This window comes from Callithrix jacchus, chromosome 7 (genome assembly GCF_049354715.1).
Source record: "Callithrix jacchus isolate 240 chromosome 7, calJac240_pri, whole genome shotgun sequence".
Taxonomy (NCBI): domain Eukaryota; kingdom Metazoa; phylum Chordata; class Mammalia; order Primates; family Cebidae; genus Callithrix; species Callithrix jacchus.
In genome coordinates, this window is record NC_133508.1 from 121498277 (window position 1) to 122020445 (window position 522169).

Below are 522169 nucleotides of genomic sequence, written 5' to 3' on the forward strand. Positions count from 1 at the left end.
GTTTCACCATTTTGACCAGGATGGTCTCGATCTCTTGACCTCGTGATCCACCCGCCTCAGCCTCCCAAGGGTTGTTTGTTTCCTTATTGCTGGGTTTTAAGACATTTATTTTGTTTTGTATTTTGGAAAACAGTCCATTACCAGAAATGTCTTCTGCAAATATTTTCTCCCAGTATTTGAATTATCTTTTCATTATCTTGACATCATCTTTTGTAAAACAGAAGTTTTTAATTTTAGTGAAGTCTGGTTTATCAATTATTTCTTTCATGGATTATGCCTTTGGTGTTGTATCTAAAATGTTATCACCATACCCATGCTCATCTGGATTTTCTCCTGAGTTATTACATTCTAGGAGTGTTACAGTTTTGCATTTTACATGTAGGTCTATGATCCATTTTGAGTTTGTTTTTGTGACAAAAGTAAGGGTTGTGTCTTACTCATTTTTTTTTCTTTTGGTATGTGATGTCCAGTTGTTCTGGGGCCATTTGTTGAAGACTCTTTGGGCCATTGTATTGCCTTTGCTCCTTTGACATACACTATCTGCAGGGTTTATCTCTGAGCTCTCTATTCTGTTCCACTAATCTATTTGTCTGTTCTTTCACCAATACCACATGGTCTAGTTTACCATAGCTTTTTTTTTTTTTTTTTGAGACAGAGTTTCGCTCTCATTACCCAGGCTGGAGTGCAATGGCGCAATCTCGGCTCACCGCAACCTCCACCTCCTGGGATCAGGCAATTCTCCTGCCTCAGCCTCCTGAATAGCTGGGATTATAGGCATGTGCCACTATGCCAGCTAATTTTTTGTATTTTTTTTTAGTAGATACGGGGTTTCACCATGATGACCAGGATGGTCTCGATCTCTTGATCTCGTGATCCACCTGCCTCAGCCTCCCAAAGTGCTGGGATTACAGGCTTGAACCACTGCACCCGGCCTACCATAGCTTTATATTACGTCTTCAGGTCAGATAGTGTTAGTCTTCCAACTTTATTCTTCAATGCTGTGTTGGTACTTCTGGGTCTTTTGCCTCTGCAGATGAACTTTAGAATCAACTTGTTAATCTTCACAAAATGGCCTGCTGGGATTTTAATTCTGACTACGTTGAATCTGTACGTCCAGTTGGCAAGAGCTGACATCTTGACACTATTGAATCTTCCCATCCATGAACATGTAGTATTTTTCCATCTGTTTGGTTCCTCTTTAATATCTTTCATTAAAGTTTTGCAGTGTTTCTCATATGGATCTTGTATGAATTTTGGTAGATTTATACCTATTTTATTTTGGTGGAGGACTTTTTTAAATTTCAAATTTCATTTGTTCATTGCTCGTTGTCATGGATTGAATATATCACGGATAGAAATTTAATCCCCAACGCAAAAGTGTTGAGAGGTGGGACCTAAAAGAGGTGATTAAGACGGGAGGGGCTCTGTTGTAATGAATGGATTCATGCTTATTGTACGAGTGGGTTCCTAATAAAAGGATGAGTTTGGCTCCCCTCCCCTTCCCTTCCTCTAGGGGTGGGGGTGGGGGGCCCTTCCCCTCTCCCACCCTTCCCCTCTCCCTTTCTAGCCTCTTTCCTTCTTTTTCCCTCCCCTTCCTTTCCCTTCTACATATATGCTCTCTTGCCCTTCTGCTTTCCACCAGGGGATGCACAATAGGAAGGACCTCACCAGATGTAAGCCCCTTAACCTTAGGCTTCCCAGCCTCCAGAACTGTAAAAAATAAATTTCTATCGTTTATAAATTACCTAGTCTTGGGTATTCTGTTTTAGAGGCATAAAACAGAATAAGATACTGGTATATTGGAAAACAATTGACTTTTGTATATTAACCTAGTATTCCTCAACATTCCCATAATTACTTATTGGTTCCAGGAGACTTTTCTGCCAATTTTTTTCAGATGTTCTTCATAGACAATCATGTCATTTGCAAACAAAGACAGTTTTATTATTTCCCTCCCAATCTGTATCTTTAATTTCTTTTCCTTGCTGTATTATCTAGAATTTTTCATCTGCTGTTCAGAAGCAGTGGAGAGAGTAAACACTGCCTTGCTCCTGATCTTATGGGAAGAATTCAAGTTTCTCATCATTAAGTATGACATTATCGACAAGGTGTTTGGTTTTTTGTTTTTGTTTGTTTGTTTTTACAGATATTCTTAATCGAGTTGAGGAAATTTCCCTTGATTCCTAGTTTACTTAGAGTTGAGTGTCTCCCTTCTTCCAGATCAGTTAGGTGTTGGTAAAACCCCTGAAGGTTAGGCTCTGGTGAAGTAGTTCCTCCTAAGGGCAGACCACATTCAGAAGAACATAGTGTTCTGGTATATTTTTAAATGTTTCTTTTCCCCTTCCCCTAGCAGAAGCATGAGGGGATTTTTCTCCAGTATTCACTGTGGGGTGTGGTAGAGCTTCTAAAAAAGGTAAAACACAGAAATGTGGGAGGTCTCTTAATGACTGTGTTCCCCTAGAGTTTTTGACTTTTCCACACTCAGCCTCCAGCAATTCATCAATTACAGTTAACGTCTTCCTACATGGCACCAGCTGCTGTAGAGGGCCCTGTACTCTAACCTCTCTTAGAGATCTAAAAAGGCTTGTTTCAGGGTCTTACCCTCTCACCCAGCCTCGAGTGCAGTGGTGCTATCATGGACCGCTATAACTTCGAATTCCTGAGCTCAAGCGATCCTTCCACCTCAGCCTCCCAAGTTGCTGCAACTACAGGTGTGCGCCACCACACCAGGGTAATTTTTAAATTTTTTGTAGAAATGGGGTTTCACCATGTTTCCCAGGCTTGTCTTGAGCTCCTGGGCTCAAGAAATGCTAACCGCCTCAACCTCCCAAAGTGCTGGGATTACAGATGAGAGCCACTGCACCTGGCCTGTTGAGCTTTTTCCTTGTTGTTAGGGCAGAGTGACAACTTCCAAGCTTCTCACATGCAGACTGGAAACTGGAAGTTGGTGTGTTGCTTTTTTAAAGTATAAATTCTGGGCCTTACCCCAGATCTACTGATTCAGTCTCAAGGGGTAGAGCCCAGGATCTTTATCTTAAGAAATCCTCATCTGTGGGCACCCATTATTATGGCTTCTGAAGCATAATTTTATAAGAATTAAACATAACTCTGGAATACTCCTGTGAGAAGAGTAGCCTTGGCCCCAGAAACAAGGTAGAAGGGTTCCTAAGTTGTTCATTCTTAAAAGAAACACCCAATCGGGGATTTATAGTTTGGTTAGCTCTTCGCCTACTCTCAGAAGTGCACCCAGTAAAATGAAGGGTTAGGACCAATACAACCAATATCCTAAGAGCAGGCCTAGGCAAGAGGAGATGGACACCAAGGTGCTCCCTTAGGTCTGAAGATCACACCTTTGAAGGAGGAGGACCTGTATCAGAGCAGTGAGAAACTTTGCTTTCTGGACTTCCAGGTTCCACACCTGGCATGATTCTGGCTGGACCACAAGAAAGAGCTGAGGAGAGTGAACCCCAAAATACCTGCTTACATGACAGCTGCAGTTTAGACGGGTGAGGTAATTAGCTCAGGATTATCCAACCAGGAGGCAGGTAGATGTGAGATGATGCAAAAGAAGGTATCGGCAGGAGTGACCCTCTGTCCCTATTGCATGACATAAGTATTCCTTGCTGTAGAAAAGAAGGAAACCAAACAAATCATTAGTACCAATCTGGAAATGAAAAGAAAGGGCATCCCCATGATACCACTGGGTCCCTGGACTGATACCCTCCAAGGCCAACCCCACCTCTCTGCCTCCTACTCTTGTGAACCAATAAATTCTTTTTTGCCTAAGGTAATATGAGTTGGGTTGCTATACCTCGAAGCCAGAGTGTTCCAGTAAAAGTATCCCATAGGTATTAAAAAGAATGGTTGGTCCCGATTCAAGGTCAGCAGTTTACTGAAGCTGTTGGTTTAAAGCAGGAGACTAAATGATTGTCTTTCTGTGGTCTTTTGGCCATTTTATAACTTTGGAAATGTAATGGCCAATTCATTAGAAAGGAACATTTGAGGGAAAAAAAGATGGACAAATATACTGACATAGAAAAGGATCACGATAATTATTAAATGAAAAAAGTCAAATTATACAATAGTGTTTTTTGGTAGTATTCTATTTGTGTATATAGTGTGTTTTGTTTGACTTTCATGTTACCTTATTTTATTTCATCTTATTTTATTTTAGTAAATGCCTAGAGAACAACTGGAATAATACTTACCACACTGTTAGCAGGAGATGGGATTGGGGAGTTCTCCCAATTCTGAACCACTTACTGATGATGAGCATGTATTACTTTCATAAGAAAATACTAAATCGAAAAAAAAGGAAAGAAAAGAAAGTCACTGAATGTACCAGATACTTGATGCCCCCGGCTTCCTGGCTTTCTTGTTAGGGAGAAAAGAAAGTTAGATGTAGCAAACAGAATAGGTTCCATGGTTAAGCCAACCAACACTATATTGACTGAGAGAGTAAGTCAGTGAGACATGGACAGGCTTAAGTATGTACAACTGAGAGAGTTTGTGTTACAGGGGATTAAATGCCCAGAGTCTAACCAGTCAATAAAAATACAAAAATGGCTAAAAAGGCAATCATTCATGTTGAATTTTCACAGTCCAGGGGTGGGGGGTCTGGAGGGAGTGCAGAATCTTACCCAAGGTACTGAATGGAAACTTGGGAACATCAACTGCCTAGAACTTAGAGGGAGGCTTTGCAGGTGCTCAGAATGTGGAGCATCACCACTTCCAATTATGTGGGCTGCAGTAAAGCCCCATTAAATAGTCACTTAAAAGGGAGACATTAAATGGGAGAAGTGCCTGGAGAGGGAGCAAAGAGGGGATCGGCAAGTCAACACAAGTTAAGAATGCTAATCCAGAGGCAGAAAAGCCCACCCTGAAAGGCAATGGAATGGATTCCAAGGGGATGGTTTTGATTGATTCTGTCACATTACTTAAAGATTCAGGGTAAAGGATGCCGCATGACTTTGTAAATCATTAGAGAGGCAACAAGAAAGTGTATCTTCTTCCACTGATTCACATGACACCAAATTCTAGGAATTAATAAAGGAAAGTTTAAATAGCTTGGTAATAACTCACAAACTTCATAAATTTTACAAAAAAAGGCATGTAGCAAACAATGAGATGAGTTGATTTTCTTAGAATTAATGTACCAGAGAGGATATGAGGAAAAAGGAACTGAGTCAGAGGCAGAATAAGGTACTATTTTCAGAAAACAGCAGCCTTGGACACAAACCAAAGGGCAGGCAATGTGCATCCACTCAGCTCTGAGACCAAGTTCCACATCAATCTCTCTTGTCACAGCTGTACACAGAGATAGCAAATCGTTATCTTACCATCTAAAGATCTAAGATAAATATTGCATGACAACATAGTTCTTCTGCAAAGAAAACTTGTACCAACAGGCACTCTGCCTCTGAGTTCAGACTCTCTTTCCATCCTCTCTGTTGATCTGCAGACTGCAGTGCCAAAGTCATCCCCAACCCAGGAAGACCACTTACCATACTAATCATGTCTGCACATGCTCAGCTGTTTTGAAACTCTCCTGTCTTAGCAGATAGAGGTAGAGGCAGAACTTGAGCACAAGTCTTCTTAATCTGACTTCAAATTTGGCTTTTTTTTTTCTTTGTCTTCTAAACTAGGATTTATTTCAACCCAGGCCATCCATCCATCCACATCCATGTAACCCGGAAAGTCTCAGGCACTGTGCCTGGTGGTGGGGAGACAGAGTCAGTAAGACATTATAGAACCAGATGTGAGTGTGATGCTTCCATTATAATTATAGGACCATGGACTTATGGCCTCCCTCTCTCTCAGCCTCAGTTTCCTCAATTTTAAATTGTAGCTGAAGATAGGTACCTTCGACAGTTATGTTGGGGATTAGAAATAATGTAAGTAAATTGCCTAGAATGCTCAATAAGTAACACATTACTACTGTGAAAGACTACTAGAGGATGAGACCCAACTGAAGGTTTTAGTGTAGTGCAATCAGTGCCATGACATAAGAAAGGATGGAATGTTACAGAGGAAGGAAAGGATTATAAATCAATATTGAGGGAAGGTATAAAATGAAGTTCCAGAATTTTTTTTTTTTTGAGATGGAGTTTCACTCTTGTTACCCAGGCTGGAGCGCAATGGAGCGATCTCGGTTCACCGCAACCTCCACCTCCTGGGTTCAGGCAATTCTCCTGCCTCAGCCTCCTGAGTAGCTGGGATTACAGGCAGGCGCCACCATGCCCAGCTAATTTTTGGTATTTTTAGTAGAGACGGGGTTTCACCATGTTAACCAGGATGGTCTTGATCTCTTGACCTCGTGATTCACCCACCTTGGCCTCCCAAAGTGCTGGGATTACAAGCTTGAGCCACCGCACCTGGCCGAAGTTCCAGAATTTGAAGGATGAGTAGGAATTAGCTAAATGGAGAAGGGAGGAAGAGTATTTCTGGCCAAGAGAAAGCAACGTGTACTAAGGCACGGAGGTGTGAAGTGCCATTATGCGTGGTTTTGGAAGATTCATACAGATGGAAATAAATAATGGGTTTAGAGGTTTGGATGGATGTGACAATAGAGGGATGGTGAGGGGCCAGAACATGAAGAGCCTTGTGTGGTAAGCAAATGGCAATGTCACAGAAATTTCCTATGTGTGCCCCACACCAAACTGTATAGCCTGTCTCCTCCACTAAAGGCAAACGACCCTGCTAAATTGTGTGTTTATCCTTCTTTTAATTTACATAGGTGCCTAAGAGTTTTTGCTTGCTTGCTTGTTTAAACATGGATAAAAAATAAATTGTATGGAATAATTTATCTGCAACCATTCATAATAGCATGTGTTTATTCTCTATTGATCTGTAATTTAGTGAATTGTATTTATTTGATTTTATAAAGTTAGACCATCCTGTGTTTGAAAGTAAATATCTGCTTAAATAATGTATTTAAATGCATTCTTTAAATGTATTTAATCATAATATGCTATCTTCTGTGCATTGCTGGATTACATTTTTATACTTCTTTGCAGAGTTTTGTCGTACACTCATGAGTGAAGTTGGTTTGTCATTTTTCCTCTCTTGTATTATCCTGATTTGTTTTACTATATAAAATACATATTTTTGCATGGAATGAGGCCAGCATATGTTTTATTGGGGTGTTTTTCCTTATTTCAAGTTTTTGAAGTGTGCCTTACTTGTTTTTAAGGTGTTTATTAATATTCACCTATAAAGTCATCTGGGCCAGGTCTTTGTGTAAGATTTTTTAATTGGTGAACCAATTTCTTCAAGGGCCTTACAATGACTCAGAATTGCTATTTCTTCCTGAGTTTGTTTGGTACGTTACGTTTTTTCTAATAATTTGACCATTTTTTCTAAATTTTCAAACGTGACACCAAGTTGTTTGTACTAGTTTACCATTTTCTTAATCTCTGAATTTTTTAAATTCCTAACATTTTTGTTGTCATCTTTGTCTTCTTCTTCCTCCTCCTCCTTTTTTCTTCTTTCTTTTAGTTCAACCAGGCCAGACCAATTTGTCAATTTCACTCACTTCTTTGAAAACCTTAATTTTGGCATTGTTGATCTTTTCTATTTTATTCGTGTTTTCTATAACATTAATTTCCAGGCTTATCTTTATTATTTTCTTTCTTCTGCTCTCTTTAAATTAGTTCTATTTTTAAAATAATTTCTCATGGATGCTTAGCTCAGCAATATTCAGCCTTTCTCAGTTTCTAATATAAGCATTTATGACTTAAAATTTCCTTTAAGTCCCTTTTAACCATTTGTTTTAGTGAAGTTAGTAAAGTTTTTGGATTTTATCATTGTTCAATCCTAAGCACTTTCTATTTTGCATTATGATATACTCCTTGATTGATGAGTTATTCAAAAGTGTTTTCCAATTTTCTAAATTTTTAAGACATTGTTTTTTAGCTAAAGATATCTTTATTAACTGAATTGTGATTTAAAAAATACAACGTGTTTAAGATCAGTTTCTTAAAATTGGTTGAGACTTCATTTATGGCCTAATTCATAACCAATTATTGTAGTATTTCTTGCATAACCAAAACCAATTTGTATACCTTAATTTGGAGTGCAGAAATCTATATGTTCAGTAGGTTAAGCTTTCTGTATTTTTCAAATTAATCATACCCTTAATGCTTTTTGGTTCATTTTATCTATCAATTATTGAGATAGCTATATTTAATGACTCACAATAGTAGAGAATTCGAGTATCTCTTTGTAAATATGTCAGATTTCCCTTTATTTTACTGAAGCTATATTATCAAGTTTTAAATTTTAGAATTTTTTCCACCTGGTGAATTAAACCTCTTATCATTATTAAATGATCTCTTTTGTTTGTTGTAAGGTTTTTTTCTTGCTCTAAAATCTATTTTACATATATAGATATTCCAGCTCTTTTTGCTTAATATTTGCCTGAAACATATTTTTCTATTCTTTTACTTTCAACTATTCTTTCTTAATGTCTTAGATATGTCTCTTATAAAAAGCATAAACACAGATTTTGTTTTTTATCTAATAGATGTTTTTAATCCAATCTCACAACTTCCCTTTCAACTGGGTTTATTTCACTGATATATTTATATTTACTACTGTCATCAGTTTTTTAACTTTCTATTTTTTCAGGCTTTTCTGTTTTTTTTTTTTTTTTTTTTTTTTCTCCTTCTTGCCTCTTTTCAATCAATTAAATTACCTTTTTTTTTTTTTTTTTTTGAGATGGAGTTTCACTTTTGTTCCCCAGGCTGGAGTGCAATGGTGCGATCTCGGCTCACTGTAACCTCTGCCTACCAGGTTCAAGTGATTCTCCTGCCTCAGTCTCATGAGTAGCTGAGACTACAGGACCACCATGTCCGACTAATTTTTTTTTATTTTTAGTAGAGATGGGGTTTTATCATGTTGGCCAGGCTGGTCTTGAACTCTTGACCTCAGGTGATCCGCCCGCCTCAGTCTCCCAAAGTGCTGGAATTACAGGCGTAAGTCACCATGCCAAGCCGATTAAAATTCCACATGACCCATACTGGATGTGTAACATGAGAGATAAATATACTTGTTAAGCCACAGAGGTTTCAGAGTTAATTTGTTACCAAGGCATAATGTAACATATTCTGACCAAATAATTTTAATGGATAAATAATCCCATTAGAGAGTTACTCTCTCAGTACATTAAAAATATTTTCCCACAATTTGTCTTATATTTTTGTTGCTGAGAAGCCAGTTATCTAATTGCCGTTCGTTTATTGGCTGTTTTATTTTCTCTTCAGCTAATTTTAATGTCATCGCTTTGTCTTTGGCATTCTGAAGTTTTTTAACAATGTATTTAGGGGCGCGCGCGTGTGTGTGTGTGTGTGTGTGTTTGTAGGTTTTGGAATCTGAGGTTATCTTTAATCATTTCTAAAAATGTCTCATTCATTGTTTCTTCAGTTATTACCTCATCCTCTCCTCTGTTATCACCTCTTTAAAAATTTTGGTTACACGTGTTGAAGCATCTCACTTTGCCCTGCCTTCCAAGCCCCTCAGCCTCTGTCATATTTCCCAGCCCCCATCTCCTTGTGCTGCATGTGTGTAAGGTCTTCTGGTCTCTAATTAACACTCTTAAATTCTATCTTCAGCTGTGGACCGGTCCCCTGTTATCGCTTTTAATTCCAATCTGTTTATTTTTTAATTTATATAAGTTCTATTTTGTTCTTTTTCAGATATGATAGACATTTTTATGGTCACTTTCTTCTTCCTCGAATTTATATTTCCATTGTACATTTTAGTTTTAAATTTATCCTTACATTTAAAAGTTCTATATATTTTATTACTCATGTTAAGTTCTTTAGGGTAGAAGTCCTCTCTCTATATTTGTACTTGTATTTTTATTATTTCAGATTGTTTATATACCTTGGGATATAAGAAACATACCCCTGGGTACTTCCCTGTCCCTAGATGTCTGATGCTGGTTCACCTTTAGAATATCCACTATCGTAAGTAAACAAATATCATCTTATATTTGCTGTTTAATGTATTTTTCTCTTGTCAGTGAGCTTGTCTTCAATTGGTCATCTTTCTACAAAAATCTTCATTATTTTAATTCAGAAGATTTATGAATCTTTCTAATGCCCAGAGAGCTATCCCTCTTTCCATATTTCTAGACTGCAGCTGTGTTTTGGAGAATGTCCAAAAGTTTGACCTTTGAATAAAGTGATGAGGCTGTACAAACTTTTGCTTCTTAATACCCACTGCCTGGGAATAAAAACCTCTATACAGGAAGAAATAACGGAAGGAAGGAAGACAATTTTTAGAAAATCTGTAAATGCATCCTTCCCACTAAGAGGACATGAGGGCAGGTAGCCTGTATTTTAGGGATGACTTTTCAATGACTAGGAGTGGTTTCCACAGAGAATTCAGCTTCCTATCCATATACTTGGTATATATACATTTATATATATACTTATTTATTTATATAAATTTATATATAAATCTTGGTATATCAACCACCTAAAATTATCCTGCATTTCTAACTGATTTATAGCTAATAATATATGTCACTCCAATTCTTATAGTAAGCATAGGTATCAACTGTTTTGTAAACTCTTTAGACTGTAATGTTCATTTATTACATATGATAAAAGAGATTCCACACTGAGAAGAAGAATGAAGAGGAGGAGGAGGAGGAGAAAAACTATCACCAATAATAATTCTGGGCTTGTTTTAAAGTATACACTCGGCCCTTCCCCACATGTAGTGTGATGACTAACAGCCCAAGTGTGAACCTCAGGTGTCCCAATGTTCACAAGGATGTCAACTTTACCGATATTTGCAGGTTTAAAATTTAAAGCATATGGAACCATCATGTCCAACACCTACCAAATTTTGACTGAAAGAGCTAGTACTTATAAAACATTGTTGAATGACATGAAGTTTATCTGTATTAGTTCCGGTGGCTTAAAACAACAGAAATTTATTCTCTCGCAGTCTGAGGCCAGAATTCTGAAATAAAGGGGCTGGCAGAGCCACGCTCCCTTTGAAGCTTCTAGAGGAAGATCTTTCCTTGCCTCTTCCAGCTTCTTGTAGCTCCTGGTGTTCCTTTCCTTGTGACGGCACAACTTCAGTTCCTACTTCTGTCTTTCCTCTGTGTCTCTTTGTCTTCACATGGCATTCCCTTCTTTTGTCTTTCCTCCTCTTACAAGGATACCAGTCATGTTGGATTAGTATCCTTCCTACTCCAATATGACCCTACTTACATATGCTATAACCCTATTTCCAAATAAGGTCACATTCTGAGGTTCTGGGGCTTAGGACTTCAACATATCTTTTTGGGGGACATGATTCAATACATTAACAGTATCTTCTTCCAGAGAGATTTTACCTACCAAATAAGCTTGGATCCTACTGTCTTAGAAACACAGGAACTGGCTTTCTCTGGACTGTGTTTTGATGTTATGTTTTCAGCTTTTACTAAGCTGAGCAAGAAGAAATGGCTTAATGAATGGTACTACTGGATTCACTAAATAAAATTCACTAAGAATCATACCTAATTTGCTTTTTTTTCAGAAATGTTACATGTTCCCCCTTTAATAACTGTTAGATTTTCTTTTGGAGTCAATGAAAATCATATATCTAATTACATGTTTCTTTTTGATTTGGTTGTCAGGAAGCTTAAACATTTCACTATAAGTTAATTTTAATAACTTTGTGGAATGCTACAGCTACATATCTTCATTTTTTTACTTCTCTTGTGTTGGTATTTTCTTTCTGATGTTAGTTTTTCAAATTGCTTTTCATATTATTACAAGTCCCAATACTTTGTGGGGAAAAGTGGGTAATAAGTAGGAAAAAAGAATGATGAATCTCTTCCTGAGTCTCTTCCTTATTCATAGCAAATTTTCCCCTGACCCAGGTCATCCATCACGGAGTGACTAACCAAACATTATAAGCCATCAATATTAGTACTCCAGTTTACAGTGTAAGTGGATGATTCAAATGGTACTCAGATAAACAGAGGGAAAAACAAAGAAATCACTCCCTTTATTCTTGAGCAAATCTTACTGATTTCCTTCAGAAAGTTTGGGTGGATTTTTTTTTTTTAATCTGGAAAAAAAAATATCACAGAACCCATGAAACAGTAAAAATAAGAGAAATCTAGAAAAGCAGAGGAATCAAATGAGAAGAAATTAAATCACTGCAAACCATATTAAAAGCATCAAGGAGTAGAATTTAAACTGCAGAAAGCTGGACATGAAGGGCAAGCTATTGAAGAAAATAATCCCATGGAATTTGGTGGAAAATAAAAGGTGATCAGAAAGGAGATGAAAGATGTAGACCACGGGCAATGGAGAACTAAAATTTGAGTGACTGCTATCTTTGAAGATGTGAATGAGCAAACAGAAATGAAAAAACTATACAATAGAATAATGTTATTAACTAAAATAGGTTTTCAAATTGAATTTTGAAAAGGCTCACCATATTCCAATCAAATTTAATAAAAGCTTTTTTCCTAGAACTTTAAGGACTAAAAGAAATAGAATCCTATAGTCATCTAGGCGGAAGGAAAAAGGTCATCTTTGTAAACAAAGAAATCAGGAATATTCTAAGAAATGTTCAATGCAAGAAGAAAATGGAACAATGATTAACAAACATAGGAAGAAAAAACATTCCATACCTGGTCTAACCATCTTCATGTGTAATAGTGTCAGAAATAAATTCTCAAATATGCAAGAATTCAAGAAAAATAGAATTTATGAACTTCTGAAAAATCTGTCAGGAAAAAAAGTTAAGACAGTAAACATAAGTAACCATAAAATAAAATTTATGAATGAGAAAGTCATGATGTACAAAAGGTTGAGCCCTGAGCTTTAAGTCCACTACACATATTTAAATAATCAGCATTTTATGTAATAAAAATTAAAGACGGTTGTTTTAATACTTAAAAGAAAAATTACATAATATATAAACCATAATATTTTGATGACAATAGACTGAAACAAGAATCAGATTTGCTTTCCAAACTAAGAGGTGGAAAGAGAAGAATTTAAGTAGACTGATTTCATCATCATCATTGCATTTCTAAACTTAATTGAAAGACACAAATGTTAGCATGTTATTTAAAACAGACTTTACAACTCCCCAGTGGCCAGAGTGGGGTAGGTAGACTTCTTAAACAGCTCCCAGTTGTCCCTACCTCCTGGCATTCATGCCCTTGTGTTATTTTAGATCTAATTACTTGCCTTTACCAAAAAGAATGTGGCAAAAGTGATAGGATTTCCCATCTGAGGTTGGGCTATAGAGGGCTAGGACTTCTGTCTTGCTTACACTCTGACTCTGACTCTTCCTGCATACCCCTTGCGTTGATGAAGCCAGCCGCCATGCTGTGAGCTACCCTAAGGAGAAGCCCATTTGGCAAAACTAAGGCCTTTGGTTCCATAAGGAACCAAATCTGGGCTCCAGCCATATGGGTGAGCTTGAAAGCAGATCCTCCCCAAATCTAGCCTTCAGTGGAGAAGAGCCCTATCCATTACCTTGATTATAGCTGTGTAAGAGACCCTAAAGCAGAGGATTCAACTAAGCGACACCAGGACCCCTGACCCACAGATAGTGTGAGATAATGAGTGTGTGTTGTTATAAGCTGCTAAGTTTTGGGGTAGTTTGTTATAAAGCAATAAATAACTAATGACAAATGTTTTCACTGACCAGACTCTAGCGCTTCTCCTCTAAGCCCTCTTCTTGGTAAGTTACCAATCTTGGCCTATACAGACTTGTACAAAAACTAACATGCTTTCTAACAGTTCAAGGACACATCCCTAGGTGGACAGTAGCTCCTCTTAAAGTGCCTCACTGAGAAAGCTCAAGGATGCCAAAATAATTTACTATTTGTTTTAGCCAACACCTGGCAGTAGGCCCCTGACCACCCTTTCTTAGAACATTTACTAAAAATGGCTTGCAACTGTGACTCCTTCCTGTTTCTGAGATGTACATGTATCTCCTACAACTCAGGAGTGCCTTTCTCAAGGACCTGAAAGCCATTTCTTTGAAATATAATCATCCAGAAGAATAGGGCCTGTGTCTCCCAGTCTGTAGGAAGATAGAATCCTAACGTCTGTAACTATAACCTACTAGAAACAGCTGGCTTTACCACTTTATGATGTGCAACCCTTTGTAATGCTTCACTTCTCTGACTCTCCTGAGCACTCACTCACCCCTTGTCCTACTCCTGTTTTAGGTGGTCATCTCTGTACAAATCAGATTTCAGTTCCCGCTGAATGCTTATCTCTGTTGCAACGGTCATTGCTGAGTAAAGCCTGTCCTTGCCACTTTAACTATTGTCCAGCTTTGTTTATCTCTGACACTAAAATGTAGAGGAAGATACAAATTAAACCAAGACAAAACAAAAACAAGGAAAGCACAGATCGTAAGCAAAAGAGCAAAAAAGAACAATGCGAATTCAAAAAAATAAACACATGACTGAGATAATAAACATACCTAATTCAAATAATTTCAAGTGGGATACAATAAGCCATTAAAAAGCATTACATGGAACAAAGAAAGTCACTTTATAATGGCAAATGACACAGCTCACAATAAAGAAATTACTAATATAAATGTTTATGTATCAAATAACGTAACATTAAAATACATAAAGCAAACCTTCAAGAAATAAGAGAAAACAGCAAGATAAATGTTAAGAGACTTTAACAAATTTCTTTTTATTCTTGAACAATGAATAAAAAATATATATTATATGGAAGATGTTAATAACAATTATCAAAAAGATTGAGCCAATAATATTATGTAATAGATGCTTAATAAATTATTATTTATTATTAACCTGAGAGCCTGCAAATAAAAAATACTAATATTTTACGTACTCACGTGATATGGTTTGGATGTGTTTTCCTGCCCAAATCTCACGTTGAATTGCAATCCTCAGTGTTGGAGATGGGGCCTGGTGAGAGGTGACTGAATCATGTCGGTGGATTTCTCATTAATGGTTTTGCATCATCCCCTTGGTGCTGTCCTCACAATAGTGAATGAATCCTTCTGAGATCTGGCTGATTGAAAGTGTGGCACCCACTCTCTCTTGCTTCTGCTCTGGCTATATGACGGGCTTGCTGCCCCTTCACCTTCTGCTATGATTTAAACTTCCAGAAGCATCCTCAGAAGCCAAGCAGACGCCAACATTATGCTTTGCTTCCTGTACAACTTGCAGAACCATGAGCCAATTAAACCTCTTTCCTTTATAAATTATCCAGTCTCAGGTATTTCATTATAGCAATGAAAGAATGGATTAATACCTCATGTAACATTTACAACAAGAAGTCATACGCACAGGATAAACATTTAGAAAATATATACCATTTAACAGGGATTATTTTAGGAATGGGTTTATTGGCCATTTTCACTTTCTATTTTAAGTTTCTGATTGTTTTAATTTTTTACCACAGTGTATTTTCACAATAAATTAAAAAAAAATCTTTAAATGTTCTACCACCTTTCCTCTTTAGAATTTTCCTCAATATTCCTAAATCATTCCATTTGCTTTCTTTTCTTTTTCTTTCTTTTTTTCTTTTCTGAGACAGTGACTCACTCTGTCACCCAGGCTGGAGTCCAGTGGCGTGATCTCAGCTTACTGCAAGCTCCACCTCCCACGTTCAAGCAATTCTCCTGCCTCAGCCTCCTGAGTAGCTGGGATTAAAGGCACCCACCACCACGCCCGGCTAATTTTTGTCATTTTAGTAGAGAGGAGGTTTCGCCATGTTGGCCAGGCTGTTCTTAAACTCCTGGCCACAAATGATCTGCCCGCCTCAGCCTCCCAAACTGCTGGGATTACAGGCATGAGTCACCGAGCCCAGCCTTTTCATTTTCTTATATGAAGAAACTGTAACACTTTTCTTCCAAAGATCAACAATTAGTAGTTCCTTCTTCTCTAGGAAAATGTTACATCAGTTACATCCTCTGTTCTGAATTTTCACATTTCTGCATCGAGTGGCCTCTTCACTTCAAGCTATCTCCTAATTCCAATCCTAGAGCATCCTTTCACATTAAGGACCAAGGTTTCTCCTGCCCTTCTTTGCCAAAATTCCCCATTTGCCAAATTTCTCAAAATTTCTCCATGTCCGGAATTTTAAATCTACCTCAGTCTATGTTCTAGAATACACAATAAAGTGGTCAGATACTAGTTCCATATGCAGAATCACCATGAAGGAGACAGCCACAAAATGAACTGTATTGGTAATTCAAATTCTATAAATGATATTGCCCTTTGATTTACAGCATTCCAGGAAAATTTGATATATCTTAAAACTGTGTGGAAAACAGTTTATGTTTATATATAAAAATAGATTTTAGGCTCAGAAAATTATAAAAAAATTTTTTAACTGCATGAATGAGCAGTGGGACAACCAGCTCACACAGGATGCAGGACAATCCTTTGCTGTGCAGAACTGTCCTGGTCAGTGGAAGGTGTCTAGTATTTTCGATCCCACTAACTATATTCCAGTAGTGCCCTGCTCCCTGATATGGATTGGCTCTGTGTCTCCACCCAAATCTCATTTCAAATTGTAATCCCCGTGTGTCAAGGGAGACAGGTATTGGATCATGCAGGCAGCTTTCCCCATGCTGTTCTCATGATAGTGAGTGAATTCTCACCAGATCTGATGGTTTTATAAGTGTTTGGAAGTTCCTCCTTCACAGCACTTCTCTCTTTCTGGCCACCTGGTGAAGATGGTGTATGCTTCTCCTACCTCCATGATTGTAAGTTTCCTGAGGCCTCCCCAGCCATGCAGAACAGTGAGTCAATTAAACCCTTTCCTTTATAAATTATCCAGTCTTGGATATTTCTTTATATCAGTGTGAAAACACACTAATACACTCCATAATCACTGGGACAAGTAAAATCACTGCTAAATTTCCAAAAGAACCCCTGGAAGCAGTTCCATCCCAATAGATTTTTGATCTATAAATCCAGAGGCCTCTTTTCTTGTCATTGGCTACCTCTCTAGAGCATTTGACCTGTTGAGAAACTGCTCCTCATCTCTTCATCCTCTTTTGCATCCCATGTCACTGCAGCCCTGCAGCCTTCCTTTCCTCCTAAACCAATTCCTGCCTGGTATCATTATCTAACTTCTCACCTCACCCTGCCCACCCTGCTGTCCTTCCTTTTTCCTCTCCACATGCTGTTCAACTTCCTCTCCTAAGTAATTGACTCTCAAAGTGCCATTTGTACATGAAAAACCAAATCAACATTTCCAACTGCCACTTGGTCATTCACACAGAGAAAGCCTTAAGTTATGCATGTCCAAAATCAAACTACAGGTCTACCTTGGGAACATTGTGGGTTCAGTTCCAGACCACCTCAATAAAGCAAATATTGCAATAAAACAAGTCACAAACAAGATTTGGTTTCCCAGTGCATATAAGTGTTATGTGTACACTATACTGTATTCTATTCAGTGTGTAATAGCATTATATCTTTTAAAAAGCACTTACCTTAATTTAAAAAACACTTTATTGCTAAAAATAATGGTAATGATCTTAAAGCCTCCAGCAAGTCATAATCTGCTGGTGGAGGGTCTTGCTTTAACGTTGATGGCTGGTGAGTGATCAGGATGGCAGATTGCTGATGGTTGGCATGGCTGTGGCAGTTTCTTAAGATAACAGTAAAGTTTGCCACATCAATTGACTCTTCCCTTAAAGAACGATTTCCCTGTAGCATGTGATGCTATTTAACAGCATTGTTTATCACATAAAACTTCTTTCAGAATTGGAGTCAATCCTCTAAAACATTGATGCTGCTTTATCAGCTATGTTTAGACAATATTCTAAATTCTTTGTTGTCATTTGAACAATGTTCATAGCATATTCGCCAGGAATAGTTTCTATCTCAAGAAACCACTTTATTTGCTCAATCATAAGAAGCACCTCAAGTTTGATTATGAGATTGCAGCAATTCAGCCTCCACTTCCAATTCTACTTCTCTCGCTATTTCTATCACATCTGCAGTGACTTCATCCATTGGAGTCTTGAATCCCTCAAAGTTATCCACGAGGCTTGGAATCAGTTTCTTTCAAACTCATGTTAGTGTTATATTTTTACCTCCTCCCACGAATCATGGCTGCTCTTAATGGCATATAAAATGATAAATGCCTTCCAAAAGTCTTTTAATTACTTTGCCCAGTTCTATCAGAGGAATCACTGTCTGTGGCAGCTATCGCATTATAAAATGGATTTCTTAAATAGTGAGAATTGAGAGGCAAATTTGCTGCTTACTCCATGGGCTGCAGAATGGATGTTGTACTAACTGGCACGAAAACAACATTCATCTTCTTGTACATCTCCATCAGAGTTCTTGGGTGAGCAGGTGCACTGTCAGTGAGCACTAATATTTAAAAAAAAAAATTTCTGAGTAGTAGTAACTATTCAGGAATAGTAGTAAATATTCTGAGTAGAGTAAAATATTCAGGAAACCATATTGTAAACAGATAGGCTGTCGCCCAGGCCTTTTTGTTTCATCTATAAAGCACAAATAAAGTCAATTTAGCATAATTCTTGAGGGCCCTAGAATTTTCATAAGGGTAAATAAAAATTGGCTTAAACTTAAGGTCGCTGGGTGCATTAGCCCCTAATAGGTCTGTCCTTTGAAGCTCTGAAGTCAGGCTTTGACTTCTCTCTGGTTAGAGAAGTCTTAGATGGCATCTTCTTCCAATAGGCTATTAAGTCTACATTGATAAACTGCTGTTTATTGTAGCCGCCTCCATCTATCTTTGCTAGATCTTCTGGATAACTTGTTACAGCTTCTCCATCAGCACTTGCTTCTTCACCTTGTACTGTTATGTTATGCTTCTTTTCTTAAACCTCGTGAACCAAACTCTGCTAGCTTCAAACTTTTCTACAGTTTCATTACCTCTCTCAGCCTTGAGTTAGGGCCTTCCTCCTGACTAGGCTTTGGCTTAAAGGAATGTTGGGGCTGGTTTGATCCTCTATGCAGACCACTAAAATTTTCTGCATATCAGGAATAAGGCTGTTTCATTTTCTTATCATTCAGGTATGCACTAGGATAGCACTTTTAATTTCCTTCGAGAACTTTTTGTTTGCATTCACAATTTGGCTAAGTGTTTGCCACAAGACACCTAGCTTTTGGCCTATCTGGGTTTCTGACATGCCTTCCCCAGTAAGTTTATCATTTCTAGCTTTGATTTGAAGTGAGAGAAGTATGACTTCCTTTCACTTGAACACTTAAGAGGCTACTGTAAGGATATCAATTGGCCAAATTTCAATATTGTTGTGTCTCAGGGATAGGGAGGCCCAGGAGATGGAGAGAGGCAGGGAATAGCTGGTAGATGGAGCAGTCAGAACACACACAACATTTGTAGATTAATGGGCATCGGCTGTGGCACCCTAAAACAATTACAATCATAACATCAGAGATCAATGATCACAGATCACCATACTAGATACAAGAAAAATGAAAAAGTTCAAAATTTAACATGAATGCCCCAAATGTGACAGGGACATGAAGTGAGCACATACTGCTGGAAAATTGCACCAATAGACTTGCTCAACACAGGGTTGCCAAAAACCTTTAATTTGTGAAATAAACGAAAAAACCACAGTCTGTGAACTACAATAAAGCAAAGCACAATAAAATGAGGAAGGCCAGTAGTTCTCTTCCTCCAAATCCTGTTATTCCATCAGTTGTATCAATTTATGAGAATGGCAACATCATCTACTTAATCTAGAAGTAACAACCAATTTGATTCATTCTTCCTTCCGTACATCCAACTGATTGCACTCTCTGTCCATTTTCTCTATCTCATGGCAACATAGTTGCCTTTCTATCAATGTAGTTGAAGCTATCCTTGTCAGTAGCTTAGAGTATTGTCACAGCCTCCTAACTGGTACTTCCACTCCAATTTATTTTTTGATACTTACACAAAGGGAATTTCTGCAGATAATAATAGTAGCTAACATTAATTGCCTATCATATGCCAGGAACTATACTATGTGCTTCCTGTCTCTTTTAATATGCACAGCTACATCATAAAGTCAGAACTTTTTTTTTTTTTAACTTTACAGATGAGGCAAAAGAGGTTTGGGAGATTAAAGAATTTACCTAAGTTCACAGAGGTAGCTCAGAAATTACAACACCAGGAATCCAAGGTCTTTGGCTTCTAAAAACCCTGTTTGTTTTTGCTTTCTTTGCTTCTAGCTGTTTGCAATCTTAATGTTTATCTTTCTTTGCTTCTAGCCTGTTTGCAATCTTCAATGTCTATCCCTGTCCCATCTGCCTTTTCCTTCTCCTTCCATTCTTCCAACCCATGAGTCCTTCTTTTGGTTTTACTTATTTCCTTAAAGATTTACTTGTTAGCCATTTCAAGGAAGTCCTTCACTACAGGCTCCTTCTTCCACCATGTCCACATCTGTCCCCAGCCCTCTTTCTCTCCAGTCTCTCTTCCCAGCTGCTAAGAGAGGCTGGAAAAAGAAATGAATACACAGGATAGCTCCAACCTCTGCAGATGCAGATACACAAAACTCCCTGCATCTTTAGCTTTTCTCTAACTCTCAGGGTTGCTTTATGGTTCTGATATAATGAACCAATCAAGTACAAAGTGCCTTGTAAAGAGAGCTATAAAGCACCCTGCACGTGTAAGGTGCAACTAACTATTCACCCTCCTTTTACATGCTCAGGGCTTCAACTGAGTTACTCTGTGAGCAAGAATATTCTGTGTGCATCCAAGCAGAGAATGGCACATGTGTGTTCAAGGTGAAGGGAGAATAGAGCCCTAAGTAATATTGATGTTGGCCAGGAAAATCTCTACTTAACATTACTGCCAGAGTCCAGCTTAAAACTTCATTGAGGTTGACATAAGCGAGTAAGACAGGAAGAAAATAGTATTTTCTCACTTTAAAAATCTCTCGAGGAGGGTTCCCCTCCCCCCAGCACCCTCGAAGTTTGAAGTTTTTGCAAACATCTTCCCTTGCATTCACAAAGTCCTGCCCAGGTTCCTGTCCCTTCTAGTCCTGGCCGTCCCTCTTCCCGGGGGCTTCCACCCCTCCGACCCCCGCCGACCCGGGGTGGACTACAATTCCCGGCGTGCCGCGCGCGTCCGGCCGGCTGCACCGGGGCTTTGCGCGTGGCGGCCACCGAGCTCCTCGCGCGCGGGGCAAACCTCCCGGCGCGGCCATGCGGGGAGGTAAGTGATCCGCTTGTGCGGCCAGGGCTTGGGAAGGCGCCCGTCCTCTCCTCTCTCCAGGATGAAAAAAACAAACGAAGAATGCCGCAGTGAAAACCGCCCTGCCCTCCCTCATCTCGGCCGTGTGTCCAGTGCTCCTGCAGCTCGTGCACCCACGGGCATGGGCTCTCACCCTGGCGTGGAATTGGGGGCAGAATAGTGCCCTGCCCCACGGAGAGCCGGGGCTCGTCTGGGGCTGCTGGCAGGGCTCGGGGAGCTGGACGGGGTGGTGGCAAGACTCGGAGGGGTGCCCCGCGAGCGCCACACCTCCACACTCCACTTTCCAAAGGCCAGCTTCCCCGGGGAGCCCCCACACTAAACGCCAGCGAACCGTCTCTCCGTGAAAGTCTTAGCCAGAAACTTTCCCCGCTGTGTCGCCAATGCCACAGAGAGTCGCGTGGCTCTCGGCCGGCGCTGCTGATCCCAGAGGCAGCCTGGCGTCTTCAGTCCCAACCGTCCCATCTCCATGCCAGTTCTCACTTGCCCCTGAGACTCCATTCCCGGCGCAGAGAGGTCGGCTCTGCCGTCGGAAGGCTTCAGGCTCGACGCGCCTGGGGTCGGATCCCGGGAGGCAGGGACCGGCGGCTCCTTTGGGACTCCCTAGGCGAGTCCTTTTTGCCTGGGGGATGAAAGCTGATCTAGAAAAGAAGCCAATCAAAGTCAACAGCTTGCAGCCCTTCCATACCGCCTCTCCTCCAGCTACCTGAGCTCATTCCCAAGTGGGTCTAAAGTTCTGCTCCACAATCCTGACGCCAAAGTTATTTCAGTATATAATTTGGAGATTTCAGGATCTCCAAAGTTATCTCAGCATATCCCATAATGTGCTGGATCAGAAGGTCTTGTTTGGTTGCCTCTCTCCCTCATCCCCACACACCACATACACACATACCCCACATACCTACCACACCCACACACAAAATACACCAGATAGTGCACACATCACACACCACACTTAATGCTACACACTACGCACATGTCTTTTTTTATCAGCAAAGGATTGATGTCAAACAGTTTGTTGGAGGCAGTGTGTGAGTACTAGTGTGTGTGTGTGTGTGTGTGTGTATATATATTTATATTCACAAGTGACAGTTTACTACCAAAGTTAGAAACTAGCTGGTACATGAAACCTCCTGTTGTCAAAAATTAGAGTGTCTTTGGGGCTCACTTTTTATAAAATGGTATTAACTTCCTACAACATCTTCTGAAACTTTACTCTTGTGTCACAGGCAAACTTTTGATCACAGCAGGCCAGATGGGAGGGGATGTCCCTTTGTATATGTAGGAAGAGATGCTTGGAAAAACTTCAGAGAATCCTTTCTCCTGTGGCCGTGTCTTAAGGAAGAGCTGGGTGTAGCTACAGTTTCTTTGCTTTTTCCGCTTCAGGAGTGGAGAGCTGAATATGCTTTTGTTCTGAGCAGCAGTGTCAGGACAACCCCCGCTCCTCTGCACACAGAGCTCCCAGTCCAGCCTGCTTCCAATTTGAATTTACTGGGAGAATATATTGTTCAGGAATTTCAGATCAAGTCCAAAAGCATTATGGAATCTGTTGGTGAAAGAGCTCTTTATCTCTATAAGAGTCCATCATTTGAGATCAGCACTGGTGAAAAATCCACATGCCTGATCCATGCTCAGAAGATAGCGCTCAAAAATATTTAAACATTTACAATTGGTTCCTAGATTACTATTGTTCGTTTGCCTTTTCAAGGAAGCAATGGCAAATATTTGAACTCATTCTAGGCAGTGATCTTCAAGGAAGTCGAAAGTTTCTAATATAATTCCTGGATTAAGTAAAGGACAAATTTTTGACCTTGAAATTCAGGTACCAAATTTGAATCAAAGTTGATCTCCTAGTGTCTTTAAAAATTATTTTTTAAAAGGAGGCAGGCATTTTTCTCCTCGGATTCTACCCGAATTCTACAGGGTATTACAGCAACAGATAACTTTTTTCCAGGATCTTTCTGGGGAACCTGTGTTCTCTGCCCTATCTTGAGTGGTTTTGTTGACTATCTTGACCTAAAAGTGTCCAAATGAAGAGGCAACCATGTACGTTTTCTGTGTATGTGCAGAGCATTTATGGGATGAGACTGTTCCACTGGAGAAGTGGTTTAAGCAAAGCAAGGGAACTGTGAGAATGACCAGTATAACTTAAACAAAAGATGTTGCCTAGCCTCTCTGCTCCATCTCCGAGTTTTCTGATTTGGTATTTAGAATGATGGCAGGAGAGACTGAATTTTGGGGTGGGTATAATATCTTTCTATTCATATGTAACAAATATAGTACCAGGCGCTCATAGATTGTAAGTGATGGTTGAATTTCTCAAATTATGCTTTTTTTGCAACTAGGATAAACAGTTAAAGTTAAACCTCCCAGAACTAATTGTTTTTCTTTTGTAGAATAAGGTTTTGTTTGTTTCAGTTTGAATTTTGCTGGCTTCATTTGGCAGGATAAATGTCAAAATAAAAGAATGTGGGCATATTCAGGAGATCTGGTCATCTATTTTGCATCCTCTCTGAAATATGTTACTTCCTGCATAATGAAGTAAAAGGATTTGCTGCTGAGCAGTACTTTCCTCATTCTCACAAAGGGATTACTTAAAAGCCAGCCCTGGGAACTTTGTCCAGGAATCTCTATTGGGAAAAAAAAAGAGTAAAACAGGGACTGCAGCTTCCGAGTGTTCTCTGGTTATAGCCCATAAGCACTGTATTCTCACTCTTATTTTTCCCTAAGGGGAGAAAAAGAAATAGTTTGAAGCATGACATTCATGCTCAGAACAACAGCTAAGACCTATCATACAGCAACAATGAAGGGGAGGGAGAAAATAAGAAGCTATTAAGACAGCTTGTTTTTCTTTGTACAAGACAGGTGCAGGGAGAATTCTGCAGGTTTTGGACTCCTGATTCATTCACTTGCACTAATTTTGCTGAAGGTAGTTAGCAAAAGTGAACAGGCACACTGTAGCTTTAAAAAGTCAGCCATGAACCAGAAGGCAGTTGGTGCAGCTTGTGTGTGATTCCTAACGTCATGTTGGCTGAGAGCCAGCCTGGTTTTATTTCACTGTGTCAAATTGTACCTCCTTATTGAATTCCTTTGCCAGCCTACTTTGTGAAAGAAAACATTGGGGTTTCTTTGGCTGTTCTTGATAAGCCTATAAAAAATGATATTTTTTAGTTGCTTATAGGTAGGTTTTCTTTTTACTCTTCCACAAAAAAAGAAAATAATAGTAATAATAATAAGACAATGTAGTGTGATGTTGCAGAGTATCATTGTGAGTGTTTTGTTTTGTTTTGTTTTCTGAGATGCTTAGAAAATGGTGAATGTGTAAGTTTCCAACTGAAGTGAAATCATATTCTGTTAGCATGGAGCAGCAGCACTATCTTCCTGTGTACTCTAACGGTGTGTGAATGTATGCTAATATCTATATGTATATTAAATGTTGAATTTCTCTATCAATAATCTAAGTGGTTTAGCAACTGGAAGTTTGTGTGTATGTGTGTTTCAGGAGTGAAGATTATCCCACACTTACAGTTTTATTTGTTAATCATCTACTTCTCTCACAGTGATAAAATCTTGCGAATATACTAAATGATGCACTTGCCATGTAAGAGTAATCCCTAGAGAAGGAGTGCCGAAGTATAAAGTGATTTTAGTGGGAATGTATTTAATTTATGGCTTCAGCTGAATAAGAGCAAACACGTTTCGGGACTGTTTCTTCCTTTTTCTTTTTTTCTTAAAGCAGTTTTGTTCGTAGCTTTTTCATTTTGCTAATTGCATATTAATTGAGGCAGGCTTTTAATTTTTCACAGCCCTCATCCTAAACAAAAAGACAGAGTGATGGATGCTACAATATCTCCTTAAATGTTTTGATGATTTTTCATACATCTAATGAGCTACCTACTCTTTCTTACACACATACATACACACACACACACACACACACACACCAGCACCACCTTTCTGTGCTAAGGACTATCTGGCATTTTTTGTGAGCTTCCTGCTTTACCACAGCATGGCCATCTCACAGATTCGTTGAGAATGTGAGGTAGGGGAATACTTGCTGACAAAAGCTTTAAGTGTCCTTCTGCATTGCAATGAAACAATCTAGGAGCAAGGGGGAGTGGACAAAAAAACAAATGCAATAAGAAAAAACAAATCACAGCCCATAATGGGAGGGGGGCAGGAAAAGGGGGATTGTTTTTCTCTACTTTGACTCATTTATGAGTTGCAGTGTCTTAAGTGAGAGCTAAGCACCCAGAAGAAGCTGTGCTAGTTCACACAGCACTTGTTTTGAACGAGGATTCAATTTCATTTGCAAATGCTTATTGTCAAGGCAGGGAGTGCCAGTACAGATGAAAGCACCCCAGTCTGTCTCCAGTTCTTTAGGTTTAATCACATCTCTCCAATCGCCGAGGGAACTGGAGATTTAAACAAACAGACGTGAACTGGTGTGAAGCTGTAAAAGGGACCATTATGTTTCTGATTCAGAATATATATTCTTCTCTCACTTTCTAAGAATTAAACACAAGCTTTTCTCCCTTATTGATTAGTTGCTGAAGTAAAGGAACCCTGCAGCCTTCCCATGCTATCTGTTGACATGGAAAACAAGGAAAATGGCTCTGTCGGTGTAAAAAAGTAAGTGAAGCTGGCTTCTGAGTTCTGCTTCTGCAAACAACAGAGGGACTTGGTTTCTATTTTCGTACTTCTTGCTTATCTGCTACAATACACAGTTTGGGGGTCGCCTTGGTTTGTCTACACTGGCCACCATTCTCTCTTCTCCCCTCTACCCCAGTTACCTTTTTCTGTATTCCATTTCTAAGACAGAGATGACTCAGACATCAAAATATATATAAAAGGTTTGTGTATCAGGCTTTGGAACAAGGATGGTTGAGGATTTCAGCCCTGCATTCTGTATGTTGAAACAAAACCTCCAAGCAGAGACTCTTCCATAGACAACACAGAATGAGGGCAGAAAATAGAGTTTGAGTTTTTTTCTGAAATACAATCACTTCTAACTGAAAACTAAGAGCTATAGTGCAGGAAGGGAAAAATCTTCAGTAAGAATACTAGTTTAACAACTTCTCTGTCCTAATTTTATGAACTGTTTAATGAATGTGAAACATTTCAGTGCATACATGGTGTTTATTGTAATGTCTGTTCTCACATTTGAAACTTGTGTTTATGTGTTGTGTAAGAGTTATATACTTGATTCTTTTAAATAGGAAAATTCAATTGCATTATGTAACATAATATTTTGATATTTATGAGTCTATAAAAATGTACATTCTCAGGAGTTATAGCAAAGCAATAACTACTTTGATTACAAGGAGAAAGTAAGTTCCAAGAGGGAGTTATCTGTTTCATTCCTTTCCATATCATTTAGTTTAAAGTCACCATCAACTGAGCTTTGGAGGAAACTAATTAAATATAATCCATAGAAGCTGTGATATCTAAATGAGGAAGCAGTGTGCTATATGTTTATGAATAGAAGGTATATTTTGCTTCACGGCAAAGTTACATTAAAACTAACTTAATAAAATCTATTTTTTAAAGTTCTTGGGTAATTTATGTATCAGCGCCATATTGTGATGCTTATTACCATCCCTGAAGTTTGGGGTAGGTAGGTGGAGGAGAAGTGAAAGAAACAGATGCTGTTTTAAGCATAAGTTAGATCAGTGTTATCCAACAGTACTTCAACAGTGATGGAAATATTCTGTATTTCGGCTGTCTAAAATGGTAGCCACTAGCCACATGTGTCTAAGAACATGAAATGTGAGTAGTATAAATAGGAAACTGAACTTTTAATTCTACTTAATTGTAATTAGTTTTAAAATTAATGGCTTTACTGAAGTATAATCTTTGCATAATAAATTGCATGTGTGTAAAATATAAAATATGGTAAGTATTGATATTTTTATCTCCTCTTGAAATTACTACCACAATTAAGATAATGAACATTTCCATCACTTCCAAAATTACCTTATGACCTTTTGTGATCTCTCCCTCCTCTCCTTTTCTGCCCCTGTATCTGCTGGCAACCACTGTTATGCTGTCATTATAAATTATTTTGCTTTTTCTAGAATTTTATATTAATGAATGTGTATACACATACACATATATACTTTCTGTCACTCAGCATAAATTTGGGATTTATCCACATTATTGTGTATATCAATACCTCATTACTTTTTATTACTGAGTAACGTTTCATAGTTTGGATCTACAACAATTTGTTTACTATCATCCATATGATGATAGACATTTGGGTTGTTTCTATTTCTTAGGTATTATAAATAAAGCTGCTTTGATCATTTTTGTGCAGGTCTCTGTGTGGACATATGCTTTCATTCTCATTCATAATTACTTAGGAATGGAATTGGCTGGGCTCTGTGGTGGATGTCTGTTTAACTTTTTAAGAAACTGCCAAACTCTTTTTTGAACTGATTGTCCCATCTTCATTCTCACCAGCAGTGTGTGAAGTGTTCCAGTTGCTCCACGTCCTCATGAGCTTAGTGTGATCATTTTCATATTAGACATTATATCAGGTGTTTTATGTTTTAATTTTAATTTCCCTCATGACTAATGATGTTAAGCATCTTTTCCTGTGCTTATTTGCCATTCATGTATCTTCCTAGATAAACTGTTAAGTCTTTTGCTCATAGTTTTATTGGGTTAGTTTTTTTCATATTTATTGTATAGAGAGTTTTTATATATTATGAATATGTCCTTTATCATATATATTATTAGAAAATATTTTCTTTGAGTATGTGACCTGTCCTTTCATTCTCTCCATAGTATCTTTCAAAGTACGAAAATTTTTAAATTTTAATGAAGTCAGTTTAATCCATTTTTTTCTTTTATGGATAGTGCTTTTGGTGTCATATTTAAGAATCTGGCCTAATGCAAGGCTACTATTATTTTCTCCTGTGTTTTCTTTTAGAAGTTTTATAGTTTTAGGTTTCAGGGTTTAGGACTATGATTTTTGAGTTAATTTTCGTTTGTGCTGTGAGATAAGGGCTTGAAGAGTTGAAGTGCTTTGTGTGGTGGTGGTAGTGGTGCTGGATTTTTGCCTATGGATATCCAATCTTTTCACCTCTGTTCAAACACTTCTGCAACTTTGTTGAAAAATAATTGATCGTATATATGTGGGTTTATTTCTGACTCTATTCTATTCCATTGATCTTTTTGCATATATTTATGCCAATACACACTGTTTTGATAAATATAACTTGAAATCAGGTAGTGTTAGCCATCTAACTGCGTTCTTTTTCAAGGTTGTTTTGCCTCTGTACATGAATTTTAGAGTTAGCTTGTCAATTTCCACCAAATTCTTTTTTAGAATCTGTTACATTTTGATTGACATTACATTGAACTATATATCAGTTTGGAGACAGTTAACATTTTAACAATATGATGTCTTCCAACAAATGAACACAGTACTTTTCCCCATTTACTTAGATCTTTAATTTCTCTCAGCAATGATGTGCAGTTTTCACTATGCAGATCTTGCACCTTTTTGCCAGACACATCCCTAATATTTCATGTTTTTGATGCTATTTTAAGTGATATTGATATTTTAATTTGAATTTTCAATTATCTTATTATATATAAATAGAATTGATTTTTATATTGATCTTATATGCCACAACCTTGCTAAACTCACTTATTACTTTCAGTAGCTTTTTAGTAGATTACACCATATTTTGTAACATAGACAATTATATCTTGTGAATAAAGACAGTTTTACTTCTTCCTTCCCAATCTGAATGCCTTGTATTTCTTTATTCTTCTTTATTACACTGAGAAGACCCTCCAGTGAAAAGTTGGAAAAAGTCGTGAGCTGGGTGCTGGGAGGCCAAAGTGGGCAGATCACTTAAGATTAGGAGCTTGAGACCAGCCTGGCCAACATGTGAAAACCCCATCTCTACTAAAAACACACACACACACACACACACACACACACACAAAGAGAGAGAGAAATTAGCTGGGTGTGGTGGTGCGTGCCTATAATCCCAGCTACTCAGGAGGCTGAGGCAGGAGAACCCCTTGAACTGGGGAGGCAGAGGTTGAAGTGAGTCAAGATTGTGCCACTGCACTCTGGACTGGGTGACAGAGCGAGACTCCGTCTCAAAATAATAATGACAATAATAATAATACAATAAGAAAAAATAAAGAAAAAAGTGAAAACAGGCATCCCTTTGTTCGTCATCTAAGACTTTTTCATATCTACGTTCTTCTATGTGTGTGTGTCTTTTTTTCTGTGTGCTTTTAAGATATTCTTTTTTTCATTGGTGTCTTAAGCAATTTGGTTATGAGACTTGGTGTGGTTTCCGTCATGTTTCTTGTGCTTTGTGTTTGTTTGGTTTCCTGGATCTCTGCATGGGCCTAATTTTCATCAAGTTTTGAAAATTGTCAGCCATTATTTTTCAAATATTTTTGGTCTCTCCCTTTTTCTTTGGGGAACTCCAGTTTTACGTGGATTTGCCCACTTGATATTGTCCCATAATTCATTGATGAACAGTTCGTTTTGTTTTTTGGTTTTTTTTTTTGAGACGGAGTTTCACTCCTGTTACCTAGGCTGGAGTGCAATGGTGCGACATCGGCTCACCGCAACCTCCACCTCCTGGGTTCAGGCAATTCTCCTGCCTCAGCCTCCTGAGTAGCTGGGATTACAGGCATGCCCAGCTAATTTTTTTGTATTTTTAATAGAGACAGGGTTTCACCAGGATGGTCTCAATCTCTTAACCTCATGATCCACCCGCCTCGGCCTCCCAAAGTGCTGGGATTACAGTCAGTTCATTTTTTTAAAGTCATTTTCTCTGTGTTTCATTTTTGATAGCTTCTATTGCTTTGCATTCGTGTTCACTAATCATTTCTTCTAAAATGTCAAATTGTTGTCAATTCCACCAATGCATTTTTCATTTCAGACAATGTAGTCTTTTTAAAATTGTTTTAGTCAGAAAAGTAAATATGGCCCCCATTACTCCATCTTGATTGGAGGTAGAAATGCCATTTAATTTATATAGCCACAGGTTACTAGTGGCTAACACTGAATAGGGCAGAGTTATATTATAATGCAGACTCCAGAAAGAGAGAAAACATAGAGTCTTAAGGCTATATTGTGGAGGGGCTGCCATATACCTTGTAGGATGTTTGTCAGCATCCCCAGCTTCTACCAACTAGTTGCCAGCAGTATGCCTCTCCAGCCTTGACAATCAAAAATGTCTCCAGACACTGCCAAATGTCCCTGAGGGGAAAAATTGGCCTCAGTTTAGAACCATAGGCTAACCCCCACCTGAGTAATGTGTGACAGGGTGGCTTCTAGGCATCAGAAACGAGCTGACATATTTGTACTGGTTATTTCTTAAACTCTTAAAAGATCATGGAGTTTTAAATATTCCAGTTTGAAGCTTCTGCTTTCTTTCTTTACATATCACCGAAGAGAAGGGCAGAGAAGAAGAGAGGTAAAATATTAACTTTTTGGAGAATGTGGGCAAAACACACTATGGGATTCTTATACTATTCTTGCAACTTTTCTGTAAGTCTGAAATTTTTTTAATTAAAAAAAAAAGCTATTTTATTAGTTGAGAAAGAAAATTTTTCTTCCTTTAGGAAAGAAGCAACACTCCTAGCCCAAATTGGAGACCAGGGGAAATTAAACACAGCATTGCAGTGGCAAGTCTCAAGTTTACAACACTTGAATTTTACCTTGCTTTTGTTTCTTAAATAGTAGAAGAATATTTAATAAATCACTGATTTCTCTCTGCCTCAGTTCTCTTGAATGTAAAATAGAAATAAAGAGTCGTGAGGATCAAAAGGAAGCAGTTATAAATTATAGAGTGATACAGCAGTGATAAACTTTATATATTACAGCCTTTTTTTTTTTAAAGTAAGTAAACAGGAGCTCAAGAAGTGAATACTTAAAAATGGCATGAGAAGGTGGCAAGCCTGAAGTTTGAACCCAGCTCTTCCAACTCCAAGATAACTTTTTTTTTCTTCATACAACTTTTGTTCTATAACTATCCTCACTCAGTCCCATAAACTGGAATGCATGTTGTTTTAGGCAGTCTTGAAGCAGGCATATTCCAAGGCTGGATCCTTGTTCTTCTGTCATTGCTACAAGAGATAAAAAAGGATAATTGAGATGCATATGCCAGGTCTTCTAATTTCAAACTTGTTGACCTAAATGACTGTGAAGGGATAAATGCTACCTTGAGAATTTTAAACAGATGTCATGCTGGACCCCTCTCCTCCCTTCCTTCTTAGATTCATTTATTCCTGCCAAAGTCTCCCAGCCTCAGCCCACAAAATTCTTAGATCTCTAATGTGGACCCTTGTTCAGATCTCTGTTATTCTGTATGAGTCAATATGATTTTGACATGACAGTCAAGGCTGATTCCACTTGAACACATTCTGAAATGGAAGAGTAAGTGAATCTTATATTGAATTTTATATTCAGGGTCTTCAATGGTAATAATCCACAAATCAATAAGAAAAGCACAAACAGAAAAATACCAAAGAAAAATGGCCAAAACATGGGCAAACATTCCATAGCAGAGGAAAAATATATGGCCAATTAACATATGAAGATATGTTTAGTACCATTAGTGACCAAGAAAATGCAGATTAAGATCATAATGATGTACCCATTCACTTGGCAAAAATTTAAAAATGTGGCAATACCAGTCAGCGAAGATATGGATAGGATACAATGCTAGTAGGAATATTAACTGATAGGGCAGCTTTGCAGAACAATTAGGTATTATTTTCTAGTGTTAATTGAATATTTTACAAATTAACAATTCAGTTTCTGAATATATATATATCAATCAGTGCTTCCCAACAGAAATAAAATCTGAGCCACATTTGTAACTTTCAGTTTTCTAGTGGTATATTTAAATAGGGAAAATAAATTTTAATAATATATTTTATTTAACTCGTATCATTTTAACATGTAATCAACATGACATTATCAATGAAATATTTTACCTTTTTTTTTTACTAAATTTCCTGAATCTGTTGTGTACTTTACACTCAAAGCAGGGGGGTTCAATCTTTTGGCTTCTCTGGGCCACATTGGAAGAATTGTCTTGGGCCACAGATAAAATACACTACCACTAACAATAGCGGATGAGCAAAAAGAAAAAACAAATCATAATGTTTTTAAAAAGTTTGCAAATTTGTGTTGAGCCACAGTCAAAGCCATCCTGGGCTGCATGGAACCTGTGGGCCACAGGTTGAACAAGCTTGACTTCTAGTAGCTCTCATTTTGGACATAACATTTTCACTGGACATATTTAATCTGCATTTATATTTCCTAAAATTTACAGTTCAAAAGGTAGCATCACATACCTAAGTAATTCCAAACATATTTTAAAAATTTTCAATAACTGAATTAAGGAGAAATTATTTTCTTGTAATATTTGCATCCACATTGACAAAACTGATTTGTCTTGATTTGACTTGGAAGCAAAAGCATATTGACTTCAAAGCTACATCTGTTCAAGTTAAGTCAATTTACTAACACGCGTCAACTCAATATTACCCACATTGAATTCAAAGGGGTTTTGCATAAATTGATAAGCAACAATGTTTATCAATTTCAATAAATATGCAAATTTCCTTGAAGTTTATTCATGATAGAAAATGTATGAAATTATTATTGTATATTATATTGCACTCTGAAAAGTTGCAATTTTAGTCTAAACTTTTGTTCCTCTTTAACTAGGTCACAAATTAGCTTTTCCTTTCCTTAGAACGTCAAATTTAGCTTTTTCATATGCTGTGTGCTATCAAAATTACTCAGTAATTTTTGTCTTTAATTTTTGAATATTTGGCCAGGCATGGTGGTTAATGCCTGTAATCCCAGCACTTTGGGAGGCTGAGGTGGGCAGAACTTGAGGTCGGGAGTTCAAGACCAGCCTGGCCAACATGGTGAAACGCCGTCTCTACTAAAAATAAAAAAATTAGCTGGGTATGGTGGCGGGCACCTGCAATCCTAGCTACTTGGGAGGCTGAGGCAGGAGAATCGTTTGAACCTGGGAGGCGGAGGTTACAGTCAGCTGAGATCATGTCACAGCACTCCAGCCTGGGTGACAGAGCAAGACTCTGTCTAAAAAAAAAAATTAATATTTAACAAGCATTTCTTTTGTTTCAACAAAATCTTGAACAGTACAGCAAATCTTTGTAAATCTTTTCCTTACTTAATCAACAAACATTGGTAAAGAACACAGATTATGACGTTCATTGTCTTCTATTTCTTTTAGCAGTTCCATTAACTAGCATTCATCCATTACACTGAACAGTTCAACAATAGCATCTGTAACACTTTTCAAGTTTGCTTCAGAAAACACAACATAGATACCATGCAGTGGAATGAAGGAGTAAGAAAACATTGGTCTTTTGTTTTAAAATTACAATAAATTCCAATTTTTAAAATTCAGATTTTTTTTTAAAACTAACATTGCTGAAGCACCATCCATCTGGATAGAATTTAATTTTTGTTATCTGACTAAAATTCTTTGACAGTTAAAAGATTCAAAAATATCTAAACCATGAATTTAGTTTTTCAAGTTGTAAATTGATGTTTCTTTATAAATTAGGGAATCTTTTGAGATAAAACATACCTTAAGTATTAATGAGGCAGTGTCTTTATGTTGTACTTTCATCTAAAACTGAAGTTTTAATTAATGGCTTTTTATATTTTGAACCAGTTGGTCTTAGGTTTTGTTAGAAAGACCTTGTATTCTTCAGGCAATTGTTTGGTGGCTTGATTGGAAAATCTTTTACTTTTTGTTACATACCTGTTTAGTCTTTTCTGATAGTATTTTAGCGAAACTTCTATAACTGAAATAACTATATGTCCATTGAAAAATTGGTCTTTTAGGGCCAGGCGCGGTGACTCACGCCTGTAATCCCAGCAGTTTGGGAGCCCAAGGCGGGTGGATCACGAGGTCAAGATCCTGGTCAGCATGGTGAAACCCCGTCTCTACTAAAAATACAAAAAATTAGCTGGGCATGGTGGCGCGTGCCTGTAATCCCAGCTACTCAGGAGACTGAGGCAGGAGAATTGCCTGAACCCAGGAGGTGGAGGTTGCGGTGAGCCGAGATCGCGCCATTGCACTCCAGCCTGGGTAACGAGCGAAACTCCGTCTCAAAAAAAAAAAAAAAAGAAAAAGAAAAATTGGTCTTTTATCTATGTAAATATCTAAGTCATTTATAGCTAAACAAAGTTATAAGCTCAGATTCTGTCTTAAATCATATTATCTTTACTTTTTTTACATAACAAACTGCATTTTTTTCTCTTGCTATGTTCTAACATATTGCAATTGTTATTCATCATGAAATTTCCAACATACCTTCTTTCTGTCCATTTTTTCTTTATTGTCTGTTACTAGTTTCTGTATCTCCTCTCAATTCTGATTTCTTTTTAGATTTTAAAATTTGTCTATGCTTATTTTTAACTAAAAATATTTAATTATATAATAATTAAAATAACAAAAATGTAAATTTAATTACCAATAACAAGATACAAAGGGATCCTCATAACTTGTGCTGTCCACAAGCGTTCAACAAACACATTACAGTGTTACCTGGATCAATAAGAAAAAGTTATTTGAACTGAATCATTCTCTAACACCAGTTAAATGGGGGAGGTACTACCATAGAGGACACATGGACCTGCCATGAGAACTTCAACAATAGTACCCTATTGGTTGGAACAGTTTGAGCAAAATATAGGCAAAACAAAACAATGGAGTTGTGTTTAACATAAACACATTTTGTATCACTTCAAGTTTTTACATTTAAACTAAATTAAATTTAAAACTTAGTTCCTCAAATTTTAAATGCTCAATAGCCACATGCTACTAGCTACTACCATATTGAAAAGCACAAGTATATACCCAAAATAAATTATTGCATAGGGGAAAGGTTATATGAACATGAGATTGAGGATGATGATTAACTCAGGTGAGGAGAGCATGAATGGGGAGCTCTGAATCATATAGGTAGATATGGTTATTATTAAGATTCCAGATTTTATTTTGCCTAGTAGGTTCATGGGTATTTATTTCATTATTAAAAATAGCTACCTAAATAACTAAGATGGAGCCATCTGAATAGTCGAGATATCGTTTTTGACAGTTTTAGTACACAAACTCTGTGTATCCATATGTATACATAATAACACAAGACTATAAACGTATATTCACATGTACTAAAGAATGTACACATATATGGGGGCATACACAAAAATGTACACATATATTCAAAACACGCTCACAAGTAAGCTTTTATTGAACAAATGGGATCATAGCATTCTCTTTTTGTGGATTTCAGATGTACAGATTTGGGATTAATTAAAAACTTGGGTCCATGACACACTTATCATTGATCTGTGTTTGGCCATGTTAGAATTTTTACTAAATTTTTTAAATTCATGTATTTAACATGTATGTGCATATCTGTTCAAATCATGAAAGTTCAATTTTTTTTTTTTGGCCATTTGCTTAGTCTTTCTTACTCCCTTTTTCAGATGAAAAATGTCTTTTTCTCCCCTTTTTCATTTTATCCTACGATGGGAGGAGGAACCAATGTTCGTACATGACAGATGCATATAGTAAGTTTCTTTTAAACAGCAAGCAGTTTATTTCCCTACCATCACCGTGCCCCTGAGCCCTCAGTGGAGAAGTCCTACTGCAGTAGAAAGTTCTCAGTGATGAAGCTGAGCAAGGACTTTCAAGGCAAACCACTTCTTATTAATGCTACTTCTTTCTTACAAATGCGTCTTCACCATATTCCTCTGCCTTTATGTTCAGTGTATTGTTTCGTTTTGAAGCAAAAGCATTTAAAAAAAGGTTTTGGAACTAACATTCATGTCCTAATTAGTAATGTGATGCCTTTTTTTCTTGGTAATGAATGTTGTAAGGTTTTGAACTAACTGTAAAATAATTGCTTTTGAAATAGTCCTCTCTGAAACTTAACTATATACCTGTTAAGCTATGTATTATGTTAAGTAAATTACCATTTTTGCTCATGTGAATTAGAGGATTAGAAAGTGAGTAACAGAAGTAAAATATTAAGGTAGATTTAGAAATTATTATATTATTGCTAGAGTTTCAAAACTCTGACTTCATTGTAGAATTTAAAAAACTTGTATAAAACATTGTAGAAAAGAAAACTTCGTACAACAATAACAATGGCTTCTTTTACTTAGCTCATTAAAAAAAATTTCAACCATGTGGCGGGGTGGGGGCTCACACCTTAAATCCCAGCATTTTGGGAGGCCAAGATGGGCAGATCATGAGGTCAGGATTTCGAGACCAGCCTGACCAACATGGTGAAACCCTGTCTCTACTAAAAATGCAAATATTAGCCGGGTATGGTGGAACGTGCCTGAAATCCCAGCTACTTGGAAGGCTGAAGCAGGGGAATTGCTTGAACCGAGGAGGCGGAGGTTGCATGAGCCAAGATCACACCACTGCACTCCAGCCTGGGCAACAGAACAAGATTTCGTCTCAAAAAGAATAATGATAATAAAGTCCAACTGTGCATACATGTACAGCAATCTACAAGTCAGTCAGGTCTCCATCTCCATGAGAAGCATCACATCTAGAATTCAATTTTAAAAAGCCTTACAGGGTACTTGATTGTTTGCCTGGAAGCCTAATCTGGCTTCTCATGAAAAAAGGAATGGGAAACTGAAGTAACTGCATGCTAAATTGAACATTTTTTACATTTGTTTATTAAAAAAAAAACAGCTTTTGTTTATTCACTACTAATCCTGTCCTCTTGTAGTATAGAGCATAAATAATTATCAAGCCTCAGATATGTCTTCTTTGAAAGCAATGAGGGGATTTTATTTAGCTTGCTAGGTAGTTTCTGGGCCATGTTTCCATCAGGCCCACTCTCATCTGTTCTGTCCACTGTTCCCAGTCCCCACAACCTCACTGTCCTGACCCTACCAGAATGCAATGATGTGATGGTTCCTGGAATGCTCTTCTTCCCAAAAAACAGCAATGTGGAAGGGGTGGGAGGGGGTGTAGCAATGATCATTATGATAAGATGTTGTATCCTAAAAGCCAGGGAAAGTCTTAACTCCCAAGACATTGTAACTGGTTAATTATTAAATACCTCTTAACAGATAGTCTGTCAGAAAATGAAAAGAAAGGAACAAACTGAGCATAATTCAAACCTGAAAAGTGACTTTTCTAGCCAGGATCTGATGTTGTAAACTTTTTGCAGATATATATAAGTTAAAATGTGCTGTGATTCATTATTTTTCTCTTTCTCTCTTTTTTTCTCTCTCTCTTTTCCTTTCCTTTTTTCTTTTTTCTCTCTTTTTTAATGTGGTAAGAACACTTACATGAGATCTACAGTATCAACAGATTTTTTAAGTGTACTATACGGTATTGTTATTTGTAGACATAATGTACAGCAGATCTCTAAAACTTATTTGTCTTGTAGGCTGAAATTATATGTGTGGATTATCAACTCCCCCTTTCCCCCTTCCCTTAGCCTCTGCCAACCACCATTCTATTCTTTGCTTCTATGAGTTTATTTTAGATACCTCATATAAGTGGAATCATGCAATATTTGTCCTTTGACTTGCTTATTTCACTTAGCATAATATTCTCAAGGTTCATTTATTTTGTTGCAAATGTAAGGATTTCCTTCTTTTTTAAGGTTAAATAATATGCCATTGTATGTATCTACTGCATTTCTTTTTTGAGGTGGGTCTTCCTATGTTTCCCAGGCTGGTCTAAAATTCCTGATTCAAGGGATCCTCCCATTTCAGCCTTCCAAGCAGTTGGAATTATTGGTATGAGTCACCAAGCCCAGCTATTACACTGTATTTTAAAATCCATTAATCTTTCAATGAACTGTTGTTTCCATATCTTGGCTATGGTGAATAGTGTTGCAGTGAATATGGGAGTGCTAATATCTCTTTGAGTTCCTGATTTCTATTCCTTTGGATAAATACTCTGAAGTGGGATTGCTAGAATCACATAGTAGTTCTATCTTTAACTTCTTGAAGAATCTATGGTTCTTTAGCAGCTTCCCCATTCTGCATTTCTATCATTTCTACCAACAGTATATAAAGGTTACAATTTACCCACATCCTTGCCAAAATTTCTCATTGTTGTTCTGATAATAGCATGCTAAGAGATGTGAGATGATATCTCACATGGCATTGATTTGCATTCCCTTGGTGATTGGTGATTTTGAGCCTCTTTTCATATACATACATGTTGACCATTTGTGTATCTTCTTTTGAGAGATATATTTTATGTTCTTTGACTATTTTTAAATTGAGTTATTAGTTTTTTTCCTATAGAATTATAAGAATTCCTTATATATTTTAGGAATTAACCTCTTATCAGATACATAGTTTGCAAGTATTTTCTATAATTCCATAGGTTTCCTTTACATTCTGTTATTTCCCTGGTTGTATAGAAGCTTTTTAGTTTTATTTAGCCCTGTTTGTCTATTTTTGCTTTTGTTGCCTATGCTTTTGGTATCACATCCATGAAACTATTGCCAAAAGTCATGTCTTGAAGATTTTCTCCTATGTTTTCATCTAGAAATTTTACAGTTTCAAGTCATATGTTTAAGTCTTTATCTTGAGTTGATATTTTGTATATAGTAAGAGATAATCCAATTTTATTCTTTTGGACATGGATATCCAGTTTTTCCAGTGCCATTAGTTGAAGATACTCTTCTTTCCCCATTTGTATTCTTGGCATTTCAGTCAAAGATCATTTGACCATATATCCATGGACCTATTTCTGGGCTGTCTGTTCCATCAATCTATGTCAGTCTTTATGCCATTGCCATACTGTTTAAATTACTGTCACTTTGTAATATATTTTGAAACCAGGAAGTGTGTTGCTTCCAGCCTTGTTCTTTTTCAAGACTGTTTTGGCTATTCAAGATCTTTTCTGGTTCCATATGGATATTAGATTTTTTTTATTTCTATTAAAAATACCATTAGGATTTTGATGAGGATTGCATTGAATCTGTGGATTGCTTTGGGTAGTATGGAAATAGTAACAATATTAAATCTTCCATTGATGAACTCAAGTTGTCTTTACATTTGTTTGTGTCTCCTTTAATTACTTTCATCAAAGTTGTATAGGTTTTAGTATGTAAATCTTTCACTTCCTTAATTCAGATTATTCCTAAGTATGATGTTATTGTAAACAGGATTGTTTTCCTAATTTTCTTTGCAGATAGTTTATTAATATTGTATAGAAATGCAACTTATTTTTGTATGTCAATTTCTGTATCCTGCAACTTTGCTGAATTTGTTTATTAGTTCTCACAGGTTTTTTTGTAGAGTCTTTAGGGTTTTCTCTATATAAAATCCTATCTTTTGTAAATGTAAGGACAGCTTTACTTCTTCCTTTTCAATTTGGAGACTATTTATTTCTTTGTCTTGCCTAATTGCTCTGGCTAGGATTTCTAGTACTATGTTGAATAGAACTGGCAAGAATGGGCATCCTTGCCTTGTTCCTGATCTTAATGGAAAAGTTTTCAGTTTTTCACCTTTGAGTATGATGTTAACTATAGTCTTTTCATAGATAGCCTTTATAAGGTTAAGGTAATTTCCCTCTATTCCTTCTTTGTTGATTTTTTTTATCATGAAAGGATATTGAATTTTATCAAACACTTTTTTATCTTAGATGATTGTGCAATTTTTATCCTTCATTCTGTAAATGTGGTATGTCACATTAATTGACTTTTGTATGTTGAACCATTCTAGGAATAAATCTGACTGGGTCATGGTGAATGATCTTTTTAACATACTGTTGAATTCTGTTTGCTGGTATTTTGTAGAGGATTTTTATATCTATGTTCATCCAGGATGTTGGCCTATATTTTACTTTTCTTGTGTGTCTTTATCTGGCTTGGTTTGAGGGTAATACTGCCCATAAAACAAGTTCAGAAGTAAGTGTTCCTCCTCTTTAATTATATGGAAAAGTTTAAGGATTGGCATTAATTCTTCCTTAAATGTTTGGAAAAATTCTCCAATGAAGCCATCTAATCCTGGGCTTTTATTTTATGGAAGCTTTTTGACTACTGATTTAATCTCCTTACTAGATAGGTCTGCTTGTATTTTCCATTTCTTCATGATTCAGTCTGGTGGGTTGCATGCTTCTAGGAGCCTATCCATTTCTTCTAGATTATCCACTTTCTAGACCTATAACTGTTTATAGTAGTCTGCATGGCCTTTTTCATCTGTAGCATCATTTATAATGTCTTTTTCATTTCTGGTTTCATTTGAGTCTTCACTCTCCTTTTTCTAAGCCAAAGCAATTTTGTTTACCTTTTCAAAAGCCCAAGTTTTAGTTGATTTTTTCTTACTGTTTTTCTATTCTCTATTTTATTTTTTGGTCTAATTTCTTAAGGGATAAAGTTAGGTTGTTCGTTATCTTTCTCTTTTTAATGTAGGTATTTGTGACTCTAAACTTCACTCTTAGTACTGCTATGGTTTCATTGCATAAGTTTTGATAGTTGTATTTTTGTTTTCATTAGTCTCAAGATACTTTCCAATTTCACTTTTTATTTATTTGACCTATTGGTTATTTAAAGTTATGTTGTTTAATTTCCATGTATTTTTCAGTTTTCCTTCTGCTATTGATTTCTAGTTTCATTTTACTGCAGTCAAGAAAGATATTTAGTATGATTTCATTATTTTTATATTTGTTAAGAATTGTTTTATAACCTAATACGTGATCTGTCCTGGAGAATGTACCATGTATGGTTGAAAAGAAATGTATATTCTGCAGTTGTTGGGTTGAACGTTCTGTATATATCTGTTAGATTCACTTGGTCTACAGTGTTGTTCAAGTTCACTGTTCCTTTGTTGAATGGTTTCTGGAATATTGGTAATATATGGGAATTAACAGTGACTTGTAAATGGTACCATTTTATTTTTTGTACTGAAGCTAAAATTCATTTCTTGACATGGTATAGTTATCTGTTCATTCTGATATATGGTCTCATGATAAATAACTCTTTGATTATTCCCTTCAGTTAAATTATAATGGGTTAAGGATTGAGTCTGTTTATTATTTTGAGTTTTACTATTTTTTTTCCATTGCAAAAAATCTGCCTTGAAGTGTACATTTCAAAAGAGTAAAATGCATAAAACTATAGTCACCTAAGCATATTAGGACATCATATGTTTTTAAATGTGAAAACAAAAGAAGTTTCAATCAATGCCAGCAGAATTCACGGACATTAACTATGTATCTTTTATACATTGTCAGCCCTCAAGGGGGGCTGTTTCTTACATAGTTTCTCACTAGTGAGATCCCTACAGAAGGAAAACCTTCTGTCTGTCTAAGCAGTGAAGCCAAACCCAAATCCTTTGGAACAGAGACCATTGTACTGTGGCTCAGAGCAGGGAGGGAAAGTTCTTCAGGTAGTCTCTAGACTGTTGTGTTTAGTATGAATGAGTAAGATATGAAATATTTATATGTTTGTGTTTGGCATGAATTGTATCTGATAGTGAATAAAAAGCATTCATTGATCCTGCTTGGAAAGAGTATTTTTCTAGGGATAATGGCTCATGCCTGTAATCCCAGCACTTTGGGAGGCTGAGGGGGTGGATCACGAGGTCAGTTGATCCAGACCATCCTGGCTAACACGGTGAAACCCTGTCTCTACTAAAAGTACAAAAAATTAGCCAGGCATGGTGGCACATGCCTGTAGTCCCAGCTACTTCAGAGGCTGAGGCAGGAGAATCACTTAAATCTGGGAGGTGGAGGTTGCAGTGAGTCAAGATCATGCCACTGCACTCCAGCCTGGGCAACAGAGTGAGACTCTATCTCCCACCCTCTACCCCCAAAAAACGAATGTTCTTATTTACACTAGAGGATTTTATTTGTACTAGAAAGTTAACAACAGGTAGGAAAAGAGGCTGTTTATAAGATCCTTTGTTTTCAGAAAGATGGGTTGGGAAGACATTCTAGGCAGAGGTGTGCCAAGGACAGAATCCTGTATGATTTCTGAGCTGTATGATTATTCCTATACAAAGGAAATAACTTGTGCAGGAAGATGCTCCGTCTGTCTGGGGCACCTGCTCCTAGTCTTACTGGTGACTGAGGGCTCCAAAGCCTCTCATCCACACGCCTAGCACACCCTGACTCACATCGCCATGTTGACTTTCCATCATTCCTTCACCCGTCTATTTCCCCTGTTCCTTAACCACGTTTTGAAATAGAGCAGGAAACAAAACATTATGACCCTCTTCATCCCACAGCTGGCCTGAGATTATCCTCTTCATTAGACTACGAGTTTCCAATGCTTAGTAAATGCCTGGCTCATAATAGGCAGGTTAAAATTAATTAAGGGGAAATTAAACTAGTCTTTTTATAATGAACAGGACTAATCCCTAAAAGTTGAACAGAAAGGGTTTGACTGGCATAAGCAAAGCCATGGGTATGGGAAAGTCTAGGGTGTTGCCCAGTTAGGTTGGAGTCAAGCATCTAAGGTCTAAGCTAAAGAAGTTGGATTATACAGAAGGTTTGATGAATTATTTGCCTTTTCAACACTTTCATCACTTTAATGTGCTGCAACCAAACAACTCAACTCTTATTTATCTGAATAATTAAAAACGAAAACTGTTCTGTCCAGAATCTTTGAATCATCCTTTTTCTTTTTAGGCCTGCCATTTAGCCAGATCCCTGCTTGTTAGCATGAAGGGAGAGGGAGAAATGGGTGGAAATAACATGAAGATTCATTTGGTTGCTTCATCCTTAGCTTTGTCATGGGCAAAGAGATCAATATTAATTTATTAGAATCAGAATTAAATTGCTTTTAGCCAGACACTGTTTTAAGACATGAGCAAAGAGTAGGTTAATTTCATTTTGAAAATAAGTTATAAATATCCAGGCAGCACAAAGTTAGATTGCATTGCTGAGTGTAAAAATAAGTAACATTCAGAATTAGCTTTATTAAAAAAGTAATGTGACAAATATATTATCATGATAAGATAACCAGTCTCTAAAGTGACTTCTGCTTTGAACTTTGAAGTGGAAATACAATTGATGAATATAATGGAGTTGTGATATTATATGTGGATTGCATTTACCCAGAGTATCTTTTTGACCTTAGCATCTGTAATGTCATAAGTACCATAAAATGTATATATGCTAGATTTAGAAAAACAGTTTCAACTACATTCTGCCTGCCTTCTTACAAAGGGAAATGGAAACTTTTGCTGCCAGACTTTAAATTATGATGTGCCAACATGAAAACCTCATCATAAAGGCTCAATTGATCTGAATATATCTGCCAAATTTGTTATTATTGCTTTTCTGTCCCCATGGTTGTATCTCTCTAGCTGTCTTTAAAAATGAGGTGATTGTTTAGTGCATAATCATTACCTAGTGTGAATTATTCACACATGATATAATTTTTATCAATACTTGATGTACCTAACCATATGTACAAAGGACTAACAGGTGACTGGGCTAAATGAATTGACAATTTGGTTAAGTGCTGAGATTTCTTGCTAATTTTTAATAATAATGCTATATATAAAATATATATTTTAAAGATTCTGCACCTGGAAAATACTCATAAATTTATCACATTAACATGTATTATATTCTAAGAAACATTTTGCTCTGACGATAGTGAATAAAAAATATCAAATGAAATGGCACTTTTGTATCTGCCATCTCATTTTATCAGTGCAAAATTAGCAGCCACAATGGAACCACCACCTGGCAGGCATTTTAAACAGTGACATTTAAATTCCCTCTGGAATTTGACATGCATAGGTCATAAAAAAGATGTGGTGAGAATGGACCATTTATAAGGAAATAACTAAAGTTAAGTGTCTCAATTCGGACAAAATATCAGTCCTTGGGGAAACATATTGCATTCCTAGCAGAGAAAGGTGCTGCCTAAATCTATACTCCAAAATCTTCCCATGTCAGATGTTATCGGGCTTTAGCACTCTGGCTCCTGCTCTGCACACCCTTCCAGGGTGTCTCTGTTTTGCTCTCCAGTGTGTTCTATTGGAGAGGTGGGAAGAGGCTTTGTCCTGAAGGACCTCCAAAGCAAAGTTAGGCTGTGTAATTGGTTGTACACTCTGGGAAGATCAACTTGGATGAAATGTAGAGAAAGACAGACAAATACTCCGAATTCAGAAATGAGGCAGAGTCCCAGTAACTGCAGGTCAATCCCATTCTTTCTTCTAATTCTTTGTTCCCTCCTCTCTGAATACATTGAGGAGTGTTCCCCATAGACCCGCTCAGACAAATGCTTGATTGTCATCTGTTTATTTATTTGAACAATATGGATTACGTTCCTAAGTACATGCTTGGTACTAGGAATAGTAAAATGGAAGTGGTCCAGGCTCAAATGCGTATCTCCAGCCTGCATCTCTCACTCTAGTGGGAGGGTATAATCCAGTGTGGAAGGTGCTACAATGGGAGTCTGAATGAAGTTCTAGAACTCAAAGGAGGTTATGACTAAAATACTCCCTTGGAAGAGCCAGAAAAATGCCTCAAAGAGGAGGTAGTTTTTGTACTGATAGAAATGATAGGGTTTTGTTCAGTAAAGACAGGTGAGGGGGCATTGTAAGTGGCTGGGACAGGATGTGCAGAGGCTCAGATCTATGAAAGGACTTGGCCTACTGTGGCATGGTTTATCCCTAGAGGTGTGGGTATGGGGCTAGGGAAGGTGTTAAGAAGACAGGAAGAGAGAGAGGTATGCTGAGGTCGTACTGTAAAAGGCCAGGTGTTCTGAACTCAGAAGTATGGATGTCATACCGTGGGCTGCCAGCAGTCACTGGACCACTCTCAATGTCTCTGGATTAAAAACCAGAGGAAATAATTTACTTTACAGCTCAAATGGTTTATTAGCAGTGCTAAGCCAGTGAGAGGAATCATCTGAACCCAAGGAACACGAGAGGCCTGCCCCAGAAGACCCAGTTGTGAGCCTGGCCATACCCTTATGCAGGCACTGCCATGAAAACTGTCTGGATTTGTGTTTTGCAGTTCCATGGAAAGTGGGAGACCACCTGATCCTGCAGACTGGGCTGTGATGGATGTCGTCAATTATTTCCGAACTGTGGGATTTGAGGAGCAAGCTAGTGCTTTTCAGGAACAGGTAACATGGTCTAGAGAAACACGTGATGAACATGTGATGAACCCACGGTTACCTCCTTTCCCAACAGTGGGCAGAAGGGAGTGAGGAGGAAGAGGACCAAAGAGCAGGGAGGGATCAATGAGGGGCTGAGAAACTGAGGGGAAGGAGAATGGATGTATCAGGTGAATTATCCCTTCATGCAAGGGGAAAACTCAAAGCCAGAGACAGTGGCAGCTGTGGGAAGGCTAAAGTTCATTAACATCTGTCCTCTGAAAGACTCGGGGGTGGAGTGAATCAGCCCTACCTTCAATAGAAACACACTAGAAGAGTGCAGAAACAGAAGAGAAAGGAAAGGCAGGGACAAACCCGACCAAGAGACATGCGGTGCCTTCTACTGGCCTCGGCACCCAGTGAACTATTAAGCCCTCTGCAGTTTGCTTTCTGGGTGCTTAGCACGGTAGAGCAGAAAGAGCACCAGATTGTAAGTCGCATCCTGGTTCTTCTACCTCTCTGTGACCCTAGGCACATTACTACCTCCCTCTGAGTCTGGGTTTCACATCTATAACATCAGACTGTCAATAACTTTATAGGGATGTTGTTGCGAGGATTAAAGGACCGTTTATGCACAATTTATCATAGGTTCTGGCACAATGTTAATGCTCAAGAAACGGGATTTCCTTTTCCTTAGGTCCAGGGTTGGTATCAGAAAGAGGGAGGAAGGGGCAGGAATTTGTCCCAGTGGTCTAGGTGATTAACAGCTCCATGCTGCAGGCTATGCCAGGTCTGCAGGGGTGGTCCTCAAGAGGCTTTGACCTAAGGAGGCAAATGGGGACAGCACAGTGTGGTTCACACCAGGCCAGTTCTGTGGGTAAACAGAGAGTTCCTATTTCTCTATCAATGAAGGCTGCAGTTTTCTAAGCATTACATTTGCTTTTCTGGTATCATAATATTGTCGGGAGAAGCAAAAACTGAAAAATGTGTCTGGCTGCTTGTTTCATATCCCTTCAGCCATTTTTATTCTCTTAAGCAATTAGTTGTATGGCCTGATTTGGATAAGGTAAACTTCTAATATTGCACATGCCAATTTCTAGATTTCCTTCAAGCCATATTTACTTCAAACTTGATATTTGTAGATACATTTTTTTTTCTAATTTAGAAAACTTGCTAAAATAGCCGCTTAAATTACTTTACATCCACCAGAAGAGCTAAAATGAGAAAGATTAATAACACTAAACATTCATGGGAGTGTGGAGCAACTGGAACTCTTTCATTGTTGGTGAGAATGTGAAATAAACATTCAGACATCTACACCATAATGCAGCAATTTCACTCCTGGGTATTTACCTAAGGGACATGAAAACACATGTCTGTAAAACAATTTGTACAAAATTGTTCTTAATAGTTTTATCACAATGGTCAAAAATTTGAAGCCTAGGTCTACATCAATAGGGGAATGAATATACAAACTGTGGCATATTCATACAATGGAAATACTCCACAGTAATAAAAGGGAATGAACTACTGTGGTGTACAACCATTTGGATGAGTCTCAAAAACATAATACTGAATGAGAGAAACCTTACATAGCTGAGTTCATCTTGAATGGTTCCATTCAGATAAAGTTTCAGAACAGAAAAATGAATAAGTGGTAAAAAAAAAAAAAAAAAAACAATCAGCTGCCTCTGGCTAGGTGGGGGTGGAGAATGACTCGGAAGGAGTATGAGGGAACTTTCAGGGTGATGGTAACATTCTGTATCTTGATACAGGCTTGGGTTACAGGTATGCATGGGTCACTGCTTGCTTTATACAGGCATAACTGAGAACAAATTTGAACAGCCACTTCCTTCAACTCTCCTCAGGAAAGCTTTGCCCTGCAACTTGACAGAAGCAGGCAGGGATGGAGAGCATCCCTAAACCACCTTTGAAAACGGCAAGTCCCGAAAGGGCAGCATGGTTTCTTGGAGGAAGAATACTGATATATACAACTCAATTTAAAATGCATCAAAAATATGGGTTGGCAATTAAATAGAAGGGTGACTACGTGGACATATATGTGATAAAGCAAGTACAGAAAATGTTAATTGTAGCATCTAGGTGTTCAGAATATGGGTATTTACTCTAAAACTCTGATGAGTTTTCTTTATGTTTGAAAAACTTTTATGAATAATTGTGATGGGAAAGAACTGCCCAGGTTGGAAAGTGGAAGGAAGGCCGCTGATCAGCTGGAACATATTTTGTTTTTCCACTGGTACAATGTCCATTTGTGTCATTGCAATTGAATAGCTCTCTTCTAAAATTAAATTTAAGCGATATTGTAAATGATTATCAAAAACATACTTAGCTAAAAGGTCTCTTGGCCAGATTCCCAGCTGACCAAAAGCCCTTTGCAGGTTGAGCTTTTGCTGAGACTCCTTGGAGGCAGATATCCCAGACTGAGGGCACCCAATGGTCTCTAGACCTTCCAGATCCTGTGAGATACTTCAGAAATTGGACTGCCAGCTCTGAGCCTGGCCCATGAGCAGGCCCTTTCTCTCATGAATGACCTCATTCTGGCACCATGGACACTGGGAAGCATAATGGGAATAAACTCTTCTAAAGCATTTCACTCAAAAATCCTTCAAGGGAGAAGTGAGCATCGCCTTGCTGCTATGTTCAGCCTGCCAACTCAGAAACCTGAGAAATGAATTCTCAAAGGATCAGAGTTTTGCAAGCATAGTCCAGAAGCCTGAGTTTTCATTGACATGGAAGGGTGATTGGGTGGGGAAAGAGTCCGCCTTGAATTTGACTCTGGCCGTGATGCAAATCTTGTTTCTCCTTTTCGCATTAAAGGAGGGAGAGGGCAGGGAGGGCCAGGCTTTGACTGGTAAGATAAGTCGCTGCTGTGTACTCGTGAGAACTGAGGATTGGATCCTCTGCCATGTTAACTTGCTTCTTCCATCATCACACTACAGAGGCCGTCAGCATTTTACCTCTGGAGTCTTCCTGGCAATGAACCCAGTCGGTTAGCACCCACTCATCATCCTGATGGGAAGACTGCAGGCCATCTCCAGCCCAAGCACATGACCCTTCCAAGGTACATCTTCTAGATCACAGCAGCTGAGAAACAATTAGAATAGCTGCTTCCTAAAACTCTCCACAGGAAAGCTTTGCCCTGCAACTTGACAGAAGCAGGGCAAGGATGGAGAGCATCCCCTAAACCACCTTTGAAAAGGGCAAGTCCCAAAAGGGCAGCACGGTTGCCCATGATGTGGGTAGCTTATTGTTTCGTGGCTGACTATTGTGGGCTGAATGTTTGTGTCCCCTCAAAACTCTTATGTTGAAAACTTAACCCACAGTGTGAGGATATTAGGAGGTGGGATCTTTGGAAGGTAACTAGGTTTAGATGAGGTCATGAGGATGGAGCCCCCATAATGAGATCAGTGCCCTTATAAGAGGAGAACAAGACACAAGAGAGCTTACTCTCAGGTGTGAGGATACAGCAAGAAGACCGTCTCTATGACAGGAAGATAGCCCTCACCAAGAACCCAGCCATGCTGGCACCCCTGTCTTGGACTTCCAGCTTCCAGAACTGTGAGAAATAGCTGTCGTTTATGCTGCCCAGTATACAGTATCTTGTTCTGGCAGCCTGAACTGACTGAAATACTGATATTATGGCAAACATGTCCACCATCAGATGGCCTGACTTCCAGGAGAGTATCTGTCTTTGTGGTATGATCTCATAGCACAGTACTGGAAACTGTATGGCTGCAGCAACCAGATTCTGACGTGGCTTTCTAGCAACATGACCTCTTGGAAGATATGAGGCCACTGAGCAAGATTTGTCCTGTCTTTCTGTGGTATGGAGAAGCAGCTGGATTATGCTAATGGTCTTTACCTAACCTCCCTTTCCCTGTGCAGGCACCCCGCTGCCACAGAACAATGATCTCCATTAAGTTTTCCTCTGCTGCAATTATCTTCATCACATTTTCTTCTTGCAGTCCTCTTTGGAGCCTTCTGTGTTAGTCACGATTACTAGTCAAAATAATTATCAAGAATGAAGGCCTAAGTCCCTGCCTAGCGCATCACGAATAACCCAGTGTCAACAGCATGTGTGTTTTGGACAGCGATGTTGCTGCTCCTTGGGTTGGCATGTGTTTTGTGTCATTAGGATTGCAGTTGTTCACCGTGTGGGGAGTCTGGCCCTCATTCAGCTAGCACTCCAAAGGGTTCACCAGCCTATGAGAGCAGCAGGCAACGAGAGCCCTGGAGAGGGCAGTGATTACAGCCTTGTCAGTACCATCTCTCTTTCCCACAGACACTGTGGTGTGGTGGCTGTTTTCCCAAGTGCCTTCTAGCAGACAAACATTTTAGGCTGTGGTGAAGGGAATGAGTGAGAGTCATGACTTCTGATATGTTTTCTTCCAGTTGACTTATGGTTACTGGATGGTCCTGGAGAATTTGCCTTTCTAGGACTCAGATTTCTATAAACTGAATTAAACAGAATACTGAGTTTAAAAAGCAGACTACTACTACTCAAGCTCCTGCTTTAAGAGTCAAAATATGTCATCTTGGAATTGGTCCTCAAGAAGTATGCTTTCAGACACAACACAGGGCACAAAATCACTTGAGACACAGTTGAGCTTTTGTGAATAGATTTTTCTTTTTTAAATGGCATTTTTCCATGGATATGGGCTTCTTGGCTTTCAGGAGTCTAAGGTACCTCAGGAATTTTACTTTGATAAGAGCTTTGGTTTTTAAGAGACTATTTGACTAATCTTGTTCAAAAGCATCTCTCCCTTCCTGACAGAGAACATTTAGGGTAAAGTTTACTTTGTCAAACTCTAAAGGCTAAATATGCAGCGTTCTCTGTTGTAAAGCCATCTATGGGCAATGCATTTAGTTGCCATTTAAGGAACTCTGCAGTCTAGTAAGTAACTTCACCACTCAAATTGGACCCTAAATGCAAGTCACAATTGCAAGACAGCGCTGCCTGTTGTGGTGTAGTCACTTCATTTCTATGTCTTTGTCTGTTTGACTCACATACTTAGAACATATATGAAGAAGATGGAAGACAGGGATCTGCCATTCAATCAATGTCGTATAGTTCATATTATTCAGATTTCTCAAACTTACAAGCAACATTTATGATTTTATTTCTAGAATAATATGTATCTCTGAGATAATCATGACAAAATAATATGCAACTCAAGGTGACAAATGAATTTTACTCTATTATCTCTTCACTTTTCTCAAACCATGTGAATAAGAATAGTAATTTTACTCTGAAATGCCCAGCTGGTTGCTTAAGTCATTCATTTGAAATGCAAAGATTGACATCTCCTTTCAGATGGCTTATTGCTAACTTTTGATAAGTTTCTGGAGTCACTGACTTGATAACAAATAAATAAAATTTCTTATAGTTACATGTTGCCGAGTAATACTAACTACCTCAAAATGGAATCGTAGGGTGGGGAGGCCAGGCAGAACAACCCTGAGCATAGTGTTCAAAGCACAGCCAAATTGAATTCAGTTGTAGTAATTCTAGATGGAGATTTCTAATTAGAACACAGATAAATCTAGGTTTTGTGGAGCCTAAAGTTTATACAGTTCTAACAGCCCTCCTTGGTAAAAAAAAAAAAAAAAAAATTACAAAATTATGGTTACAAACAAACTTGTTAAAATGAAACTTAAAAATGATTAGCTTTCATGGCAAATCTAGCTTTGAATTAGACCAATTACAACCTCAAAAATTGAGAATAACTTGATTTAATTCATCAGCAATAATACCAAGTACTTGAAAATATTTGAGGTGCTTTGATGCCTGATAGTTTTCAACAATTTTCAAAAAAGGCTATTGAAATGCTTAAAATACGTTATAGCATAATGAACAGAGGAAGTGGCAACCCAATTTCTGCTGATGTGTCCTTTCAGCCCATGAAAATTTAGAAAAGAGGTGAAATCACAAGTAAATGGGTAATGCTAACAATAAGAAAGTAGCCAAGAAAATTGAAAACTGATAAGGAAAACTTTTAAAAGGTTTATTTTAGATTCATGGGTACATGTGCACATTTTTATATAGGTAAATTGTGTGTCACAGAGGTTTGGTGTACAAATTATTTCATCACCCAAGTAATAAGCAGAGTAACCAATAGGCAGTTTTTCATCTTTATCCTCCTCCCACCCTCCACCCTCACATAGGCCCTAGTGTCTATTTTTCCCTTCTTCATGTCCATGTGTACTTAATGTTTAGCTTCCACTTATCAGAACATAAGGTATTTGGTTTTCTGTTCCTGAATTAGTTCATGTAGGATAATGATCTCCAGCTCTATCCATGTTGCTGCACAGGACATGATCTTATTCTTTTTTAGTGGCTATGTAGTATTCCATAGTGTAAACATGTATACCACATTTTCTTCATCCAGCCTACTGTTGATGGGCACTTAGGTTGATTTCATATTTTTCCTATTGTAAATAGTGCTGCAGTGAACGTACAGGTTCATGTGTCATTATGGTAGAACAACTTTTATATTCTTTTGGGAAAATACCCAGTAATGGGATTGCCAGGTTGGATGGTAGTTCTGTTTTAAGTTCTTTGAGAAATCACCAAACTGCTCTCCACAATGGCTGAACTAATTTACATGGTGGGAATTCGCTTTTCTCAGCAACCTCACCAGCATCTATTTTTTTTTTTAACAGTAGCCATTCTGACTTGTGCAAGATGGTATCTCATGGTTGTTTTGATTTGTATTTCTCTAATGGTTAATGATATTGAGCATTTTTTCATATGCCTATGAGCCATATGTATGTCTTTGAGAAGTGTCTTCTGAGAAGTGTCTGTTCATGTCCTTTTCATAATATTTAACGGGGTTTTTTTTTTTTTGCTTGTTAATTTGTTTAAGTTTCTTATAGATTCTGGATATTAAACCTTTGTTGAATGCATAGTTTGCAAATATTTTCTTCCATTTTGTAGATTGTCTGTTTGCCCTGTTGAAGTTTAATTAGGTCCTATTTGTCAATTTTGTTAATTGGTTTTTTAGCATGTTCATCATGAAACCTTCACCAAGGCCTATGTCCAGAATGGTATTTCCTAGTTTATCTTCCAGGGTTTTTATACTTTCAGGGTTTACATTTAAGTCTTGAAACCATCTTGAGTTGATTTTTATATATAGTGTAAGGGGTCCAGTTTCAATCTTCTGCATATGGCTATCCCAGCACCATTAATTGAATACGGAGTCCTTTCCCCATTGCTTGTGTTTTGTCACTTTGTCGAAGATTAGATGGTTACAGATGCACAGCTTTATTCCCATGTTCTCTATTCTGTTACATTGATCTATGTGTACCATGCTATTTTGGTTATTGTAGCCATGTAGTATAGTTTGAAATCTCTTGGCTAAATCACCTTTCCTCCAGTTCCCAACAAGTTCCTCATCTCCATCTGAGACCACTTCAGCATGGACCTTATTGTTCATATAACTATCAGCATTTTTATCAGTCATTCAACAAGTCTCTAGGAAATTCCAAAATTTCCCACATTTTTCTGTCTTCTTCTGAGCCCTCCAAATTGTTCCAACCTCTGCCTGTTACCCAGTTCCAAAGTTGCTTCTACATTTTCACATATCTTTTCAGCAACGCCACGCGCTACTGGTACCAATTTACTGTATTAGTCCATTTTCACACTGCTGATAAAGACATATCCAAGACTGGGCAATTTACAAAAGAAAGAGGTTTAATTGGACTTACAGGTCCACATGGCTGCGGAGGCCTCACAATCATGGCAGAAGGTAAGGAGGAGCAAGTCACATCTTATGTGGATGGTAGCAGACAAAAATAGAGCTTGTGCAGGGACTCTCCTCTTTTTAAAACTATTAGATCTCCTGAGACTTATTCACTATCCCAAGAACAGCATGGGAAAGACCTGCCCCCATGATTCAATTACCTCCCACTGGGCCCTTCCTACAACATGTAGGAATTCAAGCTGAGATTTGGGTGGGAACACAGTCAAACCCTATCAGCCATTCTTCAAGCTCTGAGAATCTTTCCTCAGCTTGATCTATTCTGCTGAGATTATAATATGAGACTCTTTAAGTAAGTTTTTCGACTCTGCCAGATCAGTTTGATTCTTTCTTAAAATGGCCATTTCATCTTTCAGTTACCATATCATTTTATTGTAAACCTTATATTCCTTGGATTCTGTTTTAACTTCCTCCAGAATCTCAGTGATCTTTGTTCCTATCTATATTCTGAATTCTATGTCTGTCATTTCAGCCATTTAAGTCTGGTTAAAAAATCATTATTGGGGAACTAGTGCGGTCATTTGGAGATAAGAAGACACTCTGGCTTTTGAGTTGCCAGAGTTATTGCATTAGTTTTTTTGTTTTTGTTTTTGTTTTCTTGTGGGCTCATATTTCTTCAGTCTTTGAAGTTGCTGTCCTTTGGGTGTGATGTTTTTGCCTTTCTCTTCTTTAATGCTTTTGGGGGTTTGATTGTGGTATAAGGTGACTGGCTTTATTTCTGCAAGATTTTAGGAGGACAAGGCTCAGCTTGGCACTTCTGGGCTGCATGCTGTAACTTGGGGGGGCTGGTACCAGGCTACCAGCTTTGTTCTCTGGCCCCTTGTGATTAGCAACCGGCTTTACTGGAGGGATCAACGTATTTCCTGTCTGCTGGCCGCAACACTCTGATGAGGGGTGCTGGCAAAAGAGTTACACTGGGGCAATGGCAACAGGATCTGTGGTTGCTCATGCATGCCAGCAGCCACCGCAGCCTGTCAGGGTGCACACACATTAGCTGGGGAGGAACTTTTTCTCCATGTTGAGAAGTGAGTGGGAGGCAGGCCAGTAGGGGAGATGCAGCAGCTAGACGGTCATGTACGCATGAGGGCTCTTTTCTAAGAGAGAAGACATCCAGACTTACTCAAATCCAGGAAAGTAGCCAAAAGAATTGGACAGATTAAAATTGGAATAAATTGAGGAAAGTTAAGTGAAGTAAACTCCCTGAGGATATAGAAAGGGATGAGATCAAAAGAATATGGAGGAACAAGGATGTGGAGAAATTGGAACCTTTGTACGTTTCTGGTAGAACTATAAAATGGTGCATCTGTTGTGGATTATAATTTGGCATATTCTCAGAAAGCTAAGCATAGCATTGTTCTATGACCTAGCAATTCCACCCAAAAGAATTGAAAAGAGGGAATTAAACAGATACTTGTACTTTGCAGTGGATACATAGGACACATAAAGAGATGAGATCAAGAGAATATGGAGGAACAAGGATGTGGGGAAATTGGAACCTTTGTCAGTTGCTGGTAGAACTATAAAATGGTGTGGAATCTGTTGTGGAAAATAATTTGGGAGACTCTTAAAAAGTTAAACATAGGATTACTGTTTGATCCAGCAATTCCACCCCAAAAAAATGAAAAGAGGGAATTAAAGAGATGCTTGTGCAGTGGTCATTATAGCATTCTTTACAATAACCAAAGGTGGAAACATCCCAAGTGTCCATGAACAAATGAACTGATTTTTAAAATGTGCTGTTTACATATAATGGAATATTATTCAACCACAAAAATAAATGCAGTTCTGATATGTGCTACAACATAGATAAACCTTGAAAACATGCTAAATAAAATAAGCCAGACAAATATTGCATAATTTCATGTACATGAAATATCTAAAATAGGCAAATTCATAGAGATACAATGAAGATTAGAGGTTACCAGAGGCTAGGGGGAGGGGGGAGTTACTAAATAATGGATGGAGAATTTCTTGTTGGGGTAGTGGAAGTGTTTTTAAAATAGCAGCAATAATTGCATAAGACTATAAAGGTAATCAATGCTACTGTATACTTAAAATGGGTAAAATGGCATATAGAATGTTATATTAATTTTATCCCATAAAGTTTTTAAAATGTAATGCCACCATTATAAGCATCATGATTCAGTTTGGTCAATAAAATATTCAAGTATTTTATTTTTAAAAATATTAAGGAATTAGCGCTTGGCAAGACAGGGTTTTTCTAAGTTGGGGACATAGGTGAAGCTGTGTACAGACATAAATAAGATTGTCCTATGTGATGGTAATTTAATGTGTCATCTTGACTGGGCTAACAGATGCCCAGATGGCTGGTAAAGCATTATTTAGGTGTGTGTCTGTGAGGGTGTTTGTGAAGAAGATTAGTATTTGAATCAATAGGCTGGATAAAGAAGATGGCCCTAACTGATGTGGGTGAGCATCGTCTAATCCCATGATAGCCCTAATAGAACAAAAATGTGGGGAAAGGGTGAATCACTCTGTTTGATCTGAGACATCCATCATCTCCTGCTCTTGGAAATCAGAACTTCTGGTTCTCAGGCCTTCAGACTCTGACTGGGCTTACATCATCAGCGCCACCTCACCCTCCCATTCTTAGTCCTTCAGACTTGGACTGAATTATACCACTAGCTTTCCTGTTTTCCCAGCATGCAGCTTGGTCATCCCTAACCAGTATCTCATTGGTTCTGTTTCTCTGGAGAACCCTGACTAATACACTTTGTCTTCATGGACATTAAAGGAGTTTCTGAAAACTTCTGTTTCCTTTGCTAAACAAGAGTCAAGCTCCTCTGCTTGTGGTAGATGGGTATTTGTAGAGATTTAATAAAGAACTGGAGGAGAGCAGTGAAGGTTAAGAATGGCCACCAAGGGGAATGGAAGAGGGAGATGATGACCAAGAATAACAAAAGAACTGTTGAGGTATTCTACTGGCCAGCTGAGATTGGTACACTGCAAATGTGTAGTGTTTTGTCTTCATGGTTTCTTGATTTTTTTCCCAGCTCCACTAGATAGAGGAGTGAGAGAAGCTGAATTGCTGGACTCATCCTGGAGGAGGGTTTTGTGGGATAGACACAGCAAAAAGCTAATGACTTAAGAGGGCTATTTTAGAGGACTAACAAAAGAATGGCTCCCTGGTCAATCACTAAGTTCAGACTTGATACCAAAAAGGAGTCAGAAAGGTGCTGATAACCCTGGAAAAAGTGGAGTTGATACGAAAAAGTGGGTTTGATGAGAGTGAGGAGTGAGAGACAGAACAGGATATTGGGCTTTCAATGTTGCATAGATGGGACTCCTTTAGTTGCTGATGTGATACGAATATGTTGTAAAAGTGGAGGGGAAATTATAGAAATGGCTGATGTATTAAAATAGACTAACAGATATGACAAGTAGTGTATAATGGCTTAATTATAGTAGAAGTTTATTCCTTGCTCAGACAAATAGTCCAAGGTAGCTTGTAGGGATTTTCTGCTCTACTGTAATTCAAAGACCCAGGTGAAGGAGGCATTGTTATCAGTTGAATAGCTTTCAAGATCATCTAGGCATTGACATAAGTTCGCATAAGGAAAAAGAGCAAGGAGAAGCCTGTGCAGGTAGTCTTCTGGACCTGAAAGAGGTATGCATCATCCCTTCACATCTCATTGGCCAGAGCTTAGTCACATGGCCACACTAAGTTTCAAAGAAGCCTGGGAAATCTGAAGTTGGGCATCCTGCAAAAAAGAGCAACCAGCAGCTTCCTTCTGTAAAAGCATTTGTCATTTTGATGCTGCTGCTCAGTTTAGTTCTTAAGTCCAGAGATAAATTTTGAAAAGGCTAACATTAAAAGATCCTTCACTGAATTAGAAGAAACTGTTCTAAAATTCACATAGAATCAAAAAAAATTGCTCATAGAACCAAGACAATCCTAAGCAAAAAAGAACAAAGCTGGAGGCATCATGCTACCTGACTTCAAACTATACTACAAGGTACTGTAATCAAAACAACATGGTACTGGTATAAAAACAGATGCCCAGGCCAATGGAACAGAATGGAGAACTCAGAAATAAGGCCACACATCTACAACCATCTGACTTTTGACAAACTTGACAAAAACAAGCAATGGAGAAATGATTACCTATTTAATAAATGGTGCTGGGAGGACTGGCTAAGCGTATGCAGAAAATTGAAACTGGACCCCTTCCTTACACCTTATGCAAAAATTAACTCAAGGTGGATTAAAGACTTAAATGTAAAGCCCAAAACTACAAAATCCCTAGAAGAAAATCTAGACAATACCATTCAGGACAAAGGCACAGCAAATATTTCATGACAAAAACATCAAAAACGATTGCAACAAGAGCAAAAATTGACAAATGGGATTTAACTATACTAAAGAGCTTCTGCACAGTAAAAGAAACTATCATCAGAGCAAACAGGTAACCTACAGAATGGGAGAAAATTTTCGCAATCAGTCCATCTGACAAAGGGCTAATATCAAAAATCTACAAGGAACTTAAACAAATTTATAAGAAAAAAACAACCCCATTAAAAAGTAGCCAAAGGACATGAAAAGGCACTTCTCAAAAGAAGACATTAGTGCAGCAACAAACATGAAAAAAAGCTCAACATCACAGATTATTCGAGAAATGCAAATCAAAACCACAATGAAATACCATCTTACACCAGTCAGAATGGCATTTATTAAAAAGTCAAGAAACAACAGATGCTGGCAAGGTTGTGGGGAAAGAGGAATACTTTTACACTGTTGGTGTGAATGTAAATTAGTTCAACCATTGTGGGAGACAGTGTGGAAATTCCTCAGAGATCTAGAATCAGAAATACCATTTGACCCAGCAATCCCATTACTGGATATATACCCAAAGGAATATAAATCATTCCATTACAAAGATACATGCACATGTTTGTTCATTGCAGCACTATTCACAATAGCAAAGACATGATATTAACCCAAATGCCCATCAATGATAGCCTGGATAAAGAGAATGTGGTACATATACACCATGGAATACTGTGCAGCCATAAAAAGGAACGAGACCATGTTGTCTGCAGGACATGGATGGAGCTGGAAGCCATTATCCTCAGCAAATTAACACAGGAGCAGGAGACCAAACACTGCATGTTCTCACTTATAAGCGGGAGCTGAACAATGAGAACACATGGACACAGGGAGGGGAACATCACACACCAGGGCCTGTTGCAGGTAGGGTGGGGAGAAGGAGAGCATTAGGAAAAATAGCTGGCTGGGTGCAGTGCCTTACACCTGTAATCCTGGCACTCTGGGAGGCTGAGGTGGGTGGATCACAAGGTGAGGCACTGGAGACCAGCCTGGCCAACATAGTGAAACCCCATCTCTACTAAAAATACAAAAAATTAGCTGGGCATGACTGTAATCCCAGCTACTTGGGAGGCTGAGGCAGGAGAATCACTTGAACCTAGGAGGCGGAGGTTCAGTGAGCCAAGACTGTGCCTTTGCACACCAGCCCTGGTGACAGAGTGAGACTCTGTCTTAAAAAAAAAAAAAAGAAAATAGCTGGCTGGGCCTAGTGGCTCACACCTGTAATCCCAGCACTTTGGGAGGCTGAGGTGGGTGGATCACCAGCTAAAGAGATCGAGAACATCTTGGCTAACACGGTGAAACCCCATCTGTACTAAAAATACAAAAAATTAACCGAGGTGGCACATGCCTGTAGTCTCAGCTACTCGGGAGGCTGAGGTAGGAGAATTGCTTGAACCCAGGAGGTGGAGGTCGCAGTGAGCTGAGATGGTGTCACTGCACTCCAGCCTGGGCAACACACACACACACACACACACACACACACACACACACACACGACAGTCGCAGACACAAAAAGCTAATGCATGCTGGGCTTAATACCTAGGTGATGGGTTGATAGGTGCAACAAACCAGCATGGCACACATTTACCTGTGAAACAAACGCACATCCTGCACATGTACCCTGGAACTTAAAATAAAAATTAAAAAAAAATTTTTAATCAGCTGAAGAAGACTTATTTGATAATATATGGGAGCTCTTAAATTCTAGTTATATTTTGTAAATCTATAATTAAAAAAAAATCTGCCTAGTTTAATCTCTATGACCCAGTTTTCTCATTTGATGAAATGAGTTTTACTTCTTTTCCTTCATTAGAAATGTGCTTAAGATTTTGTTTTGTAATACAGACCTTTTATCACTCACTTTGTGCCAGCAGCAAATATTAAATAACACTAGGAAATGCTTATGAAGTCACCGAAAGCATTAGCCCTTACAGTGAGCCAAAATGGATTTTGTGTCTGATTTCAGTGCAAAAGCCATTTCGCTGTGACTGTTACTTCAGTAAATAAAAGAGACTTTTGAGCCACACAGATAGTTTCTCTCTGAATAAACTGCTCAGTGTTGATTTTTTAATAAAGTAAAGCCTCCCCAAAGTATATATTATCTACTTTAAATTTCCCACCAATAGGAAGGCAAGGCAAGCACAGCCATCAACTGAGAGTCCTTGGCTCAGAATGTTGAGCTCATAGTCACTCCACCCACAAGGCGCTGCTGACAGGGGGTGGGGCAGGGGTGAGGGCATGAGAAGGATCCATACACCAAAGAGGAATTTCTCTCCAGAAGATGCTTCATCCCAAGAGCCATGTGATAGTATTCAAAAGACCTTGGTGTAAACTTGAATAGTTCATCATCTTCTTTTCCAACCTCATATAGAAATTCTTCAGAAAATTAACCCTGTCTTTGTGGGGAAAGACTGTTTAAAGAAACATGGTGAATTATTAAAAGTACTAGGTATGCCTCAAAATGCTTCCTCCTCTGATAGTAAGAAAGCTTATCGCCAGTTGGGTCTACAAGTACACCCAGGCAGGAACCCAGAGAACAAGGAGGCATCTGAGAAGAAATTCAAACAAGTAGCAGAGGCCCATGAGGTCTTGTCTGATGCCAGGAAATACGAGTATGACACACTCAGAAGGAATCAAACCAAAAGAGAAGACAGAGGAGATGACAGAGACAAAAAAACATTTGGAGGAGGAACTATGCTTTGAGAGGCCACACCATGTCTTTCAGAATGTCTTTGAAGATGAAGACCTCTTCTCAGGAGATGATATTTCCACTGGCCATGTGGGTTAAGCCAGGAGATTCCACTCCTCCATCTTTGATGTGACTCCCATATTAGATACTGGATTTTCCACTTTTCTATCTCTGGGCTCCAGAGCGAGTACCTCTACCTCTGAGACATTTGTACCCTTTGTAAGCAGTGGAATGAGAAACTTCAGACTGGTTGCCACTTGTAGCCAGTTCATAAATGGCAAGAGAGTTGTTACAAAGAAAGTGCTAGAAAATGTGAGGGGGAGGAATGAAGCAGAAAAAGAAATACTGTTTCATGAGATTCCTCCACATCACTGGTAAGAAGTTGCCTCTGTGTTTTTTAACAGGGTATTTTGATGCTATGGAAGACTGAATTGGATTTGAGAATGTGTTGAACTGGGATGGACAGAGTTCAGCTTAGTTCAAACCTCTCATTTCACAGAGGAGGGGAATAATGTGACAGATGTTGACATAAGAACCTAGTAAGTAGCAGGGCAGAGCATCCTTCCCCAGTCTTCTGATTTTAAATTAAGCCTCCTTTCCCTTATGTACCATCTAGGACCGTAGAGACCACCTCCACAAATATGGCCTTCCCAGTCTGCACAGAGCCCTACCATCATAAATCCCATTAACTTCTCTTAACTGTTTTTTTTCTGCCCTACCTCGTAATTGCCTTGTTGCCTTTCTTGATGGGTACTCTTTGTCTCTTCCTAGGCTCTTTTCTCTTTGCTGCTTCTGTTCCTACCCATTCTTTCTTTCTATACATTTCCCATGGACCATATCACAAATAGGTTCAATTCAGAGTTACCTACGTATAGATTAAAGCAGAGAGAATGAGTGAAAAGTACATGGGTTAAGATCTTTATATGCTTTTCAATTTTTAAATTTTTTTTTCATTTTAATTTTGTAGAGTCAGGGTCTCACTATGTTGTGTCCCCAGGCTGGCCTTGAATTGCTGGGCTCAAGCAATCCTCCCACCTCAGCCTTTCAAGTAGCTGGGACTTCCATGCCCAACTTTAATAGGCTTTTTTAAATAGCTAGCATTTATTGAGTGGTCAGTGCACATCAGGAATTTTTACAAAGTTACCTCAATAATACTTTCAGCAGTGAAATACAGTAGTCACTTTCCCCCATCATATAGATAAGAAAATAAGGCTTAGAAAAATTCAGTAATGTGCTCCAGGCCCCACTAATAAGCAATAAAGTAGTGTCTTAGTCTAAAGCACATGCTTAGCTAGTGAGCTATAATATCTAGGAATCCTACTCATTTATTTTTAAATCTAGCCTCTTGCCCTCATTGGAAATTTAAACTATCATCTCTAGACTTTACTTCCATGCATGAGTACTTGCTGGAACTTAGTAAAGATGTAAACGTTTTTTTATTGCCTAACAGGAACCTGAAGGTTACTTTTACATGTAGACACAACCAGTATAAAAGTTTTACTGACACTAACAAATGATTATCAGCTAACATAACTCCCAAGATGTGAAATATCTTTTGTTTTGGATTTCATCATAATGTACATGCAAAATCTTGGGTTTGTTTTGTTTTGTTTTGTTTAGCTGGAGTTGGTCACACTCCAACTCATTCATTTATATTAATACATAGACTGGGTTCCAGAGGCGTTGTTCCTCATGGAAAGTTCCAGATAGAGTCTGCATTAGAACCTCTCCAGTTTCCAGTCCCAAGCTCATTGTAGTGCAGCATGCTGTTGGCAGAATTTGGATTTCACTTGCATCCCATCGAAGTTATGTAACAAATTATTAGTTTTCTTAATCAAGGAACTTGCCTGTGTGTGCAATTTTTATGAAATGATTGTTTTATGTGGTCTTTGAACTTTTTAATCTCAGTAAATTGTCTGAGCCTAAACAGGAATATGCCATCATCTTCCTGGCAAAGGGGAGCACACTTGCAGAAAGGAAGCAGAAGGTGGATTTGGAATCAGAACACATCCTATTTCTTTCAAAGCCTATCCATTTCCACTTAGTAGTCACTGTGAACCTCCTACATGTCAGGCACCGTGCACGGTGCTTTGCGTCATCATTTCTAATCTCTAAAGTCCTTCACGGCTTTATTTCCATCTTACAGGTAAGGAAACTGAGGTGCAGGGCAGTTAAGTCTGCCACCCAGGGCCACATAATAGTTTGTGGAGACAGGATTCAGACTCAGTTTGCCTGACCATAAGCTTCATTTCCATCATACTCTGTTCCACTCTCATTCCTTTGAGCTGCTCTAGTCAGGGTTTAAGGGGAATGTTTGGTTGTATGTATGAATTAACTATATTTATTTCAACATTTCTAAAACGAGGATTTCCAGATGGAGCTTTCTTTTACCAACCCTGGTCTGAGGTGAACTGCAGTGTGTCTACTGAACAAAGGGAAAATCAGATTGGAGCAGAAACATGATTCTTCCATTTTCTCTTAAGTAAAATCCAAATTTCAGCATTTTTCACAGGCATATTTGGCTTTTGACAGAAATGCTGAGTTGTCAAAGGACTTTTTGCCAGCAAAGATTTTTTTAAAAATTCACTTTGAGTTAGTTGAGGAAGTTTTCTTGGTGTATAGAAATGAAAGCAGTGTCATCTCTTCCTGATGCCTATTTAAAACATGTAGTAAGTGAAGTATGAGCACACAACAGCTGAGGCAAGATGGAGGGCAGGAAGGGCTTTGCTGTTCGGCAAAACATTCTGAGCCCATGTGCAAGACACAGCTGAGCTCTAAGGTCACCTCTAAATTAGTCTCTGTGACCTCACAGTGTCTTCAGCACAGCTACTGTGCTTTCCAGGGGCCAGAGGCTCCTCCGCCAACTCTCAGACCTGCAGGTTTCACTAATCGGCAATCTCTAGGATTACTAGTTGCCTAAATAGGAAGAAAAGTACTTTAGGATTATTGGGTCAATTCCTGTGTCCTTAAGGAAATTTTCGATTCTTGTCCTATCAATCAACTGCTTTTTTATGTGTTACGGTCTCTCACAAACTACTGTGAGATATTTTGTGTTCTGGTAGCTGATAGAAGAAAGATTTCCCAGACTCAAAACCACCATAGACCAGGTAGAAGTAATTCCTTGTTCTGTTGTTTCATATTAGGTGGTTGGCAAGTAAAATGAGGACCTGGTCCTGTCGAGAATGATGGAAGGGATGATGACAAGTGATTGTATAACTCATAGCTCAGGGAGCATTTGCAAGAGCAATTTCTCATAGAATCTTGTCAGAAACCCTACCAAGGAAGAAATAGAAGAGAAGGGACTTGCCTCAGGTCACAAAGTGGGTGTTTCTTCAGCCGCCTAGCCTACTGTTATTTCTCCCACATTTTTAGGCATTCAAAGCACATTTTCTTCCCAGCCTGGCAAACAAGGCACATGAGAGTTGGAGGAGCCACCCTGGGATAATGTGGGAGGGAGTCTTGTTTTATGTAGTTGCAGCTACGCGTGGTGTCCCCATGTCTATCGGTCAGTGGAAGAGGTAGGTGTAGAAGTGTGTGGGTAAAACCATGAACAGAAATGTCACAACTCACCAGCCAAGCACAGCTGGTTTATCTCTTGAACCCAAGTCACCTAAGAACCAGCTCATGTTCTTAAGAGACATAAGGTTCCCACAACAAAAAACAACAAAAATAATGTGGTATTCAGCATTCGTCTAAGTGCTTCCTTTCCAAAAGTGTCAAACCACTTTGTATGTATGGGATCTTCATCTCTTTTGTGAGAAGCCTGTTTTTATTCCCAAGGCTTTGTAGTTTCTCCAGAATGTAGTATACCTGACTCTGTGCCTAAGGGTGCAGGGAAAGGACTCCGAGCAGAATAGGCAAGGGATTTTCAGCTGGCAGGGCCCTATACCCCTCACTACCTTATTTGGAAGTTTGAGGATCCATTGAGAAAGAGTGTGGTAGGGGAACTCATCTTGGAGAGGTTGATTTTGAGTTGAGGTGGATGGTTACCCCTTTAAAGGGCAGGAAAGTCTCCCAAAGTGTGAGTCATTTTTCTAATCCCCATTGTTGCAATTGTCAAGACTCCAGGAAACCTAAGACTCTAGTCCCCATAGGACCATCTAAAACACATATATTTAAGTATCAAAAGAAGCAGAGTGGTATTATAAAAATAACATTGGCTTTGGCTGCAGGTATATGAGAGTTCAAATTCTATTCACTCCTTTCCCAACTTCACGATCTTAGGCAAGTGAACTTCTCGCTTGATCCTTGGCTTGCCTGTAAATTAGAGATGATCATCTGTTTTAGAAATTAACTTCACAGAAAATTCTGCATAAACTTTAATAGGTTTTAAAAACGGAAAGTGTCATTATTCCTTTCAGAAGCAACATCTTTGATCCTTAAGGATACATGCTGTAAGCTTGCTATCTGTTTTTTTGAGATGTGATGTTTGTGATAGGAGCTCAAAAGCAAGATCAGCTATGGATTATGTTTAATGCCGAAATAAAGCTGAAAGATGTAAGATAAAAATAGAAGATTGCATTTTTTCCATTTTGGCACGACTACAAACATAATGTTTTTAGCTTGGGCACAATTGGTATGACTTTTACTTCTGAACTTCCTTTCTCTTCATTATCCTTGAGCTTTTGGACTCACATGTTGGCTTTACCCTCTGCTTCTATTATAGGAAATTGATGGAAAATCCCTGCTATTGATGACAAGAAATGATGTGTTGACAGGACTTCAGTTAAAATTGGGGCCTGCTCTGAAAATCTACGAATATCATGTAAAACCTCTGCAGACAAAGCATTTAAAGAACAACTCTTCATAGTACAGTCAAATTGGGGTCTTAGACCTCAAAAAATACATAATGACATAATTTAGTTTCATGTGATGAAACTTTGTAAACAGAATACATACATGTGTATATGTAAAGAATTTCAATCAAATGAAACGTTATCCTATTGGATAGACTAGGCAATTCATCAGCTGACCTGAAATCAACCAGGAGGAGCAAGGACAAGATGTGCACAGGGTTGTTTTCCTCACGGAATGTGTTAAATAGAATGATCTTTGACACGATTAGACACTCCTCCCCAGAAAGGCTTTGAAATCATAAGGATTTTCGTCATCTCTTTATAGATTGCTTTCCCAAAATCCTTTAAAAAAGAATTTAATTGAATGACTATGTATTGGTTACAGACTTAGGAAGAGTTAAAACAAGAACATTTGGGGAGGGGGAGAAAGAAGAAAGGGATTGCTGTCTCCCTTGAATTCCTCTGCTCCTTAGAGCTTGTGTTACTTGGATGGAATTGCCGACACCCTTTTTTATAGAGGGTTCTCCACTTGACCTTATTAAGGTTTTATTGGGTTACGCTGCCGTGTTTGAAATGAACATGCATCATGGCCCTTTCAGGAGCAGACACGTAGCTCTGGAAAGAGAAGCTCCATTGTGTACTGAGGGTATCCATCCATATCCAGCTGGCTTTCAAATGGGGTAATGGTATTTTCTGCACAGATTTTCTTTTAAATTGGTTCTTTGTTTTTGAAGAAAGCATTTTTTTTAACTTCTTGGTTTTATTTATAATAATTTGTTTCTGAAGCAATTTGCTGAGAGTTATAGGTCAAAAAGCCTTGTTACTAGTACAGAATATTTTTATATATATTCCTTTATGATGGTGTAATTTTTTAAATTGTCCTATGCTTTGTTCACTTCCTGGTTTAAGTACTTGTTTTTAAGAACTTGGAAAAAGTGGGCTTGCTACATCTCTGTTCAAAGAGACATTTGTTCAATCTCTGTGTGTCAACGCCTTGTTGAATTGGTGCTTTGTGGTTGCAATAAAGCATTGCTTCAGTTTGTTGCCAGTGTATCTTTGATATTTTCTCTTTAGCTGCTTCTTCTGTTGAGATTAAGGATTAAGGTCTTCTGGAAACTAGGGAGAGAAAATTAAGCATTTGGGAGGGGGAAAAACTTTAGAAGTAGAAATTGTATAAATCTATATGTGGATTTAATTTCTTTATGAAGTGACTCATTCAAGTAAATCTCATTTCTTCTTTCATCCCCAATTTTAGGTATTATTTTAGCCAAAGATTTTTTTTGTTTGCTATAGGCCAGTGGGGGTCATTATTTTTTTTTTTTAATTCTAATGAAAGCTACTGACTTCCTCTCCAGACAAAAGCTCACATTTCCACATACAAAACTTGCGAAGAGTTGGTGGACTCATAATTTCCCTCTTCCTCCTCCTCAAGTTAAGAGTTTCTATTTTAGAAAATCCAGTCCCCTCTGGAGATAATTTCTTGAAAGAACAGAAAGTCTGAAGATCACAGTGAAAAAAACATAGGAAGTGGTATAGATAGTAGGTGGGGTTTAAAAATGCATTCCAAATTAATTCAATTATAGAGCATACAGAGTATCTGAAATTTAAGTCATGCTTTGTTTTCACTGTAAGTGGGAAAAGTGGTTACAAAAGAGACAGTTTTTTAAATCTCTGAGTTCCCACAGTCTACCTAAGACCAAAAACACAAGTAAAAGGCAAAATATAGTTAAGTGTTGTGAGGAGTGATGGAGACAAAAGGTGAGAACTGGAGCTGAGACCTGGATAGGAAAGAAGGGATTCCTGGATCAAAAAGAAGGAAGATGGAATGAGAATCTTGATTAAAACCTCTGTGAAGGAGTTTCCTGCAGTAAAATCATGATGATGTTTGACCCTTCTCTACCTTAAAGGGATAGTGTGAGGTATTTCCGAGCCCTGCTCCCGTGCACCCACCTAATACCTTCTGTAGTTGTTTGGAATAGGTTTGGCTGTGAGCGATGGAAACTGTCTCTCCCACCCCCACCTTTGGGCATCTTTGGTCACAGGGGTTAGAGGCCTTAAGCTTTTAGCAAAGTGAGGTAAAGCAACCAGGGAAAGTTTATTAATAAACAAGATAGACACCAACTTCCCTCTCATGTAAATGTTCAGATGGGGGAACCAGAGGTGGTGGTGCCCTACACAATGGTAGGGACACAGTTTCCTTCTATTGCTTTCTTCCATGATGCATGACATACATTCCCAGAATCATTTCATAGCCCAAATAGCTGCTGTTTCTTTGCCATCGTCACTTGAATTTCAACCAGTCGAGAGAAGAAAAGGTGAAAGGAACAGACCTTCCTTTAAGGATACTTCCAAGAAATAGTACATACTATTTCCTCTCATATCTTGTGGACTGGAAGTCAATCACATTACTTGAAATATTTCATCTTTTTATTGGAAACCATGAGCCCAACTAAAATTCAAAGTCCCATTATTCTGTAGATAAAGGAAAAGGGATATTAAGAGACAACTTGCTGTTACCACTGTCCACTGACCACTAAACACTCATAGCAAATGACACTAAAAGTTTGTCTTTGGCTGTATTTTTCTAGAGATTTGAACTTGAGTTCAGCTAAGTCAACTAAACCTCAGATTTGGACTGTATAAAACGGAAAGTATAAAATCATTCCTCAGCCTCTAATGAGAGCATTCAGGCAAAATGAGCAATTTAAAGATCGTCTGCCTTCCCTACACTCAGGATAAAGGCCTAGAACAGGCAGCCCTGCTCGCCTTGGCAATAGCTCAAGGTGATTTCATCACCCTCTATTTAGGGGAAAACCAATGTGATCAAAATAGGCCAAAAAGAGAGGCCGGAAGTACTTGAAATTCAGCAGGTAGGCAGCCTTTGTCTCCAGACAGCTGTAAAAACCAGAGACATCTGATTCCTTTCAGATCACACTGGATTTCTGTTAATATGATCTGGATCTGCAATGAGTAGTGGATACATGTGCTGTGTGGGGAAGCACCTCATGGATGTGAGTGTGCCCCGATGGCAATATATAAACGGTGAAGGTTTATACAAGAATTGGCTAATGTTGAATTTGACTATTCTCAACCAGAGAAGCAGGCAAGATATCAGAATCAGAAGCAATTTAAGAAAATAATTGCCACTCCCCTCTGCCCCACATTTGAACCTCTAATTCAGACTCTGCAAAGAAGGTTTGAGGTCACAAACTGGCCTCTTTTCAGTGGAATCTAAAACAACATGTTTTCCTTTGGCCAGTGCAGTATGTGTGTATTTTAAAAACTACATTTACACACTTCTAGTGAGGCCAAAAACTCCAGTCTGTTACTCCTCCATTCCCTAATGTCTTAAAACCAGCAACTTCACTTTTTTTTTTTGAGATGGAGCTTTGCTCTTGTTACCCAGGCTGGAGTGCAATGGCGCGATCTCGGCTCACCACAACCTCCGCCTCATGGGTTCAGGCAATTCTCCTGCCTCAGCCTCCTGAGTAGCTGGGATTACAGGCACGCGCCACCATGCCCAGCTAAGTTTTTGTATGTTTAGTAGAGACAGGGTTTCACCATGTTAACCAGGATGGTCTCGATCTCTTGACCTCATTATCCACCTGCCTCAGCCTCCCAAAGTGCTGGGATTACAGGCGTGAGCCACCGCACCCGGCCCGCAACTTCACATTTTTACATTAACAGGCCCCTGAAGGCAATTGAGACATCAATTTTAGACACGGCCCCAAACACACACCCAACCCAATCTAAAACAAAAAACAGAAAAACAGTAAGCCTCCTTAGAGTGAGTTCATTCAGGAATTAAAAATTGCAAATAGATTCAATTGAAAAGAAAACAAGCTAGCCTATTGTATTGGAATGTGCAGCAAATTTGAGCATCATTTTTTATACCTAGTGGGCATGATGAATATGAAGAAAAAGAGGCCAGTTGGTAGCAGTCTTTTCATTCTGTCCTTAGCAAATATCTCATGTGAATACAGCTTTTTGTCCCTCCGAGATTAGCATCTGCAGTCAGGGGCACACACTGTCCTTCAGTTGCATTATTGAAAATATCTTTGCGGGTATTCCATTTGCAAAAGTCTAATGACCCACAGTTGCCCAGCCACTTCCATATTTGGAAGCCAAATGCAGAAAGGACTTACTGGTGGTGATTCATCTGTCTTTGACAGTCCTTGTAAATGGGATCTGCAGGGGTCAGGTCTGGGCCCAGAGCCATTAAGTGTTTTCTGGAATGATTTGGAAGATAAAGTTAAATGTTCAAAGAGCTGACTGCTGCAGGACAGATATACCTCTTAGGAGAAAACTTGTTAATTCGGCTTCTAAACCAAGAACAGAAGCCACAGGAATGAGAGAGCAGGCAATGAATGCATTAATGAACAGCTCGTTAGTTTCATGCTGTACCTCCATAGGCAATTGAAGAGTCTGGGTACCATTCTGGCCAATTGTGGCAATACGTAGAGCTAGAAGAAGATTAAAATGATTGCATCCAAGTTCATTTGGTAAGTGTGGCTGTCATATTCTTAGAATCCCTTGGAGAACCCCAAGGAAGAGTTGTGTCTAGCCTAGCGCTGAAGCAGAATAATGGAGGACCCTGTGGCTAAAGTAAGCTGACGTCCCTTCACCTTAGTTACGTTACAGTGCTCCTGTCTACAACTGTCTTTAGGGAGAAATCAAGAAAGCTGGAGATGCCAGGCCTTTCCAAACAGAAACTGCCCCTTTTCCTCAGAACAAGTATATGAGCCAAACTGCCACCTTTTTTAAAGACATGGGAAAATGGTGAGTAGAAGTGTAAATAATACTGAACATACTCGTTACCTGCAGAGGATGCCTGACTCAGCCAGATAAAGGAAAATATGCTGCCAAATGGTTTATGCTCTTACCCAGGCACCACCCATGGGGCATCTTTGGTCACACGGGTTAGAGGCCTTAAGCTTTCAGCAAAGTGAGGTAAAGCAACCAAGGAACGTTTTGCCATGAGGGCCTCCAGCTCTCTCACTGGATGCCTGTGGCAAAGTTTTCCAAATTAAATGTCTTCTTTCTGAATCAAAGGCAGCAGAAGCATTCAGCAAATTGTATTTCATAGCCCTTTTCAATAGATTGCATTCTATTTTTATGTGCTGGGGAATATGTGTTTGAGAATGATACTATAGAATTCATCAGCTTATAAATACATTTTGAGTGGAAGTCAGTAAACCTGCAAGCCACCAGCAGTTTCTGCATATAATAAATTAGTGTTTGGGGTAGTATTCTGTCTGCTATACTGACCCCAACGGTGCCAGTTGAGGTACACAGTAGGTAGTGTTTGGTGAAGTCACTGAAGTTGCACCAAATAGATCTGGGCTTGAATCTGGTCCTGGAATCTAATGGACATGGGAACTTAGGTAAGTCGTATGGCTCCTCTTAGCCTCAGGAACCTCATCTATTCTCTAGTTCAGATGCAGAAACAGAGTAGAGTGGCATCAGCCTAGCAATGCTCAATAGAAACAGAATGTGAGGCACTTACATAAATTAAAATTTTCTAGTAGTCACATTTGAAAAGGTGACCCAGAAAATATAATTAAAATAATATGATTTTAAGACAATATATATTGGCTTAAGTATTATCATTTTAACATATAATCAGCATAAATATTATTGATGATATTTTATAAAATCTTTTCATTTGCCTCTAAAATCCAATGTGCATTTCATATTTACTGCACATCTCAATGAGAACAATGTAGCTCAAGCGCATAATTCAGGATTAGTTTCAGTTGAAAAAAATGACAGTGACTTAAGATAGAAATTCTCTTTTATGCATATGAAGGTAAGCAGTTCAGGGAATGGCAGAGCTGTTTCGTCATGTTTTGGTCTCAGCTCTCCTGTGTGGCTTCACCATCCTCAGCACATAGTTTCCCATGTAGTCCAAGGTGGCTGCTTGGGCTTCAGTTATCACAACTGCATTCCAGCCAAGAAAAGGAGGTAAAGAAGGACACCTTATATGAGAAACTGCACATAGCACTTTGCTGATATCCCTTTAACAAGAACTTAGTCATTTGGTGATACCTCGCTGCAGGGGAGGTTGGAACTGGAGTCTTGATTTCAGGAAGCCAAGTATCCAGATAAGGACAGGAGGGTGGATGCTTTGGAGAAACTGGCCGTTCTTCTATAGGACCAGTCTCATAAGTTGATGGAAGATTGAATAAGAGTATACTATACAGTTGTTTCTATTACATTAAAAGTACATTAAAAATACGGTTTTGTTACTATGATCTCATTCCGCTTCAAGCTCAGTACTGTCACAGAACCATTGTATGCTGAGCCTAAATACTGCTCATTGGATGCATCCTAATACTGCTAAAAATCAAAATTATTTTTATAGGTGGATGAAAGTGGATATTGGGTGGTACTGGATGCTTTGTTTTCAAAAGGGCACATAAGCAAAAAAAAAAAAAAACTTGCATTATTTAAGTTCCTTGAAAAATTGTTATGCTGAGTTAGGGGAAATGTGCTAAGCAAAAGGCATACAAGTTTTTATTGGTCCCCAAATACTTAAGAAGTTGGTTTGAGGCATTGGGGAATTCTAAATGGATCCTGTCCCCAATCCAAAATGAGTGTTCAATGACATTCAGAAGTTTCCTGAGGCTAGGGAAATGGAGGCCTATGATACTGTTACGATTTTAATGAAGGTATATGTAGGTCATAAACAGAAAAAAAATTATTTAATAAAACTGAAAAAAGTCTGAGTGGAGCTGTATTCATAACTTGAGCCAATTAGGTTGACACCAGTTTGCTAAATTGTCTATTTGGGCAAATTTCTATTATGAATTTTTAATGCTAAGGTGACTTCTTTCCACCAGAATGTCTGTAGGTTATTCATCAGCCTTCTATATGGTGTGTATACAGAATGCAAAGTAAGTTAACATTGGCCTAATTCACACATAGTTAAAAAGGAAAACTGTGCAGCTATGCATCCATAGTGGCAGATGCAGGAATCCTGGACTAGGGGTCAGAAGACCTGGGTTTTGTTCCCAGATCTGCCACTGATATATCCGCAAGATCTTGTACAAGTCTTAACCTCTCTTGCTTCAGTTGCCACTAAAATAAACATGTCCAATTAGAGGATTATTTCAGCACTCAATTTCTATGATTTTCTAAAAATGCAATGATCTGAGTTATATGTGTCATTGGCTCCCTCCACCATTCAATTAAAACTCACAGCACTGTCACATTCTACAATGTCATTTCCCTTTCATAAATGTTCTAAAGTTTTGGTTGATTATGGTTCTCTCTGTGCAGTGAGCTGGGAACAGCTGTTTTGTCTTGAGAATTGTCAAGTTGGCTGATTGCATACCCCTATAGCTTTAAGTTTACATCACTCTCACTGTGTTCCCTGGTAGAAGTATCCCCCTAGGAATAGGCCCTCTACACAATCAGAGCTTAGAGTTGAGGGGGTAAAGGAAGCACAGATTTCCATGGCAGATCACTAGGAATGATAGCAAGTGGGAGTATTTCTATTTCTACATCTTGGTTACCAGATCCACATGTTATACCTATTGGGGACATAACACAATATAAGAGCTAAGTATTTAGGGGATGCATCTGCATCCTGGAGGACAGTAGCCCAACATCACAGAGTATTATCTCCAAGCTGACATCACAGTTGTGACTTTAAGAGATTATTCCATCACTCTGCCAGGCCAGCAGCTTTGGGATAGTACAGTATGTTATAGGATTATATGATCAGTTACAGCTTGTCACATTTATTTTACCTTAAAGAGGGTCTCTTTGTCCCTAGGTCTGAGTGATGGTATGTGGAAATCTGTAAGCCCTTGGTTAGTGGTGCTGACTGAGACCCTGTGAGCAGGCAGGAAAGGCAAAGACACCCAAAATATGTGTCTGTTTTAGTCAAGATTAATCACTGGCATTTTCAAAATAAAAGGGGTGCAATATATTTAACTTGCTGCCAAGTAGGTGCCATATCAAGGTCTCACTCAATATTGGTCTCTACTGCTGGAAGTTTGGATACGTGTTAGCAACAGTTATTCTTAGTAATAGAAAGCCAGATCCCAGGCTTTTCCTGCCACCACAGCTATTCATGAGTTCCTTGTGCCAGCGCTGGGACTGCCAATGACAAAGAGTGACCGACATTCATTGGCAAAGCCATTGTCTGCTTGATTGTTTAGTGTCTTGTCCATGGCTGATGCTTTTCAGTGGACATTAAGATGCAAAGCAAAAATATTCACATTTCATGTCCACCTGCACAGGCCCATTTACAAGCTTCCTTCCTCTCACCAATCTCCTAATCTTTCTCATTCCAAGTGTCTAACCAACCAACCAAGCCAATTGCCACTGCCCACAAGTTTGTATATGTTATTACCTAGAAACACATTACACACAAAGTAGATGACTGGTGTATTTCCTAAAACTGCATTCCTTGGGAAGATTTTCTTTCAGCACTGTCATAAGAACCACCATCTCCCTAATGGCCATAATGTGAGAAGTGCTAAAGAAACAGCAGTGGATAACATGGGGATCTGGGTTATGGGCTCATGTGCCTTTCTTGTGCCCTTTAGCCCTACTTCTACCTGCTCCTGGATCTGTCATTTCCATCTTGCAATGGATTGCTGCTGGGCCTGCCAGACCTTAAGAGTTGGTGGGTTTGATAGAAACCAGCTAATGATGAGCGTCTCTGGCCACAAAGTGTTGATGTTCCATGGTCAGACTTTAGTTTTTACTGAAACCCAGTACGTGACACGTCAGGAGCTATTTTTCAAATGGTGACTGATTCGCTGCTACAGATAGCATAGCCTAGCTCCAGAACCCTGGGAGTTTATGTTGGAATTTTCCCATTGGGTCTTGGCATAAGCCCCTCTGAGACTGTAAAACATATATTTGGTTTTCACACAATTTCCTGGCATACAACTCCTCAAATCTTTAGTATCTCTAAAGTGATGTCTTTCTGTATGCTAATAAGTGACTGATGGAAAGCAGTCCCTAGGTAGCTTAAGGGTAGGGGCTGGTCACTGGAAAGACCAAGGCTTGATTAGAGGGTGGGGACTTTCGGCCTACTCTCAACCACTGGGAAAGAGAAAGGGACAGAAGGTTAAGTTGATTACCAATGGCCGATGAGGTAATCAATCAATCCTGTGTAATGAGGCCTTCATAAAAACTCAAAAGGGCATGTTTCAAAAAGCTTTCAAATAGTGAAACCCATGGAGGTTCTTAGAGGATGGTACACCCAGCGGGGGAGGCGTGGAAGCTCTGTGACCCTTCCCTCATACCTAACCGTACGCATCTTTTCATCTGTATCCTCTGTAATATCCTTTATAATAGATTGGTGAATGTAAGTAGGTGTTTCCCTGAGTTTCAGGAACTGTTCTAGCAAATTAATCTAACCCAAGGAGGGGAGTGTGGGATCCCTGATTTATAAGCCAGTTGGTCAGAAGCACAGGTATAACAACCTGGAGCTTGAGATTGGTGTCTGAAGGCTGCATGGAGTGGGGCGATGGGTGGCAGTCTTGGGCATTGACTCCTTACCCTGTGGGATCTGATGCTATATCTAAGCAGATAGAATAAGAACAGAACTGAATTAGAGGACACCTAAAGGGTGCCTGCTGCAGAATTGCTTGCTTGCTTGTTGGTGGAGAGAAATTCCCAAACATTTGGTCACAGAAGTGTTCTATGTTGGTTGTTATTGCTGACTGAGAGAATAAATACTTGCGAGTGTGTTTTAGTCCACTCACAGCCCCACACAGCATCTTCCCAAATCAGAGACATCTCTACTAGCATAGAATTTGCTGATTCACATGGTTCAAGCTGAAGGAATATTTGTACCCAGTCTGGACCTACTGCAGTGCTTTTTACTTTGGTGGGCCCCATGCAAAGCTGGAAGCCTTCCTTGCCACCCAGTAAATGTGTTGGAGCAGTATTACCATGTGTGGAATATTAGTCTTCCAAAACCAAAAAGAATACAAGGCACTGTGCTTTCTTCTTAGTGGTAGAAAGCTTGTGACACAATAATGTGTCCTTGATTTTGGAGGGGATGTCCTATAATACCCTAGACCCTGGATCAGCAAACTTTTCCTACAAAGGGTCAAAGGGCAAATATTTTAGGCTTTGTGGACCAAATAGTCTTTGTTTCAACTGCTAACTCTGCCATTATAACATAAAAACAACCACAGACAATATATAAGCAAATAAGCTTATTTATTTATTATTTATTTGCTTATTTATTTATGTATTTATTGTAAATAAAACTTTATTTACAAAAACAAGTGGTGGGACAGATTTCACCAATCTCCGTCCTAGACCACCAGACTGCTAGAAATATCACTAACGTGGTGGGGCTTTGATCGGCTTATCCACCATTCTTCAGAGTATAAGTGTCACTTCTTGGTCATCCAGTCCAATTAATATGATCTCATGGGTTTAATGGACAAATGTGATGTCCTGTGGGACGTCCTGATAGTCCTGGTCCCATATACAAAGGCTAGAAAATTTAATGTCTTCCTGGGGCAAGACCATAAATGTACACAACTGTCCATTCATGTGAGTGGAAACTTCTTCTTTTCTTGTTTGTTGATTTGACAATTGGATGAGTTTGATCCAGCACCCATGTATAATCTTCCAGCTTTTACAGATATTGGCTGGGCCTTTGCCACTCTTTTGGCCTGTGGTCTCCCTTCCTTCCTTAGCAAGCCCATCATGTTTCTGGCTGGTGTACAGTGTGACTTACTCTATTTACAGATCTGGTGGTCAGGAGGTGGGAATAGATCCCAAGGGGGCATGTGTTTCCTTGTAGACAGAAGTTTCTGCATTGTCTTCAAGCAAGAGGGGCACTGCTAGCTTTTAACAGGGAGAAACAGGCCAGTACTGCAGGCCCAGAAAATTCAGGGAAAGCTGAGGATGCAAGATTTCAAGTGCCTCAGTCAGGACCCTGACCTTAGTTGACAGAGCTATTAAGGGTGGAGAATTCAATTTTCCTTGGAGCTCTGCTATTCTTATAATTAAGACCTGGATCTGAGCCTAGGCTTTTTCTGCTATCTAGATGTATACTGTCTACATGTGCTGCCAAGGAGGCCCTCTTGCATTCATGCTCCACTTTATATTAATCATCCTCCACTTTTCATTGCCTTTCTTAATGTATTAATGGTCCCCAGTGACACCCATCCAAATTCCAAAGTGCTTCTAATAACCATTTCCCTCACACCTCTCAAGCATTTGAGACTTTTGCCCCTGCCAGTGTATTGCTTTCTCCAGTATCTTATCCCACTTCACCTCTGCAGACAGTTTTAACAATTGCGTGGTTGCAGCATTCCAAAGGCTCACTGCCAGTGAGCCAGTGGGTGATCCAGCTCCAAAATCCCATTTTAGAGTCTCCTTCCTGGAACCACTCCTGGTATCACAGTCAGCTTCCCCATGAAAAATACAGGAAGACTCTGAGATTGTCATGCAGGAGGCACCACAGCATCTTTAAAAAGAGCTTTAGCCCCCATTTTGTGGCCACAGAGAAAACATGATCATATATTGAGGCTAGCAGGGTGAAGGGTGGAACGAGCCTGAGGCCTGATGCCATCACAGAATTGGCAATTCCATCCTGTGATAGCCTATTTCTTAAGCTTCTTAAGCAAACACAATGTCCTTTCTGTTTAAGATAGTCTTAGGTATTCAGTTACTTGCTGCCAAAGGCATTCTAGCTCATGCATGATCTCAGTTAATGCTTGGTTACCCTGTGCACTGTGAGGTAGGTGTTTTTATTATTCCCATTTCATAAACAAGAGACCTTAAGCTTAGAGAGTACTTGTTCAAGGTTACACAGCTAGAAATTGGTGAGGCCCAGTCTAAACCTTAGCACTATCTGCATCCCAAGTCCATGCTCTTTAACCTTTTATAAACATCTGTGTGACAATTGATCAAACTGGGAGGGGATGGTCTATCTCCCAGATCTGAAGGAGAGAGTAGCTTATGTATAGCTAAGATCCACATACACCAGAAGAGCTACGCTTAAGAAGCTCACTGACACCTTACTTGGTGTACTGGGTTGAATACACCAAGTATTGGCCCTCAAAACAGAAGTTCATGTCTTCATTGTCAGAACCTGCAAATTTGACCTTATGTGGAGCAAAGATCTTTGCAGATGTCATTAAGGATCTTGAGATGAAGAGATCACCCTGGGTTATCCAGGTGGGCCCCAAATCCAAACAAGTGTCCTTATAAGAGTCATACAGGGAAGACCTGACAGACAGAAGGAGGTGGAGGCAAGGTGGCCGTGACAGCAGAGGCTAGAGTGATGCAGCTGTGAGTCAAGGAACCCCTGAAGGCATGAGAAGCTGGACGAGGGAAAACAGAATCTCCCCTGGAGTCTCTGGAGGTAGCACGACACTGCCCACACCTTGGTTTTGGACTCTGGACCGCAGAACTATGAGGGAATAAATCTATTGTTTTGCACCACCAAGTTCATGGTAATTTGTTATGGCAGCCTCAGTAACTAATACACCTGGGATCCTTGTCCTTATTTCTGGCTAGTTTTTTTTTTCTTATGTAAAGGGGGTAGTATGCCTTCTAAGTTTGGTTGAATATATTCCTCATGTGGCAAATTTCTGTTGGAATCCTTTATATTTTAAAGATAATGTGTGAACTACTTCCTTAGCAGAGGTGGAGGCACCTGTAGTGACATGAATGAACATTTTTCTGGGAAGAAGGTCCAGATCCATTATATTCTCAACAGGGTCTTGATAAGCTCCAAAAAATTAAGAATTTCTGAGAGGGAGCCTGGGCAAAAGGAAGAATGAGAGGTAGCTGAGCTCTAAGAGAAATGAGTGCTAAGACTGTGAAAAATACAGAGATGAAGTTTCAAGTATGTGGAAGCCAGAAGGGTCCTGTGTATCTGGTGAGAAGGCTTCAAGTCTCTCTCTTTGGGAAGAAGCTTTGGCTTCCTCATGAGTGCAGGCAGGAAAGCAGAAGTTGTAAAGGTCTAGCAAAGGTGACTGCAAAGGGCCAACTCCACACAGCTCAGAGTCTAGAGGAGAGGAAATGCTCTTTCTGGACAAAGTATAAAGAGGTTACAAAAAAGTTGAAATTTCTCTAGTTAAAATCTGCAGGTGATTGAAGAAGGTAAATTCTGTTTCAATGACAAATCAGAAAATGCTGTCTCAACAGACTTATTATGTTTCTATATTGGGGTAGAAAAAAGAGAAGATAACACTGGTTTCTAAAAATAAGGAATGGCATGAACTTAAGTCTGACTCTAAAAAGGAAAAGGAAAACGAATGAGATATATTTTCTGAGTCTGTCACTATGAAAATTATGAGATGAAATTTAAAGAATATGGAACAAATCTTAGGCAGAATCTTGGCTGCCAAAACCACAAGCCCCACATGACAGCCTGCTCCATTGAATGCCATGGAAACCGCCTCCCCAGCAGCAGGTGGGCTTGGAATCACCAGCATGATTCCTCCATGAAAACACTTGAGATAGGGTTGGGGTAAGCAGAGAGAGAGGGAGAGAGAGAGATCGGGGGAGAAGGGGGAGAGTGTTGTAAGGGCAGCTCTGCTTCTCAGAGAACTGGAACTGAACCCCTGGAGCCTTCCTAGCAAAATCATGAACTGTTTTTTAAAACAAATTACCTCACAGGTGTTTACAGTTCGGGTCTGCCTGCCCGTCTGCCAAACTGAAAGGAACAGGTGAAACCTAAACCTGGTTTTCAGCACCATCATTCACAATTCTAACAGGGAAACATCCTTCACAACACAAGAACTTGCTCCTTGAAAATTTCAAATGCTACAGGCTTTCCTGCCACATACCCGGGATATAACATCCAATAGCTCATTTGCAATCTATTGCACTAAATGTGCTAAGAGCTCAGGAGAAGCAAAATGCACATATGTATAAATGGGCCATGATTCTGCCTAAAGATGCCGCTCTAACATGGGTTTCTCTGAAGCAAAGCCAGTGTTCCTAAAACTTACAAGAATATGAGAACATCAAGTAAGAAAGGCCTAATTAAGTTGGGGTTTTTGTTTTGTTTTGTTTTTTGTTTTTGAAAAGTCATGTTAGTCTCTTTCCTCTTGGAACAGAATTAACAAATTCGCAGAGGAATAAAATGTACCAGTCATGTGGCCAGGTAAGTTACATGATGCAAAAACACATTTTGTGACATGAGTATTCAGTGTAGCACAACACTTTCCTCATCAAATTATTTCATTGTTCTTATCCCACGTTAATTTCCAAACAGGCACTCGCTTGTGAATGGCCTCCAGCATCTTGTAGGGTTTGCTGCTCTCAACACCTCCCATCTCTTGCCTGACCCAGAGGCCAATGATGGCTTTTCTATGTGGGTCTAATAACAAAGGAAAAGGCAGCACATTTATTACACGTTCATATAAACAAACATGTATATATAAACGTATATATTCAACAAACACATATATATAAATATCTATGTGTCAGGCCAAATACTACCATGGCACTTGACAAGCATTGACCCATTTAATCCTCAAAAGACCTGCGAGGAAGGTTTTCTTTTCACCTCCATTTTACAGACGAGGCAACTTGTCTTAGACTTACTGAGAGGTGGAGCCAGGATTTAAATGAGTTTGTGCAATTAACCACTATATGACGCAACCTTAAGTAGTGGTATTATAAACGTGAATGAAGCTGTATTAACAAATAATATGAAGGGCTCATATGAACGCATTTCTTAAAAATGGAGATTTTATTTTATTTTTTTAAAGAAATTTTTTTAATGGAAAAGGTTATCTAGAATGTTCATGTGGACAGGTTTTCATCATGGGTTTCTAAAGTTATAATTTGTGAAGCTTTATTATAGGTATACAATGGTAGTGTTAGTAAATTGATATAATCAGCCCTCAAATCTGTATGCATCTTTAAATCATCAGCTATATTTGCTTCTCTGATTGTAAAAGAAATAATTGTTGATATTTGGAAGATTCAGAAAGGTACATAAAAAACACTCATAATCCCATCATCCAGAAATCGTCATTGCTGATATTTTCACTTATATACTCACTAATATAGTTTTCTTTCTATGTGTACATCTACCCTTCTGTATATTGGCTTAACATTTATTAAATGTGATATTTTGTGCACATAAGGGATGCATTATTCAAAGAAAAACAATTTATACTCTTTTTCAGTACCCTTATATGTACTAAATATTATCTAAGGATTGAAAAAGTTTAAAATCAATACATTAAGATCACAGAAGTACTACAAGAGTGGAAAGAAATCATCAGGGATATGCTAGAGCATTCTTAACATCCAAATATTCAGTCAAATGAAGTAACAATGGTGATATTTTTCAATACAATTTTATTTCCTTTTCTGCATTACTTAGGAGCATCAGTAGGATGAAAATAGTGTTTGTTTTTTAAAGCTGTGCACAAATTAATTGATATGACACACCCATTAATTCATGATTATCTTCTTAATGAATTGATTCTAAAGCTTCTTGAAGCTAGGAAGGCATAAGACAACCAAAAAGAAATACTGATGTATAACTGTTGTAATACTGCTCAGCATTTTGAAAGTAAACTATAGCCATAAAGCATGTTATAATCACTAATAAGGTAATCCACAGAATGCCTTGCTGAGCTGGGTGTAGAAGAAATAAATTGTTCCGTATTGGAGGAAAGTGAACACTATAAATCAATATACTAGTGTGAAATTTTGCATGGCTACATGCTATACTTTCCAGCATCACAAATGACTTAAGGAATTCCTCAGCTGAGAGTGGACTCCTACTGGTGGCCACAATGTCACAGGCTTGAAGACAACTTCCTCTTGACTGTACCAGTAATTTTGCCATATGGATTGTCTAATGGCAGCAAGACCTGTAGAAAAACCACATGGTAACTTAAGAGACATTAAAACAGTTCTCTCCTCCTTTCTAAGAATCAATTATTAAAACAACAAAAACAACAACTTGCTAAACAGGAAAATGTATATGTCCTCCAGTAAAGTTACTTCAAGCATGGTAATGCCTTACTATTCTGGCAATAGTTGAGAGATGAGTCAATTTTCTAGAAAATTTAAAAGGTTTTGAAAAATGTTACTCATCGAGATAGAAATATTTCTAAAATGCATTCCATATCTCTGCTTTTTAAATGCAGTGTATTGAACACAATTGACCTTTTCTTGGTGACTCACTTTGGCCATGAGTCATTGCCCAGTGCTGTAGGATCACCATGCCCTCAGCAGTGTCTGAGGTCTGCAGGGCTGTTCACTCAATTCTAAATGGCTCCAGACAGCCGTGCTTTTGGAGTTCTTCCACCTTCCCACCCTGTCATTTGTCACTCCTCTGCTGGTTCCAATGTGTCTAACTTCCTGTTTCTCATGTGCTATGTTCACTTTGTACACACCTGCTGGGTGAGAGTCCAAGAGTGGCCCCAGCCATTCTCAAAGTACAGACACAAGGACAGCTTGTTCAGCCACTCAGGCGCCTTTTTATGCAGAGCCCTGATCCAAAGGAACTCAGGCCTTCCTGCCTTCAAGTCCCCAGCTGGGCTCCATGAGGGAGCTGTGAGTCTGACTTCCTAGAGGGAAGAACCCTGTGGCCGCGGCCTCCCAGCGTGCTGGGATTAGTGCAGACCTGAGGTGTGAGGGGGGCTCAGGAGACCTCCTCTCTTTGCCAGGGGTCCTGAGCTAAACACTACTCCAGCCAAGGTACCTGATGCTTTTTTCTAGTTAGGGTCCATTCGTTTTGCCTCTGATGGACTTAGACAGGATTACTTTCAGGTCCCTAAGCAACCCAGAACTCTAGATCACCTATGCCGGGTACCTAAGCATGACTTTTGTTTCCAGATGTGACTCCCCAGCCTCCACCTGCAGCTGATGGTGGCCAAAGCCTGCCAGAGGCCACCCACATTACTTACAAAACAGAAAGGAGGTACCTGGCCTGAAGGATTGTGAGGCTCCCGGGGTACCAGGGGCAGAATGTAGGACCTTCTGAAGACCCATTCATTAGCCTTTATCCACCAAAGGATATGAGTCTATGGGAGCAGAGCCATGCTAATAGATAGCTCCTTCCCTATCTCGGTCCCCAACACATACTGAAAGAAGATACTCAAAATAATGTTTTCTAGATTATAGAAGTGTGTGGGAAGCTGAAGCAAATTGAGAAATCTTATCATCTTGAATGTAGTCCAGGAGGGAAGAATTGTTCTGATCTCCCAAGAACTGACCACACCAGGACACCAGTAAGGAGTTCAGGCTGTCTAGTCAGACACGATGAGTGTTTTAACCTTCTGCCATAGCTTAAAAAAAAGTTAGGAGAAATGCTTTTTCCAAGACAAACTGTTCTTTTAAAAAATTAATTTCCTCGTTTTTTACCTTCTGCAATTGCAATTAGAAACAAAAATACTCTTTCATCTTTTCCTGTGTATATTTCATGCCACTGAATTGACTACTTAATCAAAAGGTAGGAATGATAGAAGAAAGCAAAAATAGAATCTTCTTTTTCTCCTCATTGCCTCATGATGGAGGAATAATGAAGTTGTGAGGCACTTTTCTGAGAAGCAGATCTCAGAGCCGTTTCCTTGGGCACACACTGTTCCTTCTCTGTCTTTTCCTCTCTACAGCTTCCAACCTTATATAAGCATTCATCCACTTCAAGGGCACTCCGACCTCAGGCATTGAAAGTCCCAGAATTGAAGAGGGCTCTAATCACTGGCAACTATAAATATTCCCCAAAGCAACAGTTGCTAAGAGTTTTATTCAGTGACATTATCATCCCAGGTTTATAAAAGGGAGGCAGAAGTGGGTGGGTCAGATATGTGATTTAAATATATTTAAAGTTCTCTTACCTCTTCCTTGTTGATCAGACCCATTTTGGACATGTCTATGTTGAAGTAGTGAATGTTTGGCAGGCTGATTTCCATATCTTCTATCTGGAATCCACAGTGGTATGCATCACATTAGGAGCTGCAAGCCTCCATCTGTGTCGCTCCAGCCATCCTCGCCCTCCCCTACCCTTGTGCCCATTACTCAGGTTCTCTCTCCAATTTGGAGACATGCTCTGATGTTCCTCTACTGCCCAACACTGTTCTCTCCTGCTAGTTCTGTGATTAGATGATGGGTTCACCCTTCTCCCCCTCAGTGTACAAAATGTGTTTTTCTGAAAAGAAAGGGCTCCTCGACTCAGAAATCTGGGAGACCTCTTTGACATCCACCTGGCCTCCAGTTACTGGCCAGTCAACTTTCTAAATTCCTCCTTATTCCACTCCCTCCTTTCCAGGCCGGCACCTAACATTTACAGGCCTTGCGGTAATAATTGGAGATCCACATACCAAATGTATAAAGATTTTAAAGTTACATAAATCAAGCTAAATTTTTTTAAGTGAAATATGTTTTACTCTTCTAACTTGACAAACATACCCTTCATAACAACCTAGAAAGCCAGGTATTAATTTAAAATTCTCTGACTTGTTGGAGTACCACGCCAGAGCATGGCAGCATGGGAAGAGCCAGACCCTTGCCTACGCCCATCCCACCTTCTCTCTTGGACTCACATGGGTAGACACTCCAGCTTGTATGTCAAGCACCACCCATACCTCCTGCAAACATCTGCTTTGTTTGCCTACTCTCAGGCCTAAACGTGAACACCAACAGCATGATCCACCCTCTGGAAGACAGACCTCAAGAAGCGATTTGTCCAGGTTCCAGAAGTAGGCTCAGGGCTATTTGGACAGGAAATTCTGGAGAATACATGGGCCTCTGCAGGGTATGTTACTGTGGCCCCACTGACTCTTCACCCAGTGGAGGGAGGCCTAGCCATAGGAAGGTGTGAAGAGGGCCTCTAAAGTGCTGAGCTGTGGCCGGAGTCCCACTTTCCCAGGTCTAAGGGTGGTATTCCTCCTTTCTAGCCCCACCATGGCCCAGATTCTCCTTGCAAGATTCTGAAATAGATCCCAACACATCTGCTTGCCTGTGGATCATCAACCTTTTAATTCATCACATTTCTGTCAGAGTGATTTTTCTAGAGTCCAAATCTGGCACAAAACATCCTGCTTAAACTCCTCAGTGGCTCCCAGAAGCCTTCAGGATATTTATCTATAAGTAAGCCTGCAAAGGCCCTCTTGACTGGCTGCTGTGGTTCCTGCCTCATCTCTAGGCACATGGAAAGCCTATAATTCATTCATATATATTCATTCACATGTGGTAGACTCAACAGTAAACGACTGTATCATGCTATCTCTTGTCTCCATACCTATCCTGCTGCCTCACCCTTGAGAGTAAACCCAGATAAACTCTAGACTCAAATCAAACACCCTTCCCTCTAGAAAACCTGGCTGAACCCATCTCCCATACCTGAGTTAGGTGTTTTGCTCTGTACTTTCATAATACTCTTTTCTCTATTGTATTGTTAGTTTACTTATTTTGTTTGTTCACTGAACGATGAGCTCTTTGAAGGTAGTGACTATGTCTAATTTATCTTTGTCTCCTTTGTGTGCTGCCAGAGACATAATCACCATTCAACAAACGGATGAATGAATGGGTGGGGAAGTGGGTGGATGGACAGATGGATAGATGGATGGATGGATGGATGGATGAAATCTCTCTACATCTATCTTTCATTCTCTGGTTCTCCTGAAACACAGAACCTTTGTATAATTACCCCTCTCGCTCAAGGCATTCAAGTATCCTCAATATGAGGCTTAAATCAGTGGCAGGTTGAAGGGACTCAAAAGAATTTTCAACAAAACTCAAGGACTACAACAGTGGCCTGTGTTTTCAGGTTAAACAGATTTTTCCATTTTGTGCTCTCTTCTCACTTGCTATAACAAGCTTTTGAACAACAACAGATGTCATTTTTCATGTGTCTTCCACTTTCTTATTTTAACTCTCAATTCTTTCTCAGAGCTGACAGAAGACACACATTCCCCCAATCCTCAGAATGGCAACTGACACAACATACCTCAGGAACTCGACTCAGGGAGAGCACCTGGATATCATAGAGGGTCTTCTGCACAGAGGGCGAGTACTCGCCTTTGTCATAGGGCCCAGCAAATTTCTCTAGGACAAGGTCCCGAATGGTGTCCCTAAAACACAGAGAAGGTCACTGAGGATCCTGAAACGATGGCATTTTAGGAATGTGTTAGAAAGCAAAGACACAGTGACCTGTCGCCAGAAAACGATTTTATTGATGTTTTTAGAAGAGTATCTTATAATGCTGAAAACAAAACACCTCACTTCCCATTCCCCACCACACACACCCCATTCAACAAACATACTGAGCATCACTAGACTGTCTTCATAGTTTGGCACCAGGGCCCAATGGACACTTCAGGGTAAATTTCCCATCACGTTTGAAGAACCTATAAAGAGGACTCCCAAGTATTCTCACCATCTTGCTGCTCTGCTTGGCTAGTTCCTTGAATTGTTACATTTAGGGGTTTACTCTGTGCCAGACTCTTGTGTGTTTAGGTTAGACAGATTTTTCTGTGCTAAGCATTTATGTGATGATGTCATTGAATTCTCTCAATATAGCTGAAGTAGGTACTATTATTATCCCCAATTAGAGATAAAGAATTTGAGCTTAAAAGTTACATGATCTGCTCTAAGTCTCTCTTTTTAGTAGGAGGCCCAGCCTACAGTACTATCCTGCCTCTGGCATGTTTAATTTCATGCTCTTTTCAACATAAATACATCAGGCTGCTGCTCATGGAGAGTACTTGAAATAAAAAGGAAAGAGGACTGAGGTGACATTCTCGTCATGCATTTAAAAACCTATCACATAAAAAAAGAAGCAGAGAAAAACTACACCAGTGGGAGGGAGCGCTGTGGGAGTGGGTGGTGGGGGAAGGGTATGCATGCAGATTCTAGCTTATGGTAGGGTAGAAATTGCTAACAGAGCCTTAGCAAAGGAATGAGATACTTAATCAAAAGGCAAGTTCTAAAAGTTCAGAGGCCTAATTACTCCCTGTCAGGTTATTATAATAATCATACCTTTATGTTGTGAGTTGTCAGAATCAAAATGGAATCACCTGTGTCAGATTCCAATGAAATAAATAAATAAAACCAGGAAGCTGAGGGAGGGCTCTCACACACACACGGCTGTAAGAACTATTGCAAAGACTCTCTGAAGGGCTCTTAGGTATATATGCTTGTAACAAGCATTTTGCCAAGGACTTTTCAAACTGCGGCTTGCAACGTGAGTCACAAAGACAGCTAGCAGGATGTACAAGAACACTTGCCTGACACAGTCTCCACTAATGAGCTGGCGTTAACTACTGCGATAGCCACTGTAACCAGTGTTCTCTTTGTCTCAAAACAAATGACGTACACTTTTTCCTTTTGCTTTTAAAAGCTTCCCCTTGCCTCAACCTCTTAGGATATACCTATGGTTCCTGCAGCCCACAAATTTGCAGATTCCCTGTGTGTTCCTAAATAAATTCATTATCTTTGGAGAATCTATCTCAGTTTGTTATTTCACTTGACAATATTTTTAAAGCATTTACAACTTATGAAATGCTTTTATGAACATCATGTCATTTTTAGTTTAGCCTAGATTGACCAATTATCCCAGCTTGCCTGGAACCAAGAGGTTTCTTGACATGTGGGACTTTCAGTATTAAAATCAGGAAAGTCCCTGACAAATGGGAACAAGCTGGTCACCCTTGTTTAGCCCTCTCTGCATCACCATAAGGTAGTAAGGCCAGATATTCTTTTCATCTGATGCAGTGTTTCTTCAAGTGTGGTCCCCAGTCTAGTAGCATCTGCATCCCCTGGGAGTTTGTAAGAAATGCACATTCTTGGGCCTCACCTCAGTCCTAAGAATCAGAATCTCTGGGGATGGGCCCAGCAAGCTTCATTTTCTGATTCTGTGTGATTCTGATGCACATGCATGTTTGAGAACCACCAATTTAATAAACTGAATAAACAGAAGAGATTTCTGAATAGTGGGAGGGGAGGTTGAGTTGAATGGCCTCTAAGTTTCCCTTTCAGATCTAAGACGCTATGAAGTCTGTGCCCCTGGGACAAGGGCAGACACACTTGCACATGTTCATACCAGGTAGCCTCAAAGTCCACATCTCTGCACTGGTGGTAGCGCCACTTGCAGTACACTTGTGTGGCAAAGCATCGGTCCTTCACCTCAGGGAGGGTGGTAAACTGGTCCTTGATGAAACCTTCAAATCCAGACTGGGTTGTTTTCAAGACCTTGAGGTCTTTGATTCCAGAATGAATAACTGGGGGTCCTGTTTCAAGTAGAAGGTCAGGAGTGGATTAGGTAATAAACAAAACAGTGCCTTGTTGCTGATACTTAGCACAGAGGATCCTGGTGATTAAAACGTGACACATTCTGTAAAAAACTACACCACCCCATGATTTTGGTCATCCTATTTCCTTTGAAGTCCAAGTGAGGAGGATAGTGTCCCTTTCTTTCCATCTGGATTCCATGACTCCCTGCCCAGTCTTGCCCTAGAAAAACTAAAGGTCTAAGAATAACCTCCATTCTTAATCAAAGGCCACAGAAATGAATACCTTTCTCTCAAGTACATGCAGGAATGTCTTCTCAGCCAACTCACCGTATGTATTTTGAGCTTCATCTCCTCCAACAGGTGATCATCCTGCAATGTGTTAATAAACTCCTTACGAGCCATTCCTTTACCTGCTACTGTGACTCCTTTACTAGGGGTAGTCCTCATGCTGATCATCTAACGTAGCTGAAGATGCCAATCTCCGCTAGGCCCTGATGGCATCCTAGTTCCCTTATGTTATCAGCTCAGCAAAACCAGGCAACTTCATAAATGGGTAGCAGCGTGGGCCTGCCTGAGCCTAAATAAGACTGTGAAGATGAAGCTGGTGACTCACAAGGGATAGATCTGCCTAGTTGATATGTATAAAGTCTTTCGTTTTTTCTGCTGAAGGAGATGGGACAAAGTTGGTTCATGAGTACCTGGGGGAGAGAGGGGAGCTGAAAACAATGGACGGGATGATATGGCTCTCCTTCTGTCTCTGCTGCCCCTTTATAAGGTAATGGGGGAGGTGGAAGGGTGATAGGCATCACCTAAAACAGAACAGCATTAATATTACTATGACCTTATTTCTCTGCACAGGCTGGAAGGACTGGGGACATTCAAGGAGCACTTGGCAAACCCTAATAGCAAAGTGCCATGGCATGATTATTAAGGTCCCCTCTTTTCAGTCTCTTCATTAGTTCTGACCAATATCCATCCTTCTTGGTCTGTTTAGTCTAAAAATCAAGGGTTAGAGGTGTCAAGTATCACCACACATGGTCTTAGTTGAAGAATAAGGATATAATTCATGATCTTCAATTAAAATCCAATGAAGTTCTTAAAAATCCAATGGCTTACATCACCTATGTGGTTCCTATTGCTACAGTTAACTCGGGAGCTGTGGAATTTCAAAAGTAGATACATAAAGTCTGTATTTCTGTACTTTCTATACTTTAGTATACACCTACCAGAGAGAACAATAGCCAGCTGTTAGTGGTAGATCTGCTGATTAAATATGTCCTGATTAAAGAAGATATTCTGTGCAGAACATTCCAGAATAATTCAACAAAAACAGGAAATTATCCTTGTTCAACTTTCTGAAGCACTTATTGGAAGCTATAGCTGAAGAAGGAGCAAGAGAAAGATAGCAGCAATGCCTTACTGCCTTCAGTCGGCTGGGTTTATCAGATTCTAAATGTATAAAGTCATGATCCCACAAAATCAGTATTGCTACATGCAGTGAGTGTAAGCCTCAAACCCAGCAGAACTACAGAAGCAATCCATAAATATCTGTTGAATGAATGAATGAGTTTAACCAAATTGATTCATGTCAAGGAATAAGTATCTCACAACTTAGTATCTTTCTTTTCTAGACAGCTCAGCCCCATCAGTCTTTACCATTTCCCTTCCTGGTCCCCTCCAACTCACACAGTGTGGCAGGAGGTGAAAGGAAGGGCGTTACCCTTGGCTAAGAACCTCCTGTCTGTAGACATGCCTTTGGTTGCTGTAGTTTTCAGTCTTTATCTTACTTAGTCCTCAAAACTCTATCAAGCAGATATTTTAATGCAGGTTGACTTTTGCCCATAGTCACATGGCTAGAAACTGTCAGAGGTGGAATTTAAACTCAGCATCACATTATGAGATCTCATGCTTTTCTTCCAGCTTTTTGGATTACTTTCCGTCTATGCAATATTTCTCCCTTCGTTTGACCCTTTCCCCATTTGTGTTCTATAAGAGGCCTTTCCAGAAGACAAGGTTGCACCACCTATCCACAGTGTGCTTTGAGGACCTCAGATAGAGCCCCCTGCCTGAAAAATACCATCTCCATTGGTCTTAAACAGAGATTGAATAATCACTTTTAGAGTTGGCTGCTGTGTATCTAAAAAACTTTGTATTCCTGAAAAATTTCATATTGAAAGCCACAAATATACCCCTTAAAGGAGTGACTCCTTAAGCCTTTGTAAGGTACTATGATAAACTACTTCCCATGGTAAGCCTTTCTAAAAAAAAAATCCTATAGAAATAAAACATGGGTTCACAATCAGGAGTAGGGTTAAAATGAGTAGCAGAAACCCTTGCAGGAGAATTAAAAGAAGGTGAAAAAGAACCAAAAGCAAACTTTACTTACATTGTTTTCTTCCTATTTATCAGGCCTTGACTGCTGGCATCCATGGAAGCGAATCAGACTTTGGCTCCTTCAATGGTGTTAATCATAAAAGGATTCCTGGATGTAATGTTGCCTAGTGGTTGAATCTACAGCTTTGGGACTCAGATTCCTGGAACTCAGATTCCAGTGCTCTCCCTGCATCCTCAACCCCCATTTTAATGCTCCTGAGAAAATAATTTAACCTCTCTCTACCTAGATTTTGTCATCCGTAAAATGGAGAGGATAATCATACCTGTTTCCTAGAGTTGCTACATTTCTAAGAGAATGCACATAAAGGACCTAGAATGGCTGGCCTACAGGAAATGCTCTACAAACATAATGATGATGATTTTGCCATCATTGACTTTTGTATTAACTTCAACCACTTGTAAATATTTCCCATGTTTCACAAAGTCTCATTGGGTTCTGAAAACGACTTCTACTGTGCCATCCTATCCATCTCTGGCCCTGGAATTTCTTGACCTTACAGGAATGTCAGTCCTACTAGGCCACTGTGAAATGATCTTCTTTCTCACTGGAATTTAAAATGGAGAAAGCAGTTGCATTTTTAAAATGTGTTTTGGCATCAGTTTCACACAGAATAAAATGTCTCATGTTCCCCAAGACAATTAACTATTGCCACAGTTTTGGCAGAACACAAACCATCTACTTTGGTTTTAGAATCATTCTATCAAACAACAACAACAAAAACTATTCCCTCTGAATGTTAAAAGAATTTTTCCCTGGCACACATTAGACATGCTGGATGAAATCAGAGAGCTTATTTTATCTTCTCTGTTGGCAGCGCCCCAGCTTTCTAAACATTGGTAAGAACCTGAGGCTTTCAAAATCATGGGCCCATCAACTAAAAATATGATGCCTCACGCACTGTAAAAAAGATTCGCATTTAGACTAACAGGAAGTAATTCAAAAAGACCATCCTTTTCTAGGTTACGCCCCATGAAATCACTTAATCAGCTTTTTTGTTTTTTTTTCCACCATGGTTATGGAGTAATGCAAAAGAAAGATTTTTCACATTTCACTTTGCTAGAACATAATTTTTTCTAGCTTTTAGTGTCCTCCTACACACTTAGCAAATTGTGGCTTATCTCTCAGAGACACATACATCCTACCCTTTAGCTATCTAAGGGAAAGTAACTCACTGCAAATTAATAGAAAATAAGCCCAATTCCTTACCTACGCATCAGGTGTCACAAGGCACAAAGCTTTATTGAGCCAAGGAAAAGATCAGATCTTGTCATAAGAAGATAATTGCTTCCACATTTAACACCTCCAAAAAGGACACAAATAGCTAAAAGGGGGATATTTTAAAACCGTATTAAATCATTCTAGTAGAAAATCTCAAACTTGTAAAGTGCCAGAAAAAGTAAAGATTAATTAAATATTTGCCTTGGAGAGTTTATTTAGCTCACGCAGGGAGAGTGAAAGCTCTCTCTCTCTCTGTGCAATTCTGGATGGAAAGAAACAACATCATCCAGATGGTAGGAAATTAATTGGGCTTTTATACAACGAGGTGATGATCAGGAAGATTTTAAAAGACCACAAGTCTGCCAGGAACTTTTCTTACAGAGGAACCGAAAAGCACTTTATTCTTAATATCAAAAGGATGTAACAGATGTTTTGGCAGTAGCCATCTCGGTCCTGGATCTTCCACTTCTTCCATCTTACTTCTATCTGCCCATCTTGTCACCTCTTAAATCTGTTCTCCTCCAGGACAGATTTCATCGGCTGCCTTCCTTACAACTATCCCCCTACCCTTACTAGCCTTCATGTCAATAGTTGTATAGGAAGTATTTTTCACTACCAGAAGACACAATCTCGTATTTGAGGTCTCTTCTCCATCTACCATTCCTCTATTTAACTATGCTTCAGCTGAATTTCATAATTAGTGTCAAGTGAGAGAAATCTGATGCTAAAAAAAACTGTGAGTTATAATTCAAATAGTGCAGAGGTTTAGGGGTTGATTTAGTTCACATAAGTGACTCAGTCATACCAATGACTTCAAAGTTCCGTTAAGCTTGTAGTTCCTCACTGATACATGACAGAAAGAGTTCCGAAGATTCAATTCCGTATGATACCTAAACCAACAACCTGCATCACACACGTAGGGCCTAGTTCTTTTCTCAGGGCTTGAGAAGTCACAAACACAACACCAGCCCTCATTCCTTTGGGTGAACAAATTTTTTTCTCTCTTCCAGATTCTCCCCTTAAATCAGCAGGCTTTGAAACAACTAAAATACAGCCTAGTGATGTAGCTGTAAAAGATCCACTAAGAAGAACCCATGTAATGGGAGCAATTCCCAGGGTTTAAAGTGGTGTTTGAGGTTCAGTATGATTTCTAGAAATGTTTGTTCAGTTGCTATGTAAGAATGAATATAGCCATTGGGAGAAACCCAGTCACACCTCCAGCTGGGAAGAGTCCTTTTGGAGGTGGCATGACTGAACGTGTGATTAAGCCCATGTGTTTGAGGGGGCAGAAGTCTTAACATTCTAGCAAGTCCCCCAGCAAAGGCACTACTCAGGTGTTCCTCTTCTAACAACAGCCTTCACCATGTGAATTTCTGAGTGGTGTGTGTGTGTGTAATATAATTACTATTTTCTTTAGTTAAGCCTATACAAGTACATTTCATATGACAATGATTACAACATTTTCTCACATTATAATTCCTACAGTCTTAGCTCTTGGATAATAAGAAAATAAAGAATTAAACTTTGCTACCAAAAGAGCATACATCCCTACTCTCTTCAAAGAGGGACAGAGTAGAAATGTCATCTTCATATACACAACTCTGAAAGATACTCACACTCATATATATGTGCACACACATCCTATATACACTTAAGGCAACAGATGTCTCTTCCCCTGTCCCAATCCCTGCCAGCCCTGCATGAAATCAGAGGGAGAGTGGGGGGCTGGATTCTAGATTAGTCAAGCTGGAGCTTCTGGGAACACTGCCACAATGATCTCAGTACCCTGAAGCTTTGTAGTTTTCTGCAGAAAGAAAAAGTTTTAACCTGATTATGATGACTAGTTTTCCTACTAAGCCGCAGCCAGGTGATTAGAATTCGAGCTGATAGCAACTCCTGGTCATTCCTGGAAAGAACAGGATATAAAGAGAAGTCTGTTTTCCTTTTGTGATCAGCAGAGCCCTATACTTGGCCATTTCTCTTCCATCTCCATGGCTCTGCTGAAAGTATTCTGGGAAGTTACCAATGATGCCTGTTTGCTGACTATGTACTTTCTCGTCAGTCCTCTCATAACCACAACTTCTTAACTCTCCTATGGCAGAGGCCAAATCTACTTGCTCTTCCTCCTGGCACTCAGCTAGACAACATTTTGCAGTATGATTTGCAGTGCAGTGTGGCTATGTGACTGAGCTTTCTCCAGTAGAAACGATCCATGCTGTTTCCAGGCCAGGAGCTTATGCTTCAGGGGCTTTGCCCCTTCTTTTGCTCCTCTAAGCTCTTTCCTTGGTTGTCTGAGGACAACCAAGAGATCTTGGAGATCTACTCTCAAGGTGACACCAAAAAGTAAGGATTAAAAATGTGAAACCATCAACCTGGGTTCCTGAAGAACTTCATGGAACACAGCATCCCCCTGACCTCCATAGCCCCATACAAAGACACTGAACTGGACTTTTACAAAAAGAAGTAAACTTCTAGTGCTGAGCCACTGCATATGGGTCTATTTGTTACACGTCTTGGTACGTCAGTAACTCAGAAATCCCTAATTTCTTAAAATGTTTTTTTCTTCTGTTTCCATGATACTATCATCCCTCGTCTTCCTTCTATCTCTCTAAATGTTCTTCTGTATCACTTTTTAAACTTCCCAACCCTTACAATAGGGAATTTTCCCCAGGCCATCTTGTCTTTCACATTCTTCTCACCTGGTATGTTTTTTCTGGAATGGTTTCCTTCTTCCCTATGGCTTCACCTACCACCAATCTGCTGATGGGCCCCAAATCCATCTCCGTTACATATTCCCACATTCACAGCTTCCCACCTGAAAACTTCCCCTGTGTGTAATCTCTTTAGTCAGTTGCCCAGTCCTCCCACTTTAGGGCCAACTTTAACTCCTCTTTCTTTCCAATCTTCCATCCCTATTCAACCACTAAGACCTATTGATTACCCTTCAAAAATGTCTCCCATAATGCTTCCCACAACCTCTCAGTCTCTCCATCTCTATTTCTACTACCTTAGTTTAGACCCAATCACTTCATCTTTGCAAGAAGTCTCCAAATGTCTCACTACTGCCTGTTTCTCTAGCCCGTCACCATACCTTGGTCAGAATTTCTGAACAAAAACATGCACCTACTAATCTGACCATTAGTGACCTTCTCTGGTTCTCTGTTGTCATTCTCAACAATAATTATAGCTGTTATTTAAGGAGAGCTTCCTATGTGCCAAGTACTATGTTAAATATTTTAGTAAAACAAATTTAGCATTTATCTCCTTTGTTTCTCTAGACAATTGGTTTTTGTTTGTTTTTTGTACTTTGGGTTCTGGGGTACATGTGCAGATCATGCAGGATTGTTGCATAGGTATATACATGGCAATGTGGTTTGCTGCCTCCATCCCCCAGTCACCTATATCTGGCATTTCTCCCCATGTTATCCCTCCCAACCTTCCCATCCCCCGTTCTCACCCCTTGCCCCCCCAACAGACCCCAGTGTGTGATGCTCCCCTCCCTGTGTCCATGTGTTCTCATTGTTCAACTCCCACTGATGAGTGAGAATGTGGTATTTGATTTTCTGTTCTTGTGTCAGTTTGCTGAGAATAATGGTTTCCAGATTCAACCATGTCCCTACAAAGGACATGAAGTCATCGTTTTTTATGGCTGCGTAGTATTCCATGGTGTATATGTGCCACAATTTCCTTGTCCAGTCTATCATCGATGGGCATTTGGGTTGGTTCCAGGTCTTTGCTATTATAAACAGTGCTGCAATGAACATATATGTGTGTGTGTCTTTATAATGGAACAACTTATAATCCTTTCTCTGGATAATTGTTGAAGTGAGCACTGGTATCCTCATTTTACAAATTAAAACCCACCAATGTAGTATAAGTAACCTTATTCTCAATCACAAATTTATTAAGTAGTGGAGCTCAAATTCAAATACGATTCATTCTGACCTCAAGGCCTCTTGCTTAACACTGCGCAAAACTGCCTCCATCTTACACTAAACTTGTGTATAGCACGTGAGGCCCTTCAGATTCCAGCCCAAACCACTAACTTCTTTATCTTCATCTCCACTTCTTACATTCTAGAAATCAGACCCACTGAACTTGTTACTGTCCCTCAAATGCTTTGCCGTTTCCACAGTTAAATAAATTACTTACCCAGCATAGTCTTCAGCGTGAGGCAAGTGCTCAAAGTATTTCACTTCCCCTCTTCTACTCCCCATGAATCATACTCATATGTATCCTGTTCCTTCTGCCTATAATTCCCTTTCCATTTTCAATACCCAGCATATTCTGAATCAGTTTTCAAAAGTCAATTGGAATATTTTTCCTCCCCTGTCAAGCCTTCCAGACAGATTGCTCTGGAAAGAGTTTCTTGTACCTCTCGGTTCCCATAGCATGCCTTTAATTCCTTCGTCGTAGTCTTTAGCCTCTTATATTGCAATCAATCTGTCTTCTATTATTCATCTACTGTAAACTCACTAGGGTCAGGGAATACCTTATTCCTCTCTTTACGGCCCTTTTCATACATAACAGGTCCTCGAAGTCTAATTGTTGAATGAATAGTATATGAATGAATGACATAAGCACTTTTCATAAATGCTCTCATTGTTAATTAGCTCTCTTGAGACCTAATCCTAGCTGCTGTTATTATTTTACATAATTGAAAAATGTGCTAAGCATCCCCAAAGTCACCAAAAAGCAGTTTCGAGCTGTGCTGATCAATACAGTAGGCACTAGGCCATATGTGGCAACTGAACACTTGAATTATGGCTAGTATAACTTGAATGGGCTACAAATACACAGAATTTTAAAGACAATTTTGTAAAAAGAATGTAAAATATTCCATTAGTAATTTTTATACTTCTTATATACTGAAATATTTTTGATATGTTAGTTTAAATAAAATATATTATTAAAATTAATTTCCCTAATTTCCTTTTGCTTTTCTAATGTGGTTATTTTTTAAAAATTAAAATTACATATATGGTTTGCATTATATTTCAGTTGAACAGCACTGATTTTGAGTTTCTAATTTTATGAGGGACGTTAATGTGCTTGGGTAGGATAACACTGAGTCAGGAAACCTTTCTCTCTCCTCCAAAGCCACATATCAAAGACAAGAGGGAAGGAAGAAAGGGATGAAGGAAGAAGGGAGGGAGGAGGAGAAGGGAGAGGGAAAGCAAGAAGGAACCAGAGAGACAGAAAGGAGGGAAGAAAGGGCTAAGGAAAGGAAGAAGGAAAGAAAGAAGTTAGTTCCAACTTAACAAATAGCTCAGAAAGCTAATATAGCACATGACTACACACCTGGACGATAAAGATCATCTTTTCAATCAAAAACAACTGTTTAGTCTCGTTTATATAACATTAATTTTATAACTGTCAATCAAACATTGAGAAGGCCCTAGCTATGTCTAGACTTTAGTTCAGATAGTGGAAAATTTAAAAATAGCTAATACACTAGAACTTTCTATGGAGCTATTAGCCAAAAGAATGAGAAGGGGCATTATAATGTCCTATATTTATTGGATGCCACTTCAAATTCTTACTAAAGAGAGCTAGAAAAGGAAGGCGAGGAAGGGGAGGGAGGGAAGGGGAAGGAAAGAGGAGATAAAATAACAGCAAAGGAAAAAAGGGAAGAGGAAAGGAGAAGAGGGAAGGAAAACAGGAGAAGTTAAGAGTCCACCCTTACATTTTATAACAATCATGAAAGTTTATTTTCTACTGGGATAAAGATGCAATTGCCAGCTCTGGCTCCATGGTTCTTAGAGGTCCTCTAGCCTAACTCTTAGCCAATTACTGAACTCTGCTCTGACAAGCTCAACAAATCTCTGGAATACAAGCTGTGGAAATTTTAATATCTGCTAAGTTCAGTTACAAGTAATAATAACACCTATATTATAATTATGTTTCAGAATTAATTTTAATTTTTTTTTTTTTCTGAGATGGAAGCTCGCCCTATCACCCAGGCTGGAGTGCACTGGTGTGATCTTGGCTCACTGCAACCTCTGCCTCCCAGGTTCAAGCGATTCTCCTGCCTCAGCCTGTGGAGTAGCTGGGATTACAGGCACATGGCACCACACCCAGCTAATTTTTTGTATCTTTAGTAGAGATGGGGTTTTACCATGCTGGCCAGGCTGGTCTTGAACTCCTGACTTCTTGATCCACCCACCTCGGCCTCCCAAAATGCTGAGATTATGGGCGTGAGCCACTGAGCCTGGCCTAATTTTGAAATTTCTTAGCAAATAGGATTATATAACTATCATTGCTATCTTAAATTAGATGCATTTTATGGAAATTATAATATTTGTGGTTTTATTACACAAATAAAATTTCAGAAAAACTTGACTATTTAGTAAATATTTCCTATAAAGCTTACTACAATTGTGACATGGTATGATACAAAAAATAGTGGTCAGAAAATTCAGAGATTTGGGATCTTTTTAGCCTTGACTTTTTTTTTTTTTTTTTTTGAGATGGAGTCTTGCTTTTGTTGCCCAGGCTGGAGTGCAATGGGGCAACCTCCCAAGTAGCTGGGAATACAGGCACCTGCCACCACGCCCAGCTAATTTTTTGTATTTTTAGTAGAGATGGTGTTTCACTATGTTGGTCAGGCTAGTCTTGAACTCCTGACCTCAGGCGATCCACCCGCCTCAGCCTCCCAAAGTGCTGGGATTACAGGTGTGAGCCACCGCGCCCGGCCTTCATTCTTATACTTTTAAGACAAAAAGTAGATAATTCTTTAATGTAATTCAAGTAACAATATTGATTTCTATCTCAGATTTAAAAACCTTAAAAATTCTCTGCAGTTTTCCTCCAAGTTAATAAACAGTGTTGTTGAGAAGAAAGAAAGAAAAAAGAAAAAAAAACCCCTGAAGTTGCTACTATAGAATCAAAGCATGAAAAATAGTTTCTTACCACTTCTCAGCTGTTCAACTTCACAGAAGTGTGTTCCAGTGGGAGTGTGAATAAATGCATGGACATGCTTAACTCCATTCTAAAAATTAGGAAAATAAATTATTTCTAGGAAAAATTCATTACTTGCCATAAAGCCAATTTCATTAATTAAACTGAGAGCACAAATAAGTGAGTTAACCTTTTCAAGCCGCTTCCAAGGGATTTCTTCCACATAGACTTGAGTTTGGATGACATGGTTAAAAGAAGAAAGAAAATGCTCACAAATATTCACAGCAAAGGCTTCTATGCTTTCGATCTGTAAAAGAAACAAAATGCTTTGAACCAGAAATAACTGTCTCATTTAAAAATAATTTATAAATACTGTTAAATGAAATTATGGGAGGTGATGGCTTTGGACTAAGCTCCTGCATTAGGCTCCAGCCAGACCAGACCAAAATGGAGTCACTTAGGCTAAATGCCATATAATCAGCTTTTAGGAAGTAGATAGGTACCAAAACAGACCAGTTTTTCCTGAAAACAGGAGATTCCAGTCTACCTGAGTCAGTCTAGTAAGGAAGTCCCCTCTGCTTTAACTCTTACCAAAAAAGTAATCTGAAACCTGATGTTAACCAATCCTGTTTTTTTGTTTGTTTTTTGGGTTTTTCCCGCCCCCCCATTGTTCTGTTTCTGGGTCCCACCTTAAAAAACCCAATGTTCTGTTCTTGCCTAGTAGGAGCTCTTATTCTTTTTCGTGGAATGGAAGCTGCCCCTAATAGTAAATAAAAACCAATTCAATCTATTACTAAATTTATTATAATTTTGTCTTTTGATATTACTCATGACATTGTCTTTCCTGATGAACTGCTTTTTAGAATGAGACAAGCACAGAATAAAAAGAAACTGTCTCAAGAGATAAAGGTGTTTATCTTGAAAAAACTATAGTAGTATGTTTACTAAATGTTACTTCACAAATGAAGTTAATGATCACCATCACCAGGTGAGATTCCTATTTTTAAAAGAAACCCATCTTGCAAGAGAAGATGTGTCAGTGGATGAGCAAAAAGTAACTTAACATTCAGATTCTTTTGACAGTGAGCTCAGTCATCACTTGTACCAACCACAGTGCACCATAACACTCTGAACTCTATGAGATTTGCAAATGGGCTTCGAGTTTCCCAAGGAAAATTGTTAATGAAGAGCTACCTCACCTTCCTTGCCTTGCATACAGGCCTTCTATTGATCCCAGCTGTCCACCCATATAATGCAGCTTCCATATTAATCCCTAGGCAGTATTTATGGTCTTAGGACAGTCTGCAAATTATTAATGGCTTTGCTTATAATTAAACTTATTTGGACAGCCTTCCCCAGTATAGTTCTGTTTTGTACTTGTTGACCCAGAATAATTATGAATAACATCCTATCTTGAGCTCAAGTGTCCTGGTTTGGATAAGAAGTTATATGATCACTCTATCCATAATGAATGATTTTAAGTGGGTTTTAACATTCAGGTCCATTCTTCAATTTTCTGAAAACTCATAACAGTATAGCAAATATAAGAATCTGTTGTACCTGGCCCTTGTCCACATCACAGTACAGGTCTACTTTCAAATGATTTTTTTAAAGAGTGCAATTCCTTTTTCCATAGCCCTGTCTATGTTTGCTGGGTTATTCTGATTAGCAAGAGAAAAGTTCAGGGTGGAAATAGGACTTGCAGAAATTATATTGCAATATTTGTTCATTTAATGAATCATGGGTATGGATTTCATGGAAAAACACGAGAAAAGAAGCTTTCCAGTCTAAATTTCTTGTCTTTTTAGACTTCTTGGCAAGTAAAAAAAAAAATCACCTTGAATTGCCCAGAAAGCTGGGTGGCCTCACGCAGCTTCACTCACACTTGAAGAAACCAGATGTGGACATGCTAGAATATCACTTCTATCTGATCTAAATCTCACTTGAAAAGTCCGTTTAACCACTATATATCAGTAACAAATGGTAATAGAGTTGAGAAAGTTAGGATGGCACTCAAATTTGGAAAATAGATTTTAATACTGAAAATAAATGTATCTTATACTCAAGATTTTCATCTGTATTAATAAGTGAAATGTTTTTTTCTATAAATGTACACCATTCCAAAAAAGTTAAATAACAAATGGTAAGACTCAGAAATTCATGACAAAAATGTGTAAAATTCTATTCTAAAATTCTTTCAGGATCTTAATTTTCCTTTAATTCTAATTAGAGATAACATGTATTTTGTCCAATAAGATTCTCTGCCTAAAAGATTTTGTAGTGAGATGAGAGCCAAGGCAAGAAAGATGCGAAGTTTGTTGTTGTTTTCTTTTTTTTTTTTCAGCAGTTTTCTTCAATCCTGAGACCTTTAGAATAGAAAAAAAATTTTTCAAAGCATGACTTAAATGTAAAAATAGGTTAAAATGCAAAGGGAACTTGAAACAAGCAAGTAACACCTCATGCTGTTTTATAGCAAATTCTGCATCAAGACAGGCAGCATCTAAGAAGAATGACACATACTCCTTTAAACTTTGCCAAGGCATGAACTGTGTTCTTGATGGTGTCTGTAGGGACGATATCTGAATTGTCTCCATGCAGGTAATCTTTTTTGGAACTCAGAGTAAGTTGCACTGAAGTTGCCACCTCTTTAATGCTGTGGTATTTTCCATCTCGCTGAATATGGAGAACTTTTACCATATCCTTCCCATAGCCAGTTCGGACAAACTCCACCTCATCATTCTGCAATGGAAACACAGGCATCTTACTGAAGAAGGCTAAATGAAAGCCGAAAGTTAGGTGCAATTTATTTAAGCCTTAATTTTATCAGACAATTATAAAAGATGAGATTCAGAGTATATATGGAAGCAATATCTCATTCTACTTTTGAAAAAGAATGAGAACTTGTATAGAAAAGAGAAAATCCCAAGAAGCAAATGAAAATATATCAGATTGTTCTCAAGACTGACAGGTAGAAGGCTTTCTTGATAATTATAATAAATACATTAATAGGACCTCCTGGGTCAAAACTATACTAACTTGCTCTGCTTTATTTAATCCCCACTAATCTAATTCTTGTAACAGCACTGCAAAGTCCTTATAATCCCAGGGTAAAATGGGAACTAATATTCCCATTTTACGGCGGGAGAAAGTGAGTTTCAAAGATATTAAGTGATCTGTCCTAGTTCATATGGCTAGTAAAGGATGGAGCCAGGATTTGCACTCAAGTGTATTGACTCTAAATTGTAGAATGGCCACTATGCAAACTGCTTTTCTTCTATAAAATTTCTTGACTGTATTAGTTGGAAATAATTGCATGCCCTTTTTATAGAGAGTGATATTCCAGAGAAAATGCTTTGTGATCAATAGAAACAATTTGAAAATTGCCTTTTCTACTTGCTGCTGGGAAGAGGAATAATTAGTGACAGGGTCCAGATTACCTTCAGGAGTGCAGAGCAGAGGCTGTCTGGCTGCAGGAAGAGCTATGCTTTTAGTGAAGAGATTAATAGAAGCCTGGTGATTGATTCGTTACTACCCTTGTCTGAAGCTGGAGCCTTAGCTAATGAACACATTCATCTCCACTGGTAGAATCTCCAAGATTTGTCCCTGGGCTGTACTGCTGTTTGAGGAAAGAGGCAGGAGGGAGCAGAAGAACAGAAAAATCTTATTTTATTTAGCACAAAATTGAACATTAAAATGATAATGAAAGAAGGTGACAAAAATAAAAGTGAATAAAAAACAGCATGTAGTCAGAGTCTGGGTAGAGAGACAAAGAAGGAACCTCACCTGCAAATCACACTTAGGATATTCAGATGAACCAAGAGCTGCCTAAACATCTATTTGAATAAAAAGTCACCAGACCCTCTGAGGGGAACTTAGGAATACTAGCCAACGTCAGAAAGTATCGTTCTTAAAGCAGCTGGGGGGGAGGGGGTGCTGGAGGCTGCCTCCAATCTTGGACATACAGCTGGGCAGGGCAGGCTAGTGTTGGTCATTTAACATCCCCTAGGGAGTTGAGATGTCTCAATTCAGTTCTTTCTTGTGAGAGCTTAGTTAAGGAAAACTCTTGGAGAGGCCTCTGAAAAGCCTCTGGCCCAACATTTGGGGACTCATCCTGAAGAAAAGGGTCAATAAGAAAACCAAAGGAGCAGACTCAAGGGATCTCAGTAAGAACTGCAAGACTGATGGGGAAAGAGAAACTGTTGTGTGGTTGTGGTGGCTTTGGAATCAAACCAAGCCCAAATTCAACTCTGCCACTTAGAGCTTTGTGGCCTACAACAAGTAATTTAATGTTTCTGAGCCTGTTTCCCCATTTGTGCAAATGGAGAGAAGCACCTCTACCTTGCAGAGCTGCTGGTGAATGTCAAAGGCCCGGCTTAGTTCCCAATAGCTAGTGGCACACTGAAATTAACCCCAGCAATAGAGGCCATGTCAGGCCTGGCTGTGGAAGCAGCAGCAGTGGAGGTAGCAGAGGGGACCTTGATTAAGGGCACCAGTTTTCAGAGTGGAGAGCACTGCGGGCAGTAACAGATGGAAGACTCTGGTGTATCTTGAGCCACAAGGGACTCTACCTGAAGGAGGAAGGCATTTGGCTGGGTTGGGGCCCTTGGGTGGTATAGGCTAGAGTCTGGAATGAAAGGTCTCTGAGATTATCCATCATCCCCAACACATACCAGGACTCAACAAATGTTACTCCTTAGCTTCATCCCTACCCCTATATGTTCAAGCAACAGTAGTTTAGCCTATAAAGGCAGTGGTACCTACGCGGTACATAGAAAGATTACATGATAGGTGCCCTTCATATCCTCATTCCTGTCCAGCTCACTAGCATCATATCTGGCCACACGCCATTGCAAACGCTGCTTTAGCTATGCTGAGCTAATCACAGCTGCCAAGTGTTACATGCTTTCTCTGTCTGTTGGCCATTGGATTTTCTGTTCCTTCCTTCTAGAACATTTCTTCCTCCTCACTACCCAAGCACCAGCCTCTTCACCTGCCTAGCTTCTTCTAGACAGCCTTCAGGTCTCAGATGCTACTTCTCCCGGGATCCGCCCCAGCCCTTCAAGTCTGGAGTAGTTGCCCCTTTTGGGTGCTCTCAAAATACTTGTTATTGCCTTATCGGAATATTTATCAAATTACATTGCAACTGCCTCTTTATGTGTCTGATTCATTCAAAAACAGTAAACTATGAAAGCAGGAACAAGTTTGATCTTGGTCACCATGGCAACCTCAGCACTCAGCACAATGCCTGGAACATAAGTAGGTGCTTAATAAATGTGTCATGAATGAATGGATGGTGCCACCACCGCCTCCGCTGCTTGTGTGATGACACAGAATAGTTAATGAAAACACACAAAGGATTTCAATGCAGGAAGAGCCACTTAAGCTCAGACCCCAATTAGGAAGTCCTTTTCCTGGAAAAGTGGGGAAAGGAATTGATGCCCTCTGATCACCACAGCCTGGAGATCACAGGCACAGCTGGCCAAAGAACAGAAAGCCAGGAAGGGCAACATTGAATATAGAGAGAGTCAGTGAGGCAGCACAAAGTGTTCACATTGCTAATAAGACAGCCTTCCAGTGAAGCACAGTCATCCCAGACCAGAGATCATGCAAGATATGTGTGGGACAGGTCAGTGCTCCTTAGCAGGACTCTGATTGGGCAAAGCAGTGGTTTGCCCTTGAACAAAGTTCGAGTAGTCACGTTTACTGGCAATGAGTTCATATGAAAGGAACCAATCATCTGAACCTGGAGCAGGTGGAACAAATCTGGTGTGGGACACCCATAAGTGTCCCTGCACCCAAAGAGCAGATAATGGCCTGGACCATAACCGAGGCTATTCTCTCCCAGTTGTCTAATCAGAGAAATCAGAAAGAGGTATCAGAGCCCCCTTTCCCACCCTGTGTAGAATATAAGGAATGGTACAGAGATCTTATACAGTAAAATACAAAGGGTGCTCTCTTCTGCAGAGTGGGCAGGTGGCTGAAAGGACGGGCTTTGGACTCTGCAGTCAGGCAGCCCAGGCGGAATCCTTGTTCTGCCACGTATCAGCTCTGAATGGAGGCAAATTTCTCCATGTATAAAATGAGAATAATAGTAGTGTCCATCTCTAAGGACTGATGTGAGGATAACATGAGAAAAAAACATAAAGCACTTAGAAAAGTGTTTTACCAATAATCGCTACTAGATTAATAAGCACTAATTAGCTATAATTATCACTGATAAGTAATCACGCCAAATTTTGCATTAAAGAATCTTTCCAGTTATTGATAGAGATGAATAACTAGAGTGCACACCAACCGAGAGCTGGAGTGGTCAACTCAAAGGGCTGCTGCTGTGATAAGGCCTACCGCCCTCAGGTACGTTGGCCTTCTTTAAATGTTCATGAGTACTGATTCTCACCCCTTTGGTTATCCTTCCTCAGGCTTGTATGGTTGCTTGAGAAGTTATAAAAGTAAATCAATTTACTCTGGACAAAATATCAGCAGGAATAATTTCCTTATTTTTTGGAGACAGGGTCTTGCTCTGTGTGGGACAGAGTGCAGTAGCGAAGTCACAGCTCACTGCAGCCTCAACACCCTGGACTTGAGTGATCCTCTCACATCAGCCTTCCAAGTAGCTGGAACTACAGGTGTACACCACCACATCTGGCTAACTTTTGTAGCTTCTTTTAGAGATAGGGTCTCACTACGTTGCTTAGGCTGGTCTCAAACTCCTGGGCTCAAGCAATCCTCCCACCTTGGCCTCCCAAAGTGCTGGGATTATAGGTGTGAGCCACCATGCTCAGACAGGAATAAATCTCCACACAAGAAAAATCTCCTTTTCTTAAAATATAAAGGGATTACTTATCTGCAAGTAATGTTGGAGAGAGCTCTCAGGGATTTTAAATGCTCATATATTTTCACTTCTACAGTAAGATAGTAAGTGTTCTCTTATTTTCAGGCCATAATGAAAGTGATATAGATCGTCATTACAGGTCTCTGGATTCTTACCTTAGAGTCCTTTAGCCTCTAGAAGGCTCAGTGGATGGATTTGGGTTGGAACTGTGTACTCCATGATGTTATAACTTAAAGTTTATTTGTTTAGGGGAGGGGGATGTGGATCATTCTGAGAGAGAATTTGTAGAATTTCATTAGATTCCAAAAGGCCTCATGACTTATAAAAGTTTAAGGACCATTGTTTTGTGTAATTGGTGTTCAAATTGTTAGCATCACTTTGATCAAACTGTTTTTGCCACCATCTGACAAGTAGCCATGAGGCGGCAGGAAGGAAATGACTTGGTCGTTTTTAGTGTACAACTGCCTGGATGCAATGGAACAGTATTGTAAAGGTTAAGGCTCTAATGGCTGACTGCCTGAGTTTAATTTCTGCCTCCACCACCCGCTAGCTGTATGGTTCTATGCAAGTTACTTAATTTTTTTGTTCCTTTCCCTTTTGATCTGTAAAATAGGGTAATGACAGCAGCTATTTCCTATCATTGTTGGGAGGTTGAAAGTGACTAGCACATAGTGTCAGTAACTGTTAGCTATTATTATCTGACCTGCCAATTGGACAAAAAAAAAGGATTTTTCATATTTGTATCCATCAGTAAGTGGTAGGGAGACATCCTTGTTTATCTCTTTCTTTTTTTTTTCATTTTTAGAAACAGGATCCCACTATGTTGCCCAGGCTGGAGCATAGTGGCTATTCATAGATATGATCCCACTACTAATCAGCACAGGAGTTTCATCTCTTTTTGATAAAGAAGACTAAGGATCCCATACAGGTGCACACTGTTTTGTGCTATAGATGTACAATTAATAAAACAAATCCCTGTCAACACTAATCATATTTTAAATGAATCCTAGCTGCTTATGCACATTGAAGGCAAATCTTTACATAAATCTAATATTCTTCTCCACCCATGTGCCATACTTTTTAGCTCTGTGCGTATTTATGCTTCTTCCTTTTAATAATAACACTCACATATTTGCACTTACATGTACCAGGTACTAAATGAATTTCTCCATTTTCTAGTTAAGCACTGAGGCAGAAAGAAGTACATTTCTCTGGCCATACTATCAGGATTTGACTTCAAGTCTCTGTGATTTTAACCATTATCACTGATAAATAATCACACCAAATATTGCATTAAAGAATCTTTCCAGTTATTGGTAGAGATGAATAACTAGAGCGCACACCAACCGAGAGCTGGAGTGGTCAAATCAAAGGGCTGCTGCTATGATAAGGCCTACCGCCCTCAAGTACGTTGGCCTTCTTTAAATGTTCATGAGTACTGATTCTCACTCCTTTGGTTATCCTTCCTCAGGCTTGTATGGTTGCTTGAGAAGTTATAACCAACACACTTAGAATGCCCTCTCTCCAAAGAGCGTAGCTGATCCCACATTGGACCTCCTCCATAAAGTATTCCCAATGCCCCCAAGAGGAAATAACACCTCTTGCCTTTGAACTCCCAGGGCACTTTAGGCGAAGTTACTAGCTGCTGACATCACTATTCTCATGTGTGTACATGTCTTGGTATTCCCAATATCAATGTCTTGAAGGCAAGATCAAGTCATCTTTATATTTCCCCATAGCACCTGACAATGCTTTGAAAATTATCATAAATTATTTGTCCAAGAAACAACTTCCTCATTTTGCAGATTAGTTCAGAAAATTTAGGTCATTTTTATTTTGGCAGGAAAAACATTGTTTTCAGCTCTAAGTCACTCATCAATGGAGCTTCAAGTTTATATTTTCAAGTTACAGGATGAGGTGGAGTGGTATAGGGAGATTCAGCCTAAATCAACACATATTTTCCTACAAGAACTCTTATAGAAAAAAGATATAAGGTTGATTTGTGTGGCTCCTGAGCTCAAAATCATTCTCAGAAAATAAAAATCCTTGTGAAACCACCCATGGGCCTCTATATTATTAAGTATCAGCAGATTATTACTTAAACCTTTGGCACATACTCTTATTTTTTTTTCACAGAACTGCCTCATGTTAGAGGCTTCTTTTAGCTATAGTCTTATATTTTTGATTCTAGCATGCCATACTTCAACATCAAATTCTGCTGGCAGAGGCATATATTTAATGTAATTGTTGTGTTTAATTTTAGCTTTTCCAATACTTAAATATAAATTTTTATTTGCTATATATGTCTGTTTACCAAATGTGTGTTTATGTATGTAGTTTTAATTAGAGAAAAATGACTGGAAAAATATTAGGAAAGAAAAGGGGAAACTTATAAATTTAAATTTTAAAACGACTGGAATTTTCTCTCAAGTTTTAGAAGAGCTTCTATAAGCATCATCTCTCTCCTCCATAATAGAGAGAAATACAAAAATCTAGTTGTGTAGGACCTATCATGTATAGATAAATATCAATTCAGTTGCAGTGTGCCATAATAGAAGGAAAAATGATTCATGGTGACAGCCTCTTTGGTCTTCGGAATGTGGTAGAGAAGTTGCTCCAATTATTTTCCCAGGTTTCTCCTTTGCCTGCTATTTTTTGGTAATTCATGAGCAAAAAGACTTCGGAGAAAATGCTCAAGTAACGTGAGCAAAATGAGCACTCCTATGGACCATCTTAATATCACTTTGGTAGATCTTAACAATACACAATAATAAGAACAATGAAAGTGAATAATCTTAGTGATAGCTGATATCTTTTTGGTTGCCTAGGACCTACTAAATGTTAATGGAAAAATATTGATATCCAGTAGAGAATGACAAGTTACTTTAATCTGTAGAGTGGCTTATTATTGCTATCATGGGGGAAGATATGTGTTATGTTCAAAGAGTGACTCTAAAGGGATTTGTCAAACAGATGTTTCCAGAACAGTGTAACAACTCATCTACATAATTATGGCAGAAACAGTAACCTGTTACCTAATGAAGACTCCATTTACAGGAGTCTTCTTTTCATTCTTTCGTCTATTACCAAGAAAGAGAAACTCATCGCTAAATGCAGGGAGAAATACTAATTTTCTTGCCAGCCTTTCATAGCACCAAAAGCCTTAAGGCAGGGAATCTGGAACAAGGCCCACAGGAGCTTCTAGGATTAGGGGCAGAAGATCCCACAATAAAGAATTGATGGAGACCACCGAAAGGCAGCTGAAAGAACATTTCACTGAAATTCATACATTGAAAGATGTCTGTTTCCTAATGTATGTCTTGAAAATAAAAGAAATAGCAGGAACCATTTATTAAGAGTTTGATATGTCAGAAATCAGCATATATTATTTCTTCTACTTCTTTACAAGCCCTGTAAAATAGGTCTTATTACCCATCTTTGACCAAAAAAGACACTAGGGTTAGGTAATATCCCAAGGTCACATAGTTATCAGGTGACAGAGACAGAATGAGAGCTCAGCCCACATCCCCCCAGATGACATGCTCTTTCCCACTACATCATGCGCACTACACCCACTTTGATGGCTGGCCCCTTCATTCATTAGGGAAATAAAGGAAGCGTTTATTCTGATTCCAACAAAGAAGGGAATTGGCCATGCATTTATATACCACTTTATCATTTTTAAAATTTCCAACCTCTGGGATCCATATTATCTTGTCTATTCTTCACAAACCCTGTGATTTGGTAGAGAGAATCTATTTGAAAATAAACCAGCCCAGAGAGGCCGGGCATGGTGTAATCCCAGTCTCACGCTTGTAATCACAGCTACTCGGGAGTCTCAGGCAGGAGAATCGCTTGAACCAGGAGGCGGAGGTTGCAGTGAGCTGAGATTGCGCCATTGCACTCCAGCCTGGCCAACAGAGCAAGACTCCATCTCCAAAAAAAAAAAAAAACCCAAAAGAACAAAAACACTAGCCTAGAGATGTTAAGTAAGCTACCCAAAGTCATACAGATGACAGGCAGACTGATACAGTAGAAAAAGTCCTGCTGAGATGGAAAAGACACTATGCTAGACAAAACTTACCACACACTGAAAGCTGCCCCAGCCCAAACCATCCCTTTTTCTAGCACTTCAGTCACTTTTTTTTTAAATTACAGAGGATTCCAAACTCACATTAATTCTGTGTTTACAGTGGGAAGTTTTAAGCTGGAAACAGGAGGAAAATCTTAGAGTGGTTGCCCCTGGGGGCAAGATGGAAGTTTGGCTTCATGCCTTCAACAACATGGCACTCATTTGAGTGGAACACAAACTTTTATCTGATAAAGAGCATTGAAAACACAAATAACGTGGGCTTGGGGCCATTTAAAACCTCACCAAAGGACTGAGTTCAGTCTACTGCAAGGAAAAGAAAGTTACTTTGTCATGGAAGAAAAGGAGACAAGGTGAGAAGGCACCAACATTTATGAGACTCAGTTATGACAGGGGCTGTGCACATAGTGTCTCACTGAATCCTGAGAGAACTCTATGAAGGTAGAAATCACATGCCCCACCCTTAGAAAAGGAAGCTGAAGTTGCAGTGAGCCAAGATCACACCACTGCACTCCAGCCTAAGCCACAGAGAGAGACTCCATCTCAAAAAAAAAAAAAACAGAAAAGAAAAGAAAAGGAAGGTGAAGCTCAGTATGGTTGATGTTGATCATTTGATGGAAACCACATGGCAAGTGAGAGGCAGAGCCAGCTGTGGACCCCAGGTCTGGTCTGATTCTTCTTACTATGCTTTAGCTGCCTCTCTGACTTATAAACATCATGATAAAATTATTTCTAATGGGATTTTTACCTACTGCATACCCACTTTTACATATTTTCTGATTAAATTCATTCTGACTTCCATATAACCCCAAAATTGATGTCTCTGAAAACTTTTTCTTGTTTTTTTCCTCTGACTCACTCACAGCAGGATCTGAAAACTTTTTCATTCAATCTAACCTTCTCTCCTTTCATACAACACTTCATTCAATCTATATATTCACTTGTATTTATTTAGCTCCTTCCAGGTGACAAGCACTGTGGTATGTGCTGGAGATGCAACAGTATAAACAAGGCAGGCACTGTTCTGGCTTCATAGACTAGAACAAACTTCTGTAAGAATCAAGAAGTTAATTCGTATGCTTTTTAGGCTGTGGGGTCTCTGTTGCAACTAAACTCTGCCATTGTGCATAAAAGCATCTATAAGTAATACATAAATGAATGAGTGTGGATGTATTCAAATAAAACTTTACAAATATAGGCAGATTTGGCCCACAGGAGTTTTCCAACCCTGCTCTTTAGAGGAAGACTCAGAAAGATAAGCAAGTAATTAGTAACACATCACGTAATTACTCTAATTGAGAAAATATAGTCAGCTCTGGGAATATATTGCAGGGACATCTAAGCCAGATTGGGAGAGATCAAGGTTGGCTTCCAGGAAGAACTGGCATCCTCAAAGCAACCTAATGGATGAGTAGGAATTAACCAAACAATTTTCTCGTCCTCTTCCACTTATTGTATTTATGTTTTCCTTTAACCACATTTCTCAGCAATGATTCTTTAGTCTATAAATACTGGAGTCATTTGCTTGTCTTACTCTTTTTCATCAAAATAATTCAAGTCCTTTCCCCATCTTCCCACAGCAAGTATATCAACTTTTTCCTTCAGTATGTCAATTTCTAGATTTTACTCAATCCATCAACAGTCCTGTAAAAATCTGAGCAAAAATAAGCTGAACTTTAACATGTAAATTTTATGGTATGTAAATAATACTTCAAAAAGCTATTGGAAATAAATAAAGCTAGCATCCTGACTCCCAGGAGTCCTCACAGAATGACTGAACTTTGATGAACCAGTAGAGAACAGGTTCTTGAAAAACACAACTTTATCTCAATCCCCCAAAATACTAACAGAATGTGAACTCATGGCCAAAAATCTTAAGTACACACAATACCAAGGTATTATGAGAAAGAGCTTCAGAAATAACAAATAGAAAAGCCTGATCTGCAAAGACTTTGGACATTTGAATAAGATATAAAAATATAATATATTTAATATTTATGTATTTATTTAATATATTTGTTTATTTAATATATATTTAATATATTTAATATTTTTACAGAAATGGAAGAGAAGATTGGGAACAAGAAACGAAACCATAAGAAAGACAAAGTAAATTTGAAAAAATAAACAATAGAACTTGTAAAAATGCATTAATAAGTGAATTAAGAAACATATTAAACATAACTCAAAAAGAAGTAAAATATATATAAGTATAATTTGTCAATGTATAAATAAAAATAAAGATAAAAAAATATTTTTTAAAGGAATTACTTATTTGGAAGAGATAGATTAAGTAACAGATTAATGCTGCAAAGAGAATTAGAGAACTGGAAGACAGTGCAAATAAATAATCATAAGAATTAATGCAGACATTCAAGGAGCTAGAATATATGAACAAGACATAAAATGTTCTCAAAATACATAATAAAAAGAACGTGGAAGAGGCACTATTTGACGAGCTCAAGATTGAGATTTTCCAGAATAAATGGGTGACTACAAAACTTCAATCATGAAGTTAAAAGCCATTACCTAGCTAAGAATTCTTACTTGTACACTATATAGTACTTGACCAAGTTACAATGAGGGCATTTTCCACTGCTTTTAGAGGCAATCAGATTATGAAGGAACTATGGTATTTACATAATATTATACTACTTTGGCTTCAAAAGCAGATAATATTATGAAAAACATTCTGTACAGTTTACATTTTTTTCATCCACCAAATACATAGGTTTCTTTCCAAATTACTTTGCTGTTTTTGGTAAAAACTGAAACACACTGGACTCTGGGTTTAGGTAATGTTGAAATCCCCGAGGATCTTCAAAGTCCAGTACAATGTTAGACACAGTAGTAATTGTATAAGAAAGGTTGTTGACTGACAATCAGCATGATCAGGTTAGCAACAATGGGAGATAAGGAAGTTTATTGAAAGTGACATCTGAAAGAAACCAACTTAACGATGTCTTTCCAGACCTTGAAATAAAATTGGATTTAGCAAATATCATTCTAATACAGATGTCCCCCAACTACCTTAGAGGAAAAGTTCAGGTTGTAATAAGAATCATCTTAGCTAACATTTATGAACCATTTACTATTACCAGGCACTGTGCTAAGTGTGTAATAAGGAGAAGAAAACAGGAATTATTTTAAATCCTATTCAACAAACTGTCTTTAGCCCTACATGACTGAAAACAAGCTGCTTACATTCTCTAAATACATCAGTGAATCCTATTCCTGGTATGTATCTGTTATTAGCTATAATACCAAAAAGTCTCACAAGATAAATAAATAAGTAAATAAATAAAATTATTTTGGCCAGGTGCAGTGTCTCACATCTGTAATCCCGGCACTTTGAGAAGCTGAGGCAGGCAGATTATCTGAGGTCAGGAGTTTGAGACCAATCTGGTCAATATGGCGAAACCCCATCCTACTACAAATACAAAAATTAGCCTGGCATGGTGGTGGAAAGCTGGAATCCCAGCTACTTGGGAATTGCTTGAACGTGGGAGGCAGAGGTTGCAATGAGCTGAGATCATGCCACTGCATTCCAGCCTAGGTGACAGAGTGAGACTCCAACTCCTATTTTTACTTTAACAGAGAAGAGTAAATCTCTCTCTCTCCTCTCTCTCTCTCTTTCCCTCTCTCTCTCTCTCTCCCTCTCTGTACACACACACACACACACGCACACATATTTTTTGAGACATTCTTGCTCTGTCACCCAGGCTGAAGTGCAGTGGCAGCATCATGGCTCAGCTGCCACTTCCTGGGTTCAAGCAATCCTCCCACCTCAGGCTTCTGAGTAGCTGGGACTACAAGTGTGCATCACCATGCCCGGCTAATTTCTTTTTAATTGTATGTAGAGAGATAAGGTCCTTCTATGTTGCCCAGGCTGGTCATGAACTCCTGGGCTCAAGCAATCCTCCTGCCTTGGCATGCCAAAGTGTTGGGATTACAGGCATAAGCCACTATATCCAGCTAGTAATTTTTTAAAAATTGACAAAACTGTTGGGGTTGTTGAAATCCTTTTTTTCTTAACACAAGAAGAAAATATATGAAACAAAATGAGGCCAGGTGCAGTTGCTCATGTCTGTAATCCCAGCACTTTGGAAGGCCAAGGTGGATGGATGCCAAGGCCAAGATGAGTATACTCCAGCCTGGGTTATAAGAGTGAAACTTCGTCTCAAAAAAAATAATAATAATATCCATCGAGGAATGGGTGAGGAAAGTATTTCTTCGTTTAACCAATTTAGTCTGCTCCCTGCAGAAAACTGTGAACCTGCCAAATACAGCATGGTCTTGGCCTCATGGCAGTGAGTTTCAAAATGTAGGGTACACCAGCATCATCCATAAGCTTATTAAAAATATAGATTCCTGAGTCCAGTTGGAAGAATCTGATGTAGGAGGTTTGCAATAAGGCCTGGAATTCTGCCTTTTTTTGCAGGCACCACAGGTAATCGGGCAAGTGGTCCAGAGCCCTCCTCCCAAAACTCTGTCTTAGGAGAAATAGAGACACAAGCCCTCCCCTTTTCTATGAATCCTGAGAATTGTGAACAGTTCTACTGCAACCATACAGGTAATCTGATTTACAAGGGTTCAGTCTGGTCTGGATCCTCCGATCTGGAACTATTATAGTTATCATTGTGATTATCAGAGAGACAGATTAGGGGCAGCATTATTTCTAGGCACAAGGTAAACTGCTATTGATTATAATAGCAATTTTAATAATTGATTCAAAAGTAGGCATTAAATAAATTATTTTCATATGTCTATATACTCCTTCCCCACTTTACAAAGAAATTGGTCTGACCTTTTTATAGTTGTTATGGTAGTTGGCCATTTTCTCTTGGTTTTCCACTTCAGATTCAGCTTCAAGAATGAGAAAGCATAGTTTGGGCAAAATAGATGTTTGTAACACTTTTTATTAACCTGAAGAGTGGGTGATCAATATGTTTACCTATTGCATCGCTGCTAAGTGGACACCAAGGCCTCTTAAAGTAAAGCACACTAAGTGGCTAAAACCAGGGAGGTAGAGAGAATATGTAAACATCTTTGGTAAAATACAGTTAAATTTACTGTTACTTTGTAGAAACCCTCTAAAGTATTGCTTAGCAAATGGTTCCTTAAGAGAGAAATGTATTGTAAGTTTCAGATCCTAATTATTATGGTTTTATCATTTCTGTTTAACATATGAACCACCTGCATTTGCTCTCATTCATTGAGTCGATCAGGAGGGGAAGACATGAAATATGTTTAATTTAACATCTATTTATTAAAATGAAGTTCCCCTGCCCACTGAATTTTATACAACACAATGTTCACTCCAAAGAGTTAACTATATTTCTCTTTTTTTCTGCAGAACTTTCTGATGACTTTGCAAAGCATTTAATGATTCAGCACAGAGGCATCCGGAGTCACGCTGGCATGTTGTGACAGAATAGCACAATTACATGGGATCCATCTCATTCTGAAAATGCCCAAATAGCGAACAGAACAGGTAAATGGAATCAAACGTCAGAGCCAGCATAGCCTGAGAGCACCTTGAAACTCAGATTCCACAATCTATGGAGAAAGTGTTCTGTTGTGGCATGAAAAAAATGAAACAGAAAATGATGGCAAGACTTCTAAGAACATCTTTTGTTTTGCTCTTTCTTGGCCTCTTTGGGGTGCTGGGGACAGCAACAATTTCATGCAGAAATGAAGAAGGGAAAGCTGTGGACTGGTAGGTAAATGAAATGAAAGGATTGCTGCATGCAAACAGCCTCAGTGTGGGAGTCAGGCTGGCTCACTGCGAAGTTCTTAAGGGGAATGTCCATTCTCTTTCCTCCCTTTACAAATAAAGGAAGTTAAAGTGTGCAAATGGGCCAAACTCCCAGGCAGGGGTAGGCTTCTGAATGAGGGAGTTTCCCCCTGAGAAAGAGCTGAGCAGCCCCTCTTGGGCCTGATTGACTGTTCTCAGCCGGGCAAGGCTGGTAGCCACAGAAATGGGATTGAGCTGACAGCTTCTGTCAGCTGGCAATTTATTTTAATTACATCATGGCTTTTCCTAACAGAACACATCCAACATCCTTTTAAAGACTGACAGAGTAGAGAAGGCAGATTCCTTTTTTCTGAAAACGGAGCATGCACTTCTCCTTATGAGAAGGAGAGGGCACCTGGTCACACAGCACTGTTTGCCTAACCTCGTTTTGTTTGGCAGCACAGGCAGCTGTGGCCGTGAGTGGGAGGTAGGTCACTGGCCTGTTGAACAGTGTCAAAGACATTAAACACTGTGTTGCATTATAGTCATGGGTATTCCTAAAGCTTTAATCTATTTTTCACTCTTTAATTGGGATATTTAAGTTTGCTATTACGGTTGGTGTCAAGCTTTTTGTGTAAACTTCAGGCTAGAGAACACTAATATACTCAATGCAAGTAGTCCATCTTCCAGCAGTTACTGAGCTCAACCAAGCTCTGTGTGGAGTTTTGAAAATAAAAATATGGACAAAATATGGTTCCTACCCTCGAGGACCTCACAGTTATGTGGTAAGGGCATAACTGGAACACTGGGGAGCAGAGAGCCTAGAAAGCTTCTCTGAGGACATAGTTTTTGAGGTAAGTTTTAAGAGCAATTATGAAGTAGCTAGAAAAAGAATGGATATGCAAGGGTATCTCAGGCCAATGAATGAGGAGGTAAAGAGGCAAGAAGCAACATGGAAAGTTGGGAGTTGCTACTAGTTTGGTATTTCTGGAACTTCAGGAGAATACAAGAAGATGACCAGAGTTGAGGTTAGAGAGGTGGGGAGGGCCACGGGGCCTGTGTGCTGAGCTACAAGGTTTGAACCTGACGTTGAAAGGGAGCTACTGAAAGACTTCAAGCAGGGGTGTGAATGGTCAGATTTGCACTTTAGGAAGCCCACTGGCAGTATTGTGAGGCTCGGCTGGATGGGGAGCAGCCTAGAATCACAGAGCCCAGGAGCATTTCACAGAATTACAGGTGAGAAGAGGTGTGCACCTCAGTTAAAGAAGTGGTTGTGGGAATAGAAAGAAGGACATGCTGAGAAGACTTGGTGATAGATGGGCTGCAGCAGGTAGGAGAAGGGAAGATGTTAAGAAATAATTTTAGGTTTCTGCTTCTTGGACTGTGTCAATATGTTCCCTAATAGTGTGGGATGAGCAGATTTGGAGCAAAATGTTATAAACTTGGTTTCAAAAATATAGAGTTGGAGGTTTCTGGGATATCTTTCTGTTTGGGTTTCTCTGGACCTCAGCAGAGAGGTCTGGGCTAGAAACAGACTCATGACTCTTGAGTACATAATTAGAGGTGGTCACCCTGGAAAAACGTTTAAAAGTATTAGCTCTCAACTGGTGTGTCATGGCACACTGATAGATCGCAAACCCTTCACTGGTGGGTCACCAAATTGTGATTGATATGGTAAATCATTTTTGCCACAAATGATTGGACATATTGCTTAGCAATGTTTGTTAGAGAGAATATAAGCACTTGTTGCCAAGCTGCTAAAATCTATTGAGAAAGGCAAGGAAAGAGACCATCAAGTCAGCACCAAAGAATAGTTTCATGTTTCTTGCCACATGTGAGGACCTGACTCCGTGAGTAAGAAAGCATAGCAGAGCAGGAAAGAGTTCACTTAAAGTATAAGACCAAAGGGGACCAAGTGAAGAGTGTGCAGCTTTTACAGGCTTGTGACACTGTGGTACAGTAACAGTGTATATATTATAATGGTTGGTGCACTGTGAGTGTTTAGGAGTTAATGGTGGGGTTCATGCTATTAGAAAGCATTTGGCCAGATAGGTGGTTCTCAACCAAGGGTAATTTTGCCCTCAGAGGGCTTTTAATAATGTCTGGAGATAATTTTGACTGTCATAACTTGGCAGTGCATCTGGCATCTGATAGGTAGAGGGCAGGGATCCTACAACGCACAAGATAGCTCCCACAACAAAGAATGATCTGGCTGAAAATGTGAATAAAGCACATTGAGAAACCCTGAGCTAGGTAATCCAATAACGCCTTAATACTACCTTGGGAGCTACCTCTCCTCCCTGTGAGATAGCCAAGGGAGATAAACAGATAGTAAAGGAAGGAAAGGGCCTACTTAATTACTTGGTTTTGGCCCTGAATCACCAAGAAAGAGTATTCTGATAAACTGAGCTGAAGAATGCAGCTTAGAACAGAGGCTCAAAGTACCTTCTACCTCTTCTGAAGCCCAAACCCAATCTCATACCCAGTCGGCCAACTGCATGGTCTGAGTCTTGGCCTGCTCCCCACTGTAGCCATATGGACCATGGAAGAAACAGAGAAAGCCACTCTCAATGTATATGGACTTCCAGTTCAGGGACTCCACCCACCAGGATAACTAAGGTCTTAGAATATATCCAATCAGATGTTTATTTTCTTCTCTGGAGAGGAGCAAAGATAAGGGTGAAGAAAGAGTCAGAGAACTTGAGCAAATCCCTTTCCTTAGAGGTCTTCCATGAAATGTGAGAGATATAATCAGTCACACAGAGAACTGAGGAACTGATGCTGTTTGTTTGCTTTTATGATACAGAGATGTCAAAAAACTTCAAATGAACATGTTCTGTAGTTTAGTGACTTCCGTATACATAAAGGGACATATTAATACTGGTTCATTTGTAAATTATTATCCATATAGGCCAGTGTAGTAGATAAAACTCTATGGTACACCTGCTTATATGTTGCCTCACACTGTGTGTGATTTTGTTTCTTTTGTTAAGCAGCACTTATGTAGACGGCATTTCTACAAGTGGGTAACACAGCTACTGCCACAGGAAAGCAGTCAATAAATGTTAGCAATTCATAATTATTTTGCCTGTTAGGTTTACCTTTTATAAGTTACCTAAAAGACAAAACAAGGAAAGTGAAGAGACTGGGTTAGAGTACCTGTACTTAGACTCTACAACTAGAAGCTGGAGGAAGAGTGAGCAACTAATGAATACCACCAAGAGTGTTTTGGGAAGGACATTACAACAGCTATATGAAGCCTATGCCTCCAAGGTATGTTATGTGGTTAATTGTTCACTTGAATAATATAAAATGCATAGAGCTGAATCCAAAGCCTTCAACAGAGTTTTTCTGTTCACTCATCCAACTCCCAGTCCTAGCACCTTGAAGTAAGCTAGCTCAGAACTAGCTCAAGACAATTATCTGAGTCAATCTAAGACCTTAGGAAACATGTCATTATAGTCCACAGCAATGCCAAATTTACTTGACACCAAGTCCAGCGGTATCACTGGGCAAGGTATGAACTAATTGTATATTTAAATCTTCTGGCTCCCAAAATGTCTGTCAGTTTGCTTATTCATCTAACAGAGATAGGGAGAGGAGCCTCTGCTGCTACAGGGCAATACCGATCTGTGATTAACATGCCATGAGTTATGGGTTGTTTATGTCATGGCGGTGATCAGTGGTGGTGAGCTCAGTAAAGGATTCTACTTGATCTTCCTTTTAATTCATTGTTTTCAAAATGATATGTTGAAAACTAGGACTCTAGTTCAAGGCCCTAGAACTAACTTGCCTAGATTATCCCTGCTGTATCTGGACTTTATCAGGCAATGAGTTAACCAGTCAAAGAGACACAGGTAAGTAGGCCTGCTGGCTTAATGTGGGCATGCTCCCAGTATTCCAGGCACCATCTGTTGCTTAGTTTCAAAATACTGCTTTTCAACCAGGGGTGACAAGTAAAATCAAGGCGTGATTAACATCCAATTATACTCATGTATGCATTTCCTAATAGTAACTTATAGAGAAGTAAATATATAACATGACTCTGTTCCTATAATATGCTGGACTGTATGCTGAGCCTTTACATATGTCAAGTAATTTAATGCCCACAACAACACTGTTTTAGCCTCTAGTATTACTGCACGTGTGTATCTGAGTATTTACTCAAAATGTACAGAGAACTGTCATTGCGTGTTGTAATATTCATGTTATTTACCTGCCATTAAGACCAGCCTTCAGAGCCAAGTTACAAAGTTAAAACTTATCTGTAGGCTGTGTGAGAATATGTGATGTGCCAAGCACTTTTCTAGATGCTTTTTAAAACTGTCTAAACAATCCTTCTTTGAATAAACAAATGACAGGTGACCCTTGAACCATGCTGGGGTTGGGGGACCGGCCCTCATGCAGTCAGAAATTTTGTGTAAGTTTTGACTTCCTGAAAATGTATCTACTAATAGCCTACTGTTTGACTGGATGCCTTACTGATAACATCAATAGTTGATTAACATATATTATGTATATCATATACCCTATATACTGTATTCTTACAATGAAGTAAGCTAGAGAAAGGAAAATGTTATAAAGAATATCATTAAGGAAGAGAGAATAAATTTACTCTTCGCTATCATCATAAATGTCTTCATCCTTGTCATCTTCCTGTTAAGTTGGCTGAGGAGAAGGAAAAAGGGGAGGAGCTGGTCTTGCTGTCTTGGGGTGGCAGAGACAGAAGAGGTGGGGAAGCAAGAGGTGAGGAAGAGGAAGGAGAAGCAAGAAAGGCAGACACACTCAGTGTAACTTTCATATGAAAATACATGACTTTTCTCTATTTGCTTTTTAATTTCTCTAAAAATGTTTATATAATGCAGTAATCCTTTTTTCACCATTTGCTTTAGTTTCAGTGCCCATTATCACAGAAGGGTTCACATTGCAAAAGAAGTTCAAAACAGTCTTTTTATTTTTTTCTTTTAATACTGGGTCTCACTTGACACCCAGGCTGGAGAGCAGTGGCACCATCAGAACTATCTGCTGCCTTGACCTCCCAGGCTCAGGTGAACCTTAAGTGACACCTCAGACTCTGGAGTAGCCAGGCTACAGGCATACACCACCATGCCTAGTTATTTTTCATTTTTATTTTGTTGGTAGAGACAGGGTTTCACCATGTTACCCAGGTTGGTCTTGAACTCCTGGACTCAAGCAATCCACTCACTTTCGGCTCCCAAAGTGCTGGGATTACAGGCAAGAGCCACTGCACCCAGCCTAAAAGCAGTCCTGAATGATCAGAATGCTTTTACGAATTGTCTCATGTTGATTTGTGTTCTTGCACCACCTCTTCTATATCTTCTTCCTCATCAGCTGGTTCTGGTTCCATTGAGTCATGTTCTGTTAATTTCTCTAGTGTGGTGTCTATTTGCTTATGAATTTCTCCAAGAATCATATCTTTAAACCTATTACCCCTAACCTATCTCTTTCATGACTTTCTTGATTGACTCTATAATAAATCCTATGAAGTCATGCACAACATCTGGATGCAGTTTTTTTCCAGCAGGAATGTATTGTTTTGGGCTTGATGGCTTTCATGGCTTTTTCTATAACAGCAATGGCATCTCCAATGCTGTATTCCTTTCATGTGTTCTATCATGTATTCCATAGCACTGACAATCCTTTTGAGAGAGCATCACATGTAATGAACCTTAAAGGTTCTTATGAACCCGATCAAGAGGCTGAATCAGAGGCATCATGTTTGGGGCAAGTATACAACTTTGACACCTTTGGTGAACTCATGGGATTTTTAGTGGCCAGGGGCACTATCCAATACCAAAACAACTTTAAAAGGCAGTTTCTTACAGGCAAGGTATCTTCTGACTTTAGAGACAAAGCATCAATGGAACCAATGAAGACAAAGGGTTCTTGTTGTCCAGGCCTTCTTATTGTACAACTGGCAGCTGGTACTTATCTTTTTCCTTCAAGGCTCAAGAGTTAGCAGCTTTATAGATGGGTGCAGTCCACATTGTCAACCCAATTGCATTTGCACAAAACAGTAGAGTTAGCCTAGCCCTTCCTGCCTTAAATCCTGATGTTTGCTTAGGCCAAATCTCTTTCTAAAATTATCAAACCATCCTTTGCTGGTATTAAATTCTCTAGCTTTAGATTCTCTGCTTTCCTTTTGCTTTGTCATATAGTGACTTTGCTTTTTCTCAAATCATATTAGAGCCTAGGGTATTCCTTTCTTATAGCAATCCTGCACCCATATAAAAGCTGCATTTTAATTTTAAATATGAGACATAAAAATATTTTGTAAAAAGTGCAAGGTTTTCATGCCTGCTGGCATAGCTGCAGTGAGGGCTTCATGAATTTCCTTTTCTTTTTTCACAATGGCCCTTATGCTGAATTCATTTATCTTGAAATGGCAGGCAACTGAAGCTGCAGACCTCAATCCACAGTACATATCAAGCAATTCAACATCTTCTTGTAATGTCATGACTTGTGTCTGCTTTTTAGAAGCATTTCCAGCATGAGTAGTGGCACTCAGTATCGGTCCTATGGTTTTATTCAAGGTTTCTGGTATTGTCCCAAACATGATGAAAAATACACAAGAGCTGTGAGAGATCACTTTTGACTACAGTATGCAATTTACTGGAGAGAAGAACTGCTCACGTGAAGGTTGTCAGTGTCATGTGGCATTATCAGCAGATATTCACAAGACTTAAGCTCACTTCAATGGTGACGGGAGGTGGCTATCAAATTATTACATTAGTACAATATTACTACAGTTAAGTTAATACAGTTATGACTTAATAAATATGTTTACATTTCTTGACTGAATGGCACCATGTTTGGTCTGTATTTGTGTATGTAAATTTTGATGAATTTTAACTTTTTATAATAGATTTGTGTATATTTTAGAGCAGCAAATGATAAAATAGACTAGTATCTGCACTGTTCCCTTCCCCATTGCTGAGACTGCTAGGGGAGGAAGAAGGAAAGAGTGACATTGTAAAGCCTCTGTCTTTACCTTAGTTGGAGTAGATAGCTCTTTGCTTGGCTGAATACAATAATGATCTTTGGAGGTGCAAAGGTAGCCCCACACCCTAGCAGGGAGATACAGTTAAACTTCTCTGCTAAACAAAAAAGGGATGGAAAGAAACCATGAATTAAAAAGCACAAGAAACATGGAGAGAGACCGGGGTAAGGCATCATGATGATGTAAAACCATTCAATATTTCTTATCTTTAGTAAAACCTGCTCATATGCAATGTCTTGAGTGATTGGTTCTGGGGGGAAATGACAGTAAAGGGAGTGATTTCCATGCCTGACTGGCCTAGAGCCAGAAGAAGAGAGCAACAGCAGTGGGTGATATCCAAGTGACACTCAATGTTCTTTGGAAGCCAGAATTATGTGCCACAACTGACTGAGAATATTACTCCTCCACCCCCTGACTGGAATTGAACTACTCACAGAGAGTGAAATGCAAGATTAGACGAACTGGTTTTAAATCGCAAATGTCAAGGTGACCAAGTCCAATAGTTGGGTTACATTTGGAATTGTTTCCCTTCTCTTGCCTTTACAAATAAGAATCTTCCATGCACTTTCATAAACGTTTATCAAACTATATTGCCTATACCTGTCTCTCTATATTTTCTGCTAAACAGGGGCAGAGACTGCACCCTTCTTGTTCTACACTCAATTGTCAAAACAATACCAACATGTGTTAAAGGGATAAAGCTATTCAAAGGCACATGCCTACATCTACCTATTCTTAAGTCCTTGATCTTTTCCCTTTATCAGTATCCTCTCTTCTCACTAAGGCTACAACCCACTTAACCTCAGCTGGCTGTTACACGCAGTTAGAATAATAAACTCCATTTATCATAAAAAATAATTTCCTCACTGGATCATCCCAGAATCCCTCCATGTTGTACCCCAAAGGCACACAAATGTCCTCATTGCCACACTCAATGCAGGCTCATAGAGTAACTAACTCTTCAGGGGTCTCCAGAGGATGATACGGATGTCATTCAGTAGCTATGATCAATTATGATAAATGAAGGTAAGAAAACAGCTTACTTTTTAGGGTATTCCTAAACACAGGAGACAAGAATGCTACAACAGACTATGTTGCGCATTTAACATTTTTTTATATTACATCAAATAATTAAGCAACTATGAGAGAATTCTTTATTGACTTTGTTTTCAAAGAAAAAAGCAAGGGCCTTTTTAAAGGAGATAGGTTATCCTTTCCTGCTTTTAATTATGTCACTGAGATTTTTTTTAATATCGACATTATTGGTTTCAATAAAAGCCATTTTATCATTACACAAATTAAATGGAACCATCCAGAACAAATATTAGCAAGTTTCTAAAACATGACAAATAGAGACTATTGAAATAATAGCTTTATTTGGCTCTAAGATTTGGCTGTTTGAAAATTGACTCATATTTTCCTTAACAGAGGAAATCCAATATCACACAGTAAATTTCACCACTTTTTTTAAAGCAGGGAAATATCAAGTTGGAAAGGTGAAGTGACACAGAAAAATGGATTGCAGAAAAATCCTCCCATAATGAGAGGAAGGGAGAGCCGATAATGAGGAATCCTGATTAAACACAAAGCTACTTCCCAGCAGTGAAATGAAGCACAAAGTGGGCAGAGGAAATCAGATCCTGACAGCCGGTTCTGCACTGTGCCTATGATATCAATGGAAAAAAACCTCAGATGCAATCCTTGCTTGGTTGTTCCTACTTCATTTCCTGCACAAATAATTCAGTACTCCTTTATTACACACTGGTTGCTTAATCAGAAACTTGGTTCCAAAACAACCAAGAGAAATAGGAACATTGCCCTCACACGCAGATCACAATGCATAGGGCTCCTGTCACATGAGTAAAAATCATGCATAGTTAAAAATGAACTTCCTTTCCCCTGTCTTACATGTCACAGGCTTCATATTGACAGGGAAGCTGCCTATTAGGGGAATAGATGCCTTCTCAGTGTATTAATGAAAGCAATGTATTACAGGCTGGGTAGCTGGTAGAAATGTTGTGAGAGTTTGTAAGTGGAAGATTTATGCCATTATAACCCTAATATATTCCTGCAGAGTAACAACACAGCCTATCTAATATACAATGATGGAGTCCCTAAATCTGTGAATTACAGAAGGAAGTATGGACACACCAAAGGTATGACGATGATTCTTGGTTTCTCTTTCCTATTGGAAATTAACATTTTCTTAAACATTTCATCTTGAATATTCTTATATTACATACTAAACAGATAGCTTTTCTTCTTAATAGTTTATTTGACTCATTGAAATATATGATTTCTATATCATAGGTTATAATATAATTGTATGGTTTGACTTGGCAATCTCATTTTTAGAAATCCCATTTTGTTTCTTAAGATACTTTAAAATACATGCTTTGCAGCAGGAATCCAGGTACTGATAATGAGGACACACAAACACCAGCAATTTTATATATATATATATATATATGTGTGTGTGCATATAGCATATATGTGCAAACACATTTTAGTCAGAGTTATTGAGGTATAATTTATGTGGAATAAAATGAACTCTTAATATATAGTTCCCTCGGAAATAAACATTTTTGAAAAACTGTTTTAAATAGTTTTAATTTTTATCATGCTACTTATATTACCATATATAGTAATTTTGATTATACTTTTACAATTTTTCTACTTATAAACTTTGCATATGTGTTTGTATGCTATAGAAAAATTCAAAATACAGGTAAACAAAAAATCTATAATCCTAATACCAATTAATCATATTTAATCCTTTCCACTTTTTCTAAAATACATATTTTAAAACATTTTACAAAACTAATGTAATGACTATATTTCAACCTTTTTCCAATTTAATATGTCATAAATAACTTTCCATGGCAACAAGTATTCAGAAGGTTCCAAATTCAAATGCCTTCAGGGAGCAGGCAAATGATGTCAGCAAGTGAAAGGAGGCAGTTGCTACTCAAGTTGCCTGATAGGGACACAATTTTCCAGGAGATGTTGTAAATTAATATTTGTGGAAAAATCTCCCCACTTTTTAAATGTTGGTACTGAATTCAAAGTTTAAAAAACATTCTGCAAGCCTAATAAAATGTATTCATAGGCTTGATTTGGCTCAGGGGATTCCAGTTTACAGCCTCTGATTTAGAATATAGTTTGTAATGGCTGACAAAGGTCAGGAACACTGAAAACTTTTTATTTAGCAAAGTTCCTCTCCTGAATGCCGTATTTACAGGGAACCCAACAATTTTCATAAGATGCTACATTCTTCAACTTCTCCTCCAACAATCTCCCACACTATTTCTACTCTACCCTGCTAGCTGCCACAAGATTTTGGGGAAATGGCTGTAAAGGGAGGAGGGCGCAAGATCAAGTGGAAAGGTTCTCTTGGCCAACAGATGCCCTAATATCCTATGGCGTTCGTACCAGGAGGATAGGATTCCAGCAAATTGGCACACTTTTCTGTACAGAGGAGAACTCTTGAAGGTCATCCAGTTCTGTTACATAACAGAACTTTCAATATTTTCCACCTTGACACAGGTATTGATTCTATTTCCACCTGAAGAACAACAGTATGCTTTCTTAAAATATGCTCTTTGAAAAAAAAATAACTAGAAGACATTTGGTTTTTACTCTAACAATTAGGCAAACATGAGTGAATCTTATGTTTGCATAGTCATATGCAAACTGGAAAGTCTAGCTATCATACCAAACCTATCCTGATAAATTTATAAACACAGAAATAGTCATAGACATCTGTTTCACAGAGTTCTTTTTGCTATGTCACAAAATTATAAAAATCTTTCTATTTTCTTCCTTATTGGCTTTCATGTTATTTATTTTGCTCTAAAGATTTTTACAAATGTTATTAACTAGGATGCTTTAGCATAACTTCCTTTTTTTCCTCTCTCTCTTTGCTTCTTTTATTGGGCTTGTAGAAGTGGTGACTCTTCTGCCAATAAATGGGCAGCAGTTTCTTCTAACAAATTATTGCAAGTACATTTCTTCATTTGATATTTTCTCTTTCAACTGTTTTTTAGTTGGCTTTTGAAAACAGCCTAGCTGCTTAGCAGTGAAGACACTATCTAAATCTTGCTAGGTGACTGTATAGTTTAACAAGGTCAAATTCCAATTTAGCAAATTTGTATTCTGCCAAAACAAATTTTCCTTGTGATTTCAACATGAATTTCCTCTTAACTTTTCATAGGATGGCTACATTGGTTCCCTTTTTGTGATGGCTTTTTATCAGTAATCAGACAATGTGATATGTGCCAGAATTGTATTTGAAATCTTTGAAAAATAAGCATGATCCTTGCGATTATTAGCTTAATAAAACACCAGCCTGAAGCATAAATGGGCTTAAATGTTGCCACTTTGAACCCTATTTTAAAAGAAGCTTTGTTTTTCTGATTTATCTTTGTTAAATGTATCTTTGGTAGGTTTACTGCTGTGGAACAAAGTCCAAGGGTTCTGGCTGATTCATTCTATTCCTCGGTTTCCTCCAATTCTGGAAGAAGGCTATGATTATCCACCCACAGGGAGACGAAATGGACAAAGTGGCATCTGCATAACTTTCAAGTACAACCAGTATGAGGCAATAGGTAAAACTAGAGTATGTGAGAAAAAAAAGAGATAACAGTGTTGGAGAAAGCAATTGGAAATAATATTCATAAATGTGTCACTTCATTTGTTAATCTATTCATAGACCCTCTGATACCTAGACTCTAACGCTGGCTTTGCCATGGTGAGGTTTTGGGCAGGCTCACTTACTGGGCTTTGGCTCCTAATCTACCACTGCAGTTGCTGAACTTGATCAGGGCAGCAGTTTCAAATGTATTCAGGTGGCTGGTAGATAACATATATGAGTGAAACAGTCAGATGTTACATGAGAAGTGGGGATAGTGACAAACTAAGGTGTTGATTCTCACCTATCTTCCCTCAAAGCCTTACAGGAATACAAGTCCAGTGATTATAGATCTCCATATTTCCCATGAAGTACCAGAAACCTAGGGTGTGTGTGTGTGTGTGTGTGTGTGTGAGAGAGAGAGAGAGAGAGAGAAGAAAACTCATTTCTAAATATGAGCTCAATCTTATTTTTTTTTTTTAAGTTTTCCAGGCCACATGTTCCTTGTAGGCTACCAACATGACACTTCTGAGCCAGATAATCTTCCTTAAAGATTTCAAGCTCAGCCAAAAAATACTTAGATTTGGCAAACTGTGGTGGGAAAGGAGAAGTAGGAACAGGTTAGTAGCTAAATAGTAGTGAGAAGCAACTTGCCTATAGATATAGGAGGTTTAGAAAATGTTTTTTATCAAATTTCCATCTTATAGCAAGGATCACTGAGCTATAGTGATCCTCGCCCAAGTCAAGCTCTAGTCTCACTAATTGAAATCATGTAATGATTAGAGAGCTGAATATCATGGAGATTAGGCATACATACCGAGGAGCTAATTATTCTTGAAGCTGTTGCATTGGTACATGGATTCTCAACTTTTGTATATGTATACGTACATTTAGAAGAAAAAATATATGGTCTACAAGGCTTGATTACCTGGCTTTGAATATCTATATTATTAATTACAAACTTAATAATTTTGGGTATATGATGTAAATTTTCAGTTAATTCATCTACAAAGTAAAGATAATGATAAGAACAGAATTTACTTGATAATATGGTGCTGTGAGGATTAAATGAGTAAACCCATGCAAAACTTGTAGAACCATGTCTGGAAACTAGGAAGTGCTTAACAGGTGTCAGTTATTTTAACCAAAAGTTATCTGAAGGCTATTGGTTTAAAGAAAAAAAAATGCCTGAAACACCTGAAGATTATATTGCAAGGGTTAAAAAAAAAAAGAAATGCCTTTGTTTTTGTGTTGTTTTATTTTTTAATCCACAAGATCTATAATATCAACAGGCATTTCCATTTGTGTCTTAACTCTCAACTTTTTTTTTTTTTTATTGTTTCTTGATTCAGATTCTCAGCTCTTGGTCTGCAACCCAAATGTCTATAGCTGTTTCATTCCGGCCACCTTTCACCAGGAGCTCATTCACATGCCCCAGCTGTGTACAAGGGCCAGCTCATCAGAGAGTCCCAGCAGGCTCCTCACCACACTTCAGTCAGCCCAGGGACAAAAATTCCTCCATTTTGCAAAGTCTGATTCTTTTCTTGACGGTATGAAAGACCATCATCAAACAACAGGCTATGTAACTCTGCTGTTGAATTCATTAGGGATAGCTTAGAGAAATATTCTGAGTATTCAAGGAAAGAGAGATGAAAAAAGGAAACAGAAAAGGAAAATGGAAAGTCAAGGATGAGTTTCAACATTAGCCTGTGATACTTGAATAGCCAGGTTACTGAGCCAACCACAAAAGTATCTCACAACCATCCAACCAAGGGCCAGTGAAAACTCAGTCTCCAGCCTCTGCTTGGCATGCGGTCATAGCTATCTCCATTTCTTCCATTCCCTGAGCAGTTATTTTAAGGCTTCCTTACTCTCAAGCCCTTTACACTTCTCTGCCCCCTCACTTATAGCCTCCTTTTCTCCATAAATAGAATAAAAATCACTTAGGGAGAAACCACTTCAATATGGCACCCCCACCTCTCCAACAATCTTATCTGTTCTCCTTCCTTTTTGCAGGGTTTTCCCCCGATCCCCAAAGAAGCGATGCACCCCCTGTGCTCTGAAACGTATCCCAGCCTCAGCATAGGGGATCCGTTCTCCCTGTTCCATTTTAGCTTTCCCACTATCAAGCTCCTTCCTCATAACATACAAACATGCCTAACCCCCCCGCCTCAACTCTAAAGCATCTATAGCTCTATTTTTCCTTCTCCTTCAGATTTATTTTTTTAAAAGCTCATCAGGGCCTTCACTTGCTCAGCGTTCCTTCACTGCAGTCTTACTTCTGTCCGTAGACACTTGAATCTCTCCCCAAGCACCAATGGCTATCTTAGATGACCTCACTGTTTTCCTTCCTTATTTGCTTCCTTCCTTTATATATATAAATTTTGAGATCGAGTTTCGCTCTTGTTACCCAGGCTAGAGTGCAATGGCGCGATCTTGGCTCACTGCAACCTCCGCCTCCTGGGTTCAGGCAATTCTCCTGCCTCAGCATCTTGAGTAGCTGGGATTACAGGCACGCGCCACCATGCCCAGCTAATTTTTTTGTATTTGTAGTAGAGACGGGGTTTCACCATGTTGACCAGGATGGTCTCGATCTCTTGACCTCGTGATCCACCCGCCTTGGCCTCCCAAAGTGCTGGGATTACAGGCGTGAGCTTCCTTTATATATTGAATAAAATTTACAGAATGCCTACTACTAGCCAAGCCCTGTGTTAGGCACTAGAGATCTCAAACTTGAAAGGACAGAGACATTCTTTGCAGAATGTGACACCATTGAAATGCTTTCCTTTTTGAAACTCTCACCTTCACTGGTTTTAGGGAATACACAACCCCCAGTCTTCCTCCCACTTCTAAGTTTCTTCTGCCAGGTCTTCCTCTGACTACTCTTTAGGTGACTGAGTTGCCATGTGGCCCCCATCTTTCCTTATCTCATTCTACATACCCATGCTGGGCAATTCCAGCAAGACCTCCAATGATTCTTAAGTCTAGATCTCTACCCCAGACCTCTATACTGACTGAGTTATTTAACAACAAGTGAGACATTTCTACTTGAAGGTGGTACAGCCATATGAAGTTCAACATGCCAAACTCACCTCATCATCATCCTTCACAAACCTACTTTTTCTTGTATTCTGCATAGTCAACCATCTCTTCTTTTAGTCTATATAGTCACTTTCCATTTCTTCTTTTTCTACGTAGTCATTCTCCATCTCTTCTTTTTCTCACTCCTCTATCAAACTATCAAATTCATTCAGTTCCAGATCCTTAATAACTCTCACATTTATTGTATCTTCTCCACACTCTCTACTGCTGCCATGGGTCACACCTGTGTTTATTGACAGTTATTGTGACAGCCTTATAGTTTTCCTTTCTTGTTTCTAACCCATCCTTCCCAATTCATCCTGCCCATTGCCTCTCAGCTGATACTTATGATCATAAACCAGTTTCTATTAATTCTTTACTAACATTTCTTTAAACACTCTCCATTGACTTCAGGAAAATCCAAACATTTTGGCATTATTTACAAAGATCCCTAGAAACTGGCCCTGATTGCTTCTCTAGCCTAATTTTTTCCAAAGGTCTTTCCAGGACAAAGACCTATGTTGCTTAATTTGTTTTATAGAACAGAAGATGTTTGCAAACACCAGCATCATCATAGCAATGATGATTATAACTTTCATTTGCACATCACTTAAGCATTTACAAAATGTTTCTCAACCACTATCTCAATTATGTTGTTATTATTGTGCTTGTGACATCCACATATCAGGGGTGAATGATGATTTCCATTCCAGAATATATTTTCAGGGACTAATCTAAGTGTAAATACCAACCTCACTATCTTTCTCCTCCTAAACCCTAGACATCTTTGCAGCCTGGATGGCTCAACGGCTGAAGACACACTTGTTAACAGAAACCTGGCAGCGAAAAAGACAAGAGCTTCCTTCAAACTGCTCCTTTCCTTACCATGTCTACAATATCAAAGCAATTAAGTTATCACGACACTCTTATTTCAGTTCTTATCAGGATCATGCCAAGTGGTGTATTTCCCAAAAGGGCACCAAAAATCACTGGACATGTATTGGAGATCTAAATCGGAGTCCACACCAAGCCTTCAGAAGTGGAGGATTCATTTGCACCCAGAATTGGCATATTTACCAAGCATTTCAAGGATTAGTATTATATTATGAAAGCTGTAACTAAACTTGGTGAAAGGACACATGTACTGTCATGAAAACCTTGACAATGGGTTTTTTCCATTACTCCTTCTTTATATTTTAAAAGCCTGTTTATATACTCATAACCTGCATATCACAAATAGAACACTTTTCCCTCATGTTTACCATTTATTTAATCTTTTATTTAATAGTAATTTATTCACTTGGCACTTATATACCATAAACATAAACCACTATACATAACTGAGAACAGAGGAAATAAAAGGAACCATATTTTTCAGCATTAGTCAACTCCAATTATTTATTGATTGACTGGCCACCTAGTAGATTAAATTTCATCTCCTTCACAAAGACTTCCCCGATCTCTTCCCTACCCTTTTTTTTGAAGAAAAACAAACAGCTCTTTCTGCATATTCTTGCATACTATTTGGTCATATTGCTCCTGAAGTTCTCTCTCACTGGGTTATGGTTAAGACTTATTTGTCATTCCTTCAGCTGCTACTTACTAATTGTATGATCTTGTGCCATTCACTTGGATTCTCTGAACCTTGTTTTTGTTTCATCTGTGAAAGGGAGATAATAGCTAGGTATATCAAGCACCTAGCATAGAGCCAGGCACATAGACGACACTTAAAAATACTGGTGGAATTTGAGTTTGAATTCCAGCAAAAAAAAAAAAAAAGACAAAAGAACTTTCAGAAATGAGTAATATTTTTCAAGAAAAATGTTAAAATCACATTAGGAGAGAAAAAACTGCACAAGTGCAACTCATCAACTTGAAGGAATTAAAGAAGTGTAACATAATGAAACCAGAATCAAATGCAATAGGCTTTTTTTTTTTTTTAAATAATAGAGATGAGGTCTTGCTTTGTTGCCCAGTCTGGTCTTGAACTCCTGGGCTCAAGCAATCCTCCCACATTGGCCTCTGAAAGTGCTGGGATTACAGGAATGAGCCACTGCACCGAGCCAAATACAATAATCTTAATTTCAATGTGGTTCTTTTTCTGCCATTCTTATCACTAAATGTAACTATTACATAAATGGATAATAATAAACTTGTGTTAAGTACTAGCTGCTTAATAACATTTGACATATGCATTGTTCACAATTTCAAGAAGCTTACAACCTAGAAAAAGTAATCACAATAATTAAAGCTAGCACTTACTGAACACTTACTATGTAATAAATATTCAACCCATATTAATTCAGAAGTAAGTACATTCTTATTTAATTTTCACAACAATTCTATGTAGTAGGAATTGTTATTATCCCCATTTTACTGACAAGGAAACTGAGGCCTACAGAGTTTTAGTAACCTGTCTAGTATCACAGAGGTTCATCTCACCTCTGAGGCTATTGATCTTGTTATCTCTATACCAATCAAAATTCATGGCACTGGTTCAATGACAAACAGAGGAAAAGCTAACTTGGTTTTCTTGTCAGACAAAAGCATAAACTACGTTGAATGTAATCTAGCTAACTAACATGCTTGCAAATATAAGGAGGCATGAAAAAAAATTATCTGGCCTCTGAGAGAGCATCTGAGGCCAAAAAAAGTATAAGCGATCCCAATAATATAAGAGAAAAATTGTAAAGTACAAGATCCTGACTTTAAAAGTAGAGGGCCAAAACTTGATCCAATGGTAAAGAGAGAGATGAATGAAAAGGCAAAATAAAGCAAAAGTGAAGACATTCTATTGGACTAAAAATACATAATAGATAGAAGCCTTCCTCCCTAAAAGGTACATTCAGACCCTCTAGAAAAGTGGCTTCATCCTAAGCTCAATAAAACAATCTTAAGAGAGGAGAATTGAAATTCAATTCACAAAATTAAGAGTGTAGGAAGGTAACAAAGAAAAAGAACATGCTGGCCCACTGGAGACACACATTACAGATGTGATTCCTGCTGAAGGGGCAATGGGAAGTGGCCACTCCTTCCTTGAAGCAGAAAAAAATGCTGGAAAGGAATTGAACAGTCCTAGTAGGTCAAGAATACCAAATACCTACCATGGGAGGGGTATTGGTATATCTTCGTGATAGTAATTCCTTGTTGTAGAACCTAAAGCAACCACAATAAACCAAGGAGGGCTAATAGTGTTATCTTTCTCAGGCATATGCCCAAGACCGCTACCCAGTCATGCTGGCACCTGCAGGGAGACTGAGGAAATATCTTTGGGAATAATATCATTAGAGGAAAACTAATACATTTTGGAAAATAGGGGATAATTTTATTGATTCACTTTAGGAAAAAGAGGAGAATATGGGAGATATTAATAAATAAATGAAATATAAGTTCTACATCATGATTTTAGGTACTGGAATGAAATTAACCAGGCATGGTCATGAGCGTCTGTAGTCCTAGCTACTCAGGAGGCTGAGGTAGGAGGATCCCTTGAGCCCAGGTGATTGAGGCTGCAGTGAGCTATGGTAACACCACTGGATTCCAGCCTAGGGAACAGAGCAAGACCCTGTCTCAAAACAAAAACAAAAAGAAACCCCCTCCCCAACATTGGAATGACTTATTTCACTTAATGCAATGTCCTCCAGGCTCACACATGTTGTTGCACATGACAGTATCTCATCACTTTTTATAGCTAAATGGTATTCCACTGTGTATATATACCACATTTCTTTTTATCCATTATTCATTGATGGGTATTTAGGTTGACTCCATATCTTAGCTGTTTTCGAATAGTACTGTAATAAACATGGGAGTACAGATGTCTGTTTGATAATCTAATTTCATTTTCTTTGGATGTATACCCAGTAGTGGGATTGCTGAATCATATGGTAGATCTATTTTTAATTTTTTAAGGAACTTCCATTCTGTTTTCCATAATGGCTGTACTGATTTATATTCCCACCCACAGTGTATAAGGGTTTTCCTTTCTCCACATCCTCACCAGTATGCATTATCTTTTGCCTTTTTGTTAGTAGCCATTCTAACTGGGGTAATATGATATCTCATTGTGGTTTTGATTTGCATTTTTCTGATGGTTAGTGGCTGATATGGTTTGGCTGTGTCCCCACCCAAATCTTGAATTTGGGATCCCATAATTCCCATGTGTTGTGGGAGGGGCCCAGTGGGAGGTAATAGAATCATGAGGGTGGGTCTTTCCTGTGCTGTTCTCATGACAGTGAATAAGTCTCAGCTCTGATGGTTTCATAAATGGGAGCTTCCCTGCATATACTGTCTTGTCTACTGCCATGTGAGACATAACTTTGCTCTTTCTTTGTCTTCCACCATAATTCTGAGACCTCTCCAGCCATGTGGAACTGTGATTCCATTAAACCTCTTTTTCTTTATAAATTACCCAGTCTCTGGTATGTATTTACTAGCTGTATGAGAATACACTAATACAATGATGTTGAGCATTTTTCATGTACCTGTTGGCCCTTTGTATGCCTTCTTTGGAGAAATGTCTACTCAAGTCTTTTGCCCATTTTTAAATCAGATTGTGCTTTTTACTAATGAGCTGAGTTCCTTACAAATTCTAGATATTAACCCCTTGTCAGGTGTATGATTCACAAATATTTTCCCCTATTCTGCAGGCTGTCTGTTCACTTTACTGATTGTTTCCTTTGCTGTGAAGAAGCTTTTTGGTTTGATGTAGTCCTTTTTGTTTATTTTTGCTTTTGTTGCTCATGCTTTTGAGGTCTAGTGTAAAAACATTCTTGCCTAGACTCATGTCATGTAGTGTTTCTCCTGAATTGTCTTCTAGTGGTTTCATAGTTTTGGGTTTTACATTTAAATCTTTAATCTATTTTGAGTTGATTTTTGTATATGGTAAGAAATAGGAGCCAAATTTCATTCTTTTGCATGTTGATGTCCAGTTTTCCAAGTGAAATAAGCTGGGCACATTAAGACACATACTACACAATCTCACCCATACATGGAATCTAAAATACTTGATCTCATAAAAATTGAGAGTAAAATACTGGTTACCAGAGACTGGGGAGAATGTGGGGAATGGAGGAGATGGGAAGAGGCTGGTCAATGGGAAGAATGTTACAGTTAGGAGGAGTAAGTTATGGTATTCTATTTGTGGAGTAGAATGACTATAGCTAATAAAAATGCATTGTATATTTCTTTTTTTCTTTCTACTTTTTTTTTTTGAGATGGAGTTTCACTCTTGTTACCCAGGCTGGAGTGCAATGGCGTGATCTCGGCTCACCACAACCTCCACCTCCTGGGTTCAAGGCAGCTCTCCCGCCTATTACAGGCATGTGCCACCATGCCCAGCTAATTTTTCGTATTTTTAGTAGAGATGGGGTTTCACCATGTTGACTAGGATGGTCTCGATCTCTTGACCTTGTGATTCACTAGAAGATAGGACTTTGAATGCTCTCACAATAAAGAAATAAGAAATGTTTAAGGCAATGAATATGCTAATTACCATGATTTGATCATTACACAATGTATACATGTATCAAAACATTACATTGTACCCATGAATATATGCAATTATTATGTGTCAAATAAATAAATAAATAAATAAATAAATAAATTGATTATATTCACACAAAAAAATTGTAATGAAAAACAAGTCTAAGATGAGAGTGTATCTTACAAAAAAGTTTAAGATTGTGTTTGGCTGGAAACTACTTAATGTGATTGTGGGGAAAGTAAAATAAAAACAAAAATAAACAGGGTAGAGGATGGCAGTCCTAATGTGGAAATGCCAAACCATTCCCACCCGGCCCTCACACCCTTCTTATAAAAACTATTTTCCGGCCGGGCGCGGTGGCTCATGCCTGTAATCCCAGCACTTTGGGAGGCCAAGGTGGGTGGATCACAAGATTAAGAGATTGAGACCATCCTGGTCAACATGGTGAAACCCCGTCTCTACTAAAAATACAAAAAATGGTGGCACGTGCCTGTAATCCCAACTACTCAGGAGGCTGAGGCAGGAGAATTGCCTGAACCCAGGAGGCGGAGGTTGCGGTGAGCCGAGATCGTGCCATTGCACTCCAGCCTGGTAACAAGAGTGAAATTCCGTCTCAAAAAAAAAAACAAAAAAAACTATTTTCCACAGTCTGTTGGTATCCAATGACCCTTTTCCCTCCAGCTCCAAATCACTGGACTAAGAGTAGGCTGTGACACCAAAGAAAGTAAGTCATAGGCCAAGCCAAGGCAATGAGATATAGGAGAAAATTTAAAGTAGAGGCACCAAGATTAAGTTCTGGGGCTGGCTGGGTGCGGTGGCTCAAGCCTGTAATCCCAGCACTTTGGGAGGCCGAGGTGGGTGGATCACGAGGACAAGAGATCGAGACCATCCTGGTCAACATGGTGAAACCCCGTCTCTACTAAAAATACAAAAAATTAGCTGGGGGCTGAGGTGGGAGGATCACCTAACCCCTGGGAGGTGAGCAAGGCTAGAGTGAGCGATGATCACACCACTACACTCCAGCCTGAGCAACAGAGTGAGATCCTGTCTCAAAAAAAAAAAAAAAGAAAAAGAAAAAAGAAAGAAAGAAAAAATGATATCCTAGGAGAAAGGTGTCCCTGGATGATCATCCGGGAAAGAAAGCTGAATGTAGCTGAAGTTTTAAAAGTCTGAGACTGAACTACAGAAAAAAATGTGATTCAATGGCAAACAACTCTTGAAGGAAATGCAGCTCAAGAGATTAAAATGAAATTCTATGTTATTTCTCCTCAAGCAGGAAAGGAAGGAAGACTCTAGGGAAAGCAATGTAACTGCATAGCCTACCTGCTCACAAACTCATACATATACAACCTAACTATGTATACATTATGGAAAAAAGGGATTAATGAACAAGGAAAAATAAAAGAATGGTACCAACTTGTACACAGAGTTACATGCAGGCTAATACCTCAATGCTACTGGTTGTACAAAGAAAATGCTAAAGTTAAAAAATGGTTTATTCTTATGTGTGGATTAGGATTTCAACAGAGCTAATAGTAGACTGTGAATACCAAGAAAACTTTGTCTCTTTTATTTCTTTCTTCTCAGTTAAGGTGAATGGTATTTGTCTTGGTTTTTGTGTGTGTGTTGCTGTAACAAAATACTTGAGGCTGGATAATTTATAAAGAAAAGAGATTTGTTTAGCTCATGGTTCTGCAGACAGGGAAGTTCTAGGGCATGACCCTGGATTCTGGAAAGCCAAAGTCAGGAGTGATGATCTAGGCTATCTGGTGGATTTCCAAGCAGAAAAGCACTCAAGAAGTGTCAGGGGCACTTTAACAGCTTACACTCAGTCACGGAAGCAAAAGACTGACCTTAGAGTGAAATTTGTAAGTAAAAGAGAAACAGAGGGTAAAAATTTGGAAAATGTATTGCCTAGCCATGTGTTAGAGAATGAAAGAGTATTTTCAGGAGAGGAATCTGAGGATGTATCTGAGCAACCATTTACTAAAGAGATCAGTATGGCTAAAAGGGAGCTTATGTTGTTCTATTTTCTGCAAATATAAGAGATTATCACAGATTGAGTAATTTATAAAGAAAAGATATTTATTAGGCTCATGATTCTGCAGGCTAGGAAGTCCACAATCTAGGGGCCACATTGAGAGAGGGCCTTCTTGCCACATCAAAACATGGCAGAAAGCATCACATAAGAGATGGCCAGAGAGCACAAGACAGAGAAAAAGAGGTCAAACTCCTGCAATAACTAAGCTGCCCTTGTGATAATAGTATTAATCCAATTATAAAGGCAGAGCCCTCGTGATGTAACCACCTCTTAAAGGGCCCAGTTCTTAATATCATCAAAATGACAATTAAATGTCAACATGAGGTTTGGAGAGGATATCCAAACTACAGCAGGGCCCAAGCACTTTCTCCAATTGAATCCACGAAACATACTCTGTACCAGCCACTGTAATGAACAGAAGGAAGAAGGAACAAGACAGACAGTTCCTGCTCTTACAGATTTTATAGTTGACTTTGTCCTTAGCCCTCTTCCAAAAACATTTTAAATGATTTTTGTGAGTGTTTGGAAAATACACTTACTAAATTTGTATATGACATGCAGGTAAGAAAAATAACAGATCCAGCAGACGATGAAATTGGCATCCCAAAGGATCTTGAAAGGCTAGCATATGGGTTAAATCAAACAATATTAAATATAATAAGGATAAATGTAAGATTCTTCCCTTTAAACAAAACAAAATAAAACACAATGTTCACCACAGAGATACACGTTGAAGAGAAATATAGTTTAGCAACAGATGATGTACAAAATTATCCAAAGGTTTTGGCAGAAATTTCAACATGACTAAACAGTGTGATTGGCTGAAAAAATTTTTTAAAATACGATTTTTAATTGTATGAACAAAGCATATCCTAGAAAGGGTAAGGAAATATGCTAAGTCTATCCTGTATTAGTGGTCTAGGTGCCACTCTTATAAGTAATATAGGTGGTGTGTAAAAGAAATTAGCCAGAATGAGGACAGCTACTGAGATTGCAGAAGGAACAATAGAAAGAAATGCAATTGTTTATTCCTGAATAGTCTAGGCATAGGATAGGTGTCTTCAAATATGTAAGACTGCTCTGTGGAAGAGGGTCTATACTAGTTCTATATGATGTCTAGAAGCAGAGCTAAGATAAAGGAATAAAAAGTCAAGTGAGACAGATTCAGTTCAAATTAAGTGCAAACTACGTTGTCCAAATCTCTTACCATGGCCTATGAGTTCTGCGGAATCTTCCATGGGCTCCCTTTGTAGCCACATCTCTACTTCTTGTCCACCTACTCACTACACTTCATCCATTGTCCTTCTTCCTATTCCTCAAACTCAACAAATCCAACCCCACCTCAAAGTCATGCATTTGTTCTCATTTTCTCTGTGCACACTCTTCTCTCAGGTGTGCACAGAGCTGGCCCCTTCTCATCATCAAGGCCCTCAGTATTAAAGTAATTCTTTATGAGAGGCCTTTCCTGGTTGTCCTATTTAAATTAGCATCTCCAATCACTTTCTAATACAACTCAGTATTTTGTTTTATCATTTACCACTACATAGTATTATCTTTATGAGGGAATATGGATTTTTGAGTCTTGTTCACGATTGAATCCCCAGTCCCTAGTGTAATGCCTGAAACATTAGTTGTTTAGTAAATATTGGTTGAATGAATGAATATAAAAGACAGCAAGACAGTAAGTGTTTGAGTACAGACTAAAAGCTCATTGAGAGGGTTGTGTAGAGAGGATTCATGCATAAATTGAGGTCAATCTTAAAGTCTTTTTCAGTATTGAAATTCTATAATTAAGTATTAAATTGTGAAACACATTATAATTATACTATCAGTTCAGAGAGATATGATTAATGAAGACTGAAACAGTCAAGAAGCCTTCAATGAAGTAGTGGAAATTTACAGCTCTTCAAGGATGGGTGGAATTTGAACAGCTGGAATGGGAGGGAAAGGATTTCTAGAAGGAATGACTGGCACGAGCAAAGTCTTAGAAGCAGATCTAAGTACCATACGAAGAGGAGAAGACTGTAAGGAGCTACGCTTGACTAAAAGAGAGAATGTGGATTGGGAAATTGAGAAAAATGAGACAGACAGGTAGAGTGGGGCTGCAATGCAGGTAGGACCTTAAAACCAAGCAATGAATTAAACTCAGTGGGCAAACTGAATATTCTTCAGGAGATAGATGAACACCATGATAAAGGCAATGATCTAGGAAGTTAATCTTCAGCATGGTGTGTCTGAGTCCTACGATTGATTTGAACCAAATAATGTTCCTTCAACTCTAAAACAGTTTATTCTTTTTTAGTCTATTCCATCTTAGGAGGCTTTTACAATAATCCTGATGTAAAGTGATAAGGTCCTGGCCCAAGATATTAACAAGTGAAACAGGAAAATATCAACATGAGTGACATCTCTCCAAAAAAGTAGTCTGGATTGCATGCCTAAATTAATAATATCTGTTATTATTTTCATAATGAGAACCTAACATATAGTAGGTACCCAATAAATATTTGCTTATTTATCATAAAATGATCATATTATTGAACATCAGCAGGCTATCTGCAAGCCTCTACAAGAATGGACATGAATCTGCATATATTCTTTCACTCAGATTTCTTTGTCATCAGTGTCCTGCATGGTCAGGTGGAAAAGATGTCGTCTACTGTAAATTGACAGCATCTGTGACCTATAAGTATGACCCTATTAGAATCATGCTCCATAAAAACCACTTGTTATAACCTGATATATGAGGGAGTGCCATATTGGGATTTAAATGATGTCTTATGCATCTTGCCAGCACTTACATAAATGTCGTCTTTTCCAATTAATCACATTAAAACTGAATGCAGCCAAATGAATGTAGCTCTTTTGAATTAATCACTTTAAAAGCCCATGCCCTAGTCTCAGTTTTTCCCACCCCTTCTGACACTTCTCTTTAGAAAAGGCTTTCTTTCAGAAGCCCTATTCCAGCCAAACAAAAAAAATGTCTCTTCACTCTGTAGGCAGTGTGATGCCATGTAACTCTTGCCATATAACTCTCTGCCAAACACCTTTTAAAGCATCCACACAGCTCCTTGCCTTAAGGAGTGATGGTTAGAGATCAGGATCCAGGCTTCCCCTAGCCCCACTACACTCTCTCTTCCTTGTTAACTGGCCCTTCTTTTCTTCTCTTTCCACATGCCCCATTTATTTCTAATATTGCTTGGTTTTTTTTTTCCTGTTGTCTCCCCATATTTTTTGCAAAGCTCTTCGAAGGAAATGTTAAGTATATTAGTGTTATTTGAATCAATTAATTATGCCATCCCATAAGAGCCCAGTTGGATTTGGTTGGTAGCATAGTACAATATAACAGCTCTGGAACCACATAGCATGGGTGAAAACACAACTTTGTCAACCTTCAGCAACTACCAGCTGTGTGACCTTGAACAAATTAACCTCTCTAAGCCAGTTTCTAAACTGAAAGACAAGAATGTTAATAATAGGCATGAGGCAATCTATGTACAACAGTTCAGTGCCTAGCACATAATAACTCTATCTTCCATTTTTAACTGCCAGAACAACAATATTAACTATATTAATTAATCTTATTAATTCAGAAGTTGAGGGAAAGCAAATGCTCAGTCTGTACCACATTCTAACAACTACCCAATTCTGTGAAGAAATCAGTCTAAGAGATTGGTAGAAATAAAGGAATTGAGAATGCGATGTTTTTGAATTGTTCCCTTTCTCCATGGTGATAGTGTTTTCTCAATAACAGACAAATAGATAGAAATCAATCTTTTTTCTTACTTTATCTCATACTTGACGAATGAAGAGGAAATGAATAGAAGAAATATTCTCAAGGAAGAGGAAGCTACAAACACAAGTGCAAAAGCCTTATAAACATCCATGAAGTTCTTTGCAAATGCTGTCAGTATGAACGAAAGTTCCTGCTATAACATTAACAAGCAGATTAAAGGGCGCTGCTGCAATTATTTACAGAGCAAACAGACATGACGCCACAAGAACAGGGTTTTGGAATTTTAAATTACAGTCCTGGCACTTTACTGCTTCAGACAATTTAATAAACCCTCAAAGTCTTGATTTCCTCATCTGTAAAATGGAGAAAATTAAGAAAAATAACATGCATAAGGTTCTTACACAAGATAAACAGGCAGTATATATTTCATCTCTACACTCTTAGGGCAATGTTCTCTGAATAAAATTGGGTGTTCTGATCAAGCTTTCTAGGCTGCAACATCTGAAATGTACGTGGTGCTTTAGTACAAAGAACTGGGTATTAGGCAGTCAGGTGTTCAATAAATATTTGGTCATTTGTTTTGGCTTTAATGGAAGTACTTTGTGTACCCAATAGATAGTCCAGGATATTCTTCATTACCTTTGTGGATAGGGAAGCCATCAGTTTGCTAGGTCTGCAGTATCCTAATCTAATCCCAAGATCCTATCTCCTTTGTTCCCCAATTCACCACTGTTTTTCTTCATTTCCTATAAGATCAGGAAGTTTCTGACGGTTTGGCAGGACAGCTAGCCACAGAAGACAATCTTTTTGGTATACTTGGACTGTGTTAAGCTTCCCCTATGTTTGAATTATCACTGTACAGCTGAGACACATTTAAAACAGAATAGAAGGAGAGGTATAATTTAAATAATTATCCTAAATAATATATTAATATCAATGTCATATATCTACAACCTTCTGGAAAGAGGACTGTTTCCCTTTGTTTCCATTTTGGGTGAAAAGATTGCTGATTCATGAGGGGGCTGGGAGTTGCTGACTTTGGAGATAGATCTGAGCCACTTTGGGGCAGCCAAATGATGAGTGAGAGGTAAGGGGCAAAGGGAGAAAACTGCAATCCCACACTTTGATGTATAGGTTAGGGAGGTAGTTTTTCCTCCCGGAGGCATTAGACAAAGATTTTGGCAACAGAGCAATCTGTCTCTGGGGTAGCTGGTTCCTAGAGAGCAGGAAAAGAAGCTATCAAAATCCAGCCACTTTTGCCACAGACAAAATAATTTGTCCCCACTGTCAGAAAAACAAAAACAAAACACTGGTCAGATCTCATGACTAATTTACTGCAATGCCTAGTAGCTCAGGACTATATGCAAATAAGGGTTTAACCAGTCTCCTGATGACTCAGGTCTACACACCTCTGTGAGATGGTGGAGAAGTGTCTGGGGACCAAGGAGAGATTGGTACATGCTGCAATCCTTGCCAGTTGTTTCCTTATATCCAAGAAATCAGACTTGCAGCTAACCTCAGTCCATTCCTTGGCCCAGTTGGAGGAATGGAGGCAGGCCAGTCCAACCATCTTTCCAACAGGGCTCTGCAAAAATGACACCCAAGTGGCTGAACAAGTTGTCCCAAGTGTTTGTGTCTGCACTTTAGGAATGGCTGCAGTTGCTATTAGGTCCTCACTCAGCAGGTTTATACAAAGTGAAGGCAACATATAAGAACCAGGAAGTCTTATGCTGAGGCGGAGGATTGCTTGAGCCCAGGAGTTCAAGACCAGCCTGGGCAACATAGTGAGACCTTGTCTCTACCAAAAAAAATATATTTAAAAACTAGCTGAGTATGATGGTGCATGCCTGTAGTTCCAGTTACTTGGGTGGTTGAGGCAGGACTTGAGCCCATGTCATTGAGGCTACAATGAGCCATGATCACGCCATTGTACTTTATCTTCTGCAACAAAACAAATTTCTGTCTCAAAAAATAAAAAAGAAAAAGAAAAAGAAGCAGGATGTTTTGGCAAACACTTACAACAGCAGAGAAGTGACAAATGACAGGTGAAAAGCCAGAAGAACTCTAACGGCACAGCTGTCTGGAGCCATTTAGCATTGGGTGAACAGCCCTGTGGACCTCAGTGGCTCCTGAGGGCATGGCAGTATTACAGAATTGAACAATGATTGATGTCTAAAGTGAGTCATCGAGAAAAGGTCAAGTTGTCTTCCGAATATTTCACTTAAGAAGACAAAGTACTATGTAAAACATTTTGGAAAAATCACTATCCAAAATGAAAATTTTAATTGGTATTTAAGTTTGGGTTATATTTTGTTGATGATTGATAATACCACCACTTAATATATTAGATAAACTACAATATTAAAAATCCCCATCCAGAAAGAATTTTTATTTATATGTTTTTATGGATATATATTATACACACATATATACATTCACACATGCACATGTGCCTACACCGTATATATTTTTTTAATCATCTCTCACCACTGGTTATTTTATTAAATAGATCTCAGATCTTCCTACTTCTTCCAGAACTTGACACCATTATTTATCTCTTCCCATTTCTTAGCCACTTCCTCTCTATTAGATCTTTCTCTTTACCATATAAACATGTTCAGGGCTCTCCCACCTTGAAAACAAAACAAACAAAAAAACCTGCCTGAGTTCTATAGCACCACACCCTATCCTAGAACTGACCTATGCCTCTCCTTCCTTTTACAATCAAACTTGTAGGAAAAGGTCTCAATCTTTTGGCCACCTCTCCAATGACTCTTCTCTTGCTAATTTCCAATTTTTTAAAAAAGATCTATTTGTATCATTTGCACATTTGCCTATGCCACCTTCTTAAGCCAGGCTCTCCTCTACATCTCTGTGATTCTACCTTGCCTTATTTTATTTCTTCCTCTGACTTACCTGGGTCTCCTTTCAAGTTTCCCTTTCTGTTTGAACTCTAAATGTCAATACTTCTCAAGGTTCTATCTCTGAATCTCTTCTCACTTGAAATATTTTCCCAGGGCAATCTTACCAGCTATCACTTTGATGACACCCATATTACATTCTGACAAAGTTCTCACTTGGGGGCTGTGTGTGTCTGCATGCACATGCATGTGGGTGTACAACCGTGTAGTAAACACCTCCACCTGGATGGCACTGAAAACATACCATATCCATGACTCCTATCTGCTCATCAGAACAGCTCCTCCTTGAGTTTCCCTTTCTGGGAACCATTAATCCAGCTTTGGAGACATGTGGACTTTTTTTTCCTGCATTCATTCATCCAATCACCACCACTTCTTGACTCTGCCTCATTAACATCTCAAATCGAACCCCTCCAGCTTGCCTCCTATGAGCTGCTTTATCTGCACTTTGGATCAGGAAACATCTTTAGTCTCCACTTTAATGCATCAGTTCTCTTTGATTCCTGGATGTTTTGCCTCTGGTCCTTTGCTCCTCTTTGGAAAATGAGACTTGGTTACCCAGCTCTCCTGATTTGCCTTACAACCATTGTCCTGGAACTCTAGAAGATTTACTCTCACTCACAATCTAGGCCACAATGCTTGGTCCTAGTGTACAGTCCAAGGACCACTTCTCCTCTATTCTTACCAAGTCCCCTCCCTCAATAAGGACAAGAGAAACAGGAAAATTTCTCCCTATTGATGACAGCCCCCTACAAACCTTAGCTCAATCATAAATAATTATTACTCTACATTGGAAGTATTGGTTCTTTTGTTGGCCTCTACCCTATTCTCTAAATTAAAATTTAATATCTAGATCATCTATGAGTCTGCTTCTATTATCTGCTTTTTCTCTTTATTATTGGCCACATTTTATTGCCTTGTCCCATATCTAATAGGTTTTTATTATGTGTCAGACATTGGTATGAAAAAGATGAAGATTCCAAATGCTGTCAGAGAGGGTTCTCCCTTTCCTCTGTTAGGCAAGGAGAGTAAGGAATTGATCATTTCAATTACATGAGAAAATGAGGTGTGCTGAGTGTGAGCTGCGTTTTTACAAAGACATGCTCTACCTCTAATTTGCTCCTGTTCTGGGGCTCCTTCTGGGCTTGTGATTGTGAGCTTAGGAGTCTTCATCTCCTCAGCCCTGAAAGACTGCAGGAGGTCCACCTCTGTCCTTCAGAAGTTCCAGCCTAGATCTTTAGCCCTCTGTCCCTCATAGCTTCAATACTTGGCAAATGTCTTAAGAAAAAACTGGAGGTGTATATAAGGCAAGGACTCCAGAGGACCTGTTTCCTAAGCATCACAAGACAATGAGAGATAGATTTCACTCTGTTTTGTAAAAGTGTTGGCCCTAGTTTCATATCCCTCTGTACAGTACCAGAATTTGTAAAATAAGTTATGGGAAAATCGGCCATGTTTTTGAGTTGCCTTCTTTTTATTTGTCACATCATCCTTTTATAACCGTCAAGAACTTTACTGCTTTTTCCTTGTCCCAGCGGAGATTCTCTGTGTAGGCAAACTCTTCAACTCACACTCAGAATCATCATATATCTGGTGAAAAAATGTAAGATAATGTAAACTCACTTTGGAAAGGATTTTACTCTATCTGGAATTTTGATTCATCTAATCCACGTTTCCACAGAAACTCCATGCCTTTAAAACATAATTTTTATCATTTATCCCAATTACCCCAAGTTGTTACACTGGGAGTGTTGGTCTTCCATGGACTTCTGCATCTTATCCAGAAGCAAAAGTCTCACTTTAAAAATTTATACTTAAAAAAAATCCCTTGTGAGTCTTATCTCAATATTTTGTGCATAATACACAGTAACTTGTCATGTGAATTTTTAATGATTGAAGAAAGAGATAACTGCCTCCTAATGAAATAGTAATATGTTACCATGAATTTAATGCTTACTGATAAATAAAATACCTTCAGTTCAAGAAAGAATGTGGGCCAGGCATGGTGGGTCACACCTATAATCCCAGCACTTTGGGAGGCCAAGGTAGGTGGATCATTTGAGGTCAGGAGTTCGAAAGCAGCCTGGCCCGCATGGTGAAACCCCATCTCTACTAAAAATACAAAAAATGAGCCAGGCATGGTGGTGCATGCCTGTAATTTCAGCTACTCAGGAGGCTGAGGCAGGAGAATTGCTTGAACCCAGGAGGCGGAGGTTGCAGTGAGCTGAGATGGTGCACTCCAGCCTGGGGGAGAGTGAGACTCGTCTCAAAAAAACAAAAGAAAAAAATGTGGTCCATATTCAATATTCATTTAATTCTTACAATACCTCTTATGTAGGAGTTCTAATAATGATGATGAGAAGGTTAGAGATAGCTACTATTTACTAAGTACTTACTATGTGCCAAGCACCATGCTAAGTGTATATATAAACTCATTTACATAGATTTACATATATTAATCCATTTGAACCCTAAAATAAGCTGGGAGATAGGTATTTCTCTCCTCATTTTCATGAGGAAACCAAGACTGGGAAAGATTCATTGACTTGTCTCAGTACTCAAAGCTAATAAATGGAAGAGTTGGGATTCAAACACAGTATGTTTAATTCCCAGTCTTAGATATTCTTCACTGTTCTCCAGCTTTCTGTTAGGTCTGATATGACAGTTTTCCTGTAGGATTTAATTTTAATACCTGGAATTCCCTATCTTATAACCTTTCCTAAGTACTCCAAAAATATAATTATGAGTGAGCTATCCCAAGATGAACTGAAAACACTTAACAAGTGGATAGATGGACTTGGTTGCCTTTTAATGGTAGAAATAGTATTGCCTTATTTACCTGACATTACATTGCCTGGTCTCAGATGTGGATAGCAATAATGATTCTTAAGATGGATGATTATTTAGGATTAGGGTTGTGTCTGTGGCCATAGTAAGGAGTAACCCTGAACCTCACAGGAATTAAACTTATTACCTTGACTTCATTAGCACCTCACTCTTAACCTCTGAGTTAACCAGCCATAGATCAAATAGATCAAATTGCACTTTATAATAGAATAATATATTAGTAAAAATGAAAGCTATTCAATTTGTTTCTTTAAAATTAATTACTTAAAAAAAATAAAAGGCATAATGTCACATGTTAAATTACTTCTTGTCATTTGGAAAAAGAGAAAGATTCACTTAAAAAGAACAAGTCAGCCATTTTGGATTCTGTGTGAATAAAATGCATGTTTCTTTGGTGCCAACTACATTTCCCCTTATTCATCTATTTCTCTTAAAATGCTTGTAGAAATATTTTGATGCCGTGTTTCCATTCAGGGTACAAAGGAGATGAGAGAAAAGTGATCTGGCAGAGTATTTAATCAGGTATATTATTAGATAAGGATAGCTTTAGTTAAAGCAGCATCTAGAGATTAGAATTATTTCTTTATAAAATGTGCAAGGAAAATAAGTGATATGAACTTCTCTTCACCGAATAAAAATTTTAGAAAGTAAAAGATTATCAAAAGAGTCCTGGATTCTTTATTATTTCTGCCTGTGAGCTATTATTATTCTTCTGTGAGCTATATTATTATTATTCTCTGAGTAAGTGGGGAAATTACTATAAACTGTCATACTTTCAGAAAGAACTGTCTTCACCTAAACACTTCCTTTATGTGTATAAGTATCTCTTATATGTGTGTGTGTATCTTATGTAAATATAAATATATGCATTTAGCTGTACACACACATATACATATGTACACATAGGTTTATATATGCCTGGATATATGTAAGCTAAGCTAGGTCTTTTGTGTAAATTATTACATAGATATTTCTTGATATTTCAAGGTGCTTCCAAATCCATTTTATAATTTCCTCATCATCAAAGTACGAGATGTTTATAAAAGAAGAAATCATGGTACAAACAGTTAAATGTTCTGTCCAAGATCACAGAGCAGAAGCCAGATGAGAGCCTGGTTGCCTGATCCTTCCTGTTCACAACGCTGCCACCCCCGCTTGATAGGCTTTGCTCCAGCTGAGTCTGAGAAGGACACCATGTCCCCATTTCAATTTCCTTGAATCAATTCACTCAAACAAAAGGTCACTTCAGACAGAAATCCAGTTTGACTGATTTCTCTCAGTGTATTGACCAGTTTAAATAAAATGAGCAAGTGGGTGTCTTTATATCGGTGTCACACAGATATTGTCCTGATACTAACCAGGTGCTGTAACACCAGCCTCCATGACACCTTTAAAACCCTGTCTTCTGGATTAAACACCTTTCTCTCAAATTAGAAAGTGACTAAAAAAAAAAGGCAGGACAGAAAAGATGAAAAGACAGTTGATGACCCCTTCCTAAGCAAACACTTTTCAAATACAAAGGCTAAAAAAAGCTTTGTTTAAAAATTGCAAGCACCAGGGAGCAAATGTATCGATCGTATCATTTTTTTTCCTCCTCGTTGCTAGGATGTGGTCTATATTAAAAGATAGTTGTTGCCTTGGTGAAAATCTTCCCAGAGCAAAGTAATAGTGCTCCCCCTGCTGACCAAGAAGTCCACGCTGTTTTTTTCTTGTTTTGCTTTTTTTCAGTTTAAAACAAAATGAAAAGGGCAATTAGACATCTTTAGCAAATAATTTTGGGCTTTAGCTACAAAATTGTATTCCAAGAATGTCAGAAACTTACTTATATAATCCCTGAAATATTCCTTCCTGCTATATATAAGACAAAAAGTAAATTCTGACCAGGTGTCACTGCCTCGGGTTGTCTTTGTTTCTTCTCTGTCTCTTTCGCTTTTTTTTCTTTTAAGAGTCTCGCTCTGTCACCCAGGCTGGAGTACCGTAGCATCATCTTGGCTCCCTGCAACCTCACCCTCCCAGGTTCAAGCGATTCTCCTGCCTCAGCCTCCTGAGTAGCTGGGACTACAGGCATGTGCCACCATGCCTGGCTAATTTTTGTATTTTTAGTAGAGATGGGGTTTCACTATGTTGCCCAGACTGGTCTTGAATTTATTGCTTCAAGTGATCCACCCATCTTATTCCAAAGTGCTGAGATTACAGGCATGAGCCACCATGCCTGGCCTGTTTCTTCTCTTTTAACTCAGGGTAGGCCTAGTGACTCAGATTCTTCTCACTTTAATAAAATTATTTTGGAATGCCACTGAATTTTTATAAAGGCCCAGGACAAGAGATTGCTTATAATGTTAACTAGTGACTTTTGCTAATCACTAGTTACTTGTAATGAAGGAAAGAGAGAAAGAGAGAGAATTCCACAAAGGTCTTAAGTGTCTTGTACCACAGGTTTTATCAAATGCATCTAACATTAAAGCTGAGAAGTGGCAGGAATGGCCTGGTCAGATTGTGGAGGAGCTGGTGAGCCCCACTGAATGTGAAGTGCCTGCAATTTATCCAGTTAGCAGAGGCAGTAGAGTTCAGGAGAAAGATTGGGGCATGGAGTTATCGATTTTAAAATCATCAGCCTATATGTTACAGATGAAACCATGCATATGGGTGAAATCATGCTAAGAAAGAATGTAGAAAATGAAAAGACGATTGAACATGGAAACTTGTAAAGAATAAGCAGAAGAGGAACCATTAATGGAAACTGAAACAGAAAGCTCAGAGATTTTGGAGAAAAACTAAGAGAAACTATTATTGGATTGAAGTCAAGGAGAAGAGAATTTCAAGAAGGAAAGAAGTCAACAGTGTCAAAAACCAATGTTCAGAAGGACAAGAACTTCAAGAAACCATTGGCTTTGTTAAGAGCACCCTGGTAACCCCAAGAGAGTTCCCGTATAGCAGTGAGGGTGGAAGCCCAATTTTAATGGCTGCTTAAATGATAAATGAGAAATAAAAGTAATGAGGATAAACAATATAATCAAGAAATTTGGCAATAATGAAGAGAAGCAAGGTAGCACACTGAGAGACTGGGGCAGAAGACTGACTGACTTGAACATGTTTGAAGGTTAATGAGGAAGAGCCAATGATGAGGGAGAGATAGACAAGAGAAGAAATTATTGGTTCAACCAGGTTCAATAGAAGCTGGGAGGGAGGAAAGGATTAAGAGCACTGATTGAGTTTGGAAAAGAGTAAGAAGACATTTTCTTCTGGGACAACTAGAAAGTAGGAAAGGAGGTACACGTGACTTCTGAACAGCATGGAAGACAGCATAGAGATGAGGGCAAAGATTGCATGTTACCACCGTTGTTACTGGAGGAAAGGAAAATCAAACCAACTAAAAACGTGTAAAAGCCTCTCAAAGCAGTATGGAGGAAATGGTAAAATGAGAAATATAAAACCGAAGGAGATGAACATTGGCGTGATTGAGCGGTTTTCTCCAGCAGCAACAGGTAAACCAAAGGTGAGAGAAGAAAAAACTAGCAATTGGGTGGATTCAGTGTTACAGATTGCCATGGCCAATGGAGTGGACAAAAGAGCAATGTCCTGGTGAGACGGCAGCAGTGAATATTTGCCTGTGGCATGCAGGAGGATCATGAAAGGAAATAAAGTCCTCATGGAGAGAAAGGATGGGGTGAAGGGGGAAGGGGGAGGTTTACAGTTTGTGACACTAAGATGGGATCCAGAGAACAGAGAAGCTGAACGGGCTGAAATGCTGATTAAATGGGAGAGTGAACAAAGACAGGGAGAGTGAAAGACAGAGCTGGAGTCTGGAAGGGGTTTTGAGAATTCAGGATGGCTAGGAAGGCCTACAGGTTGCTAAAGGGGATGATCAGGAACACTCTGAGGCAGAGTGAACTAAGAGCCTGATGCTCTAACCCTTGTTGAATGTGGGAAGATGAGCCTAAATATCAGGTTACAATGACTGTAAGAAGGGAATAGCCTCCAATTTTTTAAGCCCCTACCATGTACCTAGCATACTGTGGGGGTAATCTGCACATTATCTCATTCAATTCTCCTTTATTTGTTGCCTCACTGTGAGAAGTTAGTATTATTCCCATTTTATAGAATATGAAACTGAAGCTCAGAGAGATTAAGTTATTCTTTTCCCAGGGTCAGTCAGCTAGTAAATGACAAAGATAGAATGATAATGTTTCCCTGGCTGTAAGCTCCATACTGTGTAGTTCAGGCTTGTGTCCCCAGCAGCAAACAATGCCAAGCACATTTTAGGAGCCTAAAATAATTTTCAAGAAAGACAGGAAAGAAGGAAGAAAAGTAAGTCATAAATTAATGACAAAAAAAAATGAATAAAGGAAGGAAAGACTTGACAGCCCACCTGCTTTCCTCTATATTCCGTTGCCTTCTCAAAATATATGGTCTAACAGGATGTAAAAATTTAATTACCAGCTGTAAAACATGAAGAAGTCCTCCAATTGCTCCCTTTTTCTTCCCCCACCATTCACATGGGATTTTATTTTTAAATCAGAGCCTAAGCTAAATTAAGATTTCTACATCAAGCCTTCCTGGTTATCTTCTATCTGTCCTAAATTGTCATATGGAACACGTAAATAAAACAATCTGTTCTTCTCTAACATGAACCTTTCCAGAAACTATCACAACTATCAGTTTCATGCCAGTCCTCCCTCCGCTTCCATTAAAGCAAGGAAAATGCATCTAGACTCCTCTAAGGACAGAAACAATTGATATAAAAGAAAATTCAGCTTAATTTTGCTGGTCAAAAGCCAAAGTGAGAATAAGAAATGTTTTGTGTGCAGACTCACAGGGAAGTTATTTTCTCACCACAGTCTCCTTGTGAAAGGAGAACATTTTCGCAAGTCTCTATTTTTGCTAAATATTTTTAAGAGTGTAATGTTATAATAAGAGAAAACTTAGCACTTATGTACAGGCTCCTGGAATATTTTCAAGGACCCTCATCAATCAAACCTAGCCTTATGACATTCACTGCTACAAAGTGTTGTGTAGCCTGTAACTGCCAGGGAGCTGGCATCCCATCCTCTAAGCAGGTTGGGGGCAGGCAGACAATAGTCTTAAGTTCATGAGAACAGAGATCAGACCTCCAAGGGACAGGAGGAAGTACAATGTGAAGCTCTTTGGCAATCTTCATCTAGTAAATCAGGCACTTTTCAGAGGTCTTCTTTAGAGCAATATGTTGATGGCAAGTGCAGTTGTTCTGGGAATTCAGGTGTGAGAAGTTGAAGGACAGTGGAGACCCACTGCCCCTCCATCCAGCACAGCTCTACTCTTATTTGTTTTATAAACTGGACATCCAAATAAGTTTCTTTTAAGCAAAGATCAGGCTGATTAAACAACAATAACAACAACAAAAAAAAAACACAGATAAGCTCCAAGGTTCGTTCTAGTTCTAAAAATATGCGATGATTATAATTCTATGAAGCAGCTACCCTAAAGGTGGAACGCTGAGATTTGCCATGGTTTAAGGAGATCTCTAAGGATCTAGTTGTTCAAAAATCTATGCTGTAAAATTATAGATGGAGGAGTGAGGGAGGAAAGGTGGCTAGGAGAGACCCAGAATGCTCTTGGGATGAAGGGGGCCTGTCAAGTGATCCTGAGGGAATCTCAAGGAATCAAAGGGCAGTGTTGGGGCCCTGAGGGCCTATAAAGGAGAAGGGCCTTAAAGAAGACTATGGAGTGCTTAGGAAAATTCCACACTGCAACTAAACCTGGCCCTAAATACAGAGTAGGCAAAAAGCTGGAATTCTTGCTGGTATCAAGGGAAACATAGTTAAGGAAACATAGGTGATAATTCTTCCTAGAATTGACAGAGATATTCCTCAAGGTCTGAATACTAGGTTTGTGTCAAACAAACAAACTTGGCTAATGAGAGGGAATTAGCATCTATAATAAGACAAGGTGAAATAAATATTTGAGAACTTTGGGAATGGATGCAAAGTAGAAGGAAATATGAAAATAGATCCTTGTCTATTCTAAGCCTGAGGAGGAGAGAAGACAGTGATACTCAAATTTATGGTCAATAGAGAAAAGGTAATGTTCTACACATATTTGTAATATTTTATGTAGCTAGGATTCATTTTTAGTTTAAAACTAATAACACCTAAAGACAGTTGCTATTAACAGAAAAGTGTAAATTGGAGACATCTATACATTCACTAGGATATTTCTTTTGACTCTTAAAAATCTACATCCTCCCACAGCAGCCTGCACATAGTAAGTGTTTAATAGATGTATGTTAAATAACGAAATAATGAAAGGTTTTTGTGAGTATCAAGCCATGGGATACAGTCTCATGGCAGCAGGTGGTGGGGGAAGGTGGGTCCTTGAGAGGTCTCATATCAGTGTTAGTGGAACATCTTCAACACTATTATAGATTTTAAGACTCAAGTTAATTATACCTATGTGGAAGGGTGCTGTAAGGAATCTCTGCAGATTAAAAAACATGCTAAACCTCTTACTAGCAGTATATATAGGAACCAAAGTCTGCTGTCAGGGACTAGCTTTGGGAGTAATAATGTTAAAGTTTTCCGAGCATTAATTATAAAAAATAAAGTCAATCTAGCATGATAGCAATGTAGTGCAGTCAAGTGCATTTCATGTTATTCTAGGAAAACACAAACAGTGCAATGTAAATAAAGACTTTTTTGGAAAGTAGGACGAGTGTGAAAGTTGGTATAAGTTTCACACCAGCTGCATGACTGGTGTGAGTTTCTATATATAAAAGAAAAGAAAGCATCTTTTAATACTGTTTCTTGTCAACAGATCTTCCTGGCTGAAATTGTGTGAACTTAGATTAATACAGTCAGGAACAGACTTCTCTTTTCCATCTAAATTTCCTAAATTCTTTCTACTTGTCACAGTTTTGTAATGTGGGATGTTTCTAAAAACACAAAATATTAATTAGAATCATGATTGTAGGCTGGGTGCAGTAGCTCACACCTGTAATCCCAGCACTTTGGGAGACCGAAGCAGGAGGATCACCTGAGGTTGGGAGTTTGAGACCAGCCTGACCAACATGAGAAACCCCATCTCTAATAAAAATATAAAAAATTAGCCAGGCATGGTGACACATGCCTGTAATCCCAGCTACTCAGTAGGCTGAGGTACAAGAATCACTTGAACCCAGGAGGCAGAGGTTGCAGATCGTGTCATTGTACTTCAGCCTGGGCAACAAAAGTGAAACTCCATCTCCAAATAAGAAAAAACATCATGATTATATTTCTACTACCAAATCTGATCACGTGTTTTTTAAATAAAAATATATTGAGCTAATGGTTTAATGTTTTTGCTTTGTTTTGTTTTTGAGACAGACTCTCACTTTTTTGCCAGGCGCCAGGCTGGAGTGCAGTGGTGTCATCTCAGCTCACTGCAACCTCCGCCTCCAGGGTTCAAGCAATTCTCCTGCCTCAGCCTCCCAAGTAGCTGGGACTACAGGCGTGCGCCACCATGCCCAGCTAATTTTTGTATTTTAGTAGAGATGGGGTTTCACTATTCTGGTCAGGATGGCCTCGATCTCTTGACCTTGTGATCCGCCCGCCACGGCCTCCCAAAGTGCTGGGATTACAGGCATAAGCCAGCGCGCCCAGCCTGGTTCAATGTTCTAGAAAGGATTCCCTACTTTTTGTTCAACTTTTTTACTATATCGTAACTCATTATTAACAACAAACTTTAATCATGACAAATAACCCTGGAAATTAGTAACCAACTCTCAGTTCATGAGGGCATGCATATTCCAGAATAGATGATGGAGTAATTATAAAATCAAAATCCACACTGCGCACAGTGGCTCACGTCTGTAATCCCAGCATTTTGGGAGGCCATGACGGGCGGATCACCTGAGGTTAGGAGTTCTAGACTAGCCTGGTCAACATGGGGAAACCCTAGCTCTACAAAAATACAAAACTTAGCCAGGCATGGTGGCAGGCACCTGTATTCCCAGCTACTTACCTGGAAGGCTGAGGCAGGAGAATCACTTGAACCTGGGAGGTAGAGGTTGCAGTGAGCTGAGATTGTGCCGCTGCACTCCAGCCTGGGTGACAGAGCAAGACTCTGTCTCAAAAATATATAAATTAATAAATAAAAATCCAGTCGTATAGCCACTCTATTGTCACCTTTGCCCTCTTTATTTCCATTATTAGCACTGCAGCCTATTTTAAAAAAATCAGAACATTTCACTTCTTTGCTCAAAACTGCACAATACATAAAATGCCAAATCCTTATAGAGTCTCTAAGATCCTGTCTGGTCTCATCCTCTATGACTGTATCCCATGTATGCTGCATAGCATAACTGGAGTGGAGTATATATTTTCTAGTCAGGATCTTTGCAAATCTCTTAACTGTGCATGGAATGGAACATTCTTCTTCCATACATCCCCATGGTTTGCTCTCCTACTCCTCAACAACTTAATTCAAATATTTTACCTCTTAGGTAAGGAATTTCCTGTCACCCTATCTAACACTGTAGTATTACTTCCCACTATGGACATTACCTGCCTCCTTTATCTGTTTTATTTTTTCTCCTTAGCATTTATAACCATCTTACATAATATATATTTTACTTCAGTATCTTTGTCAGTTCTCCCAACCAGTAAATAAGCTGCATGAGGGCAGGGATGTTTCTGTGTTGTTCTCTGCAGTAAGAGAGTGCCTGGTACCTAAACAGGAACAAATACCTGTTGAATGAACTGAATGAAGCCAAATAGCACCAATTTCTTTAACCAAAAATAAATAGAAAAAAGTGAAAAAAATGTAACGAATTCATTAAGCTTTACTACTTTGTACCAACTGTTCATTTTCTTTTCTTTCTTTTTGACAGGGTCTCTCTCTGTTACCCAGGCTAGAGTATACTGACACAATCATAGCTCACTGCTCACTGTAGCCTTGACTTTCTGGGCTCAAGTAATCTTCTCACCTCAGTCTCTGGAGGAGCTAGGACTACAGGCACATGCCACTGTGCCTTGGTAATGTTTTACTTTTGTAAAGACAAGTTCTCACTATGTTGCCCAGGCTAGTCTCAAACTCCTGGCCTCAAGCGATCTTCCTGCCTCAGCCTCCCGAAGTGCTAGGCATACAGGCATGAGCCACTGCACCTGGCCAACCAATTGCTTTTGATAAAATTAAAACACTTATATAGATTACATCCTCTGATTAGTGGATTTTTTTCATTTATTCAAAGGTTTCTATCTTCTATCCCACAAAACCTCCCAAAGATGATATAGTAAATAGCAAAAGGGTGCTTTGCTTTTCATCCACTGTATCTATTCCTTACCACCACCTTAAAGGTACAGTAAGAGAGATTAGGAGTAAGAGCAAAAAACATAGATAATATCAAATTGGGCAAACAGTCTCTGGAAAAAAAAACAGTCTGTTTTATCAATGGAAATTATCAAATGTAGGCACAACATGATTTTCTTTAAAGAGACACCCTATCTGGTTTGAGTTGCTGAAGCCACTGAAATACAATGAATATACTATACATACGCGCACACACACGCACAGACACACACACGTACATACATATACACACACTCATGGATTAGAAGATAATTGTGATTATACAAGGAGGCACTGTTGTGCAGAAAAACCAGAGATTCTACTTCCTTAGCTAAGTCACAGACATGAATCATCACCATTAACTGAAAACTACTAAAGAAAAAAACCCAGCATAATTTTTCACTGTTTTTTTTTTCAGATGACTAGTGGTCCAACTTCTCCAAAACTCATTATCTTTTCAACGAAAGTTGATGTTGCAAGAAAGCCAACATAAATGCATTTATAAAACCCCACTGAAAAAGGTATTCTGTGTAAATATTCACTAAGAATGCAACCTTGCTTCAGGTCAAGATTTTGCCTTCTGTAGGAACTTCCCAAAGACTTTCTTTGAAAAAGCTTTTAAGAAGGTAACTTTAAATGTAAAAAAAAGTAAATGGTTCCCTATCACCATTTAAATTCTACAACTTTTGGGTGGTTGGCAAGATGGCTGAATAGGAATAGTTCCAGTCTGCAGCTCCCAGCAAGATCAATGCAGAAGGTGGGTGATTTCTGTATTTCCAACTGAAGTACCCAGCTCATCTCACTGGGACTAGTTATACAGCGGGTGCAGCCCATGGAGAGTGAGCCAAAGCAGGGTGGAGCATCCCCTCACCCAGGAAGTGCAAGAGGTCAGGGAACTCCCTCCCCTAGTCAATGGAAGCTATGAGGGACTGTGCCATGAGAAACGGTGCACTCTGGCCTAGATACTATGCTTTCCCACAGTCTTCGCAACCCACAGACCAGGAGATCCCTTTGGGTGCCTACACCACCAGGACCTTAGGTTTCAAGCACAAACCTTGGTGGCCATTTGGGCAGGCAGCAAGCTAGCTGCAGGAGTTGTTGTTGTTTTTCACACCATAGTGCTGCCTGGAACACCAGCAAGACAGAACCGTTCCCTGGAAAGGGAGCTGAACCAAGGGAGCCAAGTGGTCTAGTTCAGTGAATCCCACCCCCATGGAGCCCAGCAAGCTTGAAATTCACTGGCTTGAAATTCTCACTGCCAGCACAGTAATCTGAAGTCGAACTGGAGCACTTGAGCTTGGTAGGGGGAGAAGTGTCTGCCATTACTGAGGCTTGAGTAGGAGGTTTTCCTTTCACGGTGCAAACAAAGCTGTGGGGAAGTTCCAACTGGGTGGAGCCCACAATAGCTCAGCAAAGCCGCTATAGCCAGACTGCCTCTCTAGATTCTCCCTCTTTGGGCAGGGCATCCCTGAAAGAAGGGCAGTAGCCCCAGTCAGGGGCTTATAGAAAAAAACTCCTATCTCCCTGAGACAGAGCACCTGGGGGAAGCAGTGGCTGTGGGTACAGCTTCAGCAGACTTAAACATTTCTGCCTGCTGCCTCTGAAGAGAGCAGAGGATCTCCTAGCACAGCACTCAAGCTCTGCTAAGGGACAGACTGCCTCCTCAAGTGGGTCCCTGACCCTAGTTCCTCCTGACTGGGACACACCTCCCAGCAGGGGTCAACAGAGATCTCATACAGGAGAGCACTTGCTGGCATCTGGCAGGTGTCTCTCTGGAATGAAGCTTCCAGAGGAAGGAACAGACAGCAATCTTTGCTGTTCTGCAGTTTCCACTGTTAATACTCAGGCAAGCAGCATCTGTGGTGGACCTCCAGCAAACTCCAGCACACCTGCAGCAGAGAGGTCTGACTGTTAGAAGGAAAACCAACAAACAGAAAGGAAAAGCATCAACATCAATGAAAAGGATGTCCACACATAAACCCCATCCAATGGTTGCCAACATCAAAGACCAAAGGTAGATAAATCCACAAAGATGAGGAAAACCCGGTACAAAAAATGCTGAAAATTCCAAAGACCAGAATGCCTCTTCTCCTCCAAAGAATCACAACTTCTTGCCAGCAAGGGAACAAAACTGGATGGAGAATGAGTTTAACTAATTGACGAAGTAGGCTTCAGAAGGTGGGTAATAATAAACTCCTCTGAGCTAAAGGAGCATGTTCTAACCCAGTGCATGGAAGCTAAGAACCTTGAAAAAAGGTTAGATAAATTGCTAACTACAATAACCAGTTTAGAGAAGAACATAAATCACTTGATGGAGCTGAAAGAAACAGCACGAGAACTTTGTGAAGCAAACACAAGCATCAATAGCCGAATCAATCAAGCAGAAGAAAGGATATCAGAGATTGAAGATCAACTTAATGAAATAAACTGTGAAGACAAGATTAGAGAAAAAATCATGAAAATGAAAGAAGAAAGCCTCCAAGAAATATGAGACTATGTGAAAAGACCAAACCTACATTTGATTGGCATACCTGAAAGTGACAGGCAAAATGGAACCAACTTGGGAAACACTCTTCAGGATACTAACCAGGAGAACCTACCCAACCTAGCAAGACAGCCCAACATTCAATTTCAGGAAATACAGAGAACACCACAAAGATTTTCCTCGAGAAGAGCAACACTAAGACACATAATCCTCAGATTCTCCAAGGTTGAAATGAAGGAAAAATATTAAGAGCAGCCAGAGAGAAAGGTCGAGTTGCCCACAAAGAGAAGCCCATCAGACTAACAGCAGATCTCTCTGCAGAAAGCCCGAAAGCCAGAAGAGACTGAGGACCAATATTCAACACTCTTAAAGAAAAGAATTTTCAACCCAGAATTTCATATCCAGCCAAACGAAGCTTCATAAATGAAGGAGAAAGAAAATCCTTTACAGACAAACAAATGAGAGATTCTGTCACCACCAGCCTGACTTATAGGAGATCCTAAAGGAACACTAAACATGGAAAGGAACAACTGGTACTACTACTGCAAAAACACCAAATTGTAAAGACCATCAACAGTATGAAGAAACTGCAACAACTAATGGGCAAAATAACCAGCTAGCATCATAATGACAGGATTAAACTCACAAATAACAATATTATCCTGAAATGTAAATGGGCTAAATGCCCCAAATAAAAGTTACATAATGGCAAATTAGATAAAGAGTCAAGACCCATCGGTATACTGTATTCAGGAGACCCATCTCACATGCAAAGACACACATACGCTCAAAATAAAGGGATGGAGGAATATATACCAAGCAAATGGAAACCAAAAAAAAAAAAGAAAGAAAGAAAGAAAGAAAGAAAAAAAAGGCAAAGGTTGCCATCCTAGTCTCTAATAAAACAGACTTTAAACCAACAAAAATCAAAACACACCAAGGAAGGCATTACATACTGGTAAAGGGATCAACGCAACAAAAAGAGTTAAGTATCCTAGATATATATGCACCCAATATAGGAGCACCAGGATTCATAAAGCAAGTTCTTAGAGACCTACAAAGAAACTGAGACTCCCATAAAATAATAGTGGGATACTTTACCACCCTATTGTCAATATTAGACAGAACAATGTGGCAGAAAAAAAACAAGGATATACAGGACTTGAACTCAGCTCTGGTCGTAGCAGACCTAATAGACATCTACAGAACTCTCCACCCCAAATCAACAAAATATACATTATTTTCAGCACCACGCAGCACTTATTCTAAAATTGACAATATAATCGGAAATAAAACACTCCTTAGCAAATGCAAAAGAATGGAAATCATAACAAACAGTCTCCCAGATTGCAGTGCAATCAAATTAGAACTCAAGATGAAGCAACTCACTCAAAGCTGAACAACTACATGGAAATTGAACAACCTGCTCCTGAACGACTGCTGGGTAAATAACAAAATTAAGGCAGAAATAAATAAGTTATTTGAAATCAATGAGAACAAAGAAACAATGTACCAGAATCACTGGGACACACCTAAGGCAGTATTTAGGTGAAAATTTATAGTACTAAATGCTAATAGGAGAAAGCGGGAAAGATTTAAAACTGACACCCTAACATCACAATTAAAAGAACTAGAGAAGCAAGAGCAAACAAATTCAGAAGCTAGCAAAAGTCAAGAAATAACGAAGATCAGAGCAGAACTGAAGGAGATAGAGACATGAAAAACACTCCAAAAAAAATCAGTGAATCCAGGACCTGGTTTTTTGAAAAGATTAACAAAATAGATAGATGGCTAGCCAGACTAATAAAAAAGAAAAGAGAGTGTGATAGAATGCTAGGAAAAATAATGGCAAGAAAATAGAAAATAAAAAAAAAAAGAAAAGAGAGAAGAAACAAATAGACACAATAAAAAATGATAAAGGGGACATCACCACTGATCCCACAGAAATACAAACTACCCTCAGAGAATATTATAAACACCTCTATGCAAATAAACTAGAAAATCTAGAAGAAATAGATACATTTCTGGATACATAACAACCTCCCAAGACTAGAGCAGAAAGAAGTTGAATCCCTGAAGAGGCCAATAACAGGTTCTGAAATTGAGGCAGTAATTAATAGTCTACTAACCAAAAAAAGGCCCAGGACCAGACGGATTCACAGCTGAATTCCACAAAAGATACAAAGAGAAGCTGGTAATATTCCTTCTGAAACTATTCCAAACAATAGAAAAAGAGGGACTCCTCCCTACCTCATTTTATGAGGCCAGCATCATCCTGATGCCGAAACCTGGCAGAGACACAACAAAAATAGAAAATTTCAGGCCAATAACCTGATGAACATTGATACAAAAATCCTCAATAAAATACTGGCAAACCGAATCCAGCAGCACATCAAAAAGCTTATCCATCATGATCAAGTCAGCTTCATCCCTGGGATGCAAAACTGGTCCAACATATGCAAATCAAGAAACGTAATCCATCACATAAACGGAACCAATGACAAAAAACACACGATTATCTAAATAGATGCAGAAAAGACCTTTGACAAAATTCAACACCCCTTCAGGTTAAAAACTCTCAAAAAACTAGGTATTAAACTCTCAAAATAATATGAGCTATTTATGACAAACCCACAGCCAATATCATACTGAATGGGCAAAAGCTAGAAGCATTCCCTTTGACAACTGGCACAAAATAAGAATGCCCTCTCTTACCACTCCTATTCAACATAGTATTGAAAGTTCTGGCCAGAGCAATCAGGCAAAAGAAAGAAATAAAGGGTATTCAAATAGGAAAAGAGAGGAGGCCAAATTGTCTCTGTTTGCAGATGACATGATTGTATATTTAGAAAAACCCATCATCTCAGTGCAAAATCTCCTTAAGCTGATAAGCAACTTCAGCAAAAACACAAGCATTGCTATACACCAATAATAGACAAACATGGAGTCAATGGCTACAAAGAGAATAAAATACCTAGGAATACAACTTACAAAGGATGTGAAGAACCTCTTTAAAGAGAACTTAAAAAAAACACTGCTCAAGAAAATAAGAGAGGATACAAACAAATAGAAAAAAAATTCCATGCCCATGGATAGGAAGAACCAATATAATGAAAATGGCTATACTGCCCAAAGTAATTTATAGATTCAGTGCTATTCCCATCAAATTACCACTGACTTTCTTCACAGAACCAGAAAAAACTACTTTAAATGTCATATAAAACCAAAAAAGAGCCCATATAGCCAAGACAATTCTAAGCAAAAAGAACAAAGCTGAAAGCATCACACTACCTGACTTCCAACTATACTATAAGGCTACAGTAACCAAAACAGCACAGTACTGGTACCAAAACAGATATATAGACCAATGGAACAGAACAGAGGCCTCAGAAATAACTACACACATCTAAAACCATCTGATCTTTGACAAACCTGACAAAAATAAGCAATAAGGAAAGAATTCCCTATTCAATAAATGGTATTGGGAAAACTGGCTAGCCATGTGCAGAAAACTGGACCTCTTCCTTATACCTTACACAAAAGTTAAATCAAGATGAATTAAAGAGTTAAATATTAAGACCTAAAACTATAAAAACCCTAAAAGAAAACTATAATCAGAGTGAACAGGCAACCTAAAGAATGGGAGAAAATTTTTGCAATCTATTCATCTGACAGAGGGCTAATATCCAGGATCTACAAAGAACTTAAACAAATTTACAAGAAAAAAACAACCTCATCAAAAAGTAAGCAAAGGATATGAACAGACACTTCTCAAAAGAAGACATTTATGTGGCCAACAAACATATGAAAAAATGTTCATTGTCACTAGTCATTAGAGAAATGTAAATCAAAACCACAATGAGATATCATCTTATACCAGTCAGAATGGCAGTGATTAAAAAGTCAGGAAGTAGCATGCTACAGAGCATGTGGAGAAATAGGAATGCTTTTATACTGTTGTGGGAGTATAAATTAGTTCAACCTTTGTGGAAGACTCTATGGCAATTCCTCAAGCATCTGGAATTAGAAATACCATTTAACCTAGCAATCCCATTACTAGGTATATACCCAAAGGATTATAAATCATTCTACTATAAAAACACAAGCACATATATGTTTATTGCATCACTGTTCACAATAGCAAAGATTTGGAACCAACCCAAATGCCCATCAATGATAGACTGGATAAAGAAAATGTGGCACATATATACCATGGAATACTATGCAGCCATAAAAAGGATGAGTTCATGTCCTTTGTAGGGGCATGGATGAAGCTAGAAACCATTATTCTCAGCAAACTAACACAGGAACAGAAAACCGAACATCGCATGTTCTCACTCATCAGTGCGAATTGAACAATGAGAACATATGAACACAAACAGGAAGGGGAACATCACACAGTGGGGCCTGTCAGCAGGTGGGAGGCTGGGGAGGGAGAGCATTAGGAGAAATACCTAATATAGATGACAGGTTGATGGGTGCAGCAAACCACCATGGCACATGTATACCTATGTAACAAACCTGCATGTTCTGCACATGTATCTCAGAACTTAAAGTATAATTTAAAAAAAGATAAATTTGCCATATGACCTAGCAATCTCACTCCTACCTGTCTACTGCAAAGAAATAAAATATGTATGTCTACAAAAAAATCTACAACTTTTGAAATGTTTAACTTATTTCAACAGTAATTCAAGTCCTTACTTCATTTAAATGGAACCTACAGGTATCCAGGGTTTTGCCCATGGTGAGGACCGAGGATTTCCCTTACGGAATTCTATCAGTATCCGATTAACTTGCTCTTGGATATAAAGGTATTGATGAAGTATGCCAGGGAGATTAGAGTTACAGCTCAACAAAGTCAGAAATCAACTGGAGTAATGAGTTGTGCTTGCAAAATCAACTCTGAATTATTACTACTTGGTAGATTTTCCACATGGAACATTAATAACAGGCTTTCTTTCTTCTGCTATTAGCTTTCTCCCAAACCCACTTACTCTCCTCTCAGGTGGTGGGTGTCCCCAAAGTAAAGTCATTTTAAATGCCACCTGCCTAAAGCAAATCAAAATTAGACGGGAAAATCTGCTACAGAACAATAACACAATGCGTCCCAAGTCCATATAAACTACCGGTTCAAAGTTTGAATAATTAGCACCACAGTCCTACTTTTTATGATACCAAAAACTGACTGGTAATAGAAATATATCTTTTTTGAAGATAGATGATATTTCTCTAGGCATACCCCTAAAGCCTAATCCAGGAGCCTGGGTGACCCAATGAGCTGCATTTTTACAAATCGGTTTCTGGAGAACAGGATACGTGCAGAGCTCTCCCTAGACTCAAAAATATATCCAAAGAGCCCCCTTCCAATTGTTACACAATACTTCTTTTCAATTCTCCCCACTATATGAAATCAATGTTGACACATATTTGAATTTGATGAAAAGTAGATTGCAGGAAACTTTTTGGATATCAGGATAACCCGAGCATGCTTTATTATTAAAAAGCAGAATTTTTTAAAATTGAAAACTCAAGATACTTCAAAATTCATTAAAGTTAGATATAATTTTCTTTCTATCATATACAAATAAGACAGCTTAACTATGTACTCTTCACTGTATGCCTTCACCAAAATGAAGGTCTAAGAAGCGGCCTCAGAGCAAAGTCCCTCTCTGACCTTCTCTCACCCTCCTGTCTCTTACCCCTCATCCTCCCTTTGGTCAAGTCATAGCAACTAGAATCTGGGGCCGGGTGTGGTGGCTTATGCCTGTAATCCCAGCACTTTGGGAGGCTGAGGCAGGTAGATCTCTTGAGGTCACGAGTTTAAGACCAACCTGACCAACATGGTAAAAACTTGCCTCTACTAAAAACGCAAGCATTAGCTGGGTGTGGTGGTGGACGCCTGTAATCTCAGCTATGTGGGAAGCTGAGGAGTAGAATTGCTTGCATCCAGGAGGCGGAGGTTGCAGTGAACCCAGATGGCGCTATTGCACTCCAGCCTGGGTGACACAGCAAGACTCGATATCAAAAACAAACAAACAAACAAAAACATAGAAACTAGAATCCCTCTTCCCTAAAATGGGTCATAGAAACCAGAGCCTCTTTTCCCCAAGTCAGCCATAAAGTCTAAAAATGTTACTCTAACCTTTCCCACCACCACCTTTCTGTTTAATAGCTGGTTATAAAGCAATTAAGACCCTTATTCCAGAGGAGTCCTACCCATACTCATGAGAAGAAATCCTTTGCAAAGAGAGGCCAAGAGAAATCTGAACAGACAGACCTTGCTGAGTTTTCCCACTCAGTCCATTTGCATTAGCTCATACCCTTTATTTCCGACGACAGTTCTACATAGCTGACCATACTTCATTGAACATAAGCACAAAAATGGAGTTTTTCCTGTATCTTTGGGTTTTCATTCTGAAGCCTCTCATGTTGTGTAAAATTATGATCAAACACATTTTAAAAGGCAGAGATCCTTTTCTTCAAAATAAATGCTAATTCAAACCCCAATTTTTAGATAGATAAAACAAGGCTATCCTGGTTAAAGTGGGAGTGGAGGCTCAGACCCCTTTAACACCCAGCATCAATAGCCCTCAGACCCCAGAAACATCTCTGTCCAACCCGAGAGATCTGCAGTAAGTGGTTTGAATCCACTGCAAGACATTCTTAATTTTATTGTTGGATTAAGCCAAGCCACCAGAGAGATACATATTTGAACAGTGATTAAGGCTTTTGTAGAATTAATTCTCTGAAAGTACTAAATCAAATGTACTCAAATTGTATTGAGGTAACTTATTTTAAAATTAAATGAAACTTAAGAAGTAACCCAAAGACCTGTGCTACCTAAAATCATATTTAGTAGAGGGGCCAGAAGTGGAGACTTTGGATCTTGGCTGCCGGGGTTTGAATCCCAGCTTTACCATTTATTAATTTTGTGATATGATGCAAGTTACTTAACCTCTTTGTGTGATTGCTTCCTCAACTGTAAAAGGGAGATGAAGACAATAATATTACCTACTCAGAGAATGCTGGGAGAAATTAATTATTTTAAGAAATTTGAAGAAAGCGATTTATTATTTATAAAGAGCCATGGAAAATCCTTTCCTTTAGTCCTCAGCATTAAGAAAATTGGTCAGGCACAGTGGTTCACCCCTGCAAACCTAGCATTTTAGGAAGCTGAGGCAGGTGGATTGCTTGAGCTCAAGAGTTCAATATATGGTGAAACCTTGTCTCTACAAAAAATGCAAAAATTAGCCAGGTGTGGTGGCACGCACATGTAGTCCCAGCTAGCTGGAGGGCTGAGGCAGAAGAATCACTTCAACCTGGGAGGTCAAGGCTGCAGTGAGACGGGATCGTACCATGGCACTCCAGCCTGGGTGGCAAGGTGAGACCCTGTCTCAAAAAAAAAATTTATCTATATCCTGAAAAATGAATTATTTTTATTATGAAAACATTGTAAATTCTTCTTTAGTGTGGTAAAATATAAGGATAGGTGTGCACTTCTCCTTCAGGACCCATGGAAAGCACAACTAGTCAGTCTTTCCCACTGAAAACATGCAAAGCCTCAGAATGTTTTGCAACAGAGATCTCCAGGTAGTTACTGTTAAGCAATCAAAGTTGGCATATAAGTCAACCTACTACTCTCCCATGGCTAGAAGTACTCTTTCCAGTAATCCAGCCTGTATTCTACGTGGGAGAAACAGCAAGACCAAGGAAATGAATACAGAGAAATACCAAGCATATTCATGAAATAGCAGATATTCAAGAAGTCAATATAAGCTTTTATTGATCAAACACTAATATTGATAAATATTAATTCCAAACGATTTAAATTTGTTTTAAATTTTAAAACATTTTTCTATTATAAACATTTTAAAATATTAACTATTAATAATATGAATTTCATAGTAGCCCTTTGAAGTAGATACTATTATCCTTGTCTTACAGATGAGAAAACTGGGACAAAGAGAAGTTAAGAAGCTGCTCATGATCACACAGCTAGTAAATGGTAACCCAGGCAGTCCAGCTGCAGAGGCCAGCTTTCAACAACCCTGCCACGATGCTTCTCTTTCAGGGTAAGAAAGAGACAATGTCAGAGCCAGGCTTTAGGGGGATTAACCTGCTAGGAGGAAGAAGGATGAACAAGGAGCGTGAACAACATAATTACCATTATGCGTTAAACATTTACTAAATGTTAGGCACTGTATTGAGTATTTTACACATGTTCTTTCATTTACTTCTCACAATTACTTAAGATCAACACAATTATTATTTCCATTTTAAAGATAAAGTAACTAAATAACAAAGAGATTAAGCAGTGGCACCAGGTAGTAAGTGGCAGAGCTAGGACTCAAACCCAGTTCTACCTAACTTCAAACTCACATTCTTAACTACTCACAAGACATGACTTTAAGTGACATATGTGAAAACTAACAGGAATGAAGAAAACCAGTGCAGGGCATATTGTGAAGGAGACATCCACGAAGTTTAGCAACTGTTTCAGTGTATCAGAGAAAGGGGAGGAGTCAGAGATGACTCAGGTTTGAAGGGTGAGTAACTTGAAGAAGTGACACTTCAAAGAAATAGGGAAGTCAAAAGAGCCCAGCCTCCGAGAAAAAGATGAGTTCATACTTAGACAACACTCATTTCTAAGCAGGGAAATAGTGCATGGAGAAGAGAGCTACCATTTTCATGTGAGTTTATGCCTTACATCCATCCAGGTTCTCCAAACCCCCAAGTCTGGACTAGAACTCCTGGTTCTTGCCTGCCTGAATGGATTTTTCTCACTTCCTCTACTATTTGAACAACCTGCCTGATTTTAAAAGTTAAGTCAGAAAAAAGAATTAAAGAGAGTGATTTAAAAGGGGGTGGACTTTTTTCTCCAGGAGTTTCTGGTCTGTGCTTAATTCTAAAGCAACCAACACATGTCTCTGCACAACAGCCAGCAGCATTTTGGCACAAGATATTCAGGGACTGTCATAATAGGCAATGCTAACCAACTTAGCAGAAATAAGAATTTAACATTTTTGTGAAAACTACTGCTTCCTCCACACCTACCACGACCACCAAAAGGTGATGAGGGGAGTTTCTCTGAGAAAAAAAACCTCACGATTTGTGGTTAAATGTCAGGTTTCTACCATTAATTATTTGCATGACCTAAGCAAGTAACTGGATTTTTCTGTGCTCATGTAGTTCCCTCCTATATTAACTGAGTGGGTTGGCTATATTCAATTTAACTCAGATTTAACTAATATTTACTTAGCCAATGCTAAGATTCTTTTTACCTCTTTATAGTCCATTATTCAAACTGATAGAAAGAAGGGGCAACAGGTCTTGAGTGAAAGCAGTGCTATAGTCCATGTCATGAAATTCTCTTAGTTTATAAACCAAGAAAGTGAGGTCCAGAATCTTGATTCATTGCAGATAAAAAGCTAGTTAGCAACCAAGTCCAATCTAGAATGAGCCCTGATTTGCCTTCTTGGGCTCTTCCCGCTATACCACAGTGTCGTTTCTACCCAGCTAGTTTAGCAGTGTTTGCCTTAGACCAACTCAGAATGAGTTACAAAAGAAAAAAACACAAAGCCTGGCTGATCTGAGAGAGACTTATGTGTTGGATTTAAGTTCTTATAAAATCCCATTACACTTCAACTGCAACATAGAAGTATGAGGCTATGTTACATGCTATTTATAGCAAAGTATAATGGCTAAAGCCTCAGATAGAACTTCTGTTCTTACTGCCTTAGACACAGCCTAACTTCCAAAAGGTCACTCTGAAGTTGTGACTCCTGAGACAACAAAAGAGAGGTGATGGTGCCCTCCCCACCTGGGGAGTGCACCTGGCCAAGGCTGCATTTGGTGCCCACTTTGACTTTGCCAGTGGAGGAACAAAGGAGGAAAAAGATGTTCAGAGCTAGGTAGACAGGAAAGAAGGTGGGTGAGGGAGGGTGCAGCCAAGTCCTTCAGCAGCATTGCAGATCTCCATCTTTAATTCCCCATCTCTTTACTGCTAGCTCTAAGAAGCATACAGAAATAGAGGAACAGCAAATACAAATTCAAAAACAGAAATTCTAGTGAGAGTTGGCTTGGCACTGCCAATAGGAACTCTAGGCAGAAGTACACACTGCATACCCCAAGAGCTGGCTCTGCTCACAACTTCTATGCTGAGCTGTGAGCTTTAACGGGACTACCTGGTCAGTGCCTTAGGTTCCTTAGACACAGGCATTAAATAAACTCAGAAAGACTAATAGATAGGACTAATTCATTGTTTTTATAGATAAGAGTCTTTTTTCCTTCTAAACAGAAGTAAAAATGAGAAAGATAAATTTAACCACATTTTTCCTTTGAGGCAAAACAATCTGAACCATAAAATAGCTGCCTACTCTGAACACAAAGGAGCATATCTCCTCTGACCCTTGCATGTCAAATCTTCCTAGGGCCCTTTTCTTTTCTTTTTTGAGACGGAGTTTCACTCTTGTTACCCAGGCTAGATTGCAATGGCGCGATCTCAGCTCACCGCAACCTCCGCCTCATGGGTTCAGGCAATTCTCCTGCCTCAGCCTTCTGAGTAGCTGGGATTACAGGCACGCGCCACCATGCCCAGCTAATTTTTTGTATTTTTAGTAGAGATGGGGTTTCACCATGTTTACCAGGATGGTCTCGATCTCCTGACCTCGTGATCCAACCGCCTTGGCCTCCCAAAGTGCTGGGATTACAGGCGTGAGCCACCGCGCCCGGCCCCTAGGGCCCTTTCTAATTGATAGGCTTTATTATATTCACAATCCTACATCCAATGTACATAATACACCTCTTATTCTAAAATGAATATTTTTAAATCAAACTAGTATTCATTCATTTATTCATCAGCAAATATTTATTGAGTACCACCTATGTGCCAGGCACTGTTCTGAGTACTAGGAATACAGCAGTGAACAAAATAAACAAAAATCCTGTGCTCAATGGAGCTCACCTTCTAGTTGAAATCCCTCTCTCTCTATTTTCAAAGTGCTTAATTTAATAAATGTTTGTTAAATGAATAATAAATAATATTTGGGATAATCTGTGAGAATCAGACAAAGTATCCAGATTGCCTGTGTGCCATACAGAATCTAAGACAAAATGTATGAATTTAATTAATCCTTGAATTTTACCTCCATTTCCTGTCAAGTCTCTTTTTCATTTTTGCCAGCCTGCTGCAAAATAAAATAAGATAATTCCTAGGAAGTATTTCTCTGAAGGCACAGAGTATAAAATATCAACAAGGCCTGGCGGGGTGGCTCGCAACTGTAATCCCAGCACTTTGGGAGGCCAAGGCAGGCAGAACATGAGGTCAGGAGCTCGAGACCAGCCTGGCCAACATGGTGATACCCCATCTCTACTAAAAATACAAAAATTAACTGAGTGTGATAGTGGGCACCTGTAGTCCCAGCTACTGGGAAGGCTGAGGCAAGAGAATTGTTTGAACCCAGGAGGCGGAAGTTGCAGTAATCTAAGATCACACCATTGCACTCCAGCCTGGGCAACAGGGTGATACTCTATCCCAATAAATAAATAAATAAATAACAAAAGAGAAAGAGGCTCTTATAAACAGAAAAGAAGGGAGAGCCTGGTGGTGATCACCCTCATTCAGTGAAGTCCTACATTTAGAAACCTCGTGCCTCTATGCCAAGCATCAAATTTTTTAAAACCCAGTAAAGTAGCATTTCAAAAACCAACACTAAAGGAATAAATAACCTGGCTGCAAACTTACTTCAAGGAGGTTCAGAGCTGACCCTCTAGAGCATAGCCTTGGGAGTTCCATGCTGGTGTATGTTCATCTGGATCCAGTGCAGTACTGCTGACCTCCAGTCAGTGGCAACTTCATTTTCATAGTGTCCTGGGTGGTGCAGCCTGAGGAGGGGTGGGTCACACAAACAGATGTTTTGTAATGCAGTCAGGTACAAAGCAAGCCCTCTGCCTCTGGGAAGTAAAGTTAAAAGGATAAGAGATTATGAGAGAAATCCACTATTGCATCAAGAAATGGTAGCAAATGTGGAAATGTGGCCATCAAAGTCCAGGTCATTAATGAAGCAAATCTCCAAAGAAAAAAAATGGATTAAGTCATCTTTCATACTCTCCTTCTAAGCCAACTGAATGAAAGAAAAAAGGGATTTATTATTTTATCAGGAAATCAAAAAAGAGAGAGGGAATAAAGAAATATCAGAATGACACAAGCATTTGCTAGCATAAATAATGCTAAATTCATCTCAAGGTAGCTTCCACTTAGAAAGCAAACCTATAATAAAAGGAATGAAATTGGTTTTATTTGCCATCAGTTAAGCAAACTACCATTTATATTATTACCAGCTACATTCATATCCAAAGAAAAGAGCCAAAGCCAAACACAAGTTTTCAAATACTACCAAGGATATACAGGTAAAAAGATATCACAGGCTGGGAGTGGGTGGCTCACACCTGTAATCCCAGCACATTGGGAGGCCAAGATGAGAGGATCAACTTGAACCCAGGAGTCTGGGACCAGCCTGAGTAACACTGGGAAAATCAGACTTTTAAAGAAAAAAAAAATTTAGCCACGCATGGTGGCATATGCCACCATGAGGCAGAAGGATTGCTTGAACCCGGGAGACCAAGGCTTCAGTGAACCATCATTGAATCACTCCACTCCAACCTGGGTGACAGAGTGAGACCTCTTCTCCAGAAAGAAATCACAGAAAGTAAACTACGAACATGAACAAAAATAGAAAGTGGTTCTATGGGGTCTAGAATATAAGCTACCTCCATCATGAGGATAGCAATCAATAAGAGGTGGGTCCAAATATTGATTCCCATCTTTGGTTATCCTCTCAAGGAGTCCCCTGTAAGAGGGATAACTTTACTACCTAGTAATGACAAAGCAGTTAGAAGCAGTTCTCTGTCTAATTAGAGGAATCCTAATACTGCAATAATGAGCAATAGCTCTATGATGCATATTAAAATAACATTAAAGACCATTATAACTTTTGTGAAATGGCCTCTAACACAACATGCAGTTGAAGCATCATGTATCAGAATGGTTTGAGAAGGGAAAATGGATAGGGAAACAGGGGTGCAGATGTATAAGGAAAGCAGGCATAAGTGCCCCTATTTAAATATTTTGTTGTCGTTGACTAACTCTAATCCTTTGCTTTTGAATATTTAAAAGTATTTTGAGGGAATTGATTCCATCTTCTCTTTCAAATTTTCAATTCTCTCTCCTACTTCCTTTACTGGCTTTCTCTTCCTTTCAGTGCCTTTATTCTTCTTCTTTGCCTCAAGTCTTCTCTGTACTGCAAAGTTCCAAGTTTGTGTGGCAGAGAAATAAATTAGGTGAGGAGGGGGAAAGAGAGCGTGATCAAGATTAGAGGAAGAACCATTTTAGCTTCCTTGATCCCTCGTTCTATCAGAACATCTATGCAACCTGGTGAAAATCACTGAAGAATGTGGCAGACATGGAGGCTTAGGAAAGAAACTCTACCATTATAAATTCCAGCCAAGAAACATGTTAAAACATTCATTTATTGCACCCACATACAATCCACCATCTGGATTCACATTACATAAAAGCATACAGAAAGGTTTGTATGCCAGAAATCGAAGGTATGCGTGAAAAAAATAACTAAATAACACCTAGCCAGTGATTGCAAAGCCAGTGTTGAAGATGGACAGGCTGTGTCTCAAACATTCTGATGGGAAGTGTGGCTTCTGAAAGCTCTTTCAGATGAGTTGGAAAATGCATGAAGATTGTTCATCTTCATATACAACCATCATCATTGCTGATATTACAGTGACCCAGGAAAGGAACCCAATACATTGAGTAGTAAATTTATACTCTTCATCTGTGAGTAAAATATAAAACAAAATATAAAAACAAATAAAACTATTGTAAAGAACGACAATAAAGATACGTTGAAAGGCACCAATATTTTTATTACTAAGCTACCGAGGTATTGTGAATTGTTAACTTGCTTTATTTTCTTCCCTTGTGTCTTCATTTTTGTTCCATCTTCAACTTGCAACTCCCACTCTCCAACATTCAAGCACATAGATAATTATGTGTTTATAGTCTCTGAGTAGCTTTGGGGCAGGATGGGAAGCAGAAGAGGCCTGCAAGTCTTTTTCATTATTCTTCCAAAGTCTTAGGATAACATAAGTGCTTTTGTGAAGGAGATGTTTCTACACTCAACATTTAAAAAAAAGTGTCATGATCAGAAATATAAAGTGAAAAGGACTTTCACAAGTAGAGATTCCTCCTGTTCCAGGTTGGTAGCTGAGGGGAGAAGAGAAGGAGCGTGAAGAAGGTCTACAGGTTCTGAGAGCAAAGCAAATGTGAGCCCATTCCTTGCCAGCACACTGGTTCAGCACCAAGACTCAGAGAGAGAAAGGCTGCCTGCTGTGTCTAGCCTGATAGGAGTACAACAACCTCAGTACAAATTTTCAGCAGATAAAAGTAAGCTGATCATCCTCCCCAGGAGATACACAAATTGAGGTTCTTAGCTTAGAAGCAAACTGCACCTGATTTGAGCAGAATTTGTTACCTCAAGCACACATGGAATTTGCTGGAAGGTTATAGGGAAATTCGGGGAATCAGAGGCAATAACTTTGGTAACCTGGGTACCTGAAAGTGCAGCACCATCCCCTTGAGGTGCTGATACTAGAAGGATCAAATCTAATCTTGTCCTATCCTTGAGTCAGCCCTCACAAATTTAGATTTCTGAAGGAGTTGGAGGACCTTTGCTTAGCTCTCTTGCCGAACCCTCAGCCAAGAAGGGTAACACAACTTATTTCACAGTGGTAGAATACTGTAAGCATTGGAGGTAGGTAAAGTCCCCAGAGGAAAATCAGGGGACTGATTTTACAAAAAAAAAAAAAAAAGAAAGAAAAAAAAGAATGGATGCTGGGTAGGCATAAAAAACATATGCCCACTGCAAATGGCCACTTCAGAGATATAAAAATCTCACGTTTAATTACTTTTTAATACATTCTTTATGTGTGATAATCAATTGGAAGAAGTTGGAGTTCAATTTGTCTGAACACTAAATTCACTGTGTCATTCCTGCTTCCAACTATTTATTGGTTCACCATTCCCTCCAGTAAAGCTCCAATTTCTTCATATTCTTCTAGTCTCTGCCTACTCAGCCCTTGTCACCAATTCGCTTCCTTCCCTGCACCTACATCCCCATAATATGAAGGGATTTGCATTTCCTTGAACACATTATCCTGTTTCACATCTACGAATCTTTGTACATGCTGCTCTCTGTTTGGAATGTTCCTCCCTATTCCTTGTCTTCCTGGAGAACTTAATCCAAATACTTCCTGTTTAGGGAAAGTTGTAGGGTACCCTTCTCTCCCTAACACTCTTTCCCCCACCACATTATTCTTCATCTCAATATATCCACTGTATATCTTGCACATGCCTCTATTTTTTATTTTACTGTGTTGTAATTATTTGTTTATATGTTTGTCTCCCTTAAAAGTCTATGAGCTTTTAGGGATGGGTTCTGAAAAAATGGGTGTTGAGTGAATAAAAGAACTAATGAAGTTTCCAATCAGACACTGTCTTAGTCCATTTGTGTTGCTATGAAGGAATATCTGAGGCTGAGTATTTTATTTTATTTATTTTTGAGACAGAGTCTGGCTGTCACCCAGGCTAGAGTGCAGTGGCATGATCTTGGCTCAAGCAATCTCCCTGCCTCAGCCTCCTGAGTAGCTGGGATTACAAGTGCCCACCACCACCCTCATCTAATTTTTGTATTTTTAGTAGAGACAGGGTTTCACCAAGTTGGCCAGGCTGGTCTCAAACTCCTGACCTCAAGTGATCTGCACATCTCAGCCTCCCAAAGGGCTGAGATTACATGCGTGAGCCACTGCGCCTGGCCTAGGTAATTTATTTTACAAAGAAGTTTACAGCCGGGCATGGTGGCACACATCTGTAATCCCAGCTACTCAGGAGGCTGAGGCTGGAAAATTGCTTGAACCCAGGAGGCAGAGGTTGCAGTGAGCCAAGATTGTGCCACTGCACTCCAGCTGGGGCAACAGAGTGAGACTCCATCTCAAAAAAAAAAAAAAAAAAGTTTATTTGCCTCACAGTTCTGCAGGTTGTACAAGAAGCATGGTGATGGCATCTCTTACTAGTGAGGGCTTCAGGCTGTTTCCACTCATAGAAGGCAAAGGGGAGCCAGCTGTGCGAGATCACGTGGTAAGAGAAGCAAGAAGAGAGAAGAGGGAGAGGCCGTATTCAACAACCAGCTCTCCCGGAAACTAAGAGAGTGAGGACTCATTCATTACCATGAAGACAGCACCAAGCCCTTCATAAGGGATTTACCCTCATGACCCAAATGCCTCCCAATAAGCCCTACTTCCAACACTGAGAATCAAATTTCAAACCAGAGGTTTGGAGGAGTCAGAAAAACCAAGTTATAGTGGATACCAACATTCCCCAAGGGCCTACTGTGCCTGGAATCATACACAGCAGGTGTAGTAAGGAAGAATGTTTACTAAAGCAGTAGTTCACTACAGGGGTATGCAGGTCATCAGTGCGGAGGGACACATGGTTTCATTACAATTTCCAAATACTTACTCTCCTTAATCCCCATGTTCACTTGCAAGCATAATGCACCATTTTCTGCCTCCCTTATTTGCCCATATTGTTTTTGCAAATTTTTATCTATCTTCATTTCAGGTCTGTAGTGGTAAAATTCATACTCCAAATATTGTATGTTTTGTTACTAATGAAATACCTGGTTTTATATAGTGAATCATTTCATAGAATAGCCCCTAAAAATGTGGGCTCAGGAGCCAGATAACCTGGGTGTCTATCATGGCTCTGGTTGCGTGATTCCTCAAAGTATTCAACCTCTCTGTGCCTCAGATACCTAATCTATGAAAATGAGGCCCATAATAGTACCCGACCCATTAGATTAGTGAGAGGATTAAATGAGTCATAGATGTAAAGCATCCAGAACACTGCTTGACCTTAAAAAGAGCTAAATAAATGCTAGCTGTCATTATTGTTGCAATAAAATGGACTCCCTACCATATTACCACAATTTTTTTAGTAATTAAAATAATACAGTAAATAAGAAGTATAATAACAGAATGTATGTAAGCAGGAGTTTTATTTTTTGCCACCATAGCAGGATCCAAGTTCTTTAGTGAAGTAACTTTCAGTTGTTTCAGTAACATAAACAATTCAAAACCACTGCAATAGAGAATGACCCTTAAGGAATCAATAAATTCATGAAGAAAATAGGATAAACAGAATACAAATCTACCCAGAAACATTTCAATATACCTTTTTGTGCAAGAGCTTAGTAAGGGGAAAATAATTAAATATGATTCAAAAGAGGTTACCTAATGTGAAGTAGTGAGAGAGGATGAGAACTGCCTTTTAGTTTAGGAGGAAAGCAGCAGTTAAAAGAGTCTTGGATCACTGAGGATCAGTGAGAGCAGACAGAGGTTCATCATGGGTGGTTTTTTCTCAAGTATATCTTCCAGTCTGTTTGGAGCTCAGGAAATGAAGATTTTAATTTTGGGATTAGACGGAGCAGCAAAAACCAAAATTTTGTACAGATTACAAATTGGAGAAGTCTTTACTGCTATACCTACCATCGGATATAATGTAGAGATGGTGACATACAAAAACTTTAAATTCCAACTCTGGGATTTAGGAGGACAGACAAGTATCAGGCCATACTGGAGATGTTACTATTCAAACACAGATGCAGTCATTTATGTAGTAGACTGTTGTGACCAAGACCGAATTGGCATTTCCAAATCAGAGTTAGTTGCCATGTTGGAGGAAGAAGAGCTCAGAAAAGCCATTTTAGTGGTGTTTGCAGGACATGGAACAGGCCATGACTTCCTCAGAGATGGCAAATTTACTTTGGCTACCTGTCTTGAAGGACTGAAAATGGCAATATTCAAAACATCAGCAACCAAAGGCACTAGCCTTGATGAGGCAATGGAATGGTTAGTTGAAACGTTGAAAAGCAGACAGTAATTCAGTCCATTCTTCTCCCCTGAAACGAAGACTACATCACCTCCGTTCCCTTTGCAGTCAAGTGTACTTCACAACAGGTATATGATTGCTGGCATATACTGACTGACTGCAATGTTTGTAGTTAATAGGGAAAAGAAGTATTTGGTTGGAGGGCTAACTCAATTGTATCAACTGAATGTTCTATGTAAAGTAAAATATTCTTTCCTTGCTTTCTTGTGTTAAGATATATATTCTATTTGTATGGAATTCTTAGTAAAATACAGTTCTATTAAAGAATGTACTCCTATTGGATGAAGAAACCTCCTCTATTTTTGAATAGTAGTTGCAGCTTGTCTGTATAAATACTAACAAATATCTTAGCAGATTTTTTCCCTTTAAAATGAATTCTCTTTCCAAAGATTAGACTCAGTAGAGTAGGTAAGGAATATAGTGTGTATAATATAATCTTTGTTTGCTTACCTGACCACTTTTTATTAAGCTGTTTTATTTAAAAGCTTTTGGTTATAGACATGAATAATATTTTGATGGTTCACTGACTTATCTGTAATTGTCATTTTATAGCACTTTACAGTTGTCAGAAAAATATTACATATATTGACCTAGTTGATCTGTATAAGAAGCTTGTGAGGTAAGTAGGACAGATTATGATGTCTTCACTTTACGGACATGGACCCAGGGTTCTAATAAGTTGGCTTGCCCATGGTCACCTGCTAGCTAGTAAGATGGGAATAGGGCTCAAAGTAAAACTTTTGGTTTAGAAGCTTGACTCATAAACTATACTATATATCCCCCAAAATGTCAGCATTGACAACACAATCTAACTCTTAAATAAAATTATGCTAATTAAAGTAGTTACATTAAAAAAAAAAAAAAGAGTCTTGGCTGAGAGCAATGGCTTATGCCTGTAATCCCAGCACATTGGGACACTGAGGTGAGCAGATCACTTGAGCTTGGGAGTTCGATACCAGCCTGGCCAACATGGTGGAACCCTGTCTCTAGGGGGAAAAAATTAGCAGGACATGGTGGCGCACACCTGTAGTCCTGGCTACTCCACTGAGGTGGCAAGATTGCTTGAGCTTACGAGGTCAAGGTTGTACTGAGCTAGGATCGTGCCACTGTACTCCAGCCTGGGAGAGAGCAAGACTCCATCTTCCCCACCCAAGCCCCACCACAAAAAAAAACGAGTCTTGAACTTTGTGAAAAACAATTTTGCCCCACCTAGCTTGGGGAATTAGAACTAATTAGTGAGTCCACTTACTTCATGAATTAGTATTTATATTTTCAGTCAGTCTTATTTCTTGGGGTCAGAACTAAAAGGTTTACTAATTAGATACATGTCAGAGAATCCCATCTCATTTATAATAGTCCCCCTTATCTTCGGGATACGTTCCAAGACCCCCAGTGAATGCCTGAAATGGCAGATAGTACCAAACTCTATATATGCTGGTTTTTTAAATTCATACATACCTATGGTAAAGTTTAATTTATAAATTAGGCACAGTAAGAGATTAATAATAACTAATAAAATGGACCAATTTTAACAATATACTATAATAAAAGTTATATGAATGTGGTCTCCTTCTCTCTCAAAATATATTATGCTGTATTCACCCATTTTTGGACCATGGTTGACTTCAGGTAAATGAAAGTGTAGAAAGCACAATCACAGATAAAAGGAGACTACCGTACTCAGAAACTGACTTCTGTTAAAGAAAATTTCAATAATTTATCCTTTCACCTCTAGGTCTGTAAGTCCATTTGAAATCGGGGCCATACAATACTCACTGTCCTGGTTTTCTAGGCATGCTGATCACTCAGTCAATGTTTTATAACGAGATATATTTTAGTTATTCAGGAATTTCTAACTTTATTTCTATGGGAAGATGCTTAGAAATCCCAGCTTATGCTGTAATTTTTCCTTATTACATGTTGACTAAGGACACTGTATTTTATGGTAATCATGAAAATAAGCCCTGGAGCTGAAGTCTATGGTCAAAGATAAAGTGATCTTAGAACCAAGGCTTTAAATTTAAACTACTGAGGACTGCCCTCTTACCTAATCTTATAGGGTTAGCTTTTGTTGGGGTGTGTATTAGTGAGTAAACTAATAATGGCTACCAAAAAAACTTCTGTTTTAGCTTTCAAAACGTTTTAAATCTTCATGTTTTTAAAGCAGGATCTTTCTCTGTTGCCCAGGATGGAATGCAGTAGTGTGATCATAGTTCACTGCAGCCTCAAACTCAAGCAATCCTCCTGCCTCAACTTCCTGAGTAGCTAGGACTACAGGTGTAAAACACTACGTCCAGCTAAAGTGTTTTTTTTTTTTTTTTGGTAGATACAAAGTCTCACTATATTGCTCAGGCTGGTCTTGCAACTCTCAGCCTCAAGTGATCTTCCTGCCTCAGCCTCCCAAAGTGTTGGGATTGCAGGTGTGAGCTACTGCACCTGGCCTATTTCAGCAAATTTGATATAATACATGGGAAGGAGACATGTTACCTTGGAAAATGTCAAAGGTCAAATTGAATTTGGAATCTGAAGGTTTTTAAGATGATCGCACAGCAGTAATAATAAATACTCTTTGTTTTCAGCGTACCCAAAATCTCTCCCTAAAACTCCACCTCCACTATACAAAAGGGTCAGAATCTCCCTCAATTTCCACAAACTGAAATCTACACATCTACATAAAATTGTACTAACCCTTTCCTGCTTTCCTTTTCCCCTAAGACCAGTTTATCCTGCTGTGCTCTAGATTCCACCCTATCTGCCTTCTCTCTTACATACTCAATTCCTGCTCCTCCTAGCCCCCCACACTGGATCCTTCCTAACAGCTTTCAAACAGACTCAGTTCCATAAAGATACTCCCTCAACCCCACTTTCTCCTTTTGCTACCACCCTATCTGTCTCCCCTTCACAGACAAACATAAAGAATGTGTCTACTCTCCGCCTTCTTTTTCTCACTACACATTTCTTTTTAAACTCACTTTGATCTAACTTCCATTTCCACTTGTGTGAACTGACTGTCACTAAGATGACCCCGTGGCCTCCAGGTTGTTAAATGCGATGGACATTTTAGTTCTCAGCTTACCTGACCTTCCAGCACTCTCCTTGTTTACCTTCTACCATTCTTTCTCAGTCTCTTTGGCCAGTTTTTTCTCCTCTATTCAGCTTTTAATTGTTGGAATCCCTTAAAGATCAATATAAGACCTACTGTTCTTCTTACTCTATGCACTCCCTAGGTAGTTATATGCCTATTGATGCCCTCGATTATTATCTATACACCAATAACTCCTACAGTTATACCTCTAGCTTTCCTTCTGTCCTAACAATTTAATCCTCTTGACTTTTCCCTCACTATCCTTCCATTTTCTTGGTTAGAAATGGGAAATCATCATTGACTCTCTTCTCCCACATTTAATAATTCAGGATGATAAACTGTTGCCACCAATGCTCCAAAGCTGAATACAATAGATATCAAGGAACCCCCATCATTTAAAGAGAATCAGTGGGTTAATGAGAGGCAACAGAACTGTCATTGCTCCTCCAAGCATCAGTCTCCCATCCTTTCCTCCTCCCTACTGCATTATCTACATATTATGTGTTATACAGAGATGAGAGAAATATATGGGAGTTGCTGGGGACAAGTAATGTGGCTCTCCCTCTCCCCCAAAGCCAAGTTAAGGAATCCAATAAAATTACTTGTAAAGACTAGATACACCCATAAGAAGGAGATAACAGTGTCTCATTGTTGGGTTGGACATCTATGCAGGCAGTGGAGTTAACTAATCTTGGCACTAACCCGAACAGGATAAAAACAAATATTGGAGAACAAAAAGAAGTGGCACTAGTTGAAGTGCCACTTGGATTGGAGCAAGATGCTTGGATTTTCCAGAAGACACTGAAGAAGAAAGTTAAGCTTGAAGTTAATTGCTGGTACATGCCCAAGGGGGCTGTGTACCAACTGATGGGATCCCAACACCAAGAGGCTAGGGACACATTGCTAAGGAAGGTATCAGAAGAGGTGGCCTGTCCCACACCAAGGAACTGTGCAGAGGCCCTTGTATGGCTTCCTGAAGAATGGCTCATCAGATAGAGGCAGCATGTGGATGCCTACTAAATCAAGTATATCAACAGCAGCTCACGTTAAATAGGATACACTTGTGACTTGTCCCCAGTCTTCCACTCAGCTCCACAGGCTGGGGAGCAAAGCAAAACCTGTAATAGAGAAGAGTGAAAACACAGACTATTTGCCAACTCCACTTCCAAGGATGTCCCTCATCCCTTGACACGATTGGACTGGAAGGACACTGAGGGAAGGGTGAGCAAAAGGTTTAAGTTGGACATGTAAGATTAGACTAGGTCAGACTGTACTTTTAATAACAGAAAGTAATCTGGAAGTATGATAATCTGCTGAAGATATTAAGGAATTTGAAGGGAAATGTTATCAGCACATTTGAAGATTGTGGTCAGCAACAAAAGTAGAATCTTTTGATGTTTAAACTCCACTGAGTTCAGTCCCTTCAATGATTTGGTTACACAGTCAATCACAGAGACACCTCTCTAATAGTATTCTTGGTCTTCCCCACACTACAGCTAGAGTGCTATTCCAGACACAGATCTGACCATGTCATTCCCCTATTTAAACATTTTTAATGGCACACCATTAATATACTAGGATAAAGATCTCAATCCAACCCCCAAAGCCCTGCTTACAGACTCATGAATCTGCCTCCACTCTGTCTACACTCCATCCACACTGGTTTCTCAGGGCCTCAGGCATACCAACTGAGCCTTCACCTATGCTATTCCACCCGCCAAAACCTATCCTCCTCCTCCCATCCTATCCAGTCCATTTGATTTCAGCTTATAAATCACTTTCACAGGAAAGTTTTCCCTGAACTAAGCAGGTGTTTCTTATTATACACTCTGAAGACACAGTATAATCCTTCATAATACCAATTATAATAATGATATATCCTTATATAATCATTTTTCAGATGTCTGTCTTTTCCAGTAGTCTGAAAGAAGACTCCGAGTGTTTTTACTTACCTTTGTATTCCTGGTACACAGCACATAAGCCATCAATGAGAATGCACACAAGAAATATTTGATGAATAAATACACAAATGAAATTACATGCATTTACTCAGTTATTGAGTAGGTCTCCAACTGAGGCATCACTGTTCTTCTCTCATCCTGAGTATCAGCAACAAATGAGGCAGGGCTTGCCCTCAGCTCAAACATTAGGCAGGTCCACCTTAGTTCTTGTTTTCTTTGGGAAAATTTCTGATTATAATACTAAACACTAATAATTGGAGGTACTTAGTAAGAGCATATGAGTGCTAGACAGAGCTTTTCTGTGCATTGTTGATCTCATCTATTCATCACAACAACCCCATAAGCTAGGTGATTTTATTACCTACATTTTTATAGAAGAAAGAAACAGGGGCCTAGAGAAGTTAAGGGACTTGCCCAAGATCACACAGCTACTGGGGAGGAGCTGGGACTGGAACCCAGTCTGGCTGACTCTAAAACCTGTGTTCTTAACCATTATAATACATAGCTTCCAAAACGCAGGGCTCTTTCTTTACTTAAGATCACAGCACTTACTCAGCATTTACTGCTAAAGACAATAGCACTGTTCTTTTCCAATGCCATTCAAAGCCTGGATTAAGATCTAAGATTTAATGTTCATATATTTTGGTTCTTCATTAGATTTTAAGTTCTTTGCAGAGAGGGGTCTTTACTGTGCTGTGCATCTCTGGTTTCCTTTCAAGGTCCGTTTCTGGTTTGAGTACTCAAAAATATTTGTAGTATGAATCAATATACAAATGAGTACCAAAACAATCTCACTCAATAGTTTACATGGATGAAATGTGCGATATTCTTTAAACACAATTCCAGGTTTAGCGATATTTCCATTTTAATGAGGATGGCTGTGGAGCAATACCATGACTCCTATTTTCATATGGAATATAATAACACAAAGTGTTCCTGGAAAAGATGACACACTGTATTTCCTTATCTTTAACAACAAACCTTATGGCCTCTTTATGTTAAATGTTGGCTTCACAACAAATGCAGAAATATTCATGATCGATTTGAGACATAATATAAAATAGATGGTATCTTTTATCAGACATGTAAAGTAGGTTAAGTTGCATCTTCATTTTGTAGAAGGCTAGAAGGCACAGTTTTCTAGCAGGTCAATGTAATTCAAATGGTAACCTCTTTTTATCAGCTCAAATATCAAAATTTCCTGTGAATGATTTGAATGTAAAATCTTACTCAAGTATTTGAAAACTATTTTATTCCCGAGAAAGAAAGCTGTAAGAAAAATCAACAATTTTCCTGGCTCTGACCAACAATATTGTGATTGTGTCAACAAAATAATTTCCAATTTATTACTTCCCCTCAGGAAACCATAAAGATAACTTTCCCACTTTTTATAATTGGAAACCCCTGAGGTAAATCTTGCCAGTTTAATTATAGAAATAGGAAATGATATATCAAATGTATAATCTTTTTCTTAAATTCACTTTGCCAAAACTGTAAAAAGCTCTACTGTCTCTACAATTAAAAATTGAAATAATTAAATGAAAAACAAATATTGCTCTTACGTTCACTGCTCCAAACTTCATGCACCTGTCTCTTTTAAAGGATCCATATGGCACGAAGTTTGGCTTTCTTCCTTAGCAGAGTTAAGAAAACGAGTTATATGCGGATGTACAGGGTTGTATTCATTTAATAATTTAAGTAATATGGATCTAAAGATATGCCACATGATTAGTTTCAAAAGTAATGATTACAAATTACGATTGGCAGTTTAATCTGGGTACTATTTTTAATCTCTTTGAATTTCAATTTTCCCACTGGAAAATGATGATAATTTCTGCCTTGTATCTGTTTTATAGGAATTTTAGAAAGGTGGAGTTGATATTTTAGAACTACTTCGAAAATCTCTAATGTTAGATCATAATTCTTGGCATCTTCTTTATTTTTATTTTTCTGTTTTACACAGAACTCAGTCCCAATTCTGGATATCATTACATAGCTTTGGTTTTAGTTCACATATACTACAGAGGAAGATAAGAGAGATACACCGTCCTTTCTATTACAGCTCTTTGCAAAATTTCTCAAGCCATGGCAACAACCACAGGAAGATAATATTTATAAGTCTTGATTATCATGAAAAACAAAATGAAATAAAATTAAAAACATGAAAGAAGACTGGTAACTTTGTGTTCAGCCCAAAATTTATTCTAGAAATGTTAACTTCACCACGAACTATTCACCTTCAGTCTTGAGTGTATTTCATATGGATGATTTAAATTTTTGATATTCTTGCTTCCACTGACAAACTCTGCATTTTGACAAGTTTTGATGAAGCCTATTCATTCTAGACAATTTATGCACACCTAACTTGAATAGCTGATTTTGACTTTATCCCCTTGAGTTCCTAGACCTGCCCTGATTAAATTTTAAAACATAATTACAGGTAGCACATTGAGTCAGTCAGTTAGTCAGAGAGATCTGAGCTTTGTGAATACCTACTTCCTGCAGCACTGCATTAAGTGCTCTGGAGGAGGACGGGGGTGGATGGGAACAGTCACCCATGAAATGATTTAAGGATTATTATTAAAACAACATTATCACCAGGAACAAAGTACCTGAGTAGAAACTCTACATGAAAGCACAGGGAATGGAGAGTAAAGAAAGCATCAATTCTGCTTTAATTGTCAGTCCTATATATTAAGCAAATGTGTTTTGTGATTATTAATAGGTTTGCAAGCACTCCAACAAAACAAATTAAACAACTGTTGTTCTACTACAAATAGGCAGCCTGAGTTGATGTAAGGCAGTTCTGTAATTTCTTTTACCTGGTAATATATTAAGGGCTTTGTTAAGTGAAGGACCAGGAAGAGATGTTTTTTAAGAATTTTTTTTATTTTGGTTTAATTTTACATTTACAGAAAAGTTGCAAAAATAATAGAGAGAGTTCCTATACATCCTCACTCAGTTTCCCCTTATATGTTAACATCTTATATGGTCAAAGAACATTTTTCAAAACTAAAAATCAACATTGGTATATTACTATTAGATGAACTTTGGACTTTATTCTGATTTCATCCATTTTCTACTAATGTTTTTGCGTTTTATTTTGTTTTGTTTTCTGTTCCAGGATTCAATCAAGGATACCACACTGCATTTAGGAGGAAAATATTTAATGTCTTATTACTGAGATTTTAGAATCAGCTATTTCTGGGCAATGGAGCTAATCAGTGTTGGATATTAATATGAACAGGAATGAATATAAATAACATGTCCAAGAGCCACCTGGGCATACTATAGTGTCAGATTTTTAACTAACTTCAGGGAAAAGTAAACATGATTTTATAGTCAGTCATTAATGTCTACTTTATTTAGTTAAAGGTGATGATTATATCAAGCTCTACCACCATTGCCAGAGTAGTGTAAACTAGTGTGAACACCAATATTTCCTACATATAGACATGAAAAGAGGCTGATTTGCTTATGAAATCTGCCCATTAGGAAAGCTTACCATAGATACCACAGAAACAAAGCCCTAAATAGTCAGCTTATTGATATTAGAAGATAATAATGTATGAAGACCAATGGATATACAACTTGGACATGCATCAAGATCACCTGGAGGGCTTGTTAAAATCCAGATTTGTAAGTCCCATCCCCAGAGCCTCTGATTCCGTAGAGCCCAGGCATCTGTACACCCAGCAAGTTCCCAGGTGATGTGGATGCTGCTAGCTCAAGGACTATACTTTGAGAATCACTATTCTAGAACTTCCCTAAGTTAATCTTCATGGGTAATTGACTGAAAGAAAAGTAAAGCTATTGGTTCTGACAAGGTATATTCATAGATCCCTGAATTGTTATGTTGCCTACCAGTTAGATAAGAGATCTGCTAAATCTCATTCCAAATCTGTACAAGGAGTAAGTGAGAAAACAAATCAAATATTTTCGTTTCTCACAATAGTTTTTACCAGTCTGTCTTCCCTCCAGGTAATGCAATCATATTTAAAATAATAAAATACTATTTTAACAACAATAAAATAACTATAATTTAAAATCGACCACAAATGTTTGGACCAAAAGAGGGCATCTGATGGATAAACAGAAATTAGTGGGGATAAGGGATGTAACCCACATCTTCTTCAACAATGCTTCTCAAACTTTAATGTTTTTATGAACCACCTGGAGATCTTTCAGTTGGTCTGGGGTGAGCCCCAAGATTTTGTATATCTACTAGAATTCCAGATGATGTTGTTGCTGTTCCTCCATGGATCATACTTAAAACAGCTCTACAGGCCTGTGGCAAGATTTTAGCAAGTGCAAGATGTTCTAGCACCTAGTGATGTCTGGAACTTTCTACATCTCGGTTATGGGCATTACTTAATGCCCTTGACTAAGGCACATTTTTGGGATATGCTGGTCTCTATCCTGAACTCTCAGCTTTAGAATAAAAAAGGAATAATTTTAGGGAAACGAAACCAACAAAATCTCCCTGGAGTGTACTGGAATATAATAGAAACTTTTGGAACCTAATCACTTACTGAAAAGTCCTTTACATAACCCCTACTTTTTCACTCTAGTATCAGTCTAGTAAGTAACAGTCACATAGAGAAAAAATAGGAAGAGTGTCATCCAATTCTGCATTCTGATGATATCATTACTGTTAACGCTGATTCTATAAACATCTTCAGTTCCTCACACTGCTCTTCCTCTCCTTGTCTTTCCCTTTGCCAAGGAAGCCCTCTTGGCTCTTCTGATGGGAATTCCAAGAAAGCTATTAAATTTCATTATTCCCCCTAAATGAAGCTTAACTTTCTTCCAATTTTTTATGGAGTTAAAAATCCACATTATATAGGACCTTATCATCATTGTTAGAGTATAGAGGGATAAGGGATTAGGAGCCTTTTTTCTTTATTTCATCTGTTTGCCTTACAGGAAAAAAAAATGGAAAAGTTTATAGATTGCCTCAAGAACAAGAGGAGAGGCTGTGAGAAGACATTGTTTTCTATAGTGGGTGAGGAAAAAAGAAAAACCTTGGCCAGAAGCAACAAACAATATATAAATGCTGACTCTCCCAAAATGCTGCCTTAGGATCCATCATACAGTGAGATGGTGGCTTCCATCCTGCACAACTGAGTAGAGTGGAAGGACCCCCACAAAGCATTCCTTAGATTGCCTCCCTAAACAATTTCCTAGAATATATTAAGGCTTCATGTAAGGTTGGTCTTGTTAACTAACGGGGTAGTAATGAAAAAGTAAGCTAATTTTCAGGGATCCACAGATGAAAGAAGATAATTGAAAGATGGCCTAGCCTGAAAAATAGCCCTGGAAAGTTTATATCAACAATGGGCCCTTACCACCCCAAACTTCTCAGTCCCTTAAATTGCTACCTCCTACCCTGCATTGCAGGGAACCACTATCAGTGACCTGGAGCCAAGAAAGCTCCTATTCAAGTGAAAATCTCTAAGCAACCTAGGGATTAAAGTAAGAAAATTTGTATCCATCGCTGTGAGCTTGACAATTTACCAGCACTTCCAGACTTCCCTGATAAAATTAGTAGCAATCTTCTTAAATGTGATTTCTTGAAATTACATAATGAATGTGTCAACTTTGGGAAGACATGCAAAACTCCACAAACTAACATTTTCCAAATAACCAATGAATGCATTGTTATAAAATTATGCATTGGTAAAAGGTCCATTCAAAATGCAAGATAGACCAATAGATTTTAATGTAATAGAACAGGGAAAGCTCACTGATATTATTTCATATTCCACATTGCAACTAATATCTAAAAAACTTACCACTTCTCAAATTTTAATGCAATATCAAAGAAGAATATTCACAATTATCTGAAAAAGCTCTTAAATACTCCTCCCTTGTCCTACCACATACTTGTTTGAGGTCAGTTTCTTCATATACTTCAAACAAATGGTATATTACAACAGGTTAAATGCAGAGAGGCATATATAAATGCAGCTATCTTCTACTAATTATAATACAAAAGAGACTTGAAGAGATACATTTTAAATGCTGTTTTTCTCATTAAGTTTTTTGTTTTGGAAAATATCATTTTCTTTGTTTACAGATGGCAGAAAAAAATTAAAAATTAAAAGAAAATACAGTAATGTTCACAAAGTATGTAAGTTATCATATAATGGTTTATTTGATACATTTAAATAAATAAATGCATATTTAATTTCTTTCTCAGTTTTAAGTTCCACATGGTGAATATTAACAAATATAACTCACATAAACAAAAGCTCTTTGGGGGTCCTCAATAATTTTTAATAATGTGTAGAGGTTATGAGACAAAAAGTTTGTGAACTGCCAGGCTAAGCTAAGGACTGTGCTTTATTACCTTGTGTTTTAAATATTTGTGTCTCTGGACTGGACATAAGTTAATTTCTATGGAAAATAGATAGCTGAACTACCAAAAAGGTACTTACAAATATACCTACTCTGGCTCTTTGAAAAAGGCACTAGGAAGTTGTAATTCTAAATTTGGTCTTGATTATCTAACGAGATGGCTGTTAAAGAATCCCTTTTTTGTACTTGCTAGTGTACTGGTTCTCTCCTCACTGGAGTTCCATGGAGCAGGGAGTGGTTCCTTTTTGATTGCTATATCCAGAGGACAAGAATGACTTAAATATTTGTTGCATGAGTAAATCAACAAAATAAATACTTAGACACCAAAAAGCCATTCCAGACTGATATTTAAATTATACTTATGGCTGTTCTATAGTCCTATAGTCAGAAACACCAGCCAGCAGTACTATATACATTCCAAAGATATAAATAGAAGCTCCTATGATGGATTCATACAACCAGAAATCCTTTTAAGAGATGATACTTTAGTAAAACTGAATTTGATTGTGGCACTACTCTCTCTCTCTGCTCAGAAATTTGGATCACCTAAGAAGACTCATGTAGAACTATACACTTTCTGGAAATATTAACAGGCATAAAAATTCCCATTTATCTAAATGGCTCACCTTATTGGTAGGGTACAAGCTACCTGGAAAATATTTGGAGGATTGTCCTTGCATCCATTACCACGTTTGGATGCATGGCCATGTTTAGGATCTCCTGAAAAAACACCTGAAGGAAATGATTTGAAATTATACCAAAGACATAATTTTGGTTTCTAAAAATGCCAGCACAAGTATTATGTCTGTTTCATAGTATGGAGTATAGAGAAATGACTGTATTCAGCATACAATTGTTCCCCAGGTTTTCAATTTCTGAATAGCACTCCAATTCAGCTTTGGGTGGGAGGGTGTGTAGCTCTAATGCCTCCTCACAAAATTGTATTAATTCTACTCTTGTTGACTTTTTTTTTTTTTGGAGACAGAATCTCACTCTATCAGCCAGGCTGGAGTGCAATGGTTCAATCTAGGCACACTGCAACCTCTGCCTCCTAGGTTCAATTATTGTAAGTTTTTTAACAGCAATTTTAAACTTGTAGTCTAATAGCAGGTTTGTATGGGGCTTGTGTTCTGGAAGACAAAGCTTTGATGCTTTTAATACGCTGCTATTGTTAAACAGAACTTAAATGGGTGCAAAATGAAATATGGACAAAAACATATTGGCTTATCAAAATACTAAATGTAGACATTGGTCCATAAAATTTGAAATTAAGGCAGTTTCTGGAAAACTGACTCCTAAGAGTAAATCAAAAGGGATTATTTTGTTGCTATTTGGAAAGCATTTTCGTAAAATTAAAATGAAGAATATAGCAAATTTAACCACTAGGAAAACACTGTCTTCTGTTGCCTTCCATGACATTCTACTCTCTTGATTTTCTCTTCTCCTTCTCCTTTGCTTGGTCCTCCTTTTCTCTCGATCTCTTCATGCAGGACTCTTCCAGGGTTTAGTTCTTGATCTTTTTCAATCTATACTTACTCTAACGGTTTGAAATGCTATCTATGTGGCAATGATTCTCAAATTTTGATATCTAGCCCACACCTCTCTCTCCTGCTGCAGAATCATACATCCCAACTGACTAGTTGACAACACCAATCAGATAAGTGTCTCAAACTTAACATTTCCAAAACTGAATTCTTAATCTTACCTCTCAAATGTGTTCCACTTGAAATTTCCCGCAATTCACCTGATGTTAACGCCATCCTTTTAATCACTCAGGTCAAAAGTCTTGGCACCTCCATTCAGTTCCATCAGCAACTTTACCTTCCAGAAGAATCACTTCTCAACCACCTACACTAGACTTACCCTGGTTCAGGCCACTGTCATTTCTTCCCTTCTTCCACACACCCGCCCACACATCGGCTCTTCTCAAAAGAAGATTCTGAGTGATGCTTTTACTTTATTTTTATTGATTTTTTTTGAGAGTGGGTCTCACCCTCTCACCCAGGCTGGAGTGCAGTGGCACCAATATGGCTCACTGCAACCTAGCCTTCCAGGCTCAAGGGATCCTACCACCTCAGCTTCCTGAGTAGCTGGGACCACAGGAGTGCACCGTGCCCAAATATATATATTTGAGATTAGGAGTAAGAGACCAGCCTGGCCAACATGGCAGGCAGATAACCTGAAATCCGGAGTATGAGACCAGCCTGGCCAACAGGATGAAACTCCATCTCTGCAAAAATACAAAAATTAGCTTGGCGTGGTGGTGCATGCCTGTAGTCACAGCTACTCAGGAGGAGAAGTTTGCAGTGAGCAAAGAGTGCACCACAGCACTCCAGCCTGGGCAATAAAGCAAGATTCTACCTCAAAAAGAAAAAGAAAAATTGCAATGTGCCCCTCTACCCTCTCTTTATCTTCTTTTATCCTGTTTTCTTTCTATCCATACCATGTCTTACTTTATAGCTCATCACAATCTATTTGTGTGCTCATTTCAGCTTTCCCTCAAGTAAAATGTAAACTAAATCAGATGAGATTTTTTTGTTGTTGCTCCATCATTTTGAGGGTTGGTCACACAGATGCACAAGGTGTGCCCAAACTCATCATCTCACAATTCATACAGCTGGGTAAGCTACCTGAACTCTCCTGAAGCCTCAGTTTTACTACTTTCTTAAATGGCTAAAACTCACAAAAGCCGTCTACAGTTTTAAAAACTTTGCAACCCCGGAAGTAAAAGGTTAACGAAAGGGTCACAGACGAAGGCTATTTCCGTTTCCGTACGGACGCAAAGGAGCCGACACCATGGCGAAATCCGGGGATAAGAGCAGCAGCACCGAGAAGAAAAGCCTGAAACGGAAAGCCGCTGCCGAAGAACTTCAGGATGCTGCATTCGCTGGGGATGGGGCGACGGAAAGTGAGGGCCAGCCCCCGAAAGCGGCTGCCTTTCCTCCAGGCTTCAGCATTTCGGAGATTAAAAACAAACAGCGGCGACACTTAATGTTCATGCGGTGGAAACAGCAGCAGCGGAAGGTAGGTGAGGGGCGGGGGCTGCCAGGCGCTTGCGCGGTGTTCCCCACGCTTAGTGCGGTCGCGGGGCGCACAGAAGTGGTTGTCTTCTGGTCTCCAAGTGTTCGCTATGGTTCGGTGGAAAGGGTGTTGCCGTGGCCCACATGTTCTGGTCCCCTCCCCCTGGTTTAGAGACTCTAGGTTCAACCTTTTGCCTGAGTGTCAGGGTCGAAGATTTTCTTGATAGGCCCTTTCCTAGGGTGCCGGATTCAGAAGGAAAGCCGGAAGCCCCGCTGGCCCAGTAGTGAAAACTACGCCCTCCTGGCCCAGAAGGCAAAAGTCTCAGCTCTTTGACCCATCTAGGCAACGTTGGTTAATTTGCGGAATCTGAAATGCAGGCAATACATAATAAATCCAAAATACTGCTTCTCTGATTCCTGCAGCAGCTCTTTACTGGAATGAGTACTGTAAAGTTTCTGGTAATTGTATTCTTTACAGTCTTACACGTTTCCGGTAGCTAAACAAAGTGAAACGTAAAGAGGTCTAAACGACTTGCTAAGGTCGCAGTGCCCATTTCTGATCAAATTGCAGTTGGAAGAAAGCGTTTGGTTATTCTTTCACATCTTAGAAGTTCACACAACATTCTTGCTGTGTGTCTGCCTCCTCTTACTGGCCTTACTGAGGCCCGGCACTGGTTCTTACTCATGTTCAGTTTCAAGGTGCTATTTGAGTACGTATAAGGGCCATTTAACTCATTCTGGTGTGCGCGTTTTGGGGAGAGATGTCCTAGAATACTTATTGGAGCTATGATTTCTAATCTGAAACCTGGTGGGTTGAGGATCAGTAGGTGCTGGAAAAAAAAGAATATTTTTAATTTTGTCAAGCATTCTATTTAGAAATCTCCAGAAGAATATATAGATTGGTAATACAGATACAGATCATTCTGATCCACCTTGCAAGCTCTTACGAATTTTAAAAGTATATTTTGATTATAAAATTTGTGAATAACTGGTGATGGTTTTATGGAAAACAACCTGAAAACTCATCTCCCATTCCTATTTATTTTTAGTGCTTCAAGAGAAGCAAGCAGCATAGCCATGGTTGTCTTTAGGATGCAACCAGTTAGGCAAAACAAAACACAACAGAAACCGTCACATTTCTTACTTTAATTAATTTGAGGCTTTATGGAAAAAGATTAAACTAGTGAAGTTTTAAATGGTCAAACTTTCCATAGATTTTTTTTTAAAGGAGCAAGGTCTTTGTTAAAGAAATCTTATTGATTGGCCAGCCCATTTGGCTTACAGTAATTTAGGTAGAAAAATCCAGGTGCAGATGTTTATTTCAGTAGATTACAAAGACCGCCCAGTTCGAATATTCATAGCATTAGTAGTTTGTGGTTTCAGTATATGTTTGTGATATAACTGGTTGTTTCTCAATATTGTTCTTTTTTAACCCTTTAGGAAAAGTTGGCAGCTAAGAAAAAACTTAAAAAAGAAAGAGAGGCACTTGGTGATAAGGTAAATCAAATTTTTAGCTGTTTGATTTCTGTCTTATATTAGGGAATCCTTATATTTATGTTGAATTACTTTCTTTTAAAATTTGTCACGTATTTCAGATGTGTAAAGAAATACAAAAGTAATATAATAAACATCTTTGTATTATTTACCTAGCTTAAGAAATAATGCATTAGCAAAGAATGTTGGAAGCCCCTCCTTGTCTGGTTCTTCGTAATTGCTTTTCCCTCCAAAGATAACCACTCCTGAAATTTTTAAATATTTTTTTCATGTACTACTTTTGCCTTTAGTGTGTATGTTTGTGTACCTATACAGTAACACAGTTGGGGGTGTTTTGCACGTAACTTTGTGTTTGAGAGGTCAGCACCTCTTGCTGACGTTTGGAATTTGGAAGCTCTCCAGGTTAGGCCTTGAGCTGGGCTCTTGTGATATGAAGCAAAGATTCTTGGTCAGGCAAGGCTGGAGAAAGGCAGGACAGAGCCTCTTCTAGAGTAGGATGATAAGGGTGTGTTAAGCATTAGAGCTGGTACAGAGGATATGAACCTGTTTTTGAAAAGTGAGAACAGGGAGTGGGAGGAGGGTGAGGATTATGGCAAAGAAAAGAGCAGAGAATGCATCAAGAAAGAATTTGGGGCCGGGCTCAGTGGTTCATGCCTGTAATCCCAGCACTTTGGGAGGCCAAGGCTGGTGGAACACAAGATTAAGAGATCGAGACCATCCTGAGCAACATGGTGAAACCCTGTCTCTACTAACAAATATGAAAATTAGCCGGGTATGGTGGTGCGCACTTGAAGTCCCAGCTACTCGGGAGGCTGAGCTGGAAGAATCACTTGAACTGGGAGGTGGAGGTTGCCTTGAGCCGAGATTGCACCTCTGCACTGCACTCCAGCCTGGTGTCAGAGCGAGACTCCATCGCAAAAAAAAAAAAAAAAAAAAAAGAAGAAAGAATTTGGCTATATTTGTGGTACTGACAAGAAGTGAAATCTTTCTATTGAAAAAAATGTTTAAACTACTAAACACTCCTACATTATTGCATAGCCAAGTTATTTTTATTTTCAATGTATTTATAGTTACTACTAGTTTATGGTTTATTTTTGCAAAATTTTGAAAACATACATGTTTCCTCCTCCCATTTAAGATACCAAGTAAGTTACCAAATAAGGGTGCTTGAGGAAAGAAAAAAATGTAAAGACTATACACACTAAACACAGTTGGCATTCTTTGAATAGTATTAGGTTAAACCATATAAAATTGTCAATAATAGACTGTTTTGACCTAAAGTATCCTAGTATGTCAAGCAATGTTAGTCTGTTTTTAACGCTTTAGTAATCAGTCTATTACAGCAAATTAATGTTATGCTCACCATTTGAAAATACCACCATTCTTATTATTTTTTTTTTTTTTGAGACGGAGTTTCGCTCTTGTTACCCAGGCTGGAGTGCAATGGTGCAATCTCGGCTCACCGCAACCTCCGCCTCCTGGGTTCAGGCAATTCTCCTGCCTCAGCCTCCGGCATTCTTATTTTTTGAGATGAAAGACGACTTCTTAAAACTGCCTCCTTTAAAAAATACTTAAAATGTAATATTTGTTTCCTAGGGTAATAAAATGCTAGTTTCAGTTTATATTTTCTTCATACCTCTGCTAGTGTACATATATTTTGAATTAGTTTTAGTGCACTCTTAAAATTCTGTGTTCTACTTCTTAACAGTTCGTTTACACTATTTCCTGGTCTGAGTATGCATGATTACTGATCCTGACAGTATTCCATAGTGTTGATGTAATTTAGTATGTTTAGTCATTACCCTGTTGTTGAACATTTGCCGTTTGCTGTTAATTTTCATTATGAATAGTGTTACTACGTATTTCTTTGTATAAATTCTCCTCCATTTGCACTCCTGAACATAAACACCCTGAAGTAGAATTACTAGGTCAATGGATAACAACTAGACTTCTGTTAAATGTTTCTGAGTAACTTCCCGGAAATACTGGAACAAAGTCATGTACAGATGTTGGTTTGTTATTTTTTTATTTTTTTGTTTAATTTTTTTCCTCTTTGATATATTTCCCCTTTGATAAGGGGATAATTATTAGATAATTATCTTGATCCCTATTTCTTCTCCTTGTTACTTCTGCACAGTTTTAAGCCATTTCATTCAGTATTGGCCATTCTTCTAGTATGTGTGTGTCTCTACCCAAATTGTTTAAAAAAAAAAAGCCTCTTATTCAATATTGTTATTAGGATTGATGTAGCAATAGCAGTAGATTGATATGAGGAACAGATTGATATGAGGAACAGATTGAGGAAAATCTATTTGTAGATTTTCCCAACTGTAATATAAAATAATTAATGTAAAATGCTTCTGTAATGTAATCCTTTCTTTTTTACTTAGGCTCCACCAAAGCCTGTACCCAAGACTATTGATAACCAGCGAGTGTATGATGAAACCACAGTAGACCCTAATGATGAAGAGGTAATGTTCGAAGTCTTAAATTAGTTTGAATGATCACATATAATTCATAAACTATATGTTTTTATGTTCATATTTAAAATGCTGGCCAGCAAAGGTGTATAATGGACTGATTCAGCTAAAATGTTGGCATATTATCTTATTAATTCATATAGATTATTTCATAATTGAATTTCCCAATAATGCTATAGAAAAATTAAGTAAATATTTTCTAGTAATCTATTTTATGTCTAGGCAAATTTTGACATTTGTCATATAATCCCTGAATAATATTTTGGAGGTTTTTGTTTGTTTGTTTTTGTTTTCTTTGAGAGTCTTGCTCTGTTGCCCAGGCTGGAGTGCAGTGGTGTGCTCTCGTCTCACTGCAACCTTCACCTCTCAGGTTCAAGCCAATTCTCCTGCTTCCTTAGTAGATGGAATTACAGGCACCTGCCACCACGCCTGACTAATTTTTGTATTTTTAGTATGGACGGGGTTTGGCCATGTTGGCCAGGCTGGTCTTGAACTCCTGACAACAGATGATGTGCCCACTTTGGCATCCCAGAGTGCTGGGATTACAGGTGTGAGCCACTGTGCCTGGCCTGGGGATTTTAAAAGAATTCCTGATACTATAGACTCTTGTAGTATTTGTTAGACATTTTGATACCTAAGAATAACATTTGATGCTATTTTTTGTATTCTTATAAAACTTAGTTTCAAGATAATCTTCCACTTGGCTTATTCTCCTTAGATACTTTGCAACAGTGAAGTAAGGGAATCAAGATTTTAAAACTATGTATTTTTAAAATTTGTGTAAAGGAAACTTGCTTTTGAATGTTTGCTTTGAAACAGTGCTGTTATGAGTGTTCTTTCACATATCTCCTGGTATAGTCATTCACTGATTGAGTCTGTCTTTCTTTCAGCAAATGTTTCTTGATTGCCTGCACTGTATTGGGATCTGTTTTAGGGACTTGGAATCCATTAGTACACAAAATACACACACACCCACACACACACACCCCTTTACCCACCCAGAGCTTACATTCTAGGAAGGGAGACAAACAGTAAACAATGAAATAAATAAGTTAGACATATGTTAGCCAGTGATAGGTTACTAAAGGAAAATAGTATGATAAAGGAGATTCAGGACTGCCTGGAGTAGAGAGGGTTTGCAGTTTTATGTAAGTAAAATTTGTGTGTATATGCATTTTAATTTATTTTGACATTATTTCAGACTTGATAGAAAAGTAAGAATTTGTATATACCCTTCACCCAGACGTCCTAAATATTCCCTCTGAAATGAGAGTAACTGGCAGACATGGTGCTCCTTTATTTATATCTCATTTTGCTTTTTATAAGCACAATTATCAAAATCAGACAGTTAATACTGGTAATACAGTATTATCTGTTCTATAGATGTTACTCAGATGTCACTAGCTGTTCCAATAATGTCCTTTTTAGCAAAAGAAAAGTCCCAGGTCATATATTCCATTGTAATGACTCTTTAACTTCCTTAAATTCAGAATAATTTCTCAGTCATTTAACTTCCTTAAATTCAGAACAATTCCGCAGTCATTTGCTTTTTGTGACATTGAGATTTTTTTAATTGTACAGACCAGATATTCAGTAGAAAGCACCTTAATATGAGTTTGCCTGTAGTTTTCTCTGATTATAATCAGTTTATGTACTTTGGACAGAAATAAAGGTTGAGTGTCCCTTGTCTAAAATGCTTGGGACCAGAAGTCTCTTTTTTTATTTTTTCAAGATGGAGTCTTGCTCTGCCACCCAGGCTGGAGTGCAGTGGTGCAACCTTGGATCACTGCAACCTCCGCCTCCCAGGTTCCAGCACTTCTCCTGCCTCAGCCTCCCAAGTATCTGGGATTACAGGCACCCACCACTGCCCCCGGCTGATTTGTATTTTTTAGTAGAGACGGGATTTCACCACGTTGGCCAGGCTGGTCTGGAACTCCTTACCTTGTGATCTTCCCACCTCGGCCTCCCAAAGTGCTGGGATAGTAGTGTGAGCCACTATGCCTGGCTGGACCAGAAGTCTTTCTGGATTTCAGATTTTGGAATATTTGTGATAGATAATGAGGTATCTTGATGATTGGACCCAAGTCCGAATGGAGTATTTATGTTTCATATACATCTTATACACATAGCCTAAAAGTAACTTTTTTATTTTTGGAGACAGAGTCTCGCTCTCTCACCCAGGGTGGAGTGCAGTGGCACAATCTCGGCTCACTATAATCTCCGCCTCCCAGGTTCAAGCAATTCTCCTGCCTCAGCCTCATGAGTAGCTGGGACTACAGGCATATCCTGCCATGCCCAGCTAATTTTTGTATTTTAGTAGAGATGAGGTTTCACCATGTTGCCTAGGCTGGTCTTGAACTCCTGAGCTCAGGCAGTCCACCCGCCTTGGCCTCCCAAAGTGTTAGGATTATAGACGTGAGCTACCGCACCCAGCCTAAAGATAACTTTTATACAATATTTTTAATGATTTTGTGCATGAGACAAAATTTTGACTGTGACCCATCACATGAGGTCAGGTATGGAATTTTCCATTTGTGATATGTTGATGCTTTATCAAAAAGTTTTGAATTTTGGAATATTTCAGATTTTGGATTTTCAGATTAGGAAGGCTCAACCTATGCCATGAATGTTAAGTTAAATCCTTTTTTATGCCTCTTACTGAAAAAGAGAGGCATGTAATGATTTTCCCATGCCGGTTATGTTTACCTTGATCATTTGGTTAAAGTGACTGCCAGGTTTCTCCACTCTGAATTTACTGTTTTTCCTTTTGTATGATAATTAATAAGTATTTGGGGAGGTGATACTTGAATGTTACTCTTCAAACTTACACTCGAGATTTTGCAATTAGAAATCATTTTTTCTATTCTAATATGTGAGAAATCTGTATATCACTATAGTTTTAATTTGTAGTTATCAATTTGAATGAGGTTGAATATCTTTTCATATTTTCCCCCCTTGATCAATTGATTGTGTCTCATCCATTTTTCTACTGGGGAGTGATTTTATATAGGATAGTGAGGGTAGGCTTTATTGAGAAATTGACCTTTTAGCAAAGACTTGAAGGATGTGAGGAAATTAGCCATCTTTGTGCAAAAAGAACCCCAGAATGAGACAACATCCAGTGCAGAAGCTCTAAGGCAGGAGTGTATCGAATATGTTTTTTAAGAATAACAAGGAGGCCATTGTGACTGAAATTAAGTGAGCAAGGGAGAGGATTGTAGAAGAAGCCCTAGAAAAAGTATGATGAAGAGGAAAGACCAGATCAATGACTTTGCTGGCCGGTATGTGTACTTTGGTTTTATATTCAGTGAAATGAGGAGCCACTGGATGGGTTAGAATAGAATGATGTTATCAAACTTAATTTTTAAAAGTAATGGGCTGCTTTATAGAGAATGTAACTGGAGAGGTAAATAGACTAATTAGGAAGCCACTGAACAAATCCAGGAAATAAATGATGGGCTTTAATCGTGACCTGGGCCAGGGTGGTTACAATGAAAGTGTAAATTGAAATGAAAATTGATCTGATTCAAAATATTTTTTTCCCCTGGGTGTATTTTGAAATCAGAGCCACTTAAATTTCCTGACAAATTAGATGTGGAAAGTGAGAGAAACAGAGGATTTAAAGATGGCATTAAGGTTTTAGACTGAGCAAATTCGAAGGATGAAATAGTCATTGACTAGATGTGGAAGACTGAAGGAAGGAGATTTAAGGGGTAAGCAAGAGTTCAGTTTTGCATATATTATGTTTGAGATGACTCTTTAGTTTTTAGAAGAGATGTTAAACAGGTAGTTCGGATATGATCTTGGAATTCAGGAAAGAGGTCTTCACTGGAGATACATTTGGGGATAATAGGCATATAGAAAGTATGTATACATAAAGGTTTCCCTAGAATATCTACCTACAGTAGGATAATTTTGAGTCATAGGGTGTATAAATGTTTAACTTCACATGATTGTACCAAAATATTTTCCAAAGTTGTGGTTGTATCATTTTATACTTTTGTGGTACAAGAGTAATGTTCCTGCTCATCTGCATTCTAACCAACTCTTGTTATGTTCAGACTAATGATAAAAGGCTGTCTCCTTGTGGTTTGAATTTGTATTTCCTTGTTTTCTAATGTTGAGCATCGTTTAATGTAAGTTGTTTTCTTTAGAGATAAGCCAGTTCATGACTTTTGCCTAGTTTTCTATCATGTAGTGTATTTTACTCATTTGTGAAATTTCTCTATATAATTTGGATACTAATCCTTTATACATATTAAAGGTGTCTTCCAATTTATGGATTCTCTCTTTTTCTGTTGTTGTTGTTGTTTGTTTGTTTGTGAGACAGTCTCGCTTTTGTTGCCCAGGCTGGAGTACAATAGCACTATCTCAGCTCACCGCAACCTCAGCCTCCTGGGTTCAAGCGATTCTCCTGTCTCAAACTCCTGAATAGCTGTAATTACAGGCATGCACCACCATGCTCTGCCAATTCTGTTTATTGTCTGTGGTGTCTTTTGAGGACCAGGACCTGTCCTCAAAGTTGATATAGTTGAGTTTTTTGAAATTTTTAGTATTGAAAACTTTTTATGTCATAGTTAAAAAATGTTTCCCTTTCCTTTAATCATAAGTTATTTTTTCTTTCTTTCTAAAAAAATTTAAGAGTTGCCTCTCACATTTATTTACTTAATTGTCAGGGGAATTGTTTTCTGTTTGGTGTGTGAAAGGAAATCAGTTACTTTCCTTCCTGTCTCCCACCCGCTCCTGTCCTTTTGCATATATGTGTAACCAGTTTATCCAGTACCATTTTTGGAGTAGTGCAGCCTTTCTCCACAATGAATTGTAATGCCATTTTGTATATCAAATACCTATGTATGCTTGGTCTTTTTCTGGGCTATTTGCTTGGTCAGTTTGTCACTGCATCATTACTTTCTTAATAATTTAGTTTCTTAATAAGTCTTAGTATCTGTAAGGGCAAGATGCCTCTCACTCCTGCCCCTTAATCTTCTTTTCAGATGTGTTTTGGCTTTTCCTAGGCCTTTGCTCCTCCATATAAATGATAAATGGCACTAAATCAGATGAATTTTGGGATATATTTGTATGTATATAATATATATTGCTTTATTTAGGTCTTCTTTAGTGAAGTTTATTTCATGAATTTCATAATTCTCTTCATGCAAGTTTGACACGTAAATCTTGCCAGAGCTGTTCATGGGTATCATGGTTTTTGCTGGTATAAACTGCTTGTCTTTGAAAATTGTTTCATTTGCCAATTTATAAAAATGCAGTGGAGTTTTGAATAGTGATCTTCTAACCAATAGCTTACCTAAATTTATTTTTTACTGATTGGAATATTGTTTTCATTTTTCTGTTTAGATAATCATTTCTGCAAATGACAGTTTTCTAATTTTGATCCATTTCCCCCCGCCCCTTTCTGCCTTCTAGAACTTCTAGGTTAATATCAAATAAATAGAAAAAATCAATAATGCCATCTTTGGCATGTTCCTGATTTTAAAAAGAATACTTCCAATGCATCATCATTAACGTTTGTGTCGCTAAGGATAGAATATTATGAGTTAAGGGTTAGGTATATTCTGTTTGTTCTTGTTATGCTTTTTTGTTTTGTTTTGTTTTGTTTTGTTTATCATGAATGAATGTAGAATGTTATTAGATGTTTCTCTGCAAATATTGAGGTGATTATGTGACTTCTTTTATTGCATTAAACATTGTAACCACTATGTTCATGAGAGTATAGTAATGTCTACTTTTCATTCCTAATATTATTTTATTTCAGCTTTTTTAAAATCAGTTTTTACCAAGATATCTATTCTCTTAGTCTTTTCTAAGTACTTTCTTCTTTGATCCTATTGAATCTTTGTTTTCTAATTCATTTATATCTCTTTATCTATATTATTTTCTTCTGCTTCCATTGAGTTTATTCCATATTTATTGATTTGCTTAATATATATATATTTTCTAATATGAGCAGTTATAGCCATAAAACTCCTTCAGAGTACCACTTTTGGTATATTCCACAAATTTTGAAAGGTACTACTTTGATTATTGTTTAAATCTGAGTGTCTCTTAATGGAAGATTTGTCTTCTCGTAATTTCATTAGTTTTTTTTGCTTGATTTTGTGTGTATGTGTGATTATTTTCACCAACCAAGTTGATAAGGTAAATGAAAGTAGTTCAAGAGTAAGCACATCTCAGTTTCTGCCCTGAAGTTATTTCTGACAGTTTTATTCAGTTTTGTACTTGTATTTTACACAGGAGAAATTCACTCATACATCCTCTTCATGTGGCGGTTAATGTCAGTCCTTAAATCCTCTATCAGCTAGGTAGTTAGTGTCCAGCAGTCCTGCTCAAGCTACTTTTAAAATTCTGGCCCAGGAGAATATTTGATGTAAAATTATTCCTCTTCTCTATTCTCAGGTTGCTTATGATGAAGCTACAGATGAATTTGCTTCTTACTTCAACAAACAGACTTCACCCAAGATTCTCATCACAACATCAGATAGACCTCATGGGGTAAACACATTGATTAGTATAGTTCTTGAATTCTCAATTTTCTTATTACTTCTGTTTAAAGTACTCTGTTCAGACGTGTTAAATCATTAGTTAATTGCCTTAAAGAATGCTTGTGAATAAGTAAATAAAACGTAGTACTGCTGATAGGATGTAGTTTACTAAACATGGTTCTTCAGGATAGAATTTCTCAACCTCAGTTTTGTAAACATTTTAGCTGGAGAATTCTTTGTTATGGTGAGCTATCCTGTTCATTATAGGATGTTTAGCAGCTTTCCTGGCCTCTATGCATTAAGTGCCATACAACCACACACCACTACCACTACCACCAATCATAACTATCAAAAAAGTCTCCAGACATTGCCATATGTGTCCCCTGATGGAGCAGAATCACCCCTAATTGAGAACCACCGCTTTAGGATGATCATCCTTTGATAAAAGAGGAGACTGTTCCCGTTTCATTCTTTCCTCAATGTTGCTTTCTATTAATTATAATATTCATTATTTCTTTCCTTATGAACATGTACCATATAAGATTTTTATTCTTTTTCAAAAACTATTCAGAATTTTTGTTATTTTGTTTTGCAGAGAACAGTACGACTCTGTGAACAGCTCTCCACAGTTATACCAAACTCACATGTTTATTACAGAAGAGGATTGGCTCTGAAAAAAATTATTCCACAGTGCATCACAAGAGATTTCACAGACCTAATTGTTATTAATGAAGATCGTAAAACCCCAAGTATCCTTTCCTGTCCTCTCCCTCACCCCCTTAAAAATATATTTAAAAGAATAAGGAAATATTGCCTATCACTTTCAGAAAATAATTTTTTTATCAGAAAATTATGTCTTTTTCCAAGAGTCTATAAACTGATTTTTCCTTTGTATTCACCAAACATTTATCTGGCAATGCTACAGCCAAGAGATTGTGAGTAAAAGATGCAGAGATAAAACAAGAGACAAACTTCAGGGAATTCATAGGTGGAGTACATGGATATGTAAACTGACAAAATATAATGTGGATGGTACAATTAAAGAGAGAAATGCAGGATATAGCGGGGACCCTGTGACTGGTAAAGTCCCCGAGAGGAGGGACTTCCCATAGAAAGAGATGCTAAAGTTGGGTCTAGGTGAATGAGGGTGAAGGAGGGGAATGAGGCAGAGAAAAGTGCTCAGTTCAGAGGGACAACCATTTGGAAAGAGAACGAGGAAAGGGCTGATCCAGTTGGGGATCTGCATATAGTTTGGTATGGCTAGATTTTACATTGCCAGAGGTGGTGTCACAGGATTTTTTAAGGTAGAGACTTGGACCCATATTATGTATGTATTTCAATCTAAAACTTTGTGATTACCTTAAAGAATGCCTGTGAATAAGAAATACTCAAGGTATTTCTTCCTGTTGAGATCAGAGATTTGATAAAGGATGTCTAGGTTTGTTGTTATTGTTCCTGGTCATTTATTTATTGAATGATGGCTGTGAATTCGGCAGCTTTAAAGATGACAAATTGAATGAGTCTTTATGATTTTTAATTTCATTAAAATAATAATTTGCAAAAAAAATAGGGACAAGACTTCCTGTGCTGCCAGAATAACATTTTATTTCTTCTATCAGTGAACACTGATCCTTTTGAATTAGTGGTTTAAAAGGCTGTTTTTAAAAAATCTAAATAACTTTTATGACTTTTATTGTTTTCAATATAACTTACTTTATCTGCTCTTACTAGTAGCTTTCCAGAAATAAACTATAACAAGCTTCGTAATGTGTTTTTTTGGCCATAATATAATTTGGCTTAACTGGATTAAAGTACCAGAGTATCTAAAATCTCTTGAATAATTATTCCAGAAAAGATTTGTTTTTAAGGTAGTTGCTGCCTCTTCTTCTTTTCTAAACTGCCTCCACAAAGTGGCAAGGTCTGTAAACTCTTATTTTTGGCAGTTAAAAAGCAATTGCCAATCACTTTGAGGCTGCTAGTAACCCTGCTAAGAAGCAAGCATTCATCAATTCAGTAAATGTTCTATCCCTGTTTTATCCAGGGTGTTTTATATAGTCACACAAACTTGATTTATACTATCTATTACCTTAAAAAGTTTACATTTTCGGGCTGGGCACAGTGGCTCACACCTGTAGTCCCAGCACTTTGGGAAGTCTAGACCAGGAGATTGCTTCAGGTCAGGAGTTCAAGACCAGCCTGGCCAACATGGCAGAAACCCATCTCTACTAAAAATACAGAAATTAGCTGGGCATGGTCCCAGCTACTTGGGAGGCTGAGGCACTAAATCACTTGAACCCGGAAGGCAAAGGTTGCCATGAGCCACTGCACTCCAGCCTGCGTGAAAGAGCAAGACTCTGTTAAAAAAAAAAAAAAAGAAAGAAAGAAAGAAAAAATGGTGATTCCTGGAAACTTAGCATGGGTTCAGGAATAAAAATCACAACTCCTAATGATGTCACTAGGGGAAAAGTTGAAAAACAGGATTTAGCCTGTGGGAAATTAGATTCTAGGAACATGGCATCTTTCTAAGCCCCTAACTGGAGGGGCTACTGTGTGAAAGAGTAGTGCTGAATGGTGGAAGTTACAGGGATATACTTTTTTACTTATTCTAAAATGGAACTTTGTCAGCTGTATAAACTGTAGAAACCTAGTAGTGGCTTTGAGTCAGGGCAACTATAATATCAAATTCCATTACTTGCTAGTTTTGCTATTTTAGTCATGTTTCTTAACCACTCAGTTTCCTCATTTTTTAAATGTAGGAAATAGTATCTATCCTTAGAGTTCCCACAAGATCATATTAAATGTATTATTATGTTTATAAAGCATAGTGTCTGGCACATGGTAGGCATTTTAGTAAACGTGGTATAGTGAGAAGCATGTAAACTTTATCTGTACAGACCTACATCATTTGTTAATGAATACTTTGAATAATTATTAATGAATAATTAATGAAAAGTTCTAATGGGAACTACTGGCATTTGAGTTAGGGTAATTATGTGTACTACACTCTTGGCAGCTTATAAGATGGTTTATATTCCTGGCCTTTGGATGCTAAATGCCAGTAACACCTCAGTCACCCTGACAAAACGCCTCTGTACATTTCCAAATGTACACTTCAGCGAAGGGTTTAAGCTAGGTGCAGTCCCACCCTGGTCGAGATCCACAGTTGCTTTGGTCTGATTTACTTTGGCTAATTTACTTGAGCCTCTTCAGCCTCTTTTCCTCCTTACTGAAATAGTCATGATGACTCCTGTTCTTGTGATTTGTGTTAGGGATTAGCAGTAATGTAAATAAAGCCTCTTGCACAATGCAGGTACTCAGGAAAAGAAGTTATTTAGAAACTGGTATGGTTGGATTTTGTACTTTGCTTTTGACACAGACCACAATTTAGTGGGAATGTTCTGTAAAGAATTTAAGCCTTGATTTGGAGGTTGGAAGAAATGACTTTCGTATCTCCTAAACCCCTTAATAAATACTTTTGGCTGTATTTCATGACGTTTAGCCTGTGGTGAATCTTTAAAAAGGATAGAATTCAAATGTTTGCTGATAATCTGCTATATGGTAGGCACTAATATCTTAAAAAGATCAAAAGATAATTAAATAAAAAAGAATGAAAAAGAAAGAAAAAATAAGATCTGCCTGTAGTCCTAGCACTTTGGGAGACTAAGGCAGGTGGATCACTTGAGCCCAGGAGTTTGAGAGCAGCCTGGGCAACATGGCAAAACCCTATCTCTACAAAAATTAGCCGGACATGATGGCACGCCTGTAAGTCCCAACTACTTGGGAGGTTGAGGTGAGAAGATTGCTTGAGCCCGAGAGCTTGAGGCTGCAGTGAGCCACGGTCGTGCCATTCATTGCACTTCAGCCTGGGCTGCAGAGTGAGACCCTGTCTCAAAAAAACAAAACAAGAAAAAAAAATCCCATTTCTATCTAAGTGTTAAGAGATGGGAAGAAAGGTGTTTTCCTGACTGTAACTCAAGTGATGAGTGCTAGGGTAACAGTGAGAACTGAGAAGATTTAGATCTTAATTCCGACTGCATAAAAAGGTGACTTGAATGAAGTAGACCATAATAGATGAGTAAAACATTGCAGGTATTAAAGATAGTATAAGCAAAAAATGCATGCTAGGATTAACATACATAGTACATAAGACTGTGAATGCCTACCAGTTAGGAAACAGCTTGGTGTGGGCATAGGGGAAACAGATTGGAAAGGTAGTTTGTGGTTAGTATGAGGCTCATACTCATTAGTATACTTATCTCATACTAATGTCTTTTTTCTGTAGATGAGTCTGTGATGACAGAGTAGTATGAAATTAGCTACAGCTGTCAAGATGATCTAGTTTCACTTAGCACTTGAGAAACTATGGTGCAGTTAGAATGAAACAGCCAAGTCCCATAGCTAGTTACTTATAGAACCAAGGCCTAAGTTCAGACTTCATTTTAGGAGATGTACTTGAGATGGTGAGAAAAAAGGTCAGACCAACCATGGTAACTGCTTTAATAATCTAGGTGGAAAATCTCGAGGACCTCATTAAGACAGTAAGGGTAAAGAGGATGCTAAGTAAGGAAGTTCTGAAGGTAAAAGTTAAGATTTGGTGGGAGAAGAAGTTGAAGATGCCATAGCTTCTAATCTGGATGAATTAATGTTTATGTCATTGTAAAAATATGGCAACATCTGTTTTGAAAGATAATGTATTGTGTGCAGACAGACTTGAAAGTCTGATTCTGACCTGTTTAAGTTGTTGAATCAGATGAAATGTGCTTAAAAATTTCTCCTAAACTAGAAAGCATAATATAAAGTGAAAGCCCTATTGATTGCCATTAGTATGCCTGCTTGTAATGCCATTAAGCAATAGTCAAGAATTACTCATGAAAAGTAAAGTTGTTTCAAGTGAAGCTCAGATTGTGCTATAAAAACCTGAAGAATGTTATATAGGTAGCAATCTTAGTTTCTAGCACCCCAGGACTTCTAGAGCCCTTGGGCTGAAAGCCCTGCTGGTTGTAGGTAGGTAGGTGATCTTACATTTCATTTGTAGTTTAGGGTGTCTAGCATAATTCTCAGTGGGAAATGACAATCAGTGAATGGCTATTAATTGGTTTGATTATAATTTGTGGTACAGCAATCCTAGGTAAGGGCTAATCTCTTGCAAAATACTAGTAACTTTAATTTCATAGAAGAAAGCTTAGGAGTCTAGTCTCATGGAATGTTATTCAGAGTTGACAGCATATTCTGACCATAAAAGTTTATAAAAGTGATATTTTGGGGTTATAAATCTTCAGAATATGGAGGTAAACTTATATTCTATTTGCAATGTTACATGATTGTAGAATCCCATCCTATTTTACTCCCAAGAGTACTGGTCAATTAGCGTCTTTTCACCTACTTTAGTTTGGGGTACCTTATGATACCCTATTGAGGGTGATGATGATTATATTATAAAGAGAGAAGAAAGGGACTACTCTAGGTTAGTCTATTTTCTTGAAAGATTTTGACTGATTTGAGTTTTTGATATTGTAGGAAAATGTCACTTAACCCCAGAAGAATGTATACATCTGCCTATTCACTTGGGTACAGATTTTAGGGGCCTTTGGATGTAGAGGACCAGTTATTTAAACAATTAGATTTAGATTATGGAGTTCAGTGTGTTTTTCTTAACTATGAACAGATGGACTTATTTTGAGTCACTTGCCAAATGGCCCAACTGCTCATTTTAAAATGAGCAGTGTTCGTCTTCGTAAAGAAATTAAGGTAAGTTTTATGAATTCCTTGATTGGCATTGATCTCTTCACAGTATTTAATAGTTGCTGTGTCTTACAGCTCTAATTTAATAATGGCATTTGTTCCAATTAAAGCAGTTTTTAATCTATCAGTTTTCTTGGGACTCTGTGATTAAGTGACAGCCAGCAGGCAATAGCCCTCATTATTATGAAGCATGTTGATTTTCTTATAGAACTTTTTTTGTTGCATTCACTGCATATTAAAATCATTTTAGATACATCTTAATTCATGGGTTTGTTTGATAAGCCATCTGTGGTAGTTGGTCATTAAAGATGAATTTTGCAAATTTGTCATGTAAATTTTGATACTTAAAATTGCATTGAGAGGTGTTGCCAATTAGCTTAGCTCATAGTGCTATTTTTCATTATTTTTCTAGAGAAGAGGTAAGGACCCTACAGAACACATACCTGAAATAATTCTGAATAATTTTACAACACGGCTGGGTCATTCAATTGGACGTATGTTTGCATCTCTCTTTCCTCATAATCCTCAATTCATTGGAAGGCAGGTTGCCACATTCCACAATCAACGGGATTATATATTCTTCAGATTTCACAGGTGAGGAAGGTAAACTCGTTGGACTTCAATAATTTCAACATGAACTAATTTTCCATTGTATTGTAGCAAGTATCATACAGGATACAATGAATTACCTTTTGAACCCTGTCATGTTAAACAGTAGCTCATTCAGACCAATTTAACTTTTTGTCTTTGAAGATACATATTCAGGAGTGAAAAGAAAGTGGGAATTCAGGAACTTGGACCACGTTTTACCTTAAAATTAAGGTCTCTTCAGAAAGGAACTTTTGATTCTAAATATGGGGAGTATGAATGGGTCCATAAGGTAAGTGCTTATTGTTTAAAAAAACTAAGTAATTTTAAAAGTATGGGATAAGAGGGTGGAAGGAGAGTGAGCATCAGGAAGATAGCTAATGGATGCTGAGCTTAATACCTAGATAATGGAATGATCTGTTCAGCAAACCACTATGACACATATTTACTTATGTAACAAACCTGCACATCCTGCACATGCACCCCTGAACTGAAAACCATGTGGTAACAATATCTGGGTCTGGTGATTAACTTTGGTTTATCTGAAATATAAACAATGGTTCTCAAAGTGGGACCAGCACCATTACCTAGGAACTTGTTAGGAATGAAAATTCTTTGGCCTGCAGACCTACTGGATCAGCAACTTACTTAGCGGGTGGGGCCCAGCAATCTGTTTATGAGCCTGTGTTATATGCAACTCTTCTGCATGTTTCTTGAGAACTATTGTTAGAAGTTTGGAGTTCATCATCTTAAATCATAAATGAAAACTTCAATGTTTTAAAACATCCTTTTCTATCTAGTATAAGCAGTACTTCACTTGGTAACATTTTATTAAAATCACACACACAGCCAGCATCTTTTATATTAGGCAGAAGACTATTTGGATTCTCACACAAACGCAGTTTTTCAACACTAGTGTTACCGATAAAGATCTAGGGGCGTTGACTTTTACTATCTTACCTAAATTGTTCATTATGTTTTTGTTTTCTTTTCTCCCACCACTCCCCCGCCTTTCCACTTTCAATCAGCCCCGGGAAATGGATACAAGTAGAAGAAAATTCCATTTATAAAGTACTGAGAGAATAATACTGGATTTTGCTGAACAGGCCTATCTTGCTTGGTAAATTATTTTTGACAGAATACTCTTCGAAATGGCATTTGCTGATTTCATAAACCTTTCATGTCTGGACAGATTACCAAATGCCATAAATTGCCACTGTGTGTTTATGTAGAAAATACAAATAAAAGTTATTTTGGTGATTGCTTAGGTTTAATTCTCTTGTTCTTGGGTAACGGTGACTAAGTTGGAATCAAGATTCAGATTAACTTTTCTATTTGCATTTGCATAGAACACATGAGAGGAATAAAATGATGAACACTAGGAAACCCTTGGTTTTTATTAATTTTTTTTAAAAAATTAATAGAATTTTTGGATATTTATTAATCCAGTGTCTGGCACATAGTATAAATAACTTAAAGGGAGGCCAGGTTTCTGAATGTTTTAACATTGTCTTAAATCTTCAGAAGGGTAAAAAGATTAAAGCAAAATGATCTACCAAGGTTTAAAGCAAAGTTGCAATTACTGAAGCTAATCTTTGCTTCCTGGTTTGGGGTGGGTTTTTTTGTTTTTTTTTATGGCCAGGTTAGGGGGGAACTCTTGTACCTGGTGCTGTAGTACTCCATTCAGGCACTGAAACAAAGTTAACCCTATAAATAACTCATGAATGGAAACTGTAGAATTTAACAGCCTCCTCCTGACCTTAAAAGAACAAAGGTTCACAGTTTACTTTTAATTCCCTAGCAGTCTTGCCAGATGTGTAGCCTAAGTTATGTGAGAAGAGTAGGCAGAACAAACTCTACAGACTTAACCTCTTCAGGTGTTCAGAGCAGATTAATATACCATGTATTTAATACCAATAATAATGCAAAAAAAAAAAACAACTTTTCTTACTAAGTTTTATTGTATGCTGCTGCCAGTGTATATAAAACAATTACCCTTGTGAAATAGAAATTCATGAAAATTCAGAGAGGTAGATGTTAAGGACTGACAGAAATAGAAGTTTGTATATTATGGCACAAGTGTTACAGGGATAAGCTTTTGTACAGGCTTCAAATGGAGCTCTCTTGAATATTCACTGGATCATAAGAAGTGGTTTGGGAAACCTAAGATGGAAAAAAAAAGGCGAGTTAAACTATCAACATAGTTTTTAATTTTTTTTCATGAATAACTGGTTTAAGAAAGAGAAACAGGATGGGAAATGCCTATGGTGCAGTAACAGTAAAATCTTTCCCTTAATTTTCACAATCTGTCTGATATGTAAGTCATTCCTGTTTTATAAACAGACTTACAAATTAAGATTACTGCCAAAATATATTCTGTATATAATAAAAAAATGTTAATAAAGCTCTCTTAAATCAAGAAAAATCTGAACATCCTTAGAAAAATGAGAAGAGTGTTTAGCAGGGCAGTTTGGCAGTATCTAGTCAAGAAGAAGATGCAACCACACTTCTAGTTCCCTAATAATCCTAGACATAGAGAAACATGTGCAAGGATATTGACTGTATTAGTATTTTAACAGCAATGAACTGGAAACAGCCTAAATATAACTCTGTAGGAGAATGGATAAATAAATGAAGGTTGTCACATATGATGGAATACAAAGCTGTAAGTTATGCTTTAAAAAACAAAAGTTATATTTTCAAACCATAAAATACTTCAGTTAAGAGTATAAACTAAAAAATTTTAAAAATCTAATTGAAAAAAAGGTGTATTAAAAATTAAAACGAACATACTAAGTTTAGGATTTGTTATTGATATGGAAAGGTAGAAAGTATTAATTTGAGATAGTTTGTAACAAAAATGTTCAAGAGGCATAAACAGAATCAATGCTATGAAAAATGTTTAATCTCAACTAAAATAGCAGCAAAAAACGAAGGTTTGTTAGGTCTCAAGGAAAAAGCATTCTCATGTTTCTAGTGGAAGGCCAAAGTAGTATATTGGCAGGGATATCAAGTACAACATCGTAAACATTTTAATTATTCACTCCTTGTTGACTAATTTTACTTCTAAAAACTAAGGAAAGAGAGGTACTAAGTATACATAGATGTTCATCAAAATCTTCACCTCACTGGAACCTCAAATTTTGGAAACTTAAAATATTCAATGAAGTATAATTCAGTAATAGTTAATACACTGCTAAAGATCTTGTTTACAAAGAATATTTAATGAAGAAAATTCATCATTTTAAAAAGGCAGAATGAAAAATGGCAAATACTGATCCTTATTTTTAAAACATTTTTGTGGCACCCATTGTTGTGTATGTTTTTAAAAATGTTTCATATAAAAACTACCTTAATTTTACATATTGCCTCATTGTCAATAAGCTTGTCATCTTCATTTTTTGTGCATACATGTTCTGTTTTAACAGTTTTTAATTCTGTATTATTTCTCCTACCTTGTATTGTATAAAAGAGGAAAGATTTTAAAAGCCGGAATGTAAAAAAAAAAAAAAAATTCCTCTTAAAAGGAAATACAGGGCCGGGTGCAGTGGCTCACGCATGTACTCCCAGTACTTTGGGAAGCTGAGGTGGGCGGATCACCTGAGGCCAGAGTTGGAGACCAGACTGACTAACATGGAGAGACCCCGTCTCTACTAAAAATACAAAAATTAGCTAGGCATGGTGGTGTGCATCTGTAATCTCAGCTACTCAGGAGAAACACCTGAATGTGGGAGGCAGAGATTGCAGTGAGCCAAGATCAATGCCATTGCACTCCAGCCTGGGCAACAAGGGTAAAACTCCGTCTCAAAAAAAAAAAAGGAAATACAATTTATTACCAGAGATTATTTCTAGGTGTAATGATCATGGTGATTTCTATTCTTCTTGTATTTCGTGTTGCTAAATCACCTATGCTAAGTTTTGCAAGTTATAAAAACCATGTATTTTTAAAACTATATTTACATACATAACTCCAATGTAAATTCTTTTTTTTTTTTTTTTTTTTTTTTTGAGACGGAGTTTCGCTCTTGTTACCCAGGCTGGAGTGCAATGGCGCAATCTTGGCTCACCGCAACCTCCGCCTCCTGGGTTCAGGCAATTCTCCTGCCTCAGCCTCCCGAGCAGCTGGGATTACAGGCACGCACCACCGTGCCCAGCTAATTTTTTGTAATTTTAGTAGAGACGGGGTTTCACCATGTTGACCAAGATGGTCTCGATCTGTTGACCTCGTGATCCACCCGCCTCGGCCTCCCAAGTGCTGGGATTACAGGCTTGAGCCACCACGCCCAGCCCCAATGTAAATTCTTTACATTCATGCCACTCAGTGTAGGTCTAGTACCATCAGCATCAGTTTTAAGTCAGCAGGTGTAAGAAATGCAAGTTCTAGAGCCTCACCTCAGACCTTCTGAATTAGAATTTGCATTTTAACAAAGTGATCTGCATATATTCAAGCTTGAGAAGCAATGCTTTGATGCCCAATTATTCTTTCCCTAGCCCAAACTGCTTCAAATCTTAATACCCACAAAGCTGTTTTCTTACACAGCTGGGATAGACTGGAAACATGTACTTATACAGACTTCCTGGACACTCCCAGGCCTATAAAACTTAATTAAGGCACGACTATGTAACAACGTATTTTAGGAAGCAGCTTCCTGGACTTTGCAGAGTCAGAATGTTAGTAAGGGGTGTGTGCCATATATAAAATCTTTTTTTTTTTTTTAAGTACTATTTAAATTTGCTTCTCATAGGTCAATACTAATGAGTACATTCCCTAACTAAAGTACAAAGAATTTATAAAAAGCCAGCACCCTTGAGTTACATTTTAAATGATCCAAAACCTTTTTGGTCACACCTCTTAGACCAACATACATTTTGTACACGTGACATTTGATCTGGAAGTCACAAATTAACGTACTGAAACATGCTCTAATAAAGCCAGCAGGTCTTTAGTTTTTAATTCTCTGAAATTCAGTCCACTGTTTGCCACCAAAAATTCATATGCTGCATTTCCTTTATGTTTTATCTTTAATCCAACAAATGAGAACAAAACATAAAGGCTGTTCTACCTCAGTACAAATGCCTGAACCACACTGGCTTTTTCAGTTACATCTGATTTTCTCTTATATTTCCAATTCCCAATCTTTGCTATACTGTTCTACAGGTGGGTTCAGTTAGAGCAGTAACATCAGAATTAATCCAAATCAGTTGGTAGTACTTTAAGTAATCCCCAAAAACATTGCAGATTTGTTTAAAACTGTCTAAATGTTTGCCAGGTACACAAAAACAAAACTAGTACTTGTTGACTCCCAAGATACATAGACCATTAATTAGGTCAATGCTCTAAAAAGTGACACATGGCTTGTTACAGTAGTGGCATTTTGTAGTAACTCTCCTATACCCTATCGCCATTAAATCCTCAATTTATCCTTCTTTATGGTAAAATAGAAAGAGTCTTCATGACTACTAACTCATCAAGTTTCATGAATCGTCACTTTGCAAAACAGAAAAATGCTGGAAATGGAGGGTCAAAGGAAAGTGCATGGGATGACCTTTTAAGTGCTGCAAAGAGAAGGCTAGTTATTCCCACAATGTTGGCTTTTGTTTTTAAGCAAACTTACCTTTGAAAAGATTCATTTTACTACAAAAAGGAACAGACTTTCTGGGGTCTGAACGGATTTGTACTTGAAGATACTCCAGTCAGCAGAGGATCATGTTGAGCATTCTGCAGACAGAATTGTTTCAAGTCTGCAGCTGCCTGGGAAACCTATATAGAAGAAAGAGGGAAAGTGCCAGGTGGTGAGAACATTTTAATGAAGGTTTTCTCAAATCTCTGGAAATATTGTACTTAGAGTAAAACAGTACTTCTCTTGCTTCAGAAGAAAATACTATTTAATAATTGAAGACTTAAGTCATATAGTGAGCTCTTTTTTTTTTGAGATGGAGTCTTGCTCTGTCATCAGGCTGGAGTGCAATGGTGCGATCTCAGCTCACTGCAATCTCTGCCTCCCAAGTTCAAATGATTCTCCTGCCTAAGCCTCCAGGGTAGCTGGGACTACAGGTGCGCACCACCAGGCCCAATTTTCGTATTTTTGGTAGAGACTGGTTTCATTATGTAGGCCAGGATCGTCTCAATCTCTTAACATCGTGATCCACCTCAGCCTCCCAAAGTGCTGAGATTACAGGTGTGAGGCACTGCAACTGGCCTAGTGAGCTCTTAATACTTAAAACTAATGCTTGTAAATAAGACTGATTTAACTATGTTTTCTTTTGCTTGATTGCTAGAAGCATCAGATGACTGCATACAAACAGTACAATTATGTTTCTTTTTGCAAAGCATAGCACATCTTGCTTATTAATAATAGGCTGTTCAAGTGCAAACCTAAGGGTACTTAACATCTTGTTTTTATTAAAAGCATTACAGGTTAAAAAGAGCAACAACATTCTAGAAAACTATTACTTTGTCTTGAAAGCAGAATTACTGGAAAAATGCTACTTTGAATAAACATAGTATGGGATAACTAGCACGTAATTTAGAAAGCCAAACACTCTTAAGAATGCATTCACTATACTGATCCTCAAATTTGTCAGACCCTTATATATACTCTCTTTAAACTAAAACAGATTAAAAGAGGCATGCATTCACTCACTTAAACATCTACTATTTGTATATATTCTGCTAAGGTAATGTAGGCTATCAACAAAATAACCATAAAGCCATATAAGTTCCTTACGTCTTGTTTGGGTGGCTCTGTATATGTATATTAAGACTTAAATCAGATTTAAGGCAATAGTTTCTTAAAGGCACGCTGCCTAGAAAAACAAATTTAAGTTTGCTATCAGCCTTTCAGTCACATGACACTGGGAAGAAAACTGTCACTGTCTAGTTTAATAACATTGAAATACTGTTAGTACAACTAAACAATGAACTGAACTGTTCAGATGTGGAACATGAGTGACTAAAACACTCCAGATACATCTAATATCTGAAGTCTTGAACTGAGATTTAAGAAGTGGGAGATACAATCATGCATTTTATTCTCAGTCTTAACTGAGAAGAAAGGAGGCTGACAGCAAGGTGTCCAGTCCATCCAGTTGGATATGTAGTCTTAGGGACTTAACAGCATCACGAATGCTCTCTATACCAAGAAACCCTGCAGATTACAGCTGTACCTCTGACCTGATCAAATAATTCGTCATACTAAGATGAATCTAAATGCTTCTCGACTCTATTTGTGTGTTTGGCTTATACAACAGTCCAGGGTAGTGAGTTCCATAGGTTTATTAGCTCCTATGTAAAAGCATTTTACTAATGACTACACGCCCCTTCATCCCTTCCCTTCCAAAGAAGTGTAGCTAAAGTAGGAGTACAGCAGTGTCATTTTTCACCAAATATTGTAACAATGTTTCATGTTTTCATTCATATTAACAGGAAGCATAGAGTACCTGTTCATTTTCTGTTTAAAGTGTAGGTAGAGTCCAATGTAACTCCTTTTCACAACTTTTCAAGCACCACTATGTGCCACATAGAAGTACTGAGAATACATAAGAACAGCCAGAGCCCTGTTGTTATGGAGCTGACAGTTCAGAGAAAATGACAGACAAGGTGCACTGTGGTAAAATTAGTAATCTTTTAGATGGTGACTGGGTGGCCACCTAAGGGAGGGTGTCTGAGGTGACATTGAACTTGAGACTCAATGACAAGAGATTCAGCCAAATAACCATCAGTGAGAAATAGCCTTCCAAGCAGTGAGGAAAGCTGAGACAAAGATTCTAAAACCTGAACAAGCTGCTAGCCCCCAAGGCACTGTAACAATCACCATCCAGGAGGTTGAAACCCTGCAATCCTGGCCTAATTACTAGTCCCATTTTCACTCTCAAAAATGTCCAGACATACCTATGACAGTCAGTCAAGCACTTGTGGTAAGTTCTGTCAACTGCACTCAAACATACAGGTTAAAAATAAGCTTGTGCTAGTTTAAAAATTATCACCAAAAATCACCTAGCCCAGTTATTGATAAAACAGATACACAAATGGAACCTAACCACATTTAGCAACACGTCTAATGAAAAGCTCATTTAAAAATCCCAAAGTGAGATGCCCTCCCCTCCTTGTTACAGCCTTATCAGCCAGAAGTTGAGAACTCCAAAAGCAACTCATTTCTGATGGCTTTAATAATCCCTAGTGAAGATTAAGGTAGAATCAGTTTTGTGGGGTTAAGGGAGCAGCAGCTGTTTTCCAGGTAAAGCTCTTGGAGTATTTTCGTCTGAAAACCTCATGTAATTTTCTTTGGAGACTGAGTGTGTGCAATTTACTGCTTTCACTGCCCCGCCACCACTTTTTTCTCTCCTGGTCCGTCCTATTTATGATAAAGGCACACCTGAATGATACATAATGGTTGTTAAAAAACGCATGATTTCAAATTTCAAAGCCAAATCCAGCCAAGACTGACTAGAAACCACTGGCACTGGGATGAGGTAAGAATTGGGAGAGTAGAGAAATGGATTCCAAACTGCAGTGAGGTCTAGAGCACTTCAAGGACTGGAAGTGAGGGGGATCCTACACCAAGACGAATGAGAATTTCCCTTCCCTTCTGAGTTGACCGCAACTGAGTAAGCTAGGTCCTTGACATTTCTAGTTAAGAAAGCTTAGAGACCATAGACCCTCTCTCATCCATAAAACGTTTCAGGAAGTAATAAAGACTAGCCTAATGAGTATAAAATCCAATCATTTTAGGAACAGGCTGCTTTTAACAGGGCACATGATTTACATTCTTTCTTGTTTTAACTGCAGAAGTGTTTCACATGTAGCCTGACCCATTGTACCAGAAAGAAGCCAATCCATTTAGGACTGTAATAATCAGGAAATACTTAGAATAGCACTTGAATGTCAAGTTGTTCTATCAACACAGACAAAAGGCTCTTCCCCCCAAAGTAAATACCTCAAGACAAGGCCAATACCAGACGCCAAAATAAGACCAATAATTACCCACACTAATCACTTTCTTGGGCATGCAGACGAGTTGGTATTGCCAAGGTCAAATACGAGCAAACTGCCATAGGTATGAAATGCACGCTTTGATCGAGGTTGTATGGGGCACTGACCAGAACTTAACACTCCAGGAACGTTTCGAAAAATGCTGCTTTAATCCATAGTTCAAGTTATGCAATAATTCGCTTAAAAGTATGTGTTAAATGGACAAGAGAAGCTGAAGGTAAGAATTTAATACTAAAGGAAGCAGGTCTGGGAAAGGTAAAATGGGGGGAAAAAGTCTGCTCTGTATCAAAAATCGGAAAATACCCTGTCCGGTGAGAAACAGGAGGCTGGCAGAGCGGGAAAGGAAGGGTGAGGACTGCGCGCCGAGGCGCAGCTGTTGGCGAAGCCAGCCGAGGAGGCGGCCAAGGGAGGTAGAGAGGGAGGAGGACCGGAATGCGGGCCACGGTTCAGCCAAGGGGCCAGCCCGCCTCGGAAAGTCCTGGGGCGGAAGGGCGGACTAATCGTCCCCCTAAACCACAGCGTAGACCCACGCGGCGCCTTTTCTAAAGCTGGCCGCTCCCGGATCGCCGCCGCCGAGAGCGCTTCCCCTCCAGGGAAACGAGGGCCACAGCCGCGTGTCCCGCCCGCCCCAGCCAGCTGGGCCGCCGGATCCCCCCAGCCGCCACCGCCTACCCCTCGCCTCGGCCGCCCGCCCCTGCTCACTTTTACGCGGTTGAGTCCGGCCTCCAGCCGGAGCTGTTGAACCACTTTCTTCATAGCGGCGACGCTGGAGGAGCCAGACATGGTGTACTAGAGGGCCGGGCTGATTCGTGGGTCGGTAGATCGTGGGCCGTGGGTCAACAGGGCCAGACAACTGAGCGGCGCGCGGCGGGGGCGGGGCTACGAACTTTGTCTCTAAGTTTCCGGTTTTATGCTCAGCGGCTCCACCCTCGGTGCGCATGCGCGCCTTGCCTGCCTTCTGTTTCAGCTTCTCACTTGGCACTGAGCGCTAGCGTGGAGGAGCGGGAGGAGAAGGGGAGGAGCAGTCCGTGGGCGAGGTGGCTGCTGGAGGCGAGCAAGACCCGCTTAAGTTCTCCTTTCCTCTACAGAGGGGCCGATTTGGGAGTGGTAAGGAGCGAGCTTATTGTTAGCCGCTAACACCTAAGAGGGGTTCTGAAGAGAACCAGTGAGGGAAGTCAGAGCTTGTGGGAGTTTCTGAAAGGCTCGGCGGCGGGTGACCAGGAGGTCTCAGTTTTTCTCCCGGAGTTTGCGGGAGGGGTTGAGGGAAGTGAGGGCAGAGGCCCTCTGAGCGGCGTGAGTCACCCACACACCCTGTCCCGTACAGGCGTGTCTCTCTGACTTGACCACAACTGAGTAGGCTAGGTCCCTGACATTTTTCTAGTTAAGAAAGTTTAGAGACCACAGACCCTCTCTGTGACCCGAGTTTGGCCAATGGGCATTCTCAGTGCCCCCCCACCCCCATCCCGCGCAGCCCGGTAGACCAGAGGAGTTCGCTGTAGCCGACCCAGCGGAGCCGGGCGGGCGGGTTGCAGGGGCGCTGATTCGCTGGAGAAAAGATCTTCTCGATGTTTGACTTTACTGGTCTCTTAGCTCTTGTATCGCTTAGCTGAAAGATTGTGAAGAAGCCAAGGTGCTGGCTCAAGATTACACCTGTCTACTCTGTTACCCATTTAATCTGGAGAATTAACGCTCACTGTATACAGCTTATTTTTGTGTTTCCGGAAAGTTTGCTCTTTAGTGTTTTCGTTGTAATTTATTACCTCCTGCTTGAAATTGAGTCCCAAAGAAGTTTTTAGGAGAGATGGTAGGATCTAACCAAACAACATGGGCTCAGCCAGTACGTCATTCTTTCATCCATGGAAATGTGTGTGTTATGTCACAGCTTTAAGGGCAGTTGTTTTCTATTTATTTTGGGATCGTCTCCAAATGAATGCGCTGATGTTTTCTATTATGTCAGGTGTTTCCTATTTCTTTTGGGGTAGTCACTCTCCTAATGAATGCACTGTTTTCTATTGTGAATAATTTCATCATTAATGCATTTCAAATTTATTAGAAAAGCATGTGTAATTGCTCTGGTCAACAAAACCTAATTTACTCAACAGTTTATATCAGTTCACAAAAATGTACAGTGTAAGTTTAGCATTTTACTTAATTCGTACGGACGTACTGATTGGGGTTAAAACAAAGGTTTGAATTCTAGCTCTGCCACTTATCATGGTATTCTTGGGCAAGCCACTTAAGCTACTGAGGCTTTATTTCCAAATAAACAATAAAGCTTACTTCGTGGACTTGTTTTTCAGAATGAAATGATATTTTATATGTATAAAGAATATGAAGGATATCTCAATAAATACTGTTTTTTCCCAAACGGTATTTTAATCATTTCACCTTTGGTGCTTTGTTGACTGTATAATGCTAAAATGTCATTCATACTTTACAGATTTGTAAGATTAAACACAAGTATCTCTATTCAAAAGATAATTTATTTTACAATAGTTTTAGAATATATCACTGAACTGTTAAGAACTGTGGAATGTTAATGCTGGAAGAGATTTTAGGGAATATATGGTCCAATAATTTCTTCTGTGAGGGAGGCTGTTGAGGAATAAGCAGTCTCTTAGGCCAAAACAATTTCAGAAAAAGTTTTTATTGCTTTTTTTATTAACCGCTGCATTGAGAAACCACAGACTGGACTGCTGTCTCAAACACCAGATAGTATTTTTTTTGTAGCATGTCTTTAAAGATTCTATGCAGGCCGGGCGTGGTGGCTCACACCTGTAATCCAAGCACTTTGGAGGCCAAGGTGGGCAGATCACCTGAGGTTGGGAGTTGAAGACCAGCCTGACCAACATGGTGAAACCCTGTCTTTAAAAGCATAAGAGAAAAAAAAAAGAGATTAAAAAAAAAATAAAGATTCTATGTAGGATAGCGAAGAAGAAGAAAAAAAAAAAAAACATTGAGGCCAGACGCGGTGGCTCATGCCTGTAATCCCAGCACTTTGGAAGGCTAAGGAGGGAAAATCATGAGGTCAAGAGATCGAAACCATCCGGGCCAACATGGTAAAACCTCATCTCTACTAAAAAATATAAAAATTAGCCGGGTATGGTAGCCCATGCCTGTAATCCCAGCTACTCCAGAGGCTGAGGCAGGAAAATCACTTAAACTAGAGAAGCGGAGGTTGCAGCGAGCCAGTATCGCCCCACTGCACTCCAGCCTGGGTGACAGAGCAAGACTCTGTCTCAAAAAAAAAATTTTAGTAAGCTTTAAGTTCAGTTATATCTGAAGTGATTAGCTGTAAATATAGTTTATGAACTATCTGTATCTTGTAAACTTCTGTTTAGCAGATGTTCTTTGACCTTCCACAATGCTTTAAAAATTTCAAACATGTTACCAACTGTACAGACGTAGATGCTCACCGTTCAGTTGGTTGGAGACTGGCCTGTTATAAAAAGAATTTGTCACCAAGGGGATCCTTTTAGCAATAAATGGCAAGAAAAAACAACCAAGTAATCTGTCATTTTATGTTTTGTTAGCAGAACTCTATCAATTTAAATTTACCATAGATCTTCACCATATTCAACTAATTAGTACCCTAAGTTCTTCAGTTTACTAGGTCTCCATTCAGAATTTGAATAAATAAAATAGGATTCACATGCCTTACTTCGTAGTTTAACTAAAGGCTAAATTTCTTCTAAGGGGGATTTCACAATTCTGACTTCTTTCTCAAATAATTAGCTTATTCTATTTTTATAATGGTTAAGGAAATTAAAGTTTGGAGGAAAATAATATATACAGTAGATACAAATAAAATACCTAGGAATTAACCAAGGAAGTTAAAGATCTCTACAATGAAAACTATAAAACACTGATCCAAGAAATCGAAGAGAACCCCTCAAAAATGGAAAGATATTCCATGTTCATGTATTGGAAGAATCAATATTGCTAAAATATCTAAACTACCCAAAGCAATCTACAGATTCAGTGCAATCTCTATCAAACACCAGTGACATTCTTCACAGAAGTATTAAAAACAATCATAAAACTTATGCAGAACCGTAAAAGACACAGAGTCGCCAAAGTTATCCTGAGCAAAAAGAATAAAAATGGAGGAATCATATTACCTGACCTCAAATTATACTACAGAGCTATAGTAACCAAAACAGCATAAAGTACTGGCATAAAAACAGACACATAGACCAGTGGAATAGAATAGAGAACCCAGAAACAAATCCATTCATCTCGCATGAGCTTGTTTTGTACAAAGGTGCCAAGAACATACATTGGAGAAAGGACAGTCCCTTCAATAAATGGTGCTGGGAAAACTGAATATCCATATCAGAAGAATGAAACTAGACCTCTCTCTCTCTTCATGGACCAAAATCAAATAAAAATGGGTTAAAGACTTAAATCTAAGACGTAAAACTATGAAACTACTATAAGAAAACATTGGAGGCAGGGTATGGTGGCTCATACCTATAATCCCAGCAGTTTGAGAGGTTGAGACGGGTGGATTACCTTAGGTCAGGAGTTTTAGGCCAGCCTGCCCAACATATAGTGAAACCTCATCTCTACTAAAAGCACAAAAATTAGCTGGGTGTGGTGGCACACATCTGTAGTCCCAGCCTCTTGGGAAGCTGAGGCAGTAGAATCGCTTGAATCCAGGAGGCAGAGATTGCGGTAAGCTGAGATCATGCAATTGCATTCTAGCCTGGGCAACAGAGTGAGACTCCATCTCTCACCAAAAAAAAAAGGAAAACATTGGAGAAACTTTCCAGGACATTGAATTGGACAAAGATTTTTTAAAATAATACCCCACAAGCACAGGCAACAACAGCAAAAATGGACAAATGGGATTACATCAAGTTAAAAACCTGCCCAGGGCCAGGCACGGTGGCTTATGCTTGGAATGTAGGCACTTTGGAAGGCTGAAGCCGGTGCATTGCTTGAGCCCAGTAGTTTAATAACAGCCTGGGCAGCATGGCAAAACCCCATCTCGACAAAACTACAAAAATTAGCTAGTTACGGTGGCATGTACCTGTGGTCCCAGCTACTTGGGAGCCCTCAGAGATCAAGACTGCAGTGAACTGTGATCATGCCACCGCACTCCAGCCTGGGCAACAAGAGCAAAACTCTGTCTCAAAAAAAAAAAAAAAAAGGATTAGAATTTTATTTACAGCTTAACTAGGAATCAAATAAAGCAGAACTCTCAGGACATATATGTAACCTGAATTTATCCTGATCAGATAGATTTTATGCCTTGGTGATTTAAGAATCAAGAATTGTGCCAAAAAATTCTCCCATCATCTGGTGTGAAGTTGACTGTATTCTGATTTTTTAATTCCAGAATGTAAGTTTCCCTGTTACTTGTTGCATTCCTTGGGTAATCAAAAAATTTAAGAGCTGCAAAGGTTCTTGAAGAGTTCAAGTCATTTACCACTAAGAAACTGACGCTCAGACCAATGAATGGTTTTACAGGTTATAAGGGACTAGAAACCTGCTTTTCTGGCTCCCAATCAATCTGGTTATCTTGTGTGAGATTCTACTTTATTCATATATTTAAACATAGCCCATGTCAGCATTTATTAAGTGCTGGTGCTTAGTTATAAACATGCTATGTTACTTCCTCTCTTTGCTTCTCACTACCAGCCTACTTAGTCATTTTCTCTATTCTTTATCTTTTTCTATCTCTCTATAAATATGCATAGCTTTCCCATAATATGGGCTTGCCTCATGGCTGTGATACTACCCCGTGACTTCTCTTTTTTATATTATTATTAAAAATGTCAGCATTTATTAAATGTCAGCATTTATTAAAGTACATTGAGCATACCTGAAAGGGATCCCAATACTAGCAGAAAAAAAAAAAGCACATTGAGCAATCTTTGTATGCCATATTATCAAATCAAACAGGAAATAAAAATGACTAGAATCATTATTTTTAGACACTGAATAGAGTGTCAGAAGTTTTTTTTGTTTTTTTTTTTTTGAGACGGAGTTTCGCTCTTGTTACCCAGGGTGGAGTGCAATGGCGCAAACTTGGCTCACCGCAACCTCCGCCTCCTGGGTTCAGGCAATTCTCCTTCCCCAACCTCCTGAGTAGCTGGGATTACAGGCACCCGCCACCATGCCCAGCTAATTTTTTGTATTTTTAGTGGAGACGGGGTTTCACCATGTTGACCAGGATAGTCTCAATCTCTTGACCTCATGATCCACCCGCCTGAGCCTCCCAAAGTGCTGGGATTACAGGCATGAGCCACCGCACCCGGCCCAGTTCTTAAGCTTGATTTTTCAGCTCTGCTTCTGACATTGAAAATCATTTTGGAAAAGTGCAGAGAAAACATGATAGATAACTATTTTGAAAGGAGAGACTGGATCAGAGATGGCAGATAGGTGATACATCTACCAACAGTTACTCCTCAAACGCATAGTTGACTGTGATAATTAAATTCTGTACTGTTTCCTTCTGAGATTTAGCCTTGAGATCCTACTTAGTAATTCACTTTTAGATAGTACCAAGTGATGGGAATTAGCATGCAAGATAAAATTGATTTTTCATTCCTGGCAGCAGAGTTGTAAAGCAAAATTATGTAATAAATGAAAGATTAGACCAGAGCTTCATAGTCACTTTATTTGTGGTTATTGAGATATCAGTCTCGTTTTGTTTGAATTGTTGGCGTCATTTGGTTCATTAGCTAATTAGTAATAGTAAAAAAATTAGTAATAGGAAAAAAATTCCACATTATATGTTAGGATATAGTATATGATTTAGTAAATTCTAAGCATGCCTGAAGTTTTAATTAGCTTCTTGTGGTTTCCGTAGCAAAGACTTACTCAAGTTACCATAAGCAATGAGGAGATTATTGTAAAGATCAACACAGAGCAGCAGTGGAGGCAGATATCCCATGTAAATCCCAAAACAAAACTGTCACGCTAATAGGCCAAACTGTAAGTAGATCTAAGGCTAGAGACTTCAGCCCCAAGAATTCTTGATTCTTCCTTTCTGGTGCTTAGTTATAAACATGAGTCAGCTATGGTACTTCCTCCATTTGCTTCTCACTACCAGTTTACTTAGTCATTTTTTCTATTCTTTATCTTTTTCTATCTCTCTATATGTATAGCTTTCCCACAACGTGGGCTTGCCTCATGGCTAAGATACTACCCCATGACTTCTCTTTTTTATATTCTTACTAATAATGTCTACTAATGATTGAATCTTAAGCTCTTTCCCAGGTCCAATTCCCAAGAGATCATCTTTTCATGTCAGAACATTTTGTTTCTGGTCAGCCCAGGATTTGGACCCCAGCATTGGTCCTATCAGAAATGATAAAGGGAGTTTTTAAAATCTCAAATATGGCTTCTTTGCCATTACTTTAGAAGGGATACTATAGGTATCTCTTACCCAGAATGCTTGGGGTCAGAAATGTTTCAGATTTCAGATTTTTTCAAATTTTGGGATATTTGCATTATATACTCACTGGTTGGACTACCCTAAACCAAAATCCAAAATGCACCAATGAGCATTTCCTTGGAGCACCATATCAGCATTCAAAAAGTTTCAGACTTTGGAGCATTTCAGATTTCAGATTTGAAAATTAGGGATACTTAACCTGTATAGTGGGGTCCTGTATAGGTTTACCACAGGACAACAATAAAGCAGGTCTTGACCGATCTATCTTGAGTTTGCATAATTAAAAATTTGTTCTGGGCCTGGCACAGTGGGTGGCTCACTCCTGTAATCCCAGCACTCTGGGAGGCCAAGACAGGCGGATCACTTGAGGTCAGTAGTTCAAACCAGCCTGGCCACCATGGTGAAAGCCTGTCTCTACAGAAAATACAAAAATTAACTGGATGTGGTGGCACAGGCCTGTAATCTCAGCTACTTGGAAGGCTGAGGCAGGAGAATGACTTGAACCTGGGAGGCAGAAGCTGCAGTGAGCTGAGATTGTGCCACTGCACTCCAGCCTGGGCAACACAGGTAGACTTTGTCTCAAAGAAAAAAAAAATTGTTCTGAATTAAAGTATCAAATTTTAATATGTAACAGAAATTACAACTTTTAGTCTACTAATTTGCATACCAATGAATCAATGAATGTCCATATGCTATAATTATTATAGATTAATTTTTATCTAATAATGAAGTGACCATATATGTATCTGAGTCATGTTTCGTCTAGGTTCACAATAGAGGTTAATATTAATACAATGGCATACAGAGTTTTTGGATAGATCTATAAATACTTTCTTAAAGTACTAATGTGTTCTTAAAATAGCATTTGACATGGTCAAAATGACTAATCACATTTTAATTATTGTAAGAAATATAGGAAGTAATGCAAAACTAATTTAAGGAGATTGTATATTTCAGGAAATAATCTTTTAATTTTGATACTATTACAACAATTAGTAGTACTTGTTAGGGTTTTGTAGAGCTATAATCAGTACCAGATCAGAGGAATTTTAAGTTTTGTTAGATTTAAATCATTATTTTAACATAAGCCAAGGAAGAGCAATGCTTTGAAATCTAGAAAAGCTTCAGCTTTTGTGTTGGTACAATTAGTATATCCTTAAGGATTATCCTACTTTGATAATTATTTTTAGAGTAATAATTCAGCTACCTTTTTTTAATTTTTCTTATATACATTTATATATTTTTAATTGTATCATACATTCTGGTAAACTGCCATAAATCCTCTGAGGAAAGACACAGGAAATAATACACAAATGAAGCCTGACATATTTAAAGATTGGCATTTTCATCTGGACTAATAGTTCATGTTTTTTATTATTGAGGCATCAAAGCCCAGGAAGAAATGTATATGGTTAAACAGTTTTCATCATTCTACAGTCGTTTTAACTAGCTAAGAGTCTAATTAAAACTTCAGGCATGCTTAGAATTTGTAGTTGATCCTAACCAAGGATCATAAATTCTTTCTACATCCAAATGTGTATTTCTAATTTATGTAAAATGCTGTTTATGTAAACTTAATTTTCAACCAAGAAAAGATTTGCAATAGTAAAATATGTCCTGGTCACAAGTTCATTATTATGTAATTTATCACTTAACTTAGTTTTATACATTTATGGTCATTTCATTACAATTACCAGTCATATTTACTAGTAATATGTCCTTTTGAGTTAGAATAATGAAGATTGTGTATACTCTTAAGTTTTTATTTTTAGTTTATTTAAAGCTTTTGTGTTTTCCTTTTTATTTCTTGAACAAAACAGAGACCAGAAATGAGTGGAATGCTATCTTGTTATAATTTTTATTTAATATACTTAAATGAAGAAAGATAAAAAAAGAAAAAAAATTCTAACTGATAATTATCCCATTCAGACGTTAGTGAATATGTCGCTCAATCCAAGTCGACCTTCCTCATCAGAGGTAAGAAAATCTTTTTATACTAAAATATAAGAAAGACTTGCTTATCGATTTTGAAAAGTTTCATAAAAGCAAAAACATGAATTACATAAACTGTTAGTTATTGACTCCACCATGATCCCAACTTCGTGTAGCCCACTGTCTGATTACACTTCTCAAGTCTCTAGCTCACTTCCTTTAATACCCCAACCATATTGGGACCCCCAGTGCATTGATCCTATCACCTTTTTTACTATTTCTCAATTGTATGATTGAAGGTGGTACCCTCCATATCTAGCTTAAGTGCCATAGAGCAATCATGGTCACTCCCTTGCATGTACTTTTGACTTACTGCCCCTCTCTCACTTCATCGTGTTCCTTGGCAATACAACAAACATGGTTAATGCATATCTCCACCTATTCCATACCTACAACTGAGTGGCTGAATGTGGCTAGAAAAATTTATACCATCATAAGTACCATTCTCACTTTAAATTCATGACCATGAATTTCAAGTGGAATCTTTTTCTTGTGGGCAGTCTTACTATCTGCCACTCATTGATTTATTCACTCTTCCTCTCTTCTTCCTTTTTTTTTTTTTGTTTGTTTACTTGAGATGGAGTCTCACTCTGTTGCCAGGCTGGCTCACTGCAACCTCTGCCTCCTGGTTTCAAGCGATTCTCTTGTCTCAGCCTCCCAAGTAGCTGAGACTATAGGCACATGCCACCACACCCAGCTAATTTTTGTATTTTTAGTAGAGATGGGGTTTTACCATGTTGGCTAGGAACGTCTCAATCTCTTGATCTCGTGATCTGCCTGCCTCACCCTCCCAAAGTGCTGGGATTACAGGCATGAGCCACTGTGCCTGGTCCACTCTTCCACTCTTCTAAACAAGTATGTCATACCATCTCAGACCCACAATACCTTCTCTCTGTTTTCTCTTAAATCAACTGCAATCAAGGTTTCACCTCCATTATTCCAACAAAACTATTCTTGATAAATTCACCCTTTCATTACTAAATCTGTTAATTATTATCCTAAACATTCTTGATCTATGTGTGCACAACAGTTGACACCATTAATCATGTTCTCTTCCTTGACTTAGGTTTCACTAGGCTTCTAGCATACATATTATATTTGTTTTCATCTTACCTTCCTGGTTATTCATTCTCAGTCATCTTTATTGGGTATTCATCTTCTTCCTGACCTCTTAATTTTGAAATATTTTAGCTCTTTGTTCTCTTTTCTACCAGCACTTATTCCTTGGTGATCTTATCTAGTCTAATATATTTAAATGCCAACTTTATACCAAGAATTTCCAAATTTATAGCCCCATCCCAGTCCTCTTTCCTAAATTCCAGATTCACATATGCATATATTCAGCTGACTGACTGACATCTCCACTTGGATGGCCAATAGATATTTAATCTTAATATGTCTGAAACTGGATCTTTTCCCCTTCCCCATAATTTGTACTAACCATGACTTTTTGCCATCTCAGGTGATGTGAAATCTACCCTTTCAGTGTCTGAGGCCAAATGCCTTGGAGTCATACTTGATTCTTCTTGCGTACTTGAGTCTTCTACTTGACTCTTCTCTCAAACTCCACTTCCAATAGATTGACTCTGACTCTTCGACGTGACTCTTGAACTCTACTTCCAATGGATTTTCTCTAGTTTTTAAATATATACAAAATCTGATTACTTTTTAATCAACTTTACTGCTAACACATGAGTTGCCATCATCTCACACTGTAATTATTCCAGTAACTTTATAATAAGTTTTCTTGCCTCATATAGTCTCTTCTAGCTGTTATTCCCATTACCCAACTAATTAAATTTAGAAAGATTCAAATGTAAAGCATTATGTATGTCCTGATATAATGCAATATAAAATACAGGGCACGGCTGGGCGCGGTGGCTCAAGCCTGTAATCCCAGCACTTTGGGAGGCCAAGGTGGGTGGATCAGGAGGTCAAGAGATCGAGACCATCCTGGTCAACATGGTGAAACCCTGTCTCTACTAAAAATACAAAAAATTAGCTGGGCATGGTGGCGCATTCCTGTAATCCCAGCTGCTCAGGAGGCTGAGGCAAGAGAATTGCCTGAACCCAGGAGGCGGGGGTTGCGGTGAGCCGAGATCGCGCCATTGCACTCCAGCCTGGGTAACAAGAGCGAAACTCTGTCTCAAAAAAAAAAAAAAAAAAAAAAAAATACAGGGCACTATTTATAAAATACTATTGCCCCAAGTAGTAACCTGTGTCACTTTAAGGCTGTATATTTAACTGTTTACAGGAGATAAGAGAGGTTGGAGATGCAAGTTAAATGACACCTTAGAGATAATTAAGTACATTCATAATGTAGAAGATTCTTTGAGACAACTGGCTCAATCTCTTAGAAAGTCAATGCCGTGTTAAAAAAAAAAAAAGCAAAAAAACGGGTTTGGGAACTCCAAGAAGAAAGTTTTTAAAAGTGGGAGGCCGAGGCGGGTGGATGACGAGGTCAAGAGATTGAGACCATCGTTGCCAACATGGTGAAACTTCGTCTCTACTAAAAATACAAAAAACTAGCTGGACATGGTGGCACATGCCTGTAATCCCAGCTACTTGGGAGGCTGAGATAGGAGAATCACTCGAACCCAGGAGGCGGAGGTTGCGGTGAGCCAAGAATGCGCCATTGCACTCCAGCCTGAGCAACAAGAGCGAAACTCCGTCTCAAAAAAAAAAAAAAACGTATCAACCAAATGCAGTGTGTGATCCTTGTTTGAATTTCAGATTAAGAAAACATTTTGAGGACAATTGGGAAAATTTAAATATGGACTGGATATTAATTGACATTAAGGAATTTTTTTAGATGTGGAAATGAAATTGTGATTATGTTACCAGAGGTCCTTATTTTTAGAATATGGATGTCAAAGTATTTAGGGATATATTGTCATGATGTCTGATTTACTTTAAATGTTTTATTCAGAGAGAGAATTATTTTTATATGTATGTATATTTAAAATTTTTTATATTAAATAAAAATATATGTCAGATCTTCATGTTTCTCTTAAAAACCATGCATTAGCTTCCCATTTTATAGGTGAAAATGGCTCAGAAGGTGCTCTGTGTTTCCCCTCTACCTCTTTATATTTCTGAACTTGTCATCTTCTACTCTTTCTCTGCTGCAATCATACTGGCATGCTCTCACCTTAATACTTTTATCTCTTTCTGGAACTCTTTCCCTCTAGATCTTCACTTGGCTAATTCCTTCATTTCCCTTAGGTCTTTACTCAGATCTCACCTCTTCCATGAGACCTACCCTGACTATTTAAAACTGAAAACTTCTCCATCCCATATCTTCTGATTCTTCTTTACCCTGCCCTCCTTATTCTTTTTTTCTAGTAATTACCACTTTGTAATATGGTATATTACCTATTAGTGTTTTATATTTTTTTAATTTAAAAAAATTTAAAATTTTACTTCTTAGAAGTCAGTATTTATTGTTTATTGGCTGTATCTCTCACAGAGCCAGGACTAGTCCAAGGCAAATGAGGTACTTGCCATGAATGAACAATTTAAGGGGCTACCAAAAAAAATTTTTAGTATTAATGCAAAAAAAAAATACATGATGAACAAGATGTCAATATTTTAATTAGAGACAGGATCCAACAGTGCCATCTCTAATCATTTTGAAGCCTATGGCGAAAGAAAAAGTATGTGCCCTTATTATATACATATATATATATATATATATATATACACCTTGTAATGTATTTTTAAAATAGCTAATGGTTTTAATTAAAATATTATTGATGAGTAACATCCATTACAGCCACGAAAGTAAGATTATAATAAATTAGGGTTTGCATGTAAATGGAATATTTAACCTTAAAATAATGTCAGATTTAATATACACTTAAAACTCTTTCCATATTTTTTCAACTACTTTGTTTTTCTGGAAATAATAAAACCATTAAAAGTGTATTTTTAAGAAGCATATGTACAAATGTTTAGTTCAAGAAATAGTTTCCCCCTGTCAAATATTAATACATTTATATAAAGATGAGGTCATATTTACTTTAAATTTCTTAAGGTTTTGCAGATGTTTAATAATATAGCTAGAGATTAATCTTTTAAATACTCTAGTGTTCAAAATGCAACATATAGCTAACTGCACTATCACATCTATATAAACATTTTAAATTGTTAATATTTCATCATTAAAAGCATAGAAGTAATTTCCTTGATTTATAAAAACAACTTGAAGAAATCCTTATGTTTAAGATTATTTTTATCTTCTATAAAATTAATGATATTAATAGTAGGTCATATTCAAACTTTTAAAGATTTCTCATTTAATATTGCATTAGAGTATATTCATTTAAATGTTTTGACTTTTAATATGCAGTATCAAACTTAATTTGACTAAAAGATAAGACTATATTTGCAATCATTGTTTCTGTTGTGGTAATATAAATATTCTAAAGAGAAGGATTCTAATCAAGGTCATAACAAAACATTAATGGAAAAGTGGATAGTTACATATAAGCACAGACATTCCCAATGTAAGAACAGTCATTTGGTCAGGATTAAGTTCTTCCTGTAATTCTGGTGAATAAGTATGTTCCCCAAACCACAGTATTAAGCCTTTTGCAGGTGCTGAGAGCTAGCAATCTTCAGAACTGTATTAGGCAGAAAATATACAAAGGATGAGGATTCCACACGTTCATTCCAATGGAATGGAGCAGGTAGGGAGTGAGGTGAAGTAAAGGTTGATGTTAAGAAAACTAGTCTTGGTATCCTAGGATTCTTACTGCAGGCCACAGAAAGAACACCATGTGGCTCAAGCCTGTAATCCCAGCACTTTGGGAGACCGAGGCGGGTGGATCACGAGGTCAACAGATGGAGACCATCCTGGTCAACATGGTGAAACCCCATCTCTACTAAAAATACAAAAAAATTAGCTGGGCATGGTGGTGCGTGCCTGTAATCCCAGCAACTCAGGAGGCTGAGGCAGGAGAATTGCCTGAACCCAGGAGGCGGAGGTTGCGGTGAGCCGAGATCGTGCCATTGCACTCCAGCCTGGGTAACAAGAGCGAAACTCCGTCTCAAAAGAAAAAAATACTGAGATAACTCATAGCCATTGCTGCCAAGGGAAAATGTACTCCAAGTGCCGAGTGACCAACTTAAGAACAGATTTTTAGTTCATTCTGTTTTTTGTTTGTTCAGAGGAATGTATGTATTCCATGTTTTTTTCAATTGTGCTTATTAAACTTGATTATAGGTGACATAGTTGATTTTTTTCACTTTAAAAATATTTTAACTGATGATCTTCTCAATTTATTCAGTTGGTGGAACTTCATGTTTTTTATGTCCCCGAGGGATCGTGGAACTATAAGCTAAATACCATTTCAACAGAAGTTGTTAACAGTTTCATTTCAGCTGGATTTCTGAGGCAAGTGTTGTATAGTCATATAACAATATGCCTGAAAGAAGAGTCTTTTTTTCTGCAGAAAAAAATGCTTTCTGAAAATTTAAGAACTGTAAGTGAAAAATATTTTGTCCATGTGGTACTTCCATTTCCTAACTTAATGAATACTATCAATATGTAGTGCTATGTAACAACTAAACCAGTTCTATAGGACTAGCTCACTTGGCCATAGTTCTACTACTCAGAAAACAGTGCATAACCTGTGTGTTATTATGATCATGCACAAAGTGAATTAAGAGAGAAGTTATCTGAAATTAAGAATCTGCTAAACTACTCAGAAGGCTGTGGTGGGAGACTGCTCTGAGCCCCAGAAGTCAAGGCTGCAGTGAGCCATGATTGCACCACTGCACTCTGGTCTGGGAAACAGAGTAAGACTCTGCCCCCACCTCACCCCCCCCCCAAAAAAAAGAAAAAGAGAAAGCTGCTGAAGGTCTGAAAATAGTAGTTAAAGCAATATATCTACAAAGTCTCTTTCTCTGAACTGTTTAAAAATATAAATATAAACAAAGAACATCATTATATGTATTTAGATTTGTATTTTCACATTCACAAAAAGACACATAACACTGTGTGATCTGACTGTTATCTCTTGATCACACCCCTCTTCCTAATCTTCATCATCACTTTCTTCAACCATATCAGCCTCCTTTCTGTTCTGGAACACATTGCCCTATCTCAGGACCCTGGTACTTTCTGTTCCTTTTGTCTAGAATGAGTTTTCTGCCCTAACTATATGCCCTCCCATCTCTTTCAGCTTTTTTTTTTTTTTGAGACAGAGTCTTGCTCTGTTGCCAGGCGCCAGGCTGGCGTGCAGTGGCACAATCTCGGCTCACTGCAACCTCTGCCTCCCGGGTTCAAGTAATTCTCCTGCCTCAGCCTCCCCAGTAGCTGGGACTACAGGCACACGCCACCACACACAGCTAATTTTGTATTTTTAGTAGAAACGGGGTTTCACCATGTTGGCCGGGATGGTCTCGGATCTGTTGGCCGGAATGGTCTCGATCTCTTGACCTGGTGATCTGCCCGCCTCGGCCTCCCAAAGTGCTGGGATTACAGGCTTGAGCCACTGCACCCGGCCCTCTTTCAGCTTTTTACTCACATATTACCTTTTTCTGTAGATACTCTCTAATCACTGCATTTTAAATCATTGCTACAATCCCTTTCTTTATTCTCTGCCTTATTTTTCTCTGTGGTACTTAGCAGTGTCTTATGAATTATAATTTTTTTTTTTACTTATTTACTCCATTAATTTTCCTATTCCATCACTAGGTTGTAAAGTCCATAAGGGCAGAGATTTTTGTTTTGTTGACTGCCATATTCCCATACCTTGGAACAATGTCTGACACATAGTAGGTGCTCAATAAATATGTGTTGATTGAATGAATTATCTAATATTTCTCATAAGGTCCTAGAAAAATAAGAACTTGGAATGATAGCATAAGTGATGGTTTTAAATTTTAGACATTCAGGAGCAAGGTATTCCTAATAAGCTAAGATAAGGACTCTGACAATGTTAGATGTTAGATTATTTTAAAATTATTTAAGCACTAGCTAATAAATGTCTGTGGCTATATCATTTCTTGGTATATGTATAAAAGTAAATAAATTCCACAACAAATTTTAACAATAAAATTTGGAAGCCGGGCGCAGTGGCTCATGCTTGTAATTCTAACACTTTGGGAGGCTGAGGTGGGTGGTTCACAAGGTCAAGAGTTTGAGACCAGCCTGGCCAGTCTGGTGAAACCCCATCTCTACTAAAAATACAAAAATTAGCCAGGTGTGGTGGTGAGCACTGGCAGTCTCAGCTACTCGGGAGGCTGAGGCATGAGAATCACTTGAACCCAGGTGGCAGAGGTTACAGTGAGCCGAGATCACGCCACTGCACTCCAGCCTGGGCAACAAAGTGAAACTCCGTGTCAAAAAAAAAAAAAAAAAAATTGGAAGTAGATTAGCAAAGAGACAGTTATTTTCCTTTTCCTTATAAAACATTTATAAACAGTGTTTATTTGCATAATTTTAAAGGCAGACTTTTAATTATTTATTTTGAGAGATATTTATGGAAGATCTACAAAATGCCAGCAATGTAGAATCATGATATGTTAAACTATATCTGACACATTAAATCAACATTTGTGTTTGAGATAGCTGACTAAAGTTACTGAATCATTAGTATATCCAAAATCTATTTCATTTGACATTGTAAGATGAATATCATAATATTTCAGAGTATCTCCTCAACTTACTTTACAAGCCCTGAGGGAGCGTCTTGGTGAGTTCCTGGGTGAAGAAGCTATTGCAGAAAAATTTTTGTTTCTGAAATGCATTGGAAATAATTTAGCTGTGGTAAGTTTTCTTTTTTTTCCTTCTGATTGAGAAAGACCATACCTTCTCAAATTATATTTCTTAAATGCTTATCAACTCAGCTCCCTAAAATACTATTAGATTTGTAAATCTCAATCATAATGAAATGGAAATATCATTAAGCATACAGATCAACAAAGATAGGTCACATAGGCATGTTATTGGGCACAAAAATAATGGGTTTTGTGTGTTAATTTCCTTGCAAAGCAAAGAAATGCCAATTTAAAATGTTATATAATTAATATAGTTCTTAAATTTAAATGAAAGTGTTTAAGTGTTTTAAAAAAGTTATTTGTGTTCTGGAGAAAAATGGGGTTCTTATTGCTTGTACCACAGCTAGACTGATTTGATGTAAAAATAATATGGCTCCAATGTATTTTTTTGGTGTCAACTTTTTTTCTTTTTTGAGTTTTGTTCTTTCGCCCTGTCTGGAGTTCAGTGATATGATCTTGGCTCAGTGCAACCTTCATCTCCCAAGTTCAAGCAATTCTTCTGCCTCAGCCTCCCAAGTAGCTGGCATGCGCCACCACACCCAGCTAATTTTTGTATTTTTAGGAGAGACAAGATTTTACCATGTTGGCCAGGCTGGTCTTGAACTCCTGACCTCAGGTGATCTGCTTGCCTCAGCCTCCCAAAGTGCTGGGATTACAGGTGTGAACCACCATGCCTGGCCGATGTCTGATATTTACTGAACACTTCTATTTGTAGTTGCTATGACTTAGTGGCCAGGACACTCTAAGTAGAGAGTATACCTAGCCTAAGTTTCTAATTTAATGAGACATCACATCTCAAAGTTTCTGGTCTCTCATATCCACATAAATTTTATTTCCTTAATCAAGATTTTCTATATTTAAACTCTTTAAAATTTGGTGTAGTCTTATTTCACTCTAGTTAACAGATTATATCATTATTATGTGTTTATGTGATTATTTGCTTAACAGATAACTCTTACCATTAGAGTATAGTTCCTTGTGGGAAGGGAATTCATGTTATTCACTATTGTATTTCTAATCGGTGCCTAACAAGGTGTTTTGCACTAGAGGTGTTTAAATGTTCACTGAACAAATTAAATCATGAATGATAATGGAAAAAATAGGCATTTTCTTCCAAAGTACCACTGTAATTTGCTCTGTGAGATTCTTGGGATCAGTAGCTAAATTTGAAGAAGTTTTTGTCATCAGAGTTCTATTTAGTATGACTTTTGGCATATTAATATTAGTTTACTGATCATTAAGTCAGTTTTCCTCTGAGAAGAAAATTTACTCATAATTTTTTGTTCTTTTTCATGATGTATAAATGTACAGAATAGCAATCATAGAATCCCAGATTGCAAGGGACTTTCAAAGTAATTTAGGTCAGTTTAAAATCCTTTTAGTATTATTTTAAACAAATATTTATTGATGTTTTTCTATATACTAAACTAGAAGACAACTAGATATGGATCTTGCCCTTAAAGAGTGCTCAGTGTAGTGATGAAGATTAAAATATATAAAATAAATAAAATATCATATTTTATATATTCAGAAGGAAGGGAGATTACTTCCAGCAGGGGAAGAGGGGATGTACAAAACTTTGAGGAAGAAGCAATATTTCAGTTTGGATCCTAAAAGAAAAATATTTGTTCTTGCAAAGATGAAGGGTGAGAAAAGCTTTCTGAGCAGAGAAAATAGGATAAGCACAGGAATAGAAAAGCAGAAAACGCAGAAATAATAAACGGTACATTTTTTTATGGGGCATTGACGACATGAAAGGAAATAGTGAGGAGCAAGTAATAAAGTTGTTTGTTGAAGGTCTTGAATGCCTTCAAGTTTAGATTAATAGTTTGGATTTTTTCCTGAAACCCTAGAGTTTTTGACTAAAAGAATTATATGTGAATCAGAGCTTTTAGTACAATTAATTGGGCCTCACCGAGAAGGATGTATTGAAGTGAGGAGAGAATAGAGGCAGGGATTTCAGTAGGAAGGTTTTATAGTGGTTCAGGCAAGAGATAATGTGGGCCTAAGGAACAGGCTGCTTCTCAAATTTCTTCTATGACCATTTTCTCCTTGGTTTCATACTTGAGCTACAGAAATCTTCCTTTGGTCCTCAAATATGGCAGACTCATTTCTGATTTTTGGTCCTTGCACTTGCATAGAAATCACTTCCCCCTGATTTTCAGATAGCTGGCTGCTGCTTTTCGTAAATCGGGTCTTAGCTCAAGTATTATCTTTTCAAAAAGGCCTTCCTTGACCAACTAGTTTTTAGATATTCTTCCAAGTTACTCTCTATTACATCACTCTGTTTTCTTTTCATAAAACATGTATCACCATCTTAAATTGTGTTTGTTTATTTAATATCTGCTTTCCCAAGTAGAATAAATCTCCATGACAGCGGAGATTTTGCCTTACTTATCATTGTATCCCTACTTTGTAGAACACTGCCTGACAGATAGTAAGCCCTCATTGTTTGTTTGTTTGATTTGTTTTTTGGTTGGAATCTTGCTCTGTCACCAGGCTGGAGTGCAATGGCTTGATCTTGGCTCACTGCAGCCTCCACCTCCTGGATTCAAGCAGTTTTCCTGCCTCAGCCTCCCAAGTAGCTGGGGGAGCCACCACATCCGGCTAATTTTTGTATTTTTAGTAGAGACTGGGTTTTGCCATGTTGGCCAGGCTGGCCTCAAACTCCTGACCTCAAGTGATCTGCCCACCTTGGCCTCCCAAAGTGCTGGGGTACAGGCGTGAGACACCATGCCCAGTCCCCCAATATTTGTGAAATAAGTAACAAATGAACTCTACAGAGTTGATTATGTAAGAAATAAAGTTTTCTAGGTTGGACTCTGGGGTCAGATGACCTGGCTTTGAATCCCAACTTGGAAATTTCCTAGTTATACAATCTTTACTAAGTGTAAAGCACATAGAATAGTGCCAGGCACATAGTCCATGTAAGAGGTAGGCATAGTTATTATTAGTAAATGACATAAAATATCTGTTTGATACAGTGAATAAAAGTAACATTATATTCTGCATTTTCTAGAATCTACCTGTAGTTACTAGCTTCTAAATTTGATTTTTATGTTGGCCACAAATATATTCCTTCTGCAAAAACAAAGTAGAGGTAAAAATAATTGGAAAAAAATGTAGCAAAAGCTTTAATTTTTTTCTCATTTACTTATTTCTAGGTGAAGGAAAAGCAAGAATCAGAACTGAAACTCAGATCATTTACTCCTCCATATGTATGTAAATGTGGCATTTTAAACTTATGCTAGTTTTTAACTTACAGCACTGTTTTTAATTACAAACTAATTTTTAAAATTTCCTATATGTTTTAGGCTCTTCAACCAGAATTATACTTGCTTCCTATAATGGACCACTTAGGAAATGTTTGTTCACCATCATCAACAGTTATTTTAGATGAGCGGCAGACTAATAATGGTGTTACTGAGGTTGATGGAACAATCCACAGACCAATTAGTGTAACTTTGTTCAAGGAGGAACCTGGAAGAGATCCCAGTTTGTTAGAAAACACTTTGAAAGAGCTTCCTAACAAGAATCAGGAAGAAGGTGATTTTAAACTGAAATGGGAAAAAGAAAGAGGCTATTATAGTATATTTTAGCAGTCAGGTCTGTAAGCAAACTCTGAGCAAACCTAGCCTTACGAATATAGGCAGTATAAAAAGAAAGCTGCAATTTCACTTAGGGATTTCTAAAAAAATAATTTTGCCAGGTAAGAGGAAAAGAAAACAATTAAGTACTATGTTAAAATAAAAACAAAATCAAAATAGTTAAAGCACTTAGATGAACTCTACCACCTACTTTTTTTGTAATAAAATAGTTTTAGATAAAAGTAAAGCTATAGGGGAAGAGAAAGGAAAGATGAGTGCATAAAACTTTGGTATTATTCAGAGACCAGAAGGATCAAGAAAACAGTAACAAACCAATACAAGCAACAACAAAAAACTTTAATGTTGGGGAACATGTGTATTTCAAAGAATTTTAAATTTTTCATCTGATTATAACTATCAATTTACTAACAATTACTAATAATTTGATTCTTCAAAAGTGATAGGAATGGTGGCTTATATCTGTAATAAGCACTTTGGAGGCCAAGGTGGGTAGATAATCACTTGAGCCCAGGAGTTTGAGACCACCCTGGGCAACATGGTAAGACTCCGTCTCTACAAAAAATGCAAAAAAAAAAAAAAAGCAAAAGTTAGGCAAGTATGGTGGCACATGCCTGTAGTCCCAGCTACTCAGGAGGCTGAGATGGAAGGATTGCTTGAGCCAGGGAGGGGAAGTTTGCAGTGAGCCGAGATTGTACCATCACACCCCAGACTGGGTGACAGAGACCCTGTCTCAAAATAATAATAATGATTATAAATGTTTAAATAAAAATTAAACTCATAAATACATAAAACTGACTATATGAATCATAAGAAAAAAATTAGTTGAATTTTTTTTTCACCATCTTACATTAAAAAATAAACTGTGAGGGAAAAGCAAGTATACTAAACATTTACAAATGAAATGCATCCCCCAGAAACTAAAGACAACATCCATTAAAGCTGTAGAATATACAAATTCTTAATCAGTTACATTTCTTTTATTCTAAATTTATGCTAAACCCAGCAATGTTCCAAAGTTAGTACTTTCTTTCATCTTAGGCACATTTAATATTTATTGTTTATTACTTGATACCAGTTAGATGCTCAATGAGAATCTTTACTTTCTTTGTCTGGCTACGTCACTGCTAAAGGAAAAAACACCTAGCAAACAAAAATTCAGCCTTGAGTCCTACTGTTTCTTAATGGTACAAGGTCAAGTGGCTAATGAAGTTGGAAATTGCCATGCATACTGAGAATAATGTCATATTTCACACCCTGGGCTATTAGCCAAATTTCTGAATTAATGCTATTTGCATAAAACTCTCTCACCAAACAAAAACAAAAACAAAAAAATAAACCAACTTTGGTAGGACTGAGTTTCTAATTCTGTGAATTCTTTGCAAGTACAGTTTTGATATGTTATTAATTTCTTGGTGCTTTATTCCAAAAAGATTATGCTTTAAATGAGAGGCCAGTGTGTGCTCATTTTCAGAAGTTCTAGAAAGAAAGAAAATAAGTATAAAGTATACTTTTACTTAATAAATGTAAAGAAGAATAAAGACTAATGATAATTTTACTACTCAGAGATAGCTTCTTTTAGAATTCTGATGTGTATTTTTCCAGTTATTATTTTTCAGTTCTTATTTGTAAAATATATTTTTATTTTTCAAAAATGAACACACATAGACTCTTAAAGCCTCCTTTATTTCAAAGTAGAAACATTTTATATCAATATGGATCTATATCATTATAGAAGTTCCTGTGTCATAATTTACTTCCCCAACCCTTTATTAATGTTTTTGCTCTCATGTATAGTGCAATCAGCAACTTTTTTTTTTTTTTTTTTTTTGTTTGAGATGGAGGCTTGCCCTGTTGCCCAGGCTGGAGTGCAATCCCAGTTCACTGCAACTTCCACCTCTTAGGTTCAAGCAATTCTCCTGCCTCAGCCTCTTGAGTAGTTGGGACTACAGGTGCACACCACCATGTTCACCTAATTTTTATATTATTAGTAGAGATAGGTTTTCACTATGTTGGCCAGGGTGGTCTTGAATTCCTGACTTCAGGTGATCCACCCACTTCTGCCTCCCAAAGTGCTAGGATTACAGGTGTGAACCACCACTCTAGGCCAGAGCAACATTTTTCTAAATGCAGTTTCATGCATTTTTCCTATTATTGCTTTTAGAAGTTTAACTTCTGTTTCTAAGGTAATGTAGCATTGTCACTGTTTTTAGAACTTCCAACCTTGTATGTTTTTCTCTGGTCACACTTCTTCCTTCTCCAGTAGAAATAACTACTACTTTGATTTTTGTGGTAATTATTTTCTTGCTTTTCTTTTGCCTTCTGTATTTTGAAGTTCTGTTATTAGGTGCATGCATATTTAGGATTATTATGTCTTCTTGATAAATTGACTCCTATATCATGTAATGTTTCTCTTTATCTCTGGTAGTAGTCCTTATTTTGAATTGTTTTCTTAACTTTAATTTGTAGTTTGTCTTTTTACTCTGTGATTCTTTTGATCATAGGAATTCCTTGTAGTTTTACAACTGAGAAATATATTCCTTAATAATACAGTTTAGTTTTGTCTGTTTTGAATTCTATGTATATAATTTTGGACTTGCTTCTCTTACTCAACATTATAAGAGTCATATCATCACATGTAACACTATTTATTTTCATTGCTGTGCTCCATTTTATATTCATACAGTTTATTTATATTATAATTTATTTGTCTATGGTCGATGGACATTTGGTTTGTTTGCAGCTTAAACTATTACAAATATGCTGTTATGTACATTTTTGTACACAAGTCCTAAATGTGCATGTCCAAGAGAATTGGCTTTGTTCATTGTTCATGTTCATGATAGAGTTCAACTTCACTAAACAACATCCATGTGTTTCCAAGGCAGTTGTACCCAGCAGCAATGTCTAAAAGTTCCTGTTGAACCATAATCTTGCCATTGTGTCATATATTTTCTGTCTTCTTGTTTCTCTGCTCCACATTCTAGAAAATATAGAGAATAAGGTAGTATAGATTTCTTCCAAATACATTTTCAGTTATCCCAAAATATCATTCATTCCTTCCCCACTGATTTCAAATGACACCTTTACCACACTATATATATATATATTCTTATATATACATGACAACTTTCAGACATTATCCATCTTCTGAACTAGTACTGACAATATTTTTTATATGTCTGTCAAGGTGATTTCCCATTCAGTATTATTATTCTTTATTGTGAGGTTTAAAATTGGATATCATACATGAAAAAGCTTTTTATCTGTAAGTCACCACAAAAACAAATACAAGTGATCTTTTCCAATAGTTTTGGTTTGAGCTTTTATTTCCTCTGTGGTTTATTGGTCATTTTGTTGGAAAGAAGTCTTTAAAAAAAATTTTTATAAATATTATAAAGTATTTGAGGACAAGGATTTATTGCTACTTACTCTGAGTCAAACACGGTGCCTAGACCACAGTCCTGAATAAGCATTTGTTGCAAATTAATAACTGTCTTAACATATCAATGAGTAAATAATATATAATCAATTACTGTGTTCTTAGACAATAACTGTAATGGTATAAAAATGATAACAGATGGTATCCCTTCTGAAACATGACATTTTAGAGGATAAATTTATGATAAATAATGAAGTTTGGGGAGAACATAGGTAATATGCTTTTAAGTAATTTTTAGATGTTTTTATACAATGTTTATATTGTGAAATACTTTTTAATTTTACATCTTGCTATTCTTTCATTTTGCTATTAGCAATTTTTGTGAATAAGCCAGTTTTCAATAACAGCAGAATCAACAGGTTTATATTTGACTAAATAACATATTCGTTGGGAGTTTTCTAACTGTTTAGTATAGTTTGGCTCATCAGTTAATAGCATTTTACTTGTAAATGTGTTTAATGCCATAATATGAAACTTTTTATTTACATTTCTTTGCAGTGAACAGGAAGGAACTTATTTGAAAAATACTAGTCTGTTTTGTGCAGGAGATTAGCAGATCTAGGATAATTTCTTCCAGTTTTCTGACTCCTATTCATTCTTACCTTACCCTATTCATGCTTCTTTCAGATTTGAAAGAATTCAGATTTGATAGAAGCATGAATAGGGTAAGGTAAGAATCCCCTGCTTCTTTGGAAAAATAAGGCTGGTGAGAATATACACACTTTGTTTTCACAAGTACTTTACAGAGGGAGAAAAGAAGTATTGCTTTCCCCACTTTTATACTGAAATGGGTATTTCCTCTATTGTCTTCTGTTTTTTCCCCCCCAGGGATCTGTGCTGCACATTTCTATATTTATGAAATGCCTCAGCTGTAACATATTTACTACTTGACCCCATCATTGTCCCAAACCACCACACTATCTTGACTTTTCTTTGGTTTCATACTTTTTCCAGTTCAGACTTTAAGCTTTGAAATTATTGTTGTACAATTCTTGGATTCTTAGGGTAAAGAAATCTTAAAAACCATCTTATCTATTCAACCTGAGAAAGCTGATTAAAAGAAAAGAAAAAAGTCTGGTCTAGCTTCCTTGCTTGTAATCTCCTTTATAGTGTTGTCAGCATCATTCTGCTTGTTACAAGTTGGATTATATATCTCCCTGTTTAAAAACCTTTGGAAGACGCATTAATTCCTATTTGAAGCCTAAGCTTTTTTTTTTTTTTTTTTTTGAGACAGAATTTCACTCTTGTCACACAGGCTGGAGTGCAATGGCATGATCTCAGCTCACTGTATCCTCTACCTCCTGGATTCAAGGGATTTTCCTGCCTCAGCTTCCTGAGTAGCTGGGATTACAGGTGACTGCCACCACATCCAGCTAATTTTTGTATTTTTAGTAGAGACGAACTTTCACCATCTCTAAAAACCAGGCTGGTTTTAAACTCCTGACCTCAGGTGATCCACCTACCTTGGCCTCCCAAAGTGTTGTGATTACAGGCGTGAGCCTCTGCACCCGGCCAAAGCCTAAGCTGCTTAAGATGGCATGTAGAACTTTTCAAACCCAGGGCTACAGCGTATGGCTATGCAGATTGTTTAGTGCCTACCTCCAGAAGGCTTCCTTCTCATCGATCATGATATGAATGAAGCTTTCAGGATTTACTTAATGTTGTGGTTATTTCAATAATTTTTATCTATTATTATTAGTAGTAATACTAATATTAGTATGAGGGTAGGAAAGGGAGGGAGAAGTACTATGAACTGGTACTTCTGGAGAGGTAGGTAGGGACTTGAACTATAAGAGCCTTGCTTGCAAAGCTAGAGTTTAGTAGATAATGGGAGGCCATCTGAAGATTTTAACTGAGTGGCATGATTGGATTTTAGTTCTAGAAAAACAACTTAGGTGACAAGATGGAAAATAGACTTAAGGACGAGGAAAATGGCAGTGGGATATAAACCAAAACTTAAACTTATGAAACTTCTCAGGATTAGACAAGGTGCTAGGTGCTTTACATGCATTATACCATTTTAGAAATAAGGAAACAGGAGTTAGAGAAATTACTTACCAAAAAAAAAAAAAAAAAAAAAGAGAGAGAAAAACAACAAGAACAAAAAATAAAAAAAGAAATAAGAGAAATAACTTAAGTCATACATGGCCATGCCAGGACTTCAGCTCTTGTGTGTTTGACTAAAACCCATGCTGTATAACACTGTGCTAGAGTCATACTGAACTTTTCACTATGGATAAAAATGCTCCACACATTCTGCTCCTGACACATACCATATTCTTTGCTTAAATTCCTCCTACTCTCTTCTTTGACAACAAACAGCTCATAGCTCAAAACTTAGTTTCACGGTTATCACTCCTTTTTCTGTGACTGTATCATATTTTAAACATATATTTTTTGGAGTTCTCAAAACACTGAGTCCTACATTATTATTTCTTTTTATGGGTGGGTAGCGGTGGTGTAGTTTACTATTAGCTTTACACAGCTGGTATGTCCATTTTTTATTCATTTAGCATTATATAGGTCTTTTAGAAAATCCATTTCTTTTGTTTTGTTTTGTTTGAGACAAGGTCTCACTCAAGCCCAGGCTGGAGTGCAGTGGCACCATCTTGGCTCATTGCAGTGTCTGTCTCTTGGATTCAAGCGGTTCTCCTGCTTCAGCCTCCTGAGGAGCTGGGATTACAGGCACACGCCACCACGCCTGGCTAATTTTTGTATTTTTAATAGAGACAGGGTTTCACCATGTTGGCCAGGCTGGTCTTGAATTCCTGACTTCAACTGATCCACCTGCCTCGGCCTCCCAAAGTGCTCAAATTATAGGCCTAAGCCACCACACCCAGCCTCTGTTTGTGGTCCTTAAGTGACAGTTTCAGTGCCAGGTGGGAAATAAATTGTAGCAGCCAAACTAAAACCAATATGGGCTTCAGGTTGCAAAATATTGTGGCAAGCCTTGTGGTTTTTTTGGGGGGGGTAGGGGGGAGGTGGGGGGTTGTTTTTTTGTTTGTTTTTTTGTTTTTTTGAGACAAGGTCTTCTCTGATGCCCAGGCTGGAGAACAGTGGTGTGATCATGGCTCTCTGTAGCCTTGACCTTCCAGGATCAAGCCATCCTCCCACCCCATTCCCAAGGAGGTGGGAACACAGGCATGTACCACCATGCCTGGCTAATTTATTTTATTTTTGTAGAGATGTTGCCCAGGCTGGTCTTCAACTACTGGGCTCAAGATATTCTCCTGCCCAGTCTCCCAAAGTGCTGGGATTACAGGCATGAGTCAACATGCCCAGCAACAACTCTTGTAAAATGACTTTTCAAATATTAATTTGGCTCACTTTTCTGGATTTTTATTCAGAAAAGAATAAGTGAGCTGGTCATGGTGGCTCACACCTGTAATCCCAGCACTTTGGGAGGCTGAGGTGGGTGGATCACCTGAGGTCGGGAGTTCGAGACCAGCCTGACCAACATGGAGAAACCTTATCTCTACTAAAAATACAAAATTAGCCGGGTGCAGTGGTGCATGCCTATAATTGCAGCTACTCTGGAGGCTGAGGCAGAATCACTGGAACCCAAGAGGCGGAACTTGTGGTGAGGCAAGATTGCACCGTTGCACTACAGGCTGGGCAACAAGAGTGAAACTCTGTCTCAAAAAAAAAAAAAATTATTTCTCCAAGGGAAAAAAATCTGTATTAATACTGCCAGATTCATGGATCTTTTGTTTATACAGACCATGTAGAACATTAGTGTTAATATTTTAAAGATAGATTGTGTAGTTTTCCTATATTAAGAAATTCTGTTAAAGGGAGATTTTATCAATGAAAATGTATGTGAAATAACAAATGATATTTTACATTCTGTATTTATACCAGCATTTTCCAGAGAAGTTTCCTCAAAGCACTTTTTCAAAAAATGCTTTGGCATGCGGATTTCTAAAGACAATTAAGGTCAGGCACGGTGGCTCACACCTGTATTTCAGCATCTGGGGAGGGCAAAGCAGGGGGATCACCTGAGATCAAGAGTTCAAGACAAGCCTGGCTAACATGGTAAAACCCTGTCTATACTAAAAATACAAAAATTACTGGGGTATGGTGGTACACACCTGTAATCCCAGCTACTTGGGAGGCTGAGGCAGGAGAATCGTTTGAACCTTGGAGGCAGAGGCTGAAGTGAGTCAAGATTGCACCTACTGCACTCCAGCCTGAGCAACAGAGGAAGACTCTGTCCTAAAAAAAAAAAAAGGCAATTAAATTTCAGGAAACCCCCAACTTACCTACCCCGTCTTGCAGATTTAGTTGTACATAGAGACAGAGAAACCCTGCAATAGGAGTGACTGTGTAAGGGACTGTGTTGCTGTTTGATGTTGCTTAATTCAGCATTTCCCAAGCTGAATTAACCAAAGAATTTTCTTTTCACATAAACTAATATTTCATGAAATTCACTTTGGAAACTGTTGCCTTATATCTGTATAGTAAAGTTTGTGGTGATTCTGAAACATAGAACGAGATTATAATGTATACATTTAAAAACAAAATTTTATTTTAGCATTTTCTTAACATTCTGAACTTTATTTGCTATGGATGACCATCAGCATCAGCTGGAGGAAAAGCCACTGCAGAACAAAGCCAGATTGCAAAAAATCAAATTGGAAATTCTGAGTTGCCAAGATCATTGGAAGATTCAGATAATGATTATTTTGACACCAAAAAAAGGTAATAAAATATAGATACTGATTCCACATGTCATAATCTAAACAATAAAAAAGAGAAAGATATTCAGAGTACTGTTATAAAGACTTCTACTTAAAGATATGAGTAAAATTAGTGATATTTTAATTAAAATTACCCTGATTCAGATCTTTACTGTTTTTTGCTAACTTTCCTCTCCAAGATAATGAGGGATAATTTATAACTTAGATTTGTTTCTATTGTAATATTTTTACCATCAGGACAACTTGATGACAGAAAAATTTCTGTCTTTGTTTGCCTTCATTAGAACTAATTATTCTGCCTCCGTTCCTAGTTATAGGTAAACTAATCAATATGCTTGATTTTCACATTGGTATCATTTCATTCAAATGTATAGTACTTAGGCAAGAGTTTTACACGGTCTTTTGAATTTAAAATACAGATTTTTATGAACAATTACAATAGGACTATAAACAAATATGCTTCTAAAATTTTCAGTTATTTTATCTTGCTATAGATATTGAACTAGAATTTAGCTATAATGAAATATGATTTTATTACTCATACTAAATGTAGCTTTACATGAATCATTAATGAGTCTGAAAGAACCTGTGATAATGGTCTCAGGCTGACTTTGAAAATTTCAGTATTTGTGTTTATAGAGCATTAAATAAAATACATGAAATATGAAAAGCTAATATTCATGGGATCATATTTTAATATGACTTTCAAATCTGCCATTTCCTTTAAGTCAGTGTCTTTGGAAAAATGAAGATGATACAGCTATCAGTAGAACACAGGACAATCAGGTACTATTTTTAATTTTTTGTTTAAACATGGTATTGTGACATAATATTTTTACTGAGATTAAGCAAACTGCAGATTAAAATGTCTAAGTTTTCGAGGAACATACTTCTAATATCAGTATTATCAATAGTAGTCCAGTTTTTCTGTTTTTATAATTAAGGTAACAGTATACTCAAAAAGGGGAAAAAAGTTATCCACCAACACTTTTTTGGATTATCTCCTCAAGTTTTATTACTAGTTTTAAGGTATACTAAACTTCACTTAACTAGCAGCTTTCATAGCTAATTTGTAATTTAATATATTAATACCTGTACTTGATTAACTTCTCTTTAGAATAGAATTATATAGTGTGTTAAGAAGCAGTATGCTAAAATTGTTTATCATGTTATAGTTACTAGCTGGTGACCTTGGATATGCTACCTAATTTGAATTGCACTGGTTTAAATGAGTTAATGAACACTATTCAGATTACCAGTTTATTCTCAAGAAATGATGGGAAGACGAGGATAATTTTGCTAGTATTTGCAGGATAAATTTAGGACAGTCTTAAGAATTATAACAGCTAATTTTAATCATAGCTATCAATGAGTACCAACTACCAGGCACTATTCTAAGTATTTTACACATACTGACTCATTTTATCCCCACAAAAGAAACTCCATGTGGTAGGTTATGGTTGTCATTCTCATTTTACAGATGAGGAAACTCAGGCACAGAGAGATTCCATGGCTTTCTCGGGTCATTCATATAGTTAGTAAGTACTGGAGCTGAGCTTAGATCCTAAATAGTGTAGGCTGGCTTCAGAGTTTGTAGTCTTAACCATTTTAATAACGACCTATCTAAATGATAATACTAATAATATAGCAACAACCAATTAGATAGCATTTATTGAGCCAATCACAGTTCTAAATGCTTTAACTATGTTAATTCATGTAATTTAACAACTATTTCTGGAGGTATTTATTTTCAGATGAGAAAACTAAAACACAGAAAGTTACATTAATTTTTCCATGGTTGTATCTTTCATACTCATTGGAAAAAAATCCCAAAAATGAGGCTTTAATTCTGCCAACAGATATACTACATTTTCTTGGTCCATTACTATTTTTCTAGAGAACTCTGTCATACCTTCTCCTCAAACAATCAGGACCTTCTTTCTCTTGTACTCTCAGTGATATTTTTTCTTTGTTAAATAGAATTAACTTGAAGAAAACCAATAATCTCAAAATTTTATATACAGAATGAGGTTGGGGTTGTGGTTCAGTTGAGATCCTCAGATAACCACTTCCTACACCATTTGTTAAGACTTTATTTTTCCTATTGTATTATTCAAAACTCAGTTGACTCTATGGATCCAGGACAATTTCCAGCCTCCCTTTCTGCTCAATGATTTTTTTTTTATCTTTATGCCAATACATCATTATCTTCATTACTGAGGCTTTATAATAGTTCTTGTTATCAGATAGTATAAGATTTCCAACTTCATTTTTTTTTCAAGATGATTTTGGCGATTCTAGATTCTTTGTGTTTTTATATAAATTTTAGAATCAGCTTGTCAATTTCTTACCAAAAGACTACTGAAATTTTGGGTGAAATCACCTTGAATCTGTCAGTCAATTTGGGAAGAAAACTGATAGCCTAACTATACTGAATCTTCTATGAACACAGAATGTCTCTATTTATGTCATTAGGTCCTTTCAGCAGTGTCTGTGGTTGCTCCTATACTGTAGTGCTCTTATAGATCTTTTAATATTACATTTATTTTTAGATAGATGATATTTTTGATGCTTCTCTAAAATGGTATTTAAAAATTTTTATTTTCTAATTGTCGCTAGTTTATAGAAATGTAATTGATTTTTACACATTGAACTCATGTATTGAGATTTTGCTAAATTCTATTCTATAATTTTTTTTTTGTAGATTCTTTAGGACTTTCTACATACACATTCATGTCGTCTGTGAATAACAACAGTTTTACTCTTTCTTTCTGTGTTATGAATTGTTTTTTTCCTTCAGCTTCCTGAATGTGAGAAGCAGTAATGGCAATAACAATGACAGCTTCTTGCTTTCAGCATATTTCTGGTGAAGGCCTCAACAGTGGTAACTTCACTAATGGAAACATTGTTTTAGGAAACCAAACCCAGAACTTGCTCCTTCAGTCTTTCTGTTACACTTAATTTCCTTTATTACATTTCTTCCTGCTTGAAACTGCACTGAAATGATTCAGCATTTGGTAGAAAGTGTGAATGGGCCAAAAACTTTTACAAATGAGAATCTCAGACTAGTTATTGGAAAATAAGTGCAATATTTTGTTAATGTGTGCTAGTAGAAACTTAGAAAAATATTATTGGGAATAGATTTAGAGCAGAAATGAAAGAATATAACTTTAGATTGGCTCAAGTTTAATAAATGGATACACTTATCAGAGATTCTGCATTTAATGTGCTAGCTCCAGCAACTGCAAGTGGTAAAAAATATTTTACTAAATTGAGTCAGGCTGACAGAAACCTAGACAATATGGTAGCTCATACTGAGTAAATTTAGAATGCCAGGAATTTTTTCTTAAAAAGTAGAGCAAGAAATCCAAAGACTTTGGGAAATAAAAATGTTAAGAGAGGATTTATATCCAGTTACCTCTTTAACCAGACATTGGGGAATATATTGGAAAGGCAACCCCAGAATTCTTTTTAAAAACCTTATAGTGGCTGTTTTATGTCACATGGAATGAAGATAAGACTATACTTGATTTTTTTTTTTTTTTTTTGAGGCAGAGTTTCGCTCTTGTTACCCAGGCTGGAGTGCAATGGCATGATCTCGGCTCACCACAACCTCTGCCTTCTGGGATCAGGCAATTCTCCTGCCTCAGCCTTCTGAGTAGCTGGGATTACAGGCATGCGCCACCATGCCCAGCTAATTTTTTGTATTTTTAGTAGAGATGGGGTTTCACCATGTTGACCAGGATGGTCTCGATCTCTTGACCTCGTGATCCACGCACCTCGGCCTCTCAAAGTGCTGGGATTGCTCCCGGCCTACTTGATTATTTAGAGATGACAGTGTCCCCAAGTGACATAAGCCAATTTACAGCATTTTACTAAAAAAGATAAAACAATATCAGAGTGATCATAAGGATGTATGATTAAGAAATCCTTGACAGTAGTTGCCAAGGTGTCCCTAAGACATCATGATGTTCCTGAGACTTAAGTGGATAAGCATACCAGTATGTTCTTGGTCTGTATAAACAAAAATTATTTTTAGTCTTTGCAAATAGATGTCTACCTTGAATAACCACATGAATATTCACATCCCCTTATTAAATTACCAGACCTTAGCCAGTTTACATAACCAGAACTTATTGAGCTTTACTCAATATATTGAGTAATATCTGGGGAGGCCAGTTATCCTTGAGAAAAAACGCTGTCACTCAGCCACAAGTACGGATTGTAAATTTCCTGCTCTACCTTCCTTAAGGGGATCAGAGGTTGTTTACCCAGATGACTACAATGGGGAAAGGGAGGTACCCATACTTTTCAGGATTAATGACAATGGCTTTGATATGATTCTGATCCTTAGGGACCTGAATAACTCTGTGTTCCACCAATAGGTTGGAGGTTTAGAGGGGTCAGATAATAAATGAAGTTTTGGCTAAATCAGTCTTCTAATCTGCCGAATGGCTTTGCAAATTCTCCCTGTAGTCATTTCCTTAATTCATGAAGGCATACTGTAAAGGACTTACTCAGCAAATAGCAGAATCCTCATACAGCCTCCCTGCCTCTTGCAGCATATGCAGTAAGGAATGTTGTGGTAGAAAGGGCCAAGTGAAATATGATGGAACTACCTATTCCTTACCAAAATAGTAAACCAAAGCCTTATCAACCTCCTGGAGGAATTGCAGGATTCTGTGCCATGATCAAAACTTGAAAATGGCAGAAAAGGTGATTCTTATCATAGCCACATTCAACTCACCTAGTTGGCCTGTGCAGAAGATTAATGGACCTTAGTGTCAGGTGGTGACAATTGTAGCTGCTAGTCCTTACATGGTCTCTTTATTAGAATACATTATTACAGCCTGATGCTCCTACTATGCCATTCTTAATCTGGAAAATGCTTTTTCTTCATCCAATTAGCAGAGAAAAGTAGCAAATAGGTATAGCAGTAGACCTTCATTGTTTTGCCTAAAAGCTGTGTCAATTCTGGCTCCTTGTCATAATCTAGTTTATAGGCAACTTGACCATATCATGATCCCCTTGGACCTGATAAAGAGGAAATACCAAATAATGTAGATACCTTAGGTAAGACATGTTTGTTAGGGGGCAGAAGATAAGCTGCAAGAAAATTCAGGAGCCTCTACCAATTCAGAGAAATTTCTAGGAGCTCCATGGTCTGTGACATGTTCAGGTATCTCCTTGCTCCAGCTACCATTAAGAATGAGACAAAGCAGTTTGTGGACCTTTTTTTGAATTTGTAGAGAGATTTACTGCATTTGGATGTGCTGCTCTATATATTTTTAAAACCAAGTGAATCAGAACCCTGCCAACTTTGAATGGGACCTAAACAAGAGAAGGCTTGGCAAGGTGATCCCAGAGGGATTGCAAGCAATGCTGCCACTTATGGGGTTTTTGTTTTTGTTTTGAGACAGGGTCTCATTCTGTTGCACAGGCTGGAGTGCAGTGGAGTGCTCACAGCTTACTGCAGCCTTGACCTCTTGGGCTCAATCCATCCTCCCACCTCAGCCTCCTGAGTAGCTGGGACTACAGGCACATGCCACCACACCCAGATGGTTTTTGTATTTTTTGTAGAGTTGGGTTTTGCAGTGTTGCCCAGGCTGGTCTCCGGCTCCTGGACTCAATCAATCCATCTTCCTCAGCCTCCTAAAGTGTTGGGATTACAGGCATGAGCCACTACAACCAGCCCACTAGTATTTTAATGTCTGTCCCGATTGTCCAATGATGCTTGATGAATAATAGATTGGAATGCTGAATGGAGTCTGTACAAGCCCTAGTAGGAGAATCACAACTCTAAGCCCTTGGGTTTGGGAACAGAGGCATACCATCTTCAGCAAATGTCGTTGTTATATTGTTGCCTATACTTTTATTGTTTCCAAATTTTACCTATTAACAGCACACACAAATGAGAGGAATAAATACTTATGTGGAGAATAGCTGAAAAATGCCTACCTGTAATTTAAATAATGCCAAAATGTATTCCAAAATGATTATACAAATTTATACTCTCACTAGGAATACAAGACATTTCCTGTTACTCTACATCCTCAATAATACATGCTATCTTCACACTTTAAAATGTTTTGCATTCTGATGGATGCTTAATGCTATTTAACTGTGGTTTGAATTTTTTTATTTTTTAATTTAATTTTTTTTAGACGGAGTTTCCTTCATTACCCAGCGTGGAGTGCAACGGTGCAATCTCAGCCCACCACCCTCCACCACCTGGGTTCAAGCAATTCTCCTGCCTCAGCCTCCTGAGTAGCTGAGATTACAGGCATGTGCCACCCTGTCAGGCTAATTTTGTATTTTTAGTAGAGACAGAGAGTTTCTCCAAGTTGGTCAGGCTGGTCTCAAACTCCTGACCTCAGGTGATCTGCCCACCTTGGCCTGCCAAAGCGCGGGGATAACAGGTGAGAGCCAACGTGCCCGGCCTGTAGGAGTTTTTAATATGCCCTGGAAGATAGTCCTTTCATGCTTACATGTGTTGCATATATCTTCCTCTATTTTGTGGCTTGTCTATGGTTTACCTTTCTGAATACATTAAGTGTTCCATATTCTTCATTTTTTTCACATTCCCTAAGTCTTAGATTGAGAATGGTATGTTAGAATCTCTCTTTATTACTGTGTTACTATTTATACTTACATCTCCTGTGGTTTCCGCTTTATGTGTTTCTATATGTTATTGGCACCAAGTTGTTCTTATGTGAATATTATTACTTTTGCATTATGAAGCATCTTTCTTTGGTTCATTTAATGCCTTTTTGGCCTGAATTCTTCTTTACTGCCTATGAAAATACTCTGCTTCCTTTTTGTTTACATTTATTTGATATATTTCCATTCTTAACTCCCTTCCTTTTTATCTGCCTTTCTGAGTCACTGTGTTTTAGATATATCTCATATACAGCCTATAGTTGGGTTTTGCTTTGTAAGCTAGTCTGAAAATATTTTTTATTTAGTTAGATGAGTTATGTCCATTTACATAATTGATATGACTGATATGTTTAGTCCCAGGTTTGTTATTTTACTTTATATTTACTGTGTGTCTTTTATTATTTATTTGGGGTTTTCTTCATCCTGGTATTTAGGAAGATTTGTATTTTTGTTTTAATATTTATCTTTATAATAATACACTATGCTAGTGTTTTTGGCTCCTCTTTTTTTCCTTTTTTTTAAAACAATTTATGCTTCTGATTTTGATTTACTACCTCTAAAATTATGCTCTGACTCCTTCTTCTTATATGTGAGGCAATCAGAAACTTGTTCTACTTTCACCTTTTTCTCTCCCTTTTCTTCTCATTTATTTTCAGTGGTGTTATTTCTACTTTGTCAAACAATATAACATTTTTGTACTGTTCACTTAGTCTTATCCCCTCACCTTTGTTTTAGTCTCAGAACTATAAATATGTTTAACACTTAACTGCCAGTTATTTTGCAGAAGATTTTTCAATGATTTCTTGGTTGGATGAAGCTAACCTATACTAGGCCTGAGTACAATATTTCCTTAGTTCTTTCACATTTAAAACTTTCTCTAGAACCAGGATAGGCAAACTAAGGTCTGCATCATGTTTAGTAAGGCCTGTGAGTTAGGAATGTGTTTTATGTTTTTAAAAAATTGAAAAAAAAGAGGAATATGACAGAAACCATATGTGGCCCACACATATTTATTTACCCTTTGACCCTTTACAGAAAAGGAATGCTAATCCCTGTTCTAGAGCCTTCATAAGTTAATACTTGAAGGATAGCTTGACTGGCTATAAAATCCTTGGCTGACTTTCCTTGGGTTTCTTTTAAATGTTGCACTACTGATGTCTTGCTTTATATGTTACTATTTAGAAGTGTGATACCCACTTAATTTCCTTTTCTTTGTAAACTATCTTAAGTATTTTTGCTTGGGAGGTTGGAGAATTCCTTTAATGTGTAATAGTTTTAGCAGGCTATGTATCTCAGTTGAGAACTGTAGGTCATATTTTTCTAGGTATACAGTAAGTTCTTTCCATGTGAAAATCAGAAATTATTTCAAGAATGTTTTCTAAAAATAGGATTTTAAATAGATCTGTTTCATTGTTTTTTTTCTTTTGGGGACCACAATTAGTCTTATCTTAGATCTTCTTTTATATCTACCACTTTCATTCTGATCCATTTTACTCTCTTTATTATGTTTCATTTTCTTGGCTCCTTTTATTTCTATTCTATGTTTTTCTTACTATATTTTTGGTCATATCTGTTCCATCTTGGAAACCTGCTAATTCATTTCTGAGACTTTTTTTTTCTTATTTCTTGAGTTTGGCTAATCTTAATTTCATACCTTCCTATTTTTCCATTTTATTATGTTTTTAAATTTCTGTTTTATGATGTTCGTTAATATCTGCAAATGCTTAATTATATTTAATCTCTATTGGGAGCATTGTTAAGTTTTTCTCTGCTTCATGGATGTGTTTTGATTTTACTGCTCAGTTTTGAGGTTTTCTTCATAAGTAGCTGTGTGAATGCTAGATTATTTGTAGATGTTCATGTTTACTTGTGTTGGATTTTTCCATTATCGGTAATAACAGATGTTCTTACAGAGGAACAGGGAGACGTGTTTTGGTGGCTTACTGTGTTTCTTAAATCAGGAGCACCCTCTTCTGTTGCCATAGTGAAATGCAGTCATTTATGTTTCTTTTTTTAAGTAATTGGAGACTTTTGGGGAAAGGAGTGTTTTCTTGGGATTCCTTTCCACTAGCTTAATTCAGTGGAGCTCTTATCCTGGCCATTTTCTTCTTTTTTCTTCCAAACTGGCTCCCAAGGATACCTCTCCCTTCCAAAGCATTTTCTTCTCTCCCAGAAGCTATGTCTTCCCATGATTATTGCCTCTGACTCCGTGTATTTTTCAAATCCTTTCTTTTGAATTCCTCATAGAATCTACCAGGTGTTTTTTTTTTTTTTCTCTATTTCTCCACTTCAACTAGAGCGCTCTCTTTTCAGGCTAACTCGTGATTGATGTTTCCTGTTATTTATGTATAGTGCTGACACATAGTCCATGGCTGACTCTCTGCTCAGATGTGGGCTCCTGACCACACTCTCGTCTAGAGTCTTTATTTCCTCACTTATATGTAGAGGATTCTGTGCCCAAGTTATGTTGTAGGCATAAATTTGGGTGGTTTTACTTGGCTTCTTTTATGGTAGTTTGGAAGATTTGTAGAGCAGTTCTAATTTAGGTGGCTGCCATTATCCTGTGGGAACTCAACTCTATAACATAACAAAATAAATAAGCTAGAAAAATAATACAGTACTCTACCCTTCATCCATGGGGATAGGTTCCAAGACCCCCAGTGGTTGCCTGAAAACACAGATAGTACTGAACCTTATATATATTATACTATATATATATATATATATATATATATGTATAGGAAAAAACCACAGTATAATATACACATACAGTATATATACACTATATATATACATACAGTATATATATATACTATATATATACTGTATTTATATATATATATACTATATATATATACTGTGTTTATATATATATATATACTGTGTTTTTTCCTGTACATATATACCTATGAAGAGGTTAATTTATAAAGGAGGCACAGTCAACCATAACAAAAATAACTAATAATAAAATAGAACGATTATAAAATATACTGTAATAAAAGTTATGTGAATGTGGTCTCGCTCTCTAAAAAATCTTAATATACTGTACTGTGGGTAACTAAGAGCGCAGAAAGTGAAACTAAAGATAATGGGGGACTAACTGTAAGATAAGCAATATAGAAGTGAGAGCTCGATGAAGATAAAAATGAAAACATGAGTTACAGAAGCATAATTGAAAATAAGATCAATAAAGCGATAGTGGTAGAAACATCAACATGATAAGGCTTGAGGTAATTTATCAGAAAAGGGTAGATACTAGTCTCTTCTCGCACTGCTATTAAAAAAATACCTGAAACTGGGTAATTTATAAAGAAAAGAGGTTTAGGCCAGTGTGGTGGCTCACGCCTGTAATCCCACCACTTTGGGAGCCCAAGGTGGGCAGATCATGAGGTCAAGAGATCAAGACCTTCTTGGCCAACATGGTGGAACCCCGTCTCTACTAAAAACACAAAAATTAGCTGGGTGTAGTGGTGCGCGCCTGTAGTCCCAGCTACTTGGGAGGCTGAGGCAGGAGAATCACTTGAACCCAGGAGGCAGAGCTTGCAGTGAGCCAAGATTGCACCACTGCACTTTAGCCATTTAATTGTTTAATTGGCTCATGGTTCTGCAGGCTATATAGGAAGCATGGCATCATCTGCTTCCAGGGAGGCCTCAGGAAGCTTTCAGTCATGGTGTAAGGCAAAGGCAGAGCAAGGCTGGTGCAGGAGGAAGGGGTGGGGAAGGTGCCACACACTTTTTAAATGATCAGATCTCACGAGAAGTCACTCACTAACAGAACAGCATCAATGGGGAAATCTGTCCCCATGATACAATCACCTCTCACCAGGTTCCACCTCCAAGACTTGGGAATTACAATTTGACATGAAATTTGGGTGGGAACACAGATCCAAATAATATCAGGTAAAGACACAAAAATTAGGAAAGATGAAGGCAATAGAAACACAGAGGAGATAAGATATTAGAATAAAATATAAAATTCTCTTCTAAAATTTTGATATGTGACAGAACTACCAATTTTCTAAGCAAATAGAAATAATCAAAATTGGCTCAAGATGAAAAAATATCAATAGCCATCTTAGAAAATATTGAAAGTTATAACAGGTAACTGAGACCAGAAATCTTGGAAGGAAATCATGTTTAGAAAGAAAAATAACATTTTTTTTTAAGTTCGAAGTGCTTGTATGTGATGACCAAGTAATAGAATACAGAGACTGGAACATGGGAGAGAATCTGTAGTTATAAATACAAAATTTGGAGTTTATCACCACTGAATAAAAAGAACGCATTGCTGGTATGCATTATCAAATACCTATGGGCAAGTGAGAAAAGAATGTGACACACTAGCTGATCTTACTCATTTTCATGTTTGCTTACAGATAGGTGAAAAAGAGTACATCACCTTACCAGATCACCCTTTACGTCCTTGTCAACCTATTCTTCCTTCAGGAATAACTGCTATCTCTTTATTACAAACTGAAAGTAAGTATAGTACAATCATAAGTACAGATGATTCTGTGAGGTAAAGTAAATAATGGAAATGGGGAGTTGTTTAATGGGTATAGAGTTGCAATTTGAGAAGATAAGTTCTGGAGATGGATGGTGATGATAGTTTCACAACAACGTGAATGTACTAAATGCTACTGAACTGTACATTTAAAAATAGTTTAAATGGTACATTTTGTTATATATTTCACTACAATAAAATAAGTTAAATTATAGGAATTTTATTTATTTAATTTTTTTTTTGAGACAGAGTCTGGCTCTGTTGCTCAGTCTGGAGTGCAATGGCATGATCTTGGACCTTGGCTGCTCAGGTTCAAGCAATTTTCCAGCCTCAGCCTCCCAAGTAGCTGGGATTACAGGTATACACCACCATGCCTGGCTAATTTTTATGCTTTTAGTAGAGACAGGGTTTCACCATCTTGACCAGGCTGGTCTTGAACTCCTGGCCTCAAGTGATCTACCCGCCTCAGCCTCCCAAAGTGCTGGGATTACAGACATGAGCCACCATGCCTGGCCAGGGATTTTATATTTATTATAACATATGTTTAGTCACCAACATTATTTCATTTTAAAATATATATTCTAAAATATACATTTGCTCTGTAAGATTTAAGTATAATAATTTTGAATCCCAGATGAATTTACCAAGATTTAAACCAAAGAATATTAGTGTAACTACTTGAGTTTTACCAAGTTTCTACACATACATGTAAATGCAAAAAAAACACACTATTTTATAAATCCCCTTATTTATCACTCTTAGAAACTGAAATGACTTCTCTGCATTTTCCACATAATAAATGCTATACTGTAACAAGAAAAACAGTTTGGGATAAAATTTATTCTTGCTGCTTTAGAAATCTTTAAATTTTATACTCCATATTTTAGGATATGAGCCATCTTTCAGCTTTGAGACATTGATGAATATGAGTTATAATCTCTTTAGGAGAGAAGATTATCAAACAAATGAAACAAGTAAAGGAAGAAAGAAGGTATCTGGAAAGAAATAGAGAAGAACTAATAAAAACAGATGAAAAGCTATTTGAACAAAGCAAATTAAGGCAGTATAATGGTAAAGTTTATTACACACCTTTTATCACTATAAAGAAAACTTAAGTTTTATAGAATTAATCCTTTTAGAATAAATAATAAAGTTATAATTAATATTTACTGTTTTACTATTTTAGTTTAAGTGGTACATGATTGAGGTAAGTTCAATGTAGAAAACATGAAATTATCATTGAACTCTATACAATAAATGCTTTACATAGGGTTTTAAAATTAAAATTCAAATATTTTCATAACTGAAACTCATTTACTTGTTTATTAATTCTTCTATTCATTTATCACATGCCTGTTGAATCTGGCCACTAGGAGACACTATTAAGACAGATAAAGTCTTGTCCCTGTCCACATAGATCTTAAAGTCCAGTGGGGAAATGATAAGCAAGTTAAGCATTAATGATACATCCTGGCCAGTGCAGTGGCTCACACCTGTAATCCCAGCACTTTGGGAGGCCAAGGCGGGTGGATCACTTGTGGTCAGGAATTTGAGACCAGCCTAGCCAATATGGCAAAACCCCATCTCTACTAAAAATACAAAAATTAGCCAGGCATGGTGGTAGGCACCTGTAGTCGCAGCTACTGCAGAGGCTGAGGCAAGAGAATGGCTTGAACCTGGAAGGTAGAAGTTGCAGGGAGCTGAGATTGCACCACTGCACTCCAGCCTGAGTGACAGAGTGACACTCTGCCTCAAAAAAAAAAAAAAAAAAAAAGGATACATCCTGATGAAAACTATGATAAAGGAATTATAGAATTCTGTGGATAGGTATACAAAGGAAGAACACCTAAATTATATGGAAGAGATCGAGAGAGGCTTCCAGGAAAAGTGTTGGATATACTAGGATCTGAAGTATGCTTCTTGGCTCTAAGTCTTCAGGCATGTCTTTCCCTCTCCCATCTACTTCTCCTCTTACCTTAAGGTACCCTCTTTCCAGTTTACCTGTCTGTTTCCTATTAGTCATTCAAGATCAGCTTGTATATCACTTACTCTAGAAGCCTACTTTGAGTACTTTGGATTCCTCTGTACTTAATTTTTTTGGTATATATGTGTGTCTGCCTTGCTTTTAAGTGAATGATTGAGGGAAGTTAAGTAAGTTTTCTTGCAGTACGATTAGAAACAGGCTTTTAGGACTGGTGGACATAGAAAGATGAGCCAGGATGAAGACAGTACATGATGGTGGCTCGAGAGTTGCTAAATGATTTGAGAGGGCTTCGTTTTGGGTTGTGTTTGAGGATTGTAAGGATAAAAGGTATCTGTGGAATTAAGTGGTTTTAGGATTCTCAATTTACAGCAAAATTGTTTCAGCATTAGAATGACTGAAGGTAATAGACAATGTCAGGAGATATTTCTGAAGATTCTGCCTCAAAATAATCCTGAAAGTGGTGGCAATGAATCAGCTTTGTTGTAGTGTTAAAAAAGCAACTTTATCAGACAAATTAGAACAATGGACTAAAAATCACAAGACCAGGATTGTAACACCAGATGTCTCTTTCACTTAGACAAGTTATTTCCCCTCTTTTGTGCCTCACCCTTTCTATTTATGAAATGGGAATGATTCATCACTTCCTATTTAAACAAGAATATTTCAAGATAAAGGTATTTATTGGCCATCAAATATTTATTGAGCCTACTATGTGCCAGGCACTGTTTTAAGTGCTGAGGATACAGCAGTGAAGAAGACAGACATGGCCATGCCCACAAGGAGCTTGCTTCTCAATGGGAAGAGACAGTAAACAAATAAGACAATATCAGCTTTGATCAGAGCTGAGAATGCAATTAAAAAGAGCATAAAAGAGTGATGAGGCAGAAAAGAGATGGTTTAGGTAGAATTTTCAGGGAAAGTATCTCTGAGAAGATTAAGATTTGATTAACAGGGAGGTAGGCACAAAGGGAACACTAAATATCAAGGTCAAGAAATGAGAATGACCTTGTGGTATTAAGGGCCTGAAATAAGACCAGTGCTGCTGAAGCATGGTATGTAAGGAGGAATGTAGACAGGGATAAAATCAGAAAGGTCAGCAAGGAATAGATGGGCCAAATCAAAGATTTTGGATTGTATTCTAAGCAAGGTAGGAAGCCACTAGAGGATTTTGAGCTAGGATTTATATGATTTTAAAAAATATTTTAGATCAAAATGACTGCTGTATAGAATGGCATGTACAGGGGCAAGAATGAAAGCAGATCAGTTAGAAAGATAATGCAGATTTCAGCCAGGCATGGTGGTTCACACCTATAATCCCAGCACTTGAGGAGGTTGAGGCAGGTGGACCACAAAGTCAGGAGTTCAAGACCAGCCTGGGCAATATGGTGAAACCCCATCTGTACTAAAAATACAAAAATTAGCTGGGCGTGGTGGCACACACCTATAGTTCCAGCTACTTGGGAGGCTGAGGCAGGAGAATCACTTGAACCCAGGAGGCAGAGGTTACAGTAAGCTGAGATCACGCCACTGCACTTCAACCTGGGCGACAGAGTGAGACTCCATCTCAAAAAAAAAAAAAAAAAGAAATATAATGCAGATTTCTTGGTAAAAGATGAGATTGACTAAGGATGTAGCATTAAAGAAGGTGGAATGTGTTGGATGCTAGAAGTATTTTGGCAGTAATACCAGTAGAAGTTGCTAAGGGATTGGATAATAGAGCGTGAGATAAATAGCCAGAATCTTGAGCTAAAGTTCCATTTAGCTATATAATTTTAATTAAATCCATTTATAAAGTAGAATTTTTAAATTTGAGATTTTTGTTTCTATGATAACGTAAAAAAAAAAACTAAACAGATTCTGGTATACTGGCGTATAGTTTGTGTTCCTATTAAGTTTATATTTAGAATTTGATTGGTGTCAATGCAGTTTGTTAAACTGGTAGTGTTTAATTTCCTTCTTTTTTTTTTTTTTTTTGAGATGGAGTTTCACTCTTGTTGCCGAGGCTGGAGTGCAATGGCGTAATCTTGGCTCACTGCAACCTCTGCCTCCTGAGTTCTTTCAGTTCTCCTGTCTCAGCCTCCTGAGTAGCTGTAATTACAGGCGCATGCCACTACAACTGCCTAATTTTTGTATTTTTAGTAGAGACAGGGTTTCATCATACTGGTCAGGCTGGTCTCAAACTCCTGACTTCAGGAGATCCACCTGCCTTGGACTCCCAAAGTGCTAGAATTACTGGCATGAGCCACTGCGTCTAGCTGGTAGTGTTTAATTTCTAATGATTAATCCATGGATTAATTTTCTATAACCATGGGAAAAAGTAATATATATATGTTACTTTTATAGTTATATATATATATATATATGTTATATGTTATATAGTTTTATATCTATCATATATGTTACTATAGATACAAGTATATGTATTGCTTTTATAATATATTATTAAATGTGTTACTTTTGGATATATTACTTTTATAGTAATGTATATCACTGTAAATTTTTTTTTAACAATATTTCCACACAAGTTCTATTATTATCCAAAAACCATCTCTTCCTCAGGTCTAATGTCCTCAGTATATAAGGAAAGGTGAAGAGGAGCGAAAGAGGAAAATTGTTTAAATTGATATTAGCTTTAGGGTCCTTCCCAGGATGAAAAATTGAATCCTTTAATACTCAAACAAAAGCTTTTGCTTTTTTTTTCAATAGCCTATGTTGGTTGGAAGAATAAATACTTGGAAACAAAGAAAGTCACAGCATCAATGGAGGAGGTTTTAACAAACCTTCGAGAAGATTTGGAACTCTATTACAAAAAACTGCTCATGCAACTTGAAGCCAGGGAGATCAAGATGAGACCAAAGAATCTGGCAAACATCACAGGCTGTAAGGTATTACTAAATGTAATAGTAATAGAGAAGTTAGAGAAGTTCTGTTCAAAACACATGCTTTATAAGTACTAGTTTTATTATGTAGTATTATCACAAAATGCATTGGGCTAACTTTGACTTAACTTCCTTAAACAATAAAAAAAACTCAGCTGGGCATGGTGGCTCACACCTGTAATCCCAGCACTTTGAGATGCCAAGGTGGGCGGATCACCTGAGGTCAGAAGTTTGAGACCAGCCTGACCAACATGGAGAAACCTCATCTCTACCTAAAACACAAAATTAGCTGGGCGTGGTGGCGCACACCTGGAATCCCAGCTACTCAGGAGGCTGAGGAAGGAGAATTGCTTGAACCCAGGAGGTGGAGGTTGCAGTGAGCCAAGATCGTGCCATTGCACTCCAGCCTGGGCAGCAAGAATGAAACTCTGACTCAAAAAAAAAAAAAAAAGAAAGAAAAGAAACTCATGATGTTATATAATAGGAAGATTGCTGAGGAGATACAGTCAGCAGCTTTTTTGTTGTCTTTAAGGAGGCCTGATATTTCCTCCCTATATTTTCATCTTAATTTCATTGTAAGACTTCTTTTTCTAATGGTAGCAATAGAGTTGTCAATGGCAAGTAGGGCTTTATATCCCAAACAAGGGAGAAACCGCTCTCTGAATCATGGAATATATAAATATTTCTCTTTATCCTGAATAAGGGATCAACTAGGCCTACCCGTGGATGAGAAATAGTTGCCAAGGAATGCTATAAGCTGACTGACTTAGACTAATTAGGATTTACCTCTGTACCTGGGACAGGATCCATTTCTTGACTCTGTGGGAAAGAGATGAATACCTGATGAAGTAGGGCGGGGGACTAACATTGTCTGCTATAGTCCTATTATTTGGTGGTAGTGGCAGAATGGGTTATAACACCCAGGAATTTAAAGAAATTATGAAATTTTGATCAGTTTTGTTGTTTGAGACAGCCTTGAATCAGAGACATGAAGTTTATTTTATTATTAATTCCACCATATAATTAAACAACAAACAAAAAAAGTTCAAGAGGGCATTTAACAATTTGACTTGGGTTGGATCAATCCCACTTATCCAAAAGTGATTTTAAAGTATATTAACTATAATTAAAAGTGAGGATTTAACTTTAGACAAGATGAAATGTTAAAAGTTTACTATTTTAAATAAACTTAATATAAAACCCAAATAGACTCAGTAATGATTTGTCCATAACAGTTGGTACATTTTTTTTAGCATAGCTGATACTTCATCTTACTGTTTTATCAAGTTCAATGTGAGAATTTTTTCACAAAGGCAGTTTAAAACTTCTTTAGAGAGGACCACTAGAACTCATAAACTTTTCTGGACAAGAAACAAAAAGTCTTCTTATTTTAAATAGGTTTTCTTGTATTAAATGAGTTTAAGATATTACTCATTTCATAGTAATAGTTGTTGGTTTTTTTGGTGCTAATGGTAACTTTAGAGAAAGTGTTTCACAAAATTCAAGAAATCAACAGAAACAAATAATTTTTCCAAAGCAATTTAGTTTATTTTAAGGAATAGGTTATTTTCATGATTTGCTCTTTTGATATTTATCATTTCATAGTTTATGTTCACAAGGCAGTTACAAAAAAAATGTTTATATGTTATACTAAATAAATGTCTATCCACACAGAATTACCTTATAATCCAGATCACTGAGGTACAGCATGCAATTGACCAGCTTAAGAGAAAACTGGATACCGACAAAATGAAACTCATAATAGAAGTTAAGGTAATTACATTTTTCCTAATCAGATTACATTTTTCCTAATGATTTTTCTAAATTCATATTATTTAAATATCAATAATGTGTCTCCTACTAGATGTTAAGTTTCCTTCCAGGCAGAGACTATGCCTTCCTAAACTTTGTTTCTTTCATGGGACCTTTTGTACACCAGATGCTTAGTAGAGACTTCTGGGCATACTTTATTTCGTGAGAATTGTGTACAACTAACTACATCATAGGAATTATGTCTGAAGTACGGATGTCTTAAAAAGCTTTTTTGTTGAACAGAAAACAGAAGAAGATTATACATTTTCACACAAGTATCCATACAAGCCAGGAAAATAAAAACAATAATCATAGGAATGAGCTCATTTCTTTATCAGAAATAGCTTTATGATACAGAATAGTGGCTCTCTTCTAGAATTAGCTCTTTTTAAAATTTTTTAAAAAGAAAATTAGAACTGTCCTGGGTTTCAGATAAGAATAAAAATAAATAAAATTTAAAAATAAAAAATAGAATTAGCACTGTCCAATAGAACTTCATGTGATGATAAAGTGTTCTATGCCTGTACTGTCAGATTGATAACCACTAGTCACTTACTGATAACTGAGCACTTGAAATGTAGTTTGTGTGACTGAGGAACTGAATTTTAAATTTTATTTAATTTTAGTTAATTTAAGTTTAGTTAGATATGGCAATTGGCTTCTTCTACTACACTGGACAGTGCAGTTCTAGATTATTTTTACAAGCAGCATTCTCGAGGCTATATAAGCCCTGGGTCAGCACTGAGAAGCTTAAAACTTGAAAAGGAAAAGAACAGAGAATGATTTTTAACAAAATATCAGTTAAATATGCACTTAAAAAATAATTTGTTCAATGAAGGAAAACTGTGTTATTCAGTATATGGAGATAGAGCCAATATGTAAATTTCTACACTTAATAATTGGGTAGGTAGCAAGGTGTAATAAAAATGCCCCCAGAGGCTTGGATTATGACTCCCCTTATGCTGTTTTCTTCTGGAAAGCATGTGCATTGGATCCTATAATCTTTGTATAAATTTTAGCATTATAAATTTCGCTCATGATTTGAACCCAAATTAGAATTGTTAGTACAAAAACAGTAAAGACAAGTGAAATAGGAGAAAAAAAGAGAACAAAGTTTTCAGCCTATAGGCTGGGGGAAAACATCCTATATTTAACCATAGTGCCTGGTCGACACATAACAGACATTATATAAGAAGTTTTATTGACTTCTGAATGATCTCCCCAAAACAGCACTGCCTACAAGATTCACAACTAAGGGACAAAAAAACCTAGCCTAAATCTCTTTCAACCATATTTATTCAAGATAGTACAGCATAAGTAGTGCTCCTCAAAGTTTAATGTGATATCATCATGCAAGTTCTGACTCAGTAGGTCTGAGTGCAGCCTGAGATTCTTCATACCCAACAAGCTCCCAACTGATGCTAATACTGCTGGTTCACAGACAACACTTGGAATAGTACAGGCTCTGGTACCAGGTGGTTTGAATTTGAATCCTGGCTGTACCCACTTCATTTACTAGTTTTATATCCTGAGCAAGTTACTTAGCCTCTAAATGTCTCCATTTCAACTGTAAAATGGGGATAAATACTAATAAGTATCTGACTCTGCAAAATTTTTGAAAAAAACCGAGGTTAATACACTTAGAACAGATCTTGCCACAGAATAAATACTGTATTTCCTAAATATTTAGTTCCTAAGGGCTAGAAATTATGGTATTTTTTAATATTTTGTTGTTTTTACTATTTTCTTTACACATTGACAACAACAGGTTTTGAAGCTTAAGCAAAACATAAATTTCTTTCTCACTCTAGTTTTTAGAACAGTTCAATTGTATTGTCCCTATATACTCATAAACAAGGTTATTTTATAGCATATCTAGCCAGTAGATAATCATGTTTATTAAACAGCATTCATAATCTACACATATACTGTAGTAATCCACTGGGAATGAAAGCATTGAAGGCAAATGAGAGAAGACAAAGCAGTTACAGAAACCCTATTTACATGTCAATTATGATGTACTTTTAGAAGGGTATGATGAAGTTCACTTTTTGAAAAGTAATTCTTTTTATAGAGGAGAAAACAAGCAGTTTCAGATTTACGAACATTGAAAACTGAACTGGCACAGAAAAAAATTAATACATCTCTACAGTCTCAATAAGGTATGTTAATTTAAAACTTTTATTTATCAAAAATTTAAATATTAATTTGAACAGATTTGTTTAACCATTATTCTCCTTGGCAATGTTTTATATAAAGCATAAGAATTCTTTTTCTGCATTTTGCATGTAGGTATCATAAAATGTTTCAGGAAATATTAGATGCAATATAAAGCAAAATGATGACTGGTTAGTTAGACATTCCAAGTCTTTTACATATTATTTTACAGTACTATATTTTATAATTTTCATTTTAAATCTTAAAATTTAAGAGCTAATATGAGCACAAAATTTTTTGCAAAGAATAAATGTGTATTAATACCAATATATTTGCATGAAAATAAAGACTTAATTTAATTTGGTCATTATATCTTAATTAAAAGAAATCTGGAAATATTAAGAATAGGGGGTATTGAACTTGCATTCTGAACTATGACAGAGATTAGCATCTAATAGTTTAAATTTTTTAATTCATTTATTTTAGATATATGAAGACAACAGTGATCTAACATATACTATGAAAATGGTTGATTTTACTCTCATAAACAATTGTGTAAATAGAAAATGTAATATTTTCATAACAGCTGGTTCAATCAACATTTATTCCAATTTATAGGGGGAACATGTGCAGGGAAGCCAGGATTTATGTAAATCTAGAGTTCAAAGATACAGATCTTTAGTCTGTAATTAGCAAAAGTGTTGTTCTTAATTCCCTTGAGAAAGAAAACAGAGACTTTATTACATTTAGAAAAGTTATTTGTATAAAATTGATCTTTTAGAAAGAACTAGTTAAGAAGCTAACTAGTGTCCTTAGATCATTAAAAGTACAGTACCACTCTTGCCTATAATCCCAGCACTTTGGGAAGCCAAGGCAGGAAGAGTGCTTGAGCCCAGGAGTTGGAGACCCATCTGGGCAGCATAGCTGGACCCCGACTCTACAAAAAAAAGGACACATTACAGATGTAGAAAAAGAAAAATTTAACCATGTAAATTAGCCAAGAATATATATGTCCATAAATGAAGGAATATGAATATTAGAAGTATAGGTGAGAGTGAATAGAATCAAGTTCAACTCCAAGTTATTATTAAAAATTTTACAGATGAACCTCACAAAAATAATGTAGTTGGAAAATATTAGGTAGTTCTAACTTATTCATTCAAAATATTACTGTTACATTCTTGTATTTTGTGAATACATTAATCTTCTGGATTCTTTTTAAATTCTCATTGTCCAGAGGTTTAGTTCAAGTACTTCACACAACATAATACTATATGGAGTCAGGAAGCAGAAAAATTATTTTCATCAGTTTGATGAACCTAAAGAGGAGACACTAAATTGTAGGTTTTAAATTTAAGGTTTATTGGAGGTTTGGGGGAAAAGTATAGCACAAAATGCTTTTCAAAGATGGTTTTTAAAAACTCTAAGAAAACAATTTCCACTTCAAATTATACATATTTTAAAAATCGGCATTGATTTGTAAGCATATATTTTACTATAATGAAGGGAAATACAGCATAATAAAATTGTGAGAGCAATTTTTCCTAATTATAGTTTGAAACATCTAAGGAATATTTAATAGGTAAGCTGACTTGTTTCTTGCTTTTATGTTCCTGGATACTGAAGACATTAATATGTATTTTCAAATTCAAACAGTCAAAACATTTATTCTTTTCTTAGTATGCCAATAACTAAAGTATATAGCAACATAACAAAAAATGCAAGAAACTGGATCTTTTTATACTGATCATTTTTTAAAATCTTAATAGTTTGACAAAAGATGTTCATCTCTGAAACAGCTTTGGCTTTAAGACTTCCCACATTTCTTCAGCTTGCTGTTTGGCTACAGCATCTCCAGAGTAGTCAAGACAATTTGCATTCCACATGCCAATGCCCCGTAAGCCATAATTTTGTATATATGTTGCCTTTAAAGAAATGCTCTGAGGGTTATCATACCACACTTGATGAAAGTGGCCAGCAGGATCCTATATAAATAAATTAAAATGGAAATTTAAAGTATTTAGTACAATTCAGCACCATAGGAAAGGGAAAAATAAAAAAGTATACAGTACAGTAAGAGAGAAAAAGTTTCTTAAATCCAATTATTCAAAAAGGATACAATGAAATAAAATTTTTAGGGCATAACACTTTCCTACTGTATAATTCATTGATTCTATGTTTGATACAAATGGTCCCCAACTTACAATGATCCAACTTACAATTTTTAGACTTGCAATGGGTTTATTACAGTATTTTCAACCTATATTTTTAGTTTTATTAGGACATAATGCAATCATAAATCAAGGAGCATCTGTACTTTCTAGGTATTATTGCTTATGGCACTTTTAACAATGTCAACAATCACACAAAGGAGCCTCCTAATAGATTCTATTTGAGCTTCTCATGTCCTGCAATTCTTTCCTTGCCCTTGGCCAATGATTATCAGCCAAGATGTACATCTGAATCACTTGTGGAGCTTTTAAAATGCAGATTCCTGGGTCCCACATCATGTGAAACCTATTAAAATCTCCAGGGTTAATGCTAGAACATATATTTGTTTTGCGTTTTAATGTTTCATTAGATAATGCTGGTATGTAACCAAAGTCAAGGAGAATCAATGCTCTGGTCCTCTAAAACCAGCTTATGTGCTTATTTGTATTCGCTGTAGTTGCGAGAAGGGTGCCTAGCTAGGAGCTCTGCAGAAGATTTTAAGATGAATCATCTAATTCAAAAGGTGCAATGGAGGAGAAAAATACATTCTTTTCTAAGTCTTACAGATTCATTCTAAGAGTCTGTTAGGTCTGCACTTCACTGGTGACTTAACACATACCTGATTATGAGCCATAAATTAGATTCTAATCTCATGCTCACCTTCCACCCTAAACAGTCCTTCTGCCCAGAATCAACTATGTCTACCTAGTATTAACACAGTCTCTCTTAGGAGGCACATGAGCTATTGGAAAGGAAAAGGGAAAGGAGCAGATCTAGGAAAAAGAGTAAAGGAAGGTGAAAAACATAAGAGATAAAAAAATAGACCTGCAACTAAAAATAATGTACCTGTAACTAAAAATAATTTACTTATTTTTATACACATCTAGGAAACTCCTTAAAGGTATTTCTGAATTGATGCTAGCAATATTTATGGCAGCACTCCTGGAATTAGAACAGTCTCTTAAGATGACCACTTTGTAAGAAAATAAGTCACCTGGTAAATGAATACACTGTGGCACATTTAAATAAATATAATAGATTCATTGTAATTAAGCATATCTCAGTCTATATCTTATATTCCATTCTTTAATATTTTTAGAACAAGACAAAGCCATGCATACTCTAGTAATAGTTGTGATTCATTATTAAAAGCCAACTTGTAGAAGTTGTACTTACATATGACAGATTGTTGAAGATTCAGGGGCAAACCCAAAGACATACACCTTTGAATTTTGCCATCATTCTAGCTAGTACTTTGAGCCTTTTTGATATTAAGAAATTCAAATGTCTCAAAATTGTGAAGGATCAAAGGGCAAAAACTAAACACATGTAAGACTGATTTATGCATGGTTAAGGCACATTTTGCCGTCCAGAATATTGAGTCCAAGATGAGTTGCTGTTGCTGAAACAGCTCAAAAGAGTGATTTTCTTCCAACAAAACAAACTTGATTCATGTTGCTATAGAATTTTGCAATGAATAAAAAAGAGGAAGGAAACGGTTATAACTAGATTGTTTTCTAAAGTGCCATTAAGTGGCCTTCAATGCTCACCAAAATGTTTCCTGTATTCTAAGACCTTCACAATGTGTTGGCTGGGTGAGGTGGCCCATGCCTGTAATTCCAGGCCTTTGGGAGGCCAAGGAAGGCGTATCACTTGAGGTCAGGAATTTGAGACCAGCCTGGCCAACTGGGGAAACCCATCTCTACTAAAAATACAAAAATTAGCTGGGCCTAGTGGCTCACGCCTGAAATCCCAGCTACTCGGGAGGCTGAGGCAGGAAAATCACCTGAATCTGGGAGTGGAGTTTGTCTAGCCTGGACAACAGAGCAAGACTATGTCTCAAAAAAAAAAAAAGTATTTCTTCTTCAGAAATGTTCAAGTAAAAAGAAGTGTCACTTTGTCTCTCACTTTAAATCAAAAGCTAGAAATGATTAAGTTTGGTAAAGAAGGCAAGTCAAAAGCCCAGGCAGACGAAAAGGTAGGAGGCCTCTTGTGCCAAATAGTTAACAGTTGTGGATGCCAATGAACAGTTATTGAAGGAAATTACAAGTGCTACTCCAATGAACACACAAATATTAAGAAAATGAAATGGCCTTATTGCTGATATGGAAAAAGTTTTAGTGGTCTGGATAGATCAAAGCCGCTATAACATTCCCTTAAGCCAAAGCCTAACCTAGAGCAAGGTCATAACTCTCTTGAATTCTCTGAAGGTTAAGAGGGCTGAGAAAGCAGAAGTAAGTTGGAAGCTAGCAGAGGCTGACTCCTGAAGCTTAAGAAATGAAGCCATCTCCACAGCATAAGGTTACATTGCAAGGTGAAGCAGCAAGTGCTAATGTATGAACTGCAGCAGATTATCCAGGAGATATTTGATAAAGGTAGCTACCCTAAACAGAATTTCAGTGTACACAAAATAGCCTTGTATTGGAAGAAGATGATGCCATTTAAGACTTTTCTAGCTAGAGAGAAGTCAATACTGGCTTTAAAGCTCAAAGTACCAGGAGGCTGAGGCAGGAGAATTGCCTGAACCCAGGAGACAGAGGTTGCGGTGAGCCGAGATCGCGCCATTGCACTCCAGCCTGGGTAACAAGAGCAAAACTCCATCTCAAAAAAAAAAAAAAAAAAAGCTCAAAGTACAGGTTGATTCTCTTGTTAGGGACTAATGCGGGTAGTTAAGTTGAAGCCAATGCTTAATTACCATTCCAAAAATCCTAGGGCACTTAAGAATTATGCTAAATTGACTCTGTCTATGATCTACAAATGAAATAACAAAGCTTCACTCATAGCACATCTGTTTACTGAATATCTTAAGCCCACTGTTGAGACCTACTGCTCAGAAAAAAACAAAGATTTCTTTCAAAATATTACTGCTCATTGACAATGCACTTGGTCACCCAAGAGCTCTGATGGAGAATACACAATGAATGTTATTTTCATGCCTGCTAACACAACATCCATTCTGCAGCACATGGAACAAGGAGTAATTTCAACTTTCAACTCTTACTAATTAAGAAATACATTTTGTAAGGCAGTAGCTGCCAAAGACAGTGACTCTTCTCATGGATCTGGCCAAAGTAAATTGAAAACCTTCTGGAAAGGCTTTACCATTCTAGATGCCATTGAGAACATTCATGATTTCTGCATGGGAGGAGGTCAAAATATCAACATTAACAGGAGTTTGGAAGAAGTGGGTTATAACTCTCATGGATAACTTTGAGGAGTTCAAGGCTTCAGTGAAGGAAGTAACTGCAGAGGTAGTGGAAATAGCAAGAGAATTAGAATTGTAGGTGAATCCCAAAGATGTGACTAAATTGCTACAATCTCATGATAAAATTTGAACGGATGAGGATCTAATTCTGATAAATATGCCAAGAAAGTGGTTTCTTGAGAATGGAATCTATTCCTGGTAAAATGTTGTGAACACTGTTCAAATAACAGCAAAGGATTTAGCATATTCCATAAACTTGATAAAGCAGCAGCAGGGTTTGATAGGATTGACTCCAATTTTGAAAGAAATTCTTCTACTGTGAGTAAAATGCAAGTCAAATAGCATCACTTTCTACAGAGAAATCTTTTGTGAAAGGAAGAGTCAAATGATGTGGCAAACTTCACTGTTGTCTTGTTTTAAGAAATTGCCAGGCCGGGCGCAGTGGCTCACGGCTGTAATCGTAGCACTTTGGGAGGCCAAGGCTGGTAGATTGCCTGAGCTCAGGAGTTCAAGACCAGCCTGGGAAACACGGTGAAACCCCGTCTCTACTAAAATACAAAAAAAGTATTAGCCTGGTGTGGCAGTGTCAGCCTGTAGTCCCAGCTACTTAGGAGGCTGGGGCAGGAGAATTGCTTGAACCCAGGAGCTGAGATCACGCCATTACACTCCAGCCTGGGTGACAGAGCAAGACTCCTTTTTTTTTTTTTTTAGAGACAAAATTGCCATGGCCACCTCAACCTTCAGCAACCATCACCCTGATTAGTCATCAGCCATCAATGTCAAGGCAAGACCCTCTTCCTGCAAACAGATTATAACTTGCTAAAGGCTCAGATGATTGTTACCATTTTTAGCAATAAAGCATTTTTAAATTAAAGTTTAAAAAATGCTTTAAAGCATTTTTTAGACATACTGCTATTGCACACTTAACAGACCACAGCATAGTGTAAACATAACTTTTATATGCATGGGGAAACAAAAAATGCATATTGCTTGCTTTTTTGCTATGTTTACTTTATTGTGGTGGTCTAGAACTGACCCTGCAGTATTTCTAAGGTATGTCTGTATATGTAATTGGTTACCATAGCTTTAACAAACTATATCCGTGAAACAGTTCCTCTGCATGTTTCTAAGAATGCTGTGAAACAAGATTCTATGTCAAACATTAAACTGCTTTATGTATTACAGCACTCCTCAAATCCATTAATATAATGATTGCTATAAATCTCCAAGATGGGCACACAGTACATAGTGTTTTTCTAAATATATTTGGCTGTGGCACACATGTGTGTATTTTGCACACACTTGCATCAGTGTGTGTTATATTACCAGTTCCCAGAACAGAGTAATATAAATATTGTTTAGGAAAGACAAGATTACAACACTCTAGTTTTACTAATAGGCATATACTTTCAGTTCTAAAGTTTAGAAAGCACTACACTAAAGCTCTCTGTTTAGTTGATATACAGGCATACACGTGTATGTCAATTATAATTTATTACATGTAGTGTTTGCAGTCATTTTTTTATAAATGGGTACCAGACCATTAGTCAAGAATATAAATCTTTGCTGAAATTAAATCATTTTAGTACTCCTTTTTAAAGTAACAATCTGAAATACATTCAAAGAGGATTCGTACTTAGGTTTTTGAGCTGTGGAAGAACCTTTATAATGCTAAAGGTAAATTATGAAAACTGTAAGTTTTCTTTGCCACTTTGATATAGCAACTCCTAGTTATTAAACACTACTTGACAGAATTGCTAATCATTTAGTGTATTTCTTCATGTTTCCTTTATGTAATATTTTTGTAATTTTTGATATTGCTTATAATTTATAAAATAAATTGAAAATGATACAGTTTTTCCTTTGTAAAGCCGATTATGATACCTCTTCTGTTCTCAGCCTCATTCCTCCCTATGTAAGAGTCTCATCAGAATCTGTAGGCAACTTTAAAATGGAGACTTTCAGAGATGGTAACCTATTTTGGCCCAAAACCCTTCCAAAATCAATAGTCAACCTAACATAATTGTCAACTATTAAAGAAATCTTGTTTGTGATATGCACATTTTTATGACATCATCTAAAATGACAAGTGGCCCAAACAGAGTAGATTCACTATTAGTAAAACTCCCAATTGCTCACCAGGGAATTACAGTTTCTGATTACAGAGTCAAAGACAAGTTTCTCATGTAAACAGCAGTCTACATGTTATGCACTAAAGGAAAACTGATAGACATTCTTGATACAAACATCTGATTATGAAAATAAACAATTTTGAAAAGTAACAGAATAAATGCTCATAACTTACGAAAGATCTTACTTTATAGTTATAATAAGGAGCCTGCTGATCTTGATCCCATTGGTTTCCAGAAATAGAACTATTTATTTGCTTCATGATCATTTTGTAGGGCACCTGCCGTCCTGCAGCATCACTACAAGGAGCTCCCCGGAAAGGGACTTTTGCAATGGTACAAACATGATCCTAGAAATGCAAAAGTGCTATGTTATAGATTATCAATTAGCAATTCTTAAAGGTCAATCAAAAGCATAAAAATTATTTAGAAATAAAACATATACCATAAATAAACTGACTATATAAAGGTTAAAATAAGTTTCATTATTAAATGAAAGTGTATGATAATCATAAGCTTTCATGGAATTAAGTAAAAATAAATACTTTTTATTTCAAACTATATTTCAGAAATTCGAAAGTTTATATATGTCTAATGAAAACAAAACAGACTCTAAAAAAATATAATAGAGAATAAAAATTATGTAACAAATGACCTGTTCTTACCTCAGACAGATTCAGGCAAGTATAATCGTAACCATACCAGGGAACACCCATTACAAGTTTCTTAGGATTAATGCCCATCTTGATGTAGTCATTATAGCCTAGTCAAGCAGGGGAGAAAAAGCATATTTCTCTTCACATGACAATGTGTTCATACAAGCTATGCAACAATTCATAATCTGTTTGCAAAAATAAGTACATTAATATAAAATACTAATAGTGTTTAATATGATGTTATAAAACATCTTTTAAGAACCATAAATTCTGTATATTGCTTTCTAAACCATTTCTCTTAGAATAAGATAAAACATTCAAAACAGTTAAGATCATATTGAAACAAAATATTCACAAATCTAATTCTAGAAAGAAGGACACATTTCAGGAAGGCACATTAATTGTATCTATTGATTGTCAAAGCATGATATATTTGATATTCTAGATTCTAAAGTTTCAAAAGTTTTACAAATCTTAACTCTAGCAGTGATGGTCTCAGAGTTCCTTAGAAAGTACCAGTGTTCCATGTTTTACAAATATTCTGTAAATATGAATGATAGCTGGGGATAAGAAATGTGTCATCTATAAACAAAGAGAAAAATAAACCCTGAAACCATCAGTCCTTTTCTTGCCCAGTGCTGCAAAACATGTTTTTCCACCAAGATATATTCACTGGATTTTCTGGAACGTTGAGATAAATAACTTTATTACTTTTCAGAGCCTGTAATGTTATTGTGTACTATTAAGTAACCAAAAATGGGGTGGGGTATGCATTAGTTCCCAAACATATTGGTTTATTTAGTTTGATTGACTGATTGATTGATTGATTATACAAAGTATCACTGTTGCTCAGGCTGGCTTGAACTTCTGAGGGGCCTCATGTGATCTTCCCACTTCAGCCTCCCAAGGCTTGAACCTTATATTAATAGAACACAATTATGTCTTTCCTGAAACACAGTTTGGAAACCCTGAATTAATAATTACTTTGAAATTTTAGTAGAGTAAGTTATTTTTCAACTTTAAATAGATATGTGGCTAGGCACAATGGCTTATGCCTGTAATTGAAGCACTTTGGGAGGCTGAGGTTGGGAGGGTCACTTAAGGCCAGTCTGGGCAACACAGTAAGACCCCATCTATTTAAAAAAAAAATCTTTTTTAGATTAGCCAGGCATGGTGGTGCATGCCTGTAGACCCAACTACTCAGGGGGCTGGGTGGGAGGATCACTTTAGCCCAGGAGGTTGACGTTGCAGTGGGCCATCATAGTGCCACTGCAGTCCAGCCTGGGCAACAAAGCAAGACTAAAAAAACAAGAAAACATCAGCTGGGCATGGTAGCACATACCCATAGTCCTAGCTACTCAGGAGGCTAAGGCTGAGCTCAGTAGGTTGAGGCTGCAGTGAGCCATGATCGTGCCGCTGTACTCCAGCCTGGGCGATGGAGTGGGACCCTGCTTTAAAAAATAAAAATAAAAAATCATAAAAGGGAGAGAACGATCCAAGATGGCCGATCGCTAACATCCCGGGATTGCAGCTCTCAGGGAAGGCGCGGAGAACTAGAGGACGCCACACTTTCAGACGAAGTCTGGTCGCTCACGGAGCAGAAGATCCCCCAGTGGTGGAAACACACGGGTCGCCAGCGCGACTCTCGTGGTCGGCGCAGCAGTTCCGCCGGCACCTCGGCGCGGCAGCTCTCGGAGCAGAGTAAACGGGACCGCTTCCCCTTCTGACCGAGGTTTGGAGCCCCGGGAAGGCAGAGTCGCCTACTACGGAAACAAGAAGGAAGCCCGACAGGAGAATCCTGGGCAGAAAAGCACCATCAGTTTTAACGCCGCTGCTCTGGCCCTGGGAACTAACAACCTGGACGTCCACTCAAGAGACCTAATCTGAAAGTTGGTAATTTCAAAGACGAGAGGAGGATAAATTTACAATGACGGGAAGAAACCAGCGTAAAAAAGCTGAGAATACTCAAAGTCAGAACGCCTCTCCCTCTAAAGATGATCACAGTTCCACATCAACAATGGAACAAGGCTTGATGGAGAACGAGCGCCTCCTGATGACAGAATCACTCTTCAAGGAATGGATAATAACAAACTTCGGTGAGTTAAAAGAACATGTTGTAGCCCAACGTAAAGAAACTAGGAACTTTGAAAAAAGGTTTGATGAAATCCTATTGAGAATAGACAACTTAGAGAGGAGTATGAGTGAATTAATGGAACTGAAGAATACAATACAGGAACTCCGAGAAGTATGCACAGGTTTAAACACTCGAATTGTTCAAGCAGAAGAAGGGATATCAGAGGTCAAAGTCCAACTTAATGAAATAAAACGTGAAGAAAAGATTAGAGAAAAAAGGATAAAAAGGAATGAGCAAAGTCTCCAAGAAATGTGGGACTATGTGAAAAGACCAAATTTACGTTTGATAGGTGTACCTGAATGCGACGGAGAGAATGAATCCAAGCTGGAAAATACCCTTCAGGATATTATTCAGGAAAATTTTCCTAAACTAGCAAAGCAGGTCAACATTCAACCCCAGGTAATACAGAGAACACCACAAAGATATTCCTCAAGAAGACCAACCCCAAGGCACATAATCGTTAGATTCACCAGGGTTGAAACGAAGGAGAGGATACTAAGGGCAGCCAGAGAGAAAGGTCGGATAATCCACAAAGGCAAGCCTATCAGACTTACCGCATATCTCTCGGCAGAAACTCTACAGGCCAGAAGAGAGTGGGGGCCAATATTCAACATCCTCAAAGAACAGAACCTTCAGCCCAGAATTTCATATCCAGCCAAACTAAGCTTCACAACTGAAGGAAAAATAAAATCTTTTATGAACAAGCAAGAACTCAGAGATTTTATTACCACCAGGCCTGCTTTACAAGAGCTTCTGAAAGAAGCATTACACACAGAAAGAAACAACCAGTATTAGATACACCAAAAAGTAAAGAGCACCAACATAAAGAAGAATTTACACCAACAAATGGATAAAACAGCCAGTCAACATCAAATGGCAGTAACCCTAAATTTAAATTGACTAAATTCCCAATCAAAAGACACAGTCAAAACCCAACGGCATGTTACATCCAGACCTGTTTCACATGCAAGGATACACAAAGACTCAAAACAAAGGGATGGAGAAAGATTTACCAACCAAATGGAGAGCAAAAATAAATAATAAATAAATAAAAAGCAGGAGTTGCAATTCTTGTATCGGATAAAATAGATTTTAAAGCAACAAAGATATAGTGGTAAAAGGATCAATGCAACAACAAGAGCTAACGATCCTAACACCCAGATAGGAGACTTAGATTCAATGAGACAGAAAATTAATAAGGATATCAAGGACTCGAACTCAGATCCAGAACAAGTAAACTTAATAAATATCTATAGAGCTCTCCACTTCAAATACACAAAATATACATTCTTGTCAATACCACATCACACCTACCCATTAGTTTAAATAAAACATTGATTGGCCATTATTAATACCCAATTTTTTTCAAAATAAAGCAATATTTCCATTTACTCTCCCTCTTTCTCTTCCTCTTTCTTCCTCTCCTTATTTTTTTTTTCTTTCCTTCTCTCAAAAAAAAAAAAAAAAAATCAACTTGTAAACCTCTAGATCCAGGTCGGCAATGTCTCTTTCATTGCTTGATTTCCTTTCTTCCCTTCCCTCCCTCCCTCCCTCCCTGCTTCCTCCCTTCCTTCCTTCCTTCATCCCTTCCTTCCTCTCTACCGTCCTTCTTCCCTTCCTTCCTGCCTTCCTCCCCCCCCCAAAAAAAAATGAAAAAAAAAAAATCATAAAAGAGCAAGCAATTTGACTGATGGGATACAAATCAGACTTTGAAGAGGATAATGCAAAGACTACATCATATGAATGACAGGTCAAAAGTACTCAAATTTTAATATGAATGTAATTTTTAATTTATCACAGATACTAAAAGAAGTTAATGCCTATCCTATTAATCATGCAATGAAGGTACCCAACCATAACTATCTTTGCTATTATTTAACACTGGTTATTTTGACAAAAATATCCTGTCAAATTCTAGATAAGCATGTGATTTTATGACAAGAATGTTGGACCTGAAATGAGAATACCTGATTGAGCCCCAACTATGTAATACTTAATAGTTATGCAATCATGTGAGGTTCTTTTTCTCTTGTCTATAGAAGGTTAATAATAAATATACCTATCCCACAAGATTGTTGGAAAAATTAAATGAAAATCAAAATGTAACAACTTTTTGTAAACTTTAAAGCTTTCAATTAAGTGATTTTTAAATATTTGAAGCAAGCTTTACAATTGAAAAAGGCGTACAAATAACTTAGAAATATTAAAAACATCATAATATTTTAATTTCTAGAATATTACTAATATTTTTAATAAATGATCATGTTTAGAGTCTTACCAGTCAATGTCTGATTATAGGGAGCATTGGCTGCTGCAATACATTCTGACCAGATCTGACTTTGTTCATCATAAGACATCACGAAGAGGAAGTCACAAGCATCTGCAATTCCAGTATAATTATAGCATCTTCTGTCTATGTTCTTTGGAGACCAAGCAACATCAAAAGTTACCTGTGGAAAAAAATTTTACTATTTTATATAACATGATCGAATATGCATACTATGTCAGATTTTTAAGATTATGTATTTTCTTACCTTATACTACACAAGGAAGAACTGTTTACAGTATATGAATGTGGGGTTTGACACACACAGAACTTGAACCATTCTAAGAAATATTTTTTTGCTTACACTTGACTGACTGAGACATATATTTGGACATACAATGACCAGGAGCAGGATACTATATAGAAGATGGCCTTCAAACTAAAAATGTCTTCAAACGCTAGGCTGGTACTTCAGCTGATTAAAAGAAGTAGGTATAATGACAACAGGGTATGGTAATGCCCCTGAGCAACTAGAGAGTAAAGGCACACCAAATGAATTCAAATACAAAAGTTTTAAAAATATAGTGCAGGTTAAATGTGTCACCTGTTGGCACAACTTGACTGGGTTGCGAGTTTCGGTCCCTGATTCACAATCACCTTATATGGTAGGTTTGGCCATTATTACAGTTAGACAATAGTAGTGTCATGGCCCACGGGTATAGATTAATCAACTAAAAATGTTGAACAAATCATTTAAATATTATTTTATGGAAATATTCAAAGAAGTGTTGAGTAATGTATTATCTTTCATTTTTGTGGGGTTTTTTTTTTTTTGAGACAGAGTCTTACCAGCCTGGAGCTCGGTGGCACAGTCTCTGCTAACCGCAACCTCCGCCTCCCAGGTTCAAGCAATTCTTCCGCCTCAACTTCCCAAGTAGCTGGGACTACAGGCGCATGCCAAACACCTGGCTAATTTTTGTATTTTTAGTAGAGACAGGATTTTACCATGTGGGTCAGGCTCGTCCCAAACTCCTGACCTCAAGTGATTCACCCACCTCAGCCTCCCAAAGTGCTGGGATTACAGGCATAAGCCACCACGCCTGGCCTTTGTTTTTTTGAGATAGGGTCTCACTCTCGTTGCCCAGGCTGGAGTGCAATGGTACGATCTCTGCTCACTACAACCTCTGCCTCCTGGGTTCAAGCAATTCTCTTGCCTCAGCCTCCCAAGTACCTGGGATTACAGGCATGTGCCACCATGCCCAGCTAATTTTTTTGTATTTTTAGCAGAAATGGGGTTTTGCCATGTTGCCCAGGCTGGTCTCGAACATCTAACCTCAGATGATCTTCCAGCCTCAGCCTCCTAAACTGCTTATAGGCATGAGCCACCGCACCTGGCCTTATCTTTCATTTTGAATAGTAAGCCAGCCTTCAATAAGAATGTATCTCTTTATGTTTACTGCCTTAACCAAATATTAATTAGCTTTATTTTATGTGTACAAATGTTCTAAAATTTTATTAAAGGTTGTTTTTTTTCCCCTTAATTAGGCATTCAATAAACACCGATTTTTTTTTAAACTGAGATACTTTAGGAAACATTTTTATACTTTGAACAATTTATTCTAGCAAAACTCTTTTTAGGACTTCCTCAAAGTTGTCTTTATAATTCTCTGAGTATTAGCACTTTACAGTTACAAGCTTTGCTCAGTAGTTCTCCAACAAAACATGTTATGAAGTAAAACTTTTAACTTTGGATCCTATTTTATCACTGTCTCCTATTACAAAATGGGAGATAATATTATCATAATAGAGAAAAATAACTACACCTAAGCAGATAATTTTCAAATTCATTTTGTAAGAGTATTTTCACCAGGATTTTCTCTCACAGTTAATCTCATATTTTTGAGAAGGTACTATTAATATATTAGACAAGAAAGCAAAAGACTTGGGTGGTAATATCAGCTCTGTTATAATTAGGTCTATATTACTGCTAATTCACTTAGAGCATCTGAATTTTTCCCACCTATAAAAATGAAGGTGTAGAAAGAATTCTTCAAGGCATTTATTTCTAGCTCTTTAATTCTATGGCCACAATTCTGTAAACTAAAGTTATCATCTTATCCCCAAAACTCATTCTCCCCTCTAGATTCTCATTTTTTTTTTTGTTGGTTACCAGTTTAAAAATGTGGGGGCATTTTCTCATTCTTTCTTCCCTTACCTCAAAAGTCTAACCTCACATTTCCCTTTGGGTGGCCTCTCACAGTTGTTCTGCTGCTTCCTTTCCATCAATTAATTTAATATGTATTTATTATATACCTGCTGATTTAGGATTATGTCATCATCCAAATCCATTAAATCCCTTGATACTGTACTGTTCAGTTAGTAGTCCTTACTGATCTTCCTTTCTCTTCTAGTTTTACATTCTCCTACAGAATAATCTCCCCAAACACCATTTTACACACATAACCCATTACACACAAAATAAAATGCAGTCCTCAGTGTGACATTCTGGATCTTCCACAATCTGGCCCACCTTTGCAACTGTCCCTCTCACTAATTGACCTAACGTGAACGTGACATGTAGCCCCAGTTGTTCTCCTCACCTCTCAGACATGAAAAGAGATATTCCTACTGCAAGGATTTTGCTCAATCTCTTCCTCCCTGCTCTTTCACTACAGCTTAATCAGGATTGTCAAATAGGTTGTTTCCCACATACTCCACACATCAATTCTAACCTATTAGTAATGACTATCTAGAGAATGAAGGAAAAGTTTCTAAGGCCAAAATGTGTGAGAAGCGTGGCCTGTATGCCAGGTATTTGCTATTCTTAATCTACATTGTACTCTCCTGACAAGTTGAATTCTATACTGACAAATCTTCCATATTTGCATAAAACCAGAGAAATGTTAGTCCTCACATCACTTATTTTAGCAGAAATTCTCAAATTATTTTACCTGTTACCTCAAATTCATGATGACCAAGTCTACCAGAATCACCTAGAACACTTGGTAAAAATACAGTTCACTAAGCTCTATCCCAGACCTACTGAGTCAATCTCAGTGGCATGGTTTGGATTCTGTGTTCCCATCGGAATCTCATGTTGAATTGTAATTCCCAATGTTGGAGGTAGGGCCTGGTAGGAGGTGACTGGATTACAGGGGCAGATTTCCCCCTCTGGTGCTGTTCTTGTGGTAAGAGTTCTCACAAGATCTTGATTGTTTAAAAGTGTGTGGCACTCCCAACTCTCTCTCTTGCTCCTTCTCTGGCCGTTTGAAGTGCTGCTCCCTCTTTGCCTTCCACCATGACTGTAAGTTCTCTTGAGGCCTCTCAGAAGCCAAGCGGATGTCAGCATTATGCTTCCTGTATAGCCTACGGAACTGTGAGCCAATTAAACCTCTTATCTTTATAAATTACCCAATCTCATGTATTTCTTTATAGCACTGTGAGAACAAACTAAAACACTCAGGATATTTTAAACAGGCACTCTCAGATCATTCTGAGACAGGTTTAGAAATCACTGGTTTATAATACTCATAATGCTCTATACTGGAATAAACTTTTAAGCATTCTGTTAGATATCAAGGAGCTGGTCCCTGTCTTCAAAAAACTGTCTAGCCTATTCTTAACCATAATCACCAACGAAACTTTTTTAAAATGACATGTATACATATAAACACGTTTACTTTTTCTTAAGACCTATGGTTATCCTGATATGTGGCCAGGTTGGAGGATCACTGATCTGGGTTCACATTATCCTCTGTTACCCATCTGTTGTCTGGCAAGATGACTTGTGTTGTTACCTTCTGATCTAATATTCATTATGGCAGTGGGGAAGCACACTGCCTATTGTCATAGCTGTCACAAGTTCTGTGTAGCTAGTCCTGTGGGGCAAGTGATATACTTCCCCAGAACTACCTCTACTCCTGGGTTGTTTCTGCCCTGCATTGGTAAAAGCTGGTTGGGACCCCTTGATTCTTCTTCTCCCATTGCCTAATACTTCTCATTGTGCTACAAGGCAAGTAGTGGGGCAATCCCAATGTTGTATTTTAATATGAACAAACAATAGATTCAGTGCTTTAAAATTCCTTAAGTAAGTGATTTTTGTTTAAAGCGATTTAAAAAATTATAAAAATTCCTTAAATAAGAACATCAAAGGTTCCAGAGACATTTTTTAGGAAATAAGTGCTGAAACTCTTTCCCATTGCATAAGATTATATTAGTTATACCCTCATGAGTATATTCTGATATGGAAAATTTAAGGTTTCGAAAAAACAAATGAATTTTTACCTGTGATCCCTCAATTTCACGATGGAAAGAGTCTGTAGTTTCTTCGACTAAAGCAGTTAATGCATCATATTCAGGTGATGAACAATTAACTTCTTGCTCTATATCTAGATTAATTCCATCCATATGTTGTATTTTGGCCAAATTAAGTTTTTGAGCTATCCAGGATGCTCTGAAACCAGGATCAATTATATCCTTTAAGGATACATCTCCTGTAGAACAAGCATATATCATTTGAACATGTATGCAAAAACATTTCCTTATTTTGGAAGACAAAGCCCCTAACTGAAGTTTTCCAAATGGAGAAAGAATATACCAAGGTAACAGAAAGTCATTACTCACAAATCTCCACAAAAATTGTTCTCAAGTTAGAAGGAGAAATTGTGGACCATGATTAAGTAAAGGTCATCTGAAACCAGGATCAATTATATCCTTTAAGGATACATCTCCTGTAGAACAAGCATATATCATTTGAACATGTATGCAAAAACATTTCCTTATTTTGGAAGACAAAGCCCCTAACTGAAGTTTTCCAAATGGAGAAAGAATATACCAAGGTAACAGAAAGTCATTACTCACAAATCTCCACAAAAATTGTTCTCAAGTTAGAAGGAGAAATTGTGGACCATGATTAAGTAAAGGTCATCATGCTAATTTGGCAGTCACATTTCATTCAAAACCATACGGTGGTTTAATTCTTTTAAAAAGATCTATATTTCTGAAATGAATGAGATAGTATCTAAGATCAATTATAGTATCTTAACAAAAACAGATAAACATTAAAGGAATTTTTTGGAAAGTTGGGACGATAGCAAGTGATACAGACAAATTTCTCAATTGCTCGACACACAGATCTGGTAACAACATACCTTTAAGTACCACTCTGGCTCCTTTCGAATGAGCGTAGCACATAAGTTCTGAGTCGTATTTTCCAAATGCTGCCACAGTTGTAATCTGTGACCAATCATAAGATTTCCAAGTTTTCTGTCCAACATCAAACACAAAGACCTGCCAGAACAGGGATAAGCACCATCATTTAAATCAAGAATATTATGCTGACCATCCAAACTAGCATTCATCAGACACCACCATGCACCAAACACTATGGTGGCAGTGAGGGTACAACAGTGAAATAAGACATAGGGGGCCCAATATAATTGGTGGCAGGGGTAATTAGCCAGGCTGGGAAAGAGGGGAAGTATGGGCCAGGAAGGAATAGTGGCAAGTGCCAAGGCCTGGAGGCAGAGACAGTGTGGTGGTTGCATAATTAAATATTTAATATGGCCAACATCTAGAATTTGTGGAGAGAACACAGTGAAGGACCAGAGAGTGGTAGGGCACGGGTTAAATTATTAAAGGCCTCATAAGCTCTGTTGAGAAGTTAGTACTACTACCTTACTTATCTTGAGGTAAAGGGAAAGAATAAAGGCATTTTTAAAAGGAGAGGTATCCATTTTACAAAAATATTTTCAGCTGCAGTGGGAAATGGATCAAAGATAGACCAAGACTGGAGGCAGAATACAGAAGCTGAAGGAGGAATCCAGGTAAGAGATGATGGTGACCTCAACTACAATTGTGGAGCAATGGAGTTAGTGAACAGATCTGGAAGAGCCTAAGGAGGCAAAATTGATAGGACTTCGGGACTAATCAAATGAGTAATCGAAGGAGAGAAGTTTGATAATACTAAGTTTCTGGCTGCTGCAGATGAAGCCATAAATACTACATTTACTGTTGTTTGTTTAGTGAAGCTAACTTGTTAAAATAGTACTTAGGTCAAATTCTAAGGCAGCTGATGTTTCTCTGGTTATTTTCTTCCCACAGTTAATTCTAGAAGCACAGAAGCCTCACATTATTTTATTCCAAGGTATTAATTCATTGATTCAGCAAATAGTTGCTGAATTTCCAATAAGGTACAAGGAGAGTACTTTGCTAGGCTCTAAGGAGACAGATTAATGAAAGAGACCAGGTCCAGTAAGGAGTTAATTACTTAATTACAACGAGTATTAAGGACTGTAGGGGTTGCAGGGGGCTATGCCAGCATATTAAGGGGGCCTGCTAGCCAGATGAGGCAGGAAAACTTTTCTGAGTATTACACACTTTAGGGAAGGGCTGAAACCAGCAGAATGATGGGAAAGATGTACTTATGGACAAAAGATTGCATTCTCAACTGAGGGAAGAGAACCCCAAAGGTTTCTATACCTCAGGAGAATTCTGAGATTATAGAACTGAAAAAAGGTCAGTGTAGCTAGAGCACAGAAATCCTGCAAATATGTGGACCTGGATAAAGCGGTTAAGTAGGACTTCCTAGACCACTGAAGATTTTGTATTTTATCTTGGATCAGTGGGAATCCATCAGAGTTTTAATTCAGGGGATCTGCATTACAAAAGAGATCACTGGGTCCTTGTGAGGGAAATGAATGAGGGAGAGGCAGTGAGGACAGTAGATGTGAAAGTTAAACCAGGCATTTCTTAATTTTCTCAATCGCTTTTTTAACTTTTCAGAATTAACTAAGTATAACTCATTTTTCTGCTAAGCAAGTGCCCATTAAAATAATAAAAATTCAGAATGTGAAATTAAGTGGCCCACTGTTTTCAGACTCATATTTCTATCAAACCTTCCATTTTAATTCTGATAATTAAGATTCTATTTATTTTAAAAAAATACTAAGAGCCTGTGATATAATAGAAATCCTTAAAAAAAAAAAAAAGCTGGGTGAACTAACTGAAAATTGCAAGGTGCTTTGAACTGGCTGCACCATGAGATGCACCATTGTCAAGCCATGGTGACCCCTATGACCCACATGTACATCTCCAGAAAAGAAAAAAGAATGGCTAGCTCTGCCATTTTTCTTGCCTCAACCGTTCCTGCCTTAACTGATAAGCCAATCTTGTGACACTGGACCTTGGACCTTGTGACCCCCCACCCCCGGCAACACCCCCCCAGCTTGCAAAAAATCGCCCTGAATTATAACTTCTGTAACTTTCCACTGCCTATCCCAAACCTATAAAACCGACTCCTATCCCACTGCCCTCTGCTGACTTGGGACTCAACCCACTTACACCGGGTGAATAAACAGCCTTGTTGCTCACACAAAGCCTATTTAGCTGGTCTCTTCATTCAGAGCACGCTTAACATTTGGTGCCAAAACCCGGGACGGGGGTACTCCTTTGGGAGACCAACCCCCTGTCCCCACTCTTCCTCTGTGAAAAGATCCACCTGTGACCTCAGTGCATCAGACTAGCCCAATAATCCTCATCCTCTCACCACCTTTAGATCTGGTAAGCAGTCTCCTCTCTCTCTCTCTCTCTCTCTCTCTCTCTCTCTCTCTCTCTCTTTTCCTTTAAATCCTCCTCCTTCTAAATAGAGAAAAAAGGAGACAAGTCTCTCCCTTTCTCTTTCTTCCTTTAAATCCTTTTCCTTCTAAGTAGAGAAAAGGAGGCAAGTCTTGGAGACTAGTCTCTCCCTCTCTCTCTTTTCCTTTAAATCCTTCTCCTTCTAAGTAGAGGCAAAGGAGACACTCTTTATCCATGCACTCAAAAACTCCAATGCTGATCACAGCCTCAGCTAGGGAAGACAGTCTTCCCTTGGTGTCTGGTCAATAGCAGGGACACCTGCCTTGATCACTCACCCACGTTACAGCCCAGGACTCAATCAGGGACTCTTACTGAAAACCCTGGTAGCCGCTCACTCCTTGTCTCTACTCTTTTCCTTAAAACATATCTCCTTCACTATGGGCAATATTCCGCCTTTTACTCCTCAGTCTTTGCCTCTAGCCTGCATCCTAAAAAAAAACCTAAAACCTCTTCAATTGTTGCCCTATCTGAACCCTAAACATCTCATTTTTTCTGTAACATGGCCTGGCCTCAATACAAATTAGACAATGGTTCCAAATGGCCAGAAAATGGCACTTTCATACTGTCCATTCTGCGAGATCCAGACGATTTTTGTCCACGAATGGGCAAATGATGTGAGGTGCCGTATGTCCAGGCATTTTTTACACTCCAGTCCCTCCCTAATCTCTGCTCTCAATGCAACCCATCCCAAATTTTCCTTCTCTCCCTTCCATCCACCCCTCCCCTACCTCTACCAGTGATTCAGAATCCTCCTTGTCCAACGACCCTTCTGACCTTTCTCCTCTCCACCTGTCCAAACTAGAACCTAATCCAGATCCTAACTCCCCACCAGAGCCTCCCTCCTCCACCTCTGCCTCCAACCCACCTCCTTATACCCCTCCTTGTCACCTGTCCACCTCATACCCAGTCCAGCTTACAGTTTAGTCTCACAACTAACTCCTCCGCCCTTGCCCAACAATTCCCCCTTCCAGAGGTGGCTGGAGCCTAAGGCACAGTTAGGGTTCACATTCCTTTCTCTTTATCCAATCTTTCCCAAATCAACCAACAATTAGGCTCTTTTTCATCAGATCCCACTAAATATATACAAGAGTTCCAATATCTCACCCAGTCCTATAACTTAACATGGAGCGACTTAAATGTCATCCTTACCTTTACTCTCACCCCAGAGTAGCGGGACAGTTTACACCTTGGCCCAATCTTACACTGAAGACTGCTGGCACCTTGAGCCCAGCCTACAGGAAGGTACTAGGACAGTTCCCTGGGAAGATCCCCAATGAGAATACCAGCCAGATGAGATTACATGATCCTGCCTCGTTGAGGAATTCAAAACATCAGCATATAAGGTTGTTAACTATGATAGACTTGAAGAAACTACCCAGAGCAAAGACAAAAATCCAGCCCAGTTCATGGTGTGTTTAGCAGCCACCCTTGGGTGATTTACTGCCCGAGACCCAGAAGGGCCAGAAGGCAATCTTACTCTTAATATGCATTTTATCACTCAATCTTCTCCCGACAATAGGAAAAAAACTCCAAAAACTAGATTCTGGTCCTCAAACCCACAACAGGAATTAACCTCGCCTTTAAGGTGTTTAATAATAGAGAAGAAGCTGCCTAGCAACAGCATTTTTCAGAATTACAAATGCTTGCCTCTGCTGTAAGACAAACCCCAGCTACACCCTCGGCTCCAAAACAATTCCCAGTGCCCAAACCACAGCATTGAGGCTCCTCTTCAGGACCTCCTGCCCCAGGACATTGCTTCAGATTCCAGAAAACCGGCCACTGGGCCAGGGAATGCCCACAGCCTGGGATTCCTCTAAGCCGTGTCTCCTGTGTGCATGACTCCACTGGAAGTCAGGACTGTCCGACCCACATCACAGCTGCTCCTAAAGCTCCTGGGGCTCAACCTCAAAGCACCCTGGCTTAACTCCTTCCCAGATCTCCTCGTCTTGGCAACAGAGGATTGATGCTACTCAAATGTCTCAGAAGCCCCCTGGACCATCACAGATGCTGAGCTTTGGGTAACTCTTACAGTGCAGGGTAAGTCCATTCCCTTCTTAACTGATACAGGGGCTACCCATACCACACTGCCTTCTTTCCAAGGGCCCATTTCCCTTCCCTCCATAACTGTTGTGGGTATTAACAGCCAGACCTCTAGACCCCAGTGCCGAATCAGGCAGCACTCCTTTTACACACTCCTTCCTAGTTATCCCCACCTGTCCCCTTACTAGGCTGAGACACCTTAACAAAATTATCTGCCTCCTTAACTATTCCTGGACTACAGCCACATCTCACTGCTAACCTTCTACCTGATTCAAAATCTCCCTCACAACCCCCTCACATCTCCCTACCTCAACCCAAAGGTATGGGACACATCTGCCCCATCCCTGGCAACCGATCACACACCTCTTACCATCCCATTAAAACCTAACCACCCTTACCCCACCCAGCACCAGTATCCCATCCCACAACAGGCTTTAAAAGGCCTAAAGCCTGTTGTCACCCATCTGTTACAACGTGGCCTTTTAAAGCCTACAAACTCTCTTTACAATTCCCCTATTCTACCTGTCCAAAAACGAGACAAATCCTACAGACTAGTCTAAGACCTTCGCCTCATCAGTCAAATTGTACTTCCCATTCATCCTGTTGTACCAAACCTTTATAACGTCCTATCCTCCACACTCCCTTCCACAACTCACTCTTCTGTTCATGACCATAAAGACGCCTTTTTCACCATTCCCTTATACCCATCCTCTCAGCCTCTTTTTGCCTTCACTTGGACTGATCCCAACACCCACCAGTCTCAACCACTCACCTGGACCATTCTGTCCCAAGGTTTCAGAGACAGCCCATACTATTTTGGCCAAGCCCTTTCCTGGGACCTACTCTCCTTCAATCCATCTGCCTCCCACCTTATTCCATATGTGGATGATCTTCTTTGTAGTCCCTCTTATATATCCTCCCAGCAAGACACTCTCCTGCTTCTTCAACTTTTATACTCAAAGGGGTACCATGTGTCCCCTTCCAAAGCCCAAATTTCTTCCCCATCTGTTACCTCTCTTGGTATAATCCTTCACCAGCACACACATGCTCTCTCCGCCGACCATATCTGTATCTGGTTAATCTTCCAAACCCCAACCACATCCACTAAACAACAGCTTCTCTCCTTCCTAGGTGTTGTAGGATACTTTCGCCTCTGGATACCAGGTTTTGCCCTACTAGCCAAACCACTTCATAAACTTACAAAAGGGAACTTAGCTGAGCCCACAGATCCTGAATCTTTCCCTCGTTCTCCATTTCGTTTGTTAAAAAAAGCCTTGGAAACAGCCCCTACTCTAGCACTTCCCAACTTTACACAGCAGAAGTAAAAGGCTGCGCAGTGGGGGTTCTTATACAAAAGCCAAGCCCACAACCAGTTGCCTTCTTGTCTAAACAACTTGACCTCACAGTCCTAGGCTGGCCATCATATTTACGCACAGCGGCCACTGCAGCTGTAATACTTCTAGAATCCCTTAAAATTACAGGTTGTGCTCACTTTCTATAGCTCATACAACCTCCAAAGTTTATTTCTTCTTCACACCTTACACACCTACTTTCAGCCCCTCTCCTTCTCCAGCCTTATGCACTCTTTATTGAAACCCCCACCATAACCCTTGCTCTCAGTCCTGAGTTTAACCCACCCACTCAATACCCAACACGAACCCCAAACCCCATGACTATATCTCCCTAATCAATATAGCATCCTCCCCATTTCTGCATATTTCTCTCTTTCCCATTCCAGACCCAGACCACACATGGTTTATTGATGGCAGTTCTTCAAAGCCCACTCAGTTGACACTGGCCAAAGCTGGTTATGCTCTTGTACCCCACTCATCTAATATCAAGGCTGCCACACTGCCCCCCTCTACCACTTTCCAACAAACTGAACTTACCGGCTTAACTCAGGCTCTCACATTTGCAAAATGGTTACACATCAATATTTACACTGATTCTAAATATGCCTTCCACATCCTTCACCACCATGCTGTTACATGGGCAGAAAGAGGTTTTCTCACTACACAAGGGCCCTCTATTATCAATGCCTCCTTTAAAAAAACCCTTCTTAAAGCTGCTCTCCTTCCAGCCAAAGCTGGAGTCATTCACTGCAAAGGGCACCAAAACCCATTAGACCCCATTACCCAAGGAAATGCCTATGCCGATAAAACAGCTAAAGAAGCAGCTAACACTCCAGTACCTGCCCCTCATGGCCAGGATTTCTCCTTCTCATCTGTTACTCCTACCTACTCTCCCTCCAAAACCTTAACTTACCAATCATTTCCTACTGAAGGCAAGTGGTTCTTAGACCATGGAAAATTCCTTCTCCTTGCCTCACAAGCCCACTTTATCCTCGCATCCTTTCATAATCATTTTCACATAGGATATAAGGCTCTAGCCTGTCTTTTAGAACCCCTCATTTCTCTTCCATCATGGAAATCCATCCTGAAAACAATCACATCTCAATGTTCTATCTGCCACTATACTACTTCCCAAGGCTTCCTTAAACTCCCTCCTTTTCCTACACATCAAGCCAGGGGATTTCCCACACAAGACTGGCAAATAGATTTTACTCATATGCCCAGTGTCCACAAATTTAAATACCTTCTAGTCTGGATTGACACCTTTACTGGATGGGTTGAAGCCGTTCCTACCGGGTCTGAAAAAGCTAACGCAGTTATCTCTTCTCTCCTAACTGATATAATCTGACTTGGTCTTCCTACTTCTAAACAATCTGACAATGGACCAGCCTTCATTGGCCAAATTACCCAAGCAGTTTCCCAGGCCCTTGGCATCAAGTATAATCTCCCTGCCCCATACTACCCTCAGTCCTCAGGAAAAGTAGAAAGAACCAAAGGTCTTTTAAAAACACATCTCACCAAACTCAGCCTTCAACTAAAAAAAGACTGGACAGTTCTCCCCCTTGCTCTTCCCAGGATTCGAGTCACTCCTAAAGAACCCAGAGGGTATGGCCCCTTTTAACTCCTGTATGGCCACACTTTTCTGCTTGGGCCTAACCTTAATTCCAGACACCAGTCCTCTTGGTGACTATCTTCCAGTCCTCTAATAGGCCAGACATGAAATCCACCAGGCTGCTAATTTTCCCTTACCCACTCTAGAACTCCAGACAACCCTGCATATGAAGACACCCTAGTCGGAAGGTCAGTCCTAGTTAAAAGCCTAACCCCTTGGTCTCCGCAGCTTCGGTGGACAGGACCCTTCCTGGTCATCTGTAGCACCCCAACTGCTGTCCATCTACAAGACCCTCCCCAGTGGGTCCATCATTCCAGGATAAAGCTGTGTCCATCAGACAATCAGCCTAACTCCTCCGGTCAGTCCTAGTTAAAAGCCTAACCCCTTGGTCTCCGCAGCTTCGGTGGACAGGACCCTTCCTGGTCATCTGTAGCACCCCAACTGCTGTCCATCTACAAGACCCTCCCCAGTGGGTCCATCATTCCAGGATAAAGCTGTGTCCATCAGACAATCAGCCTAACTCCTCCACCGCCTCCTGGAAGTCGCAAGTACTCTCCCCCACTTCTCTTAAACTCACCCATATCCCCAAAGTGGAAGAATAACCCTATATAAACCTAACATACCTTTTCTACTTAAACCACACCTCAGAAGTCTCGGTTTACATGTCCTGCTCTTGTTTACATTGCCAGTGTACACTTCTCCTCCAAGCAATTACAGCTGATATTTCATGGTTTTACACTCAGGCTGCCACCCATAATCTTAGAGTGGAGAGATGACCTTCTATGGCAGGGAACTCTCCAATTCTTCTATCTCGATGAAGTCCTCTTCTTTTCTTTTATACTCACTCTTAACCTCATTCCCATTCTCCTGCTACTCTCTATCCCTACCTAGTTACCTCCAACATACCATCAGCCTAACCCGCTCTCTCCTATTTCAGACCCTTCCTTAGCTAGAGATTGTTGGCTATGCATATCCCCTCCTCTTTCTCCTACACAACAGCCCCGCCCTTCCAGCGGACTGGGCAAACTCTCCCATCTCTTTACACCTCCAGACTTCCTTCAACAACCCCCACCTGTACACCTCAGAAGAACTCCTCTGCTTCCTAGAAACATTCAACAAAAACACCCCGGATATCTCATACCAGTAGGCTGCTGCTCTTCTTCACACCTACCTACATGATCTTTCCTCTTATGTCAACTCCACACCCCGCATTTTTGGACCACTGGCCATACAAACAACTGTCCCTATTGACCCTCACTTATGCATTTCCCGGCAATTACCTAATGGAATTCCCCTAGGAAACCTCTTTTTGTTCCTTTACACTTCATCTCCAAGGCCCTGTCACCCATGTTAACCAAGAAATAGGAACATACCAGCTTCACGTTACTGAAAGGACCTCCCTCATTACTAGTACTCTTAAGAATGTCAATAGCAAATTTTGCTAGGTAGGCATTTACCCTCTCTCTCACTCCATCCTTGGCTGCCCTCCCCTTGTTCATCAGACCCTCCTCCAGATCCCTCTTCCTGCCTGCTCATACCTAAACCTCGTTAATGAAAGTGAATGGTTACTCATAGATACCAAACGCTTTCTTCTTCTTCCACACAATTACCCTATCAAACCCCACTACACCCTTTAACAGTCACGGCCTTTGCTGGTTCCCTTGGTATCTGGGTAAAAGACCCCAGCCCCCCAGAACACTCTTACCTCTTCAGTCTACACTTCCAATTCTCCCTCAGCCAAGGACTTTTTCTCCTCTGTGGCTCTTCCACCTACCTCTGCCTTCCTAACAACTGGACAAGCTAATTTTTCTTACTCCCAAAATCCAGTTTGCCAATAGAAATGAACCCCTCCCTGTCCCCTTTGTAACTCCTACACGACAAAAAAAAAGTCGTTCCATTAACCCCCTTGCTTGTAGGATTAGGAGCCTCCACTGCTACAATCAGGACAGGTACGGCAGCAGGCCTTACTACTACATCGCCACATTCTGCAGTCCCTCTAATGATTTTTCTGCCAGCATTTCAGACAACTCAAACTCTATCTGTTCTCCAAGCCCAAGTTAATTCCCTGGCTGCAGCTATCCTCCAAAATCGCCGCGGCCTTGATATACTAGCTGCTGAGAAAGGAGGACTCTGCCTATTCCTAAATGAAGAATGTTGCTGTTATCTAAACCAATCCAGCCTCGTATATGATGCCATCAAAGACTTTAAAGACAGGGCCCAAAAGCTCGCTAATCAGGCAAATAATTATTCTGGACCTAGATGGCTACTCTCTAACTGGGTATCATGGCTCGTTCCATTGTCAGGCCCTTTGCCCATTTCTCTGCTTCTCTTATTCAGACCTCGCCTTTTCAGACAAATCTCTTAATTCCTACAAAATCGTATCCAAGCTTTAACCGATCAGTCAATACAATAAATGCTCCTTTTAACAACCCCACTATATCAACCTTGCCCCAAAATCTCTTGGCAGTCTAAATTCTTGCTCATTTTTAGGTCTGCATGCCACCCCAGTCCCACTCGAAGAAGCCCTGAGAAACGTCGCCCATCACCCCTCTATACTGCTCCCAAAATTTCACTGCCCCCACAACTTTTTCCAGTTTTTACCTTTTTCCTTCATATTATTAATATTAAAAGGCAGGAATGCAAGGTTCTTTGAACTGGCTGCACCATGGGCTACACCATGGTCAAGCCATGGTGACCCCTGTTACCTGCATGTACATCTCCAGAAAAGAAGAAAGAATGGCTAGCTCTGCCATTGTTCCTGCCTCAACTGTTCCTGCTTTAACTGATAAGCCAATCTTGGGACATTGAACCTTGGACCTTGTGACACTCCCCTCCCCTTGCAACAAAAGAAGAATAGATAGATCCTGCAGTGCCTGATTAACCAACCTTGAGACATTCCACTACTGTTCTGGCTTAACTGATAAGCCAACCTCGTGACACTGGACCTTGGACCTTGTGGCACCCCTTACCCCCTGCCCCCCGCCCCGACACCCTTGGGCTTGCAAAAAAACCACTCTGAATGGCTGGGTGGGGTGGCTAACACCTGTAATCCCAGCACTTTGGGAGGCCAAGGCAATTGGATCACCAGGTCAGCAGATTGAGACCATCCTGGTTAACACGGTGAAACTCGGTCTCTATTAAAAAAACAAAAAATTAGCCGGGCATGGTGGCATGTGCCTGTAGTCCCAGCTACTCCAGAGGCCAAGGCAGGAGAATCACTTGAACCCAGGAAATGGAGGTTGCAGTGAGCCGAGATCATGCCACTGCACTCCAGCCTGGGTGACAGTGAGACTCTGTCTCAAAACAAACAAACAACAACAAAAAACCACCCTGAACTATAACTTCCATAACTTTCCACTGCCTACCCCATACCTATAAAACCAACTCTTATCCCACCGCCCTCTGCTGGCTCTCTTTTCAGACTCAGCAAACTCATACCCAAGGGGGAATAAACAGCCTTGTTGCTCACACAAAGCCTGTTTAGGTGGGCTCTTCATTCAGAGAGTGCTTAACAAAAATATAAGGGGAAAATGCCATGTAGTCTAGTCTTTGTGTTTGAAAAACATAGAAAACGCCAGTAGAGGAAAAAGACCATTTACCATGAACATTTGTGAGCATAATTTTGCTTCTTTCTAGTTGGTTTTCAAAGTGCCCACAGATACTGTCTAACCCACTATTGTTTTTTGTTGTTGTTCTTTTGTTTTTTGTTTTTGAGACAGTGTCTTGCCCAGTTGCCCAGACTGGCATGCAGTGGCATGACCTCAGCTCACTGCAACCTCCATCTTCCGCTCCACCTCCTAGGTTCAAATGATTCTGCCGCATCAGCTTCCTGAGCAGCTGGGATTACAAGCACCCTCCACCACACCCAGCTAATTTTTGTATTTTTTAGTAGAGATGGGGTTTAACGATGTTGACGAGGCTGTTCTCAAATTTCTGACCTCAAGTGATCCGCCCGCCTTGGCCTTACAAAATGATTATCAATCTCAAAAAGAGATTGAGAAAATTAAAAAATGTCTGGTTTAACTTTTACAGCTACTGCCCCCACCGCCTCTCCCACCGCACTCAGCCTCAGATTGTTTAAAACTTTTTAATTGGGAGGCCATTATGCTGAAACTGTTCCAACTGCCTTGGATTTCCTGCTTAAGCAAACTACAGCCCAATGTAAATAGTGAAGGGAAACTTAAGCTTAACCTATCAGAAACTGTCAACTAGGCAGGAATTTTTCTAACTAGGAATTTTTCCCCAAGTCATAGCTAAATAAGGCAAACAGTCATAGCCAACCAAGTAATTATTTTCCTTTGCTTCCGTGTTCAGCCTATAAAAAGCCCATGCTACCAAAGCAGACCTCTTTGAAACCCTTCTAAGTACTGCCAATTCATAAGTTGTTCTTTGCTCAAATAAACAAGGTTATCCTACTTTATCTGAAAATTTTCTTTTAATAAGATGTTAGGTTTCCACACTAGGCAGGTTCTCCATAAACACTTTCACCATTTTTATTTCTTCTCCTAAGTCATGTATATATACTTTTTTACTGGCACCTAAGTGCCCATGCCTCAGGTTAATGGACTTGAAGCCTTATCAATTGTTATGCAGATAGAAGAAAAACCTACTGAAAGACCTATTTTTACCACTCTTCTTGGGTGGTTTTGAGATGCTTTAAAGGAAAGGGCTAGTAGGTATAGAAAAGTAAAGGTAAGCAAAATACTCTGCATTCTAATGTTCTGTTGGGAGTGCTGAGATTCTTTCAAGCAAAATCCTCATTCTCTTGGAAACACAGAAATGGATTATCCTACCTTGTTTGCTTTTTACACCCAGAGTGCCTCGGCAGAAGCAGAGCAGGGGAATGAAAGGAGCTTGCCTTAGGAGTCAGATTTGGTTTGAACACTCGCCTGCCTAGGCAGGCACTTAGAGGCTGTGAGGCCTGTGAGGAGTTAACCTCTCTGAGCCCGAGCTTCCTCATCTATACACTGAAGGATCCGTAAGCAGGAAGGCCCTCACTGAGTGGTCAAAGCTGGTTTCGGCGGTCAAAGTACCTCTCCTTAGGGCTCGGTTCTACTCTTGACAACTTCTTCGTGCCCTGAGGCCCAGACATAAAGGAGCAGGGTAAGGCGCTGACCTCGAAGTCTGGACGGTGGCGGATCGGACGGCAGAGCTCTGGCTCCGGGCATGGACAGTGGGTCCCGGCCGCGAGCGGCAGCGCCAGCAGCACCGGCAGCACTGGACCCAGAACGCCGCGGGGCTGGCTAGCTAAGAGGCGCCAGCGCCGGAGCTGCGGCCTGGACATGGCAGCGGGTGGAAAAGGCCACACAGCGTGATCCTAGCGCCTGGGTGGGCGGGGCCTGCTGCGCGTCGGGGAAGGGAGGGGTGAAGAGGGGTAGGAAGGGGCGGGGCTCCGGGTGGGGAGGGGCTCCAGGGCGGGCAAAGGTTGGGCTTCGAGCGTCTGGGTCGCTGCGGGTGGGTGAAGTTAAGTGGCTGCTGGAGGGTATCCGGGGACAGCCAGTTCCTGCAGCGCCGAGAGAGCCGTTCGTGGACTCAAATGGGTATCACCCCTACTGTTTATAGTCCTCCCAACGGTCTGCATCTAGTTTTGTCATGGCTGGTCGGATACTCCTTATGGAGTCTGAAGGTACAAGGGGATCCCCAAAATAGAGAAATGGGTGTCTTTGGAATGGCCTACTGAGTAACATGGTTGGAGTAACCAAAAGACTTTAAGAGTAACCAAAAGACTTTTCGTTTTTATTTTGCTAATCAAAAGAAAGCTGGAATACCAAAAATTTTTCCTTACAGATAATCAGGTCTGAGCTGAGGTCGCGGTTTGAATTCAAGCATCTAATTTTGACTACTCTCCTGTTAAAATCCAGTAACAACCTAAACACACAAGGACAAAGAGATAACAGCAACAAAATGTTGGAATCTGGAGAGCACAAGTATGAGTATGAGGTAAATCAAAAAAATGGGAGATTAGTCGAAGGCTGCTCAAGGACTCTGACCACTAGATCCATTTTCCAAGGTCATGGCTCTGTGCAGCTGCCCACCTTCCCCACCCACCGGCTCCCCACCCCGGCTGAATTCCCCGGAGGGGGCGAATTCTCTGCTGAGTGGGTACTCCACCTAAAACGGAGAATAAGTGGCTTTATGCCAACTGAAAACTGAAATCCCTTGCTAGGCTGATCAGAATCTGATTAACCTAAGAGGCCGAGCAAAGATACTGACCTCAGGGATTTTCTGGACAAATCATACACCCAGATTACCGTACAGTGAAATTCAAAGTCAAAAGCACCAGCTATCTACTTGGAGCGCCCTCTCTTTGTACTTAATTTTTACTTTTAATCATGGACAGCAACCAAGAAAATGCAATAACATAGAAGGAAGGGACCCAAACAACAGACAAAGGAATATGGAGGAAGCAGATACTGCAGGAAGAACACTTTTTAAAAATTCTCATAGTAGCCCCAGAAAAATAAGAGAAGATAAAGCCACACAGGGTGCAATAAAAGGGGTAGGGGATGTTTAAAAAGTTATTGGAAATAAGAAAGAAAGAAGTGAAAAAAACTATTAGCAGAAGATAACATTAAGGAATGTAGAGCAAAAACGGAAACATAAGAAAATTAGAAAAGCAGTACACAGGGGATGAAATAATTAAATAATTCTTAAGGATGCTTGAGAAGCAGAGTAGTACAAATGAGAAGAAAGAAGTAATTTAGGTCAGGTACAGTGGTTCATGCCTGTAATCCCAGCACTTCGAAGGCCAAGGCTGGTGGATCACTTGAGGTCAGGAGTTTCAGACCAGCCTGGCCAACATGGTGAAAATCTGTCTCTACTAAAAATATAACAACTAGCCTGGTGTGGTGGCAGGCGCCTATAATCCTAGCTCGTTGGGAGGCTCAGGAAAGAGAATCGCTTGAACCAGGGAGGCAAAGTTTGCAGAGATCATACCACTGCACTCCAGCTTCAGTGACAGAGTGAGACTCTGTCTCAAAAAAAAAAAAAAAGAAAAGAAAAGAAGTAAGTAATTATCAAGGCTCTCAGGACTGAAGAATACGAGTTTTCAGAATGAAAAACTGGGCCAGGCACTGTAACTCACACCTGCAGTCCCAGCACTTTGGCAGGCTGAGGCAGGAGAATCATTTGAGGCCAGGAGTTTGAGACCAGCCTGGGGAACATAGACCCTGTCTCTACAAAAAAATCAAAAGCAAAAACTTAGCCCTGTTTGCCAGTGTGGTGGTAAAAGCTTATAGTGCCGGCTGCTCAGGAGGCTGAAATGAGAGGACTGCTTGAGGCCAGGAGGGCGAGGCTGAAGTGAAGTGTGATAACGCCACTGTGCTGGGTGACAAAACAAGATCCTGTCTCAAAAGAAAAAAAAAAAGCTTAAAAAAAGTACAATTGAACCACCGTAACCAGAGGTTCCACATCCATATTTTTAACCAATGTCAGATAACAAAATTTAAAAATAACAAATATTGCAATTTAAAAAATACAGTCATAGCAACTGTCAACATGGCATTACATTGTGTTATAATCTAGAGTTTACTTAAAGTACACAGGAGGATGTGCATAGATTATGCCATTTTACATAAGGGACTTGAGCATCCATGGATTTTGGTATGTGGGAGTCCTGGAACCAATTCCCCATTATACTGAAATATAACTATGTTATTAATATGAATGATTGCATTGAATTGAACTTTCAAGAAAAAAGCCTTCTGACTCATAGAATCAGACTGTATTCTGCGATGTAGAAGAAAACACACATATATCTGTGTTGGGGATCCCTAAGATCACCCCCAGGTTCAGTGATGCACTAAAATAACTCATAGGACTCAGCTGTACTCACAGTTACGATTTATTACAGCAGGAGAATATAAAGCAAAAGCAGCAAAGGGGAAAAGTGCGAAGGAAAAAGGAGGAAGCCACACACAAGCATCGCGTTGTGACAACATGTGTGAAGTGTTGTCTTCTCTAATGGAAGCTCATTAGAGACTCAGGGAATAGCGGGAACACTCCCAAATCCACCTAGAGGCCAACCTTTAGGAAGCAGGACTTTCTGAAGATAGCAGTCTTAGGCCTGTTAGGGTAACTCTTTTCTGCATACTACCCAAATGAGGAATTCCTACATATTTGTATTGAATTCTCTATTGGTGCTGTACATTCTGTGGGTTTTGACAAATGTATAATGATGTGTATCCATCACAATGGTATCATACAGAATAGTTTCACTGCCCTCAAAATTATCTGTGCTCCATCTATTCATTCCTCTCTCCCTGCTAACCACTGGCATCCACAGATTTTTACACTGACTTTATGGTTTTGCCTTTTCCAGAATGTCACATAGTTGGAATCTTACAGTATATAGCCTTTCAGATTGGCTTTTTTCACTTAGTAAAGTGAATTTATGGTTCCTCCGTGTCCTTTCATGACTTGATAGCTCATTTCTTTTTAGCACTGAATAATATTTCATTGTTTGGATGTACTATGGTTAATTCATTCACCTATGGAAGGACATCTTGCAGTGATTTGATGAAGCTCACAGCAGCCTCCATATCTTGGTCTCCAGCAATCCTCTCACCTCAGCCTCCTAAGTAGCTAGGACTACAGGCACATGCCACCATGCCTGGCATTTTTTGTTTTTTAGTAGAGACAAGGTTTTGCTATGTTGCTTAGGCTGGTCTTGAACTCCTACGCTCAAGTAGTCCTTCGGTCTTGGCCTCCCAAAGTGCTAGGATTACAGGCCTGAGCTGCTGCACCCAACTCTATATTACATTTTTAAGCAAAGTGGAAATTCTTGTATTTGACAACTGAACCATATAGAATTAAATGTTTTATTAAAACCATTCACAATTCTAACACTAAATCCATCTAGTTGATCCATTGATTCATGGTAGCATGCCATAGAGCAAATAACAAATTTATAATAGCTACATAAAATATAAAATATTTAGCAATAAATATAATGTGCAAGAATACAAAACCTCTTTATAGAAAAGTATAAAACACTATTGAAATGTTAGAAAATCTAAGCAAATAAAACATATACTATTTGTTGGGGAAGGAGGGTTGTTGTTTGTTTCATTTTTCTTTTTGTTGTTCAGCTTTGGTAGAATTTGACAAGCTGATTCTAAAATTTATAGGAAAATATAAAAATAATTATGGCACTTCTCAAGAACAAGGTTGGAAGTCTTCTTATGGCATCAAGACTTAAAAAGATTAAGTGATTAATTCCACTCATTATTGGGGCAAGGATAAACAAATGAACCAATGGCACATAGTAGAGAACTCATAACAGATCCATGTGTATACACTTGATTAATGACAAAGCAGCGGAAAAAAGATAACGTTGTCACAATTGGTTATCAATATGGAAAAAATATGGAAACTTGACCTCTACCTCCCACCATATACAAACAACTCTAGGTGATTTCTAGATGACATATAGTGTTAGAATTGTGAATGGTCTTAATAAAACATTTAAATGTAAAAGGCAAAACAACAAAATTATTAGAAAACAATATAGAAGAATATTTTCCTGATCTCTAGAGAATAACCCCTTAAATGAAGCCCCAGAAGTATTAACTACAAAGGGAAAAAATCAATACATTTGGCTACTCAATATTTAAGAACTGTTTATCAAAAAACACAAGAGTAAAAAGCCACAGTATGGAAGAAGGTATCATTTGTAAAATATATAACTCACAATGGACTGGTGTGAAGAATATATGAAGAATTCATACAAATTCAAAGAAAAAGGTAAACAATCTAGAGAAAAATGGGTAGGAAATCAGAACAGACACTTTACAAAAGAGGATATCTAAATGTTCAATAACCATATGAAAAGATGCTTAATCTTGGTAACCTGGGAAATGTGAACTACAACCAGAGTAAGACACCACCACATATTCACTGAAATGACTAAAATTCAAAAGACGGATAATACCAGCTATTGACAAAGATGTGAAACAAAAAAGTTCATACATGGCTGGTGGTAGAGCATAAAATAATATAATCATTTTGAAAAATAATATGGCATTACTTACTGAACTTTGAGATACACATCCTGCATGAACCAGAAGTTCTGCTTCATAGAAATGAATAAATGTATGTGCCATACATAGAAACATGGCATCCCTTAAATGCAGAAAAGGCATTAGATAAAATTCAGAATTGGTTCACCATAAAAATTCTTAGTAAATTGAAACTAGAAGGAACAACAGAAAAAGATCCCAAATTATTACTTAAACATCATACTCAATGGGGATATCATAATAGCTTTCCCCTTAAAATCAAGACCAAGTAAAGGTGATCATCATCACCCCTTCTAATCAGCATTGTACTTACCAGAGAACACAGGTGAAAGAAATAAATGGCATAAGCATTGAAAAGAAAGAAAGTCATTATTCACTAATGATAAAAATAACTACCTACAAAACCTAAAAGATAAAAGAATCCTTAATACTAGACATAAGAGTTCAGCAAGGTTGCTGTATATTAAGTCAACCTAAATCAATTGCACTACAAACAGGAAATTAATTTTAAAAAGATACTATTTATAATAGCTACATATATATGGAACTTAAGGACAAATATGACATGTCTATTTGTGCAAATGTTTATGGAGAAAATCCTAAAACTTACTGAAAGACATTAAAGAAGACCTAAGTACATTTTTTAACATTTATTTAATTTTTAAAAAGTCTTTTTATTTTCTAAGAGAAATGGGAAGAAAACCTTTGGAAGGTTTTAAGCAGGGAAGTAGCTTAATCTGGTTTACATTTTTAGAAGATCATTCTGATTAGTGTATGAAAGATGATTGTAAAAAGGCTTGTGAAGGAGACCAGAGAAGCTATTGGAGTGCAGGTCCAGGGCTAATATTTAGCTGGAAAATAAAGGTACTGCTGCCTGGATTCTTTATGGCCAGCATTTGCTGACTGGATGCAGTTTCTGATCGGTTGGCCCCATGCTGTGCCATTAGCAGTTGTTAAATATTTTGATTATTTCCCAGTGTTCCCATGAGATTTCTAGGTGGCTCAAACCAGGGTGGCTGCAGTGGTCATCAGGGTATGTTGGTTGATAAAGGATATCTTCTGGAGGAACAGCTGAAAAGACTCGCTCATGTGATAGATTTAGGGGTTGGAGGAAAGAGAAGTATCAAGGACAATGACATTGTCTGTCTTCTCCACTGGCCTGTGCACTGCTTGAGAGCAGAGATGACCCCTGGTGCAGTTTTATCTCCAGCACCTATCACTCTTCCTGGCACTAAGAGGGTAAGAACATTTCTGCTAAATGAAATTGCTACATGGGGTGCAGAGTATAGAGGTGTTAGTGTGGTCTAAGAGTGACCACTGTAAGATAAGAAAAAACAAGCAAGAATCAAGTCGTTTATAAACAGTCTAAATTGGACCAAGATCTCAGATGACCATCCCGCTAGGAGTGGGGTAGAAAGTTAGTGAAATTTTTGTTGTGTAGAGATGGAGGTCTCACTATGTTTCCCAGGCTGGTCTCAAATTCCTCCTAGCCTCAAGCAATCCTCCAACCTCATCCTGCCAAAGCACTAGATGTGAGCCACTGCACCTGGCCAATTAGTGGCATTTGACCCAGGAAAAATTTCAGGATGAAAAGCATTGGGACCTCAGACAGCAGCTGTAAGAGATTCAGTCCCCTGGGACAGTGGGTTACAGGAGTCGGGAGGCCCAACTCCTGAGGAACAATTCGGAAAATTAATCTCAGAAATAATGGCTTAAGGAATGGAAAATATAGTACCAGAAATGCTAACAAAGCAGGTCAGAGTGAAAAAAGTGGCAATGCTGACCTGATAATGGAGGAGCAACACTGGCTGAATCCTATGACTAAGTGTTCATGACATCAAGACCTTCTTACGCTCCTTGCCTAGGCCAGAACTGAGCATAACACATGAGAGTTCAGGAAGCCCAGCTGCTGGGGTAGAGAGGCCCAGGGAGTGAGAACCAGGTGGCCTTTACACCTGTCAGCTGTCTCCTCATTCCAGGAGCCTGCAAGAACCTTGTCGGTGATTTATAATCACTTGCCTAGTATCCCCCAAGCTCAGCACAGTGCTTGGCACAATATAAGTGCTTATTAAGTTTTTACTTTTTGTAAAATTTAAAGATTTTTGAAATTCAAAATTTATTGGGTTTGGCACTTTTAAGGTCATTTTCTTCCAAATCTCAAAACAGGATGTTAGAAAACCATAAAATTGATGGGATGACATTAGTTTCACATTACCAACTATCCAGTTAAGTATGTTTTGTAATTTCCCAGTGAAAAATAAAATAAATTTAAATAAAGATAGCTCAGAGGTTTTCCTACAAGAACGTGATGTGTGAGCACCGATGTTTCTGCCAGATTCTCTGACTTGTGGATCACTCCATTCATCAACACCAGTGAATCCCAGAAGGACAGAACATTTTGAAAGTGACTTTATGTCTTTGGGGATGCTCCTCTTTAAACATCAGTAGGAATAAACATTCTCTTCATGGCTATAAAGGAAATTAATCACTACAGACCTCATAAAATATAACAATTAAAATACTAATTACAACATATGAGTTTACATTTATTTTAACCCCCCTACACACCAATAAAAATTTAAAAGATGTAAATTCCCTTCCCAGAACCAATTATCAGAATAAAGATTTCACTTTAGCTCTCTTAGAAGAAGATAATACTTAAGCTAACTAGAAACAAGAATGAATTATTATATTTCTGCTTTTGTAGATTTGAAAACTGTAGTTTGAAATACAGTTTCTGAGATAAAACCAGATTTATTTTCCTCATCCTGAAGCCTTCTTTTTGGTTCCTGGTACCACCATTTTTTTCTTTTGAGACAGTCTTGCTCTGTCGCCCAGGCTGGAGTATAGTGGCAATATCTCAGCTCACTGTAATCTCTGGGTTCAAGCAATTCTTCTGCATCAACCTCCCAAGTAGCTGTTGCTATAGGTGCATGCCACCACGCCTGGCTACTTTTTGTACTTTTAGTAAAGACGGGGTTTCACCATATTGGCCAGGCTGGTCTCGAACTCCTGACCTCGTGATTTGCCCCCCTCAGTCTCCCAAAGTGCTGGGATTACAGGAGTGAGTCACCACGCCTGGCCAGTACCACCATTCTTTCATACGCTTATGCTCAATCCCTAGAGAAGATTTTGGCTTTTGTTTTGTTTTGTTTAATTGTTTCCTCTCCATTACCTGCTGTGACACTAATTCAAATCCTTCTTAGTTGGTAGTAATGGCCGTCTAAGGCAGGGATGATTCTCAACCCTATTTTACAGATAATCAAACAAAGCACATCAAGTAACCGCCCAAGAAGCAAGTGACTGAAATGGTGAGGCTGGGCCTCCACCCTGCAGTCTGGCTGGCTTTGAGGCCTGCACGTGCTCTTATAGCCGCATCCTGCTTGCTGTCTCCAAGCTTTCTTGGCTTCAGCCTTTCTTCCAGTCTCTTTTGATACAGGAGTTAAGAAGAAATTACTTCGGCAGATAGTGACGGTACGGAAGCCCTCCGTAAGGTTTTCCTTTTAATGAAAAGCAGCTCCAAATCATTTTCCTTTCTAACGCAGAGCAGCCTGTAAAATGGAGCTGCAGACATAGATGCCGGCAGTTGTGCCAGTCGTGTTCAGAATGGTGGCTCCATCTTCCCTTCTCCGCCAGCCAGGTGTTCAGTAAGGAGCAGACAAGATGGTGCCTGCCAAGGGGAAAGTTCATTTGCATAATAAGTTTAGGGTGGGCTCCACCAGCCTTTCCTATGCCCTATGTAAACATCATACCTGATGGAACCAATCTGTGAGCCCGATGTAAATCAGACAACGCCTTCTCAAGCCTGACTCTAAAATCCTGAAAGTCCAAACCTGCACGTCTGCCAGCTGGTCTTTCCTCTCAGAAGTCCCCTCTCTCTCACTAGAGAGTGAGCTGTTCTCCTTTCTCCTTTCTCTTTCCTTTGTCTATTAAACCTCCGCTCCTAAACTCCTCATTTGTGTCTGTATCCTAAATTTTCTTGGTGCGAGATGATGAACCCCGGGTATTTACCCCAGACAAGGTAGCCACTTCGCTTAATTCTTAAATTTACCCAGACTGACCTTTCTAATTCCCTGAGGCCACTTGTCATTTTCCTGCTTCAGAACCAGTAGGAACTCCTGAATCAAGTCCAAATTCTTCTGCCAGACTTTACCATTTCTCTGTAATCTGGCCAAATCTGGACAAGTCAGTATTTTCCTCCTGTGGGCCCTTCTCTGCAGCCGGGTGGTCAGCACTTGGCCTCCTTCGTGCCTCAAGCTGCAAACCTCCCTCCCCCTTTGCCTACTGGCTTCACTCTAGTTTCAGCCTTCTGTGCTTTAACGTTTCTCCTGCTGCACTCAGGTGCCTCCCCACAGCTTCAGAGTCTTAAATGATCTCTAATGGTTTCATTTGTGTCAGTCTTAGCTCCCCCAAAAGAGGCTCAGAGCCTATAGCAGTGGTTCTCAAAATGTAGTCCCTGACCTGAAGCATCAGTGTCACCCAGGTACCAGTTAGATGCACATCTTGATCTTCACCTCAGATGCACTGAATGAAGAATGCTCTTAACCTGAGCATGCATCAGAATCTCCTGAAGGGCTTGCTAAACTCAGATGACTGGACCCACTCTTACAATCTCTGGTATAGTAGGACCAGAATGGGGCCAGAAATGTTTGCATTTCTAAAAGATTTCCAGGCAATGCTGATACAGCTAATCTAGGGACCACACTTTGAGAACCCATTGCTATAGAACTTGGCATGGAGCTTCAGTAGATATTTTTAATTAGAACAGAATATTTTGGTGGTTTTCCATCCAAAATCTGATTTCTGTTTCAAGGATTGATTATAGACTGCTGGGATGACACTTCACGTTTGAATCTAGGTGGAATTTCCACTTATTGAAATGGTTTTAGAGGCTGGGTGGTATAAGTGCTCTAATGCAGGTTTTAATCTGGCAGCTAGGGGCAGATTAAAAATACAGTGTAAAATGTGGAGCATTGGACTCTGCTCCAAGGATGTAACATCCTTTTACTCGTTTCATTCTCAAAACAACCCATGAGGTGGGTTCCATTATTATCATTTGTAGTTTACAAATGAAGTCACCAGAGCTTAAATAAAAGAAGGTTTCATATGGGTAGAAAGGTTGGAGCTAGGATTTGAACTATGGCAATGTAGGTTCAAAGTCCATGTTCTTTTTTTGTGTGTGTATGTGACAGAGTTTCACTGTTGTCACCCAGGCTGGAGTGCAATGATGCAATCTTGGCTCACTGCAATGTCAGCCTCCCTGGTTCAAGCTATTCTCCTGCCTCAACCTCCCTAGTAGCTGGGATTACAGGCACTCTGCACCACACCCGGCTAATTTTTGCATTTTTGGTAGAAACGGGGTTTCACCACGTTTGGCCAGGCTGGTCTTGAACTCCTGACCTCAAGTGATCTGCCCGCCTTGGCCTCCCAAAGTGCTGGGATTACAGGTGTGAGCCATCGCACCCAGCCAAAGTCTGATCTTAACAGCTGTGCCATGCAGTCTCAATTTCCTAGTTACAAGAGCAAGGCTCAAGCTGCTGAGGCACCTGGGAGCCTCAATCCTCCCTGCCTTTGAGCAAGTAACCTGTTAGCTTAGATGGAGGTGCCCTCATCCCAGGGCCATTTTCAGTAACTACAGTAGCTCTCTTTTGGTAGTGGTGATGCAGGATCTTTACTCCTTAGCTTAGCTAAAGCTTAGGTTCTTGTTCTATGACCAGGAAAATTAGGCACATGGACACGTTAAAAGGTGACAGAGCAGAATTTATTAAAAGAAGGCTCTCAGTGGCCAGGCACAGTGGCTCATGCCTGTAATCCCAGCACTTTGGGAGGCAGAGGTGGGCGGATCACAAGGTCAAGGGTTCAAGACCAGCCTGACCAACATGGAGAAACTCTGTCTCTATTAAAAATGCAAAAATTAGCTGGGTGTGGTGGCTGGCACCTGTAATCCCAGCTACTCAGGAGGCTGAGGCAGGAGAAACACTTGAACCAGGGAGGCAGAGATTGCAGTGAGCCGAGATTGAGCCACTGCACTCCAGCCTGGGCGACAGAGCAAGACTCCAACTCAAAAAAAAAAAAAAGCTCTCAGCAAAAAAATGGGGGTCTGGCCAACAGTCTTCCACCTCACAAATTGAATACCAGGCCACCACACATGAGCTGAAGAGTCCAGGCTCCTCCCCACTGCACAAGGCACAAATTCCCAAGGGTTCCACCCAACTCTCCCAGTGCACAGGTAGGCCCCCAGTCCATTGTGGGTATGACCAGACAAAGCCCTGGGCAGGTTCCCTCATCTGCACAAAAAGCATCTGATGCAAACACTTGTGAGGCAAGTCAGAGATTCTCTGGGTACCCTTCCTTAGCTGCGTCCTGCATCTATCAGTGGTAACTTAAGTTAGATAACATGGCTATGCCTACAGTCTATTTTACTAAGATGGAGAAAACAGGTACCATTAGGGTGACTCTGGCAAGTGCTGCTTCCTCTGAGCTGACATGCCTTAATTCTTTCTGCTGATTAATGTCACCACCCTGACACTGCCTAACACTCTGTCGGCAGCATGAGCCAGGAGGGCTTCTAGAATCTCCATGGGCTGTCCTCACCACACCTTTGAATAGCAGCTCAAAGTCCCACCTTACATCCATCTTTCCCTCCCTATAAGAAGTGCTTTTCAGCCTTTGCTTGGGTCTTCCAGTATAATAAGCTCACCAGGCCACTAAACAGCCCAGCCTATTTCAAGGGAACTAATAATTACACAAATAGCTTTTTTCCCTTGAGTTGAAAATTGTCTACAGTAACTCAAATTGGTCCTGACTCGACCTCTTGGGGATCCCCAGAACAAGTACAATCCTCTTTCCACATAGTACTCTTTCTGTACTTGATGAACAGTCAACATTTCCTCCTCCTTTGCTTCCTAAATCTTTCCTTTCCTAGGCTACATAAACCAATTTCTATCTGTTGTTCCTGATATAACATAATTTCCGTTTCACTATCTCATCCTCAACCATCCCACCCACATCCCTTTTTGATGAGCTCTAAGGATGCAGTGCAAAGCTAATCTGTAGAGTGCAGGTCAGGGAGGATCTGCTCAGTGCAGCATACAGCAGAATTGCTGCCTCCTATTAGCTGACCGGCTTTAATGCCTTCTGGGCATTAGTGATTTCTTAGCTTTCTAGGCAGCCATACTCCTGTTGGCTCATTATAAATTCATGATCAATGAGGCCCCTTGCTCTGTCTAGTTGAGAAGAAGTATTGTTCAACCAGATCTCTTTCAATTCATCTTTTGGCCATACAGTAAACTTGTTTAAGAAATGGTTGTACATTCTTCCCTTGAAATTATGTTTTATATCCAGGTGTGTTGGCTCACACTTGTAATCGCAGCACTTTGAGAGGCCTAGGCGGGCGGATCACAAGGTCAGGAGTTCGAGACCAGCCTCACTAACATGGTAAAACTCCATCTCTACTAAAAATACAAAACTTAGCCAGGCATGGTGGCACACACCTGTAATCCCAGCTACTCAGGAGGATGAGGCAGGAGAACTGCTTGAACCCAGGAGGTGGAGGTTGCAGTGAGCCAAGATCGCACCACTGTACTCCAGCCTGAGTGACAGAGCGAGACTCTATCTCAAAAAAAGAAAAAATAATTATGTTTTATTTGAGCCAGTCCATCTTGAAATGCAAAGACTCAGAGATGATGTGTCTTTGTGTACTTTAATTAGAGAAGTTTAGTAAACAGGTTGACAACCTGTAAACACAACATTTCGAAATGGCTTTTGTTGGCATGTATGACCACTGAAAAAGTGTCCACTTAGCAGCTGCCAAATAATGGAAACCAACACAGACTGAGACTCCCTAACAGCCAGGCCTTCTGTTGACACACCAGGATTGGCTGAAGTGAGAAGCCACTAGAAGCCTCTTGATAGGCTATGTGCAGCTCATCTTTATGACTTTTTGCCACAGCTCACACACTGGGAGGACAGTCACAATATTTCATTTGGTGTCTCTATTAGTTTACCAGGACTGCCACAACAAAGTACTACAAACTGGGTGTCTTATAAAACAGAAACGTATTGTCTCACAGTTGTGTTGGCCGGAAATCCAAAATCAAGGCGTTGGCAGAATTAGTTCCTTCTGAGGGCTATGAGAGAAGGATCCATTCCAGGCCTCTTCTTTTTGGCTTGTAAGTGGTCATCTTCATGTTCAGATGGTATCCTCCCTGTATATGTGTCTGTTTCCAAATTTTCCCTTTGGAGCCCACCCTAATGACTTCATTTTAACTTGATAACGACCTTATCTCCAGCTGGGCATGGTGACTCATGCCTGTAATCCCAGCACTTCAGGAGGCCAAGGCAGGTGGATCATGAGGTTGGGAGTTTGAGACTAGCCTGGCCAACATGGTGAAACTCCATCTCTACTAAAAATACAAAAATAAGCCAGGCATGGTGACACTTGTCTGTAATCCCAGCTACTCGGGAGGCTGAGGCAGGAGAATTGCTTGAACACAGGAGGTGGAGGTTGTAGTGAGCTGAGATTGTGCCATGGCACTCCAGCCTGGGCAACAAGAAAGAAAGACTCCATCTAAAAAACAAAACAAAATGGTGGCTCAGGCTCATGCCTGTAATCCCAGCATTTTGGAAGGCCAAGGCTGGCAGATCATGAAGTCAAGAGATCGAGACCATAACCTGGCCAACATGGTGAAACCCCATCTCTCCTAAATATATAAAAATTAGCTGGGTGTAGTGGCACGTGCCTGTAGTTTCAGCTACTTGGGAGCTCGAGAGGCTAAGGCAAGAGAATCACTTGAACCTGGGAGGCAGTAATTGCAGTGAGCCATGATTTCACCACTGAACTCCAGCCTGGCAACAGAGCGAGACTCTGTCTAGAAAAAATACCCCACCATATCTCCAAACAAATAAGGTGACATTCTGAGGTATTAGGGGTTAGGACTTCAAGATATGAATTTGGAGGAGCATAGGGGGACACACAATTCAACCCCGAAGAGTATTCATGCACATGTACCAGCCAACTTGGAATGCCAGTCTCTTCTACAGGGCTCAAGATTCTAGGGAGTCAGGAACAGAACTCTCCTGTATTCTGGTTGATTTTTAAATATTAGAATTTTGCTTTAATTGCCATATAGACTATGATGATGGTGAAGTTGATGGTGAGGCTAACTGTGGAGAGGATAGTCATGGTAGTAGCAATTAAGAACTGCATTTCAGTACTATGCACAGAATAGCATAACGGTGGCCTAAAAGAACTGCCAGGCTTCAATGTGCTCCACGTTTCCACAGCCAGAAACATACATCCCTAAAAGGCAGGGGTTAGGTCAAATAATCAAACTTAATTTTATAGAGAGCTAACATGTCTGTCTGCAAATGACATTTCTGGTTCTTAGTGTTTTGATCTTTATCATCCTACAATTCCACTGGTATTGGTGCACTCTTTTTTTTTTGGACAGAATCAAAAGACTTGAATTCTACTCCAGGTCTAAGTCTTTAATAGCTATACGGCCCTAGGAAATTACCTTACCTCACTGGTTACTGAAAAGAGGAAAGACAGAAAGAGATTCATGTTCTGGATTATGCATTCATTTCTGCATTCATTTTGTATAACTCAGTCCTTCTGAGGCTGACAACTTGCGGTAACCGAGGAAGTCAAGGTGACGCAAGGTCGGGTCCAGGGCAGCAGTCATTGCTGTCTTGCTCACTATGCCCCTACCTGACACTGCACCTAAGTCTCAAGTGTGATCTTCATAGATTGCAAAATCTAAGGCAACTTATACACCCATTTCACAACAGGGATGTGCTCTGTGTGTCCACAGATGTATCGATTTCCTGTAAACTAGTGGCACGCATTCTTCCCTGAACTATTCAGGAGAAATCCTGTCGGCACATGAAATGTGTTGTATAAATTCAGTGATGAACTGGTGAAGGACCCTGCTATATTCACCAAACTAATGTTGCTCAGGATAGTTAATTTGCTCTCTTAGCATAAAAGTGGCATTTGGAATATTAGCAACTCAAGGACAAGGGTGACATTTCCCTTCAATATCTGTTGCTATTAATGATATAATAATGATCACAAACAATATTACTAATAATTAAAAATGTCAGTTTTTTTCATCCATATCAAAGAGGTTTTTGGTTATTTTGTTCTCATTAATTAGATATAAATGGGCCCTATTTCCCATCCTTTTAATTCTATTAATAACCACCATATGGTAAGATACTTACCTTGCAAGAATGAACAACTGGACTTTATCAAATAAACCTGGGCCAAATGATGCAAATCATGCTGTATATGGTTCTAATGCCGGGTTTTCCTCAGCTCCTCTGTTTTCCAAAAGGAGTCTACCTGACTTCAGAATTCTTCATGTGATCATTACACTGGAAAAATCCAGCAGCTACGGACTAAAGTGGACCCTCAGCAAACCACAGCAGCCCTACAAAAGTGGCCAGACTGCTAAAGAAAAACGAACAGAAAACAACAACAGCAACAACAAAACCCCCAAAAACCTCACCCAAAGATCACCAATCTCAAAGGTCGAAGGTAGATAAGCCCACAAAGCTGAGAAAGAATCAATGCAAAAACACTGAAATGAAATTCCTCCAAATGACCACAACACCTCCCAGCAAGGGCTCAGCACTGGGCTGAGGCTGCGATGGATGAAATGACAAGTAGGCTTCAGAAGGTGGGTAATAACAAACTTTGCTGAGCTAAAGGACCATGTTGTAACCCGGTGCAAACAAGGTAAGAATCATGATAATACATAAGCTGAGAGCCAAAATAGCCAGTTTAGAGAGGAACATAACTGAACTGTTAGAGCTGAAAAAGACACTACAAGAACTTCACAACGCAATCTGAACTATTTTTTAAATTTATTTTTCTTTTATCTTTTTATTTTTTCCCAGTCTCAGGTATTCTGTTAAATGTGAACTATTAATAGCAGAATAAACCAAGCGGGTGAAAGAATCTCAGAGCTTGAAGCCTATCTTTCTGAAATAAGACAGGCAGATAAGAATAGAGACAAAATAATGAAAAGGATGAACAAAACCTTTTAGAAACATGATACTATGTAAAGAGATGGAATCTATGATTGGGGTACCTAAAAGAGATCAGGAGAATGGAACCAAGTTGGAAAACTTAAGTATATTAAACAGGAGAACTTCCCCAGCCTAGCAAGACAGGCTGACATTCAAATTCAGGAAATTCAGAAAACCTCAGTAAGGTATTCTACTAGAAGATCATCCCCAAGACACATAATTATCAGATTATCCAAGGTCAAAATGAAAGAAAAAATGTAGGGCAGCCAGAGAGAAAGACCAGGTCACCTACAAAGGGAACCTCATCAGACTAACAGCGGACTTCTCAGCAGAAACTCTGCAATCCAGAAGAGATAGGGTGCCAATATTCAACATTTTTAAAGAAATAATTTCCAACCCAGAATTTCATATCTGGCTAAACTAAGCTTCATAAGCAAAGGAGAATGCTTAGGGAATTTGTTACCACAAGGCCTGCCTGGCAAGAGTTCCTGAAGAAAGCACTAAATATGGATAAGACTAAATAAGGAAAAAACCATTATAGCCACTACAAAAACACACTGAAGTACACAGACCAGTGACACTATGAAGCAACCACATAAACAAGTCTACAGAGACCTGACAACATGGCCAAATAGGACCAGCTCTGGTCTGGAGCTCCCAGTGAGATCAATGCAGAAGATGGGTAATTTATTCATTTCTAACTGAGGTACCTGGCTCATCTCACTGGGACTGGTTAGACAGTGGGTGCAGCCCACAGAGGGTGAGCCAAAGCAGGTGGAGGGATGCCTCATCCGGGAAGTGCAAGGGGGTCAGGGAGCTCCCTAGCCTAGCCAAAGGAAGCCCAGAGGGACTGTGCCATGAGGAACAGTGCACCATGGCCCAGGTACTATGCTTTCTCATGGTCTTTGCATCCCAGAGACCAGGAGATTCCCTCCAGTACCTACACCAGCAGAGCCCTGGGTTTCAAGAATAAAACTGGGTGGCCATTGGGGCAGACACCAAGCTAGCTGCAGGACTTTTTTTCATACCCTAGCAATGCCTGGAGCACCAGCAAAATGGAACTGTACACTCCCCTGGAAAGGAGGCTGAAACCAGGGAGCCAAGTGGTCTAGCTCAGCAGATCTCACCCCCATAGAGCCAAGCAAGCCAAGCTCCACCGGCTGGAAATTCTCACTACCAGCACAGCAGTCTGAAGTTGAGCTGGGATGCTTGAGCTTGGTGTGGGGAGGGGCATGTCCCATTACTGAGGCTTGAGTAAGTGGGTTTTCCCCTCACAGTGTAAACAAAGCCACAGGGAAGTTCCAAATGGGCAGAACCCTCTACAGCTCAGCAAATCTGCTGTAGCCAGACAACCTTTAGATTCCTCCTCTAAGAGCAGGGCATCGCTGAAAAAAACAGCAGCAGGCACAGTCAGGGGCTTATAAACAAAACTCCCATCTCCCTGGGACAGAGCAACTGGAAGAAGGGATTGCTGTGGCACAACTTCAGCAGACTTAAAGATCCCTGACTGCTGGCTCTGTGCAGTGGATCTCCCAGCACAGCATTCAAGCTCTGCCAAGGGTTAGACTGCCTCCTCAAGTGGGTCCCTGATCCCCGTGTATCCTGACTGAGAGATACCTCCCAGCAGGGAGTGACAGACACCTGACAGGAGAACTCCAGCTGGCATCTGGCAGGTGCCCTTCTGGGATGAAGCTTCCAGAGGAAGGAGCAGGCAGCAAACTTTGCTGTTCTGCAGCCTTTGCTAGTAATACCCAGGTGTACAGGGTCTGAAGTGGACCTCCAGCAAACTCCAGCACACCTGCAACAGAGGGGCCTGACTGTTAGAAGGAAAACTAACAAACAGAAAGGGATAGCATCAACATCAACAAAAAGGATGTCCACACATAAACCCCATCCAATGGTTGCCAATATCAAAGACCAAAGGTAGAGAAATCCGCAAAGATGAGGAAAAACCAGTACAAAAAATGCTGAAAATTCCAAAGACCAGAACACTTCTCCTCCAAAGGATCACAACTCCTCACCAACAAGGGAACAAAACTGGACAGAGAATCAGTTTGACAGAAGTAGACTTCAGAAGGTGGGCAATAACAAACTTCTCCACGCTAAAGGAACATGTTCTAACTCAATGGAAGAAAGCTAAGAACCTTGAAAAAATGTTAGAGGAATTGCTAACTAGAATAACCAGCTCAGAGAATAACATAAATGACCTGACGGAGCTGAAAAACACAGCACAAGAACTTCGTGAAGCTTACACAAGTATCAGTAGGTGACTCAATCAAGCAGAAGAAAGGATATCAGAGATTGAAGATCAACTTAATGAAATAAAGCATGAAGACAAGATTAGAGAAAAAAGAATGAAAAGGAACAAGTAAAGCCTCCAAGAAATATGGAACTATGTGAAAAGACAAAACCTATGTTTGATTGGTGTACCTGAAAGTGATGAGGAGAATGGAACCAAGTTGGAAAACACTCTTCAAGATATTATTGAGGAGAACTTCCCCAACCTAGCAAGACAGGCCAACATCCAAATTTAGGATATACAGAGAACACCACAAATATACTCTTTGAGAAGAGAAACCCCAAGACACATAATCATCAGATTCACCAAGGTTGAAATGAAGGAAAATATGTTAAGGGCAGCCAGAGAGAAAGGTCAGGTTACCCACAAAGGGAAGCCAATCAGACTAACAGAGAATCTCTCAGCAGAAACCTTACAACCAGAAGGTGGGGAGTGGGGGGTGGGCAATATTCAGCATTCTTAAAGAAAATAATTTTCAACCCAGAATTTCATATCCAGCCAAACTAAGCTTCATAAGCAAAGGAGAAATAAGATCCTTAACAGACAAGCAAATACTGAGAGATTTTGTCACCAACAGGCCTGCCTTACAAGAGCTCCTGAAGGAAGCACTAAACATGGAAAGGAACAACCAGTACCAGCCACTGCAAAAACATACCAAATTTTAAAGACCATCAACACTATGAAGAAACTGCATCAACTGATGGACAAAATAACCAGCTAGCATCATAATGACAGGATCAAATTAACATATAACAATATTAACCTTAAATGTAAATGGGCTAACTGTCCCAATTAAAAGACACAAACTGGCAAATTGAATAAAGAGTCAAGACCCATTGGTGTGCTGTATTCAGGAGACCCATCTCACATGCAAAGACACACATAGGTTCAAAATAAAGGGATGAAGGAATATTTACCAAGCAATTGGAAAGCAAAAAAAAGCAGGGGTTACAATCCTAGTCTCTGATAAAACAGACAGTAAACCAACAAAGATCAGAGGAAACAAAGAAGGCCATTACAAAATGGTAAAGGGATCAATGCAACAAGAAGAACTAACTATCCTAAATATATATGCACCCAATACAGGAGCACCCAGATTCATAACACAAGTTCTCAGAGACTTACAAAGAGACCTAGACTCCCACACAATAATAGTGGGAGACTTTAACACCCCACTGTCAATATTAGACAGATCAATGAGACAGAAAGTTAACAAAGATATCCAGGACTTGAACTCAGCTCTAGATCAAGCAGACCTAATAGACGTTCTCAGAACTCTCCAACCTAAATTAACAGAATATACATTCCTCTCAGCACCACATTGCACCTATTCTAAAATTGACCACAAATTGGAAGTAAAACACTCCTCAGCAAATGCAAAAGAACAGAAATCATAATAAACAGTCTCTCAGACCACAGTGCAATCAAATTGGAACTCAGGATTAAGAAGTTCACTCAAAACCACACAGCTACATGGAAAATGAACAACCTGTTCCTGAATGACTACTGTGTAAATAGTGAAATGAAGACAGAAATAAATAAGTTCTTTGAAACCAATGAGAACAAAGAAACAACATTACCAGAATCTCTGGGACACAGCTAAAGCAGTGTTTAAAGGGAAATTTATAGCACTAAATGCCCACAAGAGAAAGAAAGAAAGATCTAAAATTTACACCCTAGCACTACAATTAAAAGAACTAGAGAAGCAAGAGCAAACAAATTCAACAGCTAGCAGAAGATAAGAAATAACTAAGATCAGAGCAGAACTGAAGGAGACAGAGACACCAAAACCCTTCAAAAAAAAAAAAATCAATGAATCCAGGAGCTGGTTTTTGGAAAGATCAACAAAATAGATAGATCACTAGCCAGACTAATAAAGAATAAAAGAGAGAAGAATCAAATAGATGCAATAAAAAATGCTAACGGGGATATCACCACTGAACCCACAGAAATACAAACCATCATCAGAGAATACCATAAACACCTCTATGCAAATAAACCAGAAAGTCTAGAAGAAATGGATAAATTCCTGGGCACATACGCCCCCCAAGTCTAAACCAGGAAGAAGTTGAATCCCTGAATAGACCAAAAACAAGTTTTGAAATTGAGGTAGTAATTAATAGCCCACCAACTAAAAAAAGTTCAGGATGGACCAGACAGAGTCACATCCGAATTCTACCAGAGGTACAAAGAGGAGCTGGTACCATTTTTTTTTTTAAACTATTCCAAACAATAGAAAAAGAGGGATGCCTCCCTAACTTGTTTTATGAGGCCAGCATCATTCTGATACCAAAATGTGGCAGAGACACAACAAAAAAGGAAAATTTCAGGTCAATATCCCTGATGAACATCAATGTAAAAATCCTCAATAAGATACTGGCAAACCAAATCCAGCAGCACATCAAGAAGCTTACTAGCCACAATCAACTCAGCTTCATCCCTGGGATGCAAGGTTGGTTCAACATAAGCAAATAAATAAACATAATCTATCACATAAACAGAACCAATGACAAAAAACACATGATTATCTCAATAGATGCAGAAAAGTCTTCAGTAAAATTCAATACCTTTTCATGCTAAAAACTCTCAATAAACTAGGTACTGATAGAATGTATTTCAAAATAATAAGAGCTATTTATAACAAACCCACAGTCAATATCATAATGAATGGGCAAAAGCTGGAAGCATTCCTTTTGAAAACCAGCACAAGACAAGGATGCCCTTCCTCACAACTCCTATTCAACATAGTATTGGAAGTTCAGGCCACAGCAATAAGGCAAGAGAAAGAAATAAAGCATATTCAAATAGGAAGAGAGGAAGTCAAATGGTCTCTGTTTGAAGATAACATGATTGTATATTTAGAAAATCCCATCATCTCAGCCCCAAATCTCCTTAAGCTGATAAGCAACTTCAGCAAGGTCTCAGGATAAAAAATCCGTGTGCAAAAATCACAAGCATTCCTATACACCAGTATAGACAAACAGGGAGAGCCAATGGCTACAAAGAGAATAAAATACCTAAGAATATAACGTACAAGGGATGTAAAGGACCTGTTCAAGAACTATAAACCACTGCTCAAGGAAATAAGAGAGGACACAAACAAATGGAAAAATATTCCATGCTCATGGATAGGAGGAATCAATATCATCAAAATGGCTACACTGCCTAAAGTAATTTATAGATTCAATGCTATTCTCGACCATCTACCACTGACTTTCTTCAAGAATTGGAAAAGACTACTTTAAATTTCTTATGGAACCAAGAAAGAACCCACATAGCCAAGACAATCCTAAGCAAAAATAACAAAGCCAGAGGCATTATGCTACCTGACTCCAAACTATATTAAAAGGGTACAATAACCAAAACAGCATGATACTGGTGCCGAAGAGATATATAGACCAATGGAACAGAACAGAGGCCTCAGAAATAACACCACACATCTACAGCCATCTGATCTTTGACAAACCTGACAAAAACAAGCAATGGGGAAAGGATTCCCTATTTAATAAATGGTGTTAGGAAAATTGGCTACCCATATGCAGAAAACTGAAACTAGACCCCTTCCTTACACCTTATACAAAAATTAACTCCAGATGGATTAAAGACTTAAATGTAAGACCTAAAACCATAAAAACTCTAGAAGAAAGCCTAGGCAATACCATTCAGGACATAGGCATGGGCAAAGACTTCATGACTAAAACACCAAAAGCAATGGTAACAAAAGCCAAATTGACAAATGGGATCTAATTAAACTGAAGAGCTTCTGCACAGCAAAAGAAACCATCATCAGAATGAACAGGCAACCTGCAGAACAGGAGAAAATGTTTGCAATATATTCATCTGATGAAGGGCTAAAGTCCAGAATCTACAAAGAACTTATACAAATTTACAAGAAAAAAAACAAACCACCTCATCAAAAAGTGGGCAAAAGATATGAAAGACACTTCTCCAAAGAAGATATTTATGTGGCCAACAAACACATGAAAAAAAGCTCATCATCACTAGTCATTAGAGAAATACAAATCAAAACCACAATGAGATTCTATCTCATGCTAGTTAGAATGGTGATCATTAAAAAGTCAGAAAACAACAGATGCTAGAGAGGATGCAGAGAAATAGGAATGCTTTCATACTGTTGGTGGGAGTGTAAATTAGTTCAACCATTGTGGAAGACAGTGTGGTGATTCCTCAAGGATCTAGAAATAGAGATACATTTTACTCAGCAAACCCATTACTGTGTATATATCCAAAGGATTATAAATTATTTTACTATAAAGAGACATTCACATGTATGTTTATTGCGGCACTGTTCACAATAATAAAGACTTGGGACCAACCCAAATGCCCATCAATGATAGACTGGATAAAGAAAATGTGGCACATATACACCATGGAATTGTATGCAGCCATAAAAAAAGGATGTGTTCATGCCCTTTGCAGGGACATGGATGAAGCTGGAAACCATCATTCTCAGCAAACTAACACAGGAACAGAAAACCAAACACTGCATGTTCTCACTCATAAGTGGGAGTTGAAAAATGGGAACATATGGTCACAGGGAGGAGTCTGTCAGGGATGTTGGGGGCTAGGGGAGGGATAGCATTAGGAGAAATACCTAATGTAGATGATGAGTTGATGGATGCAGCAAACCACCATGGAACGTATACCTATGTAACAAACCTGCATTTTCTGCACATGTCCCTGAGACCTCAAAGTATAATGATAAAAATAAAAATAAAAAAAAGTCTACAAAATAGCTAATATCATGATGACCTAAACAAATCCACACATAACAATACTTATTTTAAGTGTAAATGAGCTAAATGCCCCAATTAAAAGACAGAGTGGCAACTGGATAGAGAACCAAGACCCACTGGGATGCTGTCTTCAAGAAACCTATCTCATATGCAAAGACAAATATAGGCTCAAAATAAATAGTTAGGGGAAAATTTACTACACAAACAGAAAATAGAAGAAGCAGGGGTTGCAATACTAGTTTCTGATAAAAAGATTTTAAACCAACAAATATTAAAAAAAAGACAAAGAAGAGCATTACATAATGGCAAAGGGTTCAATTCAACAAGAAGAGCTAAATATCCTAAATATACATGCACTCAATACAAGAGAACCCACATTCATAAAACAAGTTCCTAGAGACCTTCAACGAGACTTAGATTCCCACACAGTAATAGCAGGAAACTTTAACACTCCACTGACAATATTAGAAAGACCATTGAGACAGAAAATTAACAGACATTCAGGACTTGAACCCAGCTCTGGATCAAGTGGAACTGGTATGTATCTACAGCACTCTCCACCCAAAAACAACAGAAAATACATTCTTATTGCCACACAGCACTTAACTCCAAAATTGATCACATAATCAGAAGTAAAACTCCTCAGCAAATGCAAAAGAACTGAAATCATTACAGTCTCTCTGGTCTGAGAGACTGAGTTCTCACAATCAAATGAGAACTCAAGATTAAGAAATTTACTCAAAATCACACAACTACATGGAAACTGAACAGCCTGTTTCTGAATGACTCCTGGGTAAATAATGAAATTAAGGAAGAAGTCAAGCCATTCTTTGAAACTAATGAGAACAAAGATACAGCATACCAGAATCTCTGGGATGCAGCTGAAGTAGGGTTAAGAGGGAAATTTATTGCACTAATTGCCCATAACAAAAAGCTAGACAAATTTTAAATTAACAACCTAGCATCACAACTAAAAGAACAAGAGAACCCAGAGCAAACAAACCCCAAAGCTAGCAGAAGACAAGAAATAACAAAGATTAGAGGTGAACTGAAGGAGATAGAGATATGAAAAATCCTTTAAAAAAATCAATAAATCCAGAAGATGGTTTTTTGAGAAAAAAATTAATGAAATAGACCACTTGCCAGACTAATAAAGAAGAAAATACAGAAGATTTACATAAACACATTCAAAAATGATAAAGGATATATCACCACTGACCCCACATTAATACAACCATAAGAGTTGTTTGTATAAACACCTCTGTGCACATAAACTAGAAAATCTAGAAGAAATGAATAAATTGCTGGACACATACACCCTCGCAAGACTGAATCATGAAGAAATCAAATCTCTGAATAGACCAATAATGAGTTTTGAAATTGAGGCAGTAGTAAATAGCCTACCAGCCAAAAAACAAACAAAAAGCCCAGGACCAGATGGAGTTACAGCTGAACTCTACCACAGGTACAAAGAATAGCTGGTACATTTCTACTGAAACTATTCCAAAAAAATAGAAAAGGAAGGACTCCTCCCTAACTCATCCAATGAGGCCAGCATCATCCTAATACCAAAACCTGGCAGTGATGCCACAAAGAAGAAAACTTCAGGCCAATAACCTTGATGAACATTCATGCAATAGTTCTCAACAAAATACTGACAAAATCCAGCAGCACATCAAAAAGCTTATGCAGGCTGGGTGTGGTGGCTTATACTTATAATCCCAGCACTTTAAGAGGCCAAATCAGGTGGATTATTTGAGGCTAGGAGTTTGAGACCAGCCTGGCCAACACAGCAAAACCCTGTTTCTACTAAAAATACAACAACAACAACAAAAAAATTAGCTGGGTGTGGTGGCATGTGCCTGTAGTTCCAGCTACTTGGGAGGCTGAGGCATGAGAATTGCTTGAGCCCAGGAGGCAGAGATTGCAGCGAGCCTAGATTGTGCCACTGCACTCCAGCCTGGGGGACAGAGTGAGACTCTGTCTTAGTAGTGGCACACTCCTATAATCCCAGCTACTCAGGAGGCTGAGGCAGGAGAATCATTTGAACCCAGGAGACAGAGGTTTCAGTGAGCCAAGATTGCACCACTGCACTCCAGCCTGGGTGATAGAGTGAGACCATGTCTTAAAAAAAAAATGCTTATCCACCACAATCAACAAGGCCTTATCATCAGGATGCAAGGTTGGCTCAACATATGCAAATCAATAAATGTGATTCATCACATAAATAGATCTAAAGACAAAATCCACATGATTATCTCAATAGATGCAGAAAAGGCCTTTGATAAAATCCAACATCCCTTCATGTTAAAAACTCTGACTAAATTTGGTATTGAAAAAACATACCTCAAAATAATAAGACCTATATATGACAAGCTCACAGCCAATATCATACTGAATGGGCAAAAGGTGGAAGTATTCTCCTTGAAAACTGATACAAGACAAGGATGACTTCTCTCACCACTCTTATTCAACATAGTATTCAAAGTTCTGGCCAGGGCAATCAGGCAAGAGAAATAAATAAGGAGAGAGGAAGCCAAACTGTCTTTGTTTACAAATGACATGATCCTATATCTAGAAATCCCCATTTTCTCAGCCCCCAAATTTCTTAAGCTGATAAGCAACTTCAGCAAAGTCTCAGGATACAAAATCAATGTGCAAAAATTGCTAGCACTCCTGCATGCAAACAACAGGCAAGTCAAGAACCAAATTGTGAACGAACTCCTATTCACAATTGCCACAAAAAGAATAAAATACCTAGTAATACAGCTAACAAGGGAAGTAAAGGACCTCTTCACCACTGCTCAAAGAAATCAGAGGTGATACAAACAAATGAAAAGATATTCCATGCTCATGGATAGGAAGAATAATTACCGTGAAAATGGCCATACTGCCCAAAGCAATTTATAGATTCAATGCTAATGGTAGTTTAATTCCTATTAAACTACCATTGACATTTTTCACAGAATTAGAAAAAACTATTTTAAAATTTATATGGAAACAAAAAAGGGCCTGAATAGCCAAGACAATCCTAAGCAAAAAGAACAAAGCTGGAGGCATCATACTACCCAACTTCAAACTATACTACAAGGTTACACTAGCCAAAACAGCATGGCACTGGTACAGGAACAGACACATGGACCAGTGGAATAGGATAGAGAATCCAGAAATAAGATGACACACCTACAACCATCTGATCTTCAACAAACCTGACAAAAACAAGCAATGGGGAAAGGATTCCCCATTTAATAAATGGTGCTGGAAGAACTGGGCATCAATATGCAGAAAATTGAAACTGGGCCTCTTCCTTATACCATATGCAAAAATCAACTCAAGATGGATTAAAGACTCTAATGTAAAACCTCAAACTATAAAAATCCTAGAACAAAATCTAGGGCAATACCATTCAGGACATAGGCATAGGCAAAGATTTCATCACAGACTTTACAAACAATTGCAACAAAAGCAAAAATTGACAAATGAGATCCAATCAAAGAGCTTCTGCACAGCAAAAGAAACTATCATCAAAGTAAACAGACAACCTATGGAATGGGAGAAAAATTTTGCAATCGACCCATCCAACAAAGTTCTGCAAAGAACTTAAACAAATTTACAAAAAAAAAAAAAAAAGAAAGAAAACCCATTAAAAAGTGGGCAAAGGATATGAACACACATGCATATACCCAACAAACATGAAAAGAAATTCAACATCACTGATCACTGGAGAAATGCAAATCCAAACCACAATGAGATACCATCTCACACCAGTCAGATGGCTATTATTAAAAAGTCAAAAAACAACAGATGCTGGTAAGGTTGTGGAGAAAAAGGAATGCTTTTATACTGTTAGTGGGAGTGTAAATTCAACCATTGTGGAAGACAGTGTGGCCATTCCTCAAAGACTTAGAGGCAGAAATACCATTTGACACAACAATCCCATTACTGAGTATATACCCAAAGGAATATAAATCATTCTATTATAAAGATACATGCATGTGTATGTTCATTGCAGCACTATTTACAACAGCAAAGAAATGGAATTGACCTAAATGCCCATGGATGATAGACTAGATGAAGAAAATGTGGCACATATACATGATGGAATACTATGCAGCTATAAAAAAGAATGAGATTATGTCCTTTGCAAGGACATGGATAGAGCTGGAGACCATTATCCTTAGCAAACTAATGCAGGGACAGAAAGCCAAATACCACATGTTCTCACTGATAAGTAGGAGCTGAAAGATGAGAACACATGGACACATCACGGGAAACAACACACACTGGGGCCTGTCGGAGGGCAGAGAAGGTAAGAGGGAGAATATCAGAAAGGAGAGTTAATGAATGCTCAGCTTAGTACCTAGGTGATGGGATGATGATGGCACACACTTACCTGTGTAACAAATCTCACATCCTGCACATGAACCCCTGAACTTAAAATTAAAAATAAAACAACAAAAAGAGAACTTTCCCAAAGATTTGATCTTCTATCAGGTAAAACCCAGTTATTTTTGAGGAGTGTGTCTTCCTTCAAAATAAGAGATTATACTCTCAAACTTTAAAAATAAAACGCCCACACTCATACACACAAACTGTCAGAGAAACATTTGCAGACTGTTAGCAGCATTTCTATAGTCTGTGAAAAGATTTTCTGTCCTGTTATATTCTTGAAAATTATTATTATTATTATTTTAGGATTCAAAAAACAAAAGGTTTCAAAAGCAAAGTTAGCAGCAAAAGCAGCAGCAGGTCAGTGACACCTCGAGCTCTGACACAGCAGCAGCAGCTGCCACCCAAACAGCAACCTCCACAGCCACAGAGTTGTGTTACATGAAACATAATAGTCCATAAAAATTATATTTCATATTTAAAAATAATAAAGGCATGACGGGGGATATTAGAATCCAATTTTTCTACTTGAACTTTTTTTCTTTTTCATTGTAGAGCCCTATGTTTTGGTTGAGCATGAGAAAAATGGTTTCCTATTAACAGCCCCTGATTACAGCATTGAACTTTATGATGAAAAACCATGCAAGGTCCTTTTTCCTGTGCTACTTTAGTCCAAATAACCATCACCTCTCTCTGGGCTGGCTGTAATAGCCCCCTATTTGAACCTCTTATTTCCTCAAAGCACAAAGAAGTATCTTTCAAAAGCATAAATCAAATCTTATCACTTTCCAGGTGGGTGTGGTTGTGCACACCTGCAGTCTCAGTTACTGAGTGGTCTGAGGCAGGAGAATCACTGGAGCCTTGGAGTTCCAGTGCAGCCTGGGTAATGGAGAGGGACTTCCTCTCAAATAACAAAAACCAAAAAAAATGAAACAACAACAACAACAACAAAACTTACCACTCACCATCACATTCCAAATTAAATACCACGTCCTTACTGTGGACTCTAATGCTCTTGAACTCTGCCAGGTCTGGTATCTGGTGAGGGTCCATTTTCTGCTCCCAAATGGCACCTCTGTGCCACATCCTCACATGGCAGAAGACGGAAGGGCAAAGAGGGTTCAAAACATGTGTGACGTCTCTTTTACAAGGGCTTTAACCCCATTCATGAGGGAGGAGGCCTCATGACTGGATCACCTCCTAAAGGCCCCACCTCTTAATAGGATTGCATTGGATATCAAGTTTCAACATGATTCTTGGAGGGGACACTTCCAAACCATAGCAACGAGAAACAATGAATCTTCAGTAACTGTTTCTTTGGGCCACAAACACAAATCAACCAATTTGATCAAGTTTTTTCAATGAAATGACTGACGACCTTAAATTGATCATTTGTGATGTCACGTAGGCTTTTTGGGATGTTTAGTTCTTGCAGTAACCTTATTTATTTCTTGTAATAACTGTATTATGACTCCCATTTTACAAATGATATAACTGAGGCCTAAAGAAGCAAAATGACTTGTTCATAGTCACACAGCTGATGTGAGAGCTGAGAATGAAAATCTCCTGATCCTTGATGTTCTACTGTCCTGGGTCCTACTTTAATTGGGAAATTGAAACATTCAGCTCACTGAATGCTGGGTCACTTGCTCGGTTACAACTTCAGTGATCAGGGCACCTCACTCTTCAGAGTTCGTTTGTATATAAGTGAAGTTCTCCCTTTTGTAGACTTCTGTTTGTGTAAGTACAAACAAACTAGAGGCATGAATGAAATTGGGAATGAAATTAATGACTCCTTTATGTCCCATGCCAGGGAATCATCTCAATAGTTTATGAAAGCTTAGCTCATCCACACAATATCAAACAGACAATCACAGTTCCCCTATGATGCCAGACAAAACAGAACTTTGTTCCTCCTACACAAAAGAGCTCAAAATCACAGGTTTAAAAACCTCTCACCATTCAGTTTCATCCCACTATTGTGTTAAACATGCTTAATGAAAAATCTGTGCTGAGTTCTTTTCTGTTTTCCCACAATGAAAGTCACAAGAATGGAAACTCAGTTCCAAATGTTTCCATTTAGAAATGAAGTTGAGAGAAAGCAGTCTCATAAGTATGCGTTAAGTGCCTGTGGAAGCAGAGTCTCATGTTGGACACAGTGACATTCAGAAACAAATCAAAACACATATTCTTGGCCTCAGAGGAGCTATCATTGTTGTTTGAGGAATGGAGCATTTACCATCTAATAGAAGAGTGAAAGCCTAACATACAAAATCAGTTTCAAAACAAAGACTAGGACTTCTCAATTTAAAAGAGGAGATACTTGAATTTTTCTCACACATTATCACCTCACCAGGGCTCCTGAGTAGAACATTTTAGACTATGTAGGACATAGTTTGAAAACTACCTATCAAACCAGTACAGCATTGATTAACGAGTAGGCGTTGAATACCATGCCCATTGGGTGTTGATCCAGGAAAGAAGCTGGGAGCCCTAATCTTGGAACCCATCTGAGGATAGCCTAGAATGTCATTCATGTATAGTCTTCAACCTTTATTTGCAAGGGCTGAAGTCCCTGGTCTTGTTCACAGTCATCCTGCTGTATTTTGGTCTTCTTGGATGGCTTATCTGGTGGGCTAACTCTAGAACTGCCAATTGCAAACCAGGAGTAAGAACAATCCGTCTGTCATCTGGTCATCTTACCCCGTAGCTGAGGGGAGTATCAGCAAACCCGTAGCATTTTCTGGAGTTCACAGACTAGCTGTGTCCTCCTGATGGTCACATGCAGCACGTGGAGGATACTACAGAATATGTTAATGATGGTTGTGAACATATTTTCAGAAGCATAAAGTTTCCAGCTTTGTGTGGTAAGTTTAAATTTAACAGGGACAGAGAGGTGGGCTGCCATCATAGCGGTTTTGGGGCCACAAACACTTATATTCATCTATTTCAGGAGATCAAATCTAGAAACAAGATTGTGGGAAATGCTAGCATTTTTCAAATAAAAATGCTTGAGAGAAAATATTAGAAAACATCATTAGTGTTTTGGAATTTTTTTTTTAGTTTACTCCAGCAGTCTGTTCATTCTTTCATCCTATAAATATGTAGCAAGTATCTGCCTTGTAAGTCTTGTAATGTGCTAAACCTTGGGATCACTTTCAAAGAGCAGGATGAGGTTTCCATGATGTCATACCAACCTGAAGATTTTCCAGGGCATTTAAGGCCTTCACTTATTGTAATTTCTCCCCAATTCCCTTCCACTCCATTTCTGAAAACACACAAGCCTTTGGGAAATCTACCAGACCTGGGCAGAAGCCTAATTAGCCTTTTGGAGAATCCCCAGTGGCTCCAGTGGTCCTCATTGTTTCGATCTCAGCCTCCTGACCTGGTTTAGAGGCGAATCTGGTGTTGCATGGGATAGCGTTTTATCATCTGCAGGTAGAGATCTGGCTAGTTCCTTGCATACGAGAAAAAGAGAACTGAGAAAGCCAATTTCAAAATGAGTTGGCAGAAACCAGAGTGCAGGAAGAACTATTCTGGCAATTTTTAAATGACTTCCAAAGTATTTTGCATTTGAGAGAGCAACTAAACTGGTAAAATAAACACTTGGATTGTACAGAATGATTGATGGAGTTGTGTGGAGGGGTATGGGCAGAGAGAGCCTCTTCCTCCTCGTTCTCTGCCCTCCCCTCAGTTCCACCTCACCAGACTCTCTGGGCTCCCTTTAGGAATGCTATATAGGCTTAACTCTCCCTGCAAACTTGGGGATGAGTTTCCCCTAGTGTTAACTCTGAAAAATCCAGAAGGAGAGCATGAGAGTTTAAGACCTTAGCCTTTCTTATCTGTGATCCAGATCTGTGTTTCAAAGAGGATTTACTCACATTAAAAAGAGAGAAGTCCATAACCCTAGAAGATTCTGATCATGATGGAAGAAGAATTTGTGCTGTTCTCACTGATTAGACATAGAAAATCATTAGTTTTGCTTCTAGGAAAGAATTTAAACAATTGAGAAAACTGTGGATTCTGCAATCACAACAGGAAGAAAGTGGAGGGAAAACATTGAAAAGTAGCAAAATTATTAATAAGAAATGGGCCCCTGTCTGGTTCCTATAACTTAGTTCTTCTGACTCATAGACGTTATAAAAAGCACGCCGCCTGAGTCAGAAATTTATTTTGGAGATATTACAGCTGCTCCCTTACTGTTGGAAGGCACTTGTGAAAATACTGTATAAGACTGAAGACTCATAGCAGCGTTAGAAATGGTCCAGGCCAGGTGTGCCTGTAATACCAGCACTTTGGGAGGCCAAGGTGAATCACTTGAGGCCAGGAGTTCAAGACCAGCCTGGGCAACACAGCAAAACCTCATCTCTACAAACAAACACCCAAAAAACAAAAATGAGCCAGGTGTGGTAGCATACACGAGTAGTTGCAGTTGCTCAGGCGTCTGAGGTGAGATCACTTGAGCCCAGGAGATCAAGGCTGCAGTGAGCCATGATTGTGCCACTGGGCAACAAGTAAGACCCTGTCTCAAAAATCAAACAAACAAAAAAAAAAAAAAAAAAAAAAAAGGGAAAGAAATGGTCCAAAAGAAAGGTGAAAGTACAAAACAGAAGTGTGGGCCCTCTGGCTATTACCAATACTCAGAAAACTGCCTATTTGAGAATTAGGCCAATTCCTGTTATATATCCAAGAGCTTGAACTGTAGTCAATGGATGTTCCGTGTTGGTTTAGAATGATTGGTTGGGTGAAGAATTCTTTCAGAATAAGCTTTGTTTATGCTCCCAGGGCTTAAGCCCCATTTTATCTCAGGTCTCTAAAAAAAAATTAAATATAGAAACAAACAGTGGACAATTGATTATAGTACCCTCCATTATACTACTTGATATGAAGGCAGATAAATCCTGTTTCTAAGGAGCAGAGAAACTGACCAGGAAAGCTGAAACATATAGCTCTAGGAATTGTACTTTATTTAAGCCTCACTTGAGACAAATTAGACTATGTTAACCAAGTTAGGAACAATAATATATTCTCATCACATATGAGTCTTCTGTAAGCTGTTTTGAAATAGAGGGTTAATAAAAGCTTGGAGGCCCAAACATTCAATTCTATTCTGGTATTTTCAATATTGATTAACTATTTTTAATGAAGCCCTTCATATGGGGTTTTCTTAAGACATTTTGGTGGTAGTAGAGGTGGTGAAATTAAGGCAAAAAAGAAAAACAAGTTGCTATTTTATTATAGGGGTGGGACAGAACAAGACTGAAGGGGTAGGGACCAGGGGTGAGGAAATGGGGCAGGCAATGGCCACTCACTGAGAAGATTCTGGTTAAAAAATACCAATAATAGCGCACAAATGGAGTAGCTGTGTAGCCTCAGGAGACTCAGGTAACTCTGTGAGTGTTGAAGGTTTGACTTAAAACTATGTTCAACAGGGTTGCGGGGTGGGAGGCAGAGGCACTGTGGAGAAACACTGAAGGTCGAAGATGTCTGGAAGAGGCTGAGTCCCAAGGAAATGAAGTCGTGAGATGCAGGGCACATCTCTGTGGAAGCTTTAATCCCATGATCAGGGAAAAAGGAGTAGCTTGGGGAGAAGGGCTTGGTCTTAGAGGCTGGGAACTCAGCACAGGCCTGTGCTCTGTACCCAACAGACCACCCAAAACTCACTTGGACTCAAATGTATCTTCCCTTCTGAAGCTCTGTGCCCTTAGAATCCAGTTTGGGCCAGGCGCAGCAGCTCGCAGCAATAATCCTAGCACTTTGGGAAGCAGAAGCGGGTAGACTGCTTGAGTCCAGAAGTTCAAGACCAGCCTGGGCAACATGGCAAAGCCCCATCTCTATTAAAAAAAATACTAAAAATTAGCCAGGTGTGTTGGCATGTAGTCCCCCCTACTTAGGAGGCTGAGGTGGGGGATTACTTCAGTCTAGGGCAGTTGAGGCAGCAGTGAGCCATGATCATGACAATGCACTCAGAGGGTGACAGAGCGAGACCCTATCTCAAAAAAAAAATCAATTTATGCCACTTAGATCTGATCATATGCTTTTCTCCTTAAATACTTCAGTCATTGTTTTTAAATTAAAAATCTAAACCTGAGAGCTAGCATATGAACCCCAGTTCTGTTTCTCACCATTTTCCTCTAGCCTCTAGTCCACTCACTATGTTCTGGCCTCCCAGTGGTCTCAGTGTGGTCCCTGGACCAGCAGCAACATGAATATCACCTGAGAACTTGTTTAAAATGCAAAATTTCAGGCCTGACCCTAGAGGTAAGGACTCAGACACTCCAGATGAGTGATCCAGCCATCTGCTTCTTAACAAGGCTTCCAGGGCCTTCTGGCACAGGCTCAAGTTTGAGAACCACTGGGCTGGTTCTGCTGAACCACTGGCTCTTCCCTACACCCCACTTTATAACCTCTCCAGGCCTTTGTGCATGCTGTTCTCTCTGACCAAATGTCTTTTCTCTCTCCCACTCCTTTTTTAAAAGTCAAAGCCACAATCATTCCCTCTATAATTCATTTCCTGTTCAGCTATTTCATTCCTGATAATGATGACTGCCTGTGTCATCCCTGCATCCACGGAAACCAGTGAAAATGTCTATCATTCGTGTGCCATGCTTTGCTGTCTTCACGGTTTCTGTGTCTACCTCCTCAAAGACAGCAAGCTCCCCAAGGTAGTGGTTGTATTTGCCCTGGCATACTGCTGGGTCTCAGAAAATGTTCGTTGAGTTGACATGTTACTAAAAAGCAAAGTGTAGAGAGAGGAGAGAGAAAAAGGGAAAGCGCAGAGTGTGCAAATGATCAACCATTACTACAATTAGAAAAGCTGGCAATGATTGAGTTCTATCTATGTGCTAGGTTCTGTGCTAATGCTTCACAGGAACTGTGTCATTTAATCTTCCCAACAATCCTATAGGTGTGATTATCCTCAATTAACAAGAGATGGAAATTAAGGCATAGAGAAGTTATAGAATGTACTTAAGTTGCCCCTCAGTGTACACAGTAGAGCCAAGATTCACACACAGTTTTCTGTCAGAGCCTATGATTTTTTGTTTTTCTGAGGCAGGGTCTCACTCTGTAGCCCAGGTGAGAGTGCATTGGCATGATCATGGTTCACTGCAGCCTCAACCTCCTGGGCTCAAGTGATCCTCTTGCCTCAGTTTCCCAAGTAGGTGGGACCACAGGTGCCACCACACTTGGCTAATCTTTAAATTATTTGCAGAGAAGGGATCTCACTTTGTTGCCCAGGCTGATCTCAAACTCCTGGCCTCAAGCAGTCCTTCTGCCTCTGCCTCCCAAAGTGGTGGTGTTATATGAGATAGAAATGATTTAGGTAGACAGTTAGGGTAAAGTGAGTCCCTGACAGAACACTTTCTTTCTAACAAAAAGCAGCTCAGAAATAGCTCCCTTTCTAACCTCATGCAGTTCAAAGAAAGAAATCACTTCTCTTCTAACAAAGAACAACCTGTAAAAACATAGATAAACAACTCAGGCACAGGAGGTGGGGTGTCCCCTAGGTAATCGCCAGACTTCACACTTATACTATGGACCGCAGTAAAAACAGTGGTCCTTACTAAGCACATTCCTTCCCTTTAGGCTCACTAAGATAGGGAAGCTAAAAGCAGATTTGGGAGAGAGACCCCTAGCTACAGGAAGATGTCTGGGAACAGGCACAGAAACTCTCCCTCCCGGAGAAGCAAAACAAAGCAGCACAAAACAGCACAGACTAAGAGTCTGCCTATGTGATTAAGAATGAGGTGAGAGCTGATAGAAAGTGCTGCTCTAGGGCTGGGCGCCCTGGCGCATGCCTGTAATCCCAGCACTTTGGGAGGCCGAGGCAGGCGGATCACAAGGTCAGGAGTTTGAGACCAGCCTGGCCGACATAGTGAAACCCGTCTCTACTAAAAATACAAAAAAATTAGCTGGGTGTGGTGACACGCACCTGTAGTCCCAGCTACTCCAGAGGCTGAGGCGGGAGAATCACTTGAACCCGCGAGGTGGAGGTTGCAGTGAGCCAAGGCCGCACCACTTCACTCCAGCTTGGGTGACAGAGTGAGACTCTGTCTCAAAAAACAAACAAACAAACAAACAAAGAAAACTCTGCTCTATGCAGATAGCACACCTGGTCCCAATTAAATCTTTGGGTCATAGTAAGATAAGATACCCCTCCTCACTAGCCCATTTATAAAATCCCTGATATTTTTACTACAACCTGGCAACCTGCTCAGGACCCCTCTCTGTGACAGAGAGCCACTATTTCCTGTTGCCTGTTAAACTCCTGCTCCAATCTCATTCTGTGTGTATGTGTCGGTGACCTTAATTTCCTCGGCCATAAGACCAAGAACCTTGGTATTTCCCCAGATAATGAGACTGCTTCATTCTGGGGCCTGGTCTAGGATTTGAAGGGGAATTCATTGGAATGGTGAGTAAAGGAGCAGACTCTCTACTTTCATTTCTGAGGCTTCTCATCTCCAGTTTTTATTCTCTCAAAGAACTATCAAAAAATCGGGTATCTGTCAGCAGATTAATGATCATAAGGGCTAGCTGCCAGTCTTAAAGACTCAGATGTGAAGCTCACTGGGGAGGACTTAGTCGATCCCCCAGTGCCCTCAGAGTGCTGGGAATGTTGGCTCTGTCCAAACCAGTTTCCTTTCATGGAGAGGTTTGCCATCACGTGGTGCTGGAATAAGTCCTGGGGCCACTGAAGATTTCTGGCCAGGGCTACACCTTGGTATTGTCTGAAGGCTCCTGGACTGACCCCAGCCTCTGACTGCCCGACTGGGTGTCGGCCACAAGATCACCAAGCTTTCCTATTGCAAATCTTATTTTCCTCCCACCCTTTCTCTGTAGGCAAAGCTGCAGGAAATTTTACAGCCCAGGGAAATAATTCAGTTAGGCAGGCTTAGCAACCACCTTAGCAACAAGGAATTGCTGGTCAAGGGATTGCTGCTTGGCGACTTTCTACAGACAGGAGTATTTCATGATTCAGATCTCAAAGACAAATATTTAACTCCTAATGATAGCACTTCTGAGGTTGAGTAGAAGGTTATCTCCCTATCAGCGAATGTCCCTCTCTCTACCTAGGTTGATTCTTTTCCCATGTGAGAAGCCAGCACTACCCAGTCAGACTGGATAGTCCCTCTATGAGGCGAATTAACTTTCTCCTGCCAGGAGGCAGGCTGTAGGGATGAACTGCCACATTTCAGACTCCCCTCTCTGTCCATGTTGAGGCCGTTACTTGATGCTATTTCAAAGCTTACAGCGCCACCTAGTGGAATGGGAATTCTCTCCATCGGCAACCTAGTCTGCCCTTTGCCAAAAGCCTCTAGCTTTTCACTTTTTCTCTCTTTGACATTCCTCTAATAGAGATCAAACTGTATGCCCCTCTGAGAGCGAGAGAACTCTGCCTTCAGCAGCGAGGAGAAAAATGTCCTCCAAAACCAAATTTTAGTCTCAATACTCTCTCCATTAGCAGAAAGGCTATCATGTGACCCTTATGTTCTCTTGAGACACCTATTCTGTCTGCAACTAGTATTTCATCTAAATAGAAAGGGGATTTTATATTTGGAAGTAAACTGGAACCACCACCTAAAAATAAATTCTCTAGTCCAGTCCATAAATAGCAGAATATAAAGCTCAGTCCAGTATACTCCCTCCATTAAGGGGCCTTGCTCAAAGGCAACTGTTACATAATCTCTTCTGATACTTATCCATCAAGGAGCCATGCAGGTCACACAAGTGAGAGGTCAAAGGGCAATTACCAGGCAGAGGACTAAGGTCACATGGGTAAGTGTGACTATCACCATTACTTAGCTCCTCTGGGACAATGGTTTGAGGGTGATGCCTGCAACCACAGGATGGCACACACTGTGATGGGACCCAGGGACCAAGAAGGGAGAACAGTCAGGGGGACACTCCCACTGTCATCCCCTCCATCCTCAGTCACACCAAAAAGAACAAGGAGACTGAGGGATACCTCTCATCTCTTTTCTAGGATGGGTAGCAAGCCATCTTTGGTCTGCACTCCTCTGGAGTACATTTTGAACCTCTTTGACCCCCAAACTCTGAAGTGTGGTCTTCCTACCATCTGAGGAATGAACAGAACCTTAACTTTCCTAAGGTTCTGTTTCTTAACTCAGGAATGAAGGGAATCTTAACTTTAATCTTATCCAACAGTTATATTTCTTCTATAGATGGAAGGGCAAATGGTCCAACGTTCCCTGTGTACAGGCTTCCTTTGCCCTGCAAGACAACTCAGACCTTTGCAAGCATTAGAAAATCCACTCAGCCCTTCTAGTAGTCATATCAGCCAGGTCTGTGGAGGGTAGTTTCCTTAAGTCAGAAGAGCAAGTTTTGGTGGAGCCATTGGAGGCAGCTTCTAAGTGCTCCAGTCCTTCCAGTCCACTTTATCCAGGGCCTGCTCCAACTGCCCCATCAGCTTCTCCAGCTCCACCATCTCCAAAGTGCCCCACTGCCCTAGCTTTACTCCTACCCCTACAAGAAATGCCAGGTGGAAGGAGCACCCCTAAGGTACACGTTCCCTTCTCATTGCAGGACCTAACGCAAATAAATGGGCTGATTTCTTGACAACTCTAATAGATATATAGAGGCCTTCCAAAATTTAACTCAGTGTTTGACCTCACAGGGAGGGATGTTATGTTGTTTCTAAGCCAAATCCTCACTGCAGCTGAAAAGCAGACATCTCTGCAAGCAGCAGCAGAGTTCGGAGATGAACAACATGTCCCCTATAGCAGACCAAAAAGGAAAAGGGGAGATAAGGAAGGTGAGGAAATAACAGAACAACCACTCCCAATAGGGAGAGTGGCTGTACCTGTTGACAATCCTGACTAGAACCCCTGTGACCCTGTAGATGAATGGAAAAGGAAACACTTTTTAATGTGTGTGTTAGAGGGCCTAAGGACTAGGACCAAACCTCTTAATTACTCTAAACTGTCCCTGTTGAACCAGAAGCCAGAAAAAAATCTCCCTACCTTTCTGGAAAAGCTGAGAGAAGCTTTAATAAAACACACTTCCCTGTCTTCCAATTCAATAAAAAACAGTTTCATTACTTAGGCAGCCCCTGATACCAAAAGGAAGTTGCTGAAACAGGCTGTGTCTAAAAATCTTTCTAGTTTTTCTCACTCTCAAGTTGAAACTTTGCAGTACCTAAATGACACACTCCTCAGCGCCCCAATCAAGTCAGTCTCAGGAAGGCACTAAGACTCTTCTCAATTTCTTAGCTAAAAGGGAATATAGGGTCTCAAAATCTAAAGCTCAGCTCTGTCAAACTTCAGTAAAATACCTAGGCCTAATCTTAACAGAAGTGTGGGGGAATCAGTCAGAGTGGTGGAAAACCTATAGGGAAAGGACACAAACCTTCTGAAAGGTGGGATGTTTCTTCAGAGCTGGGGGTGGGGTGGGGGGAGAATAGCTGAAGGCAGCTGTCCTATAACCCTGAGGCAGAGGCCAAGGAATAGGAACAAGGGAGTGTGGGGGAATTTACCTTAAACAAGCTTGTTTACTTATGTTGACCAAGAACTGACCTTTGATCATCCGTATGCATGAGGCTCCCTCAAAGGAAAACAATAAATGTTAAGGACCTGCAGGTTGTGTTGGCTCCAGGTTTTCGGCACTGTGCCTGCACGGAATGAAAGTAAGCAGCTCCAGCTTTTGGGGGATGCTCTCTGGCCACTAGAGCCAGCCAGTCACCTACCTGCTCTTACACTGCATACCTGTGTCTGAGTACTCATTTCATCCATCTGCCAGGGTCTATGGGACAGACCTGGCACAAAAGGAACCAGAGCACCAGGTGAGGAAAGGATTGAGCCCATTTCCTTGAACAATTAAGACAATTCTTGAGCATTACTGAATTTTGCAAACTGTGGGCACCCGGGCGTGGTGAAATAGCTCCTCCTTTATACCAACCCATATAAGAAACTCAAGCAGCTCCCTCACTTGGGAACCTAAAACACGAAAGCCTTAAACCAGCTAAAGCAAGCCTTACTTGAAACACCAGTTCTCAGCCTTCCCATAGGGAAGGTATTTAATCTTTACGTATGTCAGAAAGGAAGAAAATAGCCTCGGGAGTTTTGACTAAGACTGGAGGTCCCGCTCTAGAGCCAATGGGTTAACAATGGGGGATAACTTAACCCATTGTTAAGTATAGGGTTAACAATGTGGAGTTAAACAGTATAACAGGACTAGTATAATAGGATAACTAGTCCTGTTATACTGTTTAACTCCACACAGTATAACAGGACTAGTGTCCTCTAAGGAAAGTCTCTGGCTAAACACAATTGCCTCCTCAAATACCAAGCTTTGCTGCTAAAGGGATCTGCAGTCCAGCTGAAAACCTGCCCCTGACTGAGCCCAGACACTTTCTCCCAGAGAAAACTGGAGAAACTAACTGTGATTGTGGACTTGCAGTGGTGCAAACTGGGGGAAAATGATAAGAATCACTTTATCTCCTCTGTAAAGTTTTATTTATGAAAAACAAAATGTTCCTAAAGAGCACTCAGCTTAATTAAAAGTCGGTATCCAACATGTGGATATATTTTAAAGGTCTTTATGTTTTTCTCTTCATAGATCTTGTTTTCCTGGAAAAGGTTTTTTTTTTTTTTTTTCTCGGTTGACCGAATTCCTTTTTTCACTGTGTCTTGCCACTCTTGGAGCATGCATGAAAGACCCTACAGTGACTTCTGGTGGCCTGGGACTCCTTGTGAAAACAGTAAAGTTGCCACAAATCCCATTTTGGGAAAAATCTGTTTTCCTCATGGAACCCCTGGAATTAAAGGTGAATACGTAGTTCTCAAAATCTGCCTTTGTCTTTCAGCTTTGCTTATTTATTAGGCCCTGGAAACTGTATTCCTAGCCCTGGTTGTTTTTTTTTTTTTTTTTGAGATGGAGTTTCACTCTTGTTACCCAGGCTGGAGTGCAATGGCTCCATCTCGGCTCACCGCAGCCTCCGCCTCCTGGGTTCAGGCAATGCTCCTCCCTTAGCCTCCTGAGTAGCTGGGATTATAGGCACGCGCCACCATGCCCAGCTAATTTTTTTGTATTTTGAGTAGAGACGGGGTTTCACCTTGTTGACCAGGATGGTCTCGATCTCTTGACCTCGTGATCCACCCACCTCGGCCTCCCAAAGTGCTGGGATTACAGGCTTGAGCCACTGCACCCGGCCTTCCTAGCCCTGTTCTTAAAGGGTCTCTCCAAGAGGCCAATAATCCAACTGGGAAATTAGCAAATGGAAAATCTTATAACTACTGGATCTTTTTCTGTTTGTCTGTGTGTATATGTGTTATGTGTGTAATGCCTATTTGAAAAGAGTTCTAATTAATTGGCCTAAGAAAAATAAGCGCTAAATAAAATATTTTTAAAGAAAAAATAAAAGTGGTATCTCTCAGTTCACACAACTTTAATCTTCAAAAATAAAAACCGTCTTAGAAATTATTGGTAAAATACAAATGCTTTCAAGATGTAAAAATGTAATCTAAATTATGCAGGTCAGATACTAGGTTTGATAAATGTTTTAAGGTTGTAACTGTTTCTTTAGCCTTTAAAAATTGTCAAATTGCCTGCTTCACAATGGGTAAGACCTGGGAACATATGGAAGTAACCATGCCCCTAACTATGCTGAGAGCAGTCAGACTTTATCTACGTCTAGCACATAATTAAAACTATCTACCAGCTTGTACATTAAAATTAAATATTGCGAAGAGCTACCAGAATGACATGTAATTGAAACTACCGAGCATGGATTTGCATGAAAGGTGTTTTAAAAAATAGTGAAAGCTGTTTTTAGTTAAAGATCAGAAGCATGGAAATGTACATTTTGCCTAGAAGGATTATCTTAAATAAAATAAAGCAGAAGGTTTAAGCAAATTGTTAAAAGATTGTAAAAATTAACCCTGCAAAAGAAACTCTCTGTGTGAACATATTAACTAATTTCTAAAGGGTATCATATAGCTTTATAAATTAAGCATTAAAATATGAGCACAACAAAGTTTTCTTAAAATGCGAATCTACTCTTTAGCAAAATTTGTAGAGGGTTATAAAAAGGTGTAAATCTCACCTCAATGGCCAAACCTGATTAAGATAGAATAGGATTGTCTATAAAGCTTCATTAAAAATCAAGGTTAACATTAATAGCAAATGAATGCCAGGGTGAAATTTAACTTTCTCTCTTGAATAGGATTTTCATGTAATACAAAGGGCTAATGAATGGTTTTTGCTTTTTTAAATTTCTGAGTCATCATTTTGGCAAAACAAAAAACTTACGGTAATCTAAAATTCCATTTTATAGTATCAAGTGTTTTAAATTTTGAAGATACTTAACAGGCTTCCCAAAGTCCAACTTGAGTCTCAGGGTTGTCTTTCCTAACCCCGTGCACTTTTGGTGCTGCACGGGGCTGCTGGAACATCCGGAACAGAGGTCAATAGGATTCTTTAACATGTTTAGGAACATGAAGTTGCCAGAATGATGTCTAATACTCTTCGGGTTATATCTGAGGGAATAATACTAACATATGTTCCAAAACTGTATGGGACGTCTAAGGTTCTGATGTCTGAATACATGCTGCCAATCACAATTAAGGTTGTGAGCTTATTGTGAGCCACAGAAATAACCAAATTTGTCAATCACGTTCTTGACTGTAACCACCCTGCACATTTTGTCATTTATAAACAATTGTTGTCTTGTTTGAATCTTCTTCAAAAAACATAGTTTACAATCGGCTGTGGAACTTTAACAGGTGCCCTTAAATGCAGGTTTTTGATTAAAGAAAATGCACAGGACTCATAAAAAGCTGAAATGTTTATGAATAACAAGCTGAACAAGAGTTAATGGAAGGGACTGAACTAATAGAAAACTAAAGCAATATTCTTGGAATACTGGTCACCCTTATTTTGTTTTTCAGAATCAAGGAAACTTTCTTAAAAGCCTTTAAAAACTAAGTCAAATATTCTCCTGTAAACAAGGTTTGGAGAATGTTTGTTTCTGTCTGCCTAGTTCCTCCAGAATTTGTAAACTAGTTATAAGTGTTCTTGAATTGCAATATAGTTATTTGCATCATCAATCCAACAAGAATCCATTGTTTTTTTTGTTTTGTTTTGCAACAAAACACCGGATGTTTTACCAAGGGTTGGACTGCAAGGCTTTGACTTGTGGAACCAAAGAAAGCCCCTTGGAGAAACTGGTCTCATACCTTCTACACAGTCTCTGTACAGGGTTCCTGACCTGTGGTGAGTAAAGAATGTCACTTTCTAACAGGCCCATAAACCCCACGCTCCTGGAACCTCAAGAAGAAAGAAGTTTCTCCAACTCACAGGTATCTGAGGGCACAAACGCACGGCTGGGCCTGGCTTTCAAAAGTCCTATCCAACATTCCTTGTGGTACAGAGTTCTATCAAAGCCAATGAAAAAGGCCTACACAGAGGCAACTATTCCTGCTGCACTTTTTGCAAATAATCAGGCCAAGTGTAAGACTAAAGTTTATTTTGCAAACAGCCCTGTCCGATCATAATTTGTTTTTAATACAAATGAGGGCTGAAGAGAGAGAAATTATGTTGCAAACTTATTGTAGTCGGTGATACGGTTTGGCTCTGTGTCCCCACCCAAATCTTATCTTCAATTGTACTCCCAGCATTGTGGGAAGGACCCTGTGGGAGATAATTGAATCACAAGGACAGTTTCTTCCACACTGTTCTCATGGTAGTGAATAACTTGCATGAGATCTGATGTGTTTTGCTTGGCTCTCATTTCTCTCTCTTGCTACAACCATGTAAGAAATGCCTTTTGCCTTCTGCCATGATTGTGAGGCCTTCCTAGCCACACGAAACTGTAAGTCCATTCAACCTCTTTCTTTTGTAAACTGCCCAGTCTCAGATGTGTCTTCATCAGCAGTAATGGACAAATACAATCTGTCATTGACTCCTAGTCTCATTAGTTGTTTTCAGGTTCTTGTCTGCATTTTAAACTGATCATGCTTATGCCAGTAAACCAACTATCAATCTCCAGCTGTGGCTCAAAGGAGACAGAAAGGAATGGGTAATGTAAAAATCTGAAGCAATGTTCTGGGCACTTATCTTACAAATCCTGCCAGGTAACCTTTAACCTCAAAGTTTCCTTTTTTTGGAAGGAAAGTAAGACCAAGGAAGCTAAACAAAGTCAAGTCCCATACATCCACTTACAACAGCACAACCCATCTAAATGGCTCACAGTTATCAAACTTTGTTGTCATGGTTACAGCCTATCATACCCCACTAATAATGGTAGTCTTAATACTCATATTTGGGCCAGGCACGGTGGCTCACGCCTGTAATCCCAGCACTTTGGGAGGCCAAGGTGGGTGGATCACAAGGTCAAGAGATCGAGACCATCCTGGTCAACATTGTGTAACCCCGTCTCTACTAAAAACACAAAAAATTTAGCTGGGCACGGTGGCACGTCCCTGTAATCCCAGCTACTCAGGAGGCTGAGGCAGGAGAATTGCCTGAATCCAGGAGACAGAGGTTGCGGTGAGCCGAGATTGCGCCATTGCACTCCAGCCTGGGTAACAAGAGCGAAACTCCGTCTCAAAAAAAAAAATACTCATATTTGAATCATATATTCTAAACCTCCTTGTAAAGTTTATCTCTTCTCTCCTAGGAACCATCAAGCTTCAGATGGTGCTGCAAATAGAGCCAAAAACAAAACCACCCTCCTACCAGGGATCCTTAGATCCACCCCAGGAGGAGCCCTAGCTGTTTCACCACCACACCCCTCTCCAGCGGAAAGTAGCCAGAAAAAGAGAAAGTAGCCAGAAGAAGTTGTTGCCCGATTACCCCTAACAGCAGTTAGGGATTCCATTCCATAACATATTTAGGGGGAAATATGTTAAGGGGACTGAAAGAAATTATTTAGGTAGACAGGGTAAAGGAGTCCCCCAGCAGAAAACTTTCCTTCTAACAAAAAGCAGCTCAGAATAGCTCCCTTTCTAACCTCATGCAGTTCAAGGAAATCACTTCTCTCCTAACAAAGAACAGTCTGAAATATCAGGCTGTAAAAACACAGATAAACAACTCGGGCACAGAAGGAGGTGGGGATTCCCCTGGGCAATCACCAAACTTCACGCTCATACAATGGACCCCAGTAAAAACAGTGGGCCTCACTAAGCACATTCCTTTCCCTTTAGGCTCCCTAAGATAGGGAAGCTAAAAGCAGATGTTCAAGCAACTCTCCTGCCTCAGCCTCCTGAGTAGCTGGGATCACAGGCACTTGCCATCACTCCTGGCTAATTTTTGTATTTTTAGTAGAGATGAGGTTTCAGCATGTTGGCTAGGCTGGTCTCGAACTCCTGACCTCAGGTGATCCACCCTCCTTGGCCTCCCAAAGTGCTGAAATTACAGGCATGAGCCACATCCGGCCTGCAAGTGATAATTTAAATAACTGTTCTGCCGCTGCATGCCACAGACTGGTAGGCCTTGCAAAGTACATCTGATTGGCAGAATCACATCCAGAACCATAGCTTCAAGGAATTCTTGAAATGTGGCTTTATTTCTAGATCTACAGAACAGGCAAAACACTGGGAACAGGTTGAGTGAGTTGATCCAGAGTGTCTGGCAAACATTCCTCAATCCAGCCTCATGAGACAAGTCATTCTTTGCCAGACTTGCCAAGATGGGAGGGCTTCCTTTAAGTCATTTCTGCATCTTCTTCTGCCCTGAATCTTATCTTTCTCCCTCCCTCCTTTCTCTGCTTTGTGAGCTTATGCTACTCTTTCAATATCCAAATCCAACATCATCCCTAGTACAGCAAATTTATCCTGCTTGCTGCAGGCTCTGAGTAGTTGCTGAGACAATGTTTGTCAATCTTGTGAATATTGATAACGGCTCCAAAGCTGCCTCCTCTCTTAGACCAGGGTGTTAAGAGTATATAGACTCTGGCCATGTGTGCTGGCTCACGCCTCTAATCCCACTGAAGCAGCTTCGCTGTCTGGAGTAAATACAAAGGTCTATATACATGCCAGAGTCTATATACTCTTAATACCAGGAGGCTGAGGTTGCAGTGAGCCGAGATTGCACTATTGCACTCCAGCCTGGGTGAGCAGAGTGAAACTCCGAATCAAAAATAATCACTTGTAGTCACCTGGGAGAACAAGTATCCATGGAAATCAAACGTTAGAAGGCCAAGTGACTATGGTGATAAATCTTTATGGCAAGCATGAAGAATTCAAAGATTGTGGGGTTGACCAGCTTCTTGAATTCTTGTGAACATAAAGAAAGAAAACAGTAAGCATGGAGTGACCTGTAGCATCTCAGGTCAGGCACCAAATTCTGTGTCAATTAGGATTAGGCACAGCAGCAAGGGACAGATACTCAAAATAACAGTGGCTTGACCAAGTTAGAAGTCTGTTTCTATTATGGAAACACAAGGGGTTCAGTCTAGGTCCCGTGGCACAGAAAGCCAATCACTGAGATGACAAGTATTGCCAAGGAAGAAAGCTTTAATCGGGTGCTGCAGCCAAGGATGTGGCAGCTCAGACTCAAATCCATCTCCCTGACTGACTAAAACTAGGGGCTTATAGCAGGGAAGATATGTAACAATGTTTAAGAAAATAGGGGGCAAGGAAGCATCTGGTGAGTGTTGGTTTTCTGGTACTTTTTTGAGAGGACTGAAAGTCCTTTCCCGGGGAGGGTACTCAGATAAAACAAATGCGAATTTCAAGCTTTAACAGCAGAAGGGGCCATTTCTACGTTTATCCAAAAACAATTGTTTATTGGACTGTTGGGCGTGTTTCATTTCTCACAGAAAGTTCCAGTGGTAGGTAGTCAGGCTGTGGCAGTTCTGCTCCATAGCACATTCTAGCTTGCGGCTTCTCCTTCCCTTGGCTGTGATCCTCATGTTCATAGTCCAAGATGGTAGCCATCATGTCTGTATTCTAGGCTGTAGAATGGAGAAGGGAGAAAAAAAAAAGGAGGGCAAAGGACATGTGTCTGCCCCCTCCTGAAAAAGGTCTTGGAAATTCTTACATGATACTTCTGTTTACATTCCACTGTCCAGAACTTTGTCACCTGGCCACATCTAACTGCAAAAGAGAGTAGGACATGTAATCACCAATTGTTATTATTTTAATCAGGAGGATGAAGAGAATGTAAAATTGGGGGAAAATCGTAGGATGCCTGGTAGAGAGTGTCAGAGGAGGTAGCTGGGATGATGGACACCAGAGAGGGAGGGACTTGACATGACATGCCAAGGTGTTTGGACTTTATTCTAATGGCAATGAAGAATCATTAGATAGGTTTAAACAGCAGAGAGATAGAAACTGAACTGTTTTACTGCCATCTCTCTGACAGCTATATGAAAGGGCTCTGGTGGAGTAATACCAAGCCCCGGAGACCTGTTAGAAAGCAGTTACCCCAAAATGACAGTTTCTTTAATAAATGATGCTGGGGAAACTGGATATTCACATGCAGAAGAATGAACCTAAGCCCCTATTTCTCACCATATACAAAAATAAACTCAACATGGATTTGAAGATGTAAATGGAAGACCTAAAATTATAAAACTACTAGAGTAAAACATAGGGGAAATGCTTAAAATGCTTCGTGACATTGGTCTGGGAAATAATTTTTTGGATAGAACCTCTAAAGCACAGGCCACAAAAGTAAAAATAGACAAATGGGATTACATTAAACCGTAAAGCTTCTGCACAGCAAAGGAAACCATTGACAAAGAGGCAACCTACCGAATCAGAAAAAATATCTGCATACTATGCACTGGTTTAGTGGGTTAATATTCAGAATATATAAAAAATTCAAACAACTCAATAGCAAAATTTTTTTAAAAACCCCATATAATCCAATCAAAATGGGGATTAAGACCTGAATAAACATTTCTTAAAAGTAGACATAGATACATATATATATATATGAAAATGCTCAACATCACTAATCATCCAGGAAATGCAAATGAAAACTATAATGAAATATCACTGCACCTCATGTAGAATGCCTATTATCAAAAAAAGACAAAAAATAACAATTACTGGCGAGGATGTGAAGAAAGGGGAACTCGTATACTGTTGGTGGGAATGTAAATTAGCACGGCCACTATGGAAAACAATATGGAAGTTCCTTAAAAAAAATAAAAAGAGGCCAGGCACGGTGGCTCATGCCTGTAATCCCAGCACTTTGAGAGGCTAGGGTGGGTGGATCACGAGGTCAGAAGTTCAAGACCAGCCTGGCTAACATGGTGAAACCCCGTCTCTACTAAAAATGCAAAAATTAGCCGGGCATGGTGGCGCATGCCTGTAATCCCAGCTACTCAGGATGCTGAGGTAGAGAATTGCTTGAACTGGGGAGGCAGAGGTTGCAGTGCGCCGAGATCGCACCACTGCACTCCAGCCTGGGCAACAGAGTGAGACTCCGCCTCTAAAAAAAAAAAAAAGTAAAAATAGGATTGCCATATGATTCAGCAATTCCACTACTGGATATATATCCAAAGGAATTGAAATCAATATGTCAAAAGAGGTATCGGTACTCCCGATATCTCTTTACTGCAGCACTATAGTGAGGGCTTAGCACAATAGCCAAGAGAGGAAATCAAGCTAAGCATTCATCAATGCATGAATGGATAAAGAAAATGTGATATATATATGCATGTATGTATATATATGCAGTATAATACTATTCTGTCATAAAAAAGGACAAAATCCTGTCATTTGCAACAGCATGGATGACCCTGGAGGACATCATGTTAAGAGAAATAAGACAACAACAGAAAGACAAATGATCTCACTCACATGTAGAATTTTAAAAAGTTGATAATATAGAAGCAGAGGGTAGAACAATGGTGACCACAGGCTCCAGAGTGGATGAGAGCGGTAGGACAAGGAGAGGTTGGCCAAAGGGTACAAAGTTACAGTTAGATAGGAAAACTAATTTCTGGTATTCTACTACATAGTAGGGTGACTATAGCTAACAATAATGTATTGTACATTTCAAGACAGCTAGGAAAGAAGACCTGGAAAGTTCTCATCAGAAAGAAATGATAAAGCTTTGAGGCGGTGGACAACTCTCCTGATTTGATCATTATATAATAAATACATGTATTGAAACATTACACTGTACCCAACAGACACATATACTTATTAGGTGTCAATTATAAATAAAAAATTTTTAATGAAGAAAAAAGAAAACAGTTGCCCCCATCCAGGTGAGAAGTGCTGAGAGCCTGAAATAGGGCAGTGACAATGGGATGGAAGCAAGAGAATGGAACGGTAAGATATGTTAGGAGAGAGGGAGACAGACCTTGGTGACTGTTAGACAATGGAGGTGAAAGGAGAGTGAAGTGAGGCTGACACCAGGGTTTTGGCTTCAGCAGTTTGGTGAATGACACTGCTCAGTAACCAAAATAAAGGAATCAGAGTGTGAAGAAGGTTGCCAGTGGTGGGCACAATGTGATTAGTTTGATTTGGAATATGTTGAGTTTCAAGTACCTGGTACGTGGAGGATGTCTGGCAAGCAGAGAAATACATGTGTCTGGAGCACTGAAGAGAAGTCGGGGCTGGAGGTACCAATTCAAGAGCTGTGTGGCTCTAAGTGACAGCTGTAGCTACAAGTCTGAGATGGCCTGACATAGAGAAGAATCAGGGAATGGAGTCAAGCATGAAGCCTACGGAAGCACCAATGTTGTGTGAGTCTTCTGCAAAGTCCTTTCTGATGGAAGAGTCTTTGAGAATCGAATTCAAGAAATCTGAGGCTACAAATGCATGCCCTTCCCAGACATCCAGGACCTAGGTCAAAGATTTCCATTTCAAGACAAGATAAAACCACTAAAGGTTTTCTTTCCATGGTTGAAATATGTTAACACCAACTAATTTCAAGTTTGGAAAGAAACTCATGTTTAAAGTTGAGGTTGTCATTTCTACTCTCTAATATAGTAGAGCCTGTGCCCAGAAAAACTCCTGCCTGTCTCATCGTCCAGGGAGCGTCCTTGTAATTACTCTACCAGGGTTGTGGGTGGAAAATGTCAGAAGGTTGAAATATGAGACAATGCATTGCAGGCATTGACAGATCAGGAGAGCTATCTTGCAAACTGCGTGCCCTTATTATTGTTTTTAAGGCATGGGAGGTTGAACGTTGTCCTAATATCTGCCTCAGTTCTAGAAAAGGTTAAAAGATTGTTTGTATATAGTACTCCTTTCATTTCTATGGATTCTCATTGTGCTTCCCCTCAGCTCATTTAAGTTGTTGGCTAGTAGAACCCATCTTCAAAGCATTGCTTTCTTGAACTTCAATTATTATAATTTGGAAAAGACCTTAGGCCAAAGAGTATGATATCAAAATTCTCAGTTCTTTGGGTGGTCACTGGCAGAGTGCCTTCAATAGACAAGAATCCAAGTAAAAAGACCTTCAATCATAATACCTGGAAGTACTGTAAAACTCAGCAGAAACAAAAACAATCTCATCTCAAGTTAAAGTAAATGGTAGTGTATTCGTCTAAAATCAGGATGTGTGGTTGCGGGATTAGTATAAGATCCCAGGATTAGAATGAATTCAGCCAAGTGTCTAGCATTTCTCAGCTTAATGTTCTTGTTACTGTTCACTGATATTTAGCATCATGGCCCTAAAATGTTAAAGACTAGGTCCCATCAAATAAAGGTTCAACTATAGTCATTGGGCTGTAGTAACTAAGCCAGGCAAATGGGCAAAACGCAAGTTGGTAACAACATTTCCATTCTGGAAAAATGAAAAAGTTTTAAAAATATGGCAAAATAGTTTTTTTTTTTTTTTTGAGATGGAGTCTTGCTCAGTTCCCCCAGGCTGGAGTGCAGTGTCATGATCTTGGCTCACTGCAACCTCTGCCTCCCCAGTTCAAGCAATTCTCCTTTCTCAGCCTTCTGAGTAGCTGGGACTACAGGTACCCATCCACCACCACGCCTGGCTAATTTTTGTATTTTTAGAAGAGGCGGGGTTTCACCCTATTGGTCAGATTGGTCTGGAACTCCTGACCTCAGGTGATCCGCCAGCCTTGGCCTCCCAAAGTGCTGGGATTACAAGCGTGAGCCACCACGCCCAGCCAGCAAAATATTCTATAAGGTGAATTTCTTTTTTAAAAAACAGTCTTTTATTCTGAGATCATGCCCATTTTTTGTGGTCAACATGTATTTCATTTGTAAAAAGAGTAGTGCCAGTAGATGGCTGGTTCAATTTCACTTGGCAAACTAAAAGTTGTCATACCACCACCAATTCCCAAAATTGTTTTGAAATTTTACTGTTAGTGAAATGTTAAAGTCTAAGAATGTCCCCAGAGTAATGGCTCCCTGTTGCTGATCATACTTGCTGGTGAAGTAGACACTTTACATAACTTACTAGAAATGGTTGATCTGCAGGGAATGAAAGGCTAACACAGGGCTCTTGTTTGTTTCTTTTCTCTGTTACCAAAATGTTAAATATTTTAATTTACTTATAAAATTGTGATTTGAAAAATACCGCTATTTGCAGATGACATGATTGTATATTTAGAAGACTCCCTCGTCTCAGCCCCAAATCTCCTTAAGCCAATAAGCAACTTCAGCAAAGTCTCAGGATACAAAATCAATGTGCAAAAATCAAAAGCATTCCTATACACCAATAATAGGCAAACAGAGAGCCAAATCATGAGTGAACACCCATTCACAATTGCTACAAAGAGAATAAAATACCTAGGAATGCAACTAACAAAGGATATAAAGGACCTTGTCAAACCACTGCTCAAGAAAATGAGAGGATGCAAACAAATGGAAAAACATTCCATGCTCGTGGTTAGGAAGAATTAATATCATGAAAATGGCCATACTGCCCAAAGTAATTTGTAGATTCAGTGCTAACCCCATCAAACTACCATTTACTTTCTTCACAGAATTGGGAAAAGACACCTTAAATTTCATATGGAACCAAAAAGAGCCCACATAGCCAAGACAATCCTAAGCAAACAAACAAAAAAAACAAAGCTGGAGGCATCACACTACCTGACTTTAACCTATACTACAAGGCTACAATAATCAAAACATCACAGTACTGGTACCAAAACAGATATATAGACCAATGGAACAGAACAGAGGCCTCAGAAATAATGCCACACGTCTACGACGATCTGATCTTTGACAAATCTGACAAAAACAAACAATGGGAAAAGGATTTCCTATTTAATAAGTAATGTTGAGAAAACTGGCTACCCATATGCAGAAAGCTGAAACTGGATCCCTTTCTTATACCTTATTGAAAAATAAACTCAAGATGAATTAAAGATTTAAATGTAAGACCAAAAACCATAAAAACCTAGAAGATAACCTAGGCAATACCATTCAGAATACAGGCATGGGCAAAGACTTCATGACTAAAATACCAAAAGCAATGGCAACAAAAGCCAAATTGACAAATGGGATCTAAGTAAACTCCAGAGCTTCTGTACAGCAAAAGAAACTATCATCAGAGTGAACAGCCTACAGAATAGGAGAAGATTTTACAATCTACCCATCTGACAAAGGGCTAATATCCATAGTCTACAAAGAAATTTAAAAAATTTACAAGAAAAAAACAAAGAACCCCATCAAAAAGTGAACAAAGGATATGAACAGACACTTCTCAAAAGGAGACATTTATGCAGCCAACAAGCATGTGAAAAAAAGCTCATCATTAGAGAGATGCAAATCAAAACCACAATGAGATACCACCTCACACCAGTTAGAATGGTGATCATTAAAAAATCTGGAGACAACAGATGCTGGAGAGGATGTGAAAAAATAGGAACTTTTACAGTGTTGGTGGGAGTGTGAATTAGTTCAGCCATTGTGAAAGACAGTGTGGCGATTCCTCAAGGATCTAGAATGAGAAATACCATTTGAACCAGCAGTCCCATTACTGGGTATATACCCAAAGGATTATAAAAATCATTCTATTATAAAGACACATGCACACAATAGCAAAGACTTGGAACCAACTCAAATGCCCATCAATGATAGACTGGATAAAGAAAATGTGGCACATACACACCATGGAATACTATGCAGCCATAAAAATGGATGAGTTTATTTCCTTTGCAGGGACATATATGAAGCTGGAAACCATCAAACTAACACTAACACAAGAACAGAAAACCAAACACCACATGTTCTCACTCATAAATGGGAGTTGAACAATGAGAACACATGGACACTGGGAGAAGAACATCACACACTAGGGCCTGTTGGGGGGTGGGGGTGTAGAGGAGGAAGAGCAGTAGGAGAAATACCTAATGTAGATGATGGGGTGATAGATGCAGCAAACCACCATGGCATGTGTATAACTATGTAACAAACCTGCACATTCTGCACATGTACCCCAGACCTCAAAATATAATAATAATTTTTTAAAACATGTATTTAAAATAAGCCATTTACATGTACAATGTCAAACCAGATCACCCCTGTCCAGCAGCACACCCAACAGGGGAGTCTCTCAGGCTTTGCATACATGCTTCTCACAAACACCCCAATGCAGGCCTTGGTTTAGGGCTCCATATGCTAAGAATAGAGCATCAAAGCCTTTTCTGCTGGGAAGGAAAGGAAGAGACTTATAATGTCTATGTAGCTCCCAAAGGCAGAAAAACTCTAAGTTGATTAGAATAAGCTCTAAATCAGAAACTGGGTTTTCTGCCTTCAAAAATCTAAGAAAAATTTCAGAACTGCTTTTGAAGGAGCAAAAAACAACAACAAAAAAATGCGGCCGGGCGTAGTGGCTCATTTTTGTAATCCCAGCACTTTGGGAGGTGGAGGTGGGCAGATCACTTGAGGTCAGGAGTTTGAGACGCCCCTGGCCAATATGGCAAAACCCCGTTTCCACTAAAAATACAAAAATTAGCCGGGTTTGGTGGCGCGCTCCTGTGGTCCCAGCTACTCGGGAGGCTGAGGCAGGAGAGTCGCTTGAACCCCAGGAGGTGGAGATTGCAGTGAGCGGAGATTGCGCCACTGCACTCCAGCCTGGGTGACAAAGCAAGACTCCCTTTCAAAACAAACAAACACACCAAGACAAAAAGAAAGAACGCCCCTTTGTAAAGGTTTTTAATCCGCAGAGACTTAGCATCACCATTGTGTTTCTATTATTTCCCAGAAGCCAGCAGGGAACGTTCTCTGATTAATCTGCTCCTCGAGCTGGTAAAAACACAGGAAGTAGCCAAGCGCATTATAATCATTAGTCACTGAGATACAAACCCTCAGTTCTGTCACCAGGGGACCTAAAGTGTTTGCCTGGGGCCTGGTGTAGGTGGGAGATGATGAATCTCTCCCGGCACCATAAAAAGACTCAGAGCTGCCACCCGGAGTTAGTCTGTTTATGTAGAAAGAGGACAGCCCCAAGAGTAGATGCAATTTAAAAATAGTCACAGTTGTGCCTCAACCCAAATACACCATTTCTGAATGTTGCAGAACATTCAGGAAACAAGAATCATTCATAATTTTACCCCTAGAAGTTACCAATGTTAACATTTTGATTAACATTGTAAACAGAAATCTCAACGTCTGTAAAATATCTTACACTTGATCTTAGCCCAAAGGCCCAGAAGCGATATAATATCTAAAGAGAGGTTTATTCAAGCCGATATGAGTGACCTCGGCCCCCCGGAAAACAAACCCAAGAAGCCTTGAATAAGTGGTCCAGAGGAAGCCGCAGGTGTTTGGTTTTATGCATCTCAGGAGGGCAGGAGTTACAGGTGAAACAGAAATCAAACAGGGAAGGTATATATGAGTTCAGGAGAAAAGGCAGGCTATCTTGAAGCAGGGGGCTTACAGATGTAAGCAGGGTTTTTATAGATTATAGGGATTCAGAGATTTTTAACATTAGCAGTTAGAGGAATAAGGCTCTAAAACTTGGAGTGAGCAGGAAGGACTGATTTTTCAAATATACACACACGTTATTTGGATTTTTCACAACTACATATTATTATGTATTATTACCTTTCTTTCTTCCCTCTCTCTTTCTCTCTCTCTGTCTCTTTCCTTTCTCTCTTTCATTCATTCATTGCAAAACCAATGCAATCACTCTTGGGGGCAACGGGGTCTCGTCAGGATCAGGCGCTTCCCTGGGCACGTGCTGGGTGACCAAGCCGCCTCTGGGAGAGGGTGGAGCTCCAGCGGGGAGGCTCTGGGCGCAGGAGGCTGGCGGAGAGGGGTCCGAGGGCTGCCCCGCGGGCTGCCCTGGGCTACGGGGATCCCACCTCGCTCCGCGATGCGGGACCGCGGCGCCCTCTATAGGGAAGAGGGTGGCGCACGCGCGCTGGGCACGCCGGCATTTGTGGCGGGGTGCCCTTCTGGTTATTGTAACATCTGCATCCCCGCTTCACCGCGTACAAGGTGCCTTCCCCTCGGCACTTGCTCTCCCGCGGCCCTGGGTGGGCTTCTGTCCTCCACTGGAGAGGACGCTGAGAATCGCCGTTCCTGGCAAAGGACGGAAACGCAACGGCGCCTGGCCCCATAGCGCCCTCTGCCGGGGAAGACGTGCGGGGCATGCGGGCGGCTGAGTGGGCGGGCGGGGAGCGCCCCAGATCAGCGGATCCCCGAAGGAGGGGCTTCCAGCCTGGGTCAGCCGCTGGTGGCTTCCTGAGACTGGGTTATGCCTATTTACCACTTCCCTGCCTCTCCGTCCATATTTCCCTCCGCTTGTGTGTGTTTCTAAAGCAAAACCAATTACGTTTTTTCTATTCTTCGAAGTAATGCTTATTTATTATAAAAATTTGGGCGGGGGGGGGGAAGCACAGAAAGCATAAAAAAAGAAAATAAAAATACCTTTATCTCATCATTCAGAGATAAACACGTTTAGAGTATTTTTTCCTAGTGTCTTTTTCTATACACAATTATATACCATGATAAGAATATATTTAAACCAATTGAGCAATGCTGTTGTAGGAGTCAGGCCCGTTGTTTAACTGGCTCAGATGAAGAGAAAACAGAATGGCCAAATGGCAGGGAGTAGGGGCTTTTGGCCTTAAAAACTGGGCCTTACTGTTTCTTGATTTGATAAACTGTTCTGATTCCCAAGGAAGCGTATCTATCTTTTCCTCCTCAGCGGGGGTTGCCTAAGCTGAAGTTACCCCTTGGCTGGGTGGTCAGTGTGTCCCAGGAGGAAAGAAAACTTGGTCTCAAAGTTCACTTTATTGACTAGAAGGCAGCCAGGCACGGTGGCTCACACCTGTAATCCCAGCACTCTGGGAGGCCAAGGCAGGTGGATCACCTGAGGTTGGAGTTTGAGACCAGCCTGACCAACATGGCGGAAACCCCTTCTCTACTAAAAATACAAAAAAATAGCTGCACTTGGTGACAGGTACCTGTGATCTCAGCTACTTGAGAGGCTAAGGCAGGAGAATGGTCTGATCCCGGGAGGCGGAGGTGGCAGTCAGCCAAGATGGCGCCATTGCACTCCAGCCTGGGCAACAAGAGCAAAACTCAATATCAAAACAAAAAACAAACAACAAAAAAAAAAAAAAAAAAAAAAACTAGAAGTCTCAGAGAGAGTATTTCATCTTGTGATGGAACTTCAGCCCCCATCCCTACCCCTGGACCAATACTTCTTCCTGCTGAGTTTCACTGACCATGTGCCTCCCTCCTAGGCTGTGAGTTCTCGACTGCAAGATCAGTCTTCTGTGCCTTTCACCTTTTTCCTTCACCTGGCGGAGCGCTGAAGTCTCTTTGGTCACTGTCTTTGTCTTTTTTTTTCTTTTACACAAACACTCTTTCATATAATCATGTTTCTGGTTTACCAATGTCACCCCAGATAAGCACACAAGCTAAAGGAAAACAGTGTGTTTTCTTTGCACATGCAATGTCAAAACAACACCCCTCCACCTTTTTCCCAGCTAGATTGGGACCCCTAAGCAATACTCTTCTTTATGGAAGTTCTGAACCTGCCCCTCTCTGCTGGATGTGGTTAGAGTTTGGATTACAGCCACTGATTTGAAAGTGGAGTATCTACTTCACTGTGTACATGTAGCATCCTGAGCTCTGCTTGCTCGCTTTCTCTCTCTTTCTGCCTGTCTTCTTCCTTCCTCCCTCTATCTGGTCATCTGCAGCCTGGTGGAGGCTGAGGCAGAGAGAAGAATCTGTAGGAGCAGACCCATCTGTGGTGATGATGATGATGTGGGGTGTGGATGTGCAAAGTCAAATCTTCCAACCTTTCTATCCCCATGAAATGAAGTCTAGTGAAATTGACATTGCTCAGCAAGGCTTAGTAGAGTATATTTTCCTGTGTGGAAGCATGGGAAAGGGCTACATTACCCTTATGCTTTGTGAAAATAAAGGCTTTGGAAAGTATTGGGTTGGAGCAAACATAATTGCAGTTTTTGCCATTAGAATTAATGGCCAAACCCGCAATTAATTTTGCACCAACCTAATACAAGCCTGCACCTGGATGACCCTGGTAAGACTGGTGGACCCTGCCTGGTCTAGCCAGTTTGCCCTTTTTATAGAGTCAGTGAGTAAGGTAGAAAGTCTACAACATTCAGTTAAAGGCCCAAGTTCTTCTTAGGCTACTCATTAGCTACGCGCTTCTGAGTAAATTACCTAACATCACTTAAGCTTAGTTTGCTCATCTCAATAGGGAATAAAAATATTACCTAAAGGCTATGTTTCCTGATTGCTGTGGGATTCAAATGAGCTGGAAGGAGGGAAGTTGTCTTGAAGCTGCATTTGTGAATTTTCTAAACTTGACAGCATTACACCTCCCTACATTTGATTCTCCCAAGCCTCCAAGCTAGCAGTCTGGGTATCTTGATGGAGGAGACATGACAGTGCCTGCGTCCACGTAGTGGCAGTGACTCACACTTGCTCAGATTCAGAGCTGGGATCGTCCTTGTTGCAGTTGAAAAACTAAGCTTAGAGAGTTTGAACAACTTGCCCAAAGGAACACAGCTTGGCCATGAAAGGGCTAGGACCAGAGTGTAGCACGTAACACTTTTAACCAGCCTGTCCTTCCACCACCTCCAATAGCAAATGGGAAGGGAGTATTCCTTGGGATTTTCCCAGGGCCTGGCTGTTCCCATGAAAGGGACACAGAGAAACGGGTAGAAGATGTCAGACTCTAAGTGTTCAGTAGTGGGAGGATGAGCCCATTATTCTCTATGCACTTAGAATAATGCACTTTAATAATGTTCTTCACATGCCATAACAAAGCTGAATATGCATTTAGAAGCCTTTTGAAAATTTTATAGAGTGAAATTTCAAAATAGACAACTTAATAGGCTGCTTTTATGTTAAATGAGTCACTTAGGCTACAAGTTCTCTCTACATTCCTCAGAACGGATGGAATGATTCTCTCTCTCAGCGACTGTTTGGAGAGAGAGACTCTGACCTGAACCTCTGTAACTATTGATCAACCAGTTTGATGCTCAACACTTTCTGGTGCAGCTTTCTTTACCAACTTCAGAGACGAAGCCCTTAGCTGAGTGGGGACACAGAAGCAGTTTTTAAGACTTGGGTACTTATACTCAACCCCACAGAAGATAGTCATCCAATTCTGACCTGGCTGAGCAACCAGTATACATTTTTCCATTAAGTCACATAGTTTACATCTTGCCTTATTTTTATTTGTGCATTTGTTGGCTGTTTATAAAGTATACACTAAAACATAGAAGAATTGCATCCCTCCTATTAGCGTAATTTGGCCATGTTATACTAAAGGGCAAGGGCAGACTTACCCCTTCCAGGATCGAACTGGACTGCAAGGACACCTATCCTCCGGTCCCCCACACCTAAGTTTCTCTTGGGATGCACATGGGTGAAGAAAGATAGGCCTTCCAAGCTTGAAAACAAGAAGCAGAAGCATTTAGAGATGACTTTTGAAGACAGGATAAGGTGAAAATGCAATGTCCTGTGAGCAAAAATAGTCCCTTGAAATGAGGGATCTTTTGGAATCCTGCTGGAAATTTTTATTTTTGTCTATTCAGTAGCTCACCTAGAGTCTGAACTTTCACATTAGGATTTATTCTTCTCTTTTCCCCAGATGCAGAGGATGATAAACAGCTTTAACACTCCCCGTGCTAGGCGTTCATTGTGTTCAGGGGTGAGTCTTGCAGGCTGTGGCTCCTGTGACTATGAGCACAGCTCAAGGACCAGTCTGGGCACTCAGCCACTGGGAATAGAGCTCAAGCCACCATGCAAACCTACCTGATGACCTCTAATAAAAACTCAGCTTCATCCACATGGACTTGAATGGCTCAGAGACCCTTAAATTCAACACGTCCAGGACAACCCATTATCCCTCTGTCTGGGGTCCCTAAGGTCACCCTTAAGTTTGACGAACTCACATGAACTAGAAGGACTCACAGGACTCACAAAAGCTGTTACCCTTGTGGTCATGATTTATTACAGCAAAAGTATGTAGATTAAAATCAGCAAAGGGGCAGAGACCTGAGCAGAGTCTCACAGAAAGCAAGCACAAACTTCCAGGTATCCTCTCTGAGTGGAGTCACAACAATATGTGACAATACAGCTGAAGTGTTGCCACAGAAGTTCACCTAAGACTTGGTGCTCAAGATTTTTATTGGGGGTCATCAGGTAGGTATGCAGTGCCTACCCATGTGACTGACCTCAGCTACTCAGACTCCAGCCCACAGGAGAAAAAGGCATTCACTGTAAATTACATTGTTAGGATAAATGTATCTAGTCACACCAGTACAGCATGGCCCAAGGCCTCAGGCATGCAAAAGCACTCTTAGCAAGCAGAATGTTCAAGGCTTAGGGGCCATTTTCCAGTCCTGAAGACAGACTTCTGCTGGGGGGTAACACACAGGCAACCCAGGTCTGCTGACTAAACTATTTCCTGCCCAATCCTCTACAACTGTTCTTCCATAAGCCCTATCATCCACCACTATCTGAGCCAGAAATCAACCTAGATTATTTTACTTAACCCTGACATCCAATCAGAGTCTGCCTGTAAGTCCATGCCTTCCTCTCAATCACTTCTTGCTTGGATTACTGCAACCTGGTCTCATCTCCATTTTGCTTTCTTTTTAGCAATGCTCCACATGGAAATTAGAATTGTGATAAATGCTATGATAGAAGGATATTTAATTAAGGCATTTGTAATAAATGCTTTGATAGAGGAATACTCACAATGCTATGACAAGGAGCGAGAGAGAACAACACTCTTGTGTCACAGTTCTGCTTGACCGAGCACATCACTAAGCCGTCAAGATAAATACAAAACTTCTTGAATCTAAGACCCTTTTTACCTGGCTCCTCTCTACCCCTCCCACTGGTCTCCCACACCCTTCACTTTGTTCATACAGAACAATTTGTAGTTTCCCTGAAAGTCACGTGGTTTCACATCTCTGACCTTGTATGTTTTGTTCCCTCTACCTGTACTGTTCACTCTTCAATACTTAGCTCAAGCATCCTCTCTGAGCTCCTATTCTGCAGGCTAAGATGCTGCTCCCGCTCTTCCCTGCCTCAGAGCCCTCCAAAACCTTTATATTGGAGCACTTACTCAGCTGCCTAAAGTGTCCCATTGGCTTACTGCCCCCAGTAGTTTGTTAGTTTCTATAACATGGAAGGTGACAATGACCAAGTTGGCACAGAGTTGTGACTACCTCCCCACAGAATCAGAAAAAGCATAAGATGTAAGAACCATTTAAGCTGATATTAAAGGAAAATAAAATTTCATCAATTTTTGATTTTACCATAACCAAAAGTTTACTGAAATACACCAAAACAGGAGATCACTGCTGTATACCTTACAAAATCAAATATGCTTACTTATCTTGGTAGATTAATAAGAATTACTGAACTTATGATAAGGCTTTCTGTGACATAACACAAATTCAGGAAGTTGTGTGAATCATTGGTGCTGCTTTCTTCTAAATGAACACTCTCTGTGAGCTTGGTGTTCTGTCCTGTAGGCTGGCACAACACTGTTGAATAACCTACAGAAAGATCCACTGTCTGAGTGTAACCACCAAATGGGTTCATTTTGCCCACTGCCTAGATAGAACCGATTTATCAAGACAGAGGAATTGCAACAGAGAAAGTTTAATTCACACAGAGCTGGCTGAACAGGAGACTGAAGTCTTATTGTTACTCAAATCAGCATCCCTGAAAATTTGGAGGTGAGGATTTTTCAAGGATGGTTTGGCGTGCAAGGGAATGGGTGCTGCTGATTGGTTGGGGGTGCAATCATAGGGGTGTGCAGAGTTTGCTTCTAGGTGGGGCCACAAGACCAGTTGGCAGGCCCAGGTGGAGCCTTTTGTATTTTCAGAAATACAAAACCCTGAAGACATCTCAAAAGACCAATCTTAGGTTTTACAATAGTGATGTTATCTGCAGGAGTAACTGGTGAAGTTGCAAATCTTGTGACCTCCAAAATAATGGTTGGCAATTGTTTAGGTCTACACCTTAGTAGAGTTCACACTACTCTCATCCACCAAAGCTGGTGTCTTTCATTTGCCTTACAAAGGTGGTTTTGTTTTTGGAAGGGCTGTTATCCCAAGCCCAGGAATGACTCAGGCAGTCTGGAGGTTCAAAGCAAGATGGGATTTGCTTAGATCAGATAGATCCCTTTCACTGTCATTGTCTTTTCACTGTTATAATCTTTACAAAGGTGATTTCATGGGCAAGGCTGAAAATGTGGTAATCTTGTGGCAACTAGGACATGTCATATCCATAAAGTAAGAATTTAAACTTTCACTAGCCATTTCTTTTCTTTTCCTCTTCCAAGGATGTGACATAACACAAATTCAGGAAGTTGTGTGAGTCATTAGTGTTGCTTTCTTCTAAATGAACACTCTTCTATGAGCTCAGTGTTCCATCCTGTAGGCTGGCACGACACTGCTGAATAACCTACACAACGATGTTGAATAATCTGCCATCAAGAATGAATGCAGTATGTACATGTACCCCCAAACCTAAAATGCAATAAAAAAAAAAAAAAAGAATGAATGCAGTAAATCTCTAGCCAAAGGCATGTTGATCCTTTCTCAAGCCCAGCCCTTCGAGACCTCTCAGGCAACACCCCTAGTGAGCAGCACGCAATAAGGCACTTGCAAGTTCATCAGATTCAGTAGAAAATGTGCTATAAAATGATGCCTGATGTTCAAATGCCTTCTTCACCGAGCATTAGCTGTGTGACACTGGGTAAGTTTACCTTTCTTTGCATCAGTTTCCTCATCTCTAAAGTGAGTATAATAGCTTCTGCATAGAGTTTTTGGGAAAAGTCAAGAAAATGGCTTATTAAGGCTTAGTAAGTGCCTGGTACAGCAACAGCTTGATGTATTTTTGATGGCTATTTTGAATTTTTAAAGTTTCTGTCCCTCACATAATAGTTTGCTACAGATGTGTAGAGTGAGGAAAGCTGGCATAGAATTTTGAGAGGCTATCAGCAGTCAGCATGTAAGTGGAGAGACAAAAGACGCTTTTTCATCAGCTCTGCTTTAATACAACACATATATCCCTAAAAACCATGCTTTGAGGAATTGTAGTAAAAATCACAGGACCTATGAAAAAATGGAGTTGGGTGCACAGCACTAAAAAATTTCATCAGTGACTCATTTAAAAGTAGAATCCTAATAAAAAAATGGTAGCAGAGTTTTATACATGTTAAGAAATGCATAAACAATACAAACATATTTTATCTTGAAAAAGACGAAGTAAGCTTGTGGAAGTAGGGTTTAGAAGGGTTGCAGCTTGTATGTTGTGAAGTGGTAGAAGGAGAGTTGTCTGAAATCCCAGGGGAACATTGTAACATCAGATAGGGATAAGTATTGTTTATAACATACATAGTAAACTGAGATAGCTGGTAGCGTTAGTGGTAGTGAATATCCAAATTACTGATGGGTCTGCAGCAACCTCAATTCTTGCCTCCTCAGAAGAAATAATTCAACGGAGGGGCTTAAGACAGAAAAAGAGACCGAGGCAAGTTTCAGAGCAGGAGTGGAAATTTATTAAAAAGCTTTAGAGCAGGAAAGAAAGGAAATACACTTGGAAGAGACACAAGCAGGCAACTTGAAGGACAAATGCAGCATTTGACTTTTTGACTTGGGGTTGAATATGCTGTCATATTTCCAGGGTCTTGTGTCCCTTTTCCCATATTTCCTCCCTTAGGGTGGGCTGCTTGCAGGCAGTGCCCTCCTTGTGCTTGGGAGGTGAGCATACACAGTGTGTTTAGGAAGTTGTATGCACACAAATCTGAGGCTTTCTTCCCTCCTCTAGCAGAATGCCCCTGGGATTCATACTCCACCATTTTGTCTCTAAATGCATATGTTCAAGCTCACTCACCCGGTTCCTGAGATTTTAATGTTTGGGAAATTGCCTCTCCCTGGTGCCTGCATGTTAGTGTGACAACTGTGGACCGTCAGGAAATTGCCTCTCCTTGGCCTGGTTGCAAATTATCATTTTTAGAGAGGCAGTGTGAAAGCTGCTGTACTATCATCTGATGGTCACCTGACATTCCTGGTGGGTGGTGAGGGATCCCTCTCCTGCCCCGTTTATGCCTATTTGTCTACAGTAGACATCTGGGATGTATATTTGTGTTACTGTTTAGTTTGGATCAGCTGGGCACAGTTTGCTGCATTCACCTAGTGTTTCTCACTCACAGAATCACACATAAAACAAAAACAAATTTTGCATTATGCTCAAATTGTTCCCTGATATGTCAACTGCATTGAGACAAACTTGTGCTTTTTTGCATGGTGTTTGAGTGTTACAGGAGAGCTAACTATATCAGGATAGACCACAACTTGATTCCATCTTTTAGAAACTATACCCGAGGCATAAATCAAAGGAATTAGTTTTGTGGGGATTAGGGTTTGTGAAATCAAAAATATCTGAGACAGGTCTTGATTTAGAAAGTTTATTTTGGCAAAGTTAAGGACAGGCCCATGACATAGCCTCAGGAGGTCCTGATGACATGTGCCCAAAGTGGTCTGGTGTGGCTTCCTTTGACACTTTTTAGGAAGACATAATACATCAATCAATACCTGCAAGATGTACAATGGTTTACTGCAAAGGTGAGACAACTTGAAGCAGAGGCTTCTGGGTTATAGGTAGATTTAAAAATCTTCTGATTGGCAATTGGTTGAATGAGTTATCTAAAGAGCTGGAATCAGTACAAAGGAGTGTATGGGTTATGATGGTTAGAGGCTATGGAAACTAAAGTTTTATCATACAGCCTCTAGGTAACAGCCTTCAGGGAGCATAGATTGTAGAGGAAGACGGTATAATCAGGAATGTCTGACCCCTCCTTCCCATCATGAACTAGTTTTTCAGGTTACCTTTGGAAAGCCCTTGGCTGAGAGAAAGGGCCCAATAGTTGGGGAAGGGGGCTTATGATTTTATTTTTGGTTTAAGGTTCAACAACCAAAACTCAAGTCAGAGTTCTGCTTACTTCGATAGGGCCTTCCACTATGCACAGGATGACCATTTGACCCGGTTTACACTGTGGGACAGGCCTAATCATTAATAGCTCCTCCTTTCACTATCAAAAGCTTCTCATTTGGGTAACAATTTATAATCACTTCAGCTATAATTAGCGAACCCATTATACAGTGCTTGGGGGTATGGAAACAGAGGGCTATCAAGTCCAGAGAAACAGACTGTTGAGTCAGCAGCAATGTGCACCTCCAGATTTTGGGAAACCACACCACAAGCAACTGTCTCCAATGTACACCCTTTCTGGCCCTCAATGCCAAGGCCAACTCTGCCTCTGAGATTTATCATAGTCTTTTTGTTCCTTATCAAAGAATTTCAGTTAAAAGCATTTATGAGGCCAGCTAAAATGGCTCATGCCTGTAATCCCAGCACTTTGAGAGGCTGATGCAGGCGGATCACTTGAGGTCAAGATTTTGAGACCAGCCTGGCCAACATGGAGAAACCCTGTCTCTACTAAAAATACAAAAATTAGCTGGGCACGGTGGTGCATGCATGAAATCCTAGCTACTTGGGAGGCTGAAGCAGAATTGATTGAACTCAGCAGGCAGAGGCTGCAGTGAGCTGAGATCACGCCCCCACCCTCCAGCCTGGGCTACAGAGTGAGACTGTCTCAGTAACAACAACAAAAAGCATTTACGAGTTGTTTTCTCAGATCTTTGCCCTTGACAAAAACGAAGACAAGTGCTTCAGAAATAAAAGGGCGATGTAATTTTTAAAATTCCAGTTAAAATGTTTCATGGTTTAAGATAAAAATGGCTTCTTTAGAACGTAAGTGCCAAGGCTTTGTGCAGCTTGCTATTGGATTTCAAGTTTTCTCTGGGGCATTTACAAAGAATCTGAAAAACTATTTGTTTGAAAAAGTTTAATTTCACTGAGATTGAATTTATAGAGATTTTCCATATTATTTAATACCTCTTTGCCTAAGAGGAAAAAACTAGAAAACCAAATCAACTAGTTATCCAGGTAAAAGAGATTTTCAAGATAAGAAAGACTAAAAGTGGTTAGAAATTAAATCGATACTCCACAAAAGCTTGATACTCTTGGATGACTATTTGAAAATTGCATTTCATTGAGCCTCTTCACTAATTAAAAATGTGAAATACAAGTTTAGTTTGAAATAATAGTTCTGGGCTGAGAATTACAGAAGAAAAAAATCTCAAGGTAGGGTAAATAAATTACAGCACATTATAGGCAAGTAAGAACTATACTTACAGGTTAACAAAACCAGCCACAGTCGTCATGGCTAAGCACTAACAGAGTCTAAACCCAGGGAACTCAGCTATCTGACCTTATGCCTGGCTGGGATGAACAACTGACCACCTTGGTTTAGACACCATATATAATGGAATCAGATCCAAAAAGCCAGAATAGAGGGTAGGTTCTAGTTGTTTTAGGATTCTAGAGAATAAGCAAACGTTTCCTTTTTTCCTTTTTAGATGGAGTCTCACTTTGTCACACAGGCTGAAGTGCAGTTGCAGCATCTTGGCTCACAGCAACCTCTGTCTCCTGGGTTGGAACAATTCTCCTGCCCCAGCCTCCTGAGTAGCTAGGGTTACAAGTGTGTGCCACCACACCTGGCTATTTTTTATAATTTTAGTAGAGACAGGGTTTCACCATGTTGGTCAGGCTGGTCTTGAACTCCTGACCTCAAGTGATCCACCCCCTCGGCCTCCCACAGTGCTGAGATTACAGGCTTGAGTCAGCGCAGGCTGGGTATGGTTTGTTTTAATGGAACACTGTAAACAGGAATGAGACTGTCACAACGGACCAGAAACAAGAAAATCTATCTAAATGCAGATGCAACAGGGAAACTGGAAAATATCCAGCTGCCCTACATCAGCTGTTTTCCTTCTAAAATTGAGTAAAAATATTCACATGTTCCACTACTGTATTTTTCATAATAAAATGTTTCCAGAAGTTTACTGAACCTTTTGGACAAAATGAAGTATTTCTGGTCATTGTGACTGTAGCCACAGTGGGACACGGTACACACACTGCCAAGAGTGAACAAAAAGGCAGGGTAAAAAAATACAAGCTGGTCAGAGGCGGTGGCTCACGCCTGTAATCCCAACACTTTGGGAGACCAAGATGGGAGGATCATTTGAGCTTGGGAGTTTGAGATCAGCCTGTCCAACATGGTGAGACCCCATCTTTACAAAAAATACAAAAAACCAGCCAGGCATGGTGGCGCACACCTGTAGTCCCAGCTACTTGGAAGCCTGAGGTGGGAGGAGTGCTTGAGCCTGGATCAAGGCAGTAGTGAGGCCAAGATCGCACCACTACACTCCAGCCTGGGTGACACTGTCACCACACACACATACAAATTGTAGGTGCTCTAGACGTAACTTCAGATTACTCAATGGCCTTTAGAGTATCACAAACTACTAAATTAGCTATTTCAATAAAACTCTTAATACCTTAATTGCAAATAGGTAGTGGTGGAACCCTGAATAGACTGGCCATGGTAACCAATCACAAAAAAAAATGAGGCCAAGTCTTGCACATGGACCAAATGATCACTACTTTTGATGTAGATTATACGTGGCAGCTAATGGGTAAAGAATTTCATTTAAAAAGCTCTACAAGCAGGCATTGCAGCAGTGTGGGAAAAGGTGGAAACTTAGCAAACCTCACATATGGGTTAAAGTCTTATCACTTAATAGCAGTTATGTGACCTTGGGTTCATCAGTTAACACCTGAATCTGTTATCAACTCACTAAAAATAAGAAGGTTAAGATTCTCTGACAGTTGAAAAATAAGTGTTCAGTGCACTGTAAGATACTTTAATAACTAAATGAGTAGAACTACCATTTGAACATTCAGAAACTTGTATTATTAAAAGGCTAGAAAGTGTAAGAGAAGATTTAGAATACATTCCTTGCAAAAATTAAGAATTTTTGCTTTAATAATCAGCAATAAACCCCTTGCAGAGTAATATGCACGGATGAAATATCTAGCATCAAGTACATTCAGTAGCAGATTATAAGTGCTCACCGTGCTCACCAAATAGCTACATGTTCTATACCTTCCAATCTCGTTTGCGGTGAAGCTGTAGGTGGAAGGCATGTCTCTTTCAGGTCTCGTTCTTAAAAATACTCTACACCATCTGCTAGTCTGCTCCTCTCTGATTTGGCAATGTTGGAGACCATGTGTTCCAGATGGCACAGCTAAAAATGGAGGATTGCCCAGTCCGCAATGGACATAAATTTTTGTATTAAGCCACACTGATTTAATGTTTGTTAACTGTGGCATAACCTACTTAATCATGATACTCTATATGCAAGGATTTGAGATAGGGTTGGAAATACACATGCATAAAGAATCATAACAAGGTTCCCACCCTCTTGATAAGGAGTTAAGGATTCTAACCTCAAATTTATAGCCCATTCATTCCAGTAAAGAAATATGTTTCATCAGCGTATTTCTCATCAACAAATATTCTGTGCTATTAAGCATTATACTAGGTACATGTACTTCTGAAGCTTAACATATGAATATTGAGGTGGATCTTTATCAAGGAGCTTCGTATGTCACTGACATTACAGTACTTCTAAGACCTCAGCAATCCATTATTTGTAAATGTTCAAAAACCCTCAACCAGTCATTCAATTTTATATAAACTAAATAATTTAATCAATATCCACCCATTCTAATTTACATCCAGCTTGAAAAACACTACATTTAGCAAAAGGACTAGAGTGACTGATTTCATTCTTATCTGCATGGCCTTATCTCAAATTTTTGAGAATGCTTTTTCAAGGCTGGGCACGGTGGCTCACACCTGTAATCCTAGCACTTTGGGAGGCTGAGGTGGGTGGATCACCTGAGGTCAGGAGTTCAAGAGAATGCTTTTTCTACTACATGATAATACATGTTCTTGTGGAGAGAAAATCCTATGATCCTTTGCAAGTCAACATTTTGACTGTAGAAAACAAAATCTAGCAAAACAATCATCTATTACATAGCACTTCATATAGGAAATAATGCTAAGACTTATAAATGGAATGCTAGCCATGTTACTGTTAGGAAAGGGATGTGGCCCTGGAGCAGACCCACCAGTCCATGTTTTATGAACAGACTGAATGTGTCAGTAGCATCTACCATTGTTTATTACAATGTAGCTGGTCTTCCACTTAGTTCAGATTCTCAATAGCAGGCAGTGTGCTTATCTGTCTTCATACCTCCAAGGATGGGAAAGTAGTAGTAAGCCTGTACATACAGAAGGTACTTCATAAATGCCTGTCAAAAGACTGAAAATGGACAAACACAGGGAATAGTATATTTACTAGACTTCCACAATCCATACTTACTTTAAAGCCAATCTAGAAATAAGAACATGACTTATATTAGGCAATATACTTGCAGATTTGTACAACAGCATTATCACAGCAGGGTTTTGCTAACTCACAGTGTGTTCCAGGTATACATGCTGCAAAAACATCTCTCCTGGGGTCCTAGGGGCTTTCAAATGTTCCACCAGGGGCAGGCAAGATGAGATTCATAGTGCTCAATTCATCATGCACATGAAATATGTTTTCCCACAACACCATATTATCACAAGCCTATGAACAATTCTGGTTAGCTAAGGTAGGAAATATAAAACTCTTTCCAAATAACAATATTTCAATTATGCCACAAGCTAAACAATTTGCTGTGAACTGTCCTGCATATCTAATCATTTAATACATTGCTTCTATAAGAAAATGCTATTTAAGTTAAATTTCAGTCATAATTTTTTTCTTATTACAGACTGCAGATGCAAACATTTAATAGTAAACAAAATGTTTATCTCAATTTTTCTTTGACATTTTTATGCTTTGAAAATTCAGAATGGATATATGCCATGTAAAAACAAATGAAGTATAAAATATTTCAGATTTACATTACTGATAAACAAGAAAACACTTATCAGGAGAACTTACAAATGAAGTGCACTCTATTACCATCATCTATCATGATTAAATGTGAGATCAGCACAGCTATATTATTTGTACATTGCCCACAAATACCTAGAAAGAGATGGGAAGCAAAATCCTAGGAGTTTTATGTGTGGAGTCCGGGGTTTTCAAATAAGACATCATTCCAACATTCTGAGATTACAGTGACTGGGGATCATTTTGGAATTAGAATGTTCAACAAAAGTAATGTTAAGTAAAATGTACAACTTCTGGATCTATACAGACATCGAGGGTATAATGAGTTTGGCTTTCATTCTGCTGTTTCTTTCACACTTTATATTTTAAAGTAAGTTTCAAGGAACTTTTCTTTCCAGTTTGAGAATTCAACCCACTTTAAAATGGAAACAGAAAACAAAAAACAGATGACCTCCATTGTCATGAAATATGAGATTTACTTTAAAAATCAGAATGTTTACTTCTTACAAAGTATACCATGCAAAACCCTGGGGGGAAATTCTTGACAAATGTATTCATTAACTGTATTTAAAATTTGTGCCTGCCTTTCTTTGACCATGTTACTGCCATAAAGCAAAAAAATAAACACATCCCAGCTAGATTTCTTCCTTTAGAATATGGTAGTGTCTGTGATATTTTGTACCATGTAGAGTATTTTAAATAGCAAAGAAGTGACCATGCATCAAGCTAAAGGTAGTGAGTGACTAATGCTCAAGAGCCAGCTCCTTGAGACTATAAATATGGTTACTGTATTATGAATATATCCACTAATGTCTCATAAGATCCTCTTAATGATATCCTATCAGCCCTGAAAAAATGGCTGCTGCTAGGCAACTCCAAAGAGTTACATAGTTAACGTATAGTGAATGAATAACACAAATAGGTTTTTTTTTAATCATACGAATTTAAAATAGCCACAAACAGGGTGACTGCATGTAAGTGGCTGAACTATTAGTAAAGGGGAAGGTAAATGGGCCTAAACTACAATACTTAGCAAGGACTGGATCTGTGCAGGCGTCTATGTACAGAGACAAGCAGGGTTAGGCACTTAAAGCTTTTTGATGAAAATCCTGGGGAAGAGCTGAGCCTATATTTATATTATACTATCAAAACAACAATATACTTTTCATGAAGAAACATGCAATCAGAAACATTAGAGACTGAAGAGAGCCTAGGAGTTTTCTGAAAATGAAATGGCACGTTTTTCCAGAGTATCATAATATCTCAATTATAAAATTTGATGGTTTTACATTATCATATTTCTTTAGTGGTAAATACCTCATTAAAAAAGTATTAAAAAAATTATTGACAACAAATACAAAGCCCTAGTTAGTACAGATATTACTATACTGGCACCATCTCATAAGGAAAATATCACCATATAGATATCTTAAATATCTTCTATTATCCAATATCTTAAACCAATTTCTTAAATTGTTCTATTCAACGGTACTTTTGTCTTGCCCCTATTCCTCTATCAATAGACCTTTTAAAAATTATAATATCCTACATATATAAAATAAAAATCTAATGTCATAAAAATCTCAAAAATGTAATGTTAGGAGTGTTGATTATCTAAAGACTTCATGGAATAGCTTTAAACATTTATTGCCCAGATGTATTAAAAAGAATTCTTAAATGTAATGATATCAATGGTCCTAATACATCTGTAAACAGAATATCACTAAAATATTTTTACCGGCATGAAATACTATACTTATGGAGGTGTGAAACTTTAAAATCTTAAAGTCTCTTAACATAATCATGTATATCTATGTACAAAACATACATAAATTTCACTTTATTTAAAACATATGAAAGAGGTAATTTCAAATCACACTAAACATAATAAATATAGAACTCGCTTTGTTAAAAATCTACAGTATACATTCAAGTAAAGGCTAAACTTCCAATGCCAATTATATTTGAGACAAAATTAAACATTTACAATAATCAGTTTCCTAAAAGTGCTATTTTTAATACCTATAAGAGGAAACTCATTCTAGTGCTTTTGTTTCCATCCAAACATCTATACATTCCTTTATTCACAGAACCAGATGCTTCTGTTACTAAAAATACATATCCAAAGCTTTTATATCCTTTTAAATAGATTTAACATTTCAACTCTTTGGGGGAAGACAGGGAAGTCCAAACAAACGACTTAGACCATCTTAAGTTATTAGAGATAATTGACTTTATGACACACCCTGTTTCAACTTAGATGTGAGATTTGATGAATATGTTAATGAAAAAAATTCCAGTCCACATGTCTAAGGTAAGTCATCTTTTTCTACATGAGAATTTGTGTAGGTCAAGGAGCATCCACTATAGCAACCTTCCTGTGATCCAGGTCTTGATGCCACACTCCATTTCTGATTTGTACATTCTCCTCCAACCTGATTTGGTTTAATATCTTCAGGAGTTATATTCAGTACATTGATTGAACTGTCGGAAAAGGAAAGGCAGATCTTAGTGACTCTCCTCTGCTCCTTTTATACTGTATACATGCCTGATGTCTAAGGTCTCATCACTTCCATGTCTTGTGCTAATTTACATAAATTTGGAGGACACATGATCAAAAACATTAAAGTGTTACAAAATGGTGTAATTTATCACTTTTATCCTATCTATTCATCTATTTATTTATCCCTTTAGCCTACTTTGATGCATGTTGTCCAACTGAAGCTTAAGGTAGAGAAGCTTAAGGGTTCTGAAAGCTAATATTCCAAATGTCTCCATTTTTCTGCCACTATTATTTATCTTGTAATGCTTTCTTTCTTTACATGTCTACTTGTTAAAGCATCCTTTCATCTATCCACCAAGACAGAAACTTAATGAGTGACTTCAGAAGTGGCTAAAAGACCAGACTCTCTAGTGAGATGGTTTTGGTTCAATCAGCCTCAAAACAAAATAAATCTGCTAAAATGGTAACTCTAAAATCTATGCAATTGAACCAACAATAATACATTTTTCATCAAGTGAATATGTTAGGTAATTTTCTTAAAAACTTTTCTAAAGGTACACTTCTTGTGACTTTTGTTTACTAACTCAACCATATACTGTGGCAATCTTTAAAAAATATTAAGTTCCTTTTAATTCTAAAAATCTAAACCAAAAACCTAGTTTAAAATTTTACTTTAAAAAAAAAAAAAAAAAAGGCTGGGAGCAGTAACTCACAATTGTAATCCTAGTACTTTGGGAGGCTGAGGCTGAGGCAGCCAAACAGGAATTCAGGAAGAGCCTGAAACCCTATCTCTACCAAAAATTAGCTGGGATTAATGATGCATGCCTAGTTTGATCATTTGTACAGGGATTCTGATGACTAAATTACTATAAGTCATCATAATCCCTGTACAAATGATTAAACTAAGTTTTGTAAGTAACTTATGCACAAGTCTCCTTGCCCGGAATTTAAGGCACAGCCTTTATGTAAAATTCCATTCTACAGTGAAGGAGCAATGAGGATGTTGTAGAAATTAGCTACAAATACTCCTAATTATTTTGTTGTAATATTATTATTAATATAAACCAAGATCTAAATGCTTCAGGAGCAAGAGAACCAAATTTATCAAATAATTTAAAATGTAAAGAACCATGTCAGGAATCACAGCTTCCCTATTAGTTATAAAACTCTTTTCTGTTTGCTTTATTCTTGGAGGCTAGTTAACAATGAATAGCTTGAATTCCTTTAAGCTCCAAAATTGTTTCTATACCACTGGTGTTGTTGAATGGAGCATTCAGAAACAGAAAAGCATGTTTATATTTGTTTACATATATTTTTATTTTTTATTTATTTTTTGAGACACAGTCTCCACCCGGGCTGGAGTGCAGTGGTACAATCTTGGCTCACTGCAACCTCCCCCTCCTGGGTTCAAACGATTCTCCTGACTCAGCCTCCCGAGTAGCTGGGATTACAGGTGCCCGCCACCACACCTTTTATATTTTTAGTAGAGACGGAGTTTCATCATGTTGGCCAGGCTAGTCTTGAACTCCTGACCTCGTGATCCACCTGCCTTGGCCTCCCAAAGTGCTGGGATTACAGGTGTGAGCCACCGTGCATGGCCTATATTTTTATTTTCATAGTCTGTCACTAAATGTTTATAATGTAACTAGGTACTGTTTTTCAGTGCTTCTAATATATTAACACTTCACTTGCAACTCCCTATGATTTAGGTACTAAATGCTGAACTTTATTAAACACAAAACAACGCCTTCAAGAAATACTTATGCCAAATATTTCATAACTAAAAACAATTATGTAAAAAGCTAAATATTTAAAATATATAAAAACAATTGAGACAATTACATTATGCTATCTCTTAGATATAAAATGCATTCTTTGTAAATGGTGGCAGAATTTGCATCTATATCTATATAGATAGGTCTGATTGGTCAAATCTGCAAGTCTGAATAACATTCTATGTAAGAAAATACTAGGAGCTTACACATTATCTTTTGACTGTAAAATAAATGTTCACTTCCCATATCCAACTCAACTATTGGCTCTAACTTCAAAATAAATCCCAAATCCAAGCATTTCTATCTTCACATTATGACCCTAGTCCAAATTACCATCATCTTTTGTTTCCACTCCAATAGTGCCTCCTAACTGAATTTCCTGGTTTATATTACAGACTCCTACAATCTGCTTTCGACGTTATAAAACAGTACTCTTTATAAAACTTGTTTTCGCTCTGTTGCTTAAAACTAATGTTTCTTCTGTTCCCCTTAGAACAATATTTAACCTACAAATGCACACTAAAATATTCTGTAAATAAAATCCCAGATGTGTTTGGGGTGGGGAGAGCAAGCTGAGTGGGATTACATATGAACAATACTGATCATGAGTTAGTAAATGCTGAACCTGAGTGACAGGTACACATGGGTTCATGATCTGATTCTCTCTGTATCTGTGCATATTTGAACTTTTACATTTCTCCATCCTCATCTCACACCTCTAGGTCTTGTTCACTATGCTCACCATCACAAATGCATGAAGTGTGTCCCACCTCAGGGTACCTACACTTGGCTAGAGTGCTCTTACCTAGCTCTCTTTTTCATTCCCTCTAACACTTACTTGGGGTCCTAATCCCCTCACCTCTTAAAAGTGAACATAACTTATAGGGTGTTCTCCTCCTCCTTTTAAGTTTCATTTCTTGTTTTAAACTCCATCTATTTCATAGTTCTTGGCCCAAGGGCCAGCTGGCTTATTTGACACTTAGTTCCACTCCAGTCTCTAGCACAGGCCAAGTTTGTTTCAGCTCTGACTGGCGCTTTCCAAGGCCCTTGTCTCCTATTTTTAATTAAGAGCAAAGAGATTATCACCACACTTCCCAACTTATCTCTCTAATCTTTTCTATTCTCTGTCTTACTAGGAATGCTCTACCTGCTTCCTCTGCTTCATTTAAAACTAAACTTGGAACTGGCTCTGAAGTAGAGTATTGTTGTTATCTCAGAAAATGATTTAATAACTTGAGATAGAGGAAAATATCAAAATGCAGCAATTAAGAGCAATATACGGGTTTCCTACGGTGGAGAGCCACGTATTTTTACACTGTCATCCTTGGGCACAGATCTTTATCACTCAAGATGAATAGGTTTTTTCAGTTCTTTGCCCTTCAACAACAATAAAATGGGCATGCCAGAAAAAAAAATTTAAGATATGTACTCTACAAAAACTGTCAAAACAACATCCTTCTATTTAATACAATTAAAGCACTTTAAACATTAACTCCTATAATTAAGACTGTATTCTAAGTTGTATCTTAAATGTGAAATAAAAAGACATACATACATACGATTTACCTCTAAAAAGACAACGAACAGATCTACTTGTTCACTCTCGTATTCCCAGCATCCAGCAGTGTCTATATATACTGGACCCTCAACAAATATTTGCAGAATGAATAAATCATCTATTAATTCCTCTCCAAAGTCTCTACTGTTGCTGATACTACACACACACCACCTTTCCTGCAGAGCAACTTCAGCAATTTTTAGAAATATGTGAAAAGATCACCTATAGACAAATACCTATGTTCAGACATACAGGAACGTGTCTGGCAAAAGTCTGAAGTGGAAGGTGAAGCAGGAAGAGATTTAGTAAGTTTAGACATGCAGACTGGAGACCCATTAGACATACTGTGAGGCTTCTTTTGCGGTTGCCTCGAGTGTACTGTAAGATTGTCCCAATCAGAACCTGTTTTAAAACAAGGAAGGAAAAAGGCAGTATATATGGTAAGGCATTAAATATAGTGAGGGTAAATAATCACCAGGATGATTCATCTGCAGTTCTGAGTCAGGTAAGAGATTGAACAAATTAATTTGAATATCATTAATCTTGCTATTTTTGTTGCATAGTCCACATATATTTAAAAGGATCTAGTTTTAAAAGTATTTCTAGGATGGGTGGGGTGGCTCACACCTGTAATCCCAGCACTTTGGGAAGCTGAGGTGGAATGACTGCTTAAGCCCAGGAGTTCGAGACCAGCCTGGGCAGCATAATGAGACCTCGTCTTTACAAAAAATTTTTTAAAATTATCTGGGTATGTTGGTGTGTGCCTGCAGTCTCAGCTACTCAGGAGGCTGAGGCAAGGAGGACAGCCTGAGCCCAGGACATTGAGGAGGCAGTGAGCCGAGCTGCACTCCAGCCTGGGTGACAGGGTGAGACTCTGTCTTGGAAAAAAAAAAATTTCCAGAGGTAAATTTTCCGAAACTTCACATTATTACAAACTCACAACAAAAGTTACTTTGGGCATGCACAGTCCCCCTCTCATCCCCACTTTGACTACAGTAAATAAAATATTAAAGTTGATTTTTGGGTCAGGTGTGGTGGCTCACACCTTTAATCCCAGCACTTTGGGAGTTCAAGACCAGCCTGGCCAATATGGTGAAACCCCGTCTCTACTAAAAATATAAAAATTAGCTGGGTATGGTGGTACACGCCTGTAATCCCAGCTACTCAGGAGGCTGGGGCAGGAGAATCTCTTGAACCCAAGAAGCAGAGGTTGCAGTGAGCGAAGATCACACCACTGCACTCCAGCCTGGGCAACAGAGCAAGACTCAGTCTCCCAAAAACAAAACAAAAAAGTTGATTTTTAGTTATAATTAGAGAGTTGTTATTGGCGATTCCAAAGTTTTTTATTAATAATATGCAGTATTTTGTATCAGTAATATGTAAATGATTTAATTTATATGCATGTTCAAATTAAAAAGTTTATAAAGTACTCACTTCCTGAGAAGGCACTGAAAAGTTTCACATTTTCTGAGTTCTGGTGGTCAAAGGTAGTCATATTTAAAAACTGCTGCTTTAACCAACTGGCTCTTTCTTCTTCAAATGCCTTTCTCTACCAAAATAAATTAAATAAATTATGATCAATATTTCAACATCCACACAGTTGCCATTTCACATAATTGCTCTAGCTATCTGTGTTTGCTCTCTGGCTATCTGTACATGCTTCTTATGTCAAATGAGTTAACCTAAAAAATTTTGGCTCTGGTCTGTAATCCTAGTACTTTGAGAGGCTGAGGTTGGTGAAACACTTGAGCTGAGGAGTTCAAGACCAGCCTGGGCAACATGGCAAAGCCCTGTCTCTACACAAAATACAAACATTAGCTGGGCATGGTGGCACAGGACTATAGTCGCAGCTACTTAGGAGGCTGAGGATGGAGGCTGGCTAGAGCCTGGGAAGTCAAGGCTGTAGTGAGCCGAGATAGCGCCACTGCACTCCAGCCTGGATGACACAGCAAGACCCTGTCTCAAAAAGAAACCTAAAATAATAGAAATTCATCTGTTTCACCTAATAAACCAACCATCACTGTTTTTATATCAACTTTAAGTTCAAATGAACAATGCAAAAAATTAAACAGAATATTAGCATAACTTCTGAACACAGAAAACATTATGAAGTTACAAACAAAAGAAAACAGTCTATATTGTTAATTAGTCACTTGAGAAAAGGACCTATGGCTTCATCAAGCGTTTCTCTCATCCTCTAGCCATCTATCAGTACTGGTAGCCACCATCACTAAACCACAAGAGGGCATATGCAAATTATGTCAAATCTCCCCCTTCTGAACAGCTGATGAATCCTAAATTAAATTCCCTATCATCCCTCAGGTCCTGCATGCCTCCCCTCCCATCCCTCACTATGCCCACTGTCCCCAGTGACCACACGGAGAAAAACTCTCATGCAGGGAAAGGCACCTGGCAACTGGGAGTGATATGCAAAGTAGCAAGATTATCTCTTGGAGTAATGTGGGGAATATGGGTTCAAAAATGGGTAGGAGACGATGCAGGTGCAAATGTTGTTTCCTGAAGATAGCTACTGATAAAACAGAGGAAATCCACGTCAGCTACTTAAAACAAGCAACAATCAGTCTTTCATTCATAAACATTAATATAGAACCACGCATCACCAGACATTTGAAGAAAACTAATAGTATAATACAGAAAAAAGGTCAAGATAAATAGAAAACTATGGATAACAGATAACTTGTGAGAGAAATCTTTTTAAAAAATGTAACACATATTATCAGACAGTATTAATCAACATCCGTAAAACAGCATCATGTTAGATAAAGAAAAGTAAAAATTAATGGCATTAGAAAATTTTAAAGATAAATTCTAAAACAAAAACTCCATGGCTAAAATGATTAATAAAACTGACCCTGAAAGGCCAATTTGGTGATCCCTAAGATAAAGGTAAGAGAATATCCCAGAATTGAGAACAAAAGTTGACCTGTAGATATATATTCAGAAGGCCAAACGTGTGTCTAACAAGAGTTCCAGAACACAGAGAAGTCAAAGAAGGAAAAAATGAAGAAGAAAATTTCCCTAAATTAAAGAAATGCAGAATCTTTAGGCTGAAAGGAACTCTGCAGATATACCCTGGTAAAATTTCCAAACTTTAAGAATAGAAATACTAAAGCGGCCGGGTGCAGTGGCTCACGCCTGTAATCCCAGCACTTTGGGAGGCCGAGGCGGGTGGATCATGAGGTCAAGAGATCGAGACCATCTTGGTCAACATGGTGAGACCCCGTCTCTACTAAAGATACAAAAAATTAGCTGGGCATGGTGGCGCGTGCCTGTAATCCCAGCTACTCGGGAGGCTGAGGCAGGAGAATTGCCTGAACCCAGGAGGTGGAGGTTGCAGTGAGCCGAGATTGCACCATTGCACTCCAGCCTGGGTAACAAGAGCAAAACTCCGTCCCAAAAAAAAAAAAAAAGATATGAAAAGCCTGCAAAAAGAGTTAGACGTATAAACAGGCAATTACTACAATGTGGTTAGTACAATTAAAAAAAAAAGAATAGAAATACTAAAGCTTCCAGAGAGGAGATAAAAAACAAAACACAATTTTCTACAAAGTAACACAGGTATATTATAATCAGCCTTCTCATCAGTAAAACTAAACACTAGGAGAAATGAAGTAATTCAAAATTTTGAGGGAAAAAGTTAGAATCTAAATTCTATACCCTGCCAAACCAATCAAGTATGAATATATTTTTGAATATTCTGGAATTCAGAATGCTTATCACTCATGCACTATTTATGAAAAAAATTACTCAAGAAGGGAAGACAGCAAATTGAATAGAAACCCAAGAAAGATGATAACATGAGAAATAAGAAACATGGCAGCTGAATCTGATTCAGGAAATCACAAAGGAAGCCACAGAGACAGTCAAAGAATTCACTAAATAGTGATGTATCTCTCTGGGTGGCAAAGACATAATAATAAAGAATATTTTCTATGTGTCCAAACATATTCTGTTATAGAACAATTATCTGTTATCAATTTTCTTTCCCTGTTTTCCAACTTTTAAGTTTCTAGTTTAAACAAAGTACTTATATCTGTATTGTATTAGAAGACAAACTGTAAGTGTAATAACAATGAAAAATAGTATCACACACAAAAAAATTGCAAAGTAGAGGAGCAAGAGAGGTAAAACAAGAGTAACTATAAGAATGACCTCATCTTTCACTGCAGGGATGAACTGATAATAACTGAAGTGGAACAAACATGAAATGGAAGCTTTACATTATTTCCTTAAAGCCAAAAAAAAAAAAAAAAAAAAGGCAGCCAGAAGAACAAAAGGAACAGTATCATGAAGAAATGAGGAAGGGTGTAGGCTGGAGATACAAGGACACAGAATTTCTTATCTTTCATAGCAGGGAATCAATAAACTGATAAAGAAGACAACCCGAAATACATTAAAAGTTAAAATAGTACTTCTTAGAAGAATTACCAACAAATACTTTTCACAGTGGTTACCTCTAAGGAATGAAACTGGGGATGAGAAAGGAGGCTACTTTCTCACTTCACAGCTTTTTGTATGAGTTGAGTTTTGTTGACTTCTTTTTTTTTTAACTATGTTCAGACATGACTGCTACAATTTTTGAAGGGGGAATATGTAGAAGACACATTGCTAAGTAAAAACAGCAAGCTATAGTGTATATATAACAATGACGGATTGGGGATATAACTTTTTTTTTTTAACTATACTTCCTTTTTAAACAGCAAATATAGCCTTGGTTGTACTGTCTTCTGACACCACACCTACTGACAGTGGATGAATGATGGATACCCAAGAGATCTCTTGTATGAAACTAAACACTTAGCAGGAGAAAGCCAATCTGAAAGGAGTAATAAATGCTTACAGTGTGTTTTTTTTTTAATTCAATTCTGAAATCTGGTAAGGGGAAATGATACCATTCTATATGCTCAGCCTCCCTTTCATTTCAAATTATTTATGAGATCACCAATAAATATTTTAGAAAAAAAGTTAATAGCAAGAAACAAAAGCAGACCTTAGAAGCATTCTACTGAGACCCACCCACCCCCAGTATTTTCTTTTTTTTTTTTTTGAGACAGAGTTTCACTCTTGTTACCCAGGCTGGAGTGCAATGGTGCGATCTCGGCTCACCGCAACCTCCGCCTCCTGGGTTCAGGCAATTCTTCTGCCTCAGCCTCCTGAGTAGCTGGGATTACAGGCACACGCCACCGTGCTCGGCTAATTTTTTGTAGTTTTAGTAGAGACGGGGTTTCACCATGTTGACCAGGATGGTCTAGATCTCTTGACCTCATGATCCATCTGCCTCGGCCTCCCAAAGTGCTGGGATTACAGGCTTGATCCACCGCGCCCGGCCCCCAGTATTTTCAAAAGCACTACAATAGTTTAAAATACCTCCAATCCCAGGCGAATTGCGGCTTCTGTAAAGCTTCGTCTTTCTCTCTCAAAATTCTTTTTCTGCTCTTTAAAAAGGGACCATTCTTCTTTGAGGCGTTCCTTTTCTTCCAACAAATAACAGTCTCGTAATAGTGAGGTGGTATCATCATCACATGCAGTAGCCAGCTGCTGCTATTAAAATTTAAAACACAGTGAGTTCCCGAGGGACCCTGCAACATTCCAACAAGTTGAAATAAAAGCAAGGGAAGGCAGGTCAAACTTTAGGGCAGGAAAAGAAATTATTAAGAATCAAAAAGTAAAATGAGAATTCTCCTTTTCCAAAAGCTACTACCCAACCAGCAACGTATGCACTACTTAAGGAATGGTACACAACGTATCTGTTAGCAGGGAACACAGACTAGAAAACTGTCAAATACCAAAGCCTTATGAAATAAAGGAATACAAATCTAGTAAGTTTCTGCACAATTCTGGCTTTTCATGGAGAACAGCTTTAAAAGATTAATTCATATTCACCTGTAAAAGCTGCTGCTGAGTTTTAATCATTTCTTTACACTGCTGAATTTCTAACTCGAGTTTTTCAGTTTCTTGTTCGTGGTCTTGTCGTGAGATTACATCTTCATCATTAAAACCTTCCAGATGTACCTTTGAAACTAACACAAAATCAGTAAGTTGACATAGGTTTTATAGTCACCATTTAGGTTATGGTGTTTTTACACATCTTTAAAACAAAAGCTCTCAGAAATTTTATCTTTCTAGAATCTTACAGGTTTTCTAAAAGGTAGTTATGTTCTTTGGCCTTTTAAAATTTCATAAGCTATAATAAAATTTATATTATTTTAACATTATAAAAAATTTTAAGTAGCAAAGCAACTACAGGAGTTCATAACAATTATACACTTGTACAATTTTAAGACTAAATAATATGCTTACAAACAGAGCTCAATTGACAACATTTAATTTGTAATCCATATTTATTCAAGATTACGTCCCAATTAAAAACAGACAAAATGGCCATATTCAAAGAGAAAAATAAAATCGTTAACTATGTTTTTGTTGACACTGCTTTAAAGATTAATGAAGTGCCAAAAATCTTGCTCTCAAATATTAAATTCAACAAATACGAAGTCCAAACATACTTGCTATTTACTAATAGACGGCACTGACTCAAAGGAACAAAATCTTGCATACATTCATTTTGGTGCTGTGGTAATAATTTTGCTGATTGCTCTTTACTATTTAACACAATAATACTGAATTCATACTTTGACAATTTAAATTATTCTTTAAATAGGCTTCATTTACTGAGCAGAAATCTTTATATTCCTGATTTAAAAGCATTCAAACTTTACCAAGTAGAAAATATTAAGAATACATTCATCAATGTAGAGCTATGTATAAGGAAGAGAATAATATCTGAAATAATACAGTTAAGAGAAAAAAACCACACTGAAGAAAAATATAGGTAATATTCAATTTTTAAAATAAAAAAAGTATCTTGCAAATCCATAAAGGAAAGTCTAGAAAAATATGCACCAAACTCTTAAGTGTTATGTGTAATGGAATAGAGACCTGGATATTCTACTTTATGTACTTCCAAATTAATATTTTGCATTGAACATCTATTATTTTGAAAATAATTTTAAGTGAATTATTAGGAACATAGTAATTTGCAAGCATCTGGAAATAAGCAAAAGGTTCCTATGTTTACATGAAAAATATTTCTTGATTTTTGAGAGTCAGTAAAAGAGACTCAGTTTTCTCTTTTTTTTGGTGGGGAACAGGTGGTCTTTGGTTACATGAATAAGATCTTTAGTGGTAATTTCTGAGATTTTGGTGCACCCATCACCTGAGTGGTGTACACTATACACAATGTGTAGTCTTTTATCCCTCACCGCCTCCACCCAACTCAGTTATCTTTATTTGATTGTATACTGCATCCAAAGCAGATGGATGTATGATGTCCTCTTTTCAAACATTCACTCGGAGACCAAAGTGTATTTTTCTCAGTGAGAATCAAACCTCCCATCTAAATGTATGCAAAATCTTGGCTGTGCTCTGTGGCCCATGCCTACAATCAGTACTGGCCAACACAGCGAAACTCCATCTCTACTAAAAACACACCAAAAAATTAGTTGGTTGTGATGTGGGTCTGTAGTCCCAACTGCTCAGGAGGCTGAGGCAAGAGAAATCACTTGAACCTGGGAAGCAGAGGTTACAGTGAGCCAAGATCATGCCGCTACACTCCGGCCTGGGTGACAGAGTGAGATTCTGTCTCAAAAAATAGAATAGAAGAGAATAGAATGAAAAAGTAAATGTATGCATAATCTTGCTTTCAAACCACCAAACTGAAGTACAGTACTTTAGTTCTGAGCTTATAATATGGCTAAGTGACTGAAAAGCCACACCTTAACAAATGCCACAACTCACTTTAAATGCATAGAAGCAGTGGTTACCTTGGTTATCAAGTTTTTCTACATGACTTTTCAGAATTCTCCACTGTTTCCTGATGCTGTTTGTAAGCTGCTCTCTCACAGTTTCACAGGAAAGGTCCCACATACTCTCTCTGCTCAGTTCCCCGGCATCTTCTTCAACATCAGAGATAACCTACAAGTGGAGCGAGATGAGGAGGAAAGACTAGTATCTTAAAATGGCTTTAGATGCTCAGGCAGTAGTCTTCAGGTTGATTACTAGAGGGAGCCACATCAAAATCATTTCTGTGCTATATCATATGCATATATGACCCGGTGTTTAACATAAATGTCTTGAGAAAAAACAGTTAATACTGATAGAAACTCCCAAAATCAGATCTCTCCAAACCTGAATTTGAATCCAAATATAGTTAATGACAAATTATGAAGCTGTCTGAGAAGGAGATATCACCACTTGTCTAATGTTTTCACATTACTTAATCCTCAACTCATTACAATGTGGAAAAACCGAGGCTTAGAGAAGCAGCATAAGAGGCAGAACTGAGATTTGACATTAGAGCAACTTGTCTAATCCTAGGCTGCTTAAAGAAATGCACTTGTGAAATAATCTCCCAAGTATTTAATAAAAGCAACTGTTAATTCTATTTTCCTCATTTACTTTTTTATACAACTGGAGATATTTTTCTTTGTAATTCTCCAAAACATGAAATCATAAAGTAGCAAACTTTACTGATGTATGATCATGCAGGATAAAGAATATGGGAAACAATACTAAAATGGATATGTCGTAATAACCCATATCTAAATAAAGTAGTTCTAATTTGTCATTAATATTCAGGAAGGTAGAGAGATATGCTTCACTAATTTAACAATCAAAATCTTGCTGGGGAAAAAACCATGACAGAAGATGAGAAGAAAGAAGGGGTGATTTGACTGTTCCCACACGGAGATCAGCAGAATGAGGGAGTGACTGAGTCTGAGGAACTCTATCAGTAGTCTGAAGTCAGCAACGGGCCAGCAGAGGTCAGGGTCTCTGAGGCAAAGCAGACAGGGGAAAGGCCCAGGTCTGGCTCATGGTAATTCTAGCCCCTGCCAATCCTCAGGAGCTACTTGCCAGTAACTCTTCCAATGAAGTACAACTTCTCTTCTGCACATTTTAAAGTCTATCACAATACTACAAATACGTTATTAGAAAAATTAATGGCTGGGCGTATTGGCTCATGCCTGTAATCCCATCACTTTGGGAGGCCAAGGCAGGCAGATCACAAGGTCAAGAGATCGACACCATCCTGGTCAACATGGTGAAACCCTGTCTCTACTAAAAATACAAAAATTAGCTGGTGGATGCCTGCAGTCCTAGCTACTCAGGAGGCTGAAGCAGGAGAATCACCTGAAATCAGGAGGCAGAAGTTGTAGTAAGCTGAGATCGCACCACTGCACTCCAGCCTGGTGACAGAGCGAGACTCCATTTATTTCAAAAAAAGAAGTAAAATAATTATCGCACATTTCTCAGATTGAATTCTGTAACCACAAAGTGAAAATTTAAAAATTCGGCCAGGCACAGTGGCTCACACCTGTAATCCCAACACTTCGTGAGGCCAAGGTGGGATGACTGTTTAAGCCCAGGAGTTCAAGACCAGCCTGGGCAACACATCAAGACCCTGCCTCTAAAAAACCAAAAAACAAAACAACAAACTCACCTAACCTGAATTTTTGGTATATGTTTTAGTTACAGGTAAGTCAGTCAAATAATAAATGAAACTGGGATGCTACCTAGGCATTCCAACATTACATCTCATTTCTCTTGCTATAATGCTTCAAAAATCTTTCCCTACAAAAATTAAAGAGAAAATGGAGCTAGAAAAATGGATCTTTTAAAAAGATATTTAAGAGATTATTGTTTGTCCACTTAAACATTTGAACTATGAAGAATTATACATGATACTACCCACTGGCTGAGTAATGGCAGTGAAGAGGGTTTAATCATCTGAGAAAGATCACCCCTGATTTACTATATACTGAAATGCTGACTGAAATCTGGTGATAAGAGGTTAAGGCTGGACCAAAAACTGAAGATGCTGCAGGAGTAACAGATACTATACTAACCTTGAAGAGTTATTAGTGAATGTTAAGAACTGACTAGAAGTGACAGAGTTTGAGAGAAAAGATTACATATAAGAGGACAAGCAGACCTCGAAGTGGAGAATGTAAAATATTCAAGTAATAATAAAAAAATGTTAAGGAGAAAAAAAGTAAGTGGTGAAATGGGCTTATCAGCTGGACTGATTTGTGATACAACAAAATAAATAATCCTCAAATATACAGGTTTAAAAAACAAGTTGTGGTGCCTTGCTGTTAACTAGTGTTTTCTATCAACACTATTTTCAGATTTTAATCACTGTCAACTTGCTGAAACCTACAATTTTAACTTATATGCAAAGCAATTAAGTAAAATAAACTTTTCACCATTATGTGATGTTTTTTCAGATCTCTGCATATATATTACTGCCTTTCTATGGAATACTTTCTCCACGTTTTATTTTTAACCTCAAAAATATTTATGTTCTAAGAAGCAGTGAAAATGTCACTTTTTCTGTGATGGACTGATTGCCATAACTGTTCTTTTCTGCACTTTGTTCTACCCTATTCCAGCACCTGACACATGTAATAATCACTTCTTCACATCTGTCTCTCCCAAAAAGAGCTTCTTGAGGGAGAAAGTCAAAATCTTTTTAGTTTTTCCCTTCCAGAGACTAAAACATAAAGGACATTCGATAAATTTATAAACTGATTATTTGGTTCCCAAAGTTAACAAAAGTTTCACTCTCTGGAAAGTAGAGTACACAATACTAAAACAATTGAAAGGTTATTTGACATAGTGGTTATGATGGTGAGCTTTGGAGTGAGACAAACTTGGACTCAAATTCTAGCACTGTCATGTGTGATACTGGGCTACTAAGTATTACACCTTAGTTTCCTTATCTCTAAAATGGGAATATTTGTAGTATCTAAATCATCAAATTATAACATTTGAAATAATCTCATGTATTACAAAGAATATTTTAAAAATGAGATAATGCTTATAAAACACTTCTTACAGTGCTTGACATGTATTAATTCCTTGGAAAATCATCTCCAGCATTTTCCAGGGTATGTCTGAAAACACAGGAACAGTCTTTTTGGTTGTCACAGTAACTGAAAGTAGCATAGCAGTGAGTGTCCTATTCAAAATACCAATAGTGTCTCCATTGAGAATTATTCATATTAGCAATCTGAAGATTATATCAGAGAGGAAAGAGTCACTTACAGTTCCTGTACTATCATCTACTCTTTCCCTGGGTTTCTTCTTTTGGGGAGAAAGAAGAGAAATCATTTCCTTTTTCATCTGCTGAAGAACCTTCTTAAGTTCAGCATTTTCCATTAGGATTTGTTTCTGACGATATTCATAATCATTCAAGAGAATTTTATACATTTCATCTTCATTCCTGAGAAGGAAACTTGTCAGTATAAAAATGTAGTATAGAAGGAAGTCTGATTACATTTGTCAATTTAAACTGGACTTTACCTGGCTTCAGTTTTACCAGTCCTCCAGGAGCCTCTTTTTCCATCAGCTCTACCAACATAATTCAAAATGTCCATAGCTACAAACGCGAACACACAAAATTAATTCTTACCATACGTGCTTAAGTGTCTAAAACTCTAATGCATTCTATATGCATAAAAGTGGTGTAAGTGAACCTGGTATATAAGTTAGGGTTTGGGCTCAAACAGCCTAATTTTTGAGTTTCTAATTCCATCACTTGTAAGCAATGATATCTTGGCACGTTATTTAACTGCTAAGCCTCTTTCTTCTTGGACACTGGGAATAACAAAAGTATCTACCAAAGAGTGAAGGCAAATGTTAAAGCACCTAACAGTAGAGGTAAACACAATATCTGGCACACAGTAAGTACTTTATCCTTATTAATTTTATTATTGAGGTTGGCTGGTAATAGCCAGCAGGCTGGCTGACTGATTTGATAAATAAAGCTTTATGGAAACACAGCCACATCCACTTGCTTACATATTGCCAATGGCTACTTTTCCCGCTACAATGGCAGATAAGCAGGTTCAACAAGTTGTAGATCCCACAAAGCTGAAAATATTTACTATATGGACCTCTAAAGAAAAAGTTTGCCATGCCCTGTTAACATCATCATCTTCATCAAAGGAGTCAAAGCTCCTGACAGCAGTAATATCTTCTGCTGCAGGTGGCCATGGAAGCATGTGGCATAAGAAGAGTGAGTTACTGTAATCTTAGAGTTAATAAAATCATTATGAAACTATCACTTATAATTGGACCAGGAAACAGCAAGACCCCTATACTGTAAGAGCTCTGTTTCCAGAACTAAATCCTTAACAAACTTCTCTATGTTACATTTCATACCTTCAGCATTTCGTCCTCCTTTTTAATCTTTTTCCCTTCATGAATGAACATGAGGTTAACTAACCTTAAAAACCAGTGATTGTCCTAACGAGTAAGATTAACTCAGGATATCTAAAGATTTCCAATCTTAACTGCATATTACTGAATCTTGATTTCTATTTTTCAATAATTTAAAAGATGAAGTATTCAGATGCCTGCAACAGCTCTGCTGTAGAATGACAGTGATGTAGTCAACACTAAACTGCTTGCTGACAGCAGGCAGTCTATGACATGACAGCCTGAAATGTACGCTCATCAACTGTTTTTCAAATCTAAGGTAAGACAGTTTAGGGGTGTCATGGTATAATATAGGTTAGAGGACTGCCTATAGTCACTTGGAAATCACTCTTCAATAAATAAATCCACACACTTCTTGTGTCTCTTATTTATATTGGGCCAGCAAAACTGTATTGTAAAGCTCTACTTTTGTGTTTCTTTACTTTTTAATCTATACTATGTGAACTTATGCACATATTTGGATGAAATGGTTTAAAGTTTTGAAAAAAAGCACTGTTTATAATAGCAAAGACTTGGAACCAACCCAGATGCCCATCAGTGATAGACTGGATAAAGAAAATGTGCACATATACACCATGGAATACTATGCAGCCATAAAAAAGGATGAGTTCATGTCCTTTGCAGGGACATAGATAAATCTGGACACCATCATTCTCAGCAAATTGACACAAGAACAGAAAACCAAACACCACATGTTCTCACTCATAAGTGGGTGTTGAACAATAAGAACACATGGACACAGGGAGGGGAACATCACACACTGGGGTCTGTTGGGGGGCAAGGGGCTAGGTGAGGGATAGCAGGAGGTGGGGGAATTGGGGAGGGATAACAATAGAAGAATACCTAATGTAGGTGACAGGGTAGGAGATAGACGCAGCAAACCACCATGGCATGTGTATACCTATGTAACAATCTGCACATATACCCCAGAACTTTTAACTTTTTAAAGTTAAAAAAAAAAAAAAAAGACTACTCTTAGGAAAAAAGCAGACACATATGCATAACTGCTATAGTCCATCCTTTTGACTAGTTGCTTCAAAAATGCACAGCTAAACTTATTTAAAGGAATTCAAACTGGCATGAACTTGGTCTGATTAACAGTTTTATGAGGTTTACTCTAAAACAATTCTTTTGTTACTCAGAAACTGATCCTGACTTTTAATATTATCATTCTTTGCTATGGAAAATTAGAATGTTCTCTGGCTTAGTTTTCCTCTGTGGATTAATCCTACACCAGTCATGTTAAAGACACATGCAACTAAATAAAGCAAAGCAAAATGACTTATTTTCCATTAATCAGTTGTCTAAATTTCTTTATATAAACAAACACCACCAAAAAGCAATTGTATAAAGCATGAAAATAAGATTTCATGAGTTACTGTATGCAACCCTTTTACAATTATTTCTAAGCATAGTATTAGCTTATTTATTCCCTTAGATCTTTGCCAGCTATTTACCTATTTTTTTATCTTTCTTGTTCATAACAAGTTGATGTAGACGTTCCTTCAGTTTATTATATTCACGCTCCTTTCTCTTCATATCATGATTATACTGAGTAGCTCGACTTGCAATGATATTTTGTAATTTTTGTACCTGAAAAAAGCATTTGCTATTATAATTCCGTTAAAACGAACAAATACAGAAGAGAAAAGTCCTAACATTTATCTCCCCATGTAGGTTTTAAAATCCTAGGATGATTCTTCCTTATTTGTAACCACTAGAAACCACTTTTAAAAATATTATATGAATCACATAAAGTTTTTTTAATTCTGAAATTTCCGGAAGTGCTTTCTAAATTATCTCCTATACCTTTTACCTTACATAAAGACTCTGATCATTTAAAAACCAGATATTCTTTTTTTTTTTTTTTAATTTTTACTTTTTAAGACAGTCTTGCTCTGTCGCCCAGGGTAGAGTGCAGTGGTTCGATCTCAGCTCACTGCAACCTCTGCTTCCTGGATTCAAGCAATTCTTCTGCCTTCGCCTCCCAAGTAGCTGGGACTACCGGTGTCCACCACCATGCCTGGCTAATTTTTGTATTTTTAGTAGAGACAGGGTTTCACCATGTCAGCCAGACTGATCCTGAACTCCTGACCTGTGATCCATCTGTCCCGGCCTCCCAAAGTGCTGGGATTATAAGCATGAGCCATCACACCCAGCCTAAAACCAGATATTCTTATGGAAGTATTAAAATGATTAAAGCTTCATCTGAGATAAAGAGAATTCATCTTATCATTTTTAGTGAACGCCTTGTATTACTGACTTAAAATCACTTACACTTTTATTAATCTGTGACAAAGTGACTGAAACCTGTGGTACACGGAAGCAGGTAAACAGGCTCATTTTTCTAATTAAAAACCATTCTCAAATAAGAGTTAAGTCCAAACAGCAGACAGAATCCAGTTCAAATATTTGCTAAGTACCTACTATGTGTCAGACACTGCTGTTCAAAGTTTAGATCTATTACACCTTCTCAAGTAGCTCCTAACAGAGTATGTCCTATTCTTTTATAAAGCCATTCCCAACCCCAGCTGGAAATGAACATGATTTACTTAATCCCTACTGAAGATAAACTATATTTAATTCATTTAAGTGTAATCAGCAGATCCAAGTGAAAATTGTCTGTGAACTCAAGGAAACATGTACAAGCAACCTTACAGTTTAGTTAAAATACTAATTACCTACTAAATATACTACTAATAAACAAATATAGTAAAACAAATCTATCTAAATCACTCCAGGGCCCTTTAAGGAAATACACTCCTCAAAAGTCTTTATAATTAAAACAAAATATAAAACACTGAAACTATTATATTTTTATACTTATTTTACAGTTATATAGTTATACATATATAAATAATGGGGTCACACTGTAAAGCAATAAAAACATAATGGTTTCTTCCTACACAAATTAAAAAATAATATTTTGACATGCATTAGCACTATAAGTCCAAGTAACCACTAAAGTGGAAATTAGAATTCTGCTAAGTAACCACTAAAGCAGAAATTAGAATTATATATTGTGTCAGAAATTAGATTTTTAATAGGAAATGCTTCTGTGCCCACTTAATGAAGAAACTGCTTAACTAAATGAACAACGCCAATATTTAAGATAGTACATGCAAGAAGGGGCACCCCGGTATCACGTACAGGTATAGCAGAAAATAAAACATCCACATTTAAAGCATTCTTGTGCCTAAGAAAAAGTGACAGTGAACACGAGTCCAGGAAGGGCAGTCCAGGACACTGGCTGTTACTAGCTATGAACCAATGTATCTAAGCCAAATGGATCCACTGGGGGTGAGGGCTGTGGTGGTGAAGGTACTTAAGCTTCCAGTTAAACACTGTACATAAAGGTCCACCACACCTATTTGGGGAAAGATGAATAAATGGTTCTTTCATTTTTCAAGTAAAGTGTCTCTTATGGTCATCTCATATTACAAAGAAAACAAAAATTCACTTAAACTTCATCTGCAATAACTGACAACTCACCTCATCTTTCTCATTCTTTAGTAACTGATGCAAATTCCTGTTCTTACACTGTAACTGTCTGTCTCTCTCCTGAAGCCCAATCATTTCCCTCCTGGAGGTTTCCAGTTGTTCCTAAAACATTTATATGCAATTTTGATTAAAATTAATGAAAGATGCAGAATAACTGAATTCTTAAAAGAGCAGTAACAAGAAGTTATACAACCTAGTCTTTATTAGCCAAAATGAAATGTTAGTGGCACACAAAATGTTTATTTAAAGGAATTATTATAAAGCACACTGTAAAATTATAATACTTAAATGTACATATCAAATTTTAATTGATACCAAATTGTGTGTGTGTGTGTATATATATATATACTATACTATATATATATATATATATATATATATATATATACACACACACACACAATAGTATATATAGATCCCTGAAAAGAGCATCACTCCATGATGCTGCCACTGAATATTTTCAAAGTTTATTTTTAATGCTTTCTAACACTTCTATACAACACTTTTGAAGATCTCCTCAGGTAAATCAATGTCATCATCTTTTGAGAGCGTACCTGGCTTTGAAAAAGAAGCAAAAGTGACTTGGAACTAAGTCTGAAGAAAAAGATGGATGACCAAGCAAAGTGGTAACACTTCAAATCACAGAAATGGGACTTCTGTGTGACACTAATTCTCACTGCAGGTGGTAAAGTCTCTGAAGGCACTTCCCAGAGAGGAATCGCAGCAAAACCAGAATTAGTATGAGACAAGATGCTCATTTTAAATACTTATCGCATTCCCTGAGGAACCATGCCGAGTTCTGATGAGGCCACCCACATGAAATATTTTAAAAATCACACTCTTATTTTTATAAAATTCAAAAGCCAATCGAGTTATGTCATAACTAACCATAAATAATAATGTGCACAATTTCTATAAGAACAGATCTCAAAAAGATACAGAAAATGTAAGAACATAACTTGGATAACTCTAAGGTCGTCAATTTTTGGCACCCTTTTTTTTAGAATAACTTGCCACTAGGCAGATCAGATGGCATGGCATAACTTACAGCACTAGGCCAGCTGAAATGTGGCATATATGTGAAATCAAAAATTCACTCAGAGTGACTATCAACACTTCACCCGAACTCAGCACCACCCCTGAACATCTGCACATACCCCTCCTTCCTTTCTTAGTGAATCACGTCGCCATCCTCAGTAACTCAAGACAGAGCAAGGCAGAGACATGAATGGGGTCTTGAATTTCCAAATTCTTATTTTTCATAAAATCCTACCTATTATACCTCCTAAGTGTTCTTCAGATCTCACTCTCACTACCCTCATTAGCACTACCATAGTATAAGTCCAAAACCTCAGCAAAGGCTTGCTAACAGGCATTCTTATCACCAGGCTTCCTGAGTCCCCTAACTCCATCCCAAATACAAATCTGCAATCCCCCTGTAATTTCTCCACCCCATGCCAGAATATTTACACATTGTCTTCCCCCTGTTTACAACTCCTCAGTGCTTCCCTGTTTTTGTACAATTCCTTTTATGTCATCTGGAGATGAGGCTCCAGCCTTACCTTATACCACTCTTCATACCCATCACATACCCATCGCAGCCCCAACAGCGACATTTGTGGTTCCTCTAAAGTACAGTGATCTCTCTTGCTGCCACACATTTCTACAAGTCATATACTCTGCCTAGAATGCCATGTCCAAACTCTAGCAAATTTCTACTTATTTTTCCAATCTCAGATCAAGTGTTACCTCTCTGTGAAGGCTTCCCTTGCCTCCTACACCAAGAACAATTAATGAAACAAATAGTTATGTTTCAATATGTCTCCTTCCCCTGGGCTGTAATCTCCTCGCTAACAAGGACTGGGGTTTCATTCGCCTCTGAAACTCAGTGCCTAGCATATAAATACTCAATAAATTTTGTTCAACAAGTTGAATGAATCATATGTTAGATCTAGCAACTTTTCCAGATAGATTGGCAACTTTCCCCACTGAATATACATTTCTGTCCATAGTTGACCCAAAATAACAAGATTCTGGCCCAGGTCAAATACCATATTAGAAGACATCCTGGAGAAACAGTCTACGCTCTCAGTAGTCCTAATAAATGGGACCACTCCTTGAAGGAAAGGCTCAATAGCCTCAGATCACCAACGTATCATTATATAATTATTTGCTAGCTACTTACAAGACAGGTGGGCAAGGGTTACAACTCTGGATCAGCCTAATCTTTAATAAGACCTTCCATAGGTCTCTCTAATCTGGATTAAAGTAGCATCCATAACTCATAACCTTTTCATAAGCCTGGGGGCACCAACTACCCCTCCAATCTATCACAGTTTCCCAGTCAGCCAAGACACATAGCTGGATCATCTATCCTTTAGGAATATAGGATGCACAAAAGTCTAAAAACATTATTAGGAGAAAACACACTTTTATCATTGTGTATGAGCCAAGAAGATAACATAACACAGCATTATCAATGACAGGCTGGTAGGGACAGGTGCTCATTAAGAGTGAAGATGTCTCTAAACCAATCCCCAAGTGTTTCTAGTATTTCCACATAGGCCAACTCTATGCCACTTCTTTATAGCACATCTCCTGCTAAGGGATTTAAAAACGTTTTATAGAGAGGTCTATTATTCTCTTACAGAGCTCAAAGATTCAAGATTCTGAATGGGTTTATTTGTTTGTTTTCTTAGATGGCGTGGGGTGGGGGTGGATGTACACAAAGAAAAATAAGGAAAAGTAAAAGGGCATGGACCAACAGATGAAAACTGTCAGAAGCTGATCATCTGACAGTATGCAAATGCAAAGGCTTTGATTTTCACAAATAACAAAACCCAATATAGAATAGTATATTTAGGAAAAAATTTGACTTGGATCCATTGATTTACGTTACATCCTTAATAATATACAACTATAAGTCCTGACCACACCATGATTTTGAATGCCTGTTCCCTTCTCCTTGAATAAACATTTTTAAAATAAAACTGAAAACATAAAAGGAAGAAAAAGAAATAAATCAAAATAGAGACCGTTATCAAATATTCTACATTTTAAAGGTAGTAGGTTCAATGGTCCTGTGAAAAATACTTCTTATTTTTTTAAGAGAAAAGTAAGTTTGCTAAAACATTTGTCTATAGTCTTTTCTGGAGACACAGGGCTTATCTAGTCTGCTTTAATTATTGACCCTTAGCTCATTTGGCATCATAGATGTCTTAATAATACTTTCCTTGGAATTAACTTGTGCAGCCTCATACAGTAAGACTTTTAAATGAAGCATATACTTTATTAACCAAGATTGGATTGGGTGAGGGAATCCTTATTTTCCTAGAACATAAATATTTCCTAATCTAACTTTTTACAGATTCAGCAAGTCACTAAACAGCTCAACAAATTAATGCCTTCAATATGCTGTAGGTATTAGGAAGCAGACGTGCAGAAATTTTAAGTTCACTTTTACTTACTTGTTTAAAAAGAAAGCCCTAAAGCTTTTTAAGAGAACCCTGAAATATTTGATAAAGTCAGTAAAAATTTATAGTATTCCATTATATAATTATGGCATTAAAACGAAGATATGCAATCTCTACCTTAAGTTTTGAGTAGCAGCTCTGTAGATGGTCCATATCACTTCCCAGCTTCAAATTCTGCGTCTCCACATTTTCCTGAGCTAGAAGGTTCTTCCGCTGAAGCACAAGCAGCTCATTCATACAATTTAAAACAGCTACTATATTTAATTCTCTCTTTGTCTCTTTACCTTTGGATTCTTCATATAATGAAGGAAAACCAAAAGTAGTCAATTCCTGGTAGGAGAAAATATTTTCTTAAAGTTGGTTACAGTTGAGGAGATATTGGTCAGAGGATACAAACTTTCAGTTAGAGAGGAAGAGTAAGTTCAATAGCTCTATTGTACCACATGGTGACCACAGCTAATAACAACTATATTTCTGAAATTGCTGAAAGAGTAGATTCTCACCACAAAAAATGATATAAGTATGTGAAGTATGCACATTAATTAACTTGAACCATTCCATAATGTATATTCTGAAACATCACGTTGTACCTGGCAAATATATACAATTTTCGTCAATTAAAAATTATAAATAAATGTTATTTTAAAAGCTTGGTTACTGGACAACATAGAAAAAAAATAAAAAAACAGAAATCTTTTCTGAGTAATATAGAAGGTTACTGGACAACATAGAAAAAAAAATCAAAAAACAGAAATCTTTTCTGAGTAATATAGAAACTATCTTGAAATAGTTATGAAAACGGTTAAGTATCCCAAAGGACAAAGAGTTAAGAGGATGGAGCTCTTTTAGCCTCTGCTATGAATCTATGACATGGAGCAAGGGTTTCTGCATCAATAAAGTGATGGATAGACTCTCAGTGGCGGAGCCCCTGGTACAATGAGGAGGCCAAGCTTCTCCAAATAAAAAAGCCTTGCATCTAGATGAGATCATCACCAAAATTATCTGAAAAAGTTTCAGGGGCACTACATAAGCAACCAACTTGTGTTTGACAAATGTTTTTCTCATAACTTTGATACATTCTATTATATAACATGAATTATGCTATTTTTTAAAGAAACATGTTACCTGATCAAGATATGAAATACTCTGTTCAATATTATCTTCTGTGCAGAAGGCACTGAAAAAACTGTGCACATTTTTTGATAAAGGTATTGAAGAACATAGCACTTGCTGTGAGTATAAACTTGATGGAGACATCTTTGTTTCTGAGGTATGTTGAGAGATAGTTTTGCTTTCTGAAACAATAAAAGTCATTTATAGAAATGATTTTAAAAAATGTGCATAAAGCTAATATAATCTCCATTACTGAAGACTTTGAATTATGTATACACGTAAACATAGATCTAATATACACATACATATTTTAAGGTATTTTCAAATTAGGACAAAACTTCCTTTTTATGAAAACTATACACTTATTTTTCCAAAAACAAACAATTAAAGTGGTATTCTCAGTAGGCATGAAAGTATTTTATAACCATTGTCTCTCCTTAGTCACGTCTTCAACATCTGCAATAATTATTTTATATTTTCATTGAAAAATTCACCATTGGAGCTTCTGCTTTAGTTTACAATTATTTAGACTTAGTTACCTGAAGACAGACCTGGATCTGTAACAGTCATCCAATCTCCCATAGCAATCTCTAGAGCCAGGATACCTGAGGAACTAGTTCAGCAGTGAAACATTTAGTCCAGCTGCTGTCACTCTTCTATGTAGGCATCTCCTTAAAAAGCAAATTACAGAATAATAGCATCTGATTTAAAATATGAAAGCCAAAATAAATTCAATGCTTAAGAATTAGCTGTACGTGCTTCAAAACAGAACATTTTGCAATATTTATTCCCATGCACAGATATAGAACATGGTATATGTGTGTGTATATAAACATAAATAATATGTAAGGATCAAGGTTAAAGGCTTCCCAAGTTCTACTGAGGTATTCATATTACTTTATATAAAAGATACATGGTACATGATTTGATTCGATATACATCTAAGGTATAGCACTGTACTAAGTAATATTTTATATTATATCCTTTAAAATAAAATACAATTACTTATGTAGATGAGAAGATGAAAAACTTCTTCTTGGCCGGCATTCCCATTTTTGTTTGTTTTTACAAACTATATTGGCAAAACTTGTAAATTACAATTTCCAGTGTTGGCAACAATGTAGAGAAATGAACACTTCCGTAGACTCTCCAGATTATAACAATTTATACTACTACCAAGAAAGGTGACAATACGTATCAAGTTTTAAAAATGAAAATATATTTTGATCCAGAAAAATCTACTTCTAAAATATCATCCTAATAAAGTGATGTGTACAAAGATTAATCTAAAATTTGTTCTTTACAAAAAAACAAGAATAACACGTATGTTTTCATAGAACAATGGGTAAGTAAACAATATATTTATGCAGTGTTTAAACATAACTGTGCACAATTAGGGTGGCAAACAACCAGAAATACAAATGAATGGTACAAAGTATTAGACACCTTTTCTGTTTCCATTTATGTTTTCACTTTTTTATAGAGACAATGGAAAAGATAAATATTTCTCCATCATAAGAAAAACAATTCAAATGGAATTATAAGTGGCAACTGGCAATTGATTTCAAGGTCAGAGGGAAGAGGAGGAAGGGTGAAGACTGCAGGCAACCTGGGGAACACGTATCAACACTCTGGACAGCTGCTTCTCAGCTACAATAAATTGTGATCAAGGGGAAAGTGGTTATATTGATCTTGATGTTTTTAATGAGATACTGAATCTCTGGATTTTTATGTAAAGTCTCCCAATTTTAAAATATTAGTAGCTAAATAATCTGAGAAGTGGTTACACTGGTATACACAAGTTCAATGCAAGTTGTACACTTAAGATCTATGCACTTGACTGTAAGTTACACCTGAAACAACAGCACTATGTAATAAGCCAAAAAAATGTGTCTTTAGGCCAGATCGGGACTGTGGATCAAGAGTTCACAATGATTGTTCTAAATATTTAAGACGGTGGTAAAATATTCACAATATAATTTTAAATGAAAATTTAGGTCAGCCACAGTGGCTCATGCCTGTAATCCGAGCACTTCAGAAGGCTGAGACGGGGGTGGGGGGGGGATATCACTTGAGATCAGGAGTTCAAGACCAGCCTGGCCAACATGGTGACATCCCTGTCTCTACTAAAAATACAAAAATTAGCCAGGCATGGTGGTGGGCGTCTATAATCTCAGCTACTCAAGAGGATGAAGCAGGAGAATCACTTGAACCCAGGAGGTGGAGGCTGCAGTGAGCCAAGATCACAGCACTGCACTCCAGCCTGGGTGACAGAGTGAAATTTCAACTCAAAAAGAAAAAGAAAGAAAGAAATTTACATTCATCCAATAAATACTAACTGAGCTCCTACTATGTGATACTACATTTTTCTAGGCACAAGGGAGGCCATGCTCTCAAGAAGTGAAGTTCTGATGGAGGTAGAAATAAACACTAAACAAGCGAGTAACAAGTTAAATTGACATAACAGAGTGATAACTAAAAAGAAAATAAAACATGGTAATATAAGAGTATTAAGGTAGGGAGCATCTGGATCAGTGAGAGAATGTCCACTGAAACGGTGACATCTGAAGTAAAACCTAAATGATATGGAGTCTGCCACAAGAAAATTGACCAGAGCAGCCCAGGTAAAGGAAACAACAGATACAAAGACCTAAGATGCATATTAATGTGTTAAGGATGAAAGCCAGAGAGGCCGGTATATTTGAAGCATAGTAAACAAGGATAGAGCATAGCAAGTTGGATTTCCTGTAAACTGCAATGAAAATCTATTGATGTGTTTGTTGTAGATAGGAAAGGAATATGTTCTCTTTTACGCTTTAAGAAAGATTACTGTGGCTACTCTGTGAGTAGACTTAAAACGCGGCAAGAAATCAGAAGGCTACTGCAATAGTTCAGGCAAGATGACCCGTGTAACAGTGGAAGCAGAAACAGGCAGATGAATTAGGGATGCTTTCTGGAGACAGAACCTTCAGGACTCAAAGATGGATTGAAATGTGGGCAAAAAAAAAAAAAAATCAAAGATGATTTCTAAGTCATAGAGCAGCATACAAATATACTAAGGCAGATGATGTTGTGTGTCATATTGCATGTTATGATGTTACACACATACATACACACACGAGGTAATTCAGTCTGGCAATGGTCTTTTGCCATTTTCCTACTCATGTGCTTGGTAAGGAAGGGCACCTTGAACTATTTTGTTCTTCTCACTCTCCTTAAATGGGTGTCTTTAGCAACAGGATGAGAAAGATAAAGGCTGAGTCTGTACCAACTAAGAATGAGTCTGACTTTACTTTTGTCTTTCTGAGATAATCACTGTAAGTAAAACAGAATCCAAGGGACAATAAACCCTTCTATTTTAATACAACTCTGCTTTGGGTAAATTTCTTAACCTCTCTGAGCCATAGTTTCTTCACAGGTAAATTACTGTAACAATGAAATATCTCAAGAGAAAAGGTGTAAAGTACTTATCCTAAGAGATAAGTCATATTTAGCACACTGCTTGACATATGACACACATAGGCTAATATTAATTATCATTATCATCATCATCATCATCATCATCTAGACACAGGGCTATTTGGTATAAATGACAGCCTTATAAAACCTGTAACAAAATGCATGGCTGCTCATAATAAAGGTTGAACACATATTCTTAGATGATCTAGAGACAATTATCTTTATAAACACAGGGTAGGCAATGAGCTAATTTCTGTAATAAACTGGTTGGGGGAAGAAACAAGATCAGAAGAAAACAGAAACAAGATCAGAAGAAAACTGGTTGGGGGAAGAAACAAGATCCGAAGAAAACAGTAAAACCTTTCCAATTTCTTTTTGTTCTGTTAAGGTATTTGTAAATAAGACAACAGTGCCTTAATTGTCTTTTCTCCTCATATAGAAAGAACACCAAAATGTGTCTATTATACATCCATTCTTTAAAACTGCAAATTAAGTCGGTTATTCTCTGTGAATTTAGCTCTCCTGTGTCTATAGGTTAGACAGTGAATTGTTCCCCATCCTATTGATATAAACAAACATAATAAAATGTTTACAATGAAAAACAAAACCCATTTTGAAGTCCTATGAAGTGAAAAACTTATTAACAGTATATGATTTCACACAATCTAAAAGTTTCCATGAATCTTCTTCTGTTCAATGATGTACCAATTACATGCTAGGAAACTTGTGATAAAAGAAAAGTTATGCAGTTTTTCCAAGAAAGGGGACTTACAACTCTTTATCAATACATACCCTAAAACTAAGAAGTAAATTTAAGCAAATTATTGTATTCTAGCTCAATCAAAGCTAAAACTACATTGCTGAAGGTTGCAAAGTATTTTTATGAAGATGGTAAACTAAGTCAATGTCAATTTCAAAAGCAAAAGAAAAAGGTAACAGAAGCGTATCTGTTTTGCATAAATATAATACCATCATAAGCCCACTTCAACTTGAAAGTGTCAAATGCAACCAAGAAGGACTCTATTACAAAGTCAGTGCAGAAACACGGGTTCATATTATAAATGAATCAAATACTAGTAAGCTATTTTATAGTGGACATGATTACTCCTCAAAAGTGGATTAAGAACTTAGTTATTCAGGCCGGGCGCAGTGGCTCATACCTATAATCCCAGTACTTTGGGAGGCCAAACTGGGTGGATCACTTGAGGTCAGGATTTTGAGACCAGCCTGGTAAATATGGTGAAAACCCGTTATCTACTAAAAATGCAAACATTAGCTGGGTTTAGTGGTGGGTGCCTGTAGTCCTAGCTACTTGAACTTGGGAGGTTGGAGTTGTAGTGAGCTGGGATCGCACTACTGCACTCCAGTCTGGGCAACAGAGTGAGACTGTTTTCAAAAAAAAGAACTTAGTTATTCTAATACTGTTACCATAGTTACATTAGAAGAAAATGATAAGTAGTGATTCACGTTTTAGTTCAAGTAATTTGTAATCTAACAAATATTCTCCCTTTATGAATATTACTGGTTAGGGTTTATGAAAGGAAAATAACACCTTGGGACCCCAAAATCACTAAGCCAGAGGGAAAAGTCAAGCTGGGAACTGCATGAGGCAAACATGCCTCCCATTTTATTCCTAAATAAAATAACTACAAAGATAAAAAAGCTACATTTGTCCAAATTTCCTTATGGGCCTCAATATGTTTGCCCTAAAACAGTTCTGTTAGATTTCACTCTTGCAGTTTAAATTGATAGCTTATCTCCCCAGGTGTGTGACAAAGGACAGAGCTCAAAGTCATCCCTCTGCTTACCTGAGACAAATACACATCTGCTTCCTATGGCCTATTATTTACGTAAAAATGCAGATTCGAAGAACCAGACTAAGGCATAAGTGACTATTCCTCTATCTTCCTCTCACATGTAAATTGCATAGTCAGTGAAAGGCTGATCAAAGACCAAAGAATGTAACCTTTCATCTCATCTACCTGTGTCCTAGAAGCCCCCACCCTGCTTTCCCTTCCACTTCAAATTGTCCCATCTTTTCAGACTGAACATGAATGTACATCTTACACCTACTGACTGATGTCTCATGTCTCCCTAAAATACATAAAACCAAGCTGTGTCCCAACCACCTTGGACACATGTTGTCAGGACCTCCTGAGGCTGTGTCACAGATGTCTCCTTAACCTTGGCAAAATAAACTAAATTGAGACATGTCTCAGATTCTTTTGGGTGCATAGCTAGATACCCAAATTCCAAGATGGATCATATTCATGAGTGAATTTTATGAGCAACACTTGAAGATTAAAGAATTTAAATATCTTGTAAAAGGCATTTCATTCATCTAAGATTGTTGGGGAACAATCTTGAAATACATTATAGCAAGAAAAATGTATAAAGTAATCCATAAATAAGAGACATAGTTTTGTTCATTAGTGGTGGGTAACACATATACAGCCATCTAATAAACTTCCTTGTTCAAAGTTCTTATCATCATAGATTCCAATCAATGTCTTTATACTATAATAGAAATCTTATAATAATTTCAGTAAAAGCATTACCTTACTATTTTTGAATAAGTACTTTTCTTTTGTTTTCTTTTTTTGAGACGGAGTTTCGCTTTTGTTACCCAGGCTGGAGTGCAATGGCGCGATCTCGGCTCACCGCAACCTCCGCCTCCTGGGTTCAGGCAATTCTCCTGCCTCAGCCTCCTGAGTAGTTGGGATTACAGGCATGCGCCACTGTGCCCAGCTAATTTTTTGTATTTTTAGTAGAGATGGGGTTTCACCATGTTGACCAGGCTGGTCTCAAACTCCTGACCACAAGTGATCTCCCTGCGTCAGCCTCCCAAAGTGCTGGGATTACAGGCGTGAGTCACTGCGCCTGGCCAACTCTGTGCTCTTTTCATTCTACAGCTATTCAACCTTCCAACTCTGTACACATAAATCTCTATCAAGTATGCACATGCAACTGAAAATGGAATATAATCAAAATGATTTCCACTGTTTCCATTCAGAGCATATAAGTCTCACCGGAACTTATATACTACTTAAATTGAGGCACACCTGTAAAATTGATCTCTGCTTGGCCACAAACAATAGCTTTGTTCTTGTTTATACTTATCTATCGTAAATATTAACGTAACACTGAAACTAACTTTACAGACCTTTAGCAAAAACATCCTGTGGTTCTGGTTAATCACACCTGTTTCTTTGATCAGAAAAGTTCCTTGGCCAGCTCATCTTTCTCCTTCTACCCCAAAGAGAACGAAGAGGTTCTCGATACACAACAATAACTTGTAGAACTTTGGGTAGGCAGTCTCTAAGAAGGCTTTCAGTTATTCCTGCCTTCTGGTGGACACACCCTTGGGTTATTCTGTTCCTTGAATATGGGCTAGATTTACTGACTAGCTTCCAACAAATAGAATACAGCAGAAGTGAAGGGATTTCACTTCCAAAATTAGGTTACAAAAAGGTTGTGGCTTCAATTTGAGGATGTTTTTTACTTTCTGCCTCTTAGATCCCTCTTCCTGGGGAAAACAAGCCATTACATTGGAGCAGCTCTATGAGAGGTCCGTGTGGCAAGGAATTGATGTCTGAGGTCAACAGACCTGAGGCCTGCCAAGAGCCACACAACTGAGTTTAGAACTAGATCTTATCTCAGTCAAACCTTGAGATGACTGCAGCCCTAACAGCTTGACAGCCTAGTGAGACACGCTGAGCCAGAAGCACCCAGCTAAGCTGTGCTCAGAATTCTGACTCATCTATTGTAAGCTGGCTGTTTAAGCTGCTAAATTTTGGAGAAATATGTTATGAAGCAATAGATTAATATGAGTTTTAAAATATGTATATTACATATAAATTTCTTGAGAAATTTCTGATTCCCTTCTAAAACTTATGACATAATTTACTGAAAGATAACTAAAACTGATGCCATACACCACAAATGCCACTGATCAGGTTTTTAACAGTATCATTCAGTATTAAAATTAATCATTTCATATTATTATGGTTACATGCCTTCCCCACTAGTTTATGAACTTCTAGAGGGCAGGGAATGTATGCATCTTTATAGCCAACAGTACCTAAAAACTAGCAGGTGCTCAGTAAATGTTTACAATATGAACCGAGTCCCACATATGGCACACTCACTTCAGCCTCTGTGCCTCCACCTGCTTTCTTCTTGCACCTATCTCAAAACTAACACTTTTGCAAAACTACACAACCACCGTCCCCACCACATAACCTTCTCCAACTACTCTAGCCCACCAATCTCAGTCTCTAAGCCCTCCATATACTTACTGGTTTGTTTCACCTTTCTTGGCCACACTCTCAAGTACCACACATTTTACATTTCTGTATACCCTCCCACTAAGCTTAAAGGATGGCATAATCAATGAATACTCAAGTAAATAACTGACAGCACATTAACATGTTCATTCTGGCAGGTAGAAATAGAATACAGAGGAAGGAAAACAGCAATGGAAAAGGTGCAAAATAAGAGTCAACCCTTCAGAGAAAATAACTACTCTCAATTCTCATTTGTCTTGTCCTCTTCACCCCTAAATCTCTGCAGCTACAACTAAAAGAGAACTCTTCAGAAACACAGTATCCTGATTACAAGATTTTCCTCACAAAGTACACTAAGTGTTCTTTTCAAGCTCACTTGAAATTCAAACTTGAGAAGGTACAATTGCCTACCTACTCAGAATTCTAAAACAATTTCAGCCATCAGAAAATAAGAGCTTTCCATGATAGAGGAACATGGTAACTTTATACCATCTGGGCTTCTAAACATTGCACAGAATTTTTCACAAACAGAGCTAACTAAAGTCTTTGCTAAAATCTCACAAAGTTAGAGCTACCACAATGTTGGATTAAGAAAATAAAGCTAAGTCTTTTAACATTAGTCCTATCTTACAAATTCAGTCCTAAAACTTAAGAATTTAATTATCAGTATTTACTCTTGAAAACTAAATATATTACAATTATTTAAAACTATAATACCACCTTCAACTATGATTTTGTTACAAAAGAGACTATAGCTTTGAATTCCATTACAAATATCTCTGCACCTTAAAATCATTCAGATGCACACATCAGTACAAAAACACATTAAATCCAACCTCAGAAAATCTACTCTTTACTAACTTAAAATCTAACCTATTTCTTCTGAGTGGTGTAATTTTATAGATATTTTCCATAGAAATAAACTCTTCCTCATAAATTTAAATATACCTGAATGGTAGAAACTCAAAAATTGATATTAACAATTTGCCTTTTTGACGTTTTGTGGCCAATAGAGGATTTATAGTTGGGAAAGTACAGTGCAAACAATGCAAGCCTCAAGGGCCCAGGTTAACAGACTGGGTTCATATCTGCACGAAGAACTCATTTCAAGACTCTCTCTTCAAGCTGGTTTCCTCACCTGTAAAATGGGGTGATGATAATCTACTTCTTAAGGTTATGGGTATTTAATGGAATAAGAGGTAGAAAATTAAGTACACTAACTAGGACACAGGGTCCTGGTTTAATAACACATGTGCCAGGAGCTATTCTAAATGCTTTACGTATATTATTAAGTCAATCTTCACAACAACCCTATATTATTTTTTCCCTTTTACAGAAAAGGAAATTGATGCCAAGAGGTTAGGTAATTTGCCCAAGGTCACAGAGCTAGCAAGTGGCAGAGGCAGGAATCCCATCCCCAACCCCACATTGGACTGCAAAGCCCATTCTCTTAACCATCACACATTGTTGCTTCAGTGGGTGAGGGTCTCAGGAAGCAGCATTTTCTCCTACCACTCCTTTAAGAACCAGTAAAGACAGAACTCAATCATATCTCCCAACTGGGCTCAGATTGCATAAAATAGTGTGAACACACAAATTATGGTACTATTCACAGTGTATCTCTGGGTTGAGGGATATAATCTCAGTGAAGTTCCTGGCCAAAATCTGCCATTAGAAGGCTATCCTCAGCTTAGAGAGCAGGGAGCTACATACTGTTCTTTAAATTCCTTATATCTTTGAACTGATCATTCCTGCAGTATGAGAAACACTATAGTAAAAGAGTTAAAACCTAAAGTTAGACCATCCAGTTGCAAACCCTAGCTTCCCCACTTACAGACTACGTGATCCTGAACAAAAATCTTCTCCAGGCCCCACTTTCCTCATCTGCAAAAGGAGAGGAAAAGCAGTTTACCTAAAAAAATTAGGTGGTTAAATAGTAAATTCAGTTATTAAATTTCTTCAGTAATTTTATTAAATAAGCTTATGCATGTAGAGAGTTTAAAAAAAGGTCCTGGGTACATGGTAAGTGCTCAATAAATATCAGCTATTACTAGCTATTTTATTTACTCTTCGAAAGGCTTCCATCATATTTTGTTAAGCAATTTTTAAAAGTTACAAAACCATATCTAACATGAGCTTATTGGTTTTTAGAAAAAAAAATAATGTCAGTAGATATATACAGGTATAAATTCTACTCTATAAACACAGAAGTTTGTATAAGGACAGAAAAAATTGGAAGAAAAAAACTTAAAAATAGGCAAAAGGCAAGGGCAGGACTTTCATTCCTTTATGTACTTTCATGCACAAAAATATAATTTTTACTTTATTGTCTGTCTTCCAAATTTTCTATAAATGAACCTGTTTTCCACATAAAGAAAAAAAATCTGTTTTTAAAAGGCAATTATGGTGACGATAAGCAGAGGAAATGGGGATGAACAGCACCACTCTCAAACACCAATACTAATGGTAGAATGGCAAGAGTGATTTAAAAAAATGCGTAAAATAAAAAGGCAAGCAGCCTTGTTGGGCAAAACCTGGTTAGAAAATTATACAGATGTCCTAGAGTTTTTTAAGATAATCAGTTATATAAGGAAAACAGCACTTTACCAGAGGTCAGTAGTTTGGGCAATTCCAGTAGTATACAAATTTTGAAATGTATAAATCCTTCCACTAATTAATTATACTTCTAGGCATATAAGAAAGCAAGCATAATACATATTGAGGACATTGTTGAATTGCAGTATTATTTGAAATGGCAAAAAGCTAGAGACAGTCTTAATATCCATCATGGTCAAACAATTAAAAGCCAACACATATGGTACGGAAAAGCTATTCTGGGATTATTAAAGATGAAAGCACATCTGCATGTATAGCATGAAAAAAGAAGTTACAGGTTAGAACAGTATGATCACCATTTTTTGTTAAATCAAACTACCTATATATTTAGGGGCAAGTTCTAGAAAAATTACGAACTATTACAAATGACCTTCCTGGGGATGGAATGATTGGGTATAGGGAAGGGTGGAAGGCCAGGGCTTTCTCCTCTTCCACAACATATCTGTATAAGCTTGAATGTTTTAGGAGCATGTATTATTCTGTAAAATTTTTAGAGGCAGAGTATTCAAGCACAGTTAAACGAGATAATGTGTGAAAGTACCCTTAGCTTAATTCCAGAAAGTAGCACCCGACCGTGAGTGGAAATCTCAACTAAGAAGACAAATGCCACCAATCAAGTACAGTTCTAGCACCCATGAGCAAAGGTAATGCAGTTTTCACATATATGGGAATGTCAGTGGGAACCTGGCCCATCAGGAAGACAGGGAACAGAAACACAGAGGCCAGACTTTTCCCCAACTGCTGTGAAGGGCAAAGCCATGGAGTGCTGGCAGACCTGGCAAAAGTGGACTCTCCCCCTGGCTTAATGAATAATCCAATCTTGGTAGGAGGAAAGAGGAAAATTGACTTTATAACTACTAACATGCTCTTCAAAAACGAATGCTCTTAACCTTCAATGAATGAAACAACTAAGAAAGTGCATTTCCACTTCAAGAGAGCAGTTCACAAAGTTAAACACGGTAGGGACTTAATCTATATACACCATCTGATATTCCATTATACGCTGACTTTTTATTGCTATGTTTTCCTCTGTTTTGGACTCGGCTGCCAATTAAACTGTTAGTTTTCCCTGAGAGAGCATTGGACTGAGCATCAGAGGCCACGGTACTCAGCAACACTTCTATTATTTACTGAGTAACCTTGAACTGGTCCTTTAAAGAATTTCCAGTTCTATTACCTTTGATGTTTACATTTCTCATGGGACCCAATATGGAACAGAGTACAGTTACTTATATCTAAATTATTTTTTCTTCACTTTTTTTTTTTTTTTTTTTTTTTGAGATGGAGTCTCACTCTGTTGTCCAGGCTGGAGTGAAGTGGCTCAATCTTGGCTCACTGCAACCTCTGCCTTCCAGGTTCAAGGGATTCTCCTGCCTCAACCTCCCAAGGTATGCAACCTACATGTGCATACCACTGCACCCAGCTAATATTTGTATTTTTAGTAGAGACAGGGTTTCAACATGTTGGCCAGACTGGTCTCGAACTCCTTGGCCAGACTCGTCTTGAACTCCTGACCTTTGTGATCTGCCTGCCTGGGCCTCCAAAGTGCTGTAATTACAGGCATGAACCACCATGCCCAGCCTTTTCTTCACATTTTTATAACAATGTGCACATATTGTCTTTACAACCCAATGTAAATGAGAGTCTACCTAACTTTAGTAATTTCTTAAGCTGTAGCATTTACTTGGAACAATTGTAAGCATTATATGTGTATGAATTTATTCAACCTTACAATGATCCACATAAATACTTTCCAAGATAAGGAGACTGAAGCCTGGAGTTTTCTTGATCTAGGACACAGAGCTATAACACAACAAAGCCAAAATTCAAACCCTGGTAGTCTAGCACATTTATCATTACACCTTACTGTCTTTATTACAGGAGAGGGTAAAGTATACATTACTCAAGCTTTTTCAAGTTCTGGGATACATGTGCAGAACGTGCAGATTTGTTACCATGTGCCACGGTAGTTAGCTGCACCTATCAACCCGTCATCTAGGTTTTAAGACCCACAGGTATTAGGTATTTGTCCTAATGCTCTTCCTCCCCTCAAGCTGCTTTTTCAAACTGAACAAGTATTCTCTTCTTTACCACCTCACCTGAAACTAAATTATTCTCAAATAATTATGCCAATTAAATAACTGGAATGGGAACTGTACAAAACAAGTCCATATATTAAATGCTGTATGTAGCAATTCAAAAAATTTTTTGAAAAATCTAGCAAATATATAGCCAGTCTTTCCCTGCACTGCCATCCCTTCTCTTTGTACTTCTAGAACACTTAATATGAACTCTGTTAGATCAGACCTAACTGGAATAAAATTTCTCTCCCATCAGCTCAACTGAGTTCTTGGTTGGTGGGCTTGTCAGCATATTCTTTGTACCCCACTTCCGTATTAGGCATCATCAACGATGCAAGGTTGGATCCCAATCAAGACTGCTGAATGAACATCCAACTAAGTTCAAGGATGTATTAGTGTAAGGTTTGCTGTTTTAGTACAATAGACAAGTCAACACTTTAACCATGCCACAACTTAGAAGGGCTTTCAATCTAATCTTGATTGGTGCCAGCTCAGAGAAGGAACAAGGTGATTCAGGGTATGAATCAAGAGCATGAATGACAATTGAGAAACCGTGTATCAGTTTCAAATTCTTCCAGTGTAAACACTGGAGTATAGGCAATTGTATTCTTATAAGATGATTACTAAGAAAAGAGAAAAAAAGGCACTTTTTAGAAGTCTATCAACTTCTAAGGTTAAAAGTCAGCTAAGAGTCAAATCCAAAATCTAAAAATTACTATTTATTGGTATTTCACTCCTCAAATAATGAAATGGTAATAACATCCACTAAAGGCATTGGAAATAAAAATAAACCAAACATAATTCATGAATCTACTAAGCGTTTTTTCAATGATTTAGCTCAAATTCAATCATTGGTTATAGTTCTCAAAGTGTGGTCCTGGGACCAGCAGCATCAACATCACCTGGGAACTTCTTAAAAATGCAAATTATCAGGTTCCACTCCAGATTCAGAAACTTTAGTGGTGGGATGGAAAAATCAGTTTTAGCAGAACCTCCATGTGATTCTGACGCAAAGTTTGAGAATCACTGCTGTGTTCTCCAGAATGTGGTTTGGTATAAACTAGTATTCTATTTATATGCAGTTTCAATTAGAGAACACCAAAAAGGAATTCTTATCTAAGGGTCCTACAAAATAGATTCCATGAATGATGTAAAAGTGTTCCAAAGTACTAGATGGAGGTTGAAAATAACAGTCTAGGGAATGCCTGAGTAAGCAACTTATTAAATCTTGGAGGGTGGGGGGAACTCTGAAAAACAAATAGTTCATCAGCGGGAACATTCATTTATCCTATTCACATACTCTACAACCCAGCAAGTCCATTCCTAGTGAAACCCAAGAGAAACTCTTTCCTTCATATGCCAGGAGATGTGCACACATACAGCACTATTCTTCACAACAGCAGAGAAGCACAAGAGTATCACCCTGGAAACAACCCAAAAACCACCAACAAAAGAATGAATAAATTATGCCATATTCACAAAATGGAATATTATGCAGTAATCAGAAAACCTCAGTGACACATAATATAAATTTCAGCATTACAGAGTGAAAAATTTTCAGAAGATAGGGCATGTAACATAGTTTTTAATTAAGTGATCCAACTATATTTTAAAAGACACCGAGGGAAGGCTGGGCACAGTGTCTCTTGCCTGTAATCCCAGCACTTTGGGAGGCTGAGGCGGACAGATCATGAGGTCAGGAGATCGAGACTATCATGGCTAATACAGTAAAACCCTGTCTGTACTAAAAATACAAAACATTAGCTAGGCGTGGTGACAGGTGCCTGTAGTCTCAGCTACTGGAGAGGCTGAGGTGAGAGAATCACCTGAACCCGAGAGGCAGAGGTTGCCATGAGCTGAGATGGCGCCACTGCACTCAGAACAAGAGTCTGTCTCAATACAAAACAAAACAAAACAAAACAAAACACCAAGGTAATGATGAATAAAGGATTTAGTAAATAATTGCAACAGGTGAAGGAAGGCGGAAAAAGAAATGGACAGGCCCATAGAGTTATGCAGAGGATTGGGTGGTGCTTATGGTATTATTAAAATTATAAATGAACCAATTAAATGTGTCATGAGCCATGGAATATAATCTAATTCTTTGTACCTGAAGTCCTTTAAAATGCTTTAAATACATATATATACTGTTCCTCAAATATTTCAATTCTAAATTCTACTCAGTCAGATTGGCTATAGAGGCACCAAGAGTCCTGGGTCCTTCACCTTACTGCCAACTTGGGTTAAAATGTTTTGGGTCCCAAAACCCAAAGCAAATGACCCTCTTCCGTTAAAAGTGCAAGAACAGGCAATTCGGGCTAGAGTTTCAGAGGATCTATGAAGCCATTCATTTGCAAAGGGTCCATGGATGGGGAGTTAATAACTCCTGTACTAGCTAATTATGTGAAACTGGTAGGGGAGAAGTTGATGATGAACTCAGAGTACCTACTGCATGCCAGATGGTGTTCCATCAGCTATATCACTTAATCTTCACATTAGTACTAGGAAGGAGTAAAAATAGCACTAGTTTATTGATGGAAAAAACAGAGGCAACAGATTAGGTACTTTACTCACAGTTACAAACCTGGAATACATGAGTAAAATCCAGCTATTTAACCTGGAAAGACTAAAAACTAGCTATTTATGATTCCAAAGCCTCACAGGCCTCGTTTCCTCCTGACACTCAACAGATATGCTGAGCCAATGATATCAATTCTCTTGAGCCTGACACCTCATTATAAAACAACATAGCTAATGATGGGATGTACTTACAGATTACTTCTATGATGCCAGCTTGCTTTTATAGTCTAGATCTTAGCAGGGGGATATTCCTAAAATTTGGCTATAGAATAGAGAATAAAGTCAAAAGAGACACCTCTTAGATAGAAAAGCACAACCAGATTACAATTAATGGGCAAATGAAAAGCATATGCAGTGGCTGGAACCTATCTTAAATTATAAGTATTTACGGGACACTCATTAGGCTCTATATATGATTTTAAAATCAAATTTAATCCTACAATTCTTTTAGAAAAATATTTCTCTACAAATCTCCTCCAAACTTAATGCTTGTAGAATAAGTTCTACTGGTAATACCATGGCACAAAAGTATATTCTCAGTGTTCTCTGTATGGCAGGAACTATATATAAAGTAATTTAAATACTTTCTTGCTTTTTATCTTAATTTTTTCTTATAAAAAGTATACAATACTTTCATAATCTGAAAAAAAAAATCTTTAAGACAGATATTATAGTAAACTGGGCAATTAATGGTCAGGAGCCAGCTGGCTGACTTAGCCAGTGACAGAGGATAGTGAAGAACAGGTAAGAAATAATTCAGAAGTTGGACTGACAGAACATGGTGACAAGTATACAAAAGGGAGGCATTTACTCTCTCATGTGAAAACCTGTCTTTGGCACTAGACAGATAATAGTGTCATTTAGATAAAGGGAACAGAGGAGTAAGAATACAACAGGGTTTGGGCAAACGTGTGGAGATAATGAGCTTTGTGTAGCTTACTGGGTTTGGAGATGCCCTCATGAGACATTCACATGGGGATAAACTCTAGGCCTAGAGATCACAAGACATAAAAGCACATTTAGGTAGATGAATTCATAAAGAAAAAAGGGGCAGGAGAATGAACCCTGAAGAACATCAACATGAGTGAGCAAAGGAGATGCAGATGCAGGAGATCCAAAGAGGAGGGAATGGGCTTCAGGAGAGCCAAGGGAGCAGAGAGATTTAAAGAGGTAGTGTGACAGCAGCAAATACCATAGAATGGGAAAGTTCTGAATTTTAAAAACGTGTTGGAGTCGGTGATTAGTGACTTAACGACAATGCTGAGGGGTAAAAACAAAAACCAAACTTCAGAAAGATGATCACCAAATAAGAAAAAAAAAATTGTTCAAGAATCTTAGTTTAAAAGAATGTTAGTTTCTCTGAATGTAGAGGCTTTATTAGATGCTCATGGATAGCTCTACCATGACATTAAAAAAGAAATCCTGTCTTTAAAGTCAGTTCTTATTTAGTCACAGCATTTTAATAGCAAGTAGAAATATTAAGTGCTCAATAATTATGAGCTATTTTTCCAGGTATTATTCTAGATACTAACATATTTGTCTAATCACACCCCAACGAGGTAGGTATTGTTATTATTCTTCACATATGCGACAACCAGGGCACAAGGTCACATAGCTAGTAGTATGGTAGATCAAACCGAAAATGTGACTCAAGAGAATGAGAAAAAGATATGTGTGAAGCAAGAGTTAAAAGATGAGGTAGTTAAGATTACTCTGAACGTTTAACTGCTAGCAGTTTAATTTCTATTTAAAAATTTATTTTTGCTAATTCGAAAGACTATTTCTTCTCTCATCTCAGAATCCTACACTGCTAGAACCTGACATTTTTGTCTGACACTTACATTCTGCACTGCATTATAATTGTGTTATTTCTCCTATTGAATTGCAGGTTGCTTGAAAATGAGGAATTATCTTATTTAATTAATATCCCCATTCTTCCAGTCTTAAAAGTATAAGATACTCAAGAAAGGTTTCTTGTATAAATAATTATTTCTGCTTTTCTAGAGTGTCTGAGAGCTTCAGCAAAATATACCTCAAGTCTAACTGCTTTGTGGGACTCCTGTCTTTCAGATATTTGGATTATGTTCAATGCATTTTGGATCAATTTATTGATTTTGGTGGAAATATCCTTCTGAAGTAAAAATCAAATATAATTTCCCTACATAAAACCTTCTGAAGATTCCCTGTAATATACCAGTCAATGTTCACAGCACTGTTCTACAGCCTTAAGAATACAACAACCCCAGCCTGGTCCAACTCTACCAAACCACCTGTAACTCCTCAACTGTGCACTGCTGCAGAATGCACCAGCTGCTTGACAAACTCCACCACCTCAGCCAGACACAGCTGAAAGTCTCGTTCATTTCGAAAGCCTTCCTATATTTGTTGTAAGATTTTTTTGCTCTCTCCCTTGCTATACTGATAATTTCCAAAATACAATTCCGCAAGGAAAGACTCATCTTTTTACCCTCAGGTCTGGCAAGTAGCAGCTTACTAAGTGTTTAATGAATGTTTATTGAAAGAATTATTTAAGCATAATTCAGTAAATCTGCTGGTAGTACATAAAATATTGGCCCGCAATCAAAAGGCATGATCCTATGCTGTTTTTCATTACTAATGGTGCATTTCTCTGTTCTATCTCATCCCATAAACTCACGAATTCAAGATAACTTGTACCTTTACTTTTAACCATATCACCATTACCAAAGTCACAAAACAAACCCATGTCGTATCAAAACCTCTTTGTATCATGAACAAATGGTTAGAACAATAAGAAAGTATGTTGACAGCTATTGAAAAGATATGGAAGAAAATAATTTAAAAATCTTTGAAAGCGATCCAATTTAAACATGTGAAATGAATTAAAATCACACAATTCTGGGGCCACGTCTTTTCATGCGCCTAGTTTCTCTAGGTGCATACTACATAGAAAACACTCAAATGTCTAGTTTACAAAACCTGTGTCAGGGCCAGCCTTGGCCGAAGAGCAGACTGTCAAGCATCAGGAGATCCCAAGTATACCATCAAACACTGTGCCAGACTTGAGGTCTTTAGCAAACAATTTCAGCATAACATTTTAGATTTCTCATATATCTGTCTCATTATGTTTAGAACATAATATGCTTTAACAAGCCTTGTCACAAAGCATAATGTGTGATGAGATCTTCACATTTCATCCTAGAATAACTAAGTCTTCACAGTTATCTTCAAGCCGCCTCACCCATGTTACGTAACCCATGAGCTTTATTATCTTCACTGTACAGCTGGGGAAAGAGAAGGGAAGGAAGAGTATAAAGTGACTTGGCCTAAGAGGCCCAGCCAGTCACTGATTAACTATAGTTCCTAACCTTCTTCTCAAAGAACCGTTTTTGAGAAACTTTGACAGCAGGCAGAACAGAGTGTTAAATTAGTTAAGCTTTCCTCACTTGTTTACTGTGAATGAATAACCTAAGCTGGCTAGGCATGTAGGTTGATAGTTTTAGGATAAGAGATTTCATGGATCAAGTTTTGCCAACTGGATCCAAATTCATAAATCTACCTCGAACTTCTAAATTTCAAGACAGCTTGATGTCAACTTGAAGGGCATTTCTTTTCTCTCCAAAGTTCTAATTCTTTACAAATTTTATTCGGGCTCCTAAATGAGTCAGGTCATACCAACCTTTCTAGTTCAGGATAAACTACACGACTACCAGAATTTTCTTCTAACCCAGAGTAAGCCAATCCCCCATGAACCATGAAGGGTTCCATGACATCCATCGCCCACAGCAAACTCTAGACCTTGACTCTAATATGAATTGTCAGGGAGCCCAGGAAGTTGAAGAAGCCACCACCCTTACACTTCTAAACCACCCTTCTTCTAATCCTCAACCTATTACAGCGTCCAGAAAAATCTCAATTATCTTAGATTCAACAAGAACTTTATCAGCGTTGCTAGTAATGACAGTTTGGCGTTTACAACTATGGGCCCTGAAACTGAGTAATAATCTAAAGATTTCCATATTATACGTGATGACAGCAAATTATTTAGTAGATTCTATGCCCTGGGCCCAAGCGATCTGCCTAAATGGGCAATTAGCATAGGCTCAAAAAACGTACAAGGAGCTTACAATTCAGTTTACTGTCATTGACTATAAAATTCTAAACCAAAGTATTTTCACACATGCCTGCCGCTTGGATGATGTAAGTTCTTCCCCTACACTTTTTATTAGACCACTATCTGGGTTCTCTCTTCCACTACAGCGGCCACTGGCCACCCAATAAGTCATTTTAAACACTGCCTCTTGCGGCTGCACTAGCAAATCGCCAAAGCCCGCCTGCCCCACGGCCGCTTTGAGACTCTGCAGCCCCAAATTGGCTATCCCCTCCTCCTCCGCGTCTCCGCGCCGCTTGTCTCCCTATGCTGGGCGCCACCCTCGCTCCATCCGGGAGAGGGTTTGGGGTTCCTTGGGCAAGAGCCCTCTGCGGGCGCGGTCCCGGGGCCAGCACCTACCTCCCACCTCCTCTTCCAGGCGCGGCCCGGGTTGACGCTCACCCGCACCCTGCAACGGCCCCAACCGCCGCCCGCAGCCTCCCGCCGAGCCGCGGGGCGCTGAGCCAGGTACTGGCTCTCACCTCCGCGCGCGTCCGCCCAGCGCCGGCGCCCACCCCACCCCCGCCCACTGCCTGGTGGGACGCGTCACAATCCCCGCAGCGAGGCGCCGCCGCTCACCGTCACGGCCCCCGGGAGCGGCGGGGAGTCACCGCTTGGCGTCCTAGCCCGGCTCCCGCAGCCCCGAGGGCCAGCAGCGCCTCACAGCGCCTCCCGCCGGCGGCTCCTCCTCCGCCACGGACTCCCGCCTTCCCCGCCCCTTGCGGCCGCCTCCCGGCCTCCGCAGGTTCTTGAGGTTCCCACCCCGCCCCAGCGCGCCGGCGCCGCAGGCCCTGCCGCCTCCCATTGGCTCCGCCAGTTGCTAGGCGATGAACAACCGCGGCCTACATTGGTCGGGTGGGGGCCTCTGGAGTCTCCTCCTCACCTCCAAAAAAACCCGGAGAAAAAGACCTTATCCCTGGAGTCCGCGCGCAGCGAGCGCAGCTGCGGCTGCGGCACCTGTTACGCCCTGTGATTCACCCGTCCAGGCCCTGTTCCCCGCCTCCTCCTGATGCCTGCAGCGGTCGGGGTCGGAGCTCTGTGGGTACAGGGGGTCGTGGTTGCTTTAGAGCACTTTTTAGGAGCCCCGCTGAACCCCAGCACCCAACCTAGCAGCAAAAGTGAAGCTTCCAGAAGAGCCACGTTCGTTTGCCAAAGTGGAGAAATTAATCAAACAGCCGGCACCTAGAATTAGGTCAGGCGCTAGGAACGGGAGGTTCAAGCGTCGGGAGTTGTGGATGCAAACAACCCAACCGGAAGAAAGTTACATGTAAAATTAGGGCAAAGAAATGGACCTGGGCAGAAGACAGCGGGCAAAAGAAAGACTAAGAAATGGCATTCATGAACTCTCAGTTTATGCAAAAATGTCTTACACCCACTCAGCAAAATATGTGCAATGAAAACCTATGCCTGCTGCACCCGTGGTCAGGGTCAGGCCGGCTCCTCCCTGGTTCCCTGGCAGCCTAAAATTCTCCGGGGAAGAAAAGAGGCCAGAGAAAAGAAGGAGATCAGATGGAGAAATCACAGGCATATGGGTTACACAAAAATGTACTTTGATTTTTGGTTGGTTTGCTTTTGGTGAAGCGAAGGGATTTATTCAAAAGGCGAAAAACAGGTTTGGTATTTCAAGGAGGCTCCTCAGAGTATTTTGAAACCAAAACAGTATGAGAGATGAAGATGTATTAACACTGAAAAACAAGAGCAGGAGGAATGCCAGCCTTCCAGTTTGCATGAACGTATCCCCAATCCTGGATGAAAGATCAAGGCCAGAAGCAGCAGAAGAAGCATGCCGCAGCGACAACTTGAGGGCCCAATGAAATTCCCCTCTTTTCCTTTGGCCTAAGCATTCAGAGGTCCAACTAGCTGCTGTTGAGCCCAGGTGCCCTTACCATTAACAGTTACATTTTTAAAAGGTTTGAGTCAAGCTTGGTTGAGATCTGGGAAGTTTGGCCCTAACCCCAGGGAGGAATAAGATCTGCCTGAATAAATCAGTGGTCTCAATCTTTTGGTCACAATACCCCTTTTCACTTGTAAAATTATTGAGAGCACCAAGAACTTTTGTTTATGTGGGTAACAGCTATTGATATTAAATTTAAAAAGTTATTTTTAAAATAATGGACAAAATTAAAATTATTGTCAAGTAGTACATTTTAATTAAAAATAACTATATTTTCAAAAAATTAGTAAAGAATGGTGCTACTTTAAAATTTTGCTCGTCTTTAACGTCTTGCTTAATAGAAGGCATTTGGATTTTCATGTTTGTGCATTCAATCTGTTGTGCTATTTCAGGTGGCTTCTGGAAACCTCTACTGTACACTCATAATGACAGTGAAAAAGGCAAATAATATCCTAGTATTATAATAAAAATAGTTTTGACTTTTTAAAAAAATAGTTTCAGACTACCTGGAAAGGTCTTGGGAACTTGCCTCCTGAAGGTTCTACCGATCTTTGAGAACCACTGATCTAAACCTCTTGGTACTCTGTCCCTCTTTGTCAGCCAGTAACTGGTTGAGTAGCTAAAAATGTGACCTAATTCTGCTCAATCCATAATGAAGAGTGGGGGATGAGGAGCTTCAGGGGAAAGATTTTATCTTGACAGCCTAAGGACAAGTTTTTTTTCCTTACTTCTTGCCTTGGACATCCTCCAGTGAGCTAGACATGAGGAGCTGTGGCAGCATATTCTGCAACCATGAGAGAACAGCAATTTAAATACTGCCTACCTTGTTTTATGCTTCACTTTACTGCACTTCACAGATACTGTGGTTTTTGTTTTGTTTTTTAACAAATTAAAGGTTTGTATTGCTCAACCCTGCATTGAGCAAGTCTCATGGCACCATTTTTTTCTAACAGCACGTTCTCACTTGGTGTCTCTGTGTCACACTGCAGTAATTTTTGAAATATTTCAAACTTTTCTATTATATATGTTATGGTGATCTGTGATGTCACTATTGTATGATTTTGGGGTGCCACAAACTGCACCCTTATAAGACAGCAGATTCAATGTATGTGTTGACTGCTCCACTGACCAGCTGATCATCTGTCTCCCTCTCCTGAGGCCTCTCTACTCCCTAAGACACAGCAATATTAAAATTGGCCAATAAATAACCCTACAATGGCCTCTTAAGTATTCAAGTGAAGGGAAGAGTCACATAGCTCACACTTTAAATCAAAGGCTAGAAATGATTAAGCTTAGTGAGGAAGGCATCTTGAAAGCTGAGATAGGCAGAAAGCTAGATCTGTTCCAGTTAGCCAAGTTGTAAATGCATAGGAAAAGTTCTTAAAGGAAAGTAAAAGTCCTCCCCTCTTGAACACAGGCATGATAAGAAAGTTAAACTGCTTTATTGCTGATAAGTAGAAAGTTTGAGTAGTCTGGATAGATCAAACCAGCCACAGCATACCTTTAAGCAAAAGCCTATTCAGAGCAAGGCCCTAATTCTTCAATTCTATGAAGGCTGAGAGAAATGAGGAAGCTTCATTTAAAAAGGCTAGCAGAGGTTGGTTATGAGGTTTAAGGAAAGAAGTCATCTCCATCACATGAAAGTAGAAAGTGAAGCAGCAAGTGCCGATGTAGAAGCTGCAGCAAGTTATATAGAAGATCTAAGATAATTGATGAAGGTGGCTACACTAAACAAATTTTCAGTGTAGACCAAAAGAAAGCCTCCTATTAGAAGACTGTGCCACATAGGACTTTTCTGGCTAAAGAAGAGAAGTCCCTGCCTGGCTTCAAAGCACAGGCTGACTTTCTTGTTAGGGGCTGATGCAACTGCTGACTTTTGATTTTTTATTTTTTGACACAGGGTCTCACTGTGTCACCCAGGCTGGAGTTCAGTGGTGCAGTCAAGGCTCACTGCAGCCTCAAGTGATCCTCCCACCTTAGCCTCCCGAGTAGCTGGGACTATAGGCACACACTACCATGCCCAGTTAGTTTTTGTATTTTTTGTAAAGACAGGGTTTTACCATGTTGCCCAGGCTCATCTCAAACCCCTAAACTCAAATGGTCCACCTGCCTGAGCCTCCCAAAGTGCTAAGATTACAGGCATGAGCCACTGTGCCCAGCCCCAATTACTGACTTTAAGTTGGAGGTAATGCTCATTTACCATTCCACAAATCCTAGGGCCCTTAAGAACTATCTAAATGGACTTTGCCTATGTTTTGTCAATGGAACAACAAAGCCTGGCTGACAGCACATCTGTTCACAGCATGTTTAGTGAATATTTTAAGTCCACTGTTGAGACCTACAGCTCAGAAAAAAAAGATTCTTTTCAAAATCTCGCTGCTTGTTGACAATGCACCAAGTTACCCAAGAGCTTTGATGGAGATATACAACATGAAAGTTGTTTTCTTGCCTGTTAACACAAGATGCATTCTGCAGCCCATGGACTAAGGAGTAATTTTGACTTACAAGTCTTATTTGAGAAACACATTTCAAAAGGCTGTAGCTGCCATAGATAGTGATTTCTCTGATGGAACTGAGCAAAGTAAATTGAAAACCCGGAAAGGATGCCATTAAGAACATTCATAGGTGTGGAAGGAGTTCAAAATATCAACATTATGATGAGTTTGGAAGAAGTTGATTATAACCCTCATGGATGACTTTGAGGAGTTCGAGACTTCAGAAGTATCTGATGTGGTAGAAATAGCAAGAGAACTAGAACTAGAAGTGGAGCCTGAAGATGTGACTGCATTGCTTCAATCTCATGATAAAACTTGAACAGATGAAGAGTTACTTCTTATGTATGAAAAAAGAAAGTGGTATTTTGAGAGGAAATCTACTTCTGATGAAGATGCTGTGAAAGTTGTTTAAATGACAAAATCAAAGGCTTTGGAATATTCCATAAACTTAACTGATAAAGCAGCTGCAGGGTTTGAGAGGATTGACTCCAATTTTGAAAGAAGCTCTGCTATGAGTAAAATGCTATCAGACAACATTGAATGAGACAAAAATATTTTGTGAAAGGAAGAGTCAATCAATGTGCAAACTTCACTGAATTATTTTAAGATGTTACTACAGCCACCCCAACCCTCAGCAACCACCACCCTGACCAGTCAGCAGCCATCAACATCAAGGCAAGACCCTTCACCAACAAAAAGATTATAACTCACTGAAGGCTTCAAGATTTTAGATTGTTAGCATTTTTTTATCAATGAAGTGTTTTTCAATTCAAATATGTACATCATTTTAAAGACATAATGCTATTGCATATTAACAGATAACAGTATAGTGTAAACAAAACTTTTATGTGGACTGGGAAGCCAAAATATTGTGTGAGACCCTTTATCATGATATTTGCTTCATTGCTGTGGTCTGGAACTGAACCTGCACTACCTCTAAGGTATGACCGTACAGAAAAGGCAATCCCACGCTCAGATGTTATTGAGTGGCTCCATTAACCTACCTTGGCTCTGTATATCTCTATACTGCTCAAATATCATTTGAGATAGTAAATGGCCTGTTGCTTCAGCTATGTAGGCTTAAGTCTAAGAATATTTTTAGCCCATGACTAAAAGAAATTGGGCTTGATAGAGCTTTACTATGGTAAGTGTGTTAGGCCATTCTTGCATTGCTGTAACAAAATCCCTGAGATTGGGTAGTTTATGAAGAATAGAGGTTGAATTGGCTTATGGTTTTGCAGACTGTGCAGGAAGCATGACACTGGCACCTGCTTCTGGGGAGGTCTCAGGAATCTTCAGTCATGGTGGGAGGTTAAGTGGGAGAAGGAACATCATATGGCAAAAGAGAGAGCAGGGTGCCACCCACTTTAAGCAGCCAGATCTCATGAGGAGTTACTATCATGACAGCACCAAGGGGATATGTTAAACCATTCATAAGAAACCACCCCCATGATCCAATTAGCTCCCACAAGGCCCCACCTCCAATACTGGGAATTACAATTCAACATGATATTTGGGCAGGGACACATATCTGAACTATATCAGAAAGGAAGGATAAAATCTGACTATTTTATTTTTAAAATGCTTACTTTGGCTCCTTTCCACTTTTTTAGCAAAATTAAGGGGATGTGACTATGAAATGCTGCTGCTGCTGTTGTTTTCCAAAACATATAGAAACTTCCACTCTTGCTCTTCTATAGTCTATTTATTTACAGTGGGCAGAGTAATTCCCTTAAAATGTGAGATCCTGTCACTTCTCTTCTTTGGCTCCCCTGACTCAGTGTTAAAGCTAAAGTGCTAACCACGGCTGCAAGATTCTTATGACCTGACCATCACCACCTTACCTCTCTGACTCCATGTCCAACATTCTGTCAACTAGCCATTCAACTAAGCACTCAACCAACCACTAGCCACCTCACTGTTTCTCAGCTTTGCCAGGCACTTTCCTGCCTCAGGACATCTGTTTGAATGTTCCTCCCCTTAGCATCTGTATTACTTATGTCATCCCTTTAGAGTCTGCTCAAATGTCACCACCTTGGTAAGGCCCAACCTGACAACATTATTTAAAATAGAACCCCCTTCCAGCTTTCCAGGTTTCTCTTACTTTGCTCCTATGCAGTCTTAAACCATAACAGATCATTTACTTATTTTGATTGTTCATTTGGTCTGTCTCCCTCCACTAGAATATAAACTCATCAGGAAAAGAAATTTCCTCTACTTGGTTCATTAATGTATCCCAGGTCCTGAAACAGTGTCTGATGCTTTATGGTTGGTGCTCAATAATTATTTGGTGACTAAATAAATTTATAAATTCAAATAAATGTTTTCCATTTCAAAGTAAGCCCTGTAGCGGCTGTATACATATTCCAGAGTATACATATTCAAAAGGTATCACATCAGTATTTACTGAATTTGTTGAAAATAATTCTTTTGAGCTGGAGTTGCAAGGTTAAAAAAAAAGAAAAAGAAAAGAAAGAAAATAATGATTTTTAAGAATAAATCTGATTTCTGTGATAATCCAAAAGTCATTCAAGAGCCAAATCTAATGAACACATACTAGAGCAAAATGTTAAAATCCCAACCTGTTTTCCTACTAAGTTATTACATTTGAGTAAGTAAGGAAAGGTCAAAAACCAAAATGTATTTGATTTTTCTAAGAGACAGTAAACTAACTCTGAGCATAATTTCAAAGAGGAGTTCTAAAAATGTACACCAATAATTAGTTGCAGAATAAGTACTATATATCACCATTTTTGTTATTTAAAAATGAAAATATTTATTTCTATATGCCTGTGTACATGTATGAATACATTTCTTCCAATCTGTCTGAAGACTTCCATTTTTGCCCCCATTACACGAGAGGCAGCTTTCAAAAGTGAAAATCAAATTCTGATTCCCCTCTTCCATTTAAGAACCTTCAGTGGCCTCTCATACTTAGTAACTTCCCACCTAGCCCTCCCTGGCATGATCTGGCTTCTGTTCCCCATCGTCCTTTCAGAACTCTCACTTTGGCCACAAAGTACCAGCCATAGAGGCCCCCTTTTCAGTTTCCTTGGCTCTTTGTACTTGCCATTCAGTCTACCTAGAAGGCTCTTTCCATAAAGATTCAAGACTGATTCTTTTTTACGATCCAGATCCCACCTCCATATATAAAGAAACCTTCTGAGGTTTGGTTTTATATTTTATTTGTTTCCTTGCTGTGATCTTTCTCCTTCAACTAAAACATAAGCCCTCTGAAAGCAGCGTCCTTATTCATGTTTGTCTCTGCAGCCCTAGTTTCTCAGTGCCTGAGATAATGATGAGATTGAGGGCCAAAAAGATGAAAAGCTGACACCTCATCAGAAACCATGGAGGCCAGATCCTGTGAAATGACGTATTCAAGATGCTGAAAAAAAAAACCAGGTCGGGTGCAGTGGCTCACGCTTGTAATCCCAGCATTTTGGGAGGCCAAAGCCAGCAGATCACCTGAGGTCGGTAGTTTGAGACCAGCCTGGGCAGAATGGTGAAACCTCATCCCTACTAAAAATACAAAAATTATTTTTTTAGTATTTAGTAGGGATGAGGAGGGGAATCACTTGAATTCGGGAGGCGGAGTTTGCAGTGAGCCAAGAATGCACCATTGCAGTCCAGACTGGGCGACAAGAGTGAAACTCTGACTCAAAAAAAAAAAAAAAGTTAACCAAGAACTTCTAGCAAAACCATATCTCAAGAATAAGGGAGATATTAACACATCCCCAGATCAACAAAAACAGAATTTGTTGGTAACAGACCTGCTCTACAAGAGCTACTAATGGGAGTCAATCAGGCTGAAATGAAAGGACACTACTCAGTAACTTGAACCCATACAAAGAAATAAAGAACACAGGTAAAGATAACTACACAGGTAAATGTAAAAAAGACTGGGCATGATAGCTCATGCCTGTAATCCAAGCACTTTGAGAGGCTGAGGCAGGAGGATTGCTTGAGCCCAGGAGTTTGAGGCTACCATGAGCTATGATTGTGCACTGCTTTCCAGCCTGGGCAACAGAGCAAGGCCCTGTATCAAAATACAATAATAATAATAGTGAGATTGGGAAGAAGGCAGATAGGAGGAAAGGAACATTTGCCTTGCATTTTATTGACTTTTGTTATATGAATTTTTATAAGTATATAGTATTGTGATCTTAAAATATTTTAATTTTGCTGTAATAAATAGGCACTGATTTTAATATGCATTAAGCTAATGACCCACCCTTTATTCTACTCATATGTGTTCTTCAGGAACAAGTGTTTCAAATACCCCAGCCAGCATTCAGGCCACAGCACTTCCACTAACATGCATATTCAGATTTGGATAATAATGGGCCAACTTATAAAGGCTTTCTTCTGTAATGCAAACCATCTGGGTTATTTCAATAGGAACAACAATTTCTGGATGTGGTAGAGAACATTTCCTGTTAGGGCCTTATGCTGTAACAGATGAGAATATGGGCTGAGTCACCTCTGCTTAACAGCCCCACTTTCATTAATTCTGTATTCTGACCAGGACTACTTTTCCAGAAATAACAGAATGGATAAACAAAGTCTTGCTGAATACTGTGCTAGGCACTTTCATATCCATGGCTTCATTTTATTAGCAAGATTAACTTAAGGCTGTTTGTAATTTACTGCAAAAGAGTATGGGGAAGAGTCCAAGGGCCAAGAGACTTCAGAGGCTTCCCAGTGGGCTAGAATTATCAGGAAGTACTCCATGGAAGAGAAAAATCTCGACCAGGGCATTGGGGCAATCTTGACTCTGTAAGCTTCACAATAGTTCTGTGAGTTAAAAAAGCTGAGTCCAGACTGCTAGCTCTGCTTTCTGACTTCTAAAACATGGCCTTAAACTCAGCTGGGATTGACTCCTCTGACTATCTTAGTGAATCTCTGCATCATGCTGCATTTCCAAAGATGATTCATTTCTATCTAAACCCTTTGGATTTTGGCCAGTAGTAGTAGTAGTTGAAATGATAGTATGTGCCACTTACAAAGTGCTGGCTGAGTTTGCAGGTAAAACAGACCACTGCTGTTCACTCTTCCTCCCACGTCCACCCAGGTAAAAATCTCCAGAAAAGAAACTGTTCCTCCCCGCTACCATCCAACCCTGTCATACACAAACACACAGATCCCCAGACAAACGCCTGGGTGTTCCATTCTCCTAGGTGTTCCATTCTTAGTACTTTAGATTTTTGTCTGATCTGCTGAGTGTTTTGCCCTATGATTTCTTCTGAAAGGAGTCTTTCTGAGTAAGAACACCTGATGAATTTTATCAAGAGCTACCACATTGGTTCCCAGCTCTCCAAGTGTCCCAAAAGTGATTTATTAGTTTTAAAATATGACATGTAAAACTTGATTATGCATAAATTAAACAGTTGATAAGGTATTATGATAGAAAGGTTGTCAGGTACTAACCAGAGTAGTTTTCAAACTGTATTTCCAAGACAGAAATATATTACCTTTAAGCGCGTACATATTCAAAACATGGGTATACAAACAGACACACACACACTCTCTCTCTCACACACACACATGCACGCACACATGATAAGTAATCATTTTAAGGATTTAGGTGGACTGTCCTAAATTCTGATATAAACTCTGATATTTCAACCATGTTCACCCAAGTTCTTGACACAAACTCATCTTCATCAGTATCCAACAAAACCAAGTATCATATGACTTTCACAGATTTATTGAAAACTTGTAGGGTCTCATCACACAGCCTATAACATTTCACCTTTTTAGAAACTGCCAGCAAGCATATCACTTCTCAATTGTTTTTGCTGTTTTGTTTTTGCTCAATTCCCTCTTCCTTTCCAGTATATTTACACACACACACACACACACACACACACACACACACACACAGAGCTAACCTTGCTGACTCCAGGGTCGGCCCCTAAGCCTTTCTCACGCAGAGCAATTTAGCTCAGTCTACTCTTCTAAACTTGCAGATTTAAACCCAGTGTCTTATTCAGCCAACAAAGTTTGCCCCGAAAAAATGGGGGACTATAATTGACCCAAAATGTCTTCCAGTTATATTGAAATCTCTTAAAAAACTACAGAACACAAAGAGTCAGCATTAATTTGGATAAGGTGAATTAATTTAGTTCTGTACCTAAGTACCTTTTTATTTCACATAGTTCTAGTTTTCCTCCTCCTGTTTAAAATTGATCTCAATAGTTTAATGAATATTTATTGATTACTATGTGTCAAGCATTGAGGAATATAAGGAAAGAAAAGATCTCTGCCCAAAACAAGTACTCAGTCTCCTAGAAGGACAGAATAGTGACAGTGTAAGTATTGCAGAGAAGTAGAGTGTGCCATGTGCACATAAGTCAGACTGCCTAGGCTGAAATCAGCTCAGTCACCTGAGTCCATGTTGATAGCACTGAGCTCACGAACCAACCTGGGACCACCTTCCTCTGGGCATTCTGTTTAGTAAACAATAAATGCTTTGTGTTCTAAAACACTACTAGGTTGTCTGTTACTTGCAGCCAAAAGCATCCCTGATAGTACACTGAAAAAAAGGACTTTCATGAAGGGACCCGAGGCTGTGATATTTCATTTCATTGGCACAAATACGCTTAAGTATCACAGACAGAAACAGCCAAGTGAGCAAAAAAAGTCGGTGAGAAATGAAGTATAGATGTTATTACAAAGCACTGACTGGAAAAATTAAATAAGAAACAGGAAAAATGTGGGGCTCTTTATGCTTTATGTTATCAGCATGCTTTATATTCAGATTTTTTTGAATCATTTTCTTTCTTTACTAGTTTAATTAGGCCAGACAAGTTAAAATATATTGATAAATACAACTTTTTACAAAATATTTTTTTCTTTTCTGAACTTTTCAAGCCACAGCATTATATTTTCTTGCCAGTACTTGCTTTATGTAATAGATACTTTCCAGGAAAAGTCATGTGTAAATAATGTACTTGTAAATCAAATCATATTCTAAATGTACTAGCAAAGCTAGATGTTTAAAAGAAAACTGTAAGTCTTTTTGCATGATGAATATCACCTTGTAGAACACACAATCTCTTTATCATTTATCTATTCTATAAAATCATATTTTAATATGCTGGATTTCCTTTAAAGAGTTTTACCTATCATTTAAAATCAGACTTTCGTGCAATAATTTTAATACAGAGTTTTCTGTCATGTGAATCACACTACAGAAGGCTAAGATGTTGCAAATAGTTAGTATCTTTTTTTTTTCTGAGATGGAGTTTTATTCTTGTTGCCCAGGTTGGAATTCAATGGCATGATCTCAGCTCACTGCAGCCTCCACCTCCCAGTTCAAGGGATTTTCCTGCCTCCGTCTCCCAAGTAACTGAGATTACAGGCATGTGCAGCATGCCTGGCTAATTTTGTATTTTTAGTAGAGTTGTGGTTTCTCCATGTTCGTCAGGCTGGTTTCGAATTCCTGACCTCAAGTGATCCACCTACCTCAGCCTCCCAAAGTGCTGGGATTACAGGCATGAGCCACCAGGCCCGGCCCATATATTTTTTTTTCTGTAATTGACAATTTAATTTTTATCTTATTTATAAATTTGCATTTGCTTTCATTATTTATATTTCACTAGGAAGATTTCTTTTTTTGCATTCTCAGTGAAGAAGAAATCTGGAGGTTTGATTCCTGATGGATTCACTTTTTACTTTGTAAACCTTTCTCAATAATGTCATCAAATAATTGCTCAAATTGAAGAGTATAGTGGAATAGAATCTTCTATGTGCTGAGAAAAACACCCACATAAAATTTTAGATTTGGAAAACTTTGATAGCAATTAAAATATAATATCTTTTAAATAACAGCTTAAGACTGAGATCATATATGAGTCTGCCTGTCCCTTTAAGAAACGAAATCACATCCTGCTTGCTGGGCTCTCTTGGATTTATTTTATCTTAGCAGCTGTTCCTGAAGTCAATGTTATTCAGATGCAGGTTTTTAAGCTCTTTGTTGTGCTTTTCAACTTATTGTATATGCTATCAAACATAAAACCCAGATTTAGAATGAGGTGAGGAGGGGGTCAGCTAGAAATACTGGAAAAATAAAATAATATTGGAAAAGGACCTCTAATTTTCATTTAATAAAACTGTTGAACATGATCTGCTTAAAGCCCCAGTAAAAGCAGCAAGGCAAAACCCCTGAACCTCTAAGCACCAAAAGTTGGATGATATATTTAGAAATAAGTGTGTGTGTGGCGGGGCAGGGGGGTGGGGCATTTGGGGAAGTATCCAAAATGAAATAATGGAAATTTCTGTGGTTATAAAAGGTAAGGAAAGAACACAGTGAACACTTCTTGCTACTTTGAAAATAAGCATACTATATATTTTGCTTAACATATGCTACTTTGATCTGGAAAGAATAATTTTACAACTCATATGCCTCATATTATTTATTTTTGTTTCATTTATTTTTCAAGAGGCAGTATAACACAGTACTGAAGAGTGGAAACTCTGGGTAAGAATATTGGCTCTGCCACATATTTATGGTGGAACCTTATACCTTTTTGTTTAGTTTACAAATTAAAGCAGTTAGCTTAGGTAGTAGCAAAGTACATATCAAACTTAAACTTACCTGGGAGTTATTGTCCTCATTTTTATGTCATATATAGTCATTTCCTTGTACCAATGTGATGATTTATTGCATGAGTACTACTTGTCAAGCACTGCTCTAAGTGCTTTGTGTATTAGCTCATTTTATCCTCACAACCACCTTATGAGGTAGGTATCATTACTGCTTTGATTTCCAGGTAAGGAATTTAACAGGGAGAGGTTAAATAATTTGCCCAAGATTCTATATATATAGTTAGTTAATTTCAGAGCTAGGATTTATAGAGCTCTCCTCTTAGCCACCATGTCATTACCAATCCGTTTAGGACTTCTTAATCTCTTTTGCTCTCTGTCATTTTTATTCAAAAGATGATGATTAAGAAATAGACATCTTCAAACTGAGATAAACCTGTACTTCCCCACAGTCCCCAACCCTTAACCTCTCCCCATAAATACATGAAGACTCACTCACTTCCAGTGGTGCAGAGCAGGATAGTTTCAAAAATCAATTCCACGTCCTTGATCCATCTCTACGCTATCCTAAAACTCATCTGCCTGAGAATGTGCGTGTGTTCTCCATTGCATTTCCTTTTCACAACTGCCATTTCCCACTTGGCAAAAAGTTATTCTTCTCACAGATCCCACATCTTACTATGGTATATTGTCCCCAGGTGTACAAAATATGGCAAAGTAGAAGCCTGTGTTGGCACTGAGAAAGAGAATGCCTAAGATGACTGGGGAGCAAAATTGCCACCTGACATAGCATTAGAAATAATGTAAATGATTTATCATTGCATGATATTTGGCATGTAATTGAAAGGAATTCACAGAATTGAGTAACACTGCTACAACCAATTTCTCCAATTCACCTCTACTCAATTTCTGTCAACAAAGTACCTTAGCATTTATATCTATAAAGACAGAGTCAAACACATGAATACAATTGGGGAGGAGCTCTGTTTCCTTCTAGCTATAAATAATCATCATCCACCACTAGGAAAAGAAAAAGTCCCTTACACATAATCAATGCATACAGTTTTATTTTTTGTTTACATATACTTATTGATTTGTAATATAGTTACTGTTTGATCAATTGCATATTACCAATAATTATAAGGATAACTCCACCCAGAGACATTTTTAACACCTCAATCTTTAGAGTCACAAGAAAGAAAAATGATATAAATATGTAGTTATAATGTCTGTTGTGAAGAATGACATATTGATCAATAATCTTTCAAGCATGAAAATATGCAACATGATATTCTGTAGGGAAAATGCAGTGAAAATATGAGTTCAAGAAGAAAAGGAAACAATGCAAATTTTCTGACTGTGAAAGAAGAGCCAGTTCATGTATATTTAAAATGAATAATGTTGGGTAACAAATCACCGTGGGATTTAGATTCTTCGGGATAAATTTAAAAGAGTGAACTAACAGCTTTATTTTAAAATATCATGAATTGCAATATGCTGGAAATAACATCCTTTGCAAACTTGTGATGAAAAATTATACTGTAGGTGGCAACAAAAAATGTGAAAGGGATACAAGGTTTTCCAAGGTTTTTCAGAGCAGCATGTGGGCAAAAATGTCTGAAGACCACTGATCTTGAAGACCACAGAATATCTCCCCAGGATGCTTAAAATTGAGTCCAGATAATTATTAACAAACATTTTACATAGAAAAATATACATTGGTTACTGCTTTGAATGCCCAAGGAATTCAGCAAATGCTTACAAATGAGAACTGGGCTTTGAGCTGTGGAAATCACTTTTTCCTGTGCTATACTTTTATCTCTAGAGTCACTGGTGTATAGCTGTCTACCACATTGTGTGTTTCAGGAACACGGTAACACGAATACAGACTTCAATTTAAAGAAAAGTGCCACAAGATTTCCCTGTGAATTCTCTGTCAGTATAAACATGGCCTATAAGCTATTTGGGATATATGTTTTCCTAACTCCAATTTAGAACCCAAGACCTGATACATGAAATTGTTCCTTGGAGGTTAAACTGGCAGTTTACTGGAACTGGACATTTCCTGATAATCCAGAGCTTTGGGACAAAATAAGTAGATATACCCGGCATCATGTCTGCTATCTCAGAGTGACCATCTTATAACTTACCCTAGTACCAAAATTGGACTCCAGAAAATTTGGGTTCTCATTTAATGCTGCTAAAACTAGTTGTGAAATCATTAATAAATAACTTTTCTGGGCTTCATTTTCTTCATCTGTGAAATAAACGTGAATACTTACATTTCACTTGCTTCCCTTCTGCACAGAAACTCTATTTGTTCATGAATTCAGCAAATCTCTATGAGCCCCTCCTCTGTACTGGCACTATGCAAGGGGCTGGAGATTCCAAATTGAGTGAGACAAAGTCTCTCCCCTCAAGGAGCCCCTGGGCTGTGAGGATGGTGCGACTGCTTGCTTGTTTGCAGATACTTAACGATATAAAGTGGTAAGTGCTGCCATGAGGGTGTGTGGAGGGCACAGCGGTAGCTCAGTGGAGATGAGTGTCAAGGTCGAGAAGACACAGGGAAGGAAATGCTTAACTCTTTTTGGGGGTCTATTTAATGCTTAAATTTTTTTCAATTCTATTGCTTAAAAATTGAAGTAATACATTCATAGAATATAAAATTCAAAATGTACAAAAGGACATACTGTGAGAAGTTTCTCTTCTACCCCTCATCAAGCTGCCCAGTTTCTCTTCTCAGAAACAATCAGGAGTGTCTGTTTCTTGTATATTCTTTCAGAGACTTGAATTATTTCTTAAAAGAATGTATACAAGATACTCAAATGAAAAGGAGGAAGCTGAGCATTGCAGACAAAGAGAACAGTATGAGACTGTCGGGGAGCTGGACCCATGAGGCTGAAGGCAGTAAGAGAGTCCTCTCCAGAGGGGCCTTCCCATGCTAAGAAATTTGGATCTTATCCTGAAGCACTAGGAAAGCCATCAGTGGATTTAGAGCAGAGGAGCTACTTGATGAAATTAATGATTTACAAAGAACACTCTGGCAGAAAGGTGGAGGATGGAATGGAGAGCGGTGAGAGCAGTGAGAGAGACCAGTTAGAAGGCAATTGTAATAGACCAAGGAAGAACTAATAATGACTTAAATCAAGACAGAATCAGTGTGGATTGGAAGGGGGCCAACTCCAGTTGTTAAGGAAGAAGGATGAACAGCATGTTTGGATCAATTGAATTCCAGTGAATTTAATTCTGTTCTCTCCTTGCCTAAGAATTGCCTAAGAATTATGTGCCAAGTATAATCAGAATTCATTGCCCTCTCCCTTTAAGCAGCCACCAGGGCACCCAGTCTGTCTTAAACATTTATTTCAGTGACCTTAAGATGTCTAAGCCTCACAGGTCAAATTTCATCACTCAAATCCCTATCCCCCTCTGTCATCAGAAAAGCCCCTCCAACTACATTCCTCTCCGAACAGTCCCTTCACAAAGAAAACTTTCCCTTGAACACAGAATTCCCTGCAGTGGTGGCCAGTTTTTCTCTCACCTGTCACTTTCCACTGGGTCAGAGGTGATGCAGATGCCCTCCCTACTCCTCACTGTCATTTCCAAACTGCTGTCCCTTCCTCGTCCTCCCCCATCAGGTCCTTTGAGGCTCATGCCATCAACCTGCTCCTCCCTACAGGCCTCCTGGCTGTGGGCTGCCCCTGTCCTCCTGATCACTACCACACATTTCTTGGAAATGTCAACACCAGGTTTGCTATCTTTATTGCATTCTTTTGTAATTATTCCTGGTGATTTCAGTATCTATACAGATGGCCCATCTAATCCCATGGCTTCTCCATTCCTGTATCTGTTTATTCCAGTGCATCTGTTCTTTGACCATTCCTCTTCAGCCACCAACGTCCATGGTTAGCTGCAGACCTTGTCATTCACAACAATTGCATTCCTTCACATATTTTAGTTTCAGGCATCTCATTTGTATAATTTCAGCTCACGCTTGTACCCCAGCTCAAAAAATTATTTTAGTCCACTAGGTACCTTGTTTATGTGACCCCTGACCCTGAGGGGAGAGGGTTTGAGTGATGAAATTTGACCTGTGAGGCTTTGACATCTTAAGGTCACTGAGTAAATATTTAAGAAGACCAGGTGTCCTGGTGACTGCTTAAAGGAAGAGGGCAATTAATTCTGATCATTCTTGGCACTTGACTCTTAGGCAATTCCTAGGTAAGAAGAGAACAGGAATTAAATTCATTGGAATCCAATTGATACAAAAATGCTTTCCATTGTTTATCTCCATCTTTCAAGCCCCATTCCCTCCTTGCCTAGCTTAAATTCCATGGTCCTTTATATAGTCACTCCTTTAAATATATCCTTACCCTTACCTTTCTTGGCCCTGTAATATCCCATTATATTATTCTGAAAAAAGTCCCAACTCTAGTAATAGTTCCATCTCTACCTTCTGTGCTCATTCTCCTGAGAATCTAAACGCGTCTCAGGAGAAACATGGTTACTATGACCTCAAACATTAAGTTGGCCCTCGATGCTGCTTGGTGATCCTTCTGCCTTTTCCTAGTCAATTAATTATTTGACGCTCCCAGACTACTTCACTCCTCCTCCAAACTCCATCACCCTCCTCCTCATCAATCATGAATCCTATTTCTCTCAGAAATATATAAGCAACAGAAGAGGTTCTTAACATCACATCTACCCCCTTATTTTCTCTCTTCCCATATACATACTCTGCTTTTCCTTTTGTTGTAATGGATGAGCTGCTCACCTTTCTTCCTAAAACCATCAACTTCACTTGTGCACATGATGCCACCTCTTCATCTCACTCTTTATCTCACTCCCATTGCTTTCCTATATGTTCAAATTTTTCTCTCACAATTGAATCATTCCCACTAGTAAACAAACATCATTTTTAAAAAATCCTACCCTATCTCCATAGCTCCTCCAACTATCACATCACTTTTCTGCTTCTCTTTATAGAAAATAAATAATTGTCAATGCTCAGTGACTCCACTTCTTTACTAATCAGGCTTACATTCCACCATGGAAACCTCTTTTGTCACGTTCATGTTACCAAATCCAATGTTCAGCTATTGGTCCTCATCTTCTCATCTTACTCAGTGTATGAAACAGTTAAAACAATTTTTTCACTTGATTTACATACCCCAGCAATCTCCTGTTTCCCTCTTTTCCCATTGGCCATTCTTCTGTTTCTTTTGCTCATTCTTCTTCGACCACTAAATTTTGGAGTATACAGTAGACATACTCTAAGGTGAGCCTCAGTGAATCATCCCTTGTATAATACACTCCCCTTGAGTGTAAGTGGAACTTGTGTCTTGCTTCTAGCCAATAAAATATAGCATCGGGGGGGCACTTTGCAGATATAATTAAGGTCCCATATCAGTTGAATTTGAGTTGACTAAAAGGAGATTATCCTGAGTGGGGCCTGACCGTAATTCTTTTCTAAGAATGGTAGCCTAAATTCTTTTTAGGCATAAGCTCAGGGGTTATTTTTATGGTGGTATGGGAGATAGGTGAGGGTAAGCTGGGATAGAGAGTTTGAAGACATGATAACGGTTTAGAATAGCTGTTGTAAAGAATTAGTTTCACAAGTCCTTATAGCAGTGGTCTACATGGAATCTCTGGTATCCTCTGAGCAGTTAAAATTCCTTGGCTTTTACTGAATAAAGAATATACAGTAAAGAAATTAATAAATGGTGGCTTAATTAAATACATGTTATCAAGTTCCTCATCTCGAACCATTTTAAAGGTTGTAGGTTATGTCCTTTAACTTGGCAAATAAACTTAACCCTTATATACAATTTATTTTTATGACATAAACCTTTCTATGGCAGTTTATTTTTCACTGTGATCCTTTCAGCCCTGATGATATCTGAAGTACCTATCTTTCAAGCTAAGACTTGAAGGCAAACAAGGCTTGGATATTGAAGGCAGTGGAAAAAGGAACTCAGAGCAATGAGAGGAGCATGAATAAAGGCTTGTAGCAACAGCTCTGCTTGCATTAGTCAGAACTCCTTCTGTTGTAGGTGTCAGGAATTCAACTTAAATCAACTTAAGCAAAAATAGGAAATTGCTTTCAAAACTGGGACTACTAGGGATGGATCTGGCCTTAGGCATGATTGGATCTGGGAGTTTAAATAGTGTCACTGGGACCCCCTGCAGAGGACTGCTTTTACACTCTGGCAAGTGAGACCCCTGTGCTGGGCCCTGAGTCTTGGGGAACCCTGTCATTTGGACCTCCTTTGACATTTTCAAGTCTTCCTTTGAACTAGCAGTGCCAATGGGACGGAGTACCCTGGGCTACAACCAGATACCACATGCATCCCAGCTGCTGGAAGCATCATCGTCAAAATGTTTTAAGTCCTCTCTGTGACTGGGATTGACCAAGACAAGTAGAGTTACCTGAAACTGGATCAGGACTCAGCGGGGCCCCTTTCCCCGTTGTGTGCTTTCGGGGTGGTCTCAAACCTGCTATCCTGCGTATGGAGACAAACAGATGCCCCAAGAAGGCTGGGCCCCAGTTCCGGGAAGCAGCCTGATGAGAATTATTCCCACTGGCCAGAGTGTTAATTCTTTTGTGGGATTGTGTGAGATTGGGCAGCCAGAATGATGCTAACACCCTGATTTTGGATGTTGCTCAGTCACTTCGGACAAGATGAGTTCAGGTCTTTGGGCTACTAACAACCCAAGTTAACCCTTAGCTTGAGCTGCACATGTGGGCCCTTGGGTCACCTATTGCCCATCCAAGTTTCAGCCACAGTGCTGCTTTCAGATGATAGTACTTGAGAGTGGCTTGGTGATGGCAGACACCCTTTACTTTGTGTCCCAACCACTGGTACCCAGGGCAGTCATTCCACCCTCTCTGCTGACTCCATACTTTGGGTCAGGCAATCCTTCAGTTTGGCCATGCCTCTCCTCTGAGTGCTTTCAAGATCATTACCATGCAAAGCCATTGGATCATTTGGATCAATGTCCACACTTGCCCTAAGTTGATAAGGGCTGTGCTCTTCTAAGTCTTAAGCTGTGCTAGACAAAGGACATACATTTCTTGTACAAATGAAACCACACTTATCTACTGCTCCACGTGTTCATTCCCTATCCCCTGTAGTGAGAAGTATATGTAGGACATTGGTATGGTCAACAGAGAAAGACATCACATTCTACAATTGGAGGAATTATGGCCAAAAGAACTCAAAAGAAAAGGTAGTTGATATATGTGCTTTATGTTTATGCTTTAAAGTTACAAATGTAAGTTTAACATGAAAAGAAAAACAAATGATCATTCATATTTCCCTGCATACACTGGATAAGACTTGTGTTTGTGGCCATCATGCGTGAAGCACAGTAACCACCTCTGAGAGAGTCATTGGAAGCCAATATTTATGTGTGGTACCATGGATGATGCAGCATAATGAGCAATAATACAATTAGCACTAAGTAAATTGTACTGGGGAATTCACAGGGGCCGGAAGATCTATACTCTTCCAATATGAATGAGATTCTAAAGAGCCATGACAGCGTGAGTCAATGCCATGTCTCAATGTGACAATGAGAGCACTGTTACCATGTCATCACGGTAGAAGATGTTCTATTAGTGAGGAAGAGTGCATTCAGCAATAATGAATATGAAGCCATGACTCCTGAACATGAGCAGAAAAGATGGTCTCTGGACACTACACAGACTCTTCATGTAAACAGATTGAACCATAAACAAATACAAAAGTGTCTCTTCTCTACCCAGTGTTCTAGATCTTCAGCAATAAACTTCTACATCTTACATGGGCTCAAGAACTTTGTAATACATATTTGGATCCAATTATTTATATAAACAGGAGTCCTGCAAAATTTCTTTGCCTGCATTCTCTGTCTCCCTCTCTTACTTGTTCCCCCTTTGGTAACTTTGGCTCATTCTGTCCTCCTGCAGACAAGGTTTCTCCACAGGGAGGAAATGTGGATGGAAGGGTGGCTCTTGGGCTACAACTTAATAATGAGAGATGAGAATGATATCTATTCCAGAAAATTCTGGGAAGATACTGATTGTTTCAGTGTGGGGGATGTGCCACTCCTTGAATAAATTATTGTGTCTGGAGGGATGTGATCAAGACTAGCCTAGCTTGAATCAACTACTAAAATCGTCTGCCAGAGGCAGTGTTAACATGCTTGACAGTCCCACCAGAACCACATGGAGTAAAGGAAGAGCAGTTGAGGGATTAGTGCTGTTTCCAAAGTAAAAGGGATTCAGGACAAATGAAAACAGCAGATGCACCTACTAAAGTTCCTAACGTGGAATAGGAACCTGGAAAAGTGGGTGCCAGACGAATCCCAGAAGACATGATTGTAGTATATTTAGATTACAATGTATTCCATAACCAAAGTGGAGTTGGTGAAATAAACTAAAACACCCTTTCCAATCATCTATAAAGTTCCTAAAATAATATTAAGCAACAGCTCTATAAAATAAAACTTAGGAAATGATAAAAGGAGTCTAAGTTTTATATTCCAAATTGGCAACACATGAGACCTATACCTAAATCAGAACAATATGATTAATGCTCTTGGCTTTTCATTTTTATAAGAAATAAACCTTTAAATTCACCTTCACACTTTCCTGAAAACTTAGGGATAGAAAATCAAACACACAAATGAGTTCAGAATTATTCAAACAAGCACGGCTTTAGGAAGCAAAACTAGGTATTTGAAGTTTTTAGTGTAAGACTAATTGTTGATAATAAAATGTCTTTTTTTAAACTACGTAAAAAAGGCAAAACAAACAAAATAAATAAAACAGGAAACCTTATAAACCCTGCTGAAGGTTTTGAGAGGCTAAAGTTTTCAGAACTGCTGTTTGCATTTCTAAAATATGATGAACTATTTATAATCCCAACATTTCCAGAATTCAGCATATTTAAATGCTGCTAACTGACTTTATGAGCCAAGAGATTTAAGCTAGAACTACAAGCAACATGTATAGAATAGTCAAACCCAGACCAGATGGCTCTTTAATGCAAGTGAAGTAGGCTGGTGCTAAAGAAGTGTTATCTAAGGATTGTTGGGGGAGGGAAAGAAACCGCACACTTCAAAAATATCTCTTTTATTCAAGAGTCTTGTTGCCTGAAACTCTACCTTTAGGAAATGGGGAAGGCGAAGGACATATGTTGCTTTTTGCCTGCCCAGCATCTATTCCTCCTACTGGTAACAAATCCAGTTTTATTTTTCCTTAGGAAAGCACCTTTCTCTAGCTCTTCTGCATTTTCTTTGAAACTACATTGCCAAGGATGGTCTTGAACTCCTGACGTCTAACCATTCTCTCACCTTGGCCTCCCAAAGTGTTGGGACTACAGGCACAAGTCACTTCATTTGGGCCTTCCAGTTTTTCTTGAAGCAATTAGTGTAGTTAATTCTGATGCCAAATTTGGGGTGGGCATCATGAGAGGCAGTCTTGACCAATCAGAGAACTTCATCTTTCTGGCTTCAGCAAATGGTTAAGCGACAGACACACAACCTGATGAGCTTCCGTTGTGGGATTATGGATGGAGGGACTGAGAAAGAGATAGTACTCCTTCCCTGGGAAAGCTAGCAGCAAGCGTGATATAAGCTTGGGTGGCCAGGGCTGTTCCCCTTTCTCCCCACCCACTCATTTAGATGAACTACTGGGCTGATGGAATTGGGGAATGCTTTTGTAGGTCAACCTACAACGATGTTGGTTGTAAGAGTCAACCAACATGGCTCCCCAGTGACATTTTCTAGCCCTCTTAGATATTCTAGGATGATTTCATTGACGTCTGTAAATCACTAACTTCCATGTTTTCCAAATCCCAAAATACATGTTTCAAGAGAACCATGTTACCCTATGTAAATGTGTGGTGTTAATATTGCTGCTAATACTCATACAAGAAAGAAAAAGAGATCTCCATTTGTAAGGAATCACTGGAATTTCCTTGTTTGTATCAGTCCTCTTGGAAAGAAGCTAAACGGACATTCATGCCTTCCCATTATAAAAGTAGAATATAAACAATGAATTTACTGTATGTACGGTAAAGAAGATCTGTATATTGTAAAGGTCACAGAGCATTGTAGTTGACAAGGACCTTTAAAACAAATCCATTTTGTTCCACTCTTGGAAGTCTTCCATGGTGACTGACAAAGCCAACAGTGGGAAGAAAGGCATAGTAAGATTATTTCTCTGAGTGTACGTCTCTTCTCCCTCATTTCCAAATCTGGCAAGGTTCTGGAAGAAACCGTCTACAGTGTGAGGGGAGGTGGCTTAACAGTAGGCCCATCTTATAAACGTTTAGGAATAGAATGACACGAGTTTGTGCATACGTTTTGTTACCTCTGTTTCTACCTTCCTCCAAAATCGCTTACTGTCCACCTCCATTGAGACAGAGGATACTGTGTGACAGTGCCCTAGGCATCATGGATACAGCAAAAAAAAAAGACAAGTGAAATTCTTTTCTGGTGAAGCTTATACTTTCTGTTGAGTGGTACAGGGATAAAACAAAGTAACCAACAAGGCAACTTCAGATGGTGATCACAGTATGAAGAAAGTAAAATAAGGTGTGTGATGAAGAATGGTGGCCATGTGGGATACTTCGGGTGGGATGCTCATTATAAAATTTCAGGGCAGAGCTCTCCAGGCAGAGGGAACAGCAAGTGGAAAGGTCCAGAAGCCAGGACAAATTCAGTGTGTTCCGAGCATGGGAGATGTGAGGGAGTATGTAATGATTTCTCACTGCTGCTCAAATCATCAGAAATTTAGTAGCATAAGATAACACACATTTCGGCTGGGTGCAGTGGCTCATGCCTGTAATCCCAGCACTTTGAGAGGCCAAGGCAGGTGAATCACCTGAGGTCAGGAGTTCAAGACCAGCCTGGCCAACATGGTGAAACCCCGTTTCTACTGAAAATACAAAAATTAGCTGAGCATGGTGGCAGGTGCCTGTAATCTCAGCTACTCAGGATGCTGAGGCAGAGAATTGCTTGAACCAGGGAGGTGGACGTTGCAGTGAGCCGAGATCATGCCACTGCACTCTAGTCTGGGCAAACAGGGCAACACTCCATCTCAAAAAAAAAAAAAAAAAAAAAAAGATAACATATGTTTGTTATCTTACAGTTCTGGAAATCAGAAGTCCAAAATGGGTTTCACTGGCTGAATTCAAGGTGTCAGCAGAGCCATGCTCCCTCCAGAGCCTCTAGGGAGAATCCCCTTTCTTGCCTTCTCTAGCATCTACAAGCCACCTGCTTCCTTGGCTTTGGCCCATTCCTCCATCGTCAAAACCAGCAGTGTTGCAGCTTCAGATTTCTGTGACTTCCCTGTCTCTGTTTTCTTCTTTTCCTCAGGAGGACCCCTGTGGCTACATCGGGCCCACCCAGAAAATCCGGGATAGTCTCCCTACCTCAAGTTCCTTAATTTAAACAAATCTGTCCCCTTTGCCATGTAAGGTAACAGGTTCCAGGAATTAGAACGTGGACATTTTGGGAAGGATATTATTCTAACTACCACAGAGTATGAAGGAGAAACCTTGTGGGGACTTTGAGCTTTAGTCAGCTAAGTAAGAAGGGAAGCCATCAGGGCAGGGACTTGATCTTATATACATTTTTAACACAATCACTCTGAATGTTGTGTGGATAATGGAAGCAGTGATGTCAATGAGGGAACAAGGTGACCAATTAGGAGGCTCTTGCTGTGGTTCAAGGGGGAGATGACGGGGGCCTACCCTTTGGGAGAGCTGCTTGGCTTCGTGGCTCAGAAGTCTTAACATAAAGTTAATATTTTGGGGCAACAATACATGTAAAAGATTCAATGTAGTACTTAATTCCAAATAGTGCTTAAGAAGTAATAGCTATTATTTCTATTATGCTTTAAAAGTTGAGTTCTATAAAGAATTTGAGCATCTAAGAAGTAGAAGAGATCTTTAGAATTAAGAAAATGAAACCCAGTGAGGAAAAGCAACTTGCCCAAAGATACCTCGTAGTTAGCAGATACCTATCAAACAGCATTACAGAGAAGCAAGGAGAAAGGGCCACTTTCTGTCCTTACAGTAACCAGGAAAGGAAATTCAGAGCTCAGCGGGAAGGGACTCAGGGAGGCTGATACCATGCAGCTGTTAAGCAAAGGACTTGTGGTAGGGAGGGATGTACAGATGGCACCCAAAGACCTAGTTTTAAATCCTATTACTTATTGGATCATTTAATCTAGCAAGTCATTTAATCGCCTTTTACCTCATTAATTTCTCTTAAAAATGGGGACGATAGCACACTCCCCAGGTTGTCATGAAATTAAAATGAGAAAATATAAGATAGAGCATTTTGTAAACTGCCAAGGCTATAAAGTTAATTAATAGTATGTCTCTCCTTCCGGTAGCCTACTTTCTATTCCCTCAAATCTTTAAAGGCATGGGGACATGCTTCTTTTTTCAGTTGTGTAGCAAATCTCCTCTTTTCACAGGATTTTTTTCCTGAGTGACAGCCTTCTGATGCTCCTGTCTAGATAATGGTTCCAGCTGTGTTCACCAGTTTCTACTTCTGAGTACATCATTATTTCCCTTCAAAAGTTGACATCCAAATGCAAAATATGTTTTCTCTAGTAATATGATTCTGGTTTTCATTTCTCCAAGCTTTTTTTTTTCTGCTTGCAAATTCATTTATTATAATGGAACTCAGAGGCAATAAAAATAACTGTACTCTTGAAAAAGATAGACTAGATTTGAAGCTATATGCAACTGGGAATTATTTATAGTAAAGCCAGTTTAAGGATGTATTTAGCTAACTAGCATATCTATGTCTTACACAATAGCATTTGGAGAAGTCTTAGAGAGCATTAGAAATGACAGAGTTTTCAGGCCAAATAAATGGATATAAGCCAGTGCTACTGTCACCCAAAAGGCCAAATAGGTGAAATAGTAATATTACCTTTCACTATCCATACACATGAGCTACAATAATGCCAGCTTGTGGATGGCTGATCTGATTAGTAAACTGCAACTACCAACTCTGAATACAACATGACACTCTCCCTCCTCCACCTGTTTGTTTTCATGAGTTCACAGCTGTGAGTATATCAGATGCTGTCTACCATTAGGCCCACCTTGTTTCTCCCAGGGGAGGATCCACTGGTCTGTCTTCTCCATGGAGGCCTGAATGGAACTAAGTCAGCCATTCAATACGTCTAATCAGATGAAAGTCTATTCCCTGAGGGATGACCTCAATCCCACAGTGAATGAAGAACAGATCAGCATATCACGGATCCCAGGGCACCAGGCATTGTCTGGTAAACAAAAAGAAATTAGAAACACAGGGGTGGGACACAAAAGCCCAGACAAATTAATGCTTTATGTATGTTAATGTTTATCTTTGCTTAAATAAAGGTTTTTGAGACAAGTGGTGAGTCCCTGTAAATAAATGTCTGGTTAGACTACAGTGTGGGATGGAAGGGGACAATACTTGTTCAACAGAACCTGTGAGATTTAGATTTCACAGTTGAAAGCTCTACAATCATTAAAAATAAAGCAGACTTCCTCCTACCACCAGACCTGTGTTGTAACTAGTCTTGTTTTTAGATAGCCTCTATTATATTGTAGGCATATGTACAGCTGAAAGGATTAACAAAACAGACAAAAAAAATGAGACTGAAGATTAGCAGTAACTACAGGAATCAACAGTGACCAGAGGACAATGCTAAATGATATATGATGATCAACAAAACTCAGAATGTAGAAAATTTTGCAGGACAGATGATCTAGAATTTTCAATAATTAAAATGCAAGAAAAAAAAGAGGAAAAGAAACCTATAGAATAAAAGGGACACAAGAGACATATCAATCAAATGCAATATGTGGACCAAGTCTGGATCTTGAGTTGAAAAACAAATGTTATAAAAATCCATGAGACAACTCAAAATGGAATAAAAATTTAGAAATGTAAGGCCTGAAACTATAAAACTCCTAGAAAAAAAAAAAAACACAGGGAAAAACTACTTGATATTACTCTGGGCAATGATTTTTTGGATACAATATGATTGTTTGCCAAAAGTACAGGCAACAAAACCAAAAATAAACAAGGGGAACTATATCAAACTAAAAAGCTTCTGCACAGCAAAAGAAACAATAAACAAAATGAAAAAGCGACCTACAGAATGGGATAAAATATTTGTAAATGCTATATCTGACAAGTGGTTGATATTGAAAACATTGAAGGAATGTGTACAACTCAATGGCAAAAAAACAAATAGACTGTTATATGTAAATTTTTGGTGCCGCAAAAGAAGTAGCACTCAAATATAAATTTCCTTAGCAAGGCAATTTACTTCTACAGAAGGGTGTGGCTCACCGATGGAACAATGGCAAGCATACACCTGGACCAGGGAGGGGAAGGGGTTCTCATTCCTGATGGAGGTAGCTCCTGCTGCTGTGTCATTTCCCTATCGACTAGAGTTAGACCACACAATCTAGGTTAATTCCAATTGGCTATTTTAAAGAGAGTGTGGGGGGCGGAGGATGTGGGGATACCAGCTGGAGTGGCAGGATGGATAGTTTGGCGGGAAGGACGGTTACAGGACAGGTCAAAGCAAGTGACCAGGGGTAACTCAGATCAAAGCAGGTGACTGGAGCAGGTGACCAGAATGAGTCAGGAAGGAGTAGGGAAGGAGGGGAACAGATGTGACCTACTGATTAGACTGGTGGAAAAGTTTGTTTACTCAAACTACAGGGAAGTTAAACTCTAAAATGGAGGACAAAGAACTGAACATACTGACATATTGATCCTTTGAAGAGAAATTTAGAACTCTTTGTATCCAGCATAAACCAATTAAAAAATGGGCAAAAGATCATAATAGACATTTTTCTAAAGAAGACATACTAATGACCAGCAGGTGTGTGAAAAGGTGCTCAACATTACTAATCATCAGGGAAATGCAAATTATAACCACAATGAGATATCACCTCCCATCTGTTAGGATGGTTATTTAAAAAAAAAAAAGGCAAAAGATAACATGTGTGGCAATGGTACAGAGAAAATAAAACCCATTTACATCATTGGTGGGAATGTAAGGCTACAGCAATTATAGAAAACAGTATGGAAGTTCCACAAAAAATTTAAACTAGAACTACCATATGATCCAGCAATTCCACTACCAGGTATGTTTCCAAAGGATATGAAATCAGTATCTCTCGAAGAGAGATATCTGCACCCACAAGCTCATTGCAGCATCATTTACAGTAGTCAAAATATGGAAAAACCTAAGTGTCCACCTACAGATGAATCAGTAAAGAAAATACAGTGCATACATTCAGTGGAATATAATTCAGCCAGAAGGAAAAGAAAATTCTGCCATCTGTGACAACATGGATAAAACTGGAGGACATTATACTAAGTAAAATACATTGGACACAAAAAGACTAATAGTGTATGATTTTGCCTATATGTGGAATCTATAGTCAAGCTCATAGAAGCAGAGAGGTGAATGGTGGTTGCCAGGGACTGGAGGCTGGGGAAAATAGGGAGGTGCTGGTTAAAGGGTAAAAACTTTTAGTTATAAGATGAATAAGTTCTGACAATATAATGTACAGCCTGGTGACTATAATTACTAATAGTGTATTTTAGACTAGAAATTTGCTAAGAGAATAGATCTGCAGTGTTCTCACTATTCCCCCCAAAATGGTAACTATGTGAGATGATGGATGTATTAATTAAATCAATTGCAGTAATCACTTTACAATATACACATATATCAAATCATGACATTATGCACCTTAAATATGTACGCTGTCAATTATAACCCAATAAACCTAAGGAAATGAATTCATGAGATCTTTGGGAAGGTTGGAACGCTGGATATTTGACAAAATTAAGCCATATTTTTAAGAGACATATGTTGAATACTTGTAGATACAGTGATACAATGTTCAGGATTTGGTTTAAAATATGAAACATGATTGTCCATGGTTAATTATTATTAAGGTTGGGATATGGATACATGGGATTCTTTATACTATCCTCCTTACTTTTATATATGGTTACAATTATACATAATAAAATATTTTTAAATGAGCACTCTTTGAATAATAAAACAGAAATCAGAAATACCTTTATAATATTTTTAAGTATTTTTGTACAAGGATAGTAGGAAGGTCAAATCAAAGTATGAACAGAGAAGCTCTTTTCTAAATGAGATAATACACATAGAGCACTTAAGATGCTGAGTACGCTCAGGAAGGTTAACCGTTGTTATTATTTTCTTTAATATACTGCGTCTAAATCATGAGCTACAAAAACAGTTATATAAGAAATGGAGCTTTATTTTTTTTTTTAACTGGACATAATCCCTTTTTCAATCCCATGTTATCCTAGGGTGGTAGAAAAAAACTTCAGTCAGTTCCAGGATTCTCCCAAACTTTTACCCGAAATTGCAAGAGGCTTCTAAAGCTCCAAGCACTGGGCTTGGAGGTATGCAGGGAAGTCTATCTGATCCTTAGAGTCTGTTTGCATTTGCCATCAGCTGAGACATCCATTGTCCCGTATGACACACTCACCTGCGTGTTCTCCCTTTTCCCCATCTTTGGGTTGGATGGATCTCTAATCTACTTCTAGGCCAATCTCAGGCCCTTTGGAGTCATCTGCTCCCATCACAGTGATGCTTCCCTGAGATACTCCAGGTTCTCTTCTCTGCGTTTTGCCACTCTCTGAGGCTCCACCAGGGAGACAAGACCCTGATTTCTTCTTCTTTTGAACCTAACAAACATAAGTTAGATTTTGCCCCTTCATTTTCCTCCACCGCTTCCAGTCCAGGCTGAGCCCAGGTAACTGGAGCAGGGCCTCCTTTCTTCCAGACCCACCAACAATGATTTCTCACGTACCTTCCATTTCCCCTCAGCACTGTCTTCTCTCCCAACCTGGGAAGCCCTTGTGCTTTCTCAGCTGTTTTTCCTCACCTATTTTTCTGTGCCCTTTAAAAACCGAAACACCAGGAAAAAGATACCTTTTTTCTCTGCTTTCTCTTATCATATCCCTTCTTCAAGGCAATGATTAGAGAAAGAGTAACAAGGGGAAAGGAAATGATGGGGGACTATGTCCTTAAAGTATTTCAATTATTCCTCCTTTCATTCCAACAATGCATGAGTGGAAAAAAGTACACAGCTGAGTTACTTAATCTTATTCAAACTCCCGTAATTAGTTTAGACAGCCCGGCTATGTTTCAGAACATCCGGAGTGAAGATCATATTGAATGTCTCCCCTCCCTCAGCCTCTGAAAGAACAGATAGCATCTCCATTGTACGTTTACAGCTACAAAGATTTCCACTTCACAATTTTCCAAAAACACATAAATTCAATTCCAGTAGAACTAATGAAAGCTAGCAAGCTCAGACCAAGAGAAATGTGGCCAGATAACATCCACCAATTGCTGCACTTTGAGTTTTATTTGAAGCATTCAAGTTTTCAGGAAAGCCCCCTGCCTCCATTCGTGCCCTTTTAATAGTCAAAAACAGAAGCTAGTGAAAGTAAATTTTAATGCATCTAGTTTTGGACTGTCCCATCTGGCTGCACATTTGGATCTCATGCCATGAGAGCAGTTGCATTCATTTTTCCATTCATGCGTTCAGTAAATATTTAGTGAGTATGTGTTAGGCACTGTGCTGAGAACTCATAGTCACAACCAAGCATGCGTCAGTTTGGTTCTTCTTAATGTATTTTGGGCTCATTTCTCAATCCAACTTGACCATTCTATGGAAACAAATTTGAAAAACCATTAAACTATTAAATGCTCTGGCCAGATACATTAGTTATTATGGGCTAAGAAATGTGTCATCAGAAAATGTGTGATTAAGGAAAAAAAAGCATTAATAATGGCTTTCAGCTGAACAGGCAGAGAACGGAATGAAAAGACCTTTTATTAATGTGTAACTGTGCGAATGAAGCAGGGTGGTGAGAGTGCTTTGTGCCATCAGAGTATCAGGTTAAATGCCACTGCATTATTACTGGTCTAATGAATTTTAAAAGTATCATTCTAACGCAAATCTAGTGAGCAACAAAGATAAGGAAATTCTGCTGCCACAGCTGAAAACATTGCCCCCACCAAGGCACTTTCGAAACCAGCATATGCTCAGAATGGATTACACTTTGCACCCATTGGAAACTCCCTCCTCAAAACAAACATCTCTTTGAACTTGCAGTTCTTAACTCAAGTTAAAGACTAAGAAAAAAAGCACTAATTGTAATCTAACAGTTAGGGGACCAAAAGGCCATGTGTTTGCCTTAGTTCACAATGTCATGCATATCCACAATTTCTAGTTCACTGAAAGTAACTATTCGATGTTACATTTTTCCCTTACATATCCTATATTTTTTCCTCCAAAATCAAAAGCTGAAACTCTCTTTGTTAAATTTCTATTAATTAGCAATAATTACAGGGCTTACTGCCAGCTGAATCAGATCATTGCCTACAAAGAAAGCTTCCCTTACGGAAGTTCCTGGGTTGTTTTCTGTTCTTTTCCTATGGCACGATTTTATTATTTATAGAATAGTTAATGGGTCAAAGCTATTTCCTTATGAAATCTAAATAAAGTGGATATTCAGATGAGCTCCCATCTAGAGATTAGTGACTTTGAAAATGCAATATATAAAAGAGAAATAAAAATATCCTATCTCAAATGCTTAACCAGCAGTTACAGTATAAGGATTAACCCTATTTTACATACAACACTTTTATTTAAAGCACATTTTTGTCATAAAAGCCATGTCTGTGCAAATCTACATAGGAAGTGGTAAAAAGGAAGAAAGAAACAGTTTCTTCAGTTACGAGCCATAAAATACCTCATTATGGTATTTGTAAGTCATCAGGAACCATGACTCAGTCTGCACCAATGGAAACCAGGCTTTTGGATAGAAGAGAGGTTTGCTGACTCAGGATCTTCTTGTTTCCCCCAAATTAGGCCCTTTGCCTCAAAGTCCCAGGGCTTCATCTACAGATCGAATTGGGTAATTCTTAGGTAACACCGTACAAGGGGTTAGTAATAAAAGGTGAGCTAATTATAGCCTCAAATCCAATGCACATTATTTGACAAAGGATATTGAAAGACAGTAGGTAGCGCAGAGGGTCAGTAGTAGAGGCTATCCTTGTAGAGTCAGAAGCAAAGCTCAAACCACATGATAGAAGCTACTCTGGAGAAGACCCTATAGCTCATACTGATAGGGATAGGACTAGATGCCAAGAGCTCTGCCATGACTGCTCTTTAAACATGGGATGTTTCCAATACCACTTTCACCAATAGATCCTTTCTTCACTGTACTTTTATTTACCCTTAAATAAGAGGTATGCACAGGGTGAACCCCAAATATCTGGGATAGGGCTCAGTCAATTTTAGGAAGTTTATTTTGCCAAGGTTCAGAATGCAACCGTGATGCAGCCTCAGGAGATCCTGACATGTGCCCAAGGTAGTCGGGGCACAGCTTGTTTTATAAATTCTAGAGGGACATGAGACATCAATCAATATATGTAAGATGCACATTGGTTAAGTCCAGAAAGGTGGGAAAACTTGAAGTGCAGAGGGGGCTTCCAAGTCATAGGTAGAAAAGAGACAAGTGGTTGCATTCTTTTGAGTTTCTGATTAGCCTTTCCAAAGGAAGCAATCAGACATGTATTTATCTCAGTGAGCAGAAGGGATGACTTTGAGTTCTGTCTATCTTTTGTCTACAGGGAAGTTCCTTGTGAACAAATTGTGAGAGAGATAGGTAGCTTTTTTACCTTTTTTTTTTTTAAAGAAAGTTTCACTCTTTTACCCATGCTGGAGTGCAGTGGCCTGATCTTGGCTCATGGCAGCCTCCACCTTCCTGATTCAAGCAAATCTCCTGCCTCAGTGGGATTACAGGCATACACCACCACACCCAGCTAATTTTTGTATTTTTAGTAGAGACAGAGTTTCACCATGTTGGCCAGGCTGGTCTCAAACTCCTGACTTCGTAATCTACCCGCCTTGGCCTCCCAAAGTGCTGGGATTACAGGCGTGAGCCTCTGTGCCCGGACTTCTTTTTAAATCTTAGTAGCTATCTTTATTAGGAATAGAATGGGAGGCAGGCTTGCCCTAAGCAGTTCCAGCTTGACTTTTCCCTTTGGCTTAGTGATTTTGGGGTCCCAAGATTTGTTTTACTTTAGCAACAGATAGGGCTGAATCAGGGTCACATGCATGTACCCTAGCTGCAAGAAAGAATAATTTGAGGAAGAGGAAATCAATGTGGAAATTCTACAAACAGTGGGTCAAGGGATGCTAGGTGATCACAAACCCGAATAATGCTGACTTCAGTCTACCCTCTGACTGTTCAAAGGTAATATTCAGCTCTCCTTCTATACCAGCATTTTCCAACACTCCATTTTGACAGCCAAGAACATGTTCCTCTTCTTCATGTCATATCCTTTTTCTAACAACAGTCAGGATTTCTTCACAACTACTTCCCCCAATTCATACCCAATTATCCTCTCTTCTCTTGCCACCATTACATAACCACACAGCTCTCTGTTTTTGTAGGGTCAGTAATTCCCCATGGAAACAATGGTTATTTATTGTTTTGATTGTTACTATGTTAAGCTTTGGGAGAGATGGTGTGGACAGTTAATTTTGTCAACTTGACTAGGATATGGTGGCCAATTTTCTGGTCAAATACCAATCTAGATGTTGTTATGAAGGTATTTTTTAGGTTTGATTAACATTTAAGTCAGTAGACTTTGAGTAAAGCAGCTTACTCCATAAAGTGTTGAGCCTCATCCTTAGCATTATTCAATTTCCACTTGAAGGCTTTTAAGAGAAATGACAGAGGTCCCTCAAGGAAGAAGGAATTCTGCTTCCAGATTGCCTTTAGACTCAAGATTGCAACATCAGTTCTTTCCTGGGTCGTCATCCTGCTGGCCTGCCCTACAGATTGCAGACATGCCAACTCCCACGATGGTGTGAGGCAATTCCTTAAAATAAATATCTCTCTCTCTCTCTCTCTCTCTCTCTCTCTCTCTCTCTCTCTCTCTCTCTCTCTCTCTCTCCCTCTCCCTCTCCCTCTCTCTCTCTCTCTCTCCCTCTCCCTCTCCCTCTCTTCAACCCATTGGTTCTGTTTCTCTGGAGAATCCTAATACAAGGGGGAGGAAGGTTGAAGGATATTAAGAAGTTCCTGGCAGGGAATTTTTAAGACATAATTTATATATATATATATTTTGTTTAGTCTATCTTTATTCTATGAAGAAACATAAAATATGTATTTTTAAATGTTCCATTGTATTTTTTTGTCAAGAATTTTATTGTTCCAGTTTTTCTTTAAAAGTTTGGCTAAAAAGTTTGATATATCTCTTTCCTCATGCATACCCTTTGTTGGAAAGAAGGACTTGGTTGTAATTCAGGATTGCAGCCACTGGCTTGAATCTCTCCCAAAGTTTCTTGGGCTCTAGGCTTCCTCAGGGCTCAATGACCTAGTAGAACATTATTCTCTTTCTCAGGAAATAAATCTAACAATCTCCACTTTTCTCCTTATGTCAAGGGTGACTCACTAGAATGTAAGAGAGGACCAGATACATTATAATTCATGTATTCACTTTGTTCCTTCATTTCTTTTTTTTTTTTTTTTGAGACGGAGTTTCGCTCGTTACCCAGGCTGGAGTGCAATGGCGCGATCTCGGCTCACTGCAACCTCCGCCTCCTGGGTTCAGGCAATTCTCCTGCCTCAGCCTCCCGAGTAGCTGGGATTACATGCCCAGCTAATTTTTTGCATTTTTAGTAGAGACCGGGTTTCACCATGTTGACCAGGATGGTCTCGATCTCTTGATCTCGTTATCCACCCGCCTCGGCCTCCCAAAGTGCTGGGATTACAGGCTTGAGCCACCGCGCCCGGACCTCCATTTCTTTACTGTGTAAGAAATGTAAAGAAGAAACGTAAGAAGTGTTAGGCTTGTAAACCCAGAGGTTAATATGGCTCAGTATCCTAACAGCCTCATGTTCAAGAAGCACAGCCAGGGAGAATTCCACTGCTTTTAGAATTTCTCTAAGAACTTTAAATGGAGCCTAACATACATTAACACCTCTTCTAGCCACTTCCCACTACCCCCACCCCGCCATGACTCCAGGGCTCTCTCCTCAAATTAACCCTCAAAAAGCCTCTCTCCTGTAGCACATTATCTCATACTTTTAAGTCCTTACTCCAGCACTCGTCACTTATTACTATGTAAATATATGACAAGAGGTGGGGCAACTGGGATCCCAGAGAGATCTAAGATTGGCCGAGGAATCAGCATTGAGCACCCCAGAGGATTCTAATGGGGAGGCAGGGGTGGTCCGTGAAGAGCGGAGGGAATTGCACTTAAGACAAGTGCCAGTGGAGTACCAGTAAATCAAGCTCCCTCCCCTTCTTACCCACTAGCTAATCTCTCAATTCCATCCCTCTCTTCCTATTTTCCACCACTAAAGTCCAAAGAACAAGTTCATCAACAACAGAAATCCCCTCAGTGGGTGGAGGGAGTGGTGAAAGAAAAGGCAGAAATCCATTTCCCCATAGCTGGGAGAAGAGAAGTTAAGCATGCAAATACCTGGGGGCTGGGCTGGTAGATGGTGCAAAAATTCAATTCATTTTTGTCTGGTCCCAATTAATTCATTTGTTCATTTTTTTTCTTTCTTAAAATAAGTATTAAGATGCCATCGTGTTGTGTTCCAAGGCAGTGGCCTAGTTCTTGGGAATTCAGGAATAAATAAGAGCACAGTCCACGCCCTCGTTAACCTCCCTGTGGGTTTCCTCCCACCCAGCCTGGCTGCACCTGCTGCGCTTGGAGTATTTCACTCAGACTAGAAGAGTTGCGTCCCCTGGCGGTTCCCTTTTACAACAGCGGACCCCGGGAGCGGATGACGCTCCCTGCAGCGCTGTTATGGGCAGCAGCTTCCCAAATTCCTGGTCTCAGGGCCTGTTTCTGTCAGCAGTTCTCTTAAGGCGCCTGTTGACTCTGCACTTTGAGAAATCGATTCCTTTTTAGCGTCAGGGTTGGGCGGTTCGGCATCACCTCCCAGGACACTGCTCACAGTATGTGCTGCCAACAGGCAGCAGCAATGACAGATCAGACCTTTTCCAAACGTCCTTGCTCAAAGACACTGGAGCAGGTTGCTCAACTTCAGTATGTGCAGATGCTTTTACATCTTCCACAGCCCCCAGGAGCGTGCCTGCAAACTCCAAGAGACAAGTACTGTAAGTAACCCCTAAATCCATTAAGCAACCCCTAAATCCATTAAAGTATCCATCAAGAAGTTTTATCTATACCGTACATAAAATAATTTTCTTTTTTCTTTTATATTACTATTAAAAATGAAAAAGAGTGTTGAGGGGTCAAGGATCACCCAGAATATACCCATGGCCCCAAGCTTGACCCTGTATTCGAGGAGGTGAACCTTACTCCATCCCACAGCATTTCACTCCTAGTCATCTCCTGCTGGGCACCCCTGAAGCAAGAGGAGGAGGACTCACGCAACAATGGCTTAGAGCAAGCTTGTCCAACTCACTGCCCGCGAGCCACCGGAGGCCCAGGACGGCTTTGAAAGTGGCCAAACACAAATTCATAAGCTTTCTTAAAATATTACGAGACTTTTTTGTGACTTTTTTTTTTTTTAGCCAATCTGCAATCGTTAGTGTTAGTGTATTTTATGTATTCTGCAAATGTGGAAGCCAAGACTGGACACCCCTGGTTTAGCGTGAACTTTCAAGCCCCAAAAGAGTCCTCTCAGGACTGATGTGTGCAAATGTAGGTAACTAGAGAATTGGCAAAAGTGGAGCTTTTTTCTTTGCTCATTCCCTTCCCCCATCCTCAGAGGGCACAGGAACACCAGACAAGTCAAGTCCCAGAAACTGTCTCATAGTTCTCCAGCTTAAGTATGAGTGGAGGACACTGCTAGCAGCCTACCTAGTACTATCTATTCTTCATTACTAAGAGATTCTCCATTTTGTTCAAGGTAACAATGTACCCAACTACATTTCCCTTGTAGCTAAGGCTGACTACGGTCCAGGGTTTTAGCCTTAGTCTAGGCTTACAAGCAGTGCTATTAATCAGGGCTTCTGGAAAGCTCTTTAAAGGGCATAGGTTTAGGTAGTTTCTGCCCTTCACCCTACACCTTCTTCGGTATGTGGAGGCTATATGATATGGTTTGGATTTGTGTCCCCGCCCAAATCTCACATTGAACTGTCATCCCCAGTGTTGAAGGAGGGGCCTGGTGGCAGGTGAGTGGATCATGGGGGTGGACTCCCCCTTGCTGTTCTTGTGATAGTGAATGAGTTCTCATGAGATCTGGTTGTTTAAGGGTGTGTAGCACCTTCACCTTTCCCTTCTGTCTCTCTTCCTTTTTCTCTAGCATGAGGACGTGCCTGCTTCCCCTTCACCTTCTGCCATGACTGTAAGTTTCCTGAGGCCTCTTCACCTATGCTTCCTGTACAGTCTGCATAACTGTGAGCCAATTAAACTTTTCTCTGTAAATTGGTCAGTCGCAGGTAGTTCTTTATAGCAATGTGAAAACTGCCTAATACACTGTAGCAGAGGTGGAACTGCTGTCACTTACCAGGGTGGGGCTGTGAGCCTGAAAGCCACATGCTGAGGGTGGCAGGGCACTGAGCCTGAGTCCCTAGTGGCTCTATAGATCCTTTGTACTGGCCTCAGATTCCCTACCTCCAGATTTTATTTCTGTGAGGAAAACAAAAATCTGATTTGTTTGAACCAGTTTTTAGAGGCTTCAATTACTCACAACCAAGCACAATCCCAACTGATAAGCTATTTCAACAAAACTTGCATGTTATCCTCACAGTGGTATTTCAAGTCATATTTCTGTGAGATGTTTCTGAAGCATGATGCGTTTTCTCCTCCTTTGAGACTTACAAGTATTTTGGGCGAATTTGTTATTTTTCTTCTTTCGCAAAATGAAAAACGGATCCATATTTCCTGTATCTCACAATTTTGTTGACGTAGAGTTGATAGTTTAATATATCTAAAGTGGATCATACTGCTTTGTTTTTGTTCATGGGTTTAGATTAGTCAGGATTCTCCAGAGAAGCAGAACAAATAGGATGTAGGTTTATATAGAAGGAGATTTACTATAAATAATTGGCTTATGCAATTTTGGAGGCTGGCAAGTCTAAAATGTACACTGTGGGCCGGCAGGGGGAGACCCAGAAGAGCCAAGGTTGCAGTTCCAGCGGCCTAGAAATTTCCCTCTTGGTTGGGGTGGCTGGTCTTTTTACTCTATTGACTCGATGAGGCCCCCCCCCAACATAGGGAGGGCGATGTGCTTACTCAAAGGTCACTGACTTCAAGGTTAAACTTACCCAAAAACACCTTCTGAGTTGACACATAAAATGAACTATCTTTGTTTATTTATTTGTGTATTTATTTATTTTTGAGAGGGAGTCTTGCTCTGTTGCCCAGGCTGGAGAGCAGTGGTGCGATCTCGATTCACTGTAACCTCCACCTCCTGGGTTCTCCTGCCTCAGCCTCCCAAGTTGCTGGCATTACAGGTGCTGACCACCACACCTGACTAATTGTTTTGTATTTTTAGTAGAGACAGGGTTTCACCATGTTGGCTAGGCTCATCTTAAACTCCAGACCTCATGATCTGCCTGCCTCAGCCTCCCAAAGTGCAGGGATTACAGGTGTGAGCCACCACGCCTGGCCCATTTATTTCTTTTTTATGGTGATGAAGTATTTCATAGTACATTTGAACCAATTTTCTGTATCCAGTCTACTGGTGATGGGCATTTAGGTTGATTCCATGTCTTTGCTATTGTGAATAATGCTGCAATGAACACACGCTTCCATGGGTCTTTATGGTGGAAATATTTATATTTCTTTGGTTATATATCCAATAATGGGATTGCTGGGTCAGAATGTAACTCTGTTTTAAGTTCTTTCAGAAATCACCAAACTGTTTTCCACAATGACTGAACTAATTTTACATTCCCATCAGAAGTGTATAAGCATTCCCTTTTCTCCACAACCTTGCTAGCATCCGTTATTTTTTGGCTTTTTAATAATAGCCATTCTGGCTGGTATGAGACCACAAGCATCTCGTTGTGGTTTTGTTTTGCATTTCTCTAATGATTAGTAATGGTGAGTATTTTTTTTCATATGCTTGTTGGCTGCATGTATGTTTTCTTTTCAAAAATGTCTGTTCATGTTCTTTGCCCACATTTAATGGTGTCTTTTTTTTTCTTGTAAATTTAAGTTCCTTATAGATGATGGATATTAGACCTTTGTCAGATACATAGTTTGCAAATATTTTCTTCTACTTTGATGGTTGTCTGTTTACTTTTCAGAGGCTCTTATGTTAATTAGATCCCATTTCTCAATTTTTACTTTTGTTGCAACTGCTTTTGGCATCTTCATCATGAAATCTTTGCCCATTCCTATGTCCAGTATGATGTTGCCTGGGTTGCTTTCCAGGGTTTTTATAGTTTGGGGTTTTACATTTAGATCTTTAACCCATCTTGAGTTAACGTTTGTATACGATACAAGGAAGGAGTCCAGTTCAATCTTCTGCATATGGCTAGCCAGTTATCCAGCACCATTTATTGAATAGGGCGTCCTTTCCCCATTGTTTGTTTTTATCAGCTGGGTTGAAGATTAGATAGTTGTAGGTGTGCAGCATTATTTCTGTCCTCTTATGTTCAATTGGCCTACGAATCTGTTTTGTACCAGTACCACATTGTTTTGGTTACTAACCTTGTAATATAGTTTTAACTCAGGTAATGTGATGATGCCTCCAGCTCTGTTCTTTTTCCTTGGGGTTGCCCTGTCTATTGAGGCTCTTTATTTGGTTCCACATAGAGTTTAGAATAGTTTTTTTTCTAATTCTGTGAGGAATGTCATTGGTAGTTTGATAGGAATAATATTGAATCTATAAGTTGCTTTGGGCAGTTCCCATTTTAACAGTATTATTCCTATTCAGGAGCATGGAATGTTTTTTCATTTGTTTGTGTATCTCTTGATTCTTTGAGCAGTATTTTGTAATTCTCATTGTAGAGATCTCTCACCTCCCTGAATAGCTGTATTCCTAGGTATTTTATTCTTTTCGTGGCTATTGTGAATGAGATTGCATTCTTTATTTGGCTCTCAGCTTGGATGTTGGTGTATAGGAATGCTATTGATTTTTGTACATTGATTTTGTATCCTGAAATTTTGCTGAAGTTGTTTATCAGATCAAGGAACTTTGGGGCAGAGACTATGGGGTTTTCTGGGTATAGAATCATATCATCTGCAAACAGGAATAGTTAGATTTACTCTCTTACTATTTGAATGGCTTTTATTTTTTTCTCTTGCCTGATTTCTCTGGCCAGGACTTCCAGTACTATGTCAGATAGAACTGGTGAGAGAGGGCATCCTTGTTTTGTTCTGGCTTTCAAGGGGAATACTTCTAGCTTTTGCCCATTCAATATGATGTTGAGTTTGGGTTTGTCATATACAGTTATTATTTTGAGATATGTTCCTTCAATGCCTAGTTTGTTGAGCATTTTTAATATGAAGGGATCTTGAGTTTTCTCAAGTCTTTTCTGCATGTATTGACGTAATCATGTGATTTTTGTTTTTATTTCTGTTTATGTAACGCTTCACATTTATTGATTTGTATATGTTGAACCAACCTTGCACTGCAGGGATAAAGTCTACTTGATTGTAGTGGATTAGCTTTTTGATGTGCTGCTGGACTCGGTTTTTGCAGTCTCTGACCCCTGAGTTTAAGCAATTCTCCTGTCTCAGCCTCCTGAGTGCTAGGATTTTAGGCACCTGCCACCACACCCAGCTAATTTTTATATTTTTAGTAGAGATGAGGTGTGCCATGTTGGCCATTTTGGCCCAGCTGGTCTCAAAGTCCTGACCTCAGGTGATCCACCTGCCTCGGCCTCCCAAAGTGCTAGGATTACAGGTATGAGCCACTGCACACAGCCTGGATTTGGTTTTCTGGTATTTTGTTTTATTGTGTCTCTGACAGCTTTTGGTGTCAGGATGATACTGCCTCATAGAATTAGTTAGGGAGGAGTTCTTCTTTTTCCATTTATTGAAATAGTTTCAGTAGGATTGGCACCAACTCTTCTTTATACATCTGGTAGTGTTTAGCTGTGAATCTGTGTGGTCCTGTGCTTTCTTTGGTTGGCAGGCTTTTTATTACTGATTCAATTTTGGAACCCATTATTGGTCTGTTCAGGGATTCAATTTCTCCCTGGTTCAGTCGTGGGAGGAATGAATTCATTTCTTCTAGGTTTTCTGGCTTCTGTGCACAGAAGCGTTCATAGTCTCTCAATGTTTTTTTGTATTTCTCTTGGATCAGTGGTGACATCCCCTTTGTCACTTCTGATTGCTTTTATCTGGATTGTCTCTTCTTTATTCTTTATTAGTTTTGCTGATAGTCTATATATTTTATTAAATTTTTCAAAAAAACCACTCCTGGATTTGTTGATGTTTTGAATGGTTTTACACATTTCAGTTCCCTTTAGTTCAGCTTTGATTTTGGTTATTTCTTTTCTTCTTCTAGCTTTGGGATTGGCTTGTTCTTGTTTCTCTAGTTTCTCTAGTTCCACTTATTTCCTCTTGTTTCTTTAGTTCCTCTAGTCCTCTCATTCATCTAGTGATGTTAGGCTGTTAATTTGAGATCCTTCTAACTTTTTGATTTGGGCATTTGTGCTACAAACTTCCCTGTTAACACTGTCTAAGCTGTGTCTCAGAGATTCTGGTATGTTGTATCTTTGTACTCATTAGTTTCAAAGAAGTTCTTGATTTCTGCCTTAATTTCCTTGTTACCCAAAAGCCATTCAGGAGCAGGTTGTTTAATTTCCATGTCATGTGGTTTTGTGTGATTTTCTTAGTATTGATTTCCATTTTTATTGCATGGTGGTCTGAGAGTGTGGTTGGTGTAATTTTTTTTTAATTTGCTGAGGATTGTTTTATGTCTGATTGTGTGGTCAGTTTTAGAGCATCTGCCATGTACAGATAAGAAGAACGGATATTCTGTTGTCTTTAGGTGGAGTGTTCTGTAGATATGTATTAGGTCCATTTGGTCATGTGTTGAGTTCAGGTCCTGAATATCTTTGTTAGTTTTCTGCCTTGATGATCTGTCAGTGGGGTATTGGAGTCTCCCACTATTATTATTATGTGGTTATCTGGGTCTGTAAGAACTTGCTTTACGAATCTGGGTGCTCCCGTGTTGGGTGCATGTATATTTAGGATAGTTCGTTCTTCTTGTTGAATTGAGCCCTTTACTATTAGGTAATGCTGTTCCTTGTCTTTTTAAAAATTTTTGTTGATTTAAAGTATGTTCCGTCTGGAATTAGAATAACAACTCCTACTTTTTTCTTTTTCATTTGCTTGGTAAATCTTTCTCTGTCCCTTTACTTGGAGCCTATCTCATTGCAAGTGAGATGGATCTCTTAAAGGCAGCATCACATTGGGTCTTGCTTCTTTATCTAACTTGCCTCTCTATGCCTTTTATTTGGGGGTATTTAGCCCATTTACATGCAAGGTTGGTATTGATATGTGTGGATTTGTTCCTGTCATATGTTGTTAGCTGGTTATTATGCATACATGTTTGTGTGATTGCTTTATAGAGTCACTGATCTATGTACTTACATGTGTTTTGTAGTGGTCAGTATTAAGCATTCCCTTCAGGACCTCTTGTAAGGCAGGTCTAGTGTTACAATCCTTTAGCATTCGCTTGTCTGAAAAGGATCTTATTTCTCCTTTACTTATGAGGATTAGTTTGGCTGAATATAAAATTCTTTACTGGAATTTTTTTTTTAAAGAATACTGAATATTTGTACCCAATCTCTTCTAGCTTATAGGGTTTCGTCTGAAAGATCTGCTGTTAGCCTGATAGGGTTCCCTTTGTAGGTTACCTACTCCTCCTCTCTAGCTGCCTTTAACATTTTTCTTTCATTTAAACCTTGGAAATCTGACAACTGTGCCTTTGGGATGATCTTTTTGCATAGTATTTTGCAGGGGTTTTCTGAAGAAAATAGGATACTCTTAAGGGTCAAGGGGGAATAAAGTCAGAGGTAAGATTAGCAAACAAAATAAAAACCATGTATTTTTACATATTTGCTAGAAATGAACACAATTTTAGCTCCAATATTTCTATTTGTTTTTTGTTTTTGCTTTTGTTCCAATATTTCTAGTGGTCAAAGGAAAGTGAGAAACCCAATCAGTTACAGGATTCAGAATTTTCCATAGAAAAAGTAAAAGGGAAAAGAAGTGTTCTACAGAAGAACAGTTATACTTGATTTTGAGTTTCCTACAGACATGGATAATATTCCTACTGAAATATGCACATTTATTATTTTCACACCGCTGTTTATGACAGGGTATCTTAAAGTGGGCCAATTCTGCAGAAAAATATTCTATAATGGAGCAAAAAGCATGTCACTCTCTATAGCTTGATCTAGGGGCAAAACTTGACCTAGAATAGTGGTTTTCTTTTAAAATTTGTACATCTTGGACACTCTTGAATTTCAGAGGATGCTCCTAGGGCTGTCCCGGTTTTGGGAGCAAGGCTGAGTCTGAGGAATCTAGGCTGTTGTTATCATCTGTTATTCCATTAATAAATTTCTGGATTCAATTTGCCATTTTTTGTTGAGGATTTTAAAAAATCTATACTTATCAGGGATTTTTTTCTTTCTTTTTTTTTTTTTGAGATGGAGTCTCACTCTGTTGCCCAGACTGGAATGCAGTGGTGCAACCTCAGCTCACTACAACCTCCACCTTCTGGGTTCAAGAGATTCTCCCACCTCAGCTCCTGAGGATCTAGGAGTACAGGCGTGCACCACTATGCCTGGCTAATATTTGTATTTTTAGTAGATATGGGGTTGCCATGTTGGCCAGGCTAGTCTCAAACTGCTGAACTCAAGTGATCAGCTCACCTTAGCTTCCCAAAGTGCTGGGATTACAGACATGAGCCACCACAGTAAGACTTATCAGGGATATTGGGCCATAAGTGTCTTTGCTTGGAATGTCTTTGCCTGGATGATGCTGACTTTATACAATGAGTTAGAAAATGGAAGATCCTTCCTCTTTTATTTTCTGGATGAGATTGTGTCAAGTGAATATTATTTCTTCCTTAAATATTTGATAGAATGCCTCATATTTCTCCCTTTTATATCCTAGTCTCACCTAGGTAGGGTTGCCAGATAAAATAAAGAATTCCCAGTTAAAACTGAATTTTAGATAAGCAACAAATAGTTTAAAATATATTGTCCTATGCAGTAGTTTAAATGTGCTTATGTTAATAAGTACATCTTGTTATTAATATTATGAATGAAATATTATTCTTTGTTTATCTGAAATTAAAATTTAACTTATCCATGAGAATAAAATGCACGTGTTCACACAAAAACTTGTACATGAGTGTTCACAGCAGTATTAATCATAATAGCCAAAAGGTGGAAACAATCCAAATGTCCGTCAACTGATGAATGGATAAACAAAATATGTTCTACTCATATGTCTTAGTCAGGGTTTTCCAGAGAAACAGAATCATTAGACACAAAATTTATATGCACATGCAGACTTATTATGAGGAATAATTAACTCACGCAATTAAGGAGGCTGAGAGGCCCCAGGATCTGCCATATGCAAGCTGGAGCCCAGAACAGCTGGTCATAAAATTTAGTCCATGTCCAAAGGCCTGAAAACTAGGGGAGCCAATCATGTATATTTTAGTCCGAGAGCAGGAGAAGATGAGATGAAATGTCCTAGCTCAAGCAATAAGGCAGAAAAAAGGAGGAAATTCTTCCTTCATCCACCTTTTTGTTCTATTCAGGCCTCAAAGGATTAGATCATGCCCACTCACATTGGGGAGGGCCATCTCCTTTGCTGAGTCCACTGACTCAAATGCTAATTTCATCTGGAAATATCCCCACAGACATACCCAGAAAAATCTGGCCATCCCCTAACCCAGTCAAGTTGACATATAAAAATTTTCCTATGATAAAATAGAATATTATCAGCCATAGGAAATAATTAAGTACTGATTCATACAGTAACATGAGTAAACCTTGAAGACATTATGCTAAGTGAAAGAAGCCAGACATAAAAGGTCACATATAGAATGATTTCATTTATATGAAATGTCCAGAATAGGAAAATTCATGAAGACAGAAAATAGCTTAATGTGGTAAGGGGCTGAAGAAATCAGAGAGTGAGGTATAGGGGATAGGGAGTATAGGGTTTCTTTTTGGGATGATAGATATTCTGGAATTAGATAATGGTGATGGCCAAACAACTTTGTAAGTGTACAGAAAACCACTGCATGGTGTGCTTTAAATGGGTGAATTTTATAGTATGTGAATTATATATCAATTAAAAATATATATGTAATAAAACATTTATATTTCTGTATTATTATCTAAACCTGGGTGCATCTGATTGGTGAAACCCATTACATATCTCTGTATTCTAGCTGCAAGGGAGTCTGGGAAATGTTGCTGCTGGACTCACAGTGTGAAAAACTTTTGATATGTGGAGAGACCGTATAAAATGTGTTCAGCCTGTAATCCCAGCACTTTGGGAGGCTGAGGTGGATTGTTTGAAGCCAAGAGTTCACGACATGCCTGGGCAATAAAGTGAGACCCTGTCTCTACAAAAAATAAACAAAAATTAGTTGGGTGTGGTGACATGTGTCTGTAGTTCCAGCTACTAGGGAGCACGAAGCAGGAGAATCACTTTTGCTCAGGAGTTGGAGGATACAGTGAGCTACGGTGGTGCCACCACATTCCAACCTGTGCCACAGAATAAGACCTTGTCTTTGAAAATAAATAAATAAATAAATAAAATGTGTTGATCATCCTCAGATCGCAGATACTTATTCCAGATTCTGAAGTCAGATGCCTAGATTTGAATGCTGTCTCCATTGCTTACCAGTCAAGTGGCTAGAGAATGTGATTTAACCATCTATGCCTCAGTTCTCTCGTGTATAAAATCTGTCAGTACTGGTACTGCAACTGTTTCCTAACCCATCTTCCTGTTTCCTTCTGTCTTCTCTCCTGCATTCTTTGTTCAACAGAGAGGCAGAGTGATCCTTTTAAGGCATAAGTTAGATCACTTCCTCGCTTACAACTCTTCAGTCATTTCTCAGATTACTCAGAGTAAACAGACGGTATGAACTAAGGAGAAATTTTGGGGAGTGGAATCAAAGTGGAGCAAGACAGAAACAATACAGATAAAGGAAAGGGAGCTACAAATAAAAGCGGCAGCAGGAAACAGAGCTTGGAAATCTCAGGAAGCAAACCATCATGTTTTCTACAGTCTGCATGAGAAAAACACACAAACAGAAAAAGCAGCTCTGTGATGTTAGAAAAGCTCTCTTTAACTTATTTCAAATAAAAATGAGCAACAGAAAAGAATCAAGATCAAATACCATACAAAGTTATTATAAATATAAGACAGTAAGTTACAGAATTATACCTGGAGTCAATAAAGCAAACAAGAAAGATAGTGCCTTCAAAATAAATCAACACTGTTATTTCAAAACAAACTAAAATACATTCAGAAAATAATTGAGAACATGAGAGAACAAGATAAATCAGAATTGGCAAAACACAGAAATGAGATGACAGAACTCATTATGAGGAATACAAGAAAAAACTGTTTTAGATATGAGGTTTATAGGAAGGACATAAGCAAATAAACACAATAAATAATATCTTAAAAGAACCAGAAGGTGAGAAAAAGAAAATGTTAAAAATCAAAAGATATAAAGGAAAGTACAAATACTACTGATGAGAGGTAGAAACAGATCTGTACATATAATGGAAGCCACTGAAGAACAAATCCAATGCAAGAGAAGACAACAAATAATAAAAACTATAATTCAAGAAAAAAATCTTGAAATAAGAAATGATTTAAAAGCATATAATGAAAAAGGACATCATTTACCTGAGAATATCAATCCAAGATGACTCGACTTCAAAGGAAAAGAAAAAAATCCTTTGGACATGCAGGCAAAAAAGAGGAAATGCCTTATAAAGGAAAGGAAATTTGATTATTTTCAGACCTTTCAATAGCAACACTTCATGCCATAAGAAAATTGAGTAACATATTTAAGGTAAAAAGAGAAAGAAATATAAGCCAAGAATTTAATATTCAGCAAAACAAATTTCCGTATAAAAGGCACAAGCTGTTATGAACATACAAAAATCCCAGAGAATACTATTCTTCTGAACTCTTCCTGAGGAATTAACTTGATGTGTGTGAGATAGCCTAAATGATTTGGGAAATATCAACATATGACTGGTGGCGAGCACTGAAGGTGTAGTTAGCTCTAGAATTAAAACTAAAGGAGAGCTAAGAGGGAGAAAGCATTGTATGTCATGGCTGTTTTCTCTGACAGTGTAGATACAGAAAAACTTGATGTAATATAAAGAAAGAAAGAAAATGGAAATAACAGATATAAAAAGTTTAACTTTTTCAGTAATCATAGTGAGTAGTGATAGTGTCAGTACTGTCATTCTGAGACTGCTGTGTATGTAAAGTGAGATAAAGCAAATGAGTAAGCATGGCATTTTCTAACTCCACCATCCTTGAGAACCAGAAATCTTACTATGGAAGAAAGCAGGTTTGAAATCTGTAGTCTTAATATTTGAATGGAAAATATCAGTATGAACACTAATGAAGTATTTTATCTTTCAGAAACAAACTGTGTGTGTGTGCGCGCGTGCATGTGTGTGTGTGCGTGTGTGTGTGTATTGAAACACTGAAAAGTTTCAGGCACAATGAACTACCCAGGTACCCATGAATACCCCTAATGTCCAGACTGTGATCTTGAAATATTATTACCTATTTTCTAAAAAACGTAGGGCTTCTTGTTTTTGATTTCAGGTATGGGACAAGAAACGTCCAAATGAGCCTGAATCTCATCATTGCAGATAGCAAGAAAGCTGTCAAAGACTGTAGGGTCATGTCAGAACAACTTGGAGCAAACTTGCAAAGATTCTCACTAGTCGAAAAGAAAGACAGTGTGAGTTTTAGTGATGATGAAAACCACAATGGGAGAAGAAGAATGTTCTTACTGTTTTTAAGTCAGAGCACATGGGGGATTTCTAGAGCAGTTGACGAAGCTCTTTTCCCTAGATCTGAATGGTGATTACAATGGCATTTGGATGATAATACTTCACTAAGCTATGCAGTTATTTTGTATGATCTTCTGTGTTTTTGTTTTATTTCACAATAAAAAGTTATGAAAAGTTTCTGTTGATTGAATGACATGATTTCAACCTTCTGGGCCTCCATTTCTTTGCCTGGGCCATGAAGCAATAGCTTCTTACGTTTACTCTGGAACTTCACTTTACAATTCAGATAATGTTGTTCATTTAGTGATTTGTCCTTCTTATGGAAAATGACTGCGTGCATTTCAGCTCTCCAGGCCAGTGCTTAAATTGTGTTTGGGGAGTGGAGGCAGTAGAGAGGACAGGCTTAATTTTGACAATAATTGCCTGTACACTTTCCTTTTCTCTTTACAACTGTCTGAGAAACACACTTTCTCACCAGGAACCCATCAAGGAAGAGGAGGAAGGTATAAAGACGGACTTCTCTGAGGCTGTAAAATCTCCTTGCTCCATCTCTTTCTTTCTCCCAGGAGGTTGTGCAATCACCAGTCACACTATCCTACTTAAGGTCAAAACCATCACACAGCTAAAATCGCTGAGAATTCTCATGGGATTCAAGGTTCAACAATTCTTTCAGCCCAAATAAAGGAGAGCTGTGGTGAGGAGGCCTGAGTGATTCTGCGTGGTGAGGTCCAAGCCCATGGATGGCGGAGACGCTGCAGATGCAGAAAGCTCAGCAGAAGGGCCAGGGCAGCCCAGGATATAGGAGAGCCACAGTGGACTAGCTTTGTCCTGGCCGACAATAGTCTGCTGTGCCTCTAGGTCGTGGGTTAGAATGTGGACAAAAGAAATTGCAAAGGGAATTATAAGGAGCTGAAACCACTCACCTGGTTTTAGAACATTTACATCCCTTATTTCTCTTTCTGCTTCTTTTAAATACATATTTATTTTTCTCACATATAAAATTTTAGCCTATTATTTATTATAGTATTTTATTGCTTTCATGACCATAACATTTTAATATATTAAAATATATTTTAAATTATATTTTATTTTTAATATATCAGTTTTTATTTATTAATATATTAAAATATTTTAAATTACATTTTGTTTTTAATATACTGTTTTGTATTTTTAATATATTGTTAAAATATATTTATTTTTAATATGTTAAAAAATATTTTTAAGGCTGGGTGCAGTGGCTCATGCCTGCAATGCCAGCACTTTGGGATGCTGAGGCAGATGGATCACGAGGTCAGGAGATCGAGATCATCCAGGCCAACATGGTGAAACTCTGTCTCCACTAAAAATACAAAAATTAGCTGGTTGTGGTGGTTTGCGCCTGTAGTTCCAGCTACTTGGGAGGCTGAGGCAGGAGAATCACTTGAACCTGGGAGGCAGAGGTTGCAGTGAGCCGAGATTGCACCACTGCATGCCAGCCTGATAACAGAGTGACACTCCATCTCAAATATATAAGGAGGAAATAAATTTTAAATTTAACTTTTAATTTTTATTGTATTTTACATACCTATCAGTCAGTGACTGACTGAAATTTTTAAAACAAAAATATGAAAAACAAGTGTCTATCGAAGATAGTTTGAGAAGCACTGACTTAGAATGCATTAACGTTAAGAGATTGTATTCATTAAAGATCACCGAAAAGCGTGAAAAAACAAGCTACACAGTGGAAGAAAATATTTGCAACACAAAACAGACAAAGGACAAGTATGTAAAATACCTGAAGAATTGATTCAAATTAATTTTTAAAATGGGCAAAAAAAACCCTTGAACTTCACCTAAGAGGAAGTCCCAATGGCCAATGACCACTTGAAATAGTTTAATTCATCAAGGAAGTAAAATTAAAACCACAGTGGAAAAAACCTCACACTCGCCAAATCAGCAAAAATTTAAGCCTACCAATACCGAATATTGGTTGAGGGCACAGAAGCTCTCATATATTGCTTCTGATAGTTTTTAAATCAGTGAAAAAAATCACCATAGAAAATCCTCTGACATATGTATCTATGAAAGCTTAATATACCTATGCTTTTGAGCCAGCAACTCCACTCCCAGACATGCCACAGGTATTTGACATGGTAAGTCAATTGGCAGGTGCAAAAATTCTGAGAGCAGCATTATTTTTAATAGCTCCAAATTGAAACAAGTCAAACGTACCGTCACCTGAAGAATGCATGAATTGTAGTATATTCACAACATGGAACACTAAACAGCAATGAAAATGAACAGCTTTGCATGACAATGCAGATGGAACTCCTATGCACACTCAGTTGTCAGAGGAATTCATCATGGTTCTACCAGAGAAGCAGCAGGATGTTTCAGTGCACAGACTGGTTTATAAATTCAAATATATAATGCTGCTGGAATGTTCTTGTTCAGAGACTCAACCTCATCTCGGAACTGAGGTGTTCTGAAGAGGAGGTGCATGTTGAAGTCATCAATGAAGTCTGGTGCTGGGGGAAATTTCAGATTCTGACTTAGAGTATATGGCATGAAAGTCAGAAGTTAAGACCAGAACTAAAACCACCAGACCCCTCTGCTGGAGTTCTTGCACTGACACTGAATAGGACTGAGTGGACAAGACAGAAAGTCTTCCCGCTGTTAGAATTCCCAAGCGGCTAGGCAGAGGGGAGCTGCAGGAACCTAAGACCCTGGGACAACAGGATTGGCAGAAGCAGATCATGTGCCCAACATCACTTCCCAAAGCTCTTCTAATGCCAGCCCACTGGGGATTAGGTTTCAGCATGTGAATCTGGGGAACACAAACATTTAGTCTATAGCAGTATGAGACCGATTTATAAAGTTGGGAAATTTACCCATGTTTCACCCTTCTCTGTCAGTATAAATAATAAAGAATTAGCTAAGCTGGCTCAGAAATGAAAGGTTTTATCATTCACACAGATACCGCTTTCCTGCCCACAGTGAGCAGGGCCCTTGGAATCACTACATATCTTTCTGTAAGAGGCACAGAACTCACATTCCCACAGAAAGCTTCTCCTGCTGGGCCCCACTATAGAAAGAAAAGCTTCAAATTTTGCTTAAAAACTATATGTGGGAAAAGGGTTCTGTTTGGCAAACATATGAAACAAAATGCAAAATGTTATATTTAATTACAAAAGTGAGAATTGATTTTCAGTTGTCTCCTCTGTGTTTCTCTGAGGGTTGCAGATTGCTGCTTTTTGTAGCTCATATCTATGTGTGATTCACTGTTGAGAATAAGCATCTCTCTAATTCAGGAACAGAATGAAGATTAATAGTCTGCTGTAAATCCTGTTGGTTCACAGTTTGGAAGCTTATTTTGTGCAGATGTTAATAGTAATTTGTGGCTTTAAAACAATCCTTCCACTACACCAATGTTTCAGTCCAATAGCCCCCGTGGAGGGCTTTGTCTATTATATTGCTCAAGCCTTACCTGACAGCAAGAAACACAGTCCATCTTTGAATATGGTAGAACACAAGAAGAAAGCAGTCTCTCTTCTGAGTTAGAAAACAAGGGCTACATTTGTGAGGGGGATATGTGTGTGTGTGTGTGTGTGTGTGTGTGTGTTTGTGTGTGTGTGTGTGTGTATACAAATTGATTTTTACCTTTTCTTTTTTTAGACAAAGTCTCACTCTGTCATTCAGGCTGGAATGCAATGGTGTTATAGTGACTCACTGCAGTCTCAACCTCCTGGGCTCAAGTGATCCTCCTGCCTCAGCCTCCCATGTAGCTGGGACCACAAGTATGTACCAACACACCCTGCTAATCTTTTGATTTTTTTGTGGAGATGGGGTCTTACTCTGTTGCCCAAGCTGGTCTTGAACTCCTGGTCTCAAGTGATTCCCCAGCCTCAGCCTCCTGAAGTGCTGGGATTATAGATGTGAGCCATCATGACTAGCCCACACTGTATGTATTAATTTTATCAATCAAAATGTATTAAGAATCTGTTTAATGCAGATACCATGCTAGGGTGTTGGGGACATGAACAAGACATGGTCCCCAACTTCAAAGTTCTAAATTGTCTGGTGGGTGTGAGTACTTGACCACTGTGGAGTGATGCAATATAGAGCTATGAGCTAGAGCTTTTTACTGATCTTTTCAAATTACACATTTGTATCTAGACCCATCATTCATGTGAACATCAGTCTCTTCTTTTAGATTATGAGAAGGGAAAGCATGAACTTAAATATCCATCTTCTTCCTCCAGCCAGTTATATCCATGAAACACTTTCCTGAGGTACATTTGTCTAAAGAAGAGCAAAAGCAGAAACATGGCACTCACTCAGTAGTGGCCCCATGTTCACGGACAAGTCAGCATGTGGCCATTTGGTGACAATGAAGGAAAGCATTGGGATTTACAGCCATAATCATTTTCTAAGGAGGATGGTACTTGTTAATGAAAGGTCATCTTTTCAGCAGAGCTCTTTCCTGCGAGCTGAGTTCAGACACAGGAGCTGCAGTAAGCTTAATTAATTTGCCTAACAGACTGATAAGAATTAGAAGTTCTCTGTGCAAAATTGTGGGGGATGAGATGAAGAGGCAAGTGGAGAGGCCAAGGAGGAAGGAGTCGGAGGATGGGGAAGAGAAGTAAAAGGAGGCTAGGATGCTACCCAGGGTGAAATGTCCAGGAAACTACCCTCAGTGGTGGAATGGCCAAAAGATTGTTGTGTGAGAGTCTGTTTGAAGTAGCTGTGTGGTGCAGCGAAGAACCCCTCCTCCCTGAAACCTTCCCCATCCTGCAGTAAAGTCTGCTACTCATACCTGTGACTTGTGTGAGTGGGTATTGGAGTGTGTGGTAGACAGAATAATGGCTCCCAAACTCGTCCTAAGCAGTGGAACTGGTGATTCTGTTAGATGATTAAATTAAGGATCTTGAAGTGGGTAGATTACCCTGAATTACCTGGGTGGGCCCCATGTCATCATAAGGGTCCTTGAAGGTGAAAGGGGAGGCTGAAAAAAAGCATTTGAGAGAGATGTGACTTCAGAAGAAAGGCACAAAGAGATGCAATGTTGCTGGCTTTGAGGATAGAGGAAGGAGGCCAACTCCAGCCCTGGAAAAGGCAAGGAAACAGATTCTCTCATGGACCCTGCAGAAGGGAATACAGCCCCATGACATCTAAACTGTAGTTCTGAGAGGCTCCTGTTGGACTTTTGACCTCCAGAACTGTAAGCTACTCAATCTGTGTTTTAAAGCCACTATGTTTATGGTAATTTGTTACAGCAGCAGTAGCAAACTAATACAGGGTGTAAATCAGGGAGAAGGGCTGAGTGCAAAGACAGGAAAATCTAAGTATGATTTAGGGACAGTCATTAGGCCAGAGGGTCGCTGTGGCGGGCATAATCAACTTAACGCCAGGAAGATCAGTTTGAGTTCAGACTGGAGAGACTTACATGAGAAATGAATGAGTTAAGTCACTATCTTTGGGCCATGGAAAGCCACTGAAAGGTTCAAGGGTGGAGTGATGTAAGAAACAGAATTTCAGAAGTGAAGACCAGGGAGCTCTCTGTAAGGATGCCCATAGCTGCCTAGGGAGGCAGAGTAATGGCCCCCAAAATTGTCCTAAGCCCTGAAATCGGTGATTATGTTAGATGACTTTGCAGATGTGATTGAATTAAGGATCTTGAAGTGGGGAGATTACCTTGGGTTATCTAAGTGGGACTGATGTCATAAAGGGTCCTTAAAAGTGGAAGGGGAGGTCAAAAAAAGCATATGAGGGAGATGTGACCACAGAAGAAAGGCACAGAAAGATGCAACATTCTGGCTTTGAAGATGGACGAAAGGGACCAACTCCAGCCCTGGAAAAGGCAGGGAAACAGATTCTCCCATGGACCCCACAGATGTGGCTGGGTCAGGGCAAGTGAACAGGCCCTGGGACTATCATCCTCACTTCCCTAGGATGCCGGCCTTGTTACCTGTCTCATGTTCCGGTCTTCTGCTTCAGGTTTCATTTGAAGAAGAAATTTTCTATTTAAGATAAAATGAAAACAACGAATGAGCACAACTCGGTGCACAGAGAAGTTCAGTGTCTTGTTCCAGGTCACCCAGCTATAAGGTGAGAGGACAGGGACTTATTCCCTAGGAATCCTGATTCCCAGTCCTGGACTATTCTGATGCAGAGCCAGGGGGACTGGAAAGGGGAATAAATAAGGCCATCTGTACCATCCAGGTATTCATTTCTGGACTATGGAATCTTTGAGCAGGAAAGGAAGGGCCTAGATAGGAAGGACAAACCCCACAAATCAATATGCCTGGGAGAGCCAGTGGATCCAGGAGCCCCAGTGCTTCATCCTGGGGCCAGCAGATACTAGTGAGAAACACTACACTGACCCCCTCTCAAGCCCAGTAATCCATAGATGGAAGGAACTGGAGACTTTAGGGCTCCAGCATGAAGGAGAATCATATTAGCAGACTCCAATGAGGACAGACTACAAGATGCAGAGAGTGCTTTTGAGGGTGGGGCCAGTCTTGGGTTAACAAAGCAAGAAAATGAATGAAGTGATAGAGCAGGAAGTGGAGACCTGGACTTGAGCTTCTGCCAATGATCCTAGAGGAAACACATGCAGCCCAACCTATTAACTTCCTCATGACCTCACTTCCAGGAAACGGGGAGAACCGTAAACCAACATGCTCTGTGAGGGCTGAAAATGAACATTTAGGGCCTGGTGGTTCTCTAAGCACACCTTCAATTGTCGGGCATTATTATTAAACAGGAACACTGTATTTACTTGTGCATTATTACAATATGCAAAGTGATTTAAGCAGTAAAAATGGCTTTGATGAATTAGTAGTTCTTTTGACTCCTATAGTTTTGTGGCTCACGTTCAAAGACATCTTTTAAAAATATTCAGATTCATGGGAAAGCTGCAATATCTCTTACCCAGATTTTGTTTCCCTGACTCCAAATCTGCATACATTACTGCTTTCTGGACACTACACCCACAAGCCCTATCCCACACTCCTACTTGACTTGTTCAAAATTGATACTCAACCCCTTTCTTTCCCCACTTGCTCATCCTCCTCTGTTTTGTACCTGGGTAAATTGCCCTTCCACCCATTCAGTCAAACAAGTCCAAAATTTGGGGAGTCACCCTCATTCTTTTCTTTCTTGTCCTGTCTGCTGCCATCATTCTTTACATCTATGTAACATCCACCACCATGACAATAAATAATACTGGCAACCCTTTTTTGAGTGCCTATTACATTCTTAGCATCTTAGATATATTATTGCAAACCCTAACAAATCCTGAACAATTTGTACTATTATCCTCATTATATAAGCCAAAGAGCCTGAGATTCAGAGACATTATTTCCTCAAGGTTCACCTGCTGGTAGGTTGCAATTTGGGGTCAGAATACAAACCCACATTTCTCTGATTCTAAAGCATAAGCATTTATATCACACAGGACTGCATCCAATAGAGCACCAATAGTTCCGCCGAATGTGCCTGAGTCTTGGCTGAAATCCACATACTTCTTTCCCTCCATAGGCCATTTGCTACCTTAGTGTATGCTGTCATGAGTTCTCACCTGGATTGATGGCATAAGCTTTCTCACTTCTCTCTCTACTTCCAGCCTTGCTGTATTCTCTAGTGGTCCGTCTGTAAGCTCACTGATCACAAGCAAGTTCCTGTGTGCTGACCCTGAACCTACTAAATCACAATCCCCAAGCCTTTATGTCAGTTTTAGTAAAAAGCACCTCCTGTAATTCTTATGATAAGCCAGTATAGCCAAAGACAGTTCTAAAAAGAAAACTCCAGGCTCAAAACCTTCAGTGGCTCCTGGTCACCTACATGATAAATTGAATACTCTTTAATCTAATATTTAAGGGTCTGTTATGGTCTGGCTACAACTCATCCTTTCTAATCATGCTGGCACAAGGAAGTCAGTCACTTAGCAAACTAATGCATAGTATGGTAGGCAGAATAATGGGCCCCCAAGATGTCTGTGTCCTAATCCCCAAAACCAGAGAATATGTGTCTTACATCACAAGAGACTTTGCAGAGGTGATTGAGCGGTGGACCTGGAGAAAGGGAGATTATCCTGGGTTATTCAGGTGCTACCAATCTAATCACATGAGACATTAAAGGCAGAAAATCATTTCTAGTTGCGATCAGTGAGGGATAACATCATGAGAGAAGGGTTAGAGAGACAGAAATATAGAAGGATTTGACCTTCATAGCTGATTTTTATAATGGAGTACGGGGACCATGAGCCAAGGCTGTGGTGGCCTCTAGAAGCTGAAAAAGGTAAAGAAACAGATTCTTCCCTAGAGTTTCTAAAAGTAGTGCAGCCCTGCCAATACCCAGATTTTAGCTCATCTTGGACTTCTAACCTCAAGAGTTGTAAGATAATAAATTTGTATTGTTTTATGGTATTAAATTTATGGTAATTTTCTGTAGCAGCTATAGAAAATAAATGCACACAGTTTTTTGATAGGGACTTGCTCATCTGTACTTTCTACATGTAGCATTTTCTCTGCCTGGAGTGCTCTGTTTGGTTCACTTAGAAAACTCCCATTCATCCTTCAAAACCCAGCTCAAAATGGTTGATTCAGACAGAAGTTTATATATGGTCCTTCAACTCCAATAACACCCAATATTTATTCATGATAAATGTTAATATTATTTGCTTTGTATTTACTTATGAACTTGCCTACATGCCCCACCTCCCTAGAGAGCGTGTCTTGCTCATTTTATGCTCTTATCCTGGCATAGTGTCTCACATATGGTCAGTGCTCAGAAAATATCTGCTGGGTAATAACTATAGAATTGTATTATAAAAGCACCTCATGTAAGCCAATCATTGTTGGATTATATGAATTCTTATCATTTTAATATGTTGGTTTTAAATATCAAAAGTAATGATTTCAAAAAAGGTAATAATTCTAAAAATGAGTCTCTCTGAGACTGACTGTTAATGTTTATCACTTATACTTACTTTTTCTGAAATCAAATTATTTTTCTTTTCTTTATATGAAAACCATTAATTTCTACATTTTACTCCAGGCAGGAAAGACAGAAGAAAAAAATTACCTCAATTAAAAGTAAATCTTGGTTGGGAGGGATAGTCTGTGCCTGTAATCCTAGCACTTTGAGGGGCTGAGGTGGGAAGATGGCCTGGGGCCAAGAGTTAGAGACCAGCTGGGGTTACATAGTGAAACCTCATCTCTACAAAAAAAAAAAAAAAAAAAAAAAAAATTAAAAAAAACAATTAGCGGGGCATAGTGGTGCATGTCTGTGGTCCCAGCTACTCTGGAGGCTGAGGTAGGAAGATTGCTTGAGCCTAGGATGTGAAGGCTGCAGCCAGCTACGATTGTGCCACTGCACTCCAGCCTAGATGACAGTGCCAGACCATGTCTTTCTCTCTAAAAAAAAACTAAATTCTCTATCCCAATGTCATTGTCTAGGCTGAGTTTACACATCTCCCCAGGTCTTTAATGCTCACTGGTGCCCTCACTTTACAGGCATATGAAGTTAGAAGCCTTGTCAAGTTTCCTCTATCACATGTAAGAAAGCCCACAGGAGCTGGGGGAGTCCTAGCCAGGCAAGAAGTGAGAAGGAAAGACCAGGTAAAAAGAGAGACGCTCTCAAAAGGAATCTTATGGTTTTATCCTGCAACCCCAGTTTGGCTCCACTTAACATCCAAAGGAGCCCAGGGTCTGCCTCAGCCACAGAAGAGGAACTAGGACAGGATTGTGAGATGTTACACAGACTTATTCCTGAAGGGACCTGGAAAACTGTTAAGTTTGTTTTAACCAGTTGCTTGGTTCTCAGTGTTGGTTGCAAATTAGAATCACCTGGAGAGCTATTATATTCTGATGTGACCAAAGGAATTCTTTTCTTTTTTTTTTTTTTTAGATCAGTCTCACTCTTTTCACCCAGGCTGGAGTGCAGCGGCACAATCTCCGCTCACTGCAACCTCCGACTCTTGGGTTCAAGAAATTCTCCTGCCTCAGTCTCCCCAGTAGCTGGGATTACAGGTGCCTGCCACCACGACCAGTTAATTTTTGTATTTTTAGTAGAGACAGGGTTTCCCCATGTTGGCCAGGCTGATCTCGAACTCCTGACCTCAGGTGATTCACCCGCCTCAGCCTCCCAAAGTGCTGGGATTACAGGCATGAGCCACCATGACTGGCCCCAGGAATTCTTACCAATCAGTCTGTGACAGGTGTTTTCAAAGCTCCCCAAACGATTTGGATGTGCACTCAGGTTCGCACCAGGCAATACTGTTCAAATTTCTTTTGGAATAAGAATGGCTGGGGGTGAGCATTAGGCACATGGAAGGCAGGTACTTACTGGCCCTGCCCTTGAACTGTCCCTTTCCCCAGATTCCAGTCAGCAGATTTGCAGTGGAACCTGGAATCTGTTGGTCCGATGTGCAACTCTAGTGAATCCGATGCAGGTAGATGGTGCCCCTGCCACCCCCTGCAGCCTGCCATAGAGAGCACTGATACCATCAGTAGCTGCATCTTGTTTGCATTAATGGGGAAGGACTCTTGGCTACGGCCTCTGAAACAAAGGCTGCAGATCGTCTTTGTCTATACAGTGCTGACAGTGTGAAGAGGTGAGAAAAAGATGAGTATGTTCACAGCACTTATATAGAACTTGCCCCTCCTTTCATACCAAGTGGCAAAACTAAGCAAGCCTTTAGGAAGTGCCCTAGCCATCCACAATGCATGAAATCTCAGTGCTGCCCTGGCCCCACCCTTTCCCATAGCCACTGGGACCTTTGATAACATGTTAACATCTTAAATTCCAATGACAGATTTTAAAGGCTGAATTTCAAAGAAGAGTTAAAGTGAACACCCACACATTAACTCCCACCACACATTGCAAAATCCAGTTGCTTTAGATTCATCCAGCTTTTCATCAGCTTAAATTCTGCTGTAACAGAAATGTTTGGACTTTACTGATGTAAATATAATGGAAATCGTGTGAGTTGGTCACAGTCATGGATAAGGCTGTTGCCAGGCAGGTCGGCTTTACTTGGTAATCTATGGTTTCACTCTGGAATATTTACATTGACAATCCTACTCATTACAGACAAGCAAATCTTTCCTTACATGAGGCAGGAGAACACGGACTTCCTCACCCCTCACAATCACTTTTCCTATCTAATTGGTTAGTGCAAGATGGTGTCAGGTCACCTTTTCTTCCGGGAACAGTGGGCTTCTAGTACACCCTGTGGATGCACATCTGGACTGATCCCAACAGAGACTTAAGGCAGCGACACCAGAGTGGGTCATCTCCAGGTCAGCTCAGCTCCTGAGAACGCTGGGGACAGTGAGCAGTTGGGTTAGGTTATTTTTTTTATGACCAAGCTCAGTGACGCCAGCGTTTGCTAAGATCTCAATGTTAAAAATAAATTTTTCTTTGACTCTTCCACAGAAAGATTCAGGAGTCTTGGGATGGAGGTAGCCTTGGCTGGTGATGGGGTCACAGTCTTCAAAATAAGTTGACACAGGCTGGCATCTGTGTATCTTCCCAGCCCTGAAGCCTTGGACGTGACCACAATCCTTTGGGTCAGTCCCTCTAGCTACCTGAGATCACACCCTCCCCTTCTCCAGGAAAGGCTGTCAAACAAGAACTACAGTATTAGAAAATCATTGCTGGTATATCTGGAATCAGTAAAATTTCTAAGAAATGTGAAAGTGTGAAGAAGTGACTTATTGTTCATCTGAACGCACTTACCAGCTTCTTAGCTGCCGCTTCATGAGAGCAGATACTGAAAGCATCAAGATGAATGTTGACTCCTTCCCTTTAGCATTTTAGTGGCTTCAGGTTGCCTGCAATTTGTGGGAACAAAGTGTGAACCAGAGAGAAGGACTAGAAGCCATTTCTGCACACGCTTGCTTGAGTCTCACCTGATTCCAAGTTCTCCTAACATGTTCAAACAGCATATGTGTGCTTTTGCTTAATTCATAAGGTTGGTTTGGATCTTGTGTAAAGGAGAGCAACCACTTTATAATAGCCACAGATCACCTGTACTGCTGCTGTGATACAATCATTAAAATGTCTTCATTTGTTTAGAAAGCGTTGAGGTTCATTCTTTTCCCCAAAATGTATTATTCTCCATAATTCCATCCCCAGAAGCAAAAATGTCACAATGACTTGCTGATTGCTCAGTGCGATTTGAGCTTACTGACTAGCAGAGACCATGCTTGTCTATCATCGGATCCCCAGCAGCTACCAAGGTTCTTTGCACTTACCTGGTGCTTGTAAATGTTCATTGAATAAAGGAATTAATCAGCGAATGACAAGCTAGGCATTACTTGGTTCTATCAAATTTAATCATACTTCCACGGTTTCATAATCTACCTTTGGAAGTGAAAATATGAGGCATGACTTACATTCCATCAATAATGCAAAGGCTTCTATGAGACATGAGGGAAGTGGAAAACTGGTTTATTGAATCGGACTAAAATCTGTTAGTGGCAGAAGTACATATTTGCAAACAACTCTCACAAAATGACCTGGAGGGACTTTAAAAGGCTCCACAGCTTTGTGAGGCTCTGGGTGACTCCCTGGCGCAAACATTCCATGGCACTTTGACTTGTATTTTCCTGCCTGATGAGGCATGTTACTCAGAGTGTTGACATAAACTCCCTTTGGCCAGCCATGGGAAGATGCGTGCACATGGGCATAATGAGATGCAGAACTGAGAATGTGTTAGTGCCACTCCAAAAAAGACATCTGCTTTCAAAAAATGTTTATGTTTAGCACAAAAATGTATTCCACTGAATTACGGCATGCATTTACATATTCATGGGCCTTAGAGGATATCCAAGTTTAAATTAGGAGCTTCCTCTTCAGTTCTGTCAAAGCCTGGAATTGCCATGGGAGTATGGCACCAATGCTCTGGCAAGGAAGTTTGTCCCCTGGAGCCTCTCAGAGAAGGATCACCCAGCAGGGCTGCCACTATTCATACCTTATGCTTAACCTACAGAAGCTTTCCCTTACTATGCAATGCACCCTAATTGTTTCCATTCTATTCTATTCTATTCCATTTTTTAAAAAGCCGGTCACATTCACTATATTGATTACATGACCCACGAATGGACTGTGATCTATTGTTAGAAAAATACTGCAGTAGGAGAATGAAGAGTAACCCCAAACTAAAGACTCTAACAGGAAGCCACAAAGACCTCTTGGAAGGTTCGGGAATGTTGTGGTGAAATCCACACCCAGAATGTACTCATCAAGTGTGGCCTGCAGCTCATGATCTGGGATGCCAGGCTGCCTGGATGCACCACAGCGGCAATATCATGGGCTCACAGAACAGGAAGAAGGGATGGGAGATGGCTTTGAGTGCTTTCTCCTTTAGCGCCGTGTTAGAGCTCTGGCATCCAGGAAGAAATCTCCCATCCTTTGAGAGGAAATGCAAATGTTACCATCAAGAAACTTCCCTTTACCCTTATAATTGAAAGTCCTCTTTCTACTTAACCCCTACAACATATAATTTATTCCTTGCCATGAGTACATAACACTTTCTAAACTAGGCTTTCAGTTTTTTCCCCTTATTGACTAAGTAGCACGAGGACTGTGATGATGCCCTACTCATTTTGTATCCCTGTGTCTAGCATATGCCTTGCACATGTCAGGTGCTCAATCAATATTTCGGACATACACAAAGAGGCCAGAGAAATCCTTTGTCTTATTACCTTATCCCTCTGTTTCCATGGGGAATTGGTTCCAGGAACCACCCTCCTCCCCATGACCACCTTGCAGACACCCAAATCCTGAGATGCTCAAGTCCCTTATATAAAATTGTCTAGTAAAATAATGTGTGCACATGGATATAGAGAGGGGAATATTAGATATTGAAGACTCAGAGGGATAGGAGGGTGGGAGGACATGAAGGATGAAGATTTACTTAATGGGTACCATGTTGCTAAAAACGCAGGCTTCACTACTACACAATGTATTCGTGCAACAAAATTGCATTTATAACCCCTAAATATATAAAAACAAAATAATGTCAGATTTGCATACAACCTATGCCTGTCCTTCCATATACTTTAAATCATCTCTAGATTACTGTATACCAAATATAATGTAAATGCTATGTAAATAGTGGTTATACTGTATTTGTTTATCTGTATTATTTTTTATTGTTGTATGGTTATTTTTTATTTTATTTATTTATTTATTTTTTTTGGAGACAGAGTCTCGCTCTGTCCTCAGGCTGGAGTGCCGTGGGGCAATCTCGGCTCACTGCAACCTCCGCCTCCCAGGTTCAAGCAATTTTCCTGCCTCAGCTTCCCAAGTAGCTGGGATTACAGGTGCACACCACCATGCCCAGCTAATTTTTGTATTTTTAGTAGAGATGGGGTTTTACCATGTTAGCCAGGATGGTCTGGTCTCTTGACCTTGTGATCCACCCACCTCAGGCTCCCGAAGTGCTGGGATTATAGGCATGAGCCACCGTGCCAGGCCTATTTTATCATTAAACATATTTTTGACCCAAGGTTGGTTGAAGTCATGGATGTGGAGCCCATGGATATGAAGCGCCACCTGTTCTTGGAAGTTGAGAATGATTTATCTTTGAGATGGTGTCACTAGGATTCTGTAGGAGACTCAGTTATCAGCACTGGTATTTCCACATCTCTTACCTTCCTCTTACACTTCTTCTCCCTCCTTCTCCTTCTTTGTCCTTCTTTTTTTTTTTTTTAGAGAGAGTCTCTGTTGCCCAGGCTAGTCTCAAACTCCTGGCCTCAAGGGACCCTCCCACTTCAGCCTCTCGAAGTGCTGGGATTACAGGCATGAACCACCTCTTACCTTGTGCCTGCCCATTTTCCCATGCATCCATCCTCCAATCCGGCACTTATGGAGAGCCTACTGTGTTCCTGTGCTAATCGTGGTGGTTACTAAGGTGGGTGGGGCAGTCCCTGCCTGTGGAGTGTAGTGGGGCAGAAGACGAGGGGGTAATGACAGCAGTGTGAGAAGTGCTATGAGGGGGCAGTGACCCACTTCTCCCAGCTCATATGCCAGTCCAGTGCTCTCTCATCACATGCTTTTTGTCTGCTTCTCTTGGACTTCTTAAACTCTGCCCCACCAGCAAAGATTTTGTTAAGCTTTATATCCTATGGTTTGGATTAGGAAAACAATAGCTATGTTAAAAAAATTAAATTGTGGTCAGGCGTGGTAGCTCACGCCTGTAATCCCAGCACTTTGGGAGGCTGAGGCAGGCGGATCACGAGGTCAAGAGATCCAGACCATCTTGACCAACATGGTGAAACCCCGTCTCTACAAAAAAAACAAAAAAACAAAAGAAATTAGCTGGGCCTGGTGGTGTGTACCTGTAGTCCCAGCTACTCCGGAGGCTGAGGCAGGAGAATTGCTTGAAATTGGAAAACGGAAGTTGCAGTGAGCCGGGAAGGAACACGCCACTGCGCTCCAGCCTAGCGATAGAGCGGAAAAGAAAATTAAATTGTTATAATATTGAACATGGATTTTTGAAGTGTTCTCATGTGTCTAAAGCAACAGGTGACAAGTGGGAATTGCAATACGGTGTGAAAAGAGTTATTTAAATAATAACCGATTAATCTTCAAGACCCTTCCTTTGGCCCAGTAATAACATCTGAACAAGAGCGTGACCCTGGCCTACAGCTTTCTGCAGGATCCGGTTCCTACCTGCTCACCCCGGGCCACAACCTCTCCCCTCACTGTGCACCACCCCTAGCGGGCTTCGCTGTCCCTCTTGTTTGTACACATCCCTTCCGGGTCCGCGGCCCTTCTTATCCTTCAGGTCTCAGCCTAATAAGTCACCAGAAAGGTCTTCCCTGACGACTTGGCAGAAAAGCAGTTGCCCACCTTAATCTCCATTCTTGGAGTCTGATCTTTTCCTTCATAGACCTGATCACAACATCCAATTATTTCATTTGTTTGGTGTCTCTCTTGCTAGACTGTGAACTCCACAAACTGTTCACTAGCCTATCCCCAGAGACTCGCATGGTTTCTGGCACATGGCAGACACTATAAATACATTTGGAATAAATGCACGTTAGGGCGGCTCACAGAAAGCGCCTACTTGAAAGGGAGGACATCTTACCAGCGAGTAAGGCGCCGCAGAAATTAGCAGCGGAACAACAGCGACACCAAGTGGCCAGTCCGCATTACCCACAGCAGCTGTTCCTTGCCAGAAATCTCAGGCATTAGTAGTCTGATCCTTAAATATTTTAAGGTGGATACGAATCCACTAAGCTTGTTTATTCATTTCCTTAATTAACAAAAAAATCCAGAAACTGCCCTCCAACATCTCCCACTATAGAGCAGGACGCTTGAAAGCACGTGGCCACTAGCTAGACAGACTTTAGGAGTTGCTATGGTAACTTTTCCCTTTTTTGCTAACCATTTGGAAAACCTTACATTTTTCAAATCTGCATGCTTTGAAAAGGCCTGCTTGCTTCCACTTTGTTTTTCAAGCTTTGCTTTGATTTACTGTATTTAATTTGCTTCACCTTCTAATTTGTTAAATGACATGTTATTAAAATTCCCCAGGGGGTTAGCAGGAATCTGCTGCTGAGAGACAGCGTACGCATTCTGGAAGTCGGTGATTCACCTCTGAGCACTCCTCAGGAGATTTTGGAAACACATTAGCTTAGTACCTCTGAGCCGCTGTGGACAGAATCAGCGCTGGCAGGGACGCGGAATCAGACAACTCAGGTCTTTAGGTGATGCTGAAAAAGCCTGCCCTAGCTTCTCGTTTTTTCGCTCCCCCCGCGAATCCCTCTCTGCTGCTGTCCTTGGTATAAAAAGGTGACCCCCCCCACTGCTTGCTTTCTCTCCTCAGTCACCCCTATAAGACAGGAAAACAGGGCTAAAAAAAGCCAGAGCGTTCCGCGCTCCATTACAATGATGCTAAATTGCATCCCGAGGCCTGTCCATGGCGGATATGAGAAGAGCAGGAGCAGCAGAGCACGCCATTAGGCGGTAATGGCCCGGGCCCGCTTCAGTCCCAGGACCGGGGAATGAAGGTGATTTAGTGACGCCGCAGTGCCAGGCAACAGCGCCGCGGTAGGCAAATGGCCGCAAATGGAGGTGTTAAGTAAAGGAAGTGCAGGCGAAATGGTTACAGAAAGGCCCCTAATAGTGATAGAGCTAACCCAGGAGGAAAGCTGGGGCAAAATTTCTTTACACTGCGAGAAAAATAGATCCCAGCACTCTCCTAAACAGTATTATTTGCTTTGGGGTCCATCTTGTCCTTCAGATAAAAACGGAGGCAATTTCTCCCAGCGAAGACCAAGCCCCGGTGCCCATTTTGCTGGTTTGGAGCTTCCGCTCCTCTCCCAACCCTGCTCATTTCATTTTTAAAAAAAATAATAAGTATGTGTTAGTTGTTTTATCTGATGCATGTCCCTTATGTAAGAAAAAAGGTCGTATGACGGGGAACTGTGAAAGTGGAAGCTGTGTGTGCGGGGGATACACATACAGTTATATATGTGTATATATGCATCTGTAAGCATACATGCATACAGTTTAGGCATAGTATTCCACTTTACAAGGCAATTATTTCCTGCTGCTTCTGGAGTGCAGTCTTTATTGTTCTTTCGATTTGGGTCCACTTTGAGTCTCAGGCATACTCTTTTTGGTCTGAGCTGCTTTGGCCGGTCCCAGAATCTGACCCCTCCCACCCCCAGCACCTCTCGCTGGCCGCCCTCCACCCCATCTACTGGGCTTTGCCTGTTGGATCTGTGCATCACGAATGGGCATCTGGATTTTCTTCATGTTCCTGCCACCCTTTGGTTTTCTTGAAAAGCACAGCTCTGACAGTGACCACATGCTCCCAGAATCATTTCACCAGAGGAAAATCCACCCCTTCCTTATCCTATCCAGTGTCACAAAAGTCTCCAGCAGCTTCCATGATATCTCCTTATCTTTGGGTGGGACACAAAACTCCTAGTGCGTCTTCCACCTGCAAACCCTTTTTGCTGAGCAACTTGTCATCTTGCTGCCTTAACACCTGGGCTTGGCTCTTTCCGCCCTAGGTTTTCCCAAATTTGGGTAAGTCGGAGCACGTTCATTGTGCACGCACACAATCTATCTGGTTGGCATTTTGTGTTAACTACATGATGATGGCCATTTTGCTTAAGAGTAAGGAAGAAATGGGTCATCGTTGCAAAGCTTGCACAATAGCTTCACAATGAAATCATTTTGCCATTTGTGTCTAAGTGGAATTGTAACGTTGGCTTCTAGGTACACCTCCCCCTTCCTCCCCTTGGCAGTGTATCTTTTCACATCCTTCATTTTTTACCTATAATTTCTTTAGCATCGATTGAGAAAGTCTTTATTCAGGGCATAACCCTGTGATAGGCACTGTGAGAGATATGAAGAAAGCCATGGGGCCAACTCTTTTAAAAAGGTGTTAATTGGATTTTTCCCACATAAAACCCCCACAGCATTTTATTTCCTAACTCTGCTTCTCACAGTCAACTTCATTTGCCCATTTAATGCAATTTGCTTCTCATGATAAGATTCTATTAAGTGATTATTAAGACATTCTGAGTTACTTCAGCCAAGTACATCTATAATCATTACCTACCTCCTGGGGGTGATTTGAGGTGTAATTAGTTAAAGCTCACTGTTACCTCCCAACATCTGAACGACAAACAGGCCACTTCTACACAGCTGATCCACGAGCCCAGGGCAGCCTGTTCACATTTACATAAATCCCATAGGTTCAGGTTTCACGAGAGCCCGAGTTGGGTCTGCAGAACTAGAGATCATACTGGAAATTGCCTGCCTCTATTTATATCAAATGATACCCCTGAGGGTTGATTTCTTTTAGTTTCTAAGCTATATTATTTAATAGCCCTAATCGTAGTGTTAATAAAACAAACACAATAAACCTCCACTAAAAGTTGAGCTATGCTGAAGCAAATCAAATTAGCACGACCCTCAAACCTCTTATTCTTTCAGAACCGTTTATCCAACTTCTACTGTATGCGAAGCACTGGCTTGGGATCTAAAGCCGTGAAGTTCAAAGGAAGTCGCTTGCCCTCAAGGAATTTGTAGTCAGCAAAATTCACAGATGGTAATAATAACTTTTAGAAAACTTTCACATTTACTCAAAAGCCTGCCTAGTATTGAGGGGGTGTGAGAGAGAGACAGAGACAGTGAAAGAGCGAGCCTCCAAGTGGTTTAAATACTTTAATTGATGAAAGTTCTCGCGTCAAATACCAAAGGCCCCAGGGCTCCTGGGGTCTTTTCTTATGGAGAGCTACTTTTAGATAAGGGAAGATGAGAAACATTTTATTTATTTATTTATTTATTTTGAGACGGAGTTTCGCTCTTGTTACCCAGGCTGGAGTGCAATGGCGCGATCTCGGCTCACCACAACCTCCACCTCCTGGGTTCGGGCAATTCTCCTGCCTCAGCTTCCCGGGTAGCTGGGATTACAGGCACGCGCCACCATGCCCAGCTAATTTTTTCGTATTTTTAGTAGAGATGGGGTTTCACCATGTTGACCAGGATGGTCTCGATCTCTTGACCTCGTGATCCACCCGCCTCGGCCTCCCAAAGTGCTGGGATTACAGGCGTGAGCCACCGCGCCGCACCCGGCCGATGAGAAACATTTAATTAGGAGGTGAACTGTTTCAGTAGGCACACAGACAACAATAAGAAGAGACACGGATAGCATCCCTGTAATAAGTAATCAGGTAGAAAAACTGAAAAAAAGAAACAAGAATTCATAGAGCAGGGCAGTGGAGACATTTAGTATAAAGGCAAATAGATTAGTAAACCCCAGTGGTCTCGAGGGTTTCTTTGCATTACAGCACAATACCGTAATTTATTTTCCTAATGACTCAAACACACGAAGACCACTTTGCAACATGGCTACTAGGCAGGAGAATAGGTAATAGAGAATAATTTCCAACAAAAACTATTTCTAGAAATTTAAATCAATTCTTAAAATAATTTAAATCAGTTCTTAAAGTAATTCTTCAGTTATAATATGCAGTAGGCAAATTCTAGCTCAGTATAAAAAAGTGTTTTAGCCTCCTTTAAAACAGATTCAGTGACCTTGGGAGGTGGTGAGTTTCCTGTAGCTTAGAGGAATATACGCTAAGTACAGACAGGCACCCATGAGGCCGCTACAGAGGGACTCGGAAGATCCACCTGCTGCTCAAATCCAGACTGCCGCAAGTTTTGTACAGCCTGAGAGCTAATTACAGTTTTTGCATTTTAAACTTAAATTGTAAAATGTAAAAAAGTGCTTTCAGTGAGAATAGTTGCTCAATTTTGCCTCCACCCACAAAGCCTAAAATGTCAACTCCTTGACAGAAAAACTTTGGCAACCCCTACTCTAAGGAGTTGCTGTTTCCCAGCTCTGAGGTTCTGGGAACTGAAGCACACCTCATTTTCTCACGAAGCCTTCATCAGAATGACTCGATATTAAAACTGCTTTTCTGTGGCCAGAGTAGAGCATCCTTTTAGGTACTGACAGTCTCTGGAAATCAGCCTTGATGTAGTGTTAGGTAATGCTTGCTGGGACACACAAATATCAGGTTTCATACTTCTCGGTCTTACACATTAAATTTAATACTTTCAGATTTTATTCACTGGCTAGGGAGAAAGACAACTCAGTGTGCTTCCCTAAGTAAATAGCAGAAACAGGGCACATTTCAAAGCCACCCAGATCTCCCCTTACGACAATGGCACACACAAGGTCCAGCGAACTCTCGGCCGTTCTTAGGGGTTCCTCAGGGAAGATGGTAGAGGTGAGGCCATCATCTCTTGATGGTAGACACAGAGGCCAGGGAGCATTATGTTATTTTTACCCTGAAAGAGAAATGCCCTTAGAAAATAAGTGTTCATAGTTTTCTCAATTTTTTTTCTCCGATTTTTTTCCTTGTAAGTCTGGGGGGGAAAAAACCCTTAGCTTAGAGAAATGCCATTTCCTCCTGTTCTGCCTTTGCTGAGGGATTAGCAACCCTTGAAAGGCTTTGGTCTCCAGGCATGCCGGGGGGCAAGAAGAAAATGGTTGGTCTTGTGACTCTCCCAGGTGTGAGGTGATGGCTTCAGTAATGTCAGTGTGATTTCTGGGTCTCCCTGAGAAAGAGAAACAAAGCAGAAGGGAACCCTGACATAACCCAGTTAATAGTAGCTTAATGTCATAAATTGCACTGTTCAAGTCAGAGCAACAGTCTTCAGAGGATGTCATTCTCCCCAAGGACGGATTCACGTTTCCAGTTGGTTTTATAAATGTGTGTCTACGTGTGCTTGCGTCTTTCCTGCGGCAGGGTGCCTAGACACGGGCAAGTCATCTGTGGATAACAGCAGGCAGCACGTGACATGAAGAATCACACATGGTATGTTTAATTGCTTCGAGGCATCACACACACCCCAGCTCAGTGCTGTGACTTCTGCCACTGCCTCCTACCCTTTTTGTCAGATGACAGGGACACAGAGCAAAGTTTACTTGTAGCCAAACTAATGTACAAGCCCTGCATGGATTCTCCCTGTCCTCCATTTACAAACCCCCCAGTGAAAAAGGATTATGGTCACATCACATTTTACTAAACCTTCATTCTGTGACCCAGATAGCTCCCGAAGACACAGCTATCACCCACTGTGGGTACTTTCATTGTGACTATTTTCACAAGCATCTGAAAGAGAGGCTAGAAATATCAAAATATCATTTAAACTGTGGTCGGGACCTATGAATAGCTTCCCCTCGCCCCATACCTCTGCCCTTCACCTCCTTTTTTCTCACACACAGGATCTCACACTCCTTCCAGGGAACGGACTTGGACCACGTGCGTAAGAAATGACAATCTGGACGGGCACATTTCCTCTGTCACAGAACTGTGTCTTGTATCCCAGCACCCTCCCCACCTCCTTCCCGTGGCCCTGTTTCACAATTAGAATGCAGCTCGGAGTGGAAAGGGCTGGCGCTCAGCAGATGGCTGCAGGCAGTACCTTCGCGCAGCCCCGACGCCCACTCCTCGGCAGCAAGAACTGGGGAGCGCCATATGTCAGAGCTGCCGCCGCTGCCAGCAGAAGGGAGGCTTTGTTCTTTTGATAGGTTTGTTTTGAAAGGGGAACATAAATAATACACACCCACTACTCCTTCCCCAGCAATCTGGGCAGAGCTTGCCCGCAGTCCTTGTGGCTCAAAGTGCCCCAATTGTTTCCTGAGCATTGCTGAGTAGGAGGGCTGGTCTTGGCCACCAGATGGATTAAGTCTGATTCAAATTGTCAACCGTAAATAATGCTTTTCTCATATTTAATCAGTGAGTATCAGGTTTTCCCTAAAAAAAAAAAAAAAAAATCGTGTTTCCTTAAAAAGTTAAGATATTTGTTTTCACACAATATAAAAAGCTTCTTGCAAAGTCAATTGGAGCAATGGGTGGCCCACCCCCTTGACCAATGTGTGTGCAGGCAGGAGGGGAGGGCTGAGGCCAGAGTGTGTGCAAAAGGGAGAGGAGCCCGGGCAGAATGGCCTCGTGGCTCTTGAGGAAAACAGTTCAGTGAAGGAGCCTCCAGGTCTGTCCTACCACCAGCCAGCCAGCTTTGTTTCTCCTCCGGAAATCCTGCGCATTCTCAAAGTCACACACTTCAAGCTGTGAAGAGACCTCTAAGCCCAGAGAAGGCAGCACAAACTTGCTCACCACTTATTCGAGCCTGGCAGTGCTGGGCACATCATACATTCTCGATAATTTCTCTTGGATAAATGAATTGGTGGTTAAATGAATGACTGCTTCTTGGGTTAAATTCTTAAAATGTGTTTTGGGAACACGTGTGTGTGTGTGTGTGTTTGAATGCATATAAGTATACAAAAAGAATCTAAAATAATCTGTCTATAGAATGTATAGCACCAAGAGTGAACTGCAATGCAGACTATAGACTTTGGGCAATAATGATGTCTCGATGTAGGTTCACTGATTGCAACACATGCGCTGTTGTAGGGGGATGTTGATAATAGGAGGGCTGTGCATGTGTGGTGCCGGGGATATATGAGAGTTCTCTATGCCTTCTGCTTCAATTTTGCTGTGAATCTAAAACTGCTCTAAAAACTAAGTTCTATTAATTTAATAAAATAAATTAATCTATTCAAGGTATTAATCATGTTTAATATTATTTATTGCTAGTCCCTATTTTCTGCTTTGCATGCATTGCTTTTATTATTAGAAAAAAATAGCTTCATTTGGAAAAGGAAGCAAACATGTAACATTTGTCTTATGAGTCTCAGGGCTGAAGAGTATGCTGATAGGAAGGAAAAATAAACCAAAGCAATATCAATCATCTTCATCACAGTAATTGCAATTTATAAAGAAACTAGAGTGGATGGCCATGGAAGGCACTGTTCTGAGTATTTTACATGCATGAACTCATGTAATCCTTATGACTGCACTATTAAATAGGGACTGTTATTAACCCTTTTCACAGAAAGAAAACCCATGAGTGCAAACAATTTATGTTTTTAAACAGTGCACATAATACAAAGTTGAATAAATGAACATAAGATACAATTTTGCAACACTAGCATGTAACTGACAACCAGGCTCTGAAGTACTAGCAGCATCAGGAAGTCCACTTGAGGGACAACATGTGCCTTGTTGGTTTCGAAAGGAATAAATGACATTCAGAAGTTTCAGGCACTGTCCCTGGCTTTGAGCTGGAACTTCATGAACGGTAGCTGTTTCCTAAAACCACTGGTTTAGCTCTTCCCACAGTTTCTCTGGGATTTTTTAGGGGATGAATTGGTAAGATCTCAGGCTTCAGCTGCAGCATCTGTAAACACTAACAACAATAAAGACAACAAAATGACCCCTTTTGAGACTTACGCGTGGGCCAGCCCTGTGGTAGGTTTGCCAGCTGTCACTTCAGTCAGTTCTGTCTACTAACTGTGCTGGTCCTGTAGTAACCTGCACTGATTCCATTTCCCAGATACAGTGACATCAACTGGGCTTTATGTAAACACCATGAGATGGATAAATGCCTTCTGAAGAACCACCATTCCCTAACATTCATGTTCCACGCCATTGTAGTGTAAAGCTGATTTTCTGTGAAAAATGTTACTTCTTTTAAAGTCGGTAATCTATACAGAGTTGTTACCTCCCTTAATTCAACTGTTTGCTAAAAGTTCACAGATCATGCACTCAATGCATAAAATGGGCAGCTGTGAGTTTTTGTAGAGGGTGGAGAGCACTCAGGTTCAAGAGACCCAGTATTAGTTCTGACTCTGCTGCTCACAAGGGTAACATAGGGCTTCAGTTTTCTCTACCATCCATTTGCTTCCAGCTAGGACACTTCATGAATCTGAGCTAACAGAGCATAACAGAGCTTTTAGGGGAAAATTAGGCAGCAAACTTTTCCTCAAAGATAGTGGCATTATAATGAGTGCACAGTAGGCCCAGATCCCATAGGTTCATGAAGCTTGTGCTCTGTTATGACAGCTTGGTCTGCCTGTCATCAGCACAGACTTCTTAGAAGGGGCAAGTGTGAGCTGGGTTTTGTGGGAATGGAGGAGGGGAGCCTTTCTGTTCTACTGGAGAGGGATTAGAGAAAGGAGCCTGGAGAAGGTTTCTCTGCTTGGAAAATACTGAGGTCTGCCCAACTGGGGCAGAACATGCAGCAGCGGTGCATTTAATAAAAAGAGGAAACCCTGCAATTATTAGTTCAACAAACTTCTGCGGGTGCCTGCTGTGTGCCACGCATGGGCTGGTACTAAAATGACAGAAGACCTGGTCCCCGCCCTCAGGGAGCTTGCCACCGAGTGCTCAGTCTAGAGTGGCCCGGGTCACTGGAGGACTCAACACTCCCTGACTTTTAGGAAATGGAAGCAGAAGAGGGATTCTTACAACTCAGAAGAAGGCGTCTGGAACAACGTAGAGATTACCGGCTCAGGAGTGAACTGACCATGTGGCTCTGCAGTGTCGGCAGGGAGGAAGGGGGATGAAGGAATTACATCTTTCTTTTAAGATATTCAATTCCTTTCTCCAGGCCCCTTTGTGCAACCCCCCCCCCCACCCCCCGCAGGCTGCTGACAGAGCTACTGTTCTAAAACGTGGATAGCTTTAGGTTACTCTTCAACAACCAATCACTGGCTTTCCATTTGCCACTGGAAAGTCAGAGCCCCTCACAGAATGACTTCAGCCTACTTTTCTAGCCTCATGCCCCATCTCACCCTTTTGTATCCCAGAATATCCCAGAAGTGTAGGGGGTTTGTTGTTGTTGTTTGTGTTTTTGAGACAGAGTCTTGCTCTGTTGCCCAAGCTGGAGTGCAGTGGCACGAACTGGGTTCACTGCAACCTCTGCCTCCTGGGTTCAAGCAATTCTCCTGCATCAGCCTCCCAAGTAGCTGGAATTGCAGGTATGTGCCACCACACCCAGCTAATTTTTTTTGTATTTTTAGTAGCAACAGGGTTTCACCATGTTGGGTAGGCTGGTCTTAAACTCCCGACCTCAAGTGATCCACCTACCTCAGCCTCCCAACGTTCTGGGATTACAGGCAGAAGCCTGTACTTTCATTTGATTGGCTGTTTCTCATGATCTTGCCCATTTCCTGAAGGTCTGTACTCCCTCTTCTCCTTTTAGGTCCAACTCAAATGTTATTTTTCCTGATAAGATTACCTCTAACTTACACATTTGTTCCACTTAGCTCAACAAAACATCCATTGTATTCCTTTTCTTCCAGTACCTAGCACATTGCCTTAGACATGCAAGCATCCTTGCGAGCCAGGTCATGAAGTGATTTTGAATGAAATTGCTAATAGATGACTCTAATTTTCAGACCAGAGTTTTATCTTGCATGCCAAACCCTAGCTAGAGCACAGTAAAAAGAAGGATTTTAATGAAACCTTTTGGTCTACCAGGAAAAGCATGGTGATTGATTCATGATGTCTATTGCAGTCACGGGGGTGAATGACAACATGCGTGCCATTTTTCCATCCTTTCACTGGATACTTCCAAAGGGCACATACTTTTTTTGTATGGTTGTTAAGGTAATCTTAATTGTCTATTTTATTTTCTTTTTTAGAGACAGGGTTTTTGCTCTTCACCCAGGCTGGAGTACATTGGTAAAATCATAGCTCACTGCAGTTTTGAACTCCTGGGCTCAAGCGATCTTCCCACTTCAGCCTCCTGAGTAGCAAGGACCACAGGTTCACACCACTGTGCCCAGCTAATTAAAAAATAATAATTTTGTAGGGATAGGGTCTTGCTATGTTGCCAAGGCTGGTCTTGAACCCCTGGCCTCAAGCAATCTTCCTACCTTGGCCTCCCAAAACACTGGATTACACATGTGAACCTCTGTGCCCAGCTTGTTTATGATTTTTTCCTTCAATATGATATGCTGTTGGTTGCTACAGTTACTCATCTGTGTGTTGTCCTCATTGACTTCACCCACATTTGGCCTACAGATTCTTGCAGGCTTGCACTTGCAGAGAAGTTCCTACCATCCATAGCTCTGGCTAAATAATAAGCAAAAATAAAATCTTTCAAAAAGCAGCTGTATTAATACCTTCCACTGATATTTGGAACGATTAAGTATAATCATTTGGAATTGTTTTCAGTGCTCCGAGCCTTGAATGCTGCTGATTGTCTGCAGAGCTAATCCTGCCTAATGCTGTCTCTACATTCAATTAATAACATGTTCTGGATGCTTAACAATGAAGCACGGTCTGATTTCCAGACAGCTATTTGGAGAGCAAAATGCTCTTGCCAAAGATTAAATATACCTCTTCTCATCCTTATTTGGGTGCCCACAACAGGGCAGTTTGTGCCTGAAGCTCAAGCTAGGGCCTGTGACTCGGTACAGGTGATTCCTAATGTTTCTTTCTAATGTAAGTCAGGTGGCCACGCAGTGTCCTGTGATCAAAGTCAACTCAGGTAAAAGAAGGAAACCTCCCGAGTTGAGGCTGAAAGCAGGTTTTATTCACTCTGGGACTTTTTTTTTTTTTCCGCACTTTCTCCATAGGCTCTGAAAGTGATTATCTTCCCAATCAGGGAACAACTATTGCAAAGAAATGCACTCCTTGTAAAGCCCAGGGGCACACAGGTTTCTCTAACCAGCAACACGCCTCCGAGTGCGAGGGACTGCCTGGGATGTCTCCACTGCCTAGGGACAAGGAAGGGAAGAGAACAGAGCTTGGATGCCAGTGCTCCACTGGAGGGGAGGCGGCTGCCATTTGAACTGATGCTTTTTAAAATCTCCTGCTGGGGAGAAATGGGGAAGTGCTAATGGATGTAATGAACCAAGTCTCCCAGGAAAGTGAGAGAGAGAGCAGTCCCATCAGCCAGATCATTTAAAAGTAGAGCAAGGAAAGCACTTCGGAACAATGTAGTATGGCCCACAACATGGGAAGGAACTTTGAAATCGAGAACTGGCCATCAGCCCTTTAGTCCTGAAACAAGTTATGTAGTGTATTTCTAGCACAGAGACTGCTGATGGTGATTAGTCCATGTGCCTTTGGAAGGCATCTGGGAAATGAGGAGAGTTTGCAACGCTAGCCTGCAGCACAGGGGGATGTGGGAGGGCACAGGGCAGCTGGGGCTGTGTCCTCACCCAAAATCCCACCCCCACACCTCGCTCCCTGTGTGCACATCCCTGACCATCTCAGCCTTGTCTGTGGGCATCCAACAGGTTGCCTGCATCCTCCTTGGCCCCTTGAATTAATTTCCCATGCTGCTGTAGCAAACTTCTGTACACTGAGTGGTTTAAAACAAAGCACATTTACTCTCTCACAGTTCTGGAGGTCAGATGTCCAAAATGGGTCTTATTTGGCTAAAATCAAGGTTGTTGGCAAGGTTTCATCCATTCTGGAGGCTCTAAGTGACACTCATTCCCTTGACTTTTCCAGCGCCTGGATACCACCTACATTCTTTGGCTCATGGCTCCTTCCTCCATCTTCAAAGTCAGTAGTGCTGCATCTTCAACCCTCTCTCTGACCTTCCTGCCTCCCTTTTGCCTTTATAAAGACCCCTGTGATTACATTGTGCCCACCTGGACAATTTCTATATCTTGAAATCCTTAATCACATCAGTAAAGCCCCTTTTGTCATGTAAGGTAACATATTCACTGGATCCCGGGGTTAGGACATGGACATCTTTGGGGGACATTATTCTGCCCACCGCATCTCCCTACAGTCTCAGCAGCCAGAGTGTCAGAAGCACTAGGCTGTCCCAGCAGCTGGAGCTCCAGAGCCACAGTGAAGGTGAGTCAGATGGGACCAGAGATGGCAAAGCTGGCATTTCTTTACCAGATGGATGGCGTGGCTGGCATTGATTTGAGCTTGCCACTTCATCCACTGATCTGTCTGGCTCAAATACTGCAACTCCTGGGACAGCCTCACACTTCTGCCACCTTCTAGATGGACGATTCACTGGGAGTATGGACCCCTTTGCCCATACCCATGAACCCTGAGGCATAACTCTTCCCTGTTATGCCTCAAGTTTGGCTTCTCCCTAGGGCTTGGCAGATGTAGAGAGTTAATAAACTATTTCCCCTGCCGTCTCTTCCTTATCCATTTGCTAGAAGCAGTCCTTGAATCACTGTGACACAAGGCGTGTTTGAGTCCTGGCATATCCTGTCAGAAATTAAAATACGTTTTCCAGTGAAAGCAGCATTAATAATCACAAAGAGAAATCACTAAAATTGTACTGTGCTCAAGGTCCCTTATGTGTTAAACAGGTTTGCTGGGTGGCTGAGACATGCTCTTTGCCTTCACCTTCATTTCTATGGCAAAAGTGCTGCTGAACAGCAGACATGCATCTGCTGGCCTCACCTGAATGGTGGTTTTTCCAGTAGCTGTGATGAACTTACTATTTCACTGTATCACCTGGCCCACACCCATCCCTCTGTTATTGCTGTGCTAAATCACTCCCTTCCTAGGGGTTTTATTATTTCAGTGGTTGCTTCAGTTACCTCACTATGCTGTAGAGACACAGCACGTGCCTCTTTGCCTTACAGAAAGAATTTACAACATTGAGACCTCAATCTAAGGTTAATGGAAAGAGCACAGAAGTACAATTAATGGGAAAGCTGTTATAGCCTTGTACAGTGGATCAGAAAAGTATCTGGTGGTGATTGAATCTGGGCTCAGGTCAGACTTTCCTGAATGTTAATCCTAAATCTGCCATTTTCAAGTATGTGACTTGGGCAAATAGAAATAGAACCTCTCCATGTCCCAGCCCCCTTGTCTGTAAAAGGAAGGTAACAATGTAACTGCGGCGGAAAGCGGGCGGTTGCTACCCAGCACTGTGCTCAAAGCCTCTTCCTTGCCTTGGATGCAGCAGACGCACACTCCTCCATGTCTTCTCCCTTGCAGCTAGGGGCGGCCATGCCACCCAGTTCTAGCCAAGGGGCTGAAAGTGGACATCTGCTGGGGGCCCTGGGGAAATCATTTTCTCCATAATCACAGGCATAAGAGGAGATTCCTCTTTCTCTTACTTCTCTCTCTCCCGCTTTGGAGGGTGCAAAGTGAGAAAGTGATATTTGTGGCTGCTGTAACCATGTCACCAGGAAGACAAAGCCAGGAGAATGCAGAGACGCCCAACCCGTGTCCTGGCTGCTAAACTGCCCTGGAACTGCTCACCTCTTTGTTAGGGGAGAAGATTAAATGACTCTATGATTTAGGCCACTGTCGGCTGAGTGTTCAGATTCTTGAGTCTTAATGCATTCTAACCAATACAAATTCCCATCTCAGGAGAAAGAGGAACTGAGATCTTGCATATCAGGTGCCTGGCACAAAGCTATTATTCCAATAAATGAGAACCTATAATTCTTCTTCTTAATACCTGGGGAAAATTAAGATATACTTTTATTTGCTTTTTTCCTTTTGAGACAGTTCTCGTTCTGTCACCCAAGTTGGAGTGCAGTGGCACAATCATAGTTAACTGCAGCAGCCTTGACCTCCCAGGCTTGTAATTGTCTATTTTATTTTATTTATATATATTTTTCAGATGGAGTCTCACTCTGTTGCCCAGGCTGGAGTGCAGTGTGGGATCTCGGCTCACTGCAACGTCCACCTCCCAGGTTCAAGCAATTCTCTGCCTCAGCCTCCCGAGTAGCTGGGATTACAGGTGCCTGCCACCACGTCCAGCTAATTGTTTGTATTTTTTGTAGAGACGAGGTTTAACCATCTTGGTCAGGCTGATCTTGAACTCCTGACCTCATGATCCACCTGCCTCGGCCACCCAAAGTGCTAGGATTACAAGTGTGAGCCACTGCACCCGGCCTATTTGATTTTTTTAGAGACAGGGTTTTTGCTCTGTCACCCAGGCTGGAAAACAGTGGTAAGATCATAGCTCACTACAGTCTGGAACTCTTGGGTTCAAGTGATCCTCCCACCTCAGTCTCCTGAGTAGCTGGGACCATAGGCATGCATCACCACACCTGACTAATTGTATTTTTTTGTAGAGGTGGAGTCTTACTATGCTGCCCAGGCTAGTCTTGAACTCCTGGGCTCAAGTGATCCTCCTGCCTTAGCCTCCCAAAGTGCTGGGATTATAGTATTATTGGCTGGTTAGCTTCCTACTTTCAACCACAGTAGCTCACACATTTATGCTTCTGCTGAAAAACGAGGTGAAGTCTCACAGGCTCAACTGCTCTTGTTGAATAGTTACATCCCTGTTTGTATTTCTAGAACAGGAATTTCTCAAGGCCAGTTGCTGAGTCTTATTCATCAGTGAACTCTGTGCTTGTCTCATACAGTGTTCTCCATTGGTGGTTTTCGTGGGTGATTGGGTGAATGGATGAATGGGGGGGACAGATGAACCAGTGAATTAACCCCGGAGCCAGTTGCAGAATCCCTTCTTACCTAGCATCAGGCCTGGTAGCCTCTCGTTCTATATAACACACACACATGATGAAAAACAAAGTCAGACTTTTATGAGAATCCGGCACTTCTGACCTTGAAACCCTAACCAGTGATGTTCTATAGCTACCCAGGGAGATTCCCACCCAGGCAAAGGACACAGTCCAGCTTTCTCCCAGCCCAGCATGAGCCAGTTGTCTATTACTTTGATGAAATGTCTAAATATACTGTAAGGCTTTTATGTCATGTGACTGTTTTTCCAAGAGGAAGCAGATGACTAGCACAGGGGAGTTTTAAGAAAATTGTTTACTGCAAAGAAAAAGTGATGATGTTTTCTTTATACTATCAGGGCCACACACAAAAAGATTGTTGCCAATAACCAACTTCTGTTGAGGTTTCTGCTGGACAAGATAATACATATTCCAAGTGGCTACAGTTATTCTCTCATTTGCAAAAGAAGTTGCTAAATTTGGGGACTGATGTTGAATCCACAGTTGAGGATCAATGCAAATACTCGTAACATGCTTTGAAGCTACTGATCAATTAGCTCAGTCAATAGCACTTGTTTTTTCCCGTATAGCCTGATATCCTTATCTTTGCAAATGAGCAATGCTGTGCGCGTGCACGTGTGTGTATGTGTGTATATGTGTGTTTGTGTGTGTTTCAGTCCATTCTTACCTCCAAGGTTTCTTTCTTCCTTATGCATAGTTTTTCCGTTCAAGATAAATAGATTTACACTGATGATCAGCGTCAGCCATAAAAATTTACTCTCTCTTTTCATACTCCTGTATCAGTTAGGAATTTCTATTGGCTGCTAATAACAGACTGAAAACAACGTGTAATAAGCATCTAGCGTGGAGGTAGATGGTGCAGGCTTGAGTGTGCTGCAGTGTCATCAGGAGCTCAAGTTCTTCTGTCTCTCTTCTAGTACAGTTTCCATCCTCAAGCCAGCCTCATCTCTCAAATATGGCTACAGTACCTCCAGTCATTAAACCTGCCTTGCAGATGAGAAGAAAAAAAAAGGAGGATAAAGATTGTATCTCAACTATTTTCCCTCCTTAAAGAGCCTTCCTAGAGGTCCCCCTCAACAACATCCACTTATATTTCATTGGCCTGAATTTAGTCTACGAGAACTATATGCAAGGGAAGCTCGGAGACATAGTCTCTCTGCTGGGTGTGGCATCACGATGCATAACTGTAGCCCACTGTTGAGGAAGCTGAGAAAATAAATACCACATAGAAGCAACAGGCATATGCCTTGCCTCGTCTTTACTCTGCTTGCTCAGTTCCACCCCCAAGTCTTATCTAAGTTGTGGCTTCTGATCTGTTTGGGTTTGAGTTTTTCCTTAAATCAGTGTTTTGCTTTTAATGTTTATTATTTATTTTCTGTATGGATTGACCATTTGTGGCATTGTTAGTGAAGCTGCTCAACCGGACTGAGCAACTCCACCCGACGAGACTGTGCTCTTAACTTAAACAGAAGCCTAATGCCTCCAGGGTAGCCTGCTATTAATTTGCCAACGCCATCACAGATACTAAAGTAGAAAGAGGGGCTGGGCGCAGTGGCTAACGCCTGTGGTCCCAGCACTTTGGGAGGCCAAGGTGGGCAGATCACCTGAGGTTGGGAGTTCGAGACCAGCCTGACCGGCATGGAGGGACCCTGTCTCTACCAAAATACAAAGAATTGGTTGGGCGTGGTGGTGCATGCCTGTGGTCCCAGCTACTCAGGAGGCTGAGGCAGGAGAATTGCTTGAACCCAGGAGGTGGAGTCTCGCTCTTGTTAAAGAGCAAGATTGCGCCATTGCACTCCACCCAGGGCAACAAGAGCGAGACTCCGTTTCAAAAAAAAAAAAAAAGGAAAGAAAAAAATAGAAAAAAAGAGGCAAACAACTTGTTAACTGAGCCCTTTATTGTGCCTTTTTGATTCTTCCAACCAACATCGCTATGAGGTGCCATTATTAATCCCCATCTATGGGTAAGGAACCAAAGATCAGAGAGGTTAAGTAAGTTGCCCAAGACCACACGGCTGACAGTGAAATCTAAACCTCAGTATGTTTTATTCTAGTGTTTTCCCTATTATCTCATATGTTTTAGTAAGTTTAATGTCATCTCTGAAAAATGACATTAGGTCCAAATTGAAGCCCACAAGATATGTATGGGCTATGCCCAGAAAACCCAGCCCTAGCCTGGTTGGAGTCACTAATTTCAGGGGCTACTCTTGGCCCTCTGCCAATCTGCAAAATGGAAGCAGGAGGGGGAGTAGATGGTTCTCTGTAGTCTGGTTCTCAACCTTGGTGCTGTTCAACTTCTTTCCCATTGTGGCACATGTTCAATGTGATATTATTCATATAGCATGGGGGTTAACAGATGCGGCTGACCTGGGCTCCCTCCTGCCAGAGGCTGAAGGGTCCACATCTTGACTGACTCCATGATCGTGTTCTTTTCCTATCCCCTCTTCCAGGAAAACGAATGTCTTTTTCTGCCCCAAGGTCTAATCCAGGATCCCATTTTTCTGTCTTGTCTTCTGTCTCCTCCAGTCTGTGACAGCCTTGTCTTTCCTACTCCTTCGTGACACTGACATTTTGAAGAGTACTGTTCAGGGACTTTTGTAGCATATCTCTCAGATTGGGTTTGTCTGATGTTTTCTCATGATTAGATTGAGATCATATATTTTTGGCAGAAATGCCATGAAAGTGACACACTCCTCTCAGCTCATGATGGCAGGGGTACATGATGGCAACATGTCTTATTAGGGTGATGTTGACCCTGAGCCGTCGGTTAAGGTGGTGTCTGCTGGCTTTCCCACTGCAAAGTCATGACCTTTTCCCTTTGTAATTAGTAAGTGTCTTAGGGGAGATACTCTGTGGCTATTCAAATATTCTCTCCGCCTTCAAACGCCTGCCCACTAATATTAGCATCCATCTGTGGATCTTGCTTATGGTATTCTAAAGGTGATTTGACATGTTTCTCATTCCTTATTTATTAATTTTAATTCTTCAGAAAGGAAGATTTCGTCTTTTCTCTCTATTTTCTTCTATTATTTATCGATATAATTATTGATTCATAGGTATTAATTTTATTTTATAAATTATAATCCAATACTATGGTTATTTATTTTGCGCCTTAAATTGTTCCAGTTCTGGCCACTGGAAGCTCTTTCAGGTGTTTTTCCATGCTCGTCCGAGATGCCATCATCCTTTCTGGGGTACTTCCTTGCTTTCTGGTACCACTACAGTCTCCAGGCTCATTTGGGATATTTCTTGTCTCAGTCCTTATTCAAAGGAGCCCTGGTTTATTCTGTGGGAGAATATATTTAGACAGCAAGATTGGGGAACTATGTGGCATTACTAAGAGATAATTTGGAATCAAAATATATTTGTGTTTGGATGAAAAGTGTGGAGATCAGTGAGGGTACCCGAGTGCTCAACATTACACAGCTCAGAACTGGCAGAGAAAAAGCTTAAACCAAGGCAGATTCTGTACTCCTAACCTCTCCACTAGTGCAAATGCCTTATTTATTATAAATATGAATTCTACGTGGCAGAAAATGTGCAGATGTGCTGGATAAATGTGATTTCTGATTGATGGAGTGTCCAATAAAGTAGACTTGTTTGTAACAACAAACATGGAATCCAATAAATATTTTTAGATAGATTTTGTTGAAGGGATCGTCCTTATCCTCAGACATTTCTTGGTCTCTACGAAATTTCTGTAGCATTTGGTTGTACTTAATTCCTTTATGGAATATGGTAGGACATATATAAAATAATAACAAACATAGAAAAATGAAATAAAACAAAAATAACTGCAGATTCACTTTCTGGACCCCCATGGCCTTTAGCTGGAAACTTGATGGTGGGGTTCACCCTCTCTTTGCCTGTTGCTTTAGTAAACCAAGGAACCAAGACTTAGGGACATAAGCAACTTGCATTTGGCCAGTGGTAGGCAGAGTGGAGCTGGAATCAAGGTTTCCTAGCTAGACCTCATCCTTTTTGACCCTCATGATCTGACTCAGGGCGGGACAACAGCATCCCCAGAGACTAAGCCCAGATGGGCAGTGCCACAGGAGGATTCTCTGCACCTTGTAACCCACGCCTGTGGATCATCTGAGAGGCCCTGTCCACACTGCAGGGAAGCAGTCCTGGCAACTTCATCCCTTTTCTGCATTTAATTCTCAACACCAGAGACAAATCCTGCTTCAGTTGCAGTCCAAGACAAACATGTCTAAAGAGGGGGAAATGATGGCTTGGTGGAATGAGATTGATTGGAAGGAGGAGACTGGTTTCTAGTCCTGGTTAGAGTACTAGAGTTTTGCACTTAACCAGTTGTTTACGCCAGGCAAGATCTTTCATCTCTCTGAGCTCTACTTTCCAGGCCTTAAAATGTTAAGGTTGGACTAGATGACCTCTAAGGCTCTATTCTGCTTTGAAATCTTTGGAAGCTTCAAATTCCTTTGCAGAATTTCCCTGAGGGGACCTTGGACCAGCCAGGCTCATCTGTAGAGCTCTTGCGCCACCTAGTGGTGGACTCAGGCGCCTTTTTTTCCCTTCTGTGCTCAAGTCCTGCCTCAACTGGAACAAAAGAACAAAACCACTTCAGCCCTCTGCAAGACTGTGGCAAACTGCCAGACCTGGGAGGAACACATGTTTAATTCATGTCCTAGAAAGATATGCTGTGTGAATACACTGCCACTCCTTATGGTAAAGGCCTTAGTGCGGTGGGCATGTGGTTACAAAGCCAGGTTCCTGATGTCAAGAACACCCAGTGAGGTGCCCTGATAAATGCCACCCAGAGTAGAAGTGTTTGGGTTACTCTCTGTGTGCTGATCTGTTACACGCCGATCCTTATCGCTTTCAGCTGCTCCCTGGTTAACAGTCGTTAGGCATGCATGCAGCACTTTCATCCCGGGCCTCAGCCTTTGTCAGAACCCTCCTCCAGACATCTGAAGCAAAAAGAGGCAGGAGACCCCTTGGGTGTCCTGCTGATCTGGAGAAATCCTTCTTTGATGGAAGGTCTTTCTAAGCTCCTCCTGACACTCCCATCTAAATAAAAACCACTTCTGAAGCCTGCATGATCCTCAGAGTTGAATCTTCTGAGCTGTGGTGCACTTACCCCACATACCCTGGCATTTGTTAAATGTTGCTGGTGATCCCAGAATGGCAACTGACTACCTGATAGCAGAACATGTCACGCCGCTCATGGTGGCTGCTGTTAATCTGGATCTGGAAGTTCCACGTCATTTGCTTTTGGCTTCTGTGTCCTGGTGAGGCAAGTGCAGCCAGCACTCTTGGTGCCCATTGTACAGGCAAGAAAACCAAGGTTTGAAAACAGATTCGGTGACTCCCCAGATAACCGAAGGGAGTGGTGGAGTTACAATCACATGAAGAAACTCTGACTCCCTTGTTCGATCACGGGGTGTTTGGGCATTTGTTTTTATGGCCTCAATGAGGGGCCTATGGTTCCTGGTTCATTAATTTTCATCACAAACACTATTGAAAACCATTAATTGCCTGTGCTTTAAATAGCAGTGTGTTTTTTCCCTTGCCTAGCAAGACAATGGGTAACAGCAGGTGGAAGGAGCACTGGGCGGGGGACCAAAAAGCCTGGGCTCTTGTTTGACAAGGTCACCACCAAACTAAGGTCCTGGGAAGTCACACCGCTGAGGCCTCCCTCTCCTCATCTAGGAAGTGAAGGGAGCAGGAGTAGGGTACCTTCCCTCGCAGAACTCCACGTGTGAAAGAAAGGGCATTTCTGATTTACGGTGTGTTTCACTTTCTCTAACCTTGGATCTAAGTAAAATGATTAAGCGAGGCTATCTGTCTGTGCCAAAGTATGACTTACCCGGCCAGTCCAGACTGTTCGGACGGGCTTATTGCTTTCGTGGCTTGTCACCTTTTGTTTTTCAGTGACTGGACTGGTTCTGGTATAGAATTTCATTCCCAGGTGATAAATTCCTTTAGGAAAGTGATAGCAAATAGGTTTCATCTTGAGGGCCCTTCAAATCAGTGAGCAGTGGCTGTTGGGAGCTCTGTGTCAATGTCTCCAAGGCCGTGCTCTAAGGCACCATGGGAGCATGACTGATTAGCCATGTCTTCCATGGGCATGGGCTGTGGAATGCAGAGGGCAAGGGCTGTATCTGGATAGCACTGTGGGATTGGAGCAAGTGAAGCCATGCTGGGCAAAAAGGCACAGAGCTGCTTAGAAGCAGAGCAGGGATAGGAATCTATACCTCCTCCCTTCAAGTTCAGCTGCCTCCCACTCAAGTCTTCCTCTTTCTTTATTTGGCGTGATGGGCCATAAGGTGCTTAGAAGATGCTTTCCAATGATAAGGATGAAACTCATGGTCTGGCAGCAGCTTTCTGCCTGCTCTCTCAGCAATATGTATATCCACACATGTGTTTCTCCCTTTCTGAGACACTGAAAGGCTTAGCCTTTGACAAGAGATTGACCAGGAGACATGAGTAAACACACCAAATGCCCACATCCCTATTAAAACATGCCTATCTCCTTCTGTTCAGTTCCAAGAGAGACTTCTAAGAGGTCTGCCTTGCACAACTGACAGGTGGCAGCAAGAGGAGAGATGCATCCCAGGCTGTGGGTGGGAGGACAGAGGGAATGGGGAGGCCGGACAATGCACCAGCCTCCTAGGCCTCACAGGGAGCATCTGAATGAATGATGATGGCTCTTGGCCTTCCAAAGGTCAAAGGCACATTCCCAGAGAGGCTGGCTGCGGAGGGCTCCTGCCCAGATGGACTCACTGTACTGTGAAGGAACATACTGTGATCCCTTACTGGCAGCGGCCGCCCAGCCCATCAGCTTCCTCTGACTGTACACCAAGGGCCCTGATGTCTTTCCCATGGAACACCCCGGGAATTCTGCCCCTAGCAGATGCTGGGCTTTATGTTCCCACAGAGCAGGCTTGCCCGAGCTGGTCCATCCATCTTCCTCTCCTTCATCTGGGAGGCAATGTGGCCTGCCCTGAGGGTCTATGGGGAGTGCTCTCACCAGGCCTGGGAGGATGCTGCCAAGGAGGAGAGGGCCCTGCAGCCTGAATGCCTCTTTTGATTGCCATGAAATAAAATCTGCATCCATGCTGCCAAAATCCCAGGTAAAGGGGGTGCCGTTGACTTGCTGCTAGGGAGGAATTCCTTAAGCTCTTCAGGCTATAATCCCTCTACCGGGAAGGCCCGGGCCTGGCTCTTGATCATGGTGGGATTTCTCCCTCAACACATGCACCTCCCTTGCCTGGCAGGCAACTCAGGAGTGAGGAATGACCAGAGCCAAGTCTCAGAGCAGTGGAGGAGCGGGGTTCACCTTCCAGTCCATGCCTCAGGGCAAGGTCTCTCCATCCTCTCAGCAGGAGACATGCTTGCTTTGCACACAGGGAACACTCTGCTCCCACCGGGCTCTTTGAGCTAATGAAGTGTCACCCTTACAGGTCCTGGTTCTGATGCACCAAGATGTCTGATAATAAAAAGAGCCCAGTAGTTACTCACACCCAAGGTGCCTGGGCTTTCTTCTGGAACGCTGCTCCTTCCTTCGTGCCATCACCACACATTCCTTTACTAAGGAAATCCCAAGAGGCCGGACTCTGCAGCACAGGAGCTGTGTGTTTCCACACCACATCACCAAGAGGTTATAAACGGAACATGATTTGGGTCCCAAGAGACCTTAAGTCACTGTCAAATGGGAACTTGCTCTAAACCAGCTGAGACCAGGGACTAAGTTCCTGTCTCCAAGGACTCCACGAAGGACCCTGCAAGAGAAGAGAGCACATTCCACTGTTCTGGCTGAGCTGAATCCCAGCTACTCAAGGTATCCTGGCCTTTGGGATTGGATAAGGTAATTTTTGCAAGGATTCCTGACCCAAGCTGTCTCGTCAAGCTTCTTACCAATGTGGCCATGTTTCATGTTCAGATCCATCATGCAGTTCTCTGCATTTTTTTGATAAGGCAGAGGATGTTCCTGTGCAAAATTCCCTGTTATTTTTAGGAGAAACATCCTCAGAAAAATACATGAAGGTTCATTCATTCAACAAACATTTATTCAGCGTCTACTATGCTCCCAGCACTGTGCCAGGCTCAGCGTCTCCCGTGGATCCTCAAGGGGCCTTCAGATATAAAAAGAAAAGTACAAAATTATGCAGGTGCTATGGTAGATTTGAGTATTAGTCTCCATGGGAGCACAGAATAGGAAGCAGTCATTTCCTAGATGGGCAGAGAATTGAACTGAGGGTGAAGGGCCAGGGAAGCCTCCCAACACCTAACATCTGGAGTTGTTTGGGGGGTAAAAATTAACACGCAGCTCTTATGTGTACTCTTAGATCTGCGTGCCAGGCATCATGTTTTCTGCCTGCCTATCTGTTTGACCAGAATCTGGGGGATGGGTCGAGTTATCCAAGCTCCTGGGAGACAGGTTGGACAAGAGATTGTCAGTGTCTTACTTGTCCACAACGGGAGCTACATTTGTGCATGGGAGGGTGTAACTGCCTGGACAGAGGCCACTCCTTCTGGGGCACGACCCTGCCCAGGAAACCCCAAATAGAGGTTTGCTTCAACAAGAGCTGTGTTTGTCAAGCAAACACTCCAAGTTGGACAGAAAAAAAAAAAATAAAAGAAAAAGAAGAAACCATCCATCCGTAGTCAAAGACCTGAATATCGCCTGGGAAATACAGCCTGGTTTGTCTAGTGAGACCACAGACGTGTGATTTTATGTGGGATGACTAAGGGAAAACACTTTACTGCGCATTCACAGGCCTGCCCCATCATGACAACTGTGGTTCTCCCTATGCCCAAATCCATGATTCAGGTTTTATAGCTCTAGATGATTGCATCCCTTCATGAACCTTTTCCAACAGAGTTACTGCCAGAGTTACCTTTCATATATCACATATTAACATGGAAATGACATGGCACTGCTGCCTGTGATTCCTACAGCATACATAGTAATTGAAAGCTGAGGACCAAAGGCAGCTCGACTGGCCTTGCTGATTTCACTGCTCATGGTAGATACAGAGAAACAAACTTCCAACTTGAATTATGGCAACTGCTGGGCCATGCTGGAGGTCATGGAACAGGCTTTCTTTCCTTTCTGCTATTTGTTATTTTATGCACTTTTGCCTCTTGCTCAATTTCTCTGATCTGTGAGGGCTTTGTGAAGCCACACATTTGCCTGTTGCAACCTCTGAAAGTACTTGCCATATCCAAGTCTTACATTTTGGAGAAACTCCATGCCCTTCAGAAGTGCCTGTAAATCCATCTCCACTGGTGGCTCTCAGGTGCTTATGATATGGCTCGAATCAAACTCTGTGTTTTGTTCACCCTTGATCTGGATGTTAACAGAGCGTGTGAGTCCAGGAGCTTCATCAGTGCAGTGCCAGCGTGTTTAGCGCTTACTGACCCTCAGTTACTCTGGTCTTTGCCAGGCAGCAGCAGTAAAGAGGCAGCTGTTGGTCCGTGGAGCTGCCCCATCTCCATCTACAGGTGCCATCCATGGGGCAGTGACGTGAGCGCAGGCTGCTGCAGCTCCACGACGGCGGCCAGGGAGGGCCAGGAGCAAATCTCACTTTTGCTTTTCCTTATTGAAAATCACGAGATAAGCTATGCGGTGCCATTAAAAAATGATTTCCAAGACTTGGCGTGGTGGCTCACACCTGTAATCCCAGCACTTTGAGAGGCCAAGGCGGGTGGATCACTTGAGGTCAGGAGTTCAAGACCAGCCTGGCCAACATAGTGAAACCCCCATCTCTACTAAAAATACATATTAAATAAATTAGCTGGGCATGGTGGTGGGCACCTGTAGTTCCAGATACTTGGGAGGCTGATACAAGAGAATCACTTGAACCCAGGAGGTGGTAGTTGCAGTGAGCCGAGATTGCTTCACTGCACTCCAGCCTGGGTGAGAGTGCAATTCCCTCTCAAATAATAATAATAATAGCAATTTCCAAGTTTGAAAGCTGTAAACTATCCACTGTCACAGGTTTGTTTTAAGACGTGTTTTTTTGACCTTGAGAAAGTGGCATTACCTAATAAGGAATCCTGGAGGGAGGGTGGAGAGGCAAGGTCTGGGAAGCACACAGTGTGGGGAGCACCTGTGTGTAGTCACTCCAGGCTATAACTTCCTGGCAAGGAAAACTGCTAAGCCATTTCAGATCCCCTCCAGCCTGATGCAGTGATTGCTTTGCACGTCAGGGCTGTAGGGCTCACTGGAGCACAGGTCAGTGCCTCGCTGAGTCAGGCCATCTTACCACTATGCTGGTGGCTCCAAAGCCCAAGACTTTCCCAGATCTGCAAGAGCTTCTGTAACCGATGAACAGTTTTATGCTGTGCCGTTTTAAGGACTCACAATCCATACAGGAGGGACGCCATGTATTCACATGAGTTCGAGAACTATTTACTTGGTACCTCCCCTAGGCCAGACCCTTGCCTTAGTCACCAAGGATACAGTAGTGAAGACAACACAGTTGCTATCATTATGGGGCTAATGTTCTAGTGCAGTGGTCCGTGACCCCCGGGGCCACGGACCATTGCTGGTCATGGCCTGTTAGGAACCAGGCCACACAGCAGGAGGTGAGTGGTGGGTGAGCCAGCAAAGCTTCATCTGTATTTACAGCTGCTCCTCATTGCCTGTGTTACTCCCTAAGCTCCACCACTTATCAGATTGTCAGCAGGGTTAGAGTCTCATAGGAGCACAAACCCTATTGTGAACTGCGCATGCAAGGGATCTAGGTGTGGCTCCTATGAGAATCTAATGCCTGATGATCTGATACTGTCTCCTAACATCCCAGATGGAACCATCTAATTGCCAGAAAACAAGCTCAGGGCTCCCACTTTTTCTACATTATGGTGAGTTGTATAATTATTACATTAATGTAATAATAATAGAAATAAAGTGCACAATAAGTGTAATTTACTTGAATCATCCCAAAACCATCCCCTCCCCACCCACCCTGGGTCCGTAGAAAAAGTGTCTGCCACAAAACCAGTCAATGGTGCCAAAAAGATCACTGACTACCGTTCTAAGAGAAGGTGAGAGACAATAAACAAATAAACACGGTAATCTACAGCACAGCTTCCCATAAACAAATAAACACAGTAATCTACAGCACAGCTTCCCATAAACAAATAAACACAATAATCTACAGCACAGCTTCCCATAGCGAGAGGCACCAAGAAACATGCAGAGTGAGGTGGAAGGATGGCAGCTGCTCTGGGTCAGGCGGTCAGGGGTCATCTCTGGAGAGCCAACCTTTAAGCAGAGGGTCCTGACTGTAGCAGGTGCAAAACTTGGGACTGCCTGGGACAGAGCATCTCAGAGGGAGCCACTGGTCCAGTGTGAGCAGAAGGAAGACTCTGGCAGGCAGCATTATGAACTCTAAAAAGCAGCTACTGTCTATTAAATGCTTACTATGTATCAAGCACTTTGCATGGCTCTTATGCTCTATGCAAACATGGTCTCATTTAATTATTACAACAGTCCTGTGACCTAGATCCAACTGTTCCCATTTTAGAGATGATGAAGCAGAGGCTGAAAGATAACCAAGTCTGCCTCAGAGCAAGCTTGTCTAACCAGCAGCCCAGGATGGCTTTGAATGCAGCCCAACACAAATTCAAAAACTTTAAGACATCATGAGATATTTTTGCGATTTTTTTTCTAGCTCATCAGCTATCGTTAGTATGTTTTATGTGTGGCCCTAAATAATTCTTCTTCTTCCAAGGTGGGCCAGGGAAGCCAAGAGACTGGACACCCCTGTCACAGAGTTAGGAAATGGCAGAGCTGAGACAAGCCTGAATCTGGTCTAAATCCCCCTGCTCCCAACCTCCTCCAAGGCCCACTGCGCCAGGCTGCGGAGTGGGAGAGCACTACAGGCCTGCAGCACTTTGTGTGGAGGGAAGGATGCTTTTGAGACTGACTCTGCCTGGAAGAAGCTTTGCTCATCATGAAAACCCACTTTCTTTTGTGACTGTTTTCTCTCTCTTGCTTGGAAACATTGTCCAGCCAAAGCTGCTTCTCTGGGTGGCTTCCTGAGTCTCTGTGGCTTCATTGTTTTATGCGGTGAATGCTGTTGCTACCAGAACGCCCACAAAGTCCACTTGGGTCTCCAGCTTTGTTTCTGGGCTTCCTGGGGCTGCCAGAAAGTTGTGCAACTCTTTCAAGACCCTGGCACCTGGGACTCACACTTGTAAGGCTGCTTCATTCTTATGCCAGCTCTGAGACCAGAAAGGACTCTCCAAGGGTAGCCACCTCTGGGCATGCCCACCCCAGAACCACATGGACACAGTGTGGTGCAGAAGAAAGAAAAGCAGTTTGGAATCAGTCAGTTTACATGTCTGCAGAGTCCAGTAAAAAACAAAACAAAAACAAGAAGACAGAGTAGCCAAACTGCCCGATCCTGAGCAAGTCAGTCAGCAGTCCTCCAAGCCTCAGGGCCCTCATTGTAACAATAGGAACAGTCTTGCTAACCTCTGTCCACTGTTTTCAGCAGTGATGACACCCCCATGAGAATATGCTTCTTGCAAAAGATCTCTTTCATCTCTCCCCAGAAGAGAGGAGGAAACAACATGAAATGCATGGCGCAAAGCCCAATGCCTGTCTGCTGGATGTGAAATGGCTGCATGCTATAAAATCACGCCGGGATTTACCCACGCTCTAACAGTGGTTGTGTGTGCTGACCGTTCTGTCCTCAGCCAGCCTACCGGAGGCAAAGCCCGGCGACCGGAGGGAGTCTCTTCAGGCAGAAGCAGCACTGAAGGCACCTGGAATGCAGATGAGTGGGAAACGTCTCAGTAAACACAGCACTATTCACAACAGCCAAGATGTGGAAGCAACCTCAGTGCCCATTGATGGATGAATGGATAAATAAGTTGTGATATATATACTACAGTGTACCTACAATGGAATACTATTCAGCCTTTAAAAAGGAGATACTGCCATTTGCGACACGAATGAATCTGGAGTACTTTATGCTAAGAAGTAAGCCAGATGCGGAAAGAGAAATACCGCATGATCTCACTTGTATGTGGAATCTAACAAAAAGTCTAATACATAGAAACAGAGTAGAACAGTGATTACCAAGGTGGGGGAGGGGGAAGAAATGGGGAGTTTGTCAAAAGGTACAAAGTTACGTGGGAAGGATGAATCTAAAACTCCAACATACAGTGGGAGGACTATAGTTAATAATACTGTGTTGTATGTTGAAAAGTTGCTAAGAGACTAGATTCTAGGTGCTCTTACTAAAAACGGGGTAACTAGAGAAGGTAGGGAAGGTGAGGAATATGTTAATTTGCTTACCTGTCTGTAATAATCATTTCACTATGTACCTGTATATCAAAACATCATGTCGTATACCTTAAATATATACAATAGAAAATAATAAAACAAATACACAAATTAAAAAATAAAAACAACTCAAGAAACAAATGTACATACAGGTGGCTGCAGCTGTAGTTACTGGTTAAGGCATGGATTCCTAGCCAATCCCTTTGAGTTCAGATAGTGGCTCTGCCACTTTCTTACTGTATAATCTTTAGTGATAGTATCTTATTTCATGGCTTAGGAATTTTGTAAAATCCTAAATTAGGGGGTTTTAGCTGGTAGATCCTTGGATATGTCTTGTGCCTCTTCTTCACTCTTTCTAAACGGGGGATGATAATACCACCTACCCCAGGGTTATCGTGAGATTTAATAATAAGTAGGTAGACACAGAGAAAGGGAGAGGGGACAGCAGTTGGACAGTCCCTGACAAATTAAGCAATATTAAAGTGTTGGTTACTATAAGGGAAGGGCCAGGTAAATGCTGGTGCTCGACACTTGTTTACTTTAAAAAGAGAAAAGAAACAAGACATACCCAACATCTATCAGCTTAAACCACCTGATTTAGGGGGAAAAAAATTCTAGATGGTGAAAAGGGTGCTGTCACTTAATTATTGAGGGAATGGCTTTTCTCTAGGAATGGCAATCTGAAATGTGTCCTGGCAAACCAAGTCCTCGGCTAAAGACACACGGTGGCTCTTGGTTGGACGTGGGTTAAAGTGCAGCTCTTTGGCTCTCCAAGCTCAGAGACGAGGAGGAATGTGAAGTGTAGGCTGCATTGTCGTTAATTAATTTCTCCAGGGCTGCGGTAATCAGGAGGCTCATTAATGTGTTTTAGCCTGCCTTTCATTTAGAGAATGAATAGGAAATGTAAATGCAGTGCACTCAGAAACCTTAAAAATCGTTCAGTGCTGTAGTGGGAGCGGAGAAACCATGGTATGTCTCTAAGGAAAAGAAAAAACCCACAAGGGCTTCTTTAATCACATGAAAGAGAAGCAATTCTAACTCAACAGCAGCAGAGGCTCCCTGCGGCGTTTCAAAATATTATCATTTGGACCTGGTTGTTCCTGTCCTCTTGTGCCATGTTTAAAGATGCCATGCTCCATCCATATTTATACTTCTCCCAGTAGGGAGTATAATTCTGAAGGGCAAATTCCAGGGGCCAGGGCTCAGCAGGGCCATTCCACAGGGGCCTGCCCAGAACTCCGTGGGGTATCCATGAGCAAAGGCAGCACAGAGGAAATCGGGTCTCCACGGATCTCCCTAGAGGAGGCTAGGCCAGGTTGGGGGGAGGGGCACCAGAGGCTTCTGTAATTCTTCAAGGCCAATCTAGGGTTGTACCTGCTCCCCTTCATTTGGCTCTTGATCGCCCCCGAGGAGGTGCCTGAAACTGAGCTCATTCCTTCTCCTCTGTGAAGTCAGAATGTTTCAGAGGCCCCCTTTCATAGACGTGGGCCAAGTCTTTTCTTGCAATTCCTGTTAAATGTATACATAAAGCACCTAGAACAAGAGGCAGTGTTCTATAATTCTCATTGTGATTATTAGTGCTAGCTACTGGCAGACAGTGGGCCACCCGGTTTGGGGGAACTTCTACCCATCCAGTTGCCACAGGAGGCTTCCTGACAGTGATCGCTAAACAATTCGTCACACGACTGGCCATAGCATCTTGGGTTGTGACTCAAACCTCCCTCTTTCCTACGTTCACATCTTTGTCTTTGGTCCACATAGGTCTCACTTTTACTCTCCCTCCATGTGGGAGGGTGGGGCTGGGCCAGGGTCTACATCCACCCTCTTGAGTGGGACATGCCTCTGGTGGGCGTGGACATGAGCCCACAGAAATCTGAGATTATTCTGACCAGAAAAGGGAAGCCAAGTAATCTGTGACTCTCCCTCCTCCCCAGGGACACAACACTTTAGTCACTTAACACATGTACTGCCCCATCTTACCCCCCCGCCCCAACATCTCCCAGGGTCCTTGCATACATGACCCTCTCCTACGACCCCAACCGAACTTTCCTCTTCAGTTCAGTTCAACAAATGTCTATTGAACACCTACTATACGCCAAGCCCTATGCCAGGTGCTGGGGATCCAAAATGAATAAGACGTGTCTTCACTCTTAAGGAGCAGACTAGGGAGTAAGTCACACCCTGAGGCATCATTCCAACGAATGGGAGGACAGAACTCAATGGAACTCAACCTAGGCTTCCTGGAAAGGAGGGAGCCTGAGGTTGGCCTTAGCAGACATGTGGCAGGTTCCCCAGGACTGGAGAGTGGTGGGCATGGGACAGCGTGGCACATGCCTCCAAGGTGAGCACAGTGCTTGACACACAGTAGGTGGTCAAGCACACACACTGAGCTGATGGATGGAATAGGTAGCCAGCTGTCAGTGCTACTAGTGTGCAAATGCTGGCCTGTGGTGGGGGAGATGGCACTGAAGAGGGGCTGAAGCCTAAACCCGAGGAGGGCCTTGCGTGCTGGGCCCTTATCTTACAAGACTTTACCCTACAAGAGTTTGAAGCAAAAGAGTGACATAGTCGGCTTCACATCTTTGCTTATTATTCCGCTACCCTAAGGAAGCCTCCCGAGAACTCTGAAGAGTTGCCCCCTAAGATCAGTGTCCTATACTGGTATTGCAGCTGCTGCTCTCCAGCCATATTATAACATGGTGCTCCTTCAGGCAATAAATGGGCTAACTGGATAGCTAATCTTGAGATACTTGGTCAACAGTTTATAGGGTGAAAGGTTTAGTCTCTACCTTAGTTCCTAATCTGCAAACAGAGCTTTTAAATTCTATTGAAATGCCTTCTCCACAAACCTTTCCTATGAACAAGAGTGTATTTCCACCTCCTGACCTTAACTGCTGCAATGCACTCTTACCATCATGAACACACCTCTGCACATCCGAGTACCCAGTCCTGTTTGTACACTAATGGACTAATATCATAATATTGGCTCAACTTCTGAAATGCAATAAGCAATGTGTTACAGCACAGGAGAGAATCAGCTTCAGGCTTGGGCACAAGGTAGGCCAAGGCTGATGTTCAAAAGAGTCGTGTCTATTGTAATGTCTAGTTTTTAAATTTTTTATTAATTAATTAATTTTCTTGAGACTGAGTCTCACTCTGTCACCCAGGCTGGAGTACACTGGCACAATCTTGGCTCATGGCAACCTCTGCCTCCTGGGTTCAAGTGATTCTCCTGCCTCAGCCTCCCAAGTAGCTGGGACTACAGGCACATACCACCACGCCCAGCTAATTTTTTTGCGTTTTTAGTAGAGACGAAAAAGACAAAGAGTGATGGAGTTTCACCAGGTTGGCCAGGCAGGTCTCAAACTCCTGACCTCGTGATCCACCCTCCTCGGCCTCCCAAAGTGCTGGGATTATAGGCACGAGCCAGCGCGCTCAGCCTGTAATGTCTAGTTTTAAACCTGGATGATGCCTTACTCTCTAAGATTTCTGCTACGTTTTAATGACTTTTCTGAAGATTGAATAAAATAATGAGTAAAGTGCTTAAAAATGCCCTATCTATAGTAAGTTCTCAATAATATTGTCTATGTTCATTATGATTAACAGGATAGTTCTGCCAAAGATTCAGGTCATTTATGCCTCTGAGGACAGAGAGAAATTCAGATACTGTGAGAAATAAATTTGGCAATTTTCAACGTTAATTACTTTGGCCTTATTACTTTGGTATTGTTCTTTCATGTTTTGTGTTTATATCTTGGTCCGCTAATTAGATTGTTAGGACTTTGAAGGCAGGGATCTTGTTAGATTTATACTTTCACATCCTTCAAAGAATCCAGCACTATTTATAAGATGTCATAGGTACTCAGTAAGTAGATCTAGATTGACTCAATGTTGGAAATCTCTGTAAGTGGGTATTGAACTGTGAATCGTCATAATACTCAGCGAGTGATAATCTGCCCCACAGTCCTTGTCTTCGCCACTGCTTCCCACATCAGGAAAAGGAGCAGGACAGAAGTTCATGAGGTGGGTAATGAGCCCAAAGGACTGCAGACTACGCTGTCTGACCGGTTCACACACCCCAGCTAATCAGTGTGTCTCTGCTTCCCACTATAAACTGGTCTAGGAAACCTCATGAACTGCTCTGACCTCCAGGCTCCAGGGTGCCACAGGCAGCACCGGTTCCCCAGGCGTTTATTGTGCTAAGGTGCATATGACTCCTCCAAAGGTCAGGAGAGGCCTGGAGAGGCGGCCCCCTTCTTGGGTATCACTTGCAACAAGTTGGGGCAGATTACATTGGCTTCTCCCTCCCTTCCAAATAATAGACTATTCAGTCTTAGAAAGAGAAATGAATCAGCAATCCCAGGGCTGTTCCAGCAGCCCTGACAGCTGCCAGCTGGACAGCCCATTTCAAACAACCAATTAGTATGAGCACCACAAGTTGATTTGAGCAAATCCAGGCACCTCTCTCTGCAAGTATGAGACGGGCCTGCATGTCTGCATGGAAAATGAAGTTGTTTCACCTTTCGTGGCATTGTTCCACTCCAAGGAACAAGCTTTATTTCTCTCAAAACTTGGCTTCTGTTGACTTGCCAGATGAAAAATGATGCGAAGTTACTGAAATCATCTGCTAAGGGAAATGAATCCAAGCACGGTGAAAGATGTTTTGCTCCTTTTTCAAAGCACATCAGTCAGCCTGTCTCACCAGCAAAATAGAATTTTGTTACCAGGTAAAGACAGTAATTATTTCAATTAGCGATTGAATTAGATGTGGAAGGGAATGAGGAATAAAGACGCTGAACTAAGTTCAGTAACTCACCACGTATGCTTCTCTTTCTTGTTCTAGCTAAAGTAGCAGTAAATACAGTGAATTCAGCTGTGGGATGATAGGTGCCTTTCCCCACAGGTGGACTGAGTCTCAATTCATCATTCACTGCCTGATGAAGGGGCAGCATAGAGACATCAGATGCCAACAGTTCTCAGCCTATGCTCAGTCCAGCACCACCCTTGGTGCAGTGACCCTTGTGGAAAATGGGAAATTATGAAGTTCTATGGTAGATAGTGAAATAATTATTTAAAGATAGTTTCAGCTCCACTGCTGAAATAAAATAAGGAAATTCCAAGGATCTAGAGTATTTTTATTCAACATCTTCTGAGACCATTCTTTTGATTTCACTCATATGCATTTCTGGAACGAGAGGAAGGAAAAGAAAGGGGAAAGAGTGCAAAGCCAGGACTTCCTTATTCTGGGAAGACTTTGACCAAACTATGCTAACATGGCAGAAAAAAACTAACGCAGCTGATAGTCTTTTGCAGGTTTAGCACATCTGAAGTTTCTGCTTTGATTAGCGCCCCCCCATGTTATCTGAAAAGTCTATCACTAAGCAAAAACTGACAGTACTTCAAGGAATAATTGACAAATTTGAGATCAGAGTGGGAGCTTTAACATGTCTTTCTTAGTAATTGATAGATCAAACAGCCAAAAAATTCAGTAAAGTTATAAAGATTTGAACAAGATGATTAACAAGTTGGATATAAAAGACTAGAGCACTGCACTCAACCACTGGGGAATATGCATTCTTTTTAAAACCATATATTGCCTTTACAAAAACTAATTGTGTATTAGGGCACAAAGCAAACATCAAACCTCAACACATTCAAAGAATAAGTATCATAAGACCACAACACAATTAAATTAGAAACAAGTGAAAATTATAATTAAAAATCTTTGTATATTTAGAAATTTAAAACACATCATTTAGAAGTCCATAGAGACAAAGCAGATTGGTGGTTGCCAGGGGCTGGGAGGAGAAGGAAACTGCTGCTTAATGAGTAGAGGATTTTCTTTTGGGGTGATGAAAATGTGTTAGAACGGAATAGAGGTGGTGGTTGCATAACATTGTGAATGTACTAAATCCCACAAAAGTGTGCATTGTATACTTTAATAAGGTTAGCTTTATACTATGTAAATTTCACCTCAACAAGGACAAAAGTGCTCATATCTTTGTGTTTAAATCGTAATGTGTGGATACACAGGTGTGTATAGTTAATGAAAGTTCTTCAAGTTATTTGCTTATAACATGTATACTTTTCTGCATTAAATGTATACATCTACATTTTCTATATTATGCTTTAAATAAAAAATTAAAAGAAAACAAATTACTTGATAACTCATGGGTCAAAAAGAAATTGTACAGGAAAATAAAAAAATCCAAGAACTGTATACAACTACACTAAAAACGTGCAGTTTGCAGTGCATTTATTCAGACCAAGGGACCTGCATAAATGAGAATCAGCTGTGGTAGAGGACAGCAATGAGTTCTCCCAAGTATGCATAAATACAAATGTATACGTGTGAATGTTTATTTGGGAAATAATGCTACTTAAAACATAAAATTAATAAGCTAGGCATCAAACATAAGAACATAGACAGAAAACAGAAAATTCCCCCAAAAAATAAAAAGAAGGAAATGACAACCTCAAATTAGAAAACAGATACAATAAGGACAATCAACAAAGCCAAAAATTGACACTTCAAAGAGACTAACTTCTGGAAAGATTATAAGGAAACTAAAAATATAGATAAAGAGATAAGACACAAACAATATTAGCAGGGAAAGTGGAATACAAATGATCAAAAAGATAACAGAAATGCAAGAAAAAATAATTTGCCAAAACTGACAAAAAAGAAATAGAAAGGCTGCATAATCAGCAGTAAAAAATCTTCCCACAAAATAAATCCTTGGCTCAGAGTTTTATTTGTGAGTTTTACAAGGCGTTTCAATTACAGCTGAAGATTATATCAGTATGTTAAAGAAGAGAAATTCATGGGATATAATCCAGAAAGTTATTAGTTTTGTCTCCTAAATCTTCTCAGTGAAAGCAATTTTAAATTCCTTTAAAGCTTCTTAGTGAAAGCAATTTTTCCCCTCCCATTGGATTAAAACTCAGGCAAGTCCTATATAAAATAACTATAAAAATTCACTTTTATAGTCGTTATTGAGTAATAGAAATACTTTTGTTCACTTTCAGACACAAACCCGGACTCAAATTAGTAACTTGACATAAAAAGTCAGGATTTCAATTTAAAAGTTAAGACTTTTTTCCACTCTGACGTCTTGTCCCCCAGCTAGGGGCTGTGGCAGGGAGACCACCTGTTTTTGGGAAAGACATAAAATTCAAGTCTTCTTTTTTTCTTTCTCACCTTGTCAATCACCCTCCCCTATACTAGTCAGGGGACAGAAAATACACCAGTTATTTAAGAAAGAATTTAATATAAAGAATTATTAACTGGATGTAAAGCTACTAACCAGGTAACAGAAAAGAGAAGAAGGGAATGTTAAGACGTCATAAGCAATCATTTTAGGAAACAGCTGTCATTTCCAAGGCTGAAGAAATAAAAGGAAGAGATTGGCATTCTTGAACTCAAAAAGCTGAGGCAAAGAATCCTGCTGAGCTGAAACCCTGACTCTGAGGAAGGGGCGATGCTTGACTGGTAGTGGTGTCTCAGCTCAGAAGAGTAGCTGGGGGCGGGGGAGGCTGGGCCGGGACTCTGAAGAGGAAGCACTGGCCAGCACATAGTCATGTCTCAGGTTGAAGGAGTGAAGTGACAAGTCTGGTCCTGCAAGTTTGGTAGAAACAGCAAACCGGATCGGCTGCTGCTATGGAAGAAACTACTACCAATGCAGTGAAGGTGCAGTGCTGGAGTGACACACAAACTATGAGCAGAAAGGAAGTCCACAGGAAGCAACCAGAGGAGCACGTTCCTTCCGCTCCTCTAGCCTTGCAGTTTCCCTTTAGCACCCCAACTGGCAGAGCCCAACAGGAAGGGTAAAGCAGAAATGTGATTTCCGGGGTTCCTGCCTGAGCACCACAAAACAGGGAATAAAAGAGTGGATTTGAGCTGAAAGACAGTAACTTAATAACTCACATATCCCCCATCCATTCCCCCATCCATTTACCGCTGTTTCTGATCCTCTTCAGGATTGGAAGATGAGGAAGGAAGAGAAGCAGAAAGTCCTTACTTAAGTGGTACTGGTATAAGAGTGCCTTGCTCTCTCTTGATCAGCAAGGTATTTGAAGCTGATTCTTTCTGTCATGGAATGCTTTCATGCGTACTTAGGAGAACCTATTTTCTTACCCTATCACTGCTGATTTCCTTTGCTCTGAAGCATATAAATAAGGGGTACTTACTGCCAAGGAAAGCAGTATCCACCTCTAGCTCATGCTGTAATGAAACCTGTTCACCTCTCTCCCTGACCTGACTCTGAGTTCATCTATGATGATGCAATGCCCAGCTCTTTTGAGCATACCTAGCCACATATGAGCCAAGGAAACCATCATACTGCTTTGTCCAGGCAAATTTGGGGATTACAAGCTGATTCAAGCCCAGCAGCATCTTTCTTTCAATCCATCACCAAAGTTTCAATTCTTTTTCTTACCTTCTGTGTTCTAGATGGGAGCCGGACACAAGTCTGCTGACCTGCGTAGGTGGAGAGGATGCATGTGAAGCTCTCTGTGGGGAACAACTGAATCCCTTCTCAGTTGGCTCAGTTCATACTAGCAATGTTTTCCAAAGAAATCCTCTTTAAATCTCCATTAAACTCCACTTTCTAGACATTTATATGCTTGAGAGGGCAAGGAGTTGTTCATGTGAAGAAATTGATTCCTGGATATTTCCTTTGAAAAGGCAATCTTGGCCGAACATCTCACTTTGGAAGTTTACATCTTTTGAATCCTGGTACTTCAATTGAAACTTAATTTAACATCCTTTTACACCATTCTTAAACTTTTCCTTTTCATCCTGAGATTAGTGTAACATTGATCCTAAAATCAAATTAAACAGTACTAGAAAGGAAAATTATTGGCTAATCTTATTCATATACAAAGTTGCCAAAATTCTAAAGAAACTATTATTAACCAAATACAGCAGGGTATGAAAAAAAAATCCATCACACTAAGTTGGGTTTATCCCAGGAATGCAAAGCTGAGTTAACATTGTAAAATTAATTAATGCAGTTTTTTACATTAACAGATTAGAGAAGGCAGATAACTTTATCATTTCTCTTTCTCTCTCTTTTTTTTGAGACAGAGTCTTGCTCTGTTACCCAGGCTGGAGTGCAGTAGCATGATCTCTCCTCAATACAACCTCTGCCACCTGAGATCAAGCAATTATCCCGCCTCAGTCTCCTGAGTACCTGGGATTACAGAGGCGCACCACCATGCTCAGCTTATTTTTGTATTTTTAGTAGAGAAATGGTTTCACCATGTTGGTCAGGCTGATCTTGAATTTCTGACCTCAGGTGATTTGCCAGCCTCAGCCTCCCAAAATGCTGGGATTACTGGTGTGAACCACCACACCTAGCTGATTGATAATTTTGTCATTTTAATAGATGGCAAAAAGCATTTGAGAAAAGCAAGCTAATTTGTGATAGAAACACTGAAAATTATAATTAAGAAGATAATTCCTTGAACAGGAAAAAGGTCAAAACCAAAAATTTATGGCAGATAATAATTCTTAATAATAAAACATGCAACTATTTTCTTTGTAATCAGGAACAAGTAGAGGATGCTCAATATTATCGTTCTATTCAGCTTTATTCTACTGATGCTCGTCAGTAATATTTTGAAAAGGAAAATAAAAAGGTATACAAATTGGAAAGAAAGAATAAAGTAATCATTATTAGCAGATAATATGATTGCCTATGGAGCATATTTTTTTAAACCTATAGTTAAATTATTATTCTTTCTTTCCAATTTGTATTGCTTGATCTCAGGAGGCAGAGGTTGTAGTGAGCAGAGATCATGTCACTGCACTCCAGCCTGCTTCCTCACAGCCAGCAGGGTCTGCTAGCAAGGTGAACATGTCAGCTCTGTAAGCTTCTGTCTGGGGTAATGTAACCCAGAACGGACATTGTCTCACCTTTGCCATATTGCATTAGTTGAAATTAAAGTCACAGCCTGGCCACACTCAAGGGAGAAAGGGCCCAACCCATCAACCAACTTGGAAGCAAATGGAGATTTTAGGACCAGCAACCACACAGAAGAAAACCAAGGACATCAACAGCAATAAATGGGAACTGAAGTACTAAAGCCAGAAATGGTTACCACTGCAAAATAATCATTCTATGGTTTTCTCTGTAGGGACAGAGCTGGTTCCTCAAATTGAACAGAAGAAACAGAAAATCAAACTCTTGCCTGGATACCACACTCACCGTACTATCTTGGGGAAGAGAGGTTGGGATGGGCAGAAGCCAAGCTTTGAAGGAATTTATGTTATCTGTTCAGTCACTAGAAGCCCTTGGACCTGATGTTCCTTCACATGCCAAGGAATGCTTTGACTCAGAACAAAAACACTCGCCGGCAAAGTTCATAGCCGTCTGCTGTTCTGATCACCACATAGATCACCTTCACACCGTCCGGATGGAGCTTCATTTTCACTGACTGCCTCCCTTGGCCCTGTTCCTGAAGGGTGGAATAATTAGAAAGTTTCTTTTATGTTGCTTCTATTAAATGTGAGCTTTTTTGGTGCCCTCGAGTGGTTTTGAGGGCAGGAAAAACTATTCAGAGGTTAATGTTGCTTTTAAAAGTTAATATTAAATTATTAAAGTTACATATTAAGAAACTTTATTTTCTCTAAAGCTTTTATGTTCTGCATCAAATCTTACTGTTTCGTGTACATTGTATATAGTCTGTCATATTTTCAAGAACTGTGTTAAGGGCCTTGGATTAATACATGACCCTATTTATAAGCTTAGCTAATTTAACATCTTCAAGTATTTTAAATTGAATTTGTAAATCAACATATTCTATTTCTCTTTTAAAATTTCTTTAATTTTCTGATTAAAATAACATAATCTTTCTGAGACGTAACACAGAACATCTATACATCAAACTCATAAAAGGTTAACTTTAAGTTCCTTTAAATATTTCAAGAATCTATATAAACTTAGTAAAATTATAACTTAAAACTAAATCAATTATTTACACATTGTAAAGTGGAATCTAAAGTCTGTTCATTTTAATATTAGGCCAAATTGTCTTAAATGTTACATGCATGTGAGATACCAAATATGTGCTTCTCCCTCACATAAAATATTAATATACAACAGGTTAATTTCCTTAAACACATCCATAGTTGAATTGAAATCAGCCTAGGGTTGAGTGATGCTTACCCACTATACTGTATTAGTTTCTCTGGGCTGCTATAACAAATCATGATAAACCAGGTGGCTTCAAACAACTGAAATTTATTCTCTCGCCGTTCTGGAGGCTGGGAGTCCAAAATCAAGGTATCAACAGGGCCATGACCCTCTGGAGTCTCTAGAGGATAATCCTTCCCTCCCTCTTCCAGCTTTTGGTGGCTCTTGGCATTTCCAGGCTTCCTTGGCTTGTGGCCACACCACTGCTATCTCTAGCTCCATCTTCACAGCACCTTCTCCTCCACGTGTCTCCGCTTTCACCTCTTATCAGGATGGTTGTCGTTGGATTTAGGGCCCTGTCCGTTATTCCAGGATAATCTTATATTAAGAGTCTTAACTTCATAACATTTGCAAAGATCAATTTTCCAAATGAATATGCACAAGTTCCAGGGATTTGGACATAAATATATCTTTTTAGGGGCCACCATTCAACCCACTGCACCCACAAAAGAGCTAGCTGTCATTCCCATGAGTCATGGTAACGCCCAGAGGTGGTGTCTGGGAAGCTGAGTGCCTTCCCGTCAGCAGTGCTGCTGGAACATGCTTAGTTCTATTTATAGCAGCGCTATCAATGCCCTTCAGATGATGTGTCTCACAGTCCATGGCCCCAAGTTCGCATTCTACTTTACCAAGTATCTCTTCACAGAAGCCTGCACCCCCGCCCACTTCCTTGGACTGCACACTTCACCCGATTAGGTGTATGTATATATGTATATATTTCTGGTTCTCTCCAAAGACATTTGAACTTGATAGAGTTCTGTATTCTTTTAATATCCTTTCAAACTGTTAGGATAATTAATTCTTAGGGTTATTAAAGTGACATCCAGTTGAATTCTGGCACCTCTCCTATGGAATTGCCTGACTAGTTGGTCACACTTCTGAAGTCTTTCCACTGTTTCAAGCAGCTGCATAAGAATTCATTTAGGGCTTTGGGCAACTGTTGGAAAAGGAATGCCAAAGAACCAATCCTGACAATAAGCCTTTGCTTAAAGGAGGTAGAATTGTAGAGTGATGAAGAAACTCGATCTCAGCACTTTGGGAGGCCAAGACAAGAGGTTCACTTAAGGCTAGAGGTTTGAGACCAGCCTGAATAACATAGCAAGACCCCCATTTCTATATATAAAAAAAATTAGTCAGTCATGGTGACCCACACCTGTATCAGGAGGCTAAGGCAGGAGGATGGCTTGAGCCCAAGAGTTGGAGGCTACAGTGGGCTATCATCATGCCACTGCACTCCAGCTTGGGTGGTATGGTGAGACCCTGTTTTGAAAAAAAAGAAGAGAAGAATAAAAAAGAAAGAAAGAGAAAGGAGAGAGAGAGGGAAGGAAGGAAGGGAGGGAGGGTGGGTAGGCAGGAGGGAAGGAGGGAAAGAAGAGAGAAAGAAAGAAGGAAGGAAGGAAAGAAAGAAAAGAAAGTCATTTATATATACACATGTATGCTGTGTGGCTTGGGGAAATCACTTAACCTTTCTGATCTGGTGTACTGGTGTACTTCTGTCTATACAATGGAGGTAACATCACTCCAAGCTTCTTCATCGGATTGTGAGAATTTAAGGAAATGGTGCATGCAGAATGCTTCCCACAGGGCTCAACTTATAAGCACATGATAAGTGTTAGTGATTAGAATACTTGAATTTGGCCAGCCGCCGTGGCTCATGCCTGTAATCCCAGAACTTGGGGAGGCTGAGGCAGGTGGATCACCTGAGGTCAGGAGTCAAGACAAGCCTGGCCAACATGGTGAAACCCCATCTCTACTAAAAATACAAAAAAAACTAGCCGGGTGAGGTGGCAGGTGCCTGTAATCCAGCTACTTAAGAGGCTGAGGCAAGAGAATCACTTGAACCTGGTAGGCAGAGGTTGCAGTGAGCTGAGGTGGTGCCACTGCACTCCAGCCTGGGTGACAAAGCAAGACTCTATCTCAAACAAACAAACAAAAAAAGAATACTTGAGCTTGTGTGCCTAGTAGTTGTTCAGAAGAGTGTTCCCATGATCTCTTAGGGACTATACAAACACAAATTCAATGGAAAGAAACAATACAGTATTGCACATTTTAAAATATGTTAAGAGGATCGATCTCATGTTAAATGTTCTTACCGCACACACACACACATGCACACACACACACACACACACACACACACGAACACCAGGAAATATTTAGAGGTGATTTAGAGGTAGTAGCTATGTTTAGTATTTGATTTTGATGATGGTATTACAGATGTATGCATATGTCCAAACTCATCAAATGTATACATTTAAACATGTGCATCTTTTTGGTATCAGTTATACCTTAGTAAAGCTTAAAAAACAAATTCAGCAGATGGAAATATTTCTTAAAAGGAGGTTCCCTCCTGTGTATTATACATCCACTCATTATTATTTATATCCAAATATTTATAGAACACCTACTATCTGCCAGGCTGTTCTAAGTGCTTGGGATAGATCGCTGAACATAAGAGGCAGCAAGTCCTGCCCCATGGAGCTTAGGTTCTAGTGGTGGAAGCATTTTAGAAAATGGTAAGTACTATGAAAAATGGAGCAGAGGGAGGGGGAAGGTTAGAACCTACCTACAATTTAGATAGGATTGTTGGGGAAAGTCTCACCTAGAAGGAGACATTTGAGTACAGACTCTAAGGAGCTGAGGAAGTAAGCCATGTGCAGATATGTGGGAGAGGAACCAACAGCACACGGGCCCTGAGGGAGTAGATTCCCGGCGTGTTCTAGGACAAGCAAGAGGATGATGTAATGGGAGTGGTGTGAGTGAGGGGAGAGTAGAAGCAGGAGAGGTAAACACGTGACAGGGCCAAATCATGGAGGTCGCTGACATCACTTTAATAAGATGGGAAGCCATTGCAAAGTCCAGAGCAGAGGAGTGACATGACTTGACTTGAATCGTAAAAGGATCACTCTGGCTGGAGTGTGGAGAACAGACATAGGAGAAGAAAGGTAGAGGCTGGAAGACCAATGAGAGCGTGTGCAGGAATCCAGGCAAGAGATCATGGTAGCACAGACCAAGAAACAACACGGGGAGGTGGTGAGAAGTGGTCAGATTCTGCTTTTACATTAAAAAGAGACAAGGCAGTTTGTTGACATATTGGATGAGGAGTGTGAAAAAAAAAGAAGTGAAAGAGGATTCTAAGAGTTTTGACTGGAGCAATCTAAAGATCTGTGTTACCATCAACTGAGATGGGAAGGACCACGGGTAGTTGATTGCAGTGGCAGGGAATATATGTGAGCTGTTTAAGTGAAAGTTTCTTTATTCTTCTGTTTGTTTTTTTTTGGTTTTATAGTTTGTTTTTTTTAATTATACTTTAAGTTCTGGGGTACATGTGCAGATCTTGCAGGATTGTTACATAGGTACACACATGCCACGGTGGTGATAGCCCTCCATCCCCCCGTCATGAGTTTGGAGTTTGAGAGAAGAGGCGTCGGCCATTGATAGAAATTTGGGAGTTGTCCACATATAGCTGTTATTTAGAGCTATATGATTAGATCAGATAATGAACAGAGTGAGGGTAGATAGAAAAAAGAACTGGGCCAGTGGCAGTGCCCTCCAGCATTTACAAGCCAGGGAGAAGAGTAGAAACCAGTAAGAGACTTGGAAGGGGCAACCAAGAGAGTGTGGTATCCTGGAAACCGATGAGCTGTGTCCTCTGTGGTGCTAGAGTCTGCATTTAACCATGTGGGAATTTCCTCCATGTGATGACAATGGAGTCAACCCCTTAGCAGTCCAGCTGACACCAGTCCTAACACTCCCAGTTACCCTTAATTAACTCTTTCTCTCTAGTTAAACATCTTTTGCCTTTCCGTATTCTTCTGTAAGGGAACCAAATGGATTTTAATAATTAAAAAATAATAATAGAAACAAAAATAATGGAATATGCTTCAGGGTAGCAATAACAATTTTTAAAGTCTATAATTCATTTATATAATCTATAGAACATGTGTATCTCATACACAAATGTCCCTGGAGTCATTGGTTCTTTGGAAAACTCTAATTGGTTGCATAGCAATCATAAGTTTTATACAATATGCTGCAAAATATATAAAGGCAACCCAAACAGGACTTTTGATAGTCACAAATCTGGTGAGAGACAGTGCGGGCAATTGGTGAGTGTGTAGCTCCTTTCTTGCTTCACAGACTTACTGGAAGAGCCTTTAATGACATTAGCCGTTAACGTAAGTGCTTTTTAAGCTCAGAGTCCATTTTATTTCCCTCACTGTCTTTCTTGATTCCCAGCACACTGTTTAGCCCATGGTAGATACTTTACTCAAGTTTGCTCTGTGAATGTCTGAATAGTGCATGCTGCATCAATGAGTGACTTAAACTAAAGACTTTTTTGGACAGAAACTGAAACTCAGGCAAGCGTAACAATTAGAAGTTGTCCTTTATGTTAAATTTATTGCATACTTCCTGGTTGGATTATTTGTACTCCCTTTTTCTTCCTATGACAACAACAACAACAACCCCTCAAAAGTGAATGCTTTCCACCCGAGGACAGGCAAGGCACCTGCACCATGTTGGAGAAATGCAGCTTTCTAATCAGCAGTGCTGATGAGGACAGATGCTAGTTTATTTTTCATACGCCCCATTTTTTTGCCATGGTTTTATATCAACTACGACCAGACATATCTTATTTCTCATGCTCTAATTCAGGAATTATGATTTTCCATATTATCAAAGCAAAAAAAAAAAATCTCTGTGAGAAGGCAAGCAAACCACCGTTGTCACTAAGCACATCACATGGGGCATATGAGAAGCTGTATCTGCAGGCCAAAGGGGCATAAAAGAGAGTTACTCTGCAAACCAATCAAAAGGACCATTTCCATAAGCTTCTGCCTTATTAGATGTATCATCAGCAGTCTACCAAGGGCCTCTTTCTGTGGGAGAAGTGGGGAAGATAAAGGTTCGTTTTGTCAGCATATTGCAGTTTTTCATATGATTCTTAGCTGTCTCTAGAATTTTTTATTCAGCATTCAGACAGACAGCTATAAAATTGATTGGCTTGAAAACCAAATAAAATAAAACACAGTAGCCTATTTTATCATTTAATACTAGCTATTTGTTATGAGTAGTGCTATGTTGGGATATCGACCCTGAGATTAAAGCTGGGAAAATATAGATTCTGAGATTCTGTGGACACATAAGGCTCCCAAGCCATGGTGACAGATGATAATGAGCTTATACTCAGAGGCCATCTTTTATCTCAATGGAACCCAACAGCTATCATTTTTTTAAAATAATGAATGGCGCAAACAATGCAGGGAACATTCACTTAGCTATTCTGCAATGCAGCTTCCTTAGGCCCAGTCCATTGTTAGCCGCCCAGCCGTCTGGCCATTGAGGACAAACACTCCCTAATCCATTGATTCCTTGGTTGATTGGTTAGATCATTTATTTTTTCATTTACTGCAGCCCATCTGGCCCCGGGAGGCAGCCTTCTCCCTGAATATTCCCTGAATTCCTCATGTTCTTTCTTGCCTCCAGGCCTCTTTTTTTTTTTCCCCCTCCAGCTAGGAAGCCCTCTTGTGTCTCCAAAATAAAAATTCTACTGCTCCTTTAACACACAACTCAAGTCACACATCTACCACAAGATCTTAAGCAATAATCTTAGAGTAAATTGCTTCTGGATTCAAATCCTGGCTTTACTCATTATTAGTTGTGGACCTGTGTGCAACTCACATCCTCATTCTCAATCTCAGCTTATATACTCTAGAGAGTAAAATTCTCATCTCCAACAGGTGTTTCAAGACTAAGCACATAAAGTGTTTAACACAATTCCTAACCCGTCGTAGGTACTCAATCAATGTTGGTTCCCCCTCCTTGGCTCTTGTTCCCTGAATTACAATAGCAGTTAAATTTATAGCTCACATTTATGTAATTAAACATACACTGAATTTTTCACAGCTGTATTTCCTGGAGCTCAGGCTCTTCGCTGTAACTTCCCTTCACTTTCTTGCTTTAATACATGGTTCTCAACCCTGGCTACACATGACAATCACTTTGGGTGTATCTATGGCTGGGCCCAAACCCCAGATATTTTTATTTAATTAGTGGAACCCAGACATTGCCTAACAAAATAATTCAACTCTGTTTGCAGCATAACTACAGCCAGGCAGCTAGATGGGCAGGAGAAGACACATTGCCTTTCTGAATAGTAGTACCTTAAATCTGTGCCCTCCAGACTCACTGAGGGGCCTTGCTCTAGCAGCCCTACTAAGTCTCCTGGTCCACTCACTGCCCTTCACCTCTCTTCAAACCTTCAACTCCTCCTCCCTTACCATTACTCTCAGCTAATGATCCGGTGCACTTACTGATAAGATAGGAGAAAAAACAGTGAACACTCTCTCCCTGTCTTCCAACTCCCTGCATGCATACTCTATCTTCCTCTTCTTGCTATGGATGGAATGTCCCTGTTCAGGTTAAAGACCAAACTTGTCCACCTATATCCGAGAGCCCATTCCTTCCAGCAGTTGTCACCTCTCACCTGAGTTATCAGTTATTACGCCTGTATACATCCCACACTGGGTCATTCCCATCAAGAACTAATATGCTGTAATAATTCCCATCTTAAAATCAACCCCTCCCTCGACCTCATATGCCTTTTTAGCTATTGCCATATATCTCTAGTCCCTTGTCAGGAATAAACAAACAAAAACCTCAAAAATAGCCCGTCCTCACTGTCTCCAGTCCTCTCCTTTCATTCTCCCTTAAACTCCTTCCAAATCCGCTTTCACTCCTTTCATTCCACGGAAACAGCTTTGTCAGGGGCACCAATAACAAGCCTCGACTTGCGGAATCTGACACGGCTGTTCCCTCTTGGGTCTCCACTAACTTCTAGCTCTCTTTCTATACCACTGGCTTCTCCTCCTCATTCTCCTTAACCACCTCTCATTTCTCCGACCTCAAACATTGGAAACCCTCAGACCTGTTATACTCTATCAACAGTCATTGTTCAAGCGATTTTGTCTAACCTCATGACCTTACACAGCATCCATATACTGGTGATTGCTATCTCCTGTGTGGACCTCCTCCCTGAGCTTCATATTTATCTGGCTGCCTTCTTGACATCTTCACCTGGTTGTGTCTCTGTGACATTCTGTGTCACAAATCTAAAATGGAATTCCCACTCCCAAATCTACTCCTCCTAGTATTTTCTGTATCTCAGGAAAAAGCAATTCCACTTTTGTGGTAGCTCGAACCAAAATTTTTGAAGTCATCCTTAAAACACATCTCTTGATACCACAGCCAATCCATCAGCAAATTCTACATTATACATGTTCTTCAATATTATATTATTCACACCTATAACTTAAAATCCATCAATAACAATCACTGCAAATACACAGCTGTATAGAATCCATCAATAACAATCACTGCAAATACACAGTGCCCAGCACCATTCTAAGTGCTTTACATAAAGCTTAATTAATCTCCACAAACACTCTATGAGATAGCTATGATTGCTATCCCCATTTTGCAATAAAAACTGAGGCACAGAGGAACTTGCCAAAGACACAGAGCTAGTCAGTCAAAGACCTGAGGTGAAAATAAGCAGTTTGGTTCCGGAGTCCCTGTACTCGACTACGGTGCTTTCCATTTATCCTGTACTTGAATATTTAGATTGTTTAGAAGTTTCCAGTTGCTTTAAATAACGCTGTCTTAGCCACCTTTGTGTACAAAGCCTTTCCTAATTTAGAACAATTTCTTCAGCATACATTCTCAGGAGCTGAATTACTTAAAAAGCACAAACATTCTTAATCCCTAAAATAGGCTGATTATTAGTAAACATTGACTCTTTGAAATCTGAATTTGTATCTAGTTATTCAGAAACTAGTTTGTTTTTGTATTTTTTTGAATAGAGAAAGAGACTTAAAGGAGAGCTTAGAGAGCAAAGTTTGATCCTTGGTTTAATCACTATGTATCCTCCTCATTCAATCTTCCAGTCTTTATTTTCTTCATCTGCAAAATCAAGATAATCCCTAAATCACAACTTCCCCCAAGATGCATTAATCAGACGCTTATTTCTATATAAGAAAGTTAGTCTTATTTTCCACAAACCTTGAAACTTCGATTTATTATAGTTCCATCCTAAGAAGGTTTAGATCCATTGCATCTTTTAAGATCTTAGGAACACTGAGTCTGACTTTTGAAGTGACTTTGCATATCCAAATTTGACACCTCCTTTTGCTCATTCATTATTGTTTCAAGACCCTATTTTACTCACACCTGGAAAGTTGAAGGAAAGATTACGTAGTGATGTATTTGCCATGGTTTTCTATCAACTGTGACCACACATATTTTATTTCTCATGCTCTAATTTCAACTTTGATATCACAGATTTGGATGTTAAATAGCTAATGATAAGTGAACTATGATGTTTTTTTTTCTTTTTTTTTGAGACGGAGTCTCACGTTGTTGCCAGGCTGGAGTGCCTTGGTGCGATCTCGGCTCACTGCAACCTCTGACTCCCTGGTTCAAGCGATTGTCCTGCCTCAGCTGGGATTACAGGCAGGCACCACCCTGCCCAGCTAATTTTTGTATTTTTAGTACAGACAGGTTTTCACTGTGTTGGCCAGGATGGTCTCTATCTCTTGACCTCGTGATCCGCCCGCCTTGGCCTCCCAAAGTGTTGGGATTACAGGCGTGAGCCACTGTGTCCAGCCTGATGTTATCTTCTTTTTGGGCTTTTCTTCCGTGCAGCTTTTGGAAGATCCCTATATTACAATGTGGAACTCCTATACTATATGTACCAACATATCATTTTCAAGAAGATTTTCACCTTACTCTAAAACTGTTATATTATCTTCTTCCCTCAGTCATAAAAAATGAATACAATGATTGTTAGAAAGGAGAACGTTCCAGAAGCCAGGAAGACCCCTCTCCCCTTCATTTGTTTCCTTCTCTGCGTCCTGGCTTGCCTGCTGAGTGTCAGTTTATTGCTGATCCTTTTTATGCTGTCCTCTGCATCTGAAAGGCTGAAAGCCTGGGAACTATATTTTCCAGAATACATAGCCAGTAGATATCTCAGTTTAGATTCTGCCAGCACCAGACAATTTCAAGAGATGAAGAGGGCAGAGGGAAGCAGAAGCCATATTCTTTTACTAGCGGCAGATTTGAGATTTTGGAGTGGCTTGTGGCGTCTTTCCACAAGTCACAGCCTCAGGGGGCACTTTTCAGAAGTTTCTGACCCGTGGGGCAATAATTCCCTAAAAGTTAGCTGCAAACCTGAGAGGCAACTATGGCTTCCTTTGCCTTTGCTCCCTCTAGCCTTTCTGACTGTTTTATAAGCATCTGTTTGTTTTCAGTACCTTCCTGCTTCAAATACCCAGAATGGTTTCGGTTTTTCTGAGTGAATACTGACTGATATGTCCCATCTTTAAGGTTTACATAAACCTGTGGTCAGACATCCACCTAAGCAAGATAAAACAGAACAAACAAATTAGTCTAGTTTACATGATCAGTATCAGATCCCCAAACCATAAGATGTAAAA

The 522169-nt window shown here is 39.3% G+C and overlaps 7 protein-coding genes, 2 long non-coding RNA genes, 1 other non-coding gene and 1 pseudogene across 43 annotated transcripts; 6 read left to right on the forward strand and 5 right to left on the reverse strand.

Moving 5' to 3' along the window:
- Nucleotides 1-3864: 3864 nt before the first annotated feature.
- LOC118143475 (small nucleolar RNA SNORA2/SNORA34 family) lies at nt 3865-4001 on the forward strand. The gene has a single exon (XR_004727687.1). It is a non-coding gene; the product is annotated as a small nucleolar RNA SNORA2/SNORA34 family (small nucleolar RNA).
- Nucleotides 4002-21084: 17083 nt separating this feature from the next.
- On the forward strand, nt 21085-94498 carry SAMD13 (sterile alpha motif domain containing 13). 7 transcript variants are annotated; one of them, XM_078332334.1, is made up of 5 exons: nt 21085-21173; nt 25757-25841; nt 45227-45338; nt 48269-48390; nt 64793-65972. In XM_078332334.1, the coding sequence occupies exons 1-5, from the start codon at nt 21164-21166 to the stop codon at nt 64818-64820; spliced, it is 357 nt and encodes a 118-aa protein (XP_078188460.1). In that variant the 5' UTR covers nt 21085-21163; the 3' UTR covers nt 64821-65972. The 7 variants fall into 7 exon arrangements, with proteins under 7 accessions (XP_078188460.1, XP_078188465.1, XP_003733529.1 ...); XM_078332335.1 differs by lacking the exon at nt 21085-21173 and adding an exon at nt 24297-24390; XM_078332336.1 differs by lacking the exon at nt 21085-21173 and adding an exon at nt 25195-25251.
- On the reverse strand, nt 80223-190295 carry LOC100397154 (uricase). Of its 5 annotated transcripts, XM_078332332.1 has the most exons (10): nt 188977-189106; nt 169590-169729; nt 101075-101253; nt 100158-100376; nt 97828-97944; nt 97650-97728; nt 86935-87121; nt 84841-84964; nt 82730-82813; nt 80223-80758 (listed from the first exon to the last, which is right to left on the reverse strand). In XM_078332332.1, exons 4-10 carry the CDS (start codon nt 100332-100334, stop codon nt 80684-80686), a joined length of 843 nt encoding a protein of 280 aa, XP_078188458.1. In that variant the 5' UTR covers nt 100335-100376; nt 101075-101253; nt 169590-169729; nt 188977-189106; the 3' UTR covers nt 80223-80683. The 5 variants fall into 5 exon arrangements, with proteins under 5 accessions (XP_078188458.1, XP_035107898.3, XP_078188457.1 ...); XM_035252007.3 differs by lacking the exon at nt 101075-101253 and having other exon boundaries at nt 188977-190295; XM_078332331.1 differs by lacking the exons at nt 101075-101253; nt 188977-189106 and adding an exon at nt 182474-182608.
- Nucleotides 113955-134669, forward strand: DNASE2B (deoxyribonuclease 2 beta). 3 transcript variants are annotated; one of them, XM_002751013.8, is made up of 6 exons: nt 113955-114278; nt 117392-117569; nt 123392-123473; nt 125763-125924; nt 127300-127497; nt 129810-134669. In XM_002751013.8, the coding sequence occupies exons 1-6, from the start codon at nt 114121-114123 to the stop codon at nt 130148-130150; spliced, it is 1119 nt and encodes a 372-aa protein (XP_002751059.4). In that variant the 5' UTR covers nt 113955-114120; the 3' UTR covers nt 130151-134669. The 3 variants fall into 3 exon arrangements, with proteins under 3 accessions (XP_002751059.4, XP_078188456.1, XP_078188455.1); XM_078332330.1 differs by having other exon boundaries at nt 113955-114053; XM_078332329.1 differs by lacking the exon at nt 127300-127497 and having other exon boundaries at nt 129810-132850.
- Nucleotides 175262-175904, forward strand: LOC100409515 (ADP-ribosylation factor-like protein 1 pseudogene; annotated as a pseudogene).
- RPF1 (ribosome production factor 1 homolog) lies at nt 190051-208358 on the forward strand. Its single transcript, XM_002751014.7, has 9 exons — nt 190051-190295; nt 191732-191788; nt 194176-194256; nt 200680-200775; nt 201361-201514; nt 206431-206513; nt 206920-207101; nt 207261-207387; nt 208124-208358. Exons 1-9 carry the CDS (start codon nt 190068-190070, stop codon nt 208163-208165), a joined length of 1050 nt encoding a protein of 349 aa, XP_002751060.4. The 5' UTR covers nt 190051-190067; the 3' UTR covers nt 208166-208358.
- Nucleotides 208359-209034: 676 nt separating this feature from the next.
- On the reverse strand, nt 209035-216970 carry LOC100402614 (guanine nucleotide-binding protein G(I)/G(S)/G(O) subunit gamma-5). Its single transcript, XR_621910.5, has 3 exons — nt 216790-216970; nt 212711-212856; nt 209035-209258 (listed from the first exon to the last, which is right to left on the reverse strand). It is a non-coding gene; the product is annotated as a guanine nucleotide-binding protein G(I)/G(S)/G(O) subunit gamma-5 (long non-coding RNA).
- Nucleotides 216971-217047: 77 nt separating this feature from the next.
- On the forward strand, nt 217048-281026 carry SPATA1 (spermatogenesis associated 1). 5 transcript variants are annotated; one of them, XM_017974881.4, is made up of 15 exons: nt 217048-217194; nt 222908-223032; nt 225316-225472; nt 230779-230885; nt 233147-233264; nt 236440-236493; nt 236590-236821; nt 244903-245023; nt 245751-245808; nt 256059-256161; nt 257132-257257; nt 260877-261055; nt 262724-262822; nt 264936-265023; nt 277652-281026. In XM_017974881.4, the coding sequence occupies exons 3-14, from the start codon at nt 225371-225373 to the stop codon at nt 265020-265022; spliced, it is 1386 nt and encodes a 461-aa protein (XP_017830370.2). In that variant the 5' UTR covers nt 217048-217194; nt 222908-223032; nt 225316-225370; the 3' UTR covers nt 265023; nt 277652-281026. The 5 variants fall into 5 exon arrangements, with proteins under 5 accessions (XP_017830370.2, XP_017830372.2, XP_035107903.2 ...); XM_017974883.4 differs by lacking the exon at nt 257132-257257; XM_035252012.3 differs by lacking the exon at nt 222908-223032.
- Nucleotides 262576-350174, reverse strand: CTBS (chitobiase). Of its 4 annotated transcripts, none has more exons than XM_078332328.1 (7): nt 349702-350174; nt 282770-282908; nt 281904-282112; nt 277632-277803; nt 273229-273326; nt 272752-272913; nt 262576-267003 (listed from the first exon to the last, which is right to left on the reverse strand). In XM_078332328.1, the coding sequence occupies exons 1-7, from the start codon at nt 349756-349758 to the stop codon at nt 266803-266805; spliced, it is 1038 nt and encodes a 345-aa protein (XP_078188454.1). In that variant the 5' UTR covers nt 349759-350174; the 3' UTR covers nt 262576-266802. The 4 variants fall into 4 exon arrangements, with proteins under 4 accessions (XP_078188454.1, XP_078188453.1, XP_078188452.1 ...); XM_078332327.1 differs by having other exon boundaries at nt 272740-272913; XM_078332326.1 differs by lacking the exon at nt 349702-350174 and adding an exon at nt 295375-295599.
- A 13248-nt stretch (nt 350175-363422) lies between these two features.
- SSX2IP (SSX family member 2 interacting protein) lies at nt 363423-410122 on the reverse strand. 15 transcript variants are annotated; one of them, XM_078332340.1, is made up of 15 exons: nt 409988-410122; nt 399837-399886; nt 390797-390928; nt 390270-390439; nt 389262-389474; nt 385663-385773; nt 383628-383763; nt 381253-381328; nt 380995-381172; nt 377712-377862; nt 375772-375908; nt 375256-375426; nt 371302-371416; nt 370104-370269; nt 363423-366515 (listed from the first exon to the last, which is right to left on the reverse strand). In XM_078332340.1, the coding sequence occupies exons 3-15, from the start codon at nt 390837-390839 to the stop codon at nt 366341-366343; spliced, it is 1842 nt and encodes a 613-aa protein (XP_078188466.1). In that variant the 5' UTR covers nt 390840-390928; nt 399837-399886; nt 409988-410122; the 3' UTR covers nt 363423-366340. The 15 variants fall into 15 exon arrangements, 14 of the variants coding, with proteins under 14 accessions (XP_078188466.1, XP_035107907.1, XP_035107906.1 ...); XM_035252016.3 differs by having other exon boundaries at nt 375256-375429; XM_035252015.3 differs by having other exon boundaries at nt 375256-375429; nt 409769-410122.
- Nucleotides 410123-443897: 33775 nt separating this feature from the next.
- Nucleotides 443898-445051, reverse strand: LOC128928347 (uncharacterized). The gene is made up of 2 exons (XR_008473248.2): nt 444921-445051; nt 443898-444244 (listed from the first exon to the last, which is right to left on the reverse strand). It is a non-coding gene; the product is annotated as an uncharacterized LOC128928347 (long non-coding RNA).
- Between the last annotated feature and the right edge of the window lie 77118 nt (nt 445052-522169).

Coding starts and splice junctions, on each gene's coding strand:
- CTBS (XM_078332325.1), bottom strand. CDS start 295,542: ATGTCCAGGCCGCAGCTCCGGCGCTGGCGCCTCTTAGCTAGCCAGCCC. Junction 273,327..277,631: donor CTATAATCAGACATTGACTG/GTAAGACTCTAA, acceptor CTGCTTGACTAG/GCTATAATGACTACATCAAG. Junction 267,004..272,739: donor ACTATAAAGTAAGATCTTTC/GTAAGTTATGAG, acceptor TTATTTATATAG/GATCCTGCTGGCCACTTTCA.
- RPF1 (XM_002751014.7), top strand. CDS start 190,068: ATGGCGAAATCCGGGGATAAGAGCAGCAGCACCGAGAAGAAAAGCCTG. Junction 191,789..194,175: donor GAGAGGCACTTGGTGATAAG/GTAAATCAAATT, acceptor TTTTTTACTTAG/GCTCCACCAAAGCCTGTACC. Junction 207,388..208,123: donor AGTATGAATGGGTCCATAAG/GTAAGTGCTTAT, acceptor ACTTTCAATCAG/CCCCGGGAAATGGATACAAG.
- SPATA1 (XM_017974881.4), top strand. CDS start 225,371: ATGAAGAAAGATAAAAAAAGAAAAAAAATTCTAACTGATAATTATCCC. Junction 225,473..230,778: donor GTCGACCTTCCTCATCAGAG/GTAAGAAAATCT, acceptor CAATTTATTCAG/TTGGTGGAACTTCATGTTTT. Junction 262,823..264,935: donor AACTCATAATAGAAGTTAAG/GTAATTACATTT, acceptor TTCTTTTTATAG/AGGAGAAAACAAGCAGTTTC.
- SAMD13 (XM_078332334.1), top strand. Junction 25,842..45,226: donor GGCTCTGTCGGTGTAAAAAA/GTAAGTGAAGCT, acceptor TGTGTTTTGCAG/TTCCATGGAAAGTGGGAGAC. Junction 45,339..48,268: donor CTAGTGCTTTTCAGGAACAG/GTAACATGGTCT, acceptor ATCACACTACAG/AGGCCGTCAGCATTTTACCT.
- SSX2IP (XM_017974884.4), bottom strand. CDS start 390,839: ATGGGAGATTGGATGACTGTTACAGATCCAGGTCTGTCTTCAG. Junction 390,440..390,796: donor AGATCCAGGTCTGTCTTCAG/GTAACTAAGTCT, acceptor TTATTGTTTCAG/AAAGCAAAACTATCTCTCAA. Junction 389,475..390,269: donor GTATTTCATATCTTGATCAG/GTAACATGTTTC, acceptor TTCTCCTACCAG/GAATTGACTACTTTTGGTTT.
- LOC100397154 (XM_035252007.3), bottom strand. CDS start 169,640: ATGGAACTCCCAAGGCTATGCTCTAGAGGGTCAGCTCTGAACCTCCTT. Junction 100,377..169,589: donor CAGCTCTGAACCTCCTTGAA/GTAAGTTTGCAG, acceptor TTTCCATTGCAG/AATGATGAGGTGGAGTTTGT. Junction 80,759..82,729: donor GTCTGATCAACAAGGAAGAG/GTAAGAGAACTT, acceptor GTTTTTCTACAG/GTCTTGCTGCCATTAGACAA.
- DNASE2B (XM_002751013.8), top strand. CDS start 114,121: ATGGAGAAAGTGTTCTGTTGTGGCATGAAAAAAATGAAACAGAAAATG. Junction 123,474..125,762: donor GAAGTATGGACACACCAAAG/GTATGACGATGA, acceptor TATCTTTGGTAG/GTTTACTGCTGTGGAACAAA. Junction 125,925..127,299: donor CAACCAGTATGAGGCAATAG/GTAAAACTAGAG, acceptor TTCTTGATTCAG/ATTCTCAGCTCTTGGTCTGC.